The sequence below is a fragment of the Amphiura filiformis genome, chromosome 3 (genome assembly GCF_039555335.1).
Source record: "Amphiura filiformis chromosome 3, Afil_fr2py, whole genome shotgun sequence".
In the NCBI taxonomy this organism is placed as follows: Eukaryota; Metazoa; Echinodermata; class Ophiuroidea; order Amphilepidida; family Amphiuridae; genus Amphiura; species Amphiura filiformis.
Genome location: NC_092630.1, coordinates 17,516,947 through 18,064,435, shown reverse-complemented (window position 1 = coordinate 18,064,435; position 547,489 = coordinate 17,516,947). Strand labels below are relative to the sequence as shown.

Below are 547,489 nucleotides of genomic sequence, written 5' to 3'. Positions count from 1 at the left end.
TATAAAAACGTTTTGATAACATTCCAAAAACATTCTTGAAACTTGATACAAAACTTTCTAAACAGAATGTTATTTTGGGGTTGAAAAAATATTTTACCAAAAATGTTTGCCCAAAATATTTTCAATAACGTTTTAAAAACGTTTTCATGACCTTTATATAACCCAACATTTAAATGTTATTAAAAGGTTTTGAATAAAAAACATTTTAAGAACATTTCTGTGTTTGCTGGGTTCAAATATTTCAACATAATGTTATTTAAGTATTGACACAACATTGTGGCAAAAATGTTTGCAAAAATAGTTTGCAATAACATTGTTTGAAAACATTTCAAAATATTGTGGTAGTGTGTTTTCATACAAGACGTTTAACGTTATCATGACCTTTATATAACCCGACATTTTAATGTTATTAAAACGTTTTTACCTAAACCAAAAGTCAAAATATAACTTAGTTAAAACATTTTTAAAACGTTTTTGTGTTTGCTGGGCTGTATGCTTATTTTTCACACCGGTCCTTTTTTTAAAATTAAGAACGTCAACAATACATTATATTTTACACTAAGGTTACGTCATCCTTCTTAAATTAATATTCGCTAAAATGTTCAAGCCCGGGGGGCACTCCAACTTTGGAGGTGACGCGTATGTAGGGCTGTTAAGACCCCCTTTTGCAGCATCGCTGTCACCCAAAGACCCCATACTTTTTACGAACACATGCTCTGTCACCCGAAGACCCCTATTTTTCCATTTGATCTGTCACCCAAAGACCCTTACAAGTTCAATTTGAACAGCAAGTTTCATTTATCCCTGATTTTGTTACCTATTTTGAAAAAACAAAGAAATTTAAGCCATTTTAGAGGTTTTTGTGGCGCTGTTACGGTTCTCACCCAAAGATTCCATTTAAAAAAAGGTCATGTTCTCACCCAATGACCCCATATTTTTTACATTTTGCTCTCACCGAATGCCACAAATCATGCTCTCACCCAATGACCCCATATTTTTTACACTTGCTCTCACCGTCCGAATGCCCCTTAGTGCGAAAGTGCCAGCCCTACACCTATATCCATTTCAAATTGAAGTGCCCCCCTCCCCCGGGGTGTTCAAGTCTCTCTCTTTCTCTCTCTCTCCTTCACCTTTGTCAAGAACAAAATGGAAACTGATGATATTTTGTCAAATCAAAAACGAAAATTCCGTGTCAAAACGGACTCCATTTCGTCGGATTAGTCCAAAAATCCAATAATAAACCCTAACCCTACACTCAATTGCAATTTATATAGCGCCTAAGCCAAAAACTTTTGCAGAAAAGAACTATTGTTCATAACCTCAAATAGATGACATTTTAAAATCCTTTTAAGTGGTGGGGTATGAACGTTTGGACGGTATTTATTGTGGGACATTAGAGCACATCAGACATATCGAATTGCATTCTGAAGACGAAGAATGTCCTGATGATATTAAATAATTTTGATTTTTTGAAATACACATTTTATGGCAAATGATTAAAAATTGATATTTTTGATATTTAACATTACTCGAAGTAAACTTTATAAATCTGATGATTTATACTTAAAGTGTATGTAGGTGGGATGAAAAGCCGACGATCAATTGAAAATTTTGACCTTTCGTATTGAAGATATGGATTTTTTCCCAAAACACCAAAAAAAATTAGGTCTTTTTGGGAAAAAATCCATATCTTCAATATGAAAGGTCAACATTTTCAATTGATCGTCGGCTTTCCCTCCCAGCTACATACACTTTAAGAATATACCATTAGATTTATAAAATTTACTTCGAGGACTGTTATATATCAAAAATGTGAAAAATATCAAATTTTAATAATTTGTCATAAAATTTGTATTATATCGTGAATTTCAAAAATGAAAATTATTTGATATCAGAAAGACATTCTTCGTATTCAGAATGCAATTCGGTATGTCTGATGTGCTCTCATGTCCCATAAAAATACTGTCGAAACGCTCAAAACGCTCATCCCTTAAGGGATGTAAACAGGGGGACCGTGACGTGTTTTGGATACCAAAAGGAGGGTGTCTGTAAAAGACACAACCATCAGAAAAAATAAATGTAGCAGTTTGAATGCAATAGCCGATCTTCTCACATAAACTATTATAGGAGCATGGATGTCCAGATGTCAGCGTTATTTAACGCTTAAACGGCATTGAAAAGCCCAAATGAATGGTAACGTAGATAATCGGAAAAGAGCTGTATCAACAATAACAAAGTATGTGCCCAAAGATTTGTCTTTGGCATGTAGCTTTCTTAAAATATCACCAAAATATCAAATTTGGGAAAACGTCCCAAAATTGAAAACAAACAGGAGCCATCCAAAATAAATATGACCTGATCATTACCTGGCGCTGTGATTTATGGTAGGTCGTGTCTTCCCATCTCCATGTACAGCATGACTAGTAATTTTAGTTAACTAAACTCCTCAACAAAAGTTTGGAAAGTTTTTTTCGCTCAGGTACACCTGAGTGAATATATACATTCAGTTTAGACCTTGAAATAAAATTTGACCCTTGAACCTAAGTAGCTCCAAGTCGAGCTTCTTTTGCAAATGCTCTTGCTTTGTAATCACTAAAAATATTTTGTAGAATAATGCATGGTATCTCAGTAATAGAAATGCACTAATGCAGACTACTGCCAGCTCCTAAAATAACCTCACTCCTCATGACATAGTTCATAAATATATGCAGCAGTGAGATTTCTAGTTTGAGGTGGGGATAGGATATTAGCCTCATTCCACATGAAATTATTTATAAGACTGTGTTCTGTAGCCCATAGTGGAGGGTTTTGTTACCTGGGAATGATAATCAGTTTCAATATTATGAGTGTTGACAGATTGATAGTGTAGTGGTCTGGAAGTTGAAGTTGAAGTTTAATAACAAGTTACAAACTGTCCATGCACAGATTTTGTTTTATGGACAAAGTCAGCTAGCTAGGTCAGCCTGCATGGTCAATTATACCAAGTTACCAAATGTCCATGAACTTCTTAAATTTGCAATGATAGATAAGTAAGGTGTTCTGATTGTTCACAGTGGTCATCTCATCCACACTATATACACAGTAGTCGTCTCATTCACACTCTACACAACAGCCTTCCACAGCATCATCTTCAAGAATCAAGACCAACAGAAATTGGAATATTCCGCAGATACAAATTTATATCCAGCAGCATCTTCAACGCCAACAGATTGAAATACCCCACAAACACAAATTTATCAAGTTTAAACCATTTTGGGTAAAATGGCATCTGAAATAGAACCGAGCACATTGGAGCTAAGGGCTTAAATTTTTTTTTTTGTAAAAATGATGCATTGGTGATAAAGTGGTGTAATATTTAAATTGTATTATTTAGATCGTTAACATGTACAACTTAAACTTTACTTTTTATTTTCATGGGTAACATTCAAGTGCATAGGCCTACATCACTAAATGTGACATAATATGTTAAAGGAGTATTTCACAATCCTATAGCGTCCACTTTTTATGACATTTGTCAGTAGATATCCAGTAGCAAAAGCTTAAATCTCACAACTTCAGTTGATCAGATTGTTTGTTTGCAAGAATAAAATAAGCATGTACGCTTATCAATCAACATCAAAATTGAGGAGTACTGGTATCATTTTGATACAGCCTCTATGTGTATTTATATGCCCCATATGCCACTTGCTGTGTTGTAATTTGGCGAACAAGTTTGACGATATGCTTGCTAAACGAATTAATCGGCAAGAATTATTTTATACAGAAACAATTCTGCCAGAGTTTTTCAGTGGTATAAAAATGATAAAAATCTGAATATTTCTGTACAAAGTGTGGATCACGGAATGCCCCTTTCAAATTGTGTTGAATTGATGTCCAAATTAGTGCACATCATTGAAATTACATACATGTTTGTAAATTACTTTAGTATAACTTTGGGTTTACTTTTCATTACCATTTGTATATATTACATGTACATGTTGAAGTGTTTAAAAAAATCCAATATGGGGTGGGGCCTACATATACACAAAATAGACCTACGTACACCATCGAAACCTGTTTCTTACTTCATGTAGGCCTATGTTGTGTTATACTCTGATCAGCTCATAATAGGCGGGACTCATAACATTGTGGATTGATATACATGTATAATGGCATACACACACAGCTGGGCGCAGCATCTACGCGAACTGCGCTTTGCATATTGCGTGAATGACACATGCTTTTGTGAATTTACGCGCAGCGTAATTTGGAACTTTATTGACTTGCGCAGTAACAAAAAACGAATAATTCCCGCCTATTAAGAGCTGATCATAGTATAAATATATAGAATAACATTAAAGCTATGGTACACTTTTTTATAACAAGAAGTTTATTAGTAGGCCTACATGAATTACCACCGACCTACATTGTACAACCATGTTTTCCAATCATGCCTGAGCACTTACTTTTAAAGGTTTTTTTATTCAAGCATCTGTATCTCAAATTATTTGTGTTATATTCATATCGTGTTGCATAACAATGGATAGCTACAATACTCCCCTTTACAATGACACCCCATTTGAAACAATAACATTTCTCACGGCTGAGTACACACCTTGTGAATGTAGTGGGGTCTCAAACAGAATTTGCCAAATTGAGCATTGTTCTGTGCAGCAAGCTGCAATCCCATGTCTTCACAATCTGGGACCTAATGCAATCCTCCAAGATGACACCGCTCGCCCCACAGAGCCACGGTAGTCAACGACCACCTACAGAATATGGGAGTAGAGCCAAAATGGCCTGCCATCAGGCCAGACCCAGGGGCCAGACCTCAACCCGATTGAACACTTGTGGGACCAGCTTGATCATGCTGTACGTGCCAGAGAAGCCCATATGCAACCACATTGAATGACCTGCGACGAATCCTTGTTGAAGAATGCAATGCAATGCCACAGTAACGTGTAACCAGGTCGGTGAGCAGCATGAGGAGAAGGTGCCTGACTATTGTGGCTGCCTGTGGTTTTTCCACCCGCTATTGAGGTTAGTGGCTAGCGTTGTTTGAGCACAGAATAATGGTCAATTTGGCAAATTCTGTTTGAGACTTTACTACATTCACAAGGCGTGTACCCGTCGTGAAAAATGTTATTGTTTCAAATGGGGTGTCATTGTAGAGGGGAGTATTGTAGCTATCCATTGATATGCAACACGATATGAATATGTCACAAATAATTTGAGATACAGATGCTTGAAAAAACTTTCCAAACTTTTGTTGAGGAGTTTATTACCCACTATTACAAACTATTAGTTTGTCCCTTACAAACTGTTAATGGACTCTGCGTTTCTTGTGTGTGTTCCGGCAGCTGATTCCATTTACGAGGAGAAAAAACTTGTATTACATCGCGAATTTAAAAAAAATCATAATTATTAGATATCAGCATGATCAGAAGGACATTCCACGTATTCAGAATGCAATTTGATATTTCTGATGTGCTCTCACTTCCCACAAAACACTGTGCTTCCTTAAGTATTTCTATACATTAATTTTGTCACGATTCCGGCTAAGGATCATTGCAGATTGCTTTGAGTTGTTTCGCAAAATGATTTGTCCTTTTGGGGGCTTATATGCAGTATACATTGAAAAAGAAATAATATCATCTTCATGATCTTGGTATGTGATTAAGAAATGTTTTGGCCGTGTAGTGCGTAGTGTAATTTGTGTAGAGGAAAACAATTATACAATAAATTGCATTTTCGTTTCAAAAAAGCGCAATGCATTGGACTATTCCAGAGAAAATAAATGCACACTCCTACAGAGGAGTAAATTTTCAATAAAAATATCTGGATTTCCAAGTTTGCTTCCTGAAAACGACTAAAAAAATAGTTGCCAATATCAATCGACAAAGATTGGAAAAGCAATACAAAGTATAAAAATCACGGAATTGTCCGAAATTGCCCACAAATTTAGGATTTTCGATTGTGAACTATTTTTGCAGGACTTTCGTATTTAGACACTTTGAAAGTCTGGTTTTCCAGTAATCATAGCTGTTCAAATAGTCAAGAAATCGTAAGGCCTCTATAGGGAGTGTGCATCTATTTTCTGGAATTATTATATCCTAAATTTTCTGGGCACCAGAAATACTTAGCAAAGAAAAATGTGAATTAGTCGAGTGATTTGTGTATAGGTCAAAGATAGAAATTTCTAGGAATAACGGGTTTCACAAAAGCAAAATAGTTTTAGTTGTGTACATTAATCCGGTTTAAACGTTGTCGGAAACTTCTAGATCTGAGCTTGTTTCATTTTTTTGAGATGCAATTTTGACCAATAAATAAGCATAATGTTGGTATGAAAAAAATAAAAAATAAAACTATAGGCTAATTTATTTATGTCAAGTCTGTTAGCAAAGGTAAAATTATTACAATACGCTTTGTTGTTTTCTTTGTCATGATTTTACGAAGTACAACCATAACAACAAGTGTCGATAGTAGCCCAACCTGGACGCTTTAGTTTATACTCGGGCATAACTTTGGAATCCGAGCATTAAAAGGATTAGTTAAAGTGCTTGTAGTGCCCTGACAGTATCTTTTTAATGTAGGAAAATTTAATATAGTTGGATATTATTACGTTGGGCTTTTTTTTCATTTTTACTTCAAAACAAAAATATGATCCTTTTTTTGTTTTGTTTTTTACAGTGCATTTTATTTTCATTATCAAAGGCATCTTGCAGTTGTTAAGATTATTTGTGTATTTCTTTAGTTGGTAATGTTGGTTGATCTAATGAGGTGATCATTTCTACAGATGTTTGGGCACTACCATAGTCGTGATTTGTCCCTTTCTTGGTTAACAAAGTTCTTTGTATCTGATCCAGAAAGTTCACTTACTTGTGTACGTTTCAACAACACCTGTTGTCTTTATCAACACTTGATTGGTAGTGACTGCTACTGACAACCGACGCTAGAAGGGCCTAACCAACTATCTCACATATATGACGACTTTCTGAAACAAGGACCTAAAAAATCCCTTGGAGGAAAATCAACTGGCAACTCCAAGATCAACGCTGGAACTACTTCTAGCGTCGGTTGTCAGTAGCAGTCACTACCAATCAAGTGTTGATAAAGACAACAGGTGTTGTTGAAACGTACACAAGTAAGTGAACTTTCTGGATCAGATACAAAGAACTTTGTTAACCAGTTTACTATACCGATCCTGATGAATCTGTTCAATCATGTCCCTTTCTTGTAGCTATTAGCCTAGATTTGTCGATGAAATCTTATTCGTGCCACTGCATTTCCAATGGTATTCAAAAGTGGATTACGACGCCGGCTAACACTAGCTGGACAATATCGGACTTACAAAGAGTGGAAACTATCTTAAAAGTAAATGTCTTTAAATGTCGACAGCAGACACTGTGACAGTTAAACTGTCACAGTTTATGGTTAGAATTTTATCACTTAATTATAGGTTACAGGATATGTTTCATCACTTGTGACCGCTGACTTTTTCTAAGAAAAAAGGTGAATCTTGAATCTATAAAATAAGTTTTAAAGGCAAAACACGTGTAACATCTTTGAGCCGATCAAGATTTGAGCCGATCAATATATGCAAGGCCCTGTAGTAAGCACAAAATAAACAAGAAATGTCTTTAAAAAAGACAATGCCTCCAAGATACCAGTGGGCACCTTTTGTTATTAGTTAAGGAGACACTTATAATGCTAGCTTTAAGGTAACGCTATTGGATATAGATTTTTTTCTGATTGAAATATGTGAGTCCATTCTCTCCTGATTACAAGATTACACTCCTGATCAAAATGGCGCGAAACCAAGAAGTTGGCAACAAATTTCTTTTATTTTTGTTATGCAATGTTGTCAGGTAGGCCTTATTTTTTAATTATATATGCAAGAATTATACAAAGTAAAATGTTCTGATCGGCTACAAAATAAGGTATAAAACCCATGGATGCCTTTGGCAAATTTCCATTTGCATAATTAATTAGGGCCCAAATCAACTTTTCTAATAAGTGGCCCTAATTAATTATGCAAATTGAAATTTGCAAAAACGCAACCGTAATTTTGTAGTATAGTGTGTGTTCTACCCATGTACCATGCCTCAGTACCATAGCTCTTTTAATTGTATCTGAAATCTTTACTTTGCATAATTCGTGCATGTAATTAGAAAATCATTTGGCAACTGGACTTGTCAAAAATATAGAAAATAAAAAGAAAGTTGTTGCCATTTTGCGCCATTTTGACAGGCCATATCTCAAGAACCGAATGTAATCTACAGGGCATAAGCTTTAACATATTATTTAAATAGAAAGAAAATCTAAATTTGTGCATTAGCCAATAGGGCCACGGTCACCTAACGCCACCTTTGCAATCTTGCAGATAATTCTGATGTATGAAATAAGACCTTCAAACTTTCAGATATGAAGAGTTCCAGATGCAGGCAGCCGTTTCTGTTTTTTAAATATAGGCCTAAGTTGTATCAAGAGTCATTTCTCGTGGATTTTTTGACTGAAAATTACGATTGTAACGTTTCAAAGTAACAAATTTTCGTATCAGATTCCTTTATACTTGTTTATTATATTTGGTATTCAGGACTAAAATAATATTAATATTATTATATTTAGGGGGTCTTTTCATAGGCCATTACTTTTTTGTATGTGTAATTGAATAAAAAATCAAAAACATTATTGTTTTGTTTTGTTTCCTTCATTTCTGCTTTGTCTTGCATCGAAAGGGCCAATATCAACACCTTGTTTGTAAGAAGTATTGTGTAGGGAAAGATGATTCTTGCATTTTATTTTTATCTTAACAAACAAAAAGCAAATTTCTCAGTCATAGTCTTGAAACGATCATGGGTATGCATGCAAAAATATTGCAACAGTACTCAGTAGAATGTAAAAAACTGACATACATACCACCAACATGACCAACCACGCATGGGAATTGGGGAAGCAAATACTTTAAAACGAATTATTCCGAATTATATCAACGCAATAAAATTGCAATACTTTAGTACATGTATTTGAACAGCAATGAAGCCGGCCATAGGCGCACCGGCTAGGCGTATCATACCATACATTGCAGTTCAAATGCATCATGATCATGATTGTGGCCTAGTCGAGCTAGGCCTGCATGCCAGTCGGTCTGCTGACTCGCCACGGCACAAAAATACCTCCAATTTTGCAAAAAACAATCCATGATGTCAAATTATCACATCCAAAGTGTCGCCATGAACGTCAGCTTCAACTTCTCCAGCCAAAGTTTTTGCATTGATAATCAGGTTTCATGTAATCATGAAATTAAACCTTGTTTGATGTGTATTCCCATTGCCACAGCATAACGGTTTCCAACTTGTCTTCTACGATAAAGCTGCTGATGAGCGCTGAGGCTATAACCTATAATTAAAGACCGACTAGTTTGCGTCTGACGTCATGACAAAGGCGCGCCGTGATTGGTTGCTGACCTGCGCAGTATGGCATTTTTGGTCTGGTTGACAGGACGGCATACGCAAGCTAGTCTTTTTAATTCGGTCTTCAATTATACAACATATGAGTTTGAAAATATTCTAATGCATAATTCATGAACTTGATAGACCCACGCCATTGGCGCCACGTGCTAGGTGTTTCTAGAATCCCTATAGAATAAGATTAATTTTAATGGTAATTTATTGCACATGCTGAGGAAGCGTGATTACCTTTTTGAGCATTCGGAAATGGCGATAGGCGAATTTATGTATGGCGCAGAGAGGTGGGGGATATATATTGGGCTCTCAATATTGGGCGGAAATTAGAGTACTTGTCAGAATATAAATTTGTACAATCGGCCTACATGCCGCGCAATGTGCGGCATTTTAGGTGTCAATTTCAAAGCAAACTACCTCCTGCGGAGCTCGTATTAAAAAGATTTTTTTTTTTTCATTCGGTTAACTTAAGGGCCCATTCAGCGATTTGCTCATTCCATCCGGACGATCGTAAAAATCATCAAAACTCAGTACCTTTGTCATTGTCATAGATGTCCTAACATAGTCTGCCAGTGGTTGAGCCAAAAGCCGTGTATTTAAAGACAAAATAAGACATTTCACATGAATCTGTAATGTATATACTGACAGTATATAAACTAGCTGCATGTATATGAATGGGACTTCAACTTCGTCATTACTGCTGTTTTCTTTGTTTTTTTAACAAAGTTTTCATTTCAAAAATACCAAATAACAATTTGAATGACTTATCCTTCACTTTTAAGCAATTTATAAACAATTTTAATTTTTTTACACATGCGCTGGGATCACTGAATGGGTCTTTAATTGTATCACTATCAAGTTGCAATTTAGGTAAAAAATCTTAAATTTTATTGAGTAAGCTCAGCAAATAATTATGTATATAGATAGCATGTAACAAGAGGGTTTCTGTACCACATAGCTGAACCACGGGGCTTTTAAGCAGTATTTTGGTATAAGCTACTATTGTACACTTTCCGCTGGACGATTTTCAAATAGCTACAAATCCGGGCGGTACAATATTGGGGGTCGCTAACGTCCTAATTTCGCAATCACGTAGTCCATAGCCAATCGAATTTTTATATGGAAATCAGCGGTTGTTATTTTCAGCTTGTCGCCAGACGTTTTGTTTAGTGTCGAAGGAACACAAGCCGGCTGGAACAAAGACTCCGCAAAATAGGTTCATCAGGATTGTCCATAAAAATTACATAAAATGTTCTTAACACTCAGTACGCCACTGACAGGCTTCTATTGTTATGCATAGTCGCGCTAAAAGTCAATCGATACAATCATGTTGAAATCAGCACAATAATCAGAGATACACCTTTTGCTATGAAATTCATTTTCTCGGTCAAATATAAGCAATAATATTTTTTTCTTCAGTACTTTTTATTTTTACAGGCCTCAACTTCGCCCGTTTTTTGCGTTTCAAACTAATATAGTTCGCTAAAGAAAGGCACATCGTCTATATGTTTTGTCAGAATATCCCTTTTGCTTTCACCCTTTTTCACTTGCGACTGTCAAAATGCCCAACCAGTACTTCATTTCTAATATAACCATCAAAAATAATCGATATGTCTATTGTGGTTTGCAAAATCATCCATCCATGGGTACATTCGCGAGTTGATTTTGACAAAATTTGTAGTCAGCATTGAAAAATGGTGCAATCAAAACCGAAATTCTGACAAAACTATGACAAATAGCCCTAAATGATGTGCTTTAGAAAGTTGGGAAATATCATGTTACTTTGAAAAGCAATAACGTTGACCCCCCCAAGAAAAAAAAAAAAGCTCACGGGGCAAGTTGAAGCCTGTGAAAATCGAAAACCTTACGCTAGAAGCATAAATTTCACACCTAAGTTTAACACCAGGGTTTGAAAAAAACAAAACAATACCAAGCATTATAGTTTTCTGCTGACATTTATGAAAATTATTACTTGTCATTAATTATGAAGTGAATAAGTGTAACTAAAATTTAGCTAATATCAACACCGAATTCGATCGTTTTAAGCGCCTAAGTGACTGATTGGGTCTTGTTTAACAATAGCCATCGACTGACTAGCGTTCTGAGTGTTAAAAAATGCAAATAAAGTGATGTTGACAAACCTCAATGACGTTTCGTGCTGTATTGAATGACCAGCTTTGACAATTCTCGTCGGCTGCTTCCTATTGGTAGCTGACGTAGATGGCGCTGTAAAGCTCAAAAGCCGGGGGGGGGGGGTACTAGGTACAAATGACCATACGGGGATGTGCCGCAAACATGGGTCGCATTTTCGGCCGCTTGGTATATCAATGACCCCTTATTTTTTCCGTTTTTGTGGTATACGCATGGGTAGTAAGTTGAAATTGGTATTGAAATGGGGTCTAAATCAGATTTTGGTATATCAATGGGTCGAAAATCTTGCATGAATTTTACGAAAATAATTGTCTGATCGTGTCCAAATAAGGTACATCGCTATCCAAATAAGGCAAATCAGAACCATAAATTCAGAGCTGGGCAAATCAATTGATAGTCCGATTAGCAAACGTTGAGTTGTCATTGCAAACAGATGGCGACACTCTTCCGGTGTAGTATATGCGAGCCCAGCACTACTTCTGTTTACCCCGGCCAATTTTGATAAATCACTGAAATATTATCTGTATCGAAGTTGCAACAGCAATTTTTTCATCGCTGTTTTTAAAGTCAGTTTTGCCTCTCGGAACTCGGGATCGCAAAATTGAAGTAAAGTAACTGCCGATTTTTAAATGCATCAAATCATATAAATAGGTTTTTTCAACAATCGGGTAAGTTTTTAGTGTAAGTTGAGTTTTATTTTTGGTGCCGAATTCAGCTGACATGACACGCGACAGCACTGCCAAGATCATACACGATCGATATGCATGGGTCAAATTGATGTTGTTTTGGTTCGATAATTCAATGATAATTGCAATGGCATTGAACAGAAATGCATGAATATTAAATTCTTTTAAAATTTCAATAAATCATGAGTGGAAAGAAAAAAGGTACCGTACAAAAAAAATATAAATAAAAAATTCATGTTCAAAATTTGTATTTATTTAATTTACTTTTTTATTTTTTTTTCTGTTCTTGTTTCACCATGCAGGGTACAAATATTGTCTATTGCTCACACAATTTTTTTCACAGACATCTTCCGTCAATCGACTGCCTTGCATGAACCAACGGTCATGATGATCGGGGGGGGGGGGGGACACTGGCTGCGCCACTGTTTTCGTGGTTTTTGTATGTTGTTAAATAAAATCTAAATAAGTGCAAGAATCATCTTTCCCTACACAATACTTGTTACAAACTAGGCTAGATATTGGCCCCTACAAGACAAACGAACATAAATTATGAAACTGAGAAAACAAAACAACAATAAATATATTTTGGATTTGTATTCATTACAAATCAAAATAAGGGTGGTGCAACAATTATGTGTACCCCAGGGTGGTGAATTCTCAAAATGTTCTGCCAAAAATTGCCCCCACCCCTTTGGCCTGCCAAAAAATCTTTGCCCCCCTATAATTCACCACCCCGGTGGTACACATAATTATTGCACTACCCCTAACAAACAAAATAATAAATGATAGACCCTTGATAAATTGAATAAAAAAATACAAAATACAGTAACAGAAATATGATATGAAAATTTGTTACGGTATTCTAAACGTATACCGGGTAGTGGTATATGGATGGGTCAGTATATGGGGTTGGTATATCAATGGGTGGTATTTTTGTCTTTTCAACTGGTATAGTCATGGGTGTCTATTCTATGTTGGTATATTCATCGGTAGTAAAAATCAGGTTTGAAGTGGTATAGCCATGGGTCATACTTCAAAATCTTCGGAGGCACACCCCTACCCAAACAAAATTTGAGTACCCCCCGGGCTCAAAAGTCACAAAGCTGGTCATTCAATTTGAGAAAGTGCTGTGTTACAACAAGAAACGTCATTGAGTTATGTCAACATCACCTTTATTTAAAAACTACCTTGCACACTATCTTGCACATATATAAATATAAATGCAAACAAATTACAAACTCTGAATCACAATGATAATTTTATAACGGTAACTTATCCGGCAGTCTTCTTCTTGTAGATTACAAAAGTTCTGTGGCACTCAATGTGCCGTACAACTCTCTGAAATAATGTATGTCCAGTTCTAACTTTGTAATTCAACGGCAATATAAATCCTTTGGCAATGTCGATACTCCTATAAATGATGTTACTTTCGCTATTCACTCGTTGGTCTTCAGGAATAGCTCTCCATTCATGTCCACTTGTAAACATGTAACGTCGTGTTCCACACATGTTTCAATGTGAACATTTTGCTGCACTTTGTATATTGCATATAGCTTCATAGATCACAGCTTGAAAGTTCCAGCTATTAAAAGCTCATTCTGTTACATTCATCTTTTATAGCGACGTGGTTATTCCATATTATTATGCAATACAATGAATATTCTGGAAAAATCTGGGGATCTCCAAACATAACAGTTCTGGAATAATCTGGTCAATTATATATTCTGATCAATGATGATTCCCCAGACGTGTCAATATTCACAAACTCATGCATGCATGGATACTTCAAATCCCACCTCTCATGAAATACCGGTAGCTTTAAATTGTACACTTTAAATTGTAGCTCGGGAGTACGGTGGCCGAGCGGAACGAGCTCCGACTCATAATCGGAAGGTTGCGGGTTCGAGCCCCAGCGACGCCATCGTGTTGTGCCCTTGAGTAAGGCACTTTATCTCGATTACTCCTCTCCACCCAGGTGTAAAATGGGTACCGGCATTCTTAAATGCTGGGAAGGTAACAGACTCGCTGTGGAGGTGTAGCGATCCCACTATAGCAACATTACATGGAGGAGTCTGGCCCAATCAACAATGAAAGAGAGATGGGCACTCCGATCACTGTTTAAACAGGATCGTCTCCTTTACCTTTTACCTTATATTGTACACAAAGTTATATGATCAAATTCGTCTAGGGTAGGTTTTATTTCTCCATTTTCGTCGTCGATGTCAGGGTGCTGCCAAGAAAGTTACTGAAGTGATTGTACCAGTCTGTGACTCTTTTGTATTGCGTGTTACCCTTCAACTGGCCTTTCCTGCTTAAACTTTCCGCCATGTGATGTCATTGATCAGTTTTCAACTCATGCTTTGAATTTGTATGTGCCATTTCCATTTCCAACAGCTAACGATTTAGATCTTCCTCCATCATTAGGTTTTAGGCACCTTCGAAAAAAGTTTTTGCTGACTTATCCCGGGACTTATCCTTCCTATTCACGTCCGTGTTTATTTCTTGATACAACCTGTGGATAAACGGACGAACCGAACCAATTTGATTGCTCACGGATCACGACAAAGGAGTTTGCATATTTGGCTGACCAACTTGAGAGGCTTAAGATATAACAAAGCACAGCTAGAGGCAAGGACCAAGTCTGATCTCATCCTCATTACTGAATCTAAGCTGGGGTCCACTAACTATACGCCATCCATTTCCTTAGCTGACTATTCTTGTATGAGAAGAGACTGGAATGACAACAGTGGATGGTGTGACCGCATGGTCTATTTGTACAGGAATGGCTTGCCAATTGTCAAGATTGTGAAAGAATATAGCCTCTAAATAGAGGTAATGGCAGGGTAATGGTCTTTACTATGGAAACCAAGAGTGGAATAATGCCGATTTCTCATGTATATTGTCCTCAAAAATGTCATCAAAACCTAATTGGAGTGTAACGATAACAACACGGACACAACCTAATCCCAAAAATGAAAGACAATATTTCTATTCTGGCTGGGGATTTCAACTTTCACCACTGCGAATGGCTTCTCAGCAGAGTTCCTGGGCTGGCAACAGACGTCTCACGCCTAAGCTGTTTCCCGGTTCGTTGTGTTGAGGAAGGGTAAAGGTAGTGATGGAGAATGACTAAGAATTGAAGTGAATAATAGACTCCCATACGACCTCCAACTACAAGTGCAACACTTGCAGCACTTCTATCAGTTACCCATGTAGCAAAAACTGCTGATAATGCTACTTGCAAAAGTATCAAAAATTATTAGTTACAATTATTATATCATAATAACCGGATAAAAAATCACTGATGATGCACCAGTAGTATTGTGATACAAAGAATTTACACTATAGCGTGTCTCGTCTCAAGTTAAACGCCATTTTGGATTTCGCAGTGGCAGGTTCGAATGATTGTGATTACCCATTTACGTCGCTAGCGTATGGACAAATTGCCCTTCTCCGCGTGTGTATACGCCCTGCGGGAATAGGTTATACCGTGCGAGATTCGAATCTGCCACTGCGAAATCCAACATGGCGTTACTATCAAATTGAGACAATACACTTTATAATACATTTTGAGTTTACAAGCCATTTGTATATCTATCCCAGTGAGTATACATTCCTACACTTTAATGAAACGTTTTATGTTGCTGCTTAAGTGACATGACGAAAACGGTAAGACTACACTCCTTCAATAGCCATGCTATAGTAAGAGGCCATTTGAACAACCATATTGTACAACTAAGGCTGGCTTAACTTTTGTAACTCTCTTGCAATACGTCTGCTTAGGAGATTGTGTATCGTTATTTTAAGCTTCACTTTAAAAAAAAAAAGTCCAGACAGGCACATCTTACAGTTTTATCGCTTTACTGCGACTAAAGGATGAGGACATGAGACGGATTCCTTTTTAGATGACTTGTATGTATCGCATTATATCTGCCGTGATACTTTGAATACACGTGCTTTGAATATTTATTTCGTGAAAGTGAAACCCACTCTTTTATTAAACGGACATTAATTACCTTTTGATACCTTGCCTTTCGTGTTTTACGACGTTTTGATTATTTGAACTTAATATTTTCAATAAGTTTATTTAATCTATTTCTTAGAAATAACTAGAGAGACTTAGATTAAGGTATATTACTTTCCGAAATGGGACAAACATGTACCAATAAATATGTGTCCATCATTAGGATAACTGATATGATACCAAGAAATAATAAGATGAAGAATAAAGAAGATGATAATGTTGAATATAGTAAAATCGTTTGGCCCCGAGAATATATATCGCAATGAAAATTGTATAAGAAAATCATCTGATCAATACTACATCGGGACAGTCGATTTCCAAAGCCACAGACAGGAAAATTTGTTTAAGCTTATATAAATACTCCACTGTGTAAAGAGGATAGTTTTAATTTCGTGGAATTGGCCCCGTGTAGAGAATACCCGCATCCATAGGAGCTGGCATCCGAAACGTTAAACCATGTTCACCTTTGTGCCATGCATCTGGCGGTGGATGGTCTTCCTTGGTTTTTATCTTATTACCTGGAGCAATGTGAAGCGATACGTACGTATAGAAGCACAAATTTCACTTTATTTCCCAAGAGGATTTACCAGGGTAGTTTACTCTCTCATGTCCCTCGATTAAACCTGATTTTACACACAGTCGACGAGCGATTGGGTTTGACCTATCAAGTAGAGCACTTTTACCAACGCAATAAAAAAACGTTTCATCTCATTGGTTGAAAACTAATAGCTCTTCGTTCAGCGATCGAGTTTATATTGAGCTTAATACGTCGATTTGAAGGACGCTACCCCTTAAATCTAACTACCGTACATCAACTTCATCTCTTCGTGTTCGTTAAACTGCTTTATCGTCCTAGTTAGCGTTTCATATTGACTGGCTCGACATCGGTAATTGATTTTTGCAGAGCTAATATTGTAAGTAATTATTTCGTATGGTGGAGATCTGCCTTATGAGAATTAGTCGTCAATCATATGTCATATTTATACTGACGATGAAAGTAACGTTATGCAATTCATGATGATGACGATGATGATGACAATGACGATGACGACGACGACGTTGCTACTGATAATGATGATGATGATAATGATGAAGATGATGATGTTGATGACGATATAATAATGATGAGGAGGAGGAGGAGGAGGAGGAGGAGGAGGAAGAGGAGGAGGAGGAGGGTGAAGACGGATAGGAGGAGGTCGACAAATAGAAAATAATTAAGGAGCAAAGCGCGAGGAGAGCAGGGTGAAGCTGATAGTGTTGTTTTCCCCGCATCTCTAATCTAGAATTATAACTTAACATCTCACCTATGCTGTTTATTATAATCACGACTTTGTGTTTGCTTGTTGCATCTGCCTCTGCTTTTAAAAAGTTAAAAACGTTATTATTATTATTATTATTATTATTATTATTATTATTATTATTATTATTATTATTATTATTATTATCATTATTATTATTATTATTATTATTCTTTAACTATTTCTCTCTTTATCTATGCCCGTGCAACGGGGCATAGATATTGTATTTCTTGCGTTTAGTGTTTTCCGCCTCCTTCTCCTCCTCCTTCGCCTTCTCCTTCTCAAGATCACTTCTTTGCACTCCTCTAGCTCAAGAACTAAAGTAGCCTCGAGCCCATACATGGTACAATGATGGCCCATGATCCCTAGCATCATCCTAGGGTACCCCCGACAAAGGGGGTAATATGTGTAAAATTTCAAACAACTCTAGCCCAAGAACTATAGCGCCCTCAGGGTTCATACTTGGTACAATGATGGTACAGGTCATAGGCTTTAAAAAGGAAAATAGTTACGACCTGTTGACACAGTTTAGCGCATTGGGTAGCATTTTGGTAGCTACCTGTATTTGCAATGATAAAGGCTTTAAACATATGTCAAGACGTATAATGGTGGGTTAAGGGGGGGTTAAAACCACTTAAAGGTACATTCTGTTTTGAGCTTAAAGGGGGGTACTCTCCAGTCTGGTGGTGTTTTAGAGAGAGTGAGAGTCTGATGGAGTATAAGAGAGAGAGAGAGAGTGAAGGCTTGGTGTATTAGATAGAGTGTGGGCCAGTCTGGTGGTGTTTTAGAGAGAGTGAGTGTCTGGTGGAGTATAAGAGAGAGTGAAGGCTTGGTGGGGTATTAGAGAGAGTATGGGCCAGCCTGGTGGTGTTTTAAAGCGAGTGAGTGTCTGGTGGAGTATAAGAGAGTGAGGGTCTGGTGGGGTATTAGAGTGAGTGTGCATATCCATTTGTAAGCGCTCTTTTTTAATTGATTGAATTTACAACCTTATGGCAAAACAGGCGAAAATAGTAACTTTTTGCACAAGATTTGCAATTTAAAGAGAGTTGACCATTGCTCATTCTAGTGACTCTAGTATATGGACATTATAGTGCGCTTTTTCATTTAATGACATACAATTTGAAAAATATTGTAAGGAACACTTAAGGTTTTGACTTTTAAAACCTACATTTTGGTCAAAAAATGTGCTTGGATAGGTAGTTTTCAACAGATTTTCCACATTCGCCTTGCTATAACATTGAATTGTGTTATCTGTTGACTTAGTGACTAAAAGTCTTTTTAGGGGGAAGTGTTAGCTTTCTTTTGATACAAAAAAAATCTGATTGGATGAAGGGAACACTTGAGGTTTCGACAAAAACCAATCAAAGAGGCCCATTTTTTAGCTAGAAGCTTCACAGCTCCTACATTGCTATGCACTCAACTGTGTAGTGTAAGCCTGTGGTGGAGACATTCGCTGCTTGTTGTTCTCTGCTTGGAAGCTCTTGGGACGAAAATGTGTGTTCAGGTGTATCGAGGTGGAAACTGTGCGCATGATGGTTTATAAGAGAATCGTTTTTGTATAGAAACCTTTCCATATGGTCCAGTCTGGTGGTGTTTTAGAGAGAGTGATGGTCTGATGGGGTATAAGAGAGAGTGAAGGCTTGGTAGGGTATTAGAGAGAGTGTGGGCCAGTCTGGTACGTGGTGTTTTAAAGCGAGTGAATATCTGGTGGAGTGTACAAGAGTGAGGGTCTGGTGGAGTATTAGAGAGAGAGAGAGAGAGTGTGGTCCAGTCTGGTGGTGTTTTAGAGAGAGTGGTGGTCTGGTGGTGTATAAGAGAGAGTGAAGGCTTGGTAGGGTTTTATGTGTTATGAGCATTACATGTATATCAAATGAAAGCTTAAAACGTGCTTTCACATGGTGCTCATTAAGTTTTCGTTTGTGAATAGGGTAAGGGGGTTAGGTGTGGTCACGGGCATAGATATTCGTGTTTGGTAAAACACAACTGTGCCATCTAGTCCTTTTTCTCTTTAATACAATAACATTGGCTGTCAAAACTTTTGTTATAGGATATAAATATACTGCGCCAATAAAGTATCCTTACATTTGGAAAAATAATCACAATTTCAAAACTGAACCATATTTGGGTAAATTTGTTTTTTTAATAGATGCACTATCTAATCCTGCACATTATGACACCACATTGAATCCAATGTCACCTCAAGAAGTAAAGTTACAAGCAATTGAATAGACGAAGGTCCAGTTTTAAAAGTACTATTTTGAAAGAAACTTCATGACTTCATTTATATATTTTAAAGAAATATCATAATATTATTATTAGGTTCATGTTAATTATATGAAGAAATACCACTTACAATTCTTTTGTGTCAGTTGTTTGATGTTTAATGCACGATAAGCATATCTACGTGGTTCAAACTTGATATGCGCAAACATGGCAAATGTGGCCCAACACGTTTTCTGGACGATTTAATTAATCGAACATTACTTTTGAATCCAAGCTATATAGTAAAGAAACCAACTAAACGTCTTCCTTTAGCCAAGATATTACTGATTGTATTGCATATAACATTTGTGCCATAACTCTTTTAGTTTTTTCATGAGAAGTCAAAATGCAATTGTATAAATTTTATTGTTACACCCTGTATAATGTCCTAAATGACTGTTAATTAGAAATATAATTGGTATTGTTATAATTGGTTTTGTCTTAAAAACTCTGAAAATTGACCGCAGTTACCCCATTTTACGGAACAACTAATTGTATTAACCCAAGATTTCGTTAAATCGTTGGAAGAATCTTCCAACGATTACGGAAATGAAGTTTTTAGTTTTAGTTTTAACCGGGGCTCTCGGAAATCCATAAAAAATAAGTCCTCTTTTAAAACAAAAATAGCTAATATCATGATTATCATAAACCTTTCAAAATGTTTGCAAACGTCACGGTCATGGATTGATCTAAGTTTTGCTTCTTCCAACACGGAGTGATTTGAGGGTTGCCTCACTAAGCACTCAAGCAGCTGTCTTATTCTGCGTAAATAAAATACTACATTTTGCCGTTGAGGGGGTAATTCTCATAATTGTCATTATCCTGATACAAAGGAAGTAGGCTATACTACAAAAAAAATCTGTCCACTTAGAAGTACAAACCAAATCTGTGGCATCGGGGTCGATGCTTTGCGTCATACGCGAAAGCGACGCGACGCGACGCGTAAAGAGCGTGGTGCGCTCGGCAAGTACAAATCGCGCAGCAGTTGGCGCGCCAAAGAAGCATTGCACTGAAATAATTATTCTCATACCTTCAGTTTCCGAGGTCTATTTACTTTGTACTTCTATGTGGACAGACTGTAATGGGCTATTCCAGTTGAAATTTATCAATTAAGAAATAATTTGGGAACACCAGGTAAGTGGTATTAATTACAACTTGTCCGGTGTTCTCATGATTATTTCACATTGACTCTTTCTACACGTTTACTTGGACATTGCAAGAATTCCAAACTTTTTCTTTCTGGCCTTAAGGGATCTGGAATGAGCGTTTTGAGCGTTTCGACAGTATTTTTTGTGGAACATGAGAGCACATCAGATATATCGAATTGCATTCTGAATACGAAGAATGTCTTTCTAATATCAAATAATTTTCATTTTCTGAAATTCACGATATAATACAATTTTTATTACAAATTATAAAAATTTGATATTTTTCACATTTTTGATATATAACAGTCCTCGAAGTAAATTTTATAAATATAATGATATATTCTTAAAGTGTATGTAGCTGGGAGGAAAAGCCGACGATCAATTGAAAATTTTGACCTTTCCTATTGAAGATATGGATTTTTTTCCCAAAAAGACCTAATTTTTTGGTGTTTTGGGAAAAAATCCATATCTTCAATACGAAAGGTCAAAATTTTAAATTGATCGTCGGCTTTTCATCCCACGTACATACACTCTAAGTATAAATCATCAGATTTATAAAGTTTACTTCAAGTACTGTTAAATATCAAAAATATCAATTTTTAATGATTTGCCATAAAATGTGTATTACATTGCGAATTTCAAAAAATCAAAATTATTTGATATCAGAATGACATTCTTCGTATTCAGAATGCAATTCGATGTCTGATGTGCTCTAATGTCCCACAATAAATACTGTCCAAACGTTAATACCACACCCCTTAACAGAACCTTTTTCATGTCCAAAAAAAGGTTTCTTGGAACTTTTTTCTAAAAATGTATAATATGCACAGAGGAGTGGACTGTAGAGTATGGCGTTATAGGTTCTCATCTCCTGTTAATGGATTCTTTAATATATTCTTTGAAACCCTATGTAGTCACAAAATGGCATCTCTACTATTCTGGGGTCAGTCCAGTAGAATCAGATTATATTTCATAGTTGTTACTATAATGCTACCTCGATGAATGATAGGCATAATCTCCACAATCGTATGCTCCTGTATATCTATTGCAAAAGATATCGACTGTTTTTTTTCGTTGAAATTATTTTCTTTCATATTAAAATCCTATGAAAAACACATGATCATATACAGCCTGTCTCAAAAAAAATTGTGCAAGTAAAAAGCGCCCTCTATGGCAATTAGAAAATACCGTTGTGACATGATGCTTACATCAACGTCAAGGGCGCAGTCTTAGCTCTCAAATGCCGTTTGTTCTGTTCAATTTACTTGTTTTAATCTCGAGATATGTTTAGTTAACAACGAAAGGGTAAAATCACAATTGTGCCACTTTTACTAGGGAAGAGGGCTGTACATGTAATCAATGATAGCTGATGTTGATGCGTCTAATGCACTCCCCCTTCGGGGCTCGTGCATAAGACGCATCAACATCAGCGCGCATGGTTATTTTGTCTAATTTCTATCCCAACAAGTCATACGCGCTCATTAATCAATAAGTTTGTAATATTTGTTTGTCTTTTTAACATGTCTTGAGTGACAAAGAAAACAGTATTTACCATGATAAAATCATTGACATGCACATGTATTTACTTTACAGCAGAATGTGAAATATCTATTTCTCTTTTAATCTGTTTTAAGTGGAAAAAGAGAATCATACAATACCTGTATCTTTTTTAAACAGTAAAAACACCCGGTAAAAACAGTAAAAACTATTTTTATTGTTGTATAATTGATGCGTTCTTTTGATTTCACGAAGGAACTCTTGATAAACTTGATGCTATCATTGATTTACATGTAGAGTCCTCTTGATCTTCCCTAGTAAAAGTGGCACAATTGTGATTTTACCCTTTCGTTGTTAACTAAACATAAACAAGCAAATTGAACAAAACAAACGGCATTTGAGAGCTAAGACTACGCCCTTGACGTTGATGTAAGCATCATGTCACACAGGTATTTTCTAATTGCCATAGAGGGCGCTTTTCACTTGCACAATTTTTTTTGAGACAGGCTGTATACTAATATAACCAGAATTTTGCGAGGGTGTGCTCACATTATGACATCATAGCGACATTATGTCGGGAATGCTCGTACTTATTTTGATGTCACTGGATAAAGGACGTCCATAGCTATACATTATACCAGATATAACAGTATATGACGTTTTATAATAATTAGGGGTTGCAACACCCAGGCCCGTACGCAGGATTTTTTTTGGGGGGGTGCTGATTTTGAAAAAGTGGACTTTTTTTCCCAAGGGGGGTGCAATTTTGAGAAAAGTGGACTTTCTTCCCAAAATTTGGACCTTTTTTACAAAAAAGGCATAAAAACCTGATTTTTTTTGCTCGCTACGCTCGCAAAGTTTGAAATTTTGGGACATTTTTGTACTTTTTTGAAAATTTGGGGAGGTGCGCTCACCCCCCCTGCTTACGGGCCTGGCAACCCTCCCTTAGTTCTTGTTACCAATATGGCTCAGGATCAGGGTTAAGGTGTAAAATTACCAGATTTGTGACCAAATCGATCGTCGTTAAAATTTAGATATATTCTGACCTAATCTCGACCCGACACTTCAAGTCCAATCCCGGGGGGGCACTCACTACTTGACTTGCTACACACCCGCGTCCAAGAAAAACGGTATGTTTTTCACAACACAGCGTCGTAGACGTCATTTTGAAAAAGGGGTACTTTTTCAGAAGGCATCGCCATTGAGGGGTCCTTTTTCAGCCAAATCCTTAGATCTTTAGGGTTAGTAATATTATTGTTTGAGTAGGTTTGCACTAATTTGATAAAAATCGCCACTTTTTAATTGATTCTTGTTACCTTTGTGCATATTTTCTTTAGTATCTGTAGGTCTGCTACATCAAAAAGACACCTTGGGTATCAAATTAGCTCATTTCCCTGTTTACGCCACTATACGTCCATAGATATACATTATACCAGATATAACAGTATATGACGTTTTATAATAATTAGGGGTTGCAACACCCCCTTAGTTCCTGTTACCAATATGGCTCAGGATCAGGGTTAAGATGTAAAATTACCAGATTTGTGACCAAATCGATCGTCGTTAAAATTTAGATATATTCTGACCTAATCTCGACCCGACACTTCAAGTCCAATCCCGGGGGGGGGGGCACTCACTACTTGACTTGCGACACACCCGCGTCTAAGAAAAACGGTATGTTTTTCACAACACAGCGTCGTAGACGTCATTTTGAAAAAGGGGTACTTTTTCAGAAGGCATCGCCATTGAGGGGTCCTTTTTCAGCCAAATCCTTAGACGTTTAGGGTTAGTAATATTATTGTTTGAGTAGGTTTGCACTAATTTGATAACAATCGCCACTTTTTAATTGATTCTTGTTACCTTTGTGCATATTTTCTTTAGTATCTGTAGGTCTGCTACATCAAAAAGACACCTTGGGTATCAAATTAGCTCATTTCCCTGTTTACGCCACTTTAGGGTATAAATTATATATTACTCAGTTGACGCCATTTAGTGTAGGGTTTTGCATGTGCTACACCATTTAGGGTAGGATTTTGCATGTGTTTCGCCATTAAGCATTAAGGGGTGCAATTTGGTTATGTGAAAATTCGCCATTAAGGGTGCATTTCAGAGGTGGTCGGACGCGGGTGGATAGCACTTTTGTGTGAGAGTGACCCCCGGGTTTCCAATATGCTGTTGTTAATGCATGGTCATGGTAACAGGATAGGAATGAAAACCATGATGTTTTGGGCTATATCATACAAACGTTTGTCAGCTATCATTTAGTATCACGATCTTTTTCTTCTTGGGCATGAGCCAATACATTCCAAGATTCAATTAAGAGTAATGTCGGGAAGAAGAACCACGGCATATTCAATCCAATAAAGCAAATCCAGAAGTGAGGAGTATTAATTGGTGCTGTGTGCCGAAAATCGTCGAGAAACTCCGTTGCGTAGTAGATTGTATTGCCTAAAAATATAGAAGAAAACGAAAATAAAGAAGACAACAATGTATCGTTATAATTAGAGAGGGTGTGTCCTAATGGTTAGTATACTTGCCTTTAGTGCACGAGGTTCCCGGCGGGCGGTGGAGATTTTTTGGGAATTTGACTTGGGGGAAAAGTGTCTGAAACTAATTGGCAACCTCTGTAGATTAAATTCAGACTTCCGCTCTCCACATGGGTCATTTAGAATTGGGTAAATGAATCATGAAAGTACTCCGTCCTTCGGAGGGGACGTTAAGCCGTCGGTCCCGTGTACAGAGTGCCATACCTGTACATGTATCTCGCAGCCAGTTTCAAAAACAGTAGGGTGCTAAACTCTAACTGTTCCCAACCAATGCAATGGAAATAAGCTTCAATAGAATTTTTCTTGGATTATCCATGGTTATCAAAACAAGGGGCCCCGGGTATAACTTCCTGTGGCCCGGGCCTGTGGCCTCTCTGATATTAAAGATGTTTATGTCTATTGTACTGTACTTTTTAGCCCATTGTGACATAGTTTGTCCCTCATGTAAGTTGCCTTGCTCCCTCGCTTTCCCCCTCTGATAAAATCCTACTTCGACATTATCAGAGGGAAGAAAAGTCAAGTTATCTCAATTGATAAGGCTTTCGACTATGGTGCGATAGGTTGCGGGTTCGAGCCCTGGCGGTGGCTTAGTATGCTCTCGTAAAAAATTGAGTTTTGACAAGGAACCTACTGCTAATTGTCTCGTTGTAGCCCGTACGAAACTCGGGGAGCTGATCCTGGTTGCGAAGGTCAATTTGTTGAATGTCTAGGGTGTGCGCTCTTGAAACTTCAAAGTCCCTGAGTTATTTTGAAATGGTTTATGGAATGATGTGGGCCGTAGTGGTCAGCTGCAACCTGTTAAGTGTGCCGAGGCTTGTGGATTAACGTCTAGGTCACTAGGTGTTGTGCCTGTGCATAACGCACTATAAATCACTACGCTTTTTTTTTTTGCTTTTTTCGACACTGCGTATACTGTAAACCATGGGCATCAACCATGCACATTGAATGAAAGCTTGTTCCGTTGGCTAATTAAAGTTCCTTGTGCGTAAAGGCGCCTCTATTTTAGAAATTCAAGAAAAGCACAGGTATACAACCGTGAGTTCTTTAGAGCTTTTCAGCACCGGCTACTACAACATCTAGACGGCAGATCCTTTCTTTGTACGGTCATTATTATATTCATTATATATGACTGTACAGTCTATACAATTGCAGGCCGATTCAAATAAATTGTAGTTGTACTCCCCAAATATGATACCGGTTGTAAACAAGACCACTACGTAGCAGAAACAGTCCAAAATAATAAAAATCCACCCTGAATCCTCACAAATTTTCTTTTTGATTGACTTTGTGGAACCTCGTATTGATCCACAGTTCCACGTAGAATGGCAGATGTGTTGTTGCATTAAAATAAGACTTCTGCAAGTCAACAGGGGAATATCTCTTTTTGAGAAAGATGTGCACTTTGTCGTATGCCTACTCCAAATATCGTTCGTGCTAGCTGAATAATTGGTAGCACAATGATTAGGCCAAATAAAAAAATAAACATGTTTCACGTCCCCTCCCGCTTCCTTTTTTGAGGTTTTCTCAATAAATTTTTTATTTTTGAAATTCAGTTATAACTTTTCAAAAAATATGTCTAGGAAGTTGGGATGCTTTCTATAGCCTTGTTAAGATACAAGAAACATTTTAGGAAGGTTTTGTGATCATTAGAGGGGGTGTAACTCTCAGAACAACAAATAGAAAAGGGCCTCCTCTTTCCTGGCATTATTGTATGTACGGATTGTACGCTAAAACAGCTCTAAGTATGGGAATTTACACCAATTTTGCGATAAAAAAAAGAAAATAAAAAGCCCCCTCTTCCTTCTTCTTTTCGAAAACCCGGACGTGAAACATGTTTTATTTTTTACTTAGCCTTACACAAAATACGTCTGGCTCGCAAATAGCTTAATTTTCTCGAAGGCACAATAGACTATAATCATATTAAAATGTACCCAGAAATCATGTTTACATTTTGTTATATCGGCCTACTAACAACAACCAGCAATTCCTCTTTTTAATACATGTAGCTCATTATTTCACACCCACTTTAAGCAACAGGGATTTTTCATGTGATGCAATGCAATGATCACAGTGAGCAATCTGGGATTTGCCGATCTATAAATAGGTCTGACTGACTTTGATTTTGTGATGATTCAATGAGAGAGAATCCCATCTGTCATGAAATAGGTTAAGTATAATGCTAGTAAAATGATCAAATTAAATTACTCAGGGCAAATCATAATAGTCATAATAATAAGCATATAAAAGCAGTGGCGTAGCTGGGATTTTTTCCAGGGGGGCAAGCCTGTATGGGGCGGGGGCAAAATTGTGCCGCCCTTCCTCAACAGCCCGAAAAGGTTGACCCAATTTTTTTTCGGTGGTTTGAAAAAGTGAAGAAAAAAAAAAAAGGGATTATAAACGCTACCAGTAGCTAGCGCTCTAAAAGCAACATATTTTGTTATATAGTACCATTTTTTCCCTTCCTCTCCCTTTTTTCCTCTCTCTCTCTCCTTTTTCCTCTTTTTTCCTTGCGCTAGGGGGCGGGGGCCCAAATAGTACTAGGGGGCGGGGGCCTAAATAAGCTACGCCACTGTATAAAAGTATCAGTTTGTACAATAGGCCTCGGGATTTGTCAAATGCGTTGCACAACACTACATACCATAAAGATGCATGACAGCTCCACACAGTTGCATTAGATGACGATACTTGGATTTGGAAAGAAATCCCCAAACAATTATATAACACAAAGGTCCTAAAACCACAGAAACGATGAACTCCACTGCTACAATGCAAATGTCACCACTGAAATATAAAAAAGCAGGTTATCTTAAAGGAGTATTTCGTGATCCTAGCATCCTCTATATATGTAATTTTTCAGAGATATCCACGAAAAATAATATTCCCAAAATTTAGGTAGATTTCAATTTTACGTTTGCGAGTTATGCTGCAGATTATGTGACTGTATTTACACTGCTCCACAGGCCACTTTCAATTGTAGTCCTTCAAGAATGACCTAGGCTATGGGGGGGGGGGGGCTCGGCGAAGCCGCCGGGCGAGGCCGAGCATGTTCGGTGAAGCCTTACAAGGCCGAAGGCCGAGTAGCGAGGCCGAAGGCTTTTGCCTCGCTCTATAGTTTCTGTCAGCCGAGAGTAATTCTTGAAGGACTACCACTTTGGTGTAATTTCGTTCTGGTGTACCTGAACGTAATTAAAATTTGACGATACTTTTGCTTAAAGGGGCATTTCGTGATCCACAGCCTCATCCCCCCACTTTTCTCAAAAAAAGTTGAGATTTTTATATCACTGGAAACCTCTGGATACATAATGTTTGTTTACAAAATATTTCTTGCAGATTAATTCGTTTTGCAAAGATATCGTGAAATTTGAATTTCGTTCTGGTGCACCAGAACGAAATTACAACGCATTGTCTATGAAGCAGTGTAATACACATAATCATGCATAACTCGCAAACGCAAAATCGGAATCAACTGAAATTTTGGAAATAGGCTTTTTCGTGGATATGTACTGAAAAATGTCATAAAAAGAGGATGCTAGGATCACGAAACACTCCTTTAACTTATTATATTTTAAAATTATTTATTATACCGTCATAGTGACGTCATGTTGAGAATGTTCATCTGCAGTGTGTGTCCCCGTAATGCGTGTAACCAAAGACATCAGTAAGATAATAACAATTCAAACAATTCAAATAACTAGTTCTACTTACGTAACATAGCGGCTATCGCCTTTCGCAAATTCTTTCCCTACAGAAGAAGATTTGAAATAGGTGTAAGTAAGTGTGGGGTATAGATACAGTGATACGTGATCCATATAAATGTGTTTCAAGAACAGTGTTGTGATGTATTTATTAATCTATGCAATCTACTATTTTTTTCTCTGAACTTGAAACTAATTGAATACATGAATCCAAAACCCACCCAAGTCCATGGGAAGTGATTTTGAGAAAAAACCTGTGTATCATTTTAATTCCTTCAGTTAGATTTACCTGGTCAATATGGTAAGTTGTACGTTCAAATGGGTGGGTTAAACTGTATTAGGTATGACGATTAGCATTTCAGGGACTTTGTGGGGCTCATTTTAAATTCTGGACTTGGGTGGTTTTTTTAATCATACACTAAGACAATAATGTTGGAATGAGATTACCACTAGTAAGATAATACAAAATAAAGCACACAGTTAGGTATAATGTTGATAAGCATTCTGCCATGTAATATAAACCACACACTTTCCTTGATTAAACTCATTTTTTTTTCAAAAGTCACTCTCCAGCAATGAATGTGTTACAAGTGGACTTTTATACATACTGGATTTCAATCAATGTGTTACAAGACTCAAATAATGGACTTGGGTTGATTCTTTCATACATGCTATTTTTCACATGCTCAATAGACACAGAGGATGAATTTTAGTTGTTCTTTCATACATATGACAGGCCTATGTATAGCAACTCTTTCCCATGCTTAACTCAATTTGGCCAAAGTATGGACTTGGGTGGCTTTTGTATTCATATATTCAATTGCAACGTCATTGTTTCACTGTATTAAGCATTTCTATGAGGTATAGAGCACCACACTATAAGTTCTTAAAAAATCCCCGTAGTTGGGGTCTCATTTGCATCAAGCCAAAATGGCCGATTATGCTGGGATCAAAATCCAAAGTCTGTCAAAACTGATTAAAACAATACCAATGTAATCTACTCATCATAAGGATTCAGAAACGCATTTCCAGAAGGTACTTTTAAAAGGTGACCACCCTTCTCAAATTAGAGCTTATATTACAGACTTGACATTTAACATTTAAAAAATAACCGTTATTTTTTTACCAGGTTCGCCAGGATATAAGTTTAAATGACCGCTAATAGGTTCGAATTCCAACAAGCCTAATCACGAAGCTCCCGTGGCCGAGTGGTTAAGGCACAGGTCTCTTCAACCTGAGGTCCTGGGTTCGATTCCCAGGCAGGATCACTATTTCTGATTGTCTCCTTTATTATTTGCGACGGCGAAACTGGTAAAAATATAATGTTTATTTATATAATTCCCGTCGATCATGCCACTATTTTCCGTGCTACATTTCCTCACAGGGAGTATGGCAATTTACTTCTCGCACTTACGGTCCTATCTACTATGGGCTATTTGCGGGGAGTAGATAAGTTTAAGTGACCGTTTATAGGTTCGAATTTCACCCAACCCCCATAATCATGAAGATCCCGTGGCCGAGTAGTTAAGGTACAGGTCTCGTAAATCTGAGGTTCTGGGTTCGATTCCCAGGCGGGATCACTTTTTCTGCTCGTCCCCTTTATTACTTGCGACGACGAACCTGATAAAAAAAATAATGTTTATTTATATAATTCCCGTCGATCATGCCACTATTTTCCGTGTTATATTTCCTCACAGGGATGATGGCAATTTATTTCTCGCATTTACGGCCCCAGTTACTATGGGCTATTTGCGGGGAGGAGATAAGTTTAAGTGGCCGCTTATAGGTTTGAATTTCAACCAGCCTGTCATGAAGCTCCCGTGGCCGAGTGGTTAAGGCACAACCTGCGGTCCTGGGTTCGATTCCCAGGCTGGATCACTTTTTCTGTTTGTCTCCTTTATTATTAGCGACGGCGAACCTGTTAAAAAATGTTTATTTAAGTTATAACCTGTTTATGGTTCTAGTTGTTTTGGATCTGGAATGAGCGTTTTGAGCGTTTCGACAGTATTTTTTGTGGGCACATCAGACATATCGAATTTCATTCTGAATACGAAGAATGTCTTTCTGATATTAAATAATTTTCATTTTTTGAAATTCATGATATAATTAATACAAATTTTATGACAAATTATTAAAATTTAATATTTTTCACATTTTTTATATATATAACAGTCCTCGAAGTAAATTTTTATAAATCTAATGACATATTCCTAAAGTGTATGTAGCTGGGAGGAAAAGCCGACGATCAATTGAAAATTTTGACCTTTCATATTGAAGTTATGAATTTTTTTCCCAAAAAGACCTAATTTTGTTTGGTGTTTTGGGGAAAAAATCCATATCTTCAATACGAAAGGTCAAAATTTTCAATTGATCGTCGGCTTTTCATCCCACCTACATCCGATTTATAAAGTTTATTTCGAGTACTGTTAAATATCAAAAATATCAATTTTTAATCATTTGCCATATTGTGTATTACATTGCGAATTTCAAAAAATCAAAATTATTTGATATCACAAGGCATTCTTCGTATTTAGCATGCAATTCGATATGTCTGATGTGCTCTAGTGTCCCACAATAAATACTGTCCAAACGTCCACCCCTTAATATAATTTTAAGTAAAGATGTCATCCAAAACACCTGGGATCGTGTCAACATGGTCAAAGAAGAGTGAATTGAAGAAAGGTCAAGGTTTACAATTACCGGGGTACCTGTTTGTGGATTTAGTTGTTTGTTAATTCTTTTGTTTTAAGAATTTTTTTAGTAAAGATGTCCTCTAAAACACCTGGGATCGTGACAAAGAGTGAATTGAAGAAAATTCAAGGTTTTCAATTAGGCTACCTGAATTATATTGTTAATATAATTCTTTTTTTTTTCTAAGAAAGTTAACTAATTTAAAACAATAAATGTCTTTAAAAAGACAACACCATGGATTTCATGTTCATGTTTCATAATTTTACATTGACAAGTACTTGGAATGATATAGTAATTTTGTGTGTGTAGCACATGCATAACTAACCGGGTTGGAAATGTTGTTACCACGAATACCACCAATTATAATAAAAAAGACTGATTACTCAATCCCAGGGGTTATGTGACCAAGCTAATAAGCATAATTAAACATTTTAATTATGATATATGAAAATATAACAACTGCAAAATATAAGTGATGACACTTTTTAACCTTTTTGGCTATTTCTCCTTGGAAAGAGATTATGATGTTCATATAGACTTTTACAATTTTCCGGCTATTGTGTCACATTCCTAGGCTCAAATGATGTAAATAATAATCTAAATTATTTTATTGTTTTATCATTGTAACATGCTTCATAGTCATATGTCAAGCATAGTTATCATATTTATGTTCTATTTCATATCATATCAAATGAGTAGTCTTTTAGTAATTGAAGGAAAATGGTTGATGGATGATTAACAGTGATTAGCTAACTACGTCAGTCACTTTTGTACTAATGATAAAGGAGGGATTTACTCAAGGATTTGGGTTAGGTTAAATGAGAGGTTAACAACATTAATGAATAGAGGATAAGACAGAGAGTTGATTATACTACAACGTCACTTTTACTCAATGGCTTTTCCAAGTCATATCAACAACATCCTATTTCTGATGAATTTATGTTTTGTGTTAACTTGGCATCAAATGTAGTTGCACTTTATGTTCAAAAGACATCTTTGTCATGAATCTTGGAAATGCAAGACAAAGGCTAAAACATCTTATCCTCCTACACATCATGTGAGGATGAAACAATAAGCATGTAGTTACAGGAAGTTAACTTGGTTTTGATTGGTTAATAGTTTTATTACATCATAATAAGTAATGATTCTATTGGCTAACACTCGACTTCGTATCATATCAGACCGTCACAACTACAAGACAAATAAACTTCACTGACCCTTTGGGTCGATCCCTCAACATTGGACTCCGTATTTAACTCTTCGCTAATTTCCCCATACTACATTAACGCCCGTCATAGTTCCCTGGCTCAATTCAATCTTTATTTTCTGAATGTGTTGATTATAATTGTTACTACTAACTGCCCAGTTGCTCTACCAAAATGTATAAAACCAAAGCAACTATCTACCCCCAATTACTGGTATTTAACACCCCCCCACTAGTGTCACTCCCAGCATCAATTAGTGATGGTATAAACGAACCCTATTTAACAGTGCAGGTGCTTATACCCAGCTTGGTTCCTGTCTGAATTATTGCTCATTATAATTGTTGAATTAGTGGTCACTTGTTGACAGCTTATAAGTAGCCTGGATCAGCAGGGGTGCATTTATATCATTTTTCTTATAGCAACTGTTCAAAATATTTAATGTCAAATGGTTCCTAAAAACCTTATTTGTGAATGGATTTTTATAGTTGAGAAAACAAAATGTATGTTTAATATATCAATTTTTCCATTAACAGTACAGCAATTTCCTAAGTTTCCTAAGTTTGTGCTATGCATGTACCAGTACAGTACATGTACAATAAAATGTTTTCATTATGCTCACCAGAACACTTTTTCCCAGACCTGAGAAAGCCCCTGTAGACAGACCCCGGGGGGGGGGGCACTCACATGTTAAGGTGGTACAGGTATGTGCGGCGGTTAAGGGTCCCTTTTTCAGGCTTTCCGGCAGTTCCTTAAGCCCCACATTTGGATCTGCTCCAGTTCTTTGAGCCTCAAACTCTGACAATTGTAGCTCTTTAAGCTCAAATTTGGAAAATATTTAGACATTTTTAGCTATCAGTTCTCAGTTCCCAAAGTTCGGCGCTCCGCGCCGCACACCCCTACCAAAATTGAAGTTGAGTGCCCCCCGGGGACAGACCACGAGGCCGGGTAAAATGCCCAGGGTTTAGCCAAGGCCAAGTAAAATAAAAACATGTTTCACATCCAGGTTTTTGAAAAAAAGGAGGAAGAGGGGCCTTTTAATTTTTATTGCAAAATCGGTGTAAATACCCATAATTAGAGCTGTTTTAGCGTATACAATAATGCGTGGAAAAAGGAGGCCTCTTTTTATTTGTTGTTCTGAGAGATATATCCCCTCTAATCCGATTTTGAGTATAATAAAGAAAGTCATGCATATGCAAAATGAAGCAATTACCTATTGCTAACTTGGTAAAATGCATACTCGTAGCCCAATCTTGTACATCATAGCACCCAGTTTTGGTTTGTGGTTTCGAAATGTTGCAATTAAACATTAGTTCTTTCACATATGAAACGCTAAAACCCAAATCTAGAACAAACAATCATATATTTAGAAAGATATAGCAACCTTTCCATGATAGAGATTGGACCCAAGACAAAGTACACCCAAATTAAGTGTCAATTCAGAATTATCCCACCATGGTGGAAAAATATTATCTTGGAGATATTCCCGAAGATACCTGGGATTGTGTCAAATAAATTGTAATTAAAATAAAGGGAAGTGGAACAAAGAGTTTTTAAAAAATGATGTAAGCTCTAAAACTCGAAGACACCTGCGATTATGGTATTGTGTCATAGACGTTTTGAATTAAAATAAAGGGAAGAATGTAACAAAACGGTTTTTTTTAATGACGCAAGATCTAAAGTTAGATTAAAAATGCACCACTAGCAGTACGTGATCTTTGGTTGGGAGAGAAATAGAGCCCTCATTGGTGACGTTTGACCTTCAGGAGCTATGCAGAGATCTATGTTGTTTCTGAGATGTCCAACACAACGTTCCTCACAAGTGTACTGAAGGCCTGATTGATATTTTTCGCATAGGCATATAGCAGCTGTTGCAAATCTTGGATTGCCATCATAGTCGAAAGTTGCGATCAACCCTTTACAGGCTATATGTCATAATTAAATCAAGATCTCTCTTCTCTTTACTGCTTCAAGATGAAAATTGCAAGTGAAAGTATCTGATTCAAAATCCCGATATATGAAATTATCTACTAGGAGGTGTAAGTTGTGTTTTCCATAGTAAGCTACGACTGGGCCCGGGCTATGGAAGATTCTAACAGATCAATATCTCAATATCATCAGCAAAATCCAGGTAATTCAGCACCCTAGCAGGATACCTGCTTGACCGACGTGGGTAGGTAACAATTCCAGCATCAATTCCAGAAGTTGATTTCTACAGAAGGTAGTCTACCAGGATAATGAACAGGAATGGTGCCAACACATCGCCCTGAAGCACTCCAGTTCCCAGCAAACACAAAAACGTTTTAAAACGTTTTAAATAATGTTATTTAATGTTCTGAAAACGTTTTATACCATTAATACATACTGCAGTTACTGTCCGTTTTCCTATACACAATACACAGTGCTCTCACCATTGAGCTGTGACCTGTACAAATCGTGCCATGTTAGAAGAATAGGCATTTGTCTAGTTAACGTCAATGTGTGAAAAATAACCGGCCAATATTAAAAGTACTCTCAAAAACTTCTAGCAAATATATTCCTCTAACATGACCTAAAATTACAGCTAGGTTAGATGCTCAGAAATATTCGTAAAATAGTGAGTGAGGGCAAGACATAGCTAGCCAACGTCCCGTGTTAATTGAATGGAGATTTGACCGAAAATTTTGGTAAACGGACCGCTCACTTCTGAAGAATGCCACACGAAAACGGTACAAGCTACATTTAAAGTACTCTCTGTTCGATCATCATGATGAGTTTCTTACATAGTATGCCGAAATTGGGTACTGTAGGTGGTTGACAAAGGGTCGTACTTCGCTGATGAGTAAAGCAGTATACAGACTTTTTATTGTACGTACAATATTGTATGTACAATATGTACGTTATTTAATCTATAGCCATTCTATTTCCAGTAATGTTTAAGTTCTAACGAATGTTTGATGACGTAAAATCGATAATATATTTCTGCTAGATATTGTATGTACCATATTATCGATTTTTCGTCATCAAACATTCGTTAGAACTTAAACATTACTGGAAATAGAATGGCAATAGATTATATAACGTACATATTGTACATACAATATTGTACGTACAATACTCGGAGTCTGAAGCCCGCTTAAGTGACAGTGAACATGAAATTCAGCGCCCATAACCCAAGTTAGTAGCTAGTTAGTGGAGGCCGTCACGGGACTGATTATTGATTATTGAAGTGCCTTATTAATAGATACGCACGATTTAGGGCAAGAAAAAAACCCGGGACACTTTTGGAGACATCATCATCATCATCATCATCATCATCATCATCATCATCATCATCATCATCATCATCATCATCATCATCACTTTCTACCTTTTTTCTAAACAACATACTGTTTTAATAAGATTTTTTCTTAAAATGCATTTAACTATAATTATTGTTTAGAGCGTGGTGAAATAAAACATCACGATTTTCATCACAAAACAAATATAATGCATAAGAAATCGTTTGTTTTAGAGCGTGATAATGAAATAAAACATCACGGTTTTCATCACGAAACAGAGTAATACATAAGAAATCAATTTTTCGTGAGTGATGAAATAAAACATCATGATTTTCATCACGAAACAAAGTAATACATAAGAAATCGTTTGTTTTAGAGCGTGATGAAATAAAACATCACGATTTTCATCACAAAACAAAGTAATAGGCCTACAAAAGAAATACTTTTTTCGAGAGTGATTAAATAAAACATCACGATTTTCATCACGGAACAAAGTATACATAAGACATCGTTTGTTTGATTGCAATCAACCGCGACAGTTCGTCTCACACACATAACAATGCACTGCGATCAAATAGGTTGATGACAACATTTGATTGAATGGACTGCACTGCGACATGATTACGGTGCACCGGTTCAAATCCTTTGTTTGGAGCAAATCAATAATTTCACGTACAGCCTCTATGCAAATTAGAGTTTACACACGCTGCAGCTGGGGTAATCGACCGAAGCTTGTTGTCGTTAGTGATCGAATGCATGAGCTTATTTGCTTTACTGAATCGATTTACTGGATTAATATCCTGTTAACTGGGTTTAATGCCACAAAGGTCGAATCGGGCTTGCCATGGACCATAAGTGCATCATGATACCCTTTATATAACTCGACATTTAAACATTTTCTGACAACCTTTTATAACCTTTTGCGAATTATGTCGAAAACGTTTTGTGTTTGCTGGGTTGTTACTTGGAAAGGCTCTGAGATACTTCCATCTTCCATTACGGCACAATTGGAGTCCTAAGCTTGTATAGCACCGGCACCTGGATGACATTTACCACAACCTTTGGTATTCCATAATGCCGCAGCACTGAAAATATGACTGACCTGTTGATGGAGCCGAAGGCTTTTTTGAAGTCCACAAAAGTGACTGTCATCAAGGGAAGTTGTTACTCCTTAAACCTTCCATGATCCTCCTCAAAATGTGTATTTGCTGAGCATAACTGCGACCTGATCTAGAGCCAGCTGGTTGCTTCTCAGTAAAGGATCAATGTGAGGTCGGATCCTGTTCAAAAGGATCTTGTTGTACACTTTTGCGGCAATGGACATAAGCGAAAAACCACGGTAGTTTGTCATGAGAGAGAGGTCGTCTTTCTTTGGTAGAGGAATGATTACATTTGTGGCCCATTGACGTGGCGGTGTCAGCGCAGCGTTGAGAATACTTTCATACAGAATTCGAGAATCATATCAATCATGCTATCCCCTCCTCCCTGAAGTGCTTCAACAGTTATAGCACTGCTGCTGCCTTGTTGGTTTTTATGGCTGCTATTACTTCGACTACTTCTTCATGAGTTAAGGGCTCAGTGATGATAGGAAGATTTTCAACAGCTGGTGCAGGAAGTTCTGAAGCTGCTGTCGCTGTTAAGGAGTGAGCTAAAAAAATATTCCTTCCATTTAAGCAGTTCATGGTCACTGGTTAGGGCTGTTCCATCCCTCTTTTTGACTTTCACCTCTTTCCTTGAGTTCTTCCCAGAAATCGAAGCGAGTGTATGATTTTCCAGGTGGTGGTGTAATTCCCCATCTCGTCGGCCAGCTTCAGGTCTTCCATCTGCTTATTGAGGGTAGCAAGCTCGTCAGATTTACAAGAGTTGTAAAGGCCGGTGTTCAAGTTCCTCCATCTTTCTCTAGCTTGACGAAATTTTGATATGGAGTACCGCTTTTTGGCCTCATCCCTTTCAAGTTTTTAGTCTGATGGTTGAATCTATCAGGATCTTGCCACTTTTTCTAGTTGAATTTTGGTCTCTTGCAAGGTTTTCCTTGAGTTGTATGCTCGACAGTTGCAGAGAGAATTTACCCACTTGCTATTAGAATGTGATCTACCTGTGCATAGGTTGATCCAGCTGGATGGGTCCAAGTCCAGAGACGGTTCCTGGGTTGGGGAATGAGATTGTACTCCTGGTAAGTGTTGACCAGACGCTCACCGTTGTCATTGGTTGAACCAATGACCCAAGGATGGGAAACAGGCCTTGAAATAAAAAAAAAAAAGGCACAAGTTGGGCGTAATTCGGACACTAAGTGACAGATCAGAGCAAACACCATTGTGTCTTCTGAGGAGGACAAACAACAGGAATTGAACAGAGTCCGCAGATCACTGGCAGTGTGCGGCTATCAGGACTGGTCCTGGGACCACGTCACGAGAAATAGTGTCCGGGACGAAAACAGGCTTCCTAGGCAATATGATTACGTCAAGAGGCAACGTGTCTATCCCTTATGTGGCAGGGGTCACGGAGTCCTTGCAAAGACTATTCCATTCCAACGGCTTCAGCACTCATGTCAAGCCACAAAACACTCTAAGATCGCTTCTGGTAGCACCAAAGGACAAAGCGAACAAGCTTGACAAGTGCGGGATTGTATATCAGGTTCCTTGCAAGGAATGCCGTCCACTTATGTGGGTGAAAGTGCCAGAACTCTAAAAACTCGCTTAGATGAACACTCCAGAGTCCAGACCCTCCTCGCCAGTTGGTGAAGACTCTGCCACTTTTCAGCACGAGATTGACTGGGAGGGGGTCCGCATTCTGGACAACTTGAAGAAGAGAACTGGTTCAAGCGAGGAGTTAGAGAGGCCATCAACATAAGGCGAACCAACAGCGACCTTAACAAAGACAGAGGGCGCCACCACCTCCCAAGATTCTACAACCTACAATGCTACAACCGGCTCATCGCGTCACGTGATCCTAGCCCTAACGGGCTAGGTCACGTGACCCCTCCAACTTCCCAGTAACATCAGTTGGCACCGAAGTTCGATGGATGTCGGCCGCAGGCCACCACAGCTATTATTTATTTTTCAATTTTAATGTATCCCTTTATACAAAGTGAGGCAATTTTTTTTTCGTCTCACTAGTGGGCGATTTTTTTTCTTCAAAAAACTCCCATGCCTCCCCTCCCTGGAAATCTAATGGTGCGCCCCTAAACAAGTAAGTCGTGAGAAATTGGTTAAACTTTTCTTTCATTCATGCCTCTCATCTACCCTCGGTATTTTTGGAGCAGTTGGAGCAGCGCCCCCCCAGGCGCGCTCCCTATTTAATTTCACCAAACACCCTACAGACGAATGGTGGTTCTCCGTGACTTTCTTTGATACACCATTGAACAAACACGCGATAAATGAGCTTAAAATGAACCCAAAAAAATGCAGTTTAGTCTCACCCCGCTCTGTATTTGCCACTATCAGAAACGGCACGACATAAACCGACTGATAAGGAGACTGTATAATCTCTGTGACAACATTTTTGCGACACCCTTTAGTGAATGTTATACAGAGAAGATAAGACGTGTTTCATGCAATATATGATTCATCTGTCTTGCACATGATTATGGATAGGGTAATGTAGGCCTATATGTTGAATTGCACCACAACTAAGGGTATGCATGATTGCTATATATTGGTGATATTAGCCTACTATTCCTTAGCCATATTGCTAAAAGGGAACACTAAGTGTGTTTTGTCTATTAAACATGGCAAGAAAGTCTGGGTGAAAACTATGCGTCTTTCTGCATGGTTTCAAGGATCCAAGATATGACTACTATACGGGTTGACTACTAGAAAAAATCATGAAATCCTTTGTACCCAAATAAATTATAGTATAGCTTGTACTGTGGTTCGAAATATTGAGATTTGATCCTGATGTGACAAAAATAAAAATCCCTTTAAAGGGAATACCCAGGCCGTACGGAGGTCACATGACTGCACAACCCCCCGGACTGCCCCACCTTGGCTCCACATAGCTGCAAAGAGGTAGGTAGTGTATGCAGTAAGCCTATATAAAACACAGGTCTTCTGATCAGTCAAGAAGGTGGTGATTCAACCAAAGAACTAGTACTCCACAACTGAGCTATGATTGCTGAATAAGTATATGAACTACCTGTATGCTACTACTAGCCTACTGCAGTCAGAGAACATCAATCCCCATGCCAATATGTTTGTAAATTTATATAAATGTATATGAATGCATGTGGTGTTACTATGCTATAGAACATTTGGCTCAGAGGTCACAGCTAGGATATCAATTTAAAATAAATGATTTGGTACATGAAGATCAATCAAAACTAATTATGAACTTGAGACGGCCAGATTTAGTGACCTTCTCTGTCAAACATTGCACAGATTCTCATGTTGAGTATCTGTGATTTTTGTGAGTGAGAATGTTTCACTGGCAAATGCTTAATCAATGCTTAATTATTTTGATAAAAGTAGGCCTATATCAAACAGTCTAAGTGGAATAACTTGCATGATGGGAGCAGGAGGATTTTTTACAATTAATTTAGTGTCCGATTATAATAGGTTCCTTCTAATGGTTCCTTCTAATTCAGTCTGTGATGAGAACAACAATGCAATTCAAATCATAGATGTTTAAGAAGTGTGACCTCAGACCAGCCAGCCAGCTAGCCAAGTTCATGAATTAGTGGCCATGGCCATTCACCGGTCAACTTTCATATTGCAACATCATCCCTATATGTCAAAAAATAACTTCATAGGCTACAGAACAGCTGTACGAATAATTGTCATGGGGACTTGAATGAGGTTAATATCCCATCCATTCCCTGGGTAAAGTCAAGCACTACTGAATATAGTTTTATGAATTTTGTCATGGGGAGTGAGGTTAGTTTTTTAGTAGCCTGCAGATCCATTAGATACTCTGCATTATCCTGTAAAATAATTTTAATGAGGACGAAGCAAATGCATTTGGCTACTTCGTTTCAAAGTAGCCAATTTGGGTTCAAAGGACAAGGTCTAAACTGAATGTAATATCACCAGGCTGAAGCCTGGGTGAAAAAATAGCAAAGATTGTTTAAACACATATAAATGCACACAGTTCACTTGTACTGGTCATTTAAACATGATATTAATTGTCGTGATAAACTGAAGTGTAGCACAAACATAGTCATTTTCAAGACGAATAAAACATAGGCAACCTTGGCTCATGGGGCCCAATAAAATTGGATAGGACATTTACTCCTCATTAAAAATATACTTCAAATTGGAATTTTTCTTCAACATAATCACATATAAATACATTTTGCATCTGAACAGAATTCTAACCTATATAACCCTTATTTTTCTTTTTTTCTTACTGTTGTGAAAAGAATAGGCCTATTAGTACGTGTAAGTCAATGTTTGTCGGGATCATGGTGTGGGATGTCGCCACTTGGTCCAAACCCATTTGGTCCATTGCCAGTTAGTCCATTAGTACTTAGTCCATTTTTACTTGGTCCAATTCCCTGTTAGTCCAATTGCCTGTTGGTCCAAAACCCAGTTGGTCCATTACCAATTGGTCCAATTACCACTTGGTACAATTGCCACTTGGTCCAAAACCCACTTAGTCCACTACCAGTTGGTCCAATTACCACTTGGTCCAATTGCCAATTGGTCCAAAACCCACTTAGTCCATTACCACTTGGGCCAATTGCCACTTGGTCCAATTACCACTTGGTCCAATTGCCACTTAGTCCAATTGCCACTTGGTCCAATTACCACTTAGTCCATAACCTCTTGGTCCAATTGCCACTTGGTCCAATTGCCACTTGGTCCAATTAACACTTGGTCCAATTACACTTAGTCCAATTACCACTTGGTCCAATTGCCTGTTAGTCCAAACCCCACATAGTTTACCTCTTGGTCCAATTATCTTTTGACCTTCATTCTAACCATAATCCCTGACCCCTAAATCTAATCCTACCTCCTATAACACTAATTTCAAACTCTAACCCTTACCCTAACTCTTGCCCTATAACCCTAATCCAGGACTCTAACCGTAACCACTGAATCTAATCCTAAGTCTAACCGTAACTGTAACCCTAACCCCAAACTCTAACCCAGCCCTTACCTTGAACTCTAACCCCTAACACCGCTCTGTGACAGGCATGGTTTGTCAATAACCTTGTTATACTTTTTTATTTTCCCCCTTTTTTGTAAGTGCTGGTCCTTTATGTTGCAAGCCTACCCAGAATTGATCCAAAATAGTAACAAATAAATGTGCACTAGTAAAACATAATTTCGAGGTTGAGGAATAAAGAAAGAAATCAGAATTGTAAATTTAGGGTCGGTAAACTTTTGCAAAGTAATGTTTTGTTGTTGTTTGTATGTTTGTTTGTTTCTTACGTTTATTATCAGTCAGATGATAACAATCAAGTACATTTTTGGGGAGCTAACAGGTGATGCATTTGTTTTCTGCAGGCTAAACTTTAAAACATTTTATGATGTCTATTATTAAGGGAACTGACCATTATATTTCAATGTTCACTTTTTACCGCACTTGTTGATATGAAATTAAAACATAAGTGACTATAAAATGGTGGTTTGGTTTTTGTTCAACCCCTGGCATATATCTAGTCCCTTTAAAATTCAATGTACATGTAATGTAGCATTAAGATGAGATTCATGCAAATATTATGAAGACACATACATGTAAAGTTATGTTTTCTTTCAGTTTAATCAAAAGCTGTAACTTACATAAAAGAATTACGCTACATGAGTTTTGGACCAACTGGCAATTGGACCAAGTGGTAATTGGACTAAGTGGAAATTGGACCAAGTGGTAATTGGACCAAGTGGTAATGGACTAAATGAGTTTTGGGCCAAGTGGTAATTGGACCAAGTGGCAATTGGACCGAGTGGTAGTGGACTAAGTGGGTTTTGGACCAAGTGGCCATTGGACCAAGTGGTTATTGGACCAAATGGTAATGGACTAAGTGGGTTTTGGACTAACAGGCAATTGGGCCAAGTGGTAATTGGACCAAGTGGCAATGGACTAAGTGTCAATGGACTAACTGGCAATGGACCAAATGGGTTTGGACCAAGTGGTGACAGACCCATGGTGTCACTGAACGGTCCACGCCTTTGTTGGTGGGGTGTGTGTGGATGTGGATGCGGAGGCGTGGGGGTGCGTATTTGGTGCGAGCTGAGGGTATTACTACAATGATGATATCACACATAACTTCACACTTTGGTTTCGTGCAACAAAGATACTCTAAATTTGTTCCCCATATAGCCAAATGCAAATGATGAACTTTGTCGCTGCTCATCCCTTTTAAGGAATTTTTATTGAAGATTTGCTACATGTAGTGAGTCCAGTCCCAACAGCTTTCAATAAGGGTGATCACCGGGGGTGATCAGCCCTGGAAATATACATTTTTGTAATACCGCTTAAAAGTTTGCACATTTATTGGTTTCTAATATCAATGTCAATATTGTTCCACAATTTCATGTTGAATCAGATCTATTTTCAAAATAACATTGATGTTAGAAACTATTTTCTTTTCTTGTAAAGGAATCCATTGTTTGTCATCATAAAATCTTTAATAACCAAATGTCACCAATGAGGGCTCCATTTCTCTCCTGACTAAAGATTTAGATCTTGTCATTTATAAAAAACAACTCTTTGTTCCATTCTTCCCTTTATTTTAGTTTAAACTTCTTTGACACGATCCCAGGTGTTTTCATGCGAAACTCGGTGGATGTGATTTCCATTGATCCCTTTGTTTGTACAAGTATAAATTTAGTATAAATTAAATGTAGACCTATTTAACACACATTTTTCAATTTAGCTTATAGTATGTCATTGGTGGTATTCGTGGTAACAACATTTCCAACCCGGTTAGTTGTGCACGTGCTACACACACAAAATTACTATATCATTCCAAGTACTTGTCAATGTAAAATTATGAAACATGAATTTCATCCATGGTGTTGTCTTTTTAAAGACATTTCTTGTTAATAGTTAACTTTAAAACAAATGAATTTAACAAATAACAAACAGGTAATTGAATACCTTGACTTTTCTTTCAATCTTCTTTGACACAATCCCAGGTGTCATCCATTTGAGATAAATAATGATTTGAGATATACCAATAAAGTTTCTTATAAAAGTTTTCTAAACATGATAAAATTCAGCTCAGTCATCAAAAAATACTTAACATTTCAGCAAATTCAGCTGCCATGTTTTTCTATGAGGATTAAAATTGTTCTAATCAACGCAATGAAGCTAGTTGACAGAATGAAGTAAGACACTTGCAGAGTAAGATCACGATAACTTTATCCGTAATTAAAAACTGGATTTTTTTTAAATTAATTTTTTAGGACATGAAGGGGGATCTATGCCACTGTTATATTTTTGGTTTCTTTTTTAGAACATGAAGGGGGGATCAAAAAAATTTTAGACCATAAAAAGGGGGATCAAAAAAACATCCACCCTTTTTTAGGGGGATCAAACATTTTTTTGACGTCCGAGGTTCCAACTTTTTCACCCCCACCCCCATCAAAGTATTTATGAACACTCCCTTAGGTTACTGTATACGGTATACCTTTTCATAACCATAAAACCATTTACTAGTAGGGCCTATTTTAATGTAATAAAATAATATCAGTAGGCCTATAATTTCGAGTTCAACTGAATGCGTTCATAATGATTATTAAACATAGGCCCTAGGCCTATTTATTTATCAAAAATCGACTATGGCATAGGCCTAGTCTAGGAAAGAAAGGAAAGGGTATTTATAAAAGTTACAAATACCGCATTTTGTTTAGGCCACCCGCGGGGGCCACCTACAGGAAACACGTTGTTTCCCAGTTGTTGTTGGTTTTTTTTTTTGGGGGGGAGGACAGTAGCTTTCCATTTCAGCTTTGTCCTGCCACAGATTCCTGCAGTGCAGTGGCCTTGCAATTTTTTTTGTCCGACCAGAAAATCGCTGTTTTGACATGCTGTGGATTTTAAAAAACCCATCAATAAATCACTGTTTACATTTACGCACATGTGTGTGTGGGAGCGTACAGTAATTGGTGGTTGCCAACAATGTAGTTTTATAGCGCTTTTGGGCTGCTTTTAAAGATTTTTTGGAGTCTATTTTGAATTTGTATCAAGAAAAGGTGAATGTTAGTATAAACTTATACAAAAGCCTGGTTATTTCGCTGTAGTTTGTAGGCTACCATATGTTGTGAGTAACTTCTGTAATTACAATAGAAACCTAGACGCCTTTTAGGTCGATCAGTTGGGCGATCAGTCCCGGGCGATCAGTATAACCCGCACAAAGCGAACACTTTAAATTCTGGTAACACTGCACCGAGATGTTGAGATGGGGATAGTTATGTGAAGGTCATGCTTTTGAAGAGAAAAATCTGTGATTCATTCACCACATTTTCGTGGAAGAAAAGAGGCGATTTCCTACAAGTTACTATATAAAAATGTGAACATTCTTTAATACGGAATATCAGCGCTGAAGTTAAAGTTGCATCAATTTGTGCAGATCTAGTGTCATGAGTGTATGGTTCATGTGTGTACTGTTACTAGTAGCGAGCCTTTCACTCTATTGAACTTGGTTTATCAACTCTTTCTGACCATCAATCATGCAATAGCCAGCCGGCGCATACAGCAGCATGCATGGAATTAACCACATCCACTTCCATGTATGAAGCAGTAGTTTGGTGTTTGGACCATGGACTTTTCTACAGTCAATGTTTGGACCGTTTTTATAGACCAGTCCTAGCTCTCAAAAACTGATCATAGGAAACACGAGGTATAAAGGTAAGCATGCATGTTTGGAACTACTGTTTGGGAATAGTCGCAAGAATCGGGGCAATAATTTAGGCCTACTCAGTTTATACTGTACAATGTAGACATGGGAATGAGCAGTAATAGTTTGAAAATGAAGACTTTTCCAGATTTTAGTATAGTCAGTAGGCCTATTTCTACTAGTACTAGTTATCAATCAGTTCCAATAATTGGAACTCACGGCTCCGACCAGTTACTACAACTAGTTCAATTATATAGCTGCTGAGTAGGCCTACTGCAAGTCTAATTCTAACTCTACTTTCCACTTCTAGTACCAGTATCTCTAGGCATTTTTAGTAGGAGTATGGAAACTTTTGGGCTTTATTTAGGCTCATAAGTTAAAGGAGGATTTCGTGATCCTAGCATCCTCTTTTTATGACATTTTTCAGTAGATATCCACGAAAAAAGCTTATTTCCAAAATTTCAGTTGATTCCGATTTTGCGTTTGCGAGTTATGCATGATTATGTGTATTACACTGCTCCATAGACAATGTGTTGTAATTTCGTTCTGGTGCACCAGAACGAAATTCAAATTTAGCGATATTTTTGCTAAACTAATTAATCTGCAAGAAATATTTGGTACATAAACATTATGTAGCCAGAGGTATCCAGTGGTGTAAAAATCTCAACTTTTTGGGAAAAGTGGGGGATGAGGCTGTGGATCACTTAAATGCCCCTTTAATAACTGATAAATTGTTGGGCTAAAGTATAATAAAAGTATGTATCGAATTCATCTGTGAGGTAGAATTTTGGCAAAAATACATTTTTGGAGAAGATCCAAAATATAAACTTTTTTCTTTTTGACGAAAATTTTTTCTGATACATGTACGTAACAAAAATTTTTGAATAAAAAAAATTTAATCAAATCTTAAAAACTAGACTTTTTTTTACATGGTTGAATTTTTACCAACTTGGTTGAAATTTCAACTTGGTTGAAAAATCAGAATTTTTATGATTTTGTTTTAATTGAGCTTTTTCCAACCATTTTGGTGCAAATTACTCAAATAATTTGGTCAAATTTACTCAAATTTGCATCGAAGTTTTATGCTGCACATTTGTAGAATTGCATCGCAAGTATTCAAAAGTGTCATAGCATTTTGAGATGCGATACTGGGTAAATCGAACGCTGCCATCAAATACCAAGTTTTTAAACTTCCTATCACTATTTTGCTTTCATCCTGGCTGAGATAGGAGGATGAGTAAGATAAATCAAGGTTTGGCCTTAGCTTTGTTTTCCATAAATTTCCAAGATTTAGGACAATGATGTCTTTTGAAAAGAAAGTGCAAAATTGACACAAAACATGTGAGAAATATGTGACTTGGCTTAGAAATGCAAGTGAGTATAAAAGTGACCAAGTTGTGGTATAAAATACAGGCCTAACCTGCAAATCTCTAAGGACTGACTGACCTACATAGTACTATCTAGATGATCTATATGATTGATAAGGCACTGTTATTTATATTTTTCGCCAGCCCATTCGGGGCTGGTACCTGTTTCAGGTTTGGGGTCAGTTTACTCAGGAGATTATATTTTAGTGGTATTGGAATGATTTTTTTTTTATACTTTTTGTGGTTAAATTTTTTTAAATATTTTAATTCGATTTGTTAGGAAAAGTAAGTATGTTTTGCCGTTTCAACGAACTAAAACGAGTGAGTATTACCAAAGTTATGTTTGAACTAATTAATTATGACTTTAAAAGTTTAAAGGCCTAAATGTAACAATAATAGTTAATATATATAGCATCATATGGTCAGCAGAAGAAAATCTGACATCACCTATGATGTCATATCAGTGTCCTTGACCGGGGTCCTTACTCCTTGACCACTGAACAGCGTGATATCATGTTGATAACAGATCTATAGAATCAAAATCTTCATCATATCCCCAGATCATATCACAGATTCTCAACAATCTGTGATCATATGGACCATATTGATGTGAAAGTAGTTATCTATCATATCCTGTCCCGTTTTATGGATAAAATGACTCAAAATGTTATTGATGAAATGGTTGCTATCATAAACATCAGTTTTGTCTTTTCAACGGGAAAAATCCGATGCAAAATAAAGTTTTTAGGGCCTAGCTATAATATGGGCATAATTTATGCATATAGTATTGAACAATGTACCCCATTTGACATGCACTATAGATAAATAAATTGTCTTACTTTATTAATTTAATAACTTCTTTATTATAAATAAAATGACACATAACTATTTGATTCATAAAATTACATTCAACAAAATGATTGAAGAGAAAACACACAAGGCACTAGGCAGACTGTTATAGAATGGAGTATGTAAGATGCCATGTCCATAGCTTCGCAGGAGTTTCCGACTAGCAATCAACATGATCAGCACATTCAGAAAAACACAGTTTAAGAGTGAAGATTGTAGTGAGTAACCAGTCCTTTATAAATGTGCTGGCCACTATCTATTATAATAAAGTAGGCTTAAGGCGATATAATACCCCGATTTTCATCAGTACCCCTCTTCTTTTTTTTCTTGCAAATTTATTAAGTACATATATATGTTTATCACCTCATGTCCTGAACTTATAAAATATATCTACATATAAAGTGACTTTCAACCATTTTAGTTAGTAATTTTAGCCCTATATATTTTTTGTTTACTGTAACCTAGTAACTCAGATCTGTGTTTCATAACAAACCATAATTTATTCTTTACAAAATGTTCAAGTAGGGTACATGAATAGAATACATTAAATCCTTTGTTATACTCTCTATAGAAAATCTATAGTGGTGCATGCAAAATACCTACCATGATATAACACTGAATAAATTAAATAAACACTTATACAATAGATGCATAGTCATTAGTTGTTAGGAGAAGAAAAGGCTATTAGGTCACCGTATGTCAGGTTATAGGTCAATTGGTTCAGGTCAAATTTAAGCATCAATTTTGAATACACATGTGAGAGTCTGTGATATCATATGAGGCATAATTTTGATATTCTGTCTTTAACTGGATATATATCGAGAAGTGCATGGTGGATATACTAATATACCTTGGGATGTAAATGGTGAGTACAATTTAGAATGCCTAGTTGAGACGGATTTCACAAATAAATATAAAATAGTTACCAAAATCACAAAAGCTAAGCTTACGGAAAACTACCCAATATGGTGGTATAGGTGACAAGAAATACAATTCTTTTCAACATTGCTGTAGTATGGTTGTGGTAACCTGTTACCTATGGCTTCATTAAGTTTCAGTGCAATAATGTCGCAAGTTAAAAATACAAAATATAGCTCAACATTGAAAATAGAAGCATTTTAACCAGTTCCTTTTTTGATAGTTGTGGAGCACCAAGTTCATGAAGTCATAAAAGAAATCAGGAACCACTTATTCCCATTTTACATATCAACTTTATTTCCCTAATGTGTTAGCAACACATACCCAAAATTTTAACGAAATCCGTTGATAGTAAGCTTTCCAAAATGAAGTGAATTTAAATCATCAGTGATGTACCTCCTTTTGGCTTCTATCTGTAAAAGCATGTAAGCTACATTGATACCGATACCACCAATAAAACGAGAAGATTTGCCCCTTCATTTTGCATACCACTTTGTCCAATTTTTTTTGTAATTTCTTCACAAAATGCAAAAAATGCAAAAAAAATCAATGGGTGTAGTACCCCCTTAAACTATACATTGCGAATTAATTAAGTTATTTTAAAATAAAATGTATATGTAAGTTAACTCAGACCGGGTGTGTATATATCGAAAGCAGTGAAATCGGACATTCCTAAGCGAAGATATTGAGTTAGTAAGTTCTGGTATTACAAAATTGGAAATTGAGATATCGTGGGTAAAAAGCTGAAAAGACAAAAAACCCAACTACAACAACAACAACAACAACAACAAAACAAACAGACCAGAACAATTTGGAGTACATGTAATGAATTAAAAGAGTTGACATGAGATTAGGAATTAATGTTTTCTGCTGTTTCAGTGTGCATGTTCTCATCGTTGATGGTTTGGTGGACTGTCATGTAGATGTAAGCGTGATCCTAAAAATGCCTTTCACATTGACCAAAACTAATTACAAGACCTCTTCTACATTGAGGCTGGCTTTCCCTTTTAAAGGGAATTTTTATCATGCAATCATTTGTAGTAAATAAGTTGAGACATGAATAGGCCTATATGAAACAAGTTCTACAACATAGCATTGGCTTAGGAAGATTTTCATCATTTTAAAACAAAACAAAAATTTTTGTGACCCATCCGAGGGGGTTTCCCCTTGGTAGTTGGTATCAGGAAATCCCCCCAAAAAAAAGTTCAAATACACCCCCATCATTATCCTTTATCTGGTCACTTTTTTACTTGATCTTGAGTTATTTGAGGGTGGGGGGGTCTGAGCCCCACACCAAAATTATTAAGGGGGCTGAGCCCCTGCAACCCCCCTCCCACGGTTCCTAAATGTATGCACAAAATAATGGGCCTATATTTATATATGTAAATGTAATAGAATAGATTATTACCATCACTTGAGTCACAGGAATGCGACACAATAGCCCAAATGTTTCAAAATATTGACAAGAAGTCCATTAAATATTAAATCAGCTGATGCATACAACACGTATGCTATTAAACTTGGAAAAAAACCTTTTTTTTTTCGCTTTTTGCATTCAATTTATAACTTTTAAATAACATGAACCTTACATGTTTTGATTGTTTAATCTATCCTCAACAACAAATTTCTATTTGATTTCAGTGGTTCAGTCAGTGTTCAATACATGTAGGTGCTTGCCATTGAGCTTACCCTTTTGTATTTCCCAAAATTTGACGATATTTAGTCTTCTCTCTAATTGAATTTAGTCTTTAGCTAAAAAAAAAAGGACTCTTTAAAAAATCCTCCTAGTTTCAATAAATCTTGTTTAAATTGATACATTCCAATACCTATACTACAGACTCCCTAACACTCACTAAATCTAAACAAAATGAACAAAAACATTATACAATTGTACATGCTGAGATGAGTACCTATTCAGTTTATACAACCAGTAAGTGTAACATTCCCAATTACAATTTAGAGTGTTGACTTTTGGTTAGCTCTTTTGTTGACCACTGTGTAAAAGTTGTATTTAAACCCTATTCAATGTGAGATGAGCTGCATATTTTTCTGTGGTTTCCTCAAGAAATTTCATTGTACATATATCTCTAGGTTCTTCATAATGAATAGGCTATATATCTTTAAAAGTGTGTCCTGGTGTGTTGCCATCAATAATGATCTTGATTGCCATATAGGCCTATATTGATGGCAATCATGGCATGATAATTGATATAAATTGATAATCAATGTCCGAAATTGAGTTACTTTTAAACTTGACACTCATTCAGTAGGTGATGATTAAATATAAGTTCAGTACACTTCAGCTATTGGATATTGGCTCACAGACAAGGTATTAGCCAGAGGGGTGTCTAGGTGTCATTTGGACGCCCTGTTTTCAATTTGGACACCCTAAAATTCTGATTTTTATAATGGAGTGAATAGGAAGTGGACACCCTGATTTTGTAGAATAAGGTATTTTTGACCATTTTGGACACCCTAAAGACACCCCTCTGGCTAATGCCTTGCTCACAGAGCTCTTTGGCAAATGGCTGGTCATTAGCGCTAATCTGGCTTGAAATGTGGGGGACAATCGGCCTGAATTGTCAAAAGGTTACTGAAAAGAACAAAAAATGTATCATTTTGCCGAAAGGTGATGTCCCCCTTGCCCCCTCCAATTTTTTTAGGTTCCTGAGATGACCCAAAAACACAATTAGGATGTTCCCAAAAATATAAACTGGCCCAAGGGGGGGGGAAAAAAGGAACTTTGCACAGGGTAAAAAAAAAGGTCATGTTTTGGACTCTATGGGGGGGGTCAAAAACATCAAAGTGCTCTGATTTTGACAAAAGAGGTGTCAAAATGTTCGTTTTGACAAAACAATTCAAATAAGGATAAGATTGCACCATCTAGGATGTTTCTATCTTGGTAACACAGCAAAGTAGGCCTACCATTGAGGCCTATATTGACATTTTCCCCCCAGTTTATATTTTTGGAAAATCTCAGGAACCTGAAAAGTTGGTTTGGTTCAAATGGTTCTATGGGGGATGCAAAGCAGGTGGTCCTAGCTCCCCTAGTATCAGGCTCTGCCCTAGTATAGGGGTTTTGTAAAAAGGGCTTTAGAGGCAGTGTGACATAATCAAAGTAAAAATTCTACTGTAAACCAGAGGATTATCCCAAAGAGTTTTTAGGTGGTTCTGACATCATCACAATGAATAGTAACAATCAATACCTATTCATTAAAAGACCTGTGTCCATCCAATCCATTGTGTTAGAGAGGTTACACAATTCTAGTACACATTCGGGATGTTTTCATACATTTTATGATGTTTTTGCATGTTTAATTTCATGTTTTAATTAGGCCAAATAAAAAAATAAACATGTTTCACGTCCCCTCCCGCTCCTGCTTCCTTTTTTGAGGTTTCTTCAATTTTATTTTTATTTTTTGAAATTAAGTTATAACTTTTCAAAAAATATGTTTAGGAAGTAGAGATGCTTTCTATAGCCTTCCTAATATACAAGAAACACTTTTATAAGGTTTTGTGATAGTTAGAGGGGCCTATCTCTCAGAACAAGAAATAAATAAAAAGAGGCCTCCTCCTTTTTCCAGGCATATATTGTAACCTATTGTATACGCTAAAACAGCTCTAATTATGGGTATTTACACGATTTTGCAATAAAAATAAAAAGCCCCTCTTCCTCCTTTTTTTCAAAAACCGGACGTGAATTATGTTTTTTAATTTACTTGGCCTTATACTCCTAATTTCATATTTGGTGAATATGTTATTCGTATACATTGTACAGGCGCGTATCCAGGGGAGGGGCGAAGGGGGCGCGCGCCCCCCGGGTAAAAAAAGGAGGAGAGGGAGAGAAAGGGAAGGGGAAAGAGGGGAAGAGAAGAGAGAGGGAGAAGGAGAGGAGAGAGGGAGGGGAAAGAGGGGCCAAAGTAGGCTTGATCCTGAGTATACATAGGCCTATAGTTAAGCATGAGGCCTTATACTGCATGTGATTTTAAAGCAATAGATGGGGAAGATTGTGTCAACACAATATTATTATGCGTAATGCAGGCACGAATAAAGGGGGACGCCCTCTCTTCCTAGATCCTCCCAAAAAAGAGAAAAGAAAGGGAGAAGGAAAGAAAGAAAGGAGAAAAAGAGAGGTTAAAATGCAAATTGCCCATATAGTGACTAAAAAGCACAGTCTGGTCGATCGGAAGTTTCATTTGGGCCTGTAGGCCTATGATTATTTTAGGCATTGCTGAACATGTTGAAGGCGGATCCTCGGGCCAAAAGCAAGTGACAATTATTTATACTGCGGGCCCAGGTCCGTCACAATTTGTCACCAAAGTCAGTATGAGACGGACTCAATATGCTCGACATAAATATGATCAATCCATGCATGCTTCATGCTTTAGCAATTGCTTGAGTCTCAAGTCTTATAAAGTGTCAGTGGACCAGTGCACGTTCAGATCCGGGGATGGGGATCCCCAATATTTTACCATGCAGGGGGGATGGTCCATACAATCATCCCCCCCCCAATGTTGACGCCTGTATGTGGGTTTCTGACCAATTAACCTCATATTAATTTGACCATTTTAGCTCCAATGTGACAACACATTTATTCCACTTTTACGTGAATTTGTTCCACTTTTGCACCATAATAATAGCTTAATGCGGCAAAAATTTCTCGCGCTTCGCACGCATTTTTAACTTATTCTGCTGCCAAAAGGTGCTGGATTCAGGATTAACTATACTTCAAGACATTTTTCCAACCATCGCCCCTCCACCCCCCCATGTCAAAAAAGAAATCTATAAGACCTTCATTTTGCAAAATTTCCCAAAAGTCAAACAACCCCCTGCATATGGATAAACAACTGGCCGTTTTCGCCTCTGTATTAGACACCCTTAGGCCTAACTGACAGTAGTAGTAAATAAGTAAATAACAATAATAGTGTCAAAATCCCCCACCAAATGGCTTCAATTGGGCCTTATTTATAAAGCAATAATTTATACAATAACAACGAAAGTTGTCCACGAATGGCTTCAATTGGGCAGTCATTTTATAAATTGTGGGCTTTTTCAAACTAAACTTTTACACATAATAGTGCAAAAATGGTCCACCAAATGGCTTCAATAAGGTCTTCCATTTGCAAAAGTTTCTCATTTCGGAGGGGGGCACATCTCCCCTCAGACACCCCCTGCGTCGCACAAGCACTCCGATATACTTCACAAAAAAACGTATTTGCGCCCCCCGGTCTACGAATTCCTGGATACGCGCCTGTGTTACAATGTATTAACCTGAGTTAGAAGTACATGTAGATTGTTAATTTGTTATGAAGGTTTCCTAACTCTACACATATTTTTCAATATATATAGACTGTACCACAGTCTCGGTTCGCCCAGTCTCTGGATAATGGAGCGATACATAGTTACATAATATCCTATAAAAATATGCCAAAGTCCTTTACCCCCCCCCCCCCGCCGCTTCTAAATACAGAGCGCCACCACACTGATTACACCTCCTATATTGAACGCTAAAATTCAGTAACTGCTCCCGGTTGATTTTTAATGCTATAGGCTATAGGCCTACTATAAAAAGTAATCTACATCAGGGACTGCCTTTTGAGGAGAGCGAGAGCAATCGCTCTCTTCTGCTCTCCTTAAATCTGATATAGTAGAGTGATTTTTAGCTCTCCTAGTTGACCTATATAGTTTTAAACTTCTGTCAGGGAAGAGTCATTCTTGAAGGACCAAGCCCAATATGTCTGTATAATAATTGATTGCCCTTTGAATATGTTAGGTATAAAAAAACTCATATGTGTACATCCATATCAAAACGATGCACCTGTCAGCTGCTACATGTGTCTCATTTCACACAACAGCTAGGAAGAAATACCAGACTCATCTCAAGCAGAGGTCACTTCAAATCATCTCAAATCACATGGTTTAGGAATACAGAGAGCATTCCTTAAACCTATGACTTGGGGATGATTGGAAGTGACCTCCACTTGGGACGAGTCTGGCTTTTATTCCCAGCTATTACGTGAAATGAGACACATGTAGCAGCCGACAAGTGCATCGTTTTGATATGGATGTACACATATTCCAAAAGTTGAGGTGAAATTTGAGCAATGATTCAAGGCCAAAAATATATTTGTGTTGCCCTCGCAGCATCTATGCCCTCAGCGACCGACCCTAAATCCTGAAAAATAATATTGTGCTCAAAAAATCAATGTTTTTCACTTTTAATAAATATTTTATTGAAAGACTTATATTGATTATCTATGTATCAAGAGTCAAAATTGACAAATGTTCCTATGGAAGGAGCATTATTTAATATTTGTAGAGATTAAAAAAAAAAGAATAAAAAAGATGCTTGACTGACCGACCCAACTTTCCATTTTTTCCACTTAAGGGCAACACACCAATTTATTTTTTTGGCCATGGTGTCATTATGGTGTCATTGAGATATCTCATATGAAAGTATATCATTTTAGTATGGATCAGTCATCACCAATTATATTTGAACTTGACTGGGCCAGTAACCTTCTCTGTCAAAACATGATCACATTGATCAGGGTGGTATTGTTTCAGTGCTGGAAAGGGGAGATATCTGAACAGAATGATCAGACATAGTGCCATATTTTGAAAATTATATCAAAGAGTCAAAGGGCTGTGCAATAATTATGAGCCCCCAGGGTAAAATTTCCAAACGGCTCGCCAAAAATCGCTTGCCCCCCCACCCCTCGCAGCCTGCCAAAAATTGCTTCCCCCCCTTGGCCCGCCGATAAATCTTTGCCCCCCTCCCTTGCACATGCCAAATTTTTGGGATCCAACTTAAAAATGGTCTATTATGTTGCAAGCGCAACGAGCAGGAAAATTTGCATATTTAAGAATGTGTGCCAATATGTCTTGCTCCCCCATTTTACCCTCCCCCAGGGCTCATAATTATTGCACAGCCCGTAATAGTAGGCCTACATGTATATGGAACCAGCTTTATGATGGAACAAGTTGTGGAACAAGTTATACCATATGTATAGGGCCTACATGCTGGGAGACACTCCCTTAAGGGATTTTTAATTTCCAAATTTTCCAGATTTATAGGGTCACTCAGGTTTGTGAGGATATTAATTTGAGCAAGTGATTCTTTATACTAAAGGTAGGCAGTGACCACTGCACTGGTCTTCAAGTTCAACAGCTTTCAACTTGACAGAGAGCACAAAAGTTGAAGGTCTACAAGTCTACAAAACTATACAACAATGTACCTGTACTGGTTACTGCTGCAAAACTCATTATAGCCACTGAATTTCAACCTGAGAGGGTTGAAGGTCTACAAAACTATACCTATAAATCAGGTTACTGAACTACAATACAATTACAAAATAAGTGTCCAATGAGCAGAATTCAGTGAGCTTAAGGGGGTACTACACCCCCTGGCCAATTTTGAGCCTATTTTTGCATTGGTGACAAGTTAGAGCGTGTTTCTACAGGCGCACCACTAAGTTACCGCTAAATGGATAACGCTATCTTACCGTTATCTTACCGTTTAACCTGCTATTTCCACAGACAGGTTTTTGCCGTTGGCGTGTTCATACCGTTTAATCTGAATGACAAACATGTTTTAAAAGTGTATTTTGTCTTACCTTTTACGATAGTATGGCCAAAATCTTGCATCGTAGGCCTAGAATTAATGCTAGAATGGATTGTTTAATGGTTGATAATTGCTAAATAATCACTTTTTTTGTTATATTTTGCAAATCAACAGCAAAGTTTTATATTTTACACACTTTTTCACTATTATTTTGTAGCATTTACAAATTTCCTTGAGCAAACCCCGCGCCCGAATTCTGTGAGTTTTTCTGTTTTTCCGTATATCACGTGGAAATTGTGGCTTTACATATTTAATAGTTTGGACTTGTTTATATGTTGCCCAGGCTGTTATTAACGTTTTCGTCATGGCGTCTGTCCAATTAAGAGCCAATCTCCCTTATTATGTACAGATAAAAAAAACAAAAAAAAATAGAATTGTCTCTAAAAAATAATTTTGGTACATATTAGCACCAACAACTCACATGTAGAATATGAGCGTGCACAGCGCCCTCGTTCAGCTTGAAAAAATTCTTGAAATTTCAGCCTCTCTGAGCCTTACTTGCAAATGGTAAACTTTGGAGGTGCATAACATCATGCGTGCGCCATCATCATCCCATCCTGCATTTTGCATTTTTTTAAAGTACCAAATGGTTACATTACAAAAACCAAGAAAAAAAATTGGGATCTTGATGGCGCACAAAATCAACAAATCCAATGATTTGATGAAAAGCGCCCTCGTGCAAACTTCAAAGCATCATAACGGGCTGCGCCATCAAGATCCCAAGTCCGAACAAGTTTGAAATTAAAGACCTCCATGGCAAGTTTCATTTTTCAGCAAAAATTTTTTGGGATTTCGTTGGCGCACAGAGTTAACAGAGGTCAAAGGTCAAAATTTCCTATTTTAGCACATTTTTGCACGCCTGTATTATTTGCGCATAGCGTCACCTGACTCTCGAATAGGATTTCATCAAAGAAGAGGTAATTCTCTGCAAGAACTGAAAAAATTAGCTTGGGATCTCTTGATCTTCATATTTTTCTGATTTTTTGAAAATGGACTTGGCCTCATTTTGGAGGTCAATTTGACCTCTTTTTCCCACTCGCTGCACAATGTGGGCTTTTTACTGCATCACAAAAAGATGCGCCAACAAGATCCCAATTTTATTTTTCATCGTCTAGCTTCTTTGGCGACCAGTTGACAAAAAACAAGCAACAGCTAATTGGGATCATGTGGGCGCACTAATATAAAAGAGGTCGAAGGTCACGCTTTGTGCCAAAGTGATGCATATTTGCCTATGTGCAGCACGAAAGTGGAACTTTGACCCACAATAAAATTGTGCGCCAACAAGATCCCATCTTACTTTTTGGATGATTGGATAAAGGGGCTTATGTATAACTGATAACAAGTAAAAAAAAAGTGGGATCATGTGGGCGCACTAATTCAATAGAGGTCAAAGTTCATACTTTGTGCGAATTGGCATTACTTTGCCTATGTGCAGCACAAAAGTAGAACTTTGACCATAATAAAATGTGCGCCAACAAGATCCCATCTTACTTTTTGGATGATTGGATAAAGGGGCTTATGTATAGCTGATAACAAGTTAAAAAAGTGGGATCATGTGGTAGCACTAATTCAATAGAGGTCAAAGTTCATACTTCATACAAAATTAACCGATTTTTAGCCTAAAGTTGCGAATTCAGCAACCTTTCACTCAAATTTTGCAAAATATGACTAAGTATTTTGACAAAAATTTTTTTTACTCTCACCAACTACCATGATGGAATCAGCATCATCTGAAATGCACTCACACAAGTTTCTATGAGACATGTCTGGTGATCCCCATTGAAAAAAAAATTTGGCACAAAGTATGAACTTTGACCTCTATTGAATTAGTGCGCCCACATGATCCCACTTTTTTTTACTTGTTATTAGTTATACATAAGCCCCTTTATCCAATCATCCAAAAAGTAAGATGGGATCTTGTTGGCTTATTATTTTATTATGGTCAAAGTTCCACTTTTGTGCTGCACATAGGCAAAATAATGCCAATTCGCACAAAGTATGAACTTTGACCTCTATTGAATTAGTGCGCCCACATGATCCCACTTTTTTTTACTTGTTATCAGTTATACATAAGCCCCTTTATCCAATCATCCAAAAAGTAAGATGGGATCTTGTTGGCACACATTTTTATTGCGGGTCAAAGTTCCACTTTCGTGCTGCACATAGGCAAATATGCATCACTTTGGCACAAAGCTTGACCTTTGACCTCTTTTATATTAGTGCGCCCACATGATCCCAATTAGCTGTTGCTTGTGTTTTATCTACTGGTCGCCAAAGAAGCTAGACGATGACTAATAAAATTGGGATCTTGTTGGCGCATCTTTTGTGATGCAGTAAAAAGCCCACATTGTGCAGGAGTGGGAAAAAGAGGTCAAATTGACCTCCAAAATGAGGCTAAGTCCATTTTCAAAAAATCAGAAAAATATGAAGATCAAGAGATCCCAAGCTAATTTTTTCAGTTCTTGCAGAGAATTACCTCTTCTTTGATGAAATGCCATTCGGAGAGTCAGGTGACGTTGGCGCGCAATAATACAGGCGTGCAAATATGTGCAAAAATAGGAAATTTTGACCTTTGACCTCTGTTAACTCGGTGCGCCAACGAAATCCCAAAATTTTTTTGCTGAAAAATGAAACTTGCCATGGAGGTCTTTAATTTCAAACTTGTTCGGACTTGGGATCTTGATGGCGCAGCCCGTTATGATGCTTTGAAGTTTGCATTTAGGGCGCTTTTCATCAAATCATTGATTTGTTGATTTTGTGCGCCATCAAGATCCCAATTTTTTTCTTGGTTTTTGTAATGTAACCATTTGGTACTTTAAAAAAATGCAAAATGCAGGTTGGGATGATGATGGCGCACAATGTTATGCACTTCCAAAGTTTACCATTTGCAAAGCTTTGCAAGTAAGGCTCAGAGAGGCTGAAATTTCAAGAATTTTTTTAAGCTGAACGAGGGCGCTGTGCACGCTCATATTTTACATGTGAGTTGTTGGTGCTAATATGTATCAAAATTATTTTTTAGAGACAATTCTATTTTTTTTGTATCACAACCCCCCTTATTCATGTACATAATAAGGGAGACTGGCTCTTAACATGTTGATTAACAGCCATTTTGCTCAATAATCGGCAAGTTACCGCTTAGGTCTGTTTCCACAGAAAATCTACCCGCTTCGTCAACGGCAAAAACCTACTCCAACGAGGTTTCCATGGCGATGAAAAAAGCGTTGCAAAAAGGCGTTGGAGGCTGTTTCCACAGGAGTGATTAGCGGATCCATACCGTTTCCAAACGGTATTTGGCTCTGTAGAAACACGCTCTTAGATATGTATATTATAGGGGCAAGGACTACAACTACTGCACTGAAAATTTTATTTCAGCACAGACAACAGTTGTGGAGTTACAGTCAAAAATGAGGGAAAACCAATATTTGATCAATAAATCAATAACTACCGGTACTTGTCTTGAGTAACTGAAATTCCAGTGTAGTAACTGGATTCCTTGCCCCTATAATATGTATAATTTTTGTTACCAGTGTTTTATTAGTTTTTGAGAAAACTGCAAAAATAGTCATAAATTTATCAAGGAGTGTAGTACCCCCTTAAAAGTTGAATGTAGTTGAATGTAGTGAATGATGTTCAGGCCTGTAAACTAGGTAAGCAAGAGGGGTGGATACCAAAGGCCAAAAAAGTCCAATTGTGAGTGTAGTGAGTGAAAAAATACATTTTTTTTTGTGCCTATGGTCCACGTTTTCAAAATTCACCCCAGTCCACTTTTTTCAAAATCAGCCCCCCCATATAAGTCATGTTTATGGGCGAACCTCATCTCCTTCATGCTTCGTCTGGCACTTTCTGGACATTCTGCACTGACCTAACCATACTAGATAGTACAAAAACTTTCTTCTTCAAAACTTCTTCAACTTTATTTCCATAATCAAACAAACAGACAAATTCTTATTAGATAGGCCTACATTATCACAAAACAAGATTTAACAAAACGATTATGGAGGGAATGATCGAAAGGCCAATTGACCAACCTCCTTATATAAGACAGAAAAAAAGAAAAGCAAAATGAGAGACTATCACACAAGACACATAAAACTTATAGGTCAAATGTCAAAAATATGATAAATGTAGGTCAAATGTCAAAAACGATCAAATTTCATGAAAACTGATGTAAAAAATATTCCCAGCTCAAAATAAAGAAATTTCACACAATGTTTATTGTATTAGGCGCAATTTTTGCCAGTCCCCAATCGGGCGAGTAGGTCATCAAATTTACCGGTCTGAACATAATTTACCTTCAAATCCTGGGGTACCAAGTGACTTCTTTCATCTACTCTCCTTTTTCGTTGCTTCTTTCCTGTCCGATAGCAGATGGCAAGGACATTAGAGCACATCAGACATATCGAATTGCATTCTGAATACGAAGAATGTCCTTCTGATATCAAATAATTTTGATTTTTTGAAATTCGCAATGTAATACACATATTTTATGGCAAATGATTAAAAAATTTAACAGTACTCAAAGTAAACTTTATAAATTTGATGATTTATACTTAAAGTGTATGTAGGTGGGATGAAAAGCCGATGATCAATTGAAAATTTTGACCTTTCGTATTGAAGATATGGATTTTTTTAAAAAAACACACAAAAAAATAGGTCTTTTGGGGAAAAAAATCCATATCTTCAGTATGAAAGGTCAAAATTTTCAATTGATCGTTGACTTTTCCTCCCAGCTACATACACTTTAAGAATATATCATTGGATTTATAAAATTTACTTCGAGGACTGTTATAATTATATCAAAAATGTGAAAAATATCAAATTTTATTAATTTGTCATAAAATTTGTATTATATCGTGAATTTCAAAAATGAAAATTATTTGATATCAGAAAGACATTCTTCGTATTCAGAATGCAATTCGATATGTCTGATGTGCTTCCCTAAAAATACTGTCAAAACGCTCATTCCAGTAAGCGCAGCGCATTTAGCGAATAAGTGCTTTTAGCCTTATTAATATTTGGTAGGCTATAAATATTTTGTAGGACTATCCCTTCAGCATGTTCAGTGAATGTACTAAAATATGTTTGACTGATCATCACGTGTTTGTTTTTTGTATTACCATTGTGATAAGGGGTGGTGCAATAATTATGTGTACCCGGGGTGAATTATAGGGGGGCAAAGATTTTTGGCAGGCCAAAAGGGGGGCAAGCATTTTTGGCAGGTCGAAAGGGGGGTCAAGCGATTTTTGGCAGGTCGAAAGGGGGGGCAAGCAATTTTTGGCACAGATATTTTGGGCACCGTTTCTATATTATGCCCTAAAAAGGTGTAGGAAAACGCTACTGAACATGTTCAAATATGCAAAATTTCCTGCTCGCTCTTTCAGCATTATATGTTAAGACAATTTAAGGTTTTAAATTCGGGTTCCCCAAAATCTTGCATGTGTAAGGGGGGGCAAAGATTTTTGGCACGTCAAAGGGGGGAGGTGTTTTGGCATGTCAAAAGGGGGCCAATGATTTTTTGGCACGGCCAAAGGGGGGGGCAAGCGATTTTGGCAGACCATTTTGAGAATTCACCCCGGGTACACATAATTATTGCACCACCCCTAAGTAGTACACTGTGCAATTTCCTCAAATAAAATGAATAGTACTTTTAATATGCATCATTTAATAAAGTGACTATTAAACACTCAGAAGGTTAATGTACAGATTCCAAGTGTTTGTGTGTCACGAGGCATGTACCATGCTGTATGAGACACATGCACATGTAGGCACTCAATGTCTGATGTGCTCTCATGTCCCATAAAAAATACTGTCGAAACGCTCAAAACGCTCATTCCAGATCCCTTAATAGTGAATGAACCTAGATGTGCTCGTGACCTACATGTTTGTAAATCACTTGTGGAAAGGTGTGCAGAAGTACTATCTGTACTATTTAGTACATAATGGAATCAGCGTTGGAAATAGCTGGTATCGGGTAGCAAAATGTAACAGTTTTATCAATTAATTGCTACACAATTTTGGAGTTGAGTAGCATTTTTATGCCATAGACTTACACACTAAAGTGAAGTATGTGAATGTACCAAGAGAAAAGTAAGGCCCTTCACAATTGATTCTGAGTTTACTGTTCATGATTTTAAAAATAGGACGAGGTGACTTTTAATTATTAATTATTAATTATCTATTATTTTCTTTATTTAGTATTAGTTATCACAACCAATTATCAACCTGTTTTGACGGGAGTCGGCATTTAATTATTTTATTAATATGCTTACTTTTACACATAGTATTAGGTGCAGTTATGCTGTTTGTTTATTCATCATTATTGTTGATATGATTCATGTTAGAAAGTAGCAAGTAAAAGTCATTAAAAGTTATTTTAAAGGAGAAAATCCAAAATAAAAATAAAATAATTAAATATTTTGCAATTTTCAATTTTGGACGCGGGCGGTTAACAGTAAACTAAGAATTTAATGTGAAAGGCCTAATGAAAGCAAATTTTGCTATGCATATAAAAATGCTTAATTCCAACACTGAATGGAATAAGGTGTTTTCTTTTGTTTTTCTTGATTAGTGGAAGTATCATCATCTAGTGCTCCTCACAACCCACACATGATGCATCATCATCCAGCCAGTATGCCAGTGAGCCACCTAAGATGGGCACCCCTGACCTGCAAGTATTGCAGGCACAGATTTGTCACAGTATCCAGATTTATGTCACATTTGAGAAGTCATCAACTTTGGATTTTACCATATTGGTAAGTACTGTGCTGTTGAATTTGACTTTGATTTTTGCGCTTTTCACATTAAAGCATTTTAAGAGAAAATAGCAATGCTAGTCTTTCATATAGGTCAATCAGTGTATTTCTAAGAGCAAAGGATTGAAGGGGGATTCAAGTGCCAAAATGGTCTACCATATGGCTTCAATTGGACCTTCATTATGCAAAAGTTCCTCACTTCTTAGGGGACAGTCATCTCAGATAATTTTTTCCATTTACATTTCCCTCAAGTTGCCTCCCAAAGTTGGTCTAAATCTGCCTCTGCCCCCAACTTTTCAGAGTGGATTGATGCACTTGTGTATATCTGTATGTGCTAATTTGTTTTCATAAAATAGATGCCATTCCAAAGTATCATATCATTAACAATGATCATTGGGTTGGGTGGGCAGGGATTACAATATCCAGAAGGTCAAAGGTCATTTAGGGAACAAATTTCAAATAGCAGTGACTGGGGTCAAAGTTGGTGGATAAAAACCCAAAGAGGAGGGGAACATGTTAAATGTAAAATTGTCAATAATAAATGCAGGTAAGTCTTGTTTACATGATGCACACTTGTACCGAGTATTTAGAAAAAAAGGGCAGCCCAACTTTGACCCTTTTTTCCCAAAAGGAATTTTCATAAATAATAATAGTTAATGAATGAAAAGTAAAAATCATGACAATTGATGAAAACAAAAGTCTGAAAAGGGTCAAAGTTGGGTTGTGTTTGTATAATTGAGACACCTATTATGTGTATAATGTGATAAAGTTATTTTGTTGAGCAAAATCACAATTCATATTGAAGTTCATTGCACATGTCATTTCCAGAGTTTTTTTGATGAAAACTCATTTTACTGTTGTTTAGAACAATAAAATGCAAAGGAAGTTGAACATTGTTATTGGATGTATCTCAAAATCAATATTTTAGGAACAAACAACTCATTTAGCTTGAACACATTGCATTAGATTATAATTATTCGTTAAAATGAACCACTTTTTGAGACATTCTTGGAAGAACACCAACAATAATAATATATAATTTCAACACTAACAATGTATTTCAAATTTACCTCAAGGTGATTAGACTATGCCATATAGTCGATATTGGGTCATGTTTTATTTAGGCCCTATTCTTCTCTCTATTTTGTGTGATCTCTGCATTATTTTGTCTGATTTTCAGTCAAGTATTAACTACTGCTTCACATACATACACCATTATTTTCAATTCATTCAATCTGGGTCTATATCACTCACGGATACCACTGTCTGCTTTACAAAATTATGCTATAATAGCGCACCCAATTAAAGTACACCATTGATTTTCCCATGTTCATACTATTTTAAAATAGAGGGCTCCCTGTACTGTTACTGTTAAATTTGAGTATTGCTCTTTGTCCACAAAACGCTCCCATTCCAGTGACCATTACCCTGAAACAGGAGCAAACTCAAATGTGACAAGCTACGCTAAACCCAGAACAAGTCGCCAGACATGGTTTTGAGTTTATAGATGACATTCCCATAAAAAAAATTTTTAGAATTCTGAATTTCTTGTATTTGACTGTGGGACTAAGTGGACTTTCAAATCCTTGAAAGTACTTATTAAATTTAAAAAGAGGTTTATTTAACCCTAACAAGCTTGAGTACTACAAAATACTACAAACAACTTTACTGTGCATGCATCCCACTACATGTAGATGTGATGATGCAATCACTCGAAGTGGTATATGGGCACGCTTTCGCTGGCCCAGCCAGCTTAAGATTTGTGGCTAAGTGTTGGCAACCTGGTGCTTGGCATGTCTTGAGTTCAAATCCCAACCAGAGCAAACAACTTGTTTGTTTATTTTCTCTCTTAATTCCTCCCTTCTTTCCCTTACAGTCGCCAAAAAGCCCTTCGGGCGTTGGGGTTAATCAATAATTAACAGTTGAACTATGATAATCCCTACTCAATCCTGTATAAGGCAGGAAACTATTTGGCCCATTACTCAGAATAGCAATTTGGCAAAAATAACAAGGTATCATTTACAAAGTATTGATGCTATTTATATAATTTTGATATCATTTGAAAGCTTACTGCCTAGTGCTTACATTTTTATTCAAATCATGAAATGTCAAAAATATAAAGAGAACCCTCTATTGACAAGTACTGTAAAAGTAGAAATTTTCGCGAGGTTTTTATTTTCGCGAATTTCGTAAGTGGACATAAAATCGCGAAAATAAAAACTCGCGAAAATAAACTTTTGCATTAGGTTTCTATTGTATCAATATCAAAACCGCGAAATTTAATTTTCGTGCAATTGACAAAATCTTCAAAATCGCGAAAATATTGACTTTTACAGTATCATAGTATGAAAATAGTCCCAAACAAAAATGTTTGGTAGACTCATAACCGGTGCGATCTTACCTTTCCGATGTTGATTAAGATACTTCTTGCATCGATCCCGAGATGCGGAAAAACCAATAGTCATTTTGTCCCACATAAATGAATAAATAACAAAACCCCGATCCCCGGTGGACTCACCCAAAAGGTGACGTCACACCATATGATAAATCCCTTATCCGACTTGGGATCCCCTACTCGGACCAAACTTGTAGGGGGTGGCGGGGTCGGGATAATCAACATCGGAAAGGTAAGATCGCACGGTTATGAGTCTACCAAACATTTTTGTTTGGGACTAGACTCAGTACACCGGTCGATCTTACCGTTTCGATGTTGATTAAGATACTTCTTGCATCAACATCTGAAAGATCGATCTAGCAAGTAACCGACGGATGGAGGTACAAGATTGGTCAGCATCTGATCAGGGATCGGGAGCGGGTAACGATGGTTTTCGCGAGGTCAGAAAATATTTTCCCCCAACGGTCGGGAAACAAAAAAGACCACGCGATCACAGACATAAACCGCCTTACTTAATAAGTTTGGTGGTTAAGAATAGCGACACTGGTTCTTACCATGCTGAGTATTCTGTATAGTCTGAAAACCTGGTACCCGTACACCACCGTATTATGATCGCCCGAACAATGTCCCGGTAAACCTCCCGCCCGTCTCTGATTACTAACGTAAGCGGAAGTATCGTGAGAGAAGGGCGAAGGTGGCTTCGGGACACCGCCTGCTAGATCTCCTCAAGGGACAACCGAGCGGTATACCCAAGATGATGAGATAGCTCGTGTCGAGTGGGTCGTGGGACGCGAAACCTTCGCGATTCCCCGGACCCCACCAACACCTGGACCAGCCATTGCGACAGCGGCTGGACCGAAAGGCTCTGTAAGGGTGATGAATGCGGTCGTGAGTCCCTCGCAAGGCTTGTGTTCGGGAGAAATAGTGCTGCAGCGCCTTATCGGACACCCCAGCCTATCTTTGGCTTCAGCCGAACCTTGCCCAACCCTGGGGATTGGAGAGGGACGAATGTCGGTATGCACCGCGCCCGTTCAGTAGTCACGAGAACAGAGCGCCCGAAACAGTGTCGCTCCAGTCTTTGTGAACACGGAAGCTAACCTCGAGACCGTGTGCAACTCAGCAGCACCGTCTCCTCGAAGCCAACGCCAAACCGGAAAGCCATCTTGAGAGTTACGTATTTAAGCGCCGCTTTTGGACGGAAGGTCAAAAGGGTGACCCTTAAAGTAATCTAAGACTGTGTTGGGATCCCTTAGGAGGATCACTTTCCTTTTGGTAGACACTCGTTGAACATACCGTCGGCGTAGACTAATAAGGTAACCATCGGCTATGATAGTCGACCCGTCTCGAAACCTCGGTGAATGGAGAGGACAGCTGACTTATAGCTGGCCCCAGTGGCCCGCTGAAGTCTTGCTTGGAACTTTTCTGTCAGAAACTCCGGAACTAGCAGCACAGAGGCTCTAGCGGGAGAGCTATTTGTCTCATTGCACCAAGCGTAGTATGGAGCCAGACTCTGGCTATACGCACGGAGGGTAGACTTCCGTCTAGCCCGGCGATGAGAAAAACAGCTTCTGATGAAAAGTATCCCTCCGCTGCGCGTTCCCTGGTAAGGGCCATGCAGCTAACTGCAGGTGCTCTAGTGATAGACTGGGTACCTCCGCTCCGGGCATCCGGAGTAGATCTGGTACCTCGGGGAGTGCCAGCGGCCTTGCCGCTAGCAGAATGACAATGCAGTCTTCCCACCCGATCTTGGCCACCACCCTCATGAGTAGTGAGATCGGAGGGACTGCATAAGCTGTCATCCCTCCCCAGTCTATGGACAGAGCGTCCACGGTGAATGCTTGGGGTCCGCGACCCTTGAGCAGTACACCGGCAGTTGATGATTGCGATGAGATGCGAACAGATCTTTCGTGGGGTGGTACATCCCTTGAAGATCGTCTGAGCGACCTCTGGAGCAAGGGACCATTCTGCTGGTCCCGACACCCTTCCTCGTGACAGATTGTGCGCGAGGATGCTGGTGACGCCCGCGATGTGTATCGCTCTCATCGTAATCTGCCTGAACTTGCACCACCCTATCAGGTGTCGTGCATGCAGGCTCAATCGTGGTGGCCCGGAGTCCCCTTGTCTGTTGGGGTAGGCTACCACGGTTGTGTTATCCGTCAGGACAACCGTATGTGATTCCACGATCACCTCCTCGTAAGCGAGGGAGGTTGATGTGAAACTCTGTCTCTATGGCCCCCATAGGCCCGAGACGGAGTCTCCGTGGATGTGGCCCCCCCAGCCCCGTGTTGACGCTATGGTCGTCACTACGTGACATACCGGGGTGCAGGAAACCTGACACCCTGGGTCAAATTGGGCTGATGGGTCCACCACCAGAGTTCCTCTCGCGCGATCTCCGACAACGGAACCGCGAGGGATATTGGTGACGACTGGGCCTGCAAGCAGGCTAGAAGGTGTAGTTGGGTAAGCCCTAACGTAGAAAGCGGCAGTACAGTACGAGGTCTACCATACTGGCCATTAGGCCTACCACCTTCATCCATGCCACAGCGGGTTTTGCCCGAGACTCGGCCAAGAGTCAGGCACAGCGCACCATGTTCGTGACCCGCTCGGGTGAGAGCACCGCGAACCCCTCCGTGAGGGTGATCTGGGCCCCTACAAATAGTGGTGTCTGCGTCGGGACCACGCTGGACTTTTTGAGCTGATCAAAAATCCAGGGTCCCGCACCCCACGGACTATCAACCCCATGAGACCCGTAGTCTTCAGTGGAGTGCGTCCGTGTATATGAGCCAAACGTCCAGGTAGCAACTGATGTTGACACCCCTGTGTTTCAGATGCGCTGCCACCGCTCTGACCAAGAGTGTTAAACACCCTGGGAGAGATGGACAGGCGGATGGCGGTATCAAAACTGGTAATTTTGATCCTGTACCTAGAAGAAGCGCAGATGCCTCCGATCTTGAGAGGCGATTGGCATATGCAGATAGGCGTCCGAGAGATCTAGCGATGCTGTTCCCATGCCCCTGATGGGGCAGGCTAGCACCGAGGCGAGAGTCCCCATTCTGAACCTCTTGGGCCTGAAGAACGTGTTCAACAGCCTGCGGTTCCGGATGGGGCTCCCGTCGCCGGTCTTCCTTGGAGCCAATGGCTCCAAGATCACCAATAGAACGGGGGTAGACGGGACAATCGCCCGCCGTGAGAAGCTGTGTGATCCCTGTCAGTAGTGCCCGGCGCTGGGGCCGTCTGACGGCACTACTGTGGACCTCTGAAATGTGCAGACGAATGTGGGGAGACTGGGTTGCCAGTCTGTAACCCCCACTCACCACTGACCATACCCGGCGCTCAAAGAGATGGTTTCCCACCTCTGGGTGAAAGCCATAAGCGGCCGGTCCACTGGGGGACCCCCCCGGGGAAAAACCGCTGAGCCCCCCAGGAATGCTCTGCCTAGCTTCCCTTGGAAGAGCGCTTGCTCTTCTTCGGGGCTTGCCAGCTGTTCCTGTGCTACCCTTGCGCCTCCCAGAAATGGGTGCTGCAGAGGTAGTGGGCTCGGGTACTGTTGGTGGTGCACGGCCTGCTGAAGTCGGAGCTCCTACCCATGGTAAGGGCAGTTTCCGACTTCTTCAGAGTGCTCCGTTGGTAGCTTCTTTGCACGGTCCTCCACCGTGGCGCAGAAGCATCCAAAGAGAAAAAGGACCATGCCTTTCCATCGCGTTGAGCGATTGGAGTGACAGGCCCCACCCCCCGGCGCTGAGTGGACACCCTATGGGCTAGGCCCATGGAACTCTCGTTGAGGCTAGCTGTTAGCACCGCTAATAGGCTCACCTTGCGGAAGAGCTCAGATGTTGTCTGGCGCCGCTTGGCGACATCTGGGTCCCTCTCGGATCCCCTCAGGTAGGTCCGTGGTCCTCCGCGTTACACGCAGAGAAGCGTGCAAGCACGCGGCGTCATAGCTCTACTGAGCTCGACAGCCGCATCGATATCTACCCGTGAGGTTTGCCGGGAATGAGAGTGCAGGCGTCCCTGTGAGGAAGCAGCAGCTGAGCATCCTACTGAAAGGATCCCTGGTCCTCCTCCATGGACTCCCCCTTAGGGGGTGTCCGGAGGAAGATCAGTGCTGTTGCTCCCCTCGCGGGGCACCGGGGGAAGGAGATTGTAGTGATGTCACTACCGGACTCAGCTTCCGACGCCTTTCCCTCGCCCACAGTATCCGTGATCATGCTCCGATGATGGCGGTAACTGAGGACGGGCATCTGAAAGCGGGTAAGAAGGCATAACCACTGTGTGGCTCGCCGACTACCTGCCAGCAGAAGAGGGAGTACTCCCGCAAGACCCTGAGGTATCCGCCATGGCACCACTGGGTCCGCATGCTCTCGCAGCCGTCGTCCTAAGCGCTAGCAGCACGGGCCTACCCTGATCAAGATCTGGGTTAGCCCCATGCCGGCTGGCCTGGTCAACAGCTGATGTTGGTACTGCGTAGCCATCGCTGGCGACACTTGCCACGGTGCTAGGCCGTGGAAGAAACACCCTGCGGCGGGTACCACGGGCATACCCAGCCGGCAGCTGACCCTGAAAGGATCCGCCACCAGGGTAACCCCATGGTACTGCAGTACCAGCACCGCCCCCCTTGTTGCCACAGAGACTGTGGCGACTAAAGGCGGTGCTGCGGTACCGGTGCGGTATCAGCGTGGGTACCCGTGAGGGTTCCCGGCGGTGTACCGCTGTATGCGTGGTTCCAGCGTAGGTGCCCGTGAGGGCTCCCGGCTGTGTACCACTGTACCCATGCCTCACTGCGTTCCCCGCAAGGATCAAGCCGTGTGTATGGGTACCCGCTATACCGGCTGTCCCTTGGCTAGAGGGAGCTTGCCTAGTACCACGGGTAGCTGAGCGTGCATACCCCGATCAATCACCTCGCCACCTGAATAGGCAGCGTCAATCAATGGAGCTATGCCCTGTTGATTTGACAGTGATCGATCAGAGAGGGTAATTGACCCATTGGCGATAATGGATCACCCACGCTCCGCTGGCTCTCGAGGACATAAGTGGGTTGTTGATCAGCTAGGCTGTTCAAGCTACTTACTGTACCCTCTAGAGCTTCGCCCAAGGTCGCTGTGTGTGGCGGACCACTCACGGCAGCTATGGGCGGGTGCATAGCGGCTACCACTGAAGTCAAGCCGTAGCCCGGCTTTGTAGCTGCCACCGAATGCACCTGGGTCGCTGTCCCGTGAGAGACTGCGAGCCCAACCCCTGAATAATCGCCAGCCAGTCCCTGTGGACAGCCAGCAGCTATTCTAGGGCCCAGGGTATCCTCGGCGGTCCCGCCAGGGAACGCTGCCGTGTGACAACCCCAGTTGGTTCTGCTAAGACTACACCCACAGCGTTAGCCGCGGTATCGTCTCTGCTGAACCCATGCATGCTAGGGTTCAACCCAGGCAAGCCCGGGGTACCCTTGCATGCTGCCCGTCGCTGGCTACTACTGTGGCTGTTTGAGCCCGTAGATATGCCTGCAACAGCCGGGTGTCCTCCTGCTAAAAACCCGTGAGGATTTTAAGCTAGAGGACTGGTATCCTCCTGCTACAAAACCCGCTAGGGTTTTCGCTGGTGGTTACCGCTCTGCTGCCTGCTACTTTGCTCCGACGTATAGTCAGTGCTTTCGCTGGCTGCTGAGCCTTTGGACGCCGCTTAGCAGTCCCGAAGGAACCGCCTGCTTGTCCGGGGACCGAGCCCCTTAAGCAGACCTGCCATGACCCATAGGGGCTGTCACAGCAGAATCTACCGTGTCGACTGGTATCCTCCTGCTGCAAAACCCGCTAGGGTTTTCGCTGGTGGTTACCGCTCTGCTGCCTGCTACTTTGCTCCGACGTATAGTCAGTGCTTTCGCTGGCTGCTGAGCCTTTGGGCCGCTTAGCAGTCCCGAAGGAACCGCCTGCTTGTCCGGGACGGAGCCCCTTAAGCAGACCTGCCATGACCCATAGGGGCTGTCACAGCAGAATCCACCGTATCGACCTTACCAGTGCCCTTGGTAGATTTCTTCTTCGTCTTATGGCGATGATGGAGCCTATCCCAATCGTCAAGCTGGAACTCGGAGAGTCCTAAGCAAAAGAAAGACATCTAGAAGATCGTGAGCACTCCTGTGGGTGAAACAGAGCGGGTGTGGGTCCGCTCCGTCACCAGGGAAGGGCAAGCCCGACAGGGCCGAGGCGGCGAGGAGAAAAGGGGGGGCACTACCCCCAACACGCGACTCAAGCCCAGTAAGCAAACCTGAGCACGGAGGCTGGTCGCTAACGTTAGTGGTAAAGTAAGGACTGGCTAACTTTATTACTAAAATGTCAGGCGGGTCCCTACCAATCCCCACCGTATGAATATCTGATTAACTCGTCTTATTGGACGGTAATGAAGACATAACGATAGAGTAATCACCCTAACATAGCAACAACAATAACCTACCGTACATGAAATACAATGTGTATGTACAAACATCTATTGTAACTTACAGGCTGCAATGGTTGTTTTACGTGGGAAACAAAATGAATGGCGTCAACGAGCGGCCATTTTGAATTGCTCGTGTGTCCCGTATACAAGCGGAGGCACGATATGTAGCTAAGTTTTGGATCGTTTTTTGTCACTTTTTAGCCAGAAAATGCCGTCAAAACTATCCTCAGCGAACAATACCGGTTTGGTTTTACCTAAGGTGTGAAACTACAACCGTATATCTCGCCTTTAGTCGAGAAATTGATACACAGTGCTATGAACAATCGATAGGCACGTCTGTGTCAGTCGGAGACCAAGGAGGATAAGGGACGATCATATGGTGTGGCGTCACCTTTTGGGTGAGTCCACCGGGGATCGGGGTTTTGTTATTTATTCATTTATGTGGGACAAAATGACTATTGGTTTTCCGCATCTCGGGATCGATGCAAGAAGTATCTTAATCAACATCGGAAGCGGTAAGATCGACCGGTGTACTGAGTCTACAGTGCCCTCTTTAGCTAGTTCTTTGAGCATAGAAAACCTGCAAAATACCACATGGTTGGAGCCCTCTCTTGATAATTGCACTGGGTATTTAAGAAAGATGCCAAAAACAAATTAACAATCGAACTACAGAGGTAGTATATGAGGTGATCCAAATGGTTGTTTATTTGTTTGTTTGGCTGTCCTGTTCTTTGTATGGTTGGTTGTCCAGTTCTTTGTTTTATCCGGGCAGAAGCAAAATCCACTCTACAGCTTAAACTCAATAACGATCAACTTTCAAACTTGGTATGGTGATAGGATATGGTTGTCTGATGTGCTGTATAGTTTTATGTTATGTTATTTGCATATTTATGAATATTAATGAGCTTATTTGCATATTTTACCTACATTTTCATTAATCCACTCTGCAGCTGTAACACATAGCCGATCAACTTCAAACTTGTCATTGTTATAGTATATGGTGGCTTGATGTGCTATATGGTTTTGTGTCATGTTATTTGCATGAATATTATTATTTTGGTTTTTTTAATAAATAACTGATAATAAGAACAAACAAACAATTTTCAGAGGGTATACCCCGGAGCATATTCCCCGATCACTCACGTCCACTGAAAAGATTGTGCCTCAAGCCAGCACTTTAATTGGAGCCTGGCACTCAACTTGGGCTAGCTACAATCGTGAATCATAATACCATGCCTCTGCTTAACCCGTAACTGGTAAACACAAGTATCAGAAACATTTGCTTTCAACCCCTAATTTGGTAACATAACACAGGTCAGATACACAATGTATCATTATTTGTATAGTATTTATATTTTCTTTTTATATCACATTTTTCCATCATCATAGGTACTGTAAGAGGCCATTTACCATTGATGAGTGGCGGGAAAATGTGCAAAGGAAATCCTTAATATATAGAAACCAGCAGTGGTACCTAGCAAGACCAACAAATGTCAACAACCCAGACCACAATCAGACAGACTTTATCATCAGTGATTCCATGCAACCATGGGATGCAGTGCAAGAGACCAACAGCGATAGTGTCTTCAAGCAGAATGACTGGAATAAAGAACATGTGACTCTAGCTGGACAAACACACATCAACAGCCCAGAACCTATGGAAGCAGACATCAGTAGCGATACCATGCTGATGATAAATGATGAGAATCAGTCTGAAGATTCATTCAAGCATTCTAGCAGTGATCATGGTAATAAAAGAATAGGTAAACATATGTGTAAATACTGTGGTAAATCATTCCGGGTCAAAAATAGTCTTAAAAAGCATATGAAAATTCACAATGAGAATGGACAGTATTCCCATATGCCTTATGAAGATATTCAGGTATCGCATACCACTAGCAATATAGTACAAGTAATTGATAGTGATAGGTCAAATGATCATACCTCAGATGATGAGGTATTGGTGTTTAATAGCAAATCAAAAGAAAATTCTCTTGTATGTGATGACATAAATCGTGAATCAGTACTCCCTTCCGACAGGTTCTTATGTGGATATTGTGATGATACTTTTCTTGAGGAAACTAATCTTAGGAATCACATGAAGGTTCATATTCAAGATGTTATAACACCAGATTCAAATGAGAGTTTCAAATTTCAAAATGTACTTAGTGGTGTCAACTCCATACCTACCAAACCATTTTCTTGTGAATATTGTGGCAAAGCATTTCAACGAAAGGGGAACCTTAAAAGACACACAACTATGCATTTGAAACTTTTAGAAAAATCAGACGGCACTTTTGCGACTTCCAATCTGCAAGGTGAAATCCAGCCACAGAGCACAAGCACACATACTACAATAACAGAGATATCAGATGAAGATTCTGCAGAACTTTCAGCTGCTGCTGATGATGATGTTGTGTTTGTAAGACAAACAGACTTATCTAGCAAAGCAAGTAAAGACACAGCTTCTTTAAGAAGAGAAAGCAGAAAACTTACAGGACTAGGCAGTGTAAGAGGAAGTGATTCTGAAGGAGAACAAAACCATAGTGTTTTAGATACTGAAAGTCAACTGCCTTCAAGTCTACAAGAACTTAGTAACCACATTGTTGGTGCTAAATCATGTGGCAAACAATCAGACTCGCCCACTGCCAAGCCTGGAAGCAGAACAAGACAAGCTACCTCTAGTAACAGCGAAGATCTGGATGTGATACAAATGAACAATAAACTGTATCCAGTATCCAAAAAGTCTTTAGATAAGAAGACAAAGGAATCGGGTGTAACCAAGACTGCTTCCAAGACGAAAGATCAGTGTGGCCATTTTGATGAACATGTTTTTGACCAAAACACTGAGAATGCCACCTTTGAAAGTATCAAGCTACTAGAGATTATTGAAAAAGATGGAAGGCTACCTATGATGCCTACCACACAAAGCAAACCTGTTCATAGCGATTCTGATATTGAGAGCCACACGGATTCATCACCGAAGAAGCTAACACCCATTAAAAAGTTTGCATCACCAGAAAAGTTTATATCACCAACAAAGAAAGTCACAAAATTAGCTCAGCATGCAGATGATAATGCTAGTTCCCTGCGGAAGCAACATAACAAAATAATGGAGCAGCAACTTTCATCACCTAGGGGGCATGTAAGTGAATTTTCAGCATTGGAAACACAGTATACTCCAAAAAAACTGACACCTTGTAAAAGAAGGAGCTGCGACTTGCCACAACTTCCACAGAGCAGTAAAAAATCATTTAAAAAACTCAAGCTGTTGGGTGAGCAGACACATGTAGAAAATCCGAGGGAGCTGTCGGTAGACTCAAACGAAGAAAATAACAAGCAGTTGGAGGGGTGTTATCAAAAGAACAACCAGAAGACCGAGATGATGGGAGAAGTAAAACAATCACCAGATGAATCTTTGAAAGGAGACAATCAAGCTGTAACTTATCTGTCATCAAAATTAGTGACACTGGCATATGAGGTGAACAATAATACAACACCAAGTGATTTGTTATCAGAGAAGATAAAGTCTGGGGTAAATACCAAATCTATGCATCAGCCATTGACTGTTGAAAATAAGAAAGTTACTTCCAATGCAAATCAAAGTCCTCAAGAAAAGAAGATTATTGAATTCTCAACATTGCAAAATCAGGATGCAAATTGCACCCAAGGAAAAGAAAACAGCTCACCGAAGGTTGACAAATCAGTAAGAATTGAAAGGCAGAGTACTAAAACTTTCAATAATGAAAAGAGAAAAAGAAAAACATCTGATAGAAAGTTGCAAAAGAGGCTTGAGAGAATTTTGAGTGTTCAGGATCTTTTTACACCTGATGCAGAGATAACGGCATGCAAATCCAAGAGCAATTCCTCTAAAATAGTCCACATTGAACATGAAAGTGAAGAGGAGCGACTCAGTGATGATGGGGAGCAAAGTAATATCATCCCTAAAGATGTGAAAAATGTGTCGACATGGTTGCCAGCATCTCTGAAGCAGCACCAACAAGGAACAGCATCAGATATGGTGTATCCTGGTGAATATGTTTATGATGTTCAGAAAGTATCAGCTGACAACTTGGATGGAACAGTATTGGGCAGAACTAAGGTACAGGATCAAAGAATGGATGAGAAATGCGAGTATATAGCAAATGAAATTGGTATGACACATGATGCAGGGTATGATCATGAAAGTGATGAACATGATGAGGAGATCAGAAACCAATCAGAAGATGATAAATTTGTGAAAGATGTTGCGATGGACATAAGAGCTTCCAAACCTAGGAAAAGACACAGGAGTGATATTAAGTTGCAACAGAAACTTGAGAATATCTTGAGTATTAATGATCTGTTTGTTCCTGACCATCAAATGAAGATAAGGAAGTCACAAAATCCTGAAATGTGTTCTGAGACCAAAGACTGTGGACCAAAGAGAGCATCAGTGTATATGGGAGCTTGTGATGGCTTATGGTATGGAAAAGGGAATGAAAGTCAAAAGGACGTTGATATGAATGAAAACATTGAAGTACCAACAATAACAGAAACTAATGGTAAATCAGTACGGAACAGTACCATTGAGAACAGACAAAGTGAGGAAAGGGACATTAAGTATTCTAAGAGGGAAAGGAACAGATCTGAAGTAAAGCCACAAACTGGATTAAAACCCTGCCAAACACCACTCTGCTCAGAGCCAGTAACTAAGAAGCCTAAAAGATATGCTGCAAAAGAAGGCTCTGAACCATATGAAGAACTCCATTCCAGTAATGCTGCTGTACCAAGTAAAGAAGGAGAAGACACCATCAGTGATAGTTATGTAGAAGTAGACTCTGCTGATACCCCTATATGTTTGGCAGAGGTGACAGGTCAACACAGACCCAAGGATCCTAGGATGAAATGTGCTAGAGGCAAAATAAGATGCCACACATGTGATAAGCAATTTCATTCCAAATCTTCATACCAAAGACATAACAATCTGTGCTTAGAAAGGGCAGATCTGTCAAAGTCTTGTATTGAGCAATCCAGTCTTAGAGAAAAAGTACCAGTGGAGACACATGAAGAAGTTGCAAGCCCTGGCGGAGGGAAGATAGCACAATTGCAAAATGGAAAAGATGGGAATAGTATGGCAAGACTTGTTATGGGGGCATTGAAGAAAGTCTGCCAAAGAATGTCAAAGGTGAAACAAAATAAATCTAGACTATGTGACGTGGTACAGACTTCTGAAGACAGACATCAGCAACAGATTTGTGAGAAGTCTGATATTTGTGAACCTAGCCTGGACAACCTGGTTGGAGGTGATAGCAATGATTCAGATACAGGTGAGGTGAAGCAAAAAACATTTAAATTATGCGATGAGTCAACAAAGAAGATGGAGACTTTGAAAGAAAGACATGAGAAATCTGAAACTTATGAATCTAACCCGGACTACATTGTAGGAGATGATGGCCATGATTCTGATGCTTGTGAGTCAAATGACAGAAAACCGGTGCATGGTAACCAATTACAAAGGGGTAGTAGTAGTAGAGTCCACATGAGAGATGTGCAAAACAATGTTCAGGAGGATGAATTTTTAAAAGTACCAACTGTCGATGATGCAAGGTCAGATATCGCACGAGAGAAGAAATTTGCTGGTCAGTCAGACAGTTCCCAAGCAGTGAAAGAAAATAAAACAAGTACGGAGACTCCCAGTGTTTTGAAAAGAAGAAGAAGATCGAAAGCGGAGTTAAGAAAGTCACAAGACAAGATGAGGAGTATGGATAACTTTTTTACACCCGATCCTGAAGTTAAAAGGAAGAAGTCAAAGAAGCATGATGAAGCTACATGTAAGACACAAAGTAGCAGAACTTGTCATATTTCAACAGAAGAAACACCTGTTGCTGCATCTGTGGGGCAAGGTACACAAGAAGGAGTGATGGATGATGTTGAACTAACTTCCCACCCTGTGTTATCTTCATCATTAAGTAATGATTATTTACAAAAGCAGATACCAAAGCTTGTGGAGGAAATGAAAAGGAAATTGAAAGTATGCTACAAGAGTCATGAACAGAAGGTTAAACAGGCAAATATGGACGTACAGAGGAGACCCCAACAAAACTTACAAGTGTCACTACAACAGATTGAACAGCCAAATGGATCTGCAATTAAACTTGATCAGAGGAACTGTGAAAAAACAAAAAGTAAGATCAGGGTATGCAGAAGATGTAATGAGCAATTTGATAATAAGGTTTCATATCAGGAACATAAGAAGAGACATGGACCTGACAAAAGAACTGAGCAGAGCAGTGAAGGAAGCATTCAAGTTAGCAACAGATGTGAAGACTTTGAGACTAAGGCAGCATATCAAGACCATTTGCAGTTGAGTTCACAAGAGTTTAATTTAGATGAATGGTTTGAGCAATCAGATGAATCAGAGATGGAAACTAACCCCGCATGTGAAGACCTGGTAAAGATGTATCAGCAAAACTTGGAAGTGATGGAGATCCCACAAATGAATGAATCTGCAGAAGAAACCCAACAAAAGAGCAGCTGCAATGGAATAAAAGGACATTTTGACAAATGCAGCAAATGCAATGAACAATTTGAATCTGTGTCAGCATATGAGGAGCATAACCAGTTGTGCTCAAAAGAGACAGAGTTAGAGACGTGGTTTCAGCAATCGGATGAATCAGATGACAATGAATCAGTATGTCAAAACCATAAACAGGTGCCCCAGGAGAATTTAGATGTATCAGAGATTCAAGAGTCAAATGGATCTAATGTTGGAACTGAATACACAAACAGTGAAGAAGTAAGAGGAAAAGTAAAAAAATGTGGGAAATGTGGTAAACAACTTAAGACCAGATCTGCATACCTGGAACATAAAAAGAAATGTCAGCAGAACTTAGATGTATCAGAAATCCAGGAGTCAAATGGATCTGCTGTTGGCACTGAACACAAGAACAGTGAAGAATTAAGAGGAAAAGTTAGAAAATGTAGGATATGCAATGAACAATTTAAGACAAAATCTGCATACCTGGAACATAAAAAGAAATGTCAGCAGAACTTGGAAGTAGTACAGCAAGTAAGTGAAGGAGCAAGAAGAAAAGTTAGAGTATGTTGCAAATGTAATGAACAATTTGACACTAAATCTGTATATCTGGAGCATAAAAAGAGGTGTATACAAGACTTGGAAGTTTTGGAGGTTGAGCATTCAAGTAAATCTGCTTTTGAAAATGAGCATACGAGCAGTGAAGTAACAAGTAGAAAGGTTAGGGTATGCAGCAAATGCAATGGACAATTTGACACTAAATCTGGATATCTAGAGCATATAAAGACATGCTCACAAGAATCGGTGTCTATAGAGAAGTGGTTTCAGCAATCAGATGGATCAGAGATGGAAACTGACTGGAGGAATTTGAAGCAGAAGGATAACAGACATACATCAGGAAAGAATGGAACAGAAAGTGGAACAGGTAGCCAAGCTAATAAAGAACAAGCAACTTCTTCAACTTCCAAGCAAGCAACAGGCAAGATCAGACAGAATGATCAAAGACAATCACCAAAGAATATAGTACAAAGACAATCATCAAAGAAGAACTTGCAAAGTAATGGAACAGGTGGCCTAGCTAACAAAGAACAAGAAACCCCTTTAGGTTCATGTCACAATCAGTCAAGGCAAGCAACAGGAACGACCAGGCAGAATGATAAAAGACAAAATGATACTAACTGTCAAAGAGTGGACAATGCAACAGGTGGGCATGCTAAGGAAACACCTTCATCAAGTCCATGTAACAATCAGTCAAGGCAAGCAACAGGAAAGAACAGGCAGAATGATCAAAGACAACCAGAGAATGTAGTACAAAGACAATCATCAAATAAGAACTTGGAAAGAACAAATAGTAGAGCAGGTGGCCTAGCTAACAAAAAACAAAAGACCACTTCAGGTTCATACATTCAAAATGATCCAATGTCAAAGAAGAACTTACAAAGTGCAGCAGGTGATCACGCTAACAAAGAAGGAGAAATCTCTTCAAGCTCATGTCACAATCAGCTGGGGCAAAGAACAGGCAAGACCAGGCAGAAGGAGAAAAGACTAGTATCAGAGAAGAATGTACAAAGAACAGACAGTGGAACAGGAGGCCAAGCTAGCAAACAACATTCATATCACAATCGGCCAAGGCAAAATACAAGTGATAATATCACAAAGATAAAAAGACATTGTACCTGTAGACGATGTGCAGATTGTTTTGCAGATGATTTTTCATCCGAAGGTGACCATGACACACGTGACAGAAGGGGCCATTTCGTCTGTCCATTTGAGGATTGTCAAAAGGTTGTAACATCTGCCAAATCTTTGAAATATCACACAGAGACTCACAGGGATGACCGAATGACATATCAATGCAACTTCTGTGCTAAAGAATATCTGGATGAGAGAACCATGAATGATCATAGGCTCATTCATTTAGGTCATCAGTTTAGATGCGGTGAATGTGGAGTGGGATTTAATAATAGGCACTCTCTATTTCAGCATCAGAAGAAAGGCCACAAAGACCATGGTCGCCACCACTTCCCTTGCGAGTATGAAGGATGTGGAAAAGTCTTCAAACAAAGACAAGCATTGAGTATCCATCTCTATCACATTCACTTGGTTACAAAGTATAAATGTGATAAATGTTACAAGAGTTTCTTGTCCCTGGAAAAGTTAGATGAACACATAAAATCAAAATCATGTGAGTTAACAGATGTACACAGATGTACAAATAGAGATTGTGCTCAATGTCATCCAAAAGGGAAACTTGAAGAAAAGAAGTCAACTTCAAAAGCAATTAAAAATGATGGTGCTGATATACTTTCATGTGATACTGACAGTCAGTCTGAAAAGGCCGAGCCAAAGCCTAAATCTGGCAGTAATGGACATTTTGAGAGTGAGACGGATGAGTCATCAAATGTATTCATATGTATTGTTTCAAATTGTAAGAAGGTTTTCTCAAGTGAAGCAGCCCTTGGAAGACATCAATTGAAACATGGCAAGAAACAAGAGAACTTTGAGTGCCATATCTGTAAGAAGATATACCATACAAGAGATGGTCTAAAGGACCATAAAGTGGCAGCTCACACGGCCCATGAATATGTTTGTAAAGAGTGCGGGAAGAGATTCAAGCAAAGGTCTTCATTCTATCTCCACAAAAAAGCTGGCCATAAACCTGCACCTGATACAAGTAAGCCACATTATGCAGAAGTAAACACTTTCCGTTGTAAGCGACTCAACTGCAATAAAGTTTTCAAATCATGGAAAGAACTGAAAAATCACAAAGTCACCACTCATGGGACGAAGATGTACAGATGTGACAAATGTTCCAAAACTTTTGTCAAAAAAAAAAATAACATGATTGCCCATCGATTGTACATGAAGAGGAAGGGATGTCTGAAGAAAGACCCTTTAAGTGTAGTCTATGTGGAATGACCTTCAAAACCAACTCAACGCTATATTCGCATAAATACAGAGCCCACAGAAGAGCACAAGGGATGCAAGATGGTTTGAAAATGTACAGTGTACCAGCTAAATTCCATACCAAGATCAAAGCAATAACAACAGAAGATGGAACGGTATATGAGTGTAAGTTGTGTAGAACTCAATTGCCTACATTGAGAGAATTTACCATTCACGTTCAAGTTGTGCACATGGGCAAAGAGATATATCGGTGTCGTACATGCAAGAAAAGTTTTCCAAACCGAGGTTCATGTATGGATCATGAAAAAAGCCATACGGGAGTGCGAGATCATAAATGTAGGTTCTGTCCCAAGGCATTCCGTGCTAAAGGACACCTCAAAGAGCATGAGGCAATCCACCTGTCACAGAAGAATCATGCATGCCACTTGTGTGACTACAGATGTGTATTGGCTTCAGCATTGCGTGTTCATCTCCGAAAGCACACAAAAGAGAGGCCATTCAAGTGTTCCTTTCCAGACTGTGATAAGGCTTTTACCTGTCAATCAAATCGCACGCGTCATGAGAAAATTCATAGCGATGATAAGCCTTATCAGTGCGGACAGTGCGAAAAGGCTTTTAAGTCTGTTCCAGAACTTACAAAGCACATGGAATCTCATTCTGATGCCAAGAACTATGCATGCACAATTTGTGGGGCAAGATTCAAGCAAAGTAATGGTTTACTCCGTCATAAAAAGACACATACTGGTGTGAAAAACCATGAATGCAATTTATGTGCAAAGACATTCTACACTCTGACGGAATTGAAAAATCATCAAGCATATCATTCAGATGACAGGCCATATAAGTGTAGACATTGCTCAAAAGATTTCAAAAGCTCAAGTAATAGATCGGAACATGAAAAGGGCATTCATCTTGGTATAAAAAAGCAGTACAGAAAGGCAAAGGAAAAGTGATGATCATAATAGATGGATATTTGAAGTTGATGTGCACAAAAACTAAAATGTTTTCAGAGATTCCAAAAGAAATACCTCACAACTTGCATAGGTTTGACAAGAACTACCTCAATACTTGCAGAGATTTCACAAGAAATATCTCAAAACTCACAGGGTTTGACAAGAAAAACCTCAAAACTCGCAGGGTTTGACAAGAAATACCTCAGAACTCTCAAGAATTCCAATTCAACTTGTGAAACAATACAGTTTATAAGAAGCAATATAAGTTGTACATTATTTCATGTAAGCCTATTATAGTGATATGAATGACACTTTATGTAGTACATTGATATGAATGACATTTTTATTTGTAGTACATTGAAATTTTGATCCTAAATGAAATGTTTAATAGCCCTCACAATGCAGAAGAAGTTCCCCAAAGTCAAACACATGAAATGTTTTTCTAATTTCTTTTAAGAATAATGTTTTGGAATTTCTCATTCACACCTGAAAAGTTTGGATCAAGAGATGATTTGACCTATTAGGGCTGTGCAATAATTATGAGCCCCCAGGGGGTACAATTTCCAAATGGCTCGCCAAAAATCGCTTGCCCCCTCTCTCGCCCGCCAAAAATCGCTTGTTCTCAGCCCACCAAAAATCTTTGCCCCCCTTGCACATGCCAATTTTTTGGACTCCAATTTGCAAACCTTAAATGGTCTATATACATGTTATGGAAAGCAGCATATTTAAGCGTTCCGCACGGTTTTCCTAAGCCTTTTAGAGCGTTTTATTTAAAAATGAAAAGGTGCCCCAAGATAAGAATGTGTGCCAAAAATCACTTGCCCTCCCCCTCTCGGCTTGAAAACAATTGCTTGCCCCCCCCTTTGGCTCGCCAAAATTTCTTGCCCTCCCCCAATTTACCCTCCCCAGGGTTCAGTTTTTAGCAAGTAACATGGGACATCATAAGGGGCTGTGCAATAATTAAATTCTAGCCCCTTATGATGTCCCATGTTACTTGCTAAAAACTGGAATGGATCTGAAAGCTTTATGCAAAGTATTGTACTGGAAATGACTGCATATGTACTTTCTAAACCATTGGTGTTTTTAAAAAATATTGTATGACTTCAGTATTAAATTGTAATGTGTATTTACATTCCTAACTTGAGTTATCGGTGTAGTATGTATGTACACCCATGATGCTAGCATAGATAGTGAAAATTTGGGCTATATTCGTGTTAAAATCCATACACCAATTATAGAAGACATGACCTTAATCTCCCACACAGGTAGTGCATAGAGTCCTGCACCCATTCCGGTACGTAATCCAATTTGAAATTCACATTCCCTGTGGAAGCTAGATTAAGGTCATGTCTTCCCTAGGGGGTGTATGGATTTCAACTTGAATAGGTCAGTGTAAGATATGGTATTGTTCCTAATAAAGCACCCCCATAATTTTGCAATGAAAAGGTGACCATATGTGACCCCTCAGCACAACTGAGCCCGGATGTCGCCAGTGCCACTATTGAGATATGTTCCATCGAATTTAATAATAAACAATAGGAAACAAAGGATTTATTGACTGTTTTATTGATTTTTCACTACTTAAATGTCAAGTACTATAGACATGATATACATCATTTTAAAGCTAATTTCAAGCAGAATATTTTGGTGAATATCTCAAAAATGATGATTGGCGACTTCAGGGCTCAGTTGTGCTGAGGGGTCCCATATTTCCATACCACATCATGTGATGATCAGATTAAGCTTATAAAACTGGCATTTTTTACCGATAATCAGCTATTTGTGTGGCTGCAGCCATAGTGGATTTGATCCGAGAAACAAGTGGGAAGCCAGTGTGAATTTCTCCACAATTTGTAAGCTATTTGAGAAATGTGCTCCTAATAAATGCCTCCCTTAGGAAAATGTTGTGCCCCCCCCCCCCACCCGAGCTATTGTTAAGGACCAATACAGTATTCTAGGACATCATTGAAATATTGGTATTTATTTGTACGTATGTGTACATTGAACTCTTTGTGTTGTTGTTTTTTTATGTTTTTTTTTTTAATGCTTTGTTTTGGAAATTTTGTCTGGTACGCTGCTGCCAAGTTTTGGAAAGTAACAGCATTCGTATTATGCACATATCAAATGCAGCCCCGGCCCCTGGGGGCCCGGGGATGGTCCGGGACTTGACATCATGTGACCCGGGATTTGACTCAAAATGTATCCCGGGGAGCCGGGTGTTGGCGGGACTGGTATAAGAGTTGACGCCGGCCAAAACCCCGGAAATTGGGCTGGGACTTTACCCGGCGAGGGCCGGGATTATATCATAACGCACCGGGTTTTCCAACCAGTAAAATGGGCCGTGAACATGGCCGTGGTTTGCTAGTAAGGATGCCCTTCATTTATGGGCCGGGGACTCCTAGCTGTTCTTGAGCCGTGGATGTATATTAATAATCCACTGAGTCGCCACATTAATGTAACTGTTCATTTATTAAAATCTATTCTAAAAACAAAATCTTGGCTGTAGTTTCAAAATTTTGCAGTAGGGCATGTATCTGCTATTTAGCGGGGCTCTAAAGTTAGCATGTTTAACCAGACCACACTGGCTTCTTGACATGCACATATGCAAATGAGAGCCTGCTATACGCTTATTTTAATATGCCAAATGAAGTTGGTTTCTATTTTTTACGCTACTTTTTAAAAAGTTTTAACCACCTACCGAGAGTAAAGTTTTAAAATATTTTAAGTTTTAGGCCTAATACACTCAAAAACAAAACTGACCATGATAATAAAAGAATCCATGATACTTTTGTGACATCTGCGATCAACTGCTACATGGCCATAATACTTAATGGAAGACTATACTACAGGTAGTGTACATGTTCTTTATAAATTCTCGAGCTGTATTTTTCTTCTTTAAAAAAATAATTAGAAGTGTATAATATAAAAATTGAATTCAATGTCTTGTGTTATACAGATTAATGATCACAAATCGTTGAAAGGATGTTTTAAATAATATCCAAAATGGCGATACCAGTCATGGCAATTTTGAGCCCGCATGACAAGATTGCCGCGATTGTAAGATCCAGGCCTATATCCGATGCTCAGGGCCGGGAACTTGGGCCGTGGAATACCCGGGGTTTGCAGCGGCTTGCATCGGATGTTCGCCCGGGAGGCGGGAGTGGCTGAGAGTTTTGCCCGGATGGGTCCGGGACTGGCGGTTGTTTACCCGTGACTTGAACTTTTAAACCCAAAATCAACGGCCCACGACCCGGCCATCCCCGGGTCCCCAGGGGCCGGGGTTGCATTTGATAAGTGCATTATGCTATGGGTTGTGCTGTATTTTTCTTTTGAAATTTTGGTCACAGGAGAAAAAAGTTTGGGAAGCCCTGTACTACAACGTGTATCTAGTATATTTCATGGGAGTTTTAAAGATGACGACAGTTATCGTATTAGTACAAGAAGATTGTATCTGCATTTTTGTCATTTTACAGGATAAGCATTATTTGTTTTTCAATTACTAGTATTTTACTTATGTTTTTAATGTTAGATTATTTTATTAACAATTGATTAATTGCTTCTAAGACAACTAAATTTCACCCAAAATGCCACTTATTTACGATGTCCTTGCACTGACCATGTACACTATTTCCTCCATAGGATTACACTTGTTTGTATAATTCTACATGTCAAAACTAATTAAAATGTTAATTACATTAATGTTTATATTGACACAGAAAACTCAGCATGTTATTACATGTATGTTTAAGTCATTTTGAATATATTAATTGACACTCCTGTTGGTAGCTGATGGAGGGGGTGTGTCCTAGAGACCCATGGTAATTATCTAATTAACACATCACACATTCTTATTTTTGTTTGTCCTGAAATAACCGCCTTGCATTATCAATCAATTAAATTGTATCTACTTCAGTGTTGTATGGTTTACTAATGTTGCCAAGCACAAATTCAAAAAGATATGCAAATACTTAAACCATTAGGAAGTTCCCATATTATTTTTGGTTTTTGATGAACTTTCGAGGCTATTATAAGTTCAAGGATGTTTTGTAAAGGCTAAGGGTGGTCTTAACCCTGGAATTATGGAAACTTTCGGGCTTCATAACTGCTTAATTATTAGTCTAAAGAATATAAAAGTATACATTTTTAGACTGAAAATGACTTGCTGAATTCATCTGTGAGGTCAATTTGGGCCAAAATGCTCATTTTTGAGAAAATCCCCAAAAGCAGGTTTTTGGCCCAAATTTTTTTCATCTAAAAAAAAAAAATTGTTTGGCCCAAAAAAAAATTTTATTAATTTTTAAAAACTAGATAAAAATATCTAGAGACCGTTTTTTGGCCAAACATTTTTTTTGTTACGTTACTCTGCAGTACTAAAAATTTGGGCCAAAAAGCTGTTTTTGGGATTTTCTCCAAAATGAGCATTTTGGCCCAAATTGACCTCACTGATGAATTCATCAAGTCATTTCCATTCTAAACATGTATACTTTTATATTTTTTAGTCTAATAATTTAGCAGTTATGAGGCCCGAAAGTTTTCATAATTCCAGGGTTCAGACCAACCTTAATATAAGTTCAAGGATGTATTGTGTACATACATGTAATCAATGTGTAGATAATTATTATTGATTGAAGTAGAAACTGTCGTAAAGTAAATAGTTATTACGATTATGAAGATTATCATAGTTAAATAGTTATTAATTGTTTTACAGTTCAGTAGAGTTTAAATCATTGATTGTAGAGATTTAAACTTTGATTCGTTAGTGATAGTTGTCATTCATTAAGGTTAAGGTATATTAAATCAGACGGTCTGTAGGTGGTCTGAAGATGCACCTACATGTATACCATAGAGGGCATTATTTATGCTGTATGTTTTATGAATTAACAGTAATGATTTTCTTCCCAACAAAATGTTGTTGGCCAAATTTAGCTTTGAAATTAAATTACTTTACACACAGAAAAAGTAATAAAAAACCATTAAAATTATAAACTAAAATCTAATTTTTTTTGTGCCATTACAATTAACTACATCATACACAACTATCTGTGGAATTTGCGGTGCTTTGTGCTGGCGCGAACGTTAAACTTTCACTTGGTGCATGGACGTACGTCTAGTGCATTGTCTAGCGTGAGTCACTGAGTGACTTTGGGGTATAATAATAATAATACATGGCATTTATAAAGCGCCCTACGATGTAAAAACAGCCTCAAGGCGCTGCACAGAATCTTAAAACTACATAGTACACTAATACAAAATCAACTAGGGCCTACATGTTGAACAAAATAGTATACATGAAAAATATATGTTGTGTGTAACTAATTTTAAGTGATAATGCATACCCCAAAGTCACTTGTATTTATTATGGAGGGCAGAATAATTAACCGCCAATATGTTGCCGGAATGAGTAACATGTAATTGAGAATACATATTGACATAGGTGTTTCTGGTTTTAAGCCCTTGGTATGCTTGTATTGCGGTTATTAACAATTGCCTCATTAGCTCATTTTGGGTCACAATTTTATTATTGCTTGGACTCGTCTTTAGGGGAATTTGAATTTTTATTTGAACCATGAGTGGGGAATTTAAGGGTTTTTTGTTTTGTTTTTGAGGAAAAGGGGAAACTTGAAATTTATTGTTAATTTTTTTCATCTTCCATTTGATCAATTTTGACCTGTCCCTTAAATAAGAAATTACTGTTCCAATATTTTCTGAGTTAGCATATCACTAATCTACTACCTTTAAGGGGGTACTACACCCCTGGCCAATTTTGTGCCTATTTTTGCATGTTTCTCAAAAATAATAGTGTATTGGTGAAAAGTAAGATATGTATATTATCGGGGCAAGGACTACAACTACTGCACTGAAAATTCAGCAATTCAAGACAAGTAGTTATTGATTTATTGATCAAATATTGGTTTTCCCTAACTTCCCCCATGTTTATTATCATAGTTTTGTATTCTTCAATAGTTTTGTATTCCTCAAAAGTTTTGTATTTCTCAATCATTTTGCATTCCTCAATAGTTTTGTATTCCTCAAAAGTTTGTATTCCTCCACTGTGGTATTTCTCAATAGTTTCATATTCCATTCCTCAGTATAGTTTTGTATCATACCTCACTAGTTTTGTATACCTCTTACCTCAAGTTTTGTATACCTCAGTAGTTTTGTATACCTCAGTAGTTTTGTATTCCTCAATAGTTTGGTATTCCTCAATAGTTTTGTATTCCCAATATTTTTATATTCCATTCCTCAATAGTTTTGTATACCTCAATAGTTTTGTAAACCTCTTACCTCAAGTTTTGTATACCTCAATATTTTTGTATACCTCAGTAGTTTTGTATTCCTCAATAGTTTAGTATTGCTCAATAGTTTTGTATTCCCAATATTTTTATATTCCATTCCTCAATAGTTTTGTATTCCCAATCAGTTTATATTTCTCAATAGTTTTGTATTCAATAGTTTTGTATTCCCCGATAATTCTCAGGAATATTTTGTACCTGTTCAATCAGTATTTGAAACAATTATTTTTGTTTTGAATAAAAATGTGAAACCTATACCAATGCTTGTTTCGATATTTTTGTATGTTTAATTGTCATAGCTTGCCAGACATATTTCTCAAACTTTGAGGATGATTTGTTGGCGTCATTTATTAATTTTAAAGGCATTTAAGGTGAGTATGAGGTTCTTTATCATCATTCTTAATCTTTGGGACAAATTTGATGTACGGTTTGCGTGAAACTACATGTCATTTGCCTAATTATGCACATATGCAAATTAAATCTAATTAGGGTGGATACAAACATGTTTTAACGTTTTTGCCATAGGAATACTGACTAAGTGGCAGTACAACCTTTTGCGATATAAAAATATGAACTTTTATTCACGAAATAGTTGGAACAATTTTGTGAAAGTTAAAGGAGTATTTCGTGATCCTAGTATCCTCTATTTATGTCATTTTTCATTAGATATCCACGAAAAAAACTAGTATTCCCAAAATTTCAGTTGATTGCGATTTTGCGTTCGCGAGTTATGCATGATTATGTGTATTACACTGCTCCGTAGATAATGCGTTGTAATTTCGCTCTGGTGCACCAGAACGAAATTCAAATTTCACGATATCTTTGCTAAACGAATTAATCTGCAAGAAATATTTTGTACATAAACATTATGTAACCAGAGGTTTCCAGTGATGTAAAAATCTCAACTTTTTTTGAGAAAAGTGGGGGGATGAGACTGTGTATCACGAAATGCCCTTTTAATATACAGAATACATTTTGGCTAGTTGTCTCATTATATTTATTAATCTATTGACAAAAACAAATAAGCACAGTACAAAAACGGAAATACTTAGTATTTCTAGAAAACGGTACATTCTGTTCTCAATGATTACCTCGCAATGATGCCTAGTACAAACAGTATTCGGATTCTAAATTATTTGACAAAATTGCACCAGCAGTTTGGACAAACATTTGTATACTGGGAACACGAATATAGTTCGGTTTGGGAATGATGCTTTTTTTGTTCTCATAATATCTGAATAAAACGCAGCCAGGCAGCATTTGTTTCTGGGATATGAGAAAAATATGTTTCTGCTGATGCCTTATCCATTTTGTTAGGGCAAAACGGGAGATGAGGCTATTGATCGGTAATCATGCTATCCTAAGATTGCTTTGATAATGTTGGCCATGACGGATCCCACAAAATGTTAACAAAAACGTGTCAAGGTATATAGGGTGTTAGGGGTGAAATCTAAACTCAACCGTCGGTTCCCATTGTTTATAGAACAATAGAAACCGTGCAATTTTAAAAATGACATAGGGAGTTGTATCACGCGGCGGAGCTAGCATAGAATGCGTCGCCTGAATAGGCCGGCATCTACACGCATCTGAGAGGTCTAATTTCATTGTCATTAAAGGTTTACCCATGCATGTCAAAATGCAAATCAAATACCCCGCTATTTTAATTGTGCGCTGGCAAAAGTGTACAATGATTCCTGTACGGGTTGCTTCAGGCCACATAATAAGCTGATGCCATGGATTGGCTTTTGCGTGGTCAATTCGTAATTTGTCATTTTTTAAATTTGGTTGTGTTTATTACATTATGTACTCACAAAAAAAACCCTTGTCGGCTGGTATATTAACTCCTCAAAAACAGTTTGGAAACTTTCCAAAACGGCTATATAGCAGAAATATTTGAAATCTATTTCCATATTATTTCATATCAATACAAGCATTGCTCTTTCCTCTCAAGAATGACACTAAATTTGTGACCATAACTTATTCCATGGTTGAGTAACTGTCTTTGAAAGACAAGGAGGTCTCAAACAAAATGTGCCAAATCTGCCATTATCTGCGCCATTTGCATCAGTAAACATGAGTAAGGAATATCACACAGTTTCATTAAAACGGTTTCGAAGTGCTGCCAGCCTGATGTACCGGTCTTCTGCAGCCGTTGTTTTTCTTGGGCGGCCACTTCTGTGTCTGTCTTACATCTCCAGTCTGACGAAACTTCCCAGCAAACACAAAAATGTTTTAAAACGTTTTGAACATGTAATACTTTGGGTTTGGGTTTAGATAAAAACGTTTTAATAACATAATTAAATGTCAGGTTATATACAGGTCATTGAAATGTTTTGTATGAAAACACGCTACAACAATATTTTTAAAATGTTTTCAAAAGGTTATTGTAAAGTATTTTTTGCAAACATTTTGTGCCAAATATTTTGTCAATACTTAGATAACATTATTTTAGAATATTTGCAGTAGATTATTAACAAATGTTTTTGAATGTTATCTTTGGCGGGGTTCTATGTAAGTTCTACATATAATTTTCATCATCTTTTTAGTCTTCATTTTCACTAAATTCCAAAAAAACCAAATTTGGCTACTAGTATATAAAATTAGAATTAAATACTCTGCCTTCTAAATCGCGTGGCTGTTGAAGAACTAGTAGGCCTAGACTCGCCCTATTATCATGGCAATTTCTGACACGAAGATATAGGGATGATGACGCTGCGCTATGTGCACATAATACATTTGGTCACATTTTATTATAGGCCTACGATACGAATACGGTAAACATGGTATAATAACGAATTTACCAATTCAGCATCGATTCTGCGCCCCCTCCTAGCGATGAAAGTCAAAATTTTCGTGCGCATTTCAGCACAAAATCATTTGAAAGATCAATTTAAGGCCGATATGCAACTTCATTATAACCAAAATTAATGAGTGATAGGCCCGGTTTGCGCGCACTTGTTTCAAAAATTGGGGAGGGGATATACCATTATGTATCCTTAGCCCTGGGCGCCACAACCCCTAGCTACGCCACTGGGAACTTGTAGGCATTAAATATCTTCTTGACGAGCCCCCGGGACGAGCCAAAATATGGTATGGGTGGAGTTTTATCTGCGCATGGTCAAAGACGATTCTTAACTTGCCACAGACCGTCCGACAGGATATAGTTAGAACAGGAACCATTCGTTACAATAAAAAAAAAATGGCTGTTGGTGGTATAGCATGTTTTACCATACATTGCTCATATGAACTCTCACCCTCCTGATGTGAATTGGGGATGAATGGTGCGGGAGATGAGGCATGTCAATCGGGATATTACTTACCAGTGGCGTAGATTTCTTTTTGACATTGGGGGGGGGATGAAGTTGGAAAAAAATCTTGGAGTATAGTCAATCCAGCACCCTTTGGCGACAGAATTAGTTTATGATATAAATGCGCGCGAAGCGCGGGAAAATTGTTGCTATTTTGAAGCTAAACTGATGAAATATGGTGTAAAAGTAGATTAAATGCGCGAGAAGCGCGCGAAAATTTGCACTTTTGGGGCTAAAATGGGCAAATATGAGGTTAATTTGGTCAGAAACCCATTATCAAGCGTCAACATTGGGGGGGGGGTGGGATGATTGTATGGACCATCCCCCCTGGCAAAATATTGGGGGGATTTATCCCCCCCCCATCCCCCCCGGGATCTACGCCTATGTTACTTACATATTTGCGCTATAGGATTCAAACTTGCCGCCATTCCTTTATGAAAGAACACCAAGTAGCCTTGGAGAATAATATGTAATCCGCCATTCATTCCCCACCAACTCAAAGCCATACGTCTGGATGGAGAAAGCACAGTGCCCTCGAAATCAGTCTTAGTCATTCCCCAGAATACCAACACGGTGATGGTAAAAGATGCCACACCACCTGCAGCGATTTGAGCAGATGATATGTTGTTGGGCAGGTAATCTGGCACATGAAGATCTTCAGGATGGAACGGATGCGGTGGAATGACTGCCATCATAAAATTCCAACTTCACCTTTAACGACGCTAATCCACAGTATGCTGTTACATGTATCAACGTTCAATAACGTTAAGATTTTGATTTGCAAGTTTCGTAATTAAAATTTCCGTGAACTGAGTGTATAATTTGTATATTACTAATCTGTAAGACTAATACAAATGACCTTATACATTTGTGTTCAGATTCATAGCACGTTTCTTGCTGTCAAGCATGTGAACTGCTTTTATTTATTTATTTTGCTGTCCTGGAATACGTTACAATTATTGGCATCTTGGTAGAAGTGATGTAACAATCGGATCTACTGTCTCTCACATCCCTGGGATAATTAACTACCATAGTAATAGGTTAAAACACGTTCACGCGGTACCTCTGCACTGAGCCATATCATGCTGATCACTCATACAAAGCGCTTTTAGTCAATACGGAATAAAAATGTGACCATTGTGGAGCATCATCCAAGCGACACAAGTCATATCCCATCGAAAATTGTTATCCAACTAATGCGGCCTCGGAGGTAATTCCTTATTATAAAATACAGATTGAAGGTCCACTATGACTCTGTAACTGCAGTCGTACAAGACCATGATGACGCGCTGTAGTGATATTTGAGTTAGCATTTAATCTTGCTACCTTCATTTATTGCCCTTTGGAACCAATTTTTTTGGCATCCTTCACCTAAAATGATAAAACTAGAATTAGTTCCATTTTATTTTATGCTTCCCACGAAGGGTCGAAGGTGATAGTCGGGCCAAAATTTAAAACTGGTTCCATCATGAGGATTGTTGTAAAATGTGTCAAATTCATCTCATCTCATCAGGAATAAATAAAGTCAACTGGCATAATTATTAGTACAGATCGCTCTGGGTTAGCATCTAGTTTTCCTACATTAGTGTAACGAATGTTTTTTTGGCATCTTTCCACCTCAAAGGATAGAATTAGTTCCATTTTTTTCATGCCCCTATGCTTCCCACGAGGGGTCGGAGGTCATAATAGGGCCAACATTTAATATTTTGTTCTATCATATTATAGTTTACCTCAAATTGTTCAATATTTTTATTGGACTTTGGCTACATTTACTCTGATTCTGAAGGGGAACACAAATTGCAGCAAAATTGTAAATTAAGTATATGTTTGAGATTTCTTATGTTAATGGAAGAAATTTGAGACCAGTGAAATCGGACCATTTTGACCGGGCATTTTGACCTGTATTAAATTATTGACGGCATCATTGTATTCGACGTTATACTCCTGAACTATAAAGCACGTAGAACAATAGCTAAAAATATGACAGTTCCTAGCGCTGAGAGGAACAATTTGAGATACATTAGAACATGATAGGTGTTTTGGCCCCATAATGAACTTCACCCCCCGCCCCCGTGGGAATCATAGGGGCACTATGGCAAGTTTAACCAATTCTAGTTTTAGACAAAAATATGAATCAAATACTGGACTCACCAACGATTTTTTTTCAGTAACGTTGCGACCTGTTCACCGGGTCTTCATCAGACTGCGCAGAGACTTGACTGATGGTTTGGTCACGTGATGGTAATCGGCGAGGAAGTAGTTTCACGGTGGGGTCCCAGGCGTGTGATAGCAGGAAACGGAGGCCCCCTTCTTGTTGCACTGCAAAAACAAGTGTTTATATTTAAACACCATATTGTGTTTATCAGAGCAACACTTAATAAACACATAATTCATGTTAATGGTCTAACACTAATGTTCATAAATTAACACTTGGTGTTATATTACAAACACTAATGTTTGTAATATAACACCAAGTGTTAATTTATGAACATTAGTGTTAGAAAAATTAACATTAGTGTTAGACCATTAACATGAATTATGTGTTTATTAAGTGTTGCTCTGATAAACACAATATGGTGTTTAAATATAAACACTTGTTTTTGCAGTGTGAGTACTGGCTGCTCAGCTCTTTCCCGGATGGAGCTTTAATAGACGCTTCAATCAACACCGGAGAGGAAGTTCCAACGAAAACCAGGACACCGCAGTCTTCACCCATTCAAAACTCTCTGGCCACCAATTCAATGCCGACGACATTATAATCTTCGACAAGGAGGAGAGGTGGTTTGAGAGGGGAGTGAAAGAATCCATCCGGGAAAGAGCTGAGCAGCCAGTACTCGACAAGAGGGGGGCCTCCGTTTACTGCTATCACACGCCTGGGACCCCACCGTGAAACTACTTCCTCGCCGATTACCATCACGTGACCAAACCATCAGTCAAGTCTCTGCGCAGTGTGATGAAGACCCGGTGAACGGGTCGCAGCGTTACTGAAATAATCGTTGGTGAGTCCAGTATTTGATTCATATTTTTGTCTATTTTACACTACTGGATGACTCAAAACATTCATAATCTTGCAATTCTAGTTTTATTATTTGAGGTGTGCATTAGGTTTCACTGCCTGAAGAGAACACAACTTGATTTCCCTCCTGTGGTTAGAGATGACAAGGTCACCAGGCTGACATTTGTAGCTAGAGGCAGTATATGACACAGATGGGTCAATGAGTTACATAAAAATGACCTTATGTAGTATTTAGTTCCCAGGACCTTAATCGAGTTTTTGCCTGTGGCAATTTGTGGTTAAATGTTGATCCCAAGAGAAATATTACCGTCGATTTAGTTGAAAATGGAGGTGAGGCATGAACAATTTTGATCAGGCAGTGAAACCTAATGAAGGATGCAAAAAGACATTGGTGCTGCTAATGTAGCAATATAATACCGCAAACACATAGCGCCATAGTGCTAATAAAGGTCTTGGGATTGGTATCACTGGCAGTGGCTTGTTCAGTTCTTTTCTTTTCATTGTGTGATTTGTCATGGTACCATGATCTCCAATCCTTCTAAACAGACATATGTTTGACTAAGGGATCGGATAGCAACGTTTGCACAGTATTTTGCACAATACAGAGGCTTCGGAAGATTTTTATATGGGGGGGGGGGGGCTCATTCGTATGACACGTATTTTGTCCAATAAAAATATTTTAGGTGTATTTCCACATGGGGAAATGCAATGTTATCGGTGTTGAGACAAAAGATAATTACATGACTAAAGGTGATGGAAGCCCTGCCTACTTTTGGCATTTAGTTCTGTTGTTTTGCACATATTGAGATATATAGGCCTATGGGCTTTATTCAAAAATAAATTCTGGCTTAATAATAGCAATGATTATTATTTATGTATGTATACTATCACGTAGGGCCATTTTGTATTCAGTATTAAATATTTTGTGAAAAATAAATTAAATGTTTATAAATCACCTTAGTAACAACTGATAGTTCTTATTATGTATTTCTATAACACGTTAAATGGTCTAATCTAGGACTAGTATGTCTCGTATAGGCCTAAAACATTGTCATCTAAATGTTAATATTCATATATCTTTCAGTATTGATTTGTTTTTTTAAATCACTAAATAACACCTCTTCAGATTGTTTGTTCCTGACTTCTTGACCGATGCAGTCAATCATAAGAAATAAATGCCCCTGTTTGGAAAACAATCCATAAGAATTAAATATGCAAACATATATTCTGTATAAAATAAGTCTGCTCCAACAATTCCACCCCCATCATAAATCATTTCCTAACAAATGGTAACCTCATGCAGTCAGTCATAAGAAATAAAACCTGTTTTTACAACAATCCATAAGAATTAAATAATTATGTAGACCCTTATATTCTGAATAAAATAATTCTGCTCCAACAACCACCTCCACATGATGTACCATTTCCTAACAATAGTAACCGAAATGGTAACCTGGGCTTTTCCGTTTTATTTGAAACTAATCCTCTTACATCCCATGCAAACGACTTTACACCTCTCCCACCACAATAAATATGCTTTACATTTCCAAATCTTTCTTTGCTTACTATGCTAATGTTACATTATTGTTTTAAAGAAATAAAAGCATCTAAACGACATTGCAGCACATTACATCAAAGCTCCATTGGGCGCTCCATTCCTTCTTTAAAGGAATTTTTATTAATATGTTATGAACAGCTTAATTTAGAAAAAAATATTTACCGACGGCAACAAAATCCATCGACCGAAAGTCTTGTTATGCTGGCACAAACTTAGAAAACAATCTTTGGACTAAAAATTGGCCAAGGTTACTGCTGTCCAATTCAAGAGCACAGGAAGACCACCCACGGCGTTGAGGTCACCTTTGTAGACATTTTGTCTACAGGCAGTAATGGATGCCACTAGTGCTGGCATCAATGAATTGTTCAATACGAATTAATAAATTCGGTATTATAAACTGACATATAATCTAAACAATTGAATGATCTGAAAAGATGAAACTTTCTGGAAGTTGATTATTATACCATGAGTGTATAAAAGAACAATAGTGATACTAACTATTGTAGTTTATTTATTGTAAATTAACAAAGCGTGGTTCACTCTAAATAAAATTGCTCTGCAATGTTGATTAATAAGGAAACAGAGTAATACAATATTTAAGTTAAATGAAACTAAGTATTGGTTACATTTTACTCCGCCAATATGCGTACAATTTACTCAATACGAGTTCAATTCACTCATTTTGTTGCGTTGTTCCTTTTTACTCAACAACAGAGTAATAATAACGTGCAGTGATTTTGTACCGAACGAATGGCCATCTTTACCATGGTTACATTTGCAGCTTCAAATTAGTGAAACCAGAGTCAAGTTAGCATTATTGAAAACGTCCAAGTCAGTTGTATGAGTATGGTAATCTGCATATCACTAAACTATCATCAAGTTCTGAGTTGGGGATCACACCACTCTTCGCCATACATACATTCTCCCAGCCACATTTCCCTAGCATAATATGAAATTTTAAAAAATAAATGAAATTGATTTTGTCAGAGGCACCGGCGGGGTTCGAACCCACGCTGCAATCAGCCGCTATAATGTACTCCTATACGATATTGACATAACACCAGCGCCTTAGACCGCTCGGCTATCAGGCTTGATGGTGTCATGATGAAAATTAAAAATATAATCGCAACTTCATTACTTCAACATACCAAGTGACAAGCAAAGACAGAAAACGTAACATATTTTGGAATTTTATTTGTTTAAAAACATTAATGTGTATTAATAGCGCTCAATTGTTGATAACTACGTGTTTTATAAATGAGGCTATACACGCACAATAGTCGGGACAATAGTATATCGATTTTGATTCACACGTGCGCTACGAACTCGCCGTATACTAAAAGCATAGATTATCCATGTGGCGTGGCCTACCATTTTTCTTGTAGCTTCTTTTATACACGTCGATGTTTTCATCAATTATACAATTAACCCACATTAGACCCATAATTTTATTTCAGGAAATAAAAGATTAGATTACCATAAAAACGAAACAGTAATCATTTGTTGGGTCTAATGTCATTTATACATGGAATTTTCAACGTTTTTTCTATCGCCATTCTCGCTCAATTAAAAAAATATTTTTGGCGTGTATATAATTGAAATAAAATTCTCTGCCTCATGAACGACATCAAATGTGCCACAATTGGGTATCACGAGTCGTTCATGATGTGCGGTTAATATTCATATTTTCTTTTATACAGAGGATGCTTCAGTTTTGACAGGAAAAATATTTTCTTGAAAACCCTCTCACTCGGTTATTTTAAAAAGGGAACCACGCTTCCCTAGAATGTGCAATAAATTAGCATTAAATTTGTTCTTATTCTAACAGCAAGCGTTTCTAGAATGCATTATGGCGAAATGTGGTGTAGTTGGGGATATAAGTATAGCCCCGGTCCCCGCACTCCGTGCATCCGCGGGTATTCATGCTTGTCGGTGAACTTTAAAAACACCCCCTTTTGCATCTCATTTCGCGAAGTTTTAAGGGGAAAAACACCCCCTTTTTTAGCGATTTCGCGAATTATTTACCCTTCGACAATACCCCTATTTTCGCTAAAACGCGAACGATATTTCGAATATACCCTTTTCTGCAGAAACGCGTAGGCTGGTCGATGAAAATACCCTTTTTTTCAATTTCGCGAACACGTGGTTTGAAAAAACACCCCCTTTTTTGTGTGTTTCGCGAATCGCGTTTCTTCATCTGTAAACACCCCCTATTTCGCGAAATTTTCGACGAGCATGAATACCCGCGGATGAACGAAGTGCGGGGACCGGGAGTATAGCCTGCATTGATCAGGTAAAAATAGATGCTTTCAAATGTGGACTAACCTAAGCTTTGGTTGTAAAGTCATAGAACACGTAGAAGACCAATAATATGTTTTCTAACATCCAAAGATAAAGTTCAAGTTTAATAGCTTTGAATTATACTAGATCTTATATTACATAAGGCATGGCCACTATAATATTATTATTATTGCTTGAATAGCAGAATAACTAGTTTAGATTGTGGAAAAGAAAGAGAAAAGAAACAAGGAATTTGACATGTTGTATCACGGTTCACAAAACATTCTCGCGTAGCTAAATATATATGAACTATAATCAAATTAAGTATTTCTTCCGCGATAAACATACGCGCACATGGCGCGGTACAGAAGAAAGCATACACGCGCCTTACACTGCGTACACGCTTAGTACACTACTTGGACGCAACGCGCATGTTCCAGTTTGGCCAAGAAATGCTTAATTTGATTATAGGCACTATATAACGCAGCACGTCAGAAATTACGTACATCAGAGATCCATGCACTTGCTAGTAAGAATTTTGCTGTGCAAGTGGCGACACTAGTAATTATGTTATTTTGCGTATTCAGACCAGAAATTACCTTTAATGACCTTTGAACCCGAATATGTGGACACCCCGTAAAGTACACCCTATATAGCTTGGGTCAGTGGACATGCAATTTATAATAAACATTAAATTCTTTCAAATTGGACTTTATTTTGTCCACTATATATTTCAAACTTCAAATAATTTTACTTTGTGTAGCAAATATGATTTTGAATTTCCAATTCATTATCCAAATAAATACAATGTAAGACTTGTTGCAGTCTAAAAAGTTTTTTTTATTGAATTATCAGTATTGTAACATGGTAGACTTGGAACAAATCTTAATTTATTTTTATTCTAAGAAAAGTAAGCATTAAAATGAGCAGAAATTTGCATAAATTTGGATTGGTAATGATTAGTAATATTAAATCCTACAAGTGTATCACAGATGGCAGATATCAAAAATTGTTTAAATGATTTTAATTAGCATTTTTATAGAGAAAAACTGGCATCATTTTCAGTGATGTGCGCCCTTATGTTAATTTCCTCATACGATATCTGGCGATTTGCACGATGGTCGAATTCAGCACCTTTGAAGAGCTAGCGTTTGAACTTGAAAATCAGTGTACTGTGAAAGCCGAATAGATTTCATAATGGAATTTGAATGTCTGTGATACTAGTGATGTGAGTAATTATGATTGTGTGTTTGTGGGGGGGGGGTATAGACCTGTATGTTAAGCTTATAGATTTCATGCACGTGAAAATGCAATGCTGTTGATAATGCACTTGTCACTAGAAACCCTGACCCTGTGATACTAGTGATGTGAGTAATTATGATTGTGTGTGTGTGCTGAGGGGGGGTACATAGGCCTGTATATTCAGTATTTAAGCTTATAGATTTCATGCACGTGAAAATGCAAGGCTGTTGATAATGCACTTGTCAATTGAAAGCCTGACCCTGTGATACTAGTGATGTGAGTAATTATGATTGTGGGAGGGGGGTGCATAGGCCCGTATGTTCAGTAGTTAAGCTTATAGATTTCATGCACGTGAAAATGAAGACTGTTGATAATGCACTTGTCAATTGAAACCCTGAGTCCCTGACCCACTCCAACCCCTGGCTGCAGTGCAGAGTACCCGGAAAAAATAGCCGGGCAGTTTATTATAACAGACGGGCATTGACACAAAATTTGTCCCTGTAGGGCCGGCCATGTGTTGTTTCCCGTCGGTCCGGGACTTGGCCGGGAGTTTTAACATTTTGGAAATTTAGCCCTGGTATAAGTCCCAGCCACCCATCCCCGTGGTACCCTGGCCATAAGGGGGGGGGGGGAAATTCACAGCTGCATATAGCCATATCTTTGATAACATGGACAAGTATAGTGATGATGTACATTATACAAATGATGAGATATCCTCTAAATAGGCACAATTTCACGGCTTTACCAGACGCGTAATGTTGCGAGTAAATTAAACGCCATTTTGTGTGTAGGAAGTTAAAAAAAAAAAAACTGCGATAATTTCAAATGACTGCAATTTGCAATGAAAAGCAAACCACCAAAAATTTCTCATTTGTAGATGTACACACATTGGTATGCATATAGCCTCTGGCATTGGCCAATTTGTCCTTGTACTATAAAAAGACCATGCACATTCTTCATATGAGTCACAGGCCTATATTCACATAGCCATACATGTACCTGTACAGATGTACACACACCCACACAAACAACTGTATTTTATCCAAGGTAATTGCAGACCCCTCCTACATACGGTACCCTATAACCCTAAACCCTAAACATGGGCCATAACACTAACCGTAATTCTAATCCTAACCCTAATCCTAACCCTAATCCTAACCCTAACCCTAACCTAACCCTAATCCCAACCTTAACCCTAACATACCCTTAACAGGCAAACCCTAATCCTATATCAATTCCTAACCTTAGTCCAAATCCTAATCATATAGCCTTGGAAGGGGGTGCTCCTTTTGGAATGGATAATAAATTGGACATTCAAAATCATACTTGTTACACAAAGTGAATTTAATTTCAAGTTTAAAATAAATCTGGACTTAGTAAAGTCCAAAATGAAAATCATCTCTGTTAATAGTGGTTATCCAAGGTTGTCATTATTGACCCTCATACAGGCACATGTTTATTTAATATGAAGTTTTGAAGCAGAAGAAGCGGATTTGAAAGATCATTAGTACATAGGCCCTATACCTGCTATAAAATGTGATTATCATTGACTGTATACATGGTATTTGTTTTACTTTTTAAATGGCGTTTAAAATCTACCTACTAAAATTAGTAATTATAAAATATAATTATATAATAATATAAATTGCATTAATATTTGTATTAATTTTATGTAAAGTTTACTTTCAATAAAAACGACTTCTGCCAACTGTTGTTACCTGTAAGTAACCGCTTGGCTACATAAACTGTATATATCTTTCGGGTCAATGGATTCAGCATGGTCAATTTTACTTGTACCATGGGAATCATTACTGGCATAGCTGACTGCATAGCTGCAATTGCTGAATGGTAAAAACTAAGGTGTAACAGTGCAGAATGTTGAGGGCAATCGACCTTTTTCGTAATTGTTATTTACAAAAATAAGGAATAGAAACACCAGATTTCAGATTCCGATCCTCTTCGAACTTAACTTTGGATTCCGGTCCTTTTCATTAACAGCCATAACCAAGTCATGTCGATATATTCAGATCCAGATCAAACTAGTTTGGAGCAATAGAAATGCAAAACGATGCGATCTCGGCGGGGATCTCGGCCAATCAAATTACGAGATTGTATGGGCAGATATCTTGGGCTTTTGTCATTCATATGAATGGCCAAGTAGTCCAAAAAACGTATAAGACAATTAACGTGTAAGCTTACACGTGTAAGATTGCATTTTACACGTGTAAGATTGCATCTTATACGCGATAGATTGTATCTTATACGTGTAAGGTTGTATCTTATACGTGTAAGAATAAACTTCAATCTTTATCGAGGAGTTATGTGAAAAGATGGTGGATTTTATAATTTACGTAAAAAAATCCACACAGAACTCCAAAGTTAATTTCAGAAAATAGACGATAAGATTACCATAAAAACGATGAGTAATCTATAGCGACGTTCTTTGCAATTTTTACATAGAATTTTCATCATCTTTTCATCAGGTTTGATTTGTGATTGCCAAATCCAAGAAGAAGCCATCAGCCAAAATGGCTAAAGTCTAAATTATGTGAGTATTCTTGGATTTGGCAATCACATACCAAACCTGATTTAAACTTTCAATCCTACAAATGCATCTATTTCATATCTTTTCAGTCTTCATTTTCACTAAATTCCAACAGATTTGGGCTATATAAGCATAAGATTAAAATTACATGCTCTGTCTTCTAAACTAGATCAATTATACCACGATTGAGTATCACGATGTACATTTAATATTCAAATATTGTTTTATACATGGGATGCTTCGGTTTTTACACAATATTTTATTGAAAAGCCTCCCACTCGGCTATTTCAAAAATGTAACCAGGCTTCCTCAGCTTGGATTTTGGCAGACACTGCTATGGATCTGAAGTGGGGATTAATGTTGCGGAGATGAGGCGTGTCATCTTGCCGCCATTCCTTTATGAAAGAACACCAAGTAGCCTTGGAGAATAACCAACAAGGTGATTGTAAAAGAGTCACACCACCTGCAGCAATTTGAACAGATGACATGTTGTTGGGCTGATTCCCTGGCACATGAAGATCTTCAGGATGGAACGGATGCGGTGGAATGACTGCCATCATATAATTATATATTCACCTTTAATGACGCTAATCCGCAGTGTATAAGATTTTGACTTTTAAGGGCTGGGGTAAGGGCAAACTTAAAGTACTGGTAACTAGAGAGAGAAAGCGACGAGGAATCCCAAATCATAGCGCCAGGTAATGACCGAGTCACCAAATGCAATGTGCATTTATTTTGGAAGGTTCGTGTTTGTTTTAAATTTTGGCGCGTTTTTCCCGAAATTTGATATTTTGGTGATATTTCAAGAATTTTTTTGCACATACTTTGTTATTGCTAAATGCTAATACAACTCTTTTCTGCATACCTACGTTACAATTCGTTTTGGTGGTTTAGTAGTATTATAAATTTTGTGACTGCATTTTAGCGTTTTCGATACGTTTTTAAGCTTACCAGGAATTAACGTTGCTATATGGTCCTGCTCCTTTTATAATTTGCTTCGATCGTCGGCTTTTGCAAATAACAGAATGTAGATTGGCTCTGAATAAGTATCGTAGTCTTCTCGGTGGGTTTTTTCATGATTTAATTACTTTGAATTCCATGTAACAACCCAAAATTGTCCTCTGAATTCAGGGTTCAATGCTGTTTACGGAACAGCCGTAGACTAAAAAAAGTGCACGAGTGGCGACTATGGTTTTATACTTCCCGCATTGATGATTGCGTCTACGCCTAATACTATACTTCTTTGTAATTATGTTAATTATATCAAGGTGTACAAAGAATTGATTACATGTCAATGACCTCTATATATTTATTTGGTTAATATGACTAAAGGGATAGACCATTTATGCACCTTTTGAGCTTTTCTATTACGTAGGATCTTTACCTACAGGCATGTGTCCGGGGTATGTTCCAATATTGCGTAACGCTAGAGGTGAATATATTTCTTTGACATGGATGAGGATGTATTGGTTCGGTGGCCGAGCGGGATAAGGCGTTGTGATTTCATCGTTGCTGTTCTGATCGTTGCTTGTTCGAAACCTTTCTATGTCATATTTTTTCTTATGCTGCTTTATTTATTTATTTATTTATTTATTTATATCTGCCCATGACTGAAGTATAAATGGGCAGCAGTGATATAATTCGGTGTGATTTCTGCATTCTAACAGATAACAGATTACTAAAAACAACTCTCTCATTCATTCATTCATTCATTAGTTCGTTCGTTAGTTCGTTCATTCGTTCATTCGTTCATTCATTCATTCGTTCGTTCATTCGTTCATTCATTCATTCATCCATTCATTCATTCATTCATTCATTCATTCGTTCATTCATTCATTCATTCATGCATTTATTCGTTCGTTCGTTCGTTTATTTATTTATTTATTTATTTATTTATTTATTTATTTATTTATTTATTTATTTATTTTTCGATTGATTATTGAACGACGTGATGATTGAGTGAGCAGATTGATTGATTGCTACTTTAGTTGTGGGACTTCTATTTGAATGATTTCATACATTAGTATTGATTTATTCCGTTAAGCATTATCAAAGATTAATATCACAGGTTGTAGTGGAGATAGGAAGTTGGTTTAGTGGTATTATCCGGGCTTCAGAATTGAGATGTACCTGGTTCGATTCCCACCTAAGCCTAGGAAAATTACTGCATTAAGTTTATTTGGCGCGCAATCTCAGTTATTCATTTTCTGATGGCTGTGCCTCTTACAGACACCCTCCCTCTGGAATCCAAACCACGGTTCGCTCTTTTCACATCCCTTAACTGAGTATAAAATTGTATATTACTAATCTGTATGACTAAATTACCTTACACATTTGTGTACAGATTTACAGTACGTTTCTTGCTGGGGCCAAAAATGCTACCCATGTTTGCGGCACGAACCCGTATGATCATTTGTACTGAGTAGCCCCGAGTTTTTTCATTAAAGATTCTCAATCGTCTGGTTTCAATGGGAAAGTAGCCAAATTGTCGCGTGATTCAGAGGGACTCGTCCGTTTTAACGTGAACAGCCAATTATCCTGTCGCTTTTTTATTTTTTCCACGGACGGAACATGAATATTCATACTTTCAGGTTTCCCGATATAAAACTTGTTATGATTGGAAAAGAGAAAAGGTCCGCGTTTTTTATTTTAAAATTGAGCTTTATTTAAAAAATGAGCTAAGGGATAAACCATTAGATACTATCGGGGTGGGGTAGGGTGGCCAAGGGAGTTAGGGTGAGGCAGAATTTTTTTCGTCTCACTAGTGGTCGAAGTGTTTTTTTGTCTCTTCTCTGTGGGAAGGGGTTTTTTTTCATAAAACTCCCTACCCCCCCCCCCTGAAAATATCTAATGGTGCGTACCTAAAAGCTACACCTGTGCATGCTATCCGTATAAGCGTGAAGAAGGGTCATTTATTATTATAATGGCACACACTCCATACTGCAGTTACTGTCCGTTTTCCTATACACAATACACAGTGCTCTCACCATTGACGCGTGACCTCTACAAATGATGTATGTTGGAAGAATGGACACTTGCCTAGTTAACATCACTGTGTGAAAAATAACCAGCCAATATTTAATTTATTCTCCCAAACTTCTAGCAAATATGTTTCTCTAACATGACCTAAAATTACAGCTAGGTTAGATGTTCAGAAATGGTCGCACTTTTGTAAAATATGAGTGAGGGCAAAGCATAGCTAGCTCATAGCTAGCCAACTCCCCGTGTTAATTGAATGGAGATTTGACCGAAAATATTGAGCTATATTGGTAACGGACCGCTCCGTTCTGAAGGATGCCACAAAAAAACGCTACGAGCTACATTTAAACTATTCTAAATAGGTTCTAGAAAATATAGTTTTGTAACATGTCCTAAATTTTTAGCTAATTTAGATGTTTGGAGAGGGTCGCACTTTTGTGTTTTAGGAAGGATATGTAAACGACAGATAACACCAAAAATATGAAGAAATTATTTCCAAACCGTGTTAAGTCAACAATCATTATGTTGCTCATTTTGAAGAATGCTGGTTAACAAAAAGCAGGTCTTTGTCTCATTTCGTGAACAAAGGTACACATACCATTGTTTCCTTTCGTTTCCTTTATAATCGGTTACCCAACTGAAGCTATAATACCAGCTTTATTACGATGTCGCACATTGAAAACAGACACTTGTGCACAACCAGAGAAGATCTGATTTAATCAGTTGAGCTGCTTCAATGAGTGTTATCTTGGTTTAATAGCTTTTAATGGGGTTTAAGTCCTGCAAAGGTCGAGATGAATTCTACTGTAGACATGACTGCATCATGCACTGTGCGCTTGGCTTGTCAATCTTTTCTGACTGAAAGTGGGCCAAACTTTTCCATATGATGGTTCCGTCCGGTTTCCATTTTTTAGAACAATAGGAATCGGCGGTCAACTGCCGGTCGAGTTTTTATTTCATCCCCTACATCGTAGGTTTTTGGAAGTGTCTCTGTGCCGCGTTGTGCTTGGGTCGGACTGGCTGCATTGCCTAATTGTGAGCAATATGATATGCAATTCTGGAAGTCTTGCATGTTGTCAAGTTGCGTGAAGAAGAGATCATTTTGGTTTCTATACTGACCACCTGGCAATGTCCATGTTACTCTTCATCACTCTCTGTTTAGGAAATAATACTGCTAACTAGTGAATAGCGTGCAAAATTGTAGGAGCTCAACTCTGCTGCTGACTTTGCCATGTTTGTGAAGACCGTATACACTTGTAAGGGGGACCTGATGCAAAAAGGGGGCCCTGAAATTTTTTTACCCTCCTAGGGGGGGCCTGAAAAAAATGACCACAAATTTTCCTGGAAAATTTGAGTTTATATGCTTTTCTATGTGGTTGACCCATAATTTTCATGTCAAAAAGTGGGGTCCCTGAAATTTTGGAGGTCTGTAAAGGGGGCCCTGAAATTTTTTCGCGATAAATTTTTTGGCATCAGCCTCCACCCTTACAAGTGTTTGTGAACGGTCCCTTACATATGTAATGCCCGTCTGCGTCTGCGTTAAGTCTGCGTTAAAGTCAAATTAGGCTTCCCTTTTATGAGACCTTATTTATGTGAGCAGTTCAAAATGCAAAAAACAAGCAGTATGTTAAAACTTTTTGCGTTAAGGCCACCAACATCTTCCTCTTAACGCTAAGCTTTACGTATATTTGTGAAACTGGGATCGAAACCAGCACATTATTTTCTTAATATCTCAAATAATGAAAATGGATATATCGGTTTTAGCAACGGAACGCTTTAATAAGTTCCAAGTTCGGTATCGCATCCGGAGATTTTCTGTTACAAAATGCGTTTAAAATGGTGTTTATTGACTATACAATGTAGTTGGAAGTTTATTAACAATATTTAGTTCAAAAACCTTTTTGACACTTTCATGATTATTCCGGGGATTATTCATGACAATGCTCTATGGTTATGGTTGGGGAATCAGCAACCATGCATATGTTGTCGAAAGTACAGATACATTACCAGATGTGTTAACACATGTAGCATAGTCTATGCTGGTAGTGAATTGGTAAAACTGGACTAATCATTTTATGACGATCAATTAAACACAGAAGACAATATCCCGGGGACAACATCTTAAAAACTTCCAACATGGAAACTGCTGTCGGGTTATTTAGTATCGCGGATTATGTCGTCCTATCTGTAATGCTGTTAATCTCAATGACAGTGGGGATCTACCAAGCGTTTACAGGTGGCAAACAGAGAACCAACGACGAATTCTTACTCGCAAATCGCAACATGAATCTTCTACCTGTGGCAATGTCTTTTATGGCTAGTTTTGTCTCCGCACCTGCTATTCTTGGCGTCGCTGGAGAAGTCTATGTGTCAGGAATACACTGGGGTTTGAATATACTCGCCGTCTTGTTCGCTGGTATAATAGCGTGTCGCTTCTTCATACCGGTTTATTTTCGCCTTGAAATTGTCAGCGCTTATGAGGTAACTATTCATAAAGTTATATTTAATAATAACAAATAAATGTAGATATTTATAAAACGCTTTATGCCGTAATAATTAAACAGCCACAAAGCGCTTTACAATTTCCGTCGTCATTAGAATAGGTCGGAACCACGTTTGCTGTCTACAAATGGCGCAGGTTTCATGAAGTACAACATGGTGACTACCCCTAACAGCTTCCCATTGCACCTGTGTGGGATGATGCAACAAGCGAGGCAAAGCGCCTTGCCCAAGGGCAGGGCCCAACACACGGTGGTGGGACGGGGACTCTAACCCACGCACGTCGAGCAAGCTCTCAGATTATGAGTCCAAGGCCGTAACCACTTAGCCACCGTAGTCGGTATTATTCAAGATGTGGTCAGTATTATTCAAACACCATATTTGGTGGTTTTTTTCATAATTTATGAAACAAACGATCAAAACCTTAAAAGCAGTGCCTAATTTACGTATATCATGATATGTGGGGCCTAGGCAGGCCAAAATTGGGAAGCCCCAACCTACCGTATTCGTGAGGCCCGGGTCTTGAGGAGATGTTGAAGCCCGTAGGGCGAAATGTGAAACACTCACGTGGGGTCCAGGGCCCTCAAGGACACCTGGCGGGATCGGGGGGCTTGAAGCTGTTGGCATTTACAGAAGCTAATATGCAGAAATTGTGGTCAAATTTGCCCATACATACTGTGATAGGATTAGAAAAACACAACAAGTTACTGGCAAATATGATTGGTTTATCACCAAGCATTTCAATATTAACAATGAAAATGAGGATTATCTTCATTTTTGGAGTCCTCGAAAGTTGGGGCCCTGGACCCGGGCAAATGTAGCCCACTGGTAAATCCGGCCCTGCTTAAAGAACACACTGCATTATATTTTAATGCAATAGTTTGTTTTTAGTTCAAGTATTAGATTTAATTTACCAAATAATGCTTTATTATTCAATGTTAAGTAAAAAAGGACCAGAGCAACAAAATATTGAAGTGAAATGAAACTAAGTATTGGTTACATTTTACTCCGCCAATATGCGTACAATTTAATCAACATTGAGAACAATTCATTCATTTTGTTGCTATGTTCCCTTTTTACTCAACAACTGAGTAATAATTAAGTGCAGTGAATTTGTACTGCACGAATGGAATATGTTAAAATTGCAGCTTCAAATTAGTGAAACCATAGTCAAGTTAGCATTATTACAAAAGTCCAATTTAAAGTCAATTGTCTAAGTTTAGCACTCTGCATACCAATACACTTGTGTTCTGAGTTATTGTTATAGCCTATAAGTGGCCTGCATCGATCAGATAGATGGTTTCAAATTTGGACTGTAAGTTACGACAAAGTCTGGCTTTGGTTGTAAACTTAAATAAGAAGCAGAAGAAGCGGATTTTAAAGCTCAGTACATATACCTGATATAAATTTTATTTATTTATAACATTCGGCCGAAACCAGGCTAAACCCAATAGTGCTCAGAGGCTACTAAATTCAAGGGATGCCTCCAGATATGACGGGACAGGGATATGGGAAGAGGTCCGATTTTAGAAGCAGGAGGAAAACCGGAGCACCAGGAGAAAAACCTGCGAGGACGAGCATGGATCGGCAACCAACCTCACATGTGGCACCGCGGGGAATTGAACCCGGGCCACAGTGGTGAGAAGCGAGTGAGAAGACCACTGCACTAACCCGCCCTTCCTGCACTAACCCTAAAATGTGATCATTATTGACTGTACACGTGATATTTTATCAGGTTTAACTGCTTTTATGTTTTGCTTTTTAAACGGCGTTTGAACTTTATCTACTAAAAGTAGAAATTGTAAAATATTGTATAATAATATAAATTGTATATATTATATATAACTTCTGCCAACTGTTCTTACGTATAAGTAACCGCTCGGCTGCATACATATTCTGTATCTTTCGGGTCAATGGATAAGATAGATGTATTGGTACATGTACCCATTGGAACCATTGAAATATCAGTGGATATGTCACTGCATAGCTGACTGCACATAGCTGCAAATGTTGAATGATAAAAAAGGACTCGAGTTCATGTTAGGTTTATATTCTTTATAGACGAAAGACAAAATGGCGTTCCAGCCACTAGTATTTTTGGTTGCTGGCCTTATGAAGCAATACAAACGATCGAATTTGGTGTTGAAATGAGCAAAATTGTGAGTTACACTTTTTCACTGTAAAATTAATTTTCTCGGCCAAATGAAAAGCAATAATTTTCAATTTTTTCAAGTATGTCAGGAAAAAACTATCATATTTGGTATTGTATATTTTTTCAAACCCTGGTGTTAAACTTAGGTATGAAATTTAGGCTTCTAGTGTAAGATTTTCGATTTCACAACGGGCTTCAACTTACCCCCATGACCTTTGGGGGGGGGGGGGGTGTCAACGTTTTTGCTTTTCAAAGTAACATAATTCGCTAACGCAAGATCCAACTTTCTAAAGCACATCAAAATGGGCTGTATATCATAGTTTTGTCAGAATTTCGGGTTTGATGTACCATTCACTTGAATTCCAACTACCAATTTTGTCCAAATCAATTCCCAATAGAAATATCGATTATTTCTGCTGGTTATATTAGAAATGAAAAGTACTGAGTTGAACATTTTAGCAGTCGCAATTGGAAAAGGTGAAATTAAAACGGATATTCTGACAAAACTATAATTAATATATAGACCCACACGATAAAGGTAAAACAAATCTTTCTTTTAACGAACTTATATATCAGTTTGAAACGCTAAAAATTTTTTTATAAAGCTCACGGGTGAAGTTGAGGCTTATAAAAATCAAAATTCATACACTAAAAAAGACAATTTCATGCCTAATTTTAACACCAGGGAAAAAAAAAAAAAAAAGGTATATCCAAGTGCCATGTTTTTATCCGACATTACTGAAAAAAAATAAAAATTATTGGGGTTTTTTTTATTGACAGAGCAAATTAATTTCAAAGCAAAAGGTGTATCTCAGAATTATGCTGATTTCAACCTGTATCGATCGACTTTTAGCACGACTATGCACTATGCATAACAGTAGAGTATGGTTTTCTGGAAGAGGTTCATTTGGATAGTTCAATGTTCAATTGTAGCTAAGTTCTATAAAGCATATCCATGTACAAAGTACTCACATTTTATGGAGACTCGACGTTTCGAAACCTTCTTGTCTGGTTTCCTAATCATGAGTGATGACTTGATCCAGCAACACTGGTGGTGTTTCTAGAAGATGTAGTGTTTCTAGAATTGTTCTGGATCAAATGGTCATAACTGTGACTGAGGTTGAATGCTGCGCCCCCTTGGTTGTTCATTGCTTTGTCTCCCCTGCGACGAATCCATATGGATTCCCTTATCCATCTGGGATATCTTTCGTCTTCTCGGTGGAGGAGCTTTGCTCCCTCCCAGTCTATAACGTGGTTTGTTGCGGCGACATGGTCTGATATGGCCGATTTGTGTTGGTCTGATATTGAAGAGAGTCTATTTGCTCTGGTTTGGATTTTATTGATGATTTTGTCCGCTTCCATCCTATGTTCTTTGATACGTGTGCTGAGGAGTCTTCCAGTTTCGCCCACATAGACAAAGTCACAGTTGTTACAGCCTATTTCGTATACGCAGCCCGTGGTCTCTGTGGGTTCGCGTTTGTCTTTTGGATGCACAAGTGATTTTCTTAGTGTGCTGTGAGGTTTGAAGGCGGTGGCGATGTTATGTTCCTTGAAGACGCGTTGGAGTTTTTCTGAAGTTCCTTGCACATATGGAAGTACTACCATGCCTTTTGACCTTTGGTTCTGGTCAGTCTTATTCTTGGTTTTGGGCGTTTTGGGCAATTCTAGAAACACTACATCTTCTAGAAACACCACCAGTGTTGCTGGATCAAGTCATCACTCATGATTAGGAAACCAGACAAGAAGGTTTCGAAACGTCGAGTCTCCATAAAATGTGAGTACTTTGTACATGGATATGCTTCATAGAACTTAGCTACAGTAGAGTATGGTCACTGGCGTAATGAGTGTGAACAACATATCCAAAAAGGACAAAAAATGACATAGGGTGAAAATTGGTAATTTGCATATATTCAATTCGATGACCTCGCCATTGAAAAACGCGTGACACCTTTCAATTAATGAGACCAAATCGCCCACTTAGCGAAGGAGTCGGACAAAATACGGTATCACCTTTTTGTATAAACTACACGTTTTCTCATCTTCGAACACGTCGAAGTACTAGTATGAAAATCAACACGAACATTCAAGTGGTGCATACAGAATGTACAGCTGAATGGAGTAGCTTATTGGAAAAAATACTATAATATTCATTCATTCATTCATTCATTTTTTCACACATCAAATAACAAAAATAGAATAAATACAAAAATCATAACACAAAATGCCGGGACCAAATGTGAGAGTGAAGGAATCACAAGAAAGGTCAGAAGGAGTCTGAAAGTCTGCGATCTCTTGTTTGGTTATTTCATCTTGACATGAGTACGACAGCAGATTGTCATTTCAATGAAGAAAGTAACAGTAAGCTGCCATATTAAACTAAATACATAAAAAAAATAACAGAATACAATAGTAATATAGGAAATGCACAACACAAATAAATAGTATTAGGTGTAAATATCCAATGTGGTCATATAAACCAGATATACAAAAAGAATTAACAGTAACTTTGCATAAGATGTGGTTTTTTAATACATGGCGGACTTGATAAATCGATGATGAACTTTTAATGCTGCTAATATCAACATTATTCCATAACTTAGTAGCTGCATATTTGATGGATTTTTCAAAGAAAGATCTTTTGATAAATGGAAGCCTCAGACGATCTTTATTTCTGGTGTTTTAATCCATGAATCTTAGACTGTTTTATGAACAAATCATCAAAGACACTCGGTCCATTATCATGTTTGTACATAAATAAACCAAGTTCAAATGTATACATAGCCCTGACACTTAAAGTATTATATCTAATCATTAAGGGATCAGTGCTACTTCTATAATCACTTGCACTAATAATACGAAGTGCCCTCTTTTTGAATTTTAAAATAAATTTGAACTTTATTGCTCAAATATTATTTGTATCTTGTGCAAGAATAACCTTGGAGATAGATCTTTCAGGTAATGGATGCTCGTCACGCTGAAAATAAGCTCACTACAACAACTCAAGAACTAAAACTAAAACTCGTCCCCAAATTACCCCACTAATTACAATAGATACAAATTACAACAACCAACTCGATCGCTGTGCAACTTGCCCACGCAGATGCAACAAACAGAACTCGCTCCACAGCTCGCCCTACAACTCGCCCCACAACTCGCCAATTTCAGCCAGGGAGAAACTCCATTTTATCTACGCGATTTTGGAGGCCAAAATATGCACCTTGATTTTCCAAAACATGCAAAAAGAATGATTGCAGCATTTTGCTCTAGGTCAAATCCATAAAAAAATGGCAAACAAGAAATGTCTTTAAAAAGACAACGCCATGGATGAAGATCATGTTTCATAGTTTTGCATTGCAAGTACTTGGAATGTTAGTAAATTTGAATGTTTGGCACAACTAACCGGGTGCGAAATATTGGCATTTATTGGTAAATACCACCAATGACATACTAGAAAATACGGTGGCTGTGTGTGCTAAATAGGTCTACATTTAATTCATACTTGTAACAAACGGCTCAATTGAAATTACATCCTCCCGAGTTTTACAACAATCCAACAATCTATATTCAGACAACCTTAAGAATCACTGGCGTTTGCTGCTTAAGTTTCATGACAATCCAACTATCTATTATCAGTAACTGTTAACCTTGATATGACCTTGATGGTTTTGACGCCTAGGGCCTAATTGTGATTACATGCACCACGCTTTATGAAAATCCGACTATCAATGCTTAGTTGACATCAAATGCGCTTGACACCACTTTGAACATTCTGACAATCCAACACAATATATTATACTTAACCCTTAATCGACCTCAAATGACCTTTAACAATTTTGGGGCATAATTGTTATCCACAATCTGACAATCTATACTCAATTCACCTCGGATGACCTTGACCTGACCTTCCGCTTACTAACCCTGAAACCCATCATGTCCATAACAATCTAACTCCTTCAAATTCCTCTCAACTCTTTTCTTAAAATTTCTGTCCGTTTACCTTTTCTGTGTTTTAACATTTACCAATATTTAGTAAATTAGTTAAAATCCATAAAGCATGGTACATGGTATTTTATTTAAGATATATTTATTCGCAATGTATAGTTTACTGGTAGTTACACTGATTACATTATAATCAAAAAGACTTGATTACTCAATCCCAGGGATTCCCGGGCTCAATCCAATCTTTTTTTTTCCGAATGTGTTGATTATATTGTTACTACCAACTGTCCAGTTGCTCTACCAAAAATGTATAAAACCAAAGCCACTATCTACCCCCAATTACTGGTATCCCCCCCAATTCAATTAGAGATGGTAGTAGCCTGGCACCTGCACTGTTTATACCCAGCTTAGTTCCTGTCTGGTCAGATAATTGCTCATTAATATTGTTGTTGACAGCTTACCAGTAGCCTGGATCAGCATGGATGCATTTATATCCTTTTTCGTAGAGCAATTGTTCAAAATGTTTAACGTCAAATGGTTCCTAAAAACCTTATTTGTGAACGGATTTTCATCGTTAACAAAACAAAATGTATGTTTATAAGATTGATAAAGGTTCTTTTTCAGATCCAATAAAATGATACAACTCACTCAGAAATATTTCAATTCCTATCAGGAATCTTGTTCACTCTGGTACTGGTGTTTCTAGATGTTTTTAGCACCGGTAACACTTCTGTCTGGTTTTGATGACGTCACCAAACTTTCTTGTTGCCGGATTCTTGATCAATAACCTGAGCCTCCTCCTATAAAGACGAGGGGGCCTACCGACTGGACAAAATTTATGACCAGGTCATAAATACTCGGCAACAAGAAAGTTTGGTGACGTCATCAAAACCAGACAGAAGTGTTGCCGGTGCTAAAAACATGTAGAAACACCAGTACCAGAGTGAACAAGATTCCTGATAGGAATTGAAATATTTCTGAGTGAGTTGTATCATTTTATTGGATCTGAAAAAGAACCTTTATCAATCTTATGAACTATGAACGATCCTGATGAATCTGTTTCAAGAGTTAAAGAAGAATTACGGAGAAGATACCGTGAAGAAGCTCCGGAATTGTGAAAATATCGAGAAAAAGACTTCCAGATTTAGGAACCATCGTATATTCACTTTACGCTGCCGTGATCAGAGCCTTACCCCACCCAGTTTACGTCTCAAATGTCCCATCAACACGCAAAGAGCTCGTGATATAGTAAATAAAGCTGAAAAAGAGTTGTTACGCGAGCGAATCAGAGTAATAAACAACAAACTTGAGCACTTAGATCGCCAAAAATCAAAGGTAAACAAGGATTTAAACTCCCACGGTTTCCCCGACGACGTGAAAACAAACATCACTGAACATCTCGCGAGATCTCGCGAAAAGACATTTCAAGATGTCCGCGCCCGTCAGCAAGGCAAGTTCGATCGATTGGTGGAAACACAAGAAAGATCTAAGCTTAACAAGCCAAAATTTCCGACCAGCAGTGATGAATTAGACCTCAGCGGAACCCAGATCAAACGGTGGGTAGTTAATTTATCCAAATACAAAGTTACTAATGCGCAAGAAAAGGTGCTTAGTCGTGGCCTCAATTATGCCATATCCCCGGACAGTATAGATCGTTCCATAACAAGCGAGTACATTGTTGCGTGTGAGCGAGCGTGTTGGAAGTTACCTAGCGGAGTTGCGGCCCAGCTCAGATCGGAGGTTGTAGGTGCTATAAAATCAACCAAACCCCCCAAATCTGATATCCCAAAAGAGGAAAGACTCGCCATAAAGCAACTTCAGAAAGAAAAATCAGTCAAGATCTTAGGTGCAGACAAAGGCCGTGCTACTGTTATCATGGATACCGATGAGTATGAGGCAAAATTATCTGACATGCTAAATGATACCAGCACTTATGTCAAACTCGATAAAGACCCTACGCCAAAGTACAAACAGCAATTGGTGAATATGCTCGGTAGACTTGAAAAAGAAGGCAAAATAAGACCTGAGGATAAAAAGTTCTTGTATCCCACGGCTGAGATTGTCCCCCGCATCTATGGTAGTCCAAAAATCCATAAGAAGGACACGCCTCTCCGTCCCTTTATCAATCTTATGAACTATGAACGATCCTGATGAATCTGTTTCAAGAAAATGTATGTTTAATATATTAATTTACAAAATAAGTGTTTATTTTCAGATTTCCAATTAGTCATGTTATCAGTATAGCTGATAGGGGCCAAATCCAGACCTTGCTCATATTTACATTGTTATAGTCAATAACAGATACTTTGTAATGGTAGTCCCTGGCAACCCAGTCTGCATGTGGCTCAGTCGCAAACATACACGACAGAAACCGGCTGTGAAGGAGCCTATATGGTTGAATCCAACCACAAGTGTCCACGGGCCAAAAATAAAAGTCAAAAATAAAAATGTCTCCACAATTTTTTCCTTTTGCCCATTGATTGATGGCATGTTGGCCTTATAGGAACCAAAAGTGCCATCACTAATCTTGAAAAATAAATCCAGGACGTGTGATAGTAAATGTGACATCAAAACCCAATGTTACCTACGAATACCACTAGGATGCTTTTACTATCGCAATACTAATCAACCTAAAACAAATGGAATATTCCCATTAACACTTTTTTCGTGTAATGTACACCACGGGGTGTCAGGAAAATGCTAGCTCAACCAGAAAATATTTGTTTTTATTTTTATAACACGATCAATATGATCTTAGTCAATTTATGCTAGTTTATTTTTGAAAATGAAGTTTAGGTCAGTTTCTGTATTTTATTTATCAAATGAGTATGAATAAATTTACATATTGTATAAGAACGAGTGGGATATCTGTTTTCAGGAATATTAGGAATTATACGCATACACCTAATGCTTTATAAAATGATAGGTGAAGAAACCCGGGTATTCGTAGGTAACATGAGCGATTTAACAATTTCTATATTGAGTTTAGAGGTTTAAATTTTGCTATTATGATAATGAATGAATAAAATGGCAGTTTTTAGATCTCTTTCAGATGGTACGTCCAAATGAATAAGTGCTTTTACCTTAGATCAACATTTTTTGATGCTTTTAGCAAGATTTTGAACACTTCATTTTGATACACAAGTAGTTAAACAGCAAATTTACATAATAAATAATTGTTGAATGAATCCGTATATGGGTAATAATATTGTCCGCGGGTACCGCTTAAAGTTTTGACAATTAATTTCCATTGGTAGGGACACTTCATTACACATGTCATGTATTATGCTGTATTCGTAAGTAACATTTCAGTATTTGTAGGAAGAATTAGACTTTTGGTGGATATCGCAATCAAATCTTCATTTTATAACGCACTTTGAATGTATTATTTTCTTTATGTGCGTTTATTGATACTTGAGACCCTATCATGTATATTTAATGTCGGTTCACAGTGGTTGAAAGAGGATTGAAGTAAGAAACAAAGGCACTAAAGTGACTTTAATTTGCTTAATTGCACACAAATCGCTTAAAACCGTTATTGCAGACTTGTGAAGTCCATCTTGGAGTCAGTTTGAGGGCAACTATAATAATGCTTTATACTAGGGTCCACCACTGTGTTGTCTAAATCATGAGACAACGAGAAAAGTCGTTTTTGTCCATATGGTATTCGTAGGTAAACTTAACGAAAACGTCAAAAGTTACCTTCGAATAAACCAATTTGGACACAAATTACTCAGAAACCAGAAGGTCGGTAAACGTTTAAAATGAAACACACATGACAGCTGACAAATCCAAGTATTTATCCCCTTCTAATCTTCTTCGAATCTGATTTTTCTTTCAAATGAGCAGACCGTCATCTATTTCAGTACATATTTTTCAACAATTAAGCCGTATTCAGTTTTGCATGGTGGGCATTTATGTGAATTCGCAACTTTCATTGACATATGATTTGATAGCAAAAATACAGGCCTTCGTTGTGTACCAATATGGGCATTGGCATGAATGGCGATGTTTCACAATACTGTCATGATGTCAAATTGTATTCGTAGGTAACATTCGGTTACCGAAATTTACCTACGAATACTTGCTTTTTATTGTTGACATCTCAGAAATATTTAAACGCAGGCTATTGAAACTTGGTAGAAATAAAGAGTGTATTACCCTGCACCTATTGCTTAACTATTGTTTACTATTCTCTCAGTTTGTGGAAATGACACAGCTTTTAACATGTATTCGGAGGTAATGCATATTTTTTACCAAACCTACCTTTGTGCCATTTAGAATTTCTGGCAGCTAAACACAATAATAAAGATGTCCGAATGCAATGCATTTCAGTATTGGACATATCAAAGCTTGTTTCAATTGCGCATTTATTAGTGATTTCCATTTTTTAAAGATATATCTAGTGCTATGAAAAATTGTATTCGTAGGTAATGTAAAAAATACCACTCAAAAAATGATCACAAAAAGTTCATAATTATGTACAAATATGTGAAAAATTGAACAGGCAATCTTTGAATACACACCTTTCAGGAAATCAATTTAGATTCAATCCAATGACTTCTTTTCATAACTGATTTAGATGTTTTTAAAAATACTGTAAGAAATATTTTGAAAAAATGGGTAAAAATAGCATGTTTTGGGGTCTCTGTGTCTAAGTTTTTCACAGAAGTGGGTCTTATTATATATGATTGTCATAATTGGAGTTGATCCCTTAAAATAAAAGTGGATTGTTTTCTGGGTAATTCACCTTAATGTCATGATCCCTTAAAGCTAGTTGCAGGTATGTGCACTGAAGCTTGCAATCTAGATGTGGTGTGTGTATTGTATGTAGTGGTCAGACCTGGATTCTAGGTCAGCCCATTTCTTTTGTGGACAATTCTTTAGGTATTGTCAATATTCAGATTTCTTGTGTGTCATGTAAATCATGTAGTCTCTGGCTTTGTGAATATCTGGGCATTCAATTTTAACATCCGATTGAGATAAGATCTGCTGCCCATTTCACTGAGGAAGTGAAATGTTGTTTTATTCAGCATGATGAATATTTCTCTTTACTAACATCGTATGGCTAAAAAGGCTTTACCAGTTTGCGATGCTCCATTCATTTATTTTTTCATGCGTATAAGAGAAGTATTTATTACAATCCTTTTGTTGCGTGATATTATTCCGTCTCTTTGTTGTTCACATTATTTGCTGCGTGGCTTTGCTTAGCGTCGGTTGGGAATTTCAGTCCAATCCTGACAATGATCAAGGCGAATAAACACAATACAAAAACGGATGCCAATTGATTAATACTTTTAAGTTATGGCCCTGAACATGCCGTGTACACTTTTCGTTGGATCCGACCATATACACATAACAAGTGTTTGAGTATAATAAAGAAAGTCATGCATATGCAAAATGAAGGAAATACCTATTGCCAACTTGGTAAAATGCATACTCGTAGCCCAATCTTGTACATCATAGCACCCAGTTTGGATTTGTGGTTTCGAAATGTTGCAATTAAACATTAGTTCTTTCAAATATGAAACGCTAAAACCCAAATCTAGAACAAACAATCATTATATTTAGAAAGATATAGAAAACTTTCCATAATAGAGATTGGACCCAAGTACATCCAAATTAAGTGTCAATTCAGAATTAGTCCACCATGGCGGTAAAATTGTTCTCTTATTTTCCCAAAATGACCAAATATGCGATGTGCGCCGCATATAACACAACTGCGTATTCTTAGCAGCCATACAATAACATAATCACTTCCATTAATTCCCCAAGATAATCGCCCAAGCCTTCCAATACAAACCACGTAACATAGCGTCGTGTAACTTAGTGATCTCCTTGCAAGACACGTCAGGCATGTCAGGTGGTCTACTTGTTCTTCATTAAAACTGAGATTTTGGTATCCTAAGAAAACTTATATTTTTCCGCCATGGGCGGGTTAATCCTGAATTTACACTTAATTTAGGTGAATTTTGTCTTGGGTCCAATCTCTAGAATGGAAAATTTGCTATATCTTTATAAATAAAATGATTGTTTGTACTAGATTTGGGTTTTTGCATCTCATATTTGAAAAAAACCGATGTTTAATTGCAATACTTTGAAACCACAAACCAAAACTGGGTGCTATGATGTATGAGATTGGGCTACGAGGAATTTTATTGCCATTCGATTGATATGACAAAAACAATTGGACAAGTATTAATTCAAAAGAAAATATCCTATTTTCGTCAAATTTTAACCGATTTGAATGTGTTAGGTGTCAATTTGGACTGAAAATGAGTCATTCGCCAGATATTGATTACAGCTAATTTTATCCATGAACAAAAAACCTATACAGCACATTTCATATCTGCCTAAACTCATATCTACATACATATCATTAGATTTATACAGTTTACTTCGAGGACTTTTATATATCAAAATTTTTAAAAATATCAAATTTTAATACTTTGTCATAAATTTTGTATTATATCGCGATTTTCAAAAAATGAAAATTATTTGATATCAGAAGCACATTCTTCGTATTCAGAACGCAATTTGATATGTCTGATGTGCTCTCTTGCCCCACAAAAATACTGTCGAAACGATTATTCCATCCAGAGCCCTTAAAGGATTGGAGGAGCCATAGTTTTTTCAGTTTTAACCGTTTAATTAACCAACTGTAGTGTACCAAATATTGGTAAACGGTAAAAGACAGAAAAGGTTAAAACACAGAAGTTATAATGATCGAGTTGACAGAAAGTTGTAGTGTTAGATTGCTATGGACATGATGGGTGTAGACGCAAAAATGTTGAAGATCATATCAATGTCATCCAAGGTAAATTGAGTATCAGATTGGCAGTGTCAGATTGTCAGCAAACATACTCTTCTCTTCTAAAAGGGCATTTCGTGTTCTACTGCCTCATCCCCACACAGAACTCTAAAAAAAAAGTTGAGATTTTTATATCACTGGAAACCTCTGGCTACGTAATGTTTATGTACAAAATATTTCTTGCATATAGCAAAGATATCGTGAAATTTGAATTTCGTTCTGGTGCACCAGAACGAAATTACAACGCATTGTCTATGGAGCAGTGTAATACACATAATCATGCATAACTCGCGAACGCAAAATCGGAATTAACTGAAATTTTGAGAATAGGTTTTTTTCGTGGATATCTAATGAAAAATGACACAAATAGAGGATGCTAGGATCACGAAATACTCCTTAAAGGTCGTGTCAATATAGATTGTTGGATTGCCGTGAACCTCGGTGGATGTGTTTCCATTGAGCCCTTTGTCTGAATTAAATAGCAGTCAAGTTAGTTCAATCGTTAAGGCGTTCGACTATGGTCTATGTAGGCCCTAATATTGGACCAAGCCCCATTCATTAATGTTTAATTTGCTTTATTCCGTTTCTTGTTTCTCAAAGTATTTAGAGCTTCGATTCAATAGAGCAGTGCGAATATGTGGTGTGTTTTCCTTCATGGGCCTCACAGTAAGTATTAAATATAAAAAAATACTAAAGCCTTTGAGAAAATATACTTCATTATAATAAATACAATATGATGCACAGGTGTATCCATAAATAAACAACAAGTAGCATTTGATTTACTTTTCTTTTGCAGCCATTGTTCATGGGTTTAGTTATGTATGGACCTGCATTAGCTTTGAATGTCGGTAAGGTATCATTTTTACCATATGTGACCGTTCACGGCGAATGAGCCGTAAATTCCTCCCCGGTCAATTTTGTTTTATTTCGTGTTTAAAAATAAACATCATAAACTTAAAAATGGTATATCATTTGACTTCAAACGATATCCAGAAGCGGGGTTATGGTTTTTACATGCGTCTCTTTTTTCACATTGCTGGCAATAAATATCAAACAGTCATAATTGACGGTCATTTCAAATCATCCCCAAGTCAACGAGGTAAAAGAAAGTTCTCTCATTGTTAATTGTTGGTTATGCATACCTGTACAAAATACAATGCCCGGTAACCCACCACTTGAACAGGATTTAGCAAAAGCAAACAAAGACCAGAGCTATTAAAAGTTCTATAGCCATCTAAGGTAGAAGCTAATTATCCACTTCAACAATAGGATTATTGATTAGTTTTTGACTATCAAAATGAGACAGATGTCGGGCCAGCTTAAGTTACCGATGAATACGACCTTCGTACACATTTTACACCATAACTCAGAATACAATTTAGGGAATTTACGGCTCATTTGTCCTGCCGGGTCACATATATGATTATATTTGACTAAATGGCTCCCATCGCTTTAATGTATGCCGATTAGGGTTCTGCGCTTAACTCGATGAGCTTAATTCTTATGACACGTGATATACATTTTTTTCTGTAAAATGTATTAATAAGTTATAATTATTGATAATATATATAATCTCATTTTCGCATCACAAGACACCTTTTCCCGAATTTATTTATAGGCTTTTAAAAGTGTTTTAGCCTTACAAATTCGCCAAATTCCCTCATAGATGACATCTAGGTGTGTGCGTAGTTGCGTTACGGGACTTGCGTTACATTCAACATAACTTGACTACCTTCTTTATTCCCTAATTTAACATGATTTGCACTATTGCCAAGGGACTATAATTATTCTTGGTGTACGCATGAAGAACCTCTTCTACAATCATCATCATCATCATTTATCATTATTTTTTATATTCTGATTATTTAGTTGCTGGAATAAGCCTATGGGGTTCTGTGATAATTACTGGCGTTGTGTGTACCATTTACACCAGTGTTGTAAGTATTACTATATTAGGCTATAATTTTCCAGGGTTGGCGATTTTTTTTATTTAAAAAAAAAAAAAAAACCGATTTATTTGATTTAAATCGGATTTTTTTTATTTAAATCGATTTTTTTTTATCCCAAGAACTGCTATACCCCATGATAAAGTCTAAAGAGACCAGTGGAATGCTAGACATATGCACAATCCTATCAGGTATTTACAAAAATCAAAACGTGTTTTCAGATGTGAAAATTTCAAAGAAAAAATTTGGTAAAATCATGGGAAAAAAACCTGTTGAATTCTGCACCTTGAAAATAATTTTTTAGCAATAGATAAAATGACATCATAGAGGTATTTAATTGTATCCAAAAGGTGTAAAAACATTACAAATGAAGTAAAACAGGCAATTCAAGATAGAAATTAACTTAAATTGATCAAAATCAGTAAAAACTGAAAACGTTGATTTAAATCAGTGATTTTTTTTTAAATCATTTGATTTAAATCGTGATTTAAATCGCGCCAACCCTGCCATTTTCATTATTTTTTTTGGTGTATCAAATGCAGTTTTCAATCATATTAGGAACAGATTTATTATTCTGGAGTAGTGCTCGGGTGAATGATGAATGTCATTTGATGTTTACATCACACAGTATGTCAATTAAACAAAGAATTACCTGAGGAAGCGCATTACAATGCAAGGACCACACAATCGCAACAGTTTTTGGCGGTCTCTTTGTATCACAAAATTAGATTAAAGACAATAGAAAACTTTAATTGTTTAAACAAAAAATTAAACTGTCACTGTGATTTGTTCAGATAAGCCTCTTGCTTGAGAAAACACATCTCAATATTTGGTGTGTCCACCCCTTATCAGCTCAAGGTCATTTAGGCGACGTGACATTCCCTCGTCCAGGTTTGCCAAAGTCCCTTGTGGAATATCTCGCCAGCAAGCAATGAGGGCGTATCTAAGTTCATGCTGGGTGATTGGTTGGTTGTCCATATTACCTATCCTGCGGGATATTTCTGCCCATATGTTCTCTATAGGGTTCATATCCGGGCTCAAAGCCGATCAGATCAGGTGTTCTACATTCTCATTTTCAAGGAATTCCCTCACGCATAGGGTTCTGTGCGCCGTGGTGTTGTCATCTTGGATCACGAAATTGTTCCCGAAGTCTCTTCTTGCAAACGGAAGCATAACTGTATCAAGAACATACTGGTATTGGTCCTGGTTCATGTATCCTTCTAGCATGTAGAGTTTGATTTAGACCTACTGTGAAATGCTCCCCATACTGTGATTCCACCACCATCTCCTTGGACTTCAGGAAGGATACAACCCTCAAGCAGGGCTTGACCAACCTGTCTTCGGACCTTGAGTCGGTCATCTTGGCTGTAGAGGAGGAACCGGGCCTCTTCACTGAAGATCACATTACGTCAGTGGCCTACTGTTAAATCCCTATGTCTCTGTGACCATAGCAAGCGCGCATGCCGATGTCTTTGCAGAAGTATCGGCTTTCTTATTGGTCGTCTTGGGCGAAAACCTGCACTAAGCAGTCTATTGTTCACAAGTTTCCTGGTAACAGGCGCTTTTATGGACCTCAGCTATTCTGTTCGTAGCCGAGATGCAGACTTCGTGCGGCCATTGCGGCAAAGTCTCAGGAGTGATCGGTCTTCCCTGCCGGTTGTCTTTCGGGGCCGACCTGACCTTGGTCTAGGTGTAGTAGTTCCGGTCTCCCGACGTCTCTTTAAAATGTTAGAGACTGCACCTTATGTAATTCGTAAAGCGGCACCTATATCCTTCTGTTTGTAGCCGTGATTACGTAAGTCGATGACGCGGGCGTATAAATCTGCGCACAACTCGTACCCCATGATCAGAAATATCGTATACAACAGACAGATGCAACAAAATAAAGCTGGTTTCTTTACACTGTAATGCAAAAGCCAATGTAACCTTATAAATCATATCGCTAAAATAACTGCAAAAAGGATGCCCGATGGTTCATTGGTCAGACATAAGAAGCCATTGTCCTACATTATGTATTGTGTGATATGGAATGGTACCTAAGACCTTGGCAGACACCCGTGATCCATTTTGCATGGCTTACGGGTCATTGATGGTAAGAAATCTGCACTTAAAAACAGGGTTATGCAAAAAAATAAGAATATTCCAAACTTTTGTCCATGACTGTAAATTCGCCTCTCTATCTGTCATCGTTGGCTAAAAACAATCGCTATAGCTATGAGTTGTCTTTCATAATCCCCGGGCAAAATCCTATTGTTATAGTGTCTCGCTGTTTGTATAGAATTGAAAACTCAGTGACAATCGGTCGTTTCAAGTTATGAGTTTCACGATCGGTTTTGGTCATTACCGATACCTTTGTTTGTACCCTTTATTAGAAACTTAAACCTGTAGAAAGTAGTTTCGGTTTTCATTTCAGTTTGTTACATAATCGTTTGACCGCAGAATATCAAGTTATAAGTTACCTTGATCAAAGTATACAAACGAAGTTTTTAAATTTCGCAGTGCAATTATATTCAGAGAATTCGAACAAGTCAATCTGCATTTGGAAGCGTGAAGTAGATGACCGAATAATCCTAAGATTATATCCCTGTGAAAAAAAAATATAGACCATTGAAATATTTCCACCGGGATTACAAAAGAATATACACTTGGGTGATGTACACATCTATTCATATCGCATTTAGGGGAATCGATTAAAGGTATATGACTTCCAATATAGTTTACTTTTATTCAAGTTATTTATTGCTCGAAAGAAATGAGAGGAGAGATAAGGGGTGTGGGGTGTGTGTATGGAGAGTAAATTAGAGAGAGAAAGAGAAACAATGGGGAGAGAGAATCGGAAGAGGGAAGGAAGGGCAGAGTAGAACTCGTGAGTGGATCGGAGTGGAATAGTGTGTAGGGAGAGGAGCTGTCGAGTGTAGAGAGGAGACGGCAGCTGAGTTACAAAATAAGCTGGATTTAGACTCCGCGCGCATTGAGCATTTGGCGATTGGTATTTGACCAATAAGGTAACTCGCTTTTCCCGGAAATCTATCTCATTGTTTAAACTAATCGTTATAGCTCAGCGAATCATCGTATTTGTAACTCAACTCATTAGCCGGCGGTTCATTGCATAGTAGAGAGCCACGTGCTTCGCTGCGAGGAGTATTTCTATTGGTTCGTTTACTGCCTGTACAAAAATAATTATTTACCTGATGTGGACAATTTGTGACGGGAAGTGTGATTTATAACTATCTATATGCGGAACTTTTCAAACTATTTTTGTCGTAGATTGTCTGCTACAAAAATACTTTGAAAACAGCAGTGAATGATATTTCATACTAATTTCACATGGATATTTGATTTTAATAGGGCGGTATGAAGGCAGTGTTGTGGACAGATGTTTTTCAGATACTTTTCATATTTGCTGGTATTCTTTCTGCCGTAATTGAGGGATGTAGAAGAATTGGAAATGTGAGCGATATATGGGCAGCAGCAGTCATCACTAAAAGGCTCGACTTCAACTTCAAGTAAGAAACACTTAAAACCACTATATACAGTACAATTTTGAAATATATTGAGGGCGTCCTCCTCAACAAATCTTACAATATGGCTTTAACTGTATTTCAGTCAGTGTTTCACAACTGGATGTTGGCATAAGTTCGTGAGAATCTCTGATATAGTGCCCTAAATATAATCAAGATCATTGTTTCAGAGCAATCCGTGTGGGTTGAATCCATTGAAACGTCAAAATTTGCAATGTTACAACATTAATAAATATTAGGGATGGGGTATGAACGTTTGGACAGTATTTATTGTGGGACATTAGAGCACATCAGACATATCGAATTGCATTCTGAATACGAAGAATGTCCTTCTGATATCAAATAATTTTGATTTTTGAAATTCGCAATGTAATACACATTTTATGGCAAATGATTAAAAATTTATATTTTGATATTTAACAGTACTCGGAGTAAACTTTATCAATCTGATGATTTATACTTAAAGTGTATGTTGGTGGGATGAAAAGCCGACGATCAATTGAAAATTTTGACCTTTCGAATTGAAGACATGGAATTTTTTCCCCAAAACACCAAAACAAATTAGGTCTTTTGGGGAAAATCCATATCTTCAATATGAAAGGTCAAACTTTTCAATTGATCGTCGGCTTTTCCTCCCAGCTGCATACACTTTAAGAACATATCATTAGATTTATCAAATTTACTTCGCAAAAATGTGAAAAATATCAAATTTTTATAATTTGTTATAAAATTTGTATTATATCGTGAATTTCAAAAAATGAAAATTATTTGATATCAGAAAGACATTCTTCGTATTCAGAATGCAATCCGATATGTCTGATGTGCTCTCATGTCCCACAAAAAATACTGTCGAAACGCTCATTCCAGATCCCTTAATCCTGATTTTATTAATCCTACATATTATCTTAATGAATTTAGTGTAATGTTAATCGTAATTAACAAATTGCTTAAATGTTGCAGGAATACCTTTTAATACCAGAATTAATATATTAAAATTCGTATTTGTGTATAAGCCTTATTCATTAATATACACACAAGCACACAAAAACCTGATGTTTAAAGTACAGATTTGAGGGGCATTACATATTTCATTTATCATGCAAATAACCAATCTCCATCATCCATGTCACACTAAACCTGTGCATCTATCGGAAATTAACTTTTTGTCATGCTAAATAGACGTGTTAAATAGGTGCATCAGTATACGCTGGCGAAGTGACGTCATAATCGGCTTAACAGCCATACGCTGGCGAAGTTACGTAATAAATCGGATTAACTACCATAGCAATAGGTGAAAACAATTTTGAATATATCGCGCTGCACTACAAGCAGGTTTTGAATATAAACCGCGCTGCTGCACTGGTACTCTCACGCAGTACCTCTGCATTGAACCATATCATGCTGATTAGTTGCTCTTGTAAGATTAAGGACCGTTCACAAACACTTGTTAGGGCGGCCTGATGCAAAAAGGAGGCCCTTTAAATTTTTGACCCTCCTAAGGGGGGCCTGAAAATATTACCAAAACTTTTCCTGGGAAAATTGAGTTTATATGCTTTTCTATGTGGTTGACCCATAATTTTTATGTCAAAAAGGGAGGCCCTGAAATGAAATATTTTGGCATCAGGCCCCCCCTAACAAGTGTTTGTGAACGGTCCCTTAGTATGATTGAATTGAGCCACCCCCTGCATAATGATAAGAAATGCATTAATTTTTTTTATAGCTTTTTATCACTTAGAAATATGCTTTTAATACTAATTTAAAAAATCTTTTAAAAAGTCCTGATCCAAGTATACGTCATACATTTTGGACCGTCTTCGTGGGTGGAATATTCTTCTGGGGTCAAATCTATACTGTTAACCAAACCATGGTTCAGCGATACCTCACGTTACGGTCAGAAAGAGAAGCTAAAATGTGAGTATTTATAATTGACGACAAGATTAAAAGCCTAGTTTGCGTATGACGTCACTGTCAATCAAACTCCTTACGACCCTTGATTGGTTAATAGCGCGTGTTAAAAGGGAGGTCGATTCATCTGGTGCCTATCAGAGAAAAGGAATCGCCGAAAATGGCTAAAAATTACGTAGGCCCTACTTGTTCAAGGCAAAAAGCAACTTTTCTGGGCATTGTTGGGATGATATCTTCGGGGAAAAGTTTCCTACTATGAGCTTTTGAGACGGTTTACATATTTGAAGGTATATATAAGGCGTCCTGTTTTACCGCCGTGTTCAGCAACTCATCATCACGACACTTGTAAACATGCCGTGCCCGAGTTTCATTGACAGATGACGTCAGACGCAAACTAGTCTTTTTAATTCTGTCTGCAATTATCATCCTTGTGATTTCCCCATACGACCCTAAAAACTCTTGATGAAAAGCCTTGCGCGATTCGCCGAACGCGGCCGGCCTGCAACTGTGGTAGCGTGGCGGGGGGAGGGGGATTCATCCAATTTATACAAATTACACCATGCATTTTCGGGACAACTTATATTGCGCTAACACATAGTTGTCCCAAAAGTATGCGGGGGATTCATCCAATTTATACAAATTACACCATGCATTTTCGGGACAACTTATATTGCGCTAACCTCTTTTGGGACAATTATGTGCCAGTGCAATATAAATTGCCAAGAAATTACTTTTACCAATTACGAGCCCTTTTCCAAAAGACAATTTGACACCTATGCCTGTTTTATTGGATTTATATTTTCATATAGGTAGTGTATGTACACAGGTTTATTTAAAGTAAGTAGCATGCAACAAACTGTTCAACCATTTGTTCACAACTACATTATCCGTTGCAAAATTTAGAGTGTAGGCATTGTTTGTAATGTTAAAACCGCAGGAACAAAATAACTCAAAGTTTGGAAACAGATTGATTTAATGGTAGGTCGCAGTGTAAGATAGAAACACAATGTGAAAAAACTTAGACCACCCACCTTTAATTAAGGGTTTCCAACACAAACCTGGGTTTTTTTCCGGGGGGGTATGGGTGAATTTCAGGGGGGCAAAATCGACAACTTTTGCGCAAAATAGCAGCAAAAAGTGGTAACCTGAATTTACGTAATTTGTAATTTTGGGGTTTTTGCCTCAAAAAGGGGGAAGAACAATATTTGGGGGTTGGGGTGGGGCAAATGCCACTGCCACTGGTAATCAGGGCAGCTAGTATCTTCGGCGTTAAATCATTTACATTCAGTTCGATAATTTTTACTCATGTTATTGTTTCCACATTAGTGCCGTTGCCATTGGTGTTGCTGGAGTGATGGTGATATTCCTGTTAGTGTGCATTGCTGGTGTCACTATGTACGCTTACTATGAAGGTTGTGATCCATTAACTTTAGGACTCGTTCAGAAGCCAGATCAGGTGAATAAGACATACTGCAGTTACTGTCCGTTTTCCTATACACAATACACAGTGCTCTCACCATTGACGCGTGACCTCTACAAACAGTGTATGTTATAGGTATATGGGCATTGCCTAGTTAACATCACTGTGTGAAAAATAACCGGCCAATATTTTAACTATTCTCCAAACTTCTAGCAAATATATTTCTCTAACATGACCTAAAATTACAGCTAGGTTAGATGTTCAGAAGGGTCGCACTTTCGTAGAATATGAGTGAGGGCAAAGCATAGCTAGCTCATAGCTAGCCAACTCCCCGTGTTAATTGAATGGAGATTTGACCGAAAATATTGAGCTATATTGGTAACGGACCGCTCCGTTCTGAAGGATGCCACAAAAAAACGGTACAAGCTACATTTAAACTATTAGGAGGAGAGCAGTAGAGCGCTATTGCTCTTGCTCTCCTCAAAAGGCAGTCCCCGCTCACTATGTACGCTTGCTATGACGGATGTGATATCCGTTAGCTGTGGGACTCGTCCAGAAGCCAGGCAGGTGAGTAAGAGTCAATCTACGTCCTTACTATGAACGCTTACGATATGTTAACAATGGGACTCGTTCAGAAAGATATTAATGTGTACACACATATGTTACCAGAAATTTTACCCGTTGGAATTGTGTAAAGTGTAAAAGTAAAAATTGTAGAAATGATCAGAAAACATGCTGGGTAGTTGTCACTGTTATCATGTATGCTAATAATTTGACCGAAATCACTACGTCATAGCTTTTTCTTACTGATTTTTGGAAGTTGGAATATCGCAAAGAGATTTCTTTGTTGTTATTTGTTTGTTTTTGTTGTTTTTCTTTCTTGTGCAGATGTTAGTTTACTACATCATGGATTTGTTCCGTAACACACCAGGTATTCCAGGTCTTTTCGTCGCAAGTATTTTCAGTGCCACACTAAGGTATTATTATAACTCTTCATAATAATTTTCGGTACAAATTACCGAATAGGGTGCAATTTACTCAGTGGCGGTGTTAATATTTTTCTTGCGCCCCACCCCACCCCCACTTTTGAGCCAAAAAAACCCACAATTACGTAACTTTCGACCTTTTGCGGCAATTTTGCGCCAAATTTGTCGATTTTGCCACCCTCCCTGAAATTCCCCCCCCCCCCCCCACCACCACCACCAAAAAAATCATTCCTGGTGCCGCCACTGAACGTGCAAGACTTGAGTCCAGTCCTCGTTTATGGAGTTTAGAGTTGGGATAGGGCAGTCTTGTAATAAGACTAGTAGAGTTGCACCCTATTCGGTAATCGCTCCTAATTTTCAAATACTGACGAATATCACATTATACTACGGTCCGGTCCGATCGATGATAACCCGTGAAGCGACCAGCGCGATTCGCCGACCATTGTCAAACAATAATGGCACATCACGGCTTAGCACCGCAAAATAATCGAAATCGTTTTTAAAATAAGGACCTGATAATAACATTTTGTATTGTGTGTAAAATTTTGTACCCAAACATATAGGGCATATTGGGATAACCTTCCGGATATAGTCAGCTCATGTCTGACGTTTTTAGCATTAAGGTGTGCGTTTGTGCAAAAAAAGTAAAAATGTTTGAAGTCTAAATATTCTACTGTCGTGTGTACGATTGATTAATGTTGATTATTATTGTCAATAAGCGTATAAATAAGGGAACAAACAAACAAAAACTCGAGGACGTTCTACAAAGGAAAATCCTTTCGGGGAATAGGTCAAAAAGTCTGATTAGCTTACGTTTGTAAAAAAAACTAGTTAAAGTGTTCAAAGTTGATCTTTTTGAATTGTCAATATTTGATATTTCACACTTATATTAGAGGAAAAGGAGAGGTCATCCTCCTAATGAAAAGAATTTCATTTATAGGATGTCGGGCAACTTTTGACTTGTTTCCTAAAATAACGTGGTAGGTGTATATAATGAATTTGACACAATATAATTAGGTATTTTACTTATTTTCTAAATTCCAGTACAGTTTCTTCTGGTGTAAATGCACTTGCAGCAGTTACCGTACAGGACATAATACGCCCACACTTCAAAGGAATACCCGAACGGCGAATGACGAGACTGGCAAAAGTAGTCGGTAAAGATGCCTTATTTTTAATGTGCATACAGTAAAATATATTTGTTTCACTTGTCGTTTTATTTCATTGATGCAAAAGAGACGGCCTTGCATCAGAGCCTTGCATCATACTTGTTTATCAATCAAATCTAACCACACGCACAAAGGATGATGGTAAAATACCCGCTAGATGCGTACATTCATCCACCAACTTTCGCGCCAGCACAAAAGCGCCGCATTCCATAGATAGTTGTGTACCATGTATAGTTAACTTAATGGTAATGGCACGTGCCCGGAGGATTTAAACAATAACGAGATCTGGGCGACCAATCACAAGCCAGATTCATTTAAAGATGCATTACATCATTAACAATTTTAGTTGGGCCAGAAATTGGCCTAACTCTCCATAGAGTCCTGTGTTAAAAATATTAACCGCAAGTCAAAGTCAGTAGTCTACTTGGGAAGCTAACAAACAGAGGGACTACGGTGACTGAACTAAAGATCAGATGTGAAAATCTATCAATTGTGCACACATTAATTAAATCAGAGTTTTAAGCTTAAATGCAATAGCCAGAATATGCACAATGGGCAAGTGGACTACGGAGAAGTCTATACTACCTGCCGCTGCCAGTAATGTCGGAGATCTGGTTTACGTCAAAGTGCGTACCTCTTCCAAGAAAGGAAATTATATTCTTCTGTCGACTTGCTGAAGACTGGTTTATGAACCAACACATCTGTCAATGTAAGTGGAAACGATGGGACTGCATGCGACACAGGCCTGTTTCCTGAAGAAATTGGGTGAAAGATGAAAGTAGCACCAGTTTCGAGATAGATAACGGCGCAAGGAGTTAATTCTTTGGAGAACTGCCCAAGGAGTTCAGTGTTCAGAAAGCAGCACCATTTCAGAGCGAGGATTTTACACGCAAAGGATTTTACGCACGGGACTATAATATATATGCAAGTGTACAGTGGACTTCGCAGTTCGCAGTGGACATGGTGGACAGTGGACTGAGCAGTGATTTTCGCAGGACACTGAATCAGGATATACACATTGTGTACATTAGCCTTCCAGAACATTGCAAGAACTCTATGATCACCTAAAAGAAGACTGCTGGTTAAGTACTGAGTAGTTAGAATTGTAATTGTGCGTGTTTTTTTGTATGTGCATTTGTTGTCATATAGTGTACCAATCATATTTTACTTTCAATTAAGGACTTAGATTAACCTAACTTAATTAATCAGTGTGTTTTGTTGTGCATTCTGAAGTGAATTTGGGATAAAGATGTTTTTGGTCTTGAGTCATTAAGCGGCTCGTAACAAAAACAAAACACAAAAGACAGTGAACAGGAAGACAGTGTCGAGGACAAACAAGACATTCACACACACAAACCACTATCTTGAAACTGCCATGAGCAGAATTCGTATGACTGGCTTGAGAAATTTGATTATTTTAAAACAACTTTTTTGTTGTTGTAATCCTCTGTTTTATCCAGCCTGTTCTGATAAATGGACACTCCGTTTGTATAATTTTATCAGGTTAATTAATAATATGGTTTGTAAAGTGTGACGTATTTTGACATTAATGTTGTATTGTACTCTATTGCAGGATTTTGTTTTGGACTACTTGCTGTTTTGATTTCCTACATAATATCGTTGCTTGGATCTACCTTGTTACAGGTAAAGTTTTCTCTTAAAATTAATTGTCAGTTTTAAAATTGGGTTGAATTAATTGTATAACACGCCATGATGACAGCTATAACAGCTATGATGATCAAAATTAAATAGCTCCAGAACACTTCTAAACAGACAATACTACAATATACTATTGAATACCAGGCTACAATGAACCGTCATTAAGCCGTCCTGTATTGAATATAATACTATATAGTCCATTTGGCTTCATCAAGACAGTAGCGTCCGCGCATGCGGCGGATGACATGATCGAGCCGGCAACTTGCGAAACCGCATTTTCCAATATAGTCGGTTAGTTTTGTGGGGTTCATTATCGAACCCAAACGGTTTTAGCTTGTATTTATATTATTTATCAACATAGGCCTATTTGTTTGTGATATTTCAAGCGTTTTAAAATTTCAAAATAATTCCATTCAATTACACGGTTGACGATGAAAATTTACTGAATTTAGGGAATGCAATGCGGCCACCACCTGCGTCCGCGTGTAATACACGCGCGATCAATGACTGCCCTCTACAGATACACCGCCTTTGATCTTGCGTGTATCACACACGGACACTATTGTCTCGAATAAGCCAAATGAACTGCCGTATATCACTAACAAACATGACTAACTCAAAACTAATTGCACATGCGTGTTCTTTGCATCATGATAATTTATTATCTTTTTTCCGTCAAGTTTGTTTTCAATATTTTTGCTCTGTTTTGTGGACCTCTTCTGGGCCTGTTTTGTCTTGGAATGTTTCTTCCCTGGAGTAATTCTAAGGTACGTGTTGTTTTGCAAAGGTCAGAATAATCCTATGTTTTCTGAGCATTTTCCCATTGGTGCGGCTGTAGCGGTTTTCTCCGCAGCGATTTTTTCATTTCTCCGATGCAATTTCCGATTCTTGGCTCCGCTCTAATGATGAGCTTTGTTCGAACATACGTTCTAATTATTTACGGCAAATATTTGACGCAGCGAACAACGTGGTGACAAATCTGCAGCTACGTCTATCGCAACGTAACAAAACCAATTACACGTTGCGTCGAACTATATCTCAATTTGAAGTAAACAACTTAAAATATTTGTGCCAAAAAATGATATTTTCTCTTTAAATCGCACTATTTTCTGGTAATAGAATAGAAATAAAGGGTGCAGCATTATCCTTTACACGAAAATAATGTGTCCTCGGCAGTAAAAACGTTGCGCCTCACCCATTATTTACGTTTTTACTGCCTCGGACACATTATTTGGGTATAAAGGATAATGCATTACCCTTTATTTCTTAATTATATCGCGCGTCGAGGGTTCAGAACCAGAAAGCTTAGACTCACTTTTTGGCCATTTTGTGATTTTTGGTACCAAAATAATCACAGCACCCAGAGATTCTTCCAATCATAACACTTTAACCCGAATCAAAACTCATTGTGCAGATATCTTATTATGATTGGAAATGTTGAATAGAAGACTTCTACATTCAGACAAAAGAAATCTTTTACTCATAAACCATTATAACTGAAATATTTGCGACAGATCAGGGTTACGCAAATATTGGCTTTTTTTTGTATTTCCATACCATATTCAGGGAGCTGTATCGGGATATTGTTTTGCAATGCTACTCACAAGTACTATCATTATTGGAAGCATCATACACCCAGATACAACCGCTACAAACAAACTGCCACTTTCCGCCGAGTTTTGCCAAGAAAACACTGGCAATGTCACTTTCACAACAGATCCTGCTTTCACGATGCCATCTATGAATACAACGACTAGTGGCATGGATACCGACAACATCAGGTAACAAAATTGACAAATCAGGTGTAACTTTTCCTCACCGATGACACTATTCACCACGTGCACTGTTTCGACATATTGGGTAGTACCTCGATCGAACTGGCAACACGCAACGTTATTATTATGACTAGTTCAATTCCATTCTTGTATTTCGAGGCTCTACCCTCAAACATGGTGACCGAGTATAAGGAGCGAAGATAATCCAAAACAATTTTAAACATAACTTGTTCGTACCTTGATGTACCCTGAGTAATTTCATGTGATCATTTATTTACATTTAAAACTATTTCATGAGAGATTGGAATCCCCTCTCATAGTTTCTCATGTAATTATTAAGTTGACACACAATAACAAAGTCAGCCAGATATCTTGGGAATTAACAGATTATTCAATGTCATCATTGCATGGCATTATGTTGCTAAATGTGAACATGGTGAATGCGAAAGAATGATCTTTTAATAGATTGGGGCATGATTTGGTTGCAGATTTGATCATGATGAAATTGTTGCTGTGTGGTATCTAATAATTATGCTCTGGTATATATGCCTTCAAGGAAAGATATGTCCTACTTCGAAGATGTGCGAATCTTTTCAAAGTGCGCATCTTTTCCAAGAAGAAAATGTATTCTTCTCTCGACTTCCTTAATTCTGGTTTACGAAACAATAAATCTGTATGTATTAACATGATCAATGCATGTTCCTTAAGAAAGTGAGCGAATGGTGAAAGCAGCACCGTTTTTGGAAATTGTTATCTGTGCAAGGATTCTGTACACAAAGGATACCAGGCAAGCTGTCTCCAATTCTACCGTGGGCTTCATGGGACAACCTTTACTTTTACTTTAGAAATACAATAACGGAAGAAACGTGTTTCTTTTTCTTTATACTTCAAGATCTGTGGCGAGTCAGGTGTTCAGCGTCTCATACGCCTGGTATACATGCATCGGTTGCTTGGCTACTGTCGTTGTTGGTCTGCTGGTTAGCTTCATTACAGGTAATCAATCAACCATTTGCAAACATACATTTGAATCAATGCATTACAGATAGCTACAAATATTTTCTTTCGGGCTCTCGGCTCTTAATACAAGTTTATGATCAAATGGTATTGGTATAAACAAAAAACATATGAATGTCCAATGGTGTCAGTAATGTTTATTCAATATCACTGAGACGCAGAACTCAACACGGTTTACACATACATGGACCACAATACTCATTCCTAGTCTTTGCCTGCTTCCAGACAGAAGCTTCCGTTGGTTTTTGTTTATAGTTTGTTTACACGGTTGGTCCATAAGGACACACGCTAACACCATGTTAATCTCATGGATACGGTTGTTTTGATGTGACCGTTTGTTAATTTTTCTATCAAAATATAATGTTCAATTCTAGACCTGGACAATACCAACCGTTCATATTTCATAGCTATATTTAACATAGATTCTCATTTTTATATCGAATTATTCATCTTTTTCTGCTTTTTTGTGAATTTTATTCTATTAACTGCACATTTCTTTGCAAATTGAGGGCGCTATTTACATACAAATTTAAATTAGCCAATTAATATGAGTTACATGTATTCCTTACATTTCATAATAAAAACTGTTTTGAAAATTTCCTTGCAATTTGTTATTTTTTCTGATGTTCTAATGACATTATACAAGTGTCTACCCCTTCTAAAGATGCAAACAAGATTTATTCTTGCCATCATTATTCAATTAAATACAGTTTACATGCCAACCTGGAAAAACACTAAGACCATAGAAACGAGATGCACAAGCCAGGCCAATAAACTTGGGATTAGTATATCAAATATATCAAATATAAACAGTGTTTAAACAGGACATTTGAATATAATATATTATGTCCCCTGTTTTTCTTCTTTTTTTTAAGGTCCTACCAATCCACAAGATTTGGACCCAAAGACATTTATGTCTGTAGCCGACGCAATGTACTGCTGTTGCCCAAACTCATGCAAAACGTTTTGTCGGTGCGGGGTAACTTTGAATGGACCAAGTGACATAAAGGTTGGTATCTCGACGGTAGTCGCAAAGGATTTTTCGTCTCCCATAATTATACTGAAAATATGTTGATTTATACGACTTGAAGGGAATTGCCGGATGATGCTGAAAAACAAAAATCGATTAGCGTTTCCATTTTGATAACGAGAAGGCCCACATTACTTTTGTTTGGAGATAAAAAAAAAAGCGCCAACTTTCAAAATTGCTCCAAAGTGCACACTGTGCTTTCAATGTGATTAGCAGTCTACATGTATAATGGCCGATGTGTGAAATGCAGCCAATGGGCTATTCCAGTTGAAATCCATGGAGGTCGTGACCTCAATCTCGCACACATATCAAATAGAGTCACCCATTCGGGTATACCCATTTGATATTCACACTCCCTGCGTGGAAGATGTCTTCCATATAGACAGTATGGATTTCAACTGGAATAGCCCAACGGTTCCTCTCGTGCAGGATTTGAAGGATTTCAATTTTTAGGCCCCATGTCACATGGGGGAAATAATTATAAATCGCACATGCAGCATTTCTGCTTATTTATTATCATTTTACAAAATTCGGCAGTGTTTTAATAGATTTTGATCAAAATGTGAAACTATCTTTGTAAAATTTACCGCAATTTCCTGTGATTTATCAAAATTGAGCACGATTTGTAGTGATCAGTCACAAGCAACATTTGCAGTGTTCGGTTACAATTAATTTAGCATGATTTTAGGGCGATCTCCCATTTCTCCCCATGTGATATGGGGCCTTGTAAAATAATACGCCTAACGTCCTAAAGATGTTACAGCTAGGGATTTAGTGTTTAACCTGTCTACCTTTCGTGATTAGTGCAGGATTAGGAGCCCGGGATTAGGAGAGCAATGCGCAAACATCCATGATGTTGGCCTCGTCAGTAGATATGATAAAAATGCCGGGTAAAAATGAGTGGCATATACACTACGCAAAAAAAGTTTCTTTATGGTTAGGAAATTTACCCACTATTAAAATCTAGCGACTAATTTTGTATGTTTGCTAAATAATCGCATGCGAGTAATTGTCCTGCGCATTTTGGCACCTCACTCACTACCCTACGACACTCCTGAGAAAAGATATGAATGTTTAAGTAACACGAGGTCGAAAAATTAAAATTGCAAACAGGCCTATTCAAGTTTTCAGCATAAAAGAACACACAAAAAAAACATGCAGATAACATTTTTTGTTTACTTGCTGAGCACATTTCAGGCATCATACTGCCGCGACTTCCAACTTCACTTGAGATTAATCTCTTTTTCTTGCAGTACTTTGTGTGTCCATCGTTGGCTTCCCTTACTGCAGCAGCCACGCGGCGTCTCGTGCTCCTAATGAGGCGTCGAATGTTACCTTGCTCAATCCCGTTCCATTCATTAATAACGATGCGACGCAATCCCACCAGAGTTGTATCTGCCTTTATCTTCTTTTTGACTCGTCTCTTGAGCTGATCCCAAAGGTTCTCCAAGGAGTATAGATCAGGGCTTCTGGAGGGCCACTCAAGTGTCTCAATTCCTTCTGTTTTGAGAAAATATTGAACATACAGTATTTTCCAAACTGCTGTAATCATGACCTGTTTTCAATCCCTTTTCCAAACCCATCTCTCAAAACGTAAATGTCTTAGTACCCACACGCCTTTGTTTTTGATCATTCATCTGCACAATAAGCAACGAATTATCCAACATGCATCAGGGAACATGCTTTAAATTCAAATTGAAAAGGCGGGAATAATGAAACCGTCTTTGATCAGTGAATCAGCTCTAAAACCATTGAATAGGCTTCTTTGCAATTTTAATTTTCGACCTCGTGTTACTTAAACATTCATATCTTTTCTCAGGAGTGTCGTAGGGTAGTGATTGAGGTGTCAAAATGCGCAGGACAATCACCCGCATGCGATTATTTAGCAAACGAACAAAAGTAGTTGCTAGATTTTAACAGTGGGCAAATTTCCTAACCATAAAGAAACTTTTTTTGCGTAGTTAATAATCTGTGATTTGTCATTATGAGAAAATAATAACTGCTCTTATTCATTTCTCACAGATTATACACAACATGGAGTTAGAGACAACTGGGCCGGAAGATGAAAAATAATAACAGAACGCGGTTAATGTATGTTTTTAAAAACAAGCCTATGATTTTAGTATAGTCAATAAAGCCGAAGTCAGATAGTTTACTTGTATTGTATAAAAGAAGTACTGGATCAGGAGAGTATAGTAAGTCATTTGATACAATAGATCACAATATGTGACCCGGCAGCACAAATGAGCCGTAAATTCCCTAAATTGTATTCTGAGTTACGGTGTAAAATGTGTACAAAAAAAGGTCATATTCATCGGTAACTTAAGCTGGCCCGACATCCGTCTCATTTCGATAGTCAAAAACTAATCAATAATCCTATTGTTGAAGTGGATAATAAGCTTCTACCTTAGATGGCTATAGAACTTTTAACAGCTCTGGTCTTTGTTTGCTTATATTGTTAAATCCTGTTCAAGTGGTGGGTTACCAGGCATTGTATTTTGTACAGGTATGCATAACCAACAATTAACAATGAGAGAACTTTCTTAAACAATTAGTTGGTTTTTTAGCGGGTTCGCCGTCGGACAAGTTTAGAACTGTCAAGCTTTCGTCAGGAGTAGCTCTGACTTCTTCAGGACAAAGTACCTAAGAATGAGACATGTAGACCGCCCCTTGTCTACTGATGACTCTGAAAAGAGTAGACAAGGGGCGGTCTACATGTCTCATTCTTAGGTACTTTTTCCAGAAGAAGTCAGAGCTACTCCTGACGAAAGCTTGACAGTTCTAAACTTGTCCGACGGCGAACCCGCTAAAAAACCACTAATTGTTATGAATTCCCGTCGTAAAAGCCTATCCCACAACTTCTTAAACCTCGTTGACTTGGGGATGATTTGAAATGACCGCCAATTATGACTGTTTGCCAACAATGTGGAAAAAGAGACACATGTAAAAACGTAAAAAGCTATAATTTTGTTGAAGGAGCTAAGTTTAACAAACCATAACCCCCTTCTGGATATCGTTTGAAGTCAAATGATATACCATTTTTAAGTTTATGATGTTTATTTTTTTAACACGAAATAAAACAAAATTGACCGGGGGAGGAATTTACGGCTCATTCGCCGTGGACGGTCACATATAATATTTTACTTTATACGGTGGCGCACTATGGATTCAGTGCAATTATTTACGACTGGTTCATGAATTATCTCTAAGCGATAGAAAATAGTATGTAAATTATGATACCAGCAAATCTGAACTTATAATCTAAAAGTATAATATGTGGTGTACCACAAGGCTTAATACTAGGCCCTCTACTTTTTGATCTGCCTATCAATGATATAAATAAAGCGTCGAGTTTGTTAGACCTCAAGCTAGGTGCCGATGATTCGACAACTACACACAAGTGATGATATTGTAAATGATACATCGTTGATTAACAAGGAACTATCAAGTATAAGCCACTAGCTTAAGTCAAACAAACTCTTTGTTAACGTTTATCAGCACAGGGTATCACATGATTAAAAACTTCGCTAGAAAACTCTGGCACCTCTCACAAAATATTAAATGAAATAATTGGTTGATTTTAACTTGTATTAAGGATACGATACATGATTTACCGACAAGTGACTCATTTCGGAATGCGATCATGAATTTTGAAGAAAAAAAAAGTTTCCACAGGCTTTGTTGGGATTCGAACCAGCGATTCGGAACTTCCTTTGATTACGCGTCTAGCGCTTTACCGCTCGGCCAAGGTGGCAGTTGAGTGGAAGAGTGTAATGATAAATCTCATAATGCCATCTTTAGCCTTTTGTTTACTAAAAAAAGACGCGTTTTGTAAAGATAGATTAGCCGTTTTATGCATAAAGAGCACAAACCTTTGGGAAAGGTTTTAAACAAATAATAAAGACACTGATGTGATGATGAAATTGCGTAAGTCGGGAAATATCTGCGTCGCAATGTTTTGTTTTGGTTTTAGGAATTTGACCTTAAAATTTACGACTTCATGACATTATCATTCGAAATCAACAAAAGATATTTTAACAATATATGGCCTCATTCTTTCTCTAGAATGTTTTGTACATGTATGTGAAATAGCTTCAACAATGGTTCGCTGCATAATGGTAAAAACAGCCTTGACCTAAAAAAGGGCGAGAGGTACCATATTTACCGATTCAGGCTAAATTTAAAATTGATATAAAACGTTTGTTTTTTGATCGATTACAAAAATTAATTTTTGTCATATAAAGAAATTGTGTCTGGCGTGAATTACACTACAGTTTTTTATTCTTAGGGCTCTTTAGCTTCTTCAAATAATGTTTTAAATGATAGAGTGAATCCCCTGGCCCTCTATAATTACGCACAAAAGATCGAGTCCCCTTAACACAAGAACTAATGAGCCATATTTTGTAACACGGATTACCAAGGCGGGGAGGGTTTTTTTGTTTTATCTCCCCCCCCCCCTAATTTTCGATTAGTCTCCTCAATATAAAAGGAAAAGACTATTTCAACCTAACAAGTAAAAGGCCAGTAGCTCTTGGAATAATTTCACCCCCCCCCCCGGTCATCTTTGACGGCCGGTACCCCCGGGTGTTAGGTGCTGCGCTGGGGTAAAAATGTTATCACTAAAATGAGCGCCTAAAAGATTACCTTATGGCGTTTTTATGACAGATAACCCCCTTCGTAGTTCTAGGGTTAAGTAAGGTGTTTTTTGTGTGTTTTCTAACTTCCTCGAGATCGAGGACGCCTTTGGAAACAAGCCTTTCAAAAAACTTTAGGCCTATATGGTTATCTTATTATATCTACTTGGTGTGAACAGATAATGTTTTTGTATTTTACATGTTATATCCGTACTGACGCGAGTATAGTCCCACCCCGTTTTTTGGGTGAACATTTTTCAAAATTGGGGGGTGGGACTATACTCGAATTTTTCCTAGCATTTAGGTCTAGGTCCTGGGACACTCCAAAGCCGAAAAAATAAATAACTTAAAAATAAAATAAAAATTTAGTTTCTGAAATTTTTCGAAAATTTGGGGGTGGGACTTTACTCGAAGGTGGGACTATACTCGCGTCAGTACGGTATATATTCTATATGAAACCATTCCAATGTATTTAGGGCACGGATAGCGACGTTTTCACGTATTTTTGTGGGGGGGGAGACATCAGACATATCGCGATACAATACACATTTTATGGCAAATTATTAAAAATTGATAATTTTGAATTTAACAAAAGTAAATTTTATAAATCTAATGATATGTACTTAAAGTGCATGTAGATGGGATGAAAAGCCGTCCATCATATGAAAAATTTGACCTGTCGTATTGAAGATATTTTTTTTCCTGGGAAAAAATGTATATCTTTAATATAAAAGGTCAAAATTTTCAATTGATCGTCGGCTTTTCGTCTCAGCTACATGCTTTAAGTACATATCATTATATTAATAAAGTTTACTTCAAGGACTGTTAAATATCCAAAAAAAAATTTAAAAAATGATTACTAATTTGCCATAAAAATGGGTATTATATCGCGAATTTCAAAACATTTCAAAAAAACATTTGATATCGAAGGACATTCCTTACATTCAGAATGCAATTCGATATGTCAGGTCTCCAGAAAATACTGTGCAAACGTTGCTGTCCGATTCCATAATGCAATTTGTGTAGATTGTTATACTGTAGTCATACTGATAAAAAAAATGACAATTCAAATCAAACGTACAACTGCCGTTCAATAAACATGATAAAAATTTTGCCCAAACTAAATCTTGTTTATAACACGTTTATAACGTTTTAAGAAACGTTTCTTAAAACGTTATAAACGTGTTATAAGCACGTTTTGGTTTGGGCAATCTGTACTAACTAACAAATTTCGTCATAGAATCGGTAGAGCTGACTCACCAAACTGTTATTTTTGCAACAATATGCCTGAAACACTTGTACATTTATTTTGTGAATGTGTTAATGTTACCCCTATTTGGGATGAATTGTGCTTTTTAATCAATATTGTGTCTGGGGAGTTTTTTACATTTGCCGATTTTGGAAAAAATGTTTGGTGTTACCAATTTGACCGAACATGATAGTTACATCAATTATGTTTGAAATTTTATTTGCACAGATGTAAATTTCAACAAACCCAGCCGAATTCGGTTGCTTTTTTAAGATCATGATGTGTGATTTGATTGTATGAACAGTAGTTGGTAAAGAGCAGCGGGCTGGTGGTTATTATCTTTATGTATCAGAGTTGTAAGTTTTCGGGAAAATTTCCTGGGTTTGTTTTGGTTTAGTTCTTTTTCGGGGCATTTTCATGCATTTCACATGAGTTTTTTCGTGGCTTACATAACTCTGTCGTGTGTCTTCCCCCACCAGACCCAAGTACATGGAATTAAAAAAAAAACACGTTTTGGTTTTATTGAATACGCTTTAATAACATTTAAATGTCAGGTTATATAAAGGTAATAAAAACGATTAAAAAAACCATTTTAATTTTATGAAATCAACTATGATAATGGTACTTTAAACTTGATCTTTTTGGCATTAAGTTTTCAAAAATAGGATTGTGTATTTGTTTTTATTGCCATTTAACACCACACAAATGTATTGAAGCAATGCTGATAAAAAGATAATTCCACAAACTGTATGTTGAACTTTGATCCAATATCCTGACGATTTTACATGACGTACTGGATGGATATGTCAAGTTGCGTGAAATAAGTATTATACTTAAAGATTAGGCTAATAAATGAGATGAAATGTGTCAGTCTGTGCAAGACGTCGCCCATCTTTTACTGTTCTTTTCGTCCAATCACTTTCCAATTTCTTCCGGAACCATTTCCCTGACACCTTGCAGAAGCCAATTAAAACCTTTGGCGACCATTCTAAGGGCATCTGGACATTTTGTGGACTAAAGTTTCTTCGTGTCTGTATTCAAACGGATGTGTTTGGGATCAAAACATTAAAATGTTTAAATGCTAAACATTGTTTTTGCATTGTATAATGCGGTAAATTAACCATACATGTTGCGTTTTTTATCATCTTCATAGCTACCTTATATCGCGTAACTTCTTAGATAATTATTCAACCATTCCTTCCTTGATAAATAATTAAAATTCATATCGTATTCGTCTCTATGCGAAAATCATCATTTCCATTTATATACCGCAGTTTAACAGTTCTTAATTATTTGACCTTCTTTCTTGATTGTCCATCATGTAGCGCTTGAGCCGCGCTCACTTCTCCCCATGCCTTTGCAATAATCATTGGTGGGATGATTACCCATGGTGAATTCATACCGACCATGTACAGCCAGAAATAGATCAGATGCCCTTTTGGAGAATGAATGTAATCATCGAGATGTTCTGTGATGAAAAATATGACCACTCCTGCAATAGATAGTTAAGTCAGATTCATTAAATTTCGTTTCTCCTTGTAAAATACTGACAAGAGCAGCCAGGATTTCTCGAGCTTAGGAAGTGTCTTATTGTTTGAACAATGCCATTGTGATCATATAGGATTTAGCCATGTTACTAACACCAGAATTCTCCGCATAGGGAGAAGAGGGTATTTCCGACACCTTTAAGGGATCCAAAATGAGCGTTTATTGCGTTTCGACAGTATTTTTTTGTGGGACATGAGAGCACCTCAGACCTATCGAATTGCATTCTGAATACGAAGCATGTCTTTCTGATATCAAATAATTTTCATTTTTGAAAATCACAATATAATACAAATTTTATGACAAATTATAAAAAATTGATATTTTTCAAATTTTTGATATATAACAGTCCTCGAAGTAAATTATATAAATCTAATGATATATTCTTAAAGTGTATGTAGCACGGAGGAAAAGCCGACGGTCAATTTAAAATTTTGACCTTTCATATTGAAGATATGGATTTTTTTTCCAAAAAGACCTAATTTTATTTTGTGTTTTGGGAAAAAATCCATATCTTCAATACGAAAGGTCAAAATTTTCAATTGATCGTCGGCTTTTCATCCCACCTACATACACTTTAAGTATAAATCATCAGATTTATAAAGTTTACTTCAAGTACTGTTAAATATCAAAAATATCAATTTTAATGATTTGCCATAAAATGTGTATTAAATTGCGAATTTCAAAAATCAAAATTATTTGATATCAGAATGACATTCTTCGTATTCAGAATGCAATTCGATATGTCTGATGCTCTAATGTCCCAAAATAAATACTGTCCAAACGTTCATACCCCAGCCCTTAAGAGTATAAGAGTTTAAGTAAAAGATCTTCAGTGTGCCATTCATAATTGTCACTGATGTGAGTCCGTTGACACTGATCAGATTTTCTAAGAGCAATGAGCAGTATGGCATTTGACCTTTCAAGGAAGTGATATTCGGAACACTATTGCCAGTCAGGTATTAGAGGCATTGCTTGATGGAATGAGTTATATTCGCGTCTGACGTCCATGTCAATCAAACTCTGAGCGGTCTGTGATTGGTTATAATTATATCATAGTTTTAAAATTGACAGGGACGTCTGACACGAACTCGTTTGTCTATTTCTGTGTGTTATTATACCATCGTTTTGAGTATAAAAGGCAGTGAGAAATGGAATAATTTCAAGGGAACATCAAATCTTACATTTTATTTTAATTAAAAGGTACATTTCGTGATTTCAGCATCCTCTTTTTAGAGTGTGTTTTTAAAGACATACACCAAAAAACATAAAACTTCAGTTGATTCGGACATCGTTTTTGCGAATTACGCATACGTACAATCGCTGTCGCATGCATATTACATGATTACAGTGTCTATATGCCACTGTGTTGTAATTTCCGTCCGTCTACATACTTTTTATTTCAAATCTTAAATCTTATAAACATGATGATCTTACCATAAAACTGTCCCATAGCGACACATATTTGAAGAACATTTCTGTAGGATGCTTTATTGACAACTGCCCAGAGTATAAGAAAGCACAGAGGTCCTTCTATGTACGCTGTCACACTCTCTATTGCCACGATGTAGATGTCGTTTCTGTGAAATAGAGCATAATAAACGTATCGATAAACTAAACTATATTGTACCAGTTTCAGAACAATGGCATAACTGATAATTATATATACAACAACAACAACAACAAAAAGCATAACATCATAATTATTTTTTCATGTCGGGCATATCTAGGCATTAACAGCTGAAATCTATAGGAGATAACGCTGACGAAACTTCGGCAAGTGACCTGGTGAACGAAGGGGTCGCCGTAGATAGCTGGTCTGGGTATTTTACAGGACAGGCAAGTGTAGCCGACACTGGGTGTTACCCTGATCGGAACCGCCTGTTAACGAGGTCTTTATCATCGATCATCTGCCCCGCCATTACCAGATGAACCACGGGGAGAGCGGAGATTTTTTTCCTGCGGGGAATTGAACCTGTGACCTCTCGCACCAAAGGCAAAGACCTTAACCAGTGTGCCACGCTGCTCCCGCTATAATGCAACAAGCAGCAGAAGCATGGAAAGAAAAGCTACAATGAATAGGCAGCATTGAAGAGATTGTCTTGCAAAAGTCTCTTGAATTTATTCGTGGATGAATAATTCATGATGACATCTGGCAGAGGTTTCCACAACTTAGGGCCATGATGGAAAAGGACTTTTCTCTATCTCCCCCGCGCTATTGTTAAACAACTTCGGGTCATGGTGGAAAAGGGTCTCATAACCATAAATCTTATTAGTTCGTGGAATTGATTATATTGTGAGATATTAATCTCCGAGACTTTTATGGGAAACAAGATCGGTCGGAGGAAAGTCGGGGAAACATACGCCAGTCAAAATTTGAGAGTTGAGAAGAACATGTCAATGCGTTGTTGGATAGGTAACCAGTGAAGGTTAATTGTGCAGAATTGGAGTGATGTGGTTACCTTTCTTTATCATGTTTATACAGAGTGGTTAAGTGTTCCGTACAAACTTGATTCTGTCTTCAATGGAAGCTACCATACCACATTTGTTACATTTTAATCGATCACAAGGAAGATATATAATTGAGAGTGTATTCACAAGCATGATTGGACATTTTATTGCAGAGGTAGTTCTAATAAAACGTGTATACAGTGGGTCTCTCCGTTATGATGTCCGTTTCACGACCTGGACCCGGGACCTGGACACCCGGCCTAGACAATCTTAATTCACTTACGAAGGAGAGATCAGAACATTGGACACTGAACAGATTGTTTTCCTTTCTGGTCTTTGGTTCATATTTATTTAGCGAAGGTCTCTTTATTTTGTCTCTAGGAAAAAAAGACACACAACCGACCAGTATCTCAACTTTGCGCAATTGGCTATAAACACCCCAAAGATCACTTTTCCATTCAAAAAGCTGACAAGTTTGTGTATGTACACCATTTTACAACTCATGTTCTTTGGGTGGATTTCATTCATATTTACGACGCCGACAAGTCCTTTAAAGGAAGGTGAAAGGAACACGTATTTTTTTTTTGGTACATGTGACTAATTCCTGACATTTATACGGGCATTTATATAGCGTGATACTGGTAGTCTACAGTGTTTTTATTAATGATAATCGTCATGATTAGGCTACGTAATAAATTGATATCAGGAAGACAGAAGAGTTGAGAAGACATACAAAGAGATGGGAAGACATTCAAGACAACATAAGAGAATAGACTGGCCTGAACTTTGCCACCTCACAGAGGGCAGTGGAACACAGGAACAGAGAGGAGAGAGGGAGAGATTGTCAAGATGTCATCAGTGGTGCCCAAGTATTAACAATGATTAAGTAAGCATGCCCATCTCGTCAAGTACAAATTTTGACTTGGACGATAACGGACTTGGACGAAAAGGAGGCCGGGCTAAATGTATAGCACAGTGACTTGTACGCTTCCTTATGTTAATTTTTGCAGATGCTACAATGTATCATTAACCCAAAAAATACGTGAACTCATTTATTTGTCTGATGACCGTGACTCCACTCCGATTAGATCTTCATTACTTCTTCTTCTTAGCGTGTCCACGACACAAGATTAAATGTGTTTCAGCCAGTGCTGCACACATTTTTCAGCTGCAGTTGTGCATATTTGCTCCAGTTGAGGGCAACACAGTAGGTGATCCATTGTTTTGTGGTTCTGTTCCACATGCACAATCGCATGTTACATCTGTATTTTTCGATACCCCATTTGCCAAGGTTGACTTTACATCTTCCTACACCAGACCTTAACCTATTGAGGCATTTCCATTGAACCCAACTTGCATCTGCACCAGGTGGTAGTTCTTCACCAACAGGAATATTCCTAATGGCATAGAGCCATGGCCGTTGCCTTCAGAGTGTGAGCACTTGCACCCCAGCTTGTTCCGGTGAGCTCACTCAAGATGTTGTTTCTTGTACTGACCTTCATCATGTTCATCTTTGTCTTCTCAACATGATTCTTATAGGAGAGACACCTATCTAGAGTAACTGAGTGTTCAAGTGCTGTACGAGACCAGGTGACCTTGAGATGGCGTTTGGCTTCACGGTTGCGTAAATGGAAGACACACATCTGTGTCTTTGATGGGTTGGCTCGCAGGTGGTTATCTTCATAGTATGGTGTGAGTTCATCCAGAGCTTTAGAGAGGTGTTCTTCCACAACTGTGAAATCTAGATCTTGAGCTCCAATACCAAGATCGTCAGCATAGATGAATCGATCAGTGTTCTTTGTAGTTTTACACACCATCGATATCAATTAAACATGTTTGTTTGAATTTTACATTGTTTAATTGTGTGTAAATCAATGTGGATTTAATGTAGGTTTACAAAAACACTTCTTGGTTGGTCGTTCGTGTAGATGTTGAAGAGGAGTGGTGCAAGTACACTTCCCCTTGAGCCTACGCTATCTGCTCTTCTTGCTACCCAACTCAACAAAGAAGAGTCTATCCTTAAACATGCTTTCTATCAGTTCTGTTAGATGTATATCTTTAGGCAGCTCGTGGATCTTGTGGAGAAGACATCGATGATTGACTGTATCGTAAGCTGCCGATAGATCGACGAACACAACCCCAGGCACCATTCCTTTCTCGTAACCTTCTTCGATGTACTGGGTGAGGTTGAGAACTTGGCTGGTTGTTGACTTGCCAGGGCGGAAACCGGCTTGCTCAGGGATGAGGCGTTCATCGATGACAGGTGCGACTCTGTTGAGTATTAGGCATTCCAAGAGCTTGTATTACTGTAGAGTGGACACCCGGAGTGGACATTAGTGCATGAATTTACAGAGCTACAGATGTGCTACTGTAACAGTTTTATAGGTCTTCCACCGTCACTTTAAAATTCATGCCAGTGACAAAACAACATGAACAATGTCAACACAGATCCTCGTACAAAATGTAGGGTTGCTGTAAGTTGTTACTTGTTTTTACAACTTTCCATCCACAAAGACAGTCTCGACTCTTTTATCATTCAAAGAACTCTGATGGTTTCAAAAAATATGATTCGACAGAATCAAAAGCTTTCTTGAAGTCAGTCCACAAAAGTTATGCAAAGTGTTATAAATTGTAGCCGTTGAGGCTGGCTAGTGCGGCTTTCTTAACTCGTCATCTAGGATGTGGGTTTGATCAACGCCACGTCCTTTCCTAAACACAGTTCAGTGCATGACCTCTATTCAAAGTCAACTGCTGACCTCAAATTGTGGTGGAGTATGGTTCTTAAAATTCAGCGGACATGTCCAATGTGAATATCTTGTGGGATGATAGGGTTGTTGAAAATCCAAGCGCAACTTCCGATTTGACATACCATGTATATATGCCTACAGACCCGGGCATACAGATCCCGGGATATACAGATAACATGATTTCGAGATAACTGCACTGACATATCGCATTTGATATCACCCGGCAATTTACACCAGACCATGATCAGACTCTGACCTTTGGAACAATAAGGTTCTTACATTGTACATGATATGATAGCCAGCTCAAGAACAACTATGCCCTGGCCTATATAAATAATGAGACGTTTTTTCTATTAGAGTGTACATCAAGGCCTAATAGATACTTACATGATATACCTGCTGTCTCCTTTGGAATATTCTTTCCCTGTTTAATAAAAAAATAGTAATTTGGAAGGAATCACAATTCATACTTATAATAAACCTGATAGGTTGCAGACATGGTTTAAAATACACTATAGGACCTGGACACCTAATTGCCATTAGGCCCTTTTTGTAATTGACTTTTTTTTTCTTGAATGCAATTGCATTTTTTGTGCCTTTGAATTTAAATCTTACGTGCAAGAGATTTCTTTTATTTTCTGCCCGCCCCCTACCCAGCCCTGAGTGTCCTAACAACCATTTTGTTTTTTGTAAAATTTATATCACTCTTTTGTTTAATATTTATAGGGACATAGGCCTAATTAAAATAGCTTTAAGCTAGAATTTTAACAATTACCCAACAATAAATGATATTTTACCCAACAAAAGGGTTGTTCATAGGGAACCCGCCCACTGCCACCCAGTTGGGTAAAGTTTTACCAGAGAAGGTCCTGTTTCTGTGATATAACTTGAATTTAACTTACAAGTTTGTGCCAATATATCTTGTTTCCCTGGATAAGTATCCCGAAATGTGACGTAATAGCCTTCCAAGAATGTATGTATACATCCACACAGACACCACCAAGCAAGTATTAATCGTTCCCCAACACTGAAGCGCCTGCCATTCTTGTCCTTACGTACAAAGACCCAACATAATACCAGTATAAAACCAAAGATGGAGAGAAGTGTCCCAGTCACTGCATAGCCTGGCCAAGCGTTTTCTCTGTAGTGTGGTAGTTCGATGTCGCGAGGGTAGTAGGGGTGAGGAACTTTGTCATTTGCCATATTTTTGCATAAAAGAGACCAAATTGTAAGTGGCAAGTCGGCAAGTCAAGTTTATGGCCTGATGTCGATGCCGCGCGGTTGTCGTCTGCTACCGGTTTGATAGACTCATCAACATGTGGCCGTGAGTGGTATTATACCGTATCCCGGGTATATTGGTATATTGGCCCTATCGACCTGAGTGTGATCGGCGGCGCGGTGAAGCTACTGAGCTCTGCAACGGTCAGCAGAGTTCGAGTTGTAACTAAATTTAGCAGCACTTATGTAACGATAAGTTATCATTTAATTTTTATTTGCTATCATGTAGGCCCTAGTAGCGCAGCAGGTAAACAGTAAAAGGTAATCCCCAGGTTTCACAATATAGCACCACGTACACGATCACTGCATGATACACTGTGCATGATCAATAATCAATCATTGAATATTGATAATAAGGATTGCAGTTTGTATTTAGGAGCTGGTCAACTTAAATTATTAGGGCCTATAGGACCAAGGGGGTGACACTAAATTCACGGTTGTTCTATTAGCAACGCAAAACCTATGAAAAATTCCGCTGGTTTGCTAGCTAGAAAATGAGGCCAGTTATCGATCCGTTATGAATAATTCATGTTCGACCCCTTGATCACGATCTTTTTTCAGAATTTAGGCCTACCTTTATTTTTTTCAAACCCGATTTTTTGGCATATTTGTAATACTTACACATGTTCTAACTTAAATCTATGAGCAAACTGTCAAATTCGCCCTATTTGTAGTAAAAAGGGATGATTTTCTGTTGGTCCGACATAAAATCATAATTTTTTAGATTAAAGGGGCATTTCGTGATCCACAGCCTCATCCCCCCACTTTTCCCAAGAGTTGAGATTTTTACACCACTGGATACCTCTGGCTACATAATGTTTATGTACCAAATATTTCTTGCAGATTAATTCGTTTAGCAAAAATATCGTTAAATTTGAATTTCGTTCTGGTGCACCAGAACGAAATTACAACACATTGTCTATGGAGCAGTGTAATACACATAATCATACATAACTCGCAAACGCAAAATCGGAATCATGTATTGGGAACTTTCATAATGATTGCCTATTATCATTTTGGAAGAAAAAAAGAAAAATCTAAAAATTTAAAAAGATCGTACATTAAGCCTTTAAAGGAGTATTTCGTGATCCTGACATCCTCTTTTTATGACATTTTTCAGTACTGACTCCAGTTACTGTTCATTTTCCAATACACAATACAGAGTGCTCTCACCATTGACGCGTGACCTGACTGACCTCTACAAACAGTATATGTTAGAGGTATAGGCCATTGCCTAGTTAACGTCACTGTGTGAAAAATAACTAGTACTCTCTGTATATATAGTTTTGTAACATGTCCTAATTTTTGTGTCAGTTCCTGAAGAACTGACACCTTCTAAGACAGGTTTGACGATCATGTGACAAATCGAATCTGTGACGTCAATATTGATATCGATATCAATTAGGCTGTTCCAGTTAAATTACATACCCATTGGTCATTGGCTGTTCCAGTTAATTTACATACTCCCTCTGAAATAATGGCCCCAAAATAGCTGTTCCATTTAATTTACACACCCCCTCTGAAATGGCTGTTCCATTTAATTTACATACTCTCTGGATTAGCTTTCCCCTAATCAAATTGCATATTGTGAATTTAAATCTATCAAATTGCATGGCTTCACTGTGAAGAGAGATTTCTTTTTACTTTTTTTACTTTAAAAAAATAATTTTTTGTGCCAGTTCCTGAGAACTGACACCTTCTAATACAGGTTTGACGATCATGTGACAAATCGAATCTGTGACGTCAATATTGATATTGATATCAATTAGGCTGTTCCAGTTAAATTACATACCCATTGGCCATTGGCTGTTCCATTTAATTTACACACTCCCTCTGAAAAAATGGCCCCAAAATAGCTGTTCCATTTAATTTGCATACTCCCTCTGAAATGGCTGTTCCATTTAATTTACATACTCCCTCTGGCATTGATTTCCCCTTAATCAAATTGTATATTGTGAACTTCAATCTATCAAATTGCATAGCTTCACTGTGAAAGAGAGAATTTTTGTTTACGTTTTTTTAAATGTTTTTAATGTTTGACGATCATGTGACAATTCGAATCACATCGAATAATCGCATGATCTGTAAAAATATCAATATCGATGTCAATATTATTTGCAGTAACGAAAAGGACCATAGCTGATGTACTAGACACTGTCTATTTGAATAAAGTATCGGGAGCATAGCCGTGCGCGTGCGCAGAATCCAGTCTCAATTCTGATATAAAATTGGATCGATTGAGCCCATATTTATAAAATATTGGACGAGGCGTAGTCGAGTCCAATATTTCAAAACTCATAGCGAGACCAATAAATATTGGGCGTAAAGCATCCAATTTTATCATTATTATGTTTTGGATCCAATATTTTCACACACTTTGAGTCAAAACATAATAATAATGTAAATTGGGTCACAAACCAATTCGGACACGTATCGCGTGTCGTCAATTCAGTCCCAAACCAATTCGCCCACGTGCCAATTCGAACCGTTTGTACAAAAAAAGTTGGCCAAATTTAATTTTTTCGTGATTTTCTCATGCATAACCGTTGTCTGTCAGGGAACTTCTATTATTATCGGGAATTGCCTGTCACACGTGATCGCACACAAGGTCGTAGGCAATTGGTCGGACCTCATCTGCCCAGAACATATTGACCCAGGTCAGTGGCGTACCGTGGCCGCCCCAACCCCGGGGGCTGAAGAAGAAACAATTTTGCCGCCCCTTCCTTAACAGCCCAAAAGGTTAACCCAATTTTTTTCACGGTCGTTTGAAAAAGTGAAGAGCAAAAAAAAAATGGATTTTAGGCGCTAGCGCCCTAAAAGCAACCTTTTTTCAACAATTTTTATGCTTTTTCAATTTTTTTGCGCCCTTTTTTATTTGCTAATTCGTTTTGCCGCCCCTTCGTTTTTGCCGCCCCCTACTTTGGCCCCGGGGGCTGGCGCCCCCAAAGCCCCCCCCCCCCGCGCATCCAGGTCAGCATACCGCCATATCCTTCCCGACATACTTAGTAGCCAAGTCTGTAGAAGAGTGGATCCACATTTGGCCACATTTTATTATACGTTAAAATACGAATTTATTAAACATGGTAACAAATATTCTCTAGCAAATCGGTTATACGATGGAACTGGTAGGCATCTTACTATAATTTGCCTAATGTTGCGTGCGTGTATGCGGGCGTGTGTGTAAAAGGCTGCGTCAGTTTTGATGCCAGCCTCGCCAAATTCGCACGGGGGATGCAGAAAAATACGGGGAGTGTCGTAAGCTACCTTCGGTCGAAATCGGAGCTCGAAGGTCAAAGGTCAAATTTTAAACTTGGTCCGATTGGGCTATAATTCATACGGGAGATCAAGGAAAATACGGGGAGTGTCCTAAGCTACCTTCGTTCAAAATCGGAGGTCAAAGGTCAAATTTTAAACTTGGTCCGATTGGGCTGTAATTCATATGGGAGATCAAGGAAAATATGGGGAGTGTCCTAAGCTACTTTCGGTCAAAATTGGCAGTCGAAGGTCAAAGGTCAAATTTTAAACTTGGTCCGATTGGGCTGTAATTCATACGGGAGATCAAGCAAAATACGGGGAGTGTCCTAAGCTACCTTCGGTCAAAATCGGAGGTCGAAGGTCAAAGGTCAAATTTTAAACTTGGTCCGATTGGGCTGTAATTCATATGGGAGATCAAGGACAATATGGGGAGTGTCGTACACTACCTTCGGTCGAAATCGAAGGTCGAAGGTCAAAGGTCAAATTTTAAACTTGGTCCGATTGGGCTGTAATTCATATGGGAGATCAAGCAAAATATGGGGAGTGTCCTAAGCTACCTTCGGTCGAAATCAGAGGTCGAAGGTCAAAGGTCAAATTTTGTGCAAAAGGCTCCGTCAGTTTTGATCCGAGCCTCGCCAAATTCGCACAGGGGATGGAGAAAAATATGGTGAGTGTCATAAGCTACCTTCGGTCAAAATCAGAGGTCGAAGGTCAAAGGTCAAATTTTAAACTTGGTCCGATTGGGCTGTAACTCGGTGGGTGGAATCCTTGATGTGAGGGGAATGCAGCGGTCACATTTGGTTGAGATCGGTAAAGAATTGGGCTCAAAATCGGCGAAAATGTGATTTCTTTTTTGTTTTATCCAAAATCCCACAGTCACCATGGCATGGCACCCTGAATGCCCTCTCTGTTAATCTATAAATAGCTCTGATGATATGCTCTGATCATGCTGATACATGTATAGGCCTTGCACACCAACACCGCCTGGCTAATAATTATTTGGTGCAGAAGGGACACTAAAATGAATACACGGGATCGATACACGTGAATTGCTATGCACGATTTTGATATCAGACGAAAATCTTCTGATACCGGGTTAGAAAATGATGAATATCTCCCGTCATGATTTTTTTCTCAAGAAACCAGATTTGGTCTCATAAACTTGGAAATACGTGTTGAACAGATATGATCTGAGACCATAATGGTCTCAGGATATGATAGTCGCTAGAATGCGCTTTGAAAATTGGCCGTGCGCTTTGAACTCAAAATTTGACCATTTTATATTGCGTTGGTCTTGTTATGGACTACAGCGTGCAGCGTGTAGTACAGCTGCACTCACTGTAGGCAGTATAAAAGTCGATGACCATTGACCTCAATGGGGTATACAAGCTTAATCACGCACAACCAAGATCGATTACCCGGCTATTGTGAGTAGCCTTAGTTATGTCCCTCGACTAATTATTAGTTTAAAAGAGCTTTAAAGGTTTGAACCAAATGGCTAATCGTGGCTGTGGATTTAACCTACCATGGCGATTCCTGCCATGAAGATATAGGGTCGATGACACTGTGCCTTGCACAATATACCAACTCTTGCTATAAAACCAATGTCTTCCACTGTGGGTTTTATATTAACCCATTACATGAAGACACAAGACTAGTAACTATATAAATTGATTTCATTAATTATCGGTAAATCAGTAATGTCATCTGCGGTCAAAGGTCATCCAAATAAATAAATAAATAAATAAATAAACAAACAAAAGGTCATCAAAATTAATTAATTTATGTCATCCGAGGTCAAAGGTCATCAAACAGAGGTCACGGGTCATGTGGGCTCCGGCTATGTTGCTGTTATGCATACGGGCATATAGAGCTTAATAATCATTTACGCATACGGGTATTAACTCTAGTATTATAAATTCGGGATATTAAATATCTTCCTGACCAGCCAGATCAGCGCATGGTCAAAGACGATTCCTTACTAGCCAGTAGCCACAGACCGTCCGCTGGAATTAGTTGAACATGAACCATTCGTTATAATGGCTGTTGGTCAGACCTCATATCTCTACATCGATTGAAAAATTGTGATCTATAATCCCCGACATTGCTCTTATGAAGTCACATCCACCTGTGTCTGTACATATTTGGATGCCTTGATGTCTTGCATTCGATCAGCATGGTCAGAAACCAATTCGTTGTACTTTGTGCACTTTAGTACGGTCTTGAGAATGGACGGTAGAAAATTCTAAAGTATTTGCTTAAAAATATAAAATCTATGGTGTTTTAACACCATAGATTTTATATTTTTAAATAGCGTTTGCCCTGCATTCTATCATCCGTGGTTTTGTTTCCTTTTATTTCAACTGAGTATAATATTTACGATTTAAAGAAGGTCTTCCAAACACTAGTACCAAGGGGGTGACACTAAATTCACGGTTGTTCTATTAGCAACGCAAAATCTATGAAAAATTCAGCTGGTTTACTAGCTAGAGAGTGAGGCCAGTTATCGATCCGTTATAGCTCGTTATGAATAATTCATGTTCGACCCCTTGGATCGTGTTAATTGAGTTTGGCAAATAACAACGTTGTTAGTTTTGCGAACTTTGCCTGTTCAATGAGAGTATAGCGCGCCCCCAATACATCTGGGCACAAACCAGGCGAAAACGATCCAGTTTAATGAAATGGCGGACGGGTATTCCCATCAGGCACCAGTGATATGTTTTTTCAAAGAAAGTCTACTAATTTAATATGAAATGACATTTTGCAATAGCAAAGTCAAAATTAGGACTTGCTGTCAATAATATGAAGGAAATATGTGACAGAGGCAAGGTGTGAAATACAAGTAGTATTTAAGTTATAATAACCTTTGATACCCGACCTGACCTTCCATCATAGCGCCCTATTCGTCTTATGTATTTCTATTATGCTCTCAAGTAAAGTAAAATACCAATCTTCACTGAGCAGACAGAATGTTACTTGGCTCCCAGCATGAATTATTGATTTTATACGGAGGTAAAGAAATGCACAGTGTATGTGCAAGCCGTACAACAAAGGCAAGAATACTCCAAATATTTACGGTAAATCTGAATAGTGGTCACATGTTCACATATCATGTGGTCGGGAAATTACGTGGCAACATTTTAAGATTTCGGGATTGTTTACTAGTTAATTGCCATTTGTACTCTTTATTATTTATCTTTGTTAATTAACATATATTTTAAATGCTGATAAATCGTGGTTGGCTGCCCATGATATCTGTTAAATTCAATGTTTTATGAATATAATTCTACCACGCAGAGGGGGTCACGCAGCAGAATTTCACATCACCTGACTTAGCTAGATTTCGAAGCTCTGCTCTTCAAATTCATGTAAATTTCAAAGTTTATACATTTAATATATTTAATATGATACTAATTTTTTGTTATAACCAACTGGTACACGAAATATAGGCCTACTAGCTTATTACCTATACAGAAAGGTTATTATCAGCCTTCACTCAGCAAATTGACATGCCCGGCATATGCAGCCATTCTCCGTCTGGATAACATGACTGTCGCCCTCAATACGTCTGGGCACAAATTTAAATAACAATACGCTATTTACATATCAATGCGGCCTCATGCTAATTAAAGCTGCCCCATCCAGGAGTTCATCTATGGTACAGTCTTGAAAATGCACGGTAGAAAATTCTAAAGTATTTGCTTAAAAATATAAAATCTATGGTGTTAAATAGCGTTTGCCCTGCATTCTATCATCCGTGGTTTTGTTTCCTTTTATTTCAACTGAGTATAATATTTACAATTTAAAGAAGGTCTTCCAAACACTAGTAGGCCCTACTCATCACAATAATCATTTGTTACCCAATTGTTACCCAATTTATTACAGAAATTGGTGTGAAAACTCACACTAATTTCTGCAACCTCGACTTGGGATTGACTAGAATTGCTTGACTAGAATTTATGACCAGACGTAAATGACTAGATCCGTGTTGACCAGGCATAAATGACTAGATTTGCTTTGAAATGATTAGAAAATCTCCTCAAAATGACCAAATTCTCGTCAAATTATTTTGACTAGGATTTCTAGTCGAAAAAACGACTAGGTATTTTTAAGAGTGGATGATTAGAACCCCCTACCTACCACCACACCCCGGCCACCACACCCACACTACAAACCCAGTGTATCACTAACTCCCACTTAATCCTGCTTAAACACCGTCGCTGAAAGTAAAATTTAAATTCCGTAATTTTACTGGTCCCCGATAAAGGGGAAACCACTTTATGGCAGCAAATTTTCCGGTTATCCCGTAAAAACAACAAATTACGGCAAGGGTCCAGACCCGGGGTCCGTCTACCGGACCATGTGGGTTCTTTGTAGTTTATAGCTTCTTTCTTTCTTTTCCTTCCTTTCTTTCTTTCTTTCTTTCTTTCTTTCTTTCTTTCTTTCTTTCTTTCTTTTTCTTTCTTTCTTTCTTTTCTTCTTTCTTTCTTTCTTTCTTTCTTTCTTTCTTTCTTTCTTTCTTTCTTTCTTTCTTTCTTTCTTTCTTTCTTTCTTTCTTTCTCTCTTTCTTTCTTTTCCTTCCTTTCTTTCTTTCTTTCTTTTTTCTTTCTTTCTTTCTTTCTTTCTTCTCTTTCTTTCGTTTCCTTTCTTTCTTTCTTTCTTTCTTTCTTTCTTTAGCCTTCTTTCTTTCTTTCTTAAGTTCTTTCTTTCTGTATGATGATGATCTGTCTGTCTTTCTTTCTGTCTTTCTTTCTTTAAGTTTCTTCTTTCTAATAATTTTCTTCTTTCTTTCTTTCTTTCAAGTTCTTTCTTTCTTTCAAGTTCTTTCTTTCTTTCTTTCTTTCTTAGGCCTACTAGACCCTATACTTCCCGCTTATAGTTTCTTACTTCCTTTCTCTCACTCTCGACTGCTTTTATTTCTCAATGATTTTTTTGTGACAGATCCCTAAAAGCAAGAGGGCGTTGTAACAGGGGTCAACCTGGGGTCAACCAGCAGGCGTCAACAGATCCCAACAGAGAAAAAGGTCGATTGTTTGCGGATTTAGCAGAGACAAATACTACGAATCTCTTCATATTGCAGTTGATTTATACCTTAATAATGACTGTAACATAAAAAGACAACATGAACGAGGGATGGCTGGAATTAGAGAGCGATCCAGGTGAGAATTATCCATTATTTTACATACGTAAGGCCCGATCTTTGCTGCCATGCCTGTCGAATTCGGCTACCCTACATCATGATGATCATGACACACACCGACATCTGGATCTGGATCTGGTTGTATACTGGTCAACGCTCCAAGTGGAGCCAGACGATCAGGGTTGTTGTGCGCTGATGGTGCTAATTAGTCGAACTTCTGGAGGTGGTTGAGTACTTGGGTCTTAAAGTTCATGGGTTCAGTTACAGTGGTTATGTGGTATGGCAATTTGTTCCAATCGGAAATGGTCTGATGAAAAAGGAATGCTTTAAGCAGTTCTTATTTGCAGCTGGAATCTGGTAGGCGTTAGCGTGTGAGTGCCTTGATAGACGACGGGGTGGCTGAAGGAGGTCATCGACCGGCAGGGGCAGGAGTCCCATTCTTGCTTTCTGGAGAATTGTGAGCCGGTTAGCGGTACGTCTGTTCTGAAGAGAGTACCACTCAAGTTCATTCAACATGTTTGTGACACTACTTGTACGCCTATAGTCATTTGACACGAACGTGCAGCCCTCCTCTGTACCATCTCGATTTGGTTGGTGAGATCAGCTTGCTGTGGATCCCACACCGATGATGAGTACCGGTACTCCACAAGAGGACGGGCTAATGACATATACAATGTGTATAGGCTGTTTGTTTTATTTGTTTAGTGCATGAATAGAGATTCCTTCTTACATGTATGAAATTGAGGTTTCTGTTTGCATTTGATGTAATTTGGTTTATGTGTTTACTCCAAGTGAGATTACTGGATAAATTCACCCCAAGATAAGGGTGGCAGTTGGTATCTGCAAGGACGGTATCCCCAGTGTGTATTCATAGTATTTCTGGGTACGGGCATGCGTTATACGCATGACATAGCACTTTTTGATGTTGAAGTGCAATTGCCACATATCTTGCCATTTCACCAGTGTGTGTAAGTCTTCTTGAAGTTGAGTATGATCAAACTCATTAGTTATTTGTCTATACCACGCAATCATCGGCAAAAAGCCGAACCTCTGATTTTATATTTTGGGGCAAGTCATTTATAAAAACTAAGAAAAGCAAAGGTCCCAGAACCGTACCCTGGGGAACGCCAGATACAACTTCTGTCCAAGCCGAGTTTTCACCCCCGACAACGACCCTCTGTTTGCGGTGCATAAGGAAATTTGTGATCCAAGTGTGGGTTTTGTTACGAATGCCAAAATGATTTAGTTTAAGTAAAAGCCGGTTGTGGGAAAAGAATCAAAAGCCTTGGTAAAATCCATAATTATCATGTCTGTTTGGGTACGATTATCAAGTGATTGAACAAGATCATGGGTCGTTAAAAGTAATTGGGATTGACATCGCCCGGTTAATAATTACATTATACAACAAGAGACACTGAACTGAATACACGGGATCGATACACGTAAATGTGCTATATATGCACAATTGATATTCAGACGATAAATCTTTGGATACCGTGTAGAAAATGATGAATATCTCCCGTAAATGATTTCGTATAATAAAGAAACCAGATCTGGTTCCTCAATTCCTTGCACTTGAACATATATATGTTCAACAGATATTATCATTGTTAGTTTGTGTACTGAGAAACTAGCGTGCATCTTGAGCTGAAAAAGTGTCCAAAATTCAGATTTTAAATAGCGCAGCGTAGACCCTCGTGGAGGTAGTCTCGGGCCAGACTGTATGTGGCTATCACGAACATACAGGATCGACTAGTGTCAGACCGACTGACACAAACTGGCTGTGTAGGAGACTATCGTAGAGGCAGTCAAAGCAGATGACAGTCACAGGCTAATGTCATTAGCCTTAGTCGGATGTCCTTCAGCCCATTTAATGCGTTTAAAAACTATTAAACAGGTGGGAACACAATGGCCACGCGTGGCTGTGGATTCAAGCTACCATGGCATTTTCTGCCATGAAGATATCGGGGCGATGACACTGTGTGACAGTATCCATGAGTGCTGTTGTAGTAACTACAAATTTCAAACGTTTGAGGACTTGTTCTCAAGTTGTAGAAGGTGCCATAGGGTGTCTTCAGTGTTAATTATTTTCATTATGAATGTCGCAAAATATTAATATTGACAATAATTAACAACCTGTTTCACCTCTCCATATATATTAGGTATGAGAGGGAAACGTCAAAACACATTTGCTAGTCAGCAAAATGGCCAAAACCGGCAATACAAATTTACATTGAAATTTAAAAGAACCGCTTGCTCAAGGAAACCTACATAAATATGTTGTCTATACTTCACTTGACACAAATATATGATTTTTTTGGTGATGAGAGACTCGCACATGGAATTTCAAAGGGATTTTGATAGCAGTTCCATTAAAAAAAGCTGCTATCGTCATGAGACTAGATCTAGAAACACCCCCGAAATGCTTTTTTTTGGAATTTTGCTAGCTGAATCTTTTTGATGAAAGTCAATCTTTGACTATGTAACTTTGCTACGGAAAGTGCTATGACAAAAATGTTTTCAGGGTTGGCTTTCTTTACTCAAGGGCTTTAATTTGATATATAAAATGATGCATGCAGTTTGATGGCAAATTTGAATTCACCTGGCATACCTACATATCATACATTGCTCACCTGTGTTTTCATATCATATTTTGTGGTGAAAAATGATTACGAATGTGTAATTTGCAATCATTTTTGGAGCAACGATTTCTTCGTACCGACGGCTAAGTGTGTATGTGAATGCACATTAAACAAATACAAACACATACACATCACCTGTTGGAACTCCCGGTCGGAGCCGGAGTGTAAGTTTCTTTATGATCGGCTCTGTAAGTTTCTTTAAAATTGCCTTCTGAGGTGCCGGTATAGAATGTTTGCTATTATTGTTTGGTCATCTTTGGTTGAGACCATTTTGTGTGATTTCCTGCTTGTTGCATTTACTGAAATACAGTTTGCCCGATTTCAATCACTTCACCTGGAAAATGAGCCCCATCATACTCAACAACAAACCAATTTCCGATACAAATCTCAGTATCAACAATGTCACTGTGGCTGTCAGCCAGTCTCAGGATATCGGTTGTTCTTGGGCTAGATCCTAGAAGGAAACTAAAATTTTTGGTCGCATCATTTTGACCAGGTATTTGAAATGGGACTATATATAGCGTTTTTTAGAGAGATTGTACAATGTAAAGTCTTCGAGCTGCTAAAATTGATCACTTGAGGCATTCATATTTTAAGTGGAAAAACCATCCCAAATTCTTAATATTTTTTTTTCTAAAATATTTTTATATCTTAGTCTCTCCCCCTCCTTTGATGTACTACATCATATATATTCATATGAATATACCGTAACCACCCGGGTATAAGCCCACCTTCAGGTATAAGCCCACCCCCTATTTTTCAAAACATTCTGGGAACAAGGGTGCACTCGGCTATAAGCCCAGTACTAAATTTTGGCCAAGTTATAAAATCAAATCAATGCTTTTCTCTCACATTTAAGAACAAACAAAAAAAATCAGCTGATAATTAACATTCTCACTTAGAATGTTAAGAAATTGACATAGATGATAGAAATTACTGGTACATTGGGCATATACAAATGGGGATGATTCCCAGGGATGATTTTTCTTATTCTAAATTCAAGTAAGTACTAGCCCCTCCCCGGGTATAAGCCCACCCCATTTTGAAGTGAAATCAATCATCTAGGGGGTGGGCTTATACCCGAGTGGTTACGGTATATGAATGTAGGCCAGCAAACTTACTGGATTAAATAGAAACATACAGGTCAGTGTAGTGGAACATCTTGATGAAAAGCACCGAGCAGACAAATGACAGCATGTTATTCTTTTGTTTTTCAGGGCTGTTCACTCTCCTAGTTGAAGAGTTTGGTAAGTAAAAAATCTTAAAAAACATTTTGGGGATATATTAAATATTCTGTCTACTGGATATTTTTGAAAAGCAGGGTACCATTTTTTAAGCATAAGAACAGCAAACCATTTTTTTTAAACCCGGATGATAACCCTTTAACCCCTGCTGTAGCATGATTCCCAGGATGCTGAAGCACTACAAACAGGCCATTCCAGTTGAAATCCAAACACTCCCTATGGAAGACATGAGCTTAGTCTTCCACACAGTGAGTGTGAATTTCAGATGGGGTTACCTGAATAAGTGACTCCATTTAAAATCTACAATGTACACCCCCAGAGGAGGCTTAAAGGCATTCCTACAATGCACTATGATTGGGAAATTTGATCAATATAACCTAATTTTAAAGGCAAAGTCCCCATTGCCACACACACAAAAATGATAATTTCAAAACTGCAGCCAACGAGCTAATAGTTGAGACTTAGGACTGATATTTGATTTTCTTACAGGAAACATTCATATATGTCCCACTGCATTAATTTTATTCCTAAGTCTCGATGTTTTGAATGTTAAATAATAGGATGAAAACACCAGATATTTTCACACAATCCCAATGCAAGGTATGATCAACTGTACCACATGTGTACAAAAGCCAGACATACAAGGTCAGAAACCCCATTGTGTTGTGGGAATGTCTTTAAACATCCTCTGGTACACCCCTGTGTGGGAGATTATGGTCATTTCTTCCAAATTAAGGATGTGTGGATTTCAAGATATACAGTTGTACTTGCTTTCTACATGTAGGTGTAACAGGAGTTCAGGTAGAAGAAATCTATGACTTACAGAAGCCTATAGAAGGACCAGTGTTTGGCTTCATCTTCCTCTTCAAATGGATTGAGGAGCGCAGGGCCAGACGCAAGATGTCTCCTTCAGATGAGGCTTTTGTTAGCGATGCAGAAGTTGTCAACAGTATGTTCTTTGCACAGCAGGTGGGTGAATAGTTGATTTATACTTGTTGCTAATGTATGTGTTGTATCGGTGGATATTTTGACTAACATGTACAATGCATTATAGGTTTAAGAATAACATAATTTTGCTTTGGCACACACATAGCACATTTAGAATTGTTTGTGAAGATATCATGATTATGTGTAAAAATGGCGACATCAAAAATAGGGATATCGCATCCAACCCCCCTGTACTGGACCAGAAAAGTTTCTGGTCCAGTACAAAAATTGCATGATAAGTTCATCATCAGCAATTGCAGGACTACAGGGCCGAATCTATTGCATTGAGTGTAATATACTGTGTAAATTTGTTTGGATAATTTCAGATTGTTCCCAATTCTTGTGCTACCCATGCTCTGCTCAGTGTACTTCTCAACTGTGGTGATATCAACCTGGGTCAAACACTTCTCAGTCTCAAAACATTCAGCAAAAACTTCACGCCAGAGGTAAGCTACTATACATGTATATAGGCTGGCCAGAAGACGGAACATGACCAACATTCATGGATCTTTTAAGATATATTAATGTATTTTAAATCATCTTACACAAATGGGGCAAAGGTCATGTTGCCAACTTACAGTAGAACATACAATGTAATTATAAATATGTGACCCACTCTGACAAAACCAGGAACAAGACGCATTTTTGACATTTCATGATTTGAATTTAAGTGTAAGCACTAGGCAAATAACCTTTAAAATGATAGCACAATTACATACATGTAAATAACATCAATACTTTTCAAGATGTGGATAATTTTGTAAATGACACCTTTATATTTTTACCAATTGATTCCAATTCTGAGAAATGGGGCAATTAGTTTTCTGCTTCACGCAAAATTGAATAGGGATTATCCTAGTTCAACTGTTATTTATTAATTAAATAAACCTCTTTTTAATACTTTTAATAGATTTTAGAATCCACTTGTCAATTTGAAGCTTGAACCTACATGTATCCACCTCAAGGCATCGACATATTATCGACGTTGGTTCGATACCGATGATTGACCAAACAAAAGTATGACTGTAATCATCGGCATCAAATCGACATTGATAATATGTCGTGGCTTGAGGTGGGTAGGTTCAAGCTTCAAATTGACGCTTGCATTAGTCCCACAGTCAAATACCATGAAATTAAGAATTTCAAAAAAATTTGATTTTTTTTTTTATCAGAATGTCATCTTTAGAAGCCTACATGTATAACTCAAAAACATGCCTGGCAACTTGTTTTGGGTTTTGTTGGAGTGGGTCTGTGACGAACGAATAGCGTGGCCATTAACACACAAGTACACTTATTGATGTTTATATCTCTAAGCAATTAAACTTTCTTTTCACTAAAAAGAAAGATCCTAACTTGAATTCAAAGTTATTATGATATTAAAATAACATCAACAATTCAACATTATATCTTATCCTTGAGCCAAATCATAAAAGTAGCCAAAAATACCTGTGCGGCGAACATCACAAAGGTCTTCCCTGAGTAAAGTGACTCAGTTAAACCTATCACATCACCATTAGGTCTCGTATGCACCCTAGTACCTAGTGATAAAATCAGGAAGTGGCACTTCCCTGATGAAATGGCATACCCAATTGGAGGTACCCAAAAAGTGCCTGTGCGGCAAAACATCACAATAGTCTGATAGTCGTCCTGACTTAAGTGATAAAGCAAAACCCATCACGTCACCATTAGGTCTCGTGTGAAGTGGCACTTCCCTGATAAAATGGTGTACCCAAATGGAGGTACCCAAACATGCCTGTGTGCGGCAAAATGTCACAATAGTCTTCCTGACTAAAGTGAACACAAAATAAACTCATCACTCCACAGTCCGTCTGACTGTAGTCCTTTAGTGATAAAATCAGGGAAGTGGCACTTCCCTGATAAACTGGTACGGTGTACCCATATTTGGGGTACCAAATGGCTATCTTCATAGTTTGAATCAAATAGATACGATATCATATTAAAATGTTGCTTCTTTAGTAATTTAAAATCGCTTGTAAGTGGTTACAATTAAAAAAATTAAGCGAACTGACTTGTTTAGTTTATCCGGCACACTTGGCCATTTTCTTTCAAAATTTATTTTATTACCTGTTGGTAAAGACAGGTCATCATTACATAAAAGGGTGAATCATCAAAGCCAAAATTTAAATTTGCATCTGCCATAATGCTTGACTGAAACTAAATCTTCTAATGCGAGGCCTAGTGTGACTAACACCAATTTGAATGTCGGATTCAAATTTACACCACAATGCCAATTTCACTACTTTAACAAATATGGATAACTCACCCATAGCTATTGGGATTCCGTTAGACTTCCTCCACATTAGATGCATCTTTCAGATTACAGTTCTACTAGCTTGAAGAACATTTCAGGTGTCGTAAACCTAGCTGCTACCATGTAACGAATGAATAGCGCCAGAAATGTTCCATCTTCAACAAAAGTTAGTTTTTCCGCTGCCTCCATGTGACGAACGAATAGCGTGGCCATTAACACACAAGTACACTTATTGATGTTTATATCTTTAAGCATAACTATTTTATTTCTGAAGATAAGCTTTTCACATTTCGATGGCGTTTTATAATCTTCTTCGAACACCTCAGTTAGGTGCTCTCTGAGTCAAGTTGTAGATTAGACTAACTTATCTTGGGATTGATATAAAACTATGTGGAACTGATGTTAATAATAGGTCACCCCAAAATACACTTTTAACCAATGAGGATTCTCAAAAGTAAGGGGCGTCCCTTTAATAGCCAATCATATTAATATTAATTAATATTCATCATGTTTGATTTCCAAGATGGGCAAGTGGTCAAGTAGGAACAATTGTGGTCCACTGCCATCTATTGTCTTTCTTCATTTTTTTGGCACATTTCCATTACCAAGAAATGTGGGAAGAACATGACGATAGCATTTCTTTTGTTATCAAAGCCTTGAGGAGGTTAATAACTTCATGAAAGAGGTTAATAACTTCATGAAGATCATTCTATATTATTACTATTCATTTTACTTTTACTTTTCATTGTGATAAACTGAGATCCACCCATAAGCTCTTTGGGTCAACATCCTCTCTTTTATAGAAATATTATTGATGCCAAAATCTTATGTTTTTAAAGAACTTGTTTTTCTCACCAAAGGTGACCAGTACTATGCATCAAATTTGGTCTTTAGATATTTTCCCAATATTTTATCAAATATTGTACAGCAATTAGTATTTTCACTTTAACTATGTCACAGGGTCACATATTTGCAAAAGATCAGTCGGGTGTATAGAATGTTTTTTTTTTCATTGCCTAACACTGTATTGTTCTTGGTTTATTTTCAGAGCAAAGGTTATGCAATAGGCAACGTAGCCCAGATTGCGAAAGTGCATAACTCCCACGCCCACCCTGAACCAAAGAAGGTGAAGGAGAAGCAGTCTGGTATAGCTACAACCAATAGAACTCATGAAGCCTTCCATTTTGTTAGCTATGTACCTATTAATGGTAGATTATTTGAATTGGATGGATTGAAGCCATATCCAATAGATCATGGTAAGGGAAGGCTCTATTATTATATCCTGAAAAGTGGATGTCATTCAGTGATGTCATTGGCAAATTTGACAACACTTTGCTACTGATTTGTATTTTTATGTTAATGCGGAGAAAGAAAATACTGGGCTATTCTAGTTATATACACCCCTATGGATTCCATGAGCTTAATCTCCCATGTACACTCCCTGGGGAAGATTAAGGTCATGTATACCCAGGGTATATTCAATTTGCTAAAGGGTACCATTAATGTTGAAGTGACAGATAGATGTTGATATAGTGAAATAGTGAAATAGCTGGAGCACTACACATCCGGTGTAAACTTGCAATACATTTTCTACATCAGAAAAGCTACCAGAATGTCTCAGGACCCTTTTATAATGAACGTAAATTCATCTCTAATAATCGCCTCTGACGAAAAATTAGGTAAACCAGGTAAAAAATAAGCGCCCGCCCAAAATTGTAATGAATACGGTATATGAATGCCTAATTCTCAAAAACAAAATAAAGAGAGAGATGTCATCCCCTCCCAGAACTTGTACTAAAATATGCCATGCATAAAAGACATAATGTAACATCAGTTATCAAATTTACATTTAAGGAAAATTTCAACCCTTGAGTGAAGCTACACGTACTCCTGCTTTCACCTTTCAAAACTCTTTTCTGATTGGTAGCTCAGTTCTAGGTGTGTGTTTATTGAATAATGATCAATACATTTTGTTATGATCAGGTCCTTGGGGTGATCATGAAGAATGGACAGAAAAATTCAGGCGAGTGATTGCTGAAAGGCTGGAGAATGAAGGGTAAGATTACATCTTAATGATATTCCTTTTTCAAATTTGTGTGTTACTTTTATCCTTGCAATTCTTACGCAACAATTATCATCAATATCAACACATGCTGGACGGTATAATAGTGCAGCCTTAACTACAGTGACGTAGCCAACACTTATTCAGAGGGTGGGAAAGGGGGGGCAAGACAAATTTCAAGGGGGAAAACTTTGACGAAAATGGTTAAAATGGGCTAAAAGTACAAAAAAAAGCCTACAAATCTTAAGTATCGTCAGTGCCAGCATCCCACAGCGGCAAGACTTCTTACAGGGGGAAGCTGCCCCCCTTTTTCCCTTGGCTATGCCACTGCTCACTTACCGAACTCGGCATGCTGCCTTGTTGTTCCACTTAAAAGAATGCTGTCGTCTCGTGTTATATCAGGCGATAAAGACACAGCTGGGTCTCAAAACAATACTTTTTGACCATTTTTAAAATGTTGCTGTTTGCTGGGTACTGCAGTGTTTTCAGGGATGTGCCATACACAATTAATTGATTAAATTGAGAGAAATCATTTGACGTGCAGCAAAAGGTTTATCCCATCTTACATGCTTTTTATATTTTGTCACCTGTACAGAGGATCATCAGATATCCGTTTCAATCTCATGGCAGTGGTTGCTGATCGCAGATTGGCATATGAGCAAAGACTGGGCACACTGCGTACTAACAAACAAATTATACTAGACGCACTAGAGCAAGTAAGTGAACAAGGACTTGTGTATGACCTAACTGCTAAATGGGGCACTTTGACCTACTACACACCCCCTGTGTAAGACATGATCCGATCGTAATCCTCCATACTGAGTGTGAATTTCAAATTGGGTTACCTGAATAGGTGACTCCATTTGAAATCTACACCCCATGTGTGGGAGATTAAGGTCATGTCTTCCATAGGGGTGTGTGGATTTCAACTGGAATAAATAACCCAATACTAGACTTAGTTACTGGGCAAGATGATGATTACAATAACTCAATTTTCAAAATGACCTCCTTTTTGACTGGTTCAGAATGTGGCACAGTCACTTTGTACTGTATCTTGTGGGAACAGAATTAAAACAATTTTTGGTGAAGTTGATCAAAATTCAAAATAATTATTTAAAAAAAACAGGTCCTAGATTATCTAATTTTTTTTAATTAATTTTTTTTTTTTTTCAACTCAAGAACGTTTTTGTTACACACCATTGTTGCCCCAATTTAACCTCACAGATGAAGTTGTCAAATTTTTGGCATTCAAAATATGTATAATTTTATATAATTTAGACCAACAATTGGCAATTATGAGGGCATAATGAGGCCCAAAAATTTCCATAATTCCAGGGTTAAGACCAACCTTATGTGATGGATGTTAGGGAAAAAAAAAACATTAAATAAAAATTTATGAGAATTGTACATTGCTCACACTCACTGCCCTAGTGCCCTGTCATGCTTAACACACAGCAATTGACTATGAACAATTTGACAGCATCTTTAAGTGGATTAAATTTGTATTATTTTCAGCTCATGCATGTTAACAGACCACACCTAACACACCAAGGGAAAAGTCAACAAACTGCTCAGTCAGCAAAGAAATCAAATGAAGAGAAAGCAAAACAACCAGCAGAAAAACCTAAAGTGTCAGAATCAGCCTCATCAAGCAGTGATGCCCCAGTCAAAATGGTATCAGAATCGACTTCAAGTAATGACGTCCCTGCTAAAGTCGATTCTTCAGGGGAATCAACTGCAAGCAACGAAGAAGGAATCAACACAAACAAAGAAGAGAATGAAGTAGAAGAGGAGATTATCGAGATAGAAGACTCTGGAGATGCAGCTCAGAAGGATGACCAGCTCAAGAAAAAGAAAAAAGCACCTAAGGTTAAGATCAAGACAGCAATAATACCGCAACCGTACAGGTGAGATAGAATTGCTGTATCTATGTTCTCATAGAATTTACATCAGAGATGTCAGATCTCATATAGCCCTGTGTATAATGCTGTATCACCTGAGGTTAAGATCAAGATGGCAGTAATACAACACCCATACAGGATTTATATACAGCTTACTGGATATAGCTGTATAATCCCTTCACAGAGTCTTGACAATATTACTTAATTCTGTGTAATACGTAGAGGACTAATTCGGATTAAAAATATAAGTTCTTCTGGTTCTCTCCCTGGCAGGCTTCCTGCTGCATTGGATAGCCACAACTATGCCAAATCACCACTGGAGTCTGATGAAGAATCGTCATCAGAATACATCAGTGAATCTGACACGGAGGAAACGGATGGCAAGAGTATGAGCAGCAGCAGCAGTAGTAGCAGCAGCAGTAGCAGTAGTGGAACGGAAACGGATAGTGAATCTAGTACTGAGGATAAGACTGAAGGGGATTCAGATGCTCTGCAAAGTGAAGATAACTGTATGGTAAAACCACAACAAGGTACGCTTGCAATGTGATCATGTACATGTAATAAGTCTTTGTTGAGCAAATTATTCTTTATTGTTATTCATTAGAACCTCCCATTGTTTGCTTGTCCTCGTCCAACTGACCGTCCCAAATTTGAACGTTTTTTACATTTTCATCTTGAATTATTCAAACAAAATAGTCTGACACAAAGAAGCTTTTTCTTTGTCTCAAAATCAATGAAGTTTATGTTTGCCACCATCTCAACAATTGGTAATATACTTCAATATATTGGAAGTTTACATGTGAGAAATATTTTGTACAATCAAAAGTGTTGTTGACCAGAATTGAAGTGTCAGATCATGCCCACGTTCAGGTCCTTAGTGAGTTTTAGACCCGAGTGAGAGTTCATGAAAGTTGGCATGCTAGTCACTTATGGAGAAAAGAAACAGAACTGTGGACAAGCAAACATTAACTTTTTATGCCCATATCACACTGGCTGTTGCAGTGTGTATATAGATAAAAATAAATAAATGTTGGCATTTATAGAGTGCCTTTCACATGTATCAATGTGATTAACATTTATTCCGCTGTTGTTAGAATATGTCAGCTGCCATACAATGCCCAATAGCATGCTCATACCTTTGGGCGGTGCTCAATGAAAAATATTCCTAACAGCTCCCTATATCGCCTCTGGGTGGAGAGAGGCAAGTGAGGTAAAGTGCCTTGCCCAAGTGCACAACATGATATCACCACCAGGGCTCAAACTTGCAACCCTCCGATTAGGGTGTAGAGCCCGTAACGCTGCGCCATCATGCGCAGCGTTAGGTATACCAAATCACTGGTGATTGGTATTGTTCACACAAATGTAATATAGTAGAGCGATTTGCGATCAAGTTTTCAGCAGAGACCACCAATATCCTCTCTGTCTACACATAATGTCCCAGGTCACAGCCTTTGACTGATCTCTTATCATGTATGCCTATTGCCTAACCATGTTCTTTCATCTTACACAAGTCACATTGTTTACATTTCTTTAATACATCGTTCATGTCATGATCTTTTGTTTTCCAGACAAATCCAATGAGGTGAAAGTAGTCCCACAGGCTGAAGCAGCTGAAGTAAAAACAGAAGAAAAAGTTTCTGAGCAAGAACCAGAACATCTTCCTCCTCCAAAGACAGAGGGTATTCTGAAGAAACAAGGTGCAGATGCTGGTGAGAAGAGTGACTCCCCTGCATTAAGAGTAACATTCAGTGATGCTCATGAAGAGAAAGAAGTTGACAACGATGACGATGATGATGATATAGAAATAATAGACTCAACAGTACCAGCTGATATTACTAAGCCACTGACGATACAAACTGTTTTTGAAAATGGTCCTCCATCACCGGCATCTAGTAACTATAGCACCGATACCGCATCTGAAGCAGGGAGTGCGTTTAACTCGCCAATCAGATCTGCAAATCATTCACGGTCTGTGAGTCCAAATAGTGTGAAACAGTTGAAATTCAAGGAATGGAAAAGTAATGTGATATCAGAGGCTAGAGCTAAACTTGAAGCAACAATCATGGAGATGGACCAGACAGATACTGCCGCTAATAATGCCAAAAAAAGTTGGTATTGTTGCAAAGGAGGGTGCGCACATGGGCACTAGATCAAAAGTAGCTCGAGCAGCGGCTGCTACGGTCCCTCACACCAGACAAAGTACGGCTAAACGTGAACAGTCTGGGAAGAAAGCGGCATGTGATGAAAAGTCAAAACTGATGGTCTCTGAAAGTGATAGAATGTTACCAAGTGGAAGCAACACCCTTTTTGACACATGGAAACCTCCAAGACCATCATTCCTGGTATCACAGAATGGGAAGCAACCATTTGCTCCAAGGGTAAGAATGATATTTTCGGAGTTTTTGTCTTACATATCACAGGTGATATCATTGTTTTAAATAGAATTAACAATCTCTTAAATATTGAGGTAGAAAAATGAAGCAAAAGGCTGACTTCTTCAGCATGCACAGTGGAAAAACTTCAGCTTCATTCACAATATTAACACATTATTGGTTATAATAAGGCTGCTTTGTGCAAGAAATTTGAATCCGCTATGTGAAATATTCACATTCTGACAGCACCGGTGTTATTGTTGTTGCTCTATAGCATAACTAGGAACCAAATATACAATGCCTTAAAAGGGCATTTCGTGATCCACAGCCTCATCCCCCCCCTCCACTTTTTTCAAAAAACGTTGAGATTTTTATACGACTACATGTACCAAAAAATTTCTTGCAGATTAATTCTTTTAGCAAAAATATTGTCAAATTTGAATTTTGTTCTATACCAGAACGAAATTACAACACTGGCCTATGGAGCAGTGTAATACACATAATCATGTATAACTCGCAAACACGAAATCGGAATCAACTCAAATTTTGGGAATAAGCTTTTTCGTGGATATCTACTGAAAGGAGTATTTCGTGATCCTAGCATCCTCTTTTTATGACATTTTCAGTAGATATCCACGAAAAAAGCTTATTTCCAAAATTTCAGTTGATTCCGATTTTGCTTATGTAGTTATGCATGATTATGTGTATTACACTGCTCCATAGACAAAGTGTTGTAATTTCGTTCTGGTGCACCAGAACGAAATTAAAATTTGGCGATATTTTTGCTAAACGAATTAATCTGCAAGAAATATTTGGTACATAAACATTATGTAGCCAGAGGTATCCAGTGGTGTAAAAATCTCAACTTTTTTTGGGAAAAGTGGGGGGATGAGGCTGTGGATCACGAAATGCCCCTTTAAGTGTCTCACTTTATCTTTTGTTAACGTGACTTATTGTCAAGGTTAAAAAGTAGAGAGGATTTCATAATGTGCATCCAGGCCCAGTAACTAGCCTCGGCTCGAGGCGTTATGTTTTTTTGTTTTTTTTTCGATTTATTTTTATTCTGATCTCTGTAAGTCCTGTCCACCTACCGCTGCTCTAAGTATATCGGATCGCTAGCCGCCCTGTTTTCATAACGTAACTGCTCTCAACAACTACAAGTTCTCAATCTATTTTTGGCTCCCTTAGTAATCTTTCTCCCACCCAGCTAGTGATCTGATATACTTAGACAGCGGTAGGTGGATAAGACTTACAGAGATCAGAATAAAAATAAATCGAGGAGCAAAACAAAGAAATATCTATATATACTATCCAAGTGCCCTAACACCTCAAGCCGAAGCTACCCAGTAACAAGGTTTCAACAGGTGCCATAGGGTAAGCTTGTCTGCACACCCTATAGTTGCTTGGTATTGTAAAAATTTAAATGAAAAAAAAAATGTAATGAAAGTAATTAGAATTCATGGTTACTTTATTACGTTTTCATATGTTGGACTACCCAGTAACAAGGTTTCAACAGGTGCCATAGGGTAAGCTTGTCTGCACACCCTATAGTTGCTTGGTATTGTAAAAATTTGAATGAAAAAAAAAATGTAATGAAAGTAATTAGAATTCATGGTTACTTTATTACGTTTTCATATGTTGGACTTATATGTGTTGTCAGTTTGTCATGTATAGTGAGGTTAAGTGCATGAAAAAGAACTTGCTGGTTTAGAAATTTTGAAACTTCCGCTCTAAATTTGAGCAAGTTTCGAAACTTAAAGTGCTGAAGAAACAATTTATTACCAATAACATTGGATTGTTTTCTGTGTATCTAATTTTGATTTTAAGGACTTGCTGGAGCTGTTGAAGAGTGTGGAAGCAGAAGTTAAAATATATGAACAAAAGCTTGAGGATGAAATGGAAAAAAGACATAAATATAAGGTTCGTGAACTAACAAAAAATGAATTTGTTAAAACAACCAAAATATTAGACAATTTGATATGTTGCTATTTGAGCATTTCACTGCTTAAAATAGAGATATGAAACTATCACCATTTGTTAACCATTCATACACTCCTATATCAAAGCAGCCAATCAGAAAAGCTGTTAGAAAAGTACGAAACATGCATTGATTGTGTATATTGTGCACTCCTCCTGCATTTACTACGCGTAGTGTTTCGTTCAAGCGCGCGTAGGATTGATTCATTTTGGCGGGTTGATGCATTTATATTTGGGTCTGTTTTCCAACATTTTTAGTGATAAAATGTTATATAAAAAAAGTAAAAATCACATGTTTTTTTCTTCTCGTGTATGAAATAGATTAATGAACTTGTATTACTTATTGCTCGAGAAATTAGACAAAATAATGCACTTGCGCTGATGTTGATGCGTCTAATGTACTCCCCCCTTCGTGGCTTGTGCATTAGACGCATCAACATCAGCGCGCGTGCATTAATTTGTCTAATTTCTCTCCCAATAAGTAATACGCGTTCATTAACCTATAAATCGCAGTGGTGGCACAAACATTCAAATTAAAGGGGGGAGACAAGCATATTTTGTGCTGGTTCTACTGGCATAGTTGAACATTTTCAATTTCAGACCATTTTGGCCAAAAATTAAGGTGAATTTTGGTACCGGATGGGCTAGTGTGTGCGAAGCATGCAAAATGTGGCAAATTTGGCCCAAAACGCCCATTTCACGCTAAAAAGAAAAAATGCACAAGGCAGTTATTGCTTTTTTTTTTCTTCTATTAGGATTTTTAGGGGTCCCACCACAGAAAAATTTCCATCCCCACACCCCGCCACTTATGACCAAGTGAAGGGATAAACTTAGATATCGAGGGGGTTAGAAGAAGACCCTATCATCTGCAATAGCTGTTAGATGGGATATTTTGTAGAAGTGTACAGAATGCAGAAATTGTGTTTGTTACATATTTTTAAATGTAAAGTGCTTAGGGACCTTTGGGCACCGTGTGTTAAAGTAAATGATTAAATGACAACATATTACAATATTTATTAATGTTATTATTTATTATTATGCCTTCTTACAGATTGATGATTGTCGACGTACTCATAACTACGACCCATTTATCTGCACTTTCCTGACCATGCTAGCAGAACAAGGCAAGCTATCAGCGCTAGTAGAGAAACACACACTAATCAAGAGAAGACAGGGTATAAGTCTTGGACAGTTACAGAAATCAAGAAAAAGGGACAGAAGGCGGTCAAGGTCAAGACCAAAAAAGACAAAATTGAAATGAAAAGAGACAATTTATGATCAACGTGTATTGTATTCAACCTGGGTGCTTCAGTAAAGATTTCAAAGGATCGATGCTTATTATTAACCATGTCTAGAGTGTAAACATTTTCAGTTCAACCTTACCTCTTTCTCCGGTTTCCTCCTGCTTTCTAACAATTGGTGATTAGTTGTTTGGTTATCAAAAACTTCCTTCACCCAATGGAATTTAGGGAGCTGCACAGAAAATTGGTGGATGTTACAATCTAAGTGCGGATAGGTCTGCGTCAGGTACAGCCGCAACTGGCTTAGTTGATGCGTTCTGATTGTAATGATTCACCATTGCAGCGAAATTACAGCGCTTTAAATCCTTCAAGATCTGGGAAAAGGCGCTATATAAATCCGAAATTTTTTGATTTGAGGTTAAAATCTGAATAAAAGCTCAAGATATGCGTAAAACAAACAGGTGGGACAACTTTGTCATGTGTTGGGAAATATTATGGAATAATATATGCCAAAGGTAACATAGTGTCCAAAATGCATTGGATGGTGCAAGATATACAAACAGAAACATCCAAAACATGGAAAACTATCAAATACTGCTTACAATTTGTAATGTATATTTAGCCACATTTTGTGGGTGATATTTCTTTTTATGGCAATAGACCCAGTCATAGTCAGTAGTCGTGATTACCGCTAGACTGGCTATAATAGTCAAGTTAGTCGTGCAAATCAATGCTGCAATTCAGGTAGAAACTAGCACAAAAGCTAATGTTACACGGTGTACTTACACCAATGTTTGGATCTTCTGATTAACATAAAGGTTTGATGCAATTTTACTGGAAAAGTGCACTGGAGAGTCTCAATTAAGTGTTAAGTTAGAAAAGTCCATAAGTTAAGGGGGTGATAGTGTGGTTGGATACAGTACATTATTATGATATTATGATTGTTGGTCTGTGTATTACACTATTACATACTGTGAGTATGTCAGTATTGCTTGACATTTGGGTGCATGGTTTAATTAAATGAAGAGCAAGATTGTGGATTCCCTTCCTTTCCTATATATGTGCTGTATTGACTCACAGGCTTTACGTGCGCAGCTTGCCTATGCAATATCCTGGAACATATGATTGATTACAGATATCAGAACTGGGGATGGGCCCCCTTCTCTTTATGAATAGCTCTGACACTTGACATGCACAGGGATGACTCCTGTGGTCAGTGATTTTCTGTAAAGTGTGCCAAGGCTCGTCTGGGTTTATGCATGTGTGTAGTACATTTATAAATCACTGTTGTTTTTCGTTTCGGATTTTTAACCACTGATTGTGTTCATCACACTGCAAGTGACTGCATGCATACACCACCAATCATGGTAAGGGCCAGTTTGATCAACACAATGCAGCAAACACAGAACAATCTCTAGAATTCTGTCTTTATGCTACTATTAAAAAGGCTGATTCATAGTCAATCTCTAGGGTTTAGTGCAAGACGGCTGCATGTGAAATAGCTTCCAGGTGTCATTCATCTATTGCTGATGGGACCTTTTTGCACTAACCCCTGAATGTAAAGAGCGATGTCGATGACATACTTAGTATGTTAAGGGGGTACTACACCCCTGGCCAATTTTGTGCCTATTTTTGCATTTTTCTCAAAAATGATAGCGCATTGGTGACAAGTAAGATATGTATATTATAGGGGCAATGACTACAACTACTGCACTGACAATTCAACAACTCAAGGCAAGTAGTTATTGATTTATTGATCAAATATTGGTTTTCCCTCATTTTTGACTGAAACTCCACAACTGTTGTCTGTGCTGAAATAAAATTTCCAGTGCAGTAGTTGTAGTCCTTGCCCCTATAATATACATATCTTACTTGTCACCAATGCGCTATAATTTTTGAGAAAAATGCAAAAATAGGACACAAAATTGGGCAGGGTGTAGTACCCCCTTAATGACGACATACTGGTCATTAATTAAACTGGCTTAAAGCCATATTGTAACATTTGCTGAGAAGGAGACACTCAATGCTTTTCAAAATTCTGTTTTTCACACGATTGTAATGTATTTTAGGAAGTATAACCTGCAAAAATCAAGGCTTTAAATGCTGTAGTTGTGACAAAATCAGAGGTTTTGAATAACAAGACTTAAGGGGGTACTACACCCCTGGCCAATTTTGTGCCTATTTTTGCATTTTTCTCAAAAATTTTAGCACATTGGTGACAAGTAAGATATGTATATTATAGGGGCAATGCCTACAACTACTGCACTGAAAATTCAGCAACTCAAGGCAAATAGTTATTGATTTATTGATCAAATATTGGTTTTCCCTCATTTTTGACTGTAACTCCACAACTGTTGTCTGTGCTGAAATAAAATTTCCAGTGCAGTAGTTGTAGTCCTTGCCCTATAATATTCATATATTACTTGTCCCCAATACGCTATAATTTTTGAGAAAAATGCAAAAATAGGCACAAAATTTGGCAGGGGTGTAGTACCCCCTTAAAGCCATATTGTAACATTTGCTGAGAAGGAGGCACTCAATGCTTTTCAAAATTATGTTTTTCACACGATTGTAATATACTTTAGCAAATATAACCTGCAAAAATCAAGGCTTTAAATGCTGTAGTTGTGACAAAATCAGAGGTTTTGAATAACAAGACTTAAAAAAGTTCAGTATTATGATCGAAATATTAGTCAAACTTGTATACAATGTTCATTCTTTTATGAAAATGTTACATTAAAGTATTAAACAGGGCTTCAGTCGCTGCACAACTCATTTTCTATACAGAGAGCTGCACAAATAAGTATTCAATCGTAATGGTAGGCTATACTTTGGTAATATGTGACATGATCAAGGGGAATGAGTCACATGTCGGCCATGGTCAAAAATGAGTTTTAAACATGTTTCTAAAGAGGACATTTAGAGCTTTTAGAAACTGAGAACCCCATGTTGATCTATGACCTTTCTTTGTGAAGTTATGTCAATTTATCAATCGCTGAAAACAATATAAAACAAAAGAATTTTAACTTTTTCTTTGCCACTATCTCAAAATCAATATTAGCGACATCCAACTCATTTCCCTTGATCGTGTCACATATATACGCTGTGGTATAGGCGTACTCTTATAAAGTTATTAATTGAATTACCAGAATAAGATTTATGATCCATAAAGAAATAGGATGTGAAACGTCACCAGTCAAAAAATAATTAGTCCAGTTGACTAGATTTTAATTAAATCAACTTGATACATGAATATCATTAATGAACTCACTGTAGTGACTATATTATCATGATTATCACGCTGTATAAATGTCAGTAATTCCATAAGGAATCCCATTTACAAAAAAACATTTACATGTTCTTTTTGCATGAATGCTTGAAATGGATGACATTTTATGTTATACGTCAATTTTAAAGAATTCCATTTCAGAAATTAATCAGGTCGCCTTCCTTTAATTACTTAATGAAAGCCTTGAAGAGATCGATATTAAAACATAATATACCAAAACTTGCAAAATGACCACAAATCATGATATTGATACGGTACTATTTGATGATTGAAGTTAGTATGAAGTTCGTCCTCCCAATTTTGTCTGCCAGTGTACTGTGGTATGAGTCGGAGGAAAATAAGGGTACAATTCTGGTTTATCCTGCGCTCCCTGTGTTTTCAATATGGTTTACCCTGCGCACCCTATTTTTTAGGTTTAGGATTAGTGTTAGGGTTATACTTATGGGCAGGGTATACCAGAACTATTCTGAAACAAGACCTTCCCAGCAAATACAAAAATGTTCCTAAAACATTTATTCAAAATGTTTTTACATTTAAATGTTGTTTTATATAATGGTCAGGAAAACGTTTTTAAAACACTGTAAAATATTTTGGACAAACTTTTGACGATATACTCTTTTTAAGAAATGTACCCGTTTTTCATTCTGTCCACGGTGGAGGTTTGGTTACTTCCAAGATTGAAAAGGAGTACATGTACCATGCATGAATATCAAGCATTCCTCAATGATAACTTTATTTAGGGAATGGGTTTTACTGGTGGGCGTATGGGCTATGGATTGTGTTAAGTGTCATTAATTTGTAAAATATTTTGGGCAAACACTTTTGCAAAATATTTTGTCAACACTTAAATAACATTTTGTTTAGAACTAAAATGTTTTTTGAATGTTATTAAAACGTTTGTATACCCTTTATATAACCTGACCTTTACAAAAAACGTTTTGTGTTTGCTGGGTTCGGGTCTGACTTGTTGAAATCCTATATTTATGTGATTTAGCGTTTTGGGAGGGCATAAAATGTTTACCATTCTGTTATACTGTTGTTTTGCTACAATAAATTGACAAAACAATGTTTTGTGCTTGATATGCTTTAAATAAAATATTTAAAAAGGTAATATTGTAGTTTTTTTTTGTTCGTTGTCTTTCGTAGCGATTAGCAATACTAGCGAATGCTACATGGTGTTTATTAGCACTGATTGCGCCCCTCTCACTCAGAACATCTAGAATTATCAAGAAAAGTAACGTTCTTTTACATACAGGGTGTCCCTGAAAGAACTGTATCGTCGAGAACTGATTTTTGGGGTACTTTAACGCATAAACCAAACGTAACTAAATAACTGATGATGTTAAGGAACATATTAGCTATCACATACTTTTTTAATTTTGACAATTGATCGCTCCGTTTTTTAAATAAAAGAATTTTACAAAACTACCTAATTTTTAATCCAATCGGGAGGCAATGATAACATACACACTATACGCTGATGATGCGCAGTGATTAGGTCATCTTAATTTAATAGTTGTCTCAAAGCTCTTCCCAAGTTAAAAACCTAGTAATACGGAATGCGGGTTTAATTAGATATTTTAATTGTCTGTGGCAAGAATAGACCACCTTTTCATCTCTCAAGGAGATTGCGCTGTGGTCAAGATGAAGAATGTTTATTGAGATTTACGCTTTTGGCTATTTTGAGATTTCTGTGTGGTGGATCGGGAAAAAAAGCTGGAAAAAATAATCAAATTAAATTTCTCAGGGCACATCACAACATAAACACATACAATCAATCATACATATACACTCAATAGCAAAGTTACTTATCCAGTAGCTTTCTTCTTGTTGTTAATTGTAATGTTCTATTTCTCAATGTTCTTAATGTATATCCTGATTCACTTGTCCTTCGGAGATCATAGTGTTCAGCGGAGTTCACTGAAGACTTTTATATTCTTTGCATAAAATCCTTGCACGGTTGACTATCTCCAAAATGGTGCTCATTTCACCTTCCACACAATTTCGAATGGAAAACAGGCCTGCATTGCAATGCAGTTGCCCCCCTGTTGTTGTTCCATGTGTTGTTCCCAAGTTTGTCAGTAAACAATCACATACGCTTCACATCCCTCTATGTCTGCCACAATTTGATTTGCCATTCTCTGAAAGGTTGCGGGTGCATTTTTCAAACCGAATGGCATAACTTAGTATTGTTAAGACTAAATGGTGTACAAAAGGCAGAAATCTCTTTGGCACGATCTGTGAGTGGAACCTGCCAGTACCCTTTCAAAAGATGGAATTTGTTAACAAATTTTGCATCCCAATTTTGTCTATGCAATCATCAATTCTTGGAATAGGATACAAATCTGTCTTTGAGTAAACATTTGCAGCTCTCATATCTTCTGCTAATCTGTATGAACCATCAGGCTTAGGAAAAAGGATACATGGTGAACTCCATTCACTACTACTTGGTTCTATGATATCATTGTCAAGCATATAATTGAGATAATTTTTGAGATTTTTAATGGATTGAATCTGTAAGGATGCTGCTTGATTGGTTTTGTGTACAAACATCTATCATGAAATGCAGCATTTGTTTTACTTGGCGTATCAGGATATACCGTAAAACCCCGTCTACAAGGATATACCCAAGAAACGCCCTCAATAAAATTGGTTGCTTGTTGTATTTGGAGTTTGAGCAAATACTGGCACTGGGTGGCTATGCATTCCATCTAAGTATGTTGTAACACCAATCAATTGTATTGACATAATAACGACTGTTTCGTATATCAGGATCGTATAGCTCAATTGATAGAGCGTCAGACTTTGGAACTGAAGATATGCTGAAGAGAGCATGGTCCGGGCGCCGGTTCCGTTTTTTCATTCTCGTTTTTTTTTAACTTTTTGACTTGTTCTTTTTTTCTTTCTTTTTTTCTACCTTTCTACTTTTAATTTTAGGTGCGTTTTTTTTTTTTTTTAGTTTTTTTATAGTTTTTTTATAGTTTTTTTAGTAATTTTGTGGTTTTATAGAAACTAGTAAAAGCATTTATTCTAAATAATAGCGAAACCCACGGTTAGACAGATGTGTTGTAACTACTTGTCTGTGCTCGTCTTTGCAATAAAAACCTATGTTGCACCTTTGTGCCATCCCAATTCTTGAGGTAGGGTGCGTTTTTGGCTTAAGCACGATTTTGTTTCTACTTGAAATGAAATCAAAATAAATATTGTTCTGTTGCCACAATTGCAGTTCTTTTCAATAAAAAAAAATAGATGAGGAATAATAATTATTCCATATTTGAATCTATTGTCCCATCAAGAATAGAGTGTCTTCAAAAACTTCAATCAATTCATCTGACAAAGGAAACTATTCTGGTCATTCAATTTTGTTTCGCTTGCACCTGTTATATCACAGGCGTTGGTAGAGAAGGCACGCTTCTCTTGTCTTCACCGAAGTAGTGATGTAAACACTAACATGATTAATTACCATAGCTAGCAATGGACATACACTATTTTTTGTTCCACTTGAACCCATACTATAGGCTATTCGCTGTCGATGTGACGTAATTAATCGGATTAACTACCATAGCAATTGATGAATACAATTTCGAATATATAGCCCTGCACTTCATCGTTCACGTGGCACCTATGCATTAAACCATAGTTGTCAAAGAAATGCTAATCACTCGCCATGTAAGATTAGTATTTATGAAAAGAGTGGTATTCAATCTATGTTTGGTGACATACGCGGGTGATTAGTGCAATCTGCTTGATGGTAGTTATTGCGATTATTACGTCACTTCGACAGCGAATTGTAGTATAGACGAATCCAACAAGCCAAGTGATGGTCAGAATTTATTCGGCCATTATACGCTGGTGAAGTTGCGTAATTAATCGGATTAATTACCATAGCAATAGGTGAAAACAATTTTGAACATATCGCGCTGCGCTACAAGCAGGTTACACTCATCACCTGTACTGTGTATGTCTGCAATCATAGATTGAATACAATACTGGTCTTTTCAAAGATCTTACAGGTGCAGCATGATATGGTTCAATGAAGAGGTACCGCCTGAACGTATCAGTGTATAACGCGGTATATTCAAAAATTGTTTTCACCTATTGCTATGGTAGTTAATCCGATTATTACTTCGCCAGCGTATTGGAATAAAACAGGAGGATGTGAGTTCATAAGGGCAATGTCGGGGATAGGTCACAATCGATGTGGAGAGATGAGAGGTCCGACCAACAGCCATAGCGATTCAACTAATTCCAGCGGACGGTCTGTGGCTAGTAAGGAATCGTCTTTGACCACATGCGCAGATCTGTCTCGTCAGGAAGATATTTAATATCCCGAATTTATAATAGGCCTATGCCTACCAGTTCCATCGTATAACCGATCTGCTAGAGAATATTTGTTACCATGTTTAATAAATTCGTATTTATCGTATAATAAAATGTAGCCAAATGTATATTATGTGTCACACGGTTTTCTGCTGAACCACTAGCAGGCTATGTTACCACATCTATGACAATGACAAAGGTGAATTTTGATGATTTTTACGATCGTCCGGATGAGCAAATCACTGAATGGGTCTTTAGTTCCTCCTCTCCTTATCCTGCCAATATTATATGAATCAAAGAAAAATAAAGAAAAACTAAAATTAAACAAGAAAAAAAAAAAAAGAAAAGAAACAATAAAAGAAAAACAATAGAATAAATTAAACTAAATATGAAAAAAAAATGATCACGAAAGGAGTCTTTAGAAAATGCAAGAAAATATAAATGAAAAGTTTGAACAATATTTTGTTTATAAAAGTTTGTGTGACCGTGATGAGGCTCGAACTCACCATCTTCCGATCTAAAGAACCAAAGTCTTATGCCTTGCCAAGTGAGCTATGCTCGTGAGATGCGAAATAATACATTGTATACCTGCTTGTGTCGGTAAATGATTTGCTCAAATTCCATAATGATATAATATTGTGGAGGGCGCTAGCGTGAAATATGCTATCATCACAGTCGCTTCTATTCCTTATAGACGGGTTTCTACGGTATATTGTAAAAGTTGTGAATCAAATTTGCAATTTGACTATATTGAGAAAGATGACCTAACTGTAGGTCTAAGTTAGTAAGCACATCAGAATTGTTAAATTTTACATTATACTCTTTGTGCTCCAGCTCATTATCCTGGTCAAATGTGACATCAGAATTGTCATCTTTACTCTTGTCTACATTGGCGAGTTTGACTATATCATCAAGATAACTTTGTTCTCTACATCACGTAGTGTGTGTCACGTGATTGCTGCACTGTACACGCAGATGTCACACACATTAAAGTGGCTGGTTTTAAAAAAAAATTGTCCATCATATACAGTCATGGACGAAAGTTTGGAATATTTTTATTTTTTTGCATAAACCTGTTTTTAAGTGAACCATCGGACGTCCTTTTCGCAGTTATTTTAGCGATATGATTCATAAGGTTACATTGGCTTGTGCATTACGGTGTGAAGAAACCAGCTTAACTTTGTTGTATCTGTCTGTTGTATACGATATTTCTGATCATGGGGTACGAGTTGAGCGCAGATTTACACACCCGCGTCATTGACTTACGTAATCGTGGCTACAAACAGAAGGATATTGGTGCCGCTTTAAGAATTACATAAGGTGGAGTCTCTAAAATTTTGAAGAGACGTCGAGAGACCGGAACTACTACACCTAGACCAAGGTCAGGTCCTGAGACGAAAATTCCTCTCAGGTCAGGTCGGCCCCAAAAGACAATTGCCAGGGAAGACTGATCTCTCCTGAGACTTTGCCGCAATGGCCGCACGAAGTCTGCATCTCGGCTATGAACAGAATGGCAGGTCCATAAACGCGCCTGTTACCAGGAAACTTGTGAACAATAGACAGGTTAGTGCAGGTTTTCGCGCAAGACAACCAATAAGAAAGCCGATACTTCTGCAAAGACATCGGCATGCGTGCTTGCTTTGGTCACAGAGACATAGGGATTTGACAGTAGCCCACTGGCGTAAAGTGATCTTCAGTGAAGAGGTCTGGTTCCTTCTCTACAGACAAGGTGACCGATTCAAGGTCCGAAGACAGGTTGGTCAAGCCCAGCTTGAGGATTGTATCCTTCCTAGAGTCCAGGGTGATGGTGGTGAAATCACAGTATGGGAAGCATTTCATAATCACACCTCTACATGCTAGAAGGACACATGAACCAGAATCAATGACTGTATGTTCTTGACACAGTTATGCTTCCGTTTGCAAGAAGAGACTTCGGGAACAATTTCGTGATCCAAGATGACAACACCAAGGCGTGAGGGAATTCCTTGATATTGAGAATGTAGAACACCTGGACTGGTCGGCTTTGAGCCCGGATATGAACCCTATAGAGAATCTTTAATCCCGCAGGATAGGTAACATGGACAACCAACCAATCACCCTGCAGGAAGTTACACGCCCTCATTGCTTGCTGGCGAGATATTCCACAAGGGACCTTAGCAAACCTGGTCGAGGGATTGCCAGGTCGCATAAATGACCTTGAGCTGGCAAGGGATGGACACACCAAATATTGAGATGTGTTTTCTCAAGCAAGAGACTTATCTGAACATGTCACAGTGAGAGTTTTAAATTTTTGTTTAAACAATAAAGTTTGCCAATGCCTTTAATCTCATTTTGTGATACAAAGAAACCGCCAAAACGTGTTGCGATTGTGTGATCCTTCCATTGTAATGCGCTTCCTCAGGTAATTCTTTGTTTAATTGACCAACTGTGTGATGTAAACATCAAAGGATATTCATATCTTTCAATTAAATTCAACTGAGCACTACTCCAGAACAAAAAATCTGTTCCTAATATGATTAAAAACTGCATTTGATACAAAAATTAAAATATTCCAAACTTTAGTCCGTATATTTACGATAGATATAAATTGTGCTAATAATACCAATGGAATAACAAGCAATGTGACCATGATTATGGCCATACTGATGCTATGTCAGCCTTGACATTTCATAATGTAAACCCCTATAAATATGCAGTATTTTATGTAGTGTTGCTTACAGCCTTTTATACCATATCATCTGTTTATGATAATTATATGATGATGGTTACGATTGTTGTCATAACACACAATGTGGCCACGATGATGACAATGATCGTGATGATGGTCATGTTAATGATGATGATATTTTATGTCAGCCTTTAAAAATTTTACATTGCAAACACCTGTAAACATGAACTAGTTCACTGTGATGTTTTCCTAGAGGGCGCACTATGTCTACCTGTCAATTTGTATTTAAAAACTTCAAATCCATTTTCTCAAAACTGTCTTTATGTAACAACGATCCTTCTTGAACATGTTGAACGACACTCTTATTTATAATACAAAAACAAAAGAACATAATACATTTGAAACATGACGCATTATGCTGCAGAGGAGATCATCCTTGTAAGATTTAAAATTCCATTTAAAAGACGGGAACGGCCTTTTAATTCGACTATCTGAAGTTGTTGGATATAGAGGAATCCAAATTCACGCATTCCTACACCTGACTAGCAGCCTAGCTTTAGTTGGGTAGCCGTCGGCTACAATGCACCATGAATGCACTCAAAATGTGAAATGATTCGGCCTTGGCGGAAATTTTAAACTGCATTCCATCACCCGTTTTACACCTTCCGCGAAAATACAGGCAGACAAAAGAATGATTTAAGTTTACAAAACAATACAGTTCCCTTCGACAAAACACACACTGTTAAAATAAAATTAAACAAGTTGTTTAAAAATTTTAAACAACCACAAGTTACCAGGTGAATCGCTCAATAGTTGTTTAAAAATTAAACAACTCAAAATTGTTTAATTATTAAACAGTTTGTTGTTTAAAATGTTGACCAAGATTTAAACAACTGTTGTTTAGTGGTATAATTAAACAACTTAGTTGTGTAAGTTTCAGATTAAACAACAGTGTTTAAATTGTAAACGGTTGTTTAAAGAAGGTTGTTTAAAAATATGTTTTTATTCACTGAATGTTGTTTACGTTTTATCAAACATTTTACTTGTATGTGTACACGTTTTACATTGAAATCGTTCGCTATTCTATGTATACATGCTGCTGCTAAAACTGAATGTGATTTTGTGATCTGTGTGGTAAAAAACTGAGCATAATATTGCTGATGTTAACTATAAGCTTACCTGTACAAGCATACTGTATCTTACAACACAGTAAGCTTACAGGCATAGTATCAATTTTTTAACCACATGTGGATCACAAAATTGCTTCCAGTTTGTGCACAGCAAACATTTACATAAATAGAGAGCGATACAGGCCTAAAACTTGTACACTTGCTGTATAAAGTTCAATAAAATTCCTTCGCTTCTCTCCACACACGCATGCTTGTCAAAACGGCCATCTTGGATTATGCAAATAATATTAAACAACTCGATGTTTAAAATGCCGATTTGGCGGTAAATTAGCATTTTTTAAACAACTCTGTTTAAATTGATTATTTTGCCTTTTCATTTGTTGTTGTTTAAAACAATCAAGCTCCAATTTTTTGATTTTGAACAACTCTGTTTACTTTTCTGAACAACATTCTTTTAAACAGCAAAATTTTAAACAGTGTTCTAACGGTGCACAGCTTCTATATACATGGGGTCCTTTTATCTTTTCTGTTTCGGTTTCGGTTTCCGGTTTCGGTTTCGGATCTCATTGTTATTTTGAAGTGTTAGGATGGTACGTGTGAACAATCCTTTTATTCTAGTCTTTTGTTGACTACAGAAAAGTTGAACGAAGATAACTTCTGTTTCGGTTTCGGGAGTTATGTTAATTTCTGGCAGGAAAAAATGTGAGATGAGAGGGTTGATGCTAATCTAGACAAAAGAAGTGTCTAAATTTTACGGTCGTAAATTCGCGATAAATTGTACGGCTTCAATTGACTTGCGTTGGGTGTATAGGTACTCCAGCCTAAGCGGGAGTAGATTGTGAAAATTGCCCAACGTAGAAATATATAACACGAGTAATCAGTGTTGCCAAGAATTACGTACTTGTTCGTAGGCCTACTGCTAAAACAGTGAGAGGGGGAGAAGGGTAAAGGAAATACAACATCCAATATAATTCAGATATCCACATAATTCAAAAGATGGCACAGGTGAGAGTTGGGGAGGGGGAGAGACAGACAGACTAGAAAGAGAGTGAGTAAGATTGCCCACTTGAGACGCCAGTGTTGCATATAATTGACTTATCCAACCTTTATTGACAGACATAAGTGTGATTGACAGCACCTATTATTACCTCTTCAAATGAGAAGCATGATGCCCCAAACGTAACAATGAGGTCAACTTACACACCATCCTACTTAATCCCTTGCGTTTTCGTTTCTGAACAATAGAGCTCCCGAAACAGAAAAGTTGAAACGAGGGATGGTCTATTCGCTGTTGAAGTGACATAATAATCGGATTAACTACACGCGGTATCTATGCATTGATGTACTTGCGTCTTGCGAACAAAAGGACTATGTATGAATAGATGCGACGGGATTACCTGCGGAATTATCTCCATTATATATATTATTAGCTATTATTTTATTAACCCTCCTCGTCCTTGCATCTTCTCTAGGTGTTAGGCGGCTTTTATTTGCACAATTGGACGCTCAAAACACCAGGTTGGTGCTGGCGGCTACCCAAAGATGGCCGACAAAATCCTGACCATGATTTGGCTCGTTGGATTCGTCTATACACGTATGGCGATTTTTTGTGACCCATTCCAAGTAAACCCGGATCATGCATGTCAAAATGTTGCCTTTTCAGTTTTGCACAATATTAAGTCTAATTTGTCTTTGTACCATGTATGCTTTTGAAGGTATGATATAATGTGACAAGGACTCTTCATATAGACCACTTGGCATGTGACGTCATTGCCCGGCAGTATGCGTGCGCATTATGACAATTTACATTGTTCTTTGCCCTGCAGTGTGCGTACGCATCATAGTCAGCTAAGGGCACGTGCATTTTAAATCGCCCGCCACATTTCATACAGTACAAGAAAGCCATTGATCAGTGTAGTGGCTCGTTCGAGCATATCGATAGACGAGTCCCTCGCCTTTGTTGATAAACAGTGATGTCAAGTGGTCTATACAATGTTTCTATAGAGAATCCCTTGAAAGTATGACACGTGTGTGTTAAGTACCTGATTTGCTCTGAAAGGAATACCACACGTGGATACTATAAGAAAGAAATGTAGTTTTGTAAAGATTCCAAAAAAATCCGCCCATTTTGGAACATATATTAATTATTTAGGAGAGTGTTTTAGGATTTTGTTAGCAAAGGGATGATTTTTGATCATCTATATTTTATTGTTTTATGTATTTTCCTGTCATTTCCTGCAAACCTAATAAAGATATTTTGATAATTGAAAATAGTCTGTATCATAAATCGTAGAGGTTGAAAGCGTAACCAAGCGTGCAAAATTATTATTTGCCATGGAACTTCGGTCATATTTTATTTGAAATAAACTGGATGTTAGGATCTGCATGCATGGTATGCATAGTATTGATGGTATACAGACACTGACCTTTCCCTAAAACTAGTAAGCAGCAACTTGTGTATCACACCCGTCATGGGTTCGAACCCTTTTGTTGTATTTTATTGTTAAACCTAAATAGCGTGATTGCTTTTGAATGAGCGGCAACGCACATATTTTGTTTGAGGATAGCAGGATCTATCTCCTTTTCTTTACATCTTCTCTGGTATACCACAACCACAATTTACTAAAACCTCAAGTATATTAAAAAACACACCAAATATCATGGTATGAGTTTTTTGACGGTCTTAAATTGACGTCTTTGTATGATCGTGTCACATTTATCATCTGACGAGTGTTCGTTTGATTTAGAAAGTATTTTGTCCCTTTCTGGCTCCTCCAGTACCTCAGCTTTGTTATTATATGCGTCAGACGGCGGTTCTGGGTGTGCTCCTAGGCCGCTTTCCTTGATGTCATCATATTTATTTATACTCTCTAGCTGTGTAGAGTTAGGATTATCAGCAAATTGTGGTTCAGTACGTGGATCTGACGGTGATTGGTTTTGCGTTTTGTGAACGATGTGCTTTGCGTCTTCAGGTTTTTCAACAACTTCTACACTCTCTGGCTGTGTGGCCGGGTGTGTGGCTGATGGTGTCAGGTTACTTGAAGCCATAGACATAGAAGTATCGCTGCTTGCATTCGATTGTCCAGATTGGTTATCATCAAATTTTGTTTCAGTATGTAGATCAGACGGTAATTGTGTTTGCATTTCATGACCGTTTTCCTGCTTGGTGTCTTTTGAAGGAAGCTCTACACTCTCTGGATGTGTGGATAAATATGGTAGGTTACTAGAAGCCGCAGGAGCACCACTGTATGCAGCATTAGAATGCCCAGCACTTCCAGTACCTTTGTCAAGTTGATTACAACAAAACCACCTTTTCCAAACATCACGGATATCTCCAATACGTACACAGAATAGTAGAAAGATAAGCAACCCTTGCAGCGAATTGAAGATACAAAACAGAACTTGGAAGATCACATTTGCCACACAGTTATCAATGATAGTAAGAAACCCAAATACCCAAGTTAGTCCTAGTACTGCTGTTACAGCTACTGCCGTAATGGCTCGGGAAACAGCTTGGTTTTCATCACGATTGCTTGATCTACCAGTATTCTTGCGACCACAGGTAAGCTTATAAATTATCATCACGAACATCACAAAGTTGAATATGAGGATGAGGAAAATGATGAGAAGATCCGCGAAATAGAAGGCATAGCTTGGCTTCATAAAACAACTGTGAATGGAAATAATGCAACAAAATGAGTTTACAATTTAATAACTTGTTATGATAACCGCACCATATTTCACAATTTTAACTTCAATATTGCACAACATTTTCGCGCGGTTCACGCGCATTTGTACCATAAACTTATTCTATCGCCAAAAGGTATTGTAGTCACTAAACTTCAAGAATTTCTCCCGACCCCATCCTCCCAATGTCAAACAAAAATCTACGCCACTGATTCGGAACACATTTAAACCAAAGCAATAAAACTAATATGAACGTGAGAATTTTATACCAAAATTATTTTGAATCGCACCAAATGTCATTGGTCTATTGCCATTTGGTCTAATGGCAATTGGATACTAAATGGGTATTAGACCAAATGGCTACATGTATTACACTTTAGTTACAGACCAGATGTGTTGTTGAACTAAACGGAATTAGACTTAATGGTTTTTGGCCTAAATGGTTATCTAACCAAACGGTTATCTTGCTTACTGCGTATTTCGGGTGGTTTTCCTGAACCACAACAGCTTTCCATATCCTCATGTCCTGCATCGCCGTTCCCAGGTCAGATGCTTCCAGTCCGGTGTCTTGCTTGAGTACATCTACATTATGGTCTACCAGGGTTTCTTGGTCCACGTTTGGGTGCCCAGTTTATCAGGTTGGCGACAGGTTCACACTTGCTCCTGAAGCAGTGCCCAGCGAAGCGTGTTCTCCTTTCTCTGATCTTCTCTGGAAGGTCTCCATACAGCTCTTTGTTACTAATGTGCTGCTTCCAATGGATGTTGTACACTGCCCTAAGCATTCGGGTGTAACAGCCGTCCAGCTCTTTAGATAGTTATGGTCCAGGCCTCACATCCGTATGTTAATACAGACTCTACTGTTGCACTGAAGACCCGCAGTTTGAATTTCTTTGGTAGAGCAGAATTCCAGATCTTGCTTAGGCTGTTGCATGCTCTCCAAGCTGCTACCTTGCGTGTTTTGACATCATGCTCTGTGCGTGCCATCCATGCTCCGATATATTTGAAGTCTTTTACCTCATCTAGCTTTGTGCCATCATTTGTGCTGATATTAACTGGCTGATCTTGGTTAAAAGACATGAACTTTGTCTTGGTGGCATTCATCTTTAAGCCGACTCTTCCGACTGCTGTTTCTACCCTTTGTAGCAGTTCCTGAGCCTGTTTTATTTCTTCCGACAGGAGGGCGATGTCATCAGCGAAGTCTAGGTCTGTTTACCACTTCTGGTCCAACTCGTCCGCTTTTTCTCCTTTCTAGCTGGAATCCTAGTGCTTCTTCCTTACCATCTATAGCCATTCTCAAGGCATAATCTAGCACTATCACAAACAGATACGGGGCGAGTGACATCTCCTTGTAGAACACCGGCTGCGAAGTCAAACAGCTCAGTTTTTCCATCAGGGGAGATCACTTTGGCTTTGGTTTTCTTGCGTGTCCTTCCAATAGCGTTCACAATTTGTTTTGGTAGCCCATAGGCTATGAGGATTTGTAGCATCTTGCCTCGGTGGATAGTGTCGAAGGCTTTTTTGAAGTCAGTGAATGTTATAATGGCTGGTAGATTTTTGGCCTTCAATCCTTCTATTATCCTTCTAAGAGCCAGTATGTGGCTGACAGAAGTTCTTCACACTCTGAAGCCATTCTGGTTGTTTCTCAGAAGTCCATCAACTTTGGGTCTTATCCTGTTGAGTATTAACCCATTAAAGGTTTTGGCCACTATTGAGGATAGGCTGATGCCACGGTATCTAATGGTTATCTAACTAAATAGATTATTGGACTTAATTATATAGACCCATGTCATTCACTCATTAATTTCTCGATAATTCCGATTTCGTTTTAAATAAGTAAGTCAGGTATCATGTTGCAGCTGACAAAATTCTCTACACGTTCATCTGGAGTTGTGACCACCCTATCCATTGCAGATTTTCTATTTTGATCCAGTGTTTTGAGTGTTAAAGTGTGACGATGATATTTTCTGACTGATTGTAGCTGTATAATTTGACTACTTACTGGTTGTCATTGGCATACTGTGATGAGTCGACGGCAAGCACGATAATAACAGGAATGAGAGGAACACCTGCATGAGGAGAAATGTAATACAAGAGATTAAGTCTACTGCTGTCTACCTGACATTAATCTCACCGAATCCACATTCCGACACATTTTTCTGAATTTTATGCACTTGGAAAAGCTGTTATCAAACAATAAATTATACCATCACTAATGACAACGTGCTTTAAACACTTTTAGTTTAAAAACACTTATGTCCGCTTACTTTTGTGCATATCACTCTTCGCTGGTTTGTCTATCAGTCTAAATTTAAAATGTGGTCCTGATCATGCTGATGAATTATTTATTTTGCTTACCCCAGGCAGCTAAACACGCTTTCAACATGAAATGGGAAACATGTGCATCAAATACTTTGACGATCAGTAAGTACAAATTAACAGCCTCGACTCCCATCCAGCTAACTGATGACAATGTTAGATAATGCAACAATACTGCTACTACTTTGCAACCTGCATCCGAATCTGTGCGATCTACTCCCGCCACAAATACAATGTACAAACACAGAAGAGTGAAGGACAGGCATATCAAAATTCTTTGTGGCGTTTCCGTCCTCATAGATCTTGGAAAATGGAAAGTAGTCGTACATGTATAGTTATATAATATTATTAATATGGTGTATTTGATTTCGCTATTTTATTGTTGTATGTTTTACAATTACATCATCAGTATACCACCATGGTCATCATGATAATATCTCGTTACTGTCGTCATCATCATCATCATCATCATCATCATCATCATCATCATCATCATCGTCATCGTCGTCGTCGTCGTCGTCGTCGTGAGGTGGATCCAAAGATATGGTTACTCTGCAAGTGTGTGTCATCTCAAATAATTTCTGTTTTCAAGAATCGCGTGACAAAACGATAAAAGAAAGAAGTATTATTACGTAATTCAATTGCTGATAAAGATGTGTCTGTACACGAAGGTAAAAGGTTTCTTACTTGATGGCCAAATATGTAATTAGTGTAATTATCAAAGCTGTTATACTGATGCCACACCCAATCGTACTTATATGACCAAGAATCGGCGACGAACACTTTTGACCACGGACATCCTACAAAATGAGAAATTTAATCCTAGATATTATCATGTGAAACAGCCAGCAAAATAGTTTTTACATTACCATGATTACTATTCATAGAATATATATGTGATTTCACATCGTATGGAGATCAAATTCCTTGCTTAGTGAAGAGTTGCAACGTTAAGGCGTGTTGGAGAAATCATGGTCGTTCAACTCCAAAAATCAAGTGTCATTGTCTAGATTATGGGATTTATGAAAAGTTACACTTTGAAGATTTGAATGGGTACGGAATGCAAAACATGCACTTTGTGTATTGTCCCAGCAAACACAAAACGTTTTCGACATCATTCGCAAAGGTTAGAAAACGTTGCCAGAAAACGTTTAAATGGCGGACTATATAAAAGGTATATAAAGGGTATAAAACGTTTTCATAACATTCAAAAACATTTTTAGATAACCTACATGCGAATATTCTAACATAATGCTATTTCAGTGTTGACAAAATATTTGACAAAAATATTTTACAATAACACTTTGAAAACATTTTAAAATACTATTTCAGTGTATTTTCATACAAAACGTTTTAATGACCTTTATATAACCCGACATTTTAATGTTATTAAAACATCTTTACCCAAACCAAAACCCAAAATATAACCTGTTTAAAACCTTTTATAATGATACAATAATCCCCCCCCCCCCCCTAATAATGGCTTTCATTGTAAGTACTTTTGAGAAATTGTCGATTTTATCTGAAATATTTCGGAGAAGTGTCACATTAAGTTACCCCGCCTTAAACCACTCAGTAAACCTTAAGTATCTGCATGCCTTTGTCCATATCAACGCAGGAATCGTTGCTAGCAGGTTGGTTTCTTCCTTTCATATCATTTCATGAAGCAGTCCCGACTTAACTCAAATAACTCAAAATTTATTAGAATAAGTATTGTAAAACTTACAACTATTACAGCTAAGCTAGTAAGATGGTCACAATGACATATGCTCCTGTCAGATTCAGTAGTTTCCACGCGTCTGCAGCCTTCATTGGACCAGTCGCCTTGCCCATTCTCCAGATCAAAATCCCAAAATACGCATTGAAAATTATCAAATTCGTTGTTTTCATTTTCAGGCTGCAATGCGTTGAAAAAATATCAAAGATATGAAAGTTATGATAACAGAGTTTTAGCATCAACGCTTCACAGAATCGCTACCCATGCTCGTCCAAGCCTCTTTAATGGCGTAGACATTGTAAATCACATCCATTATTACCATATTCTATTACCTCCACGACCCATTATTCAAAATCGCGCACTGTGATTTGTTGAAACGCGTCACGTGAGAGCCCATTATTCTGCAATAATGGGTCAAGCGTCCAGGCGGCATAGGACACGCAACACGGACGTACGAGGCTGGCGAAGATACAGGGCTGACAGCCCCATTCACAATACACGGTTAGCGATTATAAATGGACAATTAACATACTTGCAGTGGGGTACTTTGCAGAACCCCAACGGTTTTAGAGTAAGATAATTTTGCTTTGACACCACATAACAAATTTAGAATTGTTTGTGAAGATTTCATGATTATGTGTTAATCCAATGGCGACGTCAAAAATAGCGATATCGCATCCACCATCATCTGAAGCGTCGTAACACATTCTACGCACAGCATTACGCTTGGTTACGCGTGCAATATTTCCGCGATACGCGCTGTCACTTACGCGTACGCGCTCCAACATGAAGTAAACAACTTAAAATATTTGTGCCAAAAAATGACATTTTCTCTTTAAATTGCACTATTTTCTGGTAATAGAATAGAAATAAAGGGTGCAGCATTATCCTTTACACGCAAATAATGTATCCTCGGCAGTAAAACGTTTAAATAATGGGTTCGGCTGCGCCTCACCCATTATTTACGTTTTACTGCCTCGGACACATTATTTGGGTGTAAAGGATAATGCATTACCCTTTATTTCTTAAATGTAAATGTCACCCCTACATCACGTAATACATGCAGATCAGGATAATACAAATTATCTTTTTATCATTTTATGATGATGCAAAAATGGACCCTAGACGCCGAAGGTTGATCACGAAATGTACCTCTATTTGCCAAAAACGTTGACGATGGGTACACGGAAATACACAGTGACCCTCCCCTCCTCCTCCCCAGGATACAAGGGTCGGCACATTGTCTTTTCTATCGCGTCATTATAAAAAATAACTATCCCGATTACAGGAAGTCATAACACGCTAGTCGATCTACAGCAAAAGCGTTCCAGATTAACGCATTCTTTTGGGGGGTTATGATATCAAATGCAAGAAATACGCTTTCCGTTGCTTTAAATAAGAGTATAGTACCTCCTTGTGAATATATGTTGACACTACTGGCTGATCTGAAGAAAGGTTATAAATGTCGAGTCCTTCAATGGTAGCAGAAATGACATGAGTACCAACCACTCTCACACTTTCAGTCGTAGACTCATTTCTAAGTCGTCTAGATTGGAATAGTTTGCTGTTTCGATATAGTATGAAAGTAACTGGTACCATCGCGGTAGCATTGACTGTGAAGGAAGAAACATAGTCGTCTTAAATTATGTGTTGTAACGAATAGCTGTTCGTTTGTGAGAGTCACGTTACATAAATTCTCTTGAATTAGAGAACAAATATCAGACATTACCTTCAAATTACCATTATCATTTTTTTCTCAGAAAATTCAAAAAAATCTTATTCGTCAGTTAGCCGAGCTCAGGACTACACGACTTTACAAACATGTATAGCTTATAGTCTATCGCTGAGCGATGAGCGATTATATTCTTTGTTTTTTTCTTTCTTTCTTTTTGTTGAATTGGTCATGTACCCGATCGTTCAGGCAATGGAGTAAAAATTCAGTTTAGAGTATAGGCAAGTCCATCCCAGGAACAAAGTAACTCTTTTTCCTACCAGGACCATACTTGGCATGTATGTTACATTGGATGAAAGTAGTAAAATAAGCCCACGGGCCACCTCAATTTTTTCCTTAAATCCTATATGGCGGCCAAAATCCCATAATTCCGTTAAAATCCTTAATTAATTAATTAATTTTGGCCGCCATCTTGGATGTAAGGAAAAATTGAGATTGCCCGTAGGTTTATTTTACTTGTTTATTCCAAAGTAACATACATGCTAAGTATGTTCTTGGTAGAAACAAGTGTTCGTTTTTTTCCTGGATGGGCCTGTGTAGTAGAAATAATGACTTACTACCTAACATTGACCATAAGAACGACAGAAACATGTTCCTCAAAACAAATGATATTTTGCATTTTTACCTTCAAAACTAAACCTGAAGACAACTTCCGACGGCAACGCAATTGTCGTGTCTGACTCATCGACTGGTATATCATCCGGATCGTTAAATATTTCAGCATTTCCAACACTATCGGTACTCTGTGCAATATTGGAAAATCCAAATCCATTCTGTATGTTATCCTGAGAAAGCTGTGCAGCTTTGACTTCAATATTTTCTCTGCTGACGGTGAAATTCGTTCCTGCTTTATGAAGAACTGTCAATTGTTCTTCCAAAGAGCGCAAAATGCGAGTTGTAATATTTTGGTCAATGGAATTAAAAATGTCATCTTCAATGTTGAGAACGTTGTCTATTGTTTCAATGACTGATGTAGTAACCTATAAGTTTAGAGCAAAATAATTGTTAATTTACAATGAATTTGAGACTATAATCTGACCTACTGAACTTATATTTCACATCCTATCCCAGACTGTATCATCAGGCCAACTGAATTTCTGGAAGCAAAAGTTCGGTGACCTGTGAAACGGATGTTGTTGTCTCACAGTTGAGTAAAACCTCTGCGATATCTTCTTAATGGCTGAACTGTGCGCCCCGCCTAGTTATGACGTAGACCGCCTCCCATATTGAGTGAAAATTCCTCCCGCTTCACATAAATCGATTCCTTGACCCCTCTCTCACACCATCTGCTTTTCGATATATTATCTTGACATCCTAGTTGTCGAAATAATGATTAGTATTGTCTAAGTGCTTGTCCCGGGGTGCGTGTAAACCGCAGGAGGGGGGCATTCGTTCTGAATTGTCAAAAAGTGGCTGATGTGAACAAAAAAATGGGTCATTTTACCAAAAGGTTGGGAAACACGTTCCTCCCCCGATGACTCTTTCTATCACACACTAGTGATGTAATAAATTGTACCAAGCATAATTAACATTTGCATTCTCTCTTGGTCGGGATGACGTCACACAGTGGAAAAAGCCTTACTATGATCCAGTGTACGCATGTGCAGTTCCCCTTCCTCGAGCTGTGGTTGCGCATCCCCGCGCTTGTGCAAAAGGGACAATGTTCCCGGATGTCCGACCGAGATAATAGTGTTACCGTTTTAATTTTAATTAAAAAAACGAACGCACTATGCAACTGATCAGGATACGATAGAAAGAGTCAGAGGTACCTATCAGGGTACTAATAGCGCTATAAAAGTGCGCCTATACGCTTTTGTATATAAATTGTTGTGGCGATATATTATTTTATATCCCGTGCCCATCTATTTTCATTTATTTATTTAATCAAAATTATGGTGTCATTCACCCCGAGTGAGAAATCACTCTCTCGTATCATTTCGATTAGACTATCGTAAAACGTCACAATGGTCTTTTGTAAACGGAGGTCTTGTGGACGACGCAAACTGAGAATGAGTTGTAGCTTGTAGCAGTCACTCAGAGAGATAACACCTCTCTATAAAATCTCCGTGTGCATCAAGACTTGGACACAACTTAGTTTAGAGCGAGAATAATTCTCGCTATTCAATACTTTGATAATGGAGTTTGTTCTACTCCCAGTTCACTTGTTAGTTTTAATATAAAGTTTCATACGGAATGAAGAAGATGTAGTAAGGTAATAAATAACTTAAATATCAGTAAATTGTGGTTTATATTGTCTTGTTGTTGGTGTGATAATATTCGTGCTTGGCTGAGTCTGAAAGCCTGAATAAGACCCTGGTCGAACCTCTAGTTCTATGGAGAGCTTTTTATTAGCGCCCATACCAATGCCAAATCTACGATGAAGACCCGATGAACAGAACTACCAATCTGAGGGACTAGCCGAGACGAGTGAACCAAGATGCATCTACCAAGTCGTGTGATTTATCCTGGTACCTACCTCGCCGCCTAAAATATTTAGCGAGTCCTAAACCCAAAGCTCTTTATTATTAAATATTCATGCCATTGCCCTACTCCAAGCTTTAAATTAACTAGACCAAGTAGGACAAAATAAACATTAGAACACACAATACTGATTTCTCTTTCGAGTTTGGTAGTGACGTAGCTGCGTATTTCACTCACTGTTCACAGTATCAAATCGCGCGAGCTTTCTATCGTGTTGTGATTATGTAAATCTGGTCAACCAGAAACGTACGTTTTTGTTTCATCATGAGCATTTAGTACACTATAGCATAGTACCAATTATCCCAATACCTGTATACATATTTGAAACTTCATGCATGTGACGCGCTTTTGATTTTTTAACAATTTGTATTGCTTTGGTTTTTATATCATTTATACTTTGCTTCTTAATACTTCATCATTCACGTACTTCAGGGGATGGTGACTGCACGTCGACGATACTTTCTAAAACCACCGAAACTGCTTCCAATTCTGTGGCACTGATTTCATTGCTTCTGTTAGTAATTTGTGCTAAATCGTAGCTAACTTGTCCCACATTGTCCTCGGTTACTTCAATCTAGGAAGTTAAAATGGAAAATAAATTTGTATCAAGGGGTATGAAAACATATGCCAATACAGCAAACTTGGATTTGAACCTGAGACCCATAGGGCTGACATTTTTAAAAAATCAGTTTGGTATTATATATAGGATAATGAAAGTCAGGAAAATAGTTCGCGTCTGACGATTCTGTCAATCAAACTCCGACAGGGCCCGTGATTGGTTAGCACCGCGTAACTAGAGCGGTTCTTTCCTTAGTTACGCGATGTTAATCAATCACGTGCCTGTCGGAATTTAATTGACAAGATCGTCAGACACAAAATAGTTTATACTTGATTATGGTAAATGTTTACTTGAGAAAGTTCTGTGAGTACTGCGTTGATATCTTCATCCCCAATGCAATCATTGACTGTGACGTTTTGCCATACGGCTCCAGACTCTGGGTCTTCTATACATTGTCTTGTCCCTCTTGGGCCCACTACAATGGTTGATAAAACATTATACAAAACAAGAGAGTGTCCAGTATTGAGAATGGTATCTGCTGAAACTGTATTTGATGTCTCTTTACATATCGTCGTGATATAAACTATAAACCGTCCGCATGCGATGAGTACGACCTGTTTTTTTCGATACCAGACCATTTACTGATTCTTGACGCGGCGCAGTTAGGGGACCTTCGCGGATAACCTTTCTTGAGTGATCAAAGTCTGAGTAGATGGTCTGGTAGCTAAGCAAAAAGGTCGTACTCGTCGAACAACATCCGTTTGCATTATTCCAACTGCAGAAGGCCGCGCCGTTACCATGGTTACTTTGTTCAACACCACTTGACGCAGTTGCTATTCAAGGCCACTTAGTCCACTTATAATATTTAAAATATGGACTTAAATGGCAATTGGACCAAATAATAATTGGGCTATTCCAGCAATAGATGCAAACCACCTATAGAGGAGTTCGGATTACCGGACTTTTTGTCCAGTCATGATTGTTGCAAATCTAGACTTTCAAAGTGTCCAAAGGCGAAAAAATCCAGAAGCTTTTTCCTGTAACATTGGTATAAACTGGAATTCCAGTAATTTTCATAAGCAAACTTGGAAATCCGTACATTTTTTTAATTGACAAATGATTGAAGAGTTAGACAATAAAAAATAAGTGCTTATTTGCCCAGACACGACCGACCCAAGTTTTTTTTTAAACAATAAAAATAAAGAAAATTGCGTTTTTTTCCTATATGTACACTGTACTTTGTACAGCATTGTTCAGAACGTTTAGATTTAGGTCCGTATGCACAAAACAAGTTAGACCAGGTCTAACGTTAGACCTGGTCTAACCATGGAGGTTAGAATTAGGGAGGGATCATTTTACTCCTTTCTTCCTTTATTCCTAGCAAAGTCAAAAAGGTTAAACTGCAGCCATCAAATATTAAACTACATGTATTTGCCCTTAGCAGGATCTATATATATATACAATAATAAAGAATAAGGTATGTAAATTCCAACAAGTTCCTTCTCCGTCAGACCAATCTCCATGGTTAGATCAAACGTAATAAATATTTTACTCGTGTTTTGTGTGGGGGTGTGTATGTGATTTGATTGCGGCATAAAACGTGTTGGGTTTTTTTGTGTGTGTGATTTTTTTCCAAAACGGTTGCCGTTTTTACCCCAAATATCTTGACTCTTTTCCTTTCCAAAAATGTATACTTTAAAGCACTTTTACTTAATGCATCCATACTTGACAGCCCTCTTAACGGAAAGTTTATTACCTGTTCCAAGATATGGAGGACATTTTTCTCCCGATTGGACCACCTGGTCGACCTCTGTCTCTGACCAAGTCAATGGATAAGGATCATTGGTTTTATCTTCTGGACACGAACCTGTTTTGATATGACGAATGGAATTAGCCGTTAATATTTTTATATGACAGCGTACTAACATAGAAAGTTCGACTGGTGTGTATATCTAAATAAAATGGTCACATAATTGAATGGCTAATTTAAGGTGAAAATGTTGAATCCAACCAGGACCGCGACACTCCGGCACTTGTTGGAAGACATCTAGTACAGGAGACAGTACATGTACAATGTGATTCTCTCATTTATAATTAGGATTACATCATTGCCAGAGCTTGTTTATTTGTTCATTAGAATGATTGACAGCGGTGGGCGGACTTATACTCTAAAAATGTGATTCTCCTATAAATTATAGGTCACTAGGTCAATTCGGACCGTCTCTTCCTCAGATCTCTATGTAGGACTCTATGGTATCTTCTCATTACACGTTCGTAGTAAGACTTGGCCGGCGACGACGCTTGCGAATTGCCTGTCTTCAACTGCTGTATAACATGGTATAGGCAGTTTGTACAGAGTGTCGCTTCTCTATCTTTTTTCTCGGATCCAACGGACGAGGACACAAAACACATCAAGGAACAATAAATGGTGAATAAATGAGAACAGGATACCTCGAATATGAACGACAGGAAAAAATGCAACAGAGGGACAAAAACAGCAAATGTAGGCATTAGAAATAGGTAAAGCTCGATAACCAAAAATCACTCTACATTGTGCACATAAACAGACACGATAAACCAAACAACCAATGTAGGCATAAAAACAGGCAAAGTTCGATGGCCAAAAATTGCCAATTCCAGAGCCCACAGAAGTGTCAGGAAAACAGTAATTGAAAGTACACTGGAAGTGATGAAAATCACTGTGCACAGTACATAGCAGACAAACAAAACCAAAACAGACAAAAAAAACGACGTTTCGAGCAGATAAATTGCTCTTCTTCAGGGGCAGACAGCAAAATATAAAAGCAAACAACGAAAACTACATGCTGTAGTTTGAAAACAAATTCAAATCAAAATTGAAGTTCAAATAGAACTCAGTAACAAACAATACAACAAAACAAAATAAGCTGTGTCTTAACTCAGTGAAAGTAAGTTCACAACAGAGGGGTGAAAAAGACATTTTTAATTTTAACCCCTTTATGACCTTTCGTGACCTCCAGCGGTCAATAGGGTTAAATTCGAAATGCTTCCACATTTGGTGTGGTTCAAAAGGTGGTTCAAAAACACATTCACCTGGTAGATACAATCTATATATACACCTCAACATTGTTTGTTGGGAAGCATACGATCTTTAACTATAAAAACATCATTTCCAAATTTTGCACGTGATTAAAATACATTGCATCTTTAAAATATCAAGGATCACAACAAATGTTGCACAAGATGGTAATTTGTTAACTTCTATTTTACATGCTCATTTTTAGAGGCATGAAATCTAACTCGGGATTTAAAAAATCATGTTAAGTATTCATTTAGTTTTCACATTATAAGAACTGAAATCATAAATCTGTTTCACTCAGCTACTTTACCTATTACGTTTACGGTGAAGTTACAGTAAACCTTTTCGTCGCCATCAATGTTATGAAATAAATAAGACAGTACGGTAGTACCAAGTGGAAAAACTGCCTGCCTTAAAGTCTCATATACACCTTCATTTCCAGAATATGGATATTCCTCATAATATTCATATTCATATTCATATTCCTGCCTGCTCCTGTCGCCTATCTGCACAGTTTCCTCCACTGTACAAATGGTTGCATGCAATGTTGGTGGATACCACGATACAATAGTTTCATTACTGCCTGGGTCTACTAGCTTTTGAATATCTTCCGGGCAACTTCTGAGAGTGATTTGATTGCAACTGGCTGTAAAAAATGATATAATGGACATTTACAACTGCTTATAAAATGATTTGAACATGTTTTTTTCCTGCTCATGTGTAATTTTAAAAGATAAACATGTAATTAAACATAAACAAATGCTAATTAATGTCAGTTATCCCGTATGCTGAACAGATTGTTTTTAAATTGTATAATATGTACTTGTACTAGCACGTGTTTTCATATGATAATGGTTTAAACAATGCCACCTGTAACCACTGTGCCTAGGTTAAGTAGATATGTACTTTAACACCCGCCCGAACGCCAGGTGTGGGTGACTTTGCTGTCTTGTAGTTAAAATTTCAAAAGTACCCGCCCGTCTGACGGGTAAGAAATTGAAAATGAGAAGCTGGTAATATCGCAAACCAGTTATATATAGCAAGAGGACCAGAAAGTGGCATGAAAAGTGGAAGGTGAACGAAATAACGGGAAGACAACGGGAATGAAAGAGGCACTGTCAGTTGTGCAAAAGCCAGGCTCCCCCGGGGAGGGGGATTGGTTGGACTCTGGCAGGTATTCATGCTCGATCCGTTTTTGGCGAGACAAGCGCTAGTATCGAGACTCTTACTATACTAGGGGTATCAAATCCAAAACATGACTCTCTCTACTAGGGATATCATATTAAAAAACTCTTTTCTAGTCCCGCTAGGAATATGAGATTCACCTCTTCTAGTCTCCAAAGGGTATCACATTTTTATTTCCATGCCCATGTATCTTATTAGCTCTTATTTTTCGGAATTTGTGATAAAAAAATAAAACAAAGTGTGACTTTTTGACTTACCGGTCGTATGTATGATGTCAGTAGGAGTCACTACAGTTTTTCTGATGGAAGCTATCACTGAAGGCTGTATAAGAATGCTCACCGTCAAAATGAGTCGATGAGAGAATAGGGTATTGAACAGCATTTTGCACAAGTAGTTGTCTTCCTTCTCCTGCTGAAGTTGTATGCATTTATTACATAAACATTATATTGATATTTTAAGGTAAATAGCACAAGCATCCTGTTAGAGGTTACACAGGAAGTAGCACAAACATCCTGTTAGAGGATACATTGTTTCCTTCATGGTTACACTTGACATTCATCGGAAATATTTGGCAAAGCATTTGACATTCATATTGAAGACATGAGTACAACGTTTGCACGTACACCTGGTTATGGCACGCTAGAGTGGACAAAACCTCGATAAAAACCATTGAGAAAGAAATGAACTCCACCGAGAAACACACACACACACACACACACCCCCACACCCCGCCCCTACTCACACATCATACACCCTAATACACCCTCCCACACATCCCCACACACCCATTGAGTCTTTGAGAAAGAAAAAACTCCACCGAGAATAAAAACTTCACCGAGGATTTAAAAAAGATCACCGAGAATAATATTAGGAGATATACTGAGATGGAAAAAACTAATCGAGAATTTAAAAAAGTCATCGAGAAGTAGTCTCCTCCACAGCCAGTTGGTACTCCTACGCAGTTTGTATATGTATGTGTCCAAGACCAAGGCATTTATAGAGGTTTATTTATTTATTATTATTATTATTATTATTATTATTATTATTATTATTATTATTATTATTATTATTATTATTATTATTATTTATGATCCTAATACTGGAAACATAACATTAGACGAGGTTTGGGAATTAACGCTCAAAATAATTCTAGCACATCGTTTTTGTAAGACATTGAGTTTGTGTATTTTCATATCGACCAAACCATACAACACCTGACACAGCAATAGTCAAAACAGGGTTGAATCAATGACTTGTACAAGATATTAAGGGTGTTACTATCAAGAAATGTGCTCAGACGTCTTAAAGGGGGGTAACCCTATCAGTTTAGGATATGGATTGTCTTCAAACTTACATACAATTTCAAATATTGTCCCCTTTATGCATCTATGGGAGAAAACGAGATTATTTTCAGCGTAAAAGTGAATAATTAGCACAATTAGCAAGCCAATACGTTGGTACGCATGCATTACATTGTGGTCCGGCATCCAGAAACAACACTCCCGTCGAGTGCTTCGCCATACCACTACGCCCATCATTCTTGTGACAAAATATCTCATTCTTTTTATTTTAATTTGACCCTGATACATTTCCTTTTAATTTTGTATATTATCATCACGTACATTTTACACTTATCTTTTATTTTAGGGTTTGTTTTAATGAAAAAAGTGTGTTTTTTTATAATATTTCTAATTAATTAATTAATTTTATAGGGGGGGACATTTTTTCTCATATTTTTTTCATATTCCTCGTATCATACTTAACAAGATAAGGTCTTGTTTTGTATTTATTTCATCCCTTATGTATTTCTTTATTTTAGTTTTAAGCGTTTATTATTATAGCGCCCTCATTTTTTCGGACCTATTTCCGTTCGTGCGAATTGGCAGGGAGTAATACGGCTCTTATTCACGGAATCATTTTTTCCTACCCAGAATGTCGAAGGTGGTTACCAGTATAGCCTGTTTGTTTCTTGATTTCTCCGAAAATACATCAAATTGGATCGTCAAATTTCAGGATGGTAATGAGAAAAATATAATCTATTAAATGATACCAAAAACTCATCAACAATGAGAAAAATCGGGGGGATGATGCTGTCGATCGGGTCACGGACCTTTAAAAGAGATATTTTACAGAACAATTTCTGAATAACACAATTTACTTGCTTATGCCACAGTAATTCATCATCAATTAAAACACCTAAACATTTAGCCTTGTTAACTCTCTCTAGTTTCCTGCTGAACTACGTAGGAGGCTCGTAGGGCTACCATCACGCCTGTGCTAAAAAAAGGTGTCCCTTGACAAACAGCAGCTCTCGAACTACCGGCCTGTCTCCAATCTGGCCTTTGTTGGTAAACTGATTGAGAAGGTTGTCTCTGCTCAGGTCACCAAGTATGTCGAGTGCAATAAACTGGCTGAGCCTTTGCAGTCAGCGTATCGGGCTGCTTACAGCACCGAGACAGCACTCTTGGCTGTTCATAATACCATTCTCAGAGCTATTGATGACAACAGGGCTGTCTTTGTGGTGTTACTGGACTTGGGTTGGGAACATCAATGCTTGCAGCGTTGGAATTTCCAGATTGATTATCAGCAAATGGTGGTTTTATACGTGGACCGGGAGACGATTTTGCTTCAGTTTCGTGACTGAATTGACAGTGACATCAGACGCGATAAATTGTTTTTATCTTTGTCTTTCATTATAGGTGGTTATTTAGAAATGTTTAGATTAGTATATATATTGATTTGCCTGTTACTTGATTAATAATTTAAAAAATGCTGAACAAATATTTTCATGATTCAGTTGAATTTTACCTTTTTCGGACCTATTTCCGTTCGTGCGAATTGGCAGGGAGTAATACGGCTCTTATTCACGGAATCATTTTTTCCTACCCAGAATGTCGAAGGTGGTTACCAGTATAGCCTGTTTGTTTCTTGATTTCTCCGAAAATACATCAAATTGGATCGTCAAATTTCAGGATGGTAATGAGAAAAATATAATCTATTAAATGATACCAAAAACTCATCAACAATGAGAAAAATCGGGGGGATGATGCTGTCGATCGGGTCACGGACCTTTAAAAGAGATATTTTACAGAACAATTTCTGAATAACACAATTTACTTGCTTATGCCACAGTAATTCATCATCAATTAAAACACCTAAACATTTAGCCTTGTTAACTCTCTCTAGTTTCCTGCTGAACTACGTAGGAGGCTCGTAGGGCTACCATCACGCCTGTGCTAAAAAAAGGTGTCCCTTGACAAACAGCAGCTCTCGAACTACCGGCCTGTCTCCAATCTGGCCTTTGTTGGTAAACTGATTGAGAAGGTTGTCTCTGCTCAGGTCACCAAGTATGTCGAGTGCAATAAACTGGCTGAGCCTTTGCAGTCAGCGTATCGGGCTGCTTACAGCACCGAGACAGCACTCTTGGCTGTTCATAATACCATTCTCAGAGCTATTGATGACAACAGGGCTGTCTTTGTGGTGTTACTGGACTTGGGTTGGGAACATCAATGCTTGCAGCGTTGGAATTTCCAGATTGATTATCAGCAAATGGTGGTTTTATACGTGGACCGGGAGACGATTTTGCTTCAGTTTCGTGACTGAATTGACAGTGACATCAGACGCGATAAATTGTTTTTATCTTTGTCTTTCATTATAGGTGGTTATTTAGAAATGTTTAGATTAGTATATATATTGATTTGCCTGTTACTTGATTAATAATTTAAAAAATGCTGAACAAATATTTTCATGATTCAGTTGAATTTTACCTTGGTAACATCTTTATTTACTCTACTTTTAAGATTTATACAATGCTACGTAGCTTTACAACTCACGACAATGTTTTATTTCACCGGTTTATTTCGCGTGATTTGTGCTATTATGTTAAGCCCAATGCATGTGATAACAAAAGAAGGTTGCGTAAGACCAAATAAAAAAGACAAAGAGGAATGCTAAGTAGTAAATGTACAAGAATTGTGCTCAAAAATCGTTTCGTATTTTCTACGTTAGAATAATCATTGGTTCGAACAATATTAGTCACTTGGCGATTATTTGTGACCCATTCCAAGTAAACCCGGATCATGCATGTCAAAATGTTCCCTTTTCAGGTTTGCAAAACACCAAATTTGTCTTTGTACCATGTATGCTTTTGAAGGTGTGATATAATACGAGTATGATAAGGGATCTTTATACACATACAAGTGAAAATGTAATTAATGAAGCAATGAATTTCTTCAGTTACATTTAAGGGGGACCTACACCCCTGGCCAATTTTGTGGCTATTTTTGTATTTTTCTCAAAAATTATAGCACATTAATTTTGTGACAAGTAAGATGTGTATATTATAGGGGCAAGGACTACTACTACTGTACTGAAAATTCAGCGACTCAAAGCAAGTAGATATTTATTTATTGATCAAATATTGGTTTCCCCTTCTTTTCGACTGTAACTCCACAAATGTTGTTTGTGTTGAAATAAAATTTCCAGTGCAGTAGTTGTAGTCCTTGCCCCTATAATATACATATCTTACTTGTCCCCAATGCGCTATAATTTTTGAGAAAAATGCAAAAATAGGCACAAAATTGGGCATGGGTGTAGTACCCCCTTAATCTATCATGTTGAATGGGGATTGGCGTATTTTCAACATACAAATATTGATTAAATAATCTTTCCTTTTTTTTTTTTTTTGTAAGAATTATGTATACCACAACCACAATTACTAAAACCTCAATTCAACAAAAATACCAAATATCATGGTATGAGTCTTTTGATTGTCTTGTATTGACGTTTTGGTCTTTGTTTGACCGGCTCACGTTTATCATCTGACGAGTATTCGTTTGCTGTAGAAAGTAGTATTTCACTCTCTGGCTCCTCCAGTTCATCTGCTTTGTTATTATATGCGTCAGAAGGCGGTTCTGGTTGTGCTCCTAGGCCGCTTTCCTTGATGTTGTCAGATTTTTTTATATTTTCTGGCTCTTTGGGCGAGGAGATCAGGCTACTAGAAGCATTAGACTTGGGAACATCACTGCTTACAGATTTGGAATTTCCAGCAAGCCCAGATTGATTATCAGCAAATGGTGGTTTTGTACGTGGAATGGAAGACGATTGTTTTCCCGTTTCGTGACTAATGTGCTTACTGGCATCAGAGTTTGCAACAAGGTCTTCACCCTCTGGCTGTGTGGATGAGGAGGTCTGGTTACTAGAAACCGAAGACTTGGGATCATCTTTGCTTGCAGCGCTTGAATGTCCAGCAAGCACAGATTGATTATCAGCAAATGGTGGTATAGTACGTGGATCTGCCGGCGATTGTGTTTCCGTTTCGCGACCGTTGTCATCTACACCCTCTGGCTGTGTGGATGAGGAGGTCAGGTTACTTGAAGCCGAAGACTTAGGGTTATCTTTGCTTGCAGCGTTGGAATGTCCAGCAAGCCCAGGTTGATTATCAGCAAATGGTGGGGTAGTATGTGGATCTAACGGAAATTGTGTTTCAGTTTCGTGACCGTTGTCATCAGATTTTGCAACAAGCTCTACACTCTCTGGCTGCGCGGATGAGGGTGTCAGGTTACTAAAATCCGTAGAGTTGGGAGCATCAATGCTTGTAGGGTTGGAATGTTCAGCAAGCCCAAATTGATTTTCAGCAAATGGTGGTTTAGTACGTGGATCGGAAGACGATTGGGTTTCCGTTTCGTGACTAATGTGCTTACTGGCATCAGAGTTTGCAACAAGTTCTATACCTTCTGGCTGTGTGGATGAGGGTGTCAGGTTACTAGAAGCCGAAAGTAGCTTTTCACTCTCTGGCTCCTCCAGTTCATCTGATTTGTTAGTATGTGCGTCAGAAGGCGGTTCTGATTGTGCTCCTAGGTCGCTGTCCTTGATGTTGTCAGATTTTTTATATTTTCTGACTGTTTGAGCGAGGAGATCAGGCTACTAGAAGCTGAAGACTTGGGATCATCTTTGCTTGCAGCGTTGGAATGTCCAGCGCGTTCGTCTTGATTATCAGCAAATGGTGGTTTAGTACGTGGATCTGACGGCGATTGTATTTTCGTTTCGTGACCGTTGTCATCAGATTTTGCAACAAGCTCTGCACTCTCTGGCTGCGTGGATGAGGGTGTCAGGTTACTTGAAGCCGTAGAGTTGGCATCAATGCTTGCAGCGTTGGAATTTCCAGATTGATTATCAGCAAATGGTGGTTTAATACGTGGACCGGAAGACGATTTTGCTTCAGTTTCGTGACTAATGTGCTTACTGGCATCAGAGTTTGCAACAAGCTCTACACCCTCTGGCTGTGTGGATGAGGTCTGGTTACTAGAAGCCGAAGACTTGGGATCATCTTTGCTTGCAGAGTTGGAATGTCCAGCAAGCCCATATTGATTATCAGCAAATGGTGGTATAGTACGTTGGTCTGCCGGCGATTGTGTTTCAGTTTCGTGACCGTTGTCATCAGATTTTACAACAAGCTCCACACTCTCTAGCTTCGCGGATGAGGGTGTCAGTTTACCAGAATCCATAGACTTGGACACATCGCTGCTTGCAGCGTTGGAATGTCCAGCACGTCCAGCTTGATTATCAGCAAATGGTGGTTTAGTACGTGGGTCTGACGGTAATCGTGTTTCCGTTTTGTGACCGTTGTCATCAGATTTTGCATCAAGTTCTACACTCTCTGGCTGCGTGGATGAGGAAGTCGGGTTACTAGAAGCCATAGACATAGAGGTATCGCGGGCGGCAGCGTTGGAATTTCCAGCTTGATTATCAGCAAATGGTGGTTTAGTACGTGGATCTAAAGACGATTTTGCTACCGTTTCGTGACTAATGTGCTTACTGGCATCAGATTCTACACTCTCTGGCTGCGTGGATGAGGAAGTCGATTTACTAGAAGCCACAGACATATAAGTATCGCTGGTGGCAGTTTTGGAATGTCCAGCACGTCCAGATTCAGTATCAGACAATTTCCCGGCCAATTGTGGTTCAGTACGTGGATCTGACGGCGATTGTGTTTGCGTTTCGTAATCGCTGTTATCAGATTTTGCAGCAAGTTCAACACCCTCTGGCTGTGTGACTGAGGAGGTCAGGTTACTAGAAGCCATAAACAAAGAAGTATCGCTACTTGCAGTTTTGGAATGTCCAGCAAATCCAGATTGGTTATCGTCAAATGATGCTTCAGTATGTAGATCAGACGGTGATTGTATGCGCCTTTCATGACCGTTTTGCTTGATGTATTCGGCTTTTGACGGAAGCTCTACACTCTCTGGATGTGTGCATGAGTATGTCAGGTTACTAGAAGCCGTAGGAGCACCACTGTATGCAGCATTTGAATGCCCAGCACTTCCAGTATAAGATTCGGTACCTTTGTCAAGTTGATTATAACAAAACCACCTTTTCCAAACATCACGGATATCTCCAATGCGTGCACAGAACAGTAGAAAGATAAGCAACCCTTGCAGTGAATTGAAGATGCAAAAGAGAACTTGGAAGGCCAAACTAGCCGCACAGTTATCAATGATAGTAAGAAACCCAAATACCCAAGTTAGTCCTAGTACAGCTGTTACAGCTACTGCCGTAATGGCTCGGGAAACAGCTTGGTTTTTATCGCGATTGCTTGATCTACCAGTATTCTTCCGACCACAGGTAAGCTTGTAAATTATCATCACGAACATCACAATGTTGAATATGAGGATGAGGAAAATTATGAGGAGATCCGCGAAATAGAAGGCATAGCTTGGCTTCATAAAACAACTGTGAAAGGAAATGACACATCAAAATGAGTTTATAACTTAATAACTTGTGATCACTGACACAATGATAATGGAAGATCATTTTTAAAGCAGGGCGAGAGTTGTCAACTTGATTACAGTGTAAAACGTTTTCGCCATAGTCGCTACCCGCGGTTGGCGAATCGCGTAAGATACTTCCCAGACTGTGTATAGGACGGTTTATATTAATCTCATGTTCGTCAGTATTTGAAAATCACAACAACGTTTTCTTTTGCTCGTTGAAGTGAACACATATTTCCCTTGGGAAGTATCGTTATCAACACATCAAAAAAGGAAAGTCTCCACTTGATTGGGTGTCTATAAATCTACCCCCTCCCCCCAATATTTTGATAAGGGGGTATAGTCCATACAATCACCCCTTATCCTCCATGTTGACGCCTGTATGTGGGTTTCTTACCAAACCTCATATTTGACCATTTTAGATTAAAAAAATGAAGTGGGGATGACATTTTTAATGACTGATTTGTAGCTGTATAATTTTACTACTTACTGGTTGTCATTGGCGTAATGTGATGTGTCGACGGCAAGCACAACGATAACAGGAATGAGAGGAACACCTACATGAGGAGAAATGTAATACATAAGATTAGCCATACTGCTGTCTACTTGATCTGAATCTCACAGGAACTTTTTTAAAGAATCTTAAAAGCAATATAATGACAGCATATTTGGGGTTAGTTACTGTCGTACTCCTTCAGTAATATTTTCATACTAATGTTTTGGACATTCTTTTCCAATACCAGCCATAAATAATCATGCAATACGCTCTAAAAAGCCTATCCGATAAGACCCACAACCACTTGCACAACCATACCAACAATCACCACACACCCCTCCCACTCACCCCACCATATTCCGACACATCACCGCGCACCTGCCACTACATTCCGACACATTTCCGCGCACCTGCCACACCCACACCACCCCACCTCACCACCCCTCCCATACACACACATAGACATTTTTCTGAATTTGTTGTTCTCGGAAGAGCTGTTATCACACAATAAATTACACCATTTTGTAATAGTACCGACTACGAAAGGGGTTGTACCCCCCCCCCCATAATTTTCAATTATAAACGTCATAAGATTATATTTGGTATAAATGTATAACTATCTCCTATATTCAATGATTCCAGGATAAGTACAAACATTCCCCACATGATATCGCTATGACATCATAATGTGAGCGCACCATTGCAAAATCGGGAAATTGGCGTAGATTTCTTTTTGACATTGGGAATGGGGTTGGAAACAAATTTCTTGAAGTATAGTGAATCCAGCCCCTTTTGGTGACAGAATAAGTTAATGATATAAGTGCGCGTGAAGCGCGCGAAAAATTGTCCCATTTTGAAGCTAAGCTGTTGAAATATGGTGCAAAAGTGGAATAAAATGTGCACTTTTGAGGCTAAAATGGCCAAATATGAGGTTAATTCGGCCAGAAACCCACATACCCCCGTCAACATTGGGGGATGATTGTATGGACCATCCCCTTGTCAAAATATTGGGGGATTTATCCCCCATCCCCCACAAATATTGGGGGATTTATCCCCCCCCCCCCGCATCTACGCCTATACTATGTACAAAAGTATAGGCAAAATTGATTTTCGACTAAACATACGAACATGCGATTTTCAACGAAGTGTTTGTAGACTTAAAGTTTACAAACACTTATTTCAGCTTACTTTTGTGCATATCAATTTTTGCTGTTTATTAATTTTATATCAGTCTAATTCTAAAAAGGTGGCCCTGATGAAAAATGTAATTTACTTACCCCATGCAGCTAAACACGCTTTCAACATGAAGTGAGAAACATGTGCATCAAATACTTTGACGATCAGTAAGTACAAATTAACAGCCTCGACTCCCATCCAGCTAACTGATGACAGTGTTAGATAATGCAACAATACTGCCACTACTTTGCACCCTGCATCCGAATCTGTGCGATCCACTCCCGCCACGAACACAACGTACAAACACAGAAGAGTGAAGGACAGGCATATTAAAATTCTTTGCGGCGTTTTCGTCCTCATAGATCTTGGAAAATGGAAAATAGTTATGTTATATAATATTATTATTTTTATAATTGTTCTTGGTGGTGTATATATTTGATTTCGTTATTTTATTGTTATATTTTTTACAATTACATCATCAGTATCACCATGGTCATCGTCATTGCCATCATGATGGTATTTTGTTATTGCCGTCATCATCATCATCATCATCATCATCATCATCATCATCATCATCATCATCGTCATCGTCGTCGTCGTCTTCAGGTGGATCCAAAGATATGGTTACTCTGCGAGTGTGTGTAATCTCAAATAATTTCTGTTTTCAAGAATAGCGTGATGTTGTTTAACAAAACGAAAAAAGTATTATTACGTAATTCAATTGCTGATAAAGATATGTGTGTACACGAAGGTAAAATGATACTTACTTGATGGCCAAATATGTAATCAGTGTAATTATCAAAGCTGTTATACTGATGCCACACCCAATCGTACTTATGACACCAAGAATAGGCGGCGAACACTTTTGACCATGGACATCCTACAAAATGAGAAATTTAATCCTTGGTATAGAAAGTTTCAGTTTATCATGTGAAATAGCCAGCAAAATAGTTTTTACATTAACTATTCATAGAATATATGTGATTTCACATCGTATGGAGGAGCTCAAATTCCTTGCTTAGTGAAGAGTTGCAACGTTAAGGCGTGTTGGAGAAATCATGGTCGTTCAACTTCAAAAATCAAGTGTCCTTTCTAGATTAGGGGATTAATGAAAAGTTACACCTTGAAGATTTAAATGGGTACAGAATGCAAAACACGCACTTAGTGTATTGTGCTTCTTGAGATGTCGTTTTATGAAGATGTTTCGTTTCGACACTCTTTATATCATAACTCCTGAACCAAAAGACCTACAAAAGTGTAACTGTGATATTTGAACTTTTCGTTAAGCCCGCTTCAAAATAACAACAACCATTTTCTTTAATATTTACACATAACCGCGATTCGACCATTTCACAACAGGAATCTAGTCCGACACGCCTTAAGGTTAGCAACTATTTTAAACTGTTGCAATTTGGTAGTTCACAGCATCTTTCGAAAGGTAGTGAGCTTTGGCAAAAATTGCATTGATCATTTCATAGCGAGCGTGTAGAAGAATTCAAATATCACAAATATACTTTCGTAGGTCCTGTAGTTCTGTTGTAAAGAGGGCTGAAACAACAACACTTTTGTAAAACGTACATAACTCATTAACAACAATAATCAAGCAAGTTTTCAGAGTATATGATTTGTAGATTGAACTTTTGCAAAACATCAAAGTGTTATTTTTCAATAATATATTGATTTAGATAATGATTTTCTTTTAATTTTAGAAAATAAATTAAATATCGCTATGGGCTTTTTTTTTCTGTTCAGATTACATGATCTTATTACACTAAAGATGAGTTGACATGTGACGTCATTACCAGGCAATCTGTCGGCAATGGCTATTGTTCCTTGCCAAGTCGCAATAAGGCCATTGAACAATGGTCGTATGCAGTTCGCTCAAGCATATCGATAGGACCGAAGAGGTTATATAAATATGGAGAGCCAATAGTAACTCATTGTTCCTTTGATGTCGAATTGATTTGCCTAAAAGTCATTCATAAAGCGGTACATTTTGTTTAGGATAAAAGGGTACCGCCATGCCATTAAACATTTAACGTTTTACTCTCATGAATATTGATTGGCAACATTTTCCAATAACGGTGCTCAAATTCGTATCACAGCGCTATATATTGCACATGCATATTTAGAGAGCCTACGCTGACACTTTTGAGAAATTATCGATTTTATCGGAAATCTTTTGGAGAAGTGTCACACTAAGTTACTCCCCTCCCTTAAACTATACTGACAAAAAAACTCAAAATTGATAATAATAATAATAATAATAATAATAATAATAAGTATAATTGTAACACTTACAATAAGCACAGCAAAATTTGTAAGATGGTCACAATGACATATGCTTCTATCAGTTTCACTTGTTTCCACGCGTCTGCAGCCTTCATTAGACCAGTCGCCTAGCCCATTCTCCAAATCAAAATCCCAAAATACGCATTGAAAATTGTTAAATTCGGTATTTTCATTTTCAGGCTGCAATGCGTTAAAAAATATCAAAGATATGAAAGTTATGATTACAGAGTTTTAACATCACCGCTTCACATAATATTGCTACCCATTTTTAAGCCTATTTTAATGGCGCAAGACATTGTACATCCATTATTGCCATAATGTAAATTTCACCCCTAAATCACATAATACATGCAGATCAGGATAATGCAAATTATCTTTTTATTTTTTTTGAGGATGCAAAAAAAGGACCCTACCCTCCTCCTCTCCCGGATACAAGGGTCGGTACCACAACGTCCTTCTATCACGTCATTTTGTAACTCGTATGACGTCATTATCAAATTGACTACCCCAAGACGCCCCATGTCGCATGGGGGGGTTAGAATGGGAGATCACACAAAAACAGCCAGATTTTCTAAAATAACGACAAAATCTATTAAAAAAGGCTGCTGAATTCTGCAAAATTGTGAAAAATGAGGAGAAATGCTGCTAAATATGTGTGATTTACCATTTTCCCCCATGTGACCTGGGGCCGAAAAATTGAAATCCTTCAAATCCTACAAAAGAAGAACTGTTGGGCTATTCCATTTGAATTCCATACTCCCCATCCGGCAAGACATCTTCCACACAGGGAGTGTGAATATCAAATGGAGTTGCCTGAATGGGTGACTACACTTGATATCTACACTCCTGTGTGCAAGAGTGACGTCATGCCCTCCATCTAGAGGGTGTAAGGATTTTAACTGGAACAGCCCATTGGCTGCATTTCACACATCGGACATGTACAGGTAGGCTGGTAAATCACAGTGTAAGCACATTGTGTACTTTGGAAGTTTGGAGCTGTGAATTTTGCAAAGTTGTGAAAAATTAGGAGAAATGCTGCTAAATATGTGTGATTTACCATTTTCCCCCATGTGACCTGGGGCCTCCCAATTACCGGAAGTCGTAACACGCTAGTCGATCTACAGCGAAAGCGTTCCAGATTAACACTTTTTTTAATCAAAATTAATGCAAGAAATACGCTTTCCGTTGCTTTAAATATGAGTACAGTACCTCCTTGTGAATATATGTTGACATTACTGGCTGATCTGAAGAGAGGTTATAGATTTCGAGTCCTTCAATGGTAGCAGAAATGACATGAGTACCAACCACTCTCACACTTTCAGTCGTAGACTCATTTCTAAGTCGTCTAGATTGAAATAATTTGCTGTTTCGATATAGTATGAAAGTAACTGGTACTATCGCGGTAGCATTGACTGTGAAGAAAGAAACATAGTCGTCTTGAATTATGTGTAGTAATGAATAGCTGTTCGTTTGTGAAAGTCACCTACCTTTTTACATATATTCTCTTAAATTAGAGAATAAATATCAGACATTACCTTCAAATTACCCTGTATGCCGCCCTCGATAAAATGCTGCCCTTATTAATCTACATTGCCCTTTCGGTTCATTTTTTTCTCAGAAATTAAAAAAAATTATTCCTCAGTTTAATAGCCGAGTTCAGGACTGATCGACTTTACTCTAACATTTAGCCTATAGTCTATAGCTTAGCGACGAGCGATTATATTTTTAGCCAACATGGCCAATCTCATTGGTCATATACCCGATCGTTCAAGCAATGGAGTAAAATATCAGCTTAGAGTATTATAGGCAGGTCCAAACCAGGAAAAAAGTAACACTTTTTCCTATCATGACCATACTAGCTCATACTTGGCATGTTGTTACTTTGCATGAAAGAAGTAAAATGAGCCCACGGGCCACCTCAATTTTTCCTTAAATCTAATATGGCGGCCAAAATCCCATAATTCCATTAGAATCCTTTAAAGGTCCGTAACCCGATCAACAGCATCATCCCCCCGATTTTTCTCATTGTTGATGAGTTTTTGATATCATAAAATGAATCGTATTTTTCTCATTACCATCCTGCAATTTGACGCTTCAAATCGATGTATTTCCGATGAAATCTTGAAAAAACCACCTCGTTAGAGGCTACCACTTGATTTGGTCGATATTTTACACGACACGGGAGTTTTAGGTAGTCATAGAATGAAATCGGAATAAATTCACCATTCGTCCACAAAAATACATCAAATGGGCCACCTAATATCAAACTATAGATGGCGCTATAATGATATAAAACATAAACAAAAATAAAGAAATACATAAGGGGCGAAATAAATAAGAAAACATGACCTATATTGTCAAACATAATATAGAAGAATATGAAAAAAATTATGAGGGCACCTCCTCCCCCCTCCCATTAAAGAATTAGTTAAAAAATAAAACAAAGAAAATCGTAAATTTGTGAAAATTAAATGTGCATGATATAGCTAAAAAATAAAGAAATAATTAAGCGAAATAAATGCAGCATGGGCTATCTGGTCAAGAATGATAATGAGCGCAGTGATATGTAATGTTTTTTAAGATTAATCAGTATGAATAGAGGGTATAAAAGTGTACAGGGGCGAGCCGGTTTTCAGTGTCACGGCGAACTTCCTGTTTCCACCGGGACATGCACTCGCTGTTGTTTCAGGATGCCTGACCAGAATGCAATTTACGTGTACCAACGTATTGGCTTGCTAATTATTCACATTTACGCTGAAATTGTTCCCGTTTTCTCACATAGATGCATAAAGGGGACGATATTTGACATTGTATGTAAGTTTGAAGAGAATCCATAACCTACACCGATAGGGTTACCCCCGTTAATTGATTAATTTTGGCCGCCATCTTGGATTTAAGGAAAAAATTGAGGTGGCCCGTAGGCTTATTTTCTTTGTTTTATCCAAAGTAACATACATGCCAAGTATGGTCTTGGTGGGAAAAAATGTGGGTTTTTTTCTGGATATACCTTACTACCTAACGGAGAAATAAAGTTTAATCTATGTGGTAAATTAAATATGAGAAAGGTTTTTAACACAAGTCAACACATACATAAATGACAGCCAGTGAAAAAATTTCACTGACTATCCAGGATTTGAACCTGGGACCTTCGGATCACCGGACCGATGCTCTACCAACTGAGCTAATAAGTCAGATGGAGAAGAGCAGTGATGTCCTGGATCCTGGATAGTCAGTGAAATTTTTTTCACTGGCTGTCATTTATGTATGTGTTGACTTGTGTTAAAAACCTTTCTCATACTCTTACTACCTAACATTGACAATAAGAACGGCAGAAACGTGTTTCTCAGAATAAAGGATATCTTGCATTTTTACCTTCAGAACTGAATCTTAAGACAACTTCCGACGGCAACGCAATGGACGTATCTGACTCATCGGCTGGTATATCATCCGGATCCTTAAATATTTCAGCATTTCCAATACTATCGGTACTCTGTGCAATATTGGAAAATCCAAATCCATTCTGTATGTTATCCTGAGAAAGCTGTGCAGCTTTGACTTCAATGTTTGTTCTGCTGACGGTGAAATTCGTTCCTGCTTTATGAAGAATTGTTAATTGTTCTTCCAAGGAGCGCAAAATGCGAGTTGTAATATTTTGGTCAATGGCACTAAAAATGTCATCTTCAATGTTGAGAATGTTGTCTATTGTTTCAATGACTGATGTAGTAACCTAGGAGTAGAAATGAGGTTTGTAGTGCAATGCTTAGTTCTTTCGTTGGCTAGAAGAGAAAAAAATTACTTGGAAATGGTAGACTGAAACAGTTGCAAAGATCTAAAGCAACATCTCTCATGAATGAAGGTGTACAAGACAAAGAAGAAATGGCCAACAGAGATTGGATGAATTAAGAGGTTGGAAGTCAATTAACTGCATGCAGCCAATCTCTTGTGGACACATCTTGGGTGTTACGCCTTTATCCAAGAAAGCCATAATTTAAAATCAAAATGCAAGATGCTTCAACATACCAATTACAGGTAAATGTTGACCTTTTGGTCAAATGTATGCGTAGAGAACTCATTTTGAAACAACTGCTGATTAAAAACTTCAAACCAAGAATTAAATCAACCTTAACATTGATATCAAGAACGTTTTGTACATAATATTGAAAAGTGCAACTTTTTCTGAAAGCATCATTTTTGGACAATTATTTTTGGTCAAGAAATTGTTTATGGAAATGAACTTTGAGAGGGTTGGTAAATGAGTATATGTAAAGAAATGCTTTGTAATTTTAGGGGGGGTGTTTCTTTTGAACCCTGTACGTTGTGCCTAAGCTTTTGTAAATGAACCCTTCAGACCTTCATGCCATGGGCCCGGACCCTGGGCCCTATTTCAAGCTTTAAACAAACTAGGCAAGTAGGAAAAATAAACATTGTACTTTAAGTTTCACATCGAGTTTGCTTTGGTAGTGATGTAACTGCGTATTTCGCTGTTCACAGTATCAATTTTTTTTTTTGTTGCTTTAATACCATTTATTCTTTGCTTCTTGATACTTCATCATTCACGTACTTCAGGGGATGCTGACTGCACGTCGACGATACTTTCTAAAACCACCGAAACTGCCTCCAATTCTGTGGCACTGATTTCACCGCTTCTGTTAGTAATTTTTGCTAAATCATGGCTAACTTGTGCCACATTGTCCTCGGTTACTGTAATCTAGGAAATTAAAATATTAAAAAACCACAAATATTTATCAAACGTATTTCAACACACAAAGCTGCAAAATACTTTAGTGTAGGCCCCTATCTTATATTTTATCCCGTTTACTGGAAATCACAAATGATAGGAACACAAGAACAATAAATCATATTTTACAATATATCATTATTACAAAATACAACATATCAAAAGGCAAATGAAAAATACAAAGAAACAAACATGTAGCTCACCTGAAATTTTCGATTGCTAAAACTACAACTTCTTCAGCAGAATGATCCAGTTCATTGATTGATTTGACGACCAATTTGACGGCCCTTGACTTGTGACGTCAGAACTGGATCGTAGACTCTAGATAAGTTGTAGCGCAATGGGGAGCCCAGTTGTTATCCAATTGTTTGAAATCTGTACTTGGAACATTAAAACAATAGGCCATCCGCATCCCCCATTGTGGTGGTTCAGATATGTTAATGACACACACACCAGACTAATGATACGTTACGCCCAGGAATTCACTGATCACTTGAACTCTCTTGATCCGGATATCAAGATTCACCACAGAGGGTGAAGATAACAGGACTCCGGCCTTGTTGGACACTAACAGTCATAAAATGGGACGGCTCACTTGATATCAGTACCAGTACTTGAACTTATCTTCCAATCACCCTTTACAGCACAAATTATGAGAGATACACACGCTATTCCATCGCGCAGTCTCAGTGATTACTGATCCGGTAGATTGTGACAAAGTCGCACATCACTGAAGCACTCTCTAAGTGTGGGTACCCTAAGTGAGCATTTGAGCATTTTGAAGGAAAAAAGTAAACCACCAAAGGACAATACAAGCACCAACAAAGGACAAGTGGTCATCCCTTATGTCTTAAGGTATCTCTGATGCCTTAAAACATATTTTCAGCTCATTTGGCATAAGAGCGTGTTTTAAGCTAAACGCGCACACTACGTCAACTGTTAGTTGCGACCAAAGACAAAACGGACAAAAAGGACGTTACAGGTCCCGTTTATCTGATTCCTTACCAGGGTCAGACCTCCCAGGGCAATTGCTCGAAATAATACATAGAAGAGACGGGAAGATCTCTTAAAACACGATTCCTTGAGCATATGCAGCTTAGCTCAACGGAACCTCGTCCGAGGTATCTCAGCACATACACACAAAGTCTCCAGGACCTTCATTCAAGGTGATAAAGTGCAGATCATCGACAGAGAACGACAGCATTTCAAAAGAGGGGTCAAAGGCAATTCATATCCGGGCTAACCAATCTTCTATGAATAAGGACGGAGAGGCGCCACAAGAGTCTACGATCCTGTTCTGATGTCACAAGTCATGAGTCGTCAAATTGATCAACAAATCGATCAACGCACTGGATCATTATGCTGAAGAAGGTTGTAGTCTTAACAACCGAAAATTTCAGCTAAGCAAATTTAAACTTATTATTTCCCTCGTTGTCTTTGACCAGGATCTGAACCTGAGACCCATGGGTCTGACATTCTATAAAAATAAAAAGTCAGCAATTTGTTTATAGTGAAAGTCAGGAAAAATTGTTTGGGTCTGACGATCCTGTCAATCAAAGTCCGACAGGGCCAGTGATTGGAAGCACTGCGTATTACTACAGCGGTTGTTTCATTAGTTATGCGATGCTAACCAATCACAAGCCCTGTTGGGAATTTGAAACTAGTATATACTTAATTGTAATTGTGGTAAACGTTTACTTGAGAAAGTTGTATGAGCACTGCGTTGATATCTTCATCCCCAATGCAATCATTGACTGTGACGTTTTGCCATACAGCTCCAGACACTGGGTCTTCTATACATTGTCTTGTCCCTCTTGGGCCCACTGTAAAACAAGATAGTGGTCAGAATCTGCTGAGAATGCATCTGATGTCTCTGTACATACCCAGCAAACACAAACATTTTCTTAAAACGTTTATTCAAAACGTTTTTTATTAAAAGAACACTTATATAAAGATCATGAATACGTGTTTTTAACGTTATTATAAAATATTTTGGGAAAACATTTTTGCACAATATTTTAGAATATTTGGAAAGTTAGAATATTTGGTCACGTTTTCAAAAATTTTTAATGAATATTATTTTCATACCCTTTATATAACCCGAAATTTAAACCTTTTCCAAATATGTTAATACATTGTGTGTTTGCTGGGTAATGTCGTGATCACCACATACTGACGGATATTAGCCAGTGTTAACTACATGTATAAACCGTCCGTGTCCACATCCGTTTAGTCCCAGGATGGGCGACGAGTCTGAGTAGATGGTCTGGTAGCTAAGAAAAAAACAGGTCCTACTTGTACTGCATCCGTTTGAATAATTCCAACTACAGAAGGCCGCTCCGTTTATGTCACTGTTTTTGTTTATTTTTGTCACTTCATCCAACACAACTTGACGCAGTTGCTATTTGATCCATAGTCTCTTAGTCTTAGTCCACTCAGAGTCCATAAAATATGGAACCAACATGACAACTGGACCAACTAGTAAATTGGACCAATTAATGGTAATCGGAACAAATTGTATTTGGAATGAGTGGAAAATTGTGACAATTAGACCAAAAGAAAATTAATTGATAATTGGACCAGCTAAAAAATAGCAAGTAGACAATAAGGTACGGACCAAATAAACCCGGAAATATTTTCGTAATAAGCCATTCTGCCCACCTTCCGTCCTTCTCAGTCTACTTTACTGCGAACAAATTATGAAATCTTGACATAATCCTTAGACAATAAAAACATAGCTTATAGTATAAGACTATAGTTGACTTACACATTATTGACTAATTAAAATAATTAATCATTACAAATTAATGGAAGATTTATCAATCCAAATAATAATAGCTAATTGAAGATTTACTATTCAATAAAGTAACTGCTAAGTCTGATAAAACATTAAGAAAACTAATTTTATTACGTCACTTTTATTTAATGCATTCCTGATACATTCCTGATACTTTACAGAACGTTTATTATTACCTGTTCCAAAATATGGAGGACATTTTTCTTCCGATTCGGCCACCTGGTCGACCTCTGTCTCTGACCACGTCAATAGATAAGGATCATTAGTTTCATGTACTGGACACGAACCTGTTTAAAAATGGAAATTAGCTGTTATTAATTCTTTGCAATTATTTACAAGACCATGGCAGCCACATGTTTACAATGAAATAACATCGAAAGTCCGACTGGTAAAATGGTAAAATAATTGAATGGCTAGTTTCAGGTGGTTTACAAACAAATTCACCTGTTAAATATCGTAACTCAACCTGATCTCCCAACTAAACTATTGTATATAGTCAGTTTAACAATGATCTTAAACCGATCATATACGGCAATTTAAGATATCTTAAAAGTGATAGCGCCTGTGTTGTTATGAATTAAATTTAGTGCGTTTATGCAACGTTTTGAGGTATGGGGAAGGTTTGGGAGTTGTTGGCAATAAAAAAAAGAAACAGTACTCGAACACAATTAGCGCTCAAAAACAATAGCTCAAATAACAATAGATGGCAGGGCTTGAAGAATGAGGGAAAATAAGTGGTAAAAAATGTACAAAGAAAAAAGAAAAAAGGAAAAAAGATGACGGTCTGTCGATAACTTAAAGTTACGCATTGCTTTCTTGCCCTTCGGGGTAATTATATATTGGATCTCCATTAATAATGAACTCAACTTTGAGAATCTCCAGCCTCAATGGTGTATGGCAAGCCGATGACCTCGTTACCCTCTATCTAGTAGGTTAACACGGTGTGATATGCCCTGAGTAATTTAATATTAACATTTACATTTAAAGCTATTTCATGAGAGAAGGGAATCCCCTCTTGTGAGCAAAGGCATATGTGTATATATTACACGCTTCCTTACTGGAAACTAGTGCAATGAGTCCAGGATTGGGGTGATGTGATCGTGTTTTCTCACAAGTCAGGCGGGCATGTTCTGAATGCGCTGCAGCTTATAGATCTGCGTATCTGGAAGGCTAAATGACAAACTGATACAGTTGTCCAGCACATTAATCGAAGTAATCGAAAATTTGACGATCTTTCGTATCCACATTGACGCAACACGGCAGATGTTGTTGACTTGCTTTGCCATTTGAAGAGAGTCATACATAATGATTCCATGATTCCTGGCGTTTGGGACAATGTTTACAGTAGCAGAAGCGATTGTGACTTGCGAGAGAGTTGACTACGAACTTGCTTTCATAGAGTACAGACACAGCTTACTGTGCTCTGAGCTTGTTGTCGTGTTTGCTACCGAGTTCTATTTGAACTTGCCTTCAGTTTTTGACTTGAATTTGTTTTTAAACTACAACATGTAGTTTTCGCTGTTTGATTTTACATTTAGTTGTCTGTCCCTGAAGAAGAGCAGTTTATCTGCTCGAAACATCGGGGTTTTTTTTTTTGGTTTTTTTTTTGTTATCTGCTTATGTGCACAGTGATTTTCATCATTGTACACTTTGTACTGTTTTCCTGACACTTCTGTGGGCTAATTGGCAATTTTTGGCCATCGAACTTTGCCTGTACCTACATTGGTTGTTTGGTTCTCTATGTCTGCTTACGTGCATAGTGATTTTCATCACTTGTTCCAGTGCACTTTTGTATTACTATTGATCCGTGTTGTTCTTGCAGGTTTAACACTTCTGTGGGCCTTGGAATTGGTAATTTTTGGCTATCGAACTTTGCCTACTTCCATGCCTACTTTTGTTGTTTTTTGTCCCCCTCTGCATACCGTCTAGTCTGTATTTTGTTTCCCCACATCAAGTTGGTATACCATGCTCTCTTTCTTTTCAGCCATACACAACAAGCAAATCGACCCGTGACTTTTCGTGCCCCATAACGTCTTAACGATAGGTCGTACACGCAGAAACATTTCTGGGATCCGCGGGGTCAGACGCATAATTTGACATGTTTGAAAGTGTTCTTGGAATAAAATTGATTTTTGCCCCTTATACGATCCTATGGGGTCATTTTGGGGTCTTTTTAAGGGTCACGGGCTCAAAATATTGCTTGGCAGACAATATATTCGAATTCAGCATACCCAAATTACCAAATATAACCTAGTTGCCAACTTGTACGCAAACTTGCCATTAGGAACACGATTAGAACCAGTCTAATAGCCCACCGATAATACCGGGTCAAAAGGATGCCCTAAAGGATGCAACCGGGAAATCTTTTACGCCTCTGCATTTACTAGAATTGTTTTTAATAAAAATAAAAACCCGCATACCGTTATAATTTCAAAAGAGCTATGAGACAATCAATTTTGGTTGGCCTTTAGATAAAAATATTGATATGGTCACCATTGTCCATCCAAAAATATATTTAGATCAAACTTTTTCTCACGATGAATTATAAAGCAATGAATTTGAATTTTAACTCACCAGGACACTGATTTCCATAAACATCCATCAATATATGGGCAACTTCCTCACGTACACAAAAAGGAATTTCATTATAGGCCAGGCTCCACGCAGTGTAATTATCCATGCAGGTCAAAAAGGCATCGCCTTCGCAGCTCGATGTATTAAAGGTTACTGCGTGAACTTCGACACAAAAAGGGCACGGAGCATAGAGACTTATCGGCGTTGAGGGCTCATTAAGAGGGTCCGGTTTGTATGCAAGCGAAATGGTTACTTCTTCATTTGACATAACTTGAAGTGGCTGCCGAAGTTCGCTGTAGTAGACAGACTGAGACTGGCCCGGAGACTGGTCATCATAGAAGGACGTGTATCTACTTCCATATCCTTCCATGTATCCATCCGAGTCCGACATGGCCTAGTATTATATCAGAGAAAAAATATTGTTATGCATTTTTCGTAGGACACCAATTGCGGTGGAATATTTCATCATCATCATCAATTCATCATCATCGTCGTCATCAACCTCGTCATCAATTGTTTCCTATTTTGTTGTTGTTTTAGTTGCTGTTGCTTTTCTACCATTACTTGTTCTGTGGTGGAAGTAGCGTTTCTTGTATTGGTAATGGTGGCGGTGGTGTATATAGGATGAGGCGAATTGTGTTATTCTAGTTGAAACCCATACATCCCCTATGGTAGACACAACCTTAATCTTCCACACAGGAGGTATAGATTTCAAAAGGAGTCCCCCATTTAAACAGTTCCATTTGAAATTCACACTTTGTGGGGATTAATGCCATGTCTTTCACTGTGGATTTCAACCGGAATATAGCCCAATGTAAAACGAGTTTTGGTTTACCGTGTATGCTGTCAAATCATGCAAAGATTTTGAGGTCGTGATCCTTATTTCAATTTCTCCTGTTTCGAAGAAGAATCCATCACCAATGACGTATTCGTACAAAAAGGAGATATCAATCGCAACCTGATGTGAAATAGACAAATGCACATAAACAATAAGCTCCAGAATTAAGTTGGAAACACTGTTAATGTTGGAGAGAACGTAAATTGGAGAGAAACTCAACAAGTAAAATAACAAACAAGTACAGAGATACCAGCCATTTATACATCCTGGAATCGGGAAGATTTTTGACACCAATCAGGCAGATGTATGGATCTTACCAATACCATCAGTATGCTAGCACACACAGGCATTGTGTTATGAAGCTGACTGGCTATTATTACGTCTAGGTCTAAAAGATCATTCATACCAACATGAAACACTGTTGGCACTGGCGGCGCCGAACCCGGCTCTTTCAATTTTGGTTTATTGATGGCTCTCAATTTCATTCAAATATCGTTTAAGAAAGGGTCTTTTTTTCAAGTTTTTCTCAAAAGAGTGTCAATTTTTCATTGCTTTTTATCAAATTTGCGGTTCAAGTTGTTTTCCAAACATTGGCATAATTTGGGGCCTGTTTTTTGTTTTGTTTTTTTTTTTTTTTTTTTTGGTTTGTTTTTTTTGCCAAATTTGGTATTTTTAAGGAGTCACAGCTTTACATCCCCATCCAAACCAAAGTTGAGAACTCCACCTATTATTTGTGATCATGGTGTCATAAACGGGGTATTAGGGTGGTAGTTTATGGTCCTTACTCCGTTTTATGGGCCATCGTTTTCAAGATTACACCAGTATCATAAAAGGACATGTTCTATGTATACGAGATGCTTATTTTGGGTTCCCCGGATGATTTTTTAACCCATAGTCTCTCAAACGGCGACTAAAACGGGAATATTAAAGGGGCATTTCGTGATCCACAGCCTCATCCCCCCACTTTTCTCAAACAAAGTTGAGATTTTTATATCACTGGAAACCTCTAGCTACATAATGTTTATGTACAAAATATTTCTTGCAGATTAATTCGTTTAGCAAAGATATCGTGAAATTTGAATTTCGTTCTGGTGCACCAGAACGAAATTACAACGCATTGTCTATGGAGCAGTGTAATACACATAATCATGCATAACTCGCGAACGCAAAATCGGAATCAACTGAAATGTTGGGAATAGGTTTTTTTTCGTGGATATCTAATGAAAAATGACATAAATAGAGGATGCTAGGATCACGAAATACTCCTTAAGCAACGATCCATTAATAACAATATTCTATAGCATGTTTTTTGGGTCCTGTTTTCGAAACATCATCATGGTTATATGTACCTAAACGATGACTAATCAAGAACTTCATTATGATCCAAAATTACTGTCCTTTTTATTTTTTGATTTTCCTGATGTTATGCTTTATAGGTTATCAAGTTTGAGAACGTGAAAGAAAATCAGCAGGCGTACTTTTGTGATATGCTGGGCCTTGTCGACTTTATTTACCCATCCACAACGAAACTAGGGGTAATCTGGGCCTTGCCGTTTGAGGCGAGCGATTTGCCACTCTCCATAGACACTAATTAATGCTCGCTGCGAATCATTCAAGTTTCAGCACTGTTAATGTATTAAATTTATCAAAATAAGTACATATATATATATACGGATCACATCCAGTCAGTTTCGTGACGCAATGCCTGTGTGAGTTGGCATACTGCTGGTATTGGTAAGAGGATAAACTGCTCACTACCACTGGCTGGACGTATTCACAGCCATCTAAATACGAGCATTGACACATGTGAGATGAGTGGTATCGAGGTAGAATAGAGTCTGCACAGATATCGGCTTGGAACTTTTTTACGTATAATAGCTTATAATAATCCGGGATAATAATATTTCTGAACTGTGTGTCGATATTTGAACAGTTTCTAGACTACAACACAATACTTTAAATCAAAAATATATATTTGAAGTTAATCAAATACTATTTTGATCATATCCGAGTACTATACCAGCGAGTACGGGGTGTAACTCTACTGCTCCATTTGGTTTTAAAGAAATAACTAATTAAAATGTGACATTTTGGGATAAAATCCTTATATAGGGCGGTTGCACGGAAGGTTATTAGTTCAAATCCTCCAGAAGACATACAAATCCACGGAGTACAATACCAATCAACTGTTAAAGTGGTATTGATTCGTTTGTACTCCGTGAATGTGCATGTCTCCTGGAGGACGATTTGAACTGTTATTATTGTTCATTGTTATTATTCATATATTATTTAAGTAATCATTTAAAGTCCCGGTTGAATCGCTTTCGATGAAACTAACTAATATTACAATAAAAAAATCATTTTAATCAGCTCAGGCCATATCAAAGAGTTTCCAACATGTTTTACGCATCCACACAACCTTAATAGGCACCACGTCGGCAGCTACTTTCGACTATATTGATAAATACGTATTTATAAATACGTACATGACCCATGGACATGACATATCAGGACCAGCAAACGCGTCCAAATCTTCATGTCATTGAAAAGGATAGGAACTCTTTAGAGTCAAATTTAAGTATTAATTGAATAGCAAAATTATGAGACATGGGGGGATTCCGAATTTGTAATATGTTATAAAAACAATATTTTGAAAGTATTTGGCGACGGAAACAAATATTTCTCAACGGAAACGTTAACAATATAATCACAAAGTTGAACAAAATAGACAATATTACTGCACAGTCTCGCGTTGTTTACCGCCTTTGCATTCAAATGTACATGAAGACCACCCGCTGTGTAGAAGGTCTTCAGACTTACTGTCTACAAGCTGTTATGGCAGCGCGGAGGTGGCAAATACGTACTTATAAATAAGGTCGACGCATACTGGTCGAGGGAAAACTTACTCTAGAGATGTATGTGTTTTGTTGATTGCCTGTAGTAAACTTCCATATCTGCGGTGTGACACCTTGTCTCTTCATACGAGGAGCTTCTGTTCCTGAGATCATTGGTGTAAGTGTAAATCCGTTCACGCCACAACTAAACAGCAGAGCATCATGATATGCTACATATTCTATGCATGCTTCTGAGAGTAACAACAAAAAAACAAGACATTGCAAAAAATGTATATGTGTATTAACTAACCATGTTAGCCACAAAATTAGAAAAGGAGAGCCACCATCGATGGCCATCTTGATGCAGGCAAGGACAAAGGGTGTATTCGGTTTCCCTCGGAATGCGCTTGAGGCAATCGTTATCATGCAAGCGCGACATGGATGATGGGCGCATTTGGGAGACACTCTTGATGCGACCTGAACGCGATACCAAGACGATCCAAGACGCAGAATTGTTTCCGTTCGTCTCTGAGCACTGTCGAATACTCCAGACAAACATGTCTATGCGAATACCCCCAATTTTCTCCCCATAGCTGACAGCACTACCGATCTTGTCAAGCATGATACGAAGAACATGAACAAATGAGGGAACATGGCCCAATAAAGAATTAGTTATAAAGAAAATAAAGAAAAATCATAAGAATGTGAAAATTAATGTGCCAGTAAAATCAAAAATAAAGCATGAATGATAAGAAGTACATAAAAAATATAAACGAGCACTACTATTGCCCCACAAGACAATTCATATCCTAAAGCAATATGGTTACCCCCCCCCCCCTAATTGGAATTAGCCTTTTCGAGATATGGCGTGCACAATAGGAAGGCAGTCTCCAATATGGATAAAACCCAGCAAATTCAAAAGATTCATTTCGTGCAGCGCCATCCTATTGTGTCCGCCATATTTCGGAAAGGCTAATTGACATCGTTAAAATGTTTAAACGAAAACCTGTTTCCAAAGGGGAAGAGCTAAATTACCTGAATAAACATATTGTTCACTGTTCACCAAAATTTATAACTTTTCTAAGCTCATGGGCAGTGGGGACGGAAGCATTAAAATTTAGGGAAGGGACGAAGACATTTTGGACCGATAATCAACAATTATATTGGGGAATGTCGCGCGAACAATTTCTATTTGCCCAAAATGAGAGTAAATTTTGGCATTTACAGTGCCAGCAAAGCTCACATATTGTGAAATTTGTACCCTTTTTGGCCCAAAATATGGTGTTTATCGAGCTAAAAAGGCAGATGCAACGAAATTCTGATCGATCTCTTCACGGTAGATGGAGCATATTTGTTTTATTTGATTTCTCTTAGACTTTTCAGGAGGCCGTTCCCTGGGGACGTATCCCCTCCGTCATACCCCCGCCCACCCCCACTCCACGGCTTCTGCCGTCTGTGCTCGTGGACTGGTATTTGAACGTGTTTACGAGAAAATGGGGCACGCAAGTACATGTGAAATTATCCGCTTCACGAAAAAGTCACCTTCAAAATTCTGACAATTCGGTTGGTTTTCATCTGACCAATCTGGGCAGTCAGGGAATGAATCGCACACTTGTCCACTATCATTATAACCACCAGCAGCAGGTATGCAACGTCCCGATGTGAAACACTGAAATTCGTCTTGTTTACATTGAGCTGAAATTAAATTATTAATACAATATTAATCAGAGTTTCCAATGGTATACAAAGAAGAGACTCTTCACGTTTTATTTTCAGAGCAATTCACTGTATGAATGGAAAATGCCCGCCAATCAAAGGTGAGTATAACAATAGCATGAATTGCCATTCTCTGAAATGTTGGAAGAATTTTGTTTAAACAATGAAAGAATTATTCCACAATCATGTGTAAATTAAAAATGGTAGAACACTTGAGCATTTACGGCCTGCTCCCCTTTAATAATGTTGAATGCTGACCAGTTGTAGATAATTATATACACCAACATTGTTTGGTGGGAAGCTTCGAAGGATTGCGCACATGATCTTTAACTACAAAAACTGTATATTTCCCACTTTACAAGTAATTAACGTGCCTTGCGGGTGTGGATTGCTCCTTTAAAATCTCAAGGGCCGTAACAACAAATTTCGCACTAGATAGAACCTTGAAATTTTCTATTTACTTGCTCACTTTTAGAGGCATGTAAATCACTCTTTGAAAAGTTATGGGAATCGACGTTTTTCATATTCAGGCAAAATAAGCATGAAGTGCCCTCTTTTAAAAGGTGTATGAGCAGTGTTGAGAAACTTTAAGAATTCGAATAAAACACGTTTTATATCCATTTTCTTTTCACATCAGTGTTTAATTATAAAAGCTGAAATCGTGATCAATTTTTCTCAAAGTTACCTATTGTTACGTTTACAGTAAAGTTACAGTAAACGTTCTCGTCGCCATCAATGTTATGAAATAAATAAGACACTGTGGTAGTGCCCGGTGACAAGAATTCCCCTGACTGGTGACTTTGTGTTTCCTCCACTGTACAATTAGTTGCCTCCAATGTTGGTGGATCCCACGATACACTAAGTCCATCACTTCCCGGCACTATTAGCTTTTGAACATCTCCTGGGCAACTTCTGAGAGTGATTGGATCGCAACTGACTGTGAAAGATAATATATGTGACCGTGAAATTCGGCCGGGTCAATTCTGTTTTATTTCGTGTTTAGAAAAATATCATAAGCTTTAAAATGGTATATCATTTGACTTCAAACGATATCCAGAAGCGGAGTTATGGTTTTGTTAAACTTTGCTCCTTCAACACAATGGTACCTTTTTCGTTTCTACATGTGTCTCTTTTTCCACATTGCTGGTAATAAATATCAAACAGTCATAATTGGTGTTCATTTCAAATCATCGCCAAGTCAACGAGGTTCAGGAATGACCACTCCTAGTTAATTGTAGTTATACATACCTAGACAAAATACAATGCTATGTAACCCACCACTTGAACAGGATTTAGCCAAAGCAAACAAAGACTAGATTGGTTTAAAAGGTGTTTGACTGGCGCTATCAAAATGAGATACATGTAGCACCAACTTGAGGTACCTATGAATACGACCTTCATGTACATTTTACACTGTAACTAAGAATAAAATTTGCCAACTTTACGGCTCATTCGTACGGTATGGATATTTATTAATTAGTGCGGGGAGCTACGATCCAAAATGGCTCAGCAGGGGTACATAATCGCGGAGAAAAAAGCCATTGGTTTTAGGTGATAGGCATATAATGGGGTTCATCACCCAGGTGGATGTGGAATTCTAAAGTGACGCAATTATGTCTGGGGAAAAATGTGGGCAAAAATGAGCCGCCGGACGCCATCTTGAAATTTTTTGAACCACTTGCCCTAGAATGATGTATAATACCACGTTTAAGGGGTTTTGGGAGGTGTAGAACCCATTTTTTTTTTCAACTCAAGGTCAAGGTCTGGAGCTAAATGTCAATTATCTAAGATGGCAACCAGAAATTTAATTTTTGAACCACTTTAATACCCCAGAATGATGTATATTGCCGCTTGAAGGTGTTGTTGGGTGTGTAGAATCCATTTCTGATGTTATTTTTATGCGTCAAAGCCAAGTCCGAGTCCAACAAAAAGTGGACTCGAGTCCGGACGATACATTACTGGTCCATGATAATTTCACCAGTTCGCCTCGTTCTCTTACGTGTATGATCTTGGAACCGTACTTTTGGATACCATCTGGATAGCGATTTAAACGACCCTAGATGGACGCAAACAGATCTGAGAGACTGTCACTATGGATATGTGGCCGCACAATATGGTAAAATAACTGAACCATATATTAGGCATATCACATCAAAAATAAGCGCAGCAGAAACATGTTATTTAATGTTTCTACATGAATGAGCTTTATTAAAGCATCAAAAATCAAAAAACGGAATTGAAATCGGTCAATGCATTGTGATGTAATGTCAATTTAAAGATGCTCGTAAATGGAATAAAAACCTGCCACAAAATGGCTGCAATGACAAAATTGGCACATTCCGAGATTTTGACGGTTTATTTGGACGCTTGCTTGAAAAAGCAGCGTCACTTTAAGTATCACAGGTTAAATGCCTATCTTTCCTGACTTCGTTAAAGAAAACAAAATTAAAAAATTTATCATTGAATAATTATAATAAATTAACCAAATATGTACTATTTTAGCAATTTCGGCCAATCTGCAGACAAATTAAAGCTGAAAAAATGACTATGTTCAGCTAATTAATATGCAAAATTGATGCCAGTGGAAAACCGTACACGATATCAGGGTGCGGGGTTTTTTTCACACATATGTATACGAAGTTCTTTCAATTGATAACAAAAAATACACAAAAAAGTAATTAATTATGCAAATTAGCTAATTACAGCTAATTATGTATTCATGATATTATTATGTAAATTAGGCATGAGTAATTTTGGTGTTTTTAATATTTAATGAAAGTCTATTCATTCACCATAAATTTGTCAAGTATGAACCTGTTATGATGTTGAATAAAGAAACAGCAGTTAATTACTTTAAAATAATACAAAAATACAAAGTTTGACATTTTGATGGTGTCTGGAATAGAATTTTCTTTTTTACTGTCAACATGGTATGTGTCACCATTACTCAAAGCCAAATCCGAAAAGTTAAAATAAAAATTCATTTGCAATGAGACTTAAAATTAACATTTTGTTATCTGGATTAACGTAGGAGGGCAAATGGTAAAAGGAAGCGCCGTTTCACTCTAGCGCGTATACAAAACTAGTATGGCCTTGGACACACACAATGGCTTAAAGCTATTGTGGTTTGGAAAACTACTCCCTATGGAATATCTTTGGTAATATTATGTTTTAACTAGTGTTCCTCAAGTGCGTCATTCAATGTAGACGGAAATAATTTACATGCTAAGAAAGATTAGTATTTTAGCTAAATGGTGGTAGATCAGACTATTTCAATATTTAATTTTGTCAGATTAAATGGTAGCTTCAGAAAGGTTTCATATACCATATATTAAAATTTCAAACAATTAGGATAAATGGAACATACTAAGGAAATTCATTTTTTTCATTGTTGTTTTCCAAAAATCAGCCGACTTTGATGCGCGCGCTTTTTAATTCACTGTTATGCTTGCATGCACAGTGTGGCAGAATTATTGCGCAGCCACTGTGACATACCTACATATATACATCGTGACAAGGTCTTACGCACACCAAGGTGTTTGACATGACCCGACTTTTTCCTTTACCATTGCACTTCGGTTATATTTATAAATGCGCTTTTATAAATACGCACGTGACCCATGGGCACGACATACCAAGAGCATCAAGCGTGACCAAATCCTCATGCATTGACCACTATACAGAAAAGTATAGAAACTCTGTAGATAAATATCATCTAATTTAAGTATTAATTGAAATACATAATTATTACACACATTGCAGTTCCGAATTTGTAATATGTTATCAGAAACAACATTTTAAAAGTATCTGATGACGAAAAAAATATTCAACAACGGAAACGTTTACAATATAATCACAAAGTTGAACAATTTTGCTGCACAAGTCTCATATTGTTCCGCCTTTGCATTCAAATATATGAGGAAGTCCACTAGCTATGTAGAAGGTCACTTCGAGACTTACTGTGTATAAGCTGTTGTGGCAGCGCAGAGGTGGTTACGTGCGTATTTATAAAAGCGCATTTATAAATACAGCCTGTCTCAAAAAAAAATTGTGCAAGTGAAAAGCACCCTCTTTGGCAATTAGAAAATACCGTTGTGACATGATGCTTACATCAACGTCAAGGGCGCAGTCTTAGCTCTCAAATGCCGTTTGTTCTGTTCAAATTGCTTGTTTTACCCTTTCGTTGTTAACTAAACATATCTCGAGATTAAAACAAGCAAATTGAACAGACCAAACGGCATTTGAGAGCTAAATTGGACATTTTATTGGGGTGCGGACAACTTTACTCTACGCAACGCAAAAATCCGTTTTCTGAAATAATGTAAAACGTAGAAGTTTTTAGCCTTACCAATTTGAAAAACTCAGTAATTTATTATAGATAACCGAAGTACACTGTTTACGAAGAGAACCATTCTAATAAAAAAAAAAGCGATAAAGGCACTGCACACAGTTCAGACCTCCTCTTGCCGCTGCTGACCAATCATCAATAGCTGGAGAAAAATGTTCTCAAGGTCTGTTACTGGCCTGGCCCTGTTGCCCTTGACCTGATTCTTGTTAAAACATACATCGTCATGATGGGGCTAGTAATAGCGTACATAGAATCCATGAGGGTGAGAGTACTAGATATACCGATGCCATGTTGACTACCAGTTGGGTGCATCAGAAAATATGTTGCCATCTTGGATACCTGGCTTTTAGCACCTGTTCTTGACCATGAAGATCAGAATAGATTCAACACACTCATAAAACCCCCGGTAAAACCCATTGAAAATGGTGTTATACATCATTCTAGAGCAAGAAACAAGTTCAAAAGCTCAAATTTCAAGATGGGGAAAATAACACCAGAAATGGATTATACACACCCAAAAACACATTCAACTGATATTGTACATCATTCTGGGGGTATTAATGAGGATCAAACGTTAAGTTTTCAAGATGGTGTCTGGTTGCCATCTTAGATAATTGACATTTAGCATCAGACCTTGACCTTGAATTGAAAAAACATCAAAAATGGATTCTACGATGCTACACTCCCAAAACCCCTTAAAAGTGGTATTATACATCATTCTAGGGCAAGTGGTTCAAATTTTCAGTTTTCAAGATGGCGTCTGGAAGCCATTTTGGATTTATACTATATTTAACAGAGTTGCACAAACTTGCAAATTTGACTAAATTTATTCTAGTCGGTGAGACCCATTATTTGGCGTATCTGTGACTTATGTTTTGCATAGGTATGGAAGGAAGAATTTCAAATGCAATTGCAAAATAGATTTCATATCTTGAAAGGTGAACATCTCAACATAGATGAAAGATGCAGCATGATAACAAACATGATCCTGGAAGAGGCAGCATCTGTATCACCTCCAAGTAAAAGCACCAAACAGACGAGAAAGGAGGATATTGAAATCGACCAATTTAACTCAAAAAGAAAGCAACTCAGTGAAAGTTGAATATATGCTGAACTTGTTAAAACAACCAGAAAGAAACGAAGACAGAGAAATAGCCAGAGAAAAGAGAAACAGATTCAAAACATACTGGAAATGGGAAAAGGTCCCAAAGAAATTAAATTTAAAAAGTCGAAAGAAGGTCAAAATCCAAAAACTGCGCAAAAAGGATGGTTCTCCAACTTCAAATAGAGAGGAAATCCTCAAAATATGTTCAGACTTCTATTAAGAACTATACAAATTACACACAGAGGCCAAGAGCCAAGAAGCCAAAATAACATCACCAGAAAACACAGAATTACCAGACATCACATTTTGTGAAGTAGAAACAGCAATCAAGGAGATGAAGAAAAACAAGGCACCGGGACTAGATGAGATAACAAAGGATATTCTCGAGGAGAGAGGAAGTAACGTAATAACCCATCTAGCAAAACTGTTTAGCCAAATCATCACCAAAAAATGCTCCCACAATCTTGGAAAGAAACAAAAATCATTCTTCTTTACTTCTTTACAAGAAGGGAGACAAAGCAGACATCTAGAATTACAGACCCATTAGTCTTCTCACACATCTGTACAAATTTTCACAAAAATTCTTCAAAATAGACTAAAGAAAGAACTGGATGACTATCAACCACGAGAGCAGGCGGGGTTTAGAGAAGGTTTCTCAACCATGGACCACCTACTTGCAATTAATAAACCAACTCATTTAGAAGTCAAACTAATATCAACTTGTCATTGTATGTATTGGATTCATTGATTACGAGAAAGCATTTGATTCCGTAGAACATCAGGATCTCTTCCAAGCACTAAGAGAAATAGGTATAAATGAGACTATTTAACCAAAGTCTAAAATGTGTTGTCATGGTAACCCTTTGAATGAAAAAGATGCAGATTCCAAAGTTGCGCCTAAACCCAGTTGCATTTGTTGCCAGAGTGCCTATATACTAGTCGTTACTGGTCACCGCGGATCGGTATTTATACAGGGAAAGGTTTTTGCCCATATTGGGATTTAAATATGTGGGTAGGTCGAACCCGTAGATCGGGGTTTCTTTTTCGGGGCTCATCATCGGTCTATGCCTACATGTTAAAGCTAGAACCATAGGCTGTAAAAAGAAAGTACAGTCTGTGTTAGAGAAAATACTCAAACGCTTACCTGGTGTTGGTGTGATTTCAGTCTGAGTCAGTGCAGTTGTGCCAATGGCAACTACCACTGCAGGATGTATCGCATATATAACAATGCTCACCGTCAAAAAGACTTGGTGAGAGGGTGAAGTTCTGAACAACATTTTGCACTAGTAGTTGTCTTCCTTCTGTTGCTAAATTTGTATGCATTCTATTATACACACACACACATTCTACGAATAGTTTATTAGCGGAACAAGTATAGTTTATCTATATAACAATTGATTCATTGTTTCGTGGTTACACTTGGATGATTTGACATTCATCGGAAAAATAGTTGGCTTAATACGAGAAAAGCATGACATTTGATATTTCCATTGAAGACCTGAGTAAAAGGTTTGCAGGTTTACGAGTCGACTGCTCAATTCCAGAAGTAAGTAAGTGCAATAGCTGCCATGTGAACGTTTGGCAATTTACACACAATATATTGTACTCATCTACACATGGCAGCTACACATGGCAGCTATTGCACTTACCCACTTCTGACACTAACATGACTAAGCAGTCGAAGTTTACTACTTTAGTTCCTGCATAAGTTCACATATATATAACCTTTCAAAATCCATTGTATCATCATGATCATGGTCACACTTTGATGGTTTCAACCATTGATATCCGTTGTCATTCACCGGAAACCGAATTCATATGGAAAAAAGGTGAAATTTGACATTTACATTGTAGACCTGTAGAGTACCGGTATGCCATCTGCCTTCCTTCGTAAAGACTGCTGATATTTTGTTAAACATTGGGAGCAGATTGATTGAAAAAATAAACTTTCTGCTGGTACTAGCGTTGTAGTGAAAAGAGAGTAGGGAGACCGGGGCAAAGTGGACCAATTTTTTTTGTCTAGCCCAAACAGGATTACGAAGCAAGGCAAGGCAAAAGTTAAGGTTTATAATCTTACCTTAGGACTGCAACTAACAAATGACATTAATGAAGTTGATCAAAAATGCAGCTTTATTAAATGGTGTGAACTTGAAAAAGGTCGTTCCGCTTTGCCCCAGGTTCATTGGGCCGGGGTAGAGTGAAACGTGGAGGGGGCATTACAGAAATGCACCTCCTTCAGGTGTGTCTTCATTGTCAACACCACTTAGGGCATACGTCTTGGTATATCAGTATACTATGGCTGGATAAATTTCTATTGCATATTTCTGATCTGAGTGGGGTCTGTTTCCGGTGTTCCACTTTGGCCCATCCACGTTGGACTATTGTCCACTTTGCCCGGTCCACTTTGCCCCGACCAGGTGAGATTTTTCTCGACATGCATCACTATCTTCTACGCTGATGTATGCTATTCCTGTTACCATGCACAGAACAGGCTGAAGCCCATCTATCATTAATGGCTATCGAAGTAATTCAGCAAAAGCACAGTGCTTTGGCAGATAATAATATTTCTATAAATTATGGGGTTAAATATATGAAAAACAGACATTTTCGGTAAAAATCACACATACCTGACTCACTCGATTGCCCCCTATCACAAACAATGCTGGATCCATCCCGTGTTCTAAATACATGAGCTTGGAGATTGAGAGCAGCATATAAAGAAGTTAATGGGGGTGTTTCGCTTTGCCCGGTGGTCCACTTTGCCCCGGTCTCCCCTACCTGATATGTTATTCACTGTAAGTTTACTTTGAGAATAGACTGATTAAATGCTGTCTGGTGCGACCTGTTACTCCAAAATCGAAACCCATTCTGTCATATAGGGACATTGTACAATCAGTAAATTTAATCAAGCACTTTCTAATGATATACGTCTAGCCCTCTTCTTTTGTTCCATTATCTATTGTATTTCTTTTGTTCAAAGTCTGGTCAACTGTTGATTATATCAAGTAATGTGGACAGGTCAAGATAATCTGGTCAGGTCAAGATAATCTTGGTCAGGTCAAGATAATCTTGGTCAGGTCAATAAATTTTGAACAGGAGAAGCACATGTTCATATTTAGAAACACTGGCCACATTATTTGACTTTTTGGACATTTCAACAAACTTAAAATGCATCAAAGTTTAATATATTTTACACGATCAGCATAAATTATTATGCAAGTTTATGCATATTAGATTTAAATGAAGATGGTAAACAATACTTGTGTGTATTGAATGACACCAAAAACACCTTTATTGAATAATGCAAATTAGTTTGTATTATGTCTCTTAAAGCCTGTATAATTAGGACGAGGATGTCAATCTACCTTTGTCCCCCCTCTCCCAACAAACGCAGATTCCGACAAAGTAGGTAACAAAACAAGAGCCATGAGGTCTTACAAATTAAGTTCAACCAAGGATATTTTGCACCTAAAATGCAGTACATTACAGGCCACTAGACTAGATGTAGAAAAACTTCAACAATCTGAGGCCTTACCCCAACCAAAATAGGTCGAGGAGGGTACCAAGGAATATGCGTTGATTTGGTTCAGGACATTTGTTCTATAAGTATATTAAAGATAAATATAAATTCTATGGTGTTAAATGAGTTACCGTCATGTCTATGTAAAACACACCCACTTTGGTAATTTGACCTTTGAACTATTTACATATTCATTATTAATATTACGAATATGTATAAAGAATTAATAATAAGAATTAAATAAGACTATCAAGTGGGACAGGACCACAAATGAATTGAATAGAATCTCCCGTTAAAATCAATGCTGTATTGATTTGATTAAATCACTTGCAATTGATACTTGATAAGACTCGTAGACTCGAACGCAGGACACACGGGAAGAATATTACACTGTCTCGGTGTGTTTTTATTTTTAGAAAACCCTAAACTTACACAAGATAATCATATCAGCTTTTCCAGTTTGTCTTTTGGAAAATGAATAAACCATAACAACAAATTCGTTTATTTTGGCTCACCGTATATGTAAGATAAACGGTTCAAAACAGACCATTACCATAGATAATCGGTGTCTTGTTGAGGTATGGTTCGCATGTTAGTCGCTCGGAAGTCTCGCCCACTTCGGGGTCTCGCCTTCCGAGCGACTAACATGCTCACCATACCTCAACAAGACACCGATTATCTATGGTAATGGTCTGTTTCTCACCCTTTATCTACTACTTAGTCCTACTCAAGAATCCTACATATTAGGGGGACAGCAACATCATAATAGATAAACCCACTCGTGTCTGTGAATTGTCCATTAGTCTAATCGATCACATCATCTATAATTTCATCAACAACATGAACAATGTGTTCCAAAGTGGTGTCATTCCCATAGGTCTTAGCGACCACTTCGTGGTGTTTTGATTGTTTGTTTTTTGCACCAGAAAAAAAGCAGGTTAAGCTTGGCTTCAAAGAATAAAAGATTATAATAGTTAGGTCAAAAACCTCAATTTGGTGACCACTCTCTGGCTAGTAAGGCACCATCTTGAAAAATTTAGTTTTGAACCAGAGGACCTAAAATCGTGTACAAAGACACTTTTTTGGATAAGTCGACCTCAAGGATTTCAAATTTGACATTACTTTGACATTACGACCTCATTTTTACCCAGAAATCCAAGATGGTGGCCGCCGGCGCCATCTTGAAAAAATAAGTTTTGAACCAGAGTACCTAAATTCGTGTACAAAGACACTTTTTCCGGGTAAGTCGACCCCAAGAAATCCGAATCTGACATTAATTTGACGTTATAACATAATTTTTGCCCAGAAATCCAAGATGGCCCCCATTTGGTAGAGCGTAAATGTAATTTTTGAATGGGAGCACCTAGGATCATGAATTAACTCCCTTTTGTTTTGGCTAATTATAAAATAGTAATGGATATGGAAGCATATGTGTGTCATTTCAGCTTTATCTGGGGTTTACGTCCCTTATCTGGGGTTTAGATTGCTCTATCTGCGGTTTACGCCCTTTGTCTGCCTTTAACGTCCCTTATCTATGGATAAGGCACCTTATCTGGGGTTTAAATGCCTTATCTGGGGTTTACGCTCCTTATCTGATGGAAGGCGCCTTATCTTGGGGTTAGACTGCCTTATCTGGGCTTACGTCTCTTAGCTGGGTTAAGGCGCCTTATATGGGGTTTAGATGCCTTATCTGGGGTTTGGACTGTGTTATGGTTTATGTCCTTCATCTGAAGTTATGGCGCCTTATCTGGGGTTTACGTTCCTTATCTTAGGTTAAGGCACCTTATCTGGGGTTTAGACTGCCAGGTCTGGGGTTTATTTCTCTTATCTTAGGTTTATATTCCTTATTTAGGGTTAAGGCGCCTTATTTTAGGTTGGGCCTGCTTTATCTGAGGTGTACATCCCTTATCTGGGGTTACGTCGCCTTATCTGGGGTTTAGACTGCCATATCTGAGTTTACGTCTCTTATCTGGGGTTAAGGCGCCTTATCTTGGGTTTAGATGCCTTATCTGAGGTTTATGACCCTTATCTGGGGTAATGTCAAACTAATGTCAGAATCGGAATCCTCGTACTCGACAAAATATCCGAAAAAGTGTCTTTGTGCATGATTATAGGTGCTCTGGTTCAAAACTTAAATTTTCAAAATGGTGGCGGCGGCCATTTTGGATTTTGGCCTCTAGCGAAAAATGCCGGGATTTTCGCGAGGGACATGGGGGCTATTTTTTTTTCTAAATGGTCCATATAAGTCGAACCTTACTAGCCAGAGAGTGGTCACCAAATTGAAATTTTGGACCTAACTATTTGTTCCATGAAACATTATAGTGCTGAAGTTTGACTCCTGAACTGTCAATGTGTTAACGCTGCTTGGTCTATAATTTGAAAGAGTTCTTGATCACTGTTCTTGACAAGGTTGCTCCCAAGCGCGTCATCCGTATTTTAATAGGGATGTTTAAAAACATCCCTGGATGACCTTATCATGCTTATAGGCATTTTAATTTTAGACAAAAACAGGACCAGAGACAAATTGCGTTCCCAGTTGAGCAAAGGGTCTTCTGGTGCTACTTACAGTGATTACACCTGAATACGTAATATAATTCAGAGGGACATCAAAATGACTAGATCCTCTTACTTTCAGGCTAAATTGGAAGAAAGTCAGGGTGATCCCAGAAGATTATGGCAGCACCTAAAAAGTTTTGGTTGTAGCTCCATATCAGTATCAATCAGGCTTTCGTTAAAGGCATTCCACCGAATATCAATCACATGTTCAATGTTTTCTATACTTTCGTTCAGTGCATTCCACCGAATCTTGTCAAATATATCTTACTGACTCTATTATGTCTCAAATTTAAGAGGGTAAATTTGTTCGGATGCTATTGCTTGACATGCAAAAAGCATTTGATAGCGTAAATCATCGTATCCTCTGTAAAAATACTTGAGGCTATGGGAATTGACCCTACTTGGTTTAAATCATTTTTATCCAACAAACAATTTACGGAAACATCTCTGCTCTGCTCTTCTACAATGCCATATAGAACAAATCCTCAACGCAAATTACAGATTATCCAAAATAAAATGGCTCGTTTCATTCATTCTCAACTTATCTCCCAGAGATCATATTGGTCAGGTTCACTTAAACTCCGTCAAACTTTTGAAACGCCATGAGTCAAACAACTCAGACTCAATCACATGTGTAATGTTTTCTATGCAATGAGTCCCACTTACTGATCAAAAACCACTGCCACCCACACTCATGTACCAGATCTAGCTCACACAGTTTCCATGTCCCCAGAGTCAGTGGTCTTGCTTCCAACTCCTTCTTTTATCAGGGACCCTTGACTGTAATTTTTACCTATTCACATCAGGTGTATTACCAACAAGAATTCCTTCAAATCCCATGTCAAAACCCATTTACGAGGGTCATTCAAAAGGTTATGCCTTGCAATGCCATATCTTTGTTATGTTTAGTCAAAATTTGACCTACTTCCAGACCGTTTCCGGCATACCATGTAAGTATCTTACTTCCATGGGCATACCAAATCTGTATTTGCTTTAGCCAACATATCTAAACAACCAAAAATAACATTTTAATCAAATAAATTTTGTAGCCAAGATTTAAGAGTATAATTTCAATATTCTGGCACGTAAGATACCGGAGACGAGATGATGGAGACAGAACATTTTAATGACACTCGTATCTACAACCTCAATGAATCAGGAAATGGCTGAACTTATTTCTTGTCCCCTCTTTTATTGCTCTGTTTACATCACCTTTTTGCACAAATTTGCAGGCACCTTTTCATTTTTGGACCCACTGGAAATAAGTTGGCATATTTAGCCAACTTTATGGGTTATCCTGGCTCATTGACTTAGTTGTGTGATGATGCTTGATTGCTAATTTGTTATCTTCTGTACTGTTGTCAATTTTGTCAAATAAAAAAATTGACGTCGCACTGTTGTTTTACCGCTCCATAGGTTGTTCATTTACAAATTAATCAATTGCTGATAGATGCCGGACAATGCATTATCAAACACACTAATATAATGATCGCACAGGTGCAAGTTACAAATACACAGACTCAGCTTTATGTAAAACTAGCGGGGTCCCACGCTGTTGTCTTTCAGAAGACAAAATGACAACGTACATTATAACTGATCTTCAGTAGATAGCAAAACATTATCGTAAAGAAACGAGTAACTTTTTGGCAACTAGACTTGCTCCAAGTCCTCCGGCTTTCTGTAGACTGATGTATTTTTCTATCAGTTGAGCCATGTCTCTGCTTAAAGGAGTATTTCGTGATCCTAGCATCCTCTTTTTATAACATTTTTCAGTCGATATCCACGAAAAAAACTTATTCCCAAAATGTCAGTTGATTCCGATTTTGCATTTGCGAGTTATGCATGATTATGTGTATTACAATGCTCCATAGACAATGTATTGTAATTTGGTTCTGGTATACCAGAACGAAATTCAAATTTCACGATATCATTGCTAAACGAATTAATCTGCAGGAAAATTTTTAACAATTTAACAATTACAAACATTATGTAGCCAGAGGATTCCAGTGATATAAAAATCTCAACTTTTTTGAGAAAAGTGGGGGATGATGCTGTGGATCACGAAATGCCCTTTTAAAGTGAAGAGGAATGGCCTCTTAGGTCAAATTAGGTCAAAATAGTAAGTAATAATTATTTTCATAATTATTTTCATTTTTTCCAGTAAGTATCAGAACAAAACCATTATGCTTGATACTACGAGGGGCAGTCAGTATGTTTTAAGAGTTGACTCGTGACGTCATTTGTGGATCGTTTTCATGGCATTTCTCAATGATTACATAAACACTGTACCTTTGTCTTTCAAAGGTACAGTGTTTATGTAATCATTGAGAAATGCCATGAAAACAATCCACAAATGACGTCACGAGTCAACTCTTAAAACATACTGACTGCCCCTCGTATGTTTCTTTTCGTTTCCTTTCGGGTTTTTTTCCTAGTAGTAACGTATATCAATATTGTTTACTGTTGCTATAAATGTAAAAAATAAAAGTCAATCCACTCATTGATATCTACTCTACACCGAGGATGAATGTTGTCAAAATATTATACACAGTAAATAAAATATATATTTGAATTCCAATCTCGCAATTATATTTGTACACTTTGGATCCTGTTTCTTGTTTGCTTTTTTTTGTTGTTGTTGTTTTTGTGTTGCTTTTTTTTTCTGTTTTTTTTTCTTTTTTTTTTTGCTGTGTTTTGTTTTGTTTTGTTTTGTTTTGTTTTTCTTCTTTTCTTCATCTTCTTTCTTTCTTTCCTTTTTTTCAGTTCGGCAATTAATCTTGAATCTTTACCCATGGTAAATTACGTATAATTTCATTCGTAAGTTGATTTTTTTAAAGTCAATTTTTCATGGTTCGTTGGCAATTTCTATTTCCTCTCCGTCGACAAAGATAATAATATATTCCTGGGTCAAGGGTTTCCGTTTCCTATTTATAGCAACATTACTACTATAGCATTCGCACGTACACGTGTATAATAGGTTCTTGCTGCAAAAACCAGTGCATTGTTGTGGTTAGATTATTCGTGTTCAGAATACGTGATATTCCTTCAAATCAAATGGATTTCATGACAAGGCAAGTCCGTATTACCAGGTTAGTCATTTTAAATGCAGTAAGGTTAATATATTATTTGTGTTTCATATTCTTTGCTATTCGTTGCTTTGTTTCACTGTATGATATTCTCTTCAGCTTTCCAATACTACGTTGCTTACGTATTTATATACCAAAACAAGAACCTATTGCTGCTGACGAAATAAGACAATTAATAATTATAATAATAATAATAATTCTAATCATAATAATGATTTTTTCTTTCCTATGTATGTTATGGTAGAACTCGCATCTTTTTCCGTTTGCTGCTTGTAGTCATTCACGTGCTGCCAATAGATTGTACTGTATACACGATCTTGGCACGAATAGCACAATTGGTCAACTTGGAACAGATCAGAATTAATAATAATATTAATAATAATAATAATAATAATAATAATAATAATAATAATAATAATAATAATAATAATAATAATAATAATAATAATAACAATAATAATAACAATAATAATAATAATAATAATAATAATGATAATAATAATACTAATGATAATATTTTTTGTCTTTTTCTTTCCTATATTATTGTGGTAGACATGGTAGAACTCACATCTTTTTCCGTTTGCTGATTATAGCCATTCACGTGCTGCCAGTACATTGTACTCTATACACGAGCTTGGCAAGAATAGCACAATTGGTCAACTTGGAACAGATCAGAATACAATATGTGAAACACTTTATCGAAGAAGAAAGAAGGAAACTTGACAATATACAGAGGTAAGATGCTTAGGGAAGGACTTCACAGTCACACATTTTCGCTTTTAGAGCAAATTTCATTAATTGGTTTTTGTTGCTATCTACGGTAGATAGCAATGCTTATACAAACATGATATCTAATGTAGATATCAATGGTTACAAAAACATGTTATTTACAGCAGATAGCAATGGTTACACAAACATGCTATCTACTACAGATAGCAAGGATTTCACCAACAAATGCTATCTACTGTAGGTAGCAATGTTGACAAAAACATGTTATCTAATGTAGATAGCAATGATTGCTAAACTGAACAGGTCTGCAGCAAATATGACATTTAAAAAGGTTTTGTTGTTAATTTGTATTCTCATGTGTAGAAATTTGTGTAGAAATTGAAGGCCCATTTTCATTGATACCCAGCAAACACAAAACGTTTTCGACATCATTCGCAAAAGGTTATAAGAGGTTGTCAGAAAACGTTTAAATGTCGGGTTATATAAAGGGTATATTAAGAGTATAATACGTTTTCATAACCTTAAAAAACATTTTTTGATAATCTACTGCTCAGCAAGCAAAAATGTTTTACAGAAAATGTTTAAATGTCGGGTTATATAAAGGGTATTAAAACGTTTTAATAACATTCCAAAAACATTCTTGAAAACTTGATACAAAACATTCTAAACAGAATGTTATTTTGGGGTTGAAAAATATTTTGCGAAAAATGTTTGCAAAAAATATTTGCAATAACATTTTAAAATCGTTTTCATGACCTTTATATAACCCGACATTTAAATGTTATTAAAATGTTTTGAAAAAAACATTTTAAGAATATTTCTGTGTTTGCTGATTTCAAATATTTTAACATAATGTTATTTAAGTATTGACAAAATATTTGGCAAAAATGTTTGCAAAAATAGTTTACAATAATATTTTTTGAAAACATTAAAAAAATATTGCTGTAGTGTGTTTTCATACAAAATGTTTTAAAACGTTATCGTGACCTTTATATAACCCGACATTTTAATGTTATTAAAACGTTTTTACCTAAACCAAAAGCCAAAATATAACTTATTTAAAACGTTTTTAAAACGTTTTTGTGTTTGCTGGGTACTAAACGAAACACAATGAGAAGGAACTTTTTTTCCTATAATAGCGTTTTTATATTCATTTCAGATTACTAGAGAGGGTCGAATCTTTACATTATAAAGCTTCTGAGGATATTGATTCTTACATATCGCATCCGATTGACGCATTCACATTCATACGACGTTTTCATATGGACTGAGAGGTATTGATGAAATTATCGTAGATAAAACAGAAGATAATGTTCAAGGTAATATCATGCTTGCAATGACTGAGCAAATAATGGAACGACTAACATTAAAAACTAGAATATTACTATCCCTAACCCTAGCGCTAACCTTTAATTCTAACCAATCATAACCCAAATCATAATTCCTAACATTTATCCCTGATCCTATAAACCTAAATCCTAAACCTAATACCCCCGCTAATACCATAACCTTAAATTCTAAGCTCCAACCTCTAACCATGAAAATTACTTTTAACAACCTTAACCCTACTACCTAAACTCTAACCCTAAATTCTAGCCCTAGCCTAATCATATAATCCTTATAGGGTACTCTATATACACAATTTACAATGTATTATAATGAAAACTGTGATGAAATATCCTTAATCCTTTCAAAATCTTTGTTCTCCTGTGATTGCAGATTATGTTACAAAACTGAAAATGTTGCGTAAATCTACCGATCATCCCACCAAAACGGATGCAAAAGGCGCTGAAAGGGCATTAATAAGATTGCAAGAAACATACCAATATACTGGAGATCAGCTAGCTACAGGGGAATTAATTCCAGGACAGATACCTGTTGATAAGCTTACTGGTAGGTGTTTGCCAGACCAAGGTTTACAAACTCAGCCTTTGACGTTACTAATGACGTCATCAGCTAAATCCTTGAAGTTACACATTGCTTTATTGTTTGAGAATTTCGTGATTGTGGTTTGTTTGTTTGCTTGTTTGTTTGTTTGTTTGTTTGTTTGTTTGTTCGAGAATCTGGAGTATATGTAAAATCAGTCGTAACCATGTTAACATGGTAAATAAGACGGAATAAGGGTCAAATCCGACATTACTATAATGTTTGAGATTTCTACGGACTGAAAAATTATAATACAAGGTGTCCCAGAATGATTTATACCGTGTTTGAACAAAATATCGAAAATATATAGTCAACAGTGTATCTAATTTTAATAAGTACAATACAATGCCACACATGTCTCCTACTTATTCTGTGACTTTCATGGAAATAGCTTAATTCGTTTTGGCGTGACATTGCTATTACTGAAAATGGACACGAAAACTGCATGTGTGTAATTTACAATGCAAAGGCATCATAACACATGGATCCTTTATCACCATCGTTCAGCCGCACTGTGCAATATATTGGAGAAAACCTACATTCTTTGATAGGAAATACACCAAATTTGGCACAGATGTAAAGCTTACAATGCTAAATAATTCATGATATGGGATTAAGTGAAACATTTCAATATGACATTCAATATGACGATTTTTACCACAATTTTTACCCAAAAATGTCATCATTACAGAGGATATAACTTCCGCAAGGATCCTCCGCAGTAAATTTTAATCTTCTTCGTTACATAGCTGTGGGTTTGCCCATACTGTGGACATAAATGCATGCTGTGACACTATGTAAGAACCTTCTCTATACTTTTATGAAAAATCCATCTCTGCCGGCATTTCAAATGATGAAACTCACACACCGCAATAATTGTCTTCAAAACTGCCGCCAAAGAAAGAATAGTTTAAGGTCACTCAAGCGTAGCAAATCCTTTATTCCATACAATGATTGCTTCGTAACATCATAAATAAACGATAGATATCGACTATTTAGTAGAAGTAAGAACAAGACACAGCTATATACTGCATAACATTACTTTGTACTGAACGGTTAGTAATTTTACAGATTTTCAAAATAGCTTGCTTTGTCGAATTCACCATTTTTACGCAATCCTCTCTAACTTCTACTAGAAACTTTCAATTTTTAAAATCTAAAAAATCTGAGAAAGCTAAATATATGCAGAACTTGAAATGCAAAACAATATGACAAATAGAAATGCCGTTCATACCTAAACAATTCCATCTTTCTTGGTATAAATCATTCTGGGACACCCTGTAGGCCCTACATCACATTTGAATGGAGCTTCATTTGTTGACATCAATGCTGTTTTTTATCTACATTTTCCTTTAAAAAAAGTAATACCTCTTGTATATAGATCTAGCATTCACTTTAAAGCTACTCTTACAATTTCACATAGGCCTATACGATTACTCTTCAATGGAGATCAACATGCACTCAGGGAAGAGACAGTAAGTTGACTCTCTTGCTTGTATGTTGAAACAAATAATTAAACCTTCTCTCATTCAGCGCATGATTTTGTAAACATTGGACTCAACGCTTGGGAAGATGGAAACGATTCTGCTCAAATGTGGCTGGAAACAGGAAGAAGTACTAGTAAGTCGAATTCTATCACACCATCGCTATCTACACCGATGTTGCAAGGATTTGAGATACTGGCTTCAATTGCATACCAGGTACGCTTTATCTTCTTCAAAAATAAACAGTAAATCATAGTATTCATTTTCTCTCGTTATGATTTTCGCAAACATGAGGCTTTGTATTGTACGAAATTGATAACACCGCCCTCTACAGTCAGTATATTACAAAGGGGCGGTTTATGGCGTTTATTCTTCGTCAGTATGAGAAATTCAAGACGTGATATGAGCTTAAATATCTGTAGATCATAACATTATCACTAGAAATCCCCACGTACGTGACAAAGACGTTATCGCATTGTGATGTGCCCTGAGTAAATTAATTTGATTATTTATCTTTGTTTACAAAAGTAGAGTTACTTCATGAGTGACGACATTTTTGGGAAATACCCTTTCATTCATCAAGTGATCAAAACAAATTGAATCATTTCTACTTTTTGATATTATTTTGAGAAATAGAATTTTACAATCATCAACAACAAGAAGACTGCTGCTGGCTAAGTAGAATTATTAAACGGTGTATTTAATTGTATTAATTATATGTATTTGTGTTCACTCAGTATTATAATTGTCAAATCATACTTTGCTTTTGATTAAAGACTTAGATATTGTTAACTTAATCAATCAGTGTGTTTTGTGCATTCTGAAGTGTTTTTGGCCTTGAGTCATATCAACGACTCGTAACAGCATAAATACTAAGCCTATTAAATGACAACTTTTTGAGCAGTTTTGAAGAGCTGACTTTATGCATGCAAGTTTGGCAATATTGTGAAAGACTATATCTAGTGGGCACAGGTTACCGTTTTTGTCATGGTCGCTATCCGCGCTCAGCGAGTCGCGTAAGGCGCTTTATAGTTGGAGAATAAAGTTATTGTTTTTAGCCGCTGGAGTGCATCTATCGTCTCATATAACACGGGCGACATCATTATTTTAAGTAAAACAACGAGGCGAAGCCGAGTTGTTTTACGCCAAAAAATAATGATGTCGGCCGTGTTATATGAGACGATAGATTCACGACAGCGACTAAAAACAATACCTTTATTCTCATTCTTAAACACTTCAATTCAAATAAAAATATCATACAAATTTTAATCAAATTAAATCCTACATTTTGCAAGGAATTACCTAGGGCTTAAAATCGATCAGTCCCGTTGTTGATGTGCGCCTCCGATTGGTCCAAATAGCGAGTACGCGCTGTCCCGTGTGATATCGTGTCATATCACATGGGTAAAGCTGGGTAAGAACCAATAAGATTGCAGGAACGTTCTCAAGTGTTTAATAATAATCTGTATTCGTCAGTATGTATATATATTCACAACGAAAACTTCATTTAAAAGTCTGCATTCCATCTGTCTGTTATCTTTTGCAGCACCGTCAATTCAGGAAATCTCTGGAAATAATCCACGAAATTCTGACTTTTGGTAAGGTTTTCAAAAGCTCATAATAATATTTTATAACCATGTTAATATTAATTAATTAATAATAAAGCAAATGTCATGCCGTATTAAGATGTATAACGGTAATAAAAACACATGTAGTGAAACAAATTAATTGTAAATTACAAAACAAATGTGGTGATTAAGAATAGAATCAAAAATAATTTAACGGTAATTTCGTGGTTCTTAGATTTTGTTTTAATCTATATAGAGGCAGTTGAACTTCTAGGCGCTATTTATCTTGTAACGTCCACTTTATACTGTATAAAAACTTACTCTTTCCTTCTCAAAGATCCCGAAAACGCCAAGGCCAATCACTTAAAAGAAACAATCATGCAAGATGAAGAGAGGAATCTATACAATTCTTTATGTCGTGGAGATCATACCGCTATAAAGGTAATCACACCTAAAACTCGATGAGTTACTTCTAAGAAATGAAAACATTGACCCAAGGCAATTTCCAGATAGACAAGATCTGAGACGAATTAAAAGATCGGGGACTCATTCAGTTCATTCCATTCGCCTGTGGAGCAGTCGAATGCAAAGTTTTTCCAAGCACCACGCGTACAACCCATAGCCTGTGAGGCAATAGCATCTGACTGTGAATCGTTGTTGGTAATTCTCAACAGCTTCTGTATAAGTCAGATAGCTTGTCCTTTGTCACCCTGGTCTCCTTTTGGCATGTGATGGAACACAAAGATTATCTTATCTCCTCCACTGGCATCCTCAGGAAGTGACCGAGGAAGCGAAGTTGACCCTGTCTTACTATAGGTTGATGAGAGGATGGGTGTCAGTCATAGCATCAGTCAAGGCGCTAGATTTTGAGCATAATCCTGTATGTGGCAAATGCATTGATCACCGGATATTACCCAGGGTTCATAGCCATGTAAAACCACTCTTACACAGCCGGTCCTAAAAGCCTGATTTTGGTTGCGATGGAGATTGATGGACTTCTCCAAATGTGCTCTAACTTCCAAAAAGTAGTCCAAGCAAGTGCTTTTTGCCTGGTTTGGTCCTCGGTCACATTATCTTAGTCCCGGTACTAGAGACTCAACGGGATTGCAAATTTAAAAGAACTAGCCATGATTATGGTGGGACGTGGGACATACGGTTCACATATGATCGGACTTTCAAACAAAATATATGCGGTCGCGTTTCCAAAATGGTTGAGAAACCGCTGGTCAAGATAATTCGTTAGCATTTATGCACTCCTATTTCTTCTTTTTCATAGAGTCTCCCCAGCAAATGGGCAAAATGTCAGTTTGTACATCGAAATAACCCCAATCTCTTCATACAACCAATTAAGGAAGAAGTCGTATCTCTCAGCCCACCAATAGTGCTATTTCATGATATCGTTACGGATTCTGAAATCGAGCATTTACTTACCAAGGCACGTAATAGTGTAAGTATCATGCATGGGGGCTAAAAAGAAAAATACGTATAGACACTTAATGTAAATTCATGCCAATAATGTAATAATAGAAAGTAAATGATGTCGCGCGAATGTTCTCTGTCGACGATTGTTTAGCCAGTCGACAGCAGATATTTTAAAGAACTGGTGTTCTTTGCTACATAAGAAGCTACATACAGTTTTTAATTCGGGTTTAGGAATATAAGATTTTCGATAAAGATTAGGAATTTAGGATTAGGGTTAACATTTTTGAGTTATTTTGATCCTTTTAATAACTGCAGACACAGTCACTACTGCCGATTTCAAACAAATACAGCACTAACTGACTAATATTTTTGGAATAAACAAAATAATACCGTGTTTTGCCAAATAAAACAGCTCAATCCTAATCTTTTAGTTGGAACTAACAATCAACTAAAGTTTGAAGAAAATAGGCCGAAAACATGCATTTTTGCATATTTTCTTACAATTGCAGTAACAAAAAAGTCTAAGCACTCAAAATCTGGATATAGGCTAAGAGTTTGCTCATAATCTTACAATATTAATTTTGAAATTCTCGATTATACAAGAAATTTGAAAATGGGTTTTCCAAAAATTAGAATGCATAACCTAAAATTAGTTTTTGTACTAGTCTTTGGGCTTGATGGTCACAGCAAAACAGAAAACACCCTAAAACACAGGCATGCTTTTGGCCGGCCCTTATTTCTAAAAATTAGTAAAGAATTTGGACTGAGCGGTGTTTTATTTGACGAAGCAGAATAATACTTTTTAATCCAAAAATAGTGGTGTGTTTTTCTGGAGTTATGAGTAATTAGAATGTGTCCTTTTAAAGCTTACAACAGGTGGAGCTAAAATAAACAGGAAAGATTACCGTACCAACAGTGTGTCATGGATAGATTCTGAGCGTGTTGGTGATCCAATATGGACATATCTACGTAGGATACAACATTACACAGGACTTTCAACTGATGTCCAACACAGGGAATGGATTCAGGTAACGTGATATACATTTCGATAAATGTTAATATCGAATATCATACCATAATGCAAAATGAGAAATTAGTATACCTTGCCTTTTTTCACCCAAACACACATTTTAGGTATATATATTCGCTTTTTGAAGATTTTAAAGCAAATAAAAGCTTCATTTGATTATCCCATACAGATTACCAGTTTACTATCACCCGTCCCTATATAATACACCCAAATGTCTCCCATATACATCCAACGTATCACAAATACACCCACAAGTCTAACAAATACACCCAAATATCTCACAAATACACCCAAATGTCTCCCAAATACATCGAACGTATCACAAATACACCCACGTGTCTAACAAATACACCCAAATATCTCACAAATACACCCAATCTCTCCCAAATACATCGAACGTATCACAAATACACCCACATGTCTAACAAATACACCCAAATATCTCACAAATACACCCAAATCTCTCACAAATACATCGAACGTATCACAAATACACCCACATGTCTAACACACCCAAATGCCTCACAAATATCAAATTACTCTATAAACCAACCCTTATTATATAATCTGTAACGTATCCCAAGCGGTTCGCCGAGCGCAAGCAGTGACAATGTCAAATATGACTTTGCGCTGCAAAAAGTCAATAACGTCTCCCTCTATAGTCATTATGATACAAAGGACCAGTTTATATTTATCACGGATTCATCACTATGCGTTATAATGACGTATTCTGCCTCATTGCATTTCATTTATACAGGTTGCCAATTACGGTATTGGTGGTCATTACTATCCACACTACGACGGAGAAGATGTAAGTCTTTGATAATCCTGCTTAATTTTGATTTTACGTCTTTTAATTTCAAGATCATTAAGGTTAGTATTTGATCGTGTTAGACCTGTTTATACCACAGTACTTAGATAGTCTTATTTAAAGTTAGCATGCAACATAGTTATGAAGTCATAAAGCAGTTTATAAGGTGATAAACTAGATTTAAAAAACTGATTTTTGTATTTACCCGTCTTTTGATTGTACAGAAAGATAATGAAAATAAGACAGATATAAACGATAACATGGGACAGCGCATTGCAACAGTCCTAACATACGTAAGTATCACTACAATTCAATGTTCCATAAGTAAGGCTTAAGAAGGGGTGTGTTGGTACATGTGGGGATGTTTCATTTGATTGTAACAACGTTTTGTTTTGTTCTTTCTAATCGAATCAATTTCCGAGTAAATATATTTGTACCTAATAATGTTGGTGCACTTATTACAAATGTCCGTTGTTTGATGGCATGTAGAACTATATTAATTTTTAAGCAAAGTTGGACACTGATGGCGCTATTTATCTTCAATTTTGTTTGTATTGTGGCAGTTATAGCATTACAAAAATGAGTAACATATAGCAAAGAAATTTTCAAACTACTTTTTGTCATGAAATAAAAGGAATAACTCGTATATTGTTGAGCTAAATTAAATTTAAAATATATGTAAATAGCGCCCTCAATTTTCACACAAATATACATTTTATAGAATAAATAATACCACAAAGGGCAGAAAAGATGAAAAATTGGGTAAGGAGAAGAATATTAGTGTGATAGCTTTCGGTATCGTCAAGCTCTAGAATTGAGAATTATGTAATGTTTTGTAAGTAGCATTAATAAATGATCGTATCAAACTACCGTATTGCAGTGTGTGTTTTCCACTTCCTGTGTGAACTTTTGTAACAAATACAGGAATTTCACTTTCCACTTCCTAGGTATAATAATGCAGCTATAGCAATGTGTGCTACATATTTACCATATATCTTATAATGTGCTTTCCACTTCCTGGGTCCACTTTCACACAAATTTAGCAGTGTGTTGTATCCACCTCCTGGTTTCATTATTATTACCAATCTAGCAATGTTCATTTTCCACTCCCTGGATACACTTTAATCACAAATCTAGTGCTGTCCACTTCCTGAGTGTACTTTTATTACAAATCTAGCAATGTGCGCTTTCAACATCCTGTGTGCACTTTTATTACAAATCTAGGTAGTAATGTGCTTTCCACTTACTGGGTGCCCTTTAATTATAAATCTAGCAATGTGTGCTTTCCACTTACTGGGTGCCCTTTAATTATAAATCTACCAATGTGTGCTTTCCACTTACTGGGTGCCCTTTAATTATAAATCTAGCAATGTGTGCTTTTCACTACTTGGTGCCCTTTAATTATAAATCTAGCAATGTGTGCTTTCCACTTACTGGGTGCCCTTTAATTATAAATCTACCAATGTGTGCTTTCCACTTACTGGGTGCCCTTTAATTATAAATCTAGCAATGTGTGCTTTCCACTTCCTAGGTTCAGGTTGATTACAAATCTAGTAATATGTGCTTTCCACTTACTGGGTGCACTTTTATTATAAATCTAGCAACGTGTGCTTTCCACTTACTGGGTGCACTTTTATTATAAATCTAGCAATGTGTGCTTTCCACTTCCTAGGTTCAGGTTGATTACAAATCTAGTAATATGTGCTTTCCACTTACTGGGTGCACTTTTATTATAAATCTAGCAACGTGTGCTTTCCACTTACTGGGTGCACTTTTATTATAAATCTAGCAATATGTGCTTTCCACTTACTGGGTGCTCTTTTATTATAAATTTAGCAACGTGTGCTTTCCACTTACTGGGTGCACTTTTATTATAAATCTAGCAATATGTGCTTTCCACTTACTGGGTGCTCTTTTATTATAAATCTAGCAACGTGTGCTTTCCACTTACTGGGTGCACTTTTATTATAAATCTAGCAATATGTGCTTTCCACTTACTGGGTGCACTTTTATTATAAATCTAGCAATATGTGCTTTCCACTTACTGGGTGCACTTTTATTATAAATCTAGCATTGTGTGCTTTCCACTTCCTGGGTGCACTTTTATTATCAATCTAGCAATGTGTGCTTTCCCCTTACTGGGTGCACTTTAATTATAAATCTGTGTGCTTTCCACTTCTTGTGTTAACTTTTATTGCAAATATAGCAATGTGCGCTTTCCGTTTCATGGGTGCAATTTATTCCTAATCTAGCAATGTGTGCTTTCCACTTCCTGGATGCACTTGTATTCCTAATCTAGCAATGTGTGCTTTCCACTTCCTGGATGCACTTGTATTCCGAATCTAGAAATATTCGCTTTCCACTTCATGGATGCACTTGTATTCCCAATCTAGCAATGTGTGCTTTCCACTTCCTGGATGCACTTGTATTCCCAATCTAGTAATATTTGCTTTCCACTTCCTGGATGCACTTGTATTCCTAATCTAGCAATGTGTGCTTTCCACTTCCTGGATGCACTTGTATTCCCAATCTAGCAATGTGTGCTTTCCACTTCCTGGATGCACTTGTATTCCCAATCTAGTAATGTTTTGCTTTCCACTTCCTGGATGCACTTGTATTCCCAATTTAGCAATGTGTGATTTCCACTTCCTGTATGCACTTGTATTCCCGCTTCCCAATTTCCTGGGTGCACTTTTATAATAATTCTAGCAATGCATGTTTTCCACTTTCTGTGTGCACTTTTATTATACATTTTGTGAAAATCTATAATAGCAATATGTGATTTCCTCTTCCATATTTCACTTTTATTACAAAGCAATGCATGCTCTCCACTTCCTGTGTGAACTTTGTTAACATGACATTTCTGTTAATATAAAGTGTTTTTAATGTCCCAAGCTTATATTCTGTGTTATAATGTAATCTAATCTAGCAATGTGTGCTTTCCACTTCCTGGATGCACTTGTATTCCGAATCTAGTAATATTTGCTTTCCACTTCCTGGATGCACTTGTATTCCTAATCTAGCAATGTGTGCTTTCCACTTCCTGGATGCACTTGTATTCCCAATCTAGTAATATTTGCTTTCCACTTCCTGGATGCACTTGTATTCCCAATTTAGTAATGTGTGCTTTCCACTTTCTCGATGCACTTGTATTCCCAATCTAGCAATGTGTGCTTTCCACTTCCTGGATGCACTTGTATTCCCGCTTCCCAATTTCCTGGGTGCACTTTTATAATAATTCTAGCAATGCATGTTTTCCACTTTCTGTGTGCACTTTTATTATACATTTTGTGAAAATCTATAATAGCAATATGTGATTTCCTCTTCCATATTTCACTTTTATTACAAAGCAATGCATGCTCTCCACTTCCTGTGTGAACTTTGTTAACATGACATTTCTGTTAATATAAAGTGTTTTTAATGTCCCAAGCTTATATTCTGTGTTATAATGTAATCTAATCTAGCAATGTGTGCTTTCCACTTCCTGGATGCACTTGTATTCCGAATCTAGTAATATTTGCTTTCCACTTCCTGGATGCACTTGTATTCCTAATCTAGCAATGTGTGCTTTCCACTTCCTGGATGCACTTGTATTCCCAATCTAGTAATATTTGCTTTCCACTTCCTGGATGCACTTGTATTCCTAATCTAGCAATGTGTGCTTTCCACTTCCTGGATGCACTTGTATTCCTAATCTAGCAATGTGTGCTTTCCACTTCCTGGATGCACTTGTATTCCCAATCTAGCAATGTGTGCTTTCCACTTCCTGGATGCATGTGTATTCCCAATCTAGTAATGTTTGCTTTCCACTTCCTCGATGCACTTGTATTCCTAATCTAGCAATGTGTGCTTTCCACTTCCTGGATGCACTTGTATTCCGAATCTAGAAATATTTGCTTTCCACTTCATGGATGCACTTGTATTCCTAATCTAGCAATGTGTGCTTTCCACTTCCTGGATGCACTTGTATTCATAATCTAGCAATGTGTGCTTTCCACTTCCTGGATGCACTTGTATTCCTAATCTAGCAATGTGTGCTTTCCACTTCCTGGATGCACTTGTATTCCCAATCTAGCAATGTGTGCTTTCCACTTCCTGGATGCACTTGTATTCCCAATCTAGTAATGTTTGCTTTCCACTTCCTGGATGCACTTGTATTCATAATCTAGCAATGTGTGCTTTCCACTTCATGGATGCACTTGTATTCCCAATCTAGTAATGTGTGCTTTCCACTTCCTCGATGCACTTGTATTCCCAATCTAGCAATGTGTGCTTTCCACTTCCTGGATGCACTTGTATTCCCGCTTCCCAATTTCCTGGGTGCACTTTTATAATAATTCTAGCAATGCATGTTTTCCACTTTCTGTGTGCACTTTTATTATACATTTTGTGAAAATCTATAATAGCAATGTGTGCTTTCTTTTATTACAAATCTATAGCAATGTGTGCTAGCCACTTCCAGATTTCAATTTTATCACAAATCTAGTAACCTGTGCTTTCCACTTCCTGCGTGCACTTGCATTCCAAATCTAGCAATGTGTGCTTTCCACTTCCTGGGTGCACTTGTATTCCAAATCTAGCAATGTATGATGAATTTGTTTTACTAAATTTATGAGAAGTATCACTACTGTACAATATATATATATTTCAGCTTGCACCAGCAATGCGACTTCTTAAGGGATCTAGAATGAGCGTTTATGGCATTTCGACAGTATTTTTTGTGGGTCATGAGAGCACCTCAGGCGTATCGAATTGCATTCTGAATACAAAGCATGTCTTTCTGATATCAAATAATTTTCATTTTTTGAAATTCACGATATAATACAAATTTTATGACAAATTATTAAAATTTGATATTTTTCAAATTTTTAATATATAACAGTCCTCGAACTTCCTGGATGCACTTGTATTCCTAATCTAGCAATGTGTGCTTTCCACTTCCTGGATGCACTTGTATTCCTAATCTAGCAATGTGTGCTTTCCACTTCCTGGATGCACTTGTATTCCCAATCTAGCAATGTGTGCTTTCCACTTCCTGGATACATGTGTATTCCCAATCTAGTAATGTTTGCTTTCCACTTCCTCGATGCACTTGTATTCCTAATCTAGCAATGTGTGCTTTCCACTTCCTGGATGCATTTGTATTCCGAATCTAGAAATATTTGCTTTCCACTTCATGGATGCACTTGTATTCCTAATCTAGCAATGTGTGCTTTCCACTTCCTGGATGCACTTGTATTCATAATCTAGCAATGTGTGCTTTCCACTTCCTGGATGCACTTGTATTCCTAATCTAGCAATGTGTGCTTTCCACTTCCTGGATGCACTTGTATTCCCAATCTAGCAATGTGTGCTTTCCACTTCCTGGATGCACTTGTATTCCCAATCTAGCAATGTGTGCTTTCCACTTCCTGGATGCACTTGTATTCCCAATCTAGTAATGTTTGCTTTCCACTTCCTGGATGCACTTGTATTCATAATCTAGCAATGTGTGCTTTCCACTTCATGGATGCACTTGTATTCCCAATCTAGTAATGTTTGCTTTCCACTTCCTGGATGCACTTGTATTCATAATCTAGCAATGTGTGCTTTCCACTTCATGGATGCACTTGTATTCCCAATCTAGTAATGTGTGCTTTCCACTTCCTCGATGCACTTGTATTCCCAATCTAGCAATGTGTGCTTTCCACTTCCTGGATGCACTTGTATTCCCAATTTAGCAATGTGTGATTTCCACTTCCTGGATGCACTTGTATTCCCGCTTCCCAATTTCCTGGGTGCACTTTTATAATAATTCTAGCAATGCATGTTTTCCACTTTCTGTGTGCACTTTTATTATACATTTTGTGAAAATCTATAATAGCAATGTGTGCTTTCTTTTATTACAAATCTATAGCAATGTGTGCTAGCCACTTCCAGATTTCAATTTTATCACAAATCTAGCAACCTGTGCTTTCCACTTCCTGCGTGCACTTGCATTCCAAATCTAGCAATGTGTGCTTTCCACTTCCTGGGTGCACTTGTATTCCAAATCTAGCAATGTATGATGAATTTGTTTTACTAAATTTATGAGAAGTATCACTACTGTACAATATATATATATTTCAGCTTGCACCAGCAATGAGACTTCTTAAGGGATCTAGAATGAGCGTTTATGGCATTTCGACAGTATTTTCTGTGGGTCATGAGAGCACCTCAGGCGTATCGAATTGCATTCTGAATACAAAGCATGTCTTTCTGATATCAAATAATTTTCATTTTTGAAATTCACGATATAATAAATTTAATGACAAATTATTAAAATTTGATATTTTCAAATTTTAATATATAACAGTCCTCGAAGTAAATTTTATAAATCTAATGATATATTCTTAAAGTGTATGTAGCTGGGAGGAAAAGCCAACGATCAATTGAAAATGTTGACCTTTTATATTGAAGATATTGATTTTTCCCCAAAAAGACCTATTTTTTTTTGGTGTTTTGGTAAAAAAAATTCATATCTTCAATACGAAAGGTCAACATTTTCAATTGATCGTCGGCTTTTCATCCCACCTACATACACTTTAAGTATAAATCATCAGATTTATAAAGTTTACTTCAAGTACTGTTAAATATCAAAAATATCAATTTTTAATGATTTGCCATAAAATGTGTATTACATTGCGAATTTCAAAAAATCTAAATTATTTGATATCAGAAGGACATTCTTTGTATTCAGAATGCAATTCGATATGTCTGATGTGCTCTAATGTCCCACAATAAATACTGTCCAAACGTTCATACCCCTTCCCTTGATCATTTCTTTTTGAGGTGTAAATATTTCAATCTTTATGTTTTGGATATTTCTGTGATACCAAAATTTGAAATTTTATCATTTCTGACGTCAGTTTATTTGCAATGGATTATCCCACAGTGACCTTATGAGAAATAACTGCATTCATAACTTGTCGGTAATACCCAGACTGTAATAACATCACAATTTCAGAACTATACAAATACAATTGATTTTATTTTCTTTGTTTTCTACTACTCTTTCTTCTTCCTCTTTTTTTAAAGTTAACAGATGTCAAATCTGGAGGGGCAACAGTATTCTTACACGATCGAAAGCATATTCAACCGTCAAAGGTAATATCGGAACATTAAATATTAATATTATCTAGATTTCCACAAAGAATGAATAAATGCAATTCCTTTAATTTATGTGCATGGAGGTCCTTATCTTTTAGGGTTAAGAACAGACCATTGCGAGTTACTGGTTCTGAACCCTCGATATGATTAGATTCAAGACAATTGCACAGACATCTAGACAAGTAACTCTTTGGCTCTCTTGATGACTTGACATTTAGATTTATACTGCACCAACTATAAAGTGTTATATGGATATTATGGCTTATTATATTTCTCTTACACAAGGGAACAGCAGTATTTTGGTACAACTACCATCGGAATGGAAAGCTAGATCATAGAACCAAGCATGCAGCTTGTCCTGTGGTGATGGGTACAAAATGGGGTAAGTGTTCACTTTGGGCAAATTCATTTAAAGTCCAAACTCCCCTTTTGGAAGATTTAAGAAAAGTTTTCCACAGAGGGAGTATGTTTTTCAAATGGAATTAGCCAGGGTTAATTATTTCGAAACCCACACCCTCTGTATACGGCTCTTACCTATATCTGTCACAACTAGAGTATTTCAAATGGAAGTTACCCAATTGTCTATTCTATTTCAAACCCATATTCCCTCTGTGCATAGGCGTAGATCCTGGGGGATGGGGCGATAAATCCCCCCAATATTTGCCAGGGGGGGATGCTCCATACAATCATCCCCCCCCCCATATTGATGCCTGAATATGGGTTTCTGACCAAATTAACCTCATATTTGCCCATTTTAGCCCCAAAAGTGCAACTTTTCGCGCACTTCATGTGCATTTATTCCACTTTTGCACCATATTTCATCAGTTTAGCTTCAAAATAGCAAAATAGCATTTACCCCATGAGCTTATTCTGTCGCCAAAAGGTGCTGGATTCACTATACTTCCCCCCATGTCAAAAAGAAATCTGTGCCACTGCCTCTGTGGAAGACTTAAGCTAAATCTGCCACAGAGGGAGTGTGACTTTCAAATAGAATAGCCCACTGTAGCAGAACAATTTGACGTACATAGTGAAGTATATGATTTTGGCATACTGACTGATAATACCAGTTTACAATAAATTTTCCCTATGCAACCTGAGGAGTACTTTAAATCCAATATTTTTGTATATAGCTACTTTATCATTGTGACTGACGTAGCGATTTTAGTTCTCCTCAGCGGTTTTCAGTGTCAGCTGTAACCCTCTATTCTTTTCCACTATAATGATCAATTTTGTTTGGGGCTTTATTCACCTTATGCGGCGGAAGACGCTACAGAAAATTTTATCCGCTGTGGAAATTTAGCCACTACGTCTGTCGCAATGACAAAACTAACAGAAAATGTTCGAGTATATACTGGCCTTAACACAAAAATTGCAAAGTGGTGATAACTTTGCACTAAAAATACTAATAATATCGCCCTCTACAGTTGGTATCATACAAAGGGACGGGTTAAAGTTGTCCAGGTTCATCAGTATAAATAAATAAAGAAAAGTGTTTCTGTATTCATTAAAATGAGATGGTATAAATTCAAGATTAATATATTGGATGCAATTTCAACACAACATCGAATCTCTAAAGGCCTAATCCAATCCTGGGCCGGGGGGCTCTCAATAAAAATGGGTGATGGGGAAGTGTGGCTATGGTAACATTGACCCCCATTTTGCTTCTGTTTCACTCAGTATAGTGTCACCAAAAGACCCTTTGTTTCCAAGTTTGAAAAACGTTCTGATAATCTCTAGCCGAATAACACCATTTTTACTCTAAAATTCACAAAATGTGATTATTTCTCTTCAAATTTTTCAACAACAAAATTATTTATTGATGACTTTTGAAAATTTTGATTTGTAAACTCTTATATTTCTACCTAAGATTTTTACAATATCATAGAAAGACACCTTTTTTTGGTAAAATTGTTCCCAGTCTCACAGAAAGACACTTTATTTTGGGGGACCTTCTCACCAAATGACCCCCTCTTTTGGTATCAAGTCTCTCATTACGACCCCTGGTATCTGTACCAGGGGCGGATCCAGGAATTTTCAATAGAGGGGGCGCCGAGCCACCACCGCCACTGCTGCGGCTCGGCGCCCACACAAAGTCAGGCGCCGCTCTGCAAAAATACACAGAGTCAGGCGCCGATCTGCAAAAAATAGAGGGGCGCGCGCCGGGTGCGCCCCCCTCTAAATCCGCCACTGTGTACATCCCCTATCCAGTCAGTACATTGCAATGGTGTGATCCATCAATAAAGATTTCGCTTTTACATATTCACCAATAATTATTTGTTTGTTTTTTCATTTCAGCTGCAAATTTATGGGTGCGAGAGTTTGGGCAGGAGTTCCTTGAAAGTGCAGTATGAACGACTCAGAATAAAATTATTTTAATGTGAGGTGGAGAGGCATGTGACTTTATAGTGGTGTTTGTGCTAAAATATCAAGACAAGATGATGCTGAAGATGTAAAGTAGATCCCATCAAGGCTTAATATAATTATAAGGGGTGTCATTTCTGCCCCATGTCCATGATGTTTCTTGCAAAGGGGTATCACCCAAAACTTTCATTTTTGATACATTTTCAGCTTTAAAGGGCCATTCAGTGATCCCAGCGCAAGTCTAAAAAAATTAAAATTGTTTATAAATTGCTTAAAAGTGAAGGATAAGTCATTCAAATTGACAGTTGGTATTTTTGAAATGAAAAATTTGGCAAAAACACAAAGAAAACAGCAGTATTGACGAAGTTGAAGCCCCATTCAAACATGTAGCTAATTTATATACTGTCAGTATAAAAATTACAGATTCATGTAAAATGCCTTATTTTGTCTTAAATACATGGCTTTTAGCTGAACCACTAGCAGGCTATGTTAGCACATCTGCGACAATGACAAAGGTACCAAAATCTGAATTTTGATGATATTTAAGATTGTCTGGATGAGCAATCACTGAATGGGCCTTTAACTCAAGAACCACAAGACCTATGGAAATATAAAGTTATTGACTTCCTTAAGGGGGTACTACACCCCTGCACAATTTTGTGCCTATTTTTGCATTTTTCTCAAAAATTATAGCGCATTGATGACAAGTAAGATATGTATATTTTGATCAATAAATCAATAACTACTTGCCTTGAGTTGCTGAATTGTCAGTGCAGTAGTTGTAGTCCTTGCCCCTATAATATACATATTTTACTTGTCACCAATGTGCTATAATTTTTGAGAAAAATGTAAAAATAGGCACAAAATTGGCCAGGGGTGTAGTACCCCCTTAACTAATTACCGACAAGATTGATATATCAAAATGAAGATGTACTTATCTGTACACCATACCGAATGAACAAACAATTATGGTCTATTATGATAAAACAACATTAGAATCCTGGAAAACTGATGACTCGTTGATAACATATATTCTTTTAACATGTCTGTATGTTCTATACTTTTCTGCATACCATTCATGCATTCACAATATAATGACACCAAAGCCAGCACTGTATAATTCAAAGTATCAATCTATATTTTTTTCAAGGTAAAGTAGTAGTAACATACAAGAGTGTTGAAAAAAAATGAAAATAAACAAAAACAAAAAACACTCAAGGTTTTCATGTGTTTTTTTTTTGGGGAGTGGAGGGGGTGTCAATCACACCCTAATTGACCTAATTGTATACAAACCAATCCCTTATATTTTCAAAAAGTGCAATTCATGGAAATTGTACAATAATTGCACTATTCATCTTCAGAGCTTTTTTTGTTTTAATTTTTTAATATCTTCACATTTTATTTCATTTTAATAGTTGAGTCTGGTATTGGGCTATTCCAGATGAAATCCATACATGCCCTATGAAAGACATGACTTTAATTGTTAGTCCACATACTAGCCCATAATGAACTTGCTGTCCAAAACAGGCTATCCCAGACACCCCATATGGAAGACATGACAATCTCCTACTCTTAGTCAGTGGGAGTGGTCTTTACGTAGACACATAATGTGATTGGACAATCGCATGATTTTAGGTGTCGTCTATCAGGCGGTAGAAGACCACACATCATCATGAGTGTTGATAATGCGTAACACGCTCATAGAGGTGCGCGTATGTATCGCGTGGTATGTGTAGACGCAGTGCGGAATACTCGCACGCGCTAGCAGTACACGCAACAAAAGATGTGAAGTTGTAAACAAGTTTCGTTCATTTTAGAAAAAGGGGAGTTTTTATGACGGTAACTTTGCTTTAAAAACAGTTTACAGTTATTAAAATAATATTAAACTGACTAAGATGCGCCGGCATCCACTACTCAAAATATTGGACCTGCCTGTCGTCTATCACACGGTAGAGGATAGTCAAAATAAAAATTCCTATCGTTTATTCTCTAACTCAGGGGTGTAGATTTCAAATGGAACATTGATAGATAACCCCATTAAGATTAAAACTCCCTGTTTGGAGGATTAAGCCTAGGTAACTTCATAGTAGTATGCCCCTCTCCAAGATTAAGGTCATGTCTTTCAGGGGGTGAATGGATTTCAACTGGAATAGCCCAATGTGCGACTATGTGGATAGGTATTATTAAACAACTGTAAATTTTGTTAAAACCTAAAATGCATTGACCTGGCAATATGCAAGTTTGGTAACAACTGTCCCAATCAGCAGTCCTTTTGTACTCTGATGATATGCTGCTATTGATGAACCTGACAGGAAATCACCAGTATCTAGAAACACTTCACTCAATGTGTACCCATGCGTTGCTCTGGTGGGATCTTCCCATTTGACATGTATCACCTGCGGAAAAGATGAAAATATAGAATTCAATGAGGGAGAAAAAATGAATATAATGTATGAGGTTTACTTTATCTAAAATAAGATTAGCTACATGTATAAAATGTCGAGTATGAAATAAGGTTTGCTGTGTCAAATTTAACCTTAACCCTAACCCTTACTTTTAACTGTAACCATAGCCCTTAGCCTAAATCTAGTCCTTACCCTAACCCTAGCTTATTTCACATTCAACATAGCGAACTTTACTTTCCACCTGGCGTTTCACTCAAGAATATTGTGTGCAGTCCCAAAGACCCTCTATTTTTTTTGCGCCCTAAAGACCCCATAATTTTCTTATTCGCTGTCTTTTTCAAAATTCTTGCTGTCACAATGACATTTTACCCCAGATTTTACCAAAGAAATCTTGTACGAAATTTTCAACCTTGTTTGTGGTGTCATACTTTTAGAATCTTCCCCCAGACCCCATTTCTAAAAAGAGTCCCCCATTTTTTAGGATTCATATAAAGTTAACTGTGCACAAACAAACCTGTGCGATAATATTCTGCAATCACTGAGGTACAGCACATACATGCAGCTCAGGAGGCCTCCTTTATGTTATTTTCTATTTTTGATGTTTGTTGCCAAATGAATAAAATAAAATAAAATAAAAATAGGAAAGAAGGAGTCAGGAGAAGAGGAAAGGAAGGAAGAAGAGAAGCAGAAAGAAGAAAAGGAAAAGAAGGATGAGTACAAAGAAGAGGAAAAGATGCATGTACATGGAAGGTGCAGAGAGAAAAAACATTTAGAGGAAGAAGATCCATTCTGTAAAAAGTAACACACAAAATGGAAATATATATAAAAAGACTAATTCGCGTACGTTAGGGCACTGGCGCTGTGTGATTGGTTGCCGACCTGCGCAGTACGGCAATTTCTGTCTAATTGTCAGAATTTCAGATGCAAACTAGTCTTTTTATCTGTCTCTCATTACAATATCTATAATAATACCAACATCAAATCCACTTACTTGTGAAGGTGCAGTCATAGTTTTATTTTGGAAATGACCCATTATTTCATGATTGACAGAGTGACAGCCTATCCATAGGTTTCCAGTGCCAGGTTCTACAAATATGTTATCTGGACCTGTTCCCATGTCAATCACCTAAAATACAACAAATATAGAAATCATAGCTAGATTAGATAGGACAAACTGATTTATATGAACCCAAGTTGGGGCCCCTGACCCATCCCCATTCACCCCACCCCTAGCTGCCATTGAACCGATTTATCATATCACCTACTTATATTAAATGATAGTTAATACAGTAAGCCAAAGAATTAAGGTACCAGTTGTGTTCACCTCTGTATATCCTAAATAAAAACAAATATGTCAAAATTAAAACAAGCAGCTAATACCTGTACTCTTTAACTCTCATCTAAAACCTTATTTGTTGAAATTGGTTGAGAATTAAGAAACAGTGATCTATAAACTAATGAAGAAACAAAATAAAAAGTTGCACTTTTGTGTTCGAATCAATGAAAGCACAACACTAGTTTTAACGTGCTAATCAATGCAAGCACGGTGCTAGTTCTCTTGTTCACAAACGCTTTGTGTACAAATCAATAGGGCATGGCAATGGGTAAACTTGGCATCTTCCTTGGGTTTTTGGATCATTGTGTCTTTAATTTTTGAACAATTTCAACGAATGACGTCTTTAATTCGAGCTAAAAGATGCAGCTATTGGCTGCTGGTTCCAATTATGACATATCTGTCTTTGTTTAGGATATACAGGGGATGAACATAACTGGTGCCTTAATTTTTTTGTCTTGCTGTATGTGTGATTACCTGGACATGCTTGAGCGTTGCATCTTGATTGCGTTCATAAACATTGATTATCATACCAACTGGATGTGCAACGTAGAGGAACCTAGAAAGGAGACAAAATAATGTCAGTTTGCATACTACAGAATGCCTCTCACATCGTCATCATCCCTATATCTTTGTGTTAAAAATTGCCGTGATAGTACAGCGAATCCTCTCGTTTTTTAACAGCTACGCATCGCGATTTTGTTCGAGATAGGCCGAGCGACTCGGGCTAAGCATACCATGACTATCATATGAGATACCACAGCGTTTCTATATTCTACACATTAACAAGAAAAAAATTAGTTTTCAGGTAAAAGCATGCGTACACTCACTCGAAAAGCAGTACACTAATTAGCCTTGCAGCTTGCTGTGGATATCTTTTACTGCATTTTTAATGTAAAAAATTTGAAATCCAATGTAAAAATTGAGATATATTTAATTTTGAGAAGGACAATTATATGTATAGGTATAAAGGAACGCGTTTAGCCCATTTAGTTAAGTTCCCGGTGCACCTCCTATAACACAATGCATATGTACACTTTCTTTATCTGTATCAATAATAGAATATTGATTTCAACGGAGTATTGAGCTGTATGGAAAAAAATATTTATAATACAGGGTGTTGATACTCTGCCTCTGTCTGTCTGTGTGTCCGTCTGTCTTTCATGCCTTATTCATGATGGCGTTCTTATCTCCTCTTATTCCTCTCACACTGTCTCTCTCACACTTTATATGTATACATAATTATACTAGTATTTTGATCTCTGTCTGTAGGGGTGGGTGTATGTCTCTCTCCTCCCCCACCCATCCCCTACTGCAGTGATTCTGCATGCATTGATTTGATTTACATCAGATCAGATTTTATTTTATTTTACAAGTACACTTATCTCTGAGACAAATCTACTGTGTCACTGAAAGAAAGTGTATCATTTTGAAGCAAGAGAAAATAATCCACCATCATATTGAGTTTGTCAAAACACTTCTCAGAAATTTTCCAGTGTGAATTTCATGATAATTTCATGATAATCGTAATAACTGATTGACAGGTGAAAGGCTCATATAGGATGGCTCTGGGATTGCAGATTTACCATGCTTTACCATTGTAATTCCCTAGACTACTTTTTTTAACTCCTCCCCAAGAGATTTTTGCAAACAGAGGAACTGAAACTGGGGGCATACATAAATTTTGTAGGGGAAGGGGAAAATTGTGTACAATCTGTGTCCAAAGAGATTTGATCTTAGTTTTGCCATAGAAAACCATTGAGGACAAAAGCCTCTGTGTTTCCGATTGTAGGCATGGTAGGTACAGAACACTGAGTGAAGTAAAATAAACCGAGTTTGAAAATGTTATCGGCTTTGGCATTCTGAAACCTGTATGTATCTGTATACCCATCCATATGTATTATGATATATATTGATTAACATTATCCAACATCACTTACTTGTTATCAGGTGAGACAGCGATGCCATTGTTCCCGGATCCTTTAGTAACAACTTTGCGCATCTTTTTGCCGTCATAGTAAATAACGTTTCCTTTAGCCAACATCAAAAAATTCTCCAAATTCCTGGCCAGGAAGGTTGTTGCATAGCCATCATTAGTGAAGTAGAAGGCATCTGAACTGACTGCAGTGACATCATTCACACTAGGAATATAACAAGTTTTACAAAAATTAATACCACCAGGGATAGTAATCTGGTATTTGTGAGCCATTTGGGTGTATTTTTGAGACATTTAGGTGTATTTGGGAGACATTTCCGTGTATTTGTTAGACATTGGGTGTATTTGTGAGACATTTCAATGTATTTGTAAGACATTGGGTGTATTTGTGAGACATTTCAGTGTATTTGTAAGACATTGGGTGTATTTGGGGGACATTGGGTGTATTTGGGAGATATTTTAGTGTATTTGTAAAGACATTGGGTGCATTCGTTAGACATTTCAGTGTATTTGAAGTAAGACATAGGGTATTTGTGAGACATTTCAGTGTATTTGTAAGGCATTGGGTATATTTAAGGACATTGGGTGTATTTATGAAACATTTGGGTATATTTGTATGACATTGGGTGTATTTGGACGACATTTGGGTATATTTGGGATACATTTCAGTGCATTTGTTAGACATTGGGTGTATTTGGGAGTCATTTGGGTGTATTTATATTTGTATTTGTCAATATGCTGAAAGTACAATGATATTATTTACTTGTTATAGATTTGAATTGACACCAACCTTCTCATAATAGGATCAATAACTGATTTCTTGTGGTGCAGTGTTAGTGATTTGTGATCAAACTGGAAGACTTCGATGACCTCGTGATCGCGGCGATGATTCACAACAAAAACTGACACAGCACCTGATGAAAAAAATAGATTACAGTGATCAAAGGAAGATGGTCAAATTAAAATCACATGCTATTTCCACCATGCTTGAATGACCCCTGACCCCCAAACGCCAAATTCTATTTAGTTTCAAGCATGTATTTCAGTCTATTTTGATGTGTCAAAGAATAGAACTATTCTTATAATTTAGAATAGAACAGAACAGAATAGAATAGAATAGAATAGAATAGAATAGAATAGAATAGAATAGAAAACAATAGAATAGAATAGAATAGAATAGAACAGAGTGTAATACCTGTCTTTTTATCTTCGTAAACGTCAATTCCATGAGCTGAGAATCTAGTATAGTCAAAGTCCTTTCCTGTAAATTTCAGTTTGATTGCATTTTTCTCTGGATGATTGAAGTCAAACAGGAAAATGTTTCCTTGATGGTTCAGGATTTCATCATCCAAAACAAAGCCCATATGCACAGGATTCAAACCCTAAAAGTCATAAGTAGGATGAAGGAAAAGATATTAAATGAGGAGGAGAAATGGAGAACAAAAGGGGCTCACATAATATTTTTATCAACAGCTATTGTGAAAGTGAGATTGAAATCCATGGCCGGGTGTGCATGACCACGTATAGACGAATCCAAGTAGCCAAGTCATGGTCAGGATTTGGTCGGACATCTTTGGGTAGCCGCTAGCACCAACCTGGTGTTTTGAGCGTCCAATTGTGCAAATAAAAGCCGCCTAACACCTAGAGAAGATGCAAGGACGAGGAGGGTTAATAGAATAATAGCTAATAATATATATAATGGAGATAATCCCGTCGCATCTATTCATATACATAGTCCTTTTGTTCGCAAGTACATCAATGCATAGATACCGCGTATAGTTAATCCGATTATTATGTCACTTCAACAACGAATAGACCATGCTGTGTGTTTTGTCGAAGGAACTGTATTGTGTTATTCTTTTTGTCTACCTGTGTTTTCGCGGAAGGTGTAAAACGGGTGATGGAATGCAGTTTAAAATTTCCGCCAAGGCGAATCATTTCACATTTTGAGTGCATTGTAGCCGACGGCTACCCAACTAAAGGCTGCTAGTCAGGTGTAGGAATGCGTGTATTTGGATTCGTCTATACCTGGCTTGATCTGCATCAACGTTTTTAAGCCCATCAGGATATACATCCTGTTGTACGTCAGTTATAGTTGGTCTACTGCAACTGCTTCAGGAACTGCCCCCAACTTGGGACGGGCAGTGGTGGGTTGAGTACTTTGGTCCCAGCAACCCTCCCTCTGCAGCTGCAGATACTGTCATGAAAACCTGGAATAATCCTATCTGGAACATGAACCAGTCAGTTGTCCACTTCTGCATACGTACAAATAGCTCAACGTAGTAGTTGTGTCAGGTGGGACTATGTTAAATATATGTAAATCTTATAATTAAAAACAATACTACAAATGGTAATGCTCTTCATACCTAAAAAACTCAACATTCTGGCACACCCTATACATCTACAGTTTTTTACACTTCAAGGTCTTGTTGTACTTTGTTTTCTTATAACTTTAACACTTAAAGGGGCATTTCGTGATCCACAGCCTCATCCCCCCACTTTTCCCAAAAAAAGTTGAGATTATTACGCCACTGGATACCTCTGGCTACATAATGTTTATGTACCAAATATTTCTTGCAGATTAATTCGTTTAGCAAAAATATCGCCAAATTTGAATTTCGTTCTGGTGCACCAAAACGAAATTACAACACATTGTCTATGGAGCAGTGTAATACACATAATCATGCATAACTCGCAAACGCAAAATCGGAATCAACTGAAATTTTGGAAATAAGCTTTTTTCGTGGATATCTACTGAAAAATGTCATAAAAAGAGGATGCTAGGATCACAAAATCCTCCTTTAAAGTGCACTAAGATTTATTTATATTGTCACTTGGTTGTAATAAAATGGTAAAGAAGCACTTACAGATGAAATCAAGGCAAGACCATTGGATAATAAGGCTATGTCTTCTGATCCACTATCTGCAAACACAAACAAAAAAATTCGAAATTTAAATTTAAAAATAAGCACATCCGGAAATAGTGGCTCTTGGTCCTCTTATTATCTAGTGCACCAGGAGTCATTTTAAAGAATAAGAGCTAGGGGCAGTGGCGGATTTAGGGGGGGGGGCGCAGCCGGCACGCGCCCCCTCTATTTTTTTACTAGCAAAGGGCGTCGGCCTAACTTAGAAATACAAAAAATGAAAGAAATAAAAAAATTGAACAAATTCGGCCATGAACAGCAAACAATGGGCCAAAACCGTTGAGTTTTCGAGGGGGTAACCCCCTTAACACCATTTTTTCGTCGTCAACCAAAAGGCGCCCCTCTATCAAAAATTCCTGGATCCGCCCCTGAGGGGTAATTTTTCAGAGAGTATCAAAATGGATATTTTTATTATTTCCACTGCATGCCATGCTCACCTGAGAGATGCATGTAATATTATAGTTAACTTATTATTAATGATACATGAAATGTGTGAACTTGTGTTTAATTTAGCATATATGCATGTCACATTATTACCAATTCAGTAATATGAAAGGAGTAACATCATTGAACATGTTAAAAGGGCATTTCGTGATCCACAACCTCATCCCCCCACTTTTTTCAAAAAAAGTTGAAATTTGAAACCTATGGCTACATAATGTTATGTACCAAATATTTCTTGAAGATTAATTCGTTTAGAAAAAATATTGTCAAATTTTAATTTCGTTCTGGTATACCAGAACGAAATGACAACAGTAGCCTACCATGGCCTCTGGAGCAGTGTACACATAATCATGCATAACTCGCAAATGCAAAATCAAAATCAACTATTATTTTGGGAATAAGCCTTTTTCGTGGATATGTACTGAAAAATGTCATAAAAAGAGGATGCTAGGATCACGAAATCCTCCTTTAAGGGTGGTCTTAACCCTGGAATTACTGAAACTTTTGGGCCTCATAATTGCTAAATTGTTGGTATGAAGTATATTAAAGTATGTAAAAGTAAACATATTTTGAATGGCAAATACATGATGAATTCATCTGCAAGGTCAAATTTGGGCAAAAATGCTCATTTTTGGAGAAAATAAAAAAAACCTTTTGTTTGGCCCAAACTTTTTCAGACCACATAACAAAAACATTCTTATTCTCGAGTCGAAATTTTTTTAAATGAAATTTCAGAGACTTTTTTTTCCAATTTTTTCAAACTTGCACCAAAACTGGTTGAAATTTGGGCAAAAATCAGGCGTTTCTTTTATTAATTTTTTTGGAACTTGGCCAGTTTTCAACCATTTTTGACAATATTGTCTGCCACCATGTCATGTTCAATCATTTGTACATGCATGCCAAATACAAAAACCTAGCATTTAGCCTTGTTCACATTTTGGTATGAATCAAGAGCCAAAATGTAATGACCATTTGATGTGGCTCCTGGATGCCTGCTTATGTTGAGCCTTGCATAAAATGCATGAAACACATTATCAAAGACATATTAGTAATGTCCTCAAAAAATCTTTCACGGGGAAATCACTGTATTTCCTAAACAACCTAAGTAAATTGGATGATTTAAAAAGGATACTATTGATAAACCCCATACTTTGTATTTCTGAGTACAATTTGCATATTTGTGACCCGGCAGCACAAACGAGCCGTAAATTCCCTAAATTGTATTCTGAGTTATGGTGTAAAATGTGTACCAAGGTCGTATTCATCGGTCACTAAAGCTGGCGGCGACATCTGTCTTATTTTGATAGTCACAACACCAATCAATAATCCTATTATTGAAGTGGATAATAAGCTTCTACCTTAGATGGCTATAGAACTTTTAATAACTCTGGTCTTTGTTTGCTTTTGCTAAATCCTTTTCAAGTGGTGGGTTATTTGTATAGGTATGCATAACCAACAATTAACAATGAGAGAACCTTCTTAAACCTCGTTGACTTGGGGATGATTTGAAATGACCGCCAATTATGACTGTTTGATATTTATTGCCAGCAATGTGGAAAAAAGAGACACATAGAAACGAAAAAAGCTATAATTTTGTTGAAGGAGCAAAGTTTAACTAACCATAACTCCGCTTCTGGATATCGTTTGAAGTCAAATGATATACCATTTTTAAGTTTATGATGTTTATTTTTAAACACGAAATAAAACAAAATTGACCGGGGAGGAATTTACGGCTCATTCGCCGTGGACAGTCACATTTATTCTTGCAAGTAAGCAAAGAGCCCAAACTCTCTCCAATACCAATTTTTTAGAGGCACCCTGTATATAGTTACATAGAGCAGTAAATCGCACCAGAGACAGCAAAATACTGCATTCATCGCCACTGTAAAAAAACATTCAAGCATGTACAAACTTCTCTCCACATAGTTCTGAATTTATTTTAGTGGGATCAATATGTTAAACACATCCTTTTGAAATTTTGAAAAATCAATGAATACATTACCAATATCAGGAATGATCCTACATGGTCCAGGATAGTGCTGATATATTCGTTTATGAAAGCCCATTTTATACCTAGCAGTAAAAATAAACAATTCATGTGTTTATTTTGTATTTTATTACAGTCATTTTGCAATGAGCTCAGTGAAATTGTTGGCAAAATTTGGAAAACAATGTGCAAACTTTAAATGTTCTAGATATATATCTAATGCGAGTGTAGCAAGCAAGAAATTTTGCATATTAGAAGGTTTTCTTACTGTGTTCCTAAGCCTTATTAGGCATGTGTGCCCCAAAATATCTCCCCCACCCCTTTTCGACCTGCCAAAAATTGCTTGCCCTGTACCTCTTTTTGCCCAACAAGGGGGGGATAATTATTGTGCACCCGATGACTCCGGCAATCACAACATTATGCCTTATATGTTCGAAAATTAATTGTGAAGCATGAATCACGAGGTTTTATTTAAAACAAAGTCATATTGACCATAAAAACGAATTAAAACAGCTAGCCGTCTCTCATCACGCGATATTCAAAAGTCCCGGGCGTCGAGATTGTCGAGTGCAATGACGTCCCAGTAAGGGAACAAACCAAAAGATCGATGACGTCCTATAAACTAAAGTAGTTTCGTTTAGGGGGGAGGGGGGTAAAAATACTCGATTACGTTTGTACAAAAACATCGGTCTGAAGAATGTGTCATTATTATTATTATGTCAAAATTTTCAACATTTCATTATTACGTTTCTGGCAGGGAGGGAGGGGGTCGGCTGAGAAACGAAACTAGTTACGTTTATAGGACGTCATCGATCTTTTGGTTTGCTCCCTAATACAATGAAGGCTGACAACAATTGAGCACAAATACCCACGACGTCGTTGCACTGGACGCGGGAATTTTGAATATCGTGTGTTGAAAGCCGGCTGTTTTTATTCATTTTTATGGTCAATAAGAGTTTGTTTTAAATAAAATTATGTGATTCGTGCTTGATAATTATTTTTCTAACACATACGCCATAATGTTGTGATTGCTGGAGTGAGTGGAGTCATCCTTTAAGTATGGTTTATCGAAATATATTTGTATAAAAGCAACTTACACTAAAGTTAAGATGTGCTGCAATACTGCCACAACAGCAACTGTAATCAAAAATTTCCTCCACATGATGACCAAGCTTCCTCAGCATGCAGGTCTGTGATTAATACATGTAAAGTTTGATGCATATAACATGTATAACATAAATTAGTTAAAGCCATAATCTGTTTTTATACTGTTAGCTACTTTAATAAATTTGGCAAATGGCCAAAACCCACACCCTGTACACAGTCAATGGGATTTTGCAATGATGAAAAATTGTTGGAAAAAAAAGAGAAAAAAAAGCCCCACCCTTTACCCATAGCTCTAACCCTCAGATTAACCCTACCCCCTCTAATTAAGACAAAAGTGTGAAAAAACCACCCCTTAGGCCTATACCCATTGTGATACCCCTACTCATCAAGTGGAAAAAAAAAGTTTAAAAGAAAAAACGTTTGAAAAAAATTCCATGCCCACTCTTCCCCACCATACCCTTTACTCACCAACCCTCACCCACCTACTGTTATATCCCCCATACCCAGGTTGAGATTCTGTAGCCCTGCTACTTTCTACAGAGTTTTGTCACTGATGGGCCCAGCTAAGTGTGATTAAGAGAGAATTGTGGCAGTGCCAAACTTTAATCAAAACTCATTAATCAAAACTGTGACATACACCCCTGCAGACATGTATACACACATCCATCATACGGAAAAATGGTGACTACAAATATCTGCCTTAATTGTAGGTAAGACAATAATCACTGACACTTTTAAGCACTTAACACACTCAAGGTGCTGACATTAAAAGACAAAAAGTGCAATCAACTAATAAACATGGAAAATATGATCAGTATGATGAAAAATAAATGAAATGATTGTAATTAGCTTACACAAAACTGGTATGGTACAGTGTATCAGGTGCCGGCTGCTTTGTTATCAGGTGTACATGTAGTTGCTATATCACACAGTAAGCATAATGTCTATAATTAAACTAGTGCATGTACTTGACACAGACTTAAGTCAAATAAAACCTTATCTTATGTATACTATACCATCTGACCAACATTCTAAGCTAGCTGGGGTATAGGCCTATAGTTTTGTTTGTTGTGTAGCCAAAACTTCAGTGCCAAGATGTGGTGATTGCCAAATAGCCCAATTGCTGATCAGCTGATCAGGGTAGACCTACATGTTCTCCAGTTGAATCCCGGGGTTGAATCCGGGGTACTCAAGTTTGGTTTTGGTAGGGACGTGCGCTGAGATTTTGGAAGTAGACCCATAAATATACCAATTTTTCAAGAAATTTGCACCCATTGATATACCAAAAGTCACAATTTTCGGCCGAATTTACCAAAATTGTCTTAGTTTTTACAAATTTTCCCAAAATTTTGGAAAAATTTTGAAAATTTTGGCCAGATTAAGGAAAAATTGGGCTGTTTTCCGAAAAAATTGAGAAAATTTTGAAAAAAGGACCCATTCATATACCAAAATAGGCCTTGAAAAAGGGGTCATTGATATACCAGAAGGCTGAAAATGCTACCCATGTTTATGCACGTCCCGTATGGTCATTTGTACTGAGTACCCCCGGTTGAATGTTTTTTTTGCTATGTGTTGAGTCATGTCAGCTCAGGCACTCCGCACAATTGAAATTTACAAAAGATTCCAAGACATTTTTGATTTCTTTATTTTGTCTCTTCATTTCTTTTATTAATATATATCTACTGGTATTCATTTGCTTGCTGTCTATAGCTTTTGTCACTTCAATAAACTTTTTTATATAATGCTCTCCTGCTCTCTAGACATTTGTTTGTTTTATTATTTGATAGTTTATTTATTTTGTGACTAATATTATTTCCTTCTAATAGTCTTCATTTCTTTTATTATCAATCTATTTTAGTACGCATATTTATTCTCCTGTTGTAGGCCAAGTCATTATTATCATGAGTAGAATACGGTTTTAAGTATTGATGAAGTCAGCTGGATATTCTTCCTCCCACAACCTGGCATCTCCATAGGTCCAATTGATCCCGCCATACAACTTCTGATGGATGGACCGATGGATGGACCGGGGTACTCAGTACAAATGACCATACGGGACGTGCCGCAAACATGGGTAGCATTTTCGCCTTCTGGTATATCAATGACCCCTTTTTCAAAGCCTATTTTGGTATATGAATGGGTCCTTTTTCAAAATTTTCTCAATTTTTTGGGAAAACAGCCCAATTTTTTCCTTAATCTAGCTAAAATTTTATAAATTTTCCAAAAATTTTGGGAAAATTTGTAAAAACTAAGACAATTTTGGTTAAATTCAGCCGAAAATTTTGACTTTTGGTATATCAATGGGTCCAAATTTCTTGAAAATTTGGTATATTTATGGGTCCACTTCCAAAATCTCATGCACGTCCCTACCAAAACCAAACTTGAGTACCCCCGGATGGACAGATGGTAGCTAGACAGACAGAGGGGTGGTTATGAAGTCTCATCCTGAACAAAGTTCAGGTGAGACAATATCATGAATTTAACATAAAGACAAATCGCTATTTCCCATTATGCTAAATTCATAAAGAAATGCCTGAATTTTCAAAATGGCCTGCAACAAAAGCTTCCACCCCACCCATCAGCCTGCCCAAAATACTTATCCCCCCTGCCAACTTTTTGGGAACTCAATTTGCATACCTTATACAAATGGTCTAGCATATTTATGCGAGCTGCTAAAATTTATTTTTCCCCTTTTGCTCTGCCAAATATTGCTTACTCCCCTCCCATATTTGCCCAATCACCCCCCCCCCCATGTTGTTTTGCATCAACACACAAAAACTACACATTTTCCCCATAATGACCATTTCTAGTCATTAATGGTCAATTTATTCATGTATACCCATTTTTGAATGGTTGACAGAATGTTGAAATATGAGTTAATTGGGAGATGCCTCCAAGAATCAGTGGACCCATCGATATACCAATAAAATGAATGCATAGAAAACTATTGAGCCAGCTAACAGGTTTAACATGGGAAATATTCTCAGCAGAAACACTATGGGCAATTTCTATTGAGCCAGCTAACAGGTTTAACATGGGAAATATTCTCAGCAGAAACACTATGGGCAATTTCTATTGAGCCAGCTAACAGGTTTAACATGGGAAATATTCTCAGCAGAAACACTATGGGCAATTTCTATTGAGCCAGCTCACAGGTTTAACATGGGAAATATTCTCAGTAGAAACACTATGGGCAATTTCTATTGAGCCAGCTAACAGGTTTTACCATGTTTGAAATGGGAAACATCTCCGAACAAACAGTGTAAGGCTGAAAAAATAAAGTCTTGTTTCCAGCAGTATGCACGCATTGCATTCCAGTACCCATTTTGCGCATTGTCATTTTCTTGTAATATTTGTACTCAAAAAATCAGAAAAAAGATAAATAAAAGCAAAGCACAGCTAGAAAAGGGCAAGAATCAGAAAGCAATGAAAACATTTATAATCACACTGAGGAATACTAACATGGCTGCGACAAACACACAAATTGTGAAGTGGTTCTTGCAGTTTTTTGTATTTACAAAATTTAAAAACATATTGTGCATTTCACATTTTAGACCTGCTGCTAGAAACAAGATTTATTTTTATTTTGCCCAATCTGCTTTCCAGCATATAGTTAAGAAATAAAGGGTAATGCATTATCCTTTATCACGAAAATAATGTGTCTGAGACAGTAAAAACGTAAATAATGGGTGAGGCGCAGCCGAACCCATTATTTAAACGTTTTTACTGCCGAGGACACATTATTTGCATGTAAAGGATAATGCTGCACCCTTTATTTCTATTCTATTACCACAAAGTAGTGCGATTTAAAGAGAAAATATCACATTTTTTGCCCAAATATTTCAAGTTGTTTACCTCAAGGTGGAGAGCCTTCGCGTAGCCAAAGCATAAGTGATGGCGAGTATTGCAGAACGCGTAACCAAGCGTAATGCTTTGCGTAGAATGCGTTACGACGCTAATATACTGCATCGCGCTTTGCTGTGCGCTGTGATGCGAGAAGAACATAAAGTTCGTTGCCCTGGCCACTTTATTGCTAATTAATGGGCTTTCACGTGATGCGTAGATCACACTAATCACTAAATGAATATACATCATTACATCACACTAATCGATGGGAAATTTCAATGATCAGTATAAAATTACACATATCTATATAAAATCATGCAAAATATACAAATTTATTCTATAAATGATGGAATTTACAAAGGATGTGAGTACTAACTTTATATTACACCAAGGCCAAACCTGCATCCAAGAAGTACACATACCGTAAAACCCCATCTACAAGCATATATAGTGTTTTTTATGAAAGCTAAATTAATTTGAAGCAAGCGTAAATATACCAATACAATAGATTGGTCTTAAAATAATACTTGTTTGTATATGCTTGGATCCGTAATTTATTTGCTCAAACTCCATAATGGCGCCTGGATTAATGTAGCTTTCATTAGAAGCACTCTATATGCTTGTAGACGGGGTTCTACGGTATGCTATTTCATTTAAAATCCATACTACCACTGTGGAAGATGTTAGAAATATCTTCCACTGGGGGAGTATGAATTCCAAATGGAATAAACACATTAGGCAGCTCCATTCAAATTTTGATTTGTACCCTCTGAGAAAGAGTCAACCTGATTCTTCCACAGAGTGGGATGAGTTTCAAATAGAGTTGAGTTCCTCAATTGTTTAAGAACATTAAATCTCAATTTCATTTGCACATACCGTATTGTTTGTAATAAACGCTCCCCCTCTAATAAACGCCCCCTCCAATGTTTCTGTGAAAAATTGACAAAAATGCGAACATTTCCATGACATATCGTGTAGGATAAGCTTAAAACTTGCATCAGTCATGTCAGTCACGATCGCTAAATTGAATGGACAAAACCTATTATGACTCAACTCCCATCCATTTCATTGCCTAATTATGGTAGAATTTCACTAATTCCATGCACTTACAGGTGTAATTTTGTTGTATTCCCCACGAAAATATCATTTTCCGTGGGCGCCGCCATCATGTATAGTGTAAATCCCTCCTTTTAATAGGAGCACTATCGGGAAATTGAACACGATTTTTAAGCTTTTATCACTGACAATTCATTTCCAATAAACGCCCCCCTTTTGGAAAAATGCAGCGTTTATTACAAACAATACGGTATATGTAAAGAAGTTCAGGATTGCAGTAAATATAATTTGCAACATTTCGGGTAAACAAAATGATGTTAAACATACCTCAATAACATTTCATGCTACATTGTAGCACTTTCTCAAATTGAATGACCACTTCTCCCACTCCTCATCTGCTTCCTGATGAAGCTTGATGCTGGTGGCGCTATTTTGAGATTTAAGAGCTGGTCATATATATACAGCATAAACCAGTGTTAAGTTCCAATAGGAATACGAAGCAGACAAGGAGTGGCAGAAGAGGTCATTCAATTTGAGAAAGTGCTACGATGTAGCACAAAACGTCATTGAGTTATGTTTAACGTCATTTTGCTAATATTTACTTGGTTTGGTTACAAAAACTTTTGCAAATTGATCGATTTACACATAATTCTGTATAAATTTGTACCATATATATTCATTTACATTCTACCAATATTACCTACATACTTCTGATTTAACATCAAATATTGATTACAACTATGCTCATCTTACACCCATTTCTATAAATCTAAAGATATGAAAATTACACATGATATTATTGCATAATATTGTAATATTGCAAATCTAATGAATTGTAGACAATTATTTTAGTTTAAGTTCTTTGCACAAGTTCATTTGGAATGTTAAATTTCAACAGATAATTTTGTTCATTTTGAACGATTCAAGAAGAATGAAGACATTTTGGTGACTTTTGACCACTACACTAAAGTTTGGTCAGCTTATATAAGGCGGAAATTATTTGGCTATTGTTACTGCCCGTGTCAATAAAGTCCCAACTCACGCTCGCGTAAATTCACATAAGCATGCGCCAGTCATGCATTACACAATGCACAACTAGCGTAAGCACTGTATCCAACAGCGTGCATGCCATTCTATATCAATACGCGGTGTTATGAGTCTTATTTTTTCCGCCTTATATAAGCTGAACAAACTTTAGTGGTTTCATCAGACTGGCAACCCAGTTATTTATGAATTTGATCTAGCTCTGAATTTGATCTATCTCTGAATTTGATCTATCTCTGAGTCTTTCACAACAGCTACAAACTTAACTTGGACTTGAACCTGCACAAAGTTCAATGTTTTGTGTGTGTTTCGTCCCAGCGCCACACGCAACAGGTATTCAACAGTGATGCTTATCCACCACATCGACAAACTGTTGAAAAGAACAACAAAGCTCTAAACACAGCTGTTCCCCCCCCCCCTGAGTTTTATTTACCCTGGGTAATTCATTCAGTGTTAAAACAATGCTCTCCCATGATGCCCAGGGACCACAAACAGCCAAGCATTACCCTGATCGGAACTGGCTGTGAGGTCTGTTGTTGTTCACTGCATCTGCTCATAAAGTTAAATGCTGTAACGAAGAACACATGTAATTGAATACCGTCAAGATTTGCCAAATGGCGCACATGGGATCCTTTGCTTTATGGTACATTTCACATACAAATGAAGACCCTCCTCTGAAAATCCCAACTAAGAATTAAGCGTCGGTGCCCTTATTTGCTGGGGAGATTTTACGACAGGGCACTTTTTAAAAGTTTGTACCTAAACTTCCAGTTATGTCAAGGAAGCCAATAGCGCTATTAGGCGAATCTTTACGGTATAACTTTTGCCTCCACCAAGGATTGGACTGAGGACCTCTCACACCAGAACTTGACCGTGCACACTGGACCACAGCAGTGCATAAAACCCAGTGTGTGTTGTAACAGGAACTGTGCACACAAACACATACATACATAGGCCTTGGTGAACCCCAAATCATGGGTGACAGGCAGTTACGTAAGAAGACACTGTCTTACTGCGTGTTTACACTGAGCACTCTGTATTTTTACCCGGTATCACCTGGTAACCCACAATCCGATTCAGGCAACAACCAGCACGTTTCTACTGAGGCTTAAAATAAGGGTTGTGGTGTGTACCGGAAGTACTGAAAATATTTTCATGACCCCCAAGCTGCTTTTAAGGTCACGATGTGATACATAAAATGTACATAAAAGAAGTTCAACACCCAGCAACCGTTAACCGTTGTGTTTCCACTGACAGAAATACCGGGTGTCACACCACATGGTCTACCTCATGAGGTGGATCACGGTTGCCGGGTGTCACACGGCATCACTCTGAACCGATCTGTTTCCACTGAGCACATTAACCGGTAACACTCTAAACTAAACCACATTACCCGCCAACCGTTCCCCAGTAGAAACACGCAGTTAGAGTATTGCAAACCTAAAATGCATTGATCTGGCAATATGCAAGTTTGGTAACAACTGTCCCAATCAGCAGTCCTTTTGTACTCTGATGATATGCTGCTATTGTTGAAGTTGAAAGGAAATCGCCAGTATCTAGAAACACTTCGCTCAATGTGTACCCATGCGTTACTCTAGTGGGATCTTCCCATTTGACATGTAACACCTGTGGAAGGGAGGAACATTCAAAATTCAATGAGAGTGAAAAATCCTATGCCCAATCTTGTATATTATATTTGATTAAACCTGATATTTATATTTCACTACTTTCAAAGATTGCTTTCTCAAAAGGTAGTGGTTTGGGTAGGGGTGTGTCGCTGAGAACTTGAATGTACACAAGAAATTTGGACCCATCGATATACGAAAAGGCCAAATTTAACACAAAATTGTCTTAGTTTTACAACTTTTCCCCAGAATTTTGGGGAAACTTCTAAAATTTGGTTATGGCAAAATTGGGCTATTTTCCAAAAGAAATTGAGAAAAGTTTGAAAACAAGACCCATCCAAATACCAAAATTGGCCTATAAAAAGGAATCATTGATATAAATGACCCAAAAGGCTGAAAATGCTACCCATATTTGTGGCATGTTCCCGTTTGGATATTTGCAACTAAATAAAAAAAAAAAAAAGCGCAGAGATTTATAGTGCGCTACGCACAAGCACAACGCCTAGATGTTGATCCACAAGCCACAGCACACTTTACAGGTTATCGCTGACCACTATGGCCCACATCATTCCATAAACCATTTAACAACAATTCAGGGACTTTGCTGTTACAAGCGTGCACACCCTAAACATTCCACAAATAACCTTCGCAACCAGGATCAGTTCCCGAGTTTCGTACGGGTTACAACGAGACAATTAGCAGCAAGTTCCTTGTCCAGGGGAATTTCAAGCTAACTCAATTTTTCCATGAGAGCATACTTGACACCACCAGGGTTCGAACCCGCAACCTCTCGCACCATAGTCGAACGTCTTATCGATTGAGTTAACTTGACTGCCTTAAGTATCCTCCTGGGGTTCAAAGGTAGGGTAGCTGTCAAAGTGGGGAGTACAAATTTGTGCACAAAAATATATTCTGATAAAGTACGCACTTGCACCACTCCTACCAATTAAAACACATTAGTGAATATTCTCTATTTGGAATTTGAAGAAACAAGATTAGACAATTAACCAAAATGGGTTTTTTTTATGTTAGCCTAATACGGAAATAAATTTAGAGTTGACTTACTTGTGAAGGTGCAGTCACAGTTTTATTTTTGAAATTATCCATCAATCTGTGTAAGACCGGGTTGCAGCCTAGCCATAGGTCTCCAGTACCAGGCTCTACAAATATGTTGTCTGGAGCTGTTCCCAAATCAATCACCTAAAATACAACAAATAAAATAAGTATGTGTCATATTAGACATACCGTATTCATTCCAATAAGCGCCCAGGGCGCTTAACAAAGTCATTTTGGGTGGGCGCTTATTTTTACCTGGTTTTTAGTCATCAATCACCGCCTGAAAGTATTTAGTTACTCTCAGTTAGTGCGCCTCATATGTGTCTTAATTTAATGTTATATTGACAAAAAAAATTTGAGGGCGCACTATAAAGATGGCCGCTGCAGCGAAGGAAAAAAATATGAATTTGAGACAGAATTAGCTCAAACTTGGCCTTTTAAAGGCATTTGCAGATGAGATGGTTATTGTTATTGTGAAGTATTTTTAATATCTATACATCTGCACACTATGAAATAGCGTCAAAATTTTGGATACTTTTGATGCTCAATTTCCCTCATGCATGCATGTAAAATCACTTGACAGGTAAGCTTACTGGAAGTATTTTGACAACATTGGATGGGCGGTTAATAATTTCATATTGTGTTTGTTGCAAAGTCGCTGGGTGGGCGCTTATTGGGGCATGGGCGCTTATTGGAACGAATACGGTACTATATTTCATATCAGGGGTAGAATGTCATCACACAGTGCAAGAATTGAACTCAATCCTAGCTGCAACAGTTGCTTGGAAGAATCATTTGATTCTCATGCACCCAATATTGGCTGTGTAAGCATATACAAAGCAGTTCTTCCACCAGGGTCACCTGCTTTTGCAATTACTCAATAAGTTGACCTTGACTGGCCTTTGACCCTGTCCACCATTACATGAGTTTCCATATATTGCAGCTATATATGACTCCTTTGTTGCAATTGAATTTGAATTTTGGGTTGAATTGTTCATATGACACCATTTTATTAATTTTTGAAGTTGACCTCAAATGCAAAATAAGTATTTTACAATAACATTTGACCCCATTTAGACAGCATGAAATGTTGATGAAGTGTTTTTTTTTTTCTTCTTGTTATTAATGAATTTCTACCAAAAACCAAAAACAATGGTTTAAAAATATGTTTGTATTTGCAAGACATGTGGTCACCAAGTCCGGGGGTACTCAGTACAAATGACCATACGGGACGATGCCGCAAACATGGGTAGCATTTTCAGCCTTCTGGTATATCAATGACCCCTTTTTCAAAGCCCATTTTGGTATATGAATGGGTCCTTTTTTTTTTTTTTTCTCAATTTTTTCGGAAAACGGCCCAATTTTTCCTTAATCTAGCCAAAATTTTCAAAATTTTCCCAACATTTTGGGAAAATTTGTAAAAACTAAGACAATTTTGGGTAAATTCGGCCGAAATTTTGACTTTTGGTATATCAATGGGTCCAAATTTCTTGAAAAATTGGTATATTTATGGGTCTACTTCCAAAATCTCAGCGGCACGTCCCTACCAAACCAAACTTGAGTACACCCCCCACCCCCGGCACCTAGTAACATGTATTGATCATTAAATTACACCTGCTGGAGCAATTTGGAGAAAATCCACATGTCCAAGCTGATTTATCATGACAATTACTTTATAAGATGTGTGATTTAATACCTGGACAAGCCTGAGCGTTGCATCTCGATTGCGTTCATAAACATTGATTATCATACCAGTTGGTTGTGCAACGTAGATGAACCTGAAAAGCAGGAGACATATTAATGTCAGTTTAATACATACTATATGGATTCTCTCTCTATCTCTCTCTCCATTTCTACCTCTCCCTCTCCATTTCTATTTCTCTCTCCCTCTCTTGTCCCTCCTGTTTTTCTGGATTTATCTTTCTCTCTCACACTTTATAGGGCCCCTGACCCAATCAACAGCCTCAATCCCACCCCCATACTGAATTACTGATTTACATGTACATCATTGTAGATGAGAGTTTGGTATCATTTAATACAGTTTTTTCTCATTATTACCATCCTGAAATTTGATGTTCCAAATCAATGTATTTCCGCAGAACTCGAGAAATACACTTAATTTGTGGAACCACGCTAATAAAGTTTCCCACGCCCATTTGCATTGTGTGAATTTTTTAAGTGAATTTACTGATATGCTCTGTTAATATGCCAACTCTGCTAGTGATTTGTCATTTAAGGGGGACTTCAATCTCCATTATGATCATTTAATAAATGACAGTCAAGTTAAACACTTGACTAGTGTTTTGTTGGATTTTGGACTCAAGCAGCTTGTTGATAAACCTACGCACATTATAAAGAACCATATACTGTGTGGTGAAAGGTGGTGCACAACGACAACAGCGTCATCACCTTCAATGTGTGTTTACCCGGGAAAATCGGACCATTGGCGTCTTGTGACCTTGCACAATCTACAGTTTGTTGACCTCTAGTAGTGTCTGTGAAAGAGTACCAAACTTGGACATTGTGGGTCTAGTTGATTCCTACAATGACAGTCTCCGACAAGTTCTGGACTGACATGCCCCATTATTCAGTGCCAGAGACCGAGCATATGCCCCCTGGTTGACGGCTCTCTAGACCAGCTCCTGTAGGTCTATTGCCATTTGGTCTAATACCATTTCGTCTAATTCCCGTTTAGTCTATATTCAATTGGTCTATTACCAGAAAGGCTAACTGCCACATAGTCTAATAATCATATAGTCTAATGTCCATTTAGTCTAATATTGTTTGGGCTAATAACCGGTATGTCTACTAACCATATAGTCTAATAACCATTTGGTCTAATATTTCTTTAATAACCATTTGGTCTAATACCCATTTGGTCTAATAACCGTTAGGTCTAATACTCGTATGGTCTAATAACCATTTAGTCTAATACCATTTCGTCTATTTATTAATAAACTAAATGCTTGTAAGACTAAATGGTTTGTAGACCAAATGAGTATTAGACCAAATGGCTATTAGACCTATTGGTTACAGACCAAATGGGTATTAGACTAAATGGTTGTTAGACTAAATGGTTTAGACTTATTGGTTATTAGACTAAATGGTTATCGGACCAAATGGTAATCGGACCAAATGGTTAAAGGACCAAATGATTATTGGACGTAGTGGATATAGACTAAATGGGTTTCGATTAAATGGATGTAGACGATATGGATATTAGACAAAATGGCATTAGACCAAATGGCAAATCCCCCTCCTGTAAGGCGTATCATGACCTCGCGGTGTCCCTCAAGGCTTGTACTTGGGTCATTTATTTGTATATAAAGTCAATTTCAGACTATACTTGAAACATTCCAGAACTTATATTTATCTACTTGTACTTTTTATTATAACTATGGTAGCCTGATGTCCTGTACAGTTTTATGTAACATTATTTTCATATTTATGAATATTAATAAGCTTATTTGCATATTTTGCCTATATTTCATTAATCCACTCTTATTTACACACATTTGTGTGGGGCCACCTTAATTAAGAACCGCGTAATTATAGTTGTTATAACACTGCCAACGCAGCTTTCAATAATTACATATAAACTGATCAGCATTATCCAACAATACCTACTCGTTATCAGGCGAGACAGCGATGCCGTTGTCCCCAAATCCTTTATCAGCAACTTTGCGCATCTTTTTACCATCATAGTAGACAACGTTTCCTTTAGCTAACATCAAGAACGTCTCTAAATTCCTGGTTAAGAAGCTTGTTGAATAGCCATCATTAGTGAAGTAGAAGGCATCTGAACTGACTGCAGTAACATCATTCACACTGAGGAAGTAAGAAACAAGTTATACAAATGGAGTCACCCATTCAGGGTGAAATTCACACTCCCTGTGTGGACTCGATTAAGGTTTGTATCTTCCATAGGGTGTGTGGATTTCAACTGGAATAGCCCACTGGAATAGCCTACTGTCAATCATATTACATTGCCGTGATCATGATCAAGCATATCAACACACATCCCAAATATTAAACCACTCTTATTTTCATTTTTATCGATTGGGTTTTTTGTACTGTACAAAACCTTTTTTTTGCCACTCCCATGCTGCACACACACAGTGATTCCCGCAAGCCATTTACCGGTAATGCAGTGAGGGTTTATACCATCAAGGGTCCCATTTTCAGGCTCTTAGTTTTGAATCACATTCAAGTTCATTATAATTAAAGACAGAGATAAATGCAATTTATCGCGTCTGATGTCACTGTCAATTACGATCCTTGATTGGTTTACACAGGTTAATCAGCGTAAAGGAAGACCGATCTATCTGGTGCTGATCGGAGAAAAGGAATAGCAGCAAATGGCGAAAAAAGTTCAGTACTTTTACAAGGCAAAAAGCAGCTTTTCTAGGGATTGTGGACATGGTGCCTTCACCGAAGAAAGTTTCTTACTATAAAGCCCTAACTTTTGAGATGGTTTGCATGTCGAAAGGTGCAAAATCAACAATAAGGCGCCCGGTTATAAATCCGCGTTCAGCAAGTCATCATCACGACACTTGTAAACAAACCGTGCTCAAGTTTGATTGACAGGTGACGTCAGACGCGATAAATTGTCTTTATCATTGTCTTTCATTATAGCCTCAGGGATGAGTATGTAAATATAGGTTAATCGCATTCCAGTTCATTAGCCTCACTTTGAGAAGTTGAGTGCCCCTGCCTGGCATTCATATTATTCTGTCCAAAGTATGATGAAATTACAATCATATCATTGTGAGTTTGACAGACTGCCAAATACGGATTCATCTTTTGGTTGAACATGTTACGCATTAATTATTTTGAATTAGCGAACAAGGTATCAGCGCTTCATCTCCAGCGGGCAGCATTATATATATTTCTAATGGTGATAAGCGTCGACCATGCTGCGCTGCAAAGTTATCATGCTGATCACCATCCAATTGATATGCCGCCCTCTAGAGCTAATGTGCTGATCCCTTGTTTGCTAATTCAAAATAATTTATGTGTAACAAAAATTTAACCAAAAGACAAATCCTGATTCAGCAGTCTGTCAAACTCGTAATGATAGTAATTGTCTGTAATTAATAGATTTGAATTGACACCAACCTTCTCATAATAGGATCAATAACTGATTTCTTGTGGTGCAGTGTTAGTGATTTGTGATCAAACTGGAAGACTTCGATGACCTCGTGATCGCGGCGATGATTCACAACAAAAACTGACACAGCACCTGGTGTAGAAAAAATATGGTTGTGAAAGGGCGTATGACTCTGTTTTTAATGTCATTTTTTGAGCCTAGCTACAGCTCGATGAAAGTACACACCTGGTTCACGAATATGTTAAATTAACGGTATTATGTTTTATGAAATGTTTTATAAAATGTTAATAAGAAAAGAAATTGTTTTGAGTTATTTAGAAGGGTAGGTTTCATTTAAATATAAATCCATTTAATTGACTTGTCATTATTTTTATTTAGCTACAGTTCGATAAAAGTACACACCTTGTTCATCATGTTAATAGTATTATGTTCAAAAATGTTAATCAGAATGTATAAATGAACTAAAACTCTTCATTATTGCAAAAAAGCACACATGGTGCCTACAATCTGTGTAAAATAGATAAATAGAAGGTTTTTATTTAAAATGTCAATCCATTTAATTCATGTTTTTTTAGCTAGCTGCAACCCGATGAAAGTACACAGCTGGTTTACTGATATCAAGTTAAGGCTAGGTTTTCATTCAAAAAGTCGATCCATTTAATCTTCATTGTTTCAGAGCCTGCTGAAAGTGTTTAATTTAATAGTTACCGCTTAGGTTTCTACCATAACACCAAGAAGAGTTTTGAAAGCATTACAAGTATAAAAGATACGTGTTTAAAGTGCCCCCCCCCCCGGTGCACCCCCTGGTTACGCTCTTATGCTAATTGCTAACAAATACTCAAACAAAATAATACCTTATTATCAGTGTGCCTAAGCCCTCCCCTGGCAAAGTTGGCCATCTTGTTTGTTCCCATGAATTTTCATTGACAAGTTGCGTGTGGAGCGAACGATAATTTCCACATTATAGTACTTATATGGTAATAATTTTCTGATTAACGCCTGTACTAATTTTTCACAAAAATAGGCTTTTTAAAATGTTTATTTCTTAAAATTAATTCTGTGACCCCTCTTTTTTATTTAGATATTTGAAGTATATTTAATTTAATTTTTATTAGTAAGAAATTGTTGGACGGAGTCTTGTATGGAATATACCGTATTTCGTCGAATAAACGCCCCCGGGGGCGTTACATTTTCCCAAGGGGGGGCGTTTATTAGAGGTCATTTTAGCACGAAAATTCCGTTAAAATCATTAGGTAAGCTTAAAAGTCACGCTAAAATGACGAACTATGACCTTTTGACACTGACTTTTGGTTCACTTCCGGGTTCGGATGCAGATTTTCGCCATTTATTGCTGCTACTCACGACCATGTGAGCAACTTGGTAAGCTTACTACACAAGATAGCATGGAAATATCGGCATTTTTGAAACATCTTGGTTGAAAAAAGTGGTGGGGGCGTTTATTTGAGGGGAGCGACTATTCGACGAAATACGGTACCCCTTAAGCAGTGCTTCGTTCGTTAATTGAAAGGGGGGTTCCTTGAGCATGGTCACATAAACTGTGCATTTAAGCCTTTTTCACACCAATTTGGCCATAATTAAAATTAATTTGGTCATAAATGGGTCAAAAAGAAGAGGTCCAGATCAACTGCACTGCATTTGTTGACACTGTCCTGATATTGAACCAGAGGGGATTATCAAAGCTGCCCGTATTATCTGGCCTGCATGGTAATAATACAGGCTGCATCCTTACTCTCATCCCCAGTGGCGTATCAGGAGTGAGCAGTGATGAAAATATACCTGGTGGTCATCATTTTATGGCCCAACTAACTGGGACAGTTCTGCGGGCGAGAAAAAATGTTCCATTTTAATTTAAACTCAAGGTGACTATATTTTAAATATTACACTATTTTTGCCCAGAATCAAATGTTTTTAAACATGATGCACATTTTGTAAATTTTCACCCAGAAGATAGTGATGGCTAGTCCAGTTAAGCCTCTTGGAAGCTACTCTGCCCCACCACACTTAGTGTGCATCTCCTCATACCGAGGCTTTATCCAACAAGTGACCGAAAATTGGGGAGAAGCAGCGTTTCCAGAGCTGGATTTTTTTCGCAAAATGAATATTTGACAGAATACCACAACTATACCCTTTTTGTATAGGATTTTCCGACTCAATAAGTCATACTTTGTGGAGAAACTTCTTTAATTTCATGATCGTTTGTCGGGTTGACACTTGAATAGTGTAGAAATATTTTACGCACAGATTTTTAATTCTCCTTGCACAGATTTTAATTCTCACTGCACGAACGTGCCAGAAAGCACATATAAATAGCCCCTAGGTGAGTGTGTGGTTGGAGGTGTAAGATCAGTGGATTGGGTGTGTGTGTGTGTTGTTTTTATGTAGTCCTGGATTTTTATATATGATGTACATGCGGGTGCATGTTTGAAAGGGAGTGAGTGGATGTTCTACTTAGATAATTGGTTAATCTCTCTACAAAATTACTTTAATGTATTCTAATGTTAAAATTTAGATTTTTATTGTAAAAGTGATACATTTCAGTGTTGTACTCTGCAATTTCTTAATAAATTTCTGTAAAGGATTTTAGGTGCTAGCGCCCTAAAAGCAACCTTTTTTCAAAAATTTTTATGCTTTTTCAATTTTTTGCGCCCTTTTTTCTTTGCTAATTGTTTTCGCCCCTTCGCTTTTTGCCGCCCTGTTTTTGCCGCCTTCTTCTTCTTCCGCCGCCCTTCGTTTTTGCCGCTTCTACTTTGACCCGGGGCTGGCGCTCAAAGCCCCCCCAAAATACGCCAGCATGCCTACCTGTCTTTTTATCTTCGTAAACATCAATTCCATGAGCTGAGAATCTAGCATATTCAAAGTCCTTTCCTGTAAGTTTCAGTTTGGTTGCATTTTTCTCTGGATGATTGAAGTCAAACAGGAAAATGTTTCCTTGATGGTTCAGGATTTCATTATCCAAAACAAAGCCCATATGCACAGGATTACAACCCTGAAAATGCAACATAATACACAAAAGTGGCTCACATACTTGTCTGTTAGCACATATTGTTCATAATATACCCTATACGAATAAACTACTTAAATTGAATTGAACTGGACTGAACTGAATGTGAGACCACAAACAATTACAAAGATACCTTTATCTATTATTTCCCGAGCATTTCCCCCAATTAACATTTCAATTTCGAGATAAAAACACAATGGCAATTTTGGAAACACTATTTGTGATTTTGATACCCCTTTCCGAGCAGCTGGTGTCACATTTTTTGGAACAAGCTTTATTTGTTACCCTACCAGTTTCCCAAGAACCCCCACCCCTTACTTTGCTGCGCACCAGCACTGCACCTCATATATTCAAAATATACTGCGCCAATAAAGTATCCTTACACTTGGACAAATAATCACAATTTCCAAACTGAAAAATATTGGAGTAAATTTGTTATTTTAATAGATGCACTATCTAATCCTGCACATTATGACACCACATTGGATCCAATGTGACTTCAAGAAGTTAAGTTACAAGCATTTGATTAGACGAAGGTCCAGTTTCAAAAGTGACAAACTGGCCTATTCAAAACGCCACAGACCACAAATCTGGTTTGAGAGTGATGAATGGCTAATTTATGCGTTTGCCTTTAATTTAATACAAAAGGAACAAAAGAAAGCTGAAACAAAAGAACTGACAAATAAAATGAAAATTATGAAAAGTACAGAGAAGTAAAACTGAAATAAAAACTGCTTTAAATAACGCTTCATTGAAGAAACTGTGTTGTCTCTTTGTTGCGCTTTTGTTGGAATCTTTTTATGCTTTGTATAGGCCAGTTTGTCACTTTTAAAACTGGACCTTCGTCTATTCAATTGCTTGTAACTTTACTTCTTGAGGTCACATTGATTCAATGTGGTGTCATAATGTGCAGGATTATATAGTGCATCTATTAAAAATACAAAATTACCCAAATATTGTTCAGTTTTGAAATTGTGATTATTTTTCCAACTGTAAGGATACTTTATTGGCGCAGTATAGTATAACAGTAACTGTAACAATTATTATATCTACCAATGTAATATTTCTTTGTTTTCTTTGTATTCACATATTAAATACACTAATTCAATTATATTACCACTTAGTTTAAATAAAATGATATAGAAACACTTACCGATGAAATCAAGGCAAGACCATTGGATAATAAGGCTATGTTTTCTGATCCACTATCTGCAAACACAAACAAAAATTTGGAAAAATAAAACACGATTATCAAAGACATTGCAAAATCCTCAGTTATTTGATTTTCATGAATTCTTTGTGGTTGTTATTACGGTATGTCATTTGTGAGACCAAATTTAAACACTTTATCGGAGAATGCGCCACATTTTCTGGGGCATATACTATTAGGCATATTATATTTCTCTTAAAATTATTAAATATGATTGAATACATTACCAATTTCAGGAATGATCCTACATGGTCCAGGATAGTGCTGATATATTCGTTTATGAAAGCCCATTATATACCTATAAGCAAAAAAAAACGATTCATGGTATGCCATAAGACTCATATAATTTTGTAATGATTGTAATTTTGTAACATTCTCAGTTTATATTCAAGATCATATAACGCAGGTAATGGAGCTATGGATCAGAACCACAACAAATAAGCATATTGGAAAACAAAATTATACAGACAATGGTCAAGAAAATCTGAGCTCAGAGAAGATCATACCTAGATGCCTTTAGTTGTGTACTAATGCTGTAAATTTGATAGTATGAAACTACAGCTTATAGAAGACCTAGTTCCAGTAACTGTAACCATAACCATAGACTCAGGTCCGTAGATGTCATTATGTTTATGATAAAGACTGAAGTCTTGCTGGCAAGACTATTTAGAAGACCCCATCTCTGACATCAATTGTGTATAGATGCATTAGATTTGCCAGTAGGAAATCTGAGCTCACAGAAGATCCCACCTCTGCCATCTGTTGTGTACAAATGCATCAAATTTACCATTAGGAAATCAGAGCTTGCATCAGATAAATGCATTTATTGCATTAGAATTGCTAGACGAAAATCTGAACTCATACAAGATTCCACCTCTGCTATCAATTGTGTACAAATGCAGTATAAAATTCACCAGTAGTAAATCTGAGCTCACAGAAGATCACACCTCTGCCGTCAGTTGTGTACAAATGATGTAAATTTGCAGTTAGTAAATCAGAGCTCACAGAAGATCCCTTCTCTGCCATCAGTTGTGGACAAATGCATTAGAATTGCCAAAAAAAATCTGAGCTCATACAAGCTCCCACTTCTGCCATCAGTTGAGTACAAATGTAGTAAATTTACCAGTAGTAAATCAGAGATCACAGAAGATCCCACCTCTGCCATCAGTTATGGACAAATTCAGTAAATTTGCCAGTAATAAATCACAGCTCACAGAAGATCCCTTCTCTGCCATCAGTTGTGGACAAGTGCATTAGAGTTGCCAGAAAACAAAATCTGAGCTCATATAAGATACCACCTCTGCCTTTTTTGATAAACAATTCAAACCTTTCCATGCATAAAACATAATACATCTCCAGTGACTGCCCTGCCCAGAGAAAAGAGGGACTGCTGTAGTTGAATATGACCTGTGTGACCCGCCATATCTTAACACATAGGCTCAACCTCTTTCATCCAATCTGAGATGAATGTTAATGAAGTAAAAATGTGGGTGGTAAATCTTAACCAATAACAGATAGGCAAGTATACATGTTTATGCATTAATTAGCCCAACCCACTGTGTTCACTGAACCCAACCCACGTGGTCTATCAGATTTCCTTTGACAGCTTAACCATCGCGTACCGGTATACGTGCGCGACGTCAAGCGTGTACATTGGACCTTGTACAAATAATACGCTTAACAGTATCCCATCTCTGCCATCAGTTATTAAACAAATGCATTAGACTTGCCAGAAGGAAATCTGACCTCATAGATGATCCCACCCCTTCCACCAGTCATGTACTAATGCAGTAGATTTGCCAGTAGGAAATCAGAGCTAAATAGAATATCCCACCTCATGGAACTGAAAATGGAAGTAAGCCTAAAAAACTTATATTGAACGTAGATTGAAACCATTGTGGCATAATGACTTTGAGCGATTGGAATTATGATGAGTTGGCGGTCTAAATTTATCAAGTTACCAGTGGCGGTGCCACGGGGGGCATGGGGAGGCAAATGCCCCCAGTCAGAACTCTTGTCCCCTGTTGCCCCCCAGAAAAACCCAAAATTACGAGAATTTCCACTTTTTACGGTAATTTTGCGCAAAATGGGTTGATTTTCCCCCCCCCCCCCCTGAAATTCACTTTGCCCCCTAATGCCCCCGAAAAAATTTCCTGGCGCCGCCACTGCAAGTTACTACTACTACAGTAAATTTGCCATTAGCAAATCACAGCTCAAAGAAGATCCCACCTCTGCCACCAGCTCAAAGAAGATCCCACATCTGCCACCAGATTTGCCAGTAGGAAGTCAGATCTCATAGAAAATCCCACTTCTGCCCGCAGTCGTACACTAATACAGTCGATTTGCCAGTACGAATTCAGAGCTCATAGAAGATCCCACCTCTGCCACCAGATTTGTCAGAAAAAATTCAGAATATCCCACATCTGCTACCAAGCATGTACAACTATGTCAGTATATTTGTAAATTGGAAACTTGACCTCATAGAAAATCCCACCTCTGCCACCTATCATGTACTAATGCATTAGATTTGCCAGTACAGGAAATCAGAGCTAAATAGAATATCCCACCTTTGCCACCAATCATTTGCCAAATCAGAGCTCAAAGATGACTCCACCTCTGCCACCAGTCATTTACTAATAATGCAGTCGATAGGCCAGTTGGAAGTCAGAACTCATAGAAAATCCCACCTCTGCCACCCACCACCCATACACTAATGCAGTAGATTTGCAGTAGGGATTCAGAGCTCAAAGAAAATCCCACATATAACCAGTTGTATACAAATGCAGTGTATTTGCCAATGGAAAATCAGAGCTTGGTCTTGCATGATGCTTGCAGGGCCTTGGCCCTTGGACATGGGTCTTGCAAGGTCTAGATTAGTGTCTTCATCTCTTAAGGCTGCCTGCGCATTTTGAATGAGGCAGGTGTAATCGGCAGTATCCTGGGAAAGACAACTTAATAAATAACGTCAACTGAATCCAAATGATTTTACAGTACAATTTTAACTTCGAGTATAGCTCATAAATGAAACACCGACTTAAAGGAGTATTTCGTGATCCTAGCATCCTTTTTTTATCACATTTTTCAGTACATATCCACGAAAAAAGCATATTCCCAAAATTTCTGTTGATTCCGATTTTGCGTTTGCGAGTTATGCATGATTATGTGTATTACACTGCTCCATAGACAATATGTTGTAATTTCGTTCTGGTGCACCAGAACTAAATTCAAATTTCGCGATATCTTTGCTAAACAAATTAATCTGCAAGAAATATTTTGTACATAAACATTTATGTAGCCAGAGTATTCCAGTGATATAAAAATTTAACTTTTTTTGAGAAAGTGGGGGGATGAGGCTGTGGATCACGAAATGCCCTTTTAATTCAGGTATAAAGTATTGTACTGAAATATACTAGTATTAAAGTTGTATGAATTTAAAAGCAACTTACAGTACAGTTAAGATGTGCTGTAATACTACCAACACAGCTACTGTGATTATAACTTTCTTCCACATGATGACTACTCGGTGGGAATGTGATGAACTAGTACTCAATTAAGCTTCCTCAGCAGACTGGGATTGATGAATACTCAATCAAACTTCCTCAGCGGACTGTGATCGACAATTTCTCAATTAACTTCCTTGGCAGAAGATCTACTCAATCGGCATACTATGATTGATGACTATTCAAACAAGCTTCCTCAGCAGGACTGCACTAATAATACCTGTAAATGTAATGGGTATAATAATGTTAATGCATTTAAAACAATAAAAGGTTATTGCTGCAGTAGTTGCCTAACAATGGACTACATTAATAGTGACCCATTCAAGCTGGTAAGCTTACATAAAACTGGTATACATGCATATCATTAATATTATCATATGGTATCGATACACCGGCTGCCTGGCCATGCTGACTTCAAAACAGTCAGGCGCGCGGTACTACATCACTGGTACAAGTAAATGCCTAGTATGACATACTAGAATGCTTTGCTCAAAGAAGAAGAAAAATACTATACTGTACCATTTTGTAAAACCCACCATTCCTGAGCTACCGCTGCGACTAATGCCAGGGCCGTGACACTCGTATGCTGATGCCCTTGACCCGTTCTGTTTTGTTTTACCATGTTTACATACGCCTTCCAGTCCGTACAGGTCAGTCAGTCGCTGTGTGTCGCTCCAGGGAATCTCTATTATTATCGGGAATTGCCTGTTACACATGATCGCACACAAGGTCGTAGGCAATTGGTCGGACCTCATCTGCTCAGAACATATTGACCCAGGTCAGCATACCGCCATATCCTTCCCGACATGCTTAGTAGCCAAGTCCGTAGAAGAGTGGATCCACACACTATGTACACAAATATACATTTGGCCACATTTTATTATACGATTAATACGAATTTATTAAACATGGTAACAAAATATTCTCTAGCAATTCGGTTATAGATGGAACTGGTAGGCATATTATAAATTCGGGATATTAAATATCTTCCTGACCAGCCAGATCTGCGCATGGTCAAAGACGAGTATCAGACTACACCACATTTCGCCATAATTCATTCTAGAAACGCTTGCTGTTAGAATAAGAAAAATTTTAATGCTAAATTATTGCACATTCTAGGGAAGCGTGGTTACTGTTTTGAAATAACCGAGTGAGAGGGTTTTCAAGAAAATATTTTTCCTGTCAAAACTGAAGCATCCTCTGTATAAAAGAAAATATGAATATTAACTGCACATCATATATAACTATTCATGATAGGAAAGAAAAAAAGCAAGGTACACCAACTTGATGTGGGGAAACAAGTAAAATACAGACTAGACAGTATGCAGGGGGACAAAAACATCAGACGTAGGCAGAAGAAGTAGGCAAAGTTCGATAGCCAAAAATTACCAGTTCCAAGGCTCACAGAAGTAAGTGCTGAACCTGCAAAAATAACAAGGATCAATGGTAATACAAAACTGCACTAGAACAAGTGATGAAAATCAAGTGATGAAAATCACTGTGCATATAAACAGACACGCTAAACCAAACATCCAGAGTAGGCACAAAACAGGCAAAGTTCGATGGCCAAAATTGCCAATTCAGAGCCCACAAAGTGTCAGGAAAACAGTACACTGGAAGTGATGAAAATCACTGTGTACATAGCAGTGAAACACTTAACAGACAAAAAACAACCGACGTTTCGAGCAGATAAACTGCTCTTCTTCAGGGACAGACAACAAAATATAAAGCAAACAACAAGAACTACATGCTGTAGTTTAAAAACAAATTCAAGTCAAAAATTGAAGGCAAGTTCAAATTGAAATAAGTAGCAAAACTTAAGTTTTGCTACTTAATAAGACTTGATAAGTTTTGCTAGTACAAGCTCTTGATAAGTTTTGCTACTTATTTCAATTTGAACTTGCCTTCAATTTTTGACTTGAATTTGTTTTTAAACTACAGCATGTAGTTCTTGTTGTTTGCTTTATATTTTGTTGTCTGTCCCTGAAGAAGAGCAGTTTATCTGCTCGAAACGTCGGTTGTTTTTTGTCTGTTAAGTGTTTCACTGCTATGTACACAGTGATTTTCATCACTTCCAGTGTACTGTTTTCCTGACACTTTTGTGGGCTCTGGAATTGGCAATTTTTGGCCATCGAACTTTGCCTGTTTTGTGCCTACTCTGGATGTTTGGTTTAGCGTGTCTGTTTATATGCACAGTGATTTTCATCACTTGATTTTCATCACTTGTTCTAGTGCAGTTTTGTATTACCATTGATCCTTGTTATTTTTGCAGGTTCAGCACTTACTTCTGTGAGCCTTGGAACTGGTAATTTTTGGCTATCGAACTTTGCCTACTTCTTCTGCCTACGTCTGATGTTTTTGTCCCCCTGCATACTGTCTAGTCTGTATTTTACTTGTTTCCCCACATCAAGTTGGTGTACCTTGCTTTTTTCTTTCCTGTTGTTATTATTCAAGGTATCCTCTTGTATCATTTATTGATCCTTGATGTGTTTTGTGTCCTCGTCCGTTGGATTCACCATTACCCACTTTTTATTCATGATACCCAATTGTGGCATATTTGAGGTCGTTTATGAAGCAGAGAATTTTATTTAAATTTTATATACGCCAAAATATTTTTTTAATTGAGCAAGAATAAGGATAGAAAAAACCTTAAAAATCTATGTATAAATAACATTAGACCCGGCAAAAGATTACTGTTTCGTTTTTATGGTATTCTAATCTTTTATTTCCCGAAGAAACATTTGGGGTCTAAAATGGATTTTTTATGCAATTGATAAATACATCGAACGTGTATACAAGAAAAATGGTAGGTTTTCTCTATAGTATTTTACTGACCATGGAAATGTACTGAGACACAAGCACGTGTCAAAATCGATATAATGTATTGTCCATATAGACGCCCAGTTATCATGCTTATCGTTGATTTTTTTTGTATAAAACACGCAGTTAACCACAATTGAGCGCTAATAATACACATAAATGTTTTTATTTGAAATATAATTCCAAAATATGGTACGTTTTCTGCCTTTGCTTGTCACGTGGTAGGCCTATGTTGAAGTTGCGATTATATCTTCGAATAAGTTCCAAATGAATTCCAACAAGACAAGTAGCCGAGTGGTCTAAGGCGCTGATGGGTTTATAGTGTGTCCAAAGCAGTACGCCGCCGTGAGTTCGAACCCCGCCTCCGCCAAACTTTAATGAAGTAAAATTAAAATTGAAATTTTACTTTTAAAAAATTTCATATTGGGGAAATGTGACTGGCAGAATTTATGTATGGCGTGGAGTGGTGTGGTATCAGACCGACGCAAACTGGCTTAGTCTCCACATCAGCCAGTTTGGTTCCGCCCCTCCACAGGGAGCGTAACCTGTGTAAGAGACTCGGTCGGACCTGGTCGGACCTCATCTCTCCCCATCGATTGTGTCCTATAAATCCCCGACATTGCCCTTATGAAGTCACATCGCCCTGGTCGCTCCCTGGAGTTTGTCATTCAGGTATCTTATCGCCCTCACACTTAATCTAGTACTTTCTGGGCATTTAACAATTCCAGCTGAGGGCGATATTCATCGCTATCAGGCCTGATTCTCACCAGACTCTCACAATATCTGTTTGTTCATAGACTTGTTGGTCCGTGGCTGAGGGACACATTATCATTATCCATGGGAAATCCTTGGACCGTTCCAGCTGCTGCATCATATTCTTGGAATTGTCAAAATTCTGGAATTTTGACAATTCCGAGATTCTGACGCAGCCTGTCAAAAACTTAAGGGGGTACTACACCCCTGCCCAATTTTGTGCATATTTTTGCACTTTTCTCAAAAATTATAGCGCATTGGTGACAAGTAAGATATCATGTGTAGGGTACCTGCAGGTAATATGGGACCATTAAGGACGTTTAGCTTATTTGCATAAAAACTAAAGAAGATATGCCCATAAGAGATTGTTATGATGAACAACCTGTCCTTTAAGATTAATAAAACAGGCAATGTTACCTTGTTTTTATGTTTGTTTGGACGCTATGGTCCGTATGCACAAAAGAGTTAGACCGGGTCTAAAGTTAGACCTGGTCTAAGTGGAATTTAGTTCCATCAGGAATGGTCCTTTACTATTATTTCCTTCAGACAGTAGCTAGCAAATTCTAAAGATTTTAATGCAAAGTTCAAAAATTATACAAAATAACTTAAGCAAATGTAAAGAAAAATGTCCTTTCTTCTGAGACTAAATTCCACTTAGACCAGGTCTAACTTTAGACCTGGTCTAAATCTTTTGTGCATACGGACCTATGAAAAATGACGTCATCGTCAAGTGTCCCATATTACCTGCATGTGCAGGTAATATGGGACACTGTGTTATCTCTATGGTGAAAATCAAAAAGTTTAGAAAATCACTCTTTTGTTCTAAAAACATTTTTGTTACATGATTTTGAATGTTAAATGCAAATTTCTACAAGAAAATTCAATTTTCTAAATAGTTTTGCTTTTCGCATTGACAATGCACACAATTTCCTATGTGTCCCTATTACCTGCACCCATTCAGTTGAAAATCAGAGAAAATAATCATTTATAAAGGAAAGTGCCACTTGTCAGTGGAATTTTACCTGCTGATAAGCTTAACCCATCACCTAAAGATCATAAAAATGACAAATGCCCCCTCAGTACCAGAGTTTTGGATACACAATCATAAAATGTGACGTCATTGATTTTATATCAGGCCAAAAAAACGACGTAATTTTTTGGGCAATTTCACTCTTTTTGGCATTGATTTCCAAGAGTTTGATACACAGACTCCAAAACTGCATTTCTAGAAGCACAATTGATGTCTCTAAACACTTAACCAATCAACTTAAAGTGTTTACCTTCTCTAAGCTACTTTTTGTTAAAATGAAAACAGGTGTCCCATATTACCTGCTGTCCCATATTACCTGCACCTACCCTATATTATAGGGGCAATGACTACAATTACTGCACTGAAAAATTTATTTTATCACAGACAACAGTTGTGGAGTTACAGTCAAAAATGAGGGAACACCAATATTTGATCAATAAATCAATAACTACCCCCGGTATACCTTGAGTTGCTGAAGTTTCAGTGCAGTAGTTGTAGTCCTTGCCCCTATAATATGCATATCTTACTTGTCACCAATGTGCTATAATTTTTGAGAAAAATGCAAAAATAGGCACAAAATTGGCCAGGGGTGTAGTACCCCTTAAGGAAAACTGAGAGGAGAAGGCCACTCCACTCCCAGCTACCCCCCAAACTGTACTAGACACATGTTGTTGGCCCACAATTTTACTCTTAGCCCTTACTTCGTTCGGGAAACTGGAATTCCAATCTCAAGCCCCGATGCAAAGGCTGCTTCACACACAGTCACACCCTCACGCACCCGGGCCCTAACTCACTCCGATATAACCGAGACAGTGACAATTCCCCTTCCTAGACTCATCCATTAAACATCATCAATCTATTAGACCATATTAGAGTTAACACTGGTTATTAAAGACCCATTCAGTGATTTGCTCATCATATCCGGATGATCGTAAAAATTATCAAAATTCAGATTTTGGTGCCTTTGTCATTGTCATAGATGTGCTAACATAGCCTGCGACGGTTCAGCTGTGTATTGAAAACAAAATAAGACATTTTACACGTATCTGTAATTTTTTTTTTTTTTTATGTCTGAACTATGCAAGGCATTAACAGCTGCTATCGGTATGCTAGCGCTGATGGGTTGGCGCCAAGATAGTTGTTAACCTCCCGTTTGAAGCTCAGCCGATTCTGGTTAGAGATAATTGGACCAGGTAGATCGTTCCAAAGGTGAGCTGAGGATGGAAGGAATGACCTCTGGTGGCTGACCAGGTTGGATCTTGGGATTTTGACAGCTTGGTCGTGGGATCTGACAGAACGCCGCAGACGAGGATCAATAATCATACGATCTGGTAACAGATGTTGAAGGAGTTCTGGAGCTTCGCCATAGAACATCCGATGAAACAGAGTGATGGCTCCCACTGCTCTTCTATGTCTCAGGTGCTGTATTTGATGGTTCTTTCCATCTGCTTCTGAGATGCCAATGATACGTACCGCTCTTCTCTGTATCGCATCAAGTTTGGACAGAGAAGTGGGTGGAGCACCCATCCATGCAGAGCTGGCATATTCCATCTTGGATCGGATCATAGTCTTGTATATCGTTGCTCTCTGAGAAGGGACAAGGTAGGGGGGCCGCACGACGTAGGAGACCAAGACGTTGGCTAGCTGTTCTTGCCATCTTGTCCACTACAGGGGTCCATGACAGGTCTTTGTTAACAGTAAGACCAAGAAGGTCAACAATGTCTGCCTCTTCTAGAGTTGTTCCAAAAAGTGGAGGTTAGGGTGACTATATGAAGCATCTCTGCGGTTAGAAATAGTGGTGGTCTTGCACTTCGCAGCTCCAAACAGTACATTCCATGTGTTTGCCCATGTCTCTATTGCTTTGAGGTCTACATCAAGTGATATTGCAGCGCCAATTCTATCTTCCTTGGACTTGATGGATGACATCAGGGTTACATCATCAGCATATAAGATTGATGGATTTGTAAGTCCGGAGGTGATGTCATCGATGAAGATGATAAACAGAAGTGGTCCAAGGATGGAGCCTTGTGGGACACCAGCATTTATAGGCTTTTCAGTTGATGAAATCCCATTCAGTGAGACTCTCAGGGAACGATTGGTGAGGTAGTCCTTCAACCACTTCAGCAGCTTTCCAGTGAAACCCAGAGCAGATAGCTTTGCCAATAGGCCGGGGTGCCATACCCTGTCAAAAGCCTTACTGATGTCAAGGCAGGCAACTCTACTTTCTTCTCTGTCATTGATGGAGTTTGATAGCCGCTGGGAGACATATGTTAGGGCATCGGAAGTGGAATGGCCAGCCCTGAAACCAAATTGCTGCTTAGATAGTAGCTGATGTGAGTCTAGGTGGCGCCACATAGCTTCATATATCAGTCTCTCCATGACTTTAGACAGTGTTGACAGTAGGGATATAGGGCGATAGTTGCTGGGAGAATGCCTGTCCCCTTTCTTGTGGCATGGGATGACATTAGCAACCTTCCACTGGATCGGCACATGACCTTTATCAAAGCAAAGTTGGAAAAGACGAGCAAGTGGGGTAGCAAGCTCAGGGGCAGCGGTTCTAAGCACAATGGATGGGATACCATCTGGTCCAGAAGCTTTGTTGATGTCGAGTTTCTTCAGCTGCTTACTGACTTGCTTTGGCCAGAATACAATGTTGCCGCACTTGGAAGCAGTCTTGTTTGGAATGTTGGGGACTGGCTTACAGTTCTCAGCATGAGGGATGGTTGATTTCTCACTGAAGAATGTTGCAAAGCACTCAGCTTTAGCCTCTGATGTTATGTAGGTGTTGCCATCAGATTTGAGGACTGGTATTTCACTCTTGCCCCCTTTGCCCATAAGCCGATGTGCGGTCCACCACCAAGACTTTGATCCTGTCTGGAGCTCGTCTGTCATCTTAGATACTGACAGTATCTAAATTAGCTACATGCACTGCAAAAAAAAGTGTTCTGAATTAGAACACTAAAAATTGTAACACTTATTGAACATATAAAAGTGTACTGATTGTGAACACCAAGTGTTCCAGACTTTAACACAACAGTATAATTTGTGAACACGTGTGTTCACCTTTTGAACACTTGATGTTAACATAGGCCTATTGTCGTCATTTTGTGAACATGGTGTGTTCATGTTTTGAACACCTAATGTTAAAACTTTGAACACAAAGTGTTCCAAATCCTAACACATTTACATGTTCAATGCCATGTAACACTTTAAGAACACATTTACATGTTCAAAATCAAATGTGTTCAGCTTTAGAACACTTGTGTTCTAATCATTTAGAACACTTGTGTTCTAATCTTTGAACACCGAGATGTGTTCACAAATGTCATACACTTAGTGTTCTAGTCTGGAACATATGACACTTAGGCCTACATATAATGTTCAATAAGTGTTACAAAAAGGGATGCAATACGGTTACGCAAAGCAAGGTACAATGGGTCAATGTATAAATGTACACCTTTGTCCGATTGAATTGTAACAACAGACTCAGTAGTAAATTACAGCAAACCTATAGGCCTAGATGCATGTTTGACGAGTGCAACATCGCAATTAGGCCTACATCCATCAGGCATGCCATGGCATGAAATCGACCCGCCTACTGACCAATTGTAAGACACACTCGTCAGAGGTTTAGGCCTACAGTATAATTCACATTATATCAAATTGCAGATTTGCACACTGTCATGACTGTCTGACCATGTGACTGTTGCATGGTCATGATTGATAAGCTTACTACGCATTCATTAAAATGCACTAAAACCACGCAATACAAAAACGATGAATTTACATTCTTAGTCTCATTGTTCTATGATATGTGGAGAACACGTTCGATATATTTGTTTTAAATAGAATGGTATTTTGTGGGTAAAATCTCACCTCCAAATCCCTGTCCAAATCGCGGTTTCTCACTCTGATGACATCGTCTGTTCTATTATACGGTGCAACGACGCATGCGTGGCCCAGCACGTGGTAAATATAGCCTACATGTACATACAGTGTTCAAAACGAACACATTACATGTTCATTCAGTGTAAAAGTTGTGAACACCTGTAGGCCTACAACACGATTTTATGGGCGTGCACCCAGAGTTATTTGGATTGTAGGCCTACGGTATAGGCCTATGCCTAAATTTCAATCTTCGACGAAAGTCTACCCCTATAATAGGCCTATTGTCAGGTATTTTTCTATAAACCGCAAAATGTTCAACATGTTCAATGTTCTTTCATTCCGTGCAAGCTGCAGGCCTGTGTAAAATAAAATGAGAACAACTGATGATCTCCATAAAATGGTTTTACAATCAGGCGAGCATTTTATGCTATATGCCTATAGTGTTGTGAAAATTGTAGATTAAACATACAGTGTTCATTTTATGAACATTTAGTGAATGATCAAACACTATGTGTTTAAAAGTTTCCTCTGGCATTATGTTACGAACACTAAGCATTACAAAATTGAATGCAGTATGTCAAATAGGCATATATGTCGAATTTGAACAGGTGGTGTTCTAATGCTGAACATTTCAAACACTATGTGTTAAAAGTATCCTCTGACAATATGTTACGAACACTAAGCATTCTGAAATTGAATACAATATGTCAAAATTTGAACAGGTGGTGTTCTAATGCTGAACACTTCAAACACTATGTGTTTAAAAGTTTCCTCTGACATTATGTTATGAACACTAAGCATTATGGTTACGAACACCAAGCATTATGAAATTGAATACAGTGTGTCAAATTTTGCACAGGTGGTGTTCTAATGTTGAACACTTTTTTTTGCAGTGTGTATTTGAATGGGGCTTCAACTTTGTCAGTACTGCTGTTTTCATCGTTTTTTGCCAAATTTGTCATTTCAAAAATACCAAATGACAATTTTTTTTAAAACTTTTTTTTAAAACTTGTTTACACTTGCGCTGGGATCACTGAATGGGTCTTTAATTTTGAAATAATCCCAATGACTTTATAAAAACACCCCTTGGTTTTTTTTAGTTTTTGCGTCGTATTATATATCATTCAATGTCAAAAAACTGTTCTTCCATGATGCCAGGGGCCACGCCCACGGTATAGGGAGTACGAACACAAGTTGCGTTTCACATGATACCAATGGGATAAAATGTTTTTTTAAAAGGCCTACAAATCTAAAATAATTAAGGCGGTCAGCATCCCATCAGGTGGCAAGAAGTGGAAACAAGATGTCGATCCACAGGGGATAGCTGCCTTCTTCCCAAACCGGTCTCGCCACATGGCAAGAACATACAGGCCTGACCCTGATTGAAACTGACTGCGATAGCTTTGTCGATGTCGTCATCTGCCCCACAGTTCAAATACAGTAATGGAGAGAGCGGATAATTTATTGTTAATTGTTCAACTCCACCGGGAATCGAACGAGGACCTATCGCACCAGAGTAAAGAAAAAAATGCTACTCTCTCCTCTTACGAGCCTTGTTGACATGAAATACAGTTTGCTATCTACTGAAGATAGCATACTAGTTGGTATTTGCTGATGAAGGTTTAACACACTCATTTTGCTATCAAAGATAGCAAAAAAATCTGTAGATAAGAGAGACCTCTAACAGAATTTTGGAACAAGACATGTGATAAATCAATGGACAAAAATCTATTCTGTGTTCTTGTTATTAATTTCGATCAAATTGAAGACTCCGAAGCTGACAGAATAAAGTCTTACGATTTTCAGTACTGAACATTACATGTGGTTAATTTGTTTTTGGTATTTGTGCTCACAAATGACTGTCATCTCGTGAAAATATTCGTGTACTCAAATATTTGTATAATGATACACTGTCCATCCTGACGAAATAGCTATAGCAATTTACATGGTGTCCCTGAAAAGGCTGAAAGAACTGTATCGTCGGAAACTTTCTTTTTCGTGTACTTCGGTCGCCCAACTTTGCACAGTATTTTGTGGAACCTGAGAGCACATCAGACACATCAAATTGCATTTTGAATACGAGGATGTCCTTCTGATGTGAAATAATTTAGATTTCTTTTTTTAAATTCGCGATAAAAATTGAAAATTCTTGACATCTGACACTTCTCGAAGTAATTTTTGTAAAGCTACTGATATGTACGCCTATACTTAAAGTGTATAGCTGGGAGGAAAAGCCGACAATTAATAAGAAATTTTGTCCTTACGTATTGAAGAAGTCTTGAAGATATACATGCTATTTCATAAAAGACCTAATTTAGGTCTTTTGGGAGATTTTAAACTTTAAGTACATATAGATTTACAGTTTACTTCGAGGATTGTTAAACTTTAATATTAATTTTTTAATAAGTTGCCATAAAATTTATCGCGAATTTCAAAATATGAAAATTATTTGATATCAGAAGGGCATATCTCGTATTTATTCAGAATGCAATTTGGTGTGTCTGATGTGTTTTCAGGTCTCACAATAACACTGTGCAAATGTTGTTGTAGTTAAAAACTACAATCGCATGCTGTTTAGACCACATAATAGACAGAAAACTCAGACCAAACCAAATGCGGATTCAGGAGAAAACAAATCAAATTCCAGATTCTTGCGTTTATAGAAGAATAACAGAAGGAATTCAGGACAAAAATCTTACAGCAGTCATCTGACAGTAATGGCATTTATTGACTTTAAGAAAGCATTTGATACAATACATAGGGAAATGTCAAAGTACTCAAGGTGTATGTGGATTACCCAACATAATTATCAAAGCCAGTCATAGAAGACACCTATCTGAACACAAGAGCAAAACTTGCGACTCCTGGAGAATTATACTTGTTCACGTTAAGTTCTTCAACATGTTTATACTCTTGCTCTTTTTTTTTACGACATGGCATAACTGGGCATTAACAGCAGAGACAAAAATATTATTTAGAAGCTGCTGACGAGGAAGCGATTAACCTCCCAGCTGAAGCTGGTCCTCGATCTATAATGGCTGGAATTTGGGCAGGTAGAGAATTCCATAATTGGGCTGTACATGGTAGAAATGATCTTTCATGGCTGACAAGGTTTGATCTGGGGACTTCCACTGCTAGGTCATGTGATCTCACAGACTGTCGCAACCTGGGGTCATGGACATGGATGTCTGGCATCCGCTGGCATAATAACTCAGGGGCCTCCTTGTAGAACATAATGATGGAAGAGGGTGGCTGCTCCAACTGCCCTGCGGTGGCTCCATAGCTGAATACGATGATCTTCATACTCATTCGTTGGCAGACCAATGACACGCTTAGCTCTATTTTGGATGGAGTCAAGCTGAGTTAGTGAAGTGGGAGTTGCACCAGTCCAAGCACTACTGGCATATTCCATTTTTGATCGTATCATGGCCTTGTATAGATGATGGCTCTCTGTGCAGGTAGAATATAGGGCGAAGTTCTTCTGAAGAGTCCCAGTCGCTGACCGGCTGTCTTGGACATTTTGGTGACTACTTGGTTCCAGGACAAGTTGTTATTCAATGTAAGACCTAGAAGGTCCACGCTGTCAGCTTCTTCAAGAGTTACACCGAAAAAGTAGCTAAAAGTGAAGTGGTGGATGGTTGCCATAAGCATCTCACCGGTTGGAGATGGTAGTGGTTTTACATTTGGCAGAACCAAACAGGACATTCCATGTCTTAGCCCATGTCTCGATCTTGGTCAAATCCAGGTTGAGAGATGCTGCAGCAGGAAGTCTTCTCTGGATTTGATGAATGACATAATGGTAGCATCATCTGCGTACAAGAATCCTTATACTATTTTTGATCCCGTAACTATTCATTTTGATGAGATATACATTTGATTAGCTTTACTATCACTTTAACTCGACAATCAAAATGATTAGTTTCCGTTTTATTTCCACAAGTAACTATTCATATTGACAAGATCTCCAACTCATTATTTGACCAAATATAACCATTTCATTTTTGATAAGATTCTGTTCAGTCCCGGGTGTTCAGTCCCCCTATGACAAGACAACCTATATACTCAAATTTGATAACTTGGGTCATTTTTTTACAAGAATATCTATTCATCCAAACATAATTCACCGGAATATGTGTGTCTGTCTTTCACAGGAATTTATGTGTCTGTCTGTCTGTCTGTCTGTCCATCTATTGGTCTGTCCGGCTCTTTTCTTGGAGCATAATTCTGATGACTACGTTCATGTTTTCAGGGTCAAAGATTCCAAAATTATCACTTACAATGGCAAAAGGACCTAAATTTACAAGATGGCTGCCAAAATTTCAAAATGGCCAACACTAAAAATTAAAATTGCCTATATCTCGGTTCTTGAAGCTCCAAGAAGCGTAGTTTTAATGCCTACACCTATGTTTTCAGTGTCAAGTTATCCAGTTAACCCAAACACATTATACAAAATCCCTGGATCAATATGGGGACACAATTTTTAAAATGACTCCCTGAGAAAAACCTAATTCTTGCCGATTTATCAATTTCTGAGATTCATGTGAGGCTGATTTTTTTGGATGTATACCCTTGGAAGTATACCTTTGTATACCCTTGGTTTAGGGTCAATAAATCAAACCGATTTCAAAATATCCTCAAAGGAAAGGGTGTCGAGTGTCAGCCCATTTTTATCCTTCTAGTATACCTAATTCTAACTAGGCTCCTAAGTGTTGTTTCAAAGTCCATATCAAGAACATATTCCTGTTCCTAATAACAGTTACACTTCCCCGTCATATACGATATCTCTTAAATTGGCAGTTTCATAGCCCTCCTCTTCTTCCTCCACTCCATCTGCTTGGTCTTCAGGTTCCTCTTCCTCGATCAGTATGTCTATTAATTCCTGTGGCATTAAGTGATTCTCAGTCCACTGGTACTCCAGCTTCCCATCCTCAATATCCCAGCGATGACCATTGGGTTGTAGAATATTTGGATCAGCCTGATCTGCTGTGTACCAGATGAGCTATAGGAAGATACTTCATCAATACCAATATCAGTAGTAGATAGCTAACACAGCAACAATCAGCAATAATATTGGTAGCTACTTCATCAACACCAATCATCAAGAGGAATTTACTTCATCAACACCACCAATACCAGCAGTAGGTAACTAGCTGCTACCATAGCACCAATGACTCCCCGAGAAAAACCTAATTTTTGCCGATTGAACAATTGAAAGCTTCTTACCAATCAGCAATATGTATCTACTTCATCAACACCAATATCAGCAGTAGATGGCTAACCCAGCACCAATCAGCATTGGGAGCTACTTCATTAACACCAATATCAGCAGTAGATAGCTAACCCAGCACCAATCGGCAATTGGAAGCTACTTCATCAACACCAATATCAGCAGTAGATGGCTATCCCAGCAACAATCAAGTAATATCAGCAGTAGATAGATACCCCAGCACCTGTCAACAATAGGGAGCTACTTCATAAACACCATTGACACCTAGACAGCTGACCTAGGCAATGGTATACAGGGTGTCCCATAAAAAATTACCGGGCCAATGAATTTGGACGTAAGTCGAGAACTTGAGATATCAGAATCTAAAATCTAAAAATCAGCGTGTAGCCCATCTTATTCTGCATCTTATACGCTAATTGTACTGGAATCGGTTAACTGATAGAGAAGAAATGAGCGATTAGGTAACGCATGCGTCAATTCACTTCATTCTAAGTTTGAAAGAAAGATCATTCAACACAAAAAACACTGTTAATGGGCTTCATATTTTGTTCGGAGAAATCCTTTTCGTTCTTTTTAAACAACCTGTTTCTTGCAAAACATTTAATTAGGTTTTGTTCAAATTTGAACCTGCACGATTTTGAAAATGAAAGCTTGCGCGCATGTAAGATGATGCTCGGTATCTTTTTTCGTTAATGTTGGTATAACTGTTGCATGAAGAATTCCAGCTGGCTTAAAAAATTTCTCATACACATTAATGTTTTTGCTTCCAAGAAATTGTAATGTCAAGTTTAAATCTTTTAAAACTTCAACATTAATGTTGCTTGGTATCAAAAATCACACGTAAAGCTAGCTGGAGAAGCACTTGATCATTGTCGTTCTTGGCTCAAATGTTAAATGTTAAAACATAACATATTTGCACAACCTAAAGAGTTAAAGTTGGAAAGCTTCCAATTTTAGGAAGCGGTGAGCGAGTATGAAAAAAGCGCCTGTTGAATGAACTGCATTGATGCACGCATTATGTAATCGTTAATTTCTTCGAATCAATTTCCAATCAACCGAATCAGATCAAATTTTCGTATATATGTGGTGCACAACTTACATTCAATTTTATTCACTCGGTAATTTGTTCTGGAACACCCTGTATGGCTAACCCAGTACCAATCAGCAATAAGTAGTTGAAAGCTACTTTAACAACAATTAGCAATTGAAAGTTATACTTCATCAACACCAATATCAGTATAGTGGATAGCTACATTAGCAACAGTCGGCAATTGGGAGGTACTATAGGCCTATCAACACCAATATCAGCAGTAGATAGCTACCTTACCGCCAATGAACAATTGAATGCTACTTCATCAACATCAATCACCAATAGGAAGCTACTTCATCAACACCAGTATCAGCAGTAGATGGCTAACCAAGCAACAATCAACAATTGGTAGCTACTTTATCAACACCAATCATCAAGAGGAAGTTACTTCAACAATAATACCAGCAGCAGATAGCTAACCCAGTACAATCAGCAATTGGAAGCTACTTCTACAATACCAAAATCGAAGAAAATAGCAGTATGTAGCTGTATGTACGAAGTTGAAGCCCCATTCAAATACCGGCATGATAGCTAATTTATATACTGTCAGTTATATACTTGTATAAATTACGGATTCGTGTAAATTCCTTATTACCTTAGCCAAAATGGCATTTGGCTAAGGGTCTCTTTATCTTAGGTTCTGATTCTTTCTTTCTTCTACCAATCGTATAATGAACCATCGTAGCCATATGCGTTTGTCAATTTTGACGAAATTTGGTTATTATGACCATTGGGGGGTGCCACAAATGTCATGTGAAAATGTCTGACGCAAATGTCATGTCAAGGTCATTATAGCCCAAAACGTGTTTTTCACTTAAAATGCTACTCATTCCCCATATTACATAGCACCGTGACATCACTTGCACACATGCATCGTCTATAGCCAGTGTCTAAAATTTGTACACATAATTGGGGTCAAAGGTCATTTAACCAAATACCTTAAATCGGCCATTGTATAGCCATATGCTTTTTGCCATGTTGACTAGGACCATTTGGGTCGTGCCACAAATGTCACGTGATCATTTGCGGTCAAAGTTCTTCCACTTACGGACAATGACCAAAAACGTAATTTTCATGTGCAGAATGTCATAAATTTTTAAAAGTGTTGATATTATGGTTAATGTTTGAAAAATATACTGATACCCAAGAAAGCCTGTTTCGAAGGCTTCACATGCAAGTTAACACCACACTTAACAAATGGGTGAAAAAATTTAAGTGTGATAAATCTTAAAATCTACAATATCTGCGGCATAGAATTATTTATTCAATAACAGCTATAGATGATCCCAATTGTGTTCTTTTCAAAAAAACTACTTCTGCAAATGTTTAACCATTGTTAACACGAAGCCTCCGAAACAAAAAATCATGACTTGCTGTGCGGATAATTTACTTTTTGTCACAACTGAAATTAATACTTAGAAGCAAAGCATGAAAATTGGTAATTGTGATATTTTTTACCTATTTTTTCATGTCAACTTGTAAGTTGTAGCAGTTAGCCACATATTTTACTTTTATGATCACTTGTGTTGTTAACTGAAGCCTCCGTAACACAAATCGCTTGAATTGCCAATTCTAAAAAATAACTCCAATTTCTATTAAACTTGGCTGGGAGGTTCCTTTTATCAAGTAGTATTTCAACTATTGTACATGAAGTTACACATTCAAATTATTTTAGGAACCCAATTAAAACTTAAAAAATGTGTTTAAGGTTGGGAAATTTCCATTATAAATGACACTTGATGTTAGATTTTCAAAACTGCAATTACAAACATAGCAAAACATGGTATAAAATTAAAACTTATATCTGTTGACTTACTTTGGAATGGAATTTCACATGTATTCCAGCTTTCATTTCATAATTTCCTTATGTAAAATACATTTTTTCTTAGATTTTAACCAAAATGTTATGGAAATGTCAATTTTTTTTATTATAAATCAAAAGATTTAAGCCTTGAAACATTATTTTACTGGAATTTAAGTTGCTTCTATATATGCATGATTTCAGTAAACAGAAACATATTTAAGTGGTTTGAAATTTTGACCCTAAAAATCAAAAGTTACATCCTTTACTGTGAAAATGACCATATCATATTTAATAGTCCTCGAAGTAAAGTTTATAAATCTAATGATATGTACCCTATAGGCCTACATTGTAGCTGGGATGAAAACCCGACCATCAATTCAAAATTTTGACCTAGTCATAGGCCCTAGGCCTAACATTACACCCCCCCATTTTTTTGTGTGTGTTTATGGATTAAAAAAAACCGATCTTCAATGCGAAAGGTCACAATTTTTCATACTAGTAAAATGGATATACAGCTTTTCATCCCAGCTACATACACTTCATGTACATAATTTAATAGATTTATACAATATTTACTATTAAATTTAAAAATATCATTTTTTAATAATTTGCCATGAAAATGTGTATTAGGCCTATGTTGCGAATTTCAAAAAATCTAAATTAAGAAGATTATTCCTCGTTATCAAAATGCATGTGCTCTCAGGTCCCCACAAAAATACATGAAAACGTTGCTATCCGAGCCCTTTAAGATGGTTATAATCCTGGTTTATAAACTTATAATCTTCATGAAAATGCCAACATTGATTTAAAATGCAGTTTAATGTTTATTTTTTACCGACTGGTAGAAGAGAATATGTGAAAATACCTTTTACGCATGCGCAGTACGCAGATACGACTGGATTTCGGGTGCCGGTGTCAATAATGAGTTCACGAAAAGGTAAGGAATTCCGTCCGTTTTTCTTCCAATTTCACCCTTGATCTGAAAATCAACCACTGATATCTTATAATTTGATTCTTTATCTTTACAGTCCTTGCGATTCAGGCCCGGAAAAAGCGTAAACCGGCCAAGAATAGAGGGAAAAATGATGACCGGTCTGGGAAGAAGTCTGGTTCAGAACGTTCATCTGGCCCTGGGTAAGTACAATACACGTTTTTTGCATAGCGCATGTCGTCGTGTGACAAGTTTGGATGGAATGTTATTGTTTTGTTTCCACAAAATCTGAATAGTGAAAATACATTTCCACGTGAATCACGTTATCGCTGTTGATTCCTGCAATACGGGTGGAAATAAGGAGTCACAAAATGTTTATTTTGTCCCAGTTTTCACGTTGTATTTGTTCCAGATTTTTGTGCTGTCTAAAAAATCTCCACTGACGTGACAGCTGTGGACAGAGCAGAATTCAACAGCTTTTCTGTGATTTCTCTTCACTGGAACTCCACTGGAGCTGGAATTGCATGGGCCTGGGTACTGATTTTGGATATTAAAAATCATATCAATCATATATGTCCTAGAAACTTTCTATGCTAAATCTCTTGTCATGTGTAATTCTCGCATAATTTCACAATTGATACGACGTGGATGACGATGCGCTGGCCGCTGCCAGCAGTTGCTCTTGACTTGTCTTGGCAGTCAAGTTTTTGACTCCAGAGTTGCTATCGCTGTTCTAGCTGCTATTGAATTTTCACGCGAGTGTGATATGGTAATAAATATGTTGAAAACAGCTCCACGAAGGATTCCCTGTGTAGGCTGTGATCATAGATAGAAAATGGATCTAGTTTTAGTGTGCATTCGCATACTAAGTTACTAACATCATTAAATTATTTAATATGACATTTAAACCCACAATGATCTGATAATGATGTATACTCTGGTCATGCTGCATGCTGGTTGCTTTACGAAAAAAGGTATTAAAATCAAAATGACCAATTCCTCCAATTTATAGCTCCTGCTGATTTCCAATATAGAGCTATCATCAACATTCAACATGGTGTGAAAAGTGTGCCAACAACAGGTTTCATAATAACATTATTACATAAAAATTTTCTATCTTTTGGATTGTCTACTGTGGTTTATCTTTGGGGTGGGCTTATCCAGCTGGGAGTGAAGTTAACCAAAGGGCGTAATTATCAGTAATTGGGCCTGGATTAAAGCCCCTTTTTCGTAGCAAAATCCAACTTTATGTTCCTGTATTGTATTCGTATTACGCGGGCTTTGGATGTCGACATTTCCCCATGAATGATGCACTGCATATTTGCGAGAATTGTGATGTACTTCTATCATCAGCCTGTCAGGCTCAGCATTAGTCTACAAGTTGATGAAAAAGTCTTGATTCGTCAGAATCAGTGAAGCATGACACCATGTAAAGCAGTGTAAATTCGGGTTTATCCTTCGTGTAAAGAATACATGGAATTAGCCTAGTATAGAGCACAAATCTTCCATTGAAGGATTATACAGCTTTATTCCGTATTAAAGCTACTTTCACAATGGAGACTTAACACCAAGGATACACCGAAATTCGGAAGTAAACAACACTGATCACAATATGGGTATATAGCGCCCAAAAAAGTATTTCGCCGACAGTCCAGTGTTCGATTTACCAGAAAAAAGTTAATTGTATAATTTGTGCAGTTAACATAGAAAATCTACACTCTGCACAAAATGAAAGTAACCATATACGGTACCGTTTGTGCCGTGAAACTAATCATATTTTTTACAGTGAAAAGTAAAAATTGGTGTTATTTGGTAAGGGATATTACCCGGGGATATTACTTCTACATGCACTTGTGCAGGTACATTTGAAAAGTTACAGCTGCACAGAATCGAACACTGGCCGAGACATCTGCGAATTGTTTTAAATCATTGCCGTAGCAAGGTTGAACAAATGTATTGTGGCCATCTAAAATGTGAGGCGGCCAAAATACAAATTTTTTATATGCCCAAATTGAAATAAAGATATAAAGAAAAATATAACAATTCTCTCAATAGTGGGGTGGCCATGGCATGAGTTTAGGCCAAATATCATAATATAATTGAATTACTGGAATATTTTGACTATAAAACATAATTCAAGGTCAAATTTTTGTTACTTTTTCTTCGACCCACGCCGGCAGTTCTGTTTACAATCTTAACTGACCTAATCTGAACAATAGAGGGCAGGCAACTTTTTTTTTTTTAATTTTTTTTATTTTTCGGGCATTTTTAAAGCTTCTTGTGCCATTTTTCGGGGAAAACCTCACATTTCTCGCTTTTCAAAATTTTGGATCTCGTTTTTTACTTCAAAAAAATTGTGTTTTTTGCTGGGGCCTATAGGTAAGTTGTCACAATAAATTTCGGCCATATTAAACTTCACAAAGAATTGTTATAATATGTTTGAAAATTGGCGATGATTGGGTGACCGAAATAGGCCTACCGTAACTATCATGTCGTGGAACTTCCATGACTTATTATACGTTGTCCTCAGTCCAACGTATAAGGCTGTTACTGTACGGGGAATTGTTGAAGGAATATTACTACAGAATAAGACCCGTCATCCACAGTCTTTGGATCTCTCGCAGTCATGACTGTGAGGTCCCAAAACATCATAAAACCAAAAGCGTTGCAACGGTTGCACATTCATACACGATAGTTACACATTCGATGCTAGAGTATGTTGCTATCATTTTTCAGTCGGACAGCGTTGACATTTTCTACACCGGATGTTATTTATTGTGTTAATTGAAATTTGGATGAAAGCACTTATTTCAATGAGTCGACTAAAGTATCTTTTAAGTAAAGGTTGCCTATTTTGAACCATCTAAAATTTTGTTGAAGTGCAAAATTTTTGATGCGATCGTCCATCGTGATCGGCTGCATTTACTTCTGAATCCGGCTAGATTTTGAATGCAATGGTCTCTAGCCTCGAATGTGTTCAGCTATCGTTGAGCAAATTCGTGGCTAGACTTCTCAAGCAAATTACTCACACAAAGTTTGGTCGACTTGCCTAGAAAGGTCAAATTTAGCAAAGTTTAATCTCTGTACAATTCTATCAGTCCCACATCACATCACGAAAACTTAGCTTTGAATTTATAATTTTACCTACCGTAAGTAAAACTATCCACTATGAACTTAAGGATCAATAACTTCAATTCCGGGTTTTGCTATGTCATTTTTTACTGTCACCGATTGCGTGTGGACTTGTTTTTTTTGATTCAATCAAAACATTTAGGGATAGGCCTGATAAATTTTAAATTTTGATATAATTGGTCATAAATTGGATGCATTACACCCAAGATTTATTGATCTTGCTATGAGTAAGGCCTGGCAAAAAACGAGATCTCGCTTTCCAGGCCGCAATTCTCGCTATCAATCACTCTTTTTTTAAGAAAGTTCCCAAGCAGTTACAGGCATGAGAATTTTCAGTTTAAAAACTGAATTCAGTTTTTTTATAGTCAAAATTTCCAGAACTTTATTTAATTTCAGCCCGCTTTTTGGTACTTTTGCCCAATTTCACGCAAGATTTTCAGTTTTTTTCAGTTTTTTTAGAAAAGTGCAGTCTCATGCCTGCAGTTAACTTACTATAAAAATGTTGCTCTATGCCTTCAAGTTTGTCGAATTATTTTTAATAAAAAAAATGACATTTCATTGCTAATGAAGTTTAGGCCAAATATCATTATATTTATTGAGTTATTAGAATATTTTTAAAACTATAAAACATAATTCAAGGTAAAATTTTTGTCATTTTTTCTTCGATGGATGCCAGGAATTTTGTCATGTTTGTTGACAAACTGAACTAATATAATCTGAACTTATAGAGGGCAGACAGCAGGATTTTTTTTTTCAAGACAGGTCAAGGTCACTGAGGTCATCCAGAGGTCATCTGAGGTCAAAGCCAGGGGGATCGCGTGGTTCGAGAATATACATTTTTTTATTTTGGTTTGCTGTCAAGAAATCTGACCCTTGCGCTCTTTGCTTTAAATCAACATGCCTTGAAAATATGAGGAGTTCAGGAATCTCATGCCTGGGAAATTGGGTAATCTGGTGGGAAACTGTGCTTAATATTTGGATAAAGAAATACATAAGAAATTGTGGGAATCCTGATGTTGGAGAAAATTTGTCTACATTCCTGGGTAATGAACATTTTCAGATTTACCTGTTAAAATTGAGCTCTAATTTGTTCTAATTTGGCCATAGGGTGTCTTGTCAGCCAGATTCATTAAAAAGTGCCTACAAATTATTACTTGGGGTGTCTTTTCTACTGACCAGAAATTGGGTTGCTACTTGAATGGCTGTCTGCTGCCATCTTGTATGGTATTCACCACACCATTGATCTGATAAATTGTGCCAACCCTGATTGCACAGTACCCGGTATGCACATACTCGTCTCATCACCCCTTTTCATAAACTGTTAACCTATTTGACTGCCTTGGGATGATAGGGAATAAACCAAATCACACTTCATCCCTGACTGTAAATTTCTAGAGCAAAGTGGACTGGGGGTACCTACGTAATGAACAGTTTTATGCAGTGCATGCACTGCACATTTACTATCTCTCATGAATATTTTATGAAAAATATCTTTAACTTCTGTAATTTGAACTAGATAATTGAGTATGATAATCTGATAATATGGGAAGTTTCTTTTAAGCAGAGAAGATGAGCTCTTCTCTGATTAAAGCGGGTATTGTTGTTGATCTAAATATGATGGAAATGGTATTATTATATTAATAAACCTGAACTACATAATAGGATTTTAATATTGTGTCAATCCTTTCTGTATCATTGGTTCGCTGAAGCGGAAAGCATACATCATAGGCTAAAAATAGCATTATGAGTATGACAGGGTTGCTATCTTGGGAGGACAGGTTGGTGTAGTCATACTCATACTAGTGGTTGATGCACTCGCTTCTCTGACCATGGCCTGCCTCTTGCTGCGGCCCTGGGTCAAGTTTTAAATGTGGGGCAATTCATGACTGTCCCAGGGCCAAGTTTGAAAAATGGGGCAATCCATGACTGTCCCAGGGTCAAGTTATGGCAATCCATGACTGTCCCGGGGTCAAGTTTGAAAAGTGCGGCAATCTTTGACTCATGATGACTGCTGTCCTTGTAAACAGATTTTTTCTTTGGGTATTTCGTTCACCTAGATCCTGATCCCGATATGTAAAATACCAGGAATACCCACAAAATACATCCTCAAACAGGTCCTACATTTATGCTGATGCTCCATAGAAATTAATTTTTTGGTGCCCTCTATTAATTAGGGATAATCAACTTCAATGACCCTGCTTTGACCGATTTCAAATAGCAGAGGTTGATTTAGCTGCTGGTCCACTAGCCCTGGCCAGTAGTTCTCTCGTTGGGCAGTGGACCAGTTGGGATTTTGGCATAATTATGAATTTATGACGTATTCATCATCATCCTTCGGCTGCGGAGCAGGCGACTACAAGTTTCCTCCAGCTACATCGGTCTTGAGCCATTGCTGGTAGTTGACCTTTCATGACTCGGCATGTTGTCCATATCCCCCCAAAGACACTGGATGTATTTCCAGAACAAGGTTTGCTGCCGATGAAGTAGATATTCTACTTTAATTTGCCATGATAATTGAATGAGGAGGACAAACTTTGCATGTTTTTTTTTTTAAAGACAAAGCCATAATATACATTGTATTTGTTTCCTGGTTTATTTTTCATATGCCCAGGGAGAGCTAAACAAACTACAGCAATAAGCCATTGGCTATCAACTTTCCTATGATTTTGACATGTTTTCTTTTTAAATTAAAAGCTTTAAAAATCACCAAACAAAGCATTATTTTTTATTGTTTAAATACGACTTCTCTCTGGGGCCACAGAAACAAATGGTACTAGAAGGAAAAAAGATAACTTTGATGATATGAAAATTGAATGGATATTCACATTGTACCATATCCTGTGAAAATTTTGTTGGAGAAACACATTATATTAAGGTGTAAATTATGTGTGAGCAATTACATTTGCAGTATACTAGACTCATCTCTGATACAAAAGAAGACATAAATTATGTACATGCTATTGCCTAAAGAATATGACAAGTAATGGGAATGATCTCCTTCACTTGTGTGATTTCGTAATATTTGTTTGTGTGTATTGTATACCTCGACTGCTTTACATTTAGACCCAGTTTTAACCACCTTTTATCAGTGGGAGCTGGTAGCCTAATGGATAAGGCGTCCGTCTAGAGATCGGAAGGTCGTGGGTTCGATTCCCATGCCGGCATATTCCCTTGGTTTTTTTTTTCAAGTTGAGTTGTGTGCCGGTTGGGATTTGTATTTATTTGCTGTCTTGTTTAATTGTAACACTTTGGGTTGGTAAACAGTTCATTCTTTCTAAAGAATATGAGGTTGTTGAACCCAGACATGGAATTAGAATGCATCTTTTGTTAGGTGAGTACAAGACTGGTAGCAGATCTACTTCAAATTTACCTGATAAATTGTAGCCAGCTTTAATACCAATAATCATATTGACACGTGCAGTTCTGTTACCTGTTAGATAAACTTTTAAACAAAATCGTAACCTTTACACCTGAGTTTGTTTATCTTGAATCTCATCAGTGCACAGAATAGGGTCACCACATGTACTGATGGTGCACTGTTACCTATACCAGTCTGGATTCATTTTCCACACTAGAACGGCTACAAGCCGGCAGAGGATTACCACCAAATTGAATAAGTTTGAGAGGATTAGCGCTAAATCTGGGTTATATTCAGAGCAGCATAGGTAATAGTGTACCCCAGACAAGGATGACGTTCTTTGCATTGCGCTCCATCTCCATGGAGGAGTCTTACTATCATGGCTCTTTGCATGGGGGAAATAATTATGGTGGTGTACAGGTGTTGCAGCTACCAGTAGCTGAAGGGAGTGCTGGTAAGATCATGGGATGTATTCCAGTGTCAGCTGATATGTATGTGTGAGTATACTATTTGGTATGCCAGTAGAGAATCATTTGATGCCAAAATTGCATTGAAGGTCTTACAGAGTCACTCAATTGTGCTGTTTGTCTATGTGTATTGTCCATTATACACATGTCACTTGTATGACCCACCCCATGACCCCCGGGAGTGGTGAGTCACTTTACAAAGGTGCGTCGGATTTAACTATACCATGACCCACATGTGCGTCTAAACAATGACGGACATTTGCCGACAATGACTGAGCCACTCGTCAAAATTGTGACGCACATGTTAAGGGTTATGACTGTCCTCATGACGCAAATTTGACTCACCATTTAGGTATTTTGACTGACATCGATGCACCTAACCACTGACGCACCTAGGTAAAGTGACTGACACTGACGCACCCCTCGGGTATGTTGTGACGCACATATTGAGTAAATGACCGTACCCTGCGTCACTAATTGGTTGGTAAATGACCCAACCATGACGCACATCCCCCGGGGGTCCTAGGGTGGGTCATACAAGTGACATGTGTATTATGATAAAAGGTAGGGAAATAGGTTTTTGTTATACAAAATTGTCGAGGTTTTGTGTTTGGATTGTATTTTCTTGATCTGTTTAGTGGCTCACTCACCGCATAATTGCAAGATATTTAAATTCAAATTTTCCTGAATTGTAAACAAATTTGTGTTAGATTGTTTGAGAGAATGTTCAAAAAATTATGCTAAATATATGAACACAATGGATGGAAGATAATGTAGGCGTACATGTCTGTTGTTTATTTCCATCATACACAAAAAGTGGAAAGCTTAGACCATACAATTATACTGGTACGACCTGCACCTGCACCATGTTTAAACTTGTAAAAAATGCATTTGCAAATGGACGGTATGGAAGACTGCTTGGTTTGTATCTCGTCTGGAGTAAAAAAAGTCTTGATAATGTTTTTCTGATTTCTATGTGAAGAGAGGAAAAGGATACGGCAACCCAAATTGATGGAGGGGGCAAGCACCAAGAATTAATTTGATACAGCCTCATTAGAAGTATTTTCTCACTGACTCTACTGCAGAAGTAAGAACTGATTCAGTGGTACTGCACATGAAGTACTGTATACAACAGTTGTTATTTTGGCATTCATAATTGTTATAGCCAAAATAATATTATTCTCGATCATGAGAGGATGTACCTTCTGCGTCAGCGTATTTTTCATAGAATAACACGATCGCGCGACCTGCATGACCGAACCTTGACCTTGCCTAGCAACGACCGTGTGATTGGTCAATTCTCAAAAGCTGTGTTTGCGCCGTAAGCGCCAGTCTTTGCGTAGTACGCTCAGCGCAAATAACTGTGCGTTCCCAAGTTGGCTCTCATGATCGAGAATTTATTATTTTGGCTATAGCTATTTTGGAAATTGTGGGAGTTGTTTATTTCATGCGAGTCTAACTAAAGTAACTATATATTTTTTCTGTGAAAATTTTCATGCAAATAAAACCCAGGCGAATAACAGGATATATATACAGTATTGGTTAGATTGCTATGAAAATGAAATCAAAATGGTTGAGCCACATTCCATTGGTTATAACAACAGAAACCACCCAGAACTGGCGGTCGACCGCTGGTCGAGTTTTGATTTCATCCCTTTCCCATACTATTTATGGTTGTGGGCCTACATGTACATAGAAATTAGGTTCAAGAGAAAATTTTAAACAGGCCTCCTGTTCAAAGTTAAAATACGTTCAATCCCGGTTTCCTAAGGGCTAGATCAGTGGAAAGAAAATGTTATTGTTAGTGTTTGAGAGTTAAGTTGCACTTGTTTAGAAGCTAGCTCATACAGTTTCCCTCTGTAGTGTGGCCCAGACTTAATTTACTTCAAAGTTTTGAATAATGGAATGAAATAGCCTATCCACCTTCATTTAAGAATGTCAACACATCCACCGATTCGATGTATATACATACTAGAGCCCAGACAGGGTTATGCATGGATCAATTGATACTGTATCAGTCTAGAGTTCAAAGTTCACCTATTCATTCATTTGGGACGAGGAGGCTACGTAATTTGATGGAGGTAGTTGTCATTTGTAACATTTTTTCCATTCTTTTGTTTTTCACATTGGCTGATTTTGGCTCCTGTCAACGCTTCACTGGTCTTTTGACCGCACTTCACCACCTCACTGTACAAAAATACCACATCACCTTGCCACTGTTAGTTACCAATTGGATATTTCGGTGTGCCTCATGGCACCAACACAATCGAAAAGTTGCACAAGATAGTGTACCTGATCACTCATCTGAATACAAGTTTGTGAATGGAATGGTGAACTTATGATTAACAAAGAGAAGAAGAAAAGCGGAATCAAAAGTAGCATTTTTGTCATAGCAGAGAAGTGAGTTGGATCTGAAAGAATTTGCTGGACTTACGATGTTGAATGGTTTGGTCAGTTTGGAGTGTCCTTAATCTGGGATTAAAAAGCAAAAGGCCATGGCCAAAATAGTTCCAGTTTTGTTGCTGAAGTGAGATTATATTGACATCCGATGAATACAGAAGGATAGCAACACATGTGGTGTGGACATACTGACCAAACAGACCAACAGTGAATCAGCCTGCAAATTGAAATTTTGCCAGGCTGACTAAGTTGCCTTGAAAAGTACCCCATGAATTGATAGTGAGTACGTAGTGGTATGGTGGTTCAACAACCTGATGCATGTTACTGTGAAGTTGCGTTGTGACTTCACTAAGTAGCTGTTGGAATACTTGTCTGATAATGCTAATGTATACTATAGAGCGTGAGAGAGAGTTTGTCTTGAGAAGATACAAAGAACTGTTGGCATTTAAAGACTAGACATAGAGGAATACTTGTGGCTTTTCAAAAAATTCACATTCTTCAGTCTGTGATTTTGTTATGATGAATTGATGGTGTCAATTTTATCTGTAGAGGCTACTACTTCTTCAGCATTTGAAGGTGTGTGGTTCAATCAGGAGGAACATACTTCAGTCTGCGCCTATAATGCCATATTTTTTAATGTGATTGAAAACGCTCTAGATAATTATATTAATGACTACAATGTATGTGTAGGGCCTACTGCAGAAGGTACATGTTGGGCCTGCCATTGTACATGTAGGGCCTAGCATTCTGCATCGTTTGAATGTGTGGTTCGGAAACAAACAACTTTGAACTTAATGAATTGAAGACTCTTTACTACAGAAGGGAACTATTTCTTATCACTTTGAAGGTGTGTGATTCAAAAACCACATTCTTCACCGTATGTCAAATCTCGATATGGAGGATGGCATATCTGTGATGGCATTGAAGCTTTGAAGGTATTCATCCTGTGTAAAGGTGCGTTCTAGTGTTATCTGTAAAGTTGCACTTTGAACTTTTTGATCCTATCATTTATCCTATGTACTCATTATTGTGATCCACTTGGGCATCCTATACACTGCCGAAAGAGATGAACTTGATAGGATGAGGCCGTCAGGAAATGCGCAGATTACAACACAGGAAATGTTGAAATGACAGCATTCTTTTACATGGAACAGAATTTGTTTTATAACTTGTTTGAAGTTGATGTTGGACTGACGAGTACAACTTCATATCTGAGTGGAGTTTTCTTTTACTTATCGTGCACCAAATGCCACTATTGGAAATAAAACCCATGGATATACTGGGAAAGAGGATTCAGAAGTTTATACTGAAGAAAACTTGCGCTGTGCAGGGTTTTACAATGCCAGGATCCAAGTAAGTTAATAGTCGATCAATTTCATGGGTGAGGGCAATTGTGACCTTTGTAATACGTGCACTGTATTGATTATAATGGTGCTTCTTCAGTTTGCTATAGACCCTGTTTCATGTATTTTGCTCATGCGCACGTATACATGTTGATCATTATGTCGTGAAATGTGGACAAAGTTTACTTTTGAGTTCAAGGTGTTAGTATGCCATGTGTCATGAATAGGGGGTGTGAAAAAGGTGGCTATGTTACATGTAAGGGGTTGATAAGGATGCATAGTTTTGTACTTTCAAAAGTACAAACAAAACAAATATTGAGACACACAAAATCTTCTCATGATTCTATTTTTTAAAGTTATATAAATGTTTTAATTTAGGGAATCCCTTGGGAAGTTTGGTCGCAGGTGCGGTGTGTTCCCCCCCCCCCACCCTACTGGGAAGCACCCAGCCTGCAGTGTTTTGTGGTGGGGGGGGGGGGGTAGGTTTTCAAGGCTTCATCAATTCCTTTTCCCTTAAAGAGTACTTCTTGGCCAGTTATTTATCATCTTTTTTCGCTTTACTTTTCCATGTGATATGTTGTAAAATGTATGCCAGGTAGGTTTTCACTACATGTATGTAAATTGTCACTTACTGCAAAATGTGATATTAAGCCACAAAACTACAATGCAAAGTTGTGCAAAATGCCTGTTGAATATATGCATACATGCGATGCGTAGACGACACGTCACTCAGCTCTTGAAGTGATAAATTTATAACAGTAAGTAACATTAGTACACATTATTTTGATGACAGCGAGCTAGCCAGCCATCTAGAGAGACAGACAGACCTAGTGAGTCAAGCCAATGCATAATAAGTGGATGTAGCGAGCCAGGTGTGTTGATGATGCAAGGATGAATATGATGCAGGGGTTGCCAGGTGAAATCATGAGAGGAAAAATAAATAAAAAAACCCTTTTAAAGGGTTAAGCAGCAGAATTTTGTGACAGCAATTGTAAGAAAAAAACCAAGCAAAATTGTGTTTTTTTGCCCATTTTTCCTCAAATTGCAAAAAGATTACAATTTGACTTTTATTGCCAAAAGATTAAAATTTACTTTTATTGCTATTAGAACTTTGTTCGGCTTATAATAGGCGAAAATTATATGATTTTGTTACTGTGTGCGTCAATAATGTCCGAACTTATGTTCGCGTAAATTCACATATATTTTGCGTGTGCCAGTCACACATTGCTCAACACGCAACTATTGAAAAATTATTTAATTTGTGTATATCGTGGAACATACTCTTTGCGTGGCTGTGCGTAGTAAGCTGTTGTACGCAGATAACCTCGCATATATGGACGCTTAGAGTAGCGTTGTACGCTCGTGTATTAGCATGATTAGTCGCGGAGTAACAAGCGTAGTTGAATGTTCCACGATGTACACGAATTAAATAATTCTGGCCCAACTGCATGCATGCCATTCTATGAGTGTTATGAGTCCAATTTGTTTCGCTATAAGCCAAACAAACTGTAAGGATTTGGATTTAGCTATCTTTCATTTGGCAAAACAATATAATGTTTTTTGAATTCCAAAAAATTGGTGCTGTTTTTTTCTTGAATAGTGAGTAGTAAAGTTATTTAAGTATACTGACATGTACATGTAGCAGGCTGGGAAAGCCAAAATTAAATTAGAAACTCCTTATGCATTATTGCTGAACAATGGGGAAGAATGGCATTCCATTTAGTCACCATATTTGCTTGGTATTGTTGGTTGAGAAATAATATAATTAATACTTGATTATAGTTGGAGAAAAACTGAAGATGCATTTAATAACAAGAAATTGACAGGGTTTATTTTGGGGGGGTTTACCAAGCAAGTCTGGGCATGAGTTTCGGAGATGGTATTCTCATTGCATACACATGGTATTATATCATAGACCGTGTGTATTGATCATATCGGCTGTAGGCGTACACCTTAAATGCTCTAGGTGATTTAAAATAATTCTTTATGTGTAGCTCATTATTTTCCACTTAAGGGTTTGTTATGTATGGAGGGCACTGGTGTTAGTGTGTGTTGTGTGAAAGCATCTTTATCATCTTTACCAACCATTTTAAATCCATACACCCCTATAGAAGACACAACCTTAATCTCCCACACAGGGATGAAGATTTCAAATGGAGGGCCAGTCAGGTAATCCCATTTGAAATACACACTGCCTGTGTGGAAAATTACGGCCATGTCTTCCTTTAGAGTGTGTAATGGATTTCAACTGGAATAGCCCAATTTTGCCTACAGGATTAGGGAGATAGAATTTTTAAAGGAGATGGATAATTGTCACTGATACTGATACATGTAGGTGACTGATTACGTTGGTTGGAAGAAATAGGGGTCTGTCGGTGACAGACTCCGCTAAACTGGAGTCTTTCAGTGACAGGCTATGCTAAAAAATGGAATCTTTTGGTGAAAAAGTCGTAGGGCCTATAAAAATTGTGTGAAAGTTTAGTAAAAAAAGGGCAACAGTTTAAAAACGTTGGGGACTTCAGTAACAATGTCAATATTCGTAGCCTTTGTTGTACTTATATTTTGAAAATAGTGAGTGGTACTTCAATATTAAGTTACTTACATGTCTTTCATTCTCAAACAGAGCAGCATTTATCAGTTTGAAAACTTGACATGGTGATACTACTGCATAATAATGCACAGGTAGGCCTAGATCTCATTCACAAAATACATCCTTGATTGCTTGTATCTTGTGTGACTTATGAATGACACTAGCTCATGGTTTGACCAGGAATAACAGAAGGTGAACAAGAGCACAGTGAGAACATTGGCTGACTCAGTAAGACGCTGATCAGGAGGTATTCCTGGCATGTAGGCTGTTGTACAGTATGGTATAGTCGGGGTACAACACCGTAATGCATCGCTGGATGGTGACACCCAAGATGCAGTGGGATGCAGCGAAGCTAACACCAAAGTTCAATAGCCGTCATTCAACAAGTTTGACCTCAAAAGTTGTGGGGTGCAAGTTTTTGTACCCAGCATATATTTGGGGTCATTCTATTAGTGAACAGCAGAATTGGGGTTACGGAACTGTTGCCTTACGCATCCTATTCCTAGTGAAGCCAGGTGATTTTCTAGGTTGATTTTAGGCATGCCATTCATGCTGACCGGTGTATAAAGGGCTATTTTAGCAGGGTTAATTTTGGTTTGAACAGTTTTGTGGTTTCTGTTGGCTGTTTGAAAGCTATTGAAACAGCGATAGTCCATTTGGCTTCCTCGAAGCAGTAGCGTGTGTACAAGGCGGTGCATCTACAGCGCGCTATTGACTGCACCCGACAGCTTCACCAACCTTGATTGCACACGGATGCTACGGTACTGCTGGATGAAGCCAAGTGGACTACGTAATTAAATTGAAGCCTATGTGTTAAATATTTTAGCATGATATTAATTTTGCAGTGAAAAGCGTGATGATTAAACATCTCATGGCTTTGAAAAAAATATGTAGAATGTGGCAACATTGAGTACTAAAAATGTTACTCAAGAATTCAACCAGTTAAATTTGTATTATGCAATACCGTATTTCGTCAAATAGTCGCCTCAAATAAACGCCCCACCACTTTTTTCAACCAAGATGTTTCAAAAATGCCGATATTTCCATGCTATCTTGTGTAGTAAGCTTACCAAGTTGCGCACATGGTCAATAATAGCGTCAATAATTGGCGAAAATCTGGATCAGAAACCCGGAAGTGAACCAAAAGTCAGTGTCAAAAGTTCATAGTTCGTCATTTTAGTGTGACTTTTAAGCTTACCTAATGATTTTAATGGGAATTGTCGTGCTAAAAATGACCTCTAATAAACGCCCCCCTTGGGAAAATGTAGCGCCCCCGGGGGCGTTTATTTGACGAAATACGGTATGTCAAAATGTTAAAATTGAGATTGTTGCAAGGGTTGTCACTGTTCTGGTTTCCATGTTTCGTAATGGTATTTTGAAAAGTGTAAGCTTACTAGTGTTTTAAATTGTTTTTTTAATGATCCATATAATAATTATATGGATATGGTTGAACTTGAAAATAAAATGTAGCCTTAGGATTCTGAAGACTCGCTGCGCTGATTGACCACATGGACCACATTGCCCAAGGATAAAACCAGGGATTGCTAAATGAAATTTTAATGAGTTCCATTAGAAATTTTGTACAGTGTGCTATATTTAAGTGAGAAGTCAGTAAATTCTGCAGGCTTGTATTACCCTATAGGTAATGAAGCAAAGAAAAAAAAATAGGTCCCATACTTTATTGATTGTTAAAAAGTAAAGTGTGCTTGCTTGCTTGATTTCAGTTGTGGGACTTGTGTCAAGTTCATTCTTAATGTTTATCACATTTTGCCATGCAGTGAGGAACTTGTCTTCTTCCTAGTGTTTTGGCATGGTAACGAATAAAACACCAAAAAGGCTAAGAGTAACTAAGATGCAGTTATTTACATGTAAAATCTGGTAGCCAGAAAGCTTCACAAATCAGAAGGTATCACTAGGATGATAGGATTGCAAACATTCTCATCTACCAGGACACAGTTTGTTTACCCATAAATGCATGTACAATCATAGAATGGCCTCTGGATTTTCTGGGTACCAAAACTCATAATGGCACCGTTCAGGTCAAATTTTGAGTATGGATTGTTAAATGAGGGTTATTGAACTATGGCAAGGAAATGAGGTCATTGAGCTATTCCAGTTGAAATCCACACACCCTCTATGGAAAACATGACCCTAATCTTCCACACAGGGAGTGTAGATTTCAAATAGAGTCATCCATTCAGGTAAACCCATTTGAAATCTACACTCCCTGTGGGGGCGATTAAGGTCATGTCTTCTGTAGGGGTTGTATGGATTTCAATTGGAATATCCCATTAGCTTCACTAGGTTTAATTTAATCAAACAGAAGGTTTGGAAGATGAGTATGGTGATGATAACATGCTTGATTCCCTTCAGCTGTCTTTATAGTAGGTTTCAAACAAAATACATACAAGTCATTTCTCTATAAAATAAATGCTTACTTAGTGTTTAGGCCAAGGAAAGTCAATTTTGAGTTTCCCGTCACCCGCCCTCACATCATTTTCTGACCCTCACTTGAATTCATTATTGTGATTTTCCAAAAAATAGCAATGAAAACTGGTTATATTTGCAAAAAAATTATGAATATCAAAATCAAAACATACATTTTGCTGTCAACCTTGCAGACTCTTTGTAATATACTTTTGAATCTCATTTGGGCTAAACATCCATCTTCAAGTGAGTGAGCGGCAAATAACAACACATTTTACATGCGTGTTGGTCATATAATGAAAGGCAGACAAATAATGAATAATGAAAAAGTTACCTCACTTGTTTTCAGAAATTATGTGATGGGAAACTCAAAATTGACTGTTAGGGCCCTTATGGATGGTAGTGAAGGGGTCAGACGGGGGCATTGAGCATGATTGAATTTGAAATGACACTGGGTGGTTTTCCCGGGATTTTGTCATTTGATTTAAAATCAAAATTGATTTAAAATTATTTCATCAAATTTTCATATTGTTTTGTGGCACATATCCATGTACATATGATTCTACACACAACACTCTGTTATAAATGGGCACAACACATCTCTTTTGTTTTGAAATTGATTGTGATAAATGTACTGCACACACGCTGTTAATTGTAATAATTCCTAGGAGCCTTAGTAAGAATTGTCCAGTGATTTTTTTTCTGATACACATTAGCCGAGTCCTGTGGTATATATCTTGCTTCAATATCAAGAAGTGTTGAAGACGTTGATGGGCATCTTTGGTGAAGTACTGGCCCCAGCTAATGGAACGGTAGAAAAACAAGAGGAGGAGATGGAGAACCTGGGAGAGAACTAAATATGGCTGAATGAAGTTGTACGTTTACATTGGTAACGTGAGAAATTGAAGCTTGTATTGTTTGGTATGAACATACATCCATCTGCTTTGATTCGCCTTTGCGGAAATACTGTGCTACATATGTAGCTGACAAAACACATCTTGGGGAATTTAATACATTGGATGAGTTTTGAAGTGTGTGTGATAATTGTGGTATTACATGTAAGTAGAAAGTATTACTTCACATTTCATTGAAGATTTTCATAGCAAAGGGAGTTAGGAAGCATCCACTTCATGCAGACAATGTGATTGGTGGTTTATTATTTACAGAATTACACCCTTTATTTGAGTTCTTTGCTTCTTTTAAGTAATGTACATGTACCAATACATCAACACTCTTGGGATTCTGATCAGACTCGTAGCTATTTTTTGGGAGGAGGTGGCTAAAAAGTGAATATTTTGGGAATTTGTTCCTTCAAACAGTTGCTGGTTTCAATGTTTTTGTTGAAAAAAAGCAGACCTTAGCTGATTTTTTTTCGATCAAAAAGGGCTGTTTTTCAACATTTTTCTTTAAATATTACACAAAAGCAGACCTTTTTATTCAGATTGGCATGTGGGGGGGGGTGCATTGCACTCCCCTGTCTACGGCTCTGCTACGACCATGCCAAGAACTGTTTTAAAGAATTGATGCATGGCAAACATGCTCATCTAACTGGACTAGCTCAGTTCCTCCCAGGCTCACACAATAATTAAAGGCCTACATGTATATACTTCTTGAAAATTGTAATATTATGGTAATTGAAATGGAACCCCCTTTAAAATGCATAGTACTACATTGTATCAAAACCAAGCCAGCCTTATTAGCATTTTGCAATATGCAGTTATTGTTATGGCCAATTGGCAAAGGCTTTGAGCATAACATCCAGTACAGGAACTGATTGGTACGTGTGCATACATCCGCCGTAAGCTGTGGCTTTTAACTCCCGCCGAGGATATGAGATTTTGTTAATTCTCTTGTATACTTGGGAATCAATTCATTAAAGATAGTGATGGAGGTAATGAGGTTGGTGATTACATCAAATTAAGAAAGAGGAAGAATAGATTGCTAGTTAGAGTTTACTGTACTTTCTGAGATTTGATTCAGAAGGATGCTAGGAGTTTAGGTGATGGTTTGCTGATCTAAATATACTAGCTCCAAAGATGCAATTGAAAATTCTATCATTTGAAAAAAAATATGGATCTTACTGTAGGCTAATTATGGCAAATTCATTAGGATTTTCACTCCTGTATATAACATAAACCAAGAGTTAAGTCATAATTAGAATAAGCAGCCAATAGCTGCATCTTTTAGCTCAGATTTAAGACCTGATTCGTTGAAATTTGTCATTTTGAAGACAATAAATTAACCATAAATAAATCGAGACATGGTGAAATTGGTGATCCAAAATCCCAAGGAAGATGCACATTGCTCCATTGGATGCCCTATCAGTACACAAGGTGTTCTCGAATAAGAGGACTGGTGCAGTGCTTTCCAGTGATTAGAACGTTAAAAGTGCAACTTTTGATTTGGTTCGTTCCTTGGGTTTCGTTTCCGATCACCTTTTCTTGAATTCTCAAGCAATTTTCAACAAATTTATGCGATCTTTAATAAATCAGACGGAGATGAAGGGTACAGCCTGGTATTGGCTGCTGTTTTTAATTTGAGCACATTTGTCTTTGTGTAGGCTATACAGGGCTGAACATAACTGGTACCGTAATTCGTTTGCTGACTGTATATTCCTATAGAAAAGCTTATTTCTTTCCTTGATATATTTTCAAGACTATTCTTGTAGGGAATTGCAATATCACCTCAAAAAATATCTGATGTAAGTGAATGTAATCATATGTGGAATCATGTACTTTCAGGCAGGATCATTTTAAAAACCAGGCAAAAAAACACCACCCTACTGTTTGAAAGATATTGGCCACAGGCTTCTAACGTCAGCTTCTTATTTTTACCTTGATGTCAACAGGAAATGAAATTTGCAAACAAATACAACAATTTTTATTTGTGAAATATTGAGGGATTTACACCACTTCAGTGGCTGGCTGTGCTTTCCAAGCAGGCCCTCGTGCATGAAGTGAAATGATTTTCAACAGATTTATGAAGAATATTTTACAAAATATATATGATATTTACATATTTATACGAAAATATCAATAATAAATGGCTTACTGCCTCACTGGTTAGCCAGTACGACAAAAGAAGAGTATTATGAATCACTTGTGCTGACATTGGGAGCAGTCATTTAAGGTTGGTCTTAACCCTGGAATTATGGAAACTTTCGGGCTTCATAACTGCTATTGGTCTAAAGAATATAAAAGTATACATTTTTTGAATTTTGACCAACTTTGAGAAATTTGCACCAAAAATGGTGGTCAAAAAAAGCCTGATTTTTGCCCAAATTTCAAATATTTTTGGTGAAGTTGGTCAAAATTCAAAAAAAATGAAAAAACGGTCCCTAGATATTTTTATCTATTTTTTAAAAATTAATAAAAAAATTTTTTTTGGCCAAACAATTGTTTTGTTACGTTGCGCAAAAAAAATTCGGCCAAAAAACCTTTTTTTTGTGATTTTCTCCAAAAATGAGCATTTTAGCCCAAATTGGACCTCACAGATGAATTCATCAAGTCATTTCCATTCTAAAAATGTATACTTTTATATTCTTTAGATTAATAATTTAGCAGTTATGAGGCCCGAAAGTTTCCATAATTCCAGGGTTCAGACCAACCTTAAATCCATGTGATGTAAAAACATGTCAAATAGTGCAGTGTTATATTGTATGTGATGATAATTCACCTTAAATAAATACATGTCTGAAGATGAGACAGCAGAATCTTGAAGGCCACATGGTCTGTTTACATTGATGGGGAGATCTGTTAGTTGCATTGACAATGGGCTATTATTAGCTTAATTACCGTACCAATGTGAACAGTCAGAATACGCAAGCTACTAGTGCTGAAGTGCTATTGGGGACAAGGGGTACAAAATGTACATACATGTTGTACATGTATTATAATATAGCACAAAGTGCACATTCAGCAGTCAGCACATTTATAGTTTACGTTTTGATGAACAAGGAAATCGTCAAAGCATTTAATACGATTGATCAATTCACTACACCTGTGATGCGATCAAGCAAGTTGATTTTACGAAAATAAGTGTTGATCTTTTTTTGTTTTTACATTGTTTGAAAATGAAAAGGTTCCCATCTCATCGTGCACTGCAAGTCGAATATTGATAAATAGGTACAAACTAAAAAATTATTTATATAAAACAATGACGCCCAAAACTTGTGAATAAAATAGATAATGGCATGACAAAGACTTCTTTTGATTGATTACATGAATTATTTCCATTGGATCAAACTTGGCATTTGCCTGTTGGAAATACATCAGGCAAGTCTTGATGTTACTTGCATTGTTGTGTAGTTGCAAATTTGAAGTAAATCTTACCAAAGGGTACATGTAGGCCCCTACTCACAGCTTGAATGATAATTGCAAATAGCAAAACTATTCCGGGAAAGTTAAACTGAAGGTAGCCCAAGTAGTGCCATTTTGTTTCCAAAGGGTGCCTTGACTCGTCTAGATCAAATGAATTTCCAAGAGTGACATCATGGCACTAACTGGTCCAATCTGGGCCAACAGGAACAATAGAAAATGTAAGAATTAGAACTGGCTCAGTTCCTCGGACTATGAGGCCGCGATAAAGCGGCCGAGAGCGTGCGAAGCTCAAGAGGACTACTTCCAGTGGGTACTGGTCACAGCACTGGGTCCAGTGCTATGTAAGAATCAGACTTTATAACATATCGTATGAGGTCAGCCTGACATCAAGCTATCTCTGGCTAGATAGTGCATTACATGTAAGCAACAGACCCCGAAAAAGAGAACCAGCATTTATAGTATTATCCTTTATATCATTCAGCCCGTCATTCGGGCACTGAATATACTACTACCACCTGTGTTTGGCATCCCTCTTTCTTTCTTGTTTATATAATGACTCAAATATGATGATATTTTATGCTTATTTAAATCCTGATTTGTGTAGTGAATGGGTCAATGTCATTTATTTTAGTATATTTGTACATCATGAAATGCCATGAGGTGAAGGTCGAGCTTTCCCTGGAGAAATTTCATTTCCATTTTCAAGCAACTATTTATAAATTAAATATTGTATCCTCAATGAAGATGAAACTAGCTGGGTTCATATTGTTGGATATACGCCCGGCGTGCATGGTCTTGCTGACACTTCGTGCTGACAGGGTTTTGTATAGTAGAGTAAGGGTTAATAATTTGACTTGTTCAGAGTTAGTTTGGTCTTAGGGCCCCACATAGTACTCTTTTTGAACAACAAGTTTGGAACATGTCCAGATTACTCAATGCTCATCCTGATTAATTTGTGACATATTATATTTATGGATTCCTGGCAAAAGGAAAAAGAACTTCCTATCTACACTTTACTTGTTTCAGAATTCATAGAAAAGGTTTTTGCTTAGGAGTTCAGTAAAAAAAAGTGAACCTCCTTCTTCACCCACCCCTCTCCACCCCACCTATGCAGAGTGTCATTACAACAGTCCCAGGAAATGTATCTTGGATCAATTCTGGAAAGGGACAGGAAATTCGGTTCATTTTGTAATCTTTAATAAGTTCCAGTTCCATCCGATTTTGTCAGAATGCGTCACATTTGAGTGATTAAGTATGGAGGTGAATCTAGGACATCCTTCCTATTTACAGCCATGCATTCTATCTGTTTCATATACATGACCAAATAATGTTGTAGATTGTAGTGGTCAGCAACATTTTGGAAGCAGTGTCAGTAAAAGTGAAGGGAGCAAAACTGTTAGAGTGAAAAATTTTCCAACTAGTTGGGGGAAATTTGGCATATTACCGATTACGTTGAGCGAAGTGATCCAAAATTTTTGAACAGTTGGGAGAATTGAGACCAGTGCCCTCCTACTTTTGACTTTTGCCTACTGTCTACAATAATTGATGGGGGACCTGAGTGAGAACTCGCGTTTCATTGCAGGGTTTTATTTTCTATTTTCTATTTTCTGAACTGGGGTAGTGGCTCCCCCGGGGGTGGTGCCAACCCCTCAATTGTCTTATGCTAGAGTAAGACTATAAAATGAGCTTTGTCCGTCCTTCCGTGTGAAATATCACATTCTCAATGTATGTGAAGCTGAAACTATTTCAATTTAACCATGGTTCATGAGAAAGGTGATAAAACTTGAATTTGAATTTAGAAGATCTATCCTTTCAATGATGCCAATGTGAAGAAAATAGCTAAACAATTTTGGTGAGAAGGCCCAGAACCCTGCACTATTTTGGTTATAGGGTCATGCTCAAATCTGCAAGTTGAAATTAGGACATGGTCATTTAGAACTGGCTGCCTGTGCCAGCTTAGCTGAAAGGCCACTTGGTTTTCCATTGACACTTGATAGTCTGTGGCTGTATGATGTGCTGATGCTGCACCCTCTCTCACATACACAAGCAGCTTTCTTTCGGCGCATATTGTATACTATCAGACAGTAAAGAAGATACAAAAAAGGAGAGAAAATGTACAAGAAGTTACTTGCCATCCCCGTGATTCGAACCATGGAACCCTCGGGTGCCCCGTACAAGATCACAGACTTGTAGCCACAAGAGGTTTTGCCCAGCCCTGCGTATGTATGACTTGGGCTGATTGTGTCATGGCATCATGTGTAATGCATTAATGTGCAGTGGTTTTCTTTGTAAGATTTTATAGAGTTAGGGTTAGTACTATGCAAGTGCGGACAGTGTACGTGTATCACCGAGAATGTTTCCTGCCATTTGGCGAATAAATTGCACAGGAGATATGGACCATCCATAAATCGGCATGTTTCTAGTGAGCATAATTACAGTGTAACATTCTCAGTAGAAACAGTACAAGACGATGATTCCACGTCACTTAAAACTGAGATGAGCTTACAATACAGTGTGTGTGTGATCTGATCCAGACCTGAAGCAGCTTGTAGGTCATGTCACGAAAAAGTTTTCCGTACTGGTACTTTTGTTCTTCCCACTTCCCGCATTTGCAGAGCAGTAGAACAACCCAGTTGAAGCTGACACACATTGAAATACTGGGAAATAAAAGCATGGTGATGTAAAGTTTTCAGTATTTACAAGTCTTAAATTAATTGCATTTACTTTTAAATACATGTAGTGAGTGTCCTGGTTTGAGACTCACATACATGTACAACATACATAACATACATGCACTGTACAGTCGTGTGTGCACCATTAGGTTAAACATAGCATCGCTAGTAATATTGTCTGCAAAGTCAGTGGAGAAAAGGGATTTATGTAAAAGATAGGCCCTCATAGATTCATGGTATTTAACAAGAAAGTCAATAATTCAGAGTGCCTATATAACACGCATCTTGTTGTCTAGGTACTTGCATTACCATCCTACTTGCCTGCAGCCATAACAATACATAGATGACATTGCAAAAGATAGGTTCACTCCTAGGTTATGATTATGGTGTGATTGTGGTGATTTTCTATAGCTCGAGATGAGCTTTGCACGAAGTGTTTAACAGAAACAGGTGCATTCATACTGCCAATTGGTTATTCAATATGTGTTGCTTCTCAAATCATCATACACAGGGGCGGATACAGGATTTCGAGAAAGGGGGGGCACACTTAAAAAATTAATAAATGGTCGCTGAAGCGGTCATCCCGGAGGCTTATGCGATTTAGGGGGTGTCTGAGGGGGATGTGCCCCCCTCAGAAGTGAGAAACTTTTGGAAAATGAAGACCCAAGTGAAGCCATTTGGTGGACCATTTTGTCAACATTATGGTGTAAAATTTTAGTTTGAAAAAGCCTAAAATTTGCAAAAAGACGGCCCAGTTGAAGCCATTCGTGGACAAGTTTTGACCTCTTTTGTAAAATTTGCTTTATATGTACCCATAACGTTTTGCGACATGGGGGGTGTCTGAGGGGGATGCCCCCTCAGAAATGAGAAACATTTGCAAAATAAAAACCTAATTGAAGCCATTTGGTGGACCATTTTGGCACTATTATGGTGTAAAATTTGAGTTTGAAAAAGCCGAAAATATAACATTTATGAAATGACAGGCCAATTGAAGCCACCTTTTTTCACTGTTATTGTATAAATTCAGAGTGCTGGGTGTGAAATACAGAAGCTTAAAAACGGGCAGTTGTTTATACAGGCAGGGGTGTCTGATGTTCCCCTCCGAAATTTGGAAATTTTATGAAATGAAGGTCCAATTGAAGCCATTTGGTGCATCTGTTTTACACTATACGAGAGTATATCATTGCTTTTTAAAACAAAACAGGGCCCGAACTCAATTTGTAAAATGTTACACTGACACTTTAATAGGCCTATAAGACTTGGAGATTCGGCATGGATCGAAGTCAGCATGGAGTCCGTATTAATACTGACTTTGGTGACAAAATGTGACGGGCCCTGCATCATCGACGGGCCATCAGAAATCAACAAGTACTGCCTAAAAGAATCCGGCCTATATTAGGCCTATATAGGGCCTACTTTTGATATACCAGACTGTGAGCTACTGTGCGGTTTATTTGGCATGGGCCTACTAATTATACGTGCAATTTAACTTTTCCCTTCTCCTTTCTCTTCTCTTTTCTCCTTTTTTCCTCTTTCTCTTCTCTCTCTCTTTTCCTCTTTTTTTTTTGGGAGAGGGGAGGAAGGCGCCGCCCCTGAATCCAGCGCCTGAAGAGTGCCACCCGGTGTATGATACTCACTACAGATTTATTAGGCTATAGGCCCGGCGATTTTTTTTTTCTTTTACGTTGTGCCGTTTTCTTTTTTCTTTCTTTTCTTTTCTTTTTTCCCTTTCTTTTCTTTTCCTCCTTCTCTTCTCTTTCTTTTCTTCTTTTTTTTTTTATTTTTTGGGATCCGCCAAAAGGGGGGCACGGGCCGGCTGTGCCCCCCTCTAAATCCGCGCATGATCATACATGTAGTATGTGTTATCTTGGCCAAGGTTTTATATTTTTAGTTTTACACACAAATAACACAATGTGTTGCATTCTTTTTTGACTAGTTAGTGATGATTTATCACTCAATTTGAAATCTATGCTCCCTATGTAGGAGATTAAGGTCCATACCTTCCATAGGGGATATGGATTCCTTTGAATGAAATAGCCCAGAATATTTCAATGTACATGTATCATGTATAAAGACAAGTAGGCCCCTAAACTTTTGTCTCAATTCAACATAGGCCATACTGAATAAAATATATGTATAGTGTGAATGGTCACTTACATGTATTAGGCCTTATTGGTTTCCCATTATGTTTCTTTGCTCGTATGGCAATTGCTTCAATTGAATACAGTTAACAACCATGACGGCACAAAATAGTCTTCCTGATTTGGTCATGTCTCTACTATTCAGTTAATCATGCATGCTTTTGCATTTTAACACCCAAATATTACACGTCTTATACATAACAGCTGGATGAAATTTAATGTAGTTTACCATTCTACCATCCTATAAACTTGTAACAGTAGCACAGAGATGTATCTCCATGAGCTAATGTATGAATGATTGCTCTGTGACACAAAGACCTATGTCCATTGCCTATCACGTTTTGTGTAGAGATCAGTAACACACAAAATTTTAGTCATTGAAGTATCTCTTTGTGGCACTGATGAGGTTGCAGAAATGAACAGTCACTAATGGACATGCCCTTATTAGTGCTACTGAGCACAGGGCTATGTCGACGCAAACATTCATCACAGAACAGAGGTCTATGTCTTTCTGCTGCTGAATCGTCAATGTGATACGTGAATGGAAATTTTGAATAGATTTTTGATATTTGTTTTTATGTGTGTTTATTTCTGCAGGTCCCACCACCATCCTCACAAAGGCTCCCATCACAAGCATGATAGCCGTGATTCCAGCGTGGAGGAAAAGGAGGAAAGGGAAGATGAAGAACACGAGGAGGAGTTATTAGGTTCAGATGATGATGAGCAAGAAGATCCTAAGGATTATTGTAAAGGTATGCCGAGACTGAAAAGTGTGAAATGCACAGTTACAAGAACATTGATCAATAGAAGGTCACAGGAATGCAAAAAAACTGTGTGCAAACATATCTACTTTGAGTGGACATTGATTTGAGCACAATCAATTAAAAATGAGGAAGATTTGTATGAATGTTTGCAGAATTTTGTTAGCTGCAGTATGGGACTAGATAGACGAAAAAACAACAAATCAAAGTGATCAATAAATTGATGAATAAAGGTATTAACTCAAGTGGTCAGGGTTGTCACCAGGACCAAAAAAGTACTGGTTAAAATATTGAAGGCGAAGCGAAGCAATGAGCGAAGCTCAGCGCCTCGCACTATCTTTTTTAGTGAACGCTAGGGATTGGGGATTAGGCTTTGAGGGTACCACCCCACTAAAAAAAAAATTTCTTGCTCTTTTATGATATCATCATCCACTTCGAAATGTAAAAAAAATATTAAAAATTTAAAAAATTAATTTTTTTTTTTTTTTTTTTTGGTGAGTGACGGATGGCCCCGGACAGTGCCGGACGGCCCCGACCGGCGTAGTGACAACCCTGCAAGTGGTGCAATTTGAAAAGTTGCAAATTCAAACAGATGAAATTGCTAGCTTATTACAAGTTCCATTCACTTGAAGGGAGTGTGTGTCATCAGTGGATAAGAACGGGCCTTGATTGCGGTCTTTTCAATTTGGAGAGCATAGTGCATGGTTGACACCCATTCAAACGTATCCGTTTACAAGTAGTAAAATTTCACTGCAACCATTTGAATCACACCACATTGCACTCATCGTTAATTTCTCGATCATTCCGATTTTGTTTAAATACACAAGTTGTGAGTATCATAATCACAGCCGTTTACCACTTACGTGTGAGGACCACCTTAAATCTAGGGCGCCCTCAATTTAAGGCTTACTTATTTTACAAAAGCTAACTTGGGGTATTAGAAATTTATAATTTATTCCCATTCCCATCAAATTAGACAGGCTTAAACATGTAGTAAGCATGGTATGCAGCTAACAGCCCTCGAATTAACCCACGGCACCCATGGCATTTTGCCGTGGGTGCCCATCCCCACTGCCGTAATGCCCTCAAAATATGTCCTTTACCCAAGGCAGTCACTTGCTGTGCCCTCTAATGAAGTTGCTATCGGCGCCCCAGCCCTGCTCCTTCATTATAAAATCATCTATGTTTGTGTGTGTTTTCTTCACTTTTAAGAAATTGCCTTGGTGCCCTTCTCAAATTTTCAACAGTTGCCATGATGCCCTCTTGCAATATTACAAACTGCCTTGCCTTTTCAGTGAAAATCCAAGGCAATTATCAACTTGCCCTATAAAAGTTGCCGTGCCCCTTCAGATCCTTAATTCGAGGGCTGGCAGCTAAACTTCCTCACATTGATGAATTGCTGCCAGCAACTTAGCCACAAAATACTCATTCGTAGCTCACGCCTACGTAAAATCAGCTTTAAATTGAGGGCGCCCTTGATAAAAGTGGTTGTGATAAACGGCCATGTACTGCAGCTATCATAGTTCTCCATATCAATTTCATATCAATTGTTCTGTTTCTGATTAACTGTGCTCAAAATTATGACCATTTAAAAGTAGTGGGTTTTTTTCTTTTTTGGATGTATTTATTATCATACAATGTAGACATATGTGACGCGATCTGATTGAAATCGGGTCAAAGACAGCAATCGCAAAATATGGACTGTTCCAGTTGAAATCCCTTCACCTCCTATGGAAGACATGACCTTAATCTCCCACACAGAGGGTGTGCTAGATTTCAAATGGGAGTCTCTCATTCAGATAGTTTCCCCCATTTGAAATCCACAGTCATGTTGGGTCAACACTCTCTGTGTGGCAGATTAGGTCATCCATGTATGGATTTCAAGTGGAAGAGCCCAATTGAGATACGAGCAGAAAATAATAAATACAGCTAAGATGATTGACATTACGTGAAGCTTGTAACTTGCAAAGAAATATGCTAAGTGATGTAAGGAGTCCTAGTAGTAATTAATGTGGTTTGTTGCTAGTCAAGTTGGGGATGATTATGCATGCAATTATATTTTCAGTAGCACCTTAATTGATTGGGTCTCATAAAGAATTACTTGCATAAATTAAGAACTGACAAGAAAAGATAACCTTTGTCACTTGTATGCACTTGGTGATAACCGATTAGTTAATACCTGTAGCACTCTTAAAGGTCAGGTCTATAGCAAAAACAATATCATATCATTGGCAAGCTAATATTATGAGGACAATGAAAATGACTCCTTTTTTGAGAAAATAAGACGTTTAAAATTGATATTCCGCAAAAAACAACTTAAGCGGTGAGTTCCTTTGAACGAGACAGATTTGGCCTAGAAAACCGGTGACGTCATGAAATGAGATGTGCCCGCTGTGAGAAAAGGGACTATAAACGCTCTCAATGGACAGAACGTATACTGTTGCTGTTCACAGAAAAAAATTCCAAATTAAGTATTACAAATTTCATGGTTTTTAAACATATGGATAAAATCAGTCGCATCTTTTTTATATATTACTAGACAATTGTGATATTACAATTCATATGTACACCAGGCACAAAAAGAAACTCGTCAGTTATATTCATCCCTGCTGTTCAATAACTTGATAATTTTGGATTATTCTGAAATATATACATTTTGTGAATTCGACTTTGCTTTCTCATTTGACACCCTGTTCGTGAAAAACAAACCAAAGCCTCAAACCCCAAAATCAAAAGTTGCATTTTCAACGATTTTCAATGGGAACGCACCGTTGTATCGCACACAAGCACCACAGGCCAATCAATAAATCACACAGTGTAACAGGCACAATTGAATCGTTAAAATGGCAACTTTTCATTTTGGGGTTTGAGAGTTTGGAAGCGCATATCTTGGTCAATTCTTGCTCAATGTGCACGAACAGGGTGTCAAATGAGAAAGAAAAGTCCAATGAACAAAATGTATATTTCAGAATAATCCAAAATTATCAATTTATTGAACAGCAAGGATGAATATAACTGACGAGTTTCTTTTTGTGCCTGGTGTATATCAATATCATGAGAAATATTAGGCCTAAAAAATAAATACATAATTTGAGCTTAGAATTTCATCTGAGACGAGCATATAAACCGTGTTAGTCCACAAACATATTGCAATGCTATAGTTTCAGTTGGATGAAATATTACAAAGCAAACGCATAGTAACAATTACTGTGTGGGCTTTGTTTCGAAAAAGAACAATAGCGTGCATATTGTTATGCAGCATTGTTATGGTAAGTGATAGTACAACCCATTGTTGCTAATGTCAAACTTGTCAAAGTGAGTGTGATTGTATGATGAGAGCAAGATAAAGTGACCGCTTCATTTACCTACGTCATCAGTCAAACGGGGGAGAACACGTACGCTTCAAACGGGGGAAGAACACGTACAAGGCTGAACTTTACCCACACAATTTCTCCTTTTTCAGGAGAAATACGAACAAAAAAATTGCAACAAGTGTCAACTTGTAATGTAATAATTATTCTCTTCGAATAGAGATAAACTTGTTTTTGCTATAGACCTGCCCTTTAAGCTATTTTAGGTGGTGGTGATGTTAACAAAGACCATTTCATCTGCCGTTCTTGAATGAGGTACATGCAAATGTCTGCTGGTTGGTCATCTGGTACACAGTCCATTTCCTTAGCCATTTCCCCTGAGATAAACCCCAGACTTTTTACACACTTGCTCTTGTAACATAACATAATAAGCAAAACCGGTTTAAATAATGAATGTTTATTTTGTTGTATTTCTAGGTGGTTATCATCATGTAAAGATCGGGGATCTCTTCAATGGGAGATATCATGTGGTACGCAAACTTGGATGGGGTCACTTTTCAACAGTTTGGCTAGCATGGGACCTTACGTAAGTCGAATGCATGGAGTAATTTAGTAGCTGTGTTCATACAAGAAAGAGAGTTCAGACTCCAAATAGCTGGTAGTCGTATGTTACAAATCATATACCTTATGCCGCTTGATGTCTATGTTTCATGCTTCTGTCGCACCTTGAGCACCAGGCCCTCGAAATCCGCGGTAGCGCTGCCGCGCCGTTCCCAGAAAAAAAATTGGAGGTCACAGAAAAAAAAAAAAAAAAAATTTTTTTTTTTTTTTTTTTTTTTTTTTTAATTTTTTTTTCTGAAGTTTTTTTAAAAATGTTTTCCTACACACCCACAAAACCTTATTGCATGTATTCAAACCACCCAAGCCCAACTAACCTTTAACATATTTTGTTTTTGTAACCCAAAACACTTGCCCTTACCCCCAAAAGGGAATTAGGGTAGAAATTGATTTCACCTGAAAATGACAGAAAATCGGACCTATATTTAATGTTTTTAAATTCATTGCATGAATGTGTTTATAACGTTTTGATTACTTTAAATTGGCCTCATTTCAATTTTCATGGAAATTATTATTTTTATTGCTAACAAATTAAAAGAGAAACCTTTCACATAATTTTGGAAATTTGAAAAAAATTCCTAAAATTCAAAAAAATATATTTAAGTGCAAAAGCTTTTTTCTTCTGGGTAAGAATTTTTTTCTTACATGCAACAGCTTTTTTATTGCAGGGTTGAAATTTGATAAATAGGTCATCATATACAAAATGCATGCATGGACCTATTTATCAAATTTCTAACCTGCAAGAAAAAGGTTGTTGCATGCAAGAAAATAATTCTTACCCAGAAGAAAAAAGCTCATGCACTTAAATGTATTTTTATTTGTATTTTCAGAATGTTAGATTTTTTTTTAAATTTCAAAAATTATGTGAAAGCTTTCTTCTTCCTATAATAAGCCATAAAAATAGCTATTTTGATGAGATGAGGCTAAATAAAGTAATTGAAACTTTATATATTCATGCATTTAATAATACTAAACATGCTATATAGGCCTACATGTAGGTCCGATTTTGGGGTGAAATCAATTACACCCCTACATTATTGTAATTCTCTTTTGGGGGTTGGGCAAGGTGTTAAACTTAGTTGGGTTTGTATATTTTTAGTAAGGTTTGTGAGATGGGTTAGATTTTGTGTAAGGCCAGGAAAAACATATTTTACACATTACTCTTATCATACAATGCATTCTTCATACTCATACACATTAGTACCCCCCGCATGGGGGCCCCCTCCCACATACCCGAAGGGGAGGGGGGGTGTCAAAAATTTAATGAATCATCATTTTTATATTGTGCATTAAATATATCAATATCAGCCATGTAGGCCATGTTATTAGGTAAAGAAAAAACTTTGAAGAATGCCTCTCATGTACAAAAGTATAGGAAACTGAACATTTAAAACCACTTTTTTAGGATGAAGGAAGCATTTTTTTCAAAAACGTCTGAAACAGGTCAAGATTACTTTAACATAGATATATGCATTTTTTATGTCACAAATGGCCTCTTTTGGGGTGCTTACTGCTAAAATCGCCTGGACTCTGCCCCCTCAACCCCCGCATGCCTGAATTCGAGCCTCAGAATGGTGATTTCTTAGTTTAAAAAGTCTAAAATCCATGAGTTTTTTAGGCTTTTTGAGCTCCTGGACCCCAACCGTTAAGGACGAGCGACAAGGCGCTCACAAATTTCACAGAAAATTTTAAGCAACATAGTTTAAGTTCCCAGACAGGAAATATTTTTCCTATGCCCTGTTGAGCACTCTGCTTGTGGCTTTGCCACTCTCCCCCTCGGTATGGATTGCAAGGGTCTTTGACAAAGATTAAATAGCTGTGTTTTATTTGCCATGGGATTATCATGCATGTGGACCAAAATTACGTACCTCTACCATTGGCAAAAAGCCCGCAATTGAATGACAATGGCGTTTTTTAGCTTGAGCGCTCCAAAAGTAAGTGCATATAGTGCTTTGTGGTATTGAAGTAATAAATTGGCTGGAGAAAAACATTTACATGTGCTTATTGGCAACATTTATAAGCAGCTACACCATCAGCAAATGAAGTATTGGTAATTGCTTGTATTGAGAAAAACCAAGCGAATTGGAATCCCAGATAATGCTTGTCAAGACTTATAAAACGTGATTGGAAAAGGTCAATCAGTAATTTGTTTGTGAGGATTCAAAGAAATTAGTATACTACATGTATATGGTGTGGCTGCGCTAGAATCTCATATGAAACATGCTCATCCATCCAGTCACAGTTCTTTAACCCCAATACACTTATATAGTCAGAGAATAACCTTTGAATGCATTGGGTACAAAACCTCATCCTCAAAACATCAGGGTAACTGTTGAGCTGTGATTGTTAAATGGGGGGTTAATCAAATTTGCCATTGGAAATGAGAGACCATGTTGACTTGTACCTGCAGTAATAGGGATTAGGGAAGCATTCTGTTACGTATTCATGGGATCGTATGTCCTTTCCATCCCTTGTCATTGTAATACGAAATTGATGCCTCATAGTGGATGTAATATAGGGTGTTGCATGTCAGTGGCGTTTGTATATTTGATGTACAAAGGTTACGGATGTGGCATTTAATTCGATTTGAATTTGATTTGAGACATATCTGAGGAATAACAAGATTGTGCATTTGAATTGTAGAATACATGGATAATCTACCATGGGGCAGTAAGAGTGGCAAGCAAATTAATTCTGAGGACAGTGACCTTGACAAAAGAAAATCTGTGCAAAAAATATGAACAGAAGAGTGAATTATATAAAAGCCATAATAAATAGTATTTCTGAGGACAGTGACCTTGACACTCAAATTGACAGTGAATTATATTAATTTAAAGCCATAAATAAACAATCTTTCTAAATAAACCTCATTGTTTTACTATTTTTAATGTACATATTCCAACTTACACGTGATTGGGATCGACCAAATTCATTTTGTTTGTTAGAAAACGGATCAAGTTTGAATATTATGGTCATCATGTTAAAACTCCATGGTTTAGTGAAGATAGTGAGTGGATGTTCTGTCGTTTTAGCTTAAAATTGATAGAAAACGTAATTACTTATTAAATTCTATCCTTTTTTTGTTTCAAATTTGATCAAAATTATTTGTTATCGGTGATATACTCAGTTTTGATGGGGGAAGTGGAGAAAGTTTTACTTTATTGCAAACACATTTTACCCTTTTACAAATCTTTACACACATCCTGTGTCGGACCCTCACCTGAATATATAACATTCTGGCCCCAAATTGACTTTCATCAATTCCATCAATAAATAAGCAGATGACCTCCTGCTGATGAAACATGATGAACACGATTAATCTATCTTTTATTAGGACATTGACCATTCACATTCCCCTTTAGCGTATGTGTTGGTTCAAATTCTACATGAAACATACTAAAATCTGAAACTGTTTAAAGCATTTACAAGAATGCCATGCATGAAAAATGATTTCTCTTAAATCATCCTTAGACTCTAGTGCACTGGTACCCAAACCTGCCTGAGTAACCCTCAATTGATGTCCACTTAACTCTGGACATTGGACTAACAAATAACAAACCAACGGATGGCCGAACATCGTCTTGTAATATCAGAAAGGTTAATAGATGCAAACGTGGCATGGCTAATGTGTGTACTCAGGCCTCGAAATAAGGCGGGCCCTCGGGCCCTCGGCCCCCGAAAATCAGCGAGGGCCCGCAAAAGATACATCCGGCGGGCCCAAAGGGCCCGCAAAATTTGTGGCAATTTTTATCACTTACGGACTTGAGCTTACTGCAGAATTCAACAGTCATGCAACACCAACAAATCGCCCGACTATATTGCATTCTAAATTCACATTTGGGAGAATTGAAGTAAATTCAAGGCCAAAAACATTGTTATTTACTTAGATCTTTAATAATATTAGATAGTTATGATGTTAAAGTAGGTGTAATAACTCTGTTTTTTCACATAAAATCGTGTTTTTTGGTACTTCCGGGATAACACAATACACCACTATAATACAGCAGGTCATGAATATTAATGAGGTTCTGTCACTGTGGCGGGTTTATAATAGCACTGCATGACTTTTGCATATTAAATCACTTTTGATTTTGATAAAATTGGAGATATAAAGGAAATGAAAAAGACTGATTAACGGGACTGATACTAATGACAAAAAACAAATCAATTCAAAATAAAATAAAAACTTTTTTGAAAAAAAAAAAAAAAAACCCAGCATCATCTAAAAAGGTTGCTTGCCCTATTTCTTTTTTTTTTTTTTTTCTCTCTTTCTATTCTTTCTAGTACTTCTTTATGTATATTAATTAATTCCTAATTACTTAATTACTCCTACTTATTAAATAATCTATTCATTTGAATGTTAACATATGGGTTATTTGTTTCTTTATTTTCCTTAGGCTCCTACAGTTACTCACTTTTTTGTGGGGTCACATAGGTTAAAATCAATGGCCCAAATTTGGGCCCCCAAAAATTTGTGAGGGCCCTCAAACATTTAAGATCAAGGGCCCAAATGGCCCTCAGAAATTCTGGCTTATTTCGAGGCCTGTGTGTACTTCTCTTGATTTCTCTGCAACGGAAATGTGTTGAGACAATCTCAATTATTTTCATTCTCCATAAACTGCAGGTTGGGGTGCAGGTCTTTGATCTTTAATGTGATACATTTGTCTTAAATGAGCTGAAAAAATTAGACTATTTTACTCTATTAATTTAAACCAATTAATTTTTAGTCATTTTGATGGAATGTGGGGATCCATAGCCATTTTGATCCATCTCTTGAAATTAATTGTTTTGCAGACTTAGTAGATGTATTATCATTAGTAAACATTCTCTTTCAATAATTTTGTATTAGAAACATCGTAAAATAACTTCAGCCAGATTTAGAATATGGTTAGGTTTTAGGAATTAGGGCTAGGGTAGGGAAGGGAAAGGTTTAGGGACAAAAGATTAGGGTTAGACTTATGATTGGTTGGGGTGGTGACCGATATTCTTAAGTTGCTCATTTTTGTTACAGCATCTTTTTTTAAAGAAATGCTTGTCCACATTCAAACATAGGAAGATAAAAATTCGCCCTATGAAAATAAAAATGTTTCGTTCTAAATGGTGATCAATGAATATGCAAATTCCACATTCAGGATATGAACAGGAAACAAGGTCCAGAAGGCATGAAATGAAATTATAGATTAATTATGCCCTAAACCAGTTACCCAGCCAATAATCACAACATAACCTGTTAATCAGAAATGAAGGAGCTTGAAGGAACAGGGAGGTAAAATAATTTTGAGCTCCTTAGCCTCGGGATCTAGGGCAAACATACACACGCGATACGTATATCAGTGGGTCTGCAGACAATGTATAATTGACAAACATATCTAGGCCTATGTACTTTAATCAATTCTAAATTGGCAGGCCCAGTAAACACAGCTAGACTTGGTATAACTGCTGCCATCCCAAAAGGGGCTATTTCATTGTAAGGATATGGTTAGGGTTAGGATATACATGTATGGGTGGTATCCTTGAGTTGTGCACCGATTGATAAATTGAGTCTTGAACAGCATGTGAAGATTGTGAACATGCATGACAGATACAGGTCTGGTGTGTGTGTGTGTGTGTGTGTCAATTTCTTTAATTTCTTTATCCTTGACACAAAAGGTGGTACAGTACCATATTCCAAGAAATTAGCACCCCTCTCCTAATAAGGCCCAATGTTTCGAGTGTCACCAAATCAAAATTCACAAAATTACTAGGTCTACTAAATTAGCTCACTGTGACTGGTACTGAACAAAGTATAGAAAGCATCTGAGCATCACAACACCCATCTTGTACACTTCCCCCCATTTCGCATTACCTCCTTTCTCACTTTCTCTATCCGGCAACTGATAAACATCAATGCCAAAAGCTACTAGTTATTGTTTGCATGAAATAATGATATCCATCATCATCACATGGGGCATTTCTTTTTTGATTGAATGTTATGATGTAAAAAAATATTGTTTACAAGAAATGATGTCACTATGAGAGCCAAGAATGTTTTTATTTCATGCAATAGTACTGTAGGGGAATACTGACAATATAATTACATAGTAAGGCTCCAGTTTAGAACAGATGACTGCTATATTTCTAAACTGGTACACACTGCAATTGGGACAGAAAAGAATGCATACTCAGCTTTCTGACATAAGCATAAGGCCAACAAAAAAATATTGTTGTGTTGCCCTCAAGTGGAAAAATGGGAAATTTGGGTAGGACGGTCCGATTATTATTATTATTATTATTATTTTTTTTTTTTTTTAACCCTCAGTTTTTAAAAATCCCCTCAAATATTAAATAATGCTTGTTCAATTAGGGACATTTGTCAATTTTGACTTCTGGATACCTGTTAGACAACAATTAAAGACTAGTCTTACAATAAGATATTATTTTTAAGTGAAAAACATTGAGTTTTTGAACAAATCTGTAAAAATCATCATTCAAAAAAAAAAAAAAAAAAATTGCGACTCTGATTTTTCAGGATTTAGGGTAGGACGGTTAAGGGCAACACAACAATATTTTTTTTTGGCCTAATCGACCCAATGGTATATTGATATATAAACTAAATCTTAACAATGTTATATGTTCTACTAAAAAGCAACCATTTGACTGCAAAATGACTAAACGACATAGTTAGCATTAATAGAAAAACTGTGGATCAAATAATAAAAGGGTCAAAATGACACCAATATTGGCAGCATAATGTACTGGTCAACCTGTTACCATGCCCCCAATAGGAAGCTAGTACTAGTAGTACTAAATTGACAGTGGCATATGAAACAAAAGATTATAGCTTACACTAGGTCCTTGTCCCTTTTATGTCCTGCTCAATCCTTCTGTCTTGAATCTTCTTGTTTTGTATCATAACCAATCGCAATTTAACTTTAGCAATTTATTGCTCAATATCATAACAACACAATCAAATTGAATTACAAATAATGCTGCCCACAAAATGCAATACATGTATCCAAGGGAAAAAATAAGGAGGATTTCCACATCGGTTACATTTGTACCATGATATAGCTCCTGGTTAGTGTCTTACAGGTATGACTGGGAGCAACTTTTTAAACTGAAACTGTCTCCTTGTAATAACACTCATCTTTAATAATAATATGTCAGATTTGCATGCCAGAATAGACATAGTGTGTTTGAACTCAAGTTGGTCGCAAGAACATGTAGCTTCCTGTTGATGCAAAATCTACCTCAACTGGGCTCCACTTTTCCAAAAAAAAGTAGAGCCTGGTTCAAACCCTGCTATTTTTTGCCTTGCATGTATGTCTCTTACTTCTATGTATAAACTAAGTGGCAGCTATATCATGTCCTTCTCCCATCCACATTCATTAGTAACAATGCACCTGCAAACCTCAGCCAAAAAATCTTGACAATTTCTCATCAGCTCTGCCTTCATTGAATAATTCACCATGAGTAATAAGATAACTCTCCGGAAATTTATACCAGGAATGATCAATTATTGGATATCATCTATATAAAATATTTCTTTCTATAATTTCCTATAGAGTAATGACACATCAAGTTGAATAGAAATACTAAACCCAACACCCTGCCTCACCAAATCCAAGTAGTAAAGTATGTATGCATAGTAGCATGTATAGCTCTACACACTATTCGAATCACAAAGACATGAAATAACCACCAAGAGCAACAACCAGTGTGGAATGTAATACTCTTAAAAGGAAATTTTCACACAATCAAATTTTTCACCATTCCCGTACTTTGAAGTTGCTGGCTGTAATAAGGCAAGTGTTAAATAGTCCACAATCTCTACTGCCATCCTTCAGAACATCCATCCTTCAGAACATCCACATGCAGGTAACAAGATGTCTTCCCAGTTTCCTTTGACTTGGAGACTGGTTCCTTGCTCCTGTAAATTGATATTTAGACAATTAATGGAATGTAGCCAACATGCCCCCCCCAACTCGACACAAAAAGTTAGTAACCATGTGTGTTACCAAATCTTTCAAAGACCCCCCCCTTTGCAATGATTTTTCATGCAAAATCGAGGATAAAATTTGGCCAAAAACAACTCCTTTTTTGTGGTTTTCAATGATTAGAATTTCAAACACCCATTTTCAATGACACTTAATATTGACAATAAAATTACAGGATTTTCCCAAGTACCCCTTTTATCCAAATTTCGCAAATTAAATACCCCCTATTTTGCCGATTTCGTGGTCCTTGCTGTTGGTTAAACAAATACTCCTTTTCTTTGATATTTAGTAACACACCTGGTTACCAACTTTTGTATGGGGGATTGTTGAAAAGTGGGTGCTTAGATAGTTTTCACTTGGAAACTTACATATGTGAGTGCTATTTCAAGGTTGAATACGGCATTTGTAACATTGATGTTATTTTAGCAGGAAAACACCAAAAAATAAACACTGCAAAAAATCTATTTTAACAGTATTACAAGTTATTGCTGTTTATATCGATGCGACTAGATGCCCCTGTGGTCAGGTGGGATGACCGTATGTGACCGTCTGACAGCTCAAATCCCCCGGCATTGCCGCACAAAATCTACACCTGGCTACGGATCTGATTGCTGGATTAAAGGATGCACAACATGACCATTACAAGTTGGACGGACGTCCAATGTTTGATTTCCGATAAGGCATACAAGCATCACCACAAGAATTCCACTTTTGGTTGGTTGACTGATAGACCAACTGAATCGTAATCTGTGTATCTCTCCAAAGAAATGTATCCATTGAGTTGAGTACAGTAAATAACAATAACAACAGCCACACTGCAACAATAAACAGATGTATAAATTAACCAAAAATCATACACATAAACATGCTAAAATTAGTAAAGCGAAGAATTATGCAAAAAGTGATTTATATAAGCACCATTGTCAAACCAACATGTACCCTCTCAACAAATGCTAGTTACTTGCGTTATTTTTCTCCTAAAGTTAATTGAATCATATATATTATCTTTTAGTACCTGCATATCAAACTATTTAATTATTACATTTGAGCAATGTTTCATATGGCAAAGCAGAGTAAAATTTCAATGTAATTTGCTGTATTTTTCCGACATGTATCGGGAGTAGTTCCTTGTAATGAATAATAAGCCTAGAAATATTGGCTGAACTGATTTGAAAACATGCGGCTTGCAGTGTGGCCAAGTATTATTGAGCTTAACGGATAGCATTTCACACCTTGGGAGCCTCCTTACGGAAGCTTTAAATAGTCTACTCAACTACAATCCCTGCACCTGCCTTTCATATCTATCTATCTACCATCGCATGATAATTGAGGAAAGCTCTATCTGAAACTCCCTTCGTCCACCATCCCCATATTTCTGATACTAAGGTTTGGTTACAAGTAAACTTACTGGTAATTAGATTCAAACCTCTTAACATACAATATGAATGATAGATAGATAGATAGCCATTGAAAAAATATTCCATTAGACCATCCAGCATTTGTACTGGGACCTTTGGTTGCTGGTCCAATGCTTTACCAACTAAGCAGATGATTCAGTTTGATCCTCATCCTCTGACATATTTTTAATCCAAGAGGCATAGAAAAAAGTTTTTGATTTGGAAATCACTTTCCGAAAACAATGTTAAGATGGTATTTGTACAAACTGTTTAATATAAACCAATCCAAACCATTGAAACTCAATTTGTAAAAAATTTTAAAAGCAATTTAAGAAAAACCATAATAAAATGATAATAAATATGAGCTAATATAACCAAATCCACGGACTGAAATTCTACCCATGACTGTTTGGGCTGCAAAAAGGCTACATTAACTCTTCTGGTTCTCATATCGTAGATCAAGAGTAGTTGTGCAGTTTGTAGACACTCTAAACCAATATTGAATTAAATGTGCTGAAATTGACCTCATTCCCATAAATATGGAGTAATTCTAAACCAATCTTTTGCTCTCATTAGCATGAAGCCTGGAGTTCATCGACCTATTAATTAGCAAGGCAGGGAATTGATCTCCTAGTTAGAAACAAAGCTCTGTATAATGGTGGAAGTTTGATTAAATTGAACTACGATGAAAGGTAGAGTTGGTTTCTAGCTGTAAAACTTGACTCATATTTCTAGATTTATTGAAGAACAAAATTTCTATTGACACCAGAATATGATTTGTTGTACTTTGTAAATTCTGAGTTTACCCTAATGGATGATGAAAAATTGGCAATATTTAGTTGTGGAAACTAATCAATTATGAGTGATTTCCTGTTGGTTTAAGATCAATCCCCTCCAGGGGGAGGGTGACGAAAGTATGAAGCACTTAGGGATCCTCAGTTATTGATCCAAGTAGAAAATGAATATACTGCGTACCAATCGCCGGGAACAATCATCAGGAATCTCAAATCAAGAGGATTTGCTATATTTATAAATTTGACCCCATGACTTCCTCAAGATTTTTTTTTACGTACAAAAGGACTATCATTAGATCCTCCGGAGTCAATGTATTTCGAGAATTTCATAATGACGCTACACAAAAATGAAAAATGAAAAATGCGACAAAGGTTTGGGTTTCATTTTGGATAGAGGCCAAGTATGTAGTGCAATCTATATAAATAAAAGGAAGTCGCTAAATCTTGTCCAGAAGCAGGCTCCGAGATGCTTTCACTTTCAGCTCTGGTTTATTCGTACATTGATCGGGTACATATTGCCATTAAACCATCTGACGTTCATTTTTGCGAAACTATTCAATCACTATGGAAATAACAAAAAAATGGTTGGTTGCTAGGCCGTTGAGGTCAATAACCTTATGGGTCAGGTCATGACAGCAAACGCGTCAAATGCAAGCGATGTCCAACACGCTGCGATGCGTGCGTGTCACGCACCTGCGTCGCACGCTGCACCATGGTTTCACGCGCATTGCGGCGCATGGTATGGACGCATTTAATGTTGGCTTACGCGCGTGTAGGCCTCACGCTTTTGTGACTGACTGCTTCTCTGAGACAGTGGCGGATCCAGGAATTTTGGAAAGGGGGTGGGGGAGGGGGAACACTCGAATTTTTAGTCGGGCGCCGTGCAGCCGGCTGTGTCCCCTTAGAATTGGAAACTTGGTCAAAGTAAAGGCCTTGAAGCCATTTCGGGGATCATTGGAAGGGGGGGTCATTGAGTGACAGATTTGCAAAAAATCCACTCATTTCAGAGGGAATGTTAAAATGTAGCCAACAGAGTCGTTCAACTGTTCAGTATAGCCCGAAAAGGTTAAATGTTAGGGGGTGTGTGAGCCCACGTTGGAACTTGAAAGTCCACATTTTGGAGATTCTGCGGCCCCCGCAAAGAAATTCTGGCTATAATGTAGACCTAGCTATTAACAACACGGGCTCGCTTAAAATGTTTTGCTGCAACTTTTAAACATGTTGCTTACATGTGTTTTTTTACCATTATAACCCGAAATTGAAACGTTTTCTAGCAACCTCTTCTAACATTAATGTTTTATGTTTGTTGGGATAAAGTTAAAATCAACCATTTTGTCACGAGCTGTTTCAAAAGAAATCTGAGGGATTGAGTGAGTAACAACATTATCACAGGTCTGGATATTCACTTAAAGTTTAGCTTCTTTAATATGACAGGAGCTAACATATGATTATCAAGCTAATCTACACCAAGACACCATGATTATCATCACCGTTTACCATGTTTACTAACCACCCCGGTTACTAACCGCTCCCGTTTACTCAACTAGCGGGGACCCGCGCGAAGCGCGGGTCTCCCGCTAGTAATAAATAAAGATTGGATTTGTGCGTTGTCTTACCCTGTAGTAGGCACATTGGCATGCATGAACATGAACACATAAATGTTTGAATGTTTAGGTATAAGCTTTGCAATCCTAAATAAATTGTATTTTTGCTTTGTGGAGTCTGTTTGCCCAGAAGATTAATAAAAGCCATGATTGTAATCAGCCAAAATAGATGGCGTGTCAGTTGTGATTTCCAGAAGCCGTTTAATTTGCTTTGATAATACTGTCAAATTTTTGCACTACGCTTATATTTGCACCTTTTGCGTTCCAAGCCGCCGCAATTTATTGTGAATTTAAAAACAAGTGTTCACAGTATAAAATTTGAAAAGCGTAAATTTAAACAAATTTCCACATGTAGGGATAGAAATTGAATAGAAGAGATTCCGGATTTAGGAGACAAGGAAAAATGCAGGAATTCATGGAATTGATGTTACTGAGTTTTGAGTTTGGTGTTGTGCTGATTTGTCCCAGTGTTTACCTGCTATTTCTATTATATATACAATATTTATAGTGCTCACTGAGAAAACAGACTGTAGAAAAGGGAGAGGAAAGAATTGAATTCAGAAATAGAAGGGAGAGTGGAATATGAAAGAAATGTAAGATATCCAAAGACGTAGAAAAGGGAGAGGAAAGAATTGAATTCAGAAATAGAAGGGAGAGTGGAATATGAAAGAAATGTAAGATATCCAAAGACGTAGAAAAGGGAGAGGAAAGAATTGAATTCAGAAATAGAAGACGTAAATGTTAAAAGAGAGAAGAGATTTAGTGAGAGAAAACATATATAGAAAACAGAAACAATAGAATGAAGTACGAAGAATAAGAGGGACAGAAGGTGAGGGGAAAGAGAAGCAGAGGGCAAAGAGAAGCAGAGGGCAGAGAGAGGGAAGGAGGGAAAGGGAGAGTGTAGCTGTAGACAACAGGTTATTGACAATGTGGTTGTGATCATTACAGCACAGTTACATGGGACAAGTTTGTACAATTTAACGTTTGTCTCTGCAATAACTCCTTCTTGATGAATGCCTAAGTTCATCCATTGTTTGTGAAGTTTTCACAATATAATATTCGTCCAAGTTTTGAAGGAGTTAATGATATTATAGTAGTACTATGTCCCAAAAATGAAATCCATTCAAGTATGTAATTGATCTACTGTAAGCTTTAAACTCATCTTATGCAACAGCTTCACCTGAGAAGTAATTTACTTACGTAAATTTCCAAGATTTCTAATAGTTACTTTGAATCAGAGCAACTTGACATTGTCTTAATCTTTTTTCCATCTCAATTAACTCATTTTGTTTTCTGTTTCGTCCTCCTACAGGGGTCGGCAGTATGTCGCACTGAAAGTCGTCAAGAGTGCTCACCACTACACAGAGACAGCATTAGATGAAATCAAATTACTACGAGCGGTAAGTTGCTTCTCAAACAACCCTCTTGTGCCCAGATGCAGTTACCTATCCCCAATATATTCAGAAACCCCTTTGGATGTGTCTGGTACCAAAAACTCATAACCTACAACTTGAGGTCAGATTATGACCTATCTGCTTGTTGCATTGGGAGTTGTGAACCATGCAGTTGGAAATGAGAGTATTTTGGCTCATGAATATGAAGGCTTCAAGATTGTCAGCTTTCAACCTGACTTTGATTGAGCCCCTCTGTTGTACTTAAACCGACATTTACCGATTGTGAGTCCTAATGTCCCTCTGTTGTACTTAAAGGGACATTTACCGATTGTGATCATGAGTCCCAATGTCCCCTCTGTATTTCAGGGACATAATTTACCGATTGCGAGTCTCAATGTTTCTTTTCAAAAATTGACATTTACCGATTGGGAGTCACAATGTCTGCTCTAGAGCTTGTAGTTGTACTTACAGGGACATTTACCGATCGCAAGTTTTAATGTTTCTTTTCACAAATTGTGGTGCTGTAAGATTTAACTCTTTTTAATTCATAAGTTGCATGTTATGCTATGTGCTATGCAGACTGCAAGGTCTTTTCACAAATTGTGTTGTAACAAGACCATGGTATAGCCTTATGTAATGTTGCGTCCAATTTGCCACATTGGGTTGTTACTCATGGGGGAAAAATAAGATATAAAGGCTAACATGGAATGAACATGTGCATTTCATGGGTTAAATTAGGCACCGGAGTTTTGCGCGGTCCGCGCAAAAGCGCACATTTTCGCGCATTTGGGTGTCCAAAGCGCATTTTGGGTTCCATCGAGAATGTTCACGATTTTGACCCATCGATAAGCTTAAAGTTAAAACTTACGATTTTATGCCCCAAATCGGCAGCATTTACAAGAAAATGCACACAATATTGGTTCTAACTTCACTTATGTACATCAAAATACAAATAACGATCATTAAACCAAGCATAATGTGGGGAAATTTACCCTTGCTTTCGACATTTCGATCGACGATTTGTGATGGTCGCCATCTTTATTTTTTTATTTTTCCAGAAACTGGAAATGAACCCGAAATGAACGGAAGTCGGTCGTAATTGATTGACATGCCATCGTTTTACCGATGTTTTTCGTGTTTTGCATTGATAACAGGGGATCACGCATTTTAGCGCATTTTGACCTATTTTTGGCGCATTTCGCACAAGCATTTTGAAAAGTTGGCCAGCGATTTTGCTGTTTTAAATCGCGCAAAACTCCGGTGCCTAGGTTAAATGCTGGTACTTTATTGACTTATTTGAGGTGCAAATATTTGTTGTTTTCATTGTTACTGCTCATCTTCAGCGAAACATGGTGGGTTATTGAGGCAGTTATGTGCAATTCGTCAGTTTGAAGAAGTCGCAATAATTAAGTAAAATATGCTTTCAAAATTCTAGCTGTGGCATTATTTATTTCTTGCACAGCAATGTATGTCATGTAATCATATCAGTGCAGTTGGGTTCTTGGCTCTTGCGCATCTGTCTCACTTTGAGATTGGATCAATTATCGATTGACTTTTGTCCCAGTTCTTCTGATGTGTAAAGGCATGACTACACAATGTGATGCACATCATACACTTTAGAGGGTTAAATAGATGTGCATTTTGGGTTCTCAAAAATTTGCTGCACTGTGCATGCCTAAATCAATGCATCAAATAGGAAAAGGGAATCTTGTTTAGACCTCAGTCCCTTCAGAAATTTATGTCTTGTCTCAACTAAGTGGCACAGACATGCTATGGAGCTTAGGGTATAGTTATCTTGAGAAATTTTCTACATGATGGTCGGACTCGCTGGAGTGAACTTTTCTTTCCTCATTACTAAATCAAGATGTCCAGGTGTTTGTCTAGGGCTAAACACTGATTAAATTTAAATCTTTACATCAGGGTATTTGCTGACAATTTCAACAGTTGAATACAAGAAAGTCTTCAGTGCATACTGCATAGTAATGTAAACACTTGAGACTACTATAAATTTACCATTAAAAACTACAGGTTCCATGTAACAAGATAATTGGGGGTTAGAACTTCAAATGTTGGTATTATTACACAGGTTTATATAGTTCATGATGGTAGCCTCTGATGTAAGGTTTCAATGGCTCTTTACATGTCATTGCTGCACTTGTTAGTTGTCATTTTTCATTGGGGATGTGAACATTACACAGTGTGTGTTTGATGTTCCATTGTGCGTGGAGTTAGCTGTCCCTGGGCCTCCATTTGGAGAGAGGAAAAACAAAATATTTTCCATGAGTGACAGTTGGCTATAGAACACCAATACTATCCACATGGAAGCTGAGGGAAATGCAGTATTTTGGTTGCTACTTGCAACAAATTTTCGGTATTTTGGACACAACCTAAATTTTGGTGACATGAAAATTTTAGCGCAATTTAAAACAGAAGAGACAAATGTATGCGAGCATGGAATTTAGCAAATCTGTGCCACATGTAGCAGTGCTAACAAAATTTTTGAAAGAAATCATTTACTACAAACAGTATGTTTCAGCATGCCTGAAAAATATTCTCCATTGTCAGCGATTACAGTATGCATGAATTGGTATCACTACAAATTGAGCCGATTTATTTTGGGACCAGAAATCAATGAAATGAATAATAGTGTCTGTCATTGATTGCAATTGTTGGTGAACTTTACCCCAAATTGACGCACGTCATATTTGTCAATGGACTAAATGATATCTTGTATTTGGCCACTGTCTGTGACAAAATATAAGGATTTTCCTGTAACAGTTGATTGCACAGTGTGATAGAAATGCACACGATTTGGGTGGAGTACATGAATCTGAAGCGAGCCAAATCATATTGATAATTACTGATGAACATGATAACAAACAGCAAGCAGAGTACAAAAGTTACCATGTAACCTTGGATTCCCGTCTAGTAAAAACAAAAATGACAACCTTGAAATTGCACGTAATCCTAAAAAACCACTTCACTGCATAGAATTATAGTTATTGGTACATACTTAAGAAATAAATATATCATGAGATGTGTTGCTTATAATTTGCCTTGAACCAGAAATTTTATTTACATGTGTTTTTGTCACATGTTAATTCCACTGATGAATTGAATTCAAGTGATTCAAAATTTTCCAAATATTGACAATGACATTAATCCATCAAAAGTTCCTTTTAAAAACAAGAGTCTAGAGGTAAATGTCATTGAATACGATATTAGAATACTTGACATTTATGGAAATGTAAAACATGCAAGTTGATTTATGCCATTAGAATAATTGCTCGGTAGACAAGTCTTCATAGGCAAATAGGCACATTTTAAATGTGACACTGGGTAATTTACTAGTACGAGTTGAGCGAGTTGGCGCAACGGTTGGTCCCTCGTCTTGCACCACTGAGTCCCGGGTTCAAGCCTCGGCTGTTCCCAAGGACTGTATGTGCATTTGGTATATCCCGATCCATGTTCTCTTGCAGGTTTTTCTCCAGGATCTCTGGTTTCCTCCCTACTTTCAAAAATTAGTGATTAGTTGTTTGGTTATCAGAAACTTCCTTCACCGAACATTCACCGAAATTTCGGGAGCTGCACAGATAATTGGTGGATATTACAATCTATAAAGTATGGATAGATTTGTGCCGGGTTTGGCTCAACTGGCCTAGTAGATGCAATCTGATTCTAATGATTCCACAGTGGCAGCAAAATTACAGCGCTTTTAATCCTTTGGAAATAATATAAACTATATAAATCCAAAATTTATTTATTATTTATTATTTACTGTGTTGTGTTGCATATTTTCATTATCGAGATGTTACCAAAATATAAACAGGTATGCCGAATTTGCAAGTTATCATGTCTTATTTCTGCAAGGCTCCAATATTTGTCTCCTGAGGTTGATTTTAGTATGCATGAAAAGCAATTATTTTAAAAAACTTCACATTTAAAAAAAATCAATTTCACAAGTTAGCCTTGTAAGCTGTATACACAGGGAATATATTTGCATGTTGGTATTTACACGGAAACTGTTCGGTGCTCAAAAATTGTGAAAATAAATGCAGGGCTAAAAATTGCAATGTTCCATTAAGCTGAATTTATACTCGATCGCTTTTGCAGAAAAGCGATTTTCACGCATGCTCAATGTTTACTTACATTTCCAGAGCGTCAAGCCGATCAATCGATTCAAATCGCGGAGGCAAAAACGACGTCGCTTTTGCAAGTTGAAGATATCTCAACTTCCCAGCGATATCGCTTGACACGTGAATGCGCCAACCAATCATATACAACCAACTGGATCTATTATTTTGCTAATTAATTTGCCTTTCTCGATTTTTAACTTTTGGTGATAAATTAATTCAAAGCAATAATTATTGACAGCAACTCATGTTTTAAAAATGTATTTTGTGGTATTAAGAATATTTTAATTGTCGTCTGCAATCGCTATCGCCGTGATAAGTATAAATGGATAAGCGACGGGCGATGCATCGCAAAATTCGGCGATTGCAAATCGCTTTTTCAAGAGCGATTAATCGCATCGCTCGGCGATCGAGTATAAATTCAGCTTTAGTTTCCGGTTGCTTCCTAGTAAAGTATGACAGGTGGTTGCTATCTTCAGTAGATGAGCAGTGCTGATGAAGTGTTAGACGTAATGGCAACAAGTTTGAGCATGTACATACCTCTGGATGTAGGACATGATACACTTGGAACATGTATTTGAATACAGCCTTTCAATATCTGCCATTTAGACATGTACTAGAAAACACATTATTTCTTTTGAGGTATACATACTGTGCATCTTGTGATTTGACTTAGGAGTATTTAATTTTGTATTTCTTTTTGCATATATATTGTAAAATCAATCTTAGCATGCATGAATTGGACAATAATAACTGCGCGCTATCTGTTTTGAGGTCATTGCGGGAAATAGGAGGGTTTCGTTTTGGGCCAAGGAAAAATACCGAGGTCCAAAACAAAACCCGACAATTTTACGCAATGACCGTAAAACAGATGGTGCAAAGTTATTATTGTCATTCATTACCGCCATTTTACAAATTTGTTCCATGAAAATAAGATATTTTTTTGCTTAAAATACGATTGAAAATGTATTTTCCTTTCACCGTTTTAATTCGCAGTTAATATGCGTCAGCGATCAACAAGTACGTGAGCTTACTTGCGGTGATTACGCGTGTTTGTTTGCGCTTAAGAAACAATACGCAAACACCGGTCAATTGTGTGCGACATTGGAACAATTACGCATTTTGCGGACAATTGTGAGATATTAATGACCTCGATTTGCGTTCGCGTTTTCACAAATAATAAAATATTATTGGATCGCACGCATCGCGTATATTAATGAGGTTATGAATATTTACTATGCAAACCTTCCTTACCTCTGCCAGTTGCAAAATTTGTTAAATTGTTATAAACTATTTAGATTTTGATTATGAATTAAAGTTTTAACTTCAACACTACACTATTTTTCGCTCACCTGGAACGTTTTCACTAGTCCGACTAGCGTCTTCAGCAGATGGTGATGCTGTGATAATATCTTGTCTACTCGTATATTTAGATTTTGTTTTCAGATGTTTGTGAACAACACCATTATTGATCTACATGTACAATTGGTCTAAGTGAATATCAATATTATTGGTCAAAAGTAAACAAAATCTCTCATTAGGTGTGCCCACAGATCTGTGTTCCAGGGTCTGTGGTGTGCCACATCAAGAACACATTTTCAAACAGGGCAGCTTTAGAACAGCTATTTTATAACTTGATGCTCATGCAGTTGCACAAGGAAAAATGCTCTTATATGTAGGGTACTTGAAGGGATCATCTTGGGTGTATTATAGATACTATGCAAGAAGCAATTGTAGGGCTCAAAATGCAGCAGACTATCAGGACAACTTGTCTGTAAAAATCACAGTGAAAGGCAGCTTGAAATTGACATTTGGCAGGCTAGGAAAGCATTTTTAATGTGACATTCATGGCATCAGTAGATTTGTGTAAATTCATGAAATTGCGTTCTTTTCATCCTTATTATCTGATCTCACGTACATAAAACACACTCCGTATTTCATTGTTATCTGGACTTGAGTTCAGGCTAGCAAAAATTGTGAAAATTTCAAGATCACAGAATTCACAGTATTCATCACTTTCATCCTGGTTTTAACACTTCCTACGACCAAGGGCAGCAATTTTGAAAAATTGGGTGTTTTTGGGTGTTTTTATAATAGCTGCCGTTTACTGATTTTTGCAAATAAAATTCTCTACATTGTGTAGATTTTGTGTCGAGTTTATATTATTTACTCAAATGTATCAGAATATTATTTATACAATTGCTTTTGAATAAAAATACAAATAAAATATAAAAATTGATCAGTTTGAGTAAGTGTTATTATTTTTTTTTTAGTATTTCACTGTCAATTTTCGAAAGTCATTTATTTTCAATAAAATAAACACTGAATGTAAAGCATATGCATGCATTGCATGTATACATTGGTTCACTTCAACTTTCACTGGTTTCAATTTCCTGACTTTCAAGTTCGGTGTAGAGCATTGATGATGACGTCAATGATTTTTCGCAGTTGAGACGCAAGCGTGTGGACAAACCGCACTTGTACGCTTGCGTGTACGCTCTTTGCGATGAATGTTACTCGCACAATTCGATACTGCAGTCACCGAAATTTCAACTTGAGTTGAGATGAACTAAAAATCTGTGTACGTGCACTGTGATTGAATATTTATTTTGATGATCGAATCTCGGACTTATGAACTATGAAATACATGTATAACAAACTTACATACAGAGGTACGTAGCCTGCATGATCACTGCTTACTCATGAAACACAGCGCTGCTCAGATGTTTTTTATGGTAGGCTAAAACGTAACCGTCCTACGCGAATTGAATGCAGTACCACGCATTGCATTGCAATGCATACATGATACTACAACCCGCTAAGACGGTCACCCAGTGGCCAACACATATTCAGACCTTCCGATGCTTGTTCATCCCTGTCAACAGCTATAACTGCTCCCAAAGTTGCCCAGATTATCATTCTTCCGTAAATCCTTCGAATTTACTCTCACTATCATCCAATTCATCTTGAAAAACACGGTTTAGATCAGCGTTTGCACATCGCTTCGCCATTTCGAGATCACATTGTTGAGTTTTCCAAAAGACGGCGGCGTTTCTAGATTGTTTTCCTAAAAACATTTTAGCAGCTTCCGCTAAAAGTGAGTCTTTAGCTGTTGACATGCCTTACTTTACCACTGATTTTCAAGGGACTTAGGCTATCTAGAGGCTAAAGGTCATAAATATTATAAAATAAAATTTGTCTGAATTTAAATTTTTAGATTTGAGATAAAAACACCTAAAAATGACGACGGAAGAGCAATTGCAAATTAGGTGCTTTTTGATCGCGATTTTTTCGATTTTTTCATTGTTTTACTAACAATGACTGGCTTACATAAGGCAGGCAATATCGTTTTAACGTCACGTGACCCAAGTGATTCACTTCTGAATCACTTTGTCGTAGGAAGTGTTAATGCCTTCATAAAAAATGGTGCCAGCAAAAAAATGAAATATATTCTGTACTTTGGATCTGTAAGTACAAGTAGATTGTCAAGTTAAATTGTGGGCATGCTTTTTTAACCACCTGGATAGTACAGAAGGGTTTATCTTGCAAAAATAAATTTATTTTTTTAATAATATACTGTACTTGAATTTATATGACATGCAGCTAACTGATTACGTGATCCCGAGCATAGTTTGTAATAGTTCACCAGGCAATATCATCATCCCCAAATGCTTTGAAAAAATAGATGCAATTAGAAAGGAATGTGCAACCCAATCATGCGAAAATTAGAACTTGTGATTTTAACATTTTGTCATTGAAAGAGAGTTTCTCTTGCAATTTTGATTGCTATCCATTGAATTGTGACCCCATATAAGGCCCTAATTTGTCTTTGTATTGTATTTGGAAAACATTAGGATTTGAACATTTTTCAAATCATGAACAAGTTATAGGCTTCAATTTGCGTTGATTGAGACAAAATAATAATAATGAAATCCTCATCAGACATTGGAGCCAGTTCTCTGCATAGTACATGCGACCTGTAATTAGTTGGTTTCCAGCGGATTCTAGCTTTTAAAGGCATGAGTGAAGAAAAGAAGATGTTGATGCTAAGGTGAGGTTTGCTCTCTGTACTTTCAAACTGATATTTGTGCCTTTTTGAATGACCCCGATTGAGTCAGAAGAAAGCTCATGCTTTTCTGTTAACACGCTGAAACTGTAGGCCTGAGATATACGGGTCCTTTACATAATATGATCAAAAAAGTGATACAAACAGACCTTATCTTTTGAGGGGTGGCACCGCGCACCGAAAACTTTGATTCTCCTGAGCTTTAACGCGTCTGAGGCCCTGTTTAATGGAAAATGCCCACAAAAAACCCTTTCATTTGGTATTAAATAAACACCCCTAACATTTGGTCTTGAGGGGGAAGGGAGAGAGTTCTTAGATATAAGGTTCCCCAAAATTAATTATTACATGGCATACATTTCCATGACAATGTAGGAAAACCTCAAAACAACAAAGCAGAGAAAGAAATCTGTTCTGTCTACGATACTGCCGATAGTGCACATGTACATGTGTTTTTCTGTGGCACGTTCTCGGCACTTCCATCTCATACCAGATCAATTGCAGTTTGTGCATGAATTTGATGAATACCGTAGACAGTTTACAAGTGACGTCATTGAATAGCAAGGTCGATTTGACACTAATGGAGGATAGTGGTAAACCTGGTGGATGGAGGATATATATTTGCAGAGATGGATCATGGGATATTGTGTGCAGGCAGTACAAAGTCAAACACATTTCTAATTTGATCAAAGTTAAAAAAATTTCAAGAAGAAGCGTTATGAGGTTGCGAGTAGCTTCTGGGTGGAGTTAAAAAGCAATACTGATTCGTATTTGTTACTATAGGGAGTGTTACACTAACACCTGTAGAAGGGGGAAACCTGCTGTAGCACAATTTTTATTTTTAAGGTCATTTGAAGTTCTACAAATTAGTTTCTGTTGGGCTGAGTAATTTGTATTGAGTTTCTGCATGACCAACATAGATGTACATGTACATACTGCTGGTGCCAAATAAATGGCAGGTATGTCCCTGGGTATCTTCTTTTATAATATCTTAATTAAAATCCACATACTTTTCCCAATAGTGAATTTCGGCATAGATTCTGCATTCTAAGCTGTGCAAGATCATTGTAGACATTTCGTCATGTTCCTTTTCTGTTTTACTTATCCCTCATGCTCTCTCTGCTCAAAGTATAAACCCAGTGCAATTATTTGGGTGGTAATTAATGACCCTCTAAAGGTGGAATTATATACTAGGGTGTGTAAAGTTAATTATATGGATAAAGTTAATCTGTTGTGCATCTGATAAACAATTAGGTGATTGAAAATTCAAATTTTCATTGCTATGACGTGCCGCAACCATGCACGTAGAGTTCATTGGTGTAACAAATTCAGAAGGTGACAACATATTTTTGGCAGCATGTTCCTACATGTTCAGTCAATTTTAAGCTGCAAAAGGTGTCTTTTTTTTGCTGATGACAAAGCACTTTACCCAATGGATAATGGATATATGCAAATGTTTTGCGCCATATATTTTTTGCGTGTTTCATATATAGCGTAAACTTACAAGTTGTATGTATAATTTATATTAATGCGATTTATATCAGTTATTGGTTATAAGATTTTAACATTTTCATCAAGTTACCTGATAGCACATACTTTGGGGGAAAAATGCAGTGATTTATAGTGTGCTACACACAGGCATAGCGCCTAGAGATGTTGATCTACAATCCTCAGCACACTTTCAATGCTTTACAATCATTTCAACTTGTTCGTTAATTTTCAATTTAAAAAAGCAAAGTTGCTACAGGTGAATTACCATGCAAATTTTGTGCTTAATACTTTCTGCATTTAGAAGAGATTTTAGTTGCAATGCTCAAATTTACAGCGGACATCTGGGCAAGTACAGTAATAGCTGTGCATGCAATGTAGCATTGCTAAAAATAGTAAGTCAAGTATTTTGATTCAATTCCTAATTTCATGTTACTACAATAGGATGACTGAGAACATTCATCAATTAGCTGTTTGAAAACTAACCCCACTACCTTGGACAAATATATATCATGTAATTAATCAACGAGAAACATTAATGTTTGCAACTCTAAATTGTTAGCATGTAAGTGCCATAATTAAGGCCTTGATAAATAAGTATTTTGGATTCTGCATGTGTTAGAACCTTTAGAACCTTTAGAACAGAACTAACACACAGAAGATATATTGCCCTTCCCAGAGTCCTTTGCAACATGTTACATCATCTACAGGCCTCGAAATAAGCCAGAATTTCAAATGACACTCCTATTTCTGTGGCCGCTCAAGCATGTTATTTTCTAACAGGGATTGTTAGTCAGTTAAGAGATCGGATAGCAACGTTTGCACAGTATGTTTTGTGGGACATGAGAGAGCACATCGGACACATCAAATTGCATTCTGAATTATATATCGCAAATTGCAAAAAAAATCAAATTATTTGATAGCAGAAGGACATGTGTTCAGAATGCAATTTTGTGTGTTTGATGTGCTCTCAGGTCCCACAAAAAATACTGTGCAAATGTTGCTACCGTTTTCTTTTAAGTACCGTATTTGCAAGATTCAAATATGCTCTGTTCTTTATATTGAGGTACTCTTTGTTGCTAAAGAACGATGTTGACTGTACAGCTTGCAAGCACACAAAACTAAAACTGAAAAAAAAAATTGCATTGTGGGAAGTGTAATACTAGATCTTTTCTAGTTTTTAATCATGCAAAATTTTGAAACGTGAAAAATACGGGATTTAAACAGTGTGTTTTGGGGTAGTATTTTGTTGCAACAATATCGGATGTGAATTATGTGTTTAACAGCATAACAAGACAGGTGTAAGTCCCTTGCTATGCTACTAGGCCTAGGCACAGCCAATATTAATTATATGTGTACATCCATATCAAAACGATGCACTTGTCGGCTGCTACATGTGTCTCTTTTCGCCAGCCCATTCGGGCTGGTACCTGTTTCAGGTTTGGGGTCAGTTTACTCAAGAGATTATATTTTAGTGGTATTGGAATGATTTTTTTTTTTACTTTTTGTGGTTAAATTTTTTTAAAAATATTTTAATTCGATTCGTTAGGAAAAGTAAGTATGTTTTGCCGTTTCAACGAACAAAAACGAGTGAGTATTACCAAAGTTATGTTTGAACTAATTAATTATGACTTTAAAAGTTTAAAGGCCTAAATGTAACAATAATAGTTAATATATATAGCATCATAAGCTCAGCAGAAGAAAATCTGACATCACCTATGATGTCATATCAGTGTCCTTGACCGGGGTCCTTACTCCTTGACCACTGAACAGCGTGATATCATGTTGATAACAGATCTATAGAATCAAAATCTTCATCATATCCTCGGATCATATCACAGATTCTCAACAATCTGTGATCATATGGACCATATTGATGTGAAAGTAGTTATCTATCATATCCTGTGTCGTTTTATGGATAAAAATGACTCAAAATGTTATTGATGAAATGGTTGCTATCATAAACATCAGTTTTGTCTTTTCAACGGAAAAATCCGATGCAAAATAAAGTTTTTAGGGCCTAGCTATAATATGGGCATAATTTATGCGTATAGTATTGAATAATGTACCTCATTTGACATGCACTTGTAGATAAATAAATTGTCTTACTTTATTAATTTAATAACTTCTTTATTATAAATAAAATGACACATAACTATTTGATTCATAAAATTACATTCAACAAAATGATTGAAGAGAAAACACACAAGGCACTAGGCAGACTGTTATAGAATGGAGTATGTAAGATGCCATGTCCATAGCTTCGCAGGAGTTTCCGACTAGCAATCAACATGATCAGCACATTCAGAAAAACACAGTTTAAGAGTGAAGATTGTAGTGAGTAACCAGTCCTTTATAAATGTGCTGGCCACTATCTATTATAATATAGTAGGCTTAAACTATACATTGCGAATTAATTAAGTTATTTTAAAATAAAATGTACATGTAAGTTAACGCAAACCGGCAGTGTATATATCGAAAGCAGTGAAATCGGACATTCCTAAGCGAAGATATTGAGTTCGTAAGTTCTGGTATTACAAAATTGGAAATTGAGATATCGTGGGTAAAAAGCTGAAAAGACAAAAAAACCAACGACAACAACAACAACAACAACAACAAAACAAACAGACCAGAACAATTTGGAGTACATGTAATGAATTAAAAGAGTTGACATGAGATTAGGAATTAATGTTTTCTGCTGTTTCAGTGTGCATGTTCTCATCGTTGATGGTTTGGTGGACTGTCATGTAGATGTAAGCGTTGATCCTAAAAATGCCTTTCACATTGACCAAAACTAATTACAAGACCTCTTCTACATTGAGGCTGGCTTTCCCTTTTAAAGGGAATTTTTATTACATAATAGCTAGGATTGAATACCAGACTCATCTCAAGTGGAGATCACTTCAAATCATTCCCAAGTTGCATGTTTTAGGAACAGAGGACACTCCTTGACCATATGTGACTTTGGAGATGATTTGAAGTGACCTCCACTTAAGATGAGTCTGGTATTTATTCCAAGCTAATTATGTGAAATGAGACACATGTAGCAGCCGACAAGTGCATCGTTTTGATATGGATGTACACATACTGACATTATCTATCCTCTTACTTTTCTTTCATAAAGAGAACATACAATGAAAAGTACATTTAAAAAAACGAAGCCAAGTTCCTTTTCCTCCCATTTCAGTCAATTTTCTACTGCCTAGTCCCTAGATAATTAGATACTGCAGACAGCTTACGAGTGTCCTCGGATTTTTCTTTCAAATTTGCCCCAATCATGAAAGTGATTGTGGCATTTAATTACTCTATTCCTTACATTCATGCTTTTTTAAATTGCATTTTTACGAAGATAAGTCTGTTCTGTTCTGTTACTGTTATTTTAGCAGAAGAGGTAATTTGTAAAATGGATTCTAGATGTTTCAATTGAACAATGTGTGTCATTTGTTTTTTTTCTTTACATCTTTAAGTAAAAAGATATTAAATTGGAAGCTTGGAAAACAGTTACTATCATAATTTATTAAAATACAAATTTGGAAAATGAAATGTATCATAATTATGGTGTAATCAAGTGCATCCTTTTCAAAATGAAATTTCACCTAGCAGGAGTGTGTAAATTGTAAAATTATATTTTTGGTGTTAAATTTGTATCCAGGGGCTCTTAGGGATGCTTTTGTAAGGGTTTTGTATCGCTAAACAACCTTTTATAAGAGAATAACACAAACATAAATTATTAACATAATATGCTTTGCAAAAAAGCTTGAAAATAAAGATTGAAAAAAAAACCCACTCTAGCTTGAAAATGTTGCACTTTTAAAAAAGAGAAGTAGAACAAACATGAGATTGTGTTTCTATATTTACATTAATGTGTAAATTGTAAATGGAACAACATTGTTTACACAAATCTGGCAATTTCTTTCAGAAAATACATCTGTACAGACCTTGAGTAAGTTTCCTGTATGTCATTTAGTGTGCTCAATCGTATATTTTTATCTATTTATTGTATCCCAAAAGAAACCATTCAATAGCGTAGGATTGATGCAAAAAACAACACCCACACTTGTTTTGCTGCTTTTTTTAAAATGAATTGATCTAAAGGCACTCGGCTATTACAGAAATCCATACACCTCCTATGGAAGACATATGACTTTAAGTACAAGTGTAGACTTCAAATGGAATCCCCAATTCAGGTAACCCGATTTGAAATTCACACTCCCTGCATGGAAGATTTAGGTTGTGTCTTCCATAGGGGGTGTATAGATTTCAACTGGAATAGCCCATTGGCAAGTGTATTGAATTAGTCTACTCCCAAGTAAAAATGCACTATCTACCAATAAATTACATAGCAGTTACTGCTGTCCAACGTGGGAGGCAGGTGTGTCGAATCAGGCCATTCAAGTATTTTTAGGGACACACCATTCGATATTATCGGGGGGTATACATGGAGTTAGGGTCAGGTAGAAACATTTTTATCGGTCATAAAAAGCATGTGTTTACGCCCAAACGACCTAAGCTAATCATAGATACATCCTTTTTTGGTGATAAAATTTTCAGCCCAGCACCTTACCCGGGGGTAGGACCGGCCATCAAAGATGACCATAGAGGGGGGTTGGTGAGGCCTGAATGAGTTTTATTTCACTCTTGTGAAATTATTTTAAGAGCTGACTTTTTGCTTGTTAGTTAGGTGTAAATAGTCATTTCCTTTTACTTTTAGCAGAAAATTCAGTGACAATCGCATTTTTGAAGAAATTTTTAGCTGAAAATCAATTTTGCCAGAATTTTCCAAATTTGCATGATGCCCTCGCATTATGACGTCATAGCGACATTATGTGGGGAATATTTGTACTTAATTTGGCATCACTGGATAGAGGATACCCATAGCTATACATTAGTACCAAATATAATGGTACCGTATATGACGTTTATAATTGAAAATTAAGGGGGGTTCGCAACAACCCACCTCTTCGTAGTTCGTGTTACAAAATATGGCTTGGTAATTCTAGGGTTAACAAAGGAGATGCCGTGTTTTTGACCAAGGAAGCAGAATTTGCCTACAAATAAGTTTGATCTATTTTCATCCCAGGGAAATAATAACACTTTAGCCTGCCTTACTTCCGTCTGTTATGTATGTGACTTATGCGTGATCTGCGATAATCAAAACTGCTAATACATGTATTTGTGCAATAATTTTGCAGGCTTTGTTAGGTGGATGTGAGATGGCTATGATTAAACACACGAGCATGGACCAGACAAATCAATTTTAATATAAAAGGGTCAATTTCCAGATAAATCCTGAAAATCAGATCTATGTGATGTAAGTCATGCAACAAAAGCTGGCTCAGCTACAAGTAACATCTACCCTTTCCACCAACACTTACAAATTTATTTTTATTTTATTTGGCATTGAATAATTGTGAATTCAGCTATATATACATGTAGGCATTCAAGAATAATTTCTTGTTTACTGTAATGGATAAAATATATGAGGGTTTTAGGTTGCCCAATAGATTAGGTGATCAGTTATGTCCCCTCTCGGTTAAACATTACGTGAACACCAAGATTAGAGTTTGTAATAATAAAAAGAGTGCATGTGGAATAAGGCTGGCATTTTCGGGCGGGCTAGCGAGTACCCGCCCGAGATTACATTACCCGGGTAGGAAATGCCCTCCCCGGGTACCCGAAATTAAAAAAATTAAAAAAATTTTTACATTGAATTTGAATGCATTTTGAAATCATTAATAGAGTATGACATGAATACATAGTATCAATTTTCATATTAAAAATACAAAATATCTTGAAATTTTTTTTTTTTTTTTTAGGTCAACCATGAATGATCCTAGCATTTAGGTCTAGGTCCAGGGACACTACAAAACCGAAAAAAAATAAAATAAAAAAAAAATATATATATATATATTTTTTTTTTTATTCGGTACTCGTTACCCGCTGAAAAAATGCGGCGGGTACCGGTACAAAATTACCGAAAAATGCCAGGCCTAATGTGGAACCAAATGTTGTAACCCAAAGCATTTCACTATGAGCTAATATACTGTATTTCTTCGAATAGTTGCCACCGGCCCAGGTGTTGCATTTTCCAAAAAGGGGGGGGGGGCATTTATTAGAGGTCACTTTTAGAATGATAATTCCCGTTAAAATCATTAGGTAAGCTTAAAACTCTGGACTGGAGAACTATATGATAAATTATTAAAACTTGGGAGATTTATTTTAAAATCAATGCCACGGTTAAATTGAAAAGAATTGATATTCATCATCATGTCAATTGATGTGATCAAATCAATTATTTCCTCTGGAATTCTCTAAAGGAAGTTATTCAAATGATACAAGATTTCAGTACTTCCATAAGAGGAAATATAATCAGAGTCATGATGTTCAATTAATTCAATTCTTGTCATTTTTAGTCATTCTTTTTTAAATGCATATAAACCATTTATATACACTAGCGGGATACCCGCGCTTCGCGCGGGTCCCCGCTAGATGAGTAAATGGGAGCGTTCACTATAACAGGAAAAATTACTGAACAGGTAGAATCATTGAACAGGTACATTTTTATTTATCTAAATCTGTCTCTTCTAACATTTTCTTTTTTAGTTTCCTCTGCTTAGCTTGTGATTTTCCGTTTCCATGTTATTTATTTATTTAACCCAGTTCCCATTATTTTCTAAATCTGTTCTTTCTTACATTTCCTTTTAGCATCTTTTTTTTTTTTTATTTGCTGTTTGTGATTTCCCGCTTCCATGTTTTTTTATTTAATTCTGTTCTCATTATTTTAGCTTCTTTTTTTCTTACATTTTTTTATTAGTTTTTTTCCTTCTTTGTTTCTTTCTCGTTTTATTTAGTTACTTTAACCTGTTGTTCTAATTACTCGTACCTTTTTGTCCTCATTTTAATTTAATTTTTCTTTATAGTACCGCTTCATCCTGTGACCTGTCCATGTACCTTTTTATCCTTTATTATTTTTCCTTCTTTCCGTATTATCATGTCCACTGGTCTCTGGCTCGCAGAATCGTGGTGGCTTGCGCCGCTTAGCAAGATTGGCGTAATGTGCATTACGCAGACGCGACGCCTTGACGCGCTGCCGGCCAGCTGCAGTGACGCTGAGGCTGGTAACCGATTTTCATAACAAAAACCCGTTTTTACCCATATTTTCACTGTTTTGCAGCCAATTCTTGACCGCTTTCAACTAAATTTTCGGATTACCGCCTCGGTTTATTCCTCGATCTCCGTATGGATTTGGCGACATTTGGATCGAAACTGACGGAGCCTTTATACACATAGATAGATAGATAGATAGATAGTTACAACATTCCCCTATTTATAGTAAGATTGCACAGTCAAGTCCAGTTCAGTTCCAAGTTTTATTTATCAAAAAACATGATCAATACTTTTACAGAGACACATTGGCAGGTTAGCTCAATTCAGTCACACTAAAAATGATTCATAAAGAATTGCTCTTCTCCAAATTATACAAAATGAACAAACATGACATTCTTGTAGGCAAAGAACTTATTTCTTAGTTAAGGGAACAGATCCTGTTTGCAAAGGTTAGATCGACATGTAGGCTAGCATGTGTATTGCACCTGTATAGCAATCGCTTCATCCTGAAATTGTGTGCTCTTTTAAAATTCTTAAACATATGTATGGTCAGGCTTACATAAATATTTGTCCCTATCAACTTCATGATGAAAATGGGGCCCTCCTAGATAAGGCCTTACAAAAATGTTCAAATCCAGTTATTTCCAAGGGCTGTTTCCCATAACCCTCCTGTTGCACCCCACCCCCATGATATAGCACCCGTCTCCATATGATAGACAACTACCAATTTCTAGCTAAGACCTCTAGCCAACTAACAGGAAAGAGGAATGAGAATGATCCCTTTCATGTACTGTATTCTTGATGAGCTTATACGATGACGTCAATTTCTATGAAAGCACAACACACTGAACTACATTAAATATTCAATAGGAAATTATACTCAAGCTTAAAGAATCTCTTCCTCACTGCAAACATTGTAAACAAATGATTTGTTGTATTTGAAAACTGCAGAGCTGCTGTTCTGCAGAATTATAGATGCTTTTAGTAGCTGTACATCAGTTATTTTGACAAAAATCTTTTATTTTTGTTAAGTACTTTTTTGTTTTTGCTTATGTTTGAAATTCAAGTATGTCTTCATGGGGGAGGGGTACGTGGATTTCAAGTGGAATAGCCCATTTGAGATTATAGTGTGGGACTATTATTTTGAGGCTAGAAAAGGAAATCTTGTATTGAGATGAGCTCAATAAAAAAAATATGGAAGATTGTTAATTATTATTTTAAAAAAATTAAAAAGCTGATCAAAATTTCTCGAAAAAGGAGATTTAATAATGCATATTGCAAGTAGAGCATGACCTAGAGGTCTTTGCACCAAACTATTAGACAAATGATGCTGAAACACAGGAGGAATGAGATGAGATTCGAAGGCTTGATATAATGGTGTCTTTTCTGCCCTATGTGCATGATTTTGCTTGGTAGAGGGGTTGGATATGTACATTACATCATGTAAAAATCAGAATTTTGACCAAATTTTGAGGGTAGTGTGGCGTCCTCAGCAAATGTTACAATATGGCTTTAAGGGAGATACAAATTGTAATAAATTGTGAAAAAAGAAGTGAGACATGGTTGAGTTGTTTGAAAAGACCAGAGTAATTTCAAGTACCCATCTAGTGACGTATATCGTCTAGAATACTCACCACATGTGGGCTCATCGTCAGTGTTGATTTGCCTAGTCTTTTCCAATGGGCATAGAAGTAACCGCAGTGCTATTGTATAACCAGGGGTAACCCGTTTGTAATATCAGACCAAGAAATAAAAAGGTCTGTGTGAGGTAGAGGCTCATGTTATTGTGAATGGAGTTTGGGTATCTGATGGAAAATAGGTACCTAGCTAGGTTTGTACAATCATGGAGGTATATAAATAAATGGAGAATGATCTAGCCAAGCATCTTTTGTACTACGTTGGTTATGACCAATTATTGTTGAATAGGCAATTTCAGGGATATTGATTATGCTAAGCTGATTACATTGTTAAGTCTGTTTCACTGGTCATTTATTTCAATGGGGTGCTAAATGCAGTTACTTATAATGTTTATTGGAAAGTGTTCATGTTTCAGAAAATTTAATATCAAAATGTCATTTTCGCCAAAAAATTGCATTGAAATCAGTCTTTTTTTATAAAATAAACACCCTATCTGTAGGCCTATATCTGTGGTCATATTGTGACCCCCTACATTTTGGTCATGATTTTTGAAAAATTAAATTAGGCTATGACCCCCCTATTTTTCTTTCCAAAAAGTTACACCCCCCCCCCCCCCCCGTATAGGCCTATTTGGAACCCCCCTCCAAAGAAAATGATGGCCCCTAATAATATTAATAATCATTTAGGCCTAAATACTGATAATTATTTATTATAAAATGAGAAGTTTAATGATGATGAAAAGATTTTAGCTGAATTCAAGTACTTCCGTAAATTTTACTCGCTCTTAACTCCATTGGCCCAAATTCTCCCAACATCACTTTTTCACAATCGGAAGGTAAAAACGTTTTGCTTTCATTTGCACTATATTTGAACTCCCTCAGACCCCCTTAAAAGCTTAATATATGAACATGAAAACTAAGTATATTTGTCAAGTTACGGCACAACTAGTGTGGAAAACAGTTTCATAACTTGAGAACAGAACATCCAAATTTCATCGGGTTTTCGCACAATCATACATTGAAACTATAAGCTATCAAAACTGGCGACTTTGAACAGCTAATTGACTAGCTGACGCCATTATACAGTCTCTTTTACAAGCCTTCCGCACGGGTCAATGTAGGGTCAATTCCTATGAGGAAATTTTGGGAGTGACGATCAATGAACCATGGTAGAGTCTCATAACCATCGTGGAGATCAATAGCTTGGCTGAAGTGGCTAGTCATTCAAGTTTGGTGACTCATTGAATAGAGGTAATCGGATAATCTCCACTTAAGAGATTAGAATTCTGGCGATCATTCTCCATTTATTTATATACCTCCATGGTACAATTATTGAGCACTGAAATATTTCATGGCATCATTTTTTTTTTCATTTAGAAAGATGCCTTATTAAATAAAAAAAATGGCTGTATGAGTGGATATTTTCACATGCAGATATTTTCAGAACAAAACATATTTTCAAACACAGAAGACTTTGGTGTGTGTTGATATTTTCTCAAAATTCATGCCTTAACAAATGTAACCATATGACAAAATTTCATATTCGTTTGTGGTTAAATTCGACATAACCTCAATTTGCGAAAATAAACCCTGTGCAAAAGTTAGCACTTTACACAGTATACAATTCCTGTTTAAAAGACATTGAGGGGAAAATGTTACCGGCGATTACAAAATTTGTGTAGTACCATCATGCTACTCACTGTGTAGTTGTGAAAATGTTCATTCACAAGCAGGTTTCTTGCCCTATTTGACTGAGTATAATGCTTAATTACTGCATCTGTCCGTGAAAATAAACTTTAATTTGTTTTGTTGTTCCTTGCAAACATGAATAGTAGTCGTCGCCCTTTACTTTAAAACACTTCTCTCTTTCTAACCAAATTGAAAGCATCAAAATTTGTTTATTTCAAAGATCAAAGAAGAGCCTACAACGTTCATGAGTGTATCTAGATATGCCAGGCCAGGCACTGCCTGTTGCTCAAAGATGTATGCCCAGCTGCCTTGCATTTTACTCATCATCTTATATGCTTAGCGAGTTCTACCCAAATGCCCAAGAGCTAATGGACATAAGTCTTTGTGTCTCTGAATCCTGGGCTTCCTAGCTACAATCAATCATATGGCAGATAATATTGCGAAGTGTTTTTGCATTTGAGCCATCAAATTATTTTTCTTATACATGTGCTATTTAATTTGGATGCAAGTACTACATTTTGCTGAGAGTCCTATCATATTGGAATCGGTAGTGTCTGTTACATTATGTCTATTTTAAGGGAGTACTACACCCTTGCCCAAATTTGTGCCTATTTTTGCATTTTTCTCAAAAATTATAGCGCATTGGTGACAAGTAAGATATGTATATTATAGGGGCAAGGAATACAACTACTGTACTGGAAATTTTATTTCAGCACAGACGACAGTTGTGGAGTTACATTCAAAAATGAGGGAAACCCAATATTTGATCAATAAATCAATAACTACTTGCCCTGAGTTGCTGAAATTTCAGTGCAGTAGTTGTAGTCCTTGCCCCTATAATATACATATCTTACTTGTCCCCAGTGCGCTGTAATTTTTGAGAAAAATGCAAAAATAGGCACAAAATTGGCCATGGGTGTAGTACCCCCTTAAAGGGATTATTTCGTGGGTTTACCTCCTCTTTTAGGGTATGGTTCAATAGATATCTGCGAAAAAAGCTTATAAATGTCAAAAATTTCAGTTTTCAGACTTTGAATTTGCGAGTTAGCGTAATTCCACATATTGCAGTGCCCCATAGGCCACTGTGTTGTGATATCTGTCAGTCAGTAGACAGAAAATACAAGTCAGACAATGTCTTTGTCAAACGGCCAGGTGGTATAAAAATCTTAATTTTTTTGGAGTAACACATTACAATGTTGAAAACATGTCTCATGTATGTAATTACTTGACAAATTATGTGTTTTATTCTTTCTTGTCATTGCACAGGTGAGGAGTACAGATGCAGATGATCCAAACCGTGAGAGAGTTGTACAGCTATTAGATGATTTCAAAGTCTCTGGAGCCAATGGCACACGTATCCTTTTCGTAACTAAAACAATATGCCGGAATACAAGGTTTCTGTTGGGGGCTTTGGAAAACTTTGTTGCGCCCTCCCGCCCTCCCCATATCTGACACACGTATCCCTGTTCCTGTAATTGTACCTCCTATCCAAGATTTATCCCACAAAATGAGTTATGCGACATTTTATGCAGTTTTACCTTAAAGTGATTGTCAAACACACCCCAGGAAGGTCTGTGTAATGATTGAAACATCACACCTATTGAAAAAATCAAGGGTTGAGAGCCAGAAAGCCTCAACTCACAGTCACCTGCTCCCACAAAATGAGCATAAAGTCATGAGGGCACTATAGACGATACAGTCCGTTAATCACAACAAAATTCAATAGAAGCAAGGAGCCAACTTTATGCTCATTTTGTGAAAGCTGGTCATAGTGAGTTATGGCTTTCTGGTTCTGAACCCTCAAAATTATGGTTTGCTGGGCGGTTCTGGCCTCACTAGTTTCTGTTGCTTCTTCCCCTTAGATGTGAACAGCCACCATCCCTAAAAATGCTAGCCTCCAACAAATTATTAACTCCCCATTGAAAATTTAGACACGCCCCCTTCAAAAGCTATGCCCCCATCGGGATCGCCAGACCCCATCAAAACTGCCATAAAACCAAGAAAATCATGTAGTTGTAGTACCCACTTACATGATGGTGGTGGTCACTTTACGAGGTTCCTGTATGTGTGGTCATCATACCTTTATCCTGGCATCAAATATCATGCTCTGTTACCATCACCGCTCATTGAGTAAACATGACACAACAACAAAATGCAGTGCAGTCACACAGGGATTTTATGCACTTTATAATTAAGATTCAAACATGCTACAGAATGAATGACCAGATGACATGATCAAGTTATGCTGATGACTGAGTAGTCACAAGGCTTCTAATATAAGTTGTAATATGATATGATACATTGCCCCTCATCATATTGCAGAGGTATGTATACTAAGTCACCAAAAGTGTTTGAAAAACAGTGGTTTTTATTAATGTTGCACGCTCTTGAATTCTAAGGACGCGATTGCGTCAGCACTCCTACTGTGCACTTAAACACAAAATCAGGAGCGTTATTTATATCTTAGTTTTCTGCTATTTACAAATTTTCTTATCTGTAAAACATTAAAAAAGTCCTTTTTTGAGTGCTTCAAAAATGTTCAATATTATTTCACTCTGAGCCAAGAACAGATATACATGATCCTCCAGGGCTCATAAAGTGATGTATGCAAATGTAATTGACGTGTTAGGTGTGGTTTTAACCATGGATCTCACACTGCCATGTAAAATAACAGGTTGCAAAAAAACCTGCATATATTAATTATGACGTCATGCGTAATTTACTTCTTTAATTTGTTTCGAGTAGAGCTGGATATATAGTTTCACATGGGAGACAAACTATTGTGTGTATTCAAAGTGTATTCACTGACAATCTTCAAAAATGACACATATAACTACTTTCCATCCCCTCATTAAAGAACAGTTACGAGTCAAATGTTTATTCTCTTTTAAAAACAGTGGTGGTTTTTCATGTATGCTCATTGCTCAAGTGAAAAATGTTGGAGATCTGCAGAGATAGGCATGCATGATAAGGTGCCGAATTTGATGTACTACGAGGTTCAAAACAACGCCTACTCAGTGATCCAGGAGAGAGGAGCTTGATTTGAGCTCCCTGCCAAAGCTAGGCGAGCGATTAATCCAGCTCCATGATTTTATAGAAATGATGTTCTGGGTTTAGGGGTAGTTCCAGTAACTGTAACTCAGTAATCTTTATTTAACATTATGACATTATCTGATTACTGAGTTACAGATCGGTCTATTTGTATCCTTTTCGCAAAGAAGCTTATTCAGGCCAATACCACATGATTACAGGTTGCCGAAAACTTAAAATTCTTCTTTCTCTAAATCACATAAATAACTTACGCAAATGTAGTCCAATATGTGAACTTCAGACACTCCGGCGAACTATCCGCATATGGATGTCTTCTTATTTTCACTTACAATACTGTAATTTGATGGGTTTTTTGGACTTTCCACATTTCGTTTCACACTGTTTACATGGTGTGAATTTTGTGACGTCACTTCTGACCAGGGTTGCCAAAACTTTTTAGCCCAAGTTGCGGGTATAGCCGTGAAATGGCGCCCAATAGCCAAAAAATCGCCTTAAATTTTAAAGTGGAAATAGGGGAGACTCTATTATCCCTTTTATTTTGAAATTTTTATATAATTTTTACAGTCAAGGTTTAATTCAACCTTTATCCAGAACACTTGTTACTGTCACCCACCGCTTGGAGGTAGATATAGGACTTTGGGAGCATTTATTACATAAATATACTATTGTAAAACTACGTCCATGCTGTTCTGACACAGCCCAAGGTGTAAGTTTGTAAACATGCCACACGTGTTGACAAATTTGACCTTTAACCTCACTTCCTGTCGACAACTTCTACTTAGAATATAACGAGACCAAAAAGTGCTCCTGAAATAATTGCTTTTACAACGAAATGAAGAATGCAGTGAAGTGTCAACAACAGCATATGAAAGCTTGTAGTTTAGAGGTAAATATAAGACATGATTTAGGTGTATATTTTTTATATATCATATTTTATATGGGCCGATGAAGAAGCCAAATTTATTTTGCGAAAAGGACCAAAATTTACCGCAGCATGTCTTCGGGCCAGTAAATGTCAGTATGTTGAAGGATAGGACCGAAGACATGCAGGCAGGTCTAGGTTTAGGGGGTATCAGCATTGGATGCAAGACATTTTTCATGTGTAGCATTATCACCTTGCACTACTTGATTTTTGTTATATTTGCACACTTCACTGTATAAGTAAGTCTAAATTGCTACATGCACATTTCCAAAATTGTGTAGCAAAGTGATCAAAAATTGAGTAGCATTTTGCTCTGTGATACCGGCTACATCCAACGCTGGGGTTAGTATTTTGTAAAATGGGCAAAAACAGCTGCTAGAAATGTTCCAAGGGTAAGGGCCTGATTTTGGTCTTGAACACACTATCGCTAGTACGCTGCTATACTTTTGTATTTTGATGTTAGCATTAATTAGTGAGGCCTAAACTGCAGTACAAAACATCCCTGGTTTATTTTCTTTCAACGTATCTGAAGGAAAAATCAAATCCAACATAATCTTGTATATGTTCCAAGGTGATGATGAGGTGATAAATAATTCCATAATTATCACAACAAAGACACGATGCCTGCGGGGGAAAAAACTGCTCATCATCTTAGATTCATGTATTCAAGATTTGGAGATGATGAAGGTACTTTGCACTATCCATTAAAGCTGCAGCTAAGAGATAGCTTGCACTTGACAGTGTTGCTAAAAGTCTTCAGTCTAAGGCACCACCCCCACCTCAAGTTTGCTCAATGCTGTAAACAAGTCTCAAGCAGCCCATTTCTTATGAGTCAAGAAACACAGAAACACACACCCTTGTTTAAGCATTGTGTCAACCAGGGACACTTATTGGGTAACTGCCTAACCGAGGACTTTTGGTTGATTTTTCAGCTGAAAAAATCTTCTGCTTAACCCCATAGAGGTCCACGGTTTTAAAAAGGCTAATGTTGACATATATAGAATGCTGATGTCCCTGGTTGTCATGAAATCCATGTTTTGTTTGAAAAAGACATAAAAATGTTTCCACCAGGCAGGAAAACAAACAAATACCCACACAATATAAATATTTTGGTCAGGTTGAATGAATCCAGGAGAAAAACCTCCAAATTTGGCTGTTATTGAAAACTGCATGTACTTATAATATATGGTCATAAAATGTCTGATGTTACACATAATCCCAAACCGCAAAGCCTCAAAACATACAAACCTTTGTAGCAGCCTAAGTACCCCAGTTTGCGCTTGCGGTTCAGTTGCAGCGTGATTTACTGAGCTGCAGCTGACCAATTAGGACAGGACACTGCTGCAAACCACAATAGCCAATACTTGAAAATTCACCCAAATATTACGTCTTTTAATAGAAATGCTCAAAAGTCACAGTAAATATCTTCACAAATCACCCAATTGGGCTAACAGACGACAACTTGGCAACACTTGAGGTAGCTTGTACTTGTGCATCTGAACTGAGTAAGCTTACACACATCACAAAATAACTGCAGCGCGAGGGAGAGAGAATTCTAAATCTTGTCAAGAGGGATTAGGGGACGTCTCTATTGTGCGGCTAGCTATAGAGGATTTGTTTCTGAGCGGATTTGTACGACAAGCATTATTATTTCATTGATCTTGACATTGTGCATCTTGGAGAGTGTTTTGTGTCCCAACTTATGTTAACAGAGACTAGTTTAAATGCATGTTTTTATAGTCCATTGTTTTCCATACTAAAGACTGCACATTATAAGTGAATAATTTGGTGCTCTGTTATTATTCTATACTGCGCCAAGAAAGTATCCTTACACTTGGAAAAATAATACAATTTCCAAACTGAACAATATTGGGGTAAATTTGTTTTTTAATAGATGCACTATCTAATCCTGCACATTATGACACCACATTGAATCCAATGTGACTTCAAGAAGCAAAGTTACAAGCATTTAATTAGACAAAGGTCCCGTTTTAAAAGTGACAAAATGGCCTTTTCAAAACTCCACAGACTAGACATCTGGTTTGAGAGTGGTGAATGGCTAATTTATGCATTTGGCTTTAATTTAAAACAAAAGGAAGAAAAGAAAACTGAAACAAAAGAATTGACAAATAAAATGAGTTATGAAAAGTACAGAGAAGTAAAAACTGAAATAAAAACTGCTTTAAATAACGCTTCATTGAAGAAACTAAGTTGTCTCGTTGTTGCGCTTTTTGGAATCTTTTTGCGCCTTGTAGTTTGTCACTTAAAACTGGACCTTCGTCTATTCAATTGCTTATAACTTTACTTCTTGAGGTCACATTGGATTCAATGTTGTGTCATAATGTGCAGGATTAGATAGTGCATCTATTAAAAAAACAAATTTACCCCAATAATGATCAGTTTTGAAATTGTGATTATTTTTCCAAGTGTAAGGATACTTTATTGGCATGCTATAGATGTGTATTGCAAATATATTTTGCTGCAGACCCTGGTAAAGTTTATTCAAAATTACCATCTCAAGAAAAGTATTCCAAATTATAGGAGAAATGACAAATTTTCTATGATATATTTTCTGTTTAAATATATGCAAATGCACATTTTCTGCTCTTTAGCGTATGTTGTTGATTTGAATCACATTCAGAGTCCTTACCATACTTTACATTTTATACATGTTGGCAATTCATCCAAATCTGGAAGGTGGCGATACGCATTTCATATTTTATTCATATTTTGCAGTACATGAGACAACAGTCTAGCGAAGTGTGCTTGATTTGTGGCTAATGAAGTGTACTGTTTTTTCCAAAGCAACAGTATTTCAAATCCAGCTTAGTAGCCAAAAATAAGTTGCCTAGTGATTGATAAGAACTTACCAATTTATTCACTTTTCAAGATTGTGATAAAATCACACTCTTTCTGAACGAACACAAGATCTGTAAATACACTTCGTATTAGTTCTATTAGCCACATCAATAGGAAAAATCACCTTTAAAAGGGTAGCATTAGTGATGATTTTCATGTAATACTTTATCTCTCCTATTTGTTTCTAATCAATAAGAAACAGTTATCCTTGTACAGTCCAATGTATGTAGTGTTGTAACAAATTAAAATTAATCTTTTCTTCAGGTGAATGGTTGAGAAAGACTTAAGCATCATAAAAAATTATATTATTAAGTTCTTGGAAGAATTGATCACTTTTGATATATTTTGATCATGGAGTAAACTTTCCATTAATGTTCTTTTTTTCTGACACAGACATGTGATCAGAGAAAATGTATTTTGCATTAAGGTTACTGCCTCTTTTGAGGTTTTGAGCAAAAAAATGGGATGATTTTGCCACATTAACTATCAAATTTGGCCCAGAAATAATCATCAGAAAAATAAAAGTTATACCTCATCTTAAAGGTAAAGGTTTATATATTATTATTTTTACATTGCTATTTTAATTTTCAGACTCTGATTGGGACTGGGAGTGAATGAACTGGGTCATTGATTATAGCACTCGCTATTTTTTTTTTTGACCAGTCATTTCATCAATTTTCCTCATTCCGATTTCTAAACCAAATTGTAGTCATCTATAAAACATCCCATAATAACATTCTTGCTATTCAGTTTTCATATCTCTACTTCAGAAATAAAATTACAAGTTGTAGAAAACCTAAATTTAAAACTGAAATTTGTATTTTTCAAAAATTTCTTAATGAGTCTAGCTTTCATAGCTTGTTTAATTATTTTCAAAAAATTAACTTTGCAAGATATTGTGCATATCTTCGCTACATGTGCATACTCGAATTTGGGGATTACGATCAGCCAATTTGAAATATCAATTTTTTAGACGGTATGGTCAACACTTTTAAGCTTTTACACGATTCAGAGATACGGTCAATCGCGTAACATTTCTTTCAATTCTATGTTACTTATTTGACAAAGTGTCAAACTAAATTAGCCCTCATAAGCCACGACAAGGCCCGGTTGCTTGTGTACTTTGCTACTCACAATCAAATGACTGCAACTGGTTAAATTCCTGATTTTCCTGGCAAGAAGACACAGAGAAATTTATATTTCACGCCCGACCATGTGTTTACGTTTCATGAGGTCATGGGTCAATCTGGCAAATCGAGATGTACACACTTGCAGAAGACTGCCGCGGTTGTATATCCCGTTTGGAACATGATTGACCTACGATGTTATGAATGTTAGAAGCTGTGGTCAGAACAGGGCCAGTGTTTGATATTTCTAGTCAGAACAAACCAAGGGCAAAATTAACAATTTTAGAACAAGAATGGATATCGTCAGCCTACTACGATAATTGCCTTACTTTTTTTTTGTAATTTTGAGAACAAAAGTACAAAATAGGCCGATGGTTTAACGATGCATTTGTAAATCATATGATTCACCAATCTTTGCTCAAGAACAAAATAATGATTAGGCCTGGGGCGCTATCATTTTCTTCGGAAGGGGTCCCAAATATACAGAAGGGTTCAAAATTTTAAGGATAAAAAAAAAATGGGGGGTCATAACATTTTCGATGACCAAAATGTAGGAGTCACAAGATGACAGATAGTGTGGTTATTTCATTCAAAAAGACTGATTTGAATGATTTCAATACAATTTTAGCCTGTTTATGGGGTAGGCCTAAGGGCTGTGCAATTTACCCGGGGTAAAACTTCCAAATGACTCGCCAAAAATCGCTCCCCCCCCCCCTCCATCGTCGGCCCGCCAAAAATTCTTTGCCCCCTCAGCGCTCCGAGCAGGAAAATTTTCCGTACTGTTTTCCCAACCCATTTTAGAGTGTTTTATTAAAAGGCGCCCCATGAATGCGTGCAAAAATCGCTTGGGGAATTGCTTGCCCCCCCTTCGCTCGCCAAATATTTATTGCCCCCCGCCGCTAATTTTACCCTCCCCAGGGTCATAATTATTGCACAGCCCCTAAGGTGTAGGCCAATCAGCGGAGGGGGTCATAATTTTTTTGTTGCCGAAAAAAGGGGTGTCGTAATTTCATTGCCGCCGACTTTTTTTAAATTTCGGACCACCCTCCTTCCAAAAGCAGTAAAACCTTTGTGTTGGATCTAATACAAAATTTGTATTTTATGAACTGACATATTGTCATGGGAAGTTATTTTGTGTTTTTGTTATTTTGTATTTTAATCAGAAGGCCTGTTGGACTATTTTGAAGTTTAGATTTTCGGATCCCTTTGTAGGCGTGAGATACTGGTGGGATGGAGGATAAATCCCACTAATATTTTGCCAGGGTAGATCACCCTCCCAATGTTGACGCCTGTATGTGGGTTTCTGCCAGGGGTTTCTGACCAAATTAACCTCAATGGCCATTTTAGCTAGCCCCCAAAGTGCAAATTTTTGCACGCTTAACGCGAATTTATTCCACTTTTGCATCTAATAGGCCTATGTCACAAGTTATCTTTTAGTATTTTTTTGCTTATAATGCTGTCGCCAAAAGGTGCTGGATTCACCGTATAGGCCTATAGGCCTACTTCAAAAAAACCCTTCCAACCCCCATCCCCCCAAATGTCAAAAAGAAACCTACACCACTGCGCGCTATCCCTTTGCCGTCTCATGCTGCCCTTCTTTTTTGCCACCCCAAAAGCCCCTTTACCCGTAGGCCTACGCGTATAACGGGTATGGTCGTTAGGCGTATAATTCCCTGTATGCATTTGGCAGTATGGGATTAACCCCCCCCTCCCCCTTGCCAGAGGCAATAGACATGTCCATTGTCATTGAATAATGATCAATAGACCTTCAACAATATTTGGTTGATCATTTATAATAATCATTTTTGTGAGCCCCGGGTTTCAGTAAATCTAATATAGGCCCATATCTTCCATATAAAATATGTTTTCACAGCACTTCAATTGCATGCCCGGGCTGTAGTGCAAAACAAAACACTACTGCAAGTTACGGGCGCGGGCCCTGCTGGGCGCACGGTTTCAAGCACAGCGATATCCCGATTCCCGTTCGTACATCCCGTTTTGATATTATATGCCCAATTTGACGAGTTTGCCGGACTGACGTTCTAATCGGAAACGCTTCAACTTGAGAGTTAGTCTCCTTCACAATCGGTTTATGCTGTGGTTTACGTCGTTTCTAAACACACGTCGTTCGTCCTTACAATATGCAGTCTGGACTCGAAACTAAGAGAGTAATTGGTGCATACCATGGAGCTTTTAATAAATGGACCTCACGCAATACAATCCGAGTTTGTTTTCATTAGCAACGGGAGACAAAATAGGGGAAATTACACATTGGCACTTTTTTCAGGATTCATGTTATTTTATATGAAGGGTATGTATGTCTTCTTGTCAAAAATGAAATAAAAAATTTTCTCTATGTCAAGGTCATGACCCAAGAGCATGTACCCTTAAAGCCAAAACAGGCATGCAAATTGTGTAAAAACACAGTTGATATTTTACGCTGATTTTAGCCAAATGAAGCATTTTACTTTTTTTAAAAAGAATATAAAAAATGATTTCAGTAGTCCAACTGATTTGAAACATCACAGCATGTATGGCTGTATTAATGACAAATGTTTTCACCACTAAATTAGATTGAGAATAGATCTGTTTTCATTCATCTTGTTGTGAGATTGTCTTGTCATCGGTATTGACATCCACAAGACTCTAGTCTAATCATAATGTAGATAAATTACTTATGTTGTATTACATGTTGTAAACATCTTCAAAAGATATGTTAAAATGCAACTTTAAAATAATAAAAATGATAGTCTGTAACTATAAATTTATGCAATCAATCATTCATTCTTTCATTCATTCATATTAATTCATTCAGTCAGTCAGTCAGTCAGTCAGTCAGTCCAAAATTCCAAAGCATGATAAGTCAGAACTACAATATTGTTTAGACTCTCATCCCCTCTAAATTTGAATTCAGTCAAATTAGAATGACCCAAAGCACTTTTAATTTGAAGGAATTATCTGACCAAGGGACAGTCACTTCTGTTTAATTCCAATATAAATCTTGCCCAGTTTGTGAAGAAGTAAGCAATTTCAGAGTTGAATTCCAAGGTAGTTTGCTTGTTGCCGTTCAGCCACTATAATGAATTACCTTCAAATAGCAATGGATATCAGAAGCTAGGAAAATTTGTTTATAAACAGAATGGCTGAATAAGCACTGAATGCTTGCAAGATGTTAATTATTACAGTTTCGGTTTTTATTTGAAAATTCATTTGAATTTTTAAAGCTATTCTGAGAGAAAGTCTCTTAATGTCATCACTCCTGTCAGATTTACTGCAAAATAAATTTGAGATTTGAATTCATCATCAAAATGTATTTAATTCAGGTCGGTTTCAAAAATGAGTTTGGCAGTGGTGTCGGGTATGAGTTGTCTTGGTGATGAATAGGTCATTGATATCCATTCTCTCTGTTGGCAAGCTATTTAGGTAGGAGGGAATTGAAAAGAAGAAATTGCCATTAGAAATGTTTGATGTAGGAACCCAAGATATAAAAAATCAAAGCAACAACAAGGTTTTGATTAAACGATTTAAAAACCGAGTCACCTAACACAATTGAACACACAATAATAATTTGTAATATAAAAAGACTTTCATTTGCATCCAAACATTCATCAATAGGAGATTATTTGAATAAAATTGTGAGTGATTGATCGGCCATGACCTGTTGGCCAGCAGCATTAAGTGCAGTAAGGATAGCACTCATTAGAGGTGGCTGGGTAATGATAATTGAGTAGTCGGTCACGATTTATTGAACACATCGAGGGATCTCAACTATACAGGTCTCTTAAATGAACACAATTCAAGTCATGAAGTAGTTAGTTATAATATGAGGAGTTGTGGTACTTGTACGGTATAATTGTGAGAAACTTCTGAGAATTTGTATGAAAAGATTAGAAACTATTTTATTCTTATGTATGTTGCAACACCAACATGGCTTCTTCATTCAGCGTTGTGTTTACAATCCTCTAACCATCCAGTCAAGTAACAGCAGATCAGCAGAAATGGTGGGCAGGTATCCGGCATCCATGAAGAGTGCAAGTTTTGTGTCTTGATCTCTCTGGCTTCATTGATAAAAAAAAAAGAAGATCTTCCCTTCAGATAACCGGCAGATTGTGAACACAATGCTGACTGAAGGCATCATGATGGTGTGGCAAACTTCCATTGCTGCTCAATAAACACTGTGAAAAGGCAACCTTTTTGAAAGCAAATATCCAAATTGCGAGAGTCCAATAATCGGGCTACTCGCTGCTAGATCATTCCGATTGACTACTCCCTATTTTGGGCTATACAGTTATGTAAGGTGGTTTAATACTATATTATAATTATGTATTGTTACAAGCACAATTTAGAAACAACCAGCGTTGCTGATTTTGCCTCTGGAAATGTATCTTGCTTAGCGGTTTACAGAAAATAAGAGGTCTTTTTGAAAAATACAAGAAAAAGCGAGGTCTTAATGAGCACTATGTGATGCAGATACCATAACCTATGCCTGAATCATGGGACTCTTTTTCTCATTGAACACATGTGCACTTAATGTTGTTCAACTGGAAAGTGCTAATCAAGGCACTCTCCTAATTGGCAAAATGTTACCACTGAGCTTGTTAACGAAACAGCCAGTCGTTATAAATTGGCCTTGACTTGATAATCAATATATGTTATCTGATCAATATTAAGCTCCGCCAACAATAGAGTTCCTAGTGAATCAAGGTCTTCAGCAGCAAATCCAGGGCTTTGTGAAAGAAGGTCCCATCTGTAATAGCTGCCAGGTGTCATGTGGGCAATATTGAATGCAGAAATTGTCAAGTGTCAATAGGGCAGCTATTACAGATAGTTCCTCTTGCAATAATTCCTCAATGTGATGTATATATGGGAGATTCTGGTGATGCCTTCAAGGGAAAGATACTGCGAGTACTTTGTGGATGGGCAAGATAGGAATCTTGTGTGGCTTTCAGTCAGAGATGCTAATTTAGAGTCTAGATGAGATTGATTAAAATTTCTTGAAATATAACACATATTACATGAGCTTAGTCATGCAATTAGACTACATAAAATAAATTATTTATTTTTTTAAATTTAAAATGAAACCGTAGCTTATTTAAAAATATTTTGTACCTGTATCTGGACACACTGCAGACCAGTCCAGTTGACCGCAGTAGCCTCTGACACACTCCAGAGCCAGAGGTAGTTTGCTTCCTAAAGTGATAGGGCCTGACTTTATCCTGATTTCCACCTGCAGTCCTGCACATTTGGGCATTGGGGAACAAACTTTAAAAACGCATATTCATATGTAGCGGTAAACGTAAATAAAAAGCGAAATTAAACTTCTACGCTAAATATCTACTCCCTTGCAGACAAGGGAGACGACCTATCAATCAGTGGTAATTTCTGCCATTGTTACCAGATCGATAATTTTGGGGTTTACACTGCAAAATTAATTTGGTACACTCACCGATGAGTGTACCAAAGTTGAGTAGTGTAGAACTTTAATCTTGCTTTCTATTTGTATTTTGACTGAAATTTTGAATTTGTTAGGGTCAATTAAGCTTCTTCCAGAAAAAAAATAGGCCTCATGTTATAAATAGAGTATGTGTTTTTAGCAACATATTCAAAGATGTTGTGTTAAAGAACTGTGCCTTGACTTATGAGTTTGTTTGAGATCTTAAAATTGCTAAGCAGGGACAACTATGCAGCCAGGCTGGGCAGTTTCTTTGAATTGCACTGCACCTCAAATGAGATGTTCAGGGGTGACGTACTATACCGGTAATACAAGAGAAAAATCAAGTCCTACTTATGTGACTGTGTTTGCCAAGCTTGTTGAGTGCAACCCATGGGGGCTCTTTGGTTTCACCTCAAACAGAATATGATACACCGGGCACAGTATTTCTACAGGCCTCTGCAAATAACGCAAATGACACGTAATCCAAATGTTATGACCACTGCAAAATCATGAAAAAAAAGAACTAATATTTGACCAGTTCTTCAGGATAGACACTAGTTAAGCTGTCATTGATTTTTATTGCATAGATGGTGTTATGCAGGAAAGGTTAATGGGTAATGGGCTATTCTGGTTGAAATGCATACACCCCCTGTAGAAGACATGACCTTAAACTCTCACACAGGGAGTGTAGACTTCAAATGAAGTCACCCATTCAGGTAACTCCATTTGTTTTTACTCCAGGTCTCTCACAGGGGGTGTATGGATTTCAACTGGAACAGCCCAATGTCAACATGATGAGAAAATGGGTTAAGAGTACTCGGTGATGTGAATCATTTGATCTGTATCATCCTATGGGGCAAGACACTGAGTGCTGTCTGACAATAAGCCATAATAATCTCATCCCAGTGACATAGTTCAGTAGCCTGCATTTAACAATCCGTTCTCAAAATTTGACCTCAGCTGTGGAGTGTGAGTATTTATACCCAAGTACTCAGAGGTTATTCTATGACTGTGCAAGAATGTTGGGGTTAATAAAAATTGTGTCTCGTGTCCTGACGGATGAGCATGATTCAGATCCTTGTGACTGCTCAATCAGGTGGACAAACATCCTGGAGCCGCCATCTCTCCAAAGATAACCATTGGTCAAGCTCTTTTTCTCCAGAGATGACCTATGATGAAGTCGGTCTCTCTCAAGAGATGACCAGTGGTCAAGTAAAGTCTTGTCTGGAGTGGAAAGTATTAAATTTCAATTTAATTATGCAGCTATCTTCTGGAGTATCTTCTTCACACATTTTGTTAAGTAGAATAAAGGTTACAAGTACTTCATTATGGCTGAAGGCGTGTCAGGCCACCATGATGTCCTAGTTTATTAATATCGGGAACGTTCAGTTACTTTTTTTTAACCACCATCACTGTTTTTTATATTTAAAAAAACTATAGTAACTATATATTTGAAATATGAAAATATGTGCGTTTGAGCGCCCTCGGCGAATTAGCATATATTTATTTTCTTCACGTTACGTCATAATGAATGACTTGGGTGTGTGCCGGGGCGTATTAGGGTTTGGTAGTCACTTCAGGTTGGTAGCACCACGCAGCACACACGCTTTTTCAAAAAATTTTGTTAAATCCAAAAATTTTTTAATGTGTATTTTAAATGTGTTGCCTCTGTCGGTTATCCAGGGTGGGTATTTGACCGATTGTTCGGGGAGGAAAGAATTCAATCATCAGGTTGACATGAGGTAGAAAGCCAGGGGTCATCGTACGTTCTCAATTTTTCTCCAAAAATAATAATAATCAGGAGTTTTTTCAAGAGTTTTCAGTAGCCCGCTCCTACGGCGATTGTTTTCTTTTAGGCTTTAGGCTTCCCCATTGTATTAGTCTAGGATCCCACTGCATTGTTTGTATAAGTAGAGTAAGAAAAAAAGATTCACAATTATTTATAATAATTGTGCCTGCTCTCATTGAGCTCACGATTCGCTGTGGCGGTGCAAATAAATACCAACACAACGCAAGCTTATGTATTAAAAAGTGTTTTATTGGCGGGCATTGGTGTCGTTCTTTGGGAGTATAGTGGAGAAAGTGTGTTAACAGAAAAAATATGAAGTTTTCATTAAATTGAGACGAAAATCAGCATTTTTGTGCACTGCAGAAATTAGAACCTTGAATTGGATGGGCCCCAGAAGTGGTAACATTATGTTCTAACTTGTAACAATTTTTGCATCACAGTCCTTTCCGATGAAGTTGATGATTAATACAATTTTCCTGCAGTTTCACAAGTATTTTGATGTTGTTCAGACACTTTCCTGCCATTAGGTCACGTAATATGTGAGTCCTAGGTGTTGTCAAATTTCAGACATTTTACCACCAACTCACATCCCTGATTATTGTTCTCAGTTGCATAATCTGAGCACCATTGAGTAATAAGCATAATATCTTGTTGTTAATACTGGTGTTATACACATATTATTATTGCATTGCATTGTATAAACAACTTTAAACAAGAGACATAGAGATCATTAATCATTGCTGAATTACATTCCTGTTACAACCTTAACTAGTTTATATTTCCAGATGTATGTATGGTGTTTGAAGTGTTAGGAAATAATCTCCTGAAGCCTATCATCCAGTCCAGGTACATGGGATTACCAATACAACAAGTCAAGAGTATTATCAGACAGGTAAGACGATTTAATAACCCCATCACTCAGCCAAAATGTGCGGAGTTCCTTAACCCCTGTTCAACAACTATATCTCAATATTTGACCTGAAGTTGTGGAGTGTGTGTTTTTATATCCAATGCAAGATCATTCAATATACAGACATTTTGGGTTAAAGTATTGTGCAGAAATTGCATGTTTGAGATACTAGTGCTGCTCATGTGACATCTTATGTTTGTGCACAGGCAAGCAATTAGCTACCATTTACATTAGTACCAATACGAACCAGCTTTGTATGAGTCAATACAACAAATGCTATCTACAGTAGACAGCATGCACAAGTCAGTGCAACAAATGCTATCTACAGTAGACAGCATGCATGAGTCAGTACAGCAAATGCTATCTACAGTAGACAGCATGCACAAGTCAGTGCAGCAAATGCTATCTACAGTAGACAGCATGCACAAGTCTGTGCAACAAATGCTATCTACAGTAGACAGCATGCATGAGTCAGTATAGCAAATGCTATCTACAGTAGACAACATGCACAAGTCAGTGCAGCAAATGCTATCTACAGTAGACAGCATGCATGAGTCAGTACAGCAAATGCTATCTACAGTAGACAGCATGCATGAGTCAGTACAGCAAATGCTATCTACAGTAGACAGCATGCACAAGTCAGTGCAGCAAATGCTATCTACAGTAGACAGCATGCACAGGTCAGTGCAGCAAATGCTATCTACAGTAGACAGCATGCATAAGTCAGTGCAGCAAATGCAATCTACATTAGACAACATGTGTAAGTCAATGAAACAAATGCTATCTACAGTAGACAGCATGTATAAGTCAATGAAACAAATGCTATCTACTGTAGACAGCATACAGGGGTCAATTTAACAATGCTATCTACAGTAGATGGCATGCATGAGTCAGTGCAACAAATGCAATCTACATTAGACAGCATGTGTACTTGTAGGTCATGAAACAAATGCTGTCTACTGTAGATAGCATGCATGAGTCAGTGCAACAAATGCTATCTACAGTAGACAGCATGCATGGATCAGTGCAACAAATGCTATCTACAGTTAGACAGCATGCAGAAGTCAGTGCAACAAATGCTGTCTACAGTAGATAGCATTGTTATATACTTCATTAATATATTCTTGTTCATTGATTGGTTAAAAGTGGATCACATGGCCAAATATAGTTCTACCATCAGTACTCCTATCCCTAAATAGTACCTCTAAGCCATAAATAGTATTTTCAATGTCCCGGATGTGCCGTAAACTTTTGACCATGCCTTCCGCGTGCGCGCATTCGATGCGACGGAACAGTTCACACACGCTTGAAACTGCTATAGCGTGATTTTGCGCTGCTGTAATTGGTTAGCCCGATTCTAGCCTATTCTAATTTGTTTTAAGGGCAAAATATAGGTTGTGCTTAAAATGGTTGTGCTGTTCACTCAGGATAGAAGCTGGAGAGTCAAAATGTCAAATAATTTTCTTTTAAAGTCATAATGTACGATCTTATAATATGAATTTGGTTAATTTTTTTCAAACCTGATTTTTTTTGCATATTTGTAATGTTTACACATGTCACAACTTGCACCTAAATGGAATCAGCCAAATTTGTTGTGTTTGTAGGTAAACAGAGAAAGTTCGACATAAAGTCATAATTCAAGAAATTATGACTTTATGTCCCTATAGAATCTGCGTGTTAAACGGCCAAAATAACAAGCAGTGTTTCTTTCACGTTACCTCGTTATTTCAGCTCAAAATGGACAGAAACCATTCCCGATCATTATTACTAGTATTATTTCAGCGTTTTGAGTATATAATGACAAATTTAAAATTTGAAGGAAATCGTACATTAAGCCTTTAACCAATCAATGAACAAAGAACATATTAATGAAGTATATAAAACAAATATATACTGCCTTTATTCGAAGTTCTGGTTAAAACTATGGTCCCTCGTTGAGATCAATTAATACTATTTTAGTACTATTGATCTCACCTCGAACCAGAACCTCTCATGGCAGTATAATATTTGTATACTATCTACAGTTGACAGCATGCATGAATCAGGGTAACAAATGCTATCTACAGTAGATAGCATGGAGGTGTCAGTGCAACAAATGCTATCTACAGTAGATAGCATGCAGGAGTCAATGCAGCAAATGTTATCTACAGTAGACACCATACAGAAGTCAATGCAATAAATGCTATCTACAGTAGATATCATGCATGAGTCAGTGCAACAAATGCTATCTACAGTAGACAGGCAGGAGTCAGTGCAACAAATGTTATCTACAGTAGACACCATACAGAAGTCAATGCAATAAATGCTATCTACAGTAGATATCATGCAGGAGTCAGTGCAACAAATGCTATCTACAGTAGATAGCATGCAGAAGTGAATGCAACAAATGCTATCTACAATAGACAGCATGCAGGAGTCAAAGATGAGGCAAAGATTAAGTTGTGTAAGGATCTATTTTTGGTGAATGAATTTTTTGTTGTTGAGTAATGTTATGTAATGGTTTCCTAAGAAAGTAAATGAAAGTTTGTTAAACTCACCTGGATATGAAAAGTGCAAGAAATGCTATCTGCAGTAGACATGTATGAGTCAGTGCAGCAAATGCTATCTACAGTAGACAGCAAGTCAGTGCAGCAAATGCTATCTACAGTAGACAGGCAGGAGTGCAGCAAATGCTATCTACAGTAGACAGGCAGGAGTCAGTGCAACAAATGTTATCTACAGTAGACAGCATGCATGAGTCAGTGCAACAAATGCTATCTACAGTTGACAGCATGCATGAATCAGGGTAACAAATGTTAAGATTAAGTTGTGTAAGGATCTATTTTTTGTGAATTAAATTTTTGTTGTTGAATAATGTTATGTAATGGTTTCCTAAGAAAGTAAATGAAAGTTTGTTAAACTCACCTGGATATGAAAAGTGCAAGAAATGCTATCTGCAGTAGACATGTATGAGTCAGTGCAGCAAATGCTATCTACAGTAGACAGCAAGTCAGTACAGCAAATGCTATCTGCAGTAGACAGGCAGGAGTCGGTGCAACAAATGTTATCTACAGTAGACAGGCAGGAGTCAGTGCAACAAATGTTATCTACAGTAGACACCATACAGAAGTCAATGCAATAAATGCTATATACAGTAGACAGCATGCAGGAGGCAATGCAGCAATTGCTATCTACAGTAGACAGCATGCACATGTCAACGAAACAAATGCTATCTACAGTAGACAGCATGCAGGAGTTGATGCATCAAATGCTATCTACAGTAGATAGCATGCAGGAGTGTACAGCAAATGCTATATACAGTAGACAGCATGTGGGAGTCAATGCAATAAATGCTATCTACAGTTGATAGCATGCAGGAGTGTACAGCAAATGCTATCTACAGTAGACAGCATGTGGGAGTCAATGCAATAAATGCTATCTACAGTTGATAGCATGCAGGAGTGTACAGCAAATGTTATATACTTCATTAATATATTCTTGTTCATTGATTGGTTAAAAGTGGATCACATGACCAAAAATAGTTCTACTATCGGTACTCCTATCCGTAAATAGTACCTCTAAGCCGTAAATAGTATTTTCAATGTCCCGGATGAGCCGTAAATAGTACCTCCAAGCCGTAAATAGTACTTTTTGACCATGCCTTCGCGCGGCGCAGCGCATTGCGATCGCGACGGAACAGTTCACGCACGCTTGAAACCGCTTATAGCGTGATTTCGGCGCTGCTGTAATTGGTTAGCCCGATTTTAGCCTATTCGATTTTTTTGAAGGGCAAAATATAGGTTGTGCTTAAATTGGTCGTGCTGTTCACTCAGGATAGAAGCTGGAGAGCAACGTCAAATAACCAATCTTTTAACCAATCAATGAACAAAGAACATATTAATGAAGTATATAAAACAAATATATACTGCCTTTATTCGAAGTTCTGGTTAAAACTATGGTCCCTCGTTGAGATCAATTAATACTATTTTCCTTCGGGCTGCGCCCTCAGGAAAATAGTACTATTGATCTCACCTCGGCCCATAGTTTTAACCAGAACCTCTCATGGCAGTATATATTTGTATACTATCTACAGTAGACAACATGTGGGAGTCAATGCAAGAATGAATATAAAATGCATGCCATAGAATGACTTTGAATGGGCTACAGGATGCAGTAGGATGAACTCAACAACCTACAGTGTTCCTGCACAAAGAATGAATTTTACATGATGCAGAACTCTATTCAATTTATTGACATACAACGTCCTTATAGTCGTAAGACATCTACATGTAACAGAGTTACAAATACTTTGCAAAATCCATTCTATTTTACAAAAGTGAAGTTTTCCTAATACAATACCTCAATCAAGAAAGAATAAGGAAAAACTAGACAAATGAGCAAACCATTTGTTTACAAACAAGCAAACTAAGAGATGCTAAAAAAGCATTTGATCACACAGATCAAAAGGCAGGAAAATGGACAAAAGGCAGGAAAATGAAATTTACGTGTCACTTTATGTAATGACAATTTAGTGAGCCAGCTTAACTTGAGAAAGACAAACCATGTCCATGCACTTGTAGTTATTACATGTCATGTTGTGACATTTTCATGATGAAGAGATTGTGATACCACATTGCCATGAAATGATTTGACACATTGGTGGCTGAAAGAAATGTTTTACACCCGGTACTTTGCGTAATCATATTGCAAGTAATAACTAACATGTAATGAGTAGATGAAGGTTAGAAATGAGTCGTATAGCATAGGTCAGGAGTACTTTGCTGTAGTCATTAAATTCATGTAAGCCTGTGTCTGCCAGGTTGTTAATTGAAATAATATTCCTTTCACCAGCTGGTGAACATGGCAATGCTTCATTAGAATTATGGGTCATTTCCAAGTAAAATACAAAACCAAATTTTTGTCATCGTGTTGCAAGGTTTAACTTTTTCACAACCAAATTATTTTGACATCTACCCACAATTTAGCCAATGTATTGAGGGTTTTTAAGTATGATACAGCACTTTCCAAATCAAGATGAGCAAGTATTCTTTAAGTTCTGTATGTGATGTGCAACCTATTTCCTGCCATATGCATGAGAGCCCAAATATCAACATGCCTAGTGGCACAGTTCATTAACTTCATTCAACACTGATAGCTCCTAATTTGACCTCGAGTTGTAGAGTAACGAGGTTTTGTACCCAACATATTCAAAGGTCATTTTAGGGTGTACAGACATAGTGGGTTTCAGAACTGTCCTCAAGTTGAGCATGTTTTTGTCAAGCAGTAGCTAGACTTTGACCCTGTTCACATTAGGAAATTTTCTTCATTCGACGAACCTTGAAACGAAGATTAAAAATCGTTTTTTCCTAATGTGTACGCACTTTGCTTCATTCGAATAATAGCTGGGCGTTAATAGCTTCGTTCGAGCTTCGTTAATTTTCATGAAATGTGTACAGTGCAATGTCTTCGTTCGGTCTTCATTCAGCGTAATGTGTACGCATGCTTAATTAATTAATCAAGATTAACTTATCTTCGTCGAATGAAGAAATTTTAAATGTGAACAGGGTCTTAGATCCATCCCAAATAAGTGAGCTACATAACATTGCAGATTGGTATCAAACATACAAAATGGGAAAAAAAGTAGAGAAGTGCATGTGATATTACACCGGAACGTTATCTGCATGGTGGAAACAGACAGATAAAAATGTTATAGTGTAATTTCAATTCTGCTAGGACATATTACCTGCAATTAAGGACTAGACTAGACTGACAATTATCAAGGACATCGACTCATAAGACATGAATAACAAGTAAAGAGGAGCGAGAATAGCCAATGTTCTATCAATGTTTTCCGTCAATGTTGTTTTACTGCAGTGTCGTAATCAATTATGATATTTGCTTGACTAACTGCTCATTACACTGTATGACATGATATTTTCACGGAATATAATTGTTCACTATTTCTGTGCTGAAAAGTTTGTAGGGGGTTAAAATACCATGAATTTGTTCTGTCCAAAACAATGTATGAAATAAAATGTGTGCTGCTTTTCTAATGCTCTAATTTTGATTTTTGGAAAAGCATGAAAAATAAAACCCCGAAAAATTGTTCCATTACACAGAGTACTATAATGTCAAGGCCTTAATCGAAGCGGCAGATGTAATCCAAATAAAAACGACAACATTTTACTGAAAAAGTCTTGACATTCTGCTTACACAAGCTGTGCCAAAGTCAACTCATATCCAGCTGAATACAGCAGTTGTATAAAGCAATTAAAACTGAGCATTTTGAAGAAATTTGAGAAAAACAAACCAAATGTCCAATTTGCAGATCAGATAATGGTTAAAAAGAGTTGATAGGGTGAAATTCTGTCATATTGAAATTTATTGAAACTGAGTTCACAGATCCCATCTTGAAAAGAGTCAATCAAAGTTGATTGTTTTTTTACTTGCAAGGTGCTAATGATAGATATTTTTAAGGGCATCAACCATTGCTAGATGCATATTCATCATGTGATTTTACATATTAATTTGCATAATTTAACTTAAAAATAAGATAGTCTTGCCAGACATTTAGTGCAAGCATCATCATCACAACAACATCATGAACAGTGTTGAAAAGGAGGTCTGGCAGACTTCCAAATGTCCACAGTGAAGACTGTTTTATTGGACTAGACGTACTATGAAATCTTGTTTTAAAACCATTATTTGACCAGTGCTATTGAGAGAAAAGTTTTTTTTATTAGAAAAGATTTCCTTGAAAGAATTGGGTTTCCTCCTGTTTCAAATTTTCAACATTTTTGTCAAGAATATTATGTTGATAATCATAATAGTTTGATTTTAATGATTGTGGAATGAAAATAAAGAGGATAAATATTATTAGTATTATTTTTTAAAGTTTAAGGTGATTAAAAAGAATGGTTCTACAGGTCCGACTGACCAATATTTTGTGTTTGGGGATTTTTTATATTTTTGACTGAAGTGGATTGATTCTGATTGAAATTCTTAAAACCTAGGCAATGTTTCAAAATTGTTTGCAAAATATTTTCGGGGATATTTTAAGCCTCTTCTATAACAAAAAAAATTAATCCAGATCGATGGCACCTACTTCCTTACTTGAAATATCCGTCCGCTTTTATTGTTTTTCGTTGCCTTATGGGCAACATTAGCACTTATTATTTTCAAGATGAATATTCATAACTCCCCTTAGACACCAAGTAGGTTTCTTGAGGAAACACATCTTTTAATGTTCCTAAAGTGAAGCCATAAATATCCATTAAGCATCGCATTACATGAGTGACGACAAGTAATATCGCAGATGCCTCAACCAACGTCATTTTGTCTGCGGGTATGTTATGAGGAAGCAAAACCAACATTCACTACCCTTCTCGGTGCCTTTCTCTCATGCGTTATATATACATCGCAAGGTGAAAATTTCCCCGCGTCTAGTGTTTAGGGTAAACTGAGCTGTACTGTTTATGCAAATAATAGTTACCAGTCCTTAGGATAACAACGTGGAGTGAAATTAATGCACTAGAATAAAGCCTTGTTGTTGTGTTTAGGTTGTGCTTGCTTCAAAATAGCCTATCGACTGACTGTGTGTGTATGTGGTGCATAAGGAGCATTATTCTAATATACCAATATTGGCAGTCCAGACGATTTAAGTATGACTGTAATCGGTTTGCGCACATGTGGGAACTTAAATACTTGCAATAATGCAGCATGGAGTAATTAATCTTGTTGATTTATGAATGTGGTATTAATTATTAAGTTATTAAGTTATTCAGTTTATTCTCAGAGAAACTAGGGCACACTGAAACTTCCTTTTTCAATATGTACCTTTGTTCTATGTATGGCTATCAGGGTTGATATTCAGTGTTCGAATTAAGAAAATAAAAGAGGTTGTCCCACGGACAACCAGATTGTAATTTCTGGTTGTCCACCAAAGTTTTTGGTTGTCCGTAAGCTGCCACAATCTGAAACAACTACATGTGACCAATAAAGTGGAGTGAGTGTAGTCAATTTATGAACAATTACTCTTAAATATTTAACAATTCATCAGTTGTGTCAGGTTTGAGCAAATTAACATGCTGAAAAAAGTGACTTTTGGCTGTAGATCTTTGGTTGTCCGCCGGACAACTAGAGCATTATTTTTGGTTGTCCGGTGCATGTTTTGGTCGTCCCGGGCGAACGAACAACCAAAATTTCGAACACTGTTGATATTCATATGTAAAGACCTGCAAATGTGGACACAAACACAAAAATAGCATAGGGCTTGTTTGGTTTCTTTCACCCACATAGGATTCAGTGCAATCTTTGGTATCACACGCAACGTAGCATTGCTAAAAATAGTAAGTCCAGTATTTTGATTCAATCATAATTTCATGTTACTACAACTGGATGACTGAGAACATTCATCCACTTTAAGGAAATTGTTCTCAATGATACACTGCGTTATCATCCCTATATCTTTGTGTCAAAAATTGCTGTGATAGTACGGCGAATCCTCTCGTTTTTCAAAAGCTGTGCATGGCGATTTTGTTTTAGATAGGCCGAGCGACTCAGGCTAAGCATACCATTTACATGATATGAGATACTATAGCCCTGCCATAGAGCCTGCCGCTTAGTTTCTATTCTACGATTTGCGCATGATCAGTACCACACATGGTGTTACTATTATAGAAAATCCGATTTGTTTTCAGGTAAAACGCAGGTTTTGTTTCCAGTACACTAACTCGAAAAGCAATACACTAATTAGCGGGGCCTTGCTGTTTGCTGTGGATATCTTTAACTGCATTTTATAAGTAAAGATTTTGAAATCCAAAGTAAAAATTGCGATATATTCAAGAATTTGAGAAATGAATTATAACAAAGGAACCCGTGTAAAATTCAGGTGCTGTATCTATAATACAATGTTCATTTTCGGCTTTCTTTATCTGCGTCAATAATAGAATATCGATTTCAATCGAATTGAATACATGTCTCCATTTTGAGTTTGTACTACACCTCTGAGCGACAAAGCGATCGATTTCTAGCCAATCAGATACGGTAGGCCTCCTTTTCCTGCGTTCGGTGAAATACCAATCGCCCGTCGTTCGGTGAAATACCAATCGCCCGTCGCTCACCAACGGAGTATTAAGTTTATATTTTTAACACTGGCTGTTGACACTGTGTGATATAGACACAAACCTTCATACAAGTTAAACAATCAAGTTCAGTAAAGTACAAAATACAGATCAACTTATGCTATAACATGTACTCTTTCGCATACTTCAAACGATGTTCTTTTACAATGTAAAATTGGCATTGCTGTGAGCGACAGAATGTCATCCAATTTGATTGGATTCATGTCAACTCTTTCAAATTACATACCATTGTGCGATAGTTTTCACAAAATTTAATTTGAAATTCTGATGCTACAATCTAAATTTTATTGTCGCATTCTGTTACTTTCTTTGACTAGAATTGAGTTGCTATCCCAAATGCACAGTGATAAATCGAGCCTTATCGTCATTGTGACGGTAGCAGACTACGCAGCATTATTTTCAGTCCTAACAAAACGGTGGAGACTATGAATTATTCAGTGCAGAAAAGTGGTATCACTCATTTATTTTATGAAGGCCTATAATATCCTCAGCATGTTAATTTGATAACCAATAGGTAATGCTGTTTCATCATATATCTTCTCCCTGTGGGGTGAGCCATTTTCACATTTTTAGTTCAGCATTTAGAGCCTTATTAAAGATATGAAAATTTGCCCTTTTGTAAGTGTTTGATGGCTACTTTATTGAAAGCGTATAGGTCTTTTCTAGTTGATATCCACACACCTCTTGTGGAAGACATGACTTTCACTCAGGGAGTGCAAATTTCAAATCCACCTGAATGGGTGAATCCATTTGAAATCTACACCTCTGTGTTGAAGGTTAAGGTCATGTCTTCCAGGGTGTGTATGGGTATGGATTCCAACCGGAATAGCCCCTGGAGTATTATAGTAGCACCTCCAATGTCCATTGTGTTAATACGTCACCTAAAGTAACTACCCTCCATCAGATAATAACTCAAACTCTATGCAGCAATTTTACAACCCCAGTTTTGTTTTGCAAATTGTGATGCCTCATTTGTCATTTATAGCCCAAATTGTGTTGCCATGGTGACCCTGGTTTGTTTGTGCAACTTTTGAATCTGCATGTTTTTTCATTCAAGGATTCACCATGGCTATAAATTTTTGAGCTATCCATACAAATAAGGTGCCAAAATTTGTAGACCTAAACTTGGTTTCTTTTAACTATTTCAGTTTTAAAATGTGATGCATAGATTTTGAGTTATCGTCTCGTTATAAGGTAATTACCTTTTGTGATGGGTTTATTATGATGAGTCATTACAACACATCGCTTTGTACTGACTTGCTGCTGATCTATACGGGCATCCTCTCAACATACAAGATGGTAATATCATCTCATATACTAAGTGTCTCATTAAGAATAGAAAGACAATTCGGAACAAAAGCAATCAATTGTAACAGCCTCCTGTGACGGGGTTTGACTGTAAAAGTCTTGTCAACAGGGGGGTTGCCAAATTTGCAATTTGGTAGCCCAATTGGGTGGCATTTGAAGATTTTCCCCATAACTTTTGACAATTTCCTGTCCCATAGAAACCAATGGTTAAATTATGAAAACAACAAGGCAACTAATTCCGCGACTGCCAATAGTTTCCTGTCCCATAGAAACAAATGGTTAAAATAAAAATTGGGTGAGTTGATTATTCGGGCCCCAATTTTTTGGCCCTGTTTCTCAAGTGTGCAGAGAGGCCTTGTGGGTGTGACAAAGTAGTCTCTACATGTACTCTTCCTTGAGATCAGGTTTGGTTTTATGAAGCAGCATCATAATGGTAGGAACAGCATACTTATTTCATTTGGAAAAGAAAATGTTTCTAACGGGATTAAAACAAAACAGAACACTGTCCCCACTGTACAATCACTTAATTACATGTATAAGATATGAATATTTCTTATTGAAACCTTTGATATTGAATTTCTATACAATATGATGTCCCCTTTAATATTGAGGCCTCCAATCCCACCCGTGGTTGAATGAAGTGGTTAGTAAGCAGTGAAACAGTATTGCTCAGTGTGACAGTTCATTTATGCCTATCAAACACCTGGGACGTCTCATGTCGGACTGGTTGGATAATTACTAAGCTTGCTTCTGTCCAGTTTAGCTGCAACCACAGTGCTGCAACTTACACTAAATTGATGCTATTAATTTCAACAAAGCAAGCAAATATATCACTTTATAGGTCAGGAATTATCTTGAGAAGCTGCAGCTTGTATGTTCCCAAGATTAAAGTTACTTTAACATTGAGCTGTTTGTTTGAAAGAAATTGCTATTGCATTTGTAGAAAATCCTTTTTTTTCTTCTATTTAATGTCAAGCTGTAATTTGTAATGTGTTTCTAGAGCTTGCAGTGAACCACACAGCTTGTTAAAGTCCGTCTATGTTCAGATTTCAAAACCAATTAAAAAGTGTGTACAAATTTATTTAATCATGCACATAAAATGACAATAAAGATAAATTCTACCCAAATTTCAAAGTTGACCAAATTTGGAAATGTTTGCAGAAATTACAGACAGATGCTTTGAGTCAGTGACCCCTAGTACTAGAAATAAAAGATTTGAAGAGTTCAAGTGGACAATGCGATATAATCCAATAGCTGCCTTGTGCACATTTTTGTAATATTACTGCTATTATGGATTGAGACACCGAAATTTGTTAATTGTCCTTTTCGTTAAGTCCCATAATTCGTTGCGGTTAGACCCGAGATGTCGTCATATGACGTCACTTCGACTTGCAATGCGCAGTAACCATGATCACTAAACGATGTGCGCATCGACGTGACATCAAATGACAACATCTCAGGTCTAACGCAAAGCCTTATGGGATTTACCGAAAAGATCAATTGCTAATTATGAAGGAGAGCTTAAATTAATTAAAAACCTCTGTTCATGCAAAAGGGAAATATAGTGTGCACTAAAATTTGAAATAAACCTAGTAATTTTGGATAAAGCAACACAGGGCAGCTTGTGGCGTGTACAGCATTTTTCGTCTGAACTCATTTATTTCAACTCGCTGAAGGTATCAAAGTGTGTATACAGTTGTAATGGGTTGGACGGCTGGACCACATGGGAGAATAGTATGATTCATATTAATCCGCAGCTGCGATTATTCAGAAGGCTTCGTTACCATCTCTTTCTGTTTTTAAATCATTGTTATTTTTTTTATGAATATTATTATCACTGCCGCATTTAGAAATTGTTACACACCTGATTGGACATCAAGTGAAGTGTGTTTGGGATTATAGAAAATTTGAATCAAAAATGCATTTGTTCAGCAAATTTTCATTGTAAACCATGAAATGATTTGAACAAAAACCAACATGATATACTGTATAACAAGAAATTTTCAAGGGTTTAATTTTGACGCTCTTTGCAGTATAACTGACAACCACAAATGTAAATCCTGCGCAAAAATGTGTTACCCATAGGTTTCAATAAGTAGCTGTTTCAAATTGCAAATACAAATAACCACAAAACTGTTAAGACCAGTTAAAATCGAACCAGGTAAAAATCAAACTCTGCAAAAATAACCAGTTATGCAGTACTTGTTGTCATGGTAATAGAATGTTATTTAATTGCGTTCTCCCTGGAAACTGTTTCGCTGTAAGATTACATTTTTGTGTGAAATGAAGCTTTACAAAGAGGCAATACATTTATGTATCCGATTTGACTGGAGAGTGCATATTTGATAACAGAATCTGACAGAAAATGGATAGATGCTCAAAGATGATTCATAGCTTGATGGAAATTGATGTCTCCTACTTCATCTGATGATGGAAACCTTATCTAGACACAACTTTGGAGGATCGAATATATCTGAACATCGGGTTTACAGATCGGAATCAAATATGTAATCTGTCCCTTCAATCAATGCACGTTAAGGGTTTGAAAAAGCTCAAGTTTAAAGTTGTTATCTTCGTTCGGAAGAAACTCAGGCTTTGTAGCTGCATGTTCCGTGTAGAGGGAAATTTTCACAAGTTTTTTATTTTTACACTTTGCGGTTTATTTCAGAACAGTGAATTTAAAAGCCAGCAAATATATTTTCAACTTGTGTGCTTTAATGAGTAGCTGTTTGAAATCACAAATATAAGAAATGGCAAACACTTCCAAAACCATTTAAATCTCAAATTTTTAATACCGCTAAAAATATAAGAGATACAGTAGCAATGTCTAGATATGCATGTTCCTCATAAATATAGGAGCAATTAGGTGCTTTAATTTTGTAAATGCATCAAATGACATTTGAAACGACTTTTGAAAAGCTTTTTTTATTTATGAATACTCCATGCATCTCATGTATCTGGTAAAAGAATATTGGAGTGCATCTTGAGATGACATTTTGGGTATTGCGTAAATTTATGTTACGGCTTAAGCTGATAACAAAATTGTTTAGTTGACCCCACTTGATGAGGCGGAAAAAATGAAAAGAATATTACAGATGGTTGGTCACGACTCCTAAAAATTTAATGCAAATTGGTGAATTCCTTGATAAAGGTAAAGGATGCCATAATTGGATTTGTTTCTGCTTCTGGATTCATGCGTATGGCCATGTAAATGAATTCCTTGATCTTATTTACATTGGGCTATTCCAATTGAAATCAACACTACCCCTGTGGAAGATTTTGAAAATACCTTCCACAGTGGGAGTATGTTTTTCAAATGTATTTGGTCAGAGTTAATCTTTTTGAAACCCATACTCCCCCTGTATTACAGCTCTACCTATATCTTCTACAACTGGCGTGAGTATTTCACAAGGAAGTTACCCAATTGTCTATTCTATTTAAAACTCATACTCCCTCTGTGGAAGACTTTGGCCAAATCTTCCACAGGGGGAGTGTGGATTTTAAATGGAACAGCCCATTACATATCTCATTGGGATGTGGCGCAAAGTGAGATATTTAAGTCGCTTTTAGTTACCCATCCAGAAATTGCAATTGCCTCAAATCCCATACGGAGATCCCTGTTTTATCTTTGAATGGGACAATACCTGGCTTGCATTTGGGCTATTCCAGTTAGAATCCATTTACCCCTATGGAAGACAAGACCTTAAATCGTCCACACAGGGAGTGTGTATGGGGTTACCTCAATCGGTGGCTCCAGTTGAAATCTTCAATCAAAATGAACCCATTGAGCAAGCATTTTTTCAGGATTATCTTATGTGCATGATTCAATGCTGTGACCAACGAATATACGCACCTGCTTCGTAACCGAACTTGAGGTGAATCAAAGTATAGCAGTACGTTTGAATGTTTGCCTGCTTGCCCATAGTGCTGCATGTAGCCGTGCCTTGCATATCTGAAAAATACTGGCAATACTGGATGCGACACAAGTTGTGACTAATTCACCCCATCAGTAATATAGTTGTGTCAGTAAATTTAGTGTGTATTGTAGCACAAGTCCTCATCAATAAATCATGGCTTCAGCGTTAATTCTCAGGAGTAGACCGTTGATCCATAAATTTCTCACTTCTGACAGGAAAGGGTTTTTTTGTGTGTAAAATTTGTTGTCATTCAAACTGTAAACCAACGAGAGAATTTTCCTGCCCAAGCAGGAATTCCAGCTTTTATGTTGTAGAAATTTCCGCAATTTAATTTATTTTTAACCCATTTTTTGTCACATTTTACAGACTTTTTCCTGCTTTTTTCAGAATTTTCCTGTTTATGTCTATTCTTATGCCTGAGAAATAGAGGTTTTTGCCTGTCATTTGATGAAAATGAATGCACATCCTTAACTTGATTTGAAATACATAGTTAGACTTTAGGGACCAGTCACTATTTATGCCAGGGAATGGGGGATTTTAATTTTTTTGCGACCAAAATTTTCATGTTCACTTTGTGTTTTCGTTCACAAATTTCGCGTTCCCTTCTGTATTTTATGAAATTTTGCCATTTAAAATTTCATATTCCCCATTCAATTCTTTCCTAGCAAAAATTTTGGGATTTCAGCACACATTTTTACGACCAAAATAATACTACAAGCAAAATCTGTGCTTGGGGACAACCTCAATTTTCCCTTGTGTTAGGCATTGCCAGTGAACAATTGGACAATTATCTCAGTATCATTCTTCATGACAAATGACTCACTTCACTTGATTACATTTTGTAAGAATGGATGTTATCTTATCACCATCATCATCCTTACATTGCCCTCCCTGAAGTCTTAAGCAACAAGTGAAGAAAAAAAAGATTAGTTCTTGCTTGCAAAAAAATCTCCAGTCATTTGGTATGCATTACCTGAGATTGGAGTCAAAACCCAGACGTGTCTGCATAATTATGCGCAAGTTCACTGACTCGCACCTGAAATCGGAGAGGGCTGCAGAGTTTTGATGCGGCATGTGTGAAAGCATAAATCAACACAGATTTTTACAGATTCTAAAATGGACTGGTCAAATATGTATAATAGCTGTTTTGTAATTGAAATGTGTCTGTATGTGTAGGGCAAGTGTCTGCTCAAGTTGTATATTGGGCTGTTCCTGTTAAAATCTATACACCCTGTGGAAGACATGACCTTAATCTTCCACACAGGGAGCGTGAATTTCAAATGGAGGTTACCTCAATGACTCCATTTGAAATCTACATCCCCCTGTGTGGGGGAGATTAAGGGCATGTCTTCCATAGAGGGTGTAGGGATTTTACCTGGAGTAGCCTAACAGACAAATTGCATGCCATTAGTAGAGGCCCTCAAGTATTTTATTGTGGGGCAGTTTCTTACTAAATGTGCATGCAAGTCTGTCCATGTGACTCATTTATCATCAATACCCCCTCCAGGACATTAATGATAAATAGCAAGTACAATTGTAACACTAGCGTGACAAGAAAATTGTGTGAAATTTGCAGGGATCAAAATAACCGTAAGCATCAAGGCAATTTATCTCAGGAATTATGGGCTATGGGAACAATTTCAAGTTTGATACATTCCCTCAGTGCCTTTTAAAATGGAATAATTCTGGAATACCGAGAGCAATATCCTAATTATAAAAAACCCTAACACCAGGGGAGGTCTGCTAAAACAAACCCTGCCTGTATTGTACGTACACACCGGGTAAACCAAAATGGGAATGGATGCACATAAATTGCTAGTTTCAATGATATGCACCCTCCTTTTTGGTGATTAGTAACTTGGAATAAAATTATTTATTTGGGGAAGAATATATTCTTGTATCAATCGTTATGGCCAATTATAGACGGAGAATTGGATGACATTGAATCTGAATTCAAGGGGACGGATTCCTTTATGCCTTGCAAGGAAGCAATTTAGTTGAATTGAAATAACTGTTAAATTGTCTTTTCATTATTCATCATGCGTTCATGGAGAGAGACACACACACACACACAGAGATGGAGAGAGAGGGACAGAAAGCGATAGAAGATTTCCCTTGTCGCTGCTTTACCCATCCGAGTTACTGTCTACAGTAGACGACAGTTCACACATATTCATGACATTTTCTGAGAAAAAAAACATGCAACATACATTGTTTAGGATATTGACCTATGAATCCCTTGTCATCATGTAGTTAGTTTCTGGCTTGAACCTTAAATTTTTATTGTGTATACTTTGTTTGGCTTATAATTGGCAAAGACTCGTAACATCTTGGATTGACGGAATTGTTAGAATGGCATGCACGCAGAGTGTAGAGCACCTATGCTAGTTGCGTAACGTGTAACTGGTGAACACTTGGGTGAATTTACATGATCATAATTTGGGACTTAATTGATGCTTGCAGTAACAAAAACCAAATACCGTATTGTTTGTAATAAACGCCCCGGGCGTTGCATTTTTCCAAAAGGGGGCGTTTATTGGAAGTGAATTGTCAGTGAAAAAAGCTTAAAAATCGTGTTCAATTTCCCGATGGTGCTCCTATCAAAAGGAGGGATTTACGACTATACATGATGGCGGTGACCACGGAAAATGACATTTTCGTGGGGAATACAACAAAATTACACCTGTAAGTGCACGGAATTAGTGAAATTCTATCATAATTAGGCAATGAAATGGATGGAAGTTGAGTCATAAAAGGTTTTGTCCATTCAATTTAGCGATCGTGACTGACATGACTGATGCAAGTTTTAAGCTTACCTACACGATATGTCATGGAAATGTTCGCGTTTTTGTCAATTTTTCACAGAAAAATTGGAGGGGGGCATTTATTAGAGGGGGAGCGTTTATTACAAACAATACGGTACATGTCATAATAAGTGGAACAAAGTATAGCAATGTCTGGGTGGGTGCTTATAGGGGCATGGGCAGTTAATGGAACAAATACTGTATTTCTACAATTTTCTGGTATCAGGATTAGCTTATTTAATTTGATTTGATTTAATTTGGTACTCATGATATAATACATCCATTCATAGGAAGAATGGTCCAATGATTGTTATTATGATATGTTGCATAGCCATATGTATTTACTGCCATTATGGATTTTATATCATTTCTACAGTCACTGACCGAACTATGAGCGCTTCATCAATGTATTTATTACATCAAAACTCAGTCTGAACATCATTTTCGTTATGATGGTTTAAATATATTTGGCTTCTAGCTAAGTGAGTTAAAAGATGTCTAGGAGTGAGTGATGAGAAAACATACAAGGAGAGATACGGTTCCCTGGTGTAGCTGTGGCTGCTCTGCTGATGGAATAATTACTGATGTCAAGTTTCTCAAAGGGAATAACTTGTCACATTTTCTGTGTGTCAGGAAAACACAAGTTGCATTTGTTGTAGCTCATGCTGTTATTGTTTCATTCTCGGAGCTTCATCTTTTTCTAAGCTTAGGAAGGAAAGCAGTATTTGTTTTAAAAATAGGCATAAAAAAAAGATGTTACCCTTACCCGACCGACCTGATTTTTGCAAAATCTTTGGGTTAGCATTTCTTTAATTTTCTATTTTTTTTTTTGTGGGTTTTTGTGGGGGGACAGAAGTAGTGAGAAGATGTAGTGAAAAAATCAAGAAAAGTCTATCATCGGTCATTTAGTCAACATCATTGTTTAGATGTGGCATAGGCACACTAGCACACAGCAATCTTCCAGTGGCATATGCATGGGTAGCGCTAGACTGCTTTTTGGGGTCCCGGACTCACCAAAATACAGTTCGGACCCCCTATTTTAAAATTTTCTGCGAGTTCAGGGGTCCCTGCAGACCCCCAGCTTTTCAATCTAGTGCTACCGCAGACATACTATTTATGCTGCATTTGTGCAACTCTGACTCACCAAACTCTATTACGGACTCCCTACTTTCAGTTTTTCTGCATGTTGGGGGTCCCTGCTGACTCTGGAGTGCTTTGTTCTATAATCTTTTCCAAGGTTCCTTTGACAGCGTTAACCATCGCGTATACGTGCGCGACGTCAAGCGTGTGCATTGGACCTTGATAATACGCGCTGGACGGCTAGCAGTACGCGTAATTTGTAAAAGAAAATCTGAATAACATTTTAGCGCTACCGCTGGGCATATGTGCACCCTCTCCTACAAAATGGCTGAAGCATTCTTTTCATGAACTTCTTCAGCATCATGATAATATAAAAGCATTAAGACAAATGTGTCATCCACCTGATTCATCATGGTCATTCACAACTTTAACCAATAACTACAGAGCGACCCAGAGGCTCTAGCCTGGAACCATGACAAGGTGTTGTGGCTATTGCCCCCTGGCATTTCCCACGTAGCTAGTGCACCTGACGGATCTTGACAGTGGCACTCGGCTTCAAAAAGGTTGCTGAACCCTGTTTTAGATGAATTTATGGAAATGACTAAGATGCAGATGGCCAAGAGAAATTGAATACTTGTGGTGCAGTCCATGGAGCTCAAGTGCACCTTCCATCCTTGATGGAGAAGAGAGTCACTCAAGGGCCACTTGATGAACATGCCTGCAATATCAATATGTATTTGTATGGGCTGTGTGGGGGAAACTCAAGTGTGGTAGGGCGTGTAAAATTTTGGACAAAAAATGAATAAACATGATAGACAATTGATTTTACCTCAAGTTGCTTTCAGATTGTTTTAATTTCTTTGATGGTGAGTGAATATGAATAAATGAAAGAGTGATGATGCAGCACGATGTGGTTACTTACAGGTATGCATGTACTAGCTCGCCTGTCACACACACTCCACATTTGTAAAGAAGACATTGAATTTGTAAACATCTAAATGAGGACTTTGTAAACTTTGCGCCAAATGTAGACTCGCTTGAAGTTTTAAAATCAATCCTATATGCAGCGTCCTATACCGCAAACTTCCGCAAAGAGTTGTAACAAGTCGAGTCGTTTTGTGGTTGAGTCAAGTCAAAAGACTTGAGCCACTGTATAATCTCTTAGGAAAAAATGTTAAAATCTAAGTCTCGAGCTATTCTATTTCATTTTTGAAAGATCAAGACTTGAATCACGACTTGTTTGTTTGTTTGTTTGTTTGTATGTTTTATTTCTTCTTTTACCTGGGACACTCAATCAGTTGAAAACACAATTAATCATCTGTTCTTCGTTGAGGCGTCCTTGTTACAAGGCAAACGAGACATGGTCTTAAATCCATTTTTATGTTGCTTGCAATACACTGGCGGGGGAAAGGAACAGTGGACGTCCACAGTTGCTGGGTGTCCATCCGCTATTATGTGTTCAGTATATTCTGGTCAATGTCCTCGGTTGCTGGCATTTACAAACATGCACACACACAGGCAAACGAACCCCTTCACACATCTTAATTCAAAATTCAGTCTTGCATTCCAGCGTCATTAAAATGTCATCAATGTGGTGTTCATTTTGAATCCTGATCATGCATGTCATTTATTCCTTAACAACTCCCCATACATCATTATCATGCATGCAGGCAGGCAGTCATTCCCATTCATGCATCATAATTTACTACTGTGTTTTTAATACATGGTTTATCTCTTGCGCATTTAACGAGGCTCCCAAGTTGTTTTACAAAGAGCAATATTTATGGCGAAACATGTCATTAATAGAGTGTGTTCAATTTTGTGTATCAGATTCAATGCCCTACATGTAGCTGGAACTTGCGGTTGACCTGGCATGGGAATAAAATTTCTCATCCTAAATTTCACCCTTTATACATTGCCACAAAGAAGCAAGGGGGGAAAAACCAAAAAACCACAGAAACTAAAACAAACAATGAAAATTCTTGGAATATCAAAACAACACAATATGATGATAGTTAGTAGTAGTGCTGTTGTCAAGATGATTTTCTCATGTCTACATGTCGGAATAATTAAAATCCTGATGTTGACATATCAACTGGTGGGATCGAGTGTCATTCAAATCGGTTCACATTAATCTCAAAAAGAATGAAAAGCATTGTAATTTGGTTGAATATCAGGTGTATATTTAAAGCTTTGGGCCGGCAATTCACATCCAACTTGTTTAGGCGATCATTAGCAATAAAAAGGTGTTAAACTACACTGCAGAAATTGTTTTTTGGCACTTAACTTCTATTGTTTTATGTGGGCATCTCAAAATTTATGTTGACCTATACGGATATGTGTTATGTCGACATGTTGACATAATACATGTCGACAACAGCACTAGTAGCCAAGGTGTTACAATTGTCTTTACCAGCAAATACTTGTTTCAGAGGAAGAAAAGAAGCATATATGTTACTTGCTTAAGGTACTTTTTGTTCAAGTATGAAGAACTAAATTTATCATAATATGTTTTTTTTCTTTTTTGATCCATTCTCTTTGTAGACACTAGAAGGGTTGGACTATCTGCACACCAAATGCAAAATCATCCACACAGACATCAAACCTGAGAACATACTACTGAGTGTAGATGAGGAGTATGTACGCAAACTTGCACAGGAAGCCAAAGGATGGGTCAAAGGTCAAGGAAGACCTCCAATTTCTTCAGGTAAGGTGATATGCGAAACAGTTACCTTTTGATGATTAACAGGGGTATTTGGATGTGAATGTGGTTGCAATACACATCGAGATTGACAAATTCTGGCTGTGGCTGTCTACACATTGGCGTCGAAAAAGTCCACTTGACCAATGTTGGTACAGGAGCTTATAACACCGTCCCCACAGTACATCAACATCTTTAAATGCCGTAACTGTGTCAAACAGGAATACAAGAGCGTACTTCCAGAAAATGAAGTTCAGTGTTGCAGAAAATTTTCCAGACCTAACATGCAGGGGTATGTGCAGTTATGTGAAGTCATATTTACAGATTTTTTTCTTCATATTGCCAGAAAGAGACAATTGTTTTTGAAGGCCTGGTCAATACCTCCAATGTGTAGCAGCAATGAAAACCTATTTATGTATAAGGAGTCGCAAATTGAATTGATCTTAGTTAAAAGCACTTGATAATAAAAATCAGTATGAATTAACTCTGCGGGTTGCAGACCATGCAACACTGCTTCTTGGGTATATGGTCATTCCAGAAAATGTAGGGAAGTTTTTGCATCAGTCAGCTAACTAGTGATCAATCTTATTTCTATGTGAGTACTAGTTGAGGTGATCATAGTGATAAACCATGCGGACAAGACATCTAGCTAATTGCTGGAGACATTGTGTATTTACAACATTGGCAGAACATCCATCACACTTAATGCATGATAGGATAGGGATCATTTGATAGCTAGGTACCTAAATATTGAAACGGAACATAGTAACATTTGTTTGATTTAATGAGTGAGTGTCTTAACTGGGAGACTTTGGTTGCTTTGAAACTCTTTTGTGAAGTAAGCATTTTTAACATTTCCTTCAAATCTTGACTGTATAATTTATTTTTTTGGTTATTCCTTCTCATCTTCAACAGTAAGTACAGCTCCTGTGGAGCGCAAACCCTCAGAGAAGATGTCCAAGAATAAGAAGAGGAAGCTGAAGAAGAAGCAGAAGAAACAGCTGGAATTGTTGGAACAGCAGGACAAGCAGTTACAAGAGCTGGATCAACAGAAGCAGAAGCAAAGAGGTAATAAGCATAGCTTATGGTAGCTAATGTTATGAGAGAAGGGATATAAGAAACAGATTTTCCCCTTAAAAAGACAAAACAGGTTTGTCCCTAAGACAAGACAGGTGTAATCATCTTAGTGACTTTGTAAACAACTGGATCTACAAAAGCAGAGGCAATTCTGTGTTCAGGGAACACTTACGTAGTATTGTTACACTTAAACAAGAGGCTAAACTACTAACAATACTTTATAACACAGTTCAGTTCATTACGGGTGCAAGGAGGTATAAAGACAAAGGTTTGAATCGTAAGGTAAGTAAAGTTACATCATCTAAGAAACTGAAAACTGAAGTCATGGTGGGGTGTATTTTCAGTGTGGGATACCTGCATCTGTTTGTGGCATCAGTGAGGTAAGACATTGGATATTGCAGGTGTCAGCAATGATGAGATAGCAATGGAGCCTTTGTCATTGGATGAAAGGTAAAACCAGCATCTGCAAGATAGAGAGTCACAATCATTGCCTGGTTTATAATGATTGCATAAGAAAGTATCATCTAAAAGTAGCTTTGTAGATCAAGCTTTGTTTTGTATCAATCTCTTTGTTCTACCTGTAATATACATCCGCATAAAATAGTAACAGTTTCGTTTCCAGGTTCGACCAGGTAAAATGTAAACTTGATTTGATACACATAAAACGGGGTTTTAGTTTATAATCATTTGTTAGGTTAACATAATATATTTTTTTGATAATTATGTAGGGTTTTGTAATGTGTGGCATTCACAACTACAAGTGTATTGCATCTATAGTGATATAATGAGTGTCATGGTATTATCACTGAGCCAATATGGTCGCAATTCCAATAGTTGCTACGCACAGTAGTTGTGAATACCCACTAAGTCTATGAAATTTCAAGGAGAAATCACTTCTTCTTTACTAGAATCCATGGAAAATTTGCATCTGAAAATGGATACAGAGCTGCAAAGCCCTACCAGTGATGGTGGCGATTACGATAGAACGCCATGCAGCACACCGCTGAGCGAGGTATACACGCCACTCAGCGAGACGTGTACGTCCATCAGCGAGGCTTGTACCCCGTTGAGCGAGGCCGCCTCGCCGCTAAGCGAGACGCACGAACCGCTCATCGCTGCTACGCAAACTGGGGCTGTGGACAATGTGGAGGACAACACGGTAGTTGAATCCCCACCAAAACCGAAGAGAGGTACACATTATGTAATGAACATCTGGTCTGGTAGTATGAGAATATATATAGCAGGTGTTACCATATCTAGTGGCTTGCTGTGTTAATTTGGCTATGTGTAACCTTTCTGTGTGCACCTTAATTTCGGCTAATTTCTTCCCTTCCCCTTTCTTATATATCGCTGGTACCCACTCTTTTGAATGATTCAGAATGTAAACCTATGCACAGATGGCAAAGAATCTGGACCTGCTATGAGAACCGTAGTCAGGGTTGGGTTAAAATCTTTACAAATTCAAGTATCTTTGTGAGAACTCTTCTCTAGGAATAAAGTTATGTGAAACCGGACTGTGGAGTAAATTTCACCGGCATCTTTTTATGACTTGTGTTTTTAGTTTAATTCAATAGTTAACTGTGATACCAGGTTCTTTGCCTTCATCAGACTTGAACTCAGTCTAAGCACAACCTTCTTAGAATTCCATGGGTACCAGCAGTAGTCTTACTCAAAATTCTTTACCCCATTACAATCTGGTTTTGTTCATAACATTCCATCACTTTTCTTGAATGTATATCCCAACACTAGATATAAAATCGACAAAAAAAAGACCAGGTTTTAGACCATTTTGCTCCCATTATGAAGCTTAACAGTGCAGCTATAGTGAAAATCATTGCCAGAAAAACTGTTTGCTCTGTCTGTAAAAATATCATGGTCCAACATGTAGCAATAGAAATATACTCTCTGTCACAGAAAAATCTGAACCCTGCGCTGCTTAATACAGGTCTATTGATATAATTTGCGGTATATAGACTTTCCTGCAGAGATTTTCACTGTATAGCCATGATACTTAGCTAAGCATGTAATTCAAGTGCACTGTGTTTTAAATACCCCAGGCCCATCATTGAATGGTTAACATAACATAATAGAGGTTCTTCTGAAGCCAGAAATCCCTTGTTTCGCAGACCGATACTTATACCTCGTAATTGGTGCTAACCAAAAATTGTCGGCATGGGGGGTGGGGGGAGTTTGAGGGACATCATTTGTTGCTTACATTACATATAACTACATGTATCACATAGCAGCAGTAGACCTGTGTCAATGTATATTGCACAAAGTCAGCCCTGCACACAGCCAGTGTGTGTTGCCACAATGCATGAACATGCAATAAGGTGTGGGGCCAGTCTGTAGTCTATGTTTACATGGTGTGTATGTTATCCAAGCAGTGGGGTACATACATTGTCTGTACCTGGTACTTAGTGTCGTGTATATCATTTCAGTGTGCATAATCAGCCAACAAGTGCCTTACTAACTGAACATTGTGCTGTTCCATATAAAATCCACACTATCCAATGTTGGAAATATCTTCCACTGGGGGAGTATGAATTTCAAATGGAATGAACACATTATACAGTTCTATTTGAATTTCTCACACCCTCTGAGAAAGATTCAACCTGATCCTTCCACAGGAGGGTGAGTTTCAAATAGAGTTGTTAATGTGCTTATTCCATTCATACTCACCACATGGAAGATATTTTCAAAATCTTCCACAGAGGGAGTGTGGATGTTAAATAGATAAACCCATTTAGTTGTGTCAATCATGTGAAATGATTGTTTTCTCTCTTTAACATCATGCCGTATTTAATTGTATTTATATGATATCATATTAACACATTTGGAAATCTATTTTGCATAGTATGCTTGATTGTTGGCAGACCTAAATCATCATCCAGAATTCAAAATACAAGCTGGTATTCTTTGAAAGTGTGGCCTCAAAATACAGGCCGGTGCTATTTGATAATTAGCCTCTACTGCAGTGGTGTGCAGCATTTGAAATAAGTGGGACATATGACCTGCTCCCACAAAACTTGGACAAAGTCGCAAAAGGCTTGATAATGTCCAACAAAGATGCCAGAAAGCAAAGGAATTTTGAAGCTAGAGGTGTGTTTTTGAAGGGCAAAAGATGAGTAATACGTGATATAATATTTTAAAGCAGACAATCTGAGCATTTTAAATTTGATATATCTCCAAATCATAATTTCTTGACTTACCCAGGTTTCGTGGGAGCAGGTCTCTTATGAATTACATGCTTCTGACCAATTCCCATTTCCTGTAAGGGAACAAACCAAAAGATTGCTGAAGGCATTTAAAAGTAACTATAGCAGATTCAACCCATCATGGGATGTTTTTCAAACAAATTCAGGTTACCAGGCGATCATGCATATCACGCTAAAGACGAGGTACAGATGATTGACTGGCAGCCTGGATTTGTTGGAAGAACGTTCCATGATGGGTTGAATCTGCTATAGTTGCATTATAATAATGATTCTATTTCCTGAGAGGCCACTTTTCATGTATTTTTCTGAATTCCTTCTTTTTTGAAGTCCAAAATTTCTGTACTTTTCTTTTATTTTACAAAAGTGGAAGTGGGTCAGAACAACATTTAATTTTGATGTTTTGAAACTATGTGCGAGCAACGTTAATCATCATGTTTATCTTCCTTAGTTTCGTTCATTAGAGTATAATCAATCATTTAGTATGTTCCTTAATGCATGGTACTAGAATTGAAACTAAATATGTTATCATCTGCTGATTTACACAAATACCACTGCACGATGGGAACTGTAAAACGGGTCAATGTTATCGCAATGCATTATGGTATACGAGTAAACTCATCAATCAGTCAGTTCTCCCTGTGCACCCATAATGGCATCTGTAAGTATCCAAGTCCTATCGTTAGATGTGAAATTTAAGTATAGTGGTAACTCAGATGCTCCAACATGTCTGAGCTGGCAGCCAAACATTAGATAATACACCCAGAATTGGTGAAATGTAGGGCAATATGCATCATGGCCTGTATTCACAATCACACAGTAATTTTATATAATACACCCAGAATCTTGAGAAATATAGGGCAATATATGCTCAAAATTTGCTTCTATATATGTCAAAGATGAGACACAAAAGATCCAAGAATTAGAGAATAAACGATAGGAATTTTTATTTTGCCTATCCTCTACCGTGTGATAGACGACAGGCAGGTCCAATATTTTGAGTAGTGGATGCGGCGATAAAAATATTGGACCTGCCTGTCGTCTATCATAGGTAGAGGATAGGCAAAATAAAAATTCCTATCGTTTATTCTCATTCTTAGTCAGTTAAATATTATTTTAATAACTGTCAACAATTTTTAAAAGCAAAACTAAGTTACCGTCATAAAAACTCCCTCATTATAAAATGAACGAAACTTGTTTACAACTTTACGTATTCTGTTGCGCGTACTGCTAGCGCGTCAGCAGATTCCGCACTAGTCTACGATCCAGCGCGATACATACGCGCGCATCTCTACACGCTGCAGTTACGGATTATCAAGACGCATGATGACGTGGGGTCGTCTACGGCCTGATAGACGGCACCCAAAATCATGCGATTGTCCAATCAGAAATGTGTCTACGAACTAGACCACTCCCACTGACTAAGAATGTACTATAAAATATAGGTAAAGCTAGTCATTTGAAATATTTTCTTTATGTTTCTTCTATGCTTTTGATGTTATTTGTTTTAATGTTATTTTGCCCCACTTCTGGTTTTGGTACAGACAAGGAGAGAGAGGGTCAGCTGTGAAACAAAATAAGTTACATTTGTTGATCTGTTGGGTTCTCTGGGAAAGCCTGAGAGCCTGACTATCTGCCCTTATCTGGAAATTAAAAATTTTGACTTTTCTTATGATGGAATTGGTAATATCGTTGTGATTTCCACAAACAGATGAATACCAGATAACTAGAGACCATTCTTAAAGAAACTGTGTGACTTGGGCGGTTCACTGAGCTCAGGCAGTGACAATGCGAAAAACAGTTTAATGTCACCATCAATAGTCACTAGTTATAACACAGAAAGACTGGATCATAGGCATCAAAGATTCCTCAGTTTGTGCAGATCACAGTGATATGAAGAGGTGTCTTTCTAATGAACAAAATAATGTTTCCAAAAGATGGGAAGCTTACAATAGATTATCCTACTCCATTGGACATCCAGTTTAGGCAATGACATAAGTTAGTTATGATCCATATACCAGCCAGCATCTTTCTGGGGCAAATCCCAAGAAAATTTAAGCAATGTGTAGTCTTTAGGCCAATGAAAGTTGATTTTGTGTTTCCTGTCGCCCACTCTCTTCACCTTTTTTTTATGCTGCCTCAAAAAGCCATTTTGCAGAAATTATTCATTATTTTGAAAGTTTATTGAATGGTCTCCATTACCCCTGACTTGGGCTTGGTGTCTCTCAATTACAAAGCATTCATCAGTACATAGGGCACTTTGCTCACTGCCGTTGAAAATGAGTACCCTTAAACGCTTGAATTTTTAGCGGGGGGTGTCAGTAATACTAAATAGTATGTTGAGCTGTCATTTTCTTGCCTTTGATGTCTGTTGGTTACCATTAAAAAGCCCAATGAGTACAATAATGAACGAGCAAAATATATCAAATAGTGAAAGAGACACCTCATCATTTGGCAAAAATATGTGATGGGAAACTAAAAATCAACTTTGATAAGCCTTCCGTCATCTATGTGTAAGCAATGCTAAAATTTCTACATGCAATGCTATTGCAAACTGCACAGGCTTAAATAGGTGAAGCTTTATGAAAGGTGTTATATATTAGCATGTAACAATACGTCATCTGCATAAAGCTATGCTCAAATTTCTACACTCAATGTTGTTATAAAGGTTTAAATATGAGGCTCTATGAACGTATATTAGAGAATGTAGCAATACCAACGTTGTAACTCTATATATCAAGCAGTACTAGCTCATGTTTAATTTGAAACGCCGTAAGCAGGAGGATTTCCCATCGTAAGCTGGAGTGAAGCATGTTTTGATTTTGTAATGATGCCAACTTGGCAGGCCTGCTTTGGAAAAACCATAACTTATTTTACCAAGTTGTTTTATTATGTGTACGTTTCGCTTGTGGGTGAGCTGTATAGCTGAGCTGATCTTTGCAGACTGATGGTACTGATGACGGCATTAATTTACATTGTTATTGTGGCTTGTTAATTCATCATACTCACTAGATGTGTGAAGTTAACCTTTACATGTGATTGGAAATTTTATGCGCAATGTGCAATTCCAGCTGAAATCCATACACCCTCTGACATTGAAGACATATGACCTTGATCTTCCACACATGGAGTGTGAATTTCAAATGTGGTTACCTGAATGGGTGGTTCCATTTGAATTTTTCACTCCCTGTGTGGAAGATTAAGGTCATGTCTTCCATAAGGGGGTGTATGGATTTCAACTGGAATAGCGTAATCAGCTGGAATAGCATAATCAGATGATGATGGCAGGGAGAGCAAGTAACAACATGATGACATTGATGATGATGATTGTAATCTTAATAATGATGGCAATGATAATAAAATAAATGATAATTACAATAATAATGATTTTGTAGTATGGCCTAAAAAAGTTGTTATGTTAAGCGCCCAAGTCTCGGTCGGTTGTTTTACTCATAAATACTAAAAATAGGATGGTAAAACAATGATAAATAAGGTTAGTCAGGCTCAATTTTTGAACATATGGGAGTTGTGCAGTATAAATTACAAACAGGCCAAACATTTTGCAAATTTTATACCAGATATGATGAAAATTCAAAAATGAAGGAAATAAAACACCATATTTTTCAGATTTCTGGGTCAATTGGAAAAGACAATACAAACTTGGTTTTTTAGGCCTAATAATACTGGTAGTAATACTAATATGGGTCAAATTCTTCTCTCCCTAGTTAATATAATAAGTAATCGTCTCTAAAATTAAAGGTCTGATAGCTGGTCATTTCTAGCCTGATACATTGACTTGAATTATCACATATTCTATCTATAATAATGGTGTAGCAGTCAGGCTGTTACTAACAGATGTAGCTCTATAAAATGTCAGACATAGTGACTGCAATTAAGTCATTGCTTGATGTTGCAGACATTGAGCAAGTTGTTTGGTTGGGATTTCAGCGAGTCGCATCATCATTCACAGTGACGCCTATGCCGTCGTTTAACCATATATTTGTGCTACTTTAAGATGGCGTACTGCAGTTCAAAAAACTGATGGGATGTGCCAAAAAATGGGCTACATTTGCCAGGCTAGGCAGTATTTGTGATGTATTTTCTCTTTATATACTCAATGTTTAAAGAGTTCTCAGTTTCGGGATTATTTGGCAACACTGATTATACGTACATTCGAATGAATTTTGAAAGAAGAGACCTGATCTGGAAGAGCATACTTATCAAATGTTCTTTTAAATCCCTGTGTATCGTAAGTGCTTTTAACGAGGAGTACTCACTAATGAAGTGAATCGATATGTTTTGAATATGAAATGGATTATCTTTGTAAGAAATCCAAGTATTAGTTACAACTCTCATTTCACTCATGTTGGGCTATCTGCTCCCTTTTTTGAGAGAGAGATAGATGTAGTATTATCAACTGAGGGACTCATTAAATTCACATTACATAGTCTAGTAAGTGTATCTCATAGGAAGAGATCACTACTGATCATGGTAATTCTGTCCCCTAGTTTTGGCAGTGAAATGCCGATAGCCCTCTATATCCTTATTCCAAAACTCACATCAAATGGAAGCTATTTTAGAAGATCTTCAAAATTCTATTCATTTACGTAGGCCTATTATCTGTAGAAGATATTTTGTAATAATTTAAGTGGTGAAACTCTTTTTCTCTTCATCAAAATTATGTTAATCCGTCCACCTTGCATGTACATGTAAATCTTTCCAGTAAGAATGAAAGCATGATTTGATTGATCCATTTTACCTAGACAGCAGTCAGAGTTCTTAAATAAACAACTGAATATTATGCGGTTAATCTACATTTCATAAACAACATTGATGATGCCTGGAGTAATGAGTGCATGCACACTGTTAGTGTTCAGATTGCTGTGGCTTCAGGGTGGTTAGATTCATCAGTAGTTGGCTGCTTGCTTAGTCATAAATATTTGTTTTATAGCATGTGTTATTGGAGTGACACCAATACTTATATGTATACTGATTTGACACCTGACTTTTGGACTTCATGTTTATTTCAAAATAATGTTATTTATAAATCATACCATGGAATAGTTGCATATTGTCTCTGTCTGAGCATGCTCAAAGGATGTTACAGTATCATTCATGACATCATATCAAAACAATTCCTCCGCTATTATTATGTTTTCATTTTCGCTGAATTTCACGAGCTTTTATCCTGAAGAACAATGTTATATTCGGTATCCGCTATAGGAAATGAAGCACAAATGTGTTGATAGATAATGATATAAATGAGTATGCAATTGGAAATTGAGATTATTTAGAAAGTGTTACAGTAACTGAAACCTTTTATTGCCCCATGAGTTCACTTAGTTATTCAGCGAGGGTTTGTCATAATTATGTCAATATTTATAGACGATATCTAAACAGCCTGACTTGACAGATATTCATTTTGTGGTAATCTTTGTTCATGACAACATTTTTGTGGTCTTATGTAAATTTTTGTCTCTCCAATTATGAAAACTTAATGATTTTTGAGGGAATAGGAGTAAATTTGCAGCTGTTCATGTTGGCTGTTTCATGCATGGTTTGCTTGCTTTGTGAATTGTGTAATGATATGGCTCTGATTTGAACAGTGACATTGAAATAACATAAGCTGTGTTCACACGGGAGTACAAACACTCAGGAGTATCAGAACCCATGAAGGGTCATCAGTCAGGGGTTTCAGTTGTGTGCACGCACTTTAGGCTCAGGCAAATAAGTCCCTAGACCTCTGACTTTTATGGGCATAGTGAAGTGGGCATTGCATAGCAACAATTTTAGCAAAGGAGCACATCTTTCATTTCAGACACACTTAGGAGCTTCTATTTCTCCGTGTATGGTAACTCTGATCATCCTGTCAAAATCACCATGGATTCTAGGCTTCATCTACCGCCGTGGTTAGGGATGGGTGCTCAAGAAGTCTAGGTTATTAACCGCCGTGGTTAGGGATGGGTGCTCAATAGGTCTAGGTTATTAGTCTATGCTTACAGGTTTGACCCCCTAAAAACCTCAAGATATTTAAGGGGTTTTGTTGAACCCCCAAGCACACTTAGAGGTTTGTGCTATGCGGACATGTTTGGGTTTCATTCATATTTGGAGGTTGAATCCCTTCCATTTTCATCTGAACATGGCTCTGTAGACTGTGAGGTATGATGCTCCAATCATTCTGTACATCTTCCCTTGCAAATAAGAAAGCAGTATCTGCCAAGTTAATAATTTGCAGTTTGCTGTGTGGGAAACTAAGGTTATACCTTCCATATGGATTTCTTACTACTTTCATCACCTCATCATTTAAGTCAATCATGTCCATTTCAGAGTTGTGAAGAAAATATCACATCACATCAGGATGTGATGTGATCTTTGAAATACAATAGGCATTACTGTCTTGAATGGTAAGGTGATGAAAGTACTAAGCTGATTTATAATAATATTTTTTTATGAGTGATGCACTGCTTGATCCCATTTGACAAAATTGAGACTAAGGTAATGTAACCGAATTAAAAGTTATTTGAAGATATAAAATTTAAAAAAAAAAACAGGAAAGAATTTTTCTTATAATTCCTGTATATTGGCCTCTATCATATCACATTCGCGGACATGATGTTCCCATTTCATAGGACATGTTGCATATCATGTGAAAGTTGTGTAATCTAAATCATCCTTTGTGCAAGATATACCACACCTGCAAGAGAGTGTAATGATCACCTAGAAATAATGTTCATTTTGCAGCTATAAAATAATTCTCTTCAAATGAAAGTACTTAATAAGTAATGCATGTTATTACCTCCACGTGTAGTTCATAAAGAAATATTTAATAGGTGGAAAGTGGTTGACAATTTGAAAATATTCTGCATGCAGCATTCTCTAGTTGATCACGTTTGCGTGGATGTGTCTGGTAGGAGATTTTACTGACATTTTTTTACTATGCGCAAAAAAAACCCATCATAAAATAGATTTTATAAAATCCCTTAAAAATAATAATGTTTGTTTTAAAAACAGTGAAATATGCAATGAATGCCTGCAGAAACATATTTTGTATAATACACATGCCTGCAAAAGTGTTTATTGGATGTTACAAATCCCCTGCATAAAGCAAGCTTTTCCATTTAATATCCACACTACCCCTGTATCTTACACAAGGGGGTCGTAAACGGAATGAACACGTTATGCAGCTCCATTTGAAGTTTGTACACCCTCTGAGAACATTTCAAACTAACTCTTCCACAGAGGGAGGGCTAGTTTCAAATAAGAGTTGGTTATAATGTGCTATTCCATTCCACTTGAAATTCATACTCCTCTTGTTGAAGATATTTCCAAAATCTTCCACAGGGGGTGTGTGGACTTTACATGGATGAGCTCAATACTGTATACCATACATCTATATATCCCACCTCATTTTATGATATGCCTGTGTATTAATATAATGTTGTGTATCATTATAATTGCTGCATGATGCTTTGAACCAATCTATTTAATCATTCCCGAGTGTTATTGGTTGTTAAATATTTGCTTTCTATTTCATGTATGGCTTGTCTATGTACACATTTCATGCATAATTTATCTGACATTGTATATGACTTTGTATGAATGTTACCAATGGAATGTGTTTCCCCACATGACTGTTTTAATCCAACCTCAAGACACTTTGTAGTTCCTTGCATGAGAAATTTTAACCATTTAAAGAAATGAACAAACTTTTAAAATATATAAAACTCGATTAATATGAGCGTACTTCTGCATGATATATGCCAATCATGAAAACGTGTAGGCAGAATTATATATTATATGTAGTAAATAACTTCTACAAACTTGGCCTTTAATTCTATATTCCTTGAAAATATCATTTCAATTTTGATACAACCCCAAATACAGGGTAATAACTTAAGTCAGTATTCCAGTGATAAAATATCAGTTTCAAAAAGAGGATTTTATTCTCCATAAAACTATGTTGATTAATACTGTAGTGTTAAATATTGACAGATAAGCTATTGCTGACAGCGTTCAGCCCATATTCCATTCAGCCCATTTTCCATTTATGTGTACATGTGTCCATCCAGGGCTTTTCTTTTTTATTTCAAAAAGCAACATTTTTGCAAATCATATAATGAGAATTTTTTGAGGGTCTTGCTATTTTGAGTAATGGTCAAAAAGTTTTTCTGCAATTGCCCAATATATAGCTATTGAATTACTTTTTTAATTCTCATAGCATTTCTGATAATATGCATATACGTTGTTTTGCAAACATGTTATTTTTGAAGAATGAAAAAAAGGGCAATTGATGGTTGAATGTTACACAAGCCAGAAACTCCCTAATTCTAATAACTACGCACACACATTAGAGTTCATTTCATCATCATATTTTCTGTTTGTGTATATTCACCAGATTCCGACCAAGACGAAAATAATGACTCGGGCAACGAGGCAGATTCTCCGCAGTCACCGGCCGCATCAGAGGACGTCCCGACGACAAACGGAACCGATGCTACCAAAACCAATTCAACATGTACTAATATTTCTAACATAACTCAGAATCAGAACAACAACACGGAGGACAGTAGTGAATCCTCCGCCTCTCCAAGTAAAAAAGACTCGGACAATGACAAATGCAATCCCCAAAGATTAAAAGAGGACAGTGAAGCCATGGAAAAAGACAAAGGAGAGGAAACTGTTGGGACAACTAAAAGTGATGGACCATGGGAGGATGATAATCTATTATGTAATGGGTTTGTGGATGCTAGTGACGGGTCAGAAGAGAGGAGTGATAGACTAGAGGAGGTGAAGAAATCAGAGGAAAAAAGTTCTGAGAATGGTTCCAAAGAAAGCAGTACATGTTGTAAGTATTTTATACTTGATGCAAATCTAAAACCATCACATGAAAACAGGCAGAAACCTTAATTTAAAGGTAGTAATGAAAATATGTATTTAACGAAATTTTTTATTTGTAACATAAGATTCAAAATCTCAAAATACTGTATTCTCTTTATACATAAACATTTTGTGTACTCTTTCTTTAGCTCAAGAGGACTCAAGTGTCCAAAGCAAGGACACAACGCCCAGCTCAGAAAACGGAAAGACCCCAGATGACGAAGACAGCAATAAACTTCAACCAAATTCAGAAGAAGAACTTGAAAGAATGAAAAGGATAGGTCTGGAAGACCTGGACAACGACAGTGATAAGGTGAATGGTTTTTCGCCTACTACAGAGAACACGGCGGAGGACAAGAGAGTGAACAGACCGACAAACATAGGCAATGCTTACGAGATGAGTTTATTAAAAGGTGCAGAAGATAAACCAGGCAGTCAATTTATTGGGGTCATGGATGCGGAGGAGACACCGGAGAAGGAAAACGAAAATGAAAACGAAAATGAAAACCATGTTTCAAGTGAGTCTGTGTACCATTATCTGTTCCAGTGACATTGACGCCTCATGCATATTGTACTGGGTGGGATCAGAGGATGATTTAAGGAAGCCCCATCATGCACTGCAAACGTGTTATCACTAGAGTTTCAACTGCCACTTTACTTTTCAAATCCTATTGAATTCTGTGCAAAAGATGTTGTTTAAGAATTGTGCGTGTGTCATTATTACTTGGTCGATTTCAGAACAAAAGTGATGTATGCATAAAGGATAATTCACACCTTCTGTAGGTAACATAAAATGTGAAATCGACTAGCATTTTGAATGCGTTTTTATTGTAAATATATCAGTCCAAATTCAAATTTACCCATGCCCGTCAATGCAATGTGCGTGCAGCGGTGTCATGTTCACTCGCACAGCTGTGCTAACCGCAAGTCAACACAGTGGCGTGGTGGGAAGTGCTTAAATCATCCTCTGGGGTGGGATGTTGACCACCGGGCTTGTGTTGATCTTAATTGTTAATACCCAGCACTACCTATTTACCACAGTGCACAGCCTTCCCCAGTCAAGCTGCAGCTTACTGCAGTCACCATGCTTAAGCTCCCATTGAATGAAGGATACCCCAGCCAAGCGGGGGAAAGCTGCATACTTGTATGGGTATGGGCCTCAAGTAAAATCCTATTACCTATTACAATACATCAACGTTGCATAGAAATGAATGAGGTGACAGAAGCTGAAGCAGATACAATAATGTGTGTTTTGTACAAAGTTGATGATTTTCAGCATGTTGATGGATACCAGATTCTGTCTTAATGCACCCAAATGGCTCCCAAATATACCAACATATCACAAATACACCCACACAAAAAATACAAGAACGAATTATCCAAACATATTTGGAGTCTGAAAGACAATAATGTTAAGTATGATATATCCTGGGAAACCATCCTCAAATCCAATACTTTTAGGCGTAAAACGGGTATGTGTAATCTATGCCTCGAAGAGAAATTGGCAATCCTTAATAATAAAAAAGCCGATCCAAACAGATTGTTAAACAAACGGACTGAATTCATAAGCAAATGTCGACATGGCAACACTGCCAGGAAGAAGAAAAAACCTCCGTAGACATTCGCCTGATGATCGTTTAGCAACGTGAAACACAGTGTAGCGAGTCCAATACATGCTGTATTGATATACGTGTAATACTACTGCTCTTTTTCGAAATCGAGCACTCTTTTACAGCAGTTTGTGATAACTTTTTTCGTGTATACAAATACACCCAATGTATGTCTAACAAAATGCACAAAGCAATACAGGCAGTGTCTCACAAATACACCCAAATGTCTAACAAATACACCCAATGTCTCATAAATACACCCACATGTTCAACAAAATACATCCAAATATCTCACAATTTCACCAACGTGTCTAACAAATACACCCAAATGTCTGACAAATGTCTCCCAAATACATGTTCTCCCAATGTCTCACAAATGCACCCATATGCCTATACAAATACACTCAAAAATCTCCTAAATACACTCAAAATATCCCAAATACACTGAAATATCTCCCAAATACACTGAAATATCTCCCAAACACACTCATATATCTCCCAAATACACCCAATGTTAGGCATGATCACAACATTTTCAAGTAGGTTTTTTCACATGGAAATTTGTTTAAAAAGGTGATCATTTAACTTAAAAAATGAGGGGTCAACCATGTCTGTAGCTCAAATATCACAAAGTTATGGGCAAATGTCTGTTTTTAAAAAATTTCATTTTTCTGCGGCCATCATTGACAATGCCTTACAGTGACTTTTTGAGCTTTTTGAGTTGAACGTCGCCCTCTATAATAAGCAATGTGGACATGCCTACCAATGTCTCACAAATATACCCAAATACCAGAAAATAAATTATCCCTATATATGATGTGCCTTACGTGATTTGCAGAGTGCGCATAGTGATCATGGCACAAACTGCCATGCACGGCTTCAAATACCATATTAGCCCTCTGAAAACAACTTCTCAAGGGAAAAATTATCCCAATCAGGCCAAAGGCGGCAATTATGAAATTGAATTACAGGTGTACAGGCAAAAATTGGCAGTAAATATTAAAGCAAGCCAGTGTGGAAGGAAGCACAGTACATGTAGCCATGTTTGAAAAAAATAAAATTCAAGCAACATTGACCTGTTACACACTTTCTGGGTCGAATGTTCCCTTAAACACAAACGTATTATACCTTTAGAGTACCGACTCAAAATTGCCCCGCCATTTGGTTTTGTCTCTGAAGGAATACAAGTAGTGTACAGCCGGCATTTATCAACAAGAACCCCAAAATTAACTAATAATTTGCATCTTCAAATTTCAGTGTTACAAAGGTTTGCGTATGCAGCGCTTAGCGCACATTTTTTAACATAAAATAATCCAGTGGCACCACTTTTGCCCTCCCATGAGTGACATGCAAACATGGTTGAGTCTAGTGGGAAACATCCCGCCGTCGCAACCGTCATCATATGGGTGTCTATCGCGTTACGGTGGGAACATATTGTGTACATTTCACAATTAGCCAGTGCTGACCACACAATTTCAATTGGTCCTGGAACAAAATATGCGTGTTTGCCGTGTCAAGTTAGCTCCTAGCATACTGTGCAGATATACTTACTGGGGACCACCACGATCTTCTGTTACGTGTGTCATGACTACTTATTGTCCAACTTAGAAGAGAGTAGTATTCTGTTAAAAAAATGTCAGTATGATAAAAGTCGATGTCTGTGCTGATGAATCTAAGTTGGACGTGGACAACTCTGTACTCTTTGGTTCTACCTCATTGGTTAAGCAGGATTCCCCTTCATAACGACAGGACTGGTAACTAACCTGATAGGAATCTCTTTCTCATGTTATTTTGTATGTTTTCATTGATATTTACATTTGTCAAATTATTTACTTGTCTTTTCTCATCAGTAATTAATGAATCGCAGACAAACGAATCACAGATGTCTCCACCAGCGTTGCTGGACAACCAGGAACTGAAGGTCAAGATTGCAGATCTTGGCAATGCATGCTGGACAGTAAGTAGTTTTCTGAAATTATAATATAGTTTATGTGGTGCTTTTTCACCTTCCCTATCAAAAAAAAAGTAACCAGGAAATGTTTTCCTGGGCTCCTAAACAATAGATTCCTGCTGGGAGCCTACCAGGTACCTGCCCACATCCTGCCAAAATATCCAAGAAAGGTGAAACAATTTTCACCCAAAAGCAAGAAAAATACGGAAAATGCAGGACAAAGCAGGTCAAACCAGGAAGCCCAATTACAGCCCAGTCAGAGCACTTGTCAGTTTCCTGGTTTCTCAATTTACAGTTATATTCAGGTATTATAATAGTTATGTTCTATTCAACACAAAATGTACACAACCAAACAATGGAGTTGTGGTCTGGTGCTTTTATGGGCCAATGTAATCAATATTGATTTAGTGCAAAAGTTTATTGGAGATAGAATGGTGTGGAAAATAATATTGTCCATGCTTGTTTACAAAGGCATAGCACCCAATGAGTCAAACAATCCATTTTTATAGCAGGCCTGTAAACAGTATAAATTCAAGCAAGTTGTTTACAACTTAGGTCAAAATCGATGCATGCATGTAAAATGCTAGAGCAAATGTAATGGTCGGCAGAAGAAGAAAGAAGATCCTGTAAGAAAAAAGACACGGCTGTGTAAAAAAATCGGGCAAAACCAATTGCCCTATTTCTTAAAGTTTGCTCTGAAGTGCCATATCAGTTTGGGTGCGCCAATGTGGATCATGCGCTAATGAATTTTTATTTATTCTGGATAAATAATGGAGTATTAATTACATTCAAGCACGGGAGTTTAGGCAAGAAGTATAAGAAGCTGTGTAATTAATATTATGACAAACATGCCACTATTTAAGCCTAATTCTCTAACAAGTAATTGAAATCATGCAATTACCGACTGAGGACGTTACAGCTTTGCATAAAAAATGTAGGCCTATGATCTTTTTAAATTTTAAGATTTTTCTTTTTTTTTCCAAAATGATATACGAAATCATTATGAAAGTTCCCAATACATTTGGACGCGAAAAACATTGGGAATTTGCAAAGAAACAACATCATAAACTTGCACCTCTATCACTCGAAACATCTCGCACTATTTGGATTAGGACAGCGAAAAGTGCGGCCCAGAGTTAAGTCTCCTGATGCCAGTTTGAGTTACGCTCCCTCCACATGTGGAGGGAGCGTAATCAAACTAGTTTTGTAGGAGACTACGGTTTGCGATCGTGGCCGACAAAAAATCATAATCTAAAAAATTATGATTTGATGTCGGACCAACAGAAAATCATCCCGTTTTACTACAAATAGGGCGAATTTGACAGTTTGCTCATAGATTTAAGTTAGAACAAGTGTAAGTATTTACAAATATGCCAAAAAAATCGGGTTTGAAAAAAGATCGTACATAAGGCTTTAAACCTACACATGTATCTATCTAGCCTATCGGGAAATTGTAAGTCGGCCCCATAAAACCACCAGTATTACTTAAAATGTAGCCCTACAGGGAGTGTGCAGGGAATGTAGAAAACAACAGAGATAAAACGGGAAGCTACGGAGATGCGGAAATAAGCGAGAAGAAAACGAGGAAATAGCAAGAGAAAATGCGAAACGGGGGAAAAACCGGGAAACTCGTTGTGCATGAGTGATTCCCGGAAGTGACTGAACAGCATCTGTGCTGTAGCCCTATACAGTAAACAGTAGTAGTGCGTGTAAGGTTACGTCCCTGCCGAATCCACATCACGCACCATTGTATTATAACTTCGAAATGTCGTGACTCCTGGTCATGATCATATCTTGTGATTCCCAAAATTTCTGTTGATTCCGATTTTGCGTGTGCGAGTTTATAATTATATGCATCATGATTATGCAGCGAGTCCCGTATCCCTGGTATTTATGTAAATCGAATTTGACAATATTTTTGCCAGGCCTGATTTTTGCCTAACGAATATATCTGGAAGAATTTCATTGTGCATAAATCTGCGGCAAAAATCAAAAGCCCGGGAGGAAAAGAAGGAGGCTGTGAATCATGTATAACAAAGTCTACTGGGCAAATCCCCGAATTTTTGGAAGTTCCTGATTGCTCCGTCCCCCACGGTTTCACACTATAGATTGGTAAATGTGCATCGTCTCTCGAAGTAGGACATGCATATAATCCGGGCATAGTACATACCTAGAATTTTTTCACAATTTCAATTTTACCCTTTCTAGACACCCCCCCCCCCCCGCCAAAAAATCTTAGTCATATAGATCCCTGTAACTATTAAAAAATCCGGGCACAAAATAAATAATGCAACGTGACACAGTCTTCACACAGAAACAAATTAAGTTTAACTCACTATAATTTATAAGATGGAGTAATCCGACCAGCATTTCGTTAAGTTCCTGCAAAACATGTTTACCTACAACAGTTGTGGCATGAAGATTTCTCCTCAAAATAAGTAGTATATAAAACGTATTTCTTATAATCATACTGGGGCCTGATTTCCTTCCATGATCAATTTATGATTTCAATTGTTGGCACATTTTATTTCCAATTCCAGCAAACAAGTTAGCATCGCTATCCGGGATCGCCATCAACTCGATCAATCCTCTTAGACCTCTCCCGGGACCTCTCAATCGAATCGCATGATGATATATCATTAATTAACCATGATCATATGATCATCGATCGTGCCTGGATGTTATGTATGGTTATTGTTACCATAGTTACATGCATGGTATGGATGCGGTCGTGCGGAAGAGATCCTGTCATCCTTACGTGTTGTCCACCAAGTTCCAACCATAGACCCAGCAAGCGCAAACATCTTCCCAAGTTCCCAGAAAAAAATAAATATTCTTGAATCTGATGGTCCGATGAATAGTATTTATTGTAAAAACTTTCAACGAAGCTTCAACATGTTCAACTCCTTTGACTCTCCTCTCTCCACCTGGAGTAGAAAACGTAAACATGTAGTGAAGCTCTGTCCATGTTCAATAACAATTAAGGAGCAATCGACCGACCGACGGTGAGAAAGTAGTCTCAACACCCACTTGACCCCGACTTGACCGGATGATGCCAAGATGTATCGATCCGTGCTGCTTTGTGTACAATCAGGAAAGTTGAATTGGTATGGTACAATGCATGCATCATTGCATGTAGAAAATAAAATGAAAGTGAAACTCATTACAGACAGATGGAGGGAGGAAGGATGATGACGATGGTGATGATATTAAATGATATTAACATCATAACGATTACTTCAATCGGAGAAGATGAGAACGTTAATAAATCATTTTATTTACATAGTATTAGGCAAAAAAAAAAAAGGTTAGTCTCAAAGCTGATGCGGGCGTTTGTAAATATCAAAAAATAAAAAAAAAAACAAATGCGGAAATTTTTTTATTTCAAAAAAATTTTAAAATTTTTTTTATAGTTTTTTTTTTAAATTTTCGGCTAAAATCAGACTTTTTTCTTAAAATATCATGACAAAAAGTCGGGAATAAAAAAATAAAAAATCGCATTTCGCATTTGTTTTTAAATTTCTCGTGAGCTTTGAGACAAGCTTTTTTTTTTTTTTTTTTTTTTTTAAAATGACGATCACATTGATCCAAAATTTGGTATTTTCTAAGTATGTCGCTATTTTTCTTTAAATTATCTATTTTTTCTTTCTTTTTATTTTCTTTTCGAATATAATAACATGTCTTCCAACTTAAAAGTAGGTCACCATGATGGTCGTACGGCTATGACTACCAGCGGATCGACCCAGGGCCGCACCGGTCATAATTTGGATAGGGGTGTGTTCGGGGTGTGTATCACGATCATCCAATCACAGGTCCAGTTTCTCAAGAGATCGTAAACAAACTAAAAATAGATTGTTGGCAATAAGCCAAACACCTGTGCATTTGCTGATGTTTGGAAAGGGTTGTACAGATGAAAAGTAATTATTAAGTGTCAATTCTAACTTTGAACCATTATGTTACTTATTTAGACCTATATATCTGCTGGATTTCTCAAATAAAATAATTAATTTTTGTCTCGCCTAAACTTTGTTCAGGATGGGACTTAGTAATCACTATTTCTGTCTGTGGGGGGGTGTTGGTGTGTGTGTGGGGGGGGGTGGATATATGTGTGTATCTGGGGAACCGTAAGACCTACGGAGACGCTGCTTGGTGGGAGGAATGATATCCAAGTTTGCTCCGTAACTGTATGTTTTCTGTAAAAAATATGCAAATTAACATAGCTAATTTGCATAATTTATGCGAAAATCAGCGTAAATTGATACTGGTAGCGGAGTTTGTGGACAGACTATCTCAAGATCTGTTGGGCGCATAGTAACGAATTATGGTGGCAGGTATGATACACACCTGCTGATCACCTGATTAGTTTTTCGGCGAAAATTGTGCAAATTTAGTTGTTAATTTGCATAATTTATGCGGAATGCTTTTACAAATATGGTAGGAAATCTGAAGAAATCCGCCTTGTGGAGCTGTATCTGGGGATATGATGATGCTATGATGATGAAACTTGGTAGAGGGTAGCATGACCAGAGGATCTGATTTGATTTTCTGTGCAAAATATGGTAATTAAATACCTAATTTGCATAATTTATGCATAACATGCAAAAACCCATTTTCTCAGAGACTAGGGATCGCACATTCTTCAAACTTGGTGGGTGGGTGGGTGCATCTTGACCCTAGACAGAACAAGTTCGCATTGGTTAGTGGGTCAACATCACCCAATGTTTTTAGGGGTCATCTGAGGTCAAATTACTAAAAACTGTCGTATGGGCACGAAACTTAGTGGACACAGTTAACATTTAGAGTCAAATTTTCGGAAGGTCATTTCGGGGTCATCCGAGGTCATCTGAGGTCAAAATACTAAAAACTGTCGTATGGGCACGAAATTTGGTGGGTACAGTCAACATTTAGAGTCAAATTGTCGGAAGGTAAATTCGGGGTCATCCGAGGTCATTTTGGGGGCCAAATATGAGGTTAATTCGGTCAAACCATATACAGGCATCAACATGGGGGAGTAATTGTAGTTCTGAGAAAATCAACATTTTTTAAAATTAAGGATGTTGCACTTTAATGTCTGCCCAATGATGAAATAATAGGTTTTTTTTATGTCTTTGTAGGCAAAAAATATTAGGAAAAAGTCACTTTTATACAAGTCCCACTTTCAAAAACCGCCCAGTCCACTTTTTTTCCAAATCACCCCCGTTTCATTTGATTAAGAACATTTCTATCACTGTTTTACCAAGAAAAAAAGAACCACATTTCCACAGTCATACTCAAATTTACGGAAATACCAATTAAGGGGCCACAAATTAGGACCCAACATGCTACAGATGTCAACTTTCCTGGTGGAACAAAGGTTAAAATGTGTATTTTGATCTCTTCCGTGATCTGCAAATAACTCAATTTCAACAAAATCTAAATAATAGCCGCCCTTCCTTACCCAATGCATGATCTGTCGTGTTTCATTTATAATTCTAAATAAACAAGTATGTAATAAAACTTGAGTCCATAGCTCGAACTATCATCCCATGCAGGGATTTCCGTGTTTTGAAAGGAGCACCGGTATGCGATGGACTCCGTGGTGCTTTTACCGGGTTTTTTACCTGCTAGTGGGTGTGTTGGTGTGTGTGTGTGTGTGGGGGGGGGGGGGTAGTCTTCGTCATGTAATTAAAAGTGTATAATTCCTTTTGAATTGTTTTTATTAATGAAAGGAATATGAGTGCAAACTCGAAATATTTTACTTTGGTGCTCAAACGTATCATCAGGTTAGCATGTGTGTGATAATCTTATAACGATCAGCTTTTTAAGTGTTGTTTTTTAAAAGTTATTTGGGGGGGGTTGCAATTTTCTGTCATGAGGCCGCCGCATATAGGCCCATTAGAATTACAGGTGCCTACAGAACCCCCGACTACCATGCAAGCACGAAGTTGAGATTTCCACATTTGGTGCTTTCACCAAACATCATACATGGTGTCAAGATCCCTCCTATCCATTTTTTTGGATATATAATTACAGTTCCAAGTGAATAGGCCTACTGACCATTTCGATGAAGATTATATCTAGTACATCATCGTACGTGCATCCAAAAGAAAAAACACAACTTTTTTCGTTCTTCCTTTTACTACTAGTCAGAATATTTCAAATATAGCACCATTGACCAAGGTCTGCCCACCCCTGCCCTGGTATTTCAGTTCGCAAGCTGATGCATGGGTTTCTGCAACATTTTAGGGATGGTAGGCTAATACCAAAAAGAATTAAGTGTGTGTAGGCCCATGTGATATTTCCAATTCCAGTCAAGGTCGAGCCACGTGATAGGCCTCTGCAGAAGTAAATTTGAGTATAAAATCTAAATTTTTGCCTTTTAGCGCTCATGCACGTGAAACCAGTCGATATGTGCAAGACGTTTGGTGTGTGCGTTGGGGTGTGTGCATGATCAGTGGTGGCCCTATAATCTTTTTGGGGATGGGGGTGCCTAAAATTTACATTATTTTTTTACTTAAAAAGTTAAAATTTTCAAATTAGCTTCTTCATTCCATTTGTTTATAAATAAAAGCTCAATTCCATCACCCCTGTTCTTTCAATTCGCAATTTGCAATCTGGTGCATAGGTTTCTGTCCCATTTTAGGCTAATACCGAAAAGAATTAAACATTCCGAGCTAGAGGGTGTGTATAGGCCTATGTGATATCTCTAATTCTATTTTCAAGATCGAGACACGTTATCGTTATAGGCCCAGGGTTCGGTTTTTGCCGGCAAAGTGGCAAAAACCTGGGCAAAAACTCACATATAGTCACTCAAATATTAAAAAGTGACACAGAAAGCTCATAAACAGTAACACACAACTTTTAATGAATCATTCAACATATTTTTTGTCTCATGAAGTCCTTAAAATGAAAAAGTTTTGAATTTAAAACCTGCGAACCCTGTGTAGGTCCCTGCAGAAGTAAACATGAGCGCAAAATCAAGATTTTAAACTTTATCGCCCATGCACGTGAAACCGAGTCGATGTGCAAGACGTTTGGGGTTTTGTAGAAGGTGGGTGTGGGAGGTAATCTTAGGTCATATAATTGAAATTGTAGAAATCACATACTTATTTCCTTTTGAGTTGTTTCAGTGGCGTGCGTGGCGCTCCTACCCGGGGCTTAAACACCCGCTTGCCCAGTTCTCCACAGAAGAACTGACAATACACCTGTTACTTTGATGACAGGCAGAACAGAATTAACATGGATAAATTTTAACCTTGACTAATTCCCCAAGGAACTTGAACCAAAAGTGGGGCTTTCACTTTAAGAAAATTCAATTTTACTGCCCCTTCCTCAACAGCACGAAAAGGTTGACACATTTCTTTTTTGTTGGTTTGAAAAAGTGAAGAGCAAATAAAAAAATTATTATTGCCGCTCCTTCATTTGCCGCTCCTTCTTTTTGGCCGCCCACTGCTTTTACCCCGGGGGCTGGCACTCCCAAAGCCCCCCTCCTCCAAAAAAAATATGCGCACATGTGTTAATATAATGAAAAATAATGCTTTGTAATTGATTACGAGAAGTGAAAACATACACTGTACCATGAGATGTTCATCGTTCAAATTTTGAAACCTAGGAGTCAGTCTGCTATGATAGTTTTGTTTTAATTTCATCTCGTCAAATGAAAATCCCTGCAATAAAATGATGACAAAGTATACTTTAAGCTTATAATATTTCTTGATTTTCCGAGCGCTGTTTTTTAATCAACAAAATTAAAATCGTCCATGATTTTGTATTAGTTACCGTGACAATCCATTGCTGTTAATTTTTGCGATTTTAATTCCTTTCTGATTTATTCCACGTGCGTATCTTTTGTTTCCCAATCATGCTCAAGATTACGCATGCATGGATCAAGAAATACCACCAAGTTTCATTCACAAATTATAATTTAAACACGGTCCTCTGGTGAGTTTCAAACAATCATGCAATATTGGTGGAAAGTTCCCCTATGAATCTGACCCCAAACTAATCGAACCAATTAGATCACAGTATTAACATGTTGACGACAGCTCCATTCATAAAATGATAATTAGGTGAACGTCTTTCCTACATTGTGATTGGTTGCATTACTTGCAAGTACGGCAGCAGACATCTACACAAAGGTGCACCGCCACATGTTTCAACAACATTGTTTACAAACCCGATCCCTCGATGAATACAATGTTGGCACCGTTCCATCAACTGTTGCCATGGTAATTGGTTTTAGGATGCACCATTAAGATCGGGAAGGGAGTAGTGCCTGGCTAATATTTTTCTTCTTCAATATTCGCGTTTTATTGTATTTTTATTGTAATTGCAGGGGGGGATATAATTACTTTCCCAGTATGTTATAAATAAACAATCACAAATCACTAAAACGATAAATGATAATAAAAGTAATAAAAAAAAACCTGGGCGATTTACCGAGCTTTACGTGGCGAAAAAAACAAACAAAAAAAACAAAACAAAACACTTCGCAGACTTTTTCAAGGGGGGAGCAAGGCAACTTTAAAGGGGGGGGGGCGCTAAAAATCTAATAATTAGTTCACCAGCATCCCACGTGCACGGGAGAGGGCAATACTTCTCATGGGGGCAGCTTCCATCTTGGCTACACCAAAGGATTTTCTTTAGCTGTTGTTACTCATTTTTAGTGGGCGAAATACTGATCCGCTTTTTGGTCAATCGCAATCTCAAATAATTATTGTATTTGAGAAATCTTGGGAGATCAAAAAAGTCATCAATACGACCCTTTCTCAACATCAGCAAATAATTAGGACGCACCATTAGATTCTCAGGGTGGGGGTAGGAAGTTTTTCAAAAAACAAACATTTCTTCCCCGACCCCAACTTCCTAACCCCCCTCCTGAGTATCAAATGGTGCGTCCCTGACACAGGTGTTTTGGCTGATTGCCAGCGGTCTATTTTTAGTTTGTTTACGATATCTCTTGAGTGACTTGTGATTGGATGTTCGTGATACAAGCCCCGAGCACACCCATCCAAATCGCGCCCGGTCCTGGGTCGACAGCTATCAAATTGCCATAGCCGCATGGGGACCTAGTTTTAACATTTAAGTATTCTAGCCAGGGGAGAAAATGCAGATTTGCATCTTGAAAAGGGGTATTTTAAAAGAAAAACAGCGATGAATTTTCACAAAATTATGGATGATTGTTATCGTAAATTTAATATATTGTAATAAATATTATAGCATAAAAAAATAAGTATTTCATCTTCATATCATTGTTATCATTGATAATCATCACCATCGTCATCATGATCATCATACCAATTTAAGTATTTTCGTCTCACCTCCATAAATGAGCGAGTTATTGACATTGTTAACCACATCGTCACACTGTACAGGAGCACGGATCGATAGTAATCTAGGCCTCATGCAGGTCAAGTCGGGGGTCAAGTGGGTATACACTTTCTCAGTTTTATTGTTACTACTCTACTTTGTACAAGTACATGGACATTGATCTCGAAAGATGTGTTTACGGTGTTTTTTTCCTAACCATATCGGCCCCGGGATCGGACCATCAGAGCAGATTGAAGAATATTTATATTCCTGGAACTGGAACTAGGAAGCTTAACGGAAGATGTTTGCTTTAGAACTTGGTAGGACAACTCGCAAGAATTCGACCACGCGCGGTGAAGACGGGATCGTTCCTCCGGGCTTTCCTCCATCCATCCAGACACGATTGAAAGTCAATGAAAGATGCTAGATGGTCATCGTGTGCACGATGGAGGTCTAGATTGGATTGTTCGAGTTGATGGCGTTGTCAAATTGTTCGCTGCTGCTGGAATCTGTAAAATTGGAAATAAAATGTGTCAACATGAACATGCAGTCATTTGATCATGGAGGGGAATAAAATCCCGATCATCAATATTCTTATGCATGCATTTAGTGGAATTATACAAAATCTCCAGAGAAATACGTTATACTTTTATAATAATATTTTGAGGAGAAATGTGGATCTTCTAGGCCACAGAAGGCCTAACTTTTAAAAAAATCTTAAAATGAAAACTCAAAAATATCACGAAAGACAAAGCGAACCCAGGATTAATACGATGATGATGCTGCTCAACAAGATCGAGCATGGTAAGTTCTATATCAAGATTGCAAGAGTACAATCTAGTAATATTTGGCTAGGCCCTATGTAATTTAATATTCATCATATCATCCCGGCATATCATCATTGTGATTTGAATTTGACTAATTTTAACGCATATAGGCCTACATCTTTATACTCTGTAATTATATAGACCTATTTTACTTAAAATATTTTCTCATGCTTCATTTTTGTTATCTTTGTTCGGTCGTTTTTAAAAAGAACGATATACTTTTTCCAAAAAATAATCAAAGCATCCAAAAAATAATCAAAGCATCATAGTTAAATCATGTAGGTTATATTCACGCCATGTGAATGTTTAGATTTTCCTAAATATTTAGTTCAATGGCTCGACAAGAAAACAATATTATTTCTGATCTTCCAGGATCCGTTCATGAACCTGTTTGTATTCTTACAAAACTTTGCAATGACTATCATTATTTAAAATTAAATCCGTGCCCCCGCCTAAAAACAAAACAAAAAACAACAACAAACAAACATTAACAACACAAACTTTCACTGCCCTTGGAAGTCAAATGGTGTATCCGTATCGTGATGTGCATCGAAATTCAACAGTCAGGTGATGCGGTATACAACCATCCCCGTTTCGTCCGTGTCGTGCTGACCAACCGAATCCGCTGCAATGCGAATTGATTTGACAACAGCGAGAGTTTCCGGTTTTCCCGGTTTCGAGTTGTTCTGTCGCTATTTCTCGTTTTCCTCCGCTTATTTCCTGCATTGGTACGGGAATCTCTCACATTCCCGTTTATATCTCTGTTGTTTCCTTCATTACCTGGTTTTATCATCATTTTACTCGTAGGGCGGTGATAATTTCCCGGAACTTCAGCAAACTCTGACACCGAGAGGAATATATGGTTTTCGGGATGGTTTTACAGTTAGGTATTACCATCTGCAGTAATGTCGGTTTACATTTTGTTTCATACGCATAGGCCAAAACATATTTTATGATGCTTGCAGCTCCATCGAAAATAAAACATCTCGCTAATTTAATAACTTCAACAAGCATAGGCCCTATTATTTATTTGAAATATTATTTACATATCTACGAGAATGTTCATTTCCGATAAGCCTTGTTTAAAAGTTAAAAAAATTAAAAAAATTAAACTAAACATCGCAAATAATTTTACATCCGATTCTTACACTCAAGGCGTGGTGGCATAACTTTTAACCAGTGAGGCTGCGAAGAAAGAAATCTATGCGCATGTGTGTTGAATGCACTCTATTTACTTCAGTTTGATTGGTTTAGCCACGCCGGCTCATCAAAGCATGACCCTTTCCGCCCTCGCCAAACATTGGAGACAGAGTACCGAGTATAAAATCTATAGAAGTTTTTATTTGAGCGACGCTTGATTAAAATGTGTAGGCCTACTCGTCTACCCGAAGGTGCGTTCTTATACTACTTAATAATATTTGAAATAAAATAAAATAGATGTAGGAATTAGCAATAAGCCGATACGATTTAGTAATTGGTTAAGATGCGCCATGAAAAAATCTGCACCCGATTGTGACTCAGGGGAAATCTCAGAGCCTTCAACATGTTCAACAAAGGGTTTTGGCCTGCTTTTGCGATCTGTTTTGTTATGATTCTCTGTGATTATATTAGTTTATTATTTGCTTTTTATAGTAAAAACACAACGAAAATAACATAAATAAAAAATCTAGAAGCCTCAGTTGAGACTTTAGATACGGAGTTAAACAAATTAACTTGTCCAAAAGCCGGGTCCAAAATATATAGGATAAAAAAAAACATTCGGCGCGAGTTTATAGACCTTTCCGCCTAACGATTTTAATTGGACATGGATTTTCTCGCCTTGCCAATATGTTATACATTCAACCATTATAAAATGGTGAAAATAAAGAACGGGTATGAATCTGAGACAAATACCCTAGTTTTTCTCAGGTATGAATAAAATACGCACATTAAATTGTAACTTTATTAAATATAGGCCTATAAAAAGTTTTTACAGTGATACCATCATGACCATACTGTAAGGCTGGCTACACGTACGTTACGTAACATGACGGGATCGAGAGCAGCAATGTACACATACGACCAAGTTGTGTTTTTCTAACGGTCCACCGTTAGATAAATGCACTTGAGTGCATTGTTGTATATTTAAGATAATGAGCTATGGACTGTAGCTGACTTTCCGGTTTCCCGCACAGTAAATTCTTTTGTTCTCCACACTTTTTAGATCCTGGTTAAGAACTTGCAGGATACCGGCGGGCACCCGCTAGGAGCCCACCGGGATTCTCGGTAAAATAGTGAAACAGGCATTAATTTTTTTTGATAGGGTTGTTGGAATGTGGATATCAGAATCCGAGCATTTCATCCATGACTGTAGCCTTGGTTCAGGTTATGTCTGTAGTGTGAGTGTGAATATCCAAAACACCAGGATGGATTGAAGGTTAATCCCCTACTCTTTTTTTAAACTTCACATGGATCATAACTTGAAGATGCAAATTTTTGCAGGCTTTTCTAATCTATAGTCAGTCTCAGCTCAAGTTGAGAGGAACACCATGTTGGATTTCACAGTGTCAGATTTGAATCGTGCACGCTAACCTAATCCCACAGTGCGTATACACACGCGTATAAGGGCCGATTTGTCTGTTGGTGCTGGCGACACATCCGTGTAAATGCACCGATTTCAATCTGCCACTCCGAAATCCATCATGGCGTTGCTCTCAATTTGAGACGAGACGCAGTATAAGTTCACTATAACCTCATTGTGAATGGCCCACATCTATTTATCAGATCTGCTAGATCTCAGATTTTTAAAATTCTTTTTTCTGTAATTAACCATTTCCTCCGTGCCAGTTCTAACATACACTGATGCCCCGTAACCCCTTGATGTGTTTTGGGGGATTTCCAATCCCAGTGGTTAAAGTTCACAGGCTTTAGGAAGCAAGATGTGTGCAAAATAATTGCTCATGTCAACTGTTTTGTTTCTGAGTTCCAGAGCATTATATTTTGGAGTAGGTACTTGAGCCCCATAATGTCAAATAGGACCGCTATAAAGTTGGTAGACTGATAGAACCCTTCAGCATTCTTATGGGTACCCAGTTGAAAAGGTTCTAAACATGTGGTTATAACCGTATTTATGTGCAAATATATAATCTGGTCTTGGTTTTTTGCTCAACAGCACCACCATTTCACAGAGGATATCCAGACAAGGCAGTACAGAGCATTAGAGGTGCTAGTAGGGGCTGGCTATGATGTCCCAGCAGATATATGGAGTACAGCATGCATGGTAAGATATGCTCAAAGATGGCTACTGTATGTAATGTACCTAGCACCCGGGTACTCAAAGAAGGGATTAGGGAGAGCTTACTCCCAAGTTTATGTCAGAATTTCTTATACAATGCTAATCCATTTTGAGATTTTGGAATTGAAACCGAATTCAACGGGTTGAATAATTCCAGGATCTAACCATTTTCATCGGTAAAAATTGGAAAAGATGTGAAAGATTTTGGAATTTTAAGCCAAATTGTGTAAATTTCAACTTGAATTGATGAATTTCAACATAAAAGTGGCACAATTTCCAATTGTGTTGAGCACAAGGTGCAACTGTAATTGCAATGGCAGTGTAATCTTCAACACCCAAGTGTGTGTAGATTTTAAATGGGTTAGCCCAATGTGCCCGTGCAACACAAAGTTATAGAACTAGAAATTTAAAATGAAGGTAAAAAAATTTCATTGAAATGAAAGGTACATGTAGTAAACTGTTCTCCTGTGGTTCTATTTATATTATAAGTGGGGGTGTGTGTGTGTAGGGGGTCACCTATTTTTCAGATGAACATTTTATTTTTGAAAAGACATACATACCAGTGACATACAATACATAAACATTATTTGTTTAGCCCCTCTCGAAAACTGTTGCATTTCACATGTACTTGCTCAATTAGCATTTTGTGGAAGTTTAATTACACTTGAATGGAGTTTGTGGACTTGTGGATGAAACTTTGCATGTCAAAAAATTGTGCAAGCAGATACTGCCCCAGTTCACTAGTATGTGTAATGGGCCGCATATAATTTTAAAATGCATTTTTGGGGATATAAATATCAGTCCTTGGTTGATATGTTTGATATCATAAAAAGCTCATGTATGTTTCTTTTTTTTTTGCAGGCTTTTGAGTTAGCATGTGGTGATTACTTGTTTGAGCCACATTCAGGCCCGAACTATAACAGAGATGAGGGTAAGTGAAACAAGAATGGTACATTAAACTTACTGTCACAAAATTGATTGAAAGTCTTCTAATTCTATTTCAATAGGATTAGCTGGAGATTGCATGCCATATTTCATAACATGCTTCAGACTGATGAACAGAGTACTGTATACTGTCCCTTTGAATGTAGAGGGCAATCTTATTAATTTTTCTCAGTGCAAAGCAGATTTTGCTGTTGCCCTTCTTCCTCTATGGTGTGCAGTGAAAGGGCACTGAAAATCACACAACGGAAATGGAACATGATTAATAGCCCCATGGGAACTAAGAACTACCGTACTGATGCGAGTATAGTCCCACCTTGAGTGAAGTCCCACCCCAAATTTTTGAAAAATTTCAGAAACTAAAATTTTTTTTATAAGTTATTTATTTTTCGACTTTGGAGTGTCCCAGGACCTAGACCTAAATGCTAGGATCATTCATGGTTGACCTAAAAAAAAAAAAAAAAAAAAAAAATTAAAGATGTTTTGTATTTTTTAATATGAAAATTGATAATTTGTATTCATGTCATACTCTATTAATGATTTCAAAATGCATTGAATTTGAATGCATTTTGAAATCATTAATAGAGTGTGCCATGAATACAAATTATCAATTTTCATATTAAAAATACAAAACATCTTTAAATTTTTTTTTTTTTTTATTTTTTTTAGGTCAACCATGAATGATCCTAGCATTTAGGTCTAGGTCCAGGGACACTACAAAACCGAAAAAAATAAAAAACTTTTTTTTTGTTTTGAAATTCGAGTCTATACTCGCGTCAGTACGGTACTTTGGTTACAAAGAGGGCAATGTCATATTGAGCCAGTTACAGATACCGTATTCGTTCCATTAACCGCCCAGTGACTGTGATATTATTTTATTCACTGATGCAAATCTGAATCATGGTCTGAAATATATGACATGATGATGATGATGATGATGGATGAATATTTTGGGCCTCTTTTACATAATTGTTGGCCTAAACAATGCAAAAAAATAAGTGCCCACCCAAAATGACTGTGCAGTTAATGGAGCGAATGCGGTATATGGTTAAGAATGGTCTGAAGAGGATTAAAGGTTGAAAGTGCTGAGATATCCAAAAGCTCTATTTTGATTTGTTTCTTAGATCGTTATTATCATGTTATTAACCAATCAGCGGTACTGTAGAAAGGCATAGTAGTGTCCGTGGAGATAAGATATTTGATTGTAATAGTCCCTACATTCTGCACCTCAAGTCATTATGCCATCTACAGATAATTATTTACTCTGGAGCCAACATGTAATGTTATACACATCTATATTGCTCCTTTACAGATCATATAGCACATATAATAGAGTTGATGGGATCAATACCTAAACACGTAGCACTGAGTGGAAAGTACAGCAGAGAATTCTTCAACAGAAGAGGTAAGAATTATCAAGACTACAGAAAACAATCACTGCCAAAATTGTTCTGCAGCCCATTCACTGAAGTGAGGTTTTGGACTATGGTTAGCTTGTAACAGGTGGGATTCTTAACATCATGGATTGATATAGAATGGTGTACACACATCTGGGCGCAACACCTACGCAAATAATGCTTTGCGTACTGCGTGAGCAAAGCATGCTTTTGTGATTGATTTGGGCATATCGCTCATTCTACAAAATCGGGTGCCAATCCACTTAAAAATTGAAAAAATAAAAGTTGTTCAAAAAGACCTGCTTTTTGTGTTTTTTAAGAGTAAATGTATCACTACTTTCAGATGTAAAAGATTGCCAACACCACTTGTATATTTTTCTTTCAGGAAGTCATGATGTTTTTAACACTAGAACTCAATGTAATGTGAGCTACGTTACGGCTACAAAATGGGCTGCTTTTACTTAATCCAAGGTCATAAAAAGCAAACGAAAGATCACTTGAGTGAAATGTAACACCAATTTCACCATTTCAAGTTTTAAAGATGTGTAAATGAGTGCGTAACGTAGCTCACAGTAACGTAGTTCACGGGTTTTTAATGTTTTTGATGTGATTTGCGAACGTTAGAACGTTATGCCGGTTAATTCTAATATAAATGGGGTTCGATCACTGGTACCTATCACATATTATTAGGAAGTACTTGTTATACAAGTGCATACTATAGAATTCTGGTAACGTAGCTCACCAATCTTAACATGGTCGGTCAAAATTTCAATGTTTACAAAATTTCTATGCCAAAAATGCTACAGCATCACGATTTTTACTGTGATTTTTAAAAACCTATGAGTGTTTCCTTTCAAAAGCCGCAAACTACGTTGATATCTCTGTCTTATGTCTTTCCAATAACATGTGTTAAACAGGGGTAACGTAGCTCACAGCGTTTTGGTGGAAAGTGCAATTTATTTTAGAATTACACAAAGACGTTTAAATCACTAAAAAATAATGTTAATAAACAATATGATGGCACATTATCTAATTAAAAAACAACAAATATGTAAAGATTTCGCATTTATTTTAAGAAAATATTAAGGGTCAGATTTGATACTTGAACAGTGGAAACGCATTTTTAGCGATTTTTGAGCCTTTGCCAGGGTTAATCAGGCTGAAGAAAGCATTTAAAGTATGGAAAACTATATATGTCCGTGTAGATCTCGTTAGGTTCTACCAGAAAAACAACATATTTGATGCCCTAAATGCTCGACAAAGTGTTTGTGGACCAAAGAATGGAAAAAGGGCTATTGGCACCCGATTTTGTAGAATGAGCGATATATTGGGGCTTTATTAATGCTCATAGTAACAAAATACAACTAACTCTCGCCTATTACGAACTGATCATAGTATAGTAGACCAATTGAATCAGGCAGTGCTTTCATGAAACTGGCACCAAGTGGAAAAGAGAACATTCAGGGATGCCAGTTTTTAAGGTTGGTCTGAACCCTGGAATTATGGAAACTTTCGGGCCTCATAACTGCTAAACTGTTGGTCTAAAGTATATAAAAGTATACATATTTAGAATGGCAAAGACTTGATAAGTTCATCTGTGAGGTCAAATTTGGGCCAAAATCCCAAATCGTACATCCTACCAAAAAAATTCTTGGGCCAAAAATTTTTTTTTATTAATTTTTAAAAACTAGATAAAAATATCTAGGAGCCATTTTTTTGAATTTTGACCAAGTTCATCAAAAATATTTGAAATTTGGGCGAAAATCGGGCTTTTTTATGATTTTTTTTGAAAATTCAGCATTTTTGGACCATTTTTGGTGCAAATTTCAAAAGTTGGTCGAAATTCAAAAAAATGAAAAAAAAGTTTTCAAAAATTAATTTAAAAAAATTGTTGGCCCAAGAATTTTTTTGGTAAAGTTGTTTTCTTTAAACTTCCGTGGTCCGGGTACCCGCTGGTGAATTGCGATCGCGTAGAAGTGACAAGGTCGCCTACTACGCTTGCGCGCCAAGACCAATGAGTCAGGCGGCTTGTTGTCAAGTGCATTGATCAGCCAATCAGCGTGATTGTTTATTTCTTTTTTGTTTACGCTCATGTACGCTATACGCACTGGCACGACCACGGAAGTTTAAAGAAAACAACTTTAGGATGTACGAAAAAGAAGTGGGCCAAAAAACAGTATTTTGGGCCAAAAATTAGCATTTTGGCCCAAATTTGACCTCTCAGATGAACTTATCAAGTCTTTGCCATTCTAAATATGTATACTTTTATATACTTTAGACCAACAATTTAGCAGTTATGAGGCCCGAAAGTTTCCATAATTCCAGGGTTCAGACCAACCTTAAGGCAATTACCTGATTTCCTTCTTTTTGTTACTCCAATTTCAGCCTGATTTGAGGCTTTATAGCCCAAATTTGCACTCCCCCAAAGTCATTATAATCCACTGGCATCCCTGAACATAGATAGAAAGGTAGCTGATTGCACTGTTATGGGCAAGTTTGGAATGTCTTCCACTCTGCCAGCATGTTCTATTTTACCCCCAAGAGACTACACCCAAAGAGAAGCAACTCCACCATGTCTGTGTGTTGCTCATGGAGGGCAAAATAGATATACCTCCGGATTATTTTGTCAAGCACCTGGCAAACTTTCCTTTCAAGTGTGTGCTTGTGTTCTGTGGGTAATGTGTTGTGCCGATAATGCATGCCAAGTGCTATAGCATAGAATGATTATCATTTGAAGTTGGGGTTTTGTCGATAAAGGCCGCAACAACCAGTATGGTGGATTTATCATATCAATACACATGGGGCATTTCTGAGTCAATATTCATTGAATCTAATCTCTTTAGTTTAGCCCTACCCCCAAGCGTCTCATTATTAACACTGATCTATATTATTGTGATTTGCAGGAGAGCTTAGACACATCACCAAGCTCAAGCCGTGGGGCATGTACAACGTACTCACCGAGAAATCTGAGTGGCCCCACGAGGGCCTTGAACAGTTTGCATCTTTCCTTCTACCTATGCTGGAGTTTGACCCCGCCAAGCGAGCGACCGCAGCTAAGTGTCTAAAACATCCGTGGCTCTATTCATGACAATAACGACGGTGTACAGTCGGACAAGTTGGAAATTGTTGGGCTCTTCCCGTTGAAATCCTTACACCCCTTATGGAAGGCATTACCTAAATCCCTCACACAGGGGGTGTGCAGACTTCCAAATGGAGTCACCCATTCAGGTAACCTCATTTGAAATTCACACTCCCAGTGTAGATGTCAACTGGAATAGCCCAACTTAGCTTGAGGATGATGTTTATAGATAAGGCACACATTTGTAGGAGGTAATAGATGATAAGTCAACAACTTGAGGGTATTTGGGTTGTTGCGGGCAGCCTGCAGAAACAAACCAAAACAATGCTGTGTTTCTTCCTTGTGTGTGATAAATAGGCACTTGTGTAGCTTGTTTGATGCAATCAGTGCGTCAAATTCAATTTAAAAAAATTATTAGTCACAGTGACATAAGTTTGAAATGCTTTCTGACCAACACACAAAATACCCTAACATTTTCTGCCGTAGCTGAACTTAAGAAACAGTCCAGATTCTTCTTTATCGATTTCTGTGATCACAACAGGTACATTTTTAATTACAAATGGGACTGCAATATATGTAGTTAAATTTGTGGTTTGGCCACTATATCATACATGCCTAGACTCATGTTTAACTTGATACAGCTTGTTTTTAAAGAACCAAAAGAAAATATGAAAATTTGTTGTTAAATGACTCGACAAATGATAACTTTGTTTGCTTTCAAAAGTAGAGGCATGAAGATAAATCAAGAGGGATCCTCACTTGTTACCGACCACCTCTAACAAATGTATGCATCTATAAATTGGTGAACTCTGTGGACTAAAGAGATACAGATGAATTCCAAACAGTCAAAGTCTCAGCATCACTCGATAATGAGGGCCGATAGTTCCATGAAGTGCGACAGAAGAAACTGCTATGCGCAAAGTCACGCAATGCTGTATCACGTATACGCAAAGGTGCTCAATGCTGGCGAGATTGTTAGACCACATGTTCGAAATGATCAGCCCTCGTGAATATGTGAGAATTCACAGCTTACGATGCACAAAGACTTTGATTGTTGGAAAATAGTCTGTATTAGTCAATGATGACTCACTCTAGTTTCTTACCAAATTTTAGTCGTTATTCTACTCTTCCATCACATATCAAATAGGCCTACCTTTTATCGTCTCGTGAAAAAAAACAAGGTAGAAAACCCTGCAACAATTTTGAGTTGTAAATATCAAGTGTATACAAAATAATGTACAAATCAAAAGCGAATTTCATTGAGTCTTGTGGTTCTATTTTAATAATAAATAAAGTACAATATTCACTTTCATGCACACTTTGTTCACCCTGTTGTCGTTGGTATTGGTTGCTAAGGAAGTGTAATCTTGTCCAAATTGTCGTTTGTGAAATTTTTTCAAGTGAATCAACAAGTATTTGTTTGTTTTTCACAAGTTTATGTCAACATCAATTCTTGGAAATATATTTATCTATATATATATATAGCAATAGGTAAATTAACCTTACGAGAAGGTTTATTGGTAGATTCTTACATGAAACCTCCCCAAATGAATATAATTATTATAAACAAATAAACACTTTACAGTAGAACTTTGTGATTATATTTACATCATCTGGGCATCTTGATAACATTAACACATCAAGCCTGTGGTAGTGGGTGTGATGACTTGTACCCACCATCCAATTTGGCACTTTGCGTGCTGGAAATAGCCTTCAACATAAAAAAAAAGTTCCAAGTTTTGAGCTATCTTAAGAACCACTGAACCAATACTGGGCTTGTTTGTACTCATTTTATTGCATTTTTCATGCTGATTCCAAATATGGTCATTAAATTTACATTTCTGACATTTTTTAATTAAAAAAAAATGGAAACTTGTCCTCTGAAGTCGACACCAAACAAGAATCTGATTGGTACCAACCATCACTTGTGGCATTTGCAGTGTCTTAGTGCCTGTAATTTCATGTGGTTGTGGGTACAAGTGAAACGCAATACAGACAATAGATGCTTAGCTAAAGTAGAAAGGAAGGTTCACAGATTATGTTCATCACAAATATCAATTGATGTGTGTATTTCAGAGAATTCTTGTTTTGTAAACAAATGATTGATGTTGCACACCTCAGTGACGGTTTCATGTCATTTCCAGTTTGAGTTTAGCATAAGGCAAAAAAAAAATTGTTGTGTTGCCCTCAACCGTCCGACCCTAAATCCTGAAAAATCAGGGGTGCAATTTTTTTTTTTTTTTTTTGAATGATGATTCTTACAGATTTGTTCAAAAACTCAATGTTTTTCACTTAAAATTAATATTTTATTGAGAAACTAGTCTTTAATTGATGTCTAACAGGTACCCAGAAGTCAAAATTGACAAATGTCCCTAATTGAAGAAGCATTATTTAATATTTGAGGGATTTTTAAAAACTGAAGGTTTAAAAAATAATAAAAAAAATAAAAGAAATGCGACCGTCCGACCCAAATTTCCCATTTTCCCACTTGAGGGCAACACAACAATATATTTTTTTTGGCCTAATGCTTCTATCGAGCAGGAGGGACTTGATAATGACTTGGTTGTAAACACCTGATCTTGCTGCTCAGAATGATCACATTTTGGGCTTGAATGAGGCACAAATCAGAACGGAGTAAGGGGGGTCTGAAGACGAGACTCAGCATGGATTGATATAGAATGGTGTACTATACATACGCTCACTGCACTTATGTATTACTTTGAACTACATGTATTACGAGTTAGCAAGGTATAGAACGGGCAGGCACAATAATTGTGGACTCAAAAATCACAACACACCATTTTGGAATGTAAAATAAAGCATTGTATAACATGCTAAGATTTGTTCATTGTGTGTGTGTTTAATGACACAATTAAACAATCAACAAATGTCAGATTTGAATAATCCTGCTTACTTTAATTTGAGAGGAACAATATTTTTCTTTTTTAAGTCGGGAAAGCACCCACATATAGAGAATGTGGGTGGTTATTGATGGGGGATTAGTTAGAAATGCACCCAAAATGTGTGCAGGTCATACCATTCTGACATTTATGATATGTTGTTGATATTCCCAACTAAAGATGTAGTATAAGATATAGAATGATTTACTTCAGATTCAGTAATGCATCCAAGATGCACAATTTGTTGTATCATAATGATACTTCAGGGTATATTGTAGACCAGACCAGATTGATCTGAATTATTGTCTGTTATGTGAACTCTCAGTTTCTAGTGACCAAACCTGATATATCGAAGCACAAAGAAATTTATTTCATTTTAAACCAAATAAAAAGTATACAACCATTGAAGCCTGTTGGGTCTACCTCACCAGAGGGTTAGCTGAATAGAACTGCATAACTAGTCAGAAGTTAAAAACTTGTGAAAAATGAAAACCGCAAAAATATCCTGCTATTCAGTAATTTGTAACTACTAAAAAGATTGATGTTCTGAACTTTCGGAAGGTATTTTATTTCAGGGTATGTACTAGTATCATTATGAAATATCATAAATAAAGTACATTTTGTACTTGTAATTAAGTCATTGATGTGTTTACAAGTTATTTAAATAAATGATCTCCCTCTTTGCGGGTTATGAAATTGAATTGTCTTACTCTTTATGGATTCTCATCAACTGTAAGTGGATTAATTCCAAGACTTATATAAGTGTGCACCATGCATTATATGCAATATACTATGATATATTCCATATTTACATTGGGAGGTTTGGGAAGGAGTTACAGACCATTATAGCCACTGGGCTAGTCCGGTTGAAATCCATACACCCTCTATGGTAGACATGTCCCTGTTCTGCTACACAGGGAGTGTGAATTTCAAATGGGGTTACCTAAATGGGCGACTCCATTTGAAATCTATACTCCCTGTGTGGGCGATTAAGGCCATGTCTTCTATAGGGGTGTATGGATTTCAACTGGAATTTAACATTAAAGAGGAAGAATAGTTGACCAGGCAAACTCTGGCCAGGGATATCAGCCAACATTTGTTTTTGTGCAGTATCTATTAGGTGACAAAAAAACCCCTGTTCTACGGGCGGGCGGACCTTTCAAGTAGGGTCAGGCTTTTGTGGGGGGATGACCCAAAAAGTCACCAAAATCTGTAAATATTTTGCGATTTGGGAAAATATCAAAAAAAGTTTGGGTCGGCATTCATTTGTACAGGAAAATTCTTTCCCCAATTTTTTTCAAAATCTGGGTCGTTCGGGCCCTTAGAACAGGGTTTTCTTTTTTCGTCGCCTTACTAGCAATTACTAAATGTGTATACAAGGATTTGGGCAGGTGACCTTATCCTTATATATCCAATTATTATTTACATTGGTCTGGCGAGTAAGATTACTGCATTGGTCTGGACTTTGATGAGTTAGATACTTCAATTACTGCAATTATTGTTCTGCCATAAAATGTAACACTTCATAAATAACTCCAGATGTGTTGGTTTCTCTGGAAGTATTATTGATCTTTTCCTAAACTGCTCTTCCTGTAGAGCTATTGCATAGTGTGGAGTCATGAGCTCCTCAATTGATAATAACACCTGTACTAAAGGTTCCTCCAAATGATGTGGAATGTATTATAAATAAGTGATGCCTTTCATTCATTGTAAATGAATGTATAAAATACAGCGGGCGGAGATGATAAAACTGAGGTACTTGTTTTGGTTATGTAGTTGTAGATAAATCAAATCCTTCATCCATATCTGTCACAAACAAGTTCTTGATCAACAAAGCTAAGTAAATAAAAAGGTATGTTTCTTGTCCAGACTCATCAGACTTGGGAGGGAGTGCGGAGATTCAGTGTATTTGCCATCTGCTAATCCATCTGTAACTCACATCAACAATGGGCAATTCCAGTTGAAATTCATGTTGATGCACCCCTATGGAAGACATCACCTTAATCTCCCACACATGGGCTGTAGATTTCAAATGGACTCACCCATTCAGGTATTCCTCATTTGAATGTGTGGAAGGGAAGATTAAGGTAATGTCTTCCATAGGGGTGTACTATTGCAACTGGAATAGGCCAATGTTTACCAACTGTGAAGAATCCACAGTAAGCACCATGAACCTGGTGTGGTTTTTTTTTCAAGTTGGGGTTTCCTTGTAAGAAGGCTTTTTTGTTGTGTATGTGGCAGTAAATGATTAAAAACTGCAGTCCTGAAAAGGAAGTTGACATGGACAAGAAGCATGGTTTTTTTTCTCCTTGGCATAAAACAGTCTTGCAAGACACTAAAAACTCTTTTTAGATGAATTAAAAACTGCAGTCTTGAAAAGGAAGCCGACATGGACAAGAAGCATGTTTTTTTTCTCCTTGGCGTAAAACAGTCTTGCAAGACACTAAAAAAACTCTTTTTAGATGAATTAGAAATTGTACAACCTTTTTCAGTTTAAACCTTGGACACTTGAATTTATCAATGAATGAACATCAATGAATGTAGCACATGTTTATCAATTGCTCTGGTTTATGTACAGAAATCCAAGAGGTTGGACTATGGTTTCTACCGCGAAAAAATAAATCTGTAAGCATCATGAACTTTAATCGGTGCAACATATGCCTGCATATCACAAGCATGTACCCACGTCGCACATCAATGATATCAAAGTTTGCTTGGCGTAATAGGACGGCCTTCCCTATTCCAACCTCTACCAGAAATGCAACTCGACAGTTGCATTGGGTTGTTCCACTTGAAAAGTATACCCCCACTGGAAGATTTTGGAATTGCAACAAAATTCAAGTTTAATATTCATCCAGATCCAAGCACTTGCATTCATAAAAATTGGAAAAGGTGTGAAAGATATTGGAATTCCTAACGGCATTGTATAATATCAGGTGAGATTGTGCAAAATTCAACTGCACTTTAAATTTGATTGATTTTCAAATGGAACGTAACATGAAACTAGCACATTTTGCTTTGATGAGATGGTAGTGAAATCACCGAAAAGTGGATTTCAAATGTAACAGCCCATTATAGATTTAGCAGAGCAATTGATAACAGGTGTACAGAAATACAAATCAGGATTTGATCAGTTTATTATTTTCTTTTATTCTTTTGTTTCTTCATACACACTTTGCTACACACATCGGTAGTTAATACTAACAATGTAGTTGTAAAGATATACTGTCATGTATTGTAAATCTTCACATCCCTGTTTGTGGGGCTGTGTATTTATTCAATTTGATAGTTAATACTTGTAAATTATGCCTTCTCCTTCTTCTGAAGTGTAGTTCAATTAATAACACTAGCAGTCACCCTTCTTCGGCGGTCACAGTCTGTACGGAATAAAACCTCCCAAATGTAAACTGTCATTTGAGTACCACTTCTACCACACAAACGTTAAACCAAATTGATGAGGTCCCCCAAACAAAAGCAAAAAATGATGGAAGGTCTCACAGCCATTTTAAAAGCAAACCTACTAGGGTCAAATTGGAAACCAGATGTCGCATGGTTAGATGTTCAAAAGATTTTTGTAAAGTTCTTGTAAAATGTTTCGTATGATTCAATGATTCTCATGAATATTCAAAGTTGTTACATACACATGCGGCATTATTCTTACCCTATATACCCGAACACGATCAAATCTGGTGATCAGCAACCAGTGTGCCATGCTGTGGTGTCCCAAGTCAGAGGTTCACACACACACACACATAAGTTCACTTAAAGTTTGGTAGTGACGTCAATGCTTTTTCTCGGTTGTGCCACAAGCGTGCCAACAAACCACCCCTGTACGCGTGTGTATATATGCTCGGCACGATTTTCATGTTGCCTGTGATTCGATATACACGTACATCGGCACCAAACTTGAAGTGGACTAAATTATATACATTTCAGTATTATCCTGATTAAATAGAATGGTGTAGAAATAGCTGTCATGCCACCAAGGTGTCACTGCTAGAGACACTTAAAACGTTTGATGGATTCATGTATTAATGAAATGGAGTTGGAACATATTGTACAGGTTCGGACACGTGTTTTATTGGACATGCTTAAACATGACTATATTTGTATGTTTGAATATGTAGTGTATATCCATGCCAAAGGAATGCAGAAAATAATGTGTGCATATGTAAAGTTTGATATGTAACTTATTTAACATGACAATATATCTATAAAACTACATTGTTAACACTGCTCCAAGCAGAAACCATTGAATATGTTTACAAATTTTGCGTTGGTTTTGAATATTTAATAGTCGGATTAAATTTCAAGCATATGATTTTGTAGTATGATGTACTTCTAGTGTGTGTACAATAGCTATTGTTAGTATTATTTATAAGAAAATAAACAAACTTGTACGTCCAAACGTTTGCAATTTGAGAGTTTGCATGTATTGTATTCCGAGTGTAAAATGGTCTGTTCCTGTTGAAATCCACACACCCCTTATGGAAGATATAGCCCTCATTCTCCAACACAGGGAGTGTAAATTTCAAATGGGGTTACCTAAATGGATTACTCCATTTGAAATCTACGCCCGTTTAAGATCAAGTCTTCCACAGGGGTGTACGAGTTTTAACTGGAATAGGCCAATGTGTCATGTTTGACATAATCTGATCCAATCAGGCCAAAGTTGGCAATAATGAAATTGAAATGTAGGTATTGAGCAAGCAAGCTAGCAATGATGATGAAATCAATTTTCAAAATTTCTGACATTTTTTTCAAAATGGTTGGAGTGGATCGGATGGTGTCGCTTATGTTAGGGTAGCGACTTGAAATATCCTTCTCCAGATGTGCCCTTCAAGTTCAAGTGCAACACCTGCCAAAATTACAAAACTACTACTGCCGTTTTATTTTCTGCTTGTGAAGTTAATAATATACTGTACAAGTGATTTACGGTATTCATTCCAATAAGCGCCCATGTCCCAATAAGTGCCCACCCAGGGTATTTTCAATTGGCTAAAGGGTACCGTTAATGTGGATGTGACAGAAAGACGATGATATAGTGAAATAGCTGGAGGATTAGAAGTCCTGTGTAAACTTGCAATGCATTTACTGCATCAGAAAATCTACTAGCATGTCTCGGGACCCTTTTATAACTCGGGTAAATTTGTTTTTAGTAAACGCCCCCTTAATGAAAAAAATTGGTATATCACTGGTAGAAATTAAGCGCCTACCCAAATGACTTTGTTAAGTGCTGTGGGCGCTTATTGGAATAAAACACCACTCTGAATCACTAAAACACCACTCTTTTCAAAATAAAGACTGGAATGGTTTGCATGGTTGATTAGAATTTCAAGTACAGAACAGTGTAAATGGTGCACGAGGTTATAGTTCAAAACATAGGCTGTATGGCTCGCTTAGACAGTATGGAATTAATCGTATAGTATCAATACTTCTGTTCAATAGCTTCAAATTGAGCATGTTATGGAATACCTTAGTGAAAATGCAAAATAAGACAAATCCTTTGACCCTATTGACCCGAACTACTTATTGTAGGAATTCCAATTGAATGAATGCAGCTTTCAATAGCGTCGCCACTTTTTTGCGTACACTGCCTGATGTACGCTAGTGTGTGCGACTGTGCACGAGTAACACGGAAGTGAATCCAACCATGCCAACATACTCGTGATTGGTTAGCATTGTATCCAAGGTTGTGCGTGCATATTGCAGTTTGAAATACGCAATATACGATCGTGGTTGGATCGAGTACAGCTGTTGAAAGCTGCATTCATTCAAATTCAAATTCACTGATACATAAAGTGATTTTAAAAGATAAAATAAGCAAAGTGCAGTGGCATTCATTAAAAAGGATTGTGATGCATTGCACATAACAAGGGGAAAGGAAAAGATGATCGAGCTTTAGCGAAGAGGTTTGGTATTGACATAGTGCTTAAGGAGTTGTGCTACAAGCACACCGTCAAACCACCCTTGTACGCCTATATATGTGCAGGATTAGGTTAGCACGTGCAATTCAATAATGCGTCCTGTGAAATACACACATTACCACAAAACTGTATGGTAAAACAAAGTAAAGTACTGTATGCAAATATTAAATGTCTATGAGTGTGATGATTGAAATATAATTACTTATAAGGTGAAAGATGGATTGTTCCATTCCACGAGCTGGAAGGGGCGAGTGGAATGGAACTATACATCTTTCACCAAGTGATTATATTTCGACCATTACATTTAAGACGGGCAATATTTGTTTTATCATGGTTTTGAATCCCATAAATTCCCAGCTTCTTAGGTGTATTATAAAATCGGGAGAATAGATAGCTGTATAAGGCAATGCAAGACGATGACAAGTCATGGTTGATTTTCAAGCAAATAATTACAGAGCTTTGGTGATGTAAGAATATAAGAACTTTTATTCTCAAAAGGCAATATTAATTAATACCACAATGTGATGCATACATAAAATGGATCAAGACAACTATGGTATATTGTTGATATTATGTACAAATCAATTTCTTAAGCAGTATTCTTAAATCTAGTGGCGATTTAGTCCGGTGACGATGAGGAAATAAACCTTCTGAGGACAAATTATTTTAATATAATCACTGACATTATCGTGCAACATTGATATAAATATTGGGCTATTCCAGATGAAATCCATACACACCCTATGGAGGACATGACCTTAATCTTCCACACAGGGAGTGTGAATATCAAATGGGTTACCTGAGTGGGTGACTCCATTTGAAATACTCCCTTTTTGGAAGATAGAGGACATGTCTTCCATAGGGGGTGTGGATTTCAACTGGAATGAACCATCGTATTCTGTACATACACTTGTAAATTGGTAATTAATTCCTTGCAAATTTGTGTATCAGTATTGTGATGTGAAATAATTTTTTTTCTGATTTGTAGAAAATGAAAATGTTAAAAAAATATGGTTGAGTTCAAAAGTGTACATAAAAAGGCCACCAAAGAATTAGAAAGAAGGCTCCCTCCATAGAATCTTGTAACATAATGGTAAATCCACTGGGATTGCCATGGAAACCAAAATGTCTACCTCCAGCATTTTTTGACCAATCAATTAAGTGTCCAAGAAAGCATGCACATTATGAAAGTTTGTGCATGCATCTTTTCGACAATATTGCATTATATGCATAGAACACAAACAAGAAGAACTTGACAAAACAATATATTGGACCCCTCCATAAGCAACATACAAACACAGTGAAGTGGACTTTCTCTATTTTAATTCTTTGATGGCACCTGATATTTCCTTCTTATCATGGACTATTTCAAAGGGCATATCCACATGAGTGTTCACATTGTTCAAATTATTGTAGAATGCAGATTTGCACAAGAATACCAGGGCCCCCTTGAAGTAGTGCTTGTTGAGAATATAGGAAAGCGTTCCTTGTTAGTGAACTCAACACTATTCAAACCAGTCCTTAACCCTAACCCGCCTGAATACTACAAAATACTACTCGATATATGCGCTGTTCGTGCATGCATCCCACATGGTGTGATGACGCAATCGCCCTAAGTGATATATAGGCACGGTTTCGCTGGCCAGCGAAGCCCAAGACCTGTGGCAAAGTGTCGCCGACCGAGTGCTTGGCATGCGAGGGGTCTCGGGTTCGAATCCCACCCAGAGCAAACAACTTCTTTCCTTCTTTTCTCTCTTTATTCTTTCCTTCTTTCCCTTCCCGTCGCCAAAATGCCCTTAGGGCGTTAGGGTTAGGTTACCACTATCGAAACTCAGTATAGGCTTCCTTAACCCTAACCCGCCTGAATACTACAAAATACTACTCGATATATGCGCTGTTCGTGCATGCATCCCACGTGGTGTGATGATCGCAATCGCCCTATGATATATAGGCACAAAAAAGCTGGCCAGCGAAGCCCAAGACCGTGGCAAAGTGTCGCCGACCGAGTGCTTGGCATGCGAGGGTCTCGGGTTCGAATCCCACCCAGAGCAAACAACTTCTTTCCTTCTTTTCTCTCTTTATTCTTTCCTTCTTTCCCTTCCCGTCGCCAAAAAGCCCTTAGGGCGTTAGGGTTAAGGCAGATTTGATACATCCTGTTTGTTGACTAACTTATGTATTTAGAGCAAACATGTATGGTACTATAATAATGTACTTCTTTTGTCTCTGTATATCAGAACAATGATTGCAGTAGGCATGCTCTCAAACATACACCCTCTATGGAAGACATGACCATACACACAGTGTAAATTTTAAATGGGGTTACCTGAATGGGTGACTCCATTTGAAATCAATACCCCTGTGTGGGAGGCCATGTCGACCATAAGGGTGTATGGATTGCAACTGGAATAACCTAATAGCTAGACGACTATTACCAGGTCTACTAAAGCATTTTCATTTCTACCCTGATGTGGCAGTGACATCAGTACGCATTTCATTGGGAGCAGCTACAAATCGTTAGTGTCCGCTCAAAGCACTGGCATACTACACATGCACACGCTTAAAGACGTCACATAGATGTGCGCATGACGTCACTGCCACATCAAGGTGGAAAATGCTTTACAAATAGTTGTGTCTAGAACTAAAGGCAGAAAGATATTTATTAGGGTTTAATCAGGGTTCGAACCCACAATCTATGGATCCATAGTCCACAGGCTATACCACTAAGCTACGAGAATGGTAGCGTCCACAATCTCATACACCAATTATTCCATGATTTGTGTTGATACTGTGGGAGGCAAATGAAGTACAAAAATGTGAATAAGAAATTTGTCTTTGTTTTTTTTTGTATTGTAAATAAATTTTGGACAAAAAATAAGAAATTGGTTATTGGGATGTGTGTATGAATAATAAGCAACAATGTTTGTATAATGTTCAAGTGTTTGATGAGATGGTTATGTGAAACTGGAATATGTGAAAGTTAAAGAATGTACTAAATAAAACCACTATTGGAGTAAAACTTGACAGGTCTAAAAAGATACTGTAGAGTGGCCCTACAGCCTATTGTATGACCATTAAGTTAATTTCTTTTGCTACGGCAAGTAAAACACACAAATGTTTTACGGGCAGACTGACAAGTAGGGTTAGGCATTTTAATTTTTGTATGGCTAAAATGACCCTAAAATATCACTGAAAGCTAGAAAAATCTTGTCAAAACATTTTAAAAATGTGTTTGCAAAAAATGTGCAAACATATTTTGAAAAAAATTTTCATAAACTTTCCAGTCAACATCAATCAATTTTTGCCCCAAAACAGCTGATTTTACATGATTTTAGCTAAATTAAAAAACAAAATTCGCAAAAAGGCAAAATCTGGGTAGGTCAGGGCCCGTAAAACGGTTGTTTTTTGGGGTTTTTTTCGTCGCCTAAACCATATCATGATGATTTTTGCAGAATGCTAAAATTATGCCAAAATCATAATGATATATAAGCCAGCTCTTTCATGAAAGAGATATTTGCCTTAAAAATATTGTTTAAAAAATGATTTAAAAAGATGTGTCTACGAAATGTGGAAATCTATTTAAGCAGTACTTAAACTAGTTTTTTTTCAGGAAAGGAATTTTTTTACTTACTTTTTCAATTGTAACTAATTTAAGAGGAATGACACCTTTTTTTCAATTTATACAGTAATCACACATGTAATTTTCTGCCCACAATGAAATATTATTTGTTGTTTATCGTTATTATCACTGCATATTACCCACAGAATTAAAACCAGAGAACCAGGACTCGACCGCCATGTTAATACAGGCATGGAGCAAAAATTGGGGGTATTCGGTTTCCCTCGGAATGCGCTCGAGGCATTCGTTGTCATGCAAGCGCGACATGGATGATGGGCGCAATTGAGAGACGCGCTTGATGCGACCTGCACGTGAGTACCAAGACGCTTCAGATGAGACGCAGAATTGTTTTGTTCGTCTCGCTCACAAGAAGCGCCGGCAAGGATCCGAATACCCCAATTTTCTCCCCATAGCTGACGGTAGCGATTATACGTGGCGGTATAGGGAGTCCCGGTTCTCCTTCTCAATTCTGTGATATTACCAAATATCCAACTATAAACCATATGTATTGTATTTTTGGGCTATTCCACTTGAAATCCATACACCCCCTATGGAAGACATAACCTTAATCTTCCACACAATGAGTGTAAATTTCAAATGAGGTTACCTGTAGGGCTTTCAAATGGAATAGCCATCTGTCTACAGAGCCAGAGGGGGACATTTTACAGTGAAAAGATGTTTCTTGCCTTGATCGCTACTAATCGATGGATCATGTAAGGCACTTGACATGGTAGATAGGCATGGGTTTATGGTAACCTGTTATGTAGCACTGCAAATATCACAATGACATCAAGTACTAAATCAGTAGTCCACATATGTATGACAGTCATATGAATGGTCACAGGGTTAGACAATTTGTGCAATTTGTAACTTATATACAGACAAGATATTCAGTTCTTTCTAATTCAGAAGTATCTTCAAAATTGTGTAAAAGTTTCTTCCATGGTCACAAGTTTGTAGCATTGGACATATTATCCTGCACAGAGATCTCTTTGTGTTTTCCATGCCAGCAAGAAGTATTGTGAAGAAAGATTTTGTGCAAATTTTGGGAAATACTGTAATAAGTCAATTGAAATTTTGTATAAAAAAGGTAATATACTATACTTTGCTCGGCTTATGATTGGAGAATATATCAAGCCTCATAACATTGTGTTTTGATATAGAGTTGCGTGCATGCAGTTACGCTATTGCCCATTATGTAACTGGTTATTAGCGCATGCTTATGTAAATTTACGAGAGTGTAAATTGGGACTTTATTGACACACATAGTAACAAAGGCCAAATACTTTTTGCCAATTATAAGCTGAACTCATTTAACCAGTGTATCGGATTCATGGGAAAAAGTTGTTTTTTTGCTGCATCAGTGATATCATGAATATCAATGTAACACAAGAAAGTGAATTATTTGGTTAGTATTTCAAGTTATGTATTGTTTGTTTTTACAAACGGGTCACATTGCAAGGATTAAATATATTATTTCAAGTTCAAAATTGTGTAAATTACCCAAATTGTAATTCAGTACCTTTTTTGTCACCACTATCAATGCTCATGATTGACATTGTTCTTCATAGTTTTTTGTATGTTAGTTAAGGTTAAAACTGAGAATTTGTTAGTGGACCACAAATGGAACCTTGTGGAACTCCTATAAGAATGTAGTGAGTATTATAGAGATTCTCATTGGCATAAAATGCATCTTTAGAATATCCTGATTAGATAATACTAAAACTGTTCATCTCTAATATGAATTGTAACAATATAAAACTGTATAGAGCTGGGTATATTCTCTAACATTATGCAGTCAGTTGGTGTTCTGTAATAGTGGATAAAAAGATCTAGAAACACCCATTTGTATTGTCCACTGAGCTTCCTCCTATAGGCTTCGTGTGTTACGACTGGTAGTGGTGTTCATTTATGGAGAAAAATAAATATGTAGGTGCCTACGGTTTTTGCAAAAAATTGTGTAGAATTCATTTATTTGTTTGTGTTATGTATGCCAGCATGTTTTAAAATATTACCTATAGGCCTACTTGTGAATACGGTGATCAGCAGCTAGTTGGGCCATACTGCGGTGTCCCAAGGTTGGGGGCTTATATATACTTCACACACTCTTAGAACCACATACATTTTTGTAGCCAATCAGTGACCCTTTGTTTCTGTGACCCTTTTTAACCACGCGATATGTAATGTCTTAGTTCCGACCAACAAAAGGTCAAACAATTGCAACTTACGCCTGGCGGAGGTTACACCCAGCTCGCTACTCCTAACTTTTGTCGGGAGTAAATTGTCTGATGACGCTTGGCAGAACTTACGCTGACAATCGTTCACACTGCCACTACTCCTGGCAACGCCTACCGCTACTCCTAGCAACTTGCGCCGACCTAGTTCCGCCGGGCGTGCGTCCTACAATGTGAACACACCTATTGGGTTGTGAGCTGTCACTGGGGTTTTCAGTTCTCAGGATGGTGTCTCAGAGTATTAAAAAAAGGCCTGTTTTGCTTACTATGCACTTTGTGTTTGCGCCTTGCAGGATTGATTCTTTTTTTTTTACATGTGATGTGTGCATGATGATAGTCATCATAATGAAATTGTATAGGATTTACCGAATTTGTTTATTGACAGTCTTATTCCCTTTACTCATCAGAATTGAAATTGGACATAGTATTCTCATGTTTTTATCTTGTAAACCTGGGATACTTTAGGTTTCAGATCATTTAGATGGTATGAACATGAAAGTGATAGCATGCATGTATAGTCTACTGCACATGACCATTTTTATTTCACATCCCTCTAACAGGACTCTGCTCTCTCTTTCTGACCCAACTGCTTCCTTATGTTGGTTTCTCACTTTATTGAATGCTGGCCTCTACAAACTGCGACACTCAAGAATTCCTCTGGCATCCTAGTTTTCAGTTCGGGAGCAGTTCTCGATCTAAATGCAATTTTATTGCAAGGTGAAAGACTGTTATGCAATATATTGTGGTTCTTAAGCCAAAACTACTGGAGCATTTTCACTCAAAACATGGAATATTAAAGAATGTTTGGGTGATCATGATAGGCATGCATGTAAGGCAGAAAATGTGATAGAAATGGGCCCATCCAAATTCAATAAATGTCGGCATCAAACCATTTATTTAGTATGGTATCCACATCAAGGTGCTTGGAATCAGGACAGGCTTTGTCCTGGAAAAAAAATTGATGTCTTGAATTGTAAAAAGTCTTCTAAAAAAAACCACCAGAAATTGTAGCAAAACAATGATATTTTGAAGTCTCCTACTTATAAGTAGGACCCCAACTTAAGCTCTAGTCTTCTAAAATCGAGAAGTGTTTAAAAAAAAGTAAAAAAAGTAAATTTAAAATTAATGGCTGCAGATACAGTTTTGAAAGTTGTACTTTGGTCCATTATATTAAACAATCCAGTAGCCCTTACCTAGATTCGTTTCTGTGAGAGTTGAATGAACCAAAGTGCAACTTTCAAAACTATCTTTTCTAGTGAGCCATCATTGTGACCGAACGCAACAATGCGTGACATTGTAATATTGACCAAGTGTGTAAAACAAAATGGGCTACCAATAACTTTTATAATTTCTTAATTCTGTAAAACATTTTTTGATTTATTTTAAAAAGTATTAGAGGGAATTTAGAACTTTAGGACATACACAACTTAGGCACAGCGACCATTTCTAAGGTTTATATTAAAATGGTGGGCTAAATCCAAAACTCTTTAAATGGACGTAACTTTTTCTATACAATGAAAGCTTCCCACACGTTTGTATTTTAATGAATATCGCATCTATAATTAAACTGTTAATATTATCCACTTATTCCATAAACAAATAAAATAACAGAAAGTGCATACAAGATTTGAGTGATATGATTTTATTTCAATATTGTATACAACATAATCAACCAATATAATACAACTTATATACATAATTACACATGAATCAGACAGAGAGTTCTCATGTTACATAGAGATACATCTACACTCTTACAACATGTGTGCTTCACAATTTGATTTCAATGCACTCCTGTTTATGTTTGTAATGTGTTCTGCAAAAATTTAATAATAAGCGTATGTGCCTATTAATGAGTTGCTCAGTCGGACAAGAACAACTTTTTAGGGTAGTTTGTTTTTTCTTTCTATTCTTTCTATTGACAGATATATTTGTAAATTAAATAAAAAATACTAAAAAGTTAAACAAACTACAGTAAAAATTAGCTGTTAATAAAGGCACATAATGCTTATTAACAACTTTTTACAGTAATGTGTGCACTAAGCACTACATGCACAGACTTGTGATTCTTGTACATGCTCTGTGACACCAATAACAATTTAATTCTTGGATTTTGCCAAAACTGCAGGAGGTGCACCATTTTGGGTTCTTCCTTTATGCAATTCTTATATAGAATTCAACTAGCCTATTATCAAGACTTCATTGAGGGATTACCGTAAACTTTTGCCTATTGGTGCACCTGAGCTCCTTTGCTTCGGAGTAAATTCCATGTACAAATAGAGAGCTCCCTCCTTTAAAAATCCCAACAAGAATTAAGGGTACGTGCCCTTATTTGCTGGTGGGAATTTTATGGGAGGGCACTTTTAGTTTGTGTCTAAAATTCCAGTTATGTCAAGGGAGCCCATAGCGCCATTAGGCGAACATTTACGGTATGCTATCTATTTTGAAAGCTGTATAATCCCTCAATAAAGTCTTGACACTATGTCTATGCAGAATTACATGAAGGATCCAACCAGTTTTCATCCCCATGAGCTACATTCCAATATTGCAGATTTCCCAAGTAGTTCAGTTTCTTGATCAAAATTCAATGGCTCATGGATAACAAATAAACCCCATGCAAACCAAGACTCTGCTTTAATTTTTGATCAAAAAGATGGCATAATAAATAGCTTAAGTAGCTATATCAATGCTGATTTGCCATATAATGTACTCTTCTTTTTTTCAAATGCCAAACATGTAGACCTATATGGATAGATCTTATATAGCAAACCTACCCTTTGCTTTACAAAAATAAATGCATCATGTTCCCCAGCATATTTCCTGTTATGTTTAGTAATATTTACTGTAACCTTGATGTGTATAGTTCATATCTATATATAGGGTGTGACAGTGCAATGCTCTTAAGGCAATAAAATATACAGGTATATTACTTTCAAACAACTTACACCCCTGTATGCTGAACCACATTTTATTTTCGTTGTAAAAGAGTGAAAATATCACTCTAAAAGGACATTTTTGCACCACATATAGAGAGTTATTTTAGTAAAAGTGAGTCACTTTCTTATTTTAGTTGTCTCTTATGTGTACATGTGACATGATCTAATCCACACAATAGCTAGCATGACTTACATGTGACATGATCTAATCCACACAATAGCTAGCATGACTTACATGTGACATGATCTAATCCACACAATAGCTAGCATGACTTACATGTGACATGATCTAATCCACACAATAGCTAGCATGACTTACATGTGACATGATCTAATCCACACAATAGCTAGCATGACTTACATGTGACATGATCTAATCCACACAATAGCTAGCATGACTTACATGTGACATGATCTAATCCACGCAATAGCTAGCATGACTTACATGTGACATGATCTAATCCACACAATAGCTAGCATGACTTACATGTGACATGATCTAATCCACACAATAGCTAGCATGACTTACATGTGACATGATCTAATCCACGCAATAGCTAGCATGACTTGTGTATTTTGCATAGGTCTGGACCATGGACTCATGTGTGGCCCTTATGGACCAACCTAAGTAGACAAACAAACAACTGAAGTCGGCAATGTTGAAATTGGGATATAGGAAAAACTAAGGAACAAAAACAATGTAGTAAAATGAACATATAAAAAGTTCTTGATTGCTGACTTTGTCAGGATGTGGGGATCTCAAAATCATAAGCATAGAGCTCTAAAGCAAGTTAGAACTGATAATACTCAATTTTCAAAATTTACAAATTTGGTCTGAGTGGATCAGATCACATATGTGCCCATCCACCACAAACTGGTCGTAAAGTCGGCATTTTCCATTTTGAGATACAATAAAAAACAGTATATGGATTTCTATGTAAAATATATAAGAAATTTGACCTTTGATGAACCATAACTTCACTTCCAGATGTCCGATGAAGCTGTTCGAGGTGTCATTTTAAAGCTAAAAGTGCATTCTTTCAAAATCTGCAATAAACAGAAAATGATCTAGAGCCGACTTTACTACCACTTCGTGGTGGATGGTCACATATTGTCATTATCACCAGATACAGACCAATCCCATGATTCAATGTTCATGAGGCTTGTCATGAGAGAATGAAGACCAGAATCACAAAACTACACCAACTAAATAAGACAGTCAAGTATGAAGTAAAGAAATGGAAGAGGATGATACTTGAAAGAGATGTGAAAGAAGTGGAGGATACTTATGCAAAAAAAAATCAAAATTAAAAAAAAAAACCAGTCACATCCCTAGAACATCTGGATGCCCGTCTACCAGGTGAAAAGATCAAGTACAACGTGGCACATAGGAATGCCATTACAAGATACCGAACATCAGGGACAAGGGAGAATGTAGTGGAGGAAGAGGACTCCCAGGAGAGCAAAGGGACACAGCGTCCTATGCTAATATGGCAAGGGAAGGCAACTGTCATGTTGCAATTGATGTAAATGGAATCCAACAGATTATTTCTCTTCTACAAAATGTTCTCAGAATCAAGTGAACACTCTGTATCAGATGCCAAATATATTCAGCCAAGTTGTGGTCCTCCTGGAGAGGCAGTGCCAACAACAGAAGAATGTCACATCAACCAAGGATAAGGTTGAATATGGAAAACCAGCAAGAGACTCTTCAGAACATCTTCCAAGCCACTCAAATTAAAAAATCAAGAGGTCACAACAGCTACAAAGATCACAAAAGCACCGTACCTGTGACGACCACATGCTTTGTGGTCAGATCTGGTTACTTATGGAGATTACCCTCCCGGCATCTACAAAAATTAAGGGTGACGGTGACTCATCATTTGTTGCATATTGTTGTGATGAGGTGGATGGACATAATGACATAAAATAACACATAAAATAACTGGAGGCTTTCAATGGTGACACAGCATATGCAAATTATCAGTCCTTTAGCATTGGTGATGCTGCATCTAATAACACACTTCACATTGGGTCATATAGTAAGACTCAAAGATGCTGGCATTGCTGACATCTTGTCACAATAGATGCTTCTCACATGGCAAATCTATTTAGACAAGTTGGGACCCTCCTGGAGAGGCAGAGCACAATGTCACATCAAATATAAATATAAATATAAATAATAATAAAAAAGGTAATGTCAGTACTGGAAAACCAGCAAAAGACTCTTCAGTAACTTCAGAACATCTTCCAAACCAAAGAGCCAGGTGGGGTTCTTCAAAATAAATTGTACCGGGATGTGCCACACAGACTTTCTATATACCAATTTTTTGCTCTTTCTACAACCCATCAGTAATTTTCACAAAAAGCACCCAATTTGCCCACAAATTGGGTGCTTTTAAAGACACTTTTGCCCAAATGTGGCAGAGGTCATGACATCTACAATGATCATCTCTACATCAAGTGGAGTACACAACTCAACAGACAATATGTAAAAAAAGATTAGACTGTAGAGAAAGATCAAACATAGTACAGGATGTCATGGAAAAACACAAATGCCCTCAGACCATAATATAGAAATCTACAAAAAATCAACAGAATAGTTAGAGATTTCTATAGTTCTCCATACAGCAGTGATCAAACAGATTGGAAATTTGAAGAAGATTGGTCCAGCAGGTTAGAGGATGTTCCACTTATCCTACCAAAGCATGCCTTAAGGAAAATGAAAAGGGGAATGCTACTGGAGATGACTGGATATTTTGAACCTGGGGGGGGGGAGACAATTCCATAATCACTAGCCTTCAACAGGATCTTGCAGGAGGAAGAAGAAATCCCTCTCAGTGGAAGGAGTGACAATCATTATCATATTTGTGACAAAAAAAGCAGATCAATGATAACCAACAAAGAGAGTAAGTAGGCTTCAAATCAGGCTTTCAAACATCCCACCACCTGCCGCACTAAGCTAAGTGATTGCAAATACTAGTTGAATTTGTGCCTAGGGTTTGTGGATTAGGAAAAAGCCTTTGATAGCCTAGACCACCGGTCACTTTCGACAGCCTTACAAAAACAAAGCATTGATGGGAAATATATATAAAAATCATCAAAGCAATAAGAAAGATCCCACAGCAAAAGCAAAAATTCACCTGGCTCATGATACCATCACCAACTGACATGTAGATCCATTATTCCTAAATCTATTCAATGCAGCTTTGGAGGAGGCATTCAAAAACACTGATTGGAGCAATTTAAAGGAATCCTGTGGATGGGGAATATCTCACTCATCTCAGATTCGCAGATGATATCCTTATCCCAAGCCTTACCACAGGGGAGCTTCAGGAAATGATTCAAGCAAGTTCTTGCAGAGGAAATGTAGCGAGGCAGGCTTCAACATGAATATCATAAAACTTAAGTCATGATGAGCAACAATGTCCAAGATTCCAAAGTAACTGTGTAGGAAAAGACTTGGAAACAGTAGCCAGGGGAAGAAGACAAACAACAATGAAAGTGGGGAGGAAATAAAAAAGAATGGGCAAGTTTTGGCTCACTCGACTACATCTTCCAAGACCCCTATCTCCCTGAAGAGGCAGGTATTTGACTAATGCATCATATCTATAATCTCATAGGGCACTGAGGCCTGGACAACCATGAATCATTTATAGAAGAAACTCAGTGTGATGGACAGGATGATAAATAAGACAGAAATTAGGAGTGCATGATTTTATATGTTGACCATCAAATTGAAGAAATGGAGGTGTGCAGGACACCTGGCCAGGAGGTATGGCAAGGGATGGACACACACAAAACACATTGGATTCATAGCACCTAATCAGAAGAGGGAGACAAAAGCAGGAGATGGGGGATGAGGTAACAGCACAAAATGACATTGCATGGCAGGGAATAGCTCAAGATTGAACAAAATGAGATCCTCCTAAAGGAGATCACTGAAAAAAAAGACAGAACTTTATACCATCGGAGATCTCTGGCTACATAGTGATTGTGTACAAAATAAAAATTCTTGCTGATTCATTCGCTTAATGGCAAAAATATCGTCAAATTTGTATTTGTGTTCTGTTAACAGAACAAAATTACAACACAGTGGCCTATGAAGCTCTATGTAATACACCTACTCATTCATAACTCACAAACACAAAATCAGAATTAACTAAAATTTTGGGAATAGCCTGGTCTTTTTTGTAAATATCTGAAATGTACCATGAGAAGAGGATGCTAGAATCATGAAATAGCTCTTTAGACAACAGCTTTATTAAACTGAGCTTTGAGATAAACATGTGCAATATGTACAATACAGAGTTTTATCCAATTGGAGTTTGACCAATGACATTACAGAATTAATGCCCCTAAAAGATAAATATATATTTTATATATACATATGTCAAACAAACAATAAAATGAATACAATTTACAAGCAAGACATTTATTACTATTCAGAAATTTGTACGACTTCCACCAAATATTTGGTATTGGTATAATTTTGTTACGCGTGCCCCACCGATAGCCTAAATAAATCCCATTCAATACATGGAATCTTGAAGATCTAATAATTATGACAAGCTATCACTGATAGTAACCATGAGGAATGACGCAGTGCTGCTGTATGTTAGAACATGTTAATACCAAGAAGTTTGTTCGGCTTATAATAGGCAAAAAATATTAGGTTTTCATACTCTGCACATCAATAAAGTCCCAACTCACACTCGTGTAAATTCACATAAGCGTGCACCAGTCATGCATTATGCAATGCACAACTAGCGTAAATACTGCACCAGGGGCGTAGCCAGCTTTTTAGGTCAGGTGGGGCAAAATACAATTTTGGGGGCACAGACGGAAAAAAATAATACAGTTGCATCATACAAGACATAGCGATGTGCGTGGCGTAAAAAGTTGGTGTTTTACACTATTTGTGTCCATTATCAGGATGGAAATGGGCTTTATATTTACAATGTGCGAAAACTTCGCATTTTACACTAATTTGGCCCATGATCGGGCTGAATTTCGGTAGAATTTCGGTAGAAAAGGGCTCCTTGCCCCTTTTCTTTTCTTTTGCCCTTCTGATTTGCTCTTTTATTTTTTGTCAGAGGGGCACTTTTTCTTTCATTTTTTGTCAGGGGGGGCACTCTGCCCCATCTGCCCCACCGCTGGCTACGCTACTGTACTGCACCCAACTGCGTGCATGCCATTCTATATCAATACAGTGTTATGAGTCTTATTTATTTTGCCTATTGTAAGCTGAACAAACTTGAGCAGAGTCTTGTTTACAAAATGATGATTTTAAAAGAAAATAAAAACAATCTTGACTTACGATTTGAAATTACTTGGTACTCTAGGTCGGTAAACATGGGTAAGATTTAATCTTTCCCTAGAGAAGTACTTTTCAGAGAGCTGAGCTTTTGGAACTCTGGCCAGTGCCATCTTCAGAGCGAAAGAAGATGGCACTCGCTCTGAAGATGGCACTCGCTAGAGTTCCCGAAGCTCAGCCCTCTGAAAAGGACTTCTCTAGGGAAAGATTAAATCTTACACAATCTTGACTTAATAGCTTCCATGGATCACCATATTAGATCCCCGGCCCCGCACTCCGTGCATCCACGGGTATTCATGCTTGTCGGTGAACTTTAAAAACACCCCCTTTTGCATCTCATTTTGCGAAGTTTTCAGGGGAAAAACACACCTTTTTTTAGCGATTTCACGAATTATTTGCCCTTCGACAATACCCCTATTTTCGCTAAAACGCGAACGATCTTTCAAATATACCCTTTTCTGGCAGAAACACGTAGGGTTTGCTCACAGGCCCATGGCTATTATCATGCAGAGGCTGTATGTATGAACTTCAATCACTTGGCCGGGTGCACACCGGGTGCACCAGATTATAATAAAATATTACCCGGCTCTTCTCTGGTAAAAGCAAGAGAAGTGATATTTCGATGAAAAATTTCGCGAACACGTGGTTTGAAAAAACACCCCTTTTTCTTGTGTTTCGTGAATCATGTTCCTTCATCTGAAAACACCCCTTATTTCGCGAAATTTTTGACGAGCATGAATACCCGCGGATGCATGGAGTGCGGGGACCGGGATTAGATCCATAAAACACATCAGCAGGGATCAGTGGAATGAATAGCACAAGAAATGTTGCAAGTCCATCACATCTTATGAAGCTTATTATACAAGTCCACTCATACAAGTTGATGCTTGCTGCAAGCTTTCAAAGTAGTGCATTCAATGTATGCACAAGTTCATTGCATGCTTGCTGCATGCTCATATTTATCCATATTTGAGCTTGTGCAACTTCAGTAATCAAGCTCATTGCAAATACATAGCCACCATGTAAAAGTTCGTAAAATTGCTGCCAATTGTCCAAACATCAATGTTTTCGTGGATATCTGATGGAGTCTGATGGCGGTGGTGCAGATGGTCCACCCATTGCTGGAGGTGGCATTCCTTTATCCAACAAAGGTGGCGCTTCAGCCTGGGATCCTTCAGCTTCATATGGTGGTGGTTGTGATATAGGCCTGTCTCCAAATGGCTGTGGTGGATATTGATGTTGTGGAGGATAATGCTGCTGGCTATGATAGTCCATTGGAGGTTGTTGATGATATGGGTTATATGGATCGTGAGGTGTCTGTAGAGTACCCATCTGGTAGGGTGCTGGTTGTGGGGCATATGCAGGTTGTGGGGCTGGTTGTGGGGCATATGCAGGTTGTGGGGCATAAGCAGCTTGTGGGGGGTAACCATGACTTGGTGATGGGTATGGTGAGGGTTGTGTCATAGTAGCTGCTGCTGGAAGAGGTGGTTGGGTCATGTGATGTTGAGATGGTATAGGAGGCAGGGGTGCTGTCACTCTTTGTTTGGGATAATTTCCATTAGATTGTCCAACACCACGATTAGTAATTGTCATGGGCATGTCTGCTGATGGTGATGGCACCAGTCTGGTAGTTGAAGTAGTGGTATTTGAATGTGGCTTGCCTGAAACAATAAAAGAATGAAAAATAATATAAATTAATTATATTCAATTTCAGTTTCTTATAGGATTTGCAAGGCTACATTTTGCAGAAAACCCCATTGAATTTGGACAACCAGTTCAAAAGATATGAGCAGTAAAGTCGTATGCAGACTCCGGGTATTAGACGTATAATATTCTATGTAACATATCTACGTTATTTAATCTATTGCCATTCTATTGGCATTCTACTTTCTCTGAACCCCAAGTGCTTGTATTGGAATACAATTTCCTGGTAGGTGTGATAATTCTCTCTTATATTAACTCCACAAATTGAATATGAATGAGTCATATTTTATACAAATTATTACACAATTTGAAAATAAACTGTTTGGCTGAGTGCCTATTGTTAATAGGTATATTTGTCAGACATATTTTTATCACAAATATTTACGAGTTAAAAATTGACATTTTTAATTTGTGTATTTCCTTGTACCTCATACTATTTTTATCATAAGAGGCATATTAAAAGAATTCTCTATTCAAAACTATTATGGGTACTAGGATTTGCCTATTGTTATCTTGGGGGCATAGATTTTCTTATCAAGTTCTATGCAAAGATATAATTTATATTGTAAAAAGTTATGTTATAAGTTGAATTATAAGTTATCCTCAGATGAATTTTATCCCACATTATATTGTATTCCACATATTTTTGTTTTTTTAATTCCAAATCACTGAAACCATAATTAAAGCCACCATGTGTGATTTGCACCACAGCAATGCCCTTTTTGCATGATTTTAATGATCAATAGTGTACTAAAATACTAGAAAAAAAGACTAAGTCTGAAATGCTTTAAGTAAAATTTAAGTATTTTTATAACAAATCCAGAGATCTTTGGTTTTATTTTGAGTTCACCGATCGAGCGATAGCTGACATATCTTGTGCATGTGTATCATCCAATCAGTGATGTATAAACTGTGTCACTTGCATTTATTATGGAGGGCATAATTATAATAAACCATACATTTGTTGCCGAAATGAGTAACATGTAATTGAGAAAACAAATGGACATAGCTACTTCTGGCTCTAAGCTCTCAAAATAAGAATCTATTCTTTATTGAAATCACACATTGCTTTCAGTCATTTGTATTGAATACATTACCTTGTCCTCGTCTTCTCCTTCTTCCTGAAGATATGGACCTCCGTACACGCGTACCAAAACAACAGGAACAGAAGCAGCAACATAGGCACACAAATAGGATGGTCAGTAATACGAAAGCTACAAAACTACCTACAATGGCACCAATGCTATAGAAAAATAAAAATAGGAAGAAACAGAAAAATGAGGAGTTAAAATAATTATCAAATGTGCATTTCTTTGCATAATTGTTGGCGCACTTATGGAGTATGAAACTTACGGAGTGTTCATAAATACTTTGGTGGGGTTGGAAAATATAGGGGGATCAACATAATGTTGGGTCCTAAAAAGGGGAATAAAAAACAATTTAGTCCTTAAAGGTCAGGTATATTGCTCGGACAACATATTAAATTGGCAAGGTAATATTATGAGGACAATGAAAATGACTCTTTTTTTGAGAATATAAGACGTTTAAAATTGATATTCCAAAAACCAACTTAAGCGATGAGTTCCTTCGAACGAGACAGATTTGACCTAGAAAAAAGTAGACGTCATGAAATGACTGTGCCTGCTCTGCGAGAAGGGACTGTAAACATTCTCAATGCACTGTTGTTGTTCATAGAAAAAAACTCTGAATTAAGTATTACAAATTTAATGGTTTTTAAACATATGGATAAAATCAGCCGCTTCTTTTTTTATATATTAGTAAATTGTGATATTACAATTCATATGTATATCAATATCATGAGAAATATTTGGGCTAAAAATAAAAAATAATTTGAGCTTAGAATTTCAGCGTGATCAATCTGAGACTGGCATATAAACCGTGTTAAGTCCACAAACTCATGTATCTGATTTTGCTGTGCGAGTTATTATAGTTTCAGTTGGATGAAATATTGCAAATCAAACGCATAGTAACAATACTGTGTGACGCTTTGTTCCCCAAATGAGAACAATAGTCTGCATATTGTATGCAGCATTGTAATGGTAAATAATAGTACAACTCATTGTTGCTAATGTCAAACTTGTCAAAGTGATTGTGATTGTATGATAAGAGAATGATATAGTGTCCTCTTCATTTACTTACGTCATCTTCCAAACGGGGGAAGAACAGGTACGAGCCCGAACTTTACCCACACAATTTCTCCTTTTTCAGGAGAAATACGCATACAAAAATTGCAATGAGTGTCAAATTGTAATGTAATACTGTAACCACTCGGGTATAAGCCCACTCCCCTAGATGGCAGATTTTACTTCAAAAATGGGGGTGGGCTTATAACCGAGGAGGGGCTAGTACTTCATCCCCATTTGTATAATGCCCAATGTACCAGTAATTTCTATCATCTATGCCAATTTCTTTAAATTCTAAGTGTGGAATGTTGATTATCAATTGATTTTTTTTTATGTGAGAGAAAAGCATTGATTTGATTTGATTTGATTTAAGAACTTGGCCAAAATTTAGTACTGGGCTTATAGCCGAGTGCACCCATGTTCCCATGTTATTCTTTTCGAATAGAGATAAACTTGTTTTTGCAATAGACCTGCCCTTTAATAGGAGGATCAAAAATATTTGAGGGTAAAAGTATGGGGTGAAATGTACGACAAGGTATGCATATTCCAAAAAATTTGCACGCTCCACAGGCATAAAAGTTAAATATACAATTGTATACTCTCAAACTTCAAATCAGCAACATTTGCGCACTATACAATTTGGCTGTAACATTATAATTCCAATGAGTAATAACTCCAAATGGTCATTTTTAGCTATATATTTTTGTTTTTTTAGGACATGAAGGGGGTTAAAAAAAATGTTAGACCATAAAAATTAGGGATAAAAAAAATCCACCCTTTTTTAGGGGGATCTAAAAATTTTTGATGTTGGGATGTTCCACTTTTCAACCCCCAAAGTATTTATGAACACTCCCTTATAGGAGTGGACCCATGGAGCAGATTTACTTTCAACATCCATGTTCAATATGAGAGTAAATTTAGGGGAGAGTTCAGTGAGTGTTGGTGCCAATGGGGAGGGATTTCCCAACAGTCAAAATCAGACATTTGAAAATATTCAGCTTTTTAAAGCTAAAAATAGCAAGTTCCAACTCAGATACCCCCTAAATCATGCAAGCAAGTCGTGCAGTACTTTAATGTGCCAAAAAAGTCAATTTTTTCAAGAATCTGCCCCTCCCCAAAATAATTCCTGGCTATGGGTCTGTGATAAGCACAGACCAGAACCAGTGTAGTATACGCAAACTTGAAAATATTAAGACATAATATTAAGAAGTGCGTCAATTAATATTAGGATGTCTGCCTACTGCATAATGTGTCACAGACAGCTCATATTATTAACACTTTCCTAAAAATAGAAAACTTCTTATTTGAAACCAATGCATTAAAAACAGTCAGTAATCAACAATTCAATTTAGATTATTAATTAACAATATTCAAAAACCTCATTTATAGCTATGTTTTTCTTTCTTTAATGTTCATGCACATACTCATTAATGATGATTTTAGTTTGTCCATGACACAATACAATTAAGACAATGAAATGTACATGTCACATATGTGTACAACTTAATGACAATCAGTCATTATTCAATTACCCCATGGTATTATTCATGGACGGCGGGAGAAATCCCATAAACTTGCGAATCGCCGGCATAGTGAGTTTTTGAAATAACAGTTTCCACCAAAGAACTTCACATATGTCTCCAGAACAATTATCACATATTGTCCCTCTGTTATATCCAATACTTAATCATAGTCACACTCGTCGCTGATTGTTGCTAGACGGCCATTTTGTCACTGAATAGGTCCCGGAATAAGTACAACTTTTCAGAATGGTGACGTTCAATAAACCAACACAGGAAGTAGAAATTACATGCTCTATATTTGACATCAGCTGGTGATACGACCCGACTTGTAATTTCCCGTACCCACTGTTTGAGCTTACAGTTACTGCTCCTACACGTAACCATGACGATTAGATCAGATTTGAGATCTTTTGAGTTTTTCATCCGCTATTAACAGATGACTATTAACAGATGAATTACTGTAAAAGGCTTCTATTGGATTTCAAAATGTTCATATCAGATAGGCCTATATGAATTCCTATGGGGAAAATGGGGGAAGCAGTAGACAGTAGCATAGCCATTTTTTTCCAAAGGGTGCAAGGGTGGGGGGGGGGGAGGCGACTTGAGAAACTTGATGAAAATGGTCAAAAATTGTTTAAAGGCCTAAAAATCTAATAAATAACGGAACAGCGCTCCCCCCTGGCTACTGTAATGCCACTGGGGATAAGCAATATTTGGAGAGCTAAAGAGGTAAAAATGCTTTTTGGCACCAAAGAGGGGCTGTCATTTTGGCACATATATATCCATCTTTTCAATATTGTGTTCAAAAACATAAAACAGTAATAAAACATTCAAATTTGAAAATGCCCTGATCACTGTGTTGATGTCATGCATGATTATGTGTGTTACACTGCTCCATAGGCCACTGTTGTAATTTTGTTCTGGTACACCAGATATTTTTGCTAAACTGCACCTTTTTTTTTTAAACAAATTAATCTGCAAGAAATTTTTTGTACATAAACATTATGTAGCTAGAGGTTTCCATTGGTATACAAAAATCTCAACTTTTTTTGAGAAAAGTGGGGGGCTGAGGCTGTGGATCATGAAATGCCCTTTTAAACCTGCAGGACATGATATCACATTTATAAAAATGTAAAATTATTGCCCAACCCCTAAAAAGTTGTATTCCCTATGCAAATGTTGCAATGGTATAAATACCCAATGTAAATTATCAGTTAGTAGCAAATTAAATAGAGTTCTTCCTTTTGGCTCATGCGTTAATCAAGGATAAATGTATTCAGATCCAATGGATCCCAGTGATAATTCCTTCTAAATCTATGTGTGTAAAGCTTATAGATCCTCATTTGAGCAAATCGGAAACATTTCAGAAGGAAAAACTGATTTTATCTACAGGTGCAATTGACAGGGATGCCCGGTGGGTTCAGTTTGTATTTAAAGGTAGGACGTATGACCGTTCCAGGATTTGAAAATGACCCCTATTTCACAGGGAATCGAGGACATTTGCAGTAATTTTACCCCCTATTTTGCACGAAATCAAGGAAAATTTGCCCCCAAATACCTCCCCTATTTTTATCATTTTGAGGACGCATTTTCATTTCACCCCCTTATCACGAGGAATCAAGGACATTTTTCCAAAATAAATACCCCTTTTTTTACCATTTCAAGGATGCTTTTGAATTTTTCCCCTATTTCCCGTGGAAAGTAGGACTATTTTTATAGTAAAAAATACCCTATCAAATTTTGTGTGGAACTACTAAAAAAAACGGGCAGAAAAAATACAAAAAATGAAAACTGTAGCGGTAAAACGTGGACGAAAGTCCTAGAAATACACCCTATTATTCATTTTAAGGACAATTTTGCTCCAAAACACCCCTAATTTGGACAATCGTGAACAATTTTGTCCTCGAAAATTCCGCGGACATTTCTTGAAAAGTACCCCTAATTGGAACCATCATGCGTACACATTGTCAGTGATGCCAACTTTTTAGAAAATTGCATGATGTGAGATATTGTTGAGGGTGTACCGGACAGAAATATTGTTTGCTAAATGTATTTTTTAGTAATTTTAATCTAAATAGTGGGGAGGGAGAGGGACAAAATGTTGGCAGCCCTGGTGAGATTTTACTACCATAGTGTGAGAAAGTGCCCACAAAGCATGAGACTCAATGCTGAATGTTTGGCAGACCTGGCATTTTATACAGCAAGCATTTATGGTTAGAAAAGCAAAAACACATTTCAGGCACACAGCTTGTATAATATTTTGGGCTCAACAATTTGATGAATAAATGCCAAGCCATGAATTTAGCACGGTGAAGTTGGCTCGAGATTAGAGATTAGAGATTATAGACATTCGTTATTACAGTGAATATTACACTTTCAATCGTTGTTATGCATCAATTAAGTGTACAGGAGTAATATCAGACATATTTTAGACATTCAAAATTTTTGGCCCAATTTTGGCCCAAAATTTGAATTTTTTGAACTTCGTTATTTTGACCTAAATACAACTTTTATGTACCGATCGAGTATTCTAGAGTATTTTGACACCGATTTTGGTCTTGCAAAAATGTTGGCCCAGAAATTTCAAAATGTTTCAACTTTCTTATCTAGATGAATTTAGACCTACAAACAACTTTAATGTACCGATCGAGTATTCTAGAGCATTTTGACACCATTTTTGGTCCTTCAAAAATTTTGGCCCAGAAATTTCAAAATGTTTAAACTTTCTTATCTAGGTGAATTTAGACCTAAAAACAACTTTAATGTACCGATCGAGTATTCTAGAGCATTTTGACACCATTTTTGGTCCTTCAAAAATTTTGGTCCAGAAATTTCTAAATGTTTCAACTTTCTTATCTAAGTGAATTTAGACATAGAAATTCGGTCAAATAACGATGTTTTGACATTTTAAAATTTCTGGGCCAAAATTTTTGATAGTTGGGCCAAAATTTTTGAAAGTCCAAAACTGGTCTGAAATTTTCAGAAATGACTCCCATACACTTGATTGATGCATAAAAATGATTGAAAGTGTAATATTCAATGTAATAACGAATGTCTAATCTCGAATCTCAAATCTCGAGCCAACTTCACCGTGCTATGAATTTTGATCTCTTTTGATATTACACAAAATCCTGCTAACACAAAGTGAAACCCGTCAGTCCCATGAGATTTCATGTTTAAGGGTCCACTGTAGTTAAATAATGTCATTTTGGTTCACTATTTTTGACAGCTAACAGGGTTAAATAATTAGGTTTTGAAATATTAATTTTTATGGAAACAAAGGGTAATATTATATGAATACTATCTGAATTGATTCCATAATTATCATAATTTGCTGCCTATAAGTAAATTCACTTGCCACTTTCCAACAATAGCCCAAGAAACTTCATTTAAGTTTGAACTATTTTCATGTCAGCAAAATAATTTAAAAAAATTACTATGACAGAATTAAATATTGCTATACAATATTTGAAAACTGGTATACAAAATTGCAACTTGTATAATAGTTTTGCGATACACCTTTTTCCTTAGGACGTACGAGCCCAGTTTGGTATTTGTCCGTATGCATAAAATACAACAATTATATTACCACTACTTACTTTCTTACTCCTTCAGATACATGGTCTGTTACCACATCAATATTATCAATATCAAAATCATCCATTATAGATTGGTGAGAAAAGTACACTGTATGTCTTCAAAATATGATTTTCTTGCATAAATTCCAGGTAATAAAAATCGTAATCAACAAAGATGCTCCAAATACAATATATCCATGTTAGTCTGCCAAATTTGGATCCAGTTGTAACAGTACTAACACACTAACCCAGTCACTACAACATTATGACATGATAACCCCAGTCACTACAACTTTAAGAACTAAGATCTCTCAAACATCCTCATCCTCTGGGCCAATGCCCTTGAACCCAATAAGCTTATACATTTATAGAATGACCTTTGAATGCATTGCATACAGAAACTCATACTCCCCAACTTGAGGTCAAAGTTCAAGCAATGATCTTTAAATGGGGTTTATTGGACTTTGCCTTTGATATGACACTATTTAAGCTTGGCGTAATCATAGTCATATGCACAAGATGGTCACATGCAAACTGTCCCAATTAACAACAAATTAACACTTTCCTGTTCTTATGTTCTCCTTTAAGGAATTCATACGTCAATGACCAATATTTGTATCATCAATAAGAAATATTATCAATATTGCCAAGCATGTTGTCACTAGGTATTAAATAAGTCAAGTTTAAAAACACTAATTTGATACTTTTGGCAACATACCAAATCAAAGTAGGTCAATAATCATGATTACAGGCTTGTAATTCTGTCAAACCAGGTAAAAGGCCAAGTATGGGGGGAAGGGGACTATAAGACGAGCTTACCTTTGGCAACATACACCGACGTAGGTCATTTCCCAGTCAGTTATCATGGTGTCAATTAAATAGCTAAGTCAATTAAATAGCCAAGTATCATGGTGGAACATTCTAGCACAGTAGAGACCAAATGTATTTTGTAAACATCTAGCATCTTTCAATGATCTTTGTGTCCCCAAGATAAAACTCGCCTTTTTAAGAACTTATCATTGAGGACCCTCCTTTTTTGGAATTTTATTTAACCAAACTTGTTTTTAAACACCTAGCATCCAATGACCACTCTTTTTCTAGGTCTTCTTCTTCTTCCTGTCATGTCTACAGACGCTAGATGTTATGTTTCAGACAGAGAACTGGACACAACTCTTTGCAATATCACTGTTCTCTGCACGGTCCTCAGCTTTGGATTCTTGCTCCAATAGAGGACTCCATGATATGGTATGTGATTCAGTGCCACATGCGCAGGTCATATCTATCATGTTTAATATCCCCACTTCTTTTTTACATTGGCCACTCAGTACCAGCTCTCAGTCTGGTCTGTTGAGGCATTTCCATTCAGCCTAGCTAGAGTCAGGACCAGGAGGGATACTCTTCTTAAAAGCCAAAACTTGGATAAGCTTGGTTATTCCAAGACTAAGAAAAGCTGGAAGTTTCCAGCAATTCTGATCAAGCTTGAAATTAACTTTCGCACTTTTTTGTAGACAGACCGTGAACTCTGATACCTTCAGCTTCAGTACTTGGTTTAATTTCGTCAAGGATGCTTTTCCTAGACTTCAATCAATTCTTTACAGGTCATGGCCTAATAGTGGATGTTGCCAATCTGTGGTCTGGCAATCACATTCTCTACTGCTTGTTGCAATACGACGGATCTCTAGTGGCACTATACCAGGGAGACACATTTCTAGGCAAATTTGGTTTTTTCACATATTTTGATAAAACTCACGAAAACAAGTTTCTTGCCAAATATATTAGTATCAATAACCAAGCAATAATCAATCAATTAATCAAATCACTTCCATAAAATGTAGAACTCAAAGATCATTAACTACTATGTAGTTAATGATCTTTGAGTTCTACATTTTATGGAAGTGATTTGATTAATTGATTGATTATTGATTATTGCTTGGTTATTGATACTAATATATTTGGATCATATAAACAGAATCAAAGACTTTCCACAGACAGATTGGTAATTAACATCAAAAATAAATCATTCAGGAAGTGTCTGAAAATAATATTTTATTAGTTCTTAAGAAACAGACATTTCTGGCAGTGATCCATGTATAGGTGATGGCGCGTTAATTAATTAGATAAGTGTTAATTGCTGCATGAATTAATACTACAAAGAGAGACACTGCAATGACTCCATTGCTAATTGTATTTTTGATGATTCTCAATTTTACTGAATGTTCAATTCAAAGTGTTTTTATTTTATTTTTGATGAAAAAAAACTTTTTGAAACCCTGGTTTCACCAAACAAAAAAGTTTTGTGCATTACATTTTGCTGGAATATGATCACTGATTCCATGGGCAGTACAAGACGTATTTATAAGCCTCTAAAGAACTATTGTAAATGGTTACAAATTTAAGACTATCATTGTGTAGGAGCATGCCTAGAAATATGCCTTGGAAAGATACAGGCCCACATGAAAAGTTACCTGCCCAAACTTTTTTTTAAGGAATCAGATAGCAACGTTTGCCACAGTATTTATTGTGGGACCAGCTAGCATGGCTAGTGAGCACATCAGACACGCCAAATTGCATTCTGAACACGAGGAATGTCCTTCTGATATATCAAATCATTTAAATTTTTTTAATTCGCGATATAATACAAATTTTATGGCAAATTTTTATAATTCATATTTTTGATATTTAACAGTCCTCAAAGTAAAATTTATAAATCTCATGATATGTGGTCAAAGTGTATGTAGCTGGGAGGAAAAATTCCTTTTATGTATATCTTCAATACGAAAGGTCAAAATTTTCAAATCATGGATGACTTTTCATCCCAGTACATACACTATAAGTACATATCATTAGATTTATAAAGATTACCTCGAGGACTGCTAAATGTTTAAAATATAAATTTTTAATAATTTGCCATAAAATTTGTATTATATCCCAAATTTCAAAAAATCTAAATTATGTTATCAGAAGGACATTCCTCATATTCAGAATGCCATTTGATGTGTCTAATGCTCTCATGTCCCACAAAAATACTGTGCAAACGTTGCTATCCAATCACTTAAGTCAGGACATGCATATAGGGTTATTCCAGTTGAAATCCATATACCTCCTATGTAAGTAACAACACCGGGGTAAGACATGGACTTTTAAAGCTTTTTAAGGCTTAAAATCTCCCACTATGGTGTTGATTCAGGGCCGTAGCAAGCGGGGCGGCCAGGGATGCCATGGCCGCCCCACTTTTTGAGAAATTTGTTATGTTTTTCGCCAGCCCATTCGGGGCTGGTACCTGTTTCAGGTTTGGGGTCAGTTTACTCAAGAGATTATATTTTAGTGGTATTGGAATGATTTTTTTTTTTTACTTTTTGTGGTTAAATTTTTTTTAAAATATTTTAATTCGATTTGTTAGGAAAAGTAAGTATGTTTTGCCGTTTCAATGAACGAAAACGAGTGAGTATTACTAAAGTTATGTTTGAACTAATTAATTATGACTTTAAAAGTTTAAAGGCCTAAATGTAACAATAATAGTTAATATATATAGCATCATATGGTCAGCAGAAGAAAATCTGACATCACCTATGATGTCATATCAGTGTCCTTGACCGTGGGTCCTTACTCCTTGACCACTGAACAGCGTGATATCATGTTGATAACAGATCTATAGAATCAAATTCTTCATCATATCCCGGATCATATCACAGATTCTCAACAATCTGTGATCATATGGACCATATTGATGTGAAAGTAGTTATCTATCATATCCTGTGTCGTTTTATGGATAAAATGACTCAAAATGTTATTGATGAAATGGTTGCTATCATAAACATCAGTTTTGTCTTTTCAACGGGAAAAATCCGATGCAAAATAAAGTTTTTAGGGCCTAGCTATAATATGGGCATAATTTATGCATATGGTATTGAACAATGTACCCCATTTGACATGCACTTATAGATAAATAAATTGTCTTACTTTATTAATTTAATAACTTCTTTATTATAAATAAAATGACACATAACTATTTGATTCATAAAATTACATTCAACAAAATGATTGAAGAGAAAACACACAAGGCACTAGGCAGACTGTTATAGAATGGAGTATGTAAGATGCCATGTCCATAGCTTCGCAGGAGTTTCCGACTAGCAATCAACATGATCAGCACATTCAGAAAAACACAGTTTAAGAGTGAAGATTGTAGTGAGTAACCAGTCCTTTATAAATGTGCTGGCCACTATCTATTATAATATAGTAGGCTTAAACTATACATTGCGAATTAATTAAGTTATTTTAAAATAAAATGTACATGTAAGTTAACTCAAACCGCAGTGTATATATCGAAAGCAGTGAAATCGGACATTCCTAAGCGAAGATATTGAGTTCGTAAGTTCTGGTATTACAAAATTGGAAATTGAGATATCGTGGGTAAAAAGCTGAAAAGACAAAAAAACCCAACGACAACAACAACAACAACAACAACAAAACAAACAGACCAGAACAATTTGGAGTACATGTAATGAATTAAAAGAGTTGACATGAGATTAGGAATTAATGTTTTCTGCTGTTTCAGTGTGCATGTTCTCATCGTTGATGGTTTGGTGGACTGTCATGTAGATGTAAGCGTGATCCTAAAAATGCCTTTCACATTGACCAAAACTAATTACAAGACCTCTTCTACATTGAGGCTGGCTTTCCCTTTTAAAGGAATTTTTATCTATGTATATTTATTTCAATATGGGCATAGATTTGTAATTTGGCCGCCCCATATTTGTGATGGCCGCCCCACATTATTCGACCTTGCTACGGCCCTGTGTTGATTACCCTGTGAGATATCTGAAATTCACACTCCCTTTGTGGAAGATGAAAGTTCCATACCCGGTTCCATAGGGGGTGTATGGATATCAGATGGAACAGCCTACTTCCTTCAAGTAACAACATACAAATAAGTTGCGAGCACACAATAAGGCTTTGAAAGGAAATAATTGGCTTCCCATATGCCGTGCATGCGCACTTTGTTTTTAGAGCAATTTGATCACATTTCTTCTTCTTTTTTTCAAAAATAAGAAAAATTAGGAAAAAATATTTTAAGGCCACTCCAAATTATTGAGTGTACAATTTTGCTTTTAGCCTTTGGGTCAAGAAAGAAGAAATGGGAAATTTTTATTCCATGACCTGATACAAGGCCAGAATTGTGTCAAGTTATAATATGTGATGTGATCAAGCAAAATCAGTCGGAACTCAGAAATATTAAATTTTCAGTTTCTTACAGGATAGTAAAAAGCATTTACAAAGCTGGATTTTGCAGAACACACCATTGAAATTGAACAACCAGTTCCAAAGATATGAGCAATTAAAGAGTTTCCAAAACAACAGGTAACAAAAGGAAATATTTCCTTAGTTTGGCTATATCTCAAAATCAATATTTCTGAGTTCTGACTGATTTTGCATGATCACATCTTAATACTAATAATGGCGTGTCCGTCCGTCCGTCTGTCCGTCCGTGCGCTATCGCGTCGCGCGGAGCGTTTTCGCTGAGTCCGCGCGTTATTGCGTCGCGCGGATCGTTTGCGCTGAGTCCGCGCGCTATCGCGTGTGCACGGATCACTTTTGTTGAGTAGCAACGGGTGCAGTGTGTGCTAGGCCTAACAGTGTGACTACCAGGTGAATCTCATCGGACCAATAGGCCTATTTTAAACACATATTTCAATACGGAACGCGTGCATAGGCCTATTTCAGTAGAATATGACTATTTCCGGGGTCATCCAGAATGGTTAACATTAAAATAATCATAATTAGAGAGGGCGGCCTATCTGCTGTGTCATAGCATGACATCAGTCAATATGAGACATTAAATATTAAATGCGAGGATCCAGAGGATACATGCCTGAGAAAATATATAAAATAATCAGTTATGGTAAGGCATTATAACCCATTATATTAGGCGTTATTGCGTTTACTAATTTCAGGGTATTTTCGGGATCCTCCTTGGAAGGCGTAGGCCTAGGCGCTAGGCCTATATCATAGTAGTTAAAAAGGTCAGGGCAGGTATATTGGTAACGGGTGTTGGGCAATTAGAGATAAGCCTATTTACAAGAACTGCCCGACCCGAGAACCGCGAAATCTAGTCACATATAATCAGGAAAGTTGAGAAAATCCCCAGGGGGGCCACTCATATAAAAAGTTGTAAGCATGCGTGTGAACAAAAACGCGGAATATGGGTGGTTTTTTTCTACTGCAACACGGGCCCGCACGGGCCCGTGTTAAGGGTCTCAAAATCATTGATTATAGCAAATAAGGGTGTCATTTTTGACACCATGTGTCCTTCTTCTTCTTCCTTATAAGTGCCTCCCTCATATGTATGAGTATTGTCGCACGGCGTACAGACGAGCTGTACTTATTTTTACTCTGGAACCTAGAGTAGATGAGTGTATTTTGAAGTACAGTCAACATGACCGGGATGATCCCCTGCTCTTTTCGTATAGCCTGTGTAGTTCTTTAACGTGCACACTACATTAATGTGAGAAAATATGCATGTACATCGGGACCGACAGCTTAAAGTGCCCTCCAAGCACTAAGCAAGTAGAGTGAAGTGTCTTGCTCAAGGACACAAAGAGCCGGACCTGGGATTCGAACCCTTGACCCTTGGGTTCACAGTCCTATGCCTTAACCGCTAGGCCACGCTCTCCTCGTTGTCCGTGCTAAGGGTAGTTAAATCTAATCACATCCCTACCCCTACAATCATCATAATAAAATATACTGCCCTAATAATGCAGGCGATAATTATGTTGAATAATGATAACCGAGTAGGCCTAAGCCTACCAAATCCAGTTAGGAAGTATCCAATTAGAGTATAATAATAAAGGAAATAAGAAACCTTGAAAGCCCGTTTGAAAGTTGATGTCTTTTACTTTTTTCTTCAAAATTGATCATGCATCCTTGCTAAGGGTTGGATTTAATCCACTTGTAACTTTGTCCTTGTTAAGGGTATGGTTAACACACCATTATCCTTGTTAAGGGTCATTTTGAAGATACAATGATTGTCATTGTTAAGGGTGCTTTTCTGAAGTGCATTCACACGCATGCTTACAACTTTTATATATGAGTGGCCCCCCTGGGAGAAAATCTCTACTTTCCTGATATAATGTAGTAACACAATTGGGCTATTCCAGCTAAAATCCATACACCCCTATGGAAAACACTACCTTAATCTTCCACAAAGGTAGACAGTGTGACAGGGATGTAGCCTGACTGAGGCAATTTTCCCCAGACCCCCAAAAAAAACATTTTCAGGGATAAAATGGTGATGGCATAGAGTAAAGTGTCCTTAAAATGACTAAAAATGGGATAAATAAATTACAAATGGGGATGAAAATTTGACTTCGCCCCCTCGCACTAAAATCCTAGCTACGCTACTGCAGCATGTGCAGTGTGCATTTCAAATGGGGTTACCTGATGCTGAATGGGTGACTCCTTTTCAAATCTACACCCCTGTGTTGGAGATTAAGGTCACATCTTCCATAGTTGGTGTGTGGATTTCAACAGGAAAAACCTAATTTATCAACTTACTAGGCTTTATTGAAATTGCTAGGAGGCTCATCGCAGCAAAATTTCTCAATTTTGGTTCCACAGCAATATACTTCCTCTGTTTCACTGCCATCCTCCCAGCTTAATGGACATTGGAATCCGCCGTGATGCACTCCTTCACCATCAGTGTATGCTGAACAAAACTGACCGCCTGAAGAAAAAACAATGAAGATGTTTGTTATTCGTTTCAACATAAAGACCCAGCAAACACAAAACGTTTTTGACATATAATTCGCAAAAGGTTATAAAAAGTTGGCAGAAAACACATTTTTGCACTTTGTGCAATTTCTGCACTGTTTTGAACTTTTTTTGCAGCTTCATGTAACTTTGGGCACCCCACTTTTTATCACCTTACTAAGCACCTGCCTGCCCCACCTTCTGGATTTTGCTTGTGTTGTTACTTGCGTTCACTTGAAGAATTGAGTACATTTCATAGCCAGGTATATGGGGACTGTTCAATAGTAAAAAAAATAAAAAGGGGTTGCTAGTCCAAAGTTAGGCTCAGGGGGCATGGGGGCAATGCCCCCCAGTCAGAACTCTCTCCCCCAGATCCCCCCAGTAAAAAACCCAAAACAAGGAAATTTTCCATTTTTTTGGGGGGGGGCAATTATGACCAAAATTTGTTAATTTTGCCCCCCTGAAATTCACTTTGCCCTCCTTCTCCCCTCCAGAAAAAAAATTCCTGGCACCGCCATTGACTAGGGTTAGGCACCTAGCAAACCTTTCGGACCAGTGACCCCTTTTTTTGTTTTTCAGACAAGTGAACCCACCCAGGAATGTCTAGAAAATCTTTTAATACCATTGAGCCCATCCCATCCTTTTATTATTGCTGAACCTGCCACTCCAAGGAGATTGATCATATCCTAAGGCAGTGTGGCGAGATCAAGTTTAATGAGTTGTTTGTTGCTCTAATTCATTTTGAGATAGGACTAAAAGAAATGTTCATTTCTTTTGCCTTTTATTGTTTCCCGCAACTTAAAAATGTACATATCTCAGGAACTTTAAGTCCAATTTTGATGGGACTTAAAGAATATTATAGTCTGTTGGATGCAAGCTGGGTATAAAATTTTAAAAATGAACAGTTTTTTCCGACAAATGCCTCATTTAGCATGATCTTGTCACATATTGTGGTTTTGGGGATTACTGACGTCATAATCAAATTACTTTCAATATTAATTTACAAAGATCAAAACATGTTTTTCAATGCATGTTACACTAATGGGGCTAATGGTAATGTGTCTCTTTGCAGGTTGCAGTATGTAGGCCTATAAGTAATATGTATTAAAATAATGGCGGAGAATTATTGCAACTTGTCACATCAAAACACAGCACTTTTACATACTACTAGTCCCTCCATGGTTATAAGCCCACCCCCATTTTTTGAGTGAAATCGCCCATCACAGAGGGGTGGGCTTATATCTAAGCGGTTACGGTAATAGCGCATTCAGATATTTCACACTGGACTCACGTCATTACACTAATTACAAATAATTTACTGGTTTCCAACCTGCAAGTGAACAAGCAACAGACCCATGCATCATAGACTATGCCATCGATTTTTGATAAATAAAAATATGTTATTTAATCACTATGAACGCATTCAGTTGAACTCAAAATTATACTGATATTATTTTATTACATCAAAATACTAGTAAATGGTTATGAAAAGGTTTATCATAATACTAATCATGGCATCCGTCCGTCCGTCCGTCCCTCTCCCGGGGTCCCTCTGTCCGCGCGCTATCGCGTGCGCACGGTGCGCTATCGCGTACGTGCGGTGCGATATCGCGTACTCGCGGTGTGCTATTGCGGAGTATCAACTGGGGTGTGCGCAGAGTACCGCATCGCGCATCGGAAAGCATTACAGTGTGACTAACAGGTGCATCTCATCGGACCAATAGGCCTATAATGATTAACATAAAAATCATCAGTTATGGTAAGGCCTCTAATGTAATAGGCGAACTATGGGTTTTCATACTTTTCATATTATGGGTACCGAAGTAAGCGTCACAGCTACAAAACAGAGTTGATTAAGTTGTGTCTTAATCATTGAGCGACGTATATCGTAGTAGTTTGAAAGGTCAGGACAAGTATTATGGGTAACGGGTGTTGGGTAATTAGAGATAAGCCTATCACGAGAACCGCGAAATCTAGTATATTATATTAGTGACAGTAACAGTAAAGTATACATAGGCTTATTGAATGCAACATATTATAATGGCACTTCAATACTGAAGAGTTCTGATTTTAGAATGATACCAGTTTATAATCGTGAAAGCCCGAGTTAAAAATCGACTATGTACATTGCATTTTTAACAGGACTTTGACCGGTGACTTAGTCCCTAACACACACTGTCAATCTTAATTTTTTAAGCCTGTACGTACAAGACGCGCTCATGCACCTAGTACACAAAGCGCCGCATAGTTGTGTACAATGTAGTTATCAATGGTAATGCCACATGCCCAGAAGATTTAAACCATAACAAGATCTGGGCGACCAATCACAAGCCAGATCCATTGGCCAATTTTAGTAGGCCAAAAATCCGCCAATCTCATCCATAGACAACTGTGTTAAACTTGTTAACAGCAATCGAAAGTAAGTAGTCCACTTGGGAAGCCAACAAACAGAGGGAGTACTGTGACTAAAAAGATCAGATGTGAAAATCTATCAATTGTGCACAAATTAATTAAATTAGAGTTTTAAGAAAATGCATAATTATAAATGGGCAAGTGGACTACGGAGAAGTATACATGCATCAGAAATATCAAAATAACACTGAATTCTAAGAAAAAAAGCAAGGAGATCAGTTCCCATGCACCCTCCTAACCCTAACACCCAACCCTGCTTTTTCTGAAAAAGGAGAGAAGATGAAAAACGAAGTCACTTGGCACCCCCGGGATTCGAACCTTAGACCACCCACATGCCAAGCACATGATCACGGACCGGTAGCTACGGGGTAACGCTGCTCCGGGCAGCAATTCCGTGAGCATTTAACACTTTGGGTGATTGCGTCATCGCAGACCCTGGGATTCGTGCATGCCCAGTGGTTTTCATCATGGTATTTAGTGGTTTTTTTGGGTGTTAGGGTTAATTAATAAACGTTTTGTCTTATATAAATGTCAGACTATTGGAAAAATATTGAAATAAAATCAATATAAGGTCACTCCTCCTGTCTACAAGCTTTTATGGTAGCATGGAGGTGGTCATGAGTATATTTATAAACACATATTTTTAATATAGGGGAAGCTGGCTGGATAATCCCTCTCACTCAAGTGAAACAGGTGAGGATAAACATAATTATTAGCATAGACAGGCAGGGATAGCACCAGCTCAAAAATTGAAAGGGTCAAATTGATTTTTTCTGGACCCTTTAAGGGCTGGGGTATGAACGTTTGGACAGTATTTATTGTGGGACATTAGAGCATATCAGACATATCGAATTGCATTCTGAATACGAAGAATGTCATTCTAATATCAAATAATTTTGATTTTTGAAATTGCAATTTAATACACATTTTATGGCAAATCATTAAAATTGATATTTTTGATATTTAACAGTACTTGAAGTAAACTTTATAAATCTGATGATTTATACTTAAAGTGTATGTAGGTGGGATAAAAAGCCGACGATCAATTTAAAATTTTGACCTTTCATATTGAAGATATGGATTTTTTTCCCAAAACGCCAAACAAAATTAGGTCTTTTGGGAAAAAATCCATATCTTCAATATGAAAGGTCAAAATTTTCAATTGACCGTCGGACTCCCTGCTACATACACTTTAAGAATATGTCATTAGATTTATATAATTTACTTCGAGGACTGTTATATATAAAAAATTTGAAAAATATCAAATAATTTGTCATAAAATTTGTATTATATTGTGATTTTCAAAAATGAAAATTATTTGATATCAGAAAGACATGCTTCAGTATTCAGAATGCAATTCGATAGGTCTGAGGTGCTCTCATGTCCCACAAAAATACTGTCGAAACACAATAAACGCTCATTTTAGACCCCTTAAGCCCTGCAAAACCCAAATTTAAAGGCTCCAATGAAAATTTCATAGAAGTAGTGATGTAACAGTAGTGATGTAACAGGATTAATTACCATAGCAATGGGTTTACATTATTTTTGAATGTATTGCCCCCTTAGGCAGGGTGCACTTATCACCTGTGTATATGTGTGCAACGATAGATTGACTACGATACCATTCTTTTTGAAGACACTAACTTTTTTGTGATAAGTTATTCAAAAAGTTTATAAAAAAAAGAAAATTTTAGGGGATAACTCCAAATATTACAAAAAAACCAAAAATATGCACAAGCGCACTACTTTTACAATTCTTCCAGAACTCATGCACACGTACTCACTATCAATCAGACAGACAATAACCCTTATCATCTAGGTGGTTTATATTCACATCATCAGACAAACAAAGACCATAACCCTACCTTTTCCTCTAGGCGGTATATATTCCGAGCCTCCATTTGGACTTTCAGTCGCCTCAGACACAGCAGATTCTTGTTCTACCAGAAACCCCATCACAGTTTTCAGCCTGTCACGAGGCATATTTAATTCCTAGTATGTCTCTCCGATAAAAAATATTAACAATCCTGCTAGAGCAACACTTGCTCAGGTTTATGAGAACAAGTTCTTCTAGTAAAAAAAGTTCTTCTAACTGACCACTTTTGTCTGTGTATTATACTCCACACAATGGCCACCATTTAACTGAACTTGACAAGATACTTCCTCTCTGTAAGATCACCTTACTTAGTTGATGCCATAATCTGTTTTGGTTTTACCACTTAATATGTGACTCATTAGTTCAGGGCAGTTTACACCTACAATTCAAATTACTTAATATCCTCTGCTAATTACGCTTACTGACAATTAAACTAGAAGCTTTTGTTCTATTTAGCCTTGTCATGGAAGTAAGAGACAGTTATGCTCCTTAGGTAATTACTTACATTCTGTAGGCCTAATATGTGCTAATTAATTGTTGTGATTTTTTAAATGAACAACAACAACAAAGAAACAAACTAGATGAAAGATGACATTGACTTCACAAAGCATAAAAGAAAGAAAATAAACAATAAAAAAATTGATTATTATTATTGTTGTTGTTGTTGTTATTGTTATTATTATTTTATTACTATTATTATTATTATTATTAGTAGTAGTAGTAGTAGTAGTATATTATAATTATTATCATATTATTATTATTATTATTATTATTATTATTATTATTATTATTATTAATATATATCATTATATTACTAACATTATTATTAGTGTGATTATTATTATTATTATTATTATTATTATTATTATTATTATTATTATTATCATGTCATTATTATCATGTTATTATTATTAACGTTATCATTATTAGTGTTATTATTATTATTGTTATTGTTAATATCATTATTATTATCATTATCATTATCATTATCATTATCATTATCATTATCATTATCATTATCATCATCATCATCATCATCATTATCATTATCATTATTATTATTAATTCACATACAAAGAAAGATTTCAAATCACAAATAAAGGTGTCATGACTTCCCCAAAATATTTATTTCGTAAATATCAACTGCTAAATCGAAGAATCAGCGTGGCAAAATTTGTTTTCAAATTTCAGTTACAAAGTATTACAATTGTATCCTAAAATTGTCACATAATATGAAAATATCATGTTAATCAGTATTGTTCAAAAACTACAAGTGTAGGAACTTTTCAAAATACTTTGGACATATATCTTGGACTATTTCCCAAGAAATCCTATATCTACTTCGGGGTATCTACCCAACTTTCCAGTTGAGTGTGTTTCAGCTTTATATGTGACCCATCACATCGAAACACGGCAGTTGTCGTCAGAAATGAACTTGTAGATTTCTTTACCAAGAAAAAGGACTGTTTTTAAGCTTTAAAATGACAAATCTTCCATTAATATCGCATGTAAAAGGGTGATTTTATGTGACAAATACAGTTCAAATTTCTTATTATTTTCTTTATTTTTAGGGGCACATTTTCTTTATTATCTTTAAATGTGGGTTACCGACAACTGCCGTGTTTCGATGTGATGGGTCACATATGCTGTCACACTATAAAAATAAGGCCATCTGATGTAATAGTTTGACTCAAAACCCCATGCATATTAGTAAAATCCCTTTTTTCATATTTTTATTTTTTTATCTAAATCCATTACACACAAATCTCACTTCTGACAGATTTAAAAAGAGCACAAGTCATATTAAATCGCAATAAAAATCTTCATCTTGAACACAGTGAAACTATGCCTGCATATTAGCGGCATCTTCTTGTCAAAAAGCTTGTCCCATCAGTTTAAGGCAGGGGTAGCGCAAGCACAAAAAATCAACGGATCCAATTTAATTTTTCTGGACCCTTTGGTATACCGTGTGCAATAAGTTCGTTCCGCCCCTACCCAAAAGCATTTATAACATGTTTAAAATGAAACTCACACAATGCATTTCAAGGCTACTTGTTATTTGTTATGTTGTTACATTAGTAGAGATGTTAAACAAATTTATTTGAAGTCATAGGATACTTCGTGGTCAATCACCATGATACCTCCAAACCACGCTTGCCACAGAAATAATGTCAACATGGTCAACTAATGGCACAAGAAGTTCCTTATTCTTATCTAGGCTTTGCCATACACTCTGGACTCTATCTGTAAGTGGTGTTATGATTTTGCAATAAGGAGTTTCAAAAAACCTTTCTTTTAGACTAGACCACAACATTTCTCTATTGGGTTAAGACATTCTTCTTCCATTCTCTTGCAATTTCTCTCTCCTTGAACAAGCCATTGTCGGTTTTTTGGACGCCATCTTTCAATTCTCCGAGGTTTGGGGTTCTTTAAATTCCTCAAGACACACGTCTGTCCGCACTAGAAGAAAATTAAAATGGCTGGATAATTTTTACAGTGTGTATGCCTTAAGAACATTCATAGCAAGTAATCCTGAGGGCAAAAGCTGATGGTGTTCTAACTATAGTGATAATATGCTTAGAGCAAACCGGACATAAGGGCGGAACGAACTTTTTGCACACCGTATACCTGCAAAACCAACATTTAAGGGGTTCAATGAGAATTTAAGGAGTCAACATGTCCGAAATTCTAAACTTTGGAACTTGTCAAATATTCCAGTGAAATTATTAGTGTCGTTGGCCTGTGGTGATTTGGAAGATTTACTGATCTTTTTATTTTTTTACTTTTGATCAACGATTCTTATACTGATTTACGCCTCCGTGCATTGTAAAACTAAAGAGTCCATACAGTTTTTATGGGACCCTTTGGTCACTTTCAACTTGTGATTTAAGGAGTCCAAAATGGCCAAAATAAAAAAATAAGGAGTCCCTGGACGCACAAACTCCTTAAATGCGACCCCTGTGACTATTTTTGCATTTTTCTCAAAAACTAATAAAACACTGATAACAAAAGTTATGTATATTATAGGGGCAAGGAATCCAGTTACTACACTGAAATTTCAGTGACTCAAGGCAAGTAGTTATTGATTTATTTATCAAATATTGGTTTTCCCTAATTTTTGACTGTAACTCCACAACTGTTGTCTGTAGGAATTTTCAATAGAGGGGGCGCCGAGCCACCGCCGCTGCCACACAAAGTCAGGCGCCGCTCTGCAAAAAATAGAGGGGCGCGCGCCGGGTGCGCCCCCCTCTAAATCCGCCCCTGCAATGCGCTTTAATTTTTGAGAAAAATGCAAATATAGGCACAAAATTGGCCAGGGGTGTAGTACCCCCGTAATAAAAAAAATAAAAAATGCATTTTGCATTGTTAACTTGGCCTTTGGGAAGAGTAACTGACAACATATTAAATTAAGTCCCCGGTCAAAGTCCTGTTAAAAATGCAATGTTCATAGTCGGGCTTTCGCGATTATTAAACTGGTAGATTCTAAAATCAGAACTGTTCAGTATTGAAGTGCTATTATAATATGTTGCATTCAATAAGCCTACGTATACTTTACTGTTATTGTCACTAATATAATTATATAGGACTAAACCTTTTCATAACCATTTACTAGTATTTTGATGTAATAAAATAATATCAGTATAATTTTGAGTTCAACTGAATGCATTCATAATGATTAAATAACATGTTTTTATTTATCAAAAATCAACTATGGCATAGTCTATACAAAAGGTTGAAATTGTCAAATAATGGTCGGCTTTTCCTCCCAGCTGCATGCACTTTAAATACATATCATTATATTTCTGCTCCTTTTTAGTTGAGCACTTTATCTATAGTGATGGTTTCATCTAAGTTTACTCTTGTTGTATCATTAGATTTATTAAGTTTACTTCGAGGACTGATAAATATCAAAAATTAAAAAAATATAAATTTTTCATAATTTGCCATAAAATTTGTATTATATCACGAATTAAAAAAAAAAATTATATCAGAAGGACATTCCTCGTATTCCGAATACAATTTGATACGTCTAATGTGTTCTCATGTCCCACAAAAATACTGTGCAAACATTGTTATCCATTCCCTTAACCATGACAAAAAACATGAAAATCAGAACTTTTGCAAAATCTCCTGCTTCATTGTATTAGCAGTGAGTGTGTTACGGAAGCAATGTTGTAGTCCCATGGGAGTTCTTTCTCAGGAAATCGCTAGCATACTGGATTCTAACCCCCTTAGCTATACTGGAAAAGTGGAAATAATTGCGCTACAGTTTTTTCACGCTTTTTATGTTCCATTAACAGCAGCTTCCACACCGCTACCGCAATCACAATGCATGAATAAATAAACAAACAAATATAATCCTTAAGTGTAAAGGTCAGTATAAAGAAAGTTACAATCATGAGTTTATAGTAAGTTAAACAGTTCAAAATTAGCAAAGTGCAAATAAATAATTACGCAAAAATTTCTACTTGCACGGTATAGGCTGTGTTATACAGGGTGTCACAAATTATGGACCAAAATAACATACTTATTTTGAATACATGACATTGACAAACAAGTTATTTGCACATTGTTAATGAATTATTTGTCTAGTTAAATAGTTAAATAAAGTTTGCAACATTATTTGGTCTATGGCCCTCCAGTTAAATATGCATGTTTGCAACATTATTTGGTCTATGGCCCTTTAAGGGGTCTCATAAACATGACCTACACCAACTATCATGTGTGAGAAATGCCATAGGTGCGTATTGTCATTATTTGTTTACGAACTTTTATGTCTGGAAAGAGCTCATAAACCGATGCTTGTCATCCAGCAAGTGACAAATTGCAGCTTAAAAATGATGTTTTGGTTTGTTACACACTGTACTTTATTGAATGCAAACATTCTTATCAACTAAAATACACAGAAATGAAAATCTAATTTGGGGAGGGGGGCAAGACTTCTCACAAGGGGCAGCTGCCCTTTGCCCCCCTTGGCTACGCCACTGGATTTATGTAAATATGCTCACTTTTGGAGAAAATTATAAAAAGGCATGGTTTGTTTATAATTTTCTCCAAAATTGATCAGATTTTCACCTTTTTTTTATATAAAATACTTTAATTATCAGTTTTTCTCTTACCTGGTTTATGACACCTGATGCATATAGTCTGTCTCATCTCAAGTTGAGAATAATGCCATGTTGGATTTTATAGCGGCAGATACGAATCAATGTATTTACGTGGATAAGAGAACAAATCGGTCTTCTATGCATGTGTATGCCCCGCAGAATTAGGTTAGCGTGCACTGACGATTAGAATCTGCCACTACGAAATCCAACATGGGGTTACTCAACTTGAGACGAGAGTCACGAGACAGACTATAGTACCCATCAGTGGTAAACATTTCTTCTGCTTTAGTGATGTCCATTTTGTATAGCCTCTTCCTCTCATTCTTATACCTGATGATATTCTTCATTTGTTATCTTTATTAGCTTTTATTGTGTAGTGATGAAATTCTCACAGCAGTGAATAAGTGGCATAGCACCCTCTAATGATGTGTACCTTGACAAAGTATGTAAAGTCACCATGAGGGAGCCCTGTTGGTTTCCTGCAGTTTGATAGTGAAAAATACCAGGTTGAGTACTTGAGATTGATAACATAATAGCATATAGGTATTAAATCATGATAAACCCACTCATATTTGATTACCCTGTTTGATAATGGAGTAGAGAATTTGGTTTCAGTTATCTGTATTCACAATTCACAAGAAATAAGAAAAGGTGCAAAGATGTAAAGAGTGAATAAGTTTATGATTGAATTGGTTTCAAATCATGACATTTGTAAATTTATCAAATGAGGGTCGAACAATGAAGCAAGATTTTTACACATGCTTCAATATAAATTTCATCATTTTCATTTTATAAATGGATAATCAGGCAAATTAGGTAACTTGGATAACAATGATGCCACTTACCATTAGTTTCCATTACTGCCAAGTGCCATTGTAAGCACTTTGAAATTAGACGGAGAATATCTATTTCACAAAAGCTTCTTTCAACACGTACGCCAGTCCCCTGACATACGTAAAGGAATCTGTCAACTGCCCTCTATATAATACCAAACAAACATAACTAGGCCTATGTAAATAACACACTTGAGATGGCAAACAGACAAGTCCTGAATGCATTATTGCACAGTCAGACCTTTTTTGACAGTTGCCTCTGATTACTTTTCCCACAAACAAAAGGACCATTAAACAGTCTTTATCTCAAAGGAAATCCACCTTTAAAAGTTTTGCACCATTGGTTGAGTTTTAATAAGGCAAAATACACCAGTAACACAAGAATTCTGGCATCGTCCAGTCCCGGGGGTACTCAGTACAAATGACCATACGGGGACGTAGCATTTTCAGCCTTCTGGCAGAGGCCTTCTGGTATATCAATGACCCCTTTTTCAAAGCCTATTTTGGTATATGAATGGGTCCTTTTTTTAATTTTTTTTATTTTTCCGGAAAACAGCCCTATTTTTCCTTAATCTAGCCAAAATTTTGGGAAAATTTGTAAAAACTAAGACAATTTTGGGTAAATTCGGCCGAAAATTTTGACTTTTGGTATATCAATGGTCCAAATTTCTTGAAAAATTGGTATATTTATGGGTCTACTTCCAAAATCTCAGCGGCACATCCCTACCAAAACCAAACTTGAGTACCCCCCCCCTGGGCCCAGTGGCATAGCCAATTGGGGGCACTCACTATTCTCCTGTGAGAAGATGTGCTCTCCTCTTTCCCCCTGTGAGTTGCTGGCCTTCTTTAAGATTTTGGGGCCTTTTTGGTACTCTTTAGCCCATTTTTGTGAACGTTTCCCCCCCCCTTGAAAGTTGACTTGTCAGTCCCCTCTGAATAAGTCATGGCTTCACCACCTACACCACTGGTCAAGTCCCCAGAAATGTGCAAGTTATTCCATAATACGGTCACATGATAAAGATTTAACTAGGCCAGGATCCAGCTTGCTGCCCAAATATGCCACAGAACACCTTTTTGTCATGACTTGATTAGGTAACATATTTCATTAGGACAAACACATCACTCAATATTTCTTAGTACTTTTACACAGCTTTCTATTGAATTTGTGGGCAGCAGAGTGATTGAGCCACCCCTATCATCTTTAAATGGGCCTAATACGTACACATGTGTGTCAATTTTTAAATCCACTAAATTTAGTAACAAACACTTGATTACTGCTCAACTAAATGCCATTAAGCGTTTTAAATTTCTTTTTTTTTTAAATCAAACAGTGACATAATATTCATTTGGAAAGCTAAATTGAAGACAAAAACAAACTCAAACATAAATCTTCATGATCATCATAATTTCAAAATATTGAATCTAAACACACTTCAGTGTTTGTATCTACATGCCTACAAGTAGTCCAACTAGTATGACCCTATATGTTTCACTTACAGCTCAACCACTATTTGTGTCATTGATCTTTACCCTCGAACAGTGACGGCACCAGAAAATTATTTCGGGGAATCCTGTGAGCATAGTAAATTTCCGAGGGGGTGGGCGCAAAAGTCAACAAATCTTGTATAAAATTTCTACAAAAAGTGGACATTTTCACAATTTGGGGGTTTAATACTAGCATTGGGAACTTCGGGGGGGGGGGGGGCAAGAGTTCTGACTGCAGGGCATTTGGCTTGCACCACCACATGTCTTCAAACACCACAGAAGTGGAACCCTAAGATTCCCCAAATCACCAGGTTCATAATATCAAAATAATGAATCTAAAAACCACTAGTGTTTTAACCTGCCATGCATGGTTGAAATAGGGAAAAATTCTATCTAGTAGGACTACTTGATAGCTATGCACGAGAGTACAATACATTGGCATCTGTATAAATGGCGGTATTGTTATTCTTACAATATGCAGGGCATGGAAACAATAGTATAGATTCATCAAAGTCAACGTTGCTACCTGCTACTTAGACAAGACCTTGAGAAAAAATATTAGTAATAAATAGACCTGTGCCGCTTACTGTTGCTGACGTGACCCAAAGTTCTAAAATTATTTCTTTATTAATTTTGTGTTTCAATATCTGCGATTTCATAATGAAAATTGCTTTACTCAATGTTTAATAAAGCAATTCAAGTAATCTGAAGTACTCCTACATATTCAGAATATTTTTGCCCAATATCCCTACCCATCAACACTTGTGTTGAGCCTTCTCATATCTTTTATCAAATTACCAAAATATTCCACAAAAATCTGCCCTTTAATAACATTTTTCTTTATCTTTTTATAGTACAGGTTCAAAACAAGAAGACTTGTCGATGATTTTTGCCAATTTTTAAATTTTTCTTGTTTTTTAATTAGTGTGAAGCATTACTGAAGTGATCAGGTAACATGTCTATTTCCATACATGCACACAATAATTCATCAAAATCAGCCTCCTGTATACTTGTTATCATGTCACAAAATGTTAAATGTTACTCAATCATAACCATCCAGAAAGTTACGTTGTATAAAATAATGAATTAAAATACAAATTCATATTGAAGTTGTCATAAGAATTATTTTTGTGACTAACTTTCAATTCACCTTGGTTACGAATCACTGAATCTAAACTACTATTATTCATGTTCAGTCTGTCAGAAAATACTTGCACTATTGTTGCCATTTGTGGTTCACAAAACAAATGCGATAATAATATGCATAGCAACAGCCAAATTAGATTTTGGCATTCATAAGGACATACATGTATACAAGCCTGAACTGTTCATGTACATGCATATACAGGGTGAGTAAAAAAAAGTGCAATAGAAGCTAATAATCGATATTTATGTAAGAACCACGTTGAACTTTCAAATTATTGAAAGTTTCTATAAATTCCACACTCAATAGTCACCTGTTGTGAAAAAATGAAGTCAATCACATCTACCGTTTAATTTTTATGAGTCCTTTTGCTGCGACACCCAATTTCATTACTTGTCCACGAGGTACCATGTATTTTGAATGAGAGCACACAATGCACGATAAAGGTATCAGTAGGGATGCCCACTCTCAATACAGTTTCCACTAGAACGATTTTTCATTTACTGTGTGCGTGCACTCACACACGTATTGTCTATGGAGAAACTGATCGATACAAGAAATCCCAGGCATGTTAAATGGCGTACATACTTGTTTTGATCCAAATATCAGGGTGTTTCAAGAAATTCCTGATTCCACCAGAAAACATTCACCAAACTTTTCCTGTTTGGTCAGTAAATAGAGAGGACCTTCCTGCATGAAGAGATCAACTTTTTTTAATGAAAAATTTAATAAGATGAGAACTACAACAGGTTGAAGTGACACCATTCCGTGCATCAGGTGTTCAAACGCAATTATCTCCGAATTTGGAGTGAATCAGACAAGCAAACTTACATACTCATAAAATTTAACTATTTATGAAGACAAAATGTGTAGGATGTTAAGAAATTTAAGAATGTTTAAGCCTACATGCCCATCTCAAATCATGCACTTCCCGTGCACTTCTCACTACCATGTCCATTTCATAGGGAGTATAAAACCGGGGACCATCATGGCTTCCATGCACACAGTGTATTGCTCAATGTAGTAAAGAGAACCTTTGAGTTGGAGCAAATTTCTCAAAATTGGTAGTGATTAATGTTACCAAACTTATGCCATGATGAAATATAATAATTTTGAAGATAAAATGTGCTGACCTTAAAAGATTGAACAATGTTTAAGACTACCGCTTTTCATTTGAAATAATGCACTTATTGTTCATCTCCTCTATGGAGATATTTTCCATGGCGGCCATCTATGATCATGCTTGAGGTTTCAACAAACAAACCATGGGTTTTGAGGTCTTATAGTTTTTGTTGTATGTCAACAAAATCGATTAAATTTTCAGGATGATCTTATTTTCATGTTGTTATAAGCAAATATAATGTTCCAGATAAGATAGTTAATAAATACATTAAGAAAAAGTACCTTAAAGTTGCACTTTCTGTTAGTATTCCTTTTGGACTTTAACTTTTTAACATGTTCTAGCAGCCCTATATAAAACCGTGACACTCAAAAGGCCATATCTCTGGAATGAAACGTCCGATTAAGATTATTTAAACGCCAAAATGTTTCTTTCATCAATTCCCATCCAATAAGTTAGGTCTGAATCAATTTAAAAGTACTTCAATTTTTAGTGGACATGCCTAGTATCAGCTCTGAAACTGACTTTAACTTAAATTAGCTTGATTTTTGCGTTATTTTAATTTCTTTTTCCTGTTCAAACAAACTTTCTAATATTACTTTTAAGTCCTTCATACCTCACTCGACTCAAACTCCAGTTTTTTTAATCCCAATATGTCCAACTTACTGGATATTTATAATTCACTCCACTTCAATTTGCGCACATTTTATTTCGACATTTGAAAAATCTGTGTATGTTTTTGATAGAGAATAAAATCAATGTGAAATGAAAATAACAACAAATAATGTTTCTTTTCCTTAAACAAGACCAAGGACAATAACAATTTGGGTGCTCCATTTTATTTCAATGCCAATGAGGTTAAGAAAATAGCAGTTGTTCCAAATCTACCTTACACAGAGTGGGCTGACATTCAAATTTTAGATGTTTCTTGGACAAACATTAAAATTGGGTATCGCTATAAAATGTGTCATAAAAACAAAACGGTAAATGCTAATTCCTTGTTTTTTTCACACAAGGTCACTAATGGATATATCATTTATTAAATAAAAGGTTCAAATCGGTTCTTAAATAAAGATGGATTCTTTTCTCTATTGCACCTTTTTTGACTCACCCTGTAGTACTTTGTATACATATGGTATATGCTTGATATTTTGCTCTAACAAGGGACAAGGATTGAATAATAATTACTGAATAGGTGGAATATGATACTTTATTAATATGAATATTTATTGAAATTCTTTACAGGCACCAGTAAGTGATCCTCTTGAAAAAACAATGAAAAAATAGTATTTCTTAGACGGACAAGTCTAAAAAATATGTACTTTTATGAAAATTAGGTATTGGAAGAAAGCAGCAGTAATTATATAACACATGAAGCTGGTACAGCCCCATTGTTTATAATTGTATGTCTGTAGGCTGGGAACAAACTCCTCCAAAATTGACCAAAATGTAAAATTTTAATATTGGGGTGATCTGATTTCGATCCATGTTAGCACACCTACATCCTTCGCAAATACTACTATGCAAAAATCTGGCTTTTGTATATTTTTTAGACTTTGTGATGTTGAATAGCGGAGTGTCTATAATTGAGGGTCAGGTGTGTGTATTGACACAAATTATGAGATGAAATTGATACCTTAAATTTCACACCCCTTCCAATAATCATTTACACCTCGGTCCCATTTGATATATTGTAAAATAGTGGTAATTCTCTTATGGGTTTTATTATAGAGAATTTTGCGATTAGAGATCAGGTTGCAGATAACATGTGAATATAAAATTGTTATACAGTAAAGATAATGTGCATATGGGCTCTCTAAAAGTGCTTTGTCGTAAGGGGCTGTGCAATAATTATGTGTACCTCGGGGTGGTGAATTCTCAAAATGTTCTGCCAAAAATTGCTTGCCCCTCCCTCCTTTGGCTGTGCCCAAAAATCTTTTTTCTACAAAATTCACCACCAATAGACCCCCAGTGTCGTACTGGTAGGTACAGGTACGTCACTTTCATATTTGAGTGCCACACTCCCCGGTGTATAGCAAAAACAAAGCATTTACCATCTTCAATAAGCCTCAGATATGAATAATAAGATACAAGAAAATTGTATTTAGATTTTTTTTCAATTAATTATTTATTAGAATCAGCTCATCATTCAATCGTTCATTCAGTACTGAATATTGGGATATTCCAGTTGAAATCCATACACCCCCTATGGAAGACATGACTTTGATCTCCCACACAGGGGTGTAGATTTCTAATGGTGTCACACCCCGGTGTCACACATTTAGGTAACCTATTTGAAATTCACAATCCTTGTGTGGAATATTACGATCATGTCTTCCATACGGGGTGTATCAATTTCAACTGGAACATCCCAAAATAATAACAAAAATACATAATGTAGTATAGGATAAATAATAATATTAATAATGTTCTCTACATATAAAAAAAACTGCTGTGTTAAAAATTACACCATCAATTTTACCAGAGGAGCCAACACCAATTAATAATTTTCAAACACTTTGGGGGTTATAAAGAGGTTAGTGTAAATTGCAGTCTCTTATAACACCAAAAGTGTTAACAAATATCACCAATTAGAGCAGTATTCTAGCAACATTGATGGTGTAACTTAAACAACAACGGTTTTACAATCTACAAAGAAATTATAGCAAGGCTAGATTAAGGGCCACCACCTTGTCCTTATTACAAGATTTCTGAAAATATAGACACTTTTTTACAATTTGGTGAAGGGATTATGGTCAATATTCATATAACTTAATGTTGAGGGAAGTTTTAGGGTAATGATTATGATTTGGGAAGGAGTGGTGGCAGATACACACAGGATTTTACAGGTTGGGGGTCGGGTCAATACAGTACAGTATTGATTCTTATTACAGAATACTGTCAAGTGCAATATTTTTGTGGCAAGAAATTTTGAAAAGAAAATTGTATACATTTACTTATATGAGAAAATAGAAGAGGGCGAAAACCCTCAAAAGTGTAGACAAAATGGGGGCCTGTGACTCCATGGATCTCCTTGGGTGTCCAGTTGGATGGCGTCCCTTATTCTATAATTGCTTTAGAACTAAATATACAATTTATTACTATAATTATTTAATACATCTATGTAATGCTGCATTTTAAAAGAATCTGAAAATAAACATTTCATTTCAAACTGATGGCACAGCTTTTAAAAATAAAATAGTAAAGATATACATACAAATTTTTACTTCAGATTTCTCATAAAATAAATCGCATGATTTTGTGAAGAGGGTTGGTCAGATCATGATTTATTTCTCCCCTATACCAATGCAGTATCTGTTTAATTGTTTAATATCCTAGCAGATAATTTGGGTTTTATAGTTTGATCAGCTTGTAATCGGCGGGAATTGTTAGGCCTTTACCACTATATGCTGAAAAGTAGACCATAATAATGTGTGATGCTTCTGGTGAGATGTCACAGGACAATTCTCGATATAAAATATATTGATATTAATCTGCAATATTATAAGGCTGTCGATTACGAGCAGATCAAACTACAGACTATTTCAAAATTATACTCCCCCATGTTAAAGACAGCATCTGATATAGTATTTATTTATCATAGACAATGCAATTTTACCCAGGAATTCATTTTTTGATAGAATTTTTCACTTCAATGCAGGGGGGGCATGCCTCTATGCCACTGACAAAATGACCCAATGCTAGAATTCCTTTTTAATAAACCTCATTGACAGAAGGGGAGATTATAAATCATTACAATAGATTTACAAAAAAGACACAAATAACAGAAAAAAAGGCTTGGGCAATATCAATTACATAAGACAGATTCATTCTAATAATGTTGAATTTAATGCCACAAACAATTGAATTGCCCAAGCCTACTAATCCTTCCTTTAACTTTTCAATCACACCATGAGCATTTTACATGAGCACCTAATTCTCTATTTTTTTTAAATTTTTGACCAATTTTGTATAAAATAATTATCCATCTTATTGTCTGCTTATAAGCTTAACAAACTAACAAATATATACAGATCAAAGGCCTCGTGTATCTCGGTTTAAGTAAACAACAATAATTAGACATTCTACAACATATTTTTTTACAAACATTCAACATATCCTCAACCATATTTTGTATTAAAATATATTACTGGATCTGTTACATAAATGTTTTGTACATGATTCTACATTGGCTGATAAGAACATTAAAACAATTACAAACAAACTACTTATATAAAAACAATTTAAAAACACAACCCAGATGCCATATTTTCAAACCCAAGTAACCATGTGATCTGGTAAACTGTCAATAATTGATGCACTAAATATGCAAGGAAAACTATGTTTAATTTAAACAGATAAAAATTATCAAATTTAGTTGTATACAGCTGCAATCATAATCTCAATCTTTTTCCCGGGGGGGGGGGGGTCACTCCAATTGTGGCCTGTACACCATCGCCGATAATGAAAACGCGTAAAAAGGGCAGTTTTTCGTGGGTAGACACGATACGCGCGTATCGTGTTTAGGGTGTCAAAAACATGAAAAATTAGAAAAATGGTAGCAAAATTGCAATTGCTAATACGCGGAAATGAAATTTAGGGTATAAAATTTGATGCAAGGAATAAAATCCCTGTTTAGGGTGTGAAAACAGGCCCATGTTACCATCCTTGTTTAGGGTGCTTTTCAAAAGTTGATTATCGCGGATGGTGTTCAGGCCACAATGGGAGTGACACCCCCGGGATCTTTTTAGATAAATTCAGTCAGTCAAAATGGCCTGGATTTCTTTTTCAACCATTTAATGTCAACATAACTCAATTTAGTTATAAACTTGTTAATTTGGCAACATTGTTGATCTTGTCCATGTTTATAAGTCATCTTTCATGCATTTAGATATCCAGATATTCTATGCTTGGCTGGATAATGGCAAATATACCAACATGATCATATTCTGCCTTTTATTCTAAGCTAAATTTTTCTATCATTAGTGTGAAATACCACATGGCGCTTCCATGCATCGCTGCATAGATCTTAGAAGTGCAGTTCCCCACTTCAGTACTGTACTTGTTTTGTATAATTAATTGTGAATTCATTAAGCAGATGGTTTTTTTGGGCGAATTCAATGAAATAAGTCATTTCATTTGTGATACAATCAGCTAAAGTGAGTCGGAAGTCAACTGTATTAGATATTTCTATAATATGATTAATCAATTTACATATAATTAGGACAAAGGAGGCAATTTCGAAAACTCAGTTTTTATCATTATCAACTTGTCCAATGAATAAGCTATTACTGAAATCCTTACTTTCATTCTTGCAAAGTTATAAGCTCTTTTGTGCCACTATTCATATGTACTTTTGCTTGTATCATAATTTCACAATTGCCGCCCTTGACCTGGAGAGATCAGATCAAGTCACCAGATTGCATTTCTTTTAAAATGTTAAAAACATCAGATCTGTAACCAAATATATCCTGTGCTTTTTTTTTCTTACTTCAGTTACTTGAAAGCAATCCGGTGGCTACATTTAGATGAATCATCCGATATGTTTCCCATATCATTCCATAATCATATTCATAGCATTGGGAGGATGAAATTCAAACATATAGAGTGGTTTTTTTAATATGTTGACAAAATATTATAGTGCAGTGTGAATAGTTGCAAGCTATGATAGAAGCAAGTAGCCCAATATTCTGATGATGCACTCATTCATGTGTGATCACAGTTTCCCAAATTATGTGTGTATTAACTGCCCCTGGATTTATTTAATATGCCACATCAAAATGATAAAAAAAAAAAAACCCATTTGAGTACAACTGTCATTAGTATAAGCAGACCCCAACCACAAGCCTCATGATCAATATTGGCTGTGCTAATCCTCTATCAAATAAATAAAGACACTTTCACCTATCCCAAAAGACTGATGTGAAAGAAAATAACAAAATTTACACAAAATGAAGCCTGACGTTTGCCAAGGTAATCTTTTTAGGCCAATTCCAGGTAGCTTAATTCGAAGTCCACTTGAAGTATGTTATCAACACTATTGGTAATGTCAGATATCAGCCTGTACTGATAGCAACACAATATCATCTCACTGCCAGGCAATTAATTATGATAATCACACTCCCATACATGCACTTCATATATTATTGATTCTTTTTTATACGACTGCACTTTGGCCCCATGTGAAAAATACATTATTAAAGATAAAAATTATCATCAATCTCTAATAATAAAACAAAATTAGACCAAATTTAATGAACATTAAATTACCATTTAAAGCACGTGTTAATCTAATCGTAACATGCGACAAATCTTCCATATCATACAGTGTTTCACTGTTTACTATAAAAACATAATTAAGATCTTCTAATACTCATGTCTCCTTTCCAAAATGTTAAGGTCATTGAGCATGTTATAGCAAACAAACTTCAATTTTGTAGTTCAAGATCATGCGATCTTAATGGCAATTTCCTACAAAAACACAACTATGCTTGAATCGTGCCTAACCATGCTGACATTGGGGATAGTAAAAGTATTTATAAGACAGTTTGGACGTGGCTATTTAAAGCGCAATGCAAAAGCAGTGAGCGAATGGAGGTACAAGGTCATACAAAGCTGTAAACATTTTGTTACAACAACAAAAAATCACAGAATAACTAAGAAAAATTAGCAAAGCTTCACACCATTGCTGAAAATGTCAAATTAATTATCCGGCAATAAATGAATTTGGCAACAAATTGAGCTGTTAAACAGAATCTCATTGAGATCTCCATGCAGCATTTAACCCGCATTATAAAACCAAAAACGTAATTATTATGTACATAAAAATCCCGGGATAAAAATGGTGACAAATGAGAAATGAATATAATTTCCAGCAAATAAAAAGGTCCTGTAAGATCTTCTTTCTTGACAATAAAAACAGCAAATTTTACAAGTATGGAAATAAACATGCTGAATTAAGTTGTTTAAAAAATAAATGTTTAAAACATCAGGGAATTTTTACAGTGTATGAATCAACCAACATAGTACACAACAGAATTCCTTTTTACAAAATACTATATGTGACCCATCACTTCAAAACAAGGTAGTAGCTGTTACAGAGACCATGCAGTGAAAAACAAATAAAGCATGTCAAAAACACGGTAAAACACCAATAAGAGGAAAATATTTGATTCACTTTTCTCTTCACATAATTAGAATGCAACACAGTCTGTCAACATTGGGCTAGTCTATTTAAATTCCACACTCCCCCTGTAAAATATTTTGGAAATATCTTCTCCAGGGGGAGTATGAATTTCAAATGGAATGAACACATTAGGCAGCTCCATTTGAATTTCATACGCCCTCTGTGTTTATTACAACTGGTCACTTGTAAATAATAACTTGAAAAAAGGAAAACTGAGTTTTAGCAGCCTATAACAACACAATATTTTCTTTCACAATTTCTGGTCCAGGCAACCATTCTCTCCACATTCTTTCCTCAACACTCATTTGTTTTTTATAAATCAACTACTTTTACAAAAATAGTACATTAATTTTTCATGAGTTGCAGTTTCTATTCATCCATATATAAAATACTAAAATATCACATTTTGTGTACAATGATACTTACAGTATGTATAATGTTGTTTAAGGGGTACTACACCCCTCGATAAATTTGTGTCTATTTTTGCATTTTCTCAAAACTAATAACACAGTGGTAACAAAAGTTATGTATATTATAGGGGCAAGGAATCAATTACTACACTGGAATTTCAGTGACTCAAGACAAGCGGTTTGTTATTTATGATCAGAAATAAGGTACCGCTAGGATGTACCTCGTTTTCTATCATATAAACTGAACCGCTTGTCTTGAGTCACTGAAATTTCAGTGTAGTAATTGGATTCCTTGCCCCAATAATATACACAACTTTTGTTACCAGTGTGTAATTATTTTTTGAGAAAAAATGCAAAAATAGTCACAAATTTACCACATGGGTGTAGTACCCCCTTAAAGGCCCATTCAGTGATCCCAGCACAAGTGTAAACAAATAGTTTATAAATTTCATAAAAGTGAAGGATAATTCATTCAAATTGTCATTTGGTATTTTTGAAATGAAAAATTTAGCAAAAAAAAACAAAGAAAGCAGCAGTACTGACGAAGTTGAAGCCACATTCAAATACATGTAGCTAATTTATATACTGGCAGTATATAAATTACAGACTCATGAAAATGACTTATTTTGTCTTAAATACATAGCTTTAGGCCGAACCACTAGCAGGCTATGTTAGCACATCTATAACAATGACAAAGATACCAAAATCTGAATTTTGATGATTTTTGCTATCATCCGGATGAGCAAATCACTGATTGGGCCTTTAATGTCATCTACTCTTCAGGCACTTGAGGAATTTTATTTTCAAAAAGGTTACATGAGGAGAGTCTGGAGCTCATATAGCCCCGTGTATTATGCTATCCACCATATTGGATTGTTACTCATAGTGTACCTCTGGCATTTTAATCTGCTCTTGAGGCCAATAATCAGACATATATGTGACATGTCATGTCAAAAGGAGACACTTTTGGGCAGGTTATCAATTTTGAGGTTTTTACATATCTTAGATATACAGATATTTTACTCCACAACACTGTTTTCCCCAATGAAATTGGACATTCCTAAGCGAAGATATTGAGTTTGTAAGTTATGGTATTATAAAATTGGAAATTGAGATATCGGCCTTTAAAAATATTATTGACAATGTTGAGAGTAGGAATTACCTTGAAAAATGTCTCAAAAAATACAAGATGCCAGTTACATTCCGGTCTGAAACTATCAGACAATATTTTTAACATTTTATAACAACACAAATTCGCAAAAAACCCAAATTGTGAAAGAATCACCTCGATTTTTTGCTATTTCTCCATTTGCTATCCTGCCCAAAAGTGTCTCCTTTTGACATGACACGTCACATATTTGCACTATCTGCATCATGCATTATAAAAAATAATACTGCACACATGCACACACTGCAGATTTACATTTGTTGGGTGAAAGGCAAAAAAATTACAGAGAGGTGCACTGTTTTTCCTTCATGAGTGAAATACAAATATGATGGAGTATGGACTCCCCTAATCTAGCCTCCTTGATTATTTCAAAAATGTAAATGTTTCAGAAAGTATACTTAATTTCTCCCTATTGCTTTTGTACCTCACAAATTTAGGCAATTTTTAAAGTGCTTCATTTTAAAAATAGTAAAAAAAAAAAAAGATATATCACTTCCCAATATTTTTGTCTGTATTTTATTTTGCTAATGTGTATCAACATTACTACACCTTAAAAATAAACAAGACAAATAAACAAATAATCACAACATTATTTTCACCACAACCCTGCGCAAATAGCCGTAGAATTCAGTGGCGAACACAGACTAATTTGAAGCAGATTCTAAGAAGTGGTACGACACAATTCATGTGATATCCATCCAGTCTCTTCATATGATATCAATTTAGAGTTGTGGAGCATTTAAAGTCATTCTCAAATGAGATTCTTTAATGCAATGCAGATGGGATGGTAATGAACCCAGTGAAATTAAATTTAAGAAAAGTGATGCCTCATGAGGAAGATTTCATAGCTGATGCTAGGCTACACCAGTTGGAATTCATACACCCAATCTCAAGAAAGACATGACTTTAATCTCACACACAGGGAGTGTAGGTTTCAAATAGAGTTACCTGAATTGGTGGCTCCATTTGCAATCTACACTTCTTGTGTGGGAGATTAACAATGTCTTCCATAGGAGGATCCCAGGGAGGAGGATGTATGGATTTCAACTGGAATATCGCAATATGGTCCTCATCTAAGAAATCCTCTGCATCAATAATTTATCAGCCTTATCAAATCTGAGACCAAAGTTTTCTGTTTTCTAAATTACAAATTCCACTGTATACATCTCTCCACTTTTTTGGTCCCCTGCTAACTGAAAATCTAGGAAAAGCATGTAGTGTTAAAACTATTTTATACATAAAGACCACACATACATAATTTGCCCAAAACTGTATTTGTTTGAATGAATTTTTCCAAAAACAGGTCAATGGTCTTTTGTTTTATCTTCAGAGTTATGCCCTTTTACCAAAGAGGACTGATGTGATGATGGAATTCTGCTTTAAAATAGAAAAGAAAATACAAAACTTTGGTTACTTCTTTTCATTATGTGCAGTCCCAGATCCCCACTTTCCTTATATTTACATTTTTTAGTACTGGGTAGGTTCCTATCTGCATTGTTGTATAACTTATGCATTATCAATCTTGATTTTTCTTAAAACCCATTACATAACAACATCATGAGCCCTACTACCCGACTTGTTAGATGCAGACTTGCCCGACTTGCCCGACTTTGAGCTGTGAGCACTACGTGTACTGTGATAACTGACCGCATCGTCGTTGGCTACCGCGCTTCCGTTCGTTTTCTGCCTTGATGAGCGTGGTTCGACCGTGGCATAGTTGGGGTCGCCTCCGCTTCGCTTACCAAGACTCCCGGTATGGTCAGGCGAGGTTCGACCTTCGGAATGTGCCGAGGAGTTGCGTGAAGAAGGCCGGGGACGTACATCGGCGGCCGAAGCCGATTCTGCACTTCCGACACTCCGCCTATCGAGTGACGTCGGCGCTCCGTTTGGATGGGTTTGATCATCGTGGACGTAAGCCTCATTGGCATAGGTAGGGTGAGATTTGAAGAGGCTGGAGCGAAGGGACCCTTTCTTGCTGCTTTTCGTTTCAGAGTATTTTCCTGTGAATAAAAATAAGTGAAACTAGTTAATTTCTGCTTCTTTTAACACAATTACAAACGTAATACGGAAAAGAATAAAAAGGAGTTTGTCTCAGCATCCTAGTGAATATCATTCAAATAGTTTTTAATAAATCATCCATTTAGTGACAAAAAAACCCAACCTGTTCTAATAGTGGACGGACCTTTCAAGCAGGGTCGGTTGGTCGGACATTTATTAGCAAATAACTCTTAAATCATCCAAATCTGTAAATAAAACTTTTTGCACAAAATAGCTGATTTTACATGCATACAGCTGTTTCCATCAAACTCGATCCACTTTTGGCCAAAATTCCACTGATTTTACATGCATACAGCAATTTTTTTTCTAATATCAAAACTGAAAATCCTGGTCGGTCAGGCCCGCAGAACAGGTGTGGGGTTTATTTTTTGGTCTCCTTAAGCCTCAGAAAACAAAATTGTAAACTGGGTCAAGAAAAACAATCAGGAAGAGGAATCCAACAATGTACTTAGCTTTTTTGTGCTAAAAAGACAAAATGCTAGGGCTGTGAGCAACATAATGAGACAAAACCCTTTCTTTGTTTAGCCATTCACTTTATTGGCCATTTTATTGGCAATAACTTGAATATTGTTGGATATTCTTTCATTGCAAAAATGTTGAAAAATTAATCTCATTTTGATGGATTAAAAAAAAACGAATTTTGTTGCCACAATCAACTTCTAATAATAAAATTTCTGCATAAATTTCTGCAAGATCCCATAAATAATATCATTTGAAATCTCTACTTAAAAGCTTGTCACAATGCACTGGATAATTTAGTTTCAAAACATATTATTCAAAAGATATTTTGGCAGGCATAATCATAACAAGCATTCCAAAAATGATGTCATAATATTTCACACAATATTAAATGCTAAAAGAGGATTAGACATTTTTTATTTCATGCATACACATCTATGCGGTGCGATCAAGCAAAATCAGTCGGAACTTGGAAATATTAAATTTTCAGTTTCTTATAGGATATTAAACAGCATATGTAAAGCTGGATTTTGCAGAAAACCCAAAATTGAACAACCAGTTTCAAAGATATGAGCAATTAAAGCGTTTCCAAAACAAAAGGAAACATTGCTTCTTTTTGTTTGGCTATATTTTAAAATCAATATTTCCGAGTTCTGACTGATTTTGCTTGATCGCATCACATTATATAAAACCACTGGCATTCCTTTCAGGCAGGGAATTCAATCAATACAAGTGTATTTCAGTGGGATCTACATGTACTTGGGTACACAGACATAACCAAAAGGTGGTCGAGGGCAGGAGCTTGAAGATCTTTCCAGACCTGAGCCCCTACCCCTTCTTACACTTAATTCCCCTCCCATACAGGCCAGTTATGCCACTACTTGTGCAACTGCATGGGAAATAAATAACTAGTGTCAGGGTTGAGACAAATCTGTTGGATATAAATTCTGTTTATTGTATCAGTGTGACACAGCCTTAGGATGACGGATGCCAAAATCCACAAGGATCTACTTTTTGCTTCTTTTTTTTTTTAATAAAAAGGTCCAAAAGTGTGAGATAAATTGACAAAAGGATCCCTTTTTGGTAATGAGGCATTCCAAAAGTCCACAAAATTGTCTACTTTAGTAGTCAATGGCAGGTTGCTCCTTTCCATCCCTGCAAACTTTTATATTAGAGGTGCCAACTAAAACACTTTTCAGTACTCTCAAATCTCAAAATCAGTATTTTCACATTGCTATATCGTCAGCCTGCTCGCTAAATGCCTAAGTCATAATTACATGTTTCTCATTTGCAATTTTGATTTTCTGAGTAATAAACCCATAATTCATCAAATTTCCAGCCGCATTCTTCATTAACTTGTGGAATACATCTCTTTTGATGTATTCCACAAGTTAATGAAGAATGCGGCTGGAAGTTTGATGAATTATGGGTTTATTACTCAGAAAATCAAAATTGCAAATGAGAAACATGTAATTATGACTTAGGCATTTAGCATAGCAGGCTGACGATATACAAAAGCATTATCAGTATTCTTCAGTATTTCACAATATTCTTAGGTAATAGCAGTAGCAAATACTGAACATAATTGCAGTACTAGTTGGCAGCTCTATGATCAGGAATGCGCAGCTTGTAAAATATTATATTCTCACAGTTAGTGATTGTCATTTTTCATGGTTACTGTGGTGTAGACATTTTTGTTGGAGAGTCAACTGGTGCTTTAATTTTGTACTTCTATACATGCAAAAGGTAGGATACAAATGTATATTAGAATTGCACTTAAAATATTCAAATTATATTATAAATGCTCAAATTTTAAGACATCAATCAAGGGAGGATTAGTAAATCACTAATATATTGTGAGTGCTCCATCTGTGAGTGTAACAAATTGTTGTCATGGTAACTTTGGGAGAAAGGATTAAAAACAACAATTAGAAAACATTTTTCAAAAACTTTATACATCATGCAAGAACAATATTAACTCATTCAATAAAACAGTAAAAATGTTCAAATAGTTGCATAAATTAAAGCTTCATGCATAAAAGCATTTCCATTTGTGGGGTAGTGGGGTAAATGCACTGACATAGGATTACTACAGTGCGTGACTCATCACAGATATCTATGTACGGTGTACAACTTGTGCGATTTATTGTACCTGTATTTTAACAGCCTACCCCTTTAAGGTTTCAGTTCATCCATAGCTGCCCTTTAAACCAATTACTGCCACTTAATGTCTGTGTCTTGATTACAATCACATGGAGATACTTTATTTTCTGGTTACAAAATATTGGCAATAGCTACTATATTTTACAGGGTGTCTATAAGATACTGCCAGAAAAATTTGACATTTATGTTAATATCAATACATTTTCTACCATTATGCTCTTTTACTATTGTACCATACATAAAAATTAAGTTTAAAAAAAATCATAAAACAGCAGTGCTGAAAAGATAAAGAAAGTGTTCATGCAGACAGTAGCGCTCCGGTATATCCAATATATAGCTCCAATATTGATGAGAATTTCAAATTGAATCCTTATTTGGTTGTTGTCAGTCCTACAAATCCATTGCAGAGTATATTTGTATGTCTACCCTTTTAATGCAAAAACCTGACTTTACAGATATTTTGATGATTTATTTAGATTTTCTGATTTAGCAAAATCTCAAGAGTGCCTTTAAGACTCCAATTAATCAAGATATGTACAAATTATCTCCACCCAATCATTTACATAACATAATTGATAATCAGTAGAGGTCAGGGCACACAGATAGTACAGGTAATTTATATACCAGCAAAAGTACAAATTCTTTTTTCTGATGCTGATGAACATCACAAATCTTTTTCCATGTAGGCCTACCTACAATGTATATAGATAATGGCTATTTCTTATGTTTAGGTTTTGTGATGATCAATTGGTATCTACCAATTTTTTGACTAGTGTAAATTAAGGACAAAATCATAATTAAACAGCAAACAGATGAATTATTATTCAAAATTGGACTAAAATGACTAAGAACCTTTAAAAGTAGGTTTTAGTCACATACCCTGCAATTTATCAATTTTAGTCCTTATAAAACTGGTGCAATATTCACATTTGATAGAATATCAAATCCAATTAACAATATGTCACATATTTTTCTTTCAAAATATTAAAATATTTTTCAAACCATCACCAAAAATTAATGCTGTAAAACATACACTGATGTAATTAGCAGTGGCAAATTTGTCAAATTTACGCAATGCCACAAGCATCCACTATTGTAAATACACCACACTTAATTATCTGCATTAAATTAAAATGTAAATGTGCTCAATTACACTGATTGCATCCACTTGCACTGTGGTGTGGTCGCTATAGCAATGTGTGCATGATACTCAATTTAGGATTTTGTGTCAGTGAGGCAACAGAAATATCTTTCATTCAAATTCGTATTATCTTTTATTTGCTTGTACTGGTTGGTAAGAATATTATATATATGGTCGAATCCAACGAAAAGTGTACACGGCATGTTCAGGGCCATAACTTAAAATTATTAATCAATTGGCATTCATTTTTGTATTGTGTTTATTTGCCTTGATCATACGCTTCGCGCCATATATAATAAGACCCCCTTCTGTGAAAAACTTAGACACAGAGAGCCCAAAACATGCTATTTTTACCCATTTTTTCAAAATATTTCTTAAAGTATTTTTAAAAACGTCTAAATCAGTTATGAAAAGAAGTCATTGGATTGAATCTAAATTGATTTCCTGAAAGGCGTGTATTCAAAGATTGCCTGTTCAATTTTTCACATATTTGTACATAATTATGAATTTTTGTGATCATTTTTTGAGTGGTATTTTTTACATTACCTACTGAATACAATTTTTCATAGCACTAGATATATCTTTAAAAATGGAAATCACTAATAAATGCGCTAATGATACAAGCTTTGATATGTCCAATACTGAAATGCATTGCATTCGGGCATCTTTATTATTGTGTTTAGCTGCCAGAAATTCTAAATGGCACAAAGGTAGGTTTGGTAAAAAATATGCATTACCTCCGAATACATGTTAAAAGCTGTGTCATTTCCACAAAGTGAGAGAATAGTAAACAATAGTTAAGCAATAGGTGCAGGGTAATACACTCTTTATTTCTACCAAGTTTCAATAGCCTGCGTTTAAATATTTCTGAGATGTCAACAATAAAAGCAAGTATTAGAGGTAAATTTCGGTAACCGAATGTTACCTACGAATACAATTTGACATCATGACAGTATTGTGAAACACCACCATTCATGCCAATGCCCATATTGGTACATAACGAAGGCCTGTATGTTTGCTATCAAATCATATGTCAATGAAAGTTCCGAATTCACATACATGCCCACCATGCAAAACTGAATACGGCTTAATTGTTGAAAAATATGTACTGAAATAGACGACGGTCTGCTCATTTGAAAGAAAATCAGATTCAAAGAAGATTAGAAGGGATAAATACTTGGATTTGTCAACTGTCATGTGTGCTTCATTTTAAATGTTTACCGACCTTCTGGTGTCTGAGTAATTTGTGTCCAAATTGATTTATTCGAAGGTAACTTTTGACGTTTTCGCTAAGGTTACCTACGAATACCATGGAAAAAACGACTGTTCTCATTGTCTCATGATCTAGACAACATAATGATGGACCCTGGTATAAAGCTAATTGTGTTGCCCTCAAACGAAAGGCCACAAGGCGTAACTGACTCAAGATGGACTTCACAAGTCTGCAATAACGGTTTTAAGCGAGTTGTGTGGAATTAAGCAAATTAAAGTCACTTTAGGGCGTTTGTTTCTTACTTCAATACTCTTTCAACCGCTGTGAACCGACATTATTAATACATGATAGGGGCTAAAGTATCAATAAACGCACATAAAGAAAATGATACATTCAAAGTGCTTTATAAAATGAAGTTTTGATTGGGATATCCACCAAAAGTCTAATTCTTACCTACAAATACTGAAATGTTACTAACAAATACAGCATAATACATGACATGTGTAATGAAGTGTCGCTACCAATGGAAATTAATTGTCAAAAACTTTAAGCGGTACCCCAGGACACTATTATTACCCATATACGGATTCATTCAACAATTATTTATTATGTAAAATTGCTGATTAACTACTTGTATATCAAAATGAAGTGGTCAAAATCTTGCTAAAAGCATCAAAAAATTTTGATCTAAGGTAATAGCATTTATTCATTTGGACGTACCATCTGAAAGAGATCTAAAACTACCATTTTATTAATTCATTACCATAATAGCAAACTTTAAACCTCTAAACTCAATATAGATATTGTTAAATCGCTCATGTTACCTACGAATACCGGGTTTGTTCACCTTTTCATTGTATAAAGCGTTAGGTGTATGCTTATAATTCCTAATATTCTTGAAAACATATATCCTACTCGTTCTTATACAATGTGTAAATTGATTCATACTCATTTGATAAATAAAATACAGAAACTGACCTAAACTTCATTTTCAAAAATAAACTAGCATAAATTGACTAAGATCATATTGATCGCGTTATAAAAATAAAAACAAATATTTTCTGGTTGAGCTAGCATTTTCCTGACACCCTGTGGTCTACATTAAACAAAAAAAGCGTTAATGGGAATATTCCATTTGTTTTAGGTTGATTAGTATTGCGATAGTGAAAGCATCCTAGTGGTATTAAGTAGGTAACATTGGGTTTTGATATCACATTTACTATCACACGTCCTGGATTTATTTTTCAAGATTAGTAATGGCACTTTTGGTTCCTATAAGGCCAATATGTCATCAATCAATGGGCAAAAGGAAAAAATTGTGGAGACATTTTTATTTCGGACTTTTATTTTTGGCCCGTGGACACTTTTGGTTGGATTCGACCATATATGTAGATCTGTGGATGAAAGAAAACTGACATTGTGTTTCTATGGTAATTTGGGCAAAAATAACAAAAAAATTACTCACAGATCTTAGTTACACATTGAGTTCATACTCCAACATAATTTATATTCATTAGCCTATGTACTAATCTCTTACTAGAAAGAAGTTTGTGATTTGGAATCCTCAGGCTGGGAGCACTGGCTTAAGGGCTCGTATATAGCGATGTTCTGTGGGACCTGAGAGCACATCACACATATTAAATTGCACTTTGAATATGAGGAATGTCCTGATGATATCAAATAATTTAGATTTTTTGAAATTCGCGATATAATACACATTTTATGCCAAATGATTAAAAATTGATATTTTTGAAATTTAACAGCCGTCCATCATATGAAAATTTTGACCTTTCTCATATGAAGATATCAATTTTTCCCCCAAAACACATACATTGTATGTAGGTCTTTTGGGGAAAAATGTATATCTTCAATATCAAAGGTAAAAATTTCCAATTGATGGTCAGCTTTTCATCCCAGCTACATACACTTTTGTACATATCATTAGATTTATAAAGTTAACTTTGAGGACTGGTAAATATTAAATATATAACAAATTATTTGATATCAGAACGACATTCCTCATACTCAGAATGCAATTCGATATGTCTTATGTGCTCTCATGTCCCACAAAAATACTGTGCATACATTGCTGACTCCTTAAGGAGTTATAAAAATACAGTATAAAGAGAGAAAAAATATGACGTGCCAATTAAATACGCGTAAATAATCTATATGTGGGTGATTTACTGACCAAAAAATATTTTATTCCTGAAAAATTATTGTATTCAAACAAAGTAGTAAAATAGATCGTGGTTTCACATCATCAGTTGGTGCATGAGTGAATACTAGTTATGCACAAATTTGAAAAACCAGAATATCTGATCTAAAATAAATAATAGTTACTGAAAATCTTTTCATACAAAGTAAAATACAGCTACATTGATTTGTTTGGCAATGTACACAGCACAGAAAATGCTATGGGGAAACTGTGTTCGCTGGATCTATCTAAAATTCTGGTTTATAATATAAAGTTGTTGTTTTTTATCTCAAAATATCAAAAATATTTGGTAAAAATGTAAAATTATTAAAATTGAGCATTGTGCAATTTCTCATTTTCACTGTGTCACTCAGGCTCAGACGTGCTGCTTAGGCCTAAAAAAATTGTTTGATTGGCGTAACATAAAAAATATATAAAATTCTGATATGTTAGTCAAAAAAAAAAAAAAAAAATTTACACACATTTTAAGCGGTAAATTGCGTATGATAAAGGCCTTGAAACTTTTTTTTTTTTTTTTTAATTTTGTTTATTTTTTTTTTTTTTTAATTGTTTTGATTTTTTTGACAAAAAACTAAGATAAAAGTCTAGGGTCAGGCCTATTTTTAGGGTCGGTCGGGTTACGCCAATCAAACAATTTTTTAGGCCTTATCTGTGTACCAAGGGGAGGTACTTATGTTTAAGTTGGGTAAGGATGTGTCTTTGAGAATCAAAAAGCGCACCCATATTCCAAGAAACCTAGTCCCATTTTTATACCAATGCCCCAGATTTGGCCAAATTTAACACAATGTCACATATTTTACATCAAAAGAAAATTGAAATTTGGGTTGTAGAATTACAAAACAAAATACATTTGAGCTTTGTTTAGGTGACATTTTTTTAAAACCTTTGAAGAAGATTACCTAGTTTTATACCAAAATTGAACAAAACAGGGTCATTGTTATATACTGAATATCCCTCCAAACGTCAGTGCAGCATGCGTCAAAAAACTATATTTTTTTTCTTCAAAATGCTTTTCTTTTAAATGAATCCTCCATACAAGTTGAACTTGAATATATATTTACACTTATAGAGTGCAGCCTTATTAAAGAGATAGCACATGGTATAAAATTTGCTAAATGTGTCCAGCTCATGTTTCAACATTCAATCATCTCTGGCTGTACCTGACACGACATTTTATCCACTTCATGGATACTGTCACCTCTGAAAATAAGCCAATCCATTTGAAATCCACACACCCCTGTGGATGATTTAAGCGTTCATACACAGAGGGTACGTTTTTCAAATGGAATTGACTAGGGTTAATTATTTGGAAACCCATACTCCCACTGTATATGGCTTTACCTAAATCTTCCACAACTGGAGTGAGTATTTCACAAGGAAGTTACCCAATTGTCTATTCTATTTTAAATCTATACTCCCTCTGTAGAAGACATTATCTAAATGTTCCACAAGGGGAGTATGGATTTCAAATGAAATAGCTCAGAAAAAAACCCTTTTATGGTGTAAAATTTCAAGTACAAGATAAAATTATGTATTGAGGAGATTTTATGTCAAACCCATCTGTAATTCAGTCCAGTAATTAAGGTTTTGACTACATTAGTCCAGTTTAATAGTCATGCCTTGTGTTACCATGGTAATTTAAATAAAATATGGTTTCAAATTTGGTTCAGAATATGCAGGACGACATAGAAAATATACACTCTACATCTACATCTGTGGGACTGTTCCAGTATCCATGGAATGGAACTGCATTATCTAATCTTGCTATGTTATTTTCCTATATATTTCCAGTGCAAATGACGGTTTAACACCAAATCATATTAGCACTTGCAGCGTACGATTCAAAAATCACAAGTGTTGCGTTTGCACAATCGCTACCAGCCTTCAGTCATGGCTTAGCAACATAGCAACAAAGTTGCCATGTGATTTGTTTGAAGACATGCTATGCTAGTGACTTTAATATTATTATTAATCAGGTATTGGCAATCACTTTTCCCAATAAGCAAGTGACGGATGTCACATAAAAAAAATGCTACACTTGGTGCAAGTGCCTAGTATGAAATGAGTTATGGCCATTATTGTTAGGCCTAAAATAAGAAAAGTTTGTATTGCCCTTCAGGGTCGGTCGTTCCGTAATTAATTAAAAAAAATATTTTGCCACATACAATATTATTAAAAGGTGCTGCACATAGTATCTGGTCTAAAGATCGATAAATGCCAGTCATACAATTGGGTCCAACTTCCCATTTTTATTTAATGATTAATGAACAGCAACCATCAAATGGGTTAATGAGGTAGTTGTCATGGCAACATGGATGCCAGTTCTGTTTAATGGCACCTTTTCCACATCTGTTGTAAAATGTGAAAATTGAGATAAAACATTCAGGTAATTTACTTTCTATTGTTAACACACAAAAATACAAAAATAATAAAATAATTTAGCATGATATGGGAATTCTGTAAATTACTTGACTGAATAGATATTTTGCATCCTTCATTTTCAATTTTTCAGAAAATTCAGCATCATGTACCATATACCAAAATCACCAATTTGTGTGGGCACTGTCCAATAGGGCAAAATGATAATGACTAACCCAAAAATGAAAGCAAATTTTAGTGGCCGGCCGGTAACACCACGTAGATTATGTATATTGACACTTTGTAACTAGTGACAATACCTGTCACACAAAATTGATAAAGTTCAATTATGCAAGTTATATAATTTGCTATGCTGAATTTTACATTTAAAAAATCACTTTGAAAATTGTTATTTAAACCATTTAAAGACTTTTTATTCCAAAATTTGGACCTTCTTTGACCAAAAAGACACAAAAAAAACCTATTTTTTCGCTCGCTCCCCCTGGTTACGAGCCTGGCCTAAAGCCCTGATTTTTGTAGGGTATGTTAGTTTACCAAAGCACATTACAATCATGTAAAAATCAGAATTTTGACAAAACTTGAGGGCATCCTCCTCAGCAAATGTTACAACATGGCTTTTATGTCTGATTACAACATATGCCAAAATGCAGCTCTGTTGACCTGGCAAACACAAATTTGGCTGATTCAATTTAGGTGTATGTTGGGACACATGTAAACATTGCATTACAAATATGCGAAAACAAATCATGTTTGAAAGATTTTACCAATTTCAATTTAATATAAGATTAAACATTTTAAATTCAATCATAAAAATAGCCAGACCTCAACCCAGATAACATTATAAAAAGAAACAAACATTCTAATAAAGTAGCAATTGTTTTGTATCCCTTTGTAAATAAGCATATACAAACAAGTAAACACAGAAAAATCAACTAATTCCCCCGCTATATACTGATATAGACAAGTCTATGGTCTAAAGTACAGATTTATGTGTAATTGACACCCTAAGTAAATAACCCTCCCAGAACCAGAACAAATACCTACTTCCACCCTGTAGGCCTATCTGTTAATTCACCGAATATTATATCATATCTTATATCTTTATGAGCACTATCACCAGTGTTCGAAATATGCCTCAAAAAGTTACAGGCCAGCCGGGCTTGACCTTAAAAAGTTACCGGCCAGCCGGACCGGCAACTAGATGCCAGTCAGAAAAGTTACCGGCCAGGCCAAAAAGTTACAGGCCAATGGCCGGCTGACCGGCCCTATTTCGAACGCTGACTATCACACCATCTTAGCATAAAGAGCTAGCTGCAGTATGTGGCCTGGTGAACATGTCAATCGCGTAGCGCGATAATCGAGCGCAAGCAGCGAATGCAAAGCTCAGATGTTGCTGTTGCAACCTCTCTGGATTGTATACAAAAGCAACAGAGCCCAAAAGTAGGGCTAATTAGAGCATGTACATGTACACTAACTTTTTTGTATAAAAAAACTATCCCATGACCCCTCTTCCTGTCCTTCAAGAAGGACCTCGGCTATGGGGGCCTCAAACTGAAGCCAAGCACCGAGGCCTCTCGGCTTTAACCACAGCCGATAGTCATTCTTAAAGGACAAACCTCATCCCTATAGCAATGGTCGTGTACCAAATATAAATTCAGAGACACACCCAGAAACCATAGAACCCAAGGTGCGCAGCGACAAGAATAGTCCCAAAAAACATGTAGGCTGACTTTGCATGTTTTAGGCACAGACCCCCGAGGTACACGTCCACATTTTTTCCACACCCCTGGATATGCCCCTGAAATTCACAGAATATGATAATGTTAATGTTATCTGTAGTATGGCGTAATTGTGAGTATGAATAAATAAAATACTACTAGACCTTACCAATAATATTTGTGGCATGCAGAAACGTGGGAACTCAAGCAACATTTGCAGGAATTTGTTTTTTACCCCTTTGAACAACTTCTACACAAGTAATTTTGCTACCTACAATACGGTAGCTCTTCGGACAACTTTAGGAAGACATATTTTTATTGTTGGCACCCTCCCCTGGATTTCTACAGAATATTTTTATTGGCACTTAAAATGATAAGTTATAATTTTGCCCTTTTCTATATAGCCCCCTCTTCACTGCTAGTCTTGCTTGGGACCAAGACCAAATTCAAAGACATCCCATTTTTTTTCCAGTAGACATGACAATGAACTTGAACATGGAAAACCAGAAAGTGGTAAACAAACTGAAAGCATGTGAAACTTCAACAAGAACACCTTGAAAGGAGCTGAATCTCTTAATACATGCAGATAAAACATATATTTTGGTAATAAGAAAACCCAAATTAAGGTTTTCATCTGAATTCACATACCTGCAAATTACAAATTCTTAACATCAACATTTGTACGTGGTTATTGCCAGTTCAATTTCATTTCTGCACCTTATAGAATTAAACTTGAGATCTTTCTATGCTAACGACCCTTTCAAATGCCAACTGAGGATTACATACATAAGCTCAAGTCTAAATACTTTCACTCTTTTGTACTTTATTCACCATTTTCTTCCATTATGTCAAAGACGTTTGTTGAACCCGAGTCTCAAAGACCTTTCTTGCACTTTGCAAATAAGCCAAGCTTGCAGGTTTGAAATAAACTGCACAGGTTTTTGCTAAATGTATAAATTGTTTTGAATTGAAAATATTTGCCAATTTGGCTTGGATAGCGACGTTTGCACAGTATTTTTGTAGGACCCGAGAGCACATCAGGCAAATCAAATTGCATTCTGAATACGAGGAATATCCTTCTGATATCAAATAATTTTGATAAAAATGATATTTTTGAAATTTAACAGTCCTTTGATGTAAACTTTATTAATCTAATGATGTGCTTAAAGTGTATGTAGCTGGGATGAAAATCTGTCCATCATATGGAAATTTTGACCTTTCGTCATGAAGATAAACATTTTTTTCCCAAAAAGACCCAAAATTGTTGGTGTTTTGGGGAACAAAAATGTGTATCTATCTCCAATACGAAAGGTCAAAATTATGATGGATGGCTTTTCATCCCAGCTACATACACTTTAAGCATGTATCATTAGATTTATAAAGTTTACTTCAAGGACTGTTAAATATCAAAAATATCAATTTTTAATAATTTGCCATAAATTTTGTATTATATCCCGAATAAAAAAAAAAATTATCTGATTAATGACATTCCTTGTACATTCAGAATGCAATTTGGTGTGTCTGATGTGCTCTCATCTCCCACAAAAAATACTGTGCAAATGTGGGTGACCGAGCCTTAAAGAAATATAACAAGAACCACCATTGTCCCATTCTGTGCACTGTAAAATACTACCATTGTAAACTTAAATAAACAAAACTTTTCAAAATGGCTTGATCTTGACAATATTTTCACTTCTATTTTTTAAATTTGCCTATACATGTATACTCATTTCATCTTAGATAAGTGTGACTTTCCCAATCTATTGTAAACTTAAATAAATACTGCAAAAATGGCTTGATCCTTGCAGTATTTTTATTCCATTTTAAAATTATTATTTGCACATGCTGCATGTAAATTATTCATTTTTTCATAACATAATTCCATGTTATAGTGTGCCTATTATGCCTCGGGTCTTTCATATTCCATATCTGCCATGAATTACATCTGACGCATAGAAATCACTCAAGCAATATATTTGTGGGAACTCTATGGCGCGGTATTCATATGCAAATGAAGCAATGAATACAGGTGAGGTAAAGCTGACCTTAACGAAATACCAAACAAAAATAGTCAGTATGGAACTGACTGCACATAGGATTTACATCATGTATCATAAAAATGGAAATTAAAAACTGTGAGCATTTTATGAAAACTTGAGTTTGTAAGCATATTACCAATAGTAAATGGGCTATTCAGTCATACAGTAATTTCCAAATATTTCTCAGCTAGAGAAGTTGGTTTTTCTCACAGATCCTGGAACTGTGGTTTTGTAGACAATTAATGGCATGGTTATTTAAAATTTTATGTCTAGGGTCAAAAATGGTAAAATTAAGTGATGGACCCCAAAACAAATAACCCTCTAGTCTAATGGTATATGTTTTGTGCCAAACAAGGCAATACCACAGGACACAGTGGGACTGGGCCCAGGGATCCTGATGGGGGGGAATTAGGGCTAACATTTTGAGAAGTAAAAAAGTAAATTAAAACAAAACATAATAAAATATCAAAATAAATAAAAGAAGAGGAAGTTGCAATAATAAGCTACAATGTGCATCTACATTTCCCTGGTTTCAGACCACAATTGTCCCAATTTTGTGCTTCTTTCCCAAGCAAGAATTCCTAAAAAATGTAGGTACAGTGATGGGGTGGGTTGTAACAGTTTGATCCAAAGAGCTTGGGGGCCAATCACTTTGCAGTACCCGGTTACATACATGTACGTGCCAGCAAAAGGTAAATCCAGCCCTGGCGCCAAAGCTATGCAGATATGACACAATTATGACCCCTTCTGGCAAGACCCCTGGTTTTCATGTTAATCAAAACATAATTTCTGAACTTTACACTTTGAATGCATATGTATACTAATTACTAGTAATTAGCCTACTTGTACCTTTTTCACTATGTCTTTTAAATGTAAACAAAAGTGTGCACGATATATTCATATACATTTTGAAATAGGAAAAGTACATTGCAATGCTCATGCAGGTTATAAATTTATAAACACACTGAGTTTATAAGTCAACAATTGGATGTACCAGAGGTGTAGCACAAGTGAAGATAAATCGGAAGTGCACAGTCATTTGTTACCATGACAATCTTGCAGCATCTAATTTTCATTCATGGAACCTGCAAGAGGAGTTCCACTGAAGGACAAAATGCATATACAAGCGCATACACATACATGCGATCAACCTAAATGAGTCTGACATTGATCAAAATCAAAATTCAGTTTTCAATTTTATTACATGAGCAATTCTTAGAGCTTTATTTTGCTGAAAACCCCATCATAATTAGACTTCTGGTTCCAGAGACATGGCTATGTTCTCAGAACAATAAAATACATAGGAAGTTGAATACTATTATTGGCTTTATCTCAAAATCAATATTCCCGACATCCGACTCATTTTGCTTGATCACATCACACTTGCACTCACACACCTTCAAATATGTGCACATACTCCCACCCCTATCTGAATGCAGGGTAAAAGCAGGGGCGTCAAAAAAGAATGGGCGGTGGAAGAAGGGGCAGCAAAAAGAATTATGAAAGAAAACAGGGCGGAAAAATTATGAAAAACGGTAATTTTTTGCTTTTGCTCTTCACTTTTCAAACCGTCAAAAAATAATTGGGTCAACCTTTTCGGGGCTGTTGATGACTGGGCGGCAAAATTTACCTTTTCTGTAGCCCACCCAGGGTTAGGAGTGGCCACGGTACACCATTGGTAACCAAATTTGGACCATGTATAGAACTATGCAAACTATGTGCGGCAATGGACATGGTGTATAATAAGCCAATTTTAGCCATCATATTAACTGTGGACTGATTCGTGTATACCATCTGATTGTTTTTAGGCATGCTTTCAAATGCATACAATTTGCAATCATTTGCAAGTATTGAACAGTAGAGGATTTACAGTGTAACATCCACTTCGATAGTAGGGTGTAGTTGAACATCCATGTTTAGGGGCACATACTCATGCACACACCCACACCCCCACCCACTCTCTCCTCCCCCCCCCCCCCCACACACACAAGGAGAACTTCAAAAGAAAACATCAATCATGCCTTGTACAATAAAAACAAAATTGTGTGTCCAACCTACCGCCCATGCTTCTGCACAAACATCAAGTGCAACCAGTGATAATGAGTGGTCAAAAGAAAGTCATCAAGTTAGTACAAAACTGTACTGAAAATGTATTTGGAATGGGGGTCTCTTTTGCCAGTTTTCATCATGGTAAAATGATCTATAAACTGGCTATAAACCAACTACTTATTCAATCTTGTGCATAAAATAAGTCACTGAAAAATACTGATTCCTCAAAAACATCATCTAATTTGACAAGATAAATGTTTGTCATAATAAATGAAAAGTTTCTCATTCACAAAACATTCTGAAATGCTGAAAAAAAGAACAGTTTATAGCATAACAGATTAACATATTATTTTCTTGACTATTAAATATTACAGTTGTAATGACCAATTAATGAATGACAAATTTTTAAATGACGATTTTTTAAAATCAATTTTAACTGGAATACATGTACTTGTATAAGTCAATTTGTTTAATGCTGAAAAATAATTTGAAATACAATAAACTGTTCTTTCATCTTTATAAATAAATGATTGAGAAATCTGTCATTTATTGTAACAAATTTTCAATTGTCAATTTAACACATTTTTGACAAATTAATATTTTCAGCATAGTATTATTCCTAGATGAACATGTATGCCTTTTTCATCTACATTTCATGTACTTTTAATTTTGTGCACCTTCCACTTGACACAAATTGTAGATATTATGTTAGAAGACCATTTTGATGTGGCAATGTATTAGAAGCAATTTCATTAAAAAAATGTGACTTCAATTAATTTTTGTAACAAAAACTGTATTTAGTTTACACTTTTTCTTCTTTTTTTACAATTAAGCCTCCGTGTACATGCATGTATGTCATGAATAATGTTGTGAACTTGCTACATGTAAATGTTTTCAACAAGTACCCAAAATTCAAAACATATCATACAGACAAACATGATTGATTCTATGTAGATATTGTGCTTGTACACAGACATTCACATACTGTGTGCAATTATCACTACAGGAAAAAGGATTTTACAAACTGCTAAATCACATGTGTTTTTCTGGCATTCAAAATTGAAGATATGCAATTACATTGAACATTGCTTTTTTTGTGCTTTAGAAATGTCCAGTGTTGGCACCAAGGAGGGCATCCCTGCCAAGTCAGAACCAAATAGGCCTATCATTCTCCCCCATATGTCACTTTAATTTGACACCCCCAGTAATTCCTTGTGCCATCACTGGAAATGTTGTAATGAATGCTTAAAAAATACATGTGATTTGATAGCCTGTCAAACCTACAAGTCTAGAATATAAAAATGAACAATATTCTACTTCATATAGGTGGTGGGGTTATGTGGAAAACAATCATACCAGATTATGTATAAAAGTAATATAACTTGAATCGGAGTCATTTTTTGTTGTTGCAAAGTGTGGTGTACACCTCCTTACCTGGCCACACCTTTCGCAAAGCTCAAAATCGGTCAAATGTCCATCTTTATGGAGGGCAAAGTATAAATGATCAAAGTCATTATACAATCATTTTATTAACTTATTTAGTAGCAGCTTGATCCTTCTTTAAAATATTTAAGGTTTAATCCTTTTGGACTAATGGATAATTTTTGACACAATTAAATAAACGTCTTTAAAATAATAACAGCATGTATAAAGACATACAGTGTTGGAAATAAGCTGAAATGTTCAAGGGCAGGCCATTTAATTTGGGCCCCACCATTTGGGCCCATAGTTTGAAAATTCTATAGCCCCTCATCAATTTCTATGGACCCAAACTCTGTGGGGGGGTACTTGTATTTCAAGTTGTATATCACCTGCATACATGGACTTTCAAAAAGTACCCGGTGCCCAAAGCAAGTATTTATCATTCAGTGTAAAATGACCCAAAGCAAATCTGGTAGCAATTAGTCATGAGGCCTGAAGAAAAATAAACAAAATAGCACACATTTTCAGGTGTTTTTTAGTACAATTTCACCCAGAATCTTACCTTCAGTTCAACTGATTTTTATCAAGTTTAGCTACCCTTTTCCAGTAACATCTGTGCGATTAAGGTACCCTTTTTCTCAATTTTTGCTGTGTTTGATATCCTAAGCAAGATACTTGCATATTGCAAAATATATACGGTTTTTGTGATATACTACTTGAAATACAAGTGGCTCCTCCCGGCCCGGGCCAAACTCATATATTCTTAAATCATACACATGTTTCAAACAGGTCACTCATCAAATCAGCAAAATAATAATATAATAGCCTTATTTCCAGCACTGAAGACACATATGAAAACACCACAAATACATGAACACATATGTTTCATTTTTGTTTTTTAAAGTAAAACAAAACTATTTCTGTTCATAGATGAAGTGTGCTTTGCAGACAATAACATATGCATCGCACCTGCCTTGTAGAATACAATGAAAGTTGCGAGCATTTGATGGATTCTGAGAATGGATGCTTTTAGGATCCATTTCCTCATCTGTTGCTATGGTAACTAATAATAACCTTGGAAACATATTGATATTGTTTTCCATAGATCATAGTCATGTAGGCATTGTTATGATCAAAATATAAATAACCATGTAATTCATTTATTTATTTATTTCAATTTAAGAATTTTAATATTTTTGTAATGTATTAATTTATTAATTTATTTCCAATTAATATTTGGTATATTTTTTTGTCTATCTACCCAAAAGAAATACATGTATTTAGTAAGAGTTTAACATACCACTAACAAACCAAATATGCTGATGAAAGTGGCACTTGATATAACTTCCCAAAATAAATTTTACACAGGTCTTAAATTCCATCTTTATGCAATATTTTGATTTTGTACATTATAAATATTTGAAGGTAATTTTGGTAACCGGTAGCAAGATTCAATTTGACTATCATTTACATGTACTGCACCTAAACTTTATGTAGGAAGGGGGAAGTTCTGCATATCTATTTTATACAAATTCAAACATGAAAAGATAAGGTAATCAACTGTTAATTTCAACATAATACACATAATGAAAAAAGTTGATTAGTAAAACAAATACTATATTCTCTCTAATAACCCACCCCATATTTTTTTAAGTAAAGGTGAATAAAATGCAGAAAATGCCATCATGCAGGTAAGCTTAAAACTGGCATTTTGTGCAAGTAATTTGTGACAAAAAGCAACTTTAACAGTTTCATTAAACCAGAAGAGTGTATTTTTGCAGATTTTCAGTAAGCTTATGCAACACTTTTTTGTCCAAAATTCACTTCTAATAAATGCCCCCCCCCTTCGAAAATGTCATACCTTCGGGGAACGTTTATTAAAGAGAATATGATAACAACATTCATGAAACAGATGTTAGTGAACAATACGGTGGAAGGGTAAATCACCGTCATATTCCCTGATGTTACTGTGTATGTACCAAAATGTAATGCTGGAATGAAAAAACATCCACAGATAAACTGAGCTCAAAAAGAAACTTATAATTTTTTACAACTTGTGAATCACAGGGTTACATGTATATCTTAAAATAGTGTCAATCAAAATGAACCAAAATTACACACAGGATTACTTTAATACTCTACTCAAAACACATGTCAGTAACCAAGCAGTTGTCCAACTGACACAACAGCAAAATGCACTGTCATGGGACAGCTTCCTGGACTTCCTCCACTTTCACAGCCCAACATTTGGCACCCAGCACATAAAATCTGTGAGAATGCACACAAGATCCTTGCACAGATGATAAAACGGTCCTGCTTTCTGCTTTTCATACGCGTGTGTCATGAAACAGGGCTGGGCTGTGAATGTGGTCCAGGAAGCTGTTCCATGTCAGTGCATTTTGCTGTTATGTCAGTGGATAACTGCTTGGTTACTGACATGTATTAAGAGTAGAGTATTGAAGTAAACCTGTGTGTAATTTTGGTTCAATTTGATGGACAATCAATCAAGATATGACCTTGTGAAAAATTATAAGTTTCTTTTTGAGCTCAGTTTAGATGTGTCAGGTAAGAAGATACAAGTGACACCATGTGTGTTTATGGTTGCTTTGTGTAATCAATACAAACCATCAATCACACATGGCAAAATCAATCAATTATATTAATAGTTTTGTTGTAAATCTGTTTATCGTTTAAAAAAATGGTGATCCATGCTGTGTTTAATTTTTGTTTACAGATCTGTGTAGTAAATTCATTTAAATTGTTCAGAATTCTGGACATGTTTGTTTGATTGTTTGTTGTGCTCGATAATGCACAATTCAAGTACTTCCCCCACCCCCCTACCCCTACCAGTGATATGTGGGCCACTGTTGGGGATTGTATGGAATTACATATGGTTTGGCCGGCTAGTAGGCCCCAGGGGTGGGGCCGTGTACCGTTATGTGTAATTTTCCCAACCTCAACAAGATAGTGGGGCATGTAATGCCAATGCCTACAGTGGTCCCAGGATTCAAAGTATATCTTTAACCCTATATTCCCCAGGATGGGGTTCTTAAAGTTTATTTCCTGATTTCTATTATTATTATATGATTATTATTATTTAATATTATCATTAATATTATTTTCATTATTATTATCATTATTATTATTATTATATTTTTATAATTATTATTATACAATATACAATCAATATTATTATTATTTTATTGTGTTCAATCATATTGTTTAAAAATTATTATCATCATGGTCACCACCACCAGCAACACCAACTACCACAACCACTACCATCTACATCTCTTTTAGTGTTATTAGAATGCACGCTAGATACTCAGCATTTTTGTTCTTAAATTGCTAGTTTTATGAATTGCATACATGCGCACGTACAATGTATCAATCCATTATCACAATTGACCCGACACATGCACAGTTCATATCAAAAAGTGCTACCTGTTTTGTCATTGATTAGTACAGCTCTTAATTACATGAAATAAATATTGATTGGCATCACTTTGTTATTTCAAGCTATGTAATGAGATTAATTAGCAAAAGCAGTTTTGTTATTAATATGGTATTCATACAGGTACAATTGTACATGTCGGGTTTGTTGAAACTGGATTTAGAGAATAGTAGTTGCATTTTTTCTCCTACTTGTATTTTTGTTTAATTTTGTCATTTTTTTTTTCACCAGGGTACATGTAGTACAGCAAGAATGATTTACTTGTTTCAATCCTTTACATTATGTCTTATCACTGCTGCCATCCCAACAGTTTGAGATTAGGATTAGGGTTAGGCTGTAGTGGCACCAGAATTTTTTCCGGGGCGGGGGAGTGCAAAGTGAATTTCAGGTGTCAAAAACCGTGAAATTTCCGCAAAATTGCCACAACAATTGTAAATTTTTGATTAAAAAAAAATGTATGTGGGAAAACTGTGGGACGGGGGAATTTTCCCCCTCCCATGCCTCCTGTGACACCACCGTTGGGGTTAGGGGATTTGGATTCAGGTTAGGATTAAGGGATTAAGGTTAGGATTATCATTTTTGCTGGTGGCAGCAGTGATAACAGTTGCTCCCTTGTCATCAATGTAGTACATGTATTCAGTGTTTAGATAATATATGGAAACCGGTTTCTAATTGGCTAACTTTATTATCTGGTAAATCCATATCTGTATCATTTAAAACAAAAATGGATAAAATAATACATTTCAATATTCTATAGATAGTCAATAAATATCAAAACTAAATGATTGATTTCATCAGAATACATTGAAACAAAATGTTCTATGACTGTATTAAATGGGAAGCCAAATTAATAGCATACCTTTTGGCTGATAATAGTCGGAGAAGTGCATATCCATGTGCAGTTTATCCTGCTTGTTAGCAAGGATAAATGCCAAGATACCGAGAATGATGGCGTCGAAGACAGCGATGATAGCCAGGTAGAAGACCCATCGTAGCTGACAACCTGCTGTATCGCTGTAGCTGATATCTTTACCACACAGCATCAGGATTCTGTCGTTACTGGACCATCCGGCTGGGTAGACCAGGATACCAATAAGGAGGCACACACCTGGAAACAAGGGAAAACACAGTGCTTAGTCAATGAGGAGTGGTGATGGTGGTAGTGAGGATGGTGAGAAGGGTGCAACACAATGTGCGCACCCCATATCCAAAAGTTTGTAAAACATACATAAAATGTACCCATGGTTCCAATTTGAAAAAGCCATAACTTATAGGTTCACTTAAAGGCTTAATGTACGATTTCCTTCAAATTTTAAATTTGTCATTATATACTCAAAATGCTGAAATAATACTAGTAATAATGATCGGGAATGGTTTCTGTCCATTTTGAGCTGAAATAACGAGGTACCGTGAAAGAAACACTGCTTGTTATTTTGGCCGTTTAACACGCAGTTCTATGGGCGGACATAAAGTCATAATTTCTTGAATTATGACTTTATGTCTAACTTTGCTCTGTTTACCTACAAACACAACAAATTTGGCTGATTCCATTTAGGTGCAAGTTGTGACATGTGTAAACATTACAAATATGCCAAAAAATCAGGTTTGAAAAAATTAACCAAATTCATATTATAAGATCGTACATTATGACTTTAACACTTCTTGAGCGCAAATGTTCAGAAAAGACCACAAAAGTCCACTATTGTGGGGGTGGTGTTAAAATCCATCTGTCACATGCAAAAGTCCACATTCTGGTAGCCCCCCCACACACACAGAAAAACCCAATTATGGCTACAGGCCTGGTGGGAGTGACATGTTCACAGAGGTTTGTTAGTAATGAAAGGGGATACCTGTATTTATATGTTGTTGCTTTTTAAAGGGATCTTTCAGTGGAAAATTTGAATTAAACCAATATAAATATTTTCAAGGGTCACTTGGTAAGGATTTTCCCCTTCATTGATTTTGCACAGTGTAAGAGTAAGTCTTATAAATATAAGTTATATATAAAAATATACAATATAAAAAATATACAATAAAAAACTTACAGGTTTAGTAACAGTGTATTATGGGGGGAGGGATGCAAGTCCTGACCCCACCCACCCTACCCCACCCTTACTCTATATTTATCTGTGAACATTTGATGTTTTTGGTGTGCATTCACCTTCTAGAACAGATAAAGGGATCATGTCCTAGTCATTTCTGCACTCAAATATTGAGACAAATAAAGCTGACACACAAGAGGAATGGTATAGATTCTAGATAGGCCTATATATTATTGGTCTTAACTGATAAGAACAGCAATTCCTACATGTAGATTCATTTCCTGTAAGATAAATGTATTAATATTAAGAAGTACACTTGAAGTTGAATGGCTGAAACTGAACAAAATAGGCTTCAGCCATCTCACTAGTCTACTGTACTAGACCATTTTAATTTATCATCCTCTATTCCCTCTGACCATGGAAAATTCACCAATCCTGTTCTGATCCAACCATGAGAAAATGCCTATTTTCCTCTGGGCAGGGCAGTCACTGGGGATGTGTTTTGTTTTATGCATGGAATGGTATGAATTGTTTTTAAAAAGGGAATGCAGAGCAGTCTACCATCTCACTCACCTTAAGGTCCTCCATTTTCTTTTCATTTGACTGTCTGCAGACTTAGGCGTAAACAACAATTCGCAAATTAATTTTACAAGATCTAAACTGCATGTTCAATAGCCCTTTCTTCTACTAGTGCAGATGTTAAGACAGCCTTTAAACATTTACATTCATACTATAAGATTCATATAGTGAGGCACTGTATTATATTTCAGCTCTACATGCAACTTTCCTTGCTTAAATCCTGTAATAACTGTTATTTCATTTTAAGCCACTGCTATTTTGTTTCTGACTCAGGGCAAGCGTTTTTGTTTGTCATTTCCTTTCCCTTGCATATTTTGTACAATGAGCGTAAACTTTCTTTTGTCCACCTTCTGACATTGAGTCTGCTTGGAGGTAGACATATATATTCTGTCTTTATATTATGTGGGAGTCAAATATGTGTTTGGCCGGCTGCTGTTTTATTTTATCAAAATATCCCGTAACTCCAGATGCACAGTATGTAATACAGACACTCAATAAAAGTACTAAATAATGTCTTTTATTTCTGACAAGATCATTATGACTCGTGTAATTATTTATTTCGCAAATTTTTATAACACTTTGTATAATAAAGTATCTAAACACTTAAATTCAATTTAGCCATTTCTTAGATTAAGGTGGTTCTACACCCCTTGATATATTTGTGACTATTTTTGCATTTTTTTCCAAAAAATAATTACACACTGGTAACAAAAGTTATGTATATTATAGGGGCAAGGAATCCAGTTACTACACTGGAATTTCAGTGACTCAAGACAAGAGGTACGTTATTTATGATAAGAAAAGCGGTACCGCTATAGAATGTACCTCATTTCTTAATGAACCACTTGTCTTGAATCACTGAAATTTCAGTGAAGTATTAAATTGGCCCGGTAAATTGGATTCCTTGCCCCTATAATATACATAACTTTTGTTACCAGTGTGTAGTTATTTTTTTAGAAAAATGCAAAATTAGTCACAAAATTTATCAAGGAGTGTAGTTTTTTCAGTTTAAGTTTTGTGTGTGATTGTTGTTGTAACTATGCAGTTCAACATGGGTCTTTTGAAACAAAAAGTACCCGTACCTCAATCTTACAAATTATGGTCTGGGATTACAGTACTTGCCTGACTTACAACTCCTGTTTATAATTATAGTACATTGGTTTGCCTCAAGTTCTGTAGTGACGTAGGTGCATATTTCGTTGGTTGCAGTAATAAATTGTGCACATAAAAATAATCACGAAAAAAGACACGAAGAGCGTACATACGTACACGCATACAAGGGCAGTTTGTTGCCATGGTTGCAGCGCACCTGTGAAAGAGCATTGACATCACTATCCTTGAGGCGAACCAAAAAATAGCCAGTAAATTCTAAACATGAAAAAGACCTGGGAAAAAGACATGTTGCAAAGAAATAGGAGTGTGATTTGATTACATGAGGTTTTGTAACATGCTGCAAGGGATTCTGGGAAGGGTGAGATATCTTCTTTGAAAGATACCTGTCACTCTTAAAACTAATGACAAGTTGGATGTAATTAAGCCACAAAAGACCAATGAGTGGGCCATTTATTTCAGATCAATAATTCCATGACATATGGCTTTGGGGAAAGTAGGATGAATCAAACTAAAGTCTGCACAAAAAGTAACTCAGCTGTTATAAATACGCCTATAGCTTCAGAACTAATAATTGTTTCCAAACTATTTCAACATAGAAAGAAGGACGATTTATTTACACGCATTTTGATACCCCATTTGTCCAATTTTGTTCAATATTAACATCACAGCAGTGGTTTTAAAGAAGTTTACCCGAATTTAAAAGTTGCCGCTATTTGTATTGATTTGAAGTCAGCGCGAAGATAATTGGGAAGTGTTACGTGCCACAATGCTTGCGTAACAAACATTGATCGCTGTAAACTACAACTTTTAAATTCAGGTATTTTTCTTTAAAATCACTACTGTGTTGTTAATATTGAGCGACATTTGACAACTGGGGTATTAAAATACGCGTAAATAAATCGTCCTTCTTTCTATGTTGAAATATTTTGGAAACAATTATTAGTTCTGAAGCTATAGGCGTATTTATAACAGCTGAGTTACTTTTTGTGCAGACTTTAGAATGTCTTTCATTTTACCATACATACATGTGTACTTAGCTTGATAAATATATTTTACACATTTATCATATCAAAAATCAATTTCAAGATTATACTTTACATGTAGGCCTTTACATGCATGTACAAATTCGCATTTTGATGTCTTTGTTCATTAAAGCATTCAGATGCAAAAGCCTATATTAATCAATTTTTCTCAAATTTAACTCTTCAAATATAAAGAACATAACAAGTAAATACATGTGTGTGCTATTTTTGAGCATAGTTATTAAAATCATAAATTGAACTTTTCAAAATAGGGTGTCCATTAAGTTAGTTTGTTATTACTGACTTTGGTCTGGATCCAATTAAACCTTTTCAAAGCAAAAAGTTACATTGCAGTTTTATATCCTCTTTTAAGAAGAAAAAAGGCTCTTGGTCATCCTGTATGTAGAATCTACAATAGAAAATTGAAAATTTAAGGTTCTACATACTGGTCAGCTCAAGACCATTTAAAGACCCATTCATTTTTAACACCTTTGGGGAAAATTGTTAACTACATGTAGTGTCATAGATGTGATAACATAGCCTGAGTGAAAGTGGTCAACTCGAAAGCTGTGTATTAAAGACAAAGTAAGGCATTTTACACAAATCTGTAATTTCTCAAAAATTTGTTACATGGGGGGCTTTATCTTTGTCAATACTGATGTTTCCTTGTTTTTTGCCAAATTTTTCATTTCAGAAATAGCTAATGACAATTCAGGGCCTTCTTGGAAAGCAGTGCTAGACACTGAATGTTGTAACCCTGTATTAAAAGAAAGCTTAAATAAATAAATTCCAATGATTTATCCTTCACTTTAATAAAGTAATTTACATACATGTACATGTACACAATTTTACTTTTTTACACTTTCGCTGCCTTCGCTGGGATCACTGAATGGGACTTTAAGTTAAAGGAAGGTGTATTGAAAAATAGAATTCTTTAAAATTGATGTATAACATAAAATGTTGTCCCTTTCAAGCATTAATGCAAAAAAACATGTAAATGTTTCTTGTAAATGGTACTAATTCCTTATGGAATTACTGACATTTACATGTACATGTATACAGCATGATAATCTTCATTAATATAGTCTATGGTGTTTTTATTAATGATATTCATGTAATAAATTGATATCAAATGAGGGATCTTATTTTTCTCATTTACATATTGAAATTAGGAGTTCCAAATCGGTATATTTCCGAAGATATTATCAAAAAACTGTCGAATTAGTCTCAAACGTGGCACACCGCTAATTCAACAGTTTTTTGATGATTTCCGACTTGGAACGCCTAATTTCAATATATTAATGAGAAAAATATGAGCCTTCGTCTGATACCAAAATCCACATTTTGATGGGGTAAAATGGGGGGATGAGGCTGTCAATCTCAAACTGTTTTTTCTAAGAGCTGAACTGCCAGGCAAGAAAAGCTTGGTCCAGGGATCAGGGTTCTATATGGGATTTGTTGCCCCTCCCCTCCCCCATCCTTATCCAGTAGCTGCAGTATAATGTTAAAAGGCTAAATATAAATGAAAATAAGTCTTTTTTTTATAAGAAATTTTAAATTTTGTCATCATTATGCATCGAGTCTTCTGAAGAGTGAGGGCCTAACGGCCCTTACGAAACAGATCTGTCAAGACATGTAGTATATACAAGTCCAAATTTTATGTTGAAAATAAGTCTCTGCATTACATAGCAATCGAGTGCTAAAATTAAATCCATGACTACTGTATTTTTATTATTTTTCGCACACCTAAGACAATAATGATAACACAATTATGCGGGTGTGGTGTGGCCTGCATACGTAACCTTTGCACTTACATATAGATACCTCCTATTTCCTTATCATCATACACAATCCACGCACAGACGGAATCTGTAGCAGCATTTTAGGTCTGTTAAGCTACTCTTTGGACTATGCATGACATGACTAATTATTACACGTAGCTACTGAGTGGTATTGTACTGACATTGCAGTATTTAGGATGTTGTGGATATGCCCCGATTCAATTCAAAATTATACATTTTTCTTTATAAATGCCAATTTAAAACTTGGGAAAAAGATGTAAATTTGACCCGGGGGCCACATGTATTTCAAGAAAATACCTGCATACAAAAAAAAGTAACAAACCTAGTGGGTCTTTTTTCATGGCTGGGCCCGATATGCGAGTATATCTCGCTTAGGGTATCAAAAACAGCAAAAATGGGGGGGGGGGGGTGAGCCAGGAAAAAAGGTATCTTACCCATTCAAACTTCGATGACATTTAAAATACGGTACTATACATCTAAATCAGCACCCATTGTACTTGACCATGGATACATACATAATGTGTATATTATAGGCCCTAAATTTGTTTGGCCCCCCCCCCCACCACCACCACCACACAGCAAGTGGGTGCATAGGTTTTCAGAAACAGGGAGGGGGTACAAACTTGTGAATGTACAGATGGAACCCGGGAGATGGAAATATTTTTTACCAACTGAAATTGTGAAGTTAAAAGGGTAACCTGATTACCTGATTGACAGCCTCATCCATCACATTACCTCATCAAAATGCAGTTTTTGGTATCAGGTGGAAAGCTCATATTTTTCTTATCAACATATTGAAATTTGACGACATCTTCGGAAATACACCAATTTGGAACTCCTAATTTCAGTATGTTATTGAGAAAAAAGGATCAATTATGATTATCATGCTGCATAAATGTCAGTAATTCCATAAGGAATAAGTCCCATTTACAAGAAACATTTACATGTTCTTTTTGCATGCATGCTTGAAAGGGACATTTTATGTTATACGTCAATTTTAAAGAATTCCATTTTCTAAATTTATCAGGTCACCTTCCTTTAATGACCCCTAATTTTATCATTTTATAAAATATTCCCTTATTAGCAAGGATTTTCCATTAAATTTACACCTTTTTAATGAAAATTAAGGTCAAAATTGTGCCAAACAAGAATCCCTTTTTCTTTTTCAAGAACAATAATCTTAACACCCTTTTCCATAAACTTTATAGTGAACTAACATTACAGGGGGAGGGGTAATTCCCCCAAAATTGGCAACTTATGCCAAAAAAGTCCCCTTTTTTAAACCCAAGAAGTCCCACTGGCAATGTTTTTTAGCTCTTTTTGGTAAATAAAGGTCCATATTTTGAAAAAAGTCCACTTTTTCAAAATAAGCACACCCCCAAAAAATAAAATCCTGGTTACAGACCTGCTTTCCAAACTTACATCGATCATGCTTTACATAGTTTTGGGTGAAAAGACCTGGAATTACAAATGTACCGTATTTCGTCAAATAAACGCCCCCGGGGGTGTTACATTTTTCCAAGGGGGGGGTTTATTCAAGGTCAATTTTAGAACGATAATTCCTGTTAAAATCATTAGGTAAACTAAAACTCACGCTAAAATGACGAACTATGACCTAGAAACACTGACTTCTGGTTCACTTCCGGGTTTCCAATCCAGATTTTCGCCAATTATTGACGCTATTATCAACCATGTGGGCAACTTGGTAAGCTTACTACACAAGATAACATGGAAATATCGGCATTTTGAAACATCTTGGTTGAAAAAAGTGGTGGGGGCGTTTATTTGAGGAGGGGCGACTATTTGACGAAATACGGTACCTAAAATGGCATCTGAAAGAGTGTGAAAACTTTCTTATTGCTTTTTTTTTTTTAAATGGTCAATTTATAGGCCTATAAACAAATGCGGATCGTTGCTCTTATCAAAATATCTTATCTTCTCGGTATTAATTTTTTTTGGTCATGCACACCTGTAGTCTCTCATCATCCCCCTCCCCTATGAAACGTCACTGATTAGTGTAAAATCAAGGTCAACGATGATCAGGATGATCATGAAAGTGGTTGCCGAGAGTACCGGTACCATAGTTGATATATTATTTAACCTAAAAATAGAAAATCAACAGGGTACATTAATGATGGAAATTAAAGTGACCCACCTGTAAGAATCTGAAGAGCTCCACAAATGTTAAACACAGTAGCAGTACTTGGTACTTTGCATAGGAACAACAGCATCAACAGAATAGACAGCAATGTGCATATTACTGCGACTCCAACAAATATTGTAGCCACAATTAAGAACGTATTACCAGTTATTTGTGTGAAATCAAATATATTACTCTGACATTGTAAGTCCCCTCGTAAACTGACAGAGATGCATCCATAGTATAGCCCAAAGTATCCTGTTCCAAGAGCATCAGGACCATCGCCAATCCAGTACGGTTGCACGAATACTACCACCATAATAATGGCAAAACAGAACGTGAAAATAGCCCATGCTATGGCAATGGCACGGGCATTTCGTATGTAGTTCGTATGGTAGTAGTAAGCGTATGTGTCTTCTTTGCTTTGACTCGGCATTTTGTTTTTTTGGTTGTCTTGGGTAGATCGACGACTTGAAGAACTATCTAATGAAGGGTTCGGAGGTTGATTTGTGTGGTACCATAGCACTCTATCGCCTTGCTGAATAGTCCTTCAGTACTGTCATACGAAGGTCGCCGCAGGTGTTTGGTCTGTACATTACTGAACGAATGACGACACGGCGATTATTGACATTGGCGATTTGACGAAATTTTATCGGCGTGTTAAAATGGTGTTGCCAGTTTGTTTTAAATTGAGAGCTGGTGATGAGGACAAATCGAGATGGAGACAAGAGGAGGAGAGGACTAATCGAGATGGAGACAGGAGGAGGAGAGAACTAATCGAGATGGAGACAGGAGGAGGAGAGGACTAATCGAGATACAGACAGGAGGAGGAGAGGACTAATCGAGATACAGACAGGAGGAGGAGAGGACTAATCGAGATGGAGACAGGAGGAGGAGAGGACTAATCGAGATGGATACAGGAGGAGGAGAGGACTAATCGAGATAGAGACAGGAGGAGGAGAGGACTAATCGAGATACAGACAGGAGGAGGAGAGGACTAATCGAGATACAGACAGGCGGAGGAGAGGACTAATCGAGATGGATACAGGAGGAGGAGAGGAATAATCGAGATAGAAACAGGAGGAGGAGAGGACTAATCGAGATAGAGACAGTGAGGAGAGGACTAATCGAGATAGAGACAGGAGGAGGAGAGGACTAATCGAGATGGAGACAGGAGGAGGAGAGAACTAATCGAGATGGGGACAAGAGGAGGAGAGGACTAATCGAGATGGAGACAAGAGGAGGAGATGACTAATCAAGATGGAGACAGGAGGAGGAGAGGACTAATCGAGATGGAGACAGGAGGAGGAGAGGACAAATCGAGATGGAGACAAGAGGAGGAGAGGACTAATCGAGATGGAGACAAGAGGAGGAGAGGACTAATCGAGATGGAGACAGGAGGAGAGGACTAATCGAGATGGAGACAAGAGGAGGAGAGGACTAACCGAGATGGAGACACGAGGAGGAGAGGACTAATCGAGATGGAGACAAGAGGAGGAGAGGACTAATCGAGATGGAGACAAGAGGAGGAGAGGACTAATCGAGATGGAGACAAGAGGAGGAGAGGACTAATCGATATGGAGACAGGAGGAGGAGAGGACTAATCGAGATGGAGACAAGAGGAGGAGAGGACTAATCGAGATGGAGACAAGAGGAGGAGAGGACTAATCGAGATGGAGACAGGAGGAGGAGAGGACTAATCGATATGGAGACAGGAGGAGGAGGAGGAGGAGGATTTATAAATAGTGATGATGATAATGCGACAGCGGCAACAAAATAAATAAAAAATTAACTCCCGTGATGTATCATTTGGCCTGGTAATATTCCTGGGTAATTAGAGGACCTAAAGTTGAGTCTTGAGTTCTTCAAAAGGGACTGACTTTGATTGGCTCGGTCATTCAAAGGTATAGGTAGGCTTAAAAGCTAGATGTTCAAAAAAGTAGGCCTATAGGCCTACAGGCCAATTTTGATATAAAATAGGATCGATTGAGCCCGCGATCGGGCCCATATAGACCTACATTGGTTGAGCTACTGAGTTTTAAAATCATAGCGAGACTAATCGAGAAAGGTCCGCGAATTAAAAAAAGTGGCCGAAATAGGTTTTCAGTCTTGAGAGCATATGTCAGAACAGTGAGGGCGTTGTTTACGGGTTCGTACCGGGAAAACGAGATGGAAGACTACGCATACATTGGAATATATGTTAAACTTTCATCGATTTGCAACTGACCGAAATATTGGGCGTAAAGCATCTAATTTTATTATTATTTTGTTTTGGATTCAATATTTTTTTAGCTTCATCAAAACATAATAATGAATTAATGTTCATTAGTGTGTTTTGATGAATTCAAGTTTGTGATCAAAACATAATTAATAATGCCTTACATGTTCATTAGTGTGTTTTGATGAATTCAAGTTTGCGAAAATATTGGATCCAAAACATAATAATGATAAAACTGAATGCTTAACGCCCAATATTTATTGGTCTTGCTATGAGTTTTAAATTATTGGACTCGACTACGTCTCTCGTCCAGTACTTTTATATGGCTCATATAGCTCCCCAGCAAACACAAAAACGTTTTAAAAACGTTTTAAATAAGTTATATTTTGGTTTTTGGTTTAGGTAAAAACGTTTTAATAACATTAAAATGTCGAGTTATATAAAGGTCATGATAACGTTTTAAAACGTTTCGTATGGAAACACACTA

General features: G+C 37.1%; 13 protein-coding genes and 2 non-coding genes across 19 annotated transcripts; 5 read left to right on the top strand and 10 right to left on the bottom strand.

The window, feature by feature from the left end:
- Positions 1-24,133: 24,133 nt before the first annotated feature.
- Positions 24,134-92,676, bottom strand: LOC140147105 (uncharacterized). Its single transcript, XM_072168880.1, has 4 exons — positions 92,379-92,676; positions 28,761-28,797; positions 27,694-27,836; positions 24,134-24,957 (listed from the first exon to the last, which is right to left on the bottom strand). The coding sequence occupies exons 1-4, from the start codon at positions 92,674-92,676 to the stop codon at positions 24,767-24,769; spliced, it is 669 nt and encodes a 222-aa protein (XP_072024981.1). The 3' UTR covers positions 24,134-24,766.
- Positions 29,945-30,018, top strand: Trnak-cuu (transfer RNA lysine (anticodon CUU)). Its single transcript has one exon. It is a non-coding gene; the product is annotated as a tRNA-Lys (tRNA).
- Positions 92,677-107,574: 14,898 nt separating the features above from the next.
- Positions 107,575-140,115, top strand: LOC140148152 (sodium-coupled monocarboxylate transporter 1-like). Its single transcript, XM_072170012.1, has 15 exons — positions 107,575-108,085; positions 121,606-121,671; positions 121,802-121,853; positions 122,875-122,942; positions 126,300-126,457; positions 128,249-128,383; positions 129,704-129,833; positions 130,686-130,774; positions 131,828-131,940; positions 133,526-133,596; positions 134,292-134,378; positions 135,178-135,392; positions 136,279-136,379; positions 137,276-137,409; positions 139,453-140,115. The coding sequence occupies exons 1-15, from the start codon at positions 107,741-107,743 to the stop codon at positions 139,501-139,503; spliced, it is 1,815 nt and encodes a 604-aa protein (XP_072026113.1). The 5' UTR covers positions 107,575-107,740; the 3' UTR covers positions 139,504-140,115.
- Positions 140,116-143,939: 3,824 nt separating this feature from the next.
- Positions 143,940-151,642, bottom strand: LOC140148151 (3-beta-hydroxysteroid-Delta(8),Delta(7)-isomerase-like). The gene is made up of 4 exons (XM_072170011.1): positions 150,959-151,642; positions 150,444-150,480; positions 146,296-146,438; positions 143,940-144,805 (listed from the first exon to the last, which is right to left on the bottom strand). The coding sequence occupies exons 1-4, from the start codon at positions 151,257-151,259 to the stop codon at positions 144,603-144,605; spliced, it is 684 nt and encodes a 227-aa protein (XP_072026112.1). The 5' UTR covers positions 151,260-151,642; the 3' UTR covers positions 143,940-144,602.
- A 7,963-nt stretch (positions 151,643-159,605) lies between these two features.
- Positions 159,606-176,569, top strand: LOC140148150 (ubiquitin carboxyl-terminal hydrolase BAP1-like). Its single transcript, XM_072170009.1, is given in 13 exon segments — positions 159,606-159,748; positions 163,589-163,618; positions 164,400-164,584; positions 164,929-165,048; positions 167,923-168,130; positions 168,858-168,930; positions 169,532-169,652; positions 170,452-170,843; positions 171,111-171,367; positions 172,406-172,959; positions 172,961-173,215; positions 175,037-175,129; positions 176,238-176,569. Coding segments are annotated over 13 exon segments (2,535 nt in total). The 5' UTR covers positions 159,606-159,711; the 3' UTR covers positions 176,448-176,569.
- Positions 176,570-190,484: 13,915 nt separating this feature from the next.
- On the bottom strand, positions 190,485-238,617 carry LOC140148148 (adhesion G-protein coupled receptor G4-like). The gene is made up of 16 exons (XM_072170007.1): positions 238,397-238,617; positions 232,485-232,736; positions 231,626-231,778; positions 230,156-230,334; positions 227,247-227,369; positions 226,412-226,805; positions 224,014-224,124; positions 222,739-222,863; positions 220,864-221,010; positions 219,675-220,029; positions 196,965-197,167; positions 195,564-195,734; positions 194,525-194,637; positions 193,877-194,139; positions 193,521-193,587; positions 190,485-191,504 (listed from the first exon to the last, which is right to left on the bottom strand). The coding sequence occupies exons 1-16, from the start codon at positions 238,527-238,529 to the stop codon at positions 190,493-190,495; spliced, it is 3,801 nt and encodes a 1,266-aa protein (XP_072026108.1). The 5' UTR covers positions 238,530-238,617; the 3' UTR covers positions 190,485-190,492.
- LOC140148149 (uncharacterized) lies at positions 198,798-205,174 on the bottom strand. The gene is made up of 5 exons (XM_072170008.1): positions 204,827-205,174; positions 203,695-204,030; positions 202,083-202,193; positions 200,677-200,801; positions 198,798-200,341 (listed from the first exon to the last, which is right to left on the bottom strand). The coding sequence occupies exons 1-5, from the start codon at positions 204,948-204,950 to the stop codon at positions 200,183-200,185; spliced, it is 855 nt and encodes a 284-aa protein (XP_072026109.1). The 5' UTR covers positions 204,951-205,174; the 3' UTR covers positions 198,798-200,182.
- Positions 219,421-219,494, bottom strand: Trnat-ggu (transfer RNA threonine (anticodon GGU)). Its single transcript has one exon. It is a non-coding gene; the product is annotated as a tRNA-Thr (tRNA).
- Positions 238,618-246,313: 7,696 nt separating the features above from the next.
- Positions 246,314-266,012, top strand: LOC140148145 (prolyl 4-hydroxylase subunit alpha-2-like). The gene is made up of 14 exons (XM_072170005.1): positions 246,314-246,417; positions 246,967-247,149; positions 248,303-248,462; positions 248,863-249,036; positions 250,603-250,769; positions 252,100-252,151; positions 252,459-252,562; positions 253,398-253,568; positions 254,410-254,571; positions 255,331-255,384; positions 255,609-255,677; positions 262,441-262,509; positions 262,798-262,894; positions 264,808-266,012. The coding sequence occupies exons 4-14, from the start codon at positions 248,883-248,885 to the stop codon at positions 264,861-264,863; spliced, it is 1,155 nt and encodes a 384-aa protein (XP_072026106.1). The 5' UTR covers positions 246,314-246,417; positions 246,967-247,149; positions 248,303-248,462; positions 248,863-248,882; the 3' UTR covers positions 264,864-266,012.
- Positions 266,013-266,119: 107 nt separating this feature from the next.
- On the bottom strand, positions 266,120-277,176 carry LOC140148146 (serum paraoxonase/arylesterase 2-like). The gene is made up of 9 exons (XM_072170006.1): positions 277,000-277,176; positions 275,918-275,988; positions 273,415-273,470; positions 271,743-271,929; positions 271,338-271,461; positions 270,552-270,752; positions 269,089-269,170; positions 268,270-268,404; positions 266,120-267,269 (listed from the first exon to the last, which is right to left on the bottom strand). Exons 1-9 carry the CDS (start codon positions 277,062-277,064, stop codon positions 267,084-267,086), a joined length of 1,107 nt encoding a protein of 368 aa, XP_072026107.1. The 5' UTR covers positions 277,065-277,176; the 3' UTR covers positions 266,120-267,083.
- Positions 277,177-279,958: 2,782 nt separating this feature from the next.
- LOC140148144 (serum paraoxonase/arylesterase 2-like) lies at positions 279,959-298,681 on the bottom strand. Its single transcript, XM_072170004.1, has 9 exons — positions 298,425-298,681; positions 295,206-295,276; positions 294,922-294,977; positions 293,567-293,753; positions 290,755-290,878; positions 289,264-289,464; positions 287,333-287,414; positions 285,646-285,780; positions 279,959-284,581 (listed from the first exon to the last, which is right to left on the bottom strand). The coding sequence occupies exons 1-9, from the start codon at positions 298,487-298,489 to the stop codon at positions 284,396-284,398; spliced, it is 1,107 nt and encodes a 368-aa protein (XP_072026105.1). The 5' UTR covers positions 298,490-298,681; the 3' UTR covers positions 279,959-284,395.
- A 5,384-nt stretch (positions 298,682-304,065) lies between these two features.
- Positions 304,066-304,632, bottom strand: LOC140147104 (uncharacterized). Its single transcript, XM_072168879.1, has 2 exons — positions 304,330-304,632; positions 304,066-304,089 (listed from the first exon to the last, which is right to left on the bottom strand). Exons 1-2 carry the CDS (start codon positions 304,630-304,632, stop codon positions 304,066-304,068), a joined length of 327 nt encoding a protein of 108 aa, XP_072024980.1.
- Positions 304,633-315,976: 11,344 nt separating this feature from the next.
- On the top strand, positions 315,977-453,648 carry LOC140148143 (SRSF protein kinase 3-like). 4 transcript variants are annotated; one of them, XM_072170000.1, is made up of 17 exons: positions 315,977-316,027; positions 316,119-316,224; positions 341,468-341,622; positions 345,420-345,528; positions 358,644-358,731; positions 380,109-380,196; positions 394,810-394,916; positions 415,710-415,872; positions 416,782-416,934; positions 417,852-418,133; positions 428,554-429,003; positions 429,185-429,553; positions 432,496-432,602; positions 445,863-445,970; positions 446,847-446,916; positions 448,240-448,332; positions 451,228-453,648. In XM_072170000.1, the coding sequence occupies exons 1-17, from the start codon at positions 316,012-316,014 to the stop codon at positions 451,410-451,412; spliced, it is 2,649 nt and encodes an 882-aa protein (XP_072026101.1). In that variant the 5' UTR covers positions 315,977-316,011; the 3' UTR covers positions 451,413-453,648. The 4 variants fall into 4 exon arrangements, with proteins under 4 accessions (XP_072026101.1, XP_072026104.1, XP_072026102.1 ...); XM_072170003.1 differs by lacking the exon at positions 417,852-418,133 and having other exon boundaries at positions 451,228-453,647; XM_072170001.1 differs by lacking the exons at positions 315,977-316,027; positions 316,119-316,224 and adding an exon at positions 326,306-326,731.
- Positions 453,649-474,193: 20,545 nt separating this feature from the next.
- Positions 474,194-495,618, bottom strand: LOC140148140 (uncharacterized). Of its 2 annotated transcripts, XM_072169998.1 has the most exons (4): positions 495,309-495,618; positions 490,837-491,005; positions 477,135-477,280; positions 474,194-475,994 (listed from the first exon to the last, which is right to left on the bottom strand). In XM_072169998.1, exons 1-4 carry the CDS (start codon positions 495,424-495,426, stop codon positions 475,393-475,395), a joined length of 1,035 nt encoding a protein of 344 aa, XP_072026099.1. In that variant the 5' UTR covers positions 495,427-495,618; the 3' UTR covers positions 474,194-475,392. The 2 variants fall into 2 exon arrangements, with proteins under 2 accessions (XP_072026099.1, XP_072026100.1); XM_072169999.1 differs by lacking the exons at positions 490,837-491,005; positions 495,309-495,618 and adding an exon at positions 483,304-483,508.
- Positions 495,619-514,251: 18,633 nt separating this feature from the next.
- LOC140148139 (LHFPL tetraspan subfamily member 3 protein-like) lies at positions 514,252-545,414 on the bottom strand. Its single transcript, XM_072169997.1, has 3 exons — positions 544,800-545,414; positions 536,946-537,194; positions 514,252-515,773 (listed from the first exon to the last, which is right to left on the bottom strand). The coding sequence occupies exons 1-3, from the start codon at positions 545,218-545,220 to the stop codon at positions 515,316-515,318; spliced, it is 1,128 nt and encodes a 375-aa protein (XP_072026098.1). The 5' UTR covers positions 545,221-545,414; the 3' UTR covers positions 514,252-515,315.
- Positions 545,415-547,489: the final 2,075 nt, after the last annotated feature.

Coding starts and splice junctions, on each gene's coding strand:
- LOC140148149 (XM_072170008.1), bottom strand. CDS start 204,950: ATGCTGTTCAATACCCTATTCTCTCATCGACTCATTTTGACGGTGAGC. Junction 204,031..204,826: donor TGACATCATACATACGACCG/GTAAGTCAAAAA, acceptor CATTTTTTACAG/CCAGTTGCAATCAAATCACT. Junction 202,194..203,694: donor CTTCACCGTAAACGTAATAG/GTAAAGTAGCTG, acceptor ATATCAAAACAG/GTTCGTGTCCAGAAGATAAA.
- LOC140148143 (XM_072170000.1), top strand. Junction 415,873..416,781: donor AAGACCTCCAATTTCTTCAG/GTAAGGTGATAT, acceptor CATCTTCAACAG/TAAGTACAGCTCCTGTGGAG. Junction 429,004..429,184: donor CAAAGAAAGCAGTACATGTT/GTAAGTATTTTA, acceptor CTCTTTCTTTAG/CTCAAGAGGACTCAAGTGTC.
- LOC140148146 (XM_072170006.1), bottom strand. CDS start 277,064: ATGTGGAGGAAATTTTTGATTACAGTTGCTGTTGTGGCAGTATTGCAG. Junction 270,753..271,337: donor ATTGATCCTATTATGAGAAG/GTTGGTGTCAAT, acceptor TTATATTCCTAG/TGTGAATGATGTCACTGCAG. Junction 268,405..269,088: donor CAACGCTCAAGCATGTCCAG/GTAATCACACAT, acceptor GTTGTATTTTAG/GTGATTGACATGGGAACAGG.
- LOC140147105 (XM_072168880.1), bottom strand. CDS start 92,676: ATGGCAGTCATTCCACCGCATCCGTTCCATCCTGAAGATCTTCATGTG. Junction 28,798..92,378: donor GAATCCTATAGCGCAAATAT/GTAAGTAACATA, acceptor CTTCTTCTGTAG/GGAAAGAATTTGCGAAAGGC. Junction 27,837..28,760: donor GGCGATAGCCGCTATGTTAC/GTAAGTAGAACT, acceptor TTTATATTTCAG/TGGTGACATTTGCATTGTAG.
- LOC140147104 (XM_072168879.1), bottom strand. CDS start 304,632: ATGGAATATGCCAGCTCTGCATGGATGGGTGCTCCACCCACTTCTCTG. Junction 304,090..304,329: donor AAATCCCAAGATCCAACCTG/GTCAGCCACCAG, acceptor TTCAATACACAG/CTGAACCGTCGCAGGCTATG.
- LOC140148148 (XM_072170007.1), bottom strand. CDS start 238,529: ATGTTGTTCAGAACTTCACCCTCTCACCAAGTCTTTTTGACGGTGAGC. Junction 232,737..238,396: donor TGAAATCACACCAACACCAG/GTAAGCGTTTGA, acceptor TATCTTTCACAG/TCAGTTGCGATCCAATCACT. Junction 227,370..230,155: donor AAAACACATACATCTCTAGA/GTAAGTTTTCCC, acceptor ATTTCACATCAG/GTTGCGATTGATATCTCCTT.
- LOC140148145 (XM_072170005.1), top strand. CDS start 248,883: ATGTTGCGTAAATCTACCGATCATCCCACCAAAACGGATGCAAAAGGC. Junction 253,569..254,409: donor TTACCAAGGCACGTAATAGT/GTAAGTATCATG, acceptor GTCCTTTTAAAG/CTTACAACAGGTGGAGCTAA. Junction 262,895..264,807: donor GGTGATGGGTACAAAATGGG/GTAAGTGTTCAC, acceptor TTTTCATTTCAG/CTGCAAATTTATGGGTGCGA.
- LOC140148152 (XM_072170012.1), top strand. CDS start 107,741: ATGGAAACTGCTGTCGGGTTATTTAGTATCGCGGATTATGTCGTCCTA. Junction 121,672..121,801: donor TTTCCTTCATGGGCCTCACA/GTAAGTATTAAA, acceptor TTTCTTTTGCAG/CCATTGTTCATGGGTTTAGT. Junction 137,410..139,452: donor ATGGACCAAGTGACATAAAG/GTTGGTATCTCG, acceptor CATTTCTCACAG/ATTATACACAACATGGAGTT.
- LOC140148139 (XM_072169997.1), bottom strand. CDS start 545,220: ATGCCGAGTCAAAGCAAAGAAGACACATACGCTTACTACTACCATACG. Junction 537,195..544,799: donor AGCTCTTCAGATTCTTACAG/GTGGGTCACTTT, acceptor CCTTGTTTCCAG/GTGTGTGCCTCCTTATTGGT. Junction 515,774..536,945: donor CGACTATTATCAGCCAAAAG/GTATGCTATTAA, acceptor TTTTATTCACAG/GAAAATACTCTGAAACGAAA.
- LOC140148151 (XM_072170011.1), bottom strand. CDS start 151,259: ATGGCAAATGACAAAGTTCCTCACCCCTACTACCCTCGCGACATCGAA. Junction 146,439..150,443: donor GGAGACAGCAGGTATATCAT/GTAAGTATCTAT, acceptor TCTATTTCACAG/AAACGACATCTACATCGTGG. Junction 144,806..146,295: donor CGCTATGGGACAGTTTTATG/GTAAGATCATCA, acceptor TATCTATTGCAG/GAGTGGTCATATTTTTCATC.
- LOC140148144 (XM_072170004.1), bottom strand. CDS start 298,489: ATGTGGAAGAAAGTTATAATCACAGTAGCTGTGTTGGTAGTATTACAG. Junction 294,978..295,205: donor TAGGATCATTCCTGAAATTG/GTAATGTATTCA, acceptor TTGTGTTTGCAG/ATAGTGGATCAGAAAACATA. Junction 289,465..290,754: donor ATTGATCCTATTATGAGAAG/GTTGGTGTCAAT, acceptor TTACTTCCTCAG/TGTGAATGATGTTACTGCAG.
- LOC140148140 (XM_072169998.1), bottom strand. CDS start 495,426: ATGCCTCGTGACAGGCTGAAAACTGTGATGGGGTTTCTGGTAGAACAA. Junction 477,281..490,836: donor AGCAATTTCAATAAAGCCTA/GTAAGTTGATAA, acceptor ATTTTTCTATAG/CATTGGTGCCATTGTAGGTA. Junction 475,995..477,134: donor AAGGAGAAGACGAGGACAAG/GTAATGTATTCA, acceptor TTATTGTTTCAG/GCAAGCCACATTCAAATACC.